This window comes from Kogia breviceps, chromosome 16, assembly GCF_026419965.1.
Source record: "Kogia breviceps isolate mKogBre1 chromosome 16, mKogBre1 haplotype 1, whole genome shotgun sequence".
NCBI classification, from domain to species: domain Eukaryota; kingdom Metazoa; phylum Chordata; class Mammalia; order Artiodactyla; family Physeteridae; genus Kogia; species Kogia breviceps.
Window position 1 is genome coordinate 67,288,191 of NC_081325.1, and position 576,716 is coordinate 67,864,906.

General features: G+C 46.6%; 3 protein-coding genes and 1 pseudogene across 18 annotated transcripts; 2 read left to right on the forward strand and 2 right to left on the reverse strand.

The window, feature by feature from the left end:
• Positions 1–43,071: 43,071 nt before the first annotated feature.
• FARP1 (FERM, ARH/RhoGEF and pleckstrin domain protein 1) lies at positions 43,072–332,897 on the forward strand. 7 transcript variants are annotated; one of them, XM_059042013.2, is made up of 28 exons: positions 43,192–43,397; positions 99,099–99,292; positions 226,404–226,508; positions 247,767–247,809; positions 250,959–251,037; positions 257,791–257,888; positions 262,776–262,890; positions 264,083–264,230; positions 267,047–267,142; positions 268,539–268,702; positions 269,406–269,474; positions 270,378–270,431; positions 272,000–272,075; positions 273,194–273,443; positions 287,261–287,448; positions 288,660–288,749; positions 289,794–289,927; positions 308,386–308,467; positions 314,823–315,060; positions 317,689–317,819; positions 322,689–322,757; positions 323,014–323,103; positions 323,729–323,811; positions 323,900–324,012; positions 324,423–324,586; positions 329,300–329,407; positions 329,760–329,911; positions 331,298–332,897. In XM_059042013.2, the coding sequence occupies exons 2-28, from the start codon at positions 99,122–99,124 to the stop codon at positions 331,377–331,379; spliced, it is 3,192 nt and encodes a 1,063-aa protein (XP_058897996.1). In that variant the 5' UTR covers positions 43,192–43,397; positions 99,099–99,121; the 3' UTR covers positions 331,380–332,897. The 7 variants fall into 7 exon arrangements, with proteins under 7 accessions (XP_058898001.1, XP_066872705.1, XP_058897996.1 ...); XM_059042014.2 differs by lacking the exon at positions 43,192–43,397 and adding an exon at positions 43,427–43,491; XM_059042015.2 differs by lacking the exon at positions 43,192–43,397 and adding an exon at positions 44,016–44,035.
• Positions 332,898–335,810: 2,913 nt separating this feature from the next.
• STK24 (serine/threonine kinase 24) lies at positions 335,811–452,362 on the reverse strand. 10 transcript variants are annotated; one of them, XM_067016611.1, is made up of 13 exons: positions 438,948–439,058; positions 401,138–401,316; positions 393,841–394,071; positions 380,093–380,231; positions 360,569–360,625; positions 354,482–354,590; positions 354,017–354,174; positions 346,709–346,894; positions 344,623–344,768; positions 342,769–342,898; positions 341,724–341,792; positions 339,694–339,830; positions 335,811–336,845 (listed from the first exon to the last, which is right to left on the reverse strand). In XM_067016611.1, exons 4-13 carry the CDS (start codon positions 380,147–380,149, stop codon positions 336,809–336,811), a joined length of 1,086 nt encoding a protein of 361 aa, XP_066872712.1. In that variant the 5' UTR covers positions 380,150–380,231; positions 393,841–394,071; positions 401,138–401,316; positions 438,948–439,058; the 3' UTR covers positions 335,811–336,808. The 10 variants fall into 10 exon arrangements, with proteins under 10 accessions (XP_066872712.1, XP_066872710.1, XP_066872711.1 ...); XM_067016609.1 differs by lacking the exon at positions 438,948–439,058 and adding an exon at positions 435,208–435,378; XM_067016610.1 differs by lacking the exon at positions 438,948–439,058 and adding an exon at positions 402,320–402,356.
• A 60,801-nt stretch (positions 452,363–513,163) lies between these two features.
• Positions 513,164–549,030, reverse strand: SLC15A1 (solute carrier family 15 member 1). The gene is made up of 21 exons (XM_059041782.2): positions 549,024–549,030; positions 548,762–548,903; positions 547,474–547,593; positions 544,887–544,986; positions 544,356–544,446; positions 542,384–542,467; positions 539,798–539,880; positions 537,438–537,524; positions 536,807–536,896; positions 532,740–532,784; positions 532,552–532,584; positions 532,382–532,470; positions 531,797–531,878; positions 529,654–529,773; positions 528,493–528,639; positions 527,627–527,676; positions 517,347–517,454; positions 517,116–517,224; positions 516,423–516,566; positions 514,858–514,965; positions 513,164–513,928 (listed from the first exon to the last, which is right to left on the reverse strand). The coding sequence occupies exons 1-21, from the start codon at positions 549,028–549,030 to the stop codon at positions 513,779–513,781; spliced, it is 1,989 nt and encodes a 662-aa protein (XP_058897765.1). The 3' UTR covers positions 513,164–513,778.
• Positions 549,031–549,645: 615 nt separating this feature from the next.
• On the forward strand, positions 549,646–550,173 carry LOC131743264 (large ribosomal subunit protein eL22 pseudogene; annotated as a pseudogene).
• The last annotated feature ends 26,543 nt before the right edge of the window (positions 550,174–576,716 follow it).

Consider the following 576,716-nt stretch of genomic DNA (forward strand, 5'->3'; position numbering starts at 1 on the left):
GGGAGTTACAAAGGCCTGGCCACTTCTGCCCAGTGCAGGACTCCTCTCCTGGGTGGTCGTGGAGCTCCTAGCTGGGTTGAGCAAGACGCCGAGGCCCGCGGCACAGTCCAGGCTCTCTCCACCCAACGACACTTCCTTCCTCTCCTCCTTCCCCCAGGTGTCAGATTCGCATCGTGCTCTGAAGGCTTTCCCCGCCTCATCTCATTTCTCCCCCTTTATCTCCTGCAGGGTTTCCTCCCACCCCATCCCCCCAAGAAATTGCTTGCACTCCTAACTCCATCTCAGCTTCTGCTTCCTGAAAAAGCCAAAATGAAGGACTAGATCCATAGTTCTGAATACTGTATCCCTCTAATCACTCTATCAAAGAACTAGGTTACAGCAGGGCAGAAACTGAAATTCTATTTCTTTCCAAGAAGGATGTTTAAATGTTGGCGGCCTCCTTTTTACACTTTGATAGAGGATATTAAAAACCCGGGGTCTCACCCTACCGCCTTTGTGTACCAGCAAAATGGGGTGTACATCTCTGGCAAGGGTCCTGATGTGATCTCTTCAGATACTTTGTAGCTTTAAAGTTCTTTGGTTCTGGGGATCACTGAGCATTGTCACATAAAAGTGGGAGCCGATTTCATCTGAGTTGCTCTAACAGGTAGAAATAAAAGTAGTTATGGGGAGAAGGATTTCACTCCACATAGAAAAGAAGCTTTTAACGACCAGAGGAGTCCAAAATGGAAGGGATTGCCCCTAGAAGTTGTAGGTTCCTGAATTAGTTTGCTTGGCAAACAACAGAAATTTTTTTTTTCTATTTTCTTTCTTTTTCTTCATTTTCTATATTTAATGTTTTTATTTCCATTTTTATTTTATTTTATTGGCGTATAGTTGATTTACAATGTTGTGTTAGTTTCAGGTGTACAGCAAAGTGATTCAGTTATACATATACAATACATATATCTATTATTTTTCAAATTCTTTTCCCACTTTGTTATTACAGAATGTTGAGAGAAGTTCCCTATGTTATATAAATGGTAGGTCCTTGTTGTTTTTCTATTTTATATGTAGTAGTGTGCATATCTTAATCCCAAACTCCTAATTTATCCCTCCTCACCCCTCTTTTCCCTTTGGAAAACATAAATTTCTTTTCAAAGTCTGTGAGTCTGTTTCTGTTTTGTAAATAAGTTCATTTGTATTATTTTTTTAGATTCTACATATAAGTGATATCATATGATATTTGTCTCTGTCAGACTTAACTTCACTTAGTATAATAATCCCTAGGTCCATCCATGTTGCTGCAAATGACATTATTTCATTCTTTTTTTATGGCCAAGTAATATTCCATTGTATATATGTACCACATCTTCTTTATCCATTCATCTGTCGATGGACATTTACATTGCTTCCATGTACTGGCTATAGTAAATAGTGCTGTTGTGAACATTGGAGTGCATGTATCTTTTCGAATTATGGTCAAACAACAGAAATTTATCTTTTCACAGTTCTGGAGGCTAGAAGTTCAAGATCAAAGCCAGCAGGTTTGGTCTATTCTGAAGCCTCTCTCCTTGGCTTGCAGATGGCCACCTTCTCACTGTGTCCTCACATGGTCTTTCCTCTGTGCCTGTGCATGTCTGTGTCCAAATTTCTTCTTCTTATAAAGATACCAGTCATGTCATATCAGATTAGAGCCCACCCACCCTAAGGACCTCATTTTAACTTAATTACCCCTTTAAAGATCTTATTTCCAAGTACAGTTACATTCTGAGGTACCAGGGGTGAGGGCTTCAACATATAAATTTGCAGGGGGACACAGTTTAGCCCATTACAGCAGCCTCAATGGGAATAACCAATAACAGTCCTAGTGTCACCGTCAGAAAATTGCAGGCTGGCTTCCTCCTTGAGTGTGTCTCAACATGTGGGGGTCGGGGGGGGCACTAGCCCTCCAGGTGTGGGGCCCGATTTTGATTACCATGCACATCTTACGTGGGGTTTCCCTGGAAACAGGCCCTCAGACAAGGATTCAAGTGCAAGTTGTTTATTGGAGGTGGTTCCAGGAAACATGGGTCAGGCAAGGAGTATGAAAATGAGGCGGGAAAGAGAAGGAAGCTAATAAAGGGTGATATTTTTTTAAACAAATTATCACCATAGGCAACCGGGACCCATGTCTGCTGGGGGTGCTATAGATGCACCTCAGTTATATCCCACCCAAGGCGAGAGAGAGCTGGAACCTTGTGTTCCGGCTCCACCCGTGAGGGCTGCTTCCTCGACCGTGCACCCGCGGGCCCTTCCACCCTGCCCCGTGCAGGCAGAGCAAGTTGCCCAAGCCAGAAAGAGCCACTCAATAAAGAACTGCAGGGGCTGACGATTAGAAGGCAGGCCAGCATTCTCAAACATGGTTCCAGCCAAGGAGATATGCGCGTGGCACTGACCCTTCTCCCACAGGGTAAAATGGATTTTAGCCACGACTGAAGTGATTTATAGCAGACAGAATGTGCAGTAGAGAAGATCACCATTTGGTCTAGGATGGACATTACCTGTCAGGTGCAGGAGGTGAGAAGGAGAGCCCACAGCATAAAAAGATCATTTGTTTCTTGGAACACGCAAGACCTTTCCTTCATGAGTGTGAAGGCGAGTTCTGTCAAGGCTGTTCTACTCAAACTATCCTATTAAAAATCCATTACTGTATAAAAGAGCAATCAAGTAAATAGTGAAATCACGGGGAGTGTCACCTAACCCCTTCAAGTAGGTGGCAAAAAAATGGTGGTGTTCAAAAGTGTACTTTCATGTTAAGTAGAATGATGTAGAACTGTATTCTTTTCTTTTTTTAAATAATTTTTTAATAGATTTATTTATTTTTGGCTGTGTTGGGTCTTCATTGCAGCTCGCAGGCTTTCTCTAGTTGTGGCGAACAGGGGCTATTCTTCGTTGCGGTGCGCGGGCTTCTCGTTGCGGTGGCTTCTCTTGTTGCGGAGCACGGGCTCTAGGTGTGCAGGCTCAGTAGTTGTGGCTCGTGGGCTTAGTTGCTCCGTGACATGTGGGATCCTCCGAGACCAGGGCTTGAACCTGTGTCCCCTGCATTGGCAGGCGGACTCTCCACCACTGCGCCACCAGGGAAGTCCCAGAACAGTATTCTTTTTAAAATATATATATATTTATTTTATTTATATTTATTTTTGGCTGTGTTAGGTCTTCATTGTTGCTTGCGGGCTTTGTCTAGTTGTGGCAAGCAGGGGCTACTCTTTGTTGCGGTGCGCGGGCTTCTCACTGCAGTGGCTTCTCTTGTGGCAGAGCATGGGCTCTAGGCACGCAGGCTTCAGTAGTTGTGGCTCGTGGGCTCTAGAGCGCAGGCTCAGTAGTTGTGGCTCATGGGCTTAGTTGCTCCGCAGCATGTGGGATCCTCCAGGACCAGGGCTCAAACCTGTGTCCCCTGCCTTGGGAGGTGGATTCTTAACCACTGCGCCACCAGGGAAGCCCCAGAACTGTGTTCTTGATATATGATGCACTGTTCACTGCAAAAGAGAAAGCGAGGTGCATAACAATGGGAATAGCATAGCATCATGTGTGAAGAAAGGGTATATCTATGGTCATGATTACTTATACATGGGTTATCTCTGGAAAGATCCCAAGTCATTGGCAGCGGTGGTTGGGGAGGTGTGCTGAATTGAATCGGGGCTCACTCCATCTCCATCCCACCCACATTTTAACGAGCTGTCCTGAATGGTAGAGGTTGGAAAGGCAGATACTACATTCCCAGGCTCCTTTGCAACTAGGATTCTGAAAGTATAGTGCCTTTGGTTGGATATGCTCATACATGATTTGGGAAACAGAAGTGAGGCATAGGGCATCTCCCTCCTACTGTTTTCAGCTGGTAAGCAAGGTCATGGGATGTGATCAGCTGAATCCACGTTCCAGTGTCAGGGCCTTTTTATGGATGCTGAGAGGCAGCTGTGGTGATGGTGGCCGCAGAGGACTCTGGGTCACGGCCATGCTGGCTGCTCTGAACTTTATAACTGCAGGGTAGTCCCTTGTCTCTCTTCCAGCCTTTCTGGTGATTTCATAAGCACTGAATTCCTTATATTAAGTCCCTTTCTGTTTGAAGTACCTGCAATGAACCCTCATTCATGCAGCTTTGGAACTGGGTGAAAATGAAATAAGAGGAAAACTTTTTTTCACTTCATACTTCTTTTAATAACCAAATATTTATTGTGATAAAATATACGTTAACAGGGCTTCCCTGGTGGCGCAGTGGTTGAGAATCCGCCTGCCGATGCAGGGGTCATGGGTTCGTGCCCTGGTCCGGGAAGATCCCACATGCCGCGGAGCAACTAAGCCCGTGAGCCATGGCCGCTGAGCCTGCGCGTCCGGAGCCTGTGCTCCGCAACGGGAGAGGCCACAGCAGTGAGAGGCCCGCATACCACAAAAAAAAAAAAAAAAATATATATATATATATATATATACGTAACAAAATTTACCATTTTAACCATTTTTCAGTGCACAGTTCAGTGGCATTAAGTATATTGACATTGTTGTGAAACCTTTATCACCATCCATCTCCAGAGCTTTTTTTCACCTTTCCAAACTCCCGGCACAATAAACACCAACTCTCCGTTCCTTCCTCCCCCAGCCCCTGGCAACCACCATTCTTTCTGTCTCTATGAATCTGACTAGTCTAGGTACTTCAGATGAGTAGAATCATGCAGTCTTTTTGTGTCTGACTTATTAGCCTAATGTCCTCAAGGTTCATCTATGTTGTAGCATGTGTCAGAATTTCCTTGCTTTTTAAGGCTGAAAATATTCCATTGTATGTCTATATCAAATTTTATTTATCCATTTATCCATCAGTGAATACTTGGGTTGCTTCCACATTTTGGAAGTGAATAATGCTGCCATGAACATGGGTGTATAAGTTCAAGACCCTGCTTTCAGTTCTTTGGATATGTCCTCAGAAGTGGAATTGCTGGATTATATGGTAATTCTATGTTCAACTTTTTAGGAACCGCCATACTGTTTTTCATCACTCCATACCTTTTCGTTAGATTTTTTTTTTTTTTTTTTGGTACGCAGGCCTCTGACTGCTGTGGCCTCTCCCGTTGCGGAGCACAGGCTCCGGATGCGCAGGCTCAGCGGCCATGGCTCACGGGCCCAGCCGCTCCGCGGCACGTGGGATCCTCCCGGACCGGGGCACGAACCCGCGTCCCCTGCATCGGCAGGTGGACTCTCAACCACTGCGCCACCAGGGAAGCCCACTCCATACCTTTTTGAACTGTCTGAATTACTGCATGTAAACCCTATTTTTAAAATCTATTAAAAGTTATTAAGCATACTTAAACACAAAAAGGAAAAGAACATGTAAAGAGAAGGCAAAACAGCATAAGTTTTCTTCTGTGATGTGTCCTAGAGGGGCGTGTGGTCTAAGACTGGGGAGGTACATGGTGAGTACCTCATCCCCAGACATCAAGACCCTCCTCTCTTAGTCACTCTGTTGCTGCTGTCTCCCATCTGTGACATGTTGTAATTATTGCTGCTTTTGTGCCCACCAGTGAAGTTTCCAGTATGTGTATCTGCACCTGTCTCCCCTTCTTTTCTCTAAACTTTTCTTTGATCTTTTCTTCTCAGACTTCTGATTCCTTCCCCTCCCCCAACAATTTTTGTCTTTTTGCAAAAGGGCTGACCTTTTACATTTATAATTGGTCAATCAGAGAACTCCGTTGCTCTCCCGGGATAAACTGGTCAGTTGCTGTCCACCAGGGAAAGTCCTGGGTCTTCAGCATTTCAGGGTTGTGTTTGTTTGCTGTCTTGTTGGTGTTGTCTGCATTCACCCAGGATGAATTCAGAAGAGTCCAATATTACCAACTATATATCTCTATCTTTATCTATGGCATTGCTTTATGTGATACAGCTCTAAAGCCTTGACTTCATGTAAGTATGTTGGACCCCAAGTAAATATGAATCCATTGAGATAGTGGGGTGGACCATGATACAAGATGAAAAGGAATTTCAAGCTACAGAATATTTACTCCGGAGGAAAGTAACAATCTAATCAGGAGACATCTGCTCTGAGTCTCACCGCAGTGTGAATGGAGTTGCCCTCAAAAAATATCCACTGCTGGGGCTTCCCTGGTGGCGCAGTGGTTGGGAGTCCGCCTGCCGATGCAGGGGACGCGGGTTCGTGCCCCGGTCCAGGAAGATCCCACGTGCCGCGGAGCGGCTGGGCCTGTGAGCCATGGCCGCTGAGCCTGCGCGTCCGGAGCCTGTGCTCCGCAACGGAAGAGGCCACAAAAGTGAGAGGCCCGCATACCGCAAAAAAAAAAAAAAAAAAAATATCCACTGCTCTTTGCTCTAACTCTGTGCTTCCCAGGCAACTTCCTGTTACTCATCTGGCTTCCCAAGAACCATGATGCCTGGGAATGAGAACCCAAGTTGGATGATTATGCCTTCCCAGAGGCGTGAGCAAAGCAATTTAAATAAGTCTATGTATCATCAGAAATTAGTGAATTGACATTCTGGTTTATATATTATTACTCTCTTCTGAATTTGGTTAGCATATGACAACATTGTGCTTTAAAATATATAAGAGAGGGCTTCCCTGGTGGCGCAGTGGTTAAGAATCCGCCTGCCAATGCAGGGGACACGGGTTTGATCCCTGGTCCGGGAAGATCCCACATGCCGCGGAGCAACTGAGCCCGTGCGCCACAACTACTGAGCCTGCGCTCTAGAGCCCACGAGCCACAACTGCTGAGCCCGCGGGCTGCAAGTACTGAAGCCCGCGTGCCTAGAGCCCATGCTCTGCAACAAGAGAAGCCACTGCCACAAGAAGCCCATGCACCACAACAAAGAGTAGCCCTCCGATCGCCACAACTAGAGAAAGCCCACGTGCAGCAACGAAGACCCAACGCAGCCAAAAATAAAATAATAAATTAAAAAATATATATATATATATATAAGACAGAGTATCGTATCTGAGATTCTGGATTCTGATAAATTACTGACATGCTATGCAATGTACAGTCAGGTTCCTCCTGGTGACGGCTCCCTGTCTCTCACTGAGCTTATTTCAAAAAACAGCAATTATGTCACCTTGTCTCTCCTTTAGAAACATTTTGATGTTGTCTCACAAAAGGACTGTTCCTGTAAGTTACATAAAAATGGGTTGGAAAACAGTCACTTGGGACTGTCTTTCATCCTTCAGTGTTGTAACATGACATCATGTGTCCCTGTCCAAACTTTAAAAGAAATTACTTCTCTAAAAATACAGGCAGTTGATAATCGTTGGATTGCATTTCTCTTTCTTCTTTCTAGTATATAAAGCTGTCACTTGCCAGGATACATTCTAAAAGGCAAAACAAAAGGAAAAAGTTGCACGGTGGGTAATTCAGTTATCCACTCTGAATGACATTAATTTTTTTGAAAGGACAGCTGTCCACCATGAAGTTATTATGTTTCGTGGGCAGAACTGAAGCAGTGGCAGTGTCCAGCTGGGTTATGACTTGTGCAAACCTGCAAGCCAAATAGCACGTTCATTTAGGTAACATTCATAATACTTATCAAGCTCATCATACTAAAAGTAGTATTCAACAATCATCTGTGGTATCTTCCAAATTTCTAGTATTTTTCCTTTGTGGGGGAAGTTTACTCTTTCATTATTTTGCATTTCAAAATCAGTAGATTTTGTATTACATCCAGAGGATGAAACTGATGTGTTCATTCAAAGTAAAGGAAATACTGACTTCCTTCCCTGCCCTCTACTTACTTGTATGTACCAGGCTGAACAGAAAATGATTCTAATATGAATATTTTCTAACTTCTTCCCCAAACACCAAATGTCTTTAAAAGGCTCCCTAATTCCTGACTAACCCACTTACATTTTCATTTAAATTGGGTAAATGAGCCCAGATTATAGAAATAGGTAGAAAAGAACATTTGAATTTTATTAAAACTGTTAAAAACTGAAAATGTTATTGAAGAAAGCTAGTTTCAATGTATCACCATAATCTAATTCTTTTGAAAGAGGGAATCTGACCCAGAGGTATAGTTAAACCATTAAAAAGTGCTTCATATCCTTTGTTAATTGAAAATGAGAGAGATTTTTTTCTGTGCCTCACTTCAGGGAAAACTGTGCAGAGTTATTTGTATGGAGGGAAAAGCAGCAAAGTAGTGCCATGCTTGGTCTCTCTGGGTCGCGTTGCTGCCTGTTATCCGCTGTCATTTTTAGGTTCTCAGAGAGAAATACAGTTGACCCTTGAACAACACGGGTTTGAACTGCACGGGTCCACTTACACATGGATGTTTTTCGATAGTAAGTACTTTAGTGCTACATGATCTGCGATTAGTTGAATAATGCCCCCAACCCCCAAGTTGTTCAGGGGTCAGGTGTGATTAACAAGCTGAGGTATTTTCAGTGAGGAGGTAATTCCTCCAAGCTTCTGGAATATTCTGGAGAGTCCAAGAGGTTTTTGTTGTTTGTTTTTAATATATTTATTTATTTATTTACTTGTTTATTTTTGGCTGCTTTGGGTCTTCACTGCTGCACACAGGCATTCTCTAGTCCTGGTGAGCAGGGGCTACTCTTCGTTGCGGTGCGCAGACTTCTCATTGTTGTGGAGCACTGGCTGTAGGTGCCGCAGGCTCAGTAGTTGTGGCTCACGGGCTCTAGAGTACAGGCTCAGTAGTTGTAGCACACAGGCTTAGTTGCTCCGCGGCATGTGGGATCTTCCCGGACCAGGGCTCGAATCCGTGTCCCCTGCATTGGCAGGCGGATTCTTAACCACTGCACCACCAGGAAAGTCCCCTAAGAGTTCTTGATTAGAAACTGGCCTTCAGATGTTTATGAAGGAATGTTTGTCAAGGTCGTCGGGTAGAACGTTTAACTTGGCACTTTGTTAGCTGGGCTCTGACTCTGGTGGACTTAGTCCTATGGACTGTGGACCTCCCTTCACACTCTGGCCCTGCACCCCACAATCATTAATGGCTGGTTTATGCCACAGGCATCAGCATTGGTGAGTGCTGGAGCTAGGATTTGTCCCCAGGTCTTTCTCACCCCTAAGGCCACCTTCTTTCTGTACCATTTCTCTTCTAAAACACAGTCCACACTCTATTAGTTTCCTAGGGCTGCCATAGCAAAGTACCACTAACCAGGTGGCTTAAAACGACAGAAGAAGATTCCCTCACAGTTCTGGAGGCCAGAAGTCCGAAGTGGGCTCCTTCTGGAGGTTCTAAGGGAGACTTCGTTCCAGGCTTCTCCACTGGCTTCTGGTGGTTTACTGGCAATCTTTGGTGTTCCTTGTCTTGCAGACGCATCACCCCAACCTCTGCCTGTGTGTATGTCTATATTAGCCTGCTTGGATAGAATAACAAAATACCACAGAGTGGGTGACTTAACCAACAGAAGTTTGTTTCTCACAGTCTGGAGGCTAGAAGTCCCAGATCCAGGTGCCATCAAGGTTGGTTTCTTCTGAGGTCTCTCTTGCTGACTTACAGGTGACCACCTTCTTGCTATGTCCTCACGTGGTCTTTTCTCTATATGCACCTGGAGAGAAAGGGAGCTCTCTGGTGTCTCTTTCTCCTCTTTTAAGGACACCAGCCCTATTGGATTAGGGCCCCACCCTTATGACCTCATTTAACCTTATTACCTCCTAAAAGACCCTATCTCCAAAAGCAATTACTTTTGGGGGTTAGGACTTCAACATATGAATTTGTGGGGGACACAGTTCAGTCCATAAGAATATTATGCCCCTCTCCTCTTCTTATAAGGACAGCAGTCACATTAAATTAGGGCCCAGGCTACTCCAGCATGACTTCATCTTAACACATCTTTTCAGAGAGACACAATCCAGCCCAACCAATTTTATCAAGAGTTAATGTGTGGGTGGGATAGGGAGGGTGGGAGGGAGACTCAAGAGGGAGGAGATATGGGGATATATGTATATGTATAGCTGATTCACTTTGTTATAAAGCAGAAATTAACACACCACTGTAAAGCAATTCTACTCCAATAAAGATGTTAAAAGAAAAAAAGAGTTAATGTGTGTTGAATGGCCCAGTCATCCTTTTTACCATCAGCGTGTGCGTTGTGTACCTCATGTAAGTGGAATCATGCAGTATTTGTCCTTTTGTGGCTGGCTTGTCCACTGAGCATGTCTTCAAGGTTCACCCATGTTGTAGCCTGTGTCAGAATGGCCTTTTCAAGGCTGATTCATACTCCATTGTATGTATATGTCACATTTTGTTCATCCATTTATCTGTCAGTGGACACTTGGGTTGCTTCCACCTGTTGGCTATTGTGAATAATGCTGTTAGGAACATGGGTGTGTGCACATTATTATTTTATTTATTTATTTATTTATTTATTATTATTTTTTTTGCTGTCCGCGGACCTCTCGCTGTTGTGGCCTCTCCCGTTGCGGAGCACAGGCTCCGGACGCGCAGGCTCAGTGGCCATGGCTCACGGGCCCAGCCGCTCCGCGGCACGTGGGATCTTCCCGGACCGGGGCGCGAACCCGCGTCCCCCGCGTCGGCAGGCGGACTCTCAACCACTGCGCCACCAGGGAAGCCCACATTATTTTAAATCAATTTATTCCATAATTACCAATAACCTCATCTACAGTTATTTAATTATTTGCCTAGCTCAGGCCTATACAACCAGGAACTAGAAGGGAATGTCTAAACCCTTGGGCATGCCCATCTGATAGCTGGGGCGTCTGAAATCTGGCCCCTGTGTACAATAAATATTTTGTCGAACAAACAGGGCTTAAAAAGCGACTACTTCATACCCTAAGGAGATGTTTTTAGGCTCAAATGAGATAATGCACTTTGAGAATGGTAAAGGTCGATATAAAAGTGTTGATGTTGCTATTATTTACTGGTGTGGCTTTTTCTGGCCCTTATTTCTGTCAGTTCATCCGCTTCCACTGTCCCTACCTACTTTAGGGAAGGGATTAACATGCCTGGAGTCCACAGCTGCTTTCTTTATCTCTCCGATTTTGTTCATTTCGGTGTTTTGTGTCTCTCTGGTTTCTTGCCTACTTTCCACATACTTCTCCCTTTGGCACTAATTCCTCATGGGATCCGCCAGTCCCAGTGGGCCGCATAGGATTTCTGCAGTTTTCCCACGGCCAGGCTCAGGGCTCCTGCCCTGTTCTCCCTAATAACTGGGCTTCCCCAAGAAGTTGAAGACACAGGAAGCCTGTCTCCCAGGAGGAGGTGGGGGAGGCAGGGCTGCCTATGAATTATTAATGTATTCCACTTATGCAACGTTTCAGAACTAATTATCCCTGTAATAAGGGTCTGCTCATTTGTCTGCAGCAGCCGTGGGGATGGTTTCTTAAGGTCTCTGAGTCCCTGGGTTTTGGTGGCAGCGCCAGTGCTTTCCCTGCTGGAGTCAGTCTCCCCCTTCCTGTATTGTCTGGGGAGGGGGGTGGTGGAGCTGAGTGTGTCTGCTACCCAGCTAATGAGAGGATGCTAATGAATTACTTCAGGTGACTTTTATCAGCTGAGTTACCAGGTGATAGAAGAATTAACAAAGAACATTCACGGCTTCCCTGGTGGCGCAGTGGTTGAGAGTCCGCCTGCCGATGCAGGAGACACGGGTTCGTGCCCTGGTCCGGGAAGATCCCACATGCCGCGGAGCAACTAAGCAGGTGAGCCATGGCCGCTGGGCCTGTGCGTCCGGAGCCTGTGCTCCGCAACGGGAGAGGCCACAACAGTGAGAGGCCCGCATACCGCAAAAAAAAAAAAAATAAAAATAAAAAAAATAAAGGAAAAAAAAAAAAAAAAAAAGAACATTCACCATAGCCTCATCCTTCCTGATTATTAGATGTCGGCATAAACAACTCATCAAATACTCTCCTGCCCCTTCCTCTAGAAGGGACAGCATCTGATGATGATTGTGCCACTTTCCTGCTGAGATTCATCGCAGCTCCGGTTGTTCGGTGCTTTGCTGAGTAACCTCTCCTGCATCCCGAAAGAGCCTGAAGCAGCCAAAGCCCTGACATTCATTTTTCAATTCTCTGAAGTCACTTAGAACAAAAACCTATACTGATTCAAATCACACCAACCTTTAAAAGCAATTAAATGTATACATTTCATGAAGCAGAATCAGTCCACACAGAAATGTCATCTGGTTCTTAAATATTTAATATTTTTCTCTCTGGCCCTTAAAAACATCCCCCGTTTTCATCATGGCACTTGAAAATAGATACTGTTTTCCCTGGGTGTTACAACAACATTTTTACTATCAACCTGCCTTGAAATGAGGTCAGCATTTATATTTTAGGCTTTGTTTTTTTTTCTTCTTTCTTGTATTCCTCATGCTTTTGGCCTACTTAGTCTTTGTCGGTTCTCTCTCGTTTAGTCTAGTTCAGGGCTGCTACTGAATTATTGTCACTGAAACCACACCTCTGAGTCCTCTGGCTTCTTTTGCAGGCCCCAAAGTCTGCTGCCCCCTTATTTTAGAATAACAAGGAGAAAAACATTTGTTTTGGATCAAGAGAAAAGGTGATTAATTGTTTTCCTGAGTAAAGGACTAAATCTTGGAAGGCTATTAATTTTTAAGAGCAACCAAAACTTGAAGATTTTTTAAAATGAAAAAATTGCAAAAGTTCTTACTTAGATATGCGTTCGGACATTTCTTTGTTGTGCTAAGAAAAAAAAAAAAAAAAGCCCCCAAATGCAATAAAAACACATAAAAGCACAGAATAGGCAGAGTATAATCGTTTCTTTTTAACTGATGTAAAGTAGCTAGTTTCTAGCCTATAAATTAAAAAGAAAAAAATGAACTTCCAAATCCTTTTTGAGACTAATTTTATTTTAAAAGCAGCATTCATTGCTTTAATAAAAACATGCATGAGTTTACCATGTTCCATATTCTAATTTAAGAAGCATTCATGGGAAATGCTAAAATAGTCTACTTTGTTTGAAGTGGGAGTAGAGGCTGAAAAAAAAATAGAGATTCTTTGAAAAAATAGTTTTGCTTCTAATTTTATAGTTCTCAGTTTTAATTTGTCTTTCTTTCAGATTCTCTAAACTATCGGCAATATTCGTGGTTTTGGTGCTAATGAGTCCCCAGGATCCACTAATTTTAACATGTTGGGAATATTATTTCATGACTCACCAGTAATTACATCTTTGCTCGGAATGAGTGTCATTGCTATACTGCATTCCCAAATCCCATACATTTTATCAGTAAAGTGAGATTTTTATGGAGCAAACGAGATGAATCTTAGTTACAGCAAAGAGTATCACAGTTTTTTAAAAAGGAGGTAAGGTGAAATCCCAGGACATTTAGACTACTAAGTTTGGCAACAATTTCTCATAAGCATTTAAAAAATAACGTGGTGATTACTAGAAGCCCTGGATCAACTAAGTATAAGTCATAGGAAATCCATCCCATTTTTTTTCTTTGAAGTTGACCCTAGGTTGATAGAGTCAGGTGATGCTATAGTCCAGTGTTCTTAATTTTCCCAGGCAATGAACATCAGCTTGTATGTTATAGATGGATAAATATGGAGATTCTAGAGGAGTTGAAATAAGTTGACCCTACACCTAGATTATATAATGGCAGTGCATTAACTTAGGGGGTCTCTAGGGGAATGTCACAAGGTGTGACCCCTGACTCTTCCTGGTGATGTAATGTGAGATGACCATGAACATGGATGTGCAGGAGACATTCAGCAACTCTGTAGATGGCACAAAGATGGGAGGGATACGTACCATGATAGAAGACAAGCCAAGAGTTCCCAGTGATGGTGACAGCTTGGACACTGGGCCAAGGCTGATGGGAAGAAATTTAATGAAGATAAATGTAAGCTGTTTTTTCTTTCTTCCTTAATTTTTTTTTGAATTTTATTTTATTTATTTTTTTATACAGCATGTTCTTATTAGTTATCCATTTTATCCATATTAGTGTATACATGTCAATCCCAATCTCCCAATTCATCCCACCCCCCCCACCCCCACCGCTTTCCCCCCTTGCTGTCCATAGGTTTCTTCTCTACGTCTGTGTCTCTATTTCTGCCCTGCAAACCGGTTCATCTGTACTATTTTTCTAGGTTCCACATATATGCGCTAATATACAATATTTTTCTCTTTTGGACTTACTTCATTCTGACTTCATTCTGTATGACAGTCTTCAGATCCATCCACGTCTCTACAAATGACCCAATTTCATTCCTTTTTATGGCTGAGTAATATTTGCTTCTATATATGTACCACATCTTCTTTATCCATTCGTCTCTCGATGGGCATTTAGGTTGCTTCCATGACCTGGCTATTGGAAATAGTGCTGCAATGAACATTGGGGTGCATGTGTCTCTTTGAATTATGGTTTTCTCTGGGTATATGCCCAGTAGTGGGATTGCTGGGTCATATGGTAATTCTATTTTTAGTTTTTTAAGGAGCCTCCATACTGTTCTCCACAGTGACTGTATCAATTGACATTCCCACCAACAGTGCAAGAGGGTTCCCTTTTCTCCAAACGCTTTCCAGCATTTGTTGTTTGTAGATTTTCTGATGATGCCCATTCTAACTGGTGTGAGGTGATACCTCATTGTAGTTTTGATTTGTACTTCTCTAATAATTAGTGATGTTGAGCAGCTTTTCATGTGCTTCTTGGCCATCTGTATGTCTTCTTTGGAGAAATGCCTATTTAGGTCTTCTGCCCATTTTTGGATTGGGTTGCTTGTTTTTTTAATATTGAGCTGCATGACTTGTTTGCGTAGTTTGGAGATTAATGCTTTGTCCACTGATTTGTTTGCAAATATTTTCTCCCATTTCGAGGGTTGTCTTTCGTCTTGTTTGTAGTTTCCTTTGCTGTGAAAAACTTTTCAGTTTCATTAGGTCCCATGTGTTTATTTTTGTTTTTATTTCCATTACTCTAGGAGGTGGATCAAAAAAGATTTTGCTGTGATTTATGTCAAAGAGTCTTCCTCCTATGTTTTCCTCTAGGAATTTTATAGTGTCCACTCTTACATTAAGGTCTCTAATCCATTTTGAGTTTATTTTTGTGTATGGTGTTAAGTAGTGTTCTAATTTCATTCTTTTCCATGTAGCTGTCCAGTTCTCCCAGCACCACTTATTGAAGAGACTGTCTTTTCTCCATTGTATATCCTTGCCTCCTCTGTCATAGATTAGTTGACCATAGGTGCGTGGGTTTATCTCTGGGCTTTCTATCCTGTTCCATTGATCTATATTTCTGTTTTGTGCCAGTACTATATTGTATTGATTACTGTAGCTTTGTAGTATAGTCTGAAGTCTGGGAGCCTGACTCCTCCAGCTCCGTTTTTTTTCCTCAAGACCGCTTTTGCTATTCGGGGTCTTTTGTGTCTCCATACAAATTTTAAGATTTTTTGTTCTAGTTCTGTAAAAAATGCCATTGGTAATTTGATAGGGATTGCACTGAATCTATAGATTGCTTTGGGTAGTATAGTCATTTTCACAATATTGATTCTCCCAATCCAAGAACATGGTATATCTCTGCATCTGTTTCTGTCATCTTTGATTTCTTTCATCAGTGTCTTATAGTTTTCTGAGTACAGGTCTTTAACCTCCTTAGGTAGGTTTATTCCTAGGTATTTTATTCTTTTTGTTGCAATGGTGAATGGTACTGTTTCCTTAATTTCCCTTTCTGATCTTTCACTGATAGTGTATAGGAATGCAAGAGATTTCTGTGCATTAATTTTGTATCCTGCAACTTTACCAAATTCATTGATTAGCTCTAGTAGTTTTCTGATGGCATCTTTAGGATTCTCTATGTATAGTATCATGTCATCTGCAAACAGTGACAGCTGTACTTCTTCTTTTCCATTTTTATTCCTTTTATTTCTTTTTCTTTTCTGATTGATGTAGCTAGGACTTCCAAAACTATGTTGAATAATAGCGGTGAGAGTGGACATCCTTGTCTTGCTCCTGATTTAGAGGAAATGCTTTCAGTTTTTCACCATGGAGAATGATGTTTGCTGTGGATTTGTCATATATGGCCTTTATTATGTTGAGGTAGGTTCCCTCTATGCCCACTTTCTGGAGAGTTTTTATCATAAATGGGTGTTGAATTTTGTCAGAAGCTTTTTCTGCATGTATTGAGATGATCTATGGTTTTTATTCTTCAATTTGTTAATATGGTGTATTACATTGATTGATTTGCATATACTGAAGAATCCTTGCATTACTGAGATAAATCCCACTTGCTCATGGTGTATGATCCTTTTAATGTGTTGTTGGAGTCTGTTTGCTAGTATTTTGTTGAGGATTTTTGCGTCTATGTTCATCAGTGATATTGGTCTGTAATTTTCTTTTTTTGTAGTATCTTTGTCTGGTTTTGGTATCAGGGTGATGGTGGCCTCATAGAATGAGTTTGGGAGTGTTCCTTCCTCTGCAACTGTTTTGGAAGAGTTTGAGAAGGATGGGTGTTAGCTCTTTGCTAAATGTTTGATAGAATTCACCTGTGAAGCCATCTGGTTCTGGACTTTGTTGGAAGATTTTTACTCACAGTTTCAGTTGTATTACTTGTGAATGGTCTGTGCATATATTTTATTTCTTCCTGGTTCAGTCTTGGAAGGTTATACCTTTCTAAGAATTTGTCCATTTCTTCCAGGTTGTCCATTTTACTGGCTAGATTTGCTTGTAGTAGTCTCTTAGGATGCTTTGTATTTCTGCGGTGTCTGTTGTAACTTCTCCTTTTTCATTTCTAATTTTATTGATTTGAGTCCTCTCCCTCTTTTTCTTGATGAGTCTGGCTAATGGTTTATCAATTTTAGTTATCTTCTCAAAGAACCAGCTTTTAGTTTTATTGATTTTTGCTATTGTTTTCTTTGTTTCTATTTCATTTATTTCTGCTCTGATCTTTATGATTTCTTTACTTTTACTAAACTTGGGTATTCTTTGTTCTTCTTTCTCTAGTTCTTTTAGGTGTAAGGTTAGATTGTTTATTTGAGGTGTTTGTTGTTTCTTGAGGTAGGATTGTATTGCTATAAACTTCCCTCTTAGAACTGCTTTTGCTGCATCCCATAGATTTTGGATAATCGTGTTTTCATTGTCATTTGTTTCTAGGTATTGTTTGATTTCCTCTTTGATTTCTTCAGTGATCTCTTGGTTATTTAGTACCGTATTGTTTAGCCTCCATGTGTTTGTGTTTTTACGTTTTTTTCCCCATAATTGTTTTCTAATCTCATAGCATTGTGGTCAGAAAAGATGTTTGATATGATTTCAGTTTTCTTAAATTTACTGAGGCTTAATTTGTGACCCAAGATGTGATGAATCCTGGAGAATGTTCCATGCGCACTTGAGGAGAAAGTGTAATCTGCTGTTTTGGGATGGAATGTCCTATAAATATCAATTAAATCTGTCTGGTCTATTGTGTCATTTAACGCTTCTGTTTCCTTATTAATTTTCTGTTTGGATGATCTGTCCACTGGTGTAAGTGAGGTGTTAATGTCCCCCACTATTATTGTGTTACTGCCCATTTCCTCTTTTAGAGCTGTTAGCAGTTGCATTATGTATTGAGGTGCTCCTATTTTGGGTGCATATATATTTATAATTGTTATATCTTCTTCTTGGATTGATCCCTTGATCATTATGTAGTGTCCTTCCTTGTGACTTGTAACATTCTTTATTTTAAAGTCTATTTTATCTAATATGAGTATTGATACTCCAGCTTTCTTTTGATTTCCATTTGCATGGAATATCTTTTTCCATCCCCTCACTTCCAGTCTGTGTGTGTCCCTAGGTCTGAAATGTGTCTCTTGTAAATAGCATATATATGTGTCTTGTTTTTGTATCCATTCAGCAAGCCTGTGTCTTTTGGTTGGAGCATTTAATCCATTCACATTTAAGGTAATTATCAATATATGTATGTTCCTATGACCATTTTCTTAATTGTTTTGGGTTTGTTTTTATAGGTCCTTTTCTTCTCTTGTGTTTCCCACTTAGAGAAGTTCCTTTAGCATTTGTTGTAGAGCTGGTTTGATGGTACTGAATTCTCTTAGCTTTGGCTTGTCTGTAAAGCTTTTGATTTCTCCATCGAATCTGAACGAGATCCTTTCCAGGTAAAGTAATCTTGGTTGTAGGTTCTTCTCTTTCTTCACTTTAAATATGTCTTGCCACTGCCTTCTGGCTTGTAGAGTTTCTGCTGAGAAATCAGCTGTTGACCTTATGGGAGTTCCCTTGTATGTTATTTGTCATTTTTCCCTTGCTGCTTTCAATAATTTTTCTTTGTCTTTAATTTTTACCACTTTGATTACTATGTGTCACAGCATGTGTCTCCTTTGGTTTATCCTGTATGGGACTCTCTGTGCTTCCTGGACTTGAGTGGCTATTTCCTTTCCCATGTTAGGGAAGTTTTTGACTATAATCTCTTCAAATATTTTCTCGGGTCCTTTCTCTCTCTCTTCTCCTTCTGGGACCCCTGTAATTCAAATGTTGCATTTAATGTTGTCCCAGAGGTCTCTTGGGCTGTCTTCATTTCTTTTCATTCTTTTTTCTTTATTCTGTTACGTGGCAGTGAATTCCACCATTCTGTCTTCCAGGTCACTTATCTGTTCTTCTGCCTCAGTTATTCTGCTATTGATCCCTTGTAGTGTATTTTTCTTTTCAGTTATTGCATTGTTCATCTCTGTTTGTTTGTTCTTTAATTTTTCTAGGTGTTTGTTAAACATTTCTTGCATCTTCTTGATCTTTGCCTCCATTCTTTTTCCGAGGTCCTGGATCATCTTCACTATCATTATTCTGAATTCTTTTTCTGGAAGATTGCCTATCTCCACTTCATTTAGTTGTTTTTCTGGGGTTTTATCTGTTCTTTCATCTGGTACATAGCCCTCTGCCTTTTCATCTTGTCTATCTTTCTGTGAATGTGGTTTTTATTCTACAGGCTGCAGGATTGTAGTTCAAATGTAAACTGTTTTTAAATGTACCCAAGATTTGTTTTAATTAGGTAAGACATGCAGACATGGGAATGACTGTTATGAGGGGGAAATTTTTATTATATTTGAAGTCCCCTAGAGGCAGGAGGCATGCCACACCAGGCTATGCAGGCCCGTGCTGGGAAGCACCAGGGTCTATCAGGAGGCAGAGGGTTGAGGGGAAAAATGTGGACGAGAGCCTTTATTGTGGTTTCCTTGAGAAAGGCAAGGCAAGGGAGGGTGAGCTGGTTTAGGATTGGGTAGTTTAAATAATCCCAGTGGGTTCTGAGGTAGTGGAGCCATCCCTACACGTCTGGTACCTGGCCCTGGGGTGATTAAGGCAGGGGAATAGTGGCCTGGAGTGTGAGAGCCCAGTAGAGGAGGTGGTTGGTGGATTGGTTGGTTTGCATTTGAAAGGTGTGCTGGCAGGAGAGTGCACTATCTCCAGGAATTGGCTGGCCCTGGCGGGCCTGTCCCTCCAGGGTTCACAAGGCCTCAAGTTGTCAAAGCATCAGATACAGAAGCTAGAAAATGTGGTTATTATGTAAGCACAATGCATAAATCTCTTGCTGATGATAGCCTGGGAAGGTCAGGTTTAATAATTCATGTAAACAAATCTAGGTTTGGCTTTGTTTTGTTTGATGATGGGTTAATGAATCAGTAGTGTGATACTTTGCTCTCCATGTAGCAACTTGTCATCACTCGGGTCCAGGCTCAGAAGTCACCTCCTCAGGGAGGTCCTCCCTGACTACCCTGTCCAATACTGCTCCCCATTCGCAGTCACTCCCTATGACATTAGAATGTTTTGTCCTCCTAGCACTTATTATCTGAAATGACCTGAGATACTTACCTGTGTGCTTGTTTAATGTCTGTCTCTGCTGTTAGAATGTAAGCTCTTGTTCATCTCCGTGTGTCTAGTATCTAGAACAGCCCCTGGCACATAGTAGGTGCTCAGAAAAGTTTGCTGAGTGAACAAATGCAGAGCTAAAAAAACCCCAACTGCATTTTTTAAAAAATAAATTTATTTATTTATTTACTTATTTATTTATGGCTGCATTGGGTCTTCATTGCTGCACACGTGGACTTTCTCTAGTTGTGGCGCGCAGGGGCTACTCTTTGTTGCGGTGCGCCGGCTTCTCACTGTGGTGGCTTCTCTTGTTGCGGAGCACAGGCTCTAGGCGCACGGGCTTCAGTAGGTGTGACATGCGGGCCCAGTAGTTGTGGCTCGCGGGCTCTAGAGCACAGGCTCAGTAGTTGTGCCACATGGGCTTAGTTGTTCTGAGGCATATGGGATCTTCCCAGACCAGGGCTTGAACCCGTGTCCCCTGCATTGGCAGGCGGAATCTTAGCCACTGTGCCACCAGGGAAGTCCCCAACTGCATCTTTAATTGAATTAATAGGCATCTAGTAGTTGATCTCAAAAAATAATAGTTCTTCTGATTTTGTTAATAACACAGGGTACATTATGTCAGATTTTGAATGCCACATATTTTAAGAAAACTACTGACAAACTAGAGAGACCAGAGCATTGAGAAGTGCACCCAGGGCAGTCTAAATGTCATCTCATCTGGAATTAAGGGGGAGAAGGGGCATTTGATTAGCAGCCGCTATGTGCCAAGAACCGTGTTAAGTTGTGAAGGGACAAACTTCTAGTTGCCTCACTTGGGTCACTTGCTCTGAATTAACCTGGCTGGGGTTGAGATGTAAGTGTGCGTGTAAGGGGAAAGCCCTGCTCTTCCACGTGGGGCTGGGGTTCAGCTCAAACCGAGGTGGTTCTCTGGGAGGGTATAGCCTGCAGCAGAAGCCAGATGGGGACGTGCAACCTCAGGTGTGATGTGGAGAGCGTGGCTCCCTGACTCTCTCAACCCTATCATCTAAAGAAGACCTCGGTCAAAGGAACTCATGGGCTTAGCCCGTGACCAGCCTGACTTCACTTAGTTGTACCACAGCCCACTTACGGCCCGCTGGGTTCACGTGGAGATCAGCCCCTCTGGCTTGCTTGCTCTGGCTGCTGGCCTCATCTGCGATGGTTAGTTTCATGAGTCAACTTGAAATGGTATCCAGCTCTTCAACTGGCCACTGACCTAGGGGTTGCTGTGAAAGCATTTTGTAGATGTGTCAAGATCTATAATCAGCTGATTTGAAGTGAAGGAGATCACCCCCCAGCCCACTGTAACCTGGGGGTGGGGGCCTCATCCCATCGGTTGAAGGCCTTACGAACAAAATCAAGATTTCCGCGAGGAAGAAGAAATTCCACCTCAAGACTGCGGCAGCAGCTCCAGCTGGAGAATTTCTAGCCTGCTGGCCTGTCTTCCGAATCTCGGACTTGTCAGCCCCACAATCACAAGAGCCAATGACTTGAAATGAATCTCTTTATACACACACACACACACACACACACACACACACACGCACACACACGCCCAACTGGTTTCGTTTCTCCGCAGAAGCCTGGCTGATACGCTGCCCCTGACTTTTAAGGGTCAGGTGCTCCAATGTGTTCTTTTTTCTGGCCCCACGCCTTAGAGAAAGCTTTCCTTTCTGTTCCGATTAGCTTCTCTACATCAGTGGAAGGTCGTGGCTCAGCAGCCACTTCCTGGGGCAGGGTCTCTGTCACCCCTAATGTTTCTATGAGCCCTGGATGGGGAGTGAAGGAGGACCCTGGCATCCGCCATCCTCCACTTCCATCCTCTCCTTCCCACGCTCTGAAGTCCTTCCCACGGCCTACAAGGCCCTCACGCAGAGAAGAGTCAGCACTGCCAGGCTGACCGCTCCCCTGAGACAGGCCTGCGCCTGCAAGCTCGGCCCTCGGCTGGCACCTGGGAACTTGGATTTCAGCAGAGCTCCCACCATGAACTGGGATGGATGGCTCACTGTCCCTAAACCGTTGGCACAAACAGTATCGTTTATGCTGAACACCTGCTTTCCCACTGGGAGGCTGGGATGTGGGCACCTGCCGGGCAGAGGGTACCACGTGGCTTGTCCTCCCCGCACTGAGTCTATAGTGAGTTTCCCTGGTGGACAAGAGCTCACACTCATTGTCACAACACGTAGCCAGGGGAGACCAGCCCGTCCCCTGTGGCTCCACCGGGAGAGTACTCTGGAAGCTGCACCTGGTTTCCCAGACTTCACCCCGCGCACCTTTTGTCTTTCCTGACCTTGCTATGAATCCCTGTGCTGTAATAAGTCACAGCCATGAATATGCGTATCTGCCGAGCCTATGAGTCCTCCCGTGAAGCACTGAACCTGGGGGTGGCCTTGGGGCCCCCTGGTGCAACGCTGCATCATCTGGTCCGGGCACCGTTCTGACCTCATCACCTGTTACCCTGCCCCCGCTGCTGTCTCCAAACTCACCACCACATGCTGTTTCCTCTTTCTGGAGCACCCTCCCCCCGCCCGGCCTTTTTCTTCACCTCCTTCACGGCTCCGCCCCAATATCACCCATCAAGAAAGCCACCCTTGACCACCCAACGTAAAACTGCACCTGTGCCATCATTCTCTCTTCCCTCATCCTGCTTTATTGTTCTTGTTCATGCTTACACCTGTTATGTTTATATTTATTAGTTTCCTGACTTGCCGTCCGTCCCCAGCTGCCCACACTAGAGGGAAACCTCCGTAAAGCAGTGATTTTTCCTTTCGTTTCTGATTTGAGCGAACCACCCCAAAGGATGCTTCAGTGAAACGACAAGATGTCTGGGATTTGCTTTAAAGGCTTTTATCGAACTCAAAGTATGCTGCTGTGTCCAAGAGAACCAGGAACTCACCTGATAAATTGTCTAATGCAAAATGGGTGTTTGAGTTTCTGTTATTACGCGGTAAAGACAGGTTATCATGTGCTAACTGCTATAGGTAATTTATTTAGATGTATTTTCTAAATTTACCATGAAAAATTCAAAAGAAAGAGTCGTAGAATAAATTCCTATAAAACAAAACCTAGATTAAGTTATCATCAAGTTTTGTCATAGTGGCTACCTGCTTTTCCCCTTTACTGTAATATTTTAAAGCACATTTCATGTCCTTTTCTTCCTACATACTTTGTAATGTATCTCTAAAAATGATGGATATTTTCTTACATAACCACAAGGCCGTTTATCACACCTAATGAAATTAACAGTAATTCTTGGAATCATAATACTCAGACCATAATAAAACTTCGCTGGTTGTCTCAAAATGTTTTTCTACATTTGCCTTGCTGGATTCAGAATCTAAACAAATTCCACACGTTCTTTTGTTCTGTCCCTTAAGTCTTTTGAAATCTAAAACAGTCCCCCTTTATTTCTTTTTCATGCCATTTGTTGCATAATATATTTTTTTAACTAAAATGTTTATTTCAGAAACACAGATTAGAACAACTGGGGGAGCAGAAATGAAATTGGCATGTGCATTGGAAATAGGATCTGGTTGAAAACACTTAGAAACCTGGAAACAGAGAGTAAGGATCTCGCTGGTTTCTTGCTGTAGAGCTTGCTGTGTGGGACCTTGATTGAATTACAGTCTGCTTTCTGCTTTTCTAAAGATAGTAATGATTTTAATTTATGTACTTTGTCAGGTGCTAGTGGTGGGTTCTGTCTCTGGAACATTTAGTTTAGTGCCTGGTACATAGGAGGCTCTCTGCAAACAGTTGAAAAATCAGACCGTTTGTTTCATCAGTAGATATTCTAAAATAATGCATCAGTGTTTCGTCTTAACATTGAATGTGATTGTCAGAATTAAACCATGAAAAGAGAAGGTGTTTCTAGTCTCAGGTTGGCTGGGTTTGGTTGCGGGCCCCTCAGGCAAGTTGATAATCTCTCCAGGTCTTCAGTTTCCTCATCTATAACCTTTTATAAAAGTAAATTTTAAAGTCTAACTACCTTCGGTATGAATTTTTTCATGAACATCACTTTTGTATGATATGGTTTGGGAAGTGCTACCTTTAGATATCCGTTGCAGAACAGGCATGTAAGCCGGGTACAAGCAGAGAGTAATTGGGTCAGAAATCTGCATTTCGTTAGTTGCATCACTTCCACATTCATTCCCTCTCTACCCCTTTGACATTTAGCAAAAAAATTTTTAAAGCTGCAGTGTGTCTCTAAAGTGAAAAGAGGAAACAATAGCAGGGGTTGGACCATGCCTCGTGTGTTAATTAGAACTCTCTTGACAATAAGTATAAACAAATTAGTTCTGACCAGCTCATGTAACAATAGACTTTCTTACTGGGGTACCACTAGGAATGAAAGGACAGGATATAGCCGGGCCTTAGAGACGGAACCAGGGCTTGGCGGGCAGTAGAGAATCCAAAAACTCTTTCTGTTTTGGGTTGAACTGTGTCCCCTGCAAAAGACATATTGAAGTCCTAACCCCTGGTACCTGTGAAGGTGACCTTATTTGGAAGTAGGGTCTTTCCAGATGTCATCAACTTAAGATGAGGTTATACCAGAATAGGGTGGGCCCTAATCTAATATGACTGGTGTCCTCATCAGAAGACGAGAAGAGACAAACGGACCCAGAGCGAAGAATGCCATGAAAAGATGGAGGTGGCGATTGGAGTGATACGAATCAAGGGACACCAAGAATTGCCAGCAAACGTCAGGAACAAAGAGAAGGACATGGAACGGATCCTCCCTAGAGCTTTCAGAGGGAGCGTGGCTCTGCCAACACCTTGATTTTGAGCTTCTAGCCTCCAGAACTGTGAGAGAACAAATATCCATTGTGTGAAGCTGTCCCAGTCTAAGACGCTGTGCTACGGCAGCCTCAAGAAACCAATACACCTTCCTCTCTCGTCTCTGCCCCCTCCGAATATCTGTGTCTCTCTTTTTTCACACGGCAAACCTAAATGCGTCTGTTTCCAGGTTCATATGATAGAAAACAGTTGTCAACAACAATTTCCAAGTTTATGTGATACGGCAGTAGAGATACAGACAGAGGCTAAGTCGTTTCTCCTCATCCCTGTTCCACATTCTCAGGGAAGGGACTCATGGGCCATCTTGGATCGGGCGGCCATCTCAGGCCCCATCAAACGCTGCGTGGGTGTGTGTTTAGGATTACACCTCTGCAGCAGGTGGGACTGATGGTCAAATCATCTAACAGATGTCCGCTGCACGGGTCCAGTGGAGGAGGGGTGAGGAGCTACATGCACTAGGGTGGCCCTAGGGACCAGAGCAAAACTGGTTAGGGTCAGTGAAATGAGGAAATTCCAGGGGAAAGGGAAAGTTAGGGAGACAGAGATTACTGACTAGGTCAATCGCCACTTCCCAGCACTTCCCTTGGAGGTTTGGGTTTTGTCTTTCCCGAATTTTTAAAGAAGGATGTTTCATTTACGTAAGTGCTTTAGTTGTATGATTCTATTTATCCCTCCCAAAAGCCATACGAAGAAGCAACTTTCATCTCCACAAATCCAGAAACAAGGGCTATGAAAAATGAAGTTAGGTGTCCAAGTTTACATTGCCAGTAGGTAACAGAGCCAAGATAGCACTAAATAGAAGAGAAATTCTGGCTAGTGACGGGAAAGTTGGACAGCATAAATTCTAAGGTCTACTGAAACTAAAACTTCTAAGAATGTTGATTCATTCATAGCAATACTAGCAAGGCTTTCATGTAATATCTTTCTTATAAATACCTTGAAGTACTGCTCGTATATTCCCATTTTATTTTATATGTTATTCTAAGATTTTTTAAATATAATATTAAAAAATATGTATATATATATATATATTTTTTTTTTTTTTTTTTTTTTTTGCGGTACGCGGGCCTCTCACTGCTGTGGCCTCTCCCGTTGCGGAGCACAGGCTCCGGATGCGCAGGCTCAGCGGCCACGGCTCATGGGCCCAGCCGCTCCGCGGCATGTGGGATCTTCCCGGACCGGGGCACGAACCCGCGTCCCCTGCATCGGCAAGCGGACTCTCAACCACTGCGCCACCAGGGAAGCCCAAATAATATTTTTAAAAAGACAAAATAATATTCATGTTCTGATCTGCTCTTCCAGAACTACTGGTTTTCATGGACGTGTGTTTCTTTCAAATACTTCTATTCTTCCTTTTAAATATCAAAAATTCAAATTGCAGTATATCAGCGAGTACCTATCTTAGAGATTCCCCAAATTTGACCATGTCTGTCTCTGCACAGAGTCCGTCCTTCCGGTAAGGATTATTAGGTTGAAGTCAGATTCCGGGTTTTGTTTTATTTTGTTTTTCTACCACTTACTCTGTAATTTGCATCTTCTTCGCCTGTCATTCCCCTTGACTGTTTTGTGTGCCCTACGTGTAGTATTCAGCACACAGCAGAGTCTCCGTTTCCTGGGCCCCTGTTCTATGTTTCAGGGCCTTGATCCATCTGTGCTCTGCAAATTGGGCCCCAACTATTCTGCTTTGGAAAAGAAAATCATTTGAGGTACATAAAGGACAGTGGTTATTGTCTTTCTTTACCAACAAAGAGGTGATGAGATCGAGGGGCCCAGAAACGTGCCCAAAACACTTCTAAAACTCCCCCCTCCCCACCCCATCTCAAGGGTCCTTGTGGCTAGACTAGTACTTCTACACTGACTTTGTCTTATCACCTTACGTGGCTCTCCCTTGCAGAGGCAGAGACATGAAAACAATGACAACCACAGAAGTCCTGCGGCAGGGTTTTGCTTTTGTGGCATTAAGGAAAGGCCAGGAGGTGACAGCTGCAGATCACACCCTCCTCTGATACTTGTCAAGCCATCTCAGCCCCCTGGGTGCCCCCTGATCTTTGAACGCTTGCTCAAGAACTTACAAGCCAAGTCAGCGGTCATTCAGTTAGAGTGTGACCCTGTAGTGTCCCCAGAAGACCAGGGTCTCTTCACTAGGCAATGGACACTGAGGGGTCTGAGATGCCTCAGTCTTAGTCATGGATGAGGTGGGAAGTTATACGAACACAAAGATTAAAGGAAAACTCATAGACTTCTTGAAACAGTGTTAAGGGCTGGGTTGTGTCCCCCTAAAATTCGTATGTTGAAGTTCTAAACCCAGCATCTCAGAATGCAACTATTTGGAGACAGAGGTTTCCGGACGCGCAGGCCCAGCGGCCATGGCTCACGGGCTTAGTTGCTCCGCGGCACGTGGGATCTTCCCGGACCAGGGCACGAACCCGTGTCTCCTGCATCGGCAGGCGGATTCTCAACCACTGCGCCACCAGGGAAGCCCGAGACAGAGGTTTTAAAGAGGTGATTAAGTTAAAATGAAGTCATTCGGATGGGCCCTAATCAAATAACACTGGTATCCTTCTAAGAAGAGATCTGAACACAGACACACAGCGAGGGAAGATGATGTGAAAAACGGGGAGAAAATGGCCATCTGCAAGCCAAGGAAAGAGGCCTCAGAAGAAACCAACCCTGCCGGCGCTGTGAGTCTGAGGACTCCTAGCCTCCAGAACCGTGAGAAACTTTCTGTTGCTCAAGACACCCAGTCTGTGGTGCTTTGTTATAGCAGCCCCAGGAAACCAGTACACAAAGGTTACCCTCATATTTGAGGACACTTCAGTTAGAATCAAATCAGAAACAAATAAACATTGCAATATGGGGTTTATAAAAGTGACTGTCACAATATTCTTTCTGTGTGGCAAAGATAGTACCAACTGTAGATGATTTAGTAGCACGACAGTTCGCGAGACCCACTCCCTGTTTTCCTGACCTCTAGCCATGGGAGCCCTGAGTCTTAGTCCTTGAATGTCTAACTTTACTCACCTTCTTGGTGACCTCATCTGTTCTTTGGCTTTAAGTGTGATCTAGATGCTTTTAACTTACGTCTGAGTCTGCTCAGGCTGCCATAACAAAGTAACATAGACTGGGGGCTTAAACAATAGACATTTATTTTCTCACTCTTCTGGAAGTCTAAGACCAAAGTGCTGCCCATTCAGTTCCTGCTCAGGGCTCTCTTCCTGGCTTATAGATGGCCACCTTCTTGCTGTGTCTTCACATGGCCTTTCCTTCCTGCCCGTGCATGGAGAGAAGGAGATCAGTCACTCTCACTTTCTCTCTCTCTCTCTCTTTCTTCTCCTCCTCCTCCTCCTTCTTCTTCTCCCTCTTCTCCTTCTCCTTCTTTATCTTCTGGCACTAATCCCATCATGGGGGCCCCACCCCCATTACATCATGTACCTCTAATCACCTCCCAAAGGCCCCATGTCCAAATACCATAACATTGGATTGGGGATTGGGTTTTCAAAATATGAGTCTTGGACAAACATTTAGCCCATAACAACTTCTAAGTTTTAATGAATTAATTTATTTTTGGCTGCATTGGGTCTTCATTGCTTTGCAGCGAGCAGGGGCTACTCTTCATTGCGGTGCGTGGGCTTCTCATTGCAGCGGCTTCTCTTGTTGCAGATCATGGGCTCTAGGCATGTGGGCTTCAGTAGTTGTGGCACGTGGGCTCAGTAATTGTGGCTTGCGGGCTGTAGAACACAGGCTCAGTAGTTGTGGCACACGGGCTTAGTAGCTCCATGGCATGTGGGATCTTCCCGGACCAGGGCTCGAACCCGTGTCCCCCGTGTTGACAGGCTGATTCTTAACCACTGTACCACCAGGGAAGTCCACAACTTCTAAATTTTTAACTCTTGTCTGGACCTCTCCCCTGAGACTCTCTGTCCAGCTGCCTCCTGACGTCTCCTCTTGGACACTGAATGGACAACATAAACTCAGCATGCTCAACACTGAACAGATCTGTCCCCCAAACCTGCTCCTTCCCCAGTCATCTCCAAGTCAATAAATGGCAGCTCCACTCTTCCAGTTGCCAGAAAACTGGAGTCATCCTTGACCCCTCCTTGTCCCACTCACACCCCACTTCTGGTCTGTCAGTGGCGTGTCTTGGCTCCGCCTTCACAAGATGTCCAGACTCTGACCATTTCTCATCACCTCCACCATTACCCCTTGGGCCACACCACCCATCATCACTCACCTGGACACCTGCTTTCACCCCTGTTGTCAATTCATGACACAGTAATCAGAGAGATCATGTACAAGTCCTATGGTGTACCTTCTCTACTTAAAATTCCCCAATTGCTTCCCACCTCACTCTGAGTGAAAGCCAAGTTTGCATCATTCTCTCTTGTTCTGCTTCCTTCACCTGTGTCTCCAACTCCTGTGAGTCCAGCCCTGCTCCCTTTTTCCCAGACACGCTAGCCTCCTGCTCTTCTGCAGACACACAAGGCACTTTCAGTGGCTCCTCTCTCTGCTTCCCTCCCACCCCCAAATCCATATGGATACATCTTATGTTTCACATAAATGGATATTTCTTGTTTTTCTCCTTCACTGTCTGTCTTCTGGTCTTTTCTGGAATTGCCCCTTCTCATAGGCCTTCCTGACCACCCTTATGCAAAATCTCAGCCTCCGAACACACTCACTTCCTACTCTCTGTATTATTGTTAATTTTCCAAGGATTTTTTTTTTATCATTTCAGATTTTGCTTATATATTATGTGTATTCTGCCTTCCCCGACACTGGAATACAAGCTCCTTGAGGTAAAGAAATTTTGTCTGTACTATTCTCTATTCCCAGTGCTTGAAACAATACCTGGCACATAGTAGTTGCTCAATAAATATCCCGCAATTGACTAAGTCATATTTTTCTGTCTCTAGCTCTCCTCTGGAGGGAAAGCTGAGGAGATGATCGGTGTGAGAGGCACAGTAATGGCCCCACAATGATGTCCACGTCCTCATCTCTAGAACCTGTGGTTATGTTATATGGCGTGGTAAAAGGGACTTTGCAGATGGGATTAATTTAAGGGTCTTGCAATGGGGAGATTATCCTGGATTGTCCAGCTGGGCCCAGTGTAATCACAGGTGTCCTTGTAAGAGGAAGGCAGGAAAGTCAGAGTGAGAGGAGGAGATGTGTTGGGGGAAGCGGAGGTAAGAAGGATGCTGGGCCATGCTCCAAGGAATGCAGGCATCCTCCAGGGGCTGAAAAAGCAGGACACGATTCTCCTCTAGAGCCTTCAGAGGAGGGCAGCCTTGCTGACAACTTTTTTTTCAGCCTTAGTGAGGTATAATTGACAAATAAAAATTGTATGTATTTAGGGTGTACAACGTGATGATTTAGTATACATATACATTTTGAAATGATTACCACAATTAACACATCCATCACCTCACATAGATACTTTGTGTATGTGTGTGTGTGTGTGTGTGTGATGAGCACACAAGATCTACTATCTTAGCAAATTTCAAGCATACAAGCCAGTATTATTAACTATAGTCACCATGCTGAACATTAGATCACCAGAACTTATTCATCTTATAACTGAAAGTCTGTACCCTTTGACTAACATCTAACCCCCACAGCCCCTGGCAACCACCATTCTACTTTCTCTTCTATGAATTTGACTTTTTTACATTCTACATATAAGTGAGATCATGTTTTTCTGTGTCTGGCCTATTTCACTTATAATATTGTCAAAAATGGCAGAATTTCCTTCTTTTTTAAAACTGAATGGTATTTCTTTTTTTTTTTTTTTTTTTTTTTTTGCGGTATGCGGGCCTCTCACTGTTGTGGCTGCTCCCGTTGCGGAGCACAGGCTCCGGACGCGCAGGCTCAGCGGCCATGGCTCACGGGCCCAGCCACTCGGCGGCATGTGGGATCTTCCCAGACCGGGGCACAAACCCGTGTCCCCTGCATCGGCAGGCGGACTCTCAGCCACTGTGCCACCAGGGAAGCCCTGAATGGTATTTCTGTGTGTGTGTGTGTGTGTGTGTGTGTGTGTGTGTGTGTGTGTGTGTATTTCACATTTTCATTATTACTTCATCCCTTGACAGACACTTAGGTTATTTCCATATTTATTTATTTCCATAGCATTATGAGTAATGCTGCAGCAAACATGGGGTTTCTCTTCAAGATACTGATTTCATTTCCTTCCGATAAATACCCAGAAGTGGAATTTCTGGATCATATGGTAGTTCTATTTTTAAATTCTTGAGGAACCTCCATACTGTTTTCCATAGTGGCTGTGCCAATTTATATTCCCACCAACAGTGTACAAGGGTTTCTTTTCTCCACATCCACACTAACACTTGTTAACTCTTGTCTTTTTGAGAATAGCTATCCTAACAGGTGTGAGATATCTCATTGTGGCTTTGTTTTGGCATTTTCCTGATGATTAGTGTTGTTGAGCATCTTTTATACACCTATTGACCATTAGTATATCTTCTTTGGAAAAATGTCTATTCAGACCTTTTGCCCATTTTTAATCAGTTATTTGTTTTTTGTTAGTTTTTTGTTATTGAGTTATACGAATTCCTATGTATCTTGAATATTAACCCCTTATCAAATACATGGTTTGCAAATATTTTCTCTCATTCTGTATGCTGCCTTTTCACTTTGATGATTATTTCTTTCGCTGTGCAGAAGATTTGTAGTTTGATGTAGTCTGATTATTAATTTTTGCTTTTGTTGCCATATACAAAAGAATTGTTGCCAAGACTGATGTCAAGGACATTTTCCTCTATATCTTCTTTTAGGAGTTTTATGGTTTCCGTTATTACATTTAAGTCTTTAATGCATTTCAAGTTAATTTTTGTGAGTGGTGTAAGATCAGGGTCCAATTTCATTCTTTTGATATGGTTATCAGTTTCCCCAGCACCATTTGTTGAAGAGACTATCCTTTCCCCATTGAGTATTCTTGGCTCTGTTGTCAAAGACCAGTTGTCTTTATATGCGTGGGATTATTTCTGGGCACTCAATTCTGTTCCATTGGTCTATGTGTCTGTTTTTATGCCAGTACCATACTGCTTTGATTACGATAGTTTACTAGTATAGTTTGAAATAAGTGTAATGCCTCCAGCTTTGACTTTAGGACTTCAACCTCCAGAGCTGTAAGATAACAAACTGTTGTTTTAATCTAGTAGGTTTACACTGATTTGTTGTAGCAGCAACAGCAGGAAACTAATAAAATAAAAGCTTTCTCTTCAGTCAAGCCCTCATCAGCTGGTGGACACTCTCCTCACTGTCCAGACATCACCTCACCTGCCTTATCTGAAGGGGATTCACTGGATTCTGAGGAAAATTTAAGTCCCTTTTTGTTCTAAAGTTCAAACAGTTGATGCAAAACTATACTGTGGACTGGGATTTAGACAGGGACATGCAGGTGGAATTGGGCACCGGGCATCTGGTCTGGCTACCTCCATCCTATGAGAGGCTGGGGCTCCCTGTCCAGGCTGCCTGGTATGTGGTCCAACATGTATGTCCCCTGCACCTCCTCTTGAAACACTTTTGTTTCCTAAAACTTCCCCTTTTCTCATCTCCTTCAGCCCTCTCCTTTGAGCCCCTCCTTCCCTCATACACCTGCCTCTCTACCCAGGTCCTGCCAACCTTCTCAAGGAAAACAGTGAAATTCTAGGCCCCCTTATGTCTTCCTCATGTCCTACATATTTTGAAGTCTCAGAAGACGTTAATCAATAGCGTTTACCTTTGGCCCAATTACAAAGACCACAGAGTTGAAGAAGTGGGTTTGGGTCTAGTATCTTTTAGCCCTCCCAGTCAGAGGGAAAGGTGGGATTGCTCCTGAGGATGGGGGGTGGTTGGGGAAGAAGCTGGGAAATGGAGGTACTTCTATGCCAGGCTTTACCTAGTTTCTCCTAGTCATCTAAAACCAACCCCCCTGCCCCCTGCAGGATCATTTTCCTCACAGACTCTCCTCTCCTCCCCTCCATCTGGTCCACTAGAGTAATATACATTCTTTGTATTAACATAACTTTGATTCTAGTTTTGCTGCAAATACTCTGGCTTTATTTTGCTATGAAAGTATCTGTCTCTCCTCTCTCCAACATACTCTCCTGGGTTACATTGTAGAGCTTTGTGGGTTGATTGACAATAAATTGTGTTATTCCCATATCAACCCTCTGTAATTCATTGTGGTTTAGGACAATACAGAAGACTCAGTTTACCCATAATGAAAATGCTATAAGATTGAATTCACACAAAATGACCAAACTAAGTAACCAGATGAACTCTTATCATTCTAAGGTCCATCAATCAATGTAGCTTGGACCCAATTTTCCCAGGGTTTAGGTAAAAGAAAAGGCAAATAATAAAAGGATTTTAATTATATCTCATAATAGCTCCCCCCCCCCCAAATCTCATTCAAGGTAGGTTATCTTTCAGTCTTAGAACAGATGGCTCTAAGGACAAACTTTACCTGAATATACCATCAAATGCAGTTAGGAGGCAATTAAAAAAAACATTAAGTAGGAAATAACTATTGTTTTGTATTAAAAATACCTGAAAAGCTCCACTGAGACAGAAAAAGAGGGGTGTCCTTAAACTCAAACATTCTCAGAGACACTTGACAACAAGGTTTGAGATCCTACAAGGTGTAATCAATTCTACAAATATTTGAGTAGAGGATTGAAGAGAGCAGTTTTGGAGTACACCCTGATTTTCCACTACCCGCCAAGCCTGCTACCTGTTTCCTATCCCTTTTGTTACCGAATGCAAACTTGTGTGCCCAACACACAGTGAGGGCAAACAAACCAAAACGGAGTTTGGAGCAGAGAATGGTTTATTGCAGGGCCGTGCAAGGAGATGGGTGGCTTGTGCCCAGAAATCCCCAAACTCTCTGAAGGGTTTTAGCAAAGCATTTTTAAAGGCAAGGTGAGGGAAGGGCATGGTTAGTTGTTGCAGACTTCTTGGTGTCGGAATCCTTTGTGCTTGCAGCTGTCCATGTATGTCAGGTCACAATGTTCCTGTAAACCTACAACAAAAGAAATGTTATTCACTGTTCTGCAAATTTTCATCTCTGTATGAATGGAAAAGTGTTATACTTTTAAAGATCAGAGCCTTGAGAATAGGCTATCCTGTATATTTCAGGCTGTAGGCAACATTCTTTTACAAAAGTGCAGAGCCAGCATGACTAAGCACAGACAACAAGGCACAAGGGTTAAAGAAAAAAGAAACAGATCTAACATGGAGTCAGATTTTTTTCTTCCCTGTTACACTTTGGGTCCTAGCTTAGTGTACCTTCTTCCGGAAGCCTTCTTATACCATACAATTCACTCATTTAAAGTGTGCAATTCAGTGGCTTTTAATATTTTCACCAAGTTTCACAGTCATCTCCACAATTTTAAAAGTGTTATTACCCCAAAAAGAAATCCCACACCCATTAACAATCATCCCTCATTTCCCTCCAATTCCAACAGCCCAAGGCTACCTCTACTTTTTGTCTCTATATAATTGTTTCCTCTGGACCTTTCATATAAATGGAATCCTATAATATTTAGTCTTTTGTGACTGGCTTCTTTCATTCAGCATGTTTTGAAGGTGCATCCATGTTGTAGCCTGTATCAGTATTTCATTTCTTTTTATTGTCAAATAATACTGTGATGATTGATCACATTTTGTTTATCCATTCATCATCTGATGAACATTCTGGCTGTTTCCACTTTTTGGCCATCATGAATAATGCTCATGTGAACATTTGTGCACAAGTTTTTGTGTGGATATACGTTTTAATTTCTCTTGGCAAATACCTAGAGTGGAATTCATCATTTTATTATAAAAATTTCAAACATACGATAAGGTTGAAAGAATTTTACAGTGGACATGCTTCCCACCACCAAATTTCTACTATTAAGATTTTCATTCTCCTTCATCAGATAGCTGTCCTTCTAACCCTCCAGCCATTCATCAATCAGCCTTATTTTTAAAAATTTATTTTACTGAAGTATATTTGGATTAGTGTTGTGTTAATTTCTGCTGTACAGCAAAGTCATTCAGTGATACATATATATGTACATATATACTTTTTATATTCTTTTCCATTATGGTTTATTACAGGATATTGAATATAGTTCCCTGTGCTATACAGTGGGACCTTATTGTTTTCCATTCTATATATAATAGTTTGCATCTGCTAATCCCGAACTCCCAATCCATCCCTCCCCTACTCCCCTTCCCCCTTGGCAACCACAAGTCTGTTCTCTATGTCTGTGAGTCTGTTTCTGTTTTATAGATAAGTTCATTTGTGTCATATTTTAGATTCCACATATAAGTGATATTATATGGTATTTGTCTTTCTCTTTCTGACTTACTTCACTTAGTATGATAATCTCTAGGTCCATCCATGTTGCTGCAAATGGCATTATTTCATTCTTTTAATGGCTGAGTAGTATTCCATTGTATATATGTACCACATCTTCTTTATCCATTCCTCTGTTTATGGACATTTAGGTTGTTTCCGTGTCTTGGCTATTGTGAATAGTGCTGCTATGGACATAGAGGTGCATGTATCTTTTTGAATTAAATTTTGTCTGGATATATGCCCAGGAGTGGGATTGTAGGATCATATGGCAGCCCTATTTTTAGTTTTTTGAGAACCTCCATACTGTTTTCCATAGTGGCGCTACCAATTTACATTCCCACCATCAATGTAGTAGGGTTCCCTTTTCTCCACACCCTCTCCAGCATTTGTTATTTGTAGATTTTTTAATAATGGCCATTCTGACCCACATGAGGTGGGAACTCATTGTTGTTTTGATTTGTATTTCTCTAATAATTAGCAATGTTGAGCATCTTTTCATGTGTCTGTTGGCCATTTGTATGTCTTCTTTGGAGAAATGTCTATTTAGGTCTTCTGCCCCTTTTAAATTGGCGTTATTTTTAAATGTATTTCAAGGTAAATGACATCAGTACTTTTCCCTAAATACCTCAGTGTGTATATCATTAACTAGAGTTCAATATTTGTTTTGTTTCATTTCTTTTCAGATAATGTTTACATATGATGAAATGCACAAATATGAAGTGTATATTCCCTAAGTTTTGACAAACTCATATGTCTGACCCAAACCTCTATCAAGGTACATTCCCATAACTCCAGAAAACTCTCTCATGTACCCTTCTAGTCCTTACCCTCTGCACTTCAAAGACAACCTCCATTCTGATTTTTTTCTCCATGTATTTGGTTTTGTCGTAAAACTTCATACAAATAGAAAAGTACAATATGTACCTTTTTGTGTGTAAAGTTCCTTTCACTCAGCAAAATGTTTTTGAGATTCATCCATGTTTTGCATTTATCAGAAGTCCATTTCTTTTTCTTGTTGAGTTGTAAGTCCATTGTGTATGATTATACCACTGCTTACTTTTTCACTCTCCTGTTGATGGGCGTGCTTGTCTCCCGACCCTGTTTTTTTAGTTTTATGAATAAAGCTGCTATGACCATTTTCGTACAAGTCTTTTTGTGCACATAGGTTTTTGTTTTTCTTGGGTAAATACATAGGAGTGGAATTTCTTGGTCTCACAGTGAGTATACCACTGATAATACACAAATCTACTCTAATTTTAAGCAGTTCTAGGAAAGGAAAATTCTCTCTCTCTGTCTCTCTTTGGTGTTGCAAAACCTCTAACTGTTAGAAAATTAATTTCAGATTACTGTCATTTAGGTCCATTTTTCTTGGTTACTCCTCATTCAGAGATAAAACAGAAATATTTAGAGGTGCTCTGTGATGAGGCATTGCACATTTATTTAGGTTATGTTTGAATGTATAATAGAGATTTTAATTTGTTAAAGGATAGAAATTATTTCATAAATGATATGCCTTTATTTCCTCCTTTTCACTAGTAGTCTCAATCTGTACGAAAAGGATAAAAAGGAATAATTCAATCAAGTACCAGTTTCTTGCTATGTTTGTTCATCTTCAACCCCTTTACTGATGAGCTAAAGAACGGGGCTCTTGGGGCTTCCCTGGTGGCGCAGTGGTTGAGAGTCCGCCTGCCGATGCAGGGGACACAGGTTCGTGCCCCTGTCCGGGAAGATCCCACGTGCCGCGGAGCGGCTGGGCCCGTGAGCCATGGCCGCTGCGCCTGCGCGTCCGGAGCCTGTGCTCCGCAACGGGAGAGGCCACGACAGGGAGAGGCCCGGGTAGAGCAAAAAACAAAACACAAACAAAAAAAACAAGAACAGGGCTCTTCTTGCTGGGAAAAGCACCGTCCCACTGCTTAGGGAAAAGGTGTGGCTTTAGATTGAATTCACTTTCTTTTCAAGAATTAGGAGTTGCATTTAAGCAGGCCTTGATCCCATGCAAGAGGATAAAGAAGCTGCTAATGTCCAGTTCATCAAAAAGATGTTCCCCTCAGAGGTGGTGGTAATTTGGGAGTTGAGAGAACTGATTGCCTTTAGCTTAGATACATTGAGAGAAAAGGGAAGTAAAGTTGGGAGATGCAGGCATCCTTGTGACCAGCTGTCTCTCATCCCATCCAGGTAGGAGCAACTAGGTGATTTCTTTTAAAATGTATCCTTTGATGATGCGTCAGTGTGCATTAGACTTACGGATTTTAGCAGCAATTGTTGGGGTGGAGTGTGGGGTGGGGAAGAACATTTTTCTTTATTTTTGCCTTAAAATGTGTGGAGGTCCAATTTAAAGAAGGGGTAATTATGCAAGTACCTATGGAATTCCTACTGCCTATTTCTAAGCATTAGAGTGATTTTGTATGGGCTATTGCACATACCTACAGCCCGAAGAGATTTGCTATCTTGACCATGGACACACACACACAAACACACACACATTTTCCTGCTCATTCCTACTTCAACTCTCAACGCATTTCTGAACGATGAAAAATGCTTCACGTAACCATCAACAATGATATACCTTCCCCTTAGGTATCATTTCCTTCTCTGAGAATCAAAAGGTGAGAACACAGGCCAGATTCAAAATGATTCCAATCCACGACCTTCCTCTGGTTTCCTCCTAAATGTCTCCTTTTGAAAGTGAAGTGGAAAAAATATGACCAAAACTCCTTACTTTTTATCTATTCATTTTTCTATCCTAAAAGAAGTATGTGTTTAATACTTTTCTCCAGCTGTCTTAGATTTATAAATATAGAGGCAAAACACAGCATAACCACTCAGAGCATCGCCTCTGGAATCTGCCTGCCTGAGTTTGAATCACCTTCTCTGCCATTTACTAGCTATGTGAACTTGGCTAAGTTACTTAGCCTCAGCTGTAAGATGGACATAATACTATACTTCCTACTTTACAGGGTTGATGTGTCATGAGTTAACATTCACTAAGTTCTAACAACTATATGTTTTAGCTAGTATTATTATTGTACATAGAAAAAACTTTAGAAGGAGTTATAGTTGAGGGTTAAAATTTCAAAGCAATTCTAATCAAAGTGCAGTATGATTATTTTTAGAATTTGACAAAATGATGCTAAAGTTCATCTGAAAAAACAAATACTAAGGCTAGCCAGGAAAACTTTGAAATTATAGAGCATACGTTCTATCAGAGGGTAAAATATATTATGAACATTTTGTTACTGGGACAAGAATAGGCAGATCAGTGGAAAAGAATACGGACTCAACTATATGACAAAATCGGCATTTCAAACAAGTGTAGAAGAGATGGATTATTTAAATGGTGTCTGTTTATCCATTTGGAAAAAAGAAAAGTTGGATCTGTGTCTCATTTCTTATGCCCAAATAAATACTGTATAGATTGATTTTATAATATAAAAATAAAACTGTTAGGGCTTCCCTGGTGGCGCAGTGGTTGAGAGTCCGCCTGCCGATGCAGGGGACGCGGGTTCGTGCCCCGGTCCGGGAGGATCCCACATGCTGCGGAGCGGCTGGGCCCGTGAGCCATGGCCGCTGGGCCTGTGCGTCCGGAGCCTGTGCTCCGCGGCGGGAGAGGCCACGGCAGTGAGAGGCCCGCGTACCACAAAAAATAAATAAATAAATAAATAAAATAAAATAAAATAAAACTGTTAAAGTGTGAAAATATAGTGATTTTTAAAAAGCCTTGAGTGGGGAAAACTTTTCAAGCATGATGCAAAAATGTGAAAACAGAAAAGCAAACAGGTAAATCTGACAGTACAAAAGTAAAGAACTTTTTGTTGCAAAAAAAGCACCATAAACAAAGTCAAAACAGAAAAAATATTCACTATGTGATAGCAAAGGGCCAATTTCCTTAACTATCAGTATAAAGATATTAAAAATCGACAAAAAAGACAAACACCCCAAGGGCAAAATGAGCAAAGGATCTAAAAGTTGATGGATAAAGAAATATCAATGGATAATTTTAAAGTAAGTTTCCATTTTACCTATAAAACTGACAAATTTTAAAAGTTTGCCAAATACCCAGCGTGGGCTTAAAGTGTAAGTAGGACTTCCCCGGTGGCACGGTAGTTAAGAATCCGCCTGCCAATGCAGGGGACGTGGGTTCAAGCCCTGGTCCGGGAAGATCCCACATGCCACGGAGCTACTAAGCCTGTGTGCCACAACTACTGAGCCTGCGCTCTAGAGCCAGCGAGCCACAACTACTGGGCCCGCAAGCCACAACTACTGAACCTACGTGCCACAACTACCGAAGCCTGCGCGCCTAGAGCCCATGCTCCGCAAGAGACGCCACTGCAATGAGAAGCCCGCGCACCACAACGAAGAGTAGCCCCTGCTCAGTGCAACGAGAGAAAGCCCGCGCACAGCAACGAAGACACAACGCAGCCCAAATAAATAAATTTATTTATTTAAAAAACAAAAGTGTAAGAAGTAAGCGTTCTCAAGCACAGTTGGTTAGTGGGTATCCTGGTTATCTATTGCTTCATAGAAAGCCATGCAGACTTTAACAGCATAAAATAATTTTATCATGGATTTTGTGGATCAGGAATTTGGAAAGGGCACAACAGAGATGGCTCTTCTTTGCTTCCTTAGCTGGTAGGACCGAAAAGGCAGGGGGTGGCCAGCATCGCTGAGGAACGGGATAGGGCTGGAGAACCCTCTCCAAAACACTTCTTTACTCACTTCCTGGTTCCTGGTCTGAGATGGTGAGAGATCTGGGACCAGTAGCTGGAGCAGTGCTATGCGGCCTCTTGCTTATGGTGGACCTCATCTAACTGACAGCTCATAGTCTCACGTCCAGAGATCAGCACTGCCCCAAACAGAGAGACTTCTCCGACCCAGAAACGTGGTGGTGGGGGTGTGTTTGCGGGGAGGAGGTGGTAACTGTGGAATAAGTTTCATTTCACTGTGACATGTCATCACTTTGGTATAAAAGATTTACACACACGCACTCGTTTAAGCTTAGAAAGTTTCTGAAAGACTAAAAACTGATGGGAAAATGATTTCTGAGAAGTGAAATTGGGGCTGTGGGGAAGGGTCCCTTATGTGCTTTATGCTTTGCTTAATACCCTTCCACACTGTTTAATTATTTCTTAATGTATCATGTACACACAGTTATTGTAATAAAAAATAGCTGAAATCAATAAAAGGAAAAGTTAAGAACAGGACAACTACTTAATTCAGGAAGATTTCTAAGTAAACTGATGGCATGGGTTATAAAGGGGACCTAGGTAATTATACATTTTTATAATCAGAAATCTGAAAATGAGGCAGAATGACACAAAATGACAAGGAAACACTTCCATTTTTCAGGGGTTGATTTTCTAGATGGCAGATTTTCCAGGCCAGGTAGCCCTGGCTTTTTAGGTAAAGGAATTTTAAAAGTGCTTTCAATGAGATTAAGTACAAAACCCAGAATGTTTGTTTGTGAGAGCTGGAAGGACCTGGGGGAAGTGGCTCTCCCAGCAGGAGCCCCCAAACCTGCCCTCCTCTTTCTTTTCCTTCTTCCCCACTGGCTACTACCCTCGGCCTGTAAAGCCTCAGACCGTGTCCTTTAAAAGTCACCTTCCAGGCTTCCCTGGTGGCGCAGTGGTTGAGAGTCCGCCTGCGGATGCGGGGGACACGGGTTCGTGCCCCGGTCCGGGAGGTTCCCGCGTGCCGCGGGGCGGCTGGGCCTGTGAGCCATGGCCGCTGCGCCTGCGCGTCCGGAGCCTGTGCTCCGCAACGGGAGAGGCCACAGCGGTGAGAGGCCCACGTACCACCAAAAAAAAAAAAAAAAAAAAAGTCACCTTCTCTCAAAAACAACATTAAAAAAAACCAACCAGCATCAGATGTTATGTATTCAATATTATGATCATACACATGCTAAAAGCGAAACGACACAAACTTTATTCCAGACATGGAAAAAAGATGATGAAAAAAAAAGAAGATGAAATAAACACTGTAGCATGTGGAAAATGTCTTCCAAAGAGAGTGACTGGGTAAATGTCACTTTTCTAATTTTTTGTGATTTCTACAAGTTTTTCGGTTTTAGCTGTAAGGTATGGCATAGCACCTTGCTTGCTACCGGGTGAAGTGCCCAGACTAGCAAAAAAAAAAAAAACAAACAAAAACAGCACCGGAGGGCTTGTTCGAAATATCGTGCCTCAAGCTTACTAAACCAGATCTGCATTTACCAGAATCCCAGGTCTGCCACAGACCTGGCCATGCACTGGAATCACCTCCAGAACTTTAACAATACTGATGCCTGGGTTCCCACCCCAGAAATCCTGATATATTTGGCTGGGGTGAAGCCTGGGCGTTGCGGGTTTTTTCAAGTCTGATGTGATTCTGATTCTGAGACCCAGTACTCTAATTTGGTGGTTCTCAAAGTGTGGGCCCAGAGCCCCCTGGGAACCTGTTAGCAAGGCACATTCTCAAGCCCACTCCAAACTCCCTTTCCTGGAGTTTCTGATTCAGTAGGTCTTTGAATCAGCCCGCCAGGCAATTCTGATGCCCACTGAGGTGGGAGAAGCCGATAAGGTAGGTCTGGGGAGGGGCCCAAGAATTTATATTTCTTAAAGTTTCCGGGTGCTGCTACCGCTACAGGTCCAAGACGCACACTCAGAGAATCACTGAAACCTCTGATCTGTGGTTTGTCCAGAGCCACGCCTCCAGACCACTATTGCTTCTCTTCGATGACAAACTTCCCATCTGCTGTTCTTTGCAGGTTTGAGGCCCAGATGACCCTTTTCACTTCCACCTTCTCCCAATATACAGGCGTTAAAAAAAAAAAAATACAGTTCAGCACCTCAAACTCAAAATATGTCTCTTTGCTCCAGAAACTACTCACACTAGCTACGCACAGGTGCCCCCGTCCTTCTCAGGCACCGTGTTCTCGTGTGGCCCCACTGTCCCACACGGGCCCCTGTCCTGCTCCTCTTTGAGTTCAGTCGTGGCCTCTCCCAAGAAACCTGCCTCCAGGCTGGAGGTCGAAAACTTCTCTAAGGCGCAAAACGACCAGGGTTCTGGGGTCAGCGGCCGTCACGGGCAGGTGCCCACTAGCCTCTGCATCTAGCAGAGGGTCGCTTTCGTTTCTAACCTCCTGCCGCGCGTCCTTTTCCCTCCACGTGCAGCGGGCCCATCCACAGCGAGGAGGAGAAAGGGCAAGAGCAGGGGCTGAGGAAAGGGGGAGGGAGGTGGTAAAGCGGCAGCTCCCAGCTGGGGGTGGGGGGCAGGTACTTTCCCCCCTTAGGTGCCTGCCTGCTGGGTCCTGAATCTTGCTTCCTCCTCCCACGAGTTCCGGGAGCTCTGAACAGGAATCTGCAAACCTGCTAACCTATTTCACTCCTTTCCCCCGCGGGGCACTGCTCCCTTCCTCGGAGGGGGAGAGTAAGGGTGGGGATTGTCGGGGGATTCGCGGGGGTGGGAGGACGCGGGGCCGCGGCGGGGGGAGGCGAGGTGACAACTGCCCCTTCGGGATTAAGTCCCTCGTAGCCCAGGGTGGTGCCGGAAGCCCGCTCCTGTGGCCCCAGGGAAGGGGTGGTGCTCGCGGGTCCCTGCGAAGCTCCACTGTCCGCGCGACAACGTAAAGTCGTAGGTGGGCACCCGGGCGGGGCTCCCCCTTGCACAACCTCAACAGCGACCTGCAGAGTCGGCGCCACCGATCCTCCTCCAGCTGCTCCAGGTGTTGCCCGTGCGCTCGCCTCCCGCTGCCTTAGCTCGCTTTCAACCACAGAGGCTGGACTGGCGCGTCCCTGGTGGCGCAGCGCATTCCTCGGAGCTTCCTGCGCTCGCGCCGAGCGGAGACCGGCTCCGGCCGTAGGACCAAGAAAGGCGCGGATTCGAGGTGGGCTCGCCCGGCGGGGGAGGGGCGCTCAGGCGGGCGGCCCCTCGGCGCACCTGCCCCAGGGGCGGGGCGGAGCGGGGCGGGGCGGGGCGGGGCGCGCCGGCGCGCAGGTCGCGGGCGCGGACGCTGGAGGGGGCTGTGGCTCTCCCGCTGTCCCCGCGGCTCGGGCTGCGCGGCGCCCGGGCTCCCCCCGCTGAGGGGCCGGCCCAGGCCCGGGGAGGGGCTCGCCTTCCTTCACTTCCCGCTCGCCGGTCTGGAGGCGGCGGGGCCGGCGCGGGCGCAGGGCTGCGGGCGCTCGGCTGGCGCGCGGGGCGGGGACGCGGCCGCCGCCCGCTTTGCGCCGCTCCTCCCCGCGCGAGTGGCGCTCGGCCCGGCGTCGAGGCGGCCATGGCGACCCTGAACCCGCTCCCCACCCACCCCGCCTGCTCCGCCCTCCCCTCCGCCCCGCGCCACCTTTGATGGCTCGGACCTCGGCCGGCCACCGCCAGCCCCGCTCGCGTGTCCGCGCCGCCGCCGCCCCCGCCGCCCGCGGGTATTAATAGCCGAGCGTCCCCGCCGCACGCGCAGCCGGAGCCGCCGCGCCCTCGGCCGCCGGGAGCTCGGAGCTGCGGAGCCCGGAGGCCGGGAGTGGGAGCCGGAGCCGCCTGCGCCGTGGAGGTAGGAGGCGCGCGGCGAACAATGATCCCGGCGGACTGGCGGCAACTTGTGCGAGTAGGGCGCCCGGAGCCGACCGACCGGGGCGCGGGTGGAGGTAGCTGCGTGGCCCGCGGGTCCTGCCCGGAGGAGGGGGCGGCGGGTGGGATCGGGCTTCCTCTAATGAGGCGGGAGAGTCGCTCTCCGGGCCCGGGGCAGCCCGGCAACAATAGCCGGAGCTCGGGGGCCTCCGGGCTCCGCGCCGCCCCTTGCACCCTCCTCTTACCTCCGGGGACTCGGGCTGCGGGCTCCTCGCGCGTCCCCTCTCGCCTCCCCCGCCCCGCGGCGCCCTTCCCCCTCTTCCTCCCATCCCACCCGGCGCGCTGACAGCGCCGGACGCGGCTTCCGGACCTCCGGCTGCAATCTCGGCCCCTGCGACCGACCGCGGGCCGGGGAGGAGGCCATTGGCGCGGCTGCCACCGCGCTGCCGGGTGCCCTCCGCTCGCCCACGCCGGCGCGAGGACCCCGGTGGGTGACAAAGAGGAACACGCCCTCTGCCTAAGTTAGATTTTTGTTCCCCTTTGCCGCCAACCTTTATGAAGAGCAAAGTTTTTTTAATTTCTTCCTTTTTTTTTTTTAAGCAAAGGACAGAGATTTTTGTGGTGAGCATTTCCAGACAACAACTTCTGATTGTGGTTTTACGATTTAAGTTCCGGAAACTTTAGCTCTGTGATCCTGCTAGATCTTTGAGAGTGTGTGCGTGCGTGTGTGTGTGTGTGTGTGTGTGTGTGTGTGTGTTGTTTGAGGGGAAAAAAATGAGTTCCCCGTAATCAGTCTGGATGTCGTTTACGGCAGTTGGAGCCCAGCTGGAGTCTGTGCAGGATCCCCCAGAAACGAGGGAGGTGAGGCGCACAAAGAAACGAGGACCCTGGTATCAGATCAGCCCCTTGAGATGTGGAGAGATTGCCTTTCATCTGGAATAGTTTAGCCGGCTCAGCCTGTCTCTGATTCTTCTGGAGTACCATGATGGCCTCTGGCTGTTTCATTTTATTATTGTTGTTGATGTCTTTCTTGTTAGTTTCCCAGGTTTGACTTGCTCAGCCCCGCCCTCCCCTGTTTCACGGTTCCCCCTTAGCCATGGCTTTTGGGGACCCGCATCTCCCCCACCCAGCCGGCAAGGTCTTCAGCAGAGCCAGACTCCAGCCTAGCAGTGGGTTAGGTTCACTGTGTTTTGCATGTGGTGACTTGGCCAAGCCCATTCTAGAACATCTTCCAGCATTGTCTTGCTTTTCTTATTCAGTCTAAACAGGACAGAAAGGAGGAAGAAAGGCCTTTTTGGTCCTGAGAGCTTTGGGACATTTGCCTTAAAAATCGTTCTCATGGTTGCCATCAGGCAGGCCCTTCTGAAGTCTTCTACCTTTGGTTGTCTTCCTACATTCCACAGCCTTCTGGCCGGGGGTGGGGGGGGGTGGGGGGTGGTTTACCTTCAGCCTTTCCTGGGGGTTGGTCTTCTGGGTTTGACAGTCTCTGGTGATGCTCTTCGTGTGGGTTCAGCACGCACATGTCTCACTTTATATTCCTGCAGCATCGTTCTGCAGCAAAAGGCACCAATATTGGAGTTCCTCCAAGCACAATGAAATGTTTGTGTTTTTAGAATGTCTGGCTAATAGAGCTGCTTCTGGGTAAAATGAAGAGGCACATTATTGGCCAGTGGCTGGCTTGCTGGGCGAGGTGTTGGTGGAAATAGTGAGCTGCTAGCCCAGTGCTTCCCAGAATCTCTTCTTTATTTTCTGTGGACGAGAAACTTGAAATACTTGGTGATGATGTAGCTGTGCTCCGTAGGGTCACAGATTCGGTAGCATGCCCCCTGTGAGTTGGGGTGTGGTTTTTCATTTAAGGTGTTCTTACCCTGTGGGAATCCTGAAGGTAGATTTATAATGTCCCTTTTCACATAGTCTTTTTCTGGAATTGTATACAGGGATTGGATTCCTTAGGTCTTAATAGAATACTAATGGTACTCTGCGGGCCAAATTTACCAAAAGGAGATTTAAAAATCTATCCTAGATAATTTTCTTCTGGCATGTTGCAGTTACGCCATAATTACCTTAAGACCATGAGGAACCTGGGTGAATATTTTTGTTTTGCTTTTTATTTAAGAAACTCTCCAAGGAAATGGTTTTAAGAAGATAAGAATTGAATACAGTATTGAGAGGGTTAGTTTTTTTTAAAAAAAGTGGAATTCATCCTCTAATATTCATTGAGCTCTAATATTCATAGAAGAGTTTAATTCATTTGGAAAATGATATGTATTTATAAGGAGGGTGCCTGTGATAGACATCAGAAAAGAAAACCTTTTTCCATCCTTGCGGAGGTTAAAGAATGCTGGAGAAGAGACAGGAGCCCAGTTTTTGCATACTGAACATTTTAGGAAAGACGGCATTGTGGCTTTCTCAGAGGATGAGGAAAGTTGTATGGATTTGTAGGTACTTGGCTAGTGCTTTGATGGCAAAAGCTTTTGTAACTGGCCTTGCTTATTTTAGAGACCTGCCTAGTGAAATGCACTTTCCCCTTGAACTGAAGATGCTACAGACAAGAGAAGGGCTCTTATAATCCCCAAATACAGTCACTCAAGTCCTTTCTACTTTGGGTGCACAGGTATTCCAAGTGTTGCTTACCATTGCCTGGGAGGGGAGAGGGTGGGCTTTTAAAGGTTCCTGGGGCTGCACCTCTCGTATTATTTGGTACTTTTGATTGAAAGGAGGGCTCTCCAAGCCTGCCTATTGAATGGGAAGTGGTGGATCCACTTAAAAATTTTTTTTTTCCTTGCTTTTTAATGGTTAGAGTTTCTGCTGTGGCCTCACTTCATCATAGGCCCCTCACCCTCTGTTTCCGCCAGGTTACTGCCTTAAGCACTTCCACATGTCTGGGAAGAGCAGAGCCCAACGGTTTCCATTCAAAATTACTTGAAATACTGATTTCACCAGTCCTTTTATGCCAAATGCTGCCTTTGTTTTTAATCAAGAAGCCCCCAGAAACTGTTTAAAGTGGAGAAACTGGCTTTTTATAGGCTGCCCTCCTCCTGGTTTAAATCAGCTAAAAATGTTTTGCCAAGTGGATACTTTGAGCAGAAGTGGACACTTGGTATGTATTAAATGTGGGTGCTCTCAGCCTCTGATACTTGTGAAATAAACCAGGGGCCATCAGGTCCAGTGTGCCTCAGCATACTCAGTGCTGCCTAGGAACTCAGGCAGTTTTCTTATTTAATGTGGGATAGAAATCAGACGGCAAAATGGGCAATTTAATATGGGAATTCATCATTTACACTGAATTAATTTCATGTGTAAAATGGTCATGTTTGTGCATACGTTTTCAAACGGAAGGGCCTCAGGCCAAACTGGATTACCTTTAACTCTCTATTATGTAATATTCCTCACCAAAGAGTAACTCCACTTTATGTGAAGACTTTGGCCTTTTCATAAAGGTATCTTAAGAAAAATTTTAAAAAAAGGTATCTTAAGAGGAGACTTATAAAGACAGTATTATATGACTTTCATTGTTTGTTCTCATCATATTAATTCAGGATCTAGTATAGTGCCTGGCACATAGCAAACCCTTTCTGAATACTTGTTGAGTGAATAAGTAAACCTAATTTTCATGTCCTTTCAAGTTATCCTTTAAGGTTTTTAAGGGAAATTTGATATTAGCCCTGACAAGTTGTTGTTCTGGGAATGTGAAAATTTGGTATTTGATTTCATTTCTGTTTTTTTCTAATTTAACAATTTAAGCTAACCTTTAAAGTTGGGTATTGTAAAAATATACAGGCTCATTAAAAAAAAAATCAGACAATAAAAGCATGAAGAAGAAAGTAAAACCTAAAACCTACCTGAAAAAATTAGCTTCTGGGATAACTTTCCCTTTCTTTCTTAGAGATATATTTTTTAGAAGTTCCATTAGTGAGCATCTCTTGGGGGTAACCTCAGTTTTTGTGTGCCTTTCAAATTTGTTCCGGAATGGTAAACTACCTGGGCGCGCAATTCTGGGTTGTTGATCTGTATTAATCAGCTCTCTTTTGGTTCTATTGTTGTCGCGGTGTCCACTGTCAGGCTAACTTATTTGTAAATAGTCTGTCTTTTCTCTCTGGCTGCTCCTAAGATCCTTTGGAGTGCTGCAGTTTCACGAGGTCTAGATGTAATTTCTCCTTTACTTTTATTGCTCTCTCTGCCTCCGTCTCCTGCTCTGCCCTCCTCCCTTCCCCCTTCCGCCATCATCTTATCTGTGTGTTCCTTTCTGTTGCCCTGTAGTATTTCAGTGTCTGGATGTGCTACAGTTTGTTGATCTGGTCACCCTTGGCCACTCTGGCTGTTTCCAGTTTGGGCTGTTATGAATAAGGCTGCTGTGAACATTTGTGAACAAGTCTTTGTGCGGAGATCTGCTTTCCTTTTTATTGCTCGGTCTTATGATAAGTGTATGTTTATAAGAAACTGCCATCTGTTTTTCCAAAGTGTTTGTACCATTTTACATTCTCGCCAGTGATATATGAGTGTTCCACGTCCTGTGATCCTCATGAACACTTGAAATTATCCATCGTTTTCATTGTAGCCATTCTGGTCGATGTGTAGTGGTATCTCCTTGTGGTTTAATTTTATATTTCCCTGAAAGGGAAGTGATAAGTTTTCCTGTGCTTTTTGGCCATTTGTCTATCTTCCTTTGTGCCGTGTCCATTAACGCTTGGTTCTTTTTCATTGATTTTTGTCTGATGGTTTTATATAGCTTTTGAGTATAATGGACATACAATAAACTGCATACACTTAATGTCATCTTATTTTACAATTATAGGAGTCCTGTGTATATTCTATATACAAATGCATTGTTAGATCTATGTATTATGAATATTTTTACCAGGCTATTGTTTAATCTTTTCCTCTTTTAGTGGTATCTTTTTTTTTTTTTTTCCCCGATACGCGGGCCTCTCACTGTTGTGGCCTCTCCCGTTGCGGAGCACAGGCTCCGGACGCGCAGGCGCAGCGGCCATGGCTCACGGGCCCAGTCGCTCTGCGGCACGTGGGATCTTCCCGGACCGGGGCACGAACCCGTGTCCCCTGCATCGGTAGGCGGACTCTCAACCACTGCGCCACCAGGGAAGCCCTAGTGGTATTTTTTGAAGAGCAAAAGTTATTAGGGAAACATTGTGCATGGTCTACTTATTGAACTTATTAAAGGTCAGGGAATTTTTTCAACTTTGGAAAAATAACACATTTTTGTGTGTAAGACATAGACTAATATTGCTCTGTTCAAGAGGTCAGACTCCATTTACTTCATGGGGATGGAGCAGTTCTATTCTTTCCTAACTAAAACTGAGTTGAAAAGACATGAAAACGAAGAAAACAAAAAAACAAACACTGCTTATTTTGAAAATCTGGGGAAACAAGGTGTTTAAGGTTATGATCAAATAGATTTCTGAAACTCACAGTTGAATTGTTTGTTCTTTTAGCACACAGAAACATTGCGGAAAATAAATATTTTTGAAATCAATACAAAAAATGGAGCCCTGGGTAAAATCAAGATGTAACATTCTAAGAGGAGGTTGGAATGGCATACGTAGGTGCTTGTAAAAGGAGTTTAGTTTCCCTATTTTGGCATGAATTATATAGTGTTATTTATGTGTTCTCATTTTCTGAACCAGATAACAAGCATTGTTGTCAGGTCAGAAAGTACGTTTTCTTGATTTTTGTTTCTCCTGCCCATAAAAGGTAAATAAATATTGCTTGACTTGAATTAAAATTTTTGTAATGACTGAAACATAAACAGACTCAAAGTAATAGAGAACAGACTTGTGGTTGCCAAGGGGGAGAGGAGGGTGGGGAAAGGATGGATTGGGAGTTTGAGGAGATGATTAGCAGATGCAAACTATTTTATATAGGACGGATAAACAACAAGGTCCTACTGTAGAGCATGGGGAACTATATTCAGTATCCCTTAATAAACCATAATAGAAAAGAAAAATAAATAAGTAAATAAAATTTAAAAATTTATACAAGGAAAACACCATGACATTTTAGAATACGGAAGTTAGAGACTGGGGTCAAAGGTCACAAGAGTTGGGAGTATAGGTGATAAAATGTGATGTTGGGCAAGTTATTCGTGCTCTTTTCCTAAAACATGAAGGAAACTTCAAGAGTGCATTTACCTTCCAGTGACAGAATCTTTGACTAATAGCAGTGAGACTCATCAAACAGTTAGTTGCCTCAAGTAATAAGAAGGAAGGGGCTCCCGGTTCAATGCCTCAGCTCACAGCATCACCCGGGACCCGAATTCTTTCTGTCCTTCCACCCTGCCATCCCAGCTTGTTGCTTTTTGCACTCTGGCTGGTTGCCTAAGTGGTTAATTAGACTGCTGCAGCCTGATTAGCTGGTACGGCGAAGGGCTGCTGCAGCTCCATGCCTTTTACTCTTACACATTTGGTGTCATCGGGCCAATGGTGGCACAGCCTTTTTCACGCTCCTTTTGTCCTTACGCAGAGTGCTTCTCGGAAGCCTCCAACATTTGTTGGTCTTTGAAGAAGGATCTGGGGAATATTTCTGTGCTCTGAAAGAGAGACCCAAGGGCTGGACCGAACGTGATGCCTGGAACCACAGCAGCCAAAATTGTGACTAGCCTTGGGGTGAAGGCAAGAGGGTGACGGGCTGAAAGATGGAAGCAGAGTTCCTGTGGGCCTCACTTAGTCACTGATCTTACTGCACCTGGAGCTTACTACACTAAATAATAGCTAATTTTGTATACCAAATAACGCAGACCTGGACTTAGTGTAATAAACAATAAGTTTACCCACTTTCTAATTCTGTTATTGCCATCCAAAGCATCTTGACTGATACATTAATTGAAAGACTTTATCTTTCTTTTTAAGAAATATTTTGTTTCTTTTTTTTTTTAATTAAGTATAGTTGACTTACAGTGTTAGTTTCCGGTGTTCAACATAGTGATTTAATATTTTTATAGATTATGCACTATACAAAGGTTATTTCAGTATTAATGACTATATTCCCAGTGCTATACATTACATCCTTATGACTTATTATATAACAGGTCATTTGTACCTTTTTTTTTTTTTTTTTTTTTTTTTTTTTTGCGGTATGCGGGCCTCTCACTGTTGTGGCCTCTCCCGTTGCGGAGCACAGGCTCCGGACGCACAGGCTCAGCGGCCATGGCTCACGGGCTCAGTCGCTCCGCGGCACGTAGGATCTTCCCGGACCAGGGCACGAACCCGTGTCCCCTGCATCGGCAGGCGGATTCTCAACCACTGCGCCACCAGGGAAGCCCTGTACCTCTTTTTTAAAAAACTTTTTATTTTTAAAATTTTTTTGCGGTACGTGGGCCTCTCACCGTTGTGGCCTCTCCCGTTGCGGAGCACAGGCTCCGGACGCGCAGGCGCAGCGGCCACGGCTCGCGGGCCCAGCCGCTCCGCGGCACGTGGGATCTTCCCGGACCGGGGCACGAACCCGCGTCCCCCGCATCGGCAGGCGGGCTCTCAACCGCTGCGCCACCAGGGAAGCCCCATTTGTACCTCTTAATCCCCTTCGCCCATTTTGCCTATCGCCCCACCCTCCTCCCCTTTGGCAGACACTAGTTTGCTCTCTGTATCTGTGAATCTGTCTCTGTTTTGTTATATTTATTCCTTTGTTTTTTAGATTCCACATATAAGTGAAAATACAGTATTTATCTTTCTCTGTCTGACCCACTTCACTCAGCATCGTCCCCTCCAGGTCCATCCGTGTTGTCACAAATGACGAGATTTCCTTCTTTTTTATGTCTGAGTATATCCCATTGTGTAGATATACTACGTTTTCTTTATATATTCATCTGTCAGTGGACATTTAGGTTGTTTCCATGTCTTGGCTATTGTGAATAATGCTGCAGTGAACACAGGGGTGTGTGTATCTTGTTGAATTAGTGTTGTCGTTTTCTTTAAATACCCAGGAGTAGAAATGCTGGATGGTATGATAGTTCTAGTTTTAATTTTTTGTGGAGCCTCCATGCTGTTTTCCATAGTGTCTGCACCAATTTACATTCCCACCAACAGTGCTGGAGGGTTCCTTTTCTCCACATCCTCACCAACGCTTGTTATTTCTTGTCTTTTTGATGATAGCCGTTCTGACAGGTTGGAAGATTTGATCTTTCATCTTCCATTTAACATGATCTATGAGAAAGAGTTTATTACTGTTAATTATGTGGAAAGTGGCTTAGTGATCACGTCAAGTCACCACGAGAGATGAACTATTTTTAAGGACTTTACGTATTTGATAACGTGTGCAAATCTTGTCACTAAGTCTGCATGATTTTCACCTTTTCCTCTTAACGATGGCCTTCCAGGACATCTGCTTAGCATCGACCATTTGGGGTTTGGATAACAAGACATACTTGATGGGAATATTTCATTTCTTTAAGAAAAAAATGATGGCAGTGCCTACCATTTCTGTCCACCTAGAATGGCGTTTATCTTCATGTTTAATATCGCTCAGGAGATTTGTGAAGCCATTATTTATTTATTTTAAAAATAAATTTATTTATTTATTTTTGGCTGCGTTGGATCTTCGTTGCTGTGCACGGGCTTTCTCTACTTGCGGCGAGCAGGGCCTACTCTTCGTTGTGGTGCACGGGCGTCTCATTGTGGTGGCTTCTCTTGTTGTGGAACATGGGCTCTAGGCACGCGGGCTTCAGTAGTTGTGGCGCACAGGCTTAGTTGCTCCGCGGCATGTGGGATCTTCCCAGATCAGGGCTTGAACCCGTGTCCCCTGCATTGGCAGGTGGATTCTTAACCACTGCACCACCAGCGAAGGCCCTGTGAGGCCATTATTAATCAGAGATTAATATCTTCCTTTATAATCTTGCCGGATCTTTTGGTTGTCTGGCATGAAATCTTACTGGGGGCCAATGTTATTAGTAGAGTGAACTGCTTGGAAATGTCAGGGTTTGCGTAAACTAAAGATTTACCACGTTGAAAAATTAGACACAGATATTTGTGAGCCTGTAAAGAAAAGTTGAATGATTTTATAATAACCGTAATCCAAGCAAATGAACGGAAAATATCCTGGTGAACAACTTGGAGAATATAGAACCACAATATTCCTATCTATTTTTATTTAATTGATATGACTTTAAAAAAGAAATCTGGTCCTTCCCCCACCTCTTACTATCAAGATGGTCAACTGACCAGGGTAACTTGCATATTCACTGCTGTTTTATTTTTACTTCACTTTATGTAAGGACTTATCAATTCAACAGATATGTTGAATTACTAGTTACCATTGGTGCCACAAAAACAGGGTGCAGTTCCCTGCTCTCAGAGTGTAACATCCAGACCAGATTGGAGAATTATCTAGATAATGACAATATAAGGTGGTATATGACCGGAGCTTTGCAAAAGGTACTGTAATCGTGGAAGTGTTCAGGGTAGTAAGACATTGGATTCTGCTTGGAAGTTGCATTTAAGTTGAGCTTTCAATAAAGAAGTGTGTTTTGTTTGTTAGCGTGTTTATTTTGGTGTTCCCTTTGTAGTCTGTTTATTATAAAAGGATTAGAAAAGTATTCACTTATAAAACAGAAAGTAAAAATCCGTTGCAATCCTGCTGGTCAAAATTTATGAAGATTAAGATTTAATTTATTTCCGTTTGACTTTTGGCATATTCAATATATTCCCAGTATTTTTCTCTATCCATACCAACATACATTTTTTTAAAATTGGGAGAATGATGCATGTATAATTAGAAGTCACTTTCCCCCTGTAACATTGTCTGAGTGTTTTCCATACTGAGTTTTCTTTGACATGAAAATGTTCAGTGACTATGTAATATCCCCCTGAATAGTTCTACATAATGAACCTAATGTTGCCCTTTATCGGTCATTTCTTCTTCTTGCAGTATTTGGCTGCAGTGACAATCTGTACATAAATCTATGGAAAAGAGGGTCTGTTGTTGCAAGGGACAGACACCCACCTTGAGTCATAGGAAGCAGAAGAGGGGAATTTCGTAGCTCTCCATTCCAACCCCAGAAAGGGCCGAGGTGGGTCATCTCAGGAAGGGAGACCTGGGTCCAAAGACTCCAGCCACCTGTGGGGTTGCCCCCACAATGCCCTGCTTTGTCGCTGGGGATTGGCTTCGTTTTCCTGGTCCTCCCCACTGGCACCTCGGGACAGTTTGCTGGTGATGGTGGCGCTGTCCTGCCTGTTGCAGGAAGGATAGCACCCACGGCCCCGCCTTGAAAGTCAAGCCGTCCTTCAGTCAGTTGGCACAGCGTCACGCGTGTTCCATTCCCCAGGATAAAGCACTCCTGCCTCTCCTGCTGTGATCGGGAATCACCTAGTTGGAGTTTGAACCCCCGTCTCCACCCCTCCAGGGAAGGACCCCTCTTTAGCCCAGATGAAGGGCCCCTCTTGTGATGGGTGTGTGCGTGTGTACAAGGATGGGGTGAGGGTGGGGAATAGCAGCCTTTATGGGTAGGATTGACAGGCAAAAATAAGGGGAAAAAACTTCCTGGGGGAGGGATCAAAAGGGAAGGAAGGGGCTTCCCTGGTGGCGTAGTGGTTGGGAGTCCGCCTGCCGATGCAGGGGACACGGGTTCGTGCCCCGGTCCGGGAAGATCCCACGTGCCGCGGAGCGGCTGGGCCCGTGAGCCGTGGCCTCTGAGCCTGGGCGTCCGGAGCCTGTGCTCCGCGACGGGAGAGGCCACAACAGTGAGAGGCCCGCGTACCGCCAAAAAAAAAAAAAAAAAAAAAAGGAAAGTAAGGGCAGAGATAGGAAGGAAAGGCCTCGGTCCACCACCATCCAGGGCTGTGCTGAAGCTTGCAGGTCCCCGTCACATAAAGGTTGATGTCTGAGCCCCGAGAGCAGCAGTTCTAACCTAATGTTCCCTTGTGAGGGGCGTCATAGTGATTTGTCCCTGATTAGACATGATCCGCAAACAACCTTCCTCTCGCGTGTACTCAGACACACCTTCCGGAATGGGGGGAAAGGGGTTAGAAATCGATCGAGCTTGCTCGGTGTGAGTTTATAGCGAAACTGTTCCCTGCAGAAGCCCACCAGGTAGGCTGGGATGGGAGGTGTGCCTGTGCGTTCCTTTCTCCTCACTTGTTACAACTCTTTACGCGCCCCCTTTCTCTGTTGTTGGTCAGAAGCACTTAGTGAGCAAAGGTGTTAGTTCGTGGCAGCCCTCATCAGTCCCCAGCGAACAAGGCTGTTTCAGGACAACTGTATGATGAGAGGGAAGATACCCATTTGTGACACAGCCAAGCCATGCCCATTTTTCAAATTCCCAGTCAAAGCGATGCCTGTGTCTCAGTTCCGTTGGCTAATAACCTTTTGAGATTATCCACAGAAGCGTTGGGGAGGCTGACTGATGCGTAACTGGTTTTATCCATAGAGTATCTCACATCATTAGTTATTTCCTCCCCAATGTATGAATTTTGCCTTTTTCCCCAGAGTTAGTTTCTGGAGGTCGGGGGCCATGTCTCAAACTTCTATTGTATCTTCTAGGTACTTAGAAAGGAGCCTTTCTTTGATGGATTAATGAAAATCTTATCATAGGATCTTAGGCAGCTAGAAAATCACAACTCATTAGATTCTCAATAACTCTTCACAAGCTAGAAAGAATAAAACTGATCTATCTCACTTTTTTGTGTGTGTGTGCTAGGCGGGCCTCTCACTGTTGTGGCCTCTCCCGCTGCGGAGCACAGGCTCCAGACGCGCAGGCTCAGCGGCCACGGCTCACGGGCCCAGCCGCTCCGCGGCACGTGGGATCTTCCCGGACCGGGGCACGAACCCGTGACCCCTGCATCGGCAGGCGGATTCTCAACCACTGTGCCACCCGGGAAGCCCTCTATCTCACTTTTAACAAAGATCTGTCAAGCACCTTTTATGCGGCGGGCACTGTTGTTGAGATTCACATCGGTGAACAAAACAGGCCGAAAAATCCTCATCTTCATGGGGACCATATATTTTTCGGGGTCCAAATTGAGACATTTTTGACCCTGAAAGGTGCGAACTCCATGGGCTGCCAGATCAAGAGGCGTCTAAGTGGATGGTCGCCCTCGTGCTCAGTGGCCCCAAGTTGGGGGGCTGATTTTCCCCAGAGATCGTCAGACTGCCTCTGGGACAGTCTGGGGACAGATACAGTTAATCTCCTGTGACTTCAGGGATGAGCCCCAACATTTACTCACCTGGCACATGTTTATTGAGAACCTGTGTGGCTGTATCCATGTTCTCCTAAAAGATTGTTTGCTCCCAGGCAAGACTCTTCATGGGGACATGCAAGTGGGAGATTTGTCCTCAGCTGTCGAGGAAAATAATGAATGGAATTGTTGGAGAGACGGGGGACTCCTGAGATACACATCACAGGTTCCAAGTCACTTGCTTGCAGAAGTCCTTTTGATCAGCGTTTGTTTTTTTTTTAGGTTTGGAAATCAGCAGGGCTCTAGGCCCTGAAGGTGATTTAACAGATATATTTCTTTTTAAGGGAAAAAGGAATTGAAAATGTTTTGGAAGGAAAGCATCTGTGCATTAATAATTTAAAAAAATGATATACAGTAAAAGTGACTCTTTCCCCCCGTGGACTGTTCTGTGAGTTTTACCACGTGTACTGATTTGTATGACCAACACCACAATCAACATACGGAAGGAACATTTTCAGCAGCTCAAAAAATTCCCATATGTTGTTCCTTTGTGTCTGTCACCCTCCTCTGTCCCCTGCCCCAACTCCTGTTAACCACTGATCTTTACTCTGTCACTATTGGTTCTTTTCCAGAATGTCTTATAAGTGGAATCACGGAGTATGTAACCTTTTGAGACTGGCTTCTTTCGCTCACACAGACGTCTCTGAGATTCTTCTAAGTTTTTGTGACCGTCTTTCTTTCCCTTCTGTTGCTGAGTTGTATACCGTTGTGTGGATGTACCACAGTTTGTGTGGCCATTCGGTTGTTGAAGGACACTGGGGTTGTTTCCAGTTTGGGGCAGTTGTGAATAGAATGGCCAGAGACATACAGCTGCTAGAAACTGTCACGTGCGGGTTTTGATGTGGGCGTGATTTCTCAGGGGCAGAGATCCAGAAGTGGGGTCTTCACCAGCACTTGATGTTGTCAACACTTTGTACTGGAGCCATTTTAATAGGGGTGTAGTGCTGTGTCGGCAAGGCTGTTTATTTATTTATTTATTTTAAAATACGCTAAGAAAACACCTGTACAAGGGGCTTATCCAAAGATAGGACTAAATCATCTCCTGGACTACCTAGCAGAGGCCTCATGAACTCTGTTAGCTGCCCGTTTTTTGAAGGGGTAGATCAAAAAGAGCAATTGTGTATATAAAGTCTGTAACGATGCCAGCAAGAAATAGATGTAAATAACATGTCCCGTAGATACTTATCTCAGAGACCCGATAGGGTGTATAGGTTTGACGTCAGTAAGTGTCTTGTTAATTCTCTATGTGAATATACGGTGAAAATGATAAAGAGATAAAATTACAGAAGCAGCTGAAAGGCAGTATAGACATGGAGGAAAGAACACAGGCTTTGGGACATGTATTAGTTGTCTATTGCTGTGTGACAAATTCCTCCCAAATTGAGTGACTTATGTCAATAGTAAATACTGTCTTTCACAGCTTCTCTGGGACGGGACTCCGGGAGTGGCTTTAGAAAGGCAGCTCTGGCTTGGGTATCTGTAGTAAAGATGTCAGCTGGGGTGGTGGTAGGATCTGTTTCCAAGGAAGCCCATAGGTTCCTCGGGCAGAGGCTGCTTGAGTGTCCTCACAGCATGGAGGCTAGATTCTCCCAGAGTGAGTCATTTATGAGGAGACCAAGATAGAAACTGCCATGATCTAGGCTGTGAAGTCCTACTTTGTCACTTCCAGATTCCGGGTCACACAGGCCAGTCATGATTCAGTGGGAGGTGACTCCCCAAAAGTGTGGATGCCAGGCGGCAAGGACCCCTGGGAGCCGTCTTGGAAGCTGGTACCACGGGCCTTGAGGGACCTGTGTTCAAATCCCCGCTGGCCACTCAAAAGCTGTGTGGTCTAGAGCAAGTCATGTCATTTCTGAGTCCTGCTTTCCTCTCATTTTAAAAATGGAGGTAATAATACCTGCTGAATAATAATTATTGAGATACAAATCATGGATTCTAAATAAATTGCTTGTCAAAGGCTTGATGGTCAGCATTTGTTAAGATTTGGAATTTTGGAAATTTGGGATTTCTTTTGGGAATTGAAGATAATACCTAAAAAGGGATTGTCTGGCAGTTTATAGAAGGCTCGTGACATGGCAGGTGTTATTTGTACTATTAAACCATGAAGCTTTGAATCTTAACTGCGCAGAACCTGTCAACAAAGATAAAAACATTAAGTAATGACATTCTTTTTAGCAAAGGTATTGGTCACAGCTCCATTCACTTTTAGATTCTGTGTATTTTTTTCTCTATATATGTATCTTTCCTTCCTTTCTTGAAAGGGGAAAGCCAGTTATTGTGAATTAGCAAAGACCAAATTCCTCATCTAATCTGGTTCTCAAGTCCTTACTTTTAATAATACCCCCCAAATAAGAAATATGTTATTTGCGGTCTGCTGTATTGTGCTAGAGGAACTCAGAGAGACATTATGGATGAGTTTGGAGATGTCTGGAGAGCAGGTAAGAAGCATCAGCTCACTGCATCCTCTTTACAGAGTGTTTAGAAAATGCTTACTCGTAAAAGTAATTTTAAAATACATAAAGCAGCTCCATTTGACTTTATCGGAACAGTCCAGAAAGCATTCCTTTTCGAAGTGATTGTGATGTGGGATAATGTAACTCTGCCTGTTTTGCTGTAACTGAGAAGAAGCATGGCTGAAAGAAATCAGGCGTCTTGGCCCTATTTTCTTTCCCCTCCTCCTCTGTTTCACTCCTCCCCCTGACCTGCCGCTATCCGCCCCCCCCCCCCGTGTGCCGTTCCTTTATTTATTTATTTAATTTTTGGCTGCGTTGGGTCTTCGTTGCTGTGCACCGGCTTTCTCTAGTTGCGGCGAGCGGGGGCTACTCTTCGTTGCGGTGCGCGGGCTTCTCATTGTGGTGGCTTCTCTTGTTGCGGAGCACGGGCTCTAGGTGTGCGGGCTTCAGTAGCTGTGGCACATGGGCTCAGTAGTTGTGGCTCGCAGGCTCAGTAGTTGTGGCACACGGGCTTAGTTGCTCCACGGCTCTTCCTGGCCCAGGGCTCGATCCCGTGTCCCCTGCACTGGCAGGCGGATTCCTAACCACTGCGCCACCAGGGAAGCCCTGTGCCATTCTTAATACAAACCTCAGGAGCCCTTGTCCCTCACATCCTCCCATATGTACACCTGCGGCTTCCTCTGTTTGGTATGTGAGAGCTTTCCACCCAGTCCCTGCCCACCCCCTTCCAGAAGCTTTTCCGAAGGCTAAGATCTACGCTGGGGGGGTGCTAACATCGACACTCTGTGTTTATACCTCTGTGTTTTTTCTCTTCCCCACTCCTTTTATTTATTGCATCAACTTGTATTGAGCACTTCTAAGTCCCAGGCTGAATTCTAAGGCTTTATGTGTACAAAGTCATTTGATCATACCAACCATCCTCATTTTTAGTCCACATTTTGTATAAGAGGAAACTGTGGCACAAAGAGGTTAAGTGACTTGCTGAAGGTCACATATAGTTTATTATTGGACAAAGCTTTGGAAGTCTTTTCCCGTTTGTTGAGAGTAACTTCTTCTGAAGTATTTTACACCCTCCACTCTCTTAGTGCCTGGTAAAGTGCCCAGAACATAGTAGGTACCCAGTAAATATTTGCTGAAGCTTAACTCTCTTAAGAGGCAAACTTTGTCTCAAATAATTTCTTTCCATTTCTTTGTAAAATGTAGTCACCCTTGACCTTCTACAGGATGATGAGGTTCTAAGGTTCTGAGCTGATTTCCAACGTTCTTCATTCACCCTCTTTTTTCTGGGGGTAACTTACCTCTTTCGGGATTATACTCTTAGTTTGTTACTTAAGAGACGACCACATATGTTTAAAATTCTGTATAAGATGCATGTGTTTATATGCATTGAGAAAAGGGTGTTTTACCTGTGGTGTTCTTTGGATAGGAATAATGTGAGTGGTTTTTATTTTTTCCTTTGAACTTTTCTGTGTTTTGTAAATTTCCTATAATGAATTTTTATTGTTTTTATAATTAGCCAGCCGTGTCATTTAACGTGAGAAAAGTAAACTGTTTCTCAGAGGTGGAAGAAAAGAAAAACCTCTTCAGATTTTTTCCCGCAAATTAAGCCAAGCCTGGTCACATATGTAAACAGTCATCTTAGACATACTTGGGCATTGCAGTTCTTTCCCTGCTGTGTTATTGAAAGCACCTACTTGAAGACCACTTTCTTCTTCCTAGTGTTTCCAAGGCACCTAACAGTAATATAGGTGCTCATGACACTTGGGTGAGAGACGGTGGTCTAGGGGAGATGGTTATCAAAAGGTATTTTTAAATTTCTGGGTTGGAAGTTCAAGGTTGCCTGGGGTCTGTGGTTCAGATCAGTGGAATGCCTTTGTTTTGGAGGTAGAATAATTCATAAACATGAACTCAGACTCTAGGTACGGTTTGAGAATAGTAATTCCAAGGTAACATAAATAAATCCCACCGTTGGCGTTATCAGGTCCAGAGTTGGTGGTGAGGCTCAAGACCTGTGGCAGGGGAACAGTGGCTTCTCCCAGGCTGGTAGGTAAATTAGCAAGGACTGCAGGGGATAAGAAATTGTCCTGGTGGTTTGATTCTTTTTATTTTAAAAAAATGGCTGTGCTTTGCTGTAGGAAGACGAATCTGAGAAACGCAGAAGTTGTCTGTCTGCTTGCCGTGCCATGCTGTTTGGGTACCACTTGCCTGTTTATCCTGAGAAGCTAACTAGGGTGGGTATCGTCCTAGTTCTTCACTCCCACTTGCTCTCTTCCCCTGGCATAATTCAGTGCTAGGAGTGGCCCTCAGTTCTACTAGCTGAAGGCACAATAAAAAAAAGTCTGTCTTCAGGGAGACGGTAGGGAAAACCCAATATCCCGTCAAAACCCATCCTCTGAAAACTGCTTGAAAGTCTCCTGCATGGGCTAGAAGGACAAACAGCACATAGGAATCCTGTCCGGCTTCTCCTTGGAATCAGGATTCTGGCTGCCAGTTTTGTAGCAGGTACTCTGCTAGACGGTGTGCTTGTACTTTGCCACGTATGTTTATTTGGTCATTTACTCAATGAGGAAGGTATTATCTCCATTTTACAGAAGAGGAAGCTGAGACTTAAGATTATTGGGTAGCGTGCCCACGGTCACACAGCTGATCAGTGAAATCAGGCTTTCCTCAAATCCATGCTCTTCTTTGTGGCTCAGTTAGGGATCTTCTCCAGCACAGCTGTACCCGAGCACGCCAGACTAAGGCGGCGTGAGCTGGATCCTGCAAGCTCAGGATCAGACCCTGCCTTTATTTAAAAGTGCGTTATTTTGTTCATTGTGAACTTTAAAAAAATTACTTTTGATTTTCAAAAAATTCGTTAAAAAAGATTATCTTAGTAGTTGTGTGTTTTGGCACCCCCTTAAAGTTTGCGTGCAAGGCCAGGGCCTCACTTACCTCACACAGGACCCAGGCAGCAAGCAGTTCTGGAGACAGAATGCAGACAGTCCGATGAGCCCACAGAGGAGTTCATCTTCCTTTGCGGCACTGTGATACTATTTTGTTTTCCCTTTCGAGGCATTTTAGTCACCAGTCTGAAAGGCCAGTCTCGGCCCCAACTTTGCAGATGCTCTTCTATCTCTGCTGGACACAGTGGCTGGTACCAAAGGTCACTTACAGAAGCTCAGCTTTGAGAAACGGAAGCCCAGGCCCGAAGAAAGCCTGTTAGGTTCGCAGAGGCTGGTGTTTTGTCGCTTGGTGCTGATGTTTGGGGAGCTGGCGCGGGAAGGAGATCTGTTTTCAGATTGAAGGTACATAATAAAGGGGCTGTGCCATGAGGCTTTCGCCAGCACCGATGCCAGCCTGGCAGGTGGATGCCGCAGCTCTGACGGCAGGGCCTGTGCGGTTCAGGGCCGTGAGCGGGCCAGCCCGATGCAGGGGGATGGCTGGCTGCCTGCCTGTCCCCGGCATGGCTTGCAGAATGGCTTCAGTGGCCTCAATGGATCACAAGCCTGGCCTAATATATTTCACATGGGAATCGGCTGTGTTTCATGGAGTCTTTTTTTCCCTCTTAATAAAACACTTAAAAATAACCTTGTTTCTTGTGTGTGTGTGCGTGTGTCTTTTTTTTTTAATATTCCATGACGAATCTATTTTACTGAAGTACAGTTGATTCACAATGTTGTGTTAATTTCTGCTGTACAGCAAAGTGATTCAGTTATACATACATATATATATATATATACACACATTCTTTTTCATATTCTTTTCCTGCGTGTCTTTTTTAGTTGCAGAAATAACAGGATCATGGTAGAAACTTTGAAAAGTGAAGAAAAGCAGTCTGGCAACGCACATACACATACACACCCCCCCACACAGATTGTTCACTTCTTCATATTGACCTTACCGTAGTTTTCTTTCCTTTCCTTTCCTTAATTAAAAAAAAAAAAAAACCAGCTTATTTTTAGAGCAGTTTTAGGTCCACGGCAAATGGGGCGGAAAGTACAGAGTTCCCGTATACCTGCTGCTGAGGCGCTCCCCCCTTCCCCCATTACCAGCCTCTGGCATTTTCCTTAACTTTTAGATTTTTTTTCCTATGTTTAATTTTTTTCAACTTTGTAATACACTGTACACGTGTTTTGTGAATTTCTCCCCCCTAATGTTGCTTCAGTAGTCCCTAAATTAACGTGATTAAGGGCAAAGTTCTCATGAGGTCACTTCCTGTTGACCTTTCCGCAAAGGAATGCAGCTGAGCTCACAGTGGAGGGGGGGGGACACCCAACTGACCTGCCCTTTGAATATTTGTCATGTGGAGATTTCCCAGAATGTCCTTAGAAGGATGTAGGGGCAATGAAGACTCGCTGCTCCTGCCTCTCTTATCGCTGGATTTTTTTTTTTTCCTCATGGCATTTGTGGGAAGGGGTTTGGGATCTACTTGCTGTTAGAAGTGTGTGTGTAGCCTTCCTCGTGAGTTAGGAAATAGAACTGTAGCAGCGGTGTTTCCAGAACAGTCTTGACTGTTAAAGGAAACACCTAACTCTGAGGGATGCTTCTGGCAGCGAACCCCGCTGTGAGGCTTGCCTGCTTGCCAGCTTGGGGGTCGCACAGCGGTGCAGGGTTTCCAGGGGAGGGGGTGGGTGAAAACTGGGAACACACGGCTGCCGTCTCAGTGGTGTGTGCTGGAAAAAGGCACCTTTCCCTTGTGTACCTGTAGACCCTGGTTTATTTTGTTCACTTCTCTGCAACGACTGCCTAGCACAGGCTGTGGCCATTGTCAGTGGCCATTAAATCTTTGTTGAATGGAGGAAAATGAGACCCCCTTTGGGGCCTTCTCGGTAAAATGAGCCGAACCTCTCAAACCTGAGCCGACCTTCTCACCAGCTGTTTGGCCCCCGTGTTCTGTAAAAGCCTTGGATTGATAGTCACACATTGATGGCAAATCTAAGCTTAGGCATCACCCTGCCCTCCAACACTGTCTACTTTCGAGAACCTGTCCTTTAGCTCCTGGACTTGATTTCAGGCTCTCGCAGGCACGGGCCTGATTAGCCTCTTGAGAAGTTAGAGATTCTTAATGTTCTGTGAATGGCTGAGACACCTTGCAAATCAGGAGCTTGACAACAAATGCCCATTTAGAGGAAAAAAGAACTTGTTTGGGGGCCATGATAGCCTACATTAGTGGCCTATAAATTAAACCTAGCATGGCCTTTTCTAATACTTCTGATTACCCCCCCCCCTTTTTTTTTTGCGGTATGCGGGCCTCTCACTGTTGTGGCCTCTCCCGCTGCGGAGCACAGGCTCCGGACGCGCAGGCTCAGCGGCCATGGCTCACGGGCCCAGCCGCTCCGCGGCACGTGGGATCTTCCCGGACCGGGGCACGAACCCGTGTCCCCTGCATCGGCAGGCGGACTCTCAACCACTGCGCCACCAGGGAAGCCCCTGATTACCTCTCTTTAGCTGAATTCTGAGTAAATTACTGGATGGCTATAGTCTATGAGTAATGCCGTTGGTACCAACTCCAGTTGATAGTCTTTTAGTGAACAATACTTATATCTAATCATATTTAAGACTGTGCGGAAGAGGACGGAAAGAAAGGATGAGGAAACTGGCATATGGGTATTTTGCCTCTCTTAATATTTGTTGATTGGCTGGCTACCTTGGTCAATTTCTTTTTTGTAAATAAGTTCATTTATATCATTTTTTGGAGGAGTGTCATTTGTCCTAACCATACAGAGGTTGGCTGAATATCTGGACTCTGTTTACCAGACACCCACTGGGCAGCATTACTGGGACTCTTGTTTTTGTGGAAAAGGACATTTTAATTTGAGACTGAAAGAGCCAGAAAGTCTGGGTTGCTCTTGGTGGGTTTATGCTGAAGTTTCTTGATTTTTCCTAACTGAATCTCTTGACCTTTTTGATTTGTGTCTGATTACACAACAGAGTGACACGTGTGTCACCTTTTACATGCACTTTTACCTACTGCTGTGAGTCCAGTGGAGGTGTCATTCATCTTTAGAGAGCTTAGGTTTTTGTTTAATATGAAACAAGCTCGTATTCTTGTTTTAAGAATTACAGAGCATCCTTCATTGCTGTTGTTTTAGCTTCCTCCTCTGTCATCTACTGTGCATTTCTGTATGAAAGGAAAGTCTCTGTCTTTCCGAAATAGAGCCAGTCTGGCAGGCCAAGATGTTCAGCACTTAGAATTGTCCAAAGTGAATGATATGATTCTTCCTTTAATCCTATCATTCATCCTCAAAATAATATGAAGTTTAGTTTAAAAGTCTTTGTTTTGGGCTTCCCTGGTGGCGCGGTGGTTGAGAGTCTGCCTGCCGATGCAGGGGACACGGGTTCGTGCCCCCGTCGGGGAGGATCCCACATGCTGCGGAGCGGCTGGGCCCGTGAGCCGTGGCCGCTGAACCTGCGCGTCCGGAGCCTGTGCTCTGCAACGGGAGAGGCCACAAGAGTGAGAGGCCCGCGTACTGAAAAAAAAAAAAAAAAAAAAAAAGTCTTTGTTTTGAATTTGAAAAAGAATAGATGTATGTATGTGTATAACTGAATCACTTTACACCTGAAGCTAACACAACATTGTAAATTAACTATATTTAATTTTAATAAAAGATAGTTAAAAAAATAGACCCCAGAAAAGAAGAATATAGTTGATTTACAAGGTTGTGTTAGTTTCAGGTGTACAGCAAAGTGATTCAGACAGATACGTATGTATACTTTTTCAGATTCTTTTCCATTACAGGTTATCACAAGACATTGAGTAGAGTTTCCAGTGCTATACAGTAGGTTGTTGTTGGTTATCTATCTTATATACATTAGTGTGTATATGCTAATCCCAAACTCTTAATTTACTCCCTTCTCCCCCAACACTATCCCCTCTGGTAATGATAAGTTTGTTTTCTACGTCTGTAAGTCTATTTCTTTTTTGTAAATAAGTTCATTTATATCATTTTTTAAAGATTCCACGTATAAGCGGTACCATATATTTGACTTTCGCTGTCTGACTGACTTCACTTAGTATGATGATCTCTGGGTCCATCCATGTTGCTGCAAATGGCATTATTTCATTCTTTTTCATGGCTGAGTAATATTCCACTGTATATATGTACCACAGCTTCTTTATCCATTCATCTGTCGATGGACACTTAGGTGCTTCCATGTATTGTCTATTGTGAATAGTGCTGCTGTGAACATTGGGGTGCATGTTTGAGTCTATTTTTGAACTAGTTATTTGTCTTTTTAAAAATTATACTGTAATTTGGCATGTTATGCAGATAGTAAAGGAAATGAAACATTTTTTGGGAAGCAATATCAGTGCTTTAAGACAAATTGTAACACTGGAAGTGGGTATTGTGGGCGTGCCGCTCTGCACGTGGAACAACAGGCTTTGGTTTTCAACCCCACTAATTCAGGGTTCACGGCAGCTTGAACTCTGTCAGACTGAAGTTTGTTTTAACACAATGCTGTGGGAACAAGGTTTGTTAAGCAAATAGTGAAAGTTACATGGGGAACATTTACTCTCTTTAAGAGAAGAGACTTTTCCAACACTTTGGAAAGAATCATTCATGATTCTTGCCTGTTAAACAAACCCAGTAGGACCTTTATATGATAACCTTACATCATTAAAAAAAACCATATTCCACAAATATTTTATGCATAGACATTTAACACAAATGGTAGCATGTACTAGATATTATATTGTATCTTGTTCACTTAAGACACCCTGAAGATTATTCTATATTAGTATATACTGATCTGCCTCATTCTTTTATTGGCATGTAATGTCGCATTTTATGGGGATACCTTTAATTATCTGTAAAGTTGTCTCTGTTGATAGACATTGAGGTTGTTTCAAAAATTTTGCTGTCATAAACAATGCTGCAGTGAAGATCCTTGAAGTCTCTGTGAGTATATCTGAAGTATAAATTCTAGAAGAAGTATATCTGAAGTATAAATTCTAGAAGTATAATTCTAGAAGTGAAGTATAAATTCTAGAAGGGTATATTTGTTTTTAAGATAGATAGATACTGCCATATTGCCTCTCAAGAGTTTGTTCATTTGTTCTGCTAACACGTATATATCGTGCTTGCTTTGGGCTAAGAACTTTCAAGTGCTTTACGGATATTAACTTGTTTAATCCTCAGAGAAACTCTTAAAAGTACTGTGGTTATCACATCTTTACAGATGAGGAAACTGAGGTCATAGAGATGATGTAACCTGGCCAAGGGCCACATCCAGTAAGTGGTGAGCTGGGATTTGAACCCAGCAGTCTGGATCCAGAGGCCCCTCTTGATTAATCATTGTGTTTAACTGCCTGTTCCAGAGAGGAACCACAGTCAGGTCCAGTGTTTTCACTTTTCCTAATCTGATCAGTGAGATGTCAGGTTTTCTTTCTTTTTTTTGCGGTACGCGGGCCTCTCACTGCTGCGGCCTCTCCCGTTGCGGAGCACAGGCTCCGGACGCGCAGGCGCAGCCGCCATGGCTCACGGGCCCAGCCGCTCCGCGGCATGTGGGATCCTCCCGGACCGGGGCACGAACCCGCGTCCCCTGCATCGGCAGGCCGACTCTCAACCACTGCGCCACCAGGGAAGCCCCTATGAAACATTTTAGAATCTTAACTGCTCGTATTTTGAAGTTTCACAGTTTTTGGCATATATCTCAGTGGGTCCTATTGAAATTATTTATGCTGGGGATTTGTTTTTTTTTTTTTAGTCTGGAGACCCTTGTCTATCAGTCTGGGACATTTATTTTATTTTATTTTTTGGCCGTGCTGTGTGGCATATGGGATCTTAGTTCCCCATCCAGGGGTCTGGACTGCCAGAGAAGTCCCAATCTGGGACATTTCTTGAATTAAAAATTTTTCCTTTTAATTCTCTCTTTCTGTAATTCCTATTATTTGAGGATGAGGCCTTCTTGAAGACTCCCTATGTATTTTAAAAAATTTCTATGTATTTTTGTTTACTCTACTTTCTGTAAAATTTCTATAAAATTTCATCAAATTAACAAGAAATTCAGTTATCCATATGGTTAATTTCCAAGAGCTGTTGGCCTTTTTTCATAGCATCTCTCCCCTTACTTTAAGACATGATATTCTTTCTGGGGATATTAATTATAGATTAAAAAAATTTTTTCCTCTACTCCCTGTAATGTCTGCATATTTTCAACAAGGCTTTTTTCCCTTCTGTGTGTTTTGGTCCTGACCTTCATTTCGCAGGCTTTCCTTACATGTTTGCTCACCCGCAGCTGCCACTAAGAGCAAGTATTAAGAGGAAGGTACAGAAAAAAATCAGATCTGAATCTCTGTGCCTATGGACGGGCTTGTCGATTGTTGATGTTTCTTTAAAGTGATGAAGCAGCTACTGGTCCTCTCGTCAGAGGAAACCCTCAGATGTTAGTGTGAATGTTCATTCAGATTCTCCAGAGAAAAATCCCACTAGCCTTTCCTGTGATAAGCCTGGGATAAGCTCTGAGAGTTCTAGAAGCAGGACAGAGGAAGGCGAATATGGGTCCTATGGGGTAGTCAGTAGGCTTTCCCATAATTCCCACCACCTCTTGCTGGGTTTTCAGCCCCGAATCACATCACTTTCTTACGGCTGCTGTCATTTCTGATCTCCTTGGTTCAGTCTGTTTGGATGATAACCCTCTTAGTCGGTGCTTGGGGCAGACAGAAGGGGGCTCGGGGCCCCAAGGTCCATCCTCTTTGTATCGAATTTGCACCCTCTCTTCCACCCTGCCTCTCACCCTTCCCTTTAGCGGGAGCCTCCCAGGGACTCAGAGGGGGAAGAAGAGGCCTATTGGCTGGAAATCCTCTGAGCATCACTTAGGATCTGAATCACCAGTTATGTCTCTGCTTTCCATCCTCCGAGTGTCAGCTGAATGTTTCGTCTGCCCTTGTCTCTGCTGCTGTATTTCTTTGTCCGTTTAAAAAGATACATTTACTGTTCTTTTGGTAGGGTTTTTGGTGGGAGAGGTGGTGCCAGCATGTAGTTTATCTGCCATGTTCAACTCAAAGTTTAGTTTATTTCGCCAAGCTGCAGTATAAGATGATAAAAAAATTTCCTATAGAAGCAGTAATATGTGAGACCTAAATTGTTCAAAAAATTGCAAATTTTTCATTTTCTAAGGGTGCAGATTCAGCCTGATATTTACAGATCAGCCTAAGAGAATTTCTTTTTTCTTTTTTAAAAAATAATAAATTTATTTATTTTATTTATTTATTCTTGGCTGCATTGGATCTTCGTTACTGCGCGCGGGCTTTCTCTAGTTGCGGCGCTCAGGCTCCTCATTGCGGTGGCTTCTCTTGTTGCGGAGCACGGGCTCTAGGCATGTGGGCTTCAGTAGTTGTGGCTCGCGGGCTCTAGAACGCAGGCTCAGTAGTTGTGGCGCACGGGCTTAGTTGCTCCGTGGCATGTGGGATCTTCCCGGACCAGGGCTCGAACCTGTGCCCCCTGTATTGGCAGGCGGATTCTTAACCACTGCGCCACTAGGGAAGCCCTAAGAGAATTTCTGTGATTTGTTAGAAGCTAGGTTTGCTGTTCAAACCTACATGTGCCCCTGTATGTACCGGCATACCCCTTCCCATTTTTCTATCTCATTTTTCTCACTATCACACAGAAAATCAAATAAGTCTGTGTGAGAGGTTTTTTGGTTTGTTTGTCTAAATCTCTTGACTACAGATGTTTTCACTCTCCCGGTGGGTGTTTGCCAGCATCACATCAGGTTAGCAGTTCTCTCCTGGATGAAAGAGAGAGTTGTCACTGATGACAGCTCCCAGACATGCAAGAGTATGAGAATCCTAGTTCTGATTAGCCAGGAATGGGACATTTCTGAGTTGGAATCCAGCTACTGATTTAATTTTGGCCGCCCAGGGAGTTCTCCGTGGCCCCAGGGAGGAAGTGATGGGAAGGAGGGAGAAACTGGCAGAATAAACACAGCTCTGAAAATAGGGTGTCATGGGGGTGGGCATGGGAGATGGGACTGGTCTCAGGCTTGTTTGCCGGTGTCACTGAGCAGTTGTGTGACCCCCTCGGAATTTCCCCATGACCTCACCTCCCGGGGGGGCGGGGGGGGGGAGTAGGCAAAAGAACCAGAATCACAGGACTGCCTCTAGCAAAGCGCCCTTAACTACTCACCAGCTCCTTAGACTTCAGTGTAAAGGAACAGAGAAAAATTACCTGGGAGCCCGACACCTGCGCACTTCGTAAGTGTTTCTTTAGAACTTGGGCAAGTGTGATCGTTCCCATGTGTATTTTTTTGGACGTGGAAAAGCTGGAGAGAGGAGGAAGTGAGCTCATAACCAGCTTTTGGACAGTGCTGATTTGTGCATTTCTTTGTACAGTATTTTGCCAGGCCCTTGACATTCGTTTAAAGCAAAAAAATTCTTTCTCTTTGAACATCTGTGCAAAATCAGATAGGGTGGAGGGTTTAGAGCCCAGTGAGAGTATGGGGTAATTTAGCGCATTTCTGAAAGCTGGGGTGAGAGACAGCAGACCCTGTCTATTGTGTTGCGTTGGCAAAAACCCAATAGCAAAGGCAGGCCGACAAATTGTTCCAAGAAGATGCATTCAGAGTGCTGCATAATCACATTTTGAAAAACGTGCCGTAGATAAGTGGGGAAACACGCATTCTGGTTGCTTCATAAATAAAAGTAGATAAGGATGGCTGTCATGCTCAGGGTCTTAGCTTGGGGGGCGTTGGGTACACACATCAGAAAAAAAGCAAACCCAGTTCACTCAATTGGTTTGGCTTACAGCCCCTTTCAAGTTCAGCATCATTTCATTACATTTTAGTCTTCTGCGTAGCTGTAAGCCAGGAAATCTCCTGCTTAATTAGGTCATTTGTTCCTGAGAGTTCTGTCCTTGCAAATCAGGAGAGGAATTTTTATGGGCAGTTGGCATAAATAAAAAGTCAATGGCAAATTGTTCCAGGGCTCGCCTTACATTTCAGGTGCTACTTAGGCAAATTCCTGAGAAGGAATTTTGTATATTTTAGGATATCTATCAACCTGGGTGAAATTTCCTCAGGTTTTGATTTTCATTTACTCTAGGATTTTGCCTCTCAACCTGGAGTCTTTGGACCCCTAAGGGGTTTGCAACCCTGGATGGAATGCAGGCCTGTGAGCTATTTTCAGGATTTCAGCAAGCCTGGAACCAGAATCCCACAGTCATGGGGGCTGGGATTGGGGTGCAGGGGTTGCCAACCACAGCAAGTCTCTGCCTATTAAGGAAAGCATCCAAGTGCTGTTTGGCTTGGCCAGATCTTTCTCACCTGGGTGTGATCACAGGCTCCATTGACCATTCATTACATGTGCCTTTAGTGAGTGAAAAGAAGTAGAGTTAGTTGTTGTTTAGCTGCATCCTGGCAGATCTGCTTTTTTGACCAAGGGATTGGGGTTTGATGTGGTGGGAGACTAGTGAAACGGACCCCCCCACCCCCGCCATCTACAGAGAATAATGGGTCTGTGACCCCAGTCCTTACGCTGCTCTGGTCACTCCCCCATTTGCTCTGACAAAGATGGCGCCAACCCTATTTGCAGTTACCGAACCGGAAGCCAGGAATCCACCACAGCCATGAACTTGGAGTGTGGTGATGGGAAAGACGCCACCTCAACCACCTGTAGATGCGTGCACGCCCCTGGAAACCTGGCTATCTTCCCTCCAACTCCAGAATGTTTATTTCACATACTGAAAATACACAGAGTAGAGATGGGAAGGAAATCGACCAAAACGTTATCAACTTTTGTTTACCAGCAGTACGCTGGCCAACCAGAGTACCAGATTTATCAGTGCTTTGCAGTGATTGCCTTTCTGCTGTAATTTTGCAAATTATCAATAATGAGACTTATCCTGTGAAAGTGGGATGAATATATATTTTAAAATATATGTATTTGTTTATATAAATACATATATATTTTACTGTTTATCTGGAATGTTCTCAAAGGTTGACGGCATGAAGCAGCCGAGAAAGTTCGAGGTATGTAGCTGAGTCTAGCACACATGAAGGAATTCTAAAACACACGTGAAGCGTTGTGATAGGAACTCTAGTGAGAGTTGCAAGGAAAACATTGGAGTAGCAGCTTAGAATTTCGTATTTCTTTCATGCAGATTCCAAATGTTTTTGGAAGGCTTGAAAGTGAATAAAATAACCCTTTGACAGAACTGACAGAAACTCAGGGATGTGGGGAGGGCTGGTGAGTCATTGTGCAGAAGCATTGTGTTGTTAACTTTGGCAAAGACAATTCTCAGAAGCGCTGCAAGATGACCCACTTTTATGGCGCACTTGAACTCTCTTGTCTGGTCTCCTATCCAATGGCCATTTTCTCTCCTTGAATAATAATAACCAGCACTTTCAGAGTGGGGGCTATATGTCAGCCTTGCTTCTAAGCACATTACAGTGTTAATTTATTTTCCCAAGACAGTATTGAGGAGTAGATACTATGATATATGAGGGAAAGGAGGCACAGAGAGGTCAAGCAACATGCCCAGAGTCACACAGCTGGTAATTGGTTGAGCCATGATTTGAATCCTGGGTGGCTACTGGTCTGTGTCCTCAGCCACGACCCTACCTCTGACTGGAACCTTGGCCAGTGGAGATGGGTGGGTGTGGTTCAAGGTTAAAGTCAGGTTGAGGGTGTTGTTGAAGATCTCTCTGTAGCAGGTGTTTGAGTAGCAGGCGGCTGGGCAGCTTGATGTGATTGATTTTTGCTAATCAACCAGTCTTTACTGAGGGACCTGTTCTGTGGGCCATTTGAAAACTGGAAGTGTGAGACATGGTTTCCTCAAGGAATTCACAGCCAAAGGTAAGATACGAGATAGCTTCCTATGAAAATCTGCATAATACACCACAGAGTTCCTCGTAAAGGACTCAGTGTAGGCACGTTTATGTTTGTCTTGGGAATGGAATAAGTTGCCATCTAAGTGAGAGATGGACATCTACCCAGAAGAGGCAGATTCTTTACCTGGCTTCTCCTAGTTTGTAAACAGACTCAATTCTTTACCATTTTAAAAAACAAAGGTGAACTGCAGAGTTTCTTTCCCAAACCTTTCCCTCTGTTGACCTGTTTCTCACTCTCAGATGAATTTCTGGAAAGGCTCTTCATGTGCGTTTCTTTTTTTAAAAAAAATAAATTTATTTTATTCATTTATTTATTTTTGGCTGCATTGGGTCTTTGTTGCTGCACGCGGGCTTTCTCTAGTTGCAGTGGGCAGGGGCTACTCTTCGTTGTGGTGCGCGGGCTTCTCATTGCGGTGGCTTCTCTTGTTGGGGAGCGTGGGCTCTAGGCGCGCAGGCTTCAGTAGTTGTGGCACACGGGCTCAGTAGTTGTGGCTCATGGGCTCTAGAACGCAGGCTCAGTAGTTGCGGCGCACAGGCTTCAGTAGTTGTGGCACACGGGCTCAGTAGTTGTGGCTCATGGGCTCTAGAACGCAGGCTCAGTAGTTGCGGCGCACAGACTTAGTTGCTCTGCAGCATGTGGGGTCTTCCCAGACCAGGGCTCAAACCCGTGTCCCCTGCATTGGCAGGCGGATTCTTAACCACTGCGCCACCAGGGAATCCCTTAGTATTCCTTTGTAATGTGCATTTTAATGCCTGCATAGTGATCATGTGTGTAGTTCTACTATGCTTTATTGTACCAATCCTCTGTTGTTAGACACTGTGTTGCTAACTTTTGATAGTAGAAATAATCCATTTTTTAGTGGGTTTTTTTTGGCCATGCTGTGTGGCATGTGGGATCTTAGTTCCCCGACCAGGGATAGAACCCATGGCCCCCGCAGTGGAAGCGTGGAGTCTTAACCACTGGACCGCCAGGGAAGTCCCTAATGTTTTTATTTATATACTTTTTTCTTTCCTTGTGATTGTTTTCTTAGGCTAGATTCCTGAAAATAGAATCACTGTGTTAAAATACATAAGCATTTTAAAGACTCTTGAATACATCTTTGTGTTCAAAAAGGTATCTTTGCTTTCTGAAAGGGTTGTGTGACTTCCCACAACTGCAGACTTAAATGAATATATCCATTTCATTGTAGATGAAACTTCTCCCTGCTGCTATAGGCACAGACATGCCTACTGAATGAAAAAGTTGGAGTGAACCAAATTAAGACCAGGAAGTCTGTCAGCCCGCCTGCTGTGAAGCCTGAGCACCTAAGGTTACATCCAGGCTGGGTGATCTTGAGCAGGTTACTTAACTACTCTGGGTTTCAGTTTTAATACCTGTGAAACCACAGAGATAATAGGAACAATAACACATGAATAGACTTAAAAAATTTAGATTTTTCCCCGGCTGTCAGGAATGGAGAAGATCAAAACCAATAAGATTTTCTTTGCTGTTAAAAAGTAACTTGGTGTGTGTGTGGGGGAGTTATACATTCTTATTATAAAAAAAGTCAAACAATACAAAAAATTACAAAGAAGAAATAGAAAAAAAAAAAAACCCACCCGTTTCACTATTTAGAAATGATGTTGTTGACATTTTGTGAATTCCATCTAGAATGTGTCACAGGCAAAATTAGAAGATTGGATGGAATCTTGTACATGTTGTTTTACATAAAGGTATAAAGTAAAATTGACTTTAATTAAAACAAAGAAGAAGAAATTTCAGCAAGACTGAGAGAGTTGCTGACTTCCTCACCAAGAAAGAGATTAGAGGTATCTGTAAGAAACTAAATTTATAAGAAAAGATGATTAAAAAAAAATGTTGAGATTAGAACAATTTCTTATAAACTACTTGTTGCAAGGGGAGACATATTGACTCCTTCTTTGAAAGGTAAAATATTAGCACTGACCTTATGCTACCTCTCCTCTCCCTAGTTCCAAATTTTTATCGATTATGAATTTTACAATGGAAAGGATTGTAACATTTGTATTGTGCCCTACTATCACAATTTCCATAGCTCTTTTACTTAGTCCTGCCTTTGGATGGATTCAGTACTTATCACCAGTCTTTTAACCGTAGTTTTGCCATTCCTGAGGTTTTAAAAAAATTTTGTAAATCATTCTAGCTTGGCTGCATTTCATCATCAAATTGAAGTCCTCAAGGCTACTCTGTTGCCTGAATTCTTAACTGCTTCAGAATGGCTGATTCTTGCCTTAATATGTAAAAGACAGTTTGGCTGAGTATCAAGCTCTTGGGTCACATTTTCTTGACCTTGGAATTTCAGACATTGCTGGCCACTTTTTTTTAGCATTGGATATTTGTGGAGCAGAAAGCTGAGGCCAGGTTAACGTTTTTCTCTCTTACCCACGACTAGCTCTTTCCATCGGACATGTGCATTGGGTTCTTTCATTCTTTTTGGAGTTAAAGTTTTACCTGCCTCTCTGAGCACTGGTTGTTTCATGTCACTTTCCTGGGACTTCCCTGTACTATAATATCTGTAGTGTCAAGTCTATCTTCATATCAGAAAGTTTTCCATTATTAGATCTTTTACTACTTTGCACATATTTCAGATAGTCTTCACTTTTCAAGAACTGTAGTTGTTATGTTCTGTATCCTTTGTCTTCCAAATCTAGCATCTGTTCTTGTAATCGTTTATGTATCTTCGTTTCTTTCTATTCAGTTTTGAGTGATTTCTTTAAGTTTGCTTCCTATGTGTCTTTGTGTTTTCAGCTGCTTACTCTCTGTTTAATTGTTGCAGTTACATGGCTTCCATTCTATTATTTTTTTAAAAAAAACTCCACTTCTTCAGCTCTATCAGTCCATTTAAATCTCTTAGATTAATGATAACCATTAATATTAGATTTAATCTCTTAGATTAATAACCAATTCTTACCTAGTCTCTGAGCCTCTTTTTTTTAGAGAGACAATTTTATCTTGAGTATTTTGGAAACAATGGAGAACTATTTTTTCTGAAACTTAGTCTGTTACCTTTGTTGATTTTCATGGCCAGCTTTATGGGCACATGATCTGTACATTCACATAGGGCCCTGCACTTAGATTAACACTCTGCTATCAGTGTCTTGAAATTCTTAATAATTCCTGAACAAGGGGCCCTGAATTTTCATAATATAGCCGCTTCTGGTAATTATTTTTACGATGCACATTATTATCTGTCTTTTGCCTGTGTTCCTACAACATGATTACTCGTGTTTGAATGAGGTTGAGCTATTCCCTGAAAGAACGGATGTGTGGGAGATGTTGAGGGTGGGAAGGCTGTGGAGGGGAGAACGGTGAAACATCAACTCATGTTCATTGCATCCACTGTCCTTTTGCCGATTCTCTTATTTCTTATACCTTGAGAATAATCTTCCTTCAGTTTTAAAAGTATTTTTTTTTTTTTTTTTTTTTGTGGTCCACGGGCCTCTCACCGTTGTGGCCTCTCCCGTTGCGGAGCACAGGCTCCGGACGCGCAGGCGCAGCGGCCACGGCTCACGGGCCCAGCCGCTCCGCGGCACGTGGGATCCTCCCGGACCGGGGCGCGAACCCGCGTCCCCTGCATCGGCAGGCGGACTCTCAACCACTGCGCCACCAGGGAAGCCCTTAAAAGTATTTTAATGTGTCATTCTAAAGTTTCAGGCTATAACAAGCATATGGGAGATTATTTGATAAATGGAAAATTGTTCACACTATATTTACATTTAAAAGCAATTTATAAAACAGGTTGTGTGGTGTGATCCTTTTTTTTTTTGCTTTTTAAAAAAGTATGGACTGTGCGTTAAAAAATAGTTCAAGGAACAAATACCAAAATGTTATTTCCCAGATCTGTCAAGTCCATTCTGCTCTTACCTGTGATGGCTACGGGTAGGAAGGCTCCGGGTCCTTTGAGTATCTCAGTAATAATAAGATCTAAGAATTCGTGAGAAACTTATCCTTCTAAAAGATTGTTTTTGGGGGCTTCCCTGGTGGCGCAGTGGTTGAGAATCCGCCTGCCGATGCAGGGGACACGGGTTCGTGCCCCGGTCTGGGAAGATCCCACGTGCCGCGGAGTGGCTGGGCCCGTGAGCCGTGGCCGCTGAGCCTGCGCGTCCGGAGCCTGTGCTCCGCAACGGGAGAGGCCACAACAGTGAGGCCCGCATACCGCAAAAAAAATAAAAAATAAAAAAAAATAAAAGATTGTTTCAGTTACTGAACCTACTGTGCTTTTGTGGACTGCAGCAAAATTCATTTTATGTTTTTGGCTAATAATTGATGATCTTTCAGCTTATGACTGATTTTTAAGGTACGTAATTTTATTGATGAGGTGCTTTGAATAGGGAAGAACCATTTAATGATCCGCTCTCTTGAAAAGTAAAAACAAGAACACCGCTCTGGTTCGGAGTGTTCACTGATTTCCGTGGTGTAAACATCCCTGCCGTGGCCGATTTCAGGCTCCCAGTGAGACGTGATTGAACACAGAATTAGAAAGGGCTGTGCAGTGGTAGGGGTGTTCCATAAAATTTCACTGTTCTGATACCATAGGCAAAATTAAGCTGAAGAGCATAGATCCTAGTAAAAATCTAGGAGAATAATTAGGAAGTTGAGTGGAAAACATTTTAATCTGGGCAGTTGGATGGATCCCATAGGGAGCCGGAGATTATATTGCAAAAGCCATTTGGCTGTTGAAATCATCTAGTGGAGAAATGGAAAGTTAGTTAGTCTTATTCCCATTTTCCTCTTGCTGGTATAATTTCCATGACCAGAGTTTTGTTCAGGTTTTGTCCATCACTTTTTTACCTTTATTTAAATCCTGTTATTAAATATGACAGATAATACATATGTTGAATATTCTTTAGGGCATATTTATCAAATCGTTAAGACAATTCGTTGTGACTTGAGAAAAATAAAATAAAAAAACCTGAGGGGAAAAGTGTTCAAATGTGGTCTCCTGGAACTGTGAGAGCAAATATTCTCCAAGCTCTAAAGTTGCTTCCAGTGTGTGTTCTGGTGAACTTGGGTTGGCAGTATTACCAGCTTGAACTTGGCTGTTGGTCATCCTTCATTGTGTGTGGGCTCTTCTGGGGAGGGTGACCGGTATTTCACATTTTGGCAGGACCCATGAGGGCAGGGACCCTATTTCGTTCCTGAACGTCTAGAACAGTTTCCGTAAGAAAGAAGCCCCAATAAGTATTTGCTGAATGAATGAAGTTTCCAGATACAAAGGTGAGGGTAAGATATCTGAAGGGTTTATAGTAATACTGTAGTACCTTGACAGTTTCCCGAACTGCCCAAGTTTCCTTGAGGGCCTGATGCAGCCCTGACTGGGGTCATGAGGGCAGTGAAGGCTGCGCTGGCCACAGTTAATGCCCTTTGAAGGGCCCCCGCCTTCCTAGAGATGAGTCCCTGAGTAGCCCTCCTTCAGAACTGTTTGTGATGTCAGACAGGAGTGCTTGTCTCGGCTATCAAGATACAGCAAGTGGGCCCGGACTAATTCTTTTTTTTTTTTTTTTTTTGCGGTATGCGGGCCTCTCACTGCCGTGGCCTCCCCCGTCGCGGAGCACAGGCTCCGGACGTGCAGGCCCAGCGGCCATGGCTCACGGGCCCAGCCGCTCCACGGCACGTGGGATCCTCCCGGACCAGGGCACGAACCCGCGCCCCCTACATCGGCAGGCGGACTCTCAACCACTGCGCCACCAGGGAAGCCCCGGACTAATTCTTTAATTGACATTGACCTCATGTGTGCTGGAGAAAAGCATTGGCCTCTTGCAACAGGGCGTTTCCAAGTTTGGAATTCTAGGTCGGCTGCAAGCTGATATGGCCCATGGAGGTTTGCCAGCACTGTGGGTATCAGACCCCCATCGGCTTCCCGGCATCCCTGTCTGCGGGGTGGTAGAGAGAGCACGTCCTCTTCTACCTGTTGTGTGATGCAGGCCCACTTCCCATCGTGCTCCGCGGGAGGGAGCAGGACTGGGTAGCCTGATGGGTGCTGGCTGAGGGAAATGTCCTCATCAACTGGGGATAAGATTTAGGTGACAGGATGGTCAGGTGCATGAACTCATGCCCTCTAAAGGTTTTTAAGTAGATTGGGCAGCCGAGGCAGGCTTCCTAAGTTTGTGATGGTCAAAAATGAGTATTTTTTTTGTAATCATGAAATAGTACCAGAAAAGCATTTTTTTTTTTTTTTTTTTTTTTTTTGCGGTATGCGGGCCTCTCACTGTTGTGGCCTCTCCCGTTGTGGAGCACAGGCTCCGGACGCGCAGGCCTAGCGGCCATGGCTCACGGGCTTAGTTGCTCCGCGGCATGTGGGATCTTCCCGGACCAGGGCACGAACCCGTGTCTCCTGCATCGGCAGGCGGATTCTCAACCACTGCGCCACCAGGGAAGCTCCCAGAAAAGCATTTAAATTATAGTAAAGGCCTTTAATTTTTAATACATTCTTAAGCCATTGTTCAGTGTCTACCTAGAATATCATTGGTTGCTTTAGACCCAGTTCACAGAGGATGCCTGTTCATTTTTTTTGGCCACACTTTGGTCATTGTCACAGGTAGACAGTAACTGCTTTTGATTATGTGAGAATAATGAAAGATTCTGTTAAGAAATCTGGTATTATAATGAGCAGTATAGACAAGGATTTGAATTAATGATACATTAGTTAGCCAGATTATGTAAATCATAGGAGTAGAAATTCCCTAACTAACCCAATGTACATTAAAAGTAAATACATATTCAATAGAGAGAATATTTACTTATTGCCCTGCGTGGCGCAAAGACATCTCAAGTTGGGCATCTCAAGTTTTTAACTTAAAAACTAGTTAAGGGGCTTCCCTGGTGGCGCAGTGGTTAAGAATCCGCCTGCCAATGCAGGGGACACGGGTTCGAGCCCTGGTCCGGGAAGATCCCACGTGCCGCGGAGCGGCTGGGCCCGCCGTGAGCCACAACTACTGAGCCTGCGCTCTAGAGCCTGCGAGCCACAACTACTGAGTTCATGTGCTTCAACTACTGAAGCCCATGCATCTAGAGCCCGTGCTCCCCAACAAGAGAAGCCACTGCAGTGAAAAGCCCGCGCACCGCAACGAAGAGCAGCCCCCGCTCGACGCAACTAGAGAAAAGTCTGCGTGCAGTGACGAAGACCCAATGCAGCCAAAAATAAATAAATAAAAATAAATAAATTTAAAAACTAGTTAAGGCCTAATGTAATGAGTATATTTTGAATTTTTTATATTCAGCTCTCCAGAAAAGATTTCACATGTACCTAGTGTATTATCACAGTTTCAGGAACAACAGCTGAGGCTTGTGATTCCCGTTAACAGAAACCTTCTGGGTGATTCTTGTTGAAAAGCTTAATTGTTTTTCTCTTTATCATTTAAGTTCTCCATCTTCATATTATACAGTAGTTTCTGTACTAGAATGTCTTTATTTAGTGACCGAGATATGCTGTCTTCTGTCTCTCTTTTGCCTGTTGCCACTGTGTCACCCCCTTCTGCCCCTGTCCGTTTGGTTTTCTCGACCCTGTCTGTAATAGCCTTTTTTAGCTTTTCGCTTTTTGAGCTGAGCTACTGAGGAATTGTTGCCTAGCAATGCCTAGGTGTCTGCAGTGGTCGTGGGATTAAAGCAATCTCCAGTCCTTTGTTATTTTCTTTTAAAAATATTTTACAATGGTCTCCTTTCTTCAAGGGTATTTTGCATTGATACATGAATAATTACTGTGCAAAACTTTTAAAACAGATCCTGTTCCTCTGTTGTACCTCTATATCATCTTGAGAAATGGTAACAATGAAAAATTTTCTTTCTTTTAGGCTACTCTTTCTAGAGATACTTTCTTTTTTCTTTTTTTTTTTTTTTTTTGTGGTACGTGGGCCTCTCCCATTGCGGAGCACAGGCTCTGGACGCGCAGGCTCAGCGGCCATGACTCATGGGCCCAGCCGTTCCAGGGCATGTGGGATCTTCCCAGACCGGGGCACGAACCCGTGTCTCCTGCATCGGCAGGCGGATTCTCAACCACTGCGCCACCAGGGAAGCCCTAGAGATACTTTCATTATAAATCAATGTTTGAAGAAGATCCTACCTCAAAGTTTCTAACTCTATGTTATGTACCTTTTTCTCTCTCCCAGCCTTATTAGAAGCAAAGTCAAGGTTGACTGATAGGTAATCTGTAGAGGTCATTTCCTTCCAAGCCAAATAATTGATAAATAACAATAGTCGTATGACATTTCAAGTAAATCTATAAACCATAGTATCTTAGTCAGCTCAGGCTGCCATAACAACAGGCCGTAGACTGCATGACATAAAAAGCAGAAATGTATTTCTCACAGTTCTGGAAGCTGAGAAGTCCAAGATCAAGGTGCTGGCTAATTTGGTTCCTGGTAAGTGCCGTCCTCTGGCTTACACCCGCCTTCTCACTGTGTCCTTACATGGTCTTCCTTGGTAGGTGTGCAAGGGGAGGGGAGATCTCTTCTTCTTCTTCTTCTAAGGCCACCAATCCTATTGGATTAGGACTCCGCCTTTATGACTTCATTCAACTTTAATTACCTCCTAAAAGCCATATATCCAAATACAGTTACACTGGGGGTTAGGGCTTCAGCATATGAATTTTGGGGAGACACAATTCAGTCCACAGCATATGGTTTCTTTTCTATTTTTTTTTTTTAAACTAACTGTTACATAGGTATCTTTGACTCCAGAGTACCAATTACAAATGCTCTAAATGTGTAAACACTGGCCTCCTACCACTTCCCCTAGACCGGCTCCTGTCTCTGTCACCCATCAGTGCCCCAACCCTCCCTAAGAGTGGGCACATGACACCGCCAACATGGCCAGGACATTTACACCTGCCACCACGCACCACTGGAGGCATTATGGGAACCCCAGTCCTGCCCCAGCTGTCATGGTTCCCTCTGATGCTGCTGCCCTGCTGGGAGCCCCACAATGGTCCCAGTTTCTTCCTGCTTCCAAGGAAGGGTTCTGCTCCGGCCTGCAGAACCCTGACCCCACCGACCCCTGGGAATCTGCCGGCGTTCAACATCTAAGACAACATCTAAGACAGCTCTTGGCTGTTCCCCCTATGACTCTCCCCTTAGTGGAGCCATCTCGGGGGTCTCTGAAACAGGGGGAATGAGCAGTGGCCTTGGGCTACCGGACAGACTTTTCAGTAGAAATGAAACTATAAATTGTAGTTCGATCTTGTCCGTACTGTCGGTGAACTTCGTTGTGGTGAAATGGGCTTTCCAGGCCTGTTTTGAGAACCTTTCCACCGTGTAACAGTGGAAAATGCTTTCTGGGTTCCAGATATTCATCAGTATGGGAGTCAATATTTGGAATATAACCTGCTCATAATATCTGGACTATCAAGATGAATTTCATCCCAGTTATGAAGGCATTGTAGAATACCCTTCAACTTTATTTTTAATATTTCTTTTTTCCCCGTCCTACAATATTGCAATAAAACCGACTTACCAGTTAAAAGGAGAAAAATGACCACAATCCTGAAACCTCAATGAGTCCAATTCTTTGCATCTGACACCCAGACCCAGTCTATGGCATCCATAATCACTGTGCAGAAGCACTGTTGCCTTCTCTTTCTTTAACTTTGACGTTGTAACAAGTTGATCTTTCTTTGTTTCACAGTTTTCATGTTTATAATTTTTTAAAAAATATCTTTATTTGAGTATAACTGTTTTACAATAGTATTAGTTTCTCCTTTACAACAAAGTGGATCAGTTATACATATACATATGTTCCCATATCTCTTCCCTCTTGCGTCTCCCTCCCTCCCACCCTCCCTATCCCACCTCTCAAGGTGGTCACAAAGCACAGAGGTGAACTCCCTGTGCTATGCGGCAGCTTCCCACTAGCTATCCAATTCACATATGGTAGTGTGTATATGTCCCTGCCACTCTCTCACATCGTCACAGCCCACCCTTCCCCCTCCCCATATCCTCAAGTCCATGCATGTTTATAATTTTTGATTGTACACTATTCCATGCAGCAAATGTACCATAGTTTGGTTAACCATTCTTTGGGTATTTTGAGTTGACTTTTATGTAAACAAGGCTATGAAGAACACCTTTGTACTTGTAGCCTCTTCGTTCCTTGGGATGATTTCCCAAAGATAAATCCCCATAAATGTCAAATTATAGGGACTCTGTAGGACTTACGGTGTTGATGCATATTGGTTTCTTGAAGTGTCACAGCACAGTTCCAGAAACACCAGCAGTGTAACTTTTGAGTTTCACTTGTTATTCTACTTTCAAAAAAGAAATCTCCCCCAATTTTTCTTTTGCCGTTTTAAGAAAAAACGTTGTTTATAGGCAGATGTTTTAAACTGACAAAAAAAGTGAGGAAGCCAGAAGATTTTGTCCATGTAGGTAATAAAAAAGGACTCTGTCCCTCAGTGGATCTTCAGTGGGTATTTTAATCAAGCAACGTAGATTTTATGAGATGTCTGTTTCTCCAGGCCCTTGGCTAAGCAACAAGTTGTATACAGATGAATAGATCAACCGATCAATCAGTAAGATCTATTGGGGCTCAGCAGTCTTTCCCAGTAAGATGCCATACTGCTAACCCTGATCTTCTGATAATTATGGCAGCCGAGCCACCAGGCTCTTCTTAACGTTTTTCCGTTTCCCTTCATAGAATCTGTGGGCTCTAGTAGAAGCAGTCAGCTGACATCTTTATTCAGAGCAGTCTGGCAGAGTGGTGGTATCATACACTACAAAGAGATGTAATGTGGGGCGTTTAGTACATTCTTATTAAATTTCCTCCTGGCATTTCTCTTTGTTAGTGCTTTGTCATCCATAAATACGATTTGCATGCCATTAAAACCTTCACTGAAGCAACTAATAAAGGATAGCTGGTAAGTTACAAGGGTGGGGCCTTTTTCTGGGACTCAGTGCCTAGGGAGATGTTCTTTAATTATTTCAGAACTTTCTGGGCATGATGTTCAGTAGCAACTGAACATAACTATAACTTTTTCTGTCACCCACGTCTTAATCCCATTTATTGCACCATCACTTCATAAACGTTTTTTTCGAAATGCCTAGCCAAAATCCAGCTATATTACAGCTCTAACAATTTCTTGATCTCCCAGAGTACAAATCTGTCACAGACAGAAAGGAGGTGATTGTGGCCTGATTTGTTCTTAATGGAGCCATTTTAGCTTCTAGCGATCATTGCTTCCTTTTCCAATTCCTCTCAATTTATAACGATCCATTTTGACAATTATCCTTAGCAGTGCGTTTTAAATTCTGGAACTACATAAAACGAATACGTCCTTTGCTTTCACGGCCTGCTTATTTTCTAGATGGATTTTCTGTTGCTTTGCCACGCTCTATAAATGTTCTGCCTGGATTTTTGTATTGAAGAAAAATCTATATATTCATTTAAAGGAAACTGTCCTAGCTACCATATTGGTTCCTTCTAAACGCTAACAGGGTTCTCTCTCCATTTACCTATGTCTTTTTTAAACTGCTAATTCACTGAAATTGATTATCAGCATTGAACAAGATAACTGTTAATCATAGTTTAAAACTTTAATAGAGGGCTTCCCTGGTGGTGCAGTGGTTGAGAATCCGCCTGCCAATGCAGGGAACACGGGTTCGAGCCCCGGTCCGGGAGGATCCCACGTGCCGCGGAGCGGCTGGGCCCGTGAGCTACGGCCCCTGAGCCTGTGCGTACGGAGCGTGTGCTCCGCAACGGGAGAGGCCACAACAGTGAGAGGCCCACGTACCACCAAAAAAAAAAAAAAAACAAAAAAAAACAAAAAAAACTTTACTAGAAATGAAATAGTTAATGTGGAATGGTAATTTTTTTATGAATGGTCATAATAAATACAGAACTATAAGGGCTTTCAACTTTGAAACTGTTCTTTTTTGTAAAGCACAGTCAATGTGCTGCTGTCCGGGGCACGTGTAAATAAATCCCCGTTGATGAGCAGAATAGAGCCGTACACAGTTGCCCTTTGTACGATGCCCACTCAGAGGCAGCTTGATTACACATGAAATGCGTGATATACATAACATCCATGGCCTTCCCTGTGATTTATTTAGGCAAAGCAGAAATGGGCTTTGGAAGCTGAGAATGTCCCAGAGTCCAGGGTTTGAAAGGAGGGATCATGTGCTCTCTGCTCCTTACTGAAATGCACCAACGCTAAGTTTTAAATGTCTGAATTCCAGATATGGGGCCATTGGAATGATATATATAGTTAGGCTCGCTTTACTGTTTCAAAATAGTGACGACTTGCAGACATTAAGTCACTGTTAGATTCCTTAGCACATGAAGTTGGAGCTTAAATTTATGGTTTCTTTTTACCCAACCATAGGGTCCAGCGTCCATGGCAGCCTCTGCAGAGGGGCAGCCGGGCGTCCCTTGACATGACCCAGGTTTCACCTCCCCCTGAAGGCCCAGCTCTCTCACCTGGTAATGACTGGAGGCCTTTCTAGAACTGTCACCTGCTCTGGAGGATATGACTGGGCAGCTCCTCTGGGTGTTCCTCACAGGCACACGTACCTCCTCTGCCTTTCCCTGTTGGCCACGAAAGGTTCCCTGCCGTTTGTCCTCGAGAGAGCCTGACTCTCCTTTCGGCTTCACGTGGGGATCCATTTCACGTGGGCTTTTGGACCTTCTCAAAAGAAGAAAAATAAAAATTATTTCTAATCTCACCTCCGCCCCCGAATCTGTTTTGGTATATCTACTAGCAGTTGCTATTCAGTGCTTATATAAATGTAAGAGTATTAATAAAGTTTCAATTTTCAAATGCCTTTTTTGATATCTAGTAGTTGCTATGAGTGATACTATTATTTCCGATTATAATGAATTATAATGAATGAAGTGGCTAGTTTTCCATGGGTTATTCCATCTTAGAATTCCCATTTTAAGTACTGCTCATTTATGGTAGCTATCCTTTTTTGTGTCTTTCGTTACTTAGACAGGATTTTATTATGAATTGTTGAGTGCAACTTTCTTTTAAAATGTTTTGCTTGGGCTCAAGTAAAATGAGTTTGGGAGTATAACATTTTTTTAAAAGAAAAGATTGTTTATCTGTTGAAAGTTTTGAAAAATTTCCCAGGCTTATTTATTTATGTAGAGCTGGGGGAGAGGAAAATTCCATGATTATTTTCTGATTTCTCCTTCTTTTTGGTTTCTTCATGTTTTCTGTAACAGATGATATACTTTATTGTTGTTTAATTTTTACTTATTCTTTGTTTACTTTTGTAGCCTCTCGTCAGCTTCAAAATTCTTTAGATAAAGACTGTTCATTCTTCTTGCTTATATTGGTGTAGAGAATAGTCCATTTTCCTTTCAGTGGGACTTTGGTAGAACATCATTTACTTATATTTTCAATGTTAAAAATATTCTTTGTAGGGCTTCCCTGGTGGCGCAGTGGTTGAGAGTCCGCCTGCCAGTGCGGGGGACGCGGGTTCGTGCCCCGGTCTGGGAGGATCCCACGTGCCGCGGAGCGGCTGGGCCCGTGAGCCATGGCCGCTGAGCCTGTGCTCTGGGGTGGGAGAGGCCACAACGGTGAGAGGCCGCATACCGCAAAAAAAAAAAAACAAAACTCTTTGTAACTTAAAATTTTTTTTCTTTCATTCATTGTCTTTCCATAAAACAGTATTTGAGCTTGCAAATAATTGGTTGAGTTTTGCTTTGTTCTCAAGAGTTTTTTGCTTTATGATCTGAGAATGTATACCATATACATAGAACTTCTGTTATAGGTGGATTTTTTGTGTTCTAGCAAAATTGTTTTTATTTGAAAAACTGGAGTATAATATTTTTTAAAAGTATTTTTTTATTTGCCATTTCTTGCTGTCCAGATATCGTTACTTCTGTCCTTATTTATTGGACCGGGTAGGCTTATATTTCTCTAATTACTGGCTTGTCCGAGTGAGTTATAGAACGTTGATGCCTTCTAGATTTTGGCTGCTACCTAAGTGAGCATCAGGCACCCCATTTGGGAAACAGAGCTGGTGGCCTCTACTTTTAGGCGATGAGGCAGATGAGGGAGAGCCCAGAAGTGAGGGGTGGGACCAGGGCCTGGCATTCAGCCAAGAGCTCGCTTGACCTCTTGTTTCCCCTTCTCAGTTCTCCAGCTTTTCACAGCTTCTCCCCGTACAACTTGCTTCTGCAGGTAACCTGCTCCAAGCAGCAGTCAGCCGTGTAGAATTGTGAGTAGTAAGCAAAGCAATGCAAATAAGTACTTAATGAATGGCATGTGTTATTAGGTGAAAGTGCTTTGTGAGCAGACGAAACAATTCGAACGAAAACTTCTGTTGCTCAGCAGTTAACAGAAATAGTAGTGCTGTGCTTTAATGTCTCATGTCACAAAGCGACTTGTCCTTTGAGCCGGAGAGTGATCTGGAGCTCATCCCTCAGCCCCACTTCCCTGTCATTGTGTCCCTTTCGTGGCACGTGGATCAAGTCTGGTTTCGTATCTGTTTCTGTTAAGCGGAGTGTTCCACGGGAACGGAGGGTTTGCCGTGGGTAGAGGAAGCGTTATCTTAATTTCCCTTTGGGCTTTCTTTAACTTTGCCCAGGAGCATCTGCTGTGTGAATCTCGGTTTCCATCGATGCTTGGCAGTTTTCACTTTTAAGGGTGGTGCCTTTGCCTGCCCTTTCCAAGTTTCTTTAGTTCTGAGAGCTTAATTAATTCACGGGTGTTCCATAAATGCTCTAATCCATTGCATGAATAGATGCTTGGAAAAATCCTTGCTCATAGAAGTGAGAAATTATTTAAGACAGTTAAAAAATGCATAATTTAGAACCATAAAAACTGGGCAGCTACATGTAAAAGAATGAAATTAGAACATTTTCTCACACTGTATACAAAAGTAGACTCAATGGATTAAGGGCCTAAATGTAAGACTGGAAACCATAAAACTCCTAGAAGAGAGCATAGGCCCAGCAATCTTTGACACTAATCATAACAGTATGTTTTGGATCTGTCTCTAAGGCAAAAGAAACAAAAGCAAAACAAACAAATGGGACCTAATTAACTTAAAAGCTTTTGCATAGCAAAGAAAACCATTGACAAAATGAAAAGACAACCTACAAAATGGGAGAAAATATTTGCAAATGATATGACTGATAAGGGGTTAATATTCCAGACATACAAACAGCTCATACAATTTAATATCAAAAAACCCAAACTACCCTGTTAAAAAATGGGCAGAAGACCTGAATAGAAATTTTTCCAAGGAAGACATTACAGATGACCGACAGGCACATAAGATGCTCATATCTCATTAATCGTTAGAGAAATGCAAATCAAACCCACTAGGAGATATCACCCCACACCTGTCAGAATGGCTGTCATTAAGAAGACCACAAGTAACAAATGTTGATGAGGCTGTGGCTAAAAGCGAAGCCTCATACACTGTTGGTGGGAATGTAAATTGGTGCAGCCACTGTGGAAAATAGTATGGAAGTTCCTCAAAAAACTAAACATGGAACTACCATCTGACCCAGCAATTCTGCTCCTGAGTACATATTCAAAGAAAATGAGAACACTAATTGAGAAAGATACATGCACTGCGATGTCCATAGCAGCATTATTTATAATAACCGAGATATGGAAGCAAACTAAGTGCCCATCAACAGATGAATGGATATATATATATATATATATATATGCACACACGTGCACACACACATATACACACACACACAATGGCATACTACTCAGCCATAAAAAAGAATGAAAATTTGCCATTTGAAACAACATGGATGGTCCTGGAGGATATGATGCTTAGTGAAATAAGTCAGACAGAGAAAGACAAATATGTTATCACTTATATGTGGAATCTAAAATATAGAACAAACTGCTGAATATAACAAAACAGAAAAAGACTCACTGATACAGAGGACAAACCTAGTGGTTACCAGTGGGGAGAGGGAAGAGGGGAGGGGCAAGATAGGGGTATGGGATTATGAGGTACAAACTACTATGTATAAAATAAATAAGGTACAAGGATATATTGTACAGCACAGGGAATTATTGGCATAATTTTGTAATAACTTTGAAGGGAGTATAATCTGTATAAATACTGAATCACTATGCTGTATACCTGAAACTAATATAATATTATAAATCAATTACACTTCAATTTTTAAAAAGATAGGAAAAAAGTACACTATACCCTTTATAGGTCTGGTAGTAATTCAGTAAGCATCAGTAGTAAGCATTTTGATTATTTGATGGATTTTCTCCTTTGGTGTCCTTAGCAGCTTACATGGGTGATTAGCCTAGTAGCTTGATTGGCTACCTCTGTGCTGGAAAAGGTGAAAAGCTTGGGGGAGACTGTGATTGCATCTAAAATGACTTAAGTTGTAAGGAGACTGAATATTGAAGAGGGTGACAGGTTAGAGATTGTCTTGTCCAGGACGGCCCATGGTGAGCAGTGAAGACCAGCCTGTCTGCAGTCTGGTCCCATGTCTGCCACTTTACCAGCTGGGTGACCATGGGAAAATTGACTTAATCTCTTTGCCTTGGTTTCCTCATCTGTAAAAGGGCTCAATAATAGTATCCACCTAATGGTGGTTGTGAGGATTAAATAAATTAGTATTTGCACAGCTCATAGAACAGTGCCTACACGCCTCTAGAAAGGGCTACATAAGTGTTGGTTAAATTAAAATATTAACATATATTTTTCCATATTCTGTGAATGAGAAGCTTAAAATCCGGGGAAGTTAATTTTTACTGTAATTTTACTCAAACATTTCAAAAATTAGGGTTAGAACCTGATGGACAATCTGATGGATGGTGTCTAAATCTTTTCCCTTCCAGCAACCCGTGGCAAAATGTGCTATTCATCGTCATTAATTTTATTAATGGACAACATTGTTTAATTAAATAGCTTATTTTTTAACCAGGCTGACATTTAAATTCTTCTTTTTTCACAAGGGCTTTCACTCTTGTATTATGTTTTTTTTTTCCTTGACATTTCATTATTTTAATTAATAATTAATTCTAGGGGAAGTGTTCCAGAAGGCGATACCCTTTATACCTCTGTTGTATTTAATTGTATCCTTTGGCCTGTGATAATATTGCCTAGTGCATTTCTTGAATAATATTCAAATGGTGAGAGAATTTCACAGTCTATTCTTTAACAGTTTAATAGAAATTGCTTTCCTTTTCCCACCCTGAAGGGAAGCCCTGTCATTTATGATTCATTGGTTTTGGGAAGCCTTAGGAAATGCTTTTTTTTTTTTTTTTTTTCCCCTAAACGTTGTATGAAATAATATCGTTACTCACTCCAGAATAGATGTCAGTAGAATGTTACACAGGATGTAGGACACATTTCAATGTTGCCATTTAGTCAGAAAAATATTTATTGGGCCACGTTGGGTCTCAGTTGCGGGGCGCGGGCTCAGTTGTTGCGGCGCTCGGGCTCTAGAGCGCACGGGCTTAGTTGTCCCACGGCACGCGGAATCTTCGTTCCCGGACCAGGGATTGAACCCGGGACCTTGGCAGTGCAAGCGCCGAGTCCTAACCACTGGGCCACCAGGGAATTCCCTGCCAAATTTTTTCTTAAAGCTGCATAGTTTCACCTTGTCTTAAAAACCGCAGCGCCTCATCCTGATCCATCAGATGCGCACCTTCTATGCTTGGCCCTACTATTTCAGGCCGACTGAAACCTGCATCTCGCCCTCCTTTCTCCTTTTCACTATTTTCTCACCTCTGTTGGTCTGTATCCACCATGTGCACAGCTCCTGGCACTGGGTGGACACTTCCTTACTGAATGCAGAAGGGAGCTCCCGCAAACATGTGTATATTCTCCATACCTTTGTTTCCATCTGCCCTCAGGGCTACTTAAAACTGTTAGCCTTTTCCCAAGAACCAGGCGACTTCCTCTGCATTCTCTGTAGCTTTTAAAATTCACATACTACCTGTTGTCAGAAATAAACACGTTGCCTTCGACCGTTACCCCTGAGTACCTGCGTTCTACTGCTGGAGAGATGATACGTCCCATAAAGACGAACCGTACGGTGCCATGTTCCTGCTCTGTGTGCCACGTGGTGCTAAGTGCAGTCGCTGAATTATAACAGGTCCTTAAAAATGCTTGTGAATGGCGATGATCCCAATTACTGTGACATCTCAACGATAGTACACTTTAAACAGTCTGTTATTGTCCAGGATGTTGAGTAAGCAGATCCAGTAATAGACTGCACCCTCCTTACGGGTGAGGCAGGGGTTAGGTGCTTGCCACAGGTATTTGGAAAGGCTGACCAGTGTCAATTGGTGACAAAGAGAGAGAGGACCTTCCTTCGTGAGTGGATGAGAGTGCTGTGTGGCAAGTAGAGCGAGCTTGACCACAGCCGAAGCAATGCAGCCTCTGGTTCCACTGCAGCGCTGTTGTTGTGTGGGAACCGAGAGACGCCGCCAGCTGGTCTCTTATCTTCCAGAAGACCACCTTCCTCCTTCCATTTTATTTACCCAGGCCTTTTAATTAGAGGAAATGAAGGGGGAGTTAAAATTTACTTTTGTACTCTCAGAATCACGGAGAAATGGACATGATGAAAATGTGAATCATTGGAGATTTTTTTTTCTGGTTTCCTGTTTTTTTTATTTCTATTGGAGTAAAAGAGCCTTCTCTTCCCAATACCTTTTACTCCTGACTCCATCCTGCATGTTTTTGTCTTTGCCTGTCTATTTCATGGAGGAAGTAGGTTCTGCCAAATCAGCGAAAAGGCAAACAAAAGCCTTGTCTTGGGCTTCCCTGGTGGCGCAGTGGTTGAGAGTCCGCCTGCCGATGCAGGGGACGCGGGTTCGTGCCCCGGTCCGGGAAGATCCCACGTGCCGCGGAGCGGCTGGGCCCGTGAGCCATGGCCGCTGAGCCCGCGCGGCCGGAGCCTGTGCTCCGCAACAGGAGAGGCCACAACAGTGAGAGGCCCGTGTACCGCAAAAAAACACCCCCCCCCCCAAAAAAAAACCTGTTGTCTTAAGTCGTTTTTAGAACAAGGCTGGAATACAAATGAAAATGTCCTGGTAAAAGGAATGCCACTTTTTCTTGCCAAGAGCTGTTGGAAGAATCAGTCTAGTGCGTGTGTGAAACGTGGTCTTTTTCTCGGTGCAGGCGTCGAGTTAAGTGCTTGATTTGTGTCAGGTGGATTTACTTACCTCAGCTGAGCCTCATGGGGACCCTTGGACGTACGGGTCTCGGGCTGGAGCTTGAGCTAGGAGCTCCTGGGAGGCTTGTTACAACCCAGATACGGGCCCACCCTCCCGGTGCCTTTCTGATTCAGCGGGCCTGCGCGGGGGCGGAGAATTTGCATTTCTAATGAGCTCCCAGGTGGTATTGATGCGGCTTGTTTCCAGCCTCATTTTAAGAAGCCCTGCCCGCGGTGGTCAGCTTTCTCTGCGTCTTCTAGGAGAATGGCTGTAGTGGAGACGTGAAGTTCTCAGAGCCCCAGAGTCGGGCGGGCCCTCGCACTATGACAGGAGGAACATGTCACGCTCCCAGGTAGTGCAGCCAGGCTCCCCCCTCTGGGCTTGGAATTGAGCTCGCGGTGCAGGAAAAGAGGAGGCAGAGCTGGAAAGCAAGTGGAATGTAAGCCCAGTACGAGCAAAATGCCAGGGAGAAGAAAGTAAGGCTTCCCTCCCCCACCCCCAAAGAGTAGATCCGGGAAGGCTTTCTAGAGTCGGTGACACTAGAGCCGGTAAAGAGGAATATTTTAGGAGGAAAAAGCAACAGCAGCCGCCACAACACTAGGAAAATGCAGCCACGCCGAACAGTTTGGTTCCTGGGAGAGAAATCGGGGCAGGTCATTGAAATGCGCCCGGCTGGGAATTTTCACGTTTATGTTGGTATTGATTAGACTCAGGTTTTTGAGTAGAAAAGGGGTGTGGTTGAAACTAGACTTTGGAAATAACCTCTGCGACGTGAGAGACTCGCTCTTCCGCTCTGAGTTGTCCTTGAAGTACTTCGCAGAGATTTGTTAGGGGGATTTAAGATAGCCTAATTTTTTTTTTCCCCGCTAGGGTTGGAGAGGAAAGACCGTGAAGAAATATTCTTTATCAGGTTTCCACAGTTAAGTTCTCTTTTCCGTGGCGGGTGAAATGGGGCACCCAGCTTCCCAAGAGTTGATATCCTGGTGCCCCTTCTCCCAAATGATCCAGCAGGCCCGACAGTCCCTCCCTCGCCTGTTCGAAGTGTCTTGCTGATGTAAAACAGCTGATCTGCAGTCGCTCCTTCGGCTCACAGACTTTTTTGAAAGAAGTCAATCTATCCGCCCGGATAGCTGTTTTTGAACTTTCTCAAAACCCCTTATCTAAGTCCTGTGAAAGGCCAGCCGTGGCCGCCTGTGTCCTGGAGCAGCTGCTGGGCCGCGCGCCTTTCTGGGGCGTCTCCCCCTCCCTGGCCTGTGGCTCCCCGGGGACAGGAGCACAAGGTGGCTTTGTCACCTGGCACCTAAGCTGCAGTGAACAGGCGCTGGTGGAGGTTACTCCTGCTTTGCCCTTTGCCCTCCTGCGAGTCTCACGTGGTCGATCATTGTCCCCGCCCCCGCCGCCCCAAACTGGCAAACGCCAGCCCCTCCACCGTCCGCGTGAGGCCCTGGGCGCTCCGGCGGCTCTAGGACCCAGCCCTGGAGCTTCCTACAGATCTACCTCTTGGGCAGCCGCTCCTGTAAATTATTCACTTCCTATGAATTTTCTTAACCTGGAATTTTTCAGTGGCTTACATTTAAAACTGGAAGGAAGACCTCTTGCCAACCTTCTGGCCCATCAGCCTGTTTCGAATGATAATTGTCACCCTTGTTTACTGTGATTGCACCTTAGTTGATTTCATGCTTTAAAGGAGACCGGGGTGGACAGCAGGAATCTGTCCTTTTAGAAAGTGAAAATTTTTAAATTGTCTTAATTATTTTCTGAATGGTACAATTTTTTTTTTTTTGCAGTACGCGGGCCTCTAGGTCTGGAGGCCATTCACCAAGTAGTTAATTCCTTCCATTTGTTGGTGGGTTTTAGCAACTGAAAAACTCAGCACAGGTGCCTGAGATACTATTATCTGGGTACTTCACTGAAGAGCTACAGCGGAGGATGTGGGGGAGTAGTCTGTCCCAGGCAGGCCCCATCGGGTCCTGCTCGGCTACACATGTTGCTGTGGAGTCTGAACTTTTGTCCCCCTCATTGTTTTTTTTTTTTTTTTTGAACTATTTGCCTAGATGCCCAAACAATTCCTTCTTAATTTTTGAAGGTGACACAGGAAACTTCCAGGTGTTCATCATTTTAGTTATTTCTGGGATATGATATGTTCATTTATTATGGAGAATCTTTTCTTTCTGAAATGTCTACCTGAATTATACCTTAAATTTCTTGTTCAATTGAGGGTTTTTTGTCTGTTTGTTTAGGGACCCCTATTATGGGTGTGTTGGATGTTTTTTCTTTGTTTTCTATATTTATCATTTTTCTGTTCTAAATCTTTTGCTTGCTTTTCTCCATCTTTCCCCTCCAGACTCTCATATTTTCACCAGTGTGTATTTCCTTTTAGCTACTTCCATTTGGTGATTGTTAAAGCAGCCCAGATGGACTAAGACAAAGTGCCATAAACAGGAAAACAACAAATTTATTTCTCACAGTCCTGGAGGCTGGAGAATCCAAGATCAAGGACCAGTGGATTTGGTGTCTAGACCCACTTCCTGGTTCATAGATGGCAGTCTTGTGTGTTACTTTTCCTCATCATGGAAGGGGCAAGAGAGTTATCTGGATGCTTTTCTTTTTTTTTTTTTTTGCAGTACGCGGGCCTCTCACCGCTGTGGCCTCTCCCGTTGCGGAGCACAGGCTCCGGACGCGCAGGCCCAGCGGCCATGGCTCACGGGCCCAGCCGCTCTGCGGCATGTGGGATCCCCCCGGACCGGGGCACGAACCCGCGTCCCCCGCATCGGCAGGTGGACTCTCAACCACTGCGCCACCAGGAAAACCCTGGATGCTTTTCTTAAGGACACTAATCCCATTCAGGAGGGCTCCACCCTCACCAACCAATCACCTCCTGAAGGCCCTGCCTCCAGATACCATCTCATTGGGGGACACAAACATTCATTCTATAGTAGTGACTTTTTTTTGGCTGTGCCATGTGGCATGTGGGATCTTAGTTCCCCAACCAGAGATTGAACCTGTGCCCCCCGCAGTGGAAGTGTAGAGTCTTAACCACTGGACCTCCAGGGAAGTCCCTGTAGTGACGTTTTTATTCATTCTTTTTTTTTCCACCCTGAGGTGTGCCCTCATGCGTTATTTCCTTCTCATGCTTCCCTGAATTCTTGTAAATCCTTTTCTGTTTTTGTAGATAGAATCGGCTATTTCTTTGTTTTGTTAACTTATGACTGTGTTTGGGCAAAATTTTCATCTGTTGCATATAACGTTGCTTTGGTGGGTGTCTTTCATCTGTCATTCATTTTCATTTTCCCCTATTTGCAGCATCTTTGTAAAGGTCCTTTTTTGTTATTAGATGAATTCTTTATGAACTAGCTATTTACAGGAGCTTCACGTGAGCAGGAGACAAGGCCATGTCCTATGCCAGTGGGGGTGCTTGTGAGCTGAGGTTGTGTGTGTGTGTGTGCGTGCGCGTGTGTATGTAATCCTTTCAACCCTTATTTTTCTCTAGCTTGCTGAGACTGGTTGTGTTCCTAGTGGGGTCTCTCTTTTTCACTTTGCCTCGGCAACAGACTGCTTCCTGCTAATATGTCTTACCTGTGTGGTTTCTCATTCAGTTTGACCTTTCCTGCTTCCTGAAATCTCCCACCATGCTGCCTCCAGGGGAGCTCTTAGTGCTACTTGCGCGTCTGTTGCCCTTCTTTTCAGAAAGTTATTGCTGGATATCCTACTTATTTGGGGAGCATGGCTCTGGCAGGCATGGGCTCTCCAAGAATTTTCCTTCTCTGTCTGACCTTCATTGCAGTTTGGCAACTCTTTCTCATGTTTCATGGTTCAAAGCTACAGATGTCTTCCAGGTTCCCCTGGGAGGGAGTTAGCATTTTTGTGTGTGTTTTCCTTATTGCTTTTGGGTGAATTCCAAGAGGAAGTCTCTAAGCCAAGAGACTGTAACAAGACAATTCTAGTTTTTTATCTTTTCTTTGCCAGTTAAATTTTTTACTGCTTTTTTTGTTGTGGTCATTAATTTCTTTTTAACTAAATTTTCAAATAGATCTAAAGAAGAAAGTAGTTTCACAAACAACTCTTTACTTCGAGGTCTGGAATGATCATGTTAGTAATAACGTGCTATAAGGAAAGAAATATTCATCTTTTTTACCTTGACTCTTTCTTAAGGAATTTAGAAGTTGGAGGAAGTTATGGAGGTAAAGTTGGAATAGAGCATGGATTGCTATTGATAAACAGGAGGCTTTTAGGTTTGTTAGATGTGTGATGTAGAAGGCTGTGTTTTATTACTGGATTCACCAGTTTTGCTATCCAGCATCGGTTATGGTTACCCATTCATGACTTGACAGTGTTCCTCAGATATTCCCTTGATACTCTTAGGCTGCTCCACTCAAAACTCTTGGCTGGATTTATGTTTGAGTTAAACAGCACTTTCCATGAACAGTAACAATCTGCCTGCAAGTATAAAAACAAAAAGTGTGACATGCTTTGTTGAAATGTTAATATCCAGAAGTAGAAAAAATATAGGCATGAGATCATTTTGAAGACTAAAAAGAGATGAAGTTAAGGTACCAAATATCTGTTAATCACTAGCTCAATTGAATTTTTAAATGTCAAGCTGTTAAAAAATCACAATATTCTTCTGGGGATCTTGGGCCAGACTGGAGAGAAAGGGTTCCATTTGGAGGATGGGAGACTTGCTCGTTGCTTAGGTAGGACAAAGAGAAAATGTGTTTAGAGCACCTTTAAGGTGGGGGTGACATGAGAGAATAAACCCTGTCCTCCCTGCTGTCGTCTCCCTGGATGGGCGTCAGAGCCACAGCCGGACCTACCCCTCAACCCAGAGCGAGAAGAGGCCAGGTGGTGAGGCCCAGCATCAGTGACTGAGGACAGGGCCCGTCCATTCTGATGGAGTGCAGGGAGCGGAAGGTGGGCTTGGAGGCGAGCAGTGGAGGATGCTTCCAGAGGCAGGGAGGGATCAACACCAAAGTAGGAATGAGTCCAAAGAGGGGGCTGGCAATGGGGAAGGCAAACTGGACTGATGTCAGAGCTTTTTTTGGCACTTGTTTATTTTTAACCATGAGACTATGAATGGAAAACATATAAGGGAATAATTCTGCCTGGTTTGTGAAGATTATTTTAAACACAGTGTTGCCATAGTTAATTAGATCTATACCAGCCACATTTGATTCATTGCACAAATGTAGGTGATCTGTTTTTCACTTTGGTGTAAAGCATTGTAGATGAGCAAAGTCTAGTTGTGCCTTAAGACCGAGAGATGATTAAGCAAAAGATAATCACATAATCGAACAGATTGGAATTAGGTTCTTTAAAAAAAGAAAAAGAAGAAAAAAGCTTGTTTGGGGGAGAAATCAGAAAGGTACTTACTTGTATAGCAGACCTGTGAAATCATAGATGGACATTCAAGAAAGAAGGAGTAGTTCTCAAAAGGCTGGTCCTTAACTAGCATGGTGACACAGAAGTCCAATCTCAAAGGATTGCATAGGAACGAATAATAATCTCTTACAGGCTTTGGTGGAAAGTTGGTGGGGAAAGTGAGTATGGGAGAAATCAGTAGTAAATGGTGTTTCCTGGGTGGTGGTCAGGCCCTCTCCCTTTTCAGTCAAAGGGTGTGTCTTTTTAGGCCAGCGTGGTTTGATCCAATGACCCATCTTATTGAGGTGACTCCATAGTTTCTGCTCTACTGACCTCAGGGCCAGCCCTCTGTGTCACAGGGAGAACGTTCGAGGTTTCACTGAGAGGAAGGGGAGGCACCCATATGGAATTTGGTGGGAAACGTCTGGGAAGGAGCCTGACTGACCCTTCAGGAGAAGGAAGAGCCTTGGTCAAGAAGAACCTACAAAATGAGGCTCACAAACTGGATGTCTTTTCCTGAAGGAAAGAGCTGAAGGGTGACTTGTAAGATGCAGCTCTGAGGTCTATACCTCACACCACAGGTGACCCTTGAGTGCCCCTTCCGTGACTTTCTTTGTCACTGAGACAAAGGGTCATTCTTTCTCTGCCTCTTCTCCATCAGCCCTCCTGTGAATCTACTGCCATAACAAAGTCCCACAGGCTGGGTGTCTTAACAGAGGTTTATTTTCTCACAGTTCTGGAGGCTGGAAGTTTATTTTTTTATTTTATTTTATTTATTATTACTATTATTATTATTATTATTTTTTGCAGTACACGGGCCTCTCACTGTTGTGGCCTCTCCCGTTGCGGAGCACAGGCTCCGGACGCGCAGGCTCAGCGGCCACGGCTCACTGGCCCAGCCGCTCCGCGGCACGTGGGATCTTCCCGGACCGGGGCACGAACCCTTGTCCCCTGCATCGGCAGGCAGACTCTCAACCACTGTGCCACCAGGGAAGCCCGAGGCCAGAAGTTTAGATCAAGGTGTTGGCAGGGTTGGTTTCTCCTGAGGCCTCTCTCCTCGGCTTGCAGACGGCCACCTTCTCCCCATGTCCTCACATGGCTTTTCCTCTGTGCGTCCCTGGTGTCTCTTTGTGTGTTCAAATTTCCTCCTCTTATAAGGACACCAGTCAGATTGGATTAGGGCCCATCTTAATCACTGTTTTAAATTGGTCACCTCTTTTAAGACCCTATCTCCAAATGCCGTCACATTCTGAGTTACATGGGGTTAGTGCTCCAAGGTAAGAATACTGGCGGACACAGTTCAGTCCATAGCAACCCCCATGGCTGGGCATGTTTGTTCTTTCTGCTTTTTTGTTGCCACCTTCTCCCCCCAACCCCTTTCACGTTCACTCTCACCCTGGCTTTCACTGCTACGGCGAGATGGACTCTGAACCCACAGCCCAAATCCAGCTCCACTGCCACCGCGGCCTGCTGGATATCCTTTTATAACCTTCTGTGTGTCCCCAACCACACACACACCTCTTCCCTTCTGCCCTGATTTAAAACTTTCTGGTCACTGTTATACTTCAATCTCCTTCTTCTCAGTAGCTAACCATTTACAACACCGGGTTAATTTTTCCATAAAAGTGGGTTTTATTGCATCATCTTTTTATTGCCATGGCCACTGTTCAAGCTGTCCCCTCGAGCTCAGATTGTTGCCTCAGCTTTGTAACTGGACTCCCCCAGCCCCTGCCAGCCCGTCTCTGTTTCCAGCGCATTAGTATATATCATCTTCACATTCATTTGTCTCAAGTTCTACTTTTGTTGTGTCATTATTCTTATTCAGTGACTCCCTACAGGGTGAAGACCATATTTCCTAGCTAGGCATTTGATGTCCTTGGTGGTCGGATTCCAACCTAGTTTCCAAATGCATCTTTAACTCTGCAGCATTGCTTCTCACTTGTCTTCCCAAATGCCTCCTGATTTCTGTCCCAGCGCTTTCTTGATGCTGTTCTACTTCCCGGGAATTCCTTCTCCTTCCAAGCAGTTCCCAACATTTGAGACTCAGTTGAGTTCAGTTCCTACCTTCTGCATGATGGAGAAAATAACTTTTTCAATACTGTAATGTGTAGAATGGTTCCCTGGGAGAAGGGGGACAACTGGGGGAGGGTGGCAGGAAAGAAATTAATTAGGAGGAAAAGAAGAAATCGAGAGAAAAGACCCTACCTAACCTCACCTGGGTTTGTGTGAGTGTGTGTTTCGTTTCCTCAACCAGATTATAAACTCGGGAGCTACAAGATACGTTTTATCTATTTATCTTGATAATGGCCACATTACTTGGTATGTTCCGTGATCCATAAAAGGTAACTAACGGCTGCTAATGGTATGGATGAGGCACTGCTCTTTATCTTCCCAGCAGACTGCAAGTGGGAGAAAAGTGGTGCCTAGCTCATGGTAGACCCTGACTAATAATATGTAGAACACAACTGAATCTATCCTATTAAGAGCTGACTGTAAAACTAGAAAAGGATAAACTATGTAAAAGTATGCAGAAGGATAAAATATGCACAAATATTTGCATGCCTTGAGTGGCTACAGGTGACGCCGTGTGTGAATGAGCTGAACGCTCATCAGCTCCTGTGATTCCTGCACGGTGGGCGGGGCGGGGGGGGGCTGGCCATCTTGGGCTTCGGGGACGTGGCCACAGTGACGGACGGAGGTGACCAGTGTTACTGAGGTGGCCTCACTGAGTCTCCTGATGTGTCTGTCTTCTCTCTGCTTCCCGCAGGCATCATATAATCTGCCCTCATCATGGGAGAAATAGAGCAGAGGCCAACTCCAGGATCGAGACTGGGGGCCCCGGAGAATTCGGGGATCAGTACCTTGGAACAGGGACAGAAGCCTCCCCCCACGCCTTCAGGAAAACTCATGTCCGTCAGAATCCAGATGCTGGATGACACCCAGGAGGCCTTTGAAGTTCCGGTAAGCTGGGGGCAGCCTTCGGCACGGGGAGGCTCATGTCATTGCTGCGTTGCGGTGACGCGAGGTGGCAGGTCTGTGTGCTGGGCAGCTCCCTGCCCAGCCTCGCCGTGGAGCGTTCTGGTCGGTCAGTTTTTGGATTTATGCGTGGACCACGCCCAGTGATATCAGTGGGTGTGTCATTTGAATTTTACTCTCATTTTCCATATTCAAGTAGATATCCGTGTGTATATGCCTATGTATGTGTTACTTATATATCTGAATTGGGGGGAACCGTGGTCTGTGTTTGCTCATTACAAGCAGTTCCTCTCAGCGTCGACGCATGTGTGTGAGCACCCCGTTTCCCTAGGTTAGTGGCATGAAAGTTCCGAGAAAACCATCAAAGACCCGAATGGGTATTCGGACATCAGAGAAGTTGCTGGGCATGTTTGTGGGTGGGGAGTCGGGCTGCGGAAGAACCCTGATCCCAGCCCCCCAGGGTGGCAGCCCCAGAAGTGAAGAGGCCCCATCCCAGGGGCGGACCAGAGGGGTGTCCGGGAGCCGGGTAGAGAAGAAGGACAGGCAGCCTTGGCCTTGTCCATCAGCTAGCGCTGCGTACCCCCCGTGGTTCTGGTGTTTTCCTCAGAGCCCCTGCCCCGTGGCCCCTGGACTTCCCTTATCCTCCTCCCCAGCCGCCTCCCGAAATTCATTCGACTGCTGCTAGCGGTTCGGGAAGCAGTTAGTTACGTGCGGATGGAGGATTTGTTCCCGTGGCAGGGAGAGTGCAGACCTGTGTGTCCAGCTCTGTGGAACTCTGACTGCACTCCTCAAGAATTAATTAGCACCCAGAGAATTCACAGCACACTCTGGCTGTTTTCTGTGTTCTCCCTTGGGTACTACACCCACATCTCACTTGGCTTGTGCGTGTGTGGGGGTGGGGAAAGGAAGTAACTCTTGAATTCCAAACAGCCAAAGGGTAAGCAGACTTTAGGAACATAACCTGTTTTTAAAGTGGAGACGATCCATCTCTTGTTCCCGACGGCTGGAGCAACTAAAATTTAACAGTTGGCATTCATGTCGGCAGCTCATCATTTCATGGTTTATGTAATATGATTCACTAAGTCATATTCATTTCAAAGACTGTTGTTCAGAGGGTGTGAATTACCATTAAGTGTCTCAGAGAAGATAAACCTCAGAAAAGCTATGTTTTAAACCTGCCAATTTAGTGCCCGTTGCAAACAACCTTTGTATCTTTCTAATTTACTTGTTGTGGAATTCCTGTCTCTTCAAGGACTTGAACTTCTTCATATTCTGAGGCACAAAGCCGTTGCTAATCTGCTGAAATTGTAAAAACAGATTGAGGGGCACACCTGCCAGCCTGGTAGAGTCGGCCCTTCTGGAGTCAGCCCTTCTGCAACATGTCCCAGCCTCCCCGCCCCCCCACCACTGCACCTCACATCCCTCCCGCACCCCGCCTCCTTTCTCTTCATTGCCAGACTGGTTTGGTGAGGTATTTCATTTCAGTGTTTCCTCTTTGGTACTGCTAAGGACTTGTGAGCCCAAGTCTCTAGCAAAGCATTCTTTTTTTTTTTTTTTTAAACATCTTTATTGGAGTATAATTGCTTTACAATGGTGTGTTAGTTTCTTCTTTACAACAAAGTGAGTCAGTTATACATATACCTACATCCCCATATCTCCTCCCTCTTACGTCTCCCTCCCACCCCTCTAGGTGGTCACAAAGTACCGAGGTGATCTCCCTGTGCTATGCGGCTGCTTCCCACTAGCTATCTGTTTTACGTTTGGTAGTGCATATGTGTCCATGCCACTCTCTCACTTTGTGCCAGCTTACCCTTCCCCCTCCCCGTATCCTCAAGTCCATTCTCTAGTAGGTCTGTGTCTTTATGCCGGTCCTGCCCCTACGTTCTTCGTGACCTTTTTTTTTTCTCAGATTCCATATATATGTGTTAGCATACGGTATTTGTTTTTCTCTGACTTACTTCACTCTGTATGACAGACTCTAGGTACTTCCAGCTCACTACAAATAACTCAATTTCGTTTCTTTTTATGGCTGAGTAATATTCCATTGTATATATGTGCCACATCTTCTGTACCCATTCATCTGTTGATGGACACTTAGGTTGCTTCCATGTCCTGGCTATTGTAAATAGAGCTGCAATGAACATTGTGGTACGTGACTCTTTTTGAATTATGGTTTTCTCAGGGTATATGCCCAGTAGTGGGATTGCTGGGTCCTATGGTAGTTCTACTTTTAGTTTTTTAAGGAACCTCCACACTGTTCTCCATAGTGGCTGTATCAGTTTACATTGGTGTTCCCGTATGTGGTTTGCACTGAGGGCCAGCAAATGCTGCTGTTGTGTGCACAAGCTACAGGTACTGTACTGTACTGTATTCACTTGCAGTTCTTGTTTCCCTGAACCAAAGGATGTCAAAACTCCGGTCCTAGCTACTACTTAGCTAGGAACTATGTAGGAACTCCCTGCCTAAGAAATAGGAATAGAAGTGTGTTTGCATCTTTTAAAAATGATTTTACTTGATAATTTCTGTTGTTTGTGCTTTGCACTTGTAACTCCTCTGCCTGGAAAGTTTCTCATACCACCCCCTTCTGGCATAAACTCCTATGCATCCTTAGAGGTCCTATCTGTTTTACCCAGATGCCAGCTTCTTGAGGCAGTGGCTGGGGGTGTTTTCTTCCCCCATTTCAGACCTCTTTGCTCATACATCTGTCAGGGTGGAACTGGACCACTGAGATTCAAATCCCAGCTTCATCTACTGATGCATTAATCACCTTGGGCAAGGTACTTAATCTCTGTATCTCAGTTTTCTTCTCTGTAAAATGAGGCTAATCATAAACGCTACCTCATTTTATGAAAATAAAATAGTTGATACAAATAAAGGAACAACTCTTGACACGTACTAAGAGCTTGGACCATAATATGATTAGTGGTACCAATGGGCATTTGCTGCTTCACTGCTGGCTTCTTGGGGCTGGGACCTCGCCTTACTGTCTCATCCCCAGCACCTTGCACAGCGCCTGGCATATAGTAGGTGCTCATTAAGTGTTTGCCGACTGACTATTAGGAGTAGACTGAATCTTACAAGTAGAATTAATGCTGTTGTTAGTTTTTCACATGCTTCATCCATTCATGTTTAATTTTTATTTTTGGAGTTGAGTCAAAATGTTCCTTCTCAACCCATGGGCAACAGATGTTTTCCATAACTGCCTGTAGAAAGGCAGCAATCAGCATTTTTATTGACTAAGCCGATTCTAAATTGCTACCTTGTGGTCTTTAAGAACGGAATCGGCCAGGTCTCTGCACAGCTGGGAAGCATCAGGCTGGCTGTGGTGACTCAGCCGCCGTGCTTGGGATTGGAGCAGAGGGACGCAGGATCACAAGAGACGCGGCTCCCCATAAGTGCTTTAAACCTTGCTCCAAAACTTTCTGCTGGGAATTCATCAAGGCCAAGTGTCTGAGCCTGGAAGTGTCCCCTCGGCCCACACGTGCTCCCTCCTCAGACTGGTCACCCCACAAGGATGAATTCTCCTCGCCGATTCACATGCATCACACACATGAGCCGGCGCTTGGCCAGAAGTCGTTACAGTTTCCCTTGGGGGACATTCTTCCGTGAACCACAGCTTTCCTTGGGGGGTTGAGTTTCCTGGGCCTTTCCTAAGACTTTTGCTTTAGAGGATGGATGAAGGCAAAGTCATCATGTAAAAATGCATGTTCCCTAAACACTTCCTGGCACAGATAACCACACCAGTCTTCCTCATTTCTTATAGCCTTGAATGAAGTCTTATGAAAGAGTTTAATCCTTTGAAAAGCGTGAGCAGTGAGCATCAGACTTTTCTACGCCATGGCTAGTTCTACCGCCACCTTTGCTCTTGAACTTGGACCGTCTTTTTAGGTATTTCTTCCTCTACAGAGTTGAAAGTTCAAAAGTAATATTTATAGTAAATTCTTACGGGGCGTTTTATCGTCTTTATGTGGAAAAGGCTGTGCAGATAAGCCCCAACCTGTGGTTTGTGATATATGCAGCTTTCCCTTCCAACCAGAGATTATACGTCGAGGTGACTTTTGTGGGTCTGAAAGGGTTAAATGAGTCCCTCCACTCCCACCCCCGCCAGGACCATCCCCCTTGACGGTTCCTGAGAAGGTTTCATGTGTCCTGTCCTCACGACCCCGCTGGTAAACACATGCTGTTCCTGCTGACGTTTGTAGGGTGAAGCAGATGGCGCCTTCCCCAAGTGTTTATTCAGTTTACGTGTTTTCATTAGCAAGGCCACTCTAGCAAGAGTGGAGAAGAGCAGAGGAAACGGAGCCACGTTTTGCTGCTTTTGAGCAGCCCTGGTGAAAACGCTTGGGAGAGATGCTCACAGGTGACGCGAAGACGCCTGGCCTTTGTTGCTGCGTAGCGAGCGGGCGTGGCCTGGTGCAGGTGCGGCCGTGCGCTCCGTGTCAGCCATAGCCGTCCCGGGGAGTAATCCTGGCGCCCTGTGTTTGTGTCTTGTCGTTGCTTTACTCGGAAGCTTTTACAGCTCCCAGCTGCCTGCAGATAAAGTACGGATTTCTTAGTCTGGGGAGGCTGGGAGAGAGCTCGGCCCTTCCCGGAGGGCCCGCCGCAGCTGGCTGAGCTGCTCCAGCTACTTCGTTGTTATTTCCCACCGTGGCCTCTCAAGCCAGAAAATTCTCTTACCTGTTTACGTGCTTAGTTTGGGCCTCCCACAGGTAGAATGGCACCTCTGTGGAGGCATGGCCTCTTTTGTTCCTGTTTATCATCAGATTCTACACCTCAGCAGTGCCTGGACCCAGCCGATGCCGTAACCTGTGACCGACCGCCCACACCTCTGTTCAGCCATTTGCCTCTCGCACGTGAGGAAAGGTGGCTGGCGCTGTCATCTCTGTAAGATGAGGGAACCCTTGGGGAGTGCTTCGAGTCACTTCATGGCATTTGCAGGGTGTTGGGGTGGGACTGAGATCAGAACCCGGCTCTCATGACCACAACGTTATCCGCCTTCCCCGACCCCGACCGGCCGCTTCTTATAAGATCCCTGGGCTTCCACTGTCTTGCCCTATTGGATCTTTTCAAACTTGCCTCCAAGGCTCCCAGACAGAAGGCACCGCAGCCTCGTCTTGGGGCTGCTCTGGTTCTCTTTCCATTTCTAAACACCAGCCAACATCCACTAACAAATTTGTCAAGATCACCTCAACCCTTCAAGCCTCCCCCGTGGCTCTTGCTGGGGGCCATCTCTCTCTCCTTATAGTACTTGTTATGCAGTACCTCTAATTAGACTCACAGGCTGCAATCTTGCTTCTCTCCCTAATTAGTTCCCTTATGACCCTGCTGTGACTTGGTTTTCCTTCTTTGCAAAATGAGGTGTTTGGTCCAGATGATACTACAGGCTTTTTTTCCTCCCTTTCTTTTTTTGGAAGTCAGCACCTTGTGTTGACATCTTTGTTGATGAATTGCCTTTTCATGACTGTATTTGTTAATTCCCCAGGCAGATGGTAAACTCTTTCGGAAAAGGGATTTTTAATCTTAAAAAAACCCACAAAATTCTGAGCCTCCTCAGAGATAGTAGTTGTTGTGTAACTAGTAAGTGCTCAAACCAATGTGGTCAGGTGAATAAGCAGACGGTATACAATATGTTGCTTATGGAGCATCAGGAAACGTTAGGAGTGTGTGTGTGTGTGTGTGTGTGTGTGTGTGTGTGTGTGTGTTGGTGGGAGGTGGGGTAACTTACATAAATCTCACTAAACTAAATTGGGCCGAACTTTACTCTACTTGAAAATTGTAGGTAGAAGATGGAAAGAAATCAGATATTTTCTAGACAACACGTTATTAGCAGGAAGCAAACAAGTTTGTTGAAAACAAACATCTAAAATTTTTAAGAAAAATAATTAGGTTGCACGTCATAAAAGACTGCAAAGAGTTTTTTTGTTTTAGGGAGGGCAAAACTGCCTATGTTATCTCAGACCTAATTAGGAGTCTCACACAGTCAACCCATAAATGATTAAACATTTATTGCATTTTCTTACATTTTGAAATGAAGCAGTCGTTTAATTTCTTTAATTTTCACTGAAGCCTTGGCTTGACGTCAGTCGAGGGCTTCTTCCTCCAAGTGCTCTGTGGTTCTGCAAAAGCTCGTAAACGGTTAGAGAATTTGAAAACTGTCTTCATAGGCTTGTGCTCAGAAAAAAGGATATAGCGGAAGTTTGTCTTTTTAAAAAGCTCTGTGTGTCCTTTTGGGGACCCCCCCCAGTTCACATCGGGGAAAGCTGAGGCTGATGGCTTGGAGCTGGCCTTGTGTCACTCATAGAAAAGCATGGTCCTTTTCTCTGTCGTTGTCTTATTTTGAATGATTTTGTTTCCGTTTTAAATTTCTATTTCAGTCATCTTAGAGACTATGCCTTTTTGGATAAGCCACTAAATGTCGTTTTTTTTTTTTCTCCCCGAAGAGGTGGAATGTACATTTAACCAAGATCTTGGGGGGAAATATATCTTCCTTCTTAATATGTACTCTGCTTCTCAATTCCCCTGGAATCACAAGTCCGCGGCAGTGGGGTTATTTCTTGCAGTTGATTGGATTATATGATCTTAGAAGGCAGGTGTGCGTTCAGGGGTCCTTTATTTTTTTCTTTTGCGTAAAGTGCACGTAGGAGGTGATGGTGGTGATACTGAGACCTAAATAAAATTTAATTGACCATTGAAACCAGAAGGGAGATGTGCGTGCCCAGAGCTCCATTAACTGCCCCTTAAGCAGTTGCAGTTTGAACCAGAATGAGGGGAAGGAATTTCACAAGTTCACTCAGCTTTTTAAAAATGAGTCCATAATTCTTTCCCCTTATCAGTGTTGCTTTTGGCTCCTATTATTAGCAGAGTTTCTGAAAGAGTATTTATGTCCACTCGGCTTTGCATGGTCCTTTCTGTGTTTTATTTAACTTGAATGATAAATGGTCCATCTGGGTCTGGTCTCATGATGTTAAATTTAAGGGCTATTTTAATAGATAAAAAAAACTTTTTTTCGTAATTCATTTCAGTGGAATACTGTTGGCCTTCCTTTCTAGTTCCTTAGAAGCAAAGAGTAGAACTTAAATGTTGGCCCGAAATGTTTGTGTGCCCCTTTCAACTTCACTGTAGACCCTTGATCAAAGTCATTTCTGAGGCTCTGACACGATGGCAGGAATTCTGTAACAGCTGTTTGCTATTTTCTCCCTGAAAAGTCTCTCAGTAGACACTAATAAATAAAAGGAATAAACTGTAATTGAGAATGTCTGTATCAGACATTAAAGTGGGCCAGTATTCTGGGGAAACTGTAGCGAGTTTGAGAAGCTGCTTTTTTCCCTCCCCTCTTTTAAGTGGAGATAATAAATTGTCTGAATTATAAAAACAGAGCGGTTAAAGGGAAAAGTCCAGGCCTGTGCATCCAGGCTCCAAGGCTTGCTAGCTGGGTGGCTCTGGGTGAGAAGATAGCCACTCTCAACCCATGTCCTTGTCTCCGAATCCAGGGGACACGTACTTCATGGGGCCGAGGTGAAGCTCACGTGAAATATCTTCTGAGAAAACACCTCGCAGAGTCCCGGATGCAGATTAGTTTCTCCTTAAAAGCTAGTCTCTTTTTCTTCCTTTCACACTAAGCTTTACTCCCCTTCTTGTTCATTAGCAGAATTGAGACTGTGCTTGCATTGTAGAGCTCTTGGGTAGGTGAAATGGAAAACAAGCATATGAAAACACTTTAAAATTAAAAACTTAGCATACTTGTCAAGTGGACTAATTCCCTTTTATAACACCCCCCCACCCCCACCCCACCCCCACCCCCGCCACCAGCTTTCTGTATAGTCTCGCGTGAGTCTTTCCTGAAATAGAGATGAGGATCCCAGGTGGCTTTTGGAGGTGTGTAAGAAGAAGGTGTCACCTGGACAGGTGTGATGAAGTCTCAGCTTCTCAGTTACTCCCTTTTTCCGACGTATCTGTAGCCCCTCAGAGCGTCAGTTCCCTTAGCTTTAACATCGAGGGCGTGTTCGTGTAGCTTAAACATTTTATGTGCATGTCAGCTTCGCTGAGTTCTTGGTCTCCTTCATTTACTTAGTCCAAAGCCTCTCAGTTTTCCTGGAGTCAGGATTTTCCTCGGAGAACCTCTCATCCCTCTGGCACAGGTTGGCTGTAGGATTTCAAGGTGGTGGACGGAGGGTTTCAGGACCTTCTGGGACGGGTCTTCTTCTCTGCTGGCTCCTTTGAAGGAAGCGTTTAGTTGGCTAGATACCCCTGTGCTGAATGTGAATGTGAAACATATTAACAGACAAATCAGACTGATATTTAAATTATCTGCTATTTTATTTTTTATGATTCACTTATTTGCTGTCTTTCATCAATTCGAACATTGGAGTTGGACATCATAGCTTTAACTCCTAAGAAAGATATTGGAATGATTTAATCAGTGTGGGATCTGCAGAGAAAATGATCGTGTGAAAGCAATTCTAAAAGTCATACTTGATAACTGTGAGCCAAGAGCCTTATAGATTTCTCTTTCCTCATTTATATAAACAGGAAGCTAGACTTGATACCCACAATAGAATTCCAGAGCACTGGTGTTATTTTATGGAATGTGATCTTGGAAACACGATATGAGTCCCACGAATATTTATGGACACGCACGGCAAGGTGTTGCTAATAAGAAAATGAACAAAAATAATGGCTGCCCTTTAAAAAAAAACAAAAACAAAAACAAAAAACCCCTTGCTGCGTGCCAGGCTTTGTGCTACATCTGTACTTACGTTCTTTCATTTATGGCTGATCGGTGAATCTATGAGGTAGGCATGAATGACCCCAGTGAGGCATAGAGGGCAGAAAGGGCTTGATCTAGGCCGAAGAGCCAGGGTCCCGGCCCAGCCCCTCTCTATACTTAAGGCCCGCTCTCCCCATGCCATTAGATGGCATGGCTTCAGGGCCTTAGGGAGCCCATAGAGAGTCCAACCTACCACAGCAGTCGTGCTGGGCCGTGAGACAGATGCCAGCGATAGATACTCTTAAGTGTGTAGGATGGGTTAAGAGGGCTGAGCCTGCAGGAGGAAAGCCCAGTGACACACGGTGGTGACTGACACGGGCCCCGGATAGAATGCTGGGGCGCTCACAGACACGGGAGAAGTGAAGGAGGTAGAATCGATAGGACTTGCAGCGCGTGGGAGTGGAGCACAGACAGTCCTTACGTTTACACCTGGGTGGCTCCGTGCCGCCACGGAGGACTGGGACATCGGCTGGCCTTTCTGTGACAACTGTTGTACCGGAAATGATGCCTTCCTTCAGTGGACGTGAGAGGCGTGTTGCTAATTTGCTGGTGAAAGGCGCTCCCTCATTTATAATCACAAAGAAGAATCTGTGACTCTATAAATGAACCTCTGAGATCCACAGTGATTATGTAGATTGTACACACTGGAAGTATCAAATGGTGGCTGATTGCTTGCTTTCCGTTTATATTAGGAACATCATATTTACTCTGCATTTCAATTTCCTCGTCATCCAGAAGCAACTCTGTTCAACTTGCCGCACGTAAGTGAAGGCCGGGCTGGGAAAGCGTTGACACCCAGTGCCTTCAAGTGACGTTCAAAATCCTAAGAAAGGAATGGGGGTGTTACCTGTCCTTTAGTTTTGATGCCATTTTACTGATGAGGCGAACTGTCGAGTGAGCTTGGCTGTCATGTCATCTTCATGGTCATTTGTCAGAACGCGTTTCCGCAAACAGAACTCAAATGCTCACATTACCTTTGATGTAGGTATAAGGCTGGGTGTCTAAAGCATTGAAAAGCAAGACCCAAGAGCACTTGTTGAGTTACTAGGGTGTCAAGACAGTGCCTTTTTCACGGTTACAATCTGTGTTAGTTTCTTAGGGCCTCTGCGACGTGGTACCACAAACTGGACGGGGTTCAACGACAGAAATCCATTCTCTCTCATTTCTGAAGGCCAGAAGTCCAAGATCCAGGTGTTGGCAGGATTGGAGCCTTCTGAGGGAGAATCTGTTCCATGGCGCTCTCCTAGCTTCGGGCGATTTGCCGGCGGTCTCTGGGGTGTCTTGCATCTCTGCATCCATCTTCACGTGGCCTTTTCCCTTTCTGGGTGTCCGTCTCCAAATTTACCCTTTCTAGTTCGTTCGGGTTTTTCCTGAGATGTTACGGAAAAACCTGAACGAAGCCTTTGGCCAGCCCAGTGTAAGGAGAGCGGCCGTAAACGATTAGGGCCCACCCTCCTGACCTCATGTAAACTTGATGACCTCTGTAAAGATCCCTTTTCCAAATAAGGTCACGCTCTGAAGTACAGGGCTTGAGCACTTAAGCCTGTGAGTTTGAGGGGGCCCCAATTCAGCTCATAGCAAAAGCGTATTTAAACAGTGGGGAGACGAAGGGGAAAGAACGGCGGTATTACCCTGAGCCTCGAGACGGCTTTCGCTTAACACGCCTTTTAAAAATAAAACACTGCACTCTTTGTTCTCACGGAACAGTTTGTGCAAAGATTTCCTTCTTGGTATGTTTTTTTAAAAACACAGTTGAAGCGCATTGTACGTAAGGCTGTCTGATGTGTAACGCGAAGCATTCCTCAGTTCCTGATTCCAAGTACGTATCCCTGAACGAGGGACGAGCAGAAAGAGGAAATAAAAAGGCATGCGTGACTGAGCTTCCCAGGCTCCGGGGGACACTTGAATGGGATAGATGTCCAGTAATAAATACTTGGTAACATTTTTATGGAGGTCCACACGCCCCTGCGCTGGTGCTGTTTTCTCAGTGCTGGCCTCGAGTTGGTTTTCCGAATCCTAGCTGAGCCGCCTCTCCATCTTGTCCCCTCCCGTCACATCTGCCCTGCAACCTCGCAGGGCCCTCCCCTCCCTCGACCCTCTTCTCCCGGGGCCCCCAGCTTCTCCCTTGCTTGGCTGTGATTCTGGCGGCGGCTGCCCTTCCTTTCTCCCCTGCTGCTGCCCAAGGCAGTGAAGAGCGGTTGGAGAAAACGTATCACGGCAGAGGTTATTGTCACTGTAAATTTACAAACTCAGATCTTCCCTGGTCCTCGGAGCATCCCGGTTACCGAGCCAGAGTGCACCACTGCTTTCCTGGCTCCCACGGTGGCTGTCATAGACCCTCCCAGTCCCTTCCAGTCGGCTCTCGCATTCCTGCGGCTACACGAGCTTAGTCTAAAGGGGCAAGAAGAGGGACTGGCTCTCAAGCGGGTCGTGCTGTGGCCACGCAGGAGGGCCCGGCCAGCGGCAGGGATGCCCGTCGCCAGGGCCGGAGTAGGGCCAGGAGGGACCCCGAGGAGGGTGCGGGTGGACCACCCGCACCCTGTTGGCGTCGCCTGTCCCTGAACCGGAGGCCCGCAAATGCGGAGCCCAAGGTGAGTGGTCTGTAGAGGCCGGCCAGTGGGGCCGTGAGACGGGGGCCGGGGCACCCCATCTCTTGGGAGATGCCCAGGACTTGCACCTCACAGAGAAAGTCAAGGCCGCCAGGCATGGGCTCCCAAAGTTCCTGTCTCCTAAAACTTAGGCTCGTCTCTCTTCCCCTGCCTTCGTTTCCATCCTTGCAGCCTCACCTCTGACCCTCCAACCTTCATTCCATCTCGCGCAGGACACTGCTTCCCATGGCGGGCGCCAGCAAAAATGCCTTCTATTCACATGTAAGTCCTGTGATTCCTGGGCATGACAGTTTAATACTAGAAACCAGATGATTTAAAAATTTAAGAAAGGACAGGGTGGTGCAGTCGTTATAGCATACACTGAATCTGTGAGTTGAAACAAAAGTTAGATACTGCTGTTGGCCATCTATCATGCCTTTACCCGATTTAGATATTTTTGTAAGTACCAAGATGACATATTTTATTAGAGCTGTTAAATGGAATGTCTAGTTTCGTAATAAGCACCAAGGAGTACTCCTTCCCTTTATTAACTGGGTTTCAGGTGTGTTGAACAGCTCACCTATCCAGGTAGGTTTCATGGGGGTGATCAGAGGTCCTCTTTGCTGACCACGGGATGAGGTACCTGGACTCGCCCCGCCCCGGGCTCTCCTGGTTGGAGCTCTCACCCGTTATTCACAGCACAGAGGAGAGCCTTCATTCCAAGCAAACTCTTGGTGTTGGCTGCCTGTGAACTTTCCGAATCCCCTAATGACAAAGTTAACCTGTCTTTCCCCGCCCCACCCCCCTTCCCTTCCTTTCCAAGGGCAGTTTCTCTAAGACGGGCTTCTCTTTTAGTGCCCACGGCTGCCTTCCCTTTTGAAGCTCCTGTAAGGTACATGGCAGCCTCAGCAAACAGAGTTTTAATTTTATCTAGAAAACTGGTTCAGCAGAACCCAAGCTGCTGCCAGCAGCCCGTAGGCACCCTGCCAGCCCGGGGCTGTTTAGAGAGAGATTTATGTGGGTACAAGTCGCAACGCTTAGCTTCCAAACTTATTTTTGCCCTCTGTTTGGCTCCAAAAATGCTTGACCAAGGGGCCTGGAGAGTTGGTTTTGGTTTTGGTCGCTGTTTCATGGTACACAAAGTACTAGATGAAAGAAGTTCTTTTTCTCTGTGCCCTGTACCCATGTGAACCCTGGAGCTGATCAGTGATGTTTCAAAGTCCTATTGGCAACACTTTGTGCAGTGGCATTGAAGCGATGCTTTAGTGGTCCATTTTCCTAGCCTACTCCATCACTCAGCAATGCAATTTGACATTTGGTGAAATATAATGTATCCGTTTGCAAGGGCTGCTGTAACATAGTACCAGGGAGGGGGCAGCTTGAACAACAGAAATCGATTGCCTCACAGTTCTGGAGTCTGGAAGTCTGAGATTAAGGTGTGGGCAGGGTTGGTTCCTTCTGAGGCTGTGAGGGAGAATCTTTTCCATGCGTCCCTGCTAGCTTCTGGTGGGTTGCTGGCCATCTTTGGTGTTCTTTGGCTTGTAGATATATCTCTACCGATCTGTGCCTTCATCTTCACCCGGCCGTCTCCTTCTGTGTGTTTGCCCTAGTTTCTCCCTTTTATAAGGCCACAGTCATACCGGTTTAGCACCCACCCTAATGACCCCATCGTAACTCGATCAGCTGCAAAGACCCATCTTCCAAAATAAGGTCACTGGCTGCTGGGTGGGAGGGTGGAGCAGTTAGGACTTCGGCATGTGAACTTTGGGGAGATACAGTCCAGCCTGTACACACAGCAGTTTTCACTGTCTGGCTTCTTTATGAAACATCATTTGCGAAATGGATGGGCCGTTTGCTGCCGTGACTTCTAGGTTTGCAACGTGCGCACCCAAGTTCTCTGCTCTGGTTCCTTTGGGTCGCGATGTAGAATGGGGCATTTCCCTAACAGGTGGGGGAGAACTTTATCACATAAAACTCCCTTAAATCACGTGTATGCATGATTAAAATGGGAACTGTAGTCTGGGCAGTCATAGTAGATGGGAAATCTTGGCTGTTTCGATCAAGCGAACTGTAGGAGTGGGTTGGTTTGGAGTAATTTTCCTTCCTTCTCCAGCATTTTTTTGTGGATCAGCAACGGGAGAGTGCCGACTGGAACGTCACTGTGTAGTATCTCCCAATATCACTCACTCTGATGCTGGCAGATAGCCATTCTTTTGACGTATTGGTCTAGGTTGAAAAAATAAGCCTTCACGGCTCTCCCAGCATCCTCTGTCTTGGAGCAGTTATGCCAAAGAGCATTACTTAATCATTAGAGAAATGCAAATCAAAACCACCATGAGCTGTTACCTCACACCCATTAGCATGGTTGCTATAAACACACACACACACGCACACGCACACGGAATACAGCAACTATTCAGGATGCGAGGAAATTGAAACCCTTGTGCCTTGTTGGCGGGAATGTAAAATGGCAGCCACTATGGAAAAGATGACAGCGGTTCCTCAAAAAATGAAACGTTAGAATTACCACGTGGTCCAGCAATTCCACTTCTGAGTATATACCCCAAATAAATGAGAGCAGGATCTTGAGATATTTGTACCCCTGTCTTTAAATAGTGTTATTCCCAGTAGCCAGGAGTTGGAAGCAACCCAAATGTGCGTTGATGGATGAATGGATAATATATGGTATATACATACTGTGGAATATTACTCAGTCTGAAAAGGGAGGAAATCCTGTCAAATGCTACAGGATAGATGAGCATTGAGGACATTATGTTAAGTGCAATAAGCCAGTCACAAAAAAGACAAATACTGTATGAATCTACTTATGTGAGGTACCGGGAGTGATCAAATTCATAGACAGAAAGTAGAATGGTGAATGCCAAGGGCTGGGGGGAGGGATGGAAAGGGAGAGCTGTTGTTTAATGGCAATATAGTTTTAGTTTTGCAAGACGAAAAATTTCTGGGGACCTACCTGAGTATACTTAACACTACTGAACACTTAAAAACGGTTAAGATAGAAAATTTTATGTGGGTATTTTTTAACCGTATGAAACTAGTAAAAATAACCACAATTGATTTTGGCCTTTGAGAAAACTAGTCTAGACCTTCATTTCCATGTGCTGTGCTTCAGCTGAATCCCGACAGTGTATCAGGCAGGTAGGTGGAAGTAGATTCATCTGTGGCTAAAAAGACTTGGAGGAAGGAAAAAACTCATTCCAATAAACTAAAATGCTAGCTTATAAGTATTGTGACCATTTCTGTGATGACTGATGAAGAAACTTAGAACCATCCGTGGTAACCTTTGTTTCACTAGCATTACAGCATCGTTTGGTGTTGGTGTTTATCTTCTGTTTGTATATCATTAGCTATCATTTTATGGCCCATGCCTGCCAGAGAGATGGTAAATAATTCCTTTAAAGCTGGGGCGGGGCTCTTTGTGACCTCCACAGCAGCTAGTGAGTTTCCCGCACATAGGAGGGGTAAACAGTTAATAGACCTTTTCTGTTCATTGACCCACTTGTGGTACCTTCAGCAAATCCCTGTATCCTAAGGGTCAGTTTACCTCCCGTTGCATGATTTGCTGGGTCTTAGGCTAACGAATAGTCATTCGAGAACACTTTGCAAAGACAAAATTTCAGAATGATACTCAAGTTACCAAAGGTGTTATGCGTCCTTTATTTTCTAGCTCTTTCTGTGTGAGTTGACCAGTGGAATAATAAGATTCTCATAACCTCAGAAACTGAATCTTTTAATATTGCACACAAAACATAGATTCAAGGCAGCAAGCCAAGTAGTATCTTCTTGCTGCACTTGGCATGCAGATCTGCAATTAAATACTGTTTTTGAGTAACGGATGACATTCTAAGCATAGAGCCGCCAAGACATACCATTTGGACCTTGTTCTAATTAATTCCCTGCAAATGATAAATTTTCTATTCTTTGCCCTTCTGCCCACATTTTCTCCTCCTTTGTGAAGCTTCATCTGACAGTGAAGATGAAACAAGTCACAGTGGTATTTATTCTGCTTGTGTTGCAGTGTTTAGAAATTTGTAGTCAGGAAATTGATACAAGAAGTTTTAAATTTTTGTCCCCAAAGTAGAGCATTTGGATAAATTTTCCTGTCATGAAATCCTTTCTACTTATATTTTATTCACCTCTTGAGGCCTCTGAATGACCACGTGAAATACCATTAACTGACGGCAGCAACAGGGCATGCAGCGTAATCTCAGAAGTGTTTTTCTGTGAGGGTAATCGCACAGCGCAGCATATGATAGAAGGGGTTGCCGGCAACACTGTGGAAAGCCCTGGGACTTGTATCTCACCTGGGTTACTAGGCCTCTTTTATCTCTACGGTATTGCCCATTTTAGGTTAGAGAAGTGGAAAAAGAAAAAGGAGATTGAGTATATTGTTTTAGTATATGAGTGTTTTAAGGAATTACTCAGAAAGCATTATTTAAAAGCCAGGTTGTCGGGCTTCCCTGGTGGCACAGTGGTTGAGAGTCCGCCTGCCGATGCAGGGGACACGGGTTCGTGCCCCCGTCCGGGAAGATCCCACATGCTGCGGAGTGGCTGGGCCCGTGAGCCATGGCCGCTGAGCCTGCGCGTCCGGAGCCTGTGCTCCGCAACGGGAGAGGCCACAGCAGTGAGAGGCCCGCGTACCGCAAAAAAAAAAAAAAAAAAAGCCAGGTTGTGACGGTCTAATGACATTTCCTAGCAGGTTGTGTGAAGGTTACTGGTCATGCCCAAGAGCGTGGGTGTGGGTCCTTTGTGACCTCCACAGGGTCATGAGATCAGTGAGTCATTGCCTCTTATGTGCCTTAGAGAACTGGGTAACCCCCCCCCAACCGCCGGCTCCCCCCAAAAAGAGATTTGGGCATCATTGAGAAAATTGTCATTATCCATGAAACTGTCATAATAGCTTATTTTAACAATTGCTTGTTAACATGATGACTTTGAACATTAGAGGTTTGGGCATCTTTGAACAGATTAAGGGATTCAGTGAAAACCAGAGAAACAATTTGATCTTTAAAAGAAATTAACCCTCAAACCCTTTAAGTCCCTTAATACTTAGCCCTAAAGCAATCTGTGTGCATTGTAGAAAATTGAGAAGATGCATGAAACCTTAAAAAAAAAAAAAAAAATCATCCAACCTTGGGTATTCCCTGGCGGTCCAGTGGTTAGGACGCAGCACTTTCACTGCCATGGCCCTGGGTTCAATCCCTGGTCAGGGAACTAATATCCTGCAAGTTGCATGGTGCAGCCAAAAACAAATCGTCCAACCAGACGACAGTGTTAATATTCTATGGTGTTTCACTACAGTTATTTTATATCTTTTCTCAATTAAAGGTCTTTGGGTTGTAAGCAACAGAATGATTGATTCTGGCTAATGAGAGTCAAGCAGGGGGCTTACTGAAAGGTCACTGGGGCAGCTCCCCATGGCTAGATAGCAGGGACGTGAGTTCTCGCGAGCCAGGCCACTGCCCCATTTGTCCTTTACAATATCTCTTTATAAAACCAGGACAGGGCTTCCCTGGTGGCGCAGTGGTTGAGAATCCGCCTGCCGATGCAGGGGACACGGGTTCGTGCCCTGGTCCGGGAAGATCCCACATGCCGCGGAGCGGCTGGGCCTGTGAGCCATGGCTGCTGGGCCTGCGCGTCCAGAGCCTGTGCTCCGCAATGGGAGAGGCCACAGCAGTGAGAGGCCCGCGTACCGCAAAAAAAAAAAAGAAAAAAAAAAAAACAAACAAAACAAAACTAGGACATATTGTACATGTTGGGTGTACCTCATTCTATCTGCCTTGGGAAACATAGTGTTACTGATGGATGGAGGGATTCTCAAAGAGGAAAAGTCTAAGGGCAGAGGGAGGTGCACACAGAGAAATTACCTCTAGCTTGTCAGCAGCCATGAGATTAACAGGTAAGGGAATTCCTAAGGAATATTTTCATTTCTTTTCAGACTTCAAAAATTGTGGTCGGGGAACGACATGGGATTCCAGTCGTTTGTACTATTTTTTTTTTTTTTTTTTTTTTTTTTTTCGGTACGCGGGGCTCTCACCACATTGTGGCCTCTCCCGTTGCGGAGCACAGGCTCCGGACGCGCAGGCTCAGCGGCCATGGCTCACGGGCCCAGCCGCTCCGCGGCACGTGGGATCTTCCCGGACCGGGGCACGAACCCGCGTCCCCTGCATCGGCAGGCGGACTCTCAACCACTGCGCCACCAGGGAAGCCCCAGTTGTTTGTACTATTAACTCATTTGGTTAATATGAGCATCTGCCAGTGCTCAAGCCTCAGATGTTACTATGATTTTCCTCTCAAAGTGCCCTGCTCATCTCAGGAGGGTTCTGTCCATTCCAAAGGACTCATCTCTTATATTCCCTTTTCAAGTCGGAAATTGCGAAGTTGGAAGAGAGGTATCATCCCACATCTTCACTTGCTGTGCGTAAATACGTCTACATGCAGCTCTGAGGATTTCTTCCCCACTGAGGGAAAAGTTGATGTTTGCAACCCAGGTGTTCATTGACTAAGCTCATCTGTTAAAAAAAAAGCACCAGGCCCAGTTTACAGCCAGTGTTCAAAGGACAGATACTTTCTATATTATTAAAAAGATAATATATAATGTTACAATATGACATATAACACAAAACCTAACATAGATAATATGGGAAAGTATAGTAAGAAAAGTATCCATTTTACTAATGAATACAGGAACATTATAAATACAATTATTTTAATTTAATGAATAAATTAAAGCCAGGTAGGGTATTTTTGAAAACGTCAGCCCAACTAAGGTTTATTCCATGAATGCAGGGATGGTTCAACGTTGGGGAGTCTTTCAAAATAATAAATAAAGGAAAAATAGCCTTAGGTTTTAAAAATGTCTCTAGTTGTTTGTAGCCATGATTTTTAATATCTGATTAAAATAGGAGTAGATAGAAATTACCTAAATATGATGAAGAATGATTATGAAAATCCAGCAACATTCAATTAAATGATAAAATAGTATAGCTCTTCCCATTAAAATACGTGACTGCCCTCTCTCACCACTATTATTTAATAATATTTTAAAGGTGTTAACTTTTACAGGGAAAAGTTGAAAAGATTTTTTGTTTTCAGAGAGTATCATCATATACTTAAAAACTGAAGATAATCCTTTGAGTACTTTTGAAATTAAGTGGATTTGGATGGCTTAAATATAGAAACCAATAGCTTTTTTTCCATCCTTGGAATAACAACTTAGAGATGGGAAAAAGTTCAAAATTGTAAGAGTAAAAAAATACCCAAATAAGTTTAAGTAGGAGGGAACATGCCTGATAGGAAGAAAAAAAATGTAAAACTTTACAGAAGGACTTAAAACAAGATCAAAATAGTGAAAGAACAGGCCATACTCCTGGATGGGAGGACGGCATCCTGAAATGCTCGTCCCCTCTGAAGCCATTTACACCTGTTAGACCCTTTCGGTCAGAGCACTTTGGGGAACGGGGAAGCAGGCAAAATGGTTTTCAGCTCACGTGGGAGAAGAAATGTTCAAGAATCCTAAGACATTTCTGAAATACGTAAAATGGGCCTTGCTGTTTCAGTTGTTAGAGTTTTGGAGCCACTGTAATTAAAACAGCAGGTACTGGCCCAGAAATAGAATCAAGAGCCTGAGTACATCTGGGAAATTATATATGATAAAACTGCATTTAAATTGGTGGGGAAAGACTGGTTTATTTATTAATAAATGGTGCTGGTTGACTTAGCTGTTCATTTGGAAGAAAAAAATCAAGTTTTTTATCTGATACTGGATACGAGGAAATCTTTGAGATGGATTAAAGGTCTAGCTCTAAACATAAAAATAAGACGTCAGGAAAACATTTGGTAAGCTATTTATATAGCTTTGGGGTTATACAGGAAGCTCTGAGACCATAAGGAAAAAGATGAGTAACATATACCTAGTCTTGCTCTTCCTGCGGAAGATATACCAGCTTCAACCTAGTTTGTCTGTCCACACACCCCGGGGTGATTTTCAGCTAGGACACATTGATATGGCCTAATCAATGTCAATATAAATTTTTCATAAACTCTGCTTTTTTTTTTTTTGTGATATGCGGGCCTCTCACTGTTGTGGCCTCTCCCGTTGCGAAGCACAGGCTCCGGACGCGCAGGCGCAGCGGCCATGGCTCACGGGCCCACCCGCTCCGCGGCACGTGGGATCCTCCCGGACCGGGGCACGAACCCGTGTCCCCCGCATCGGCAGGCGGACTCCCAACCACTGCGCCACCAGGGAAGCCCAAACTCTGCTTTTAATGTCAGTAAAACAGTAAAAACAATTCACTGAGGATACTGTAGATGCTTGGGAAAATTGAAGTTGCTGTATGAGTCCTATAATTACGGAAATTTCATTAATAACTGTGAAATTGCAAGGTTTACTTGGAGCCGACCAAGTAAATGGTGGATTTTTTGACTTAAGAACGAATGTTTTTGTCTTCCCACCTCCTCACAGGTACCCTGGGTACCTCGCTGCATTTCCTGTCCTTCCTGGTACGGTAGACCAGAGCGTTGTGTAGTCAGAGCGTCCTCTGCCTCTGGTGACCTTCATTTACACAATAGACTGAACAGTTTCCTAGAATGGTCTTTGTCCAGCCTGATTTTAAATTCTGTCTGTCCTTGCAACCTCCTTTGCCAATGTTCTGCATCAACAATCTAGTTCCAGACGGTGGTTCTGATTAAAGGAAAGAGGTAGAATTCGTATCTGTCCATTTATTTGCACTAAAATGTCTTATTGGATATTTACAGTGGTGCTGCTTTATGGAGAGCTTATTCCGAGGGTGGGGATGGGTGGGTAAAGATAGAGGAGGGGGAGGGGCTGGAGTCGGCTGAACAGAGGAATGTGTCTGGTAATGTTTATTTACCCCCAGTAATTCTCAGAATCGTGAAAACACTCTTAGAAAAGTATGCATGTACGTACACACATACACACACACATTCATTTTGTGCCATATTTGAAAATGCAAGCCCTAATCACTTGGCACCGTTCCTTAAAACCAGCGAGCAGTTGTATTTTCAGTTACCCGGATTCTGTGTAGACCTCTCAAGGAATGTTACTTCAGGGAGGGATGGGGAAGGAAGGAGCAGTCAGAACACGTACTTCTCGGTTTGAGAGAGAGACACACGAGGGACTCTCAATCTGGTTTTAATATCTCTGGTTTCCAGTGTTCTCAAAGGCGTTGGCTCATTTCTACATAGGAGGAAAACGTCACCTCCGTGTTGGTCTCGGTAACAGAGCTCAAGGGCCCTGCTTTAGGGCGCAGGCCCCCGGTGCCCCCTGAGGTAGCATCCCCCTGCAGAGGCCAGAGGACCACAAAATGTCCCCGCTGTGGCTGCTAACGTCGGTTCCTCGGAGGTGTTTCTTTGCTTAGCTTTTGCCCCGTAAGTCACGTTTGGCAGGGGGTCCCCAGTTCTCACTCCACCTCGTCACTGACACTCTTCTTTCTATGAGCTGAGCATATTCGTTGTCAGCTACCTGAGAAATGAATTTTCTCCAAATTAGTTATTTTTCTTTCACCTTTCCTCCCCCGCCGCTTTTCTGGGGTTTGAGCTCCTTTTTCTTTTTTTCTTTCTTTTCTTTTCTTTTTCTTTTCTTTCCTTTCTTTCCTTTCTTTCCCTTTTAAAAAATATTTAGTTAGTTATTTGGTTGCACCGGGCCTTAGTTGCGGGCGACGGCCTCCTTAGTTGTGGTTCGCCAGCTCCTTCGTTGCAGCACGTGGGCTCCTCAGCTGTGGCATGCAGACTCTTAGTTGCGGCACGCACGTGGGGTCTAGTTCCCTGACCAGGGATTGAACCCAGGCCCCCTGCATTGGGAGCACGGCGTCTTAGCCGTGGTGCCACCAGGGAAGTCCCTCCTTTTCTATTTTTCACAAAGGAAGTCATTGGACGAGAAGGCCATCTTCACAGAAGACACACAGCCTACTCATTTGTTTCCCTCACCTTCCTTCCTGCAGTCCCACCCCCCCAGGACCAAGGGTGAGATCCCCCAGGTCCAGGGCTGAGACCCAGGGTTCAGAGTGATGGCACACAACGTCTTGCAAGGCACAGACGGAGGAGAGCGGGGGCTGCGGGGACCGAGTCTTGAAGGCATCGTGTCCAGTTTGTCCGTGTTTCTGGATGATGATGGAGGACGGGCCCATTGCCGGGAGACGCTGTGGCATCTCTGTGCCTCCCGAGCTTCCGGGGTAGCCAGCACCCCTCTGTGTGGGGTGGAGGAGGAACCCTGTTGGACAAGGTCAGGGCGTGGAATTGGTAACAGCCTGAGCCCAACTCGTCTGTACTTAGCACTGGGGGGGGGGGATACAGGAAAGGTTAAGCCTGGGGTCTGAAGGGTTTTGCTGGCCATTAAGTCATTAAGCTCTTTGGACTTTAGGAACACGCCAGTGTGGTAAATAATAACAATCTAGAGGTCTTGTCCTCTGTGTAGAAATGGGGGTCCTGCAAGGAGACGGCAGACACCTCGGGACTCAGAGTCTCCCTGAACTGACTTTCTCCCACCTCTGAGGGGAATGGCTAGCTTGGGACTCTCATGATTGATTCTATATGCTCTTTTCCTCTTCTCCTCTGGCCTCCCTCAGGTCCTCTGCACTTGGGGACAGAAACACTCAGGCCAGCTGGTCTGAGGACTGCCGGCGATGGTGTCTCCATCTCTGGATGAGGGCCGTCCTGCTCCGGACCCAGTTCCGCTGGCGGCTCTCGGGGCTCTGACCAGCTCTCTGGGTTCCCCTGTTCCCTCTGTCTGGAGGCTCTGCTTTCTGGCCACACGAGCAATGCAGCTCAGAAGATTATTTTAAAGTTGTATCTAGTATCATTTGAAAACATGCAGCTCAGAAGATTATTTTAAAGTTGTATCTAGTATCGTTTGCAGTTTTCAGTGGCAGGGTTTGTTCGGGGTGGCTGGTCTGAAGTATGCTGGGAAGTGAAATTCATCGTTTCTTTGGAATAACTTGAGCAGCGGCAAGAAGGAAACAACAAAAAGTTGTTCTCCGAAGTGGACTAGGACACTGCTTGCCCGTGTTTTATCCTCACGGGTGTGTATATTAGCTGTTGGACCTTCAGAGAAGGAAGTATTCTTTTTTCTGATGTACCTAAATACCTGTTTTTTTTTTGTTGTTGTTTGTTTGTTTGTTTTTGCGGTACGCGGTCCTCTCACTGTCGCGGCCTCTCCCGTTGCGGAGCACAGCCTCCGGACGCGCAGGCGCAGCGGCCATGGCTCACGGGCCCAGCCGCTCCGCGGCACGTGGGATCTTCCCGGACCGGGGCACGAACCCGCGTCCCCTGTCGGCAGGCGGACTCTCAACCACTGCGCCACCAGGGAAGCCCGAAATACCTGTTTCTTAACGGCATTAGAATTTATTTTCCCAGAGCTTCCACATTTGGCTTTGGAGATCTTAAAATTTTTCTGTCAAAATGGTGTTTCAAGCTGCCGTTTGCAGTGATTTCTCACAACTTGGGTTTTCCACTCACACGATCACAGAGGCTGACAAGTCCCAAGATCTGCAGGGTGAGTTTAGTAAGCTGGAAACGCAGGAGGGGTGATGGTGTAGCCCCAGTCTGAGGGCCAGCAGGCTTGATACCCAGGAGGAGCTGATGTTTCCATTTGAGGCTGACGTCAGGAAAAACGCCGATGTCCCCATCCTAAGGCAGTCAGACGTGGGGGGGTTTCCTCTTCTTTGAGGGGAGGCAACCTTTTTGTTCTGTTCAGGCCCTCAACTGATTGGGCGAAGCCCACCCACGTTAGGGAGGGCAAACCTGCTTTACTCAGCCTACCATTTAAATGTTAATCTGATTTTAAAACATCCTCACGGGCACATCTAGAATAATGTGTTACCAAATATCTGGGCACTCCATTGCCCAGAAAGTTGACACATAAAATTAACCATCACGTTGTCCAAGTCCAAAGAACCCCTCTGTTCTTTCTGCTATAGTGTGCCACTTTTTTTCAAAACAGCCTGGATTTCGATCTCCTGGACAGTTGAACTACATAAAAAAAAAAATATAGAGCGTCTAAGGCAGTGGTACTCAAACTTTGGTCCATGCACCGACGGCACCTGGGTCACCGGGAGCTGGTTAGAAAGAAATGCAGATTCTTGGGCTCCATTCTAGACCCATAGAATCAGAATCCATGTAGGTGGGGCCCGGGAATCTGTTTTCAGAAGTTCTCCAGGAGATGTTTCTGCAGGCTTTACTTTGGGAAACTGATGCAAGGAACATATTTTGCGTTTTCATAAAAAATATGTATATATATATATATATATATATGAGTTTAAAATTAGCAACCATTACCTTTACTGAAAAGTTTTGTAATCTATTATTACTCAAAGGTTTTTTAAAGGCATGGGGGGAGTACTGATACTCACACAATGGATAGTTTTCTCCTACAATAAAAGCTCATTAATTTGGGTTTCACTGATTTGCAAGTTTTAATTCTGACAAGGCATCCACTAATGTTTATGTTTGGATTGTGTAGTAGCAAGATTTGCTAAATGCTAAGCAAGTTAACTGAGTAAATGATGTTGCTTTGAAAATAATGGCCTAAGCATTAAAAAGTAGATTTTTTTGTCAGTGCCTCTATTTATCAGAGTTTTGTCGTTAGATCTATTGGATATAGTTAGAAATGGTAAAAGCACATGTACTATTGTCCTTTGGTAAATTCAGTCATTCCTATTCTTGAATTTTCACCCAGTGGCTGATTCTTCTAATTTTGTCTTTCTCCTCAGAGAACAATGCAAGTATGCTTAAGTGTCACGTCTACGAAGACAGGCCAGAGTATGTTTAAAATCAAACGTTTAACTCTTCTTCCTTGTTTTGGGATCTATAGATTGAAAAGAGGCTGCTCAACTTACAAATTGGTAGAACAGGTACCATGGGATAGATTCCTGATTAGCATTCTGAGTTTTTCCTATCTGTGCCAATTTGCTGATTTAAAAAAAAAAAAAAAAAAAAAACCACTTGCTGAAATCTCAAATATTTTTAAATGCTCAAAGAACCAACATAGCACTTCAGTGTCATGGAATACTACTCTAAACATCTAGAAAAAAATCTTCACATTTAATTAATAATGCTTTGCCTAGTGAAACCGGGAGAAGTGAAATTGTATTAGTTATTACTGGAATAATGTGAAAAATTTCAGAGTATTTTTTTGCATAAAGTTAAACCTGAAGTACGTTGCTTTTAAGTTAGAAGTGTTGACAGGGAACAAAGAAAGAAATGAGTATAGACAGTTAGCCAAAGATGTAGCTCAAGGATTATGTAGTATGTCTTTGAAAGTATGCTGTAACAAAACAGCCTCGTTTGGAGACAGGAAATTGACTGGGAAGTTCCACTAAGCCCATCGGTCCATATCTGACCAAAATGCTCTGAAACATTTCCAACTTCTCTACTTGCCTTTAATATTTTTTAAAAAACATTGGATTTATAATAATGCCTTTCCTAAGCCAAGGATTAGTCACATCTTTCAACTCTAATGACATCAAACAAAAGAAGTTGTATTATTTTATTGAGAGGATAAGTAAACATACGTAACTATCAGTAGATTTCTTCCCAGCCGGTCACTGAGTAACAAAAAAAAAAAATAGATCATACATTTTGGGGTCTGTCTTAACTTTGATGGCAATAGCATTGCTCTCGGTAGATTTTTGTCTTGGTTTCAGAGCGGGGGGGGGGGGGCGGAGATGGGTTTGGGGGCTGGTATTTAGGGAGAAGTTATGTTTATTTGTGCTCCTGGAATGAGCCATTGTACACAAATATAAAAACTTCCTTGTTGCTACTAATTGATTGGTCTCTGACCTGATCATTGATATCCTTGTGACCTTAGTATTTTGTAATAGCGATCATACAATTCTGAATACAATCTAATCATACTGGATAGTTCTGAGGCAATGTTATGAAGCACGTGCTGAGTACATTGCTTTACAGAAACCCCCTAAATAAACTTATCACTATTGTGTATGTTTTTAGTAATTGGATTGCTTTGTTTGTTTGTTTGTTTTTTAATGGTTGGGCTCTGTGGAACCATTTCTGTTTCTGGTCGCTGAGTCTGCTGGCACCTTGATCTTGGACTTCTCAGCGTCCAGAACAGTGAGAAATCTCTGTTGTCTGGGTTGAAGCCACCCAGTCTATAGTATTTTGTTATGGCAGCCTGAGCAGACTAATACAATACGTGAACAGAATCATACTTTTAAAATTAGCTTACTGCCTAATAAAAACAACAACAACAATAATAGCAGTGCATACTTACAGAGCCAGCTACTGTCCTAATTTCTCAGGGAGGTACCATTATTATTCCCATTTTAAAGACATAAAGGATCTGGTACCCAGAGGTTAAGTAACTTGCTCAAGGCCACACAGCTGGCAATGGATGGAATCATTTAGCTCGGGTCCCAAATGGTGTTCTTCACCTGTGGGCTCGCTCGGCCCTGTAGCGTAGCTCTTCAGGACTTCACACCCCCCCAGTGTCGGCATCAATTCAATGAAGACTTTCCTGTGCAGAGCCCCCCAAGCCACATTCATAGGCATGAACCTCACTGCACTACCCAGCCTGTCGGCTCTGTGGAGTCCAGTGTAATATTCTAATAGAAATGAAAAGTCCTAAAACAGCCACCAGTGATTTGAGAGGCACTATCTGAGGAGAAATTCTGCTAAAGTAATTTGTATGTAACTTTTTAAAAAAATTAATTTATTTTTATTTTCGGCTGCGTTGGGTCTTCGTTGCTGCATGCAGGCTTTCTGTAGTTGCGGCAAGCGTGGGCTACTCTTCGTTGCGGTGCGCGGGCTTCTCGCTGCGGTGGCTTCTCTTGTTGCGGAGCACGGGCTTCAGTAATTGTGGCGCGTGGGCTCAGTAGTTGTGGCTCGCGGGCTCTAGAGCGCAGGCTCAGTAGTTCTGGTGCACGGGCTTAGTTGCTCCGTGGCATGTGGGATCTTCCCGGACCAGGGCTCAAACCCGTGTCCCCTTCATTGGCAGGTGGATTCTTAACCACTGTACCACCAGGGAAGCCCTGTATGTAACCTTTTGATTATGCCTGATATTTCTAATACAAAGGGACTCCGGGGAATGTATTAAAGGGAGCTAAACCAGTGCTGGAGAGAGAGGGGAGGCTCCTCTCTCCGTAGCCTGTTGGATGCTGGACCTGTGCCCACAGTAGGAAGACAGAACACAGACGGCAGCTTTGAACCAGGTGGAGTGTTTTTCCAGCCCTCCCCTCCCCCACTTTAAAAAATAATTTAGAAATTTTCCAATGGTGGCCATAAAACCCCACATGATATGGAATTTACCATCATAACCGTTTTTCAATGTAGAGGTCAGTAGTGTTAAGTATATTCCTGTTGTTGTGTAGCCAAGTTCCAGAACTTCTTCATCTTGCAAACTGAAAATGAGCAGTAACCCCCATTCCCTCTCCCTCAAGTCCCTGCCAACCGTCAAGGCCCAGTTCTTTAAACTGCTTTTTTACTGTAATTCACAATGCGTATAATTCACTCATTTATGCACCACAATCAATTTCTGAATATTGTCATCACCTCCAAAAGGATTCTCACACCTGTTAGCAGTCCCTGTTCCCCCCGAGGCCCTGACAGCCACTAACCCACTTTCTGTCTCTCTAGACTTGCCTGTGCTGACACGATTCATATAAATGGAATCATATGGTATGTGGCCTTTCACGACTGGCTTCACACAAAAAATCATTAACTCATCGTGTAACTGAAGAAAGAAAAGTTGGCTTAACCGTAACTCTCAATCCGATGGCATTTTTTTCCTTCAAAAAAATCTTAATTTGTAGCAAGGAACAACAGGCTTTGCTAGGATGTCAAGACCTCCATCTAAGTGTCACTTGCCTGAAGACTTAAGAAAAAGAAATCGGCTTCCAAACAGATTTAATTAGAACCATACACAGTCATAAATCTAGTCACATTGTACCTGGTCCAAGACTTACTAAACTGGAACAGAAAATACATAAACGTTGCCAACATCTCCTCCACGCATTCTAAAATAATACTTGGATTTGCAGAGCAGGTAACAGAGAAAGCACGCTGTGCCTTTGTTATTTTAGGGGGAAAACCCACTTCCTGTCTGGGAAAGATGGGTTGGATCTTCCATTTTCATCCTCATAGAGAATTGTACCTTCTTATGGGTTAGTATATCCTCAGACTGTCTCCGCGTATTTCTGAAGCCTTTCCGCAGCTATGGGACAGTAATTAACACGAGAATTCAGTACACTAGCACACTTCAGCTGTTTACCTTATATCAAGAAGGGACCCCAAAGGGAATACGTACCTGTTTCTTGCACATGTCTCTTCTTCAGCTCCCTGCTCTGGACAGGCCCTGGCTGTGTCTCTCTCTTCTCTACATCGTAAAAACCAGAGCCCTGGGTGCCCCAGGTTTAGCAAAGGCCGTCTGGGCAAGAGTTGCTGTTGTCCCGTTTATCGTTTGTGATCCATGCTCTCTGCATCCAAGTTTCTTCACTTTCTTGCAGCAGTGCATTGACAGAGGTGTTGTTTCTCTTTCATCCAGCAGTTTTTAGTTATTTGAGATGATTTCTGTAGCGTGGAAGAGTTTTAGGTGTCTCAGGGAGAGGCAGCAGCATCAGAGCTAAAGGGCTGGGCCTCCAGCGAGGAGAGGGCTGAAGTCAGGGTTCGGCAGAGCTCTTTGGGAATCCTCGCAGAGCCCATGCTGGAGAGGAGGAGCCGTGGAACTGGGTACAGAGGATGTGGCCTGCGACTGGGGGGCCTGGGGGTGCAGGGGAGAGGAGGATGCTCGGGCTTCTGTCTGGGCCACTGGGTGGTTGATGGGTGTTGATCATTCTGTCTGGGGGGGAGGGGGGTGACGGAGGAGGAGAGCAGGGTCCTTTTGGGTTAAGGTGAAATGTCACGAGGGAAGGAGGGCAGCAGACTCTGCAGCTCCAAGCCCGACACTGCATCCCGAGTCCCGGGCGTGTGGCAGGGGTGCCGGTCTGTGCTGGGCCCCAGCTTCTCCAGGAAGAAAGTGAGCAAGGCCGTTCCTGCCTCCTAGGAGGAAGGAAGGAGGGTGAGCCCAGAGTCGCCGTGGACAGGGCTTCTTATCAGGGAGGAGGGGACTCTTCCCCCTCAGACAGAAATGGTGAAGTGACAGGGAGATGCTGGGAGGGAAGTCAGCCAAGGTGGGGAAGGGAGCAGGAGGGAGGCCTGAGCGGGCTGGAGGCCTGGACCATCTCTGCATCCTGGGCTGGGCCTGCCCTTGGCTCCGGGCTCCGAGGCACTTGGGCTATCCTGGTGCCTTCTGAGCGTGAGTTTAACGACGGGGCAGGTGCATGTTTTGTGGGGCCTTCCTTTAAAAAATGAGCACAGAATTATGGATAAAAACTTAGGGCTGAGGCTTTGGGAGGGTCAGCGAGTGACCACCAGAAGCTCAAGCTGCTTCCCTGTGAATCTGGCTCCCGGCCGTGCCCTGGGGGGTGTTCTGAGCAGAGCCGGAGAAGACGGGGGTACATTTAGTCTGCCGAAGCGTGAACGTGTTACCTTTCAGCTGTTGTGAGAGGAGGAGGAAGATGCAGGGAATTTCTGGGGCAAACAAGAAAAGCAAACTGATGCGTTCTTGGTATTTGGATGACTGACAGGTGAACAAAATGATAAGTGATGGCACCGAATCTTTTGTTAGTGGATTCTCTGAGTCTTTGGTGGAAAATGAGAACATTTGAGCTGAGGTGAAAAGGAGAAGAGGAGGTCATTGGATAGGAAGGCTTGGGGTGGGTGCGGATTGGAGCGGTGGTCACATGGAGGTGAGCCCTGGTCACGAGGCTCTCGGGTGAGGCGATCTTATCTCACCAGAACGATCATTTTAATTACTGAAAAACAGAATCGCCCTCCTGACAGATATTCCCCCAGAGAGAGAGAGAGCGTTGCTTTTGTAAAGCTTTCCAGTCCGTACCTCGTCGTTCATAGTGAAGATTTTAGGATGGGAAGGGTAGGGCGGAATGAAAAGCATTTGGTATAATTGGGAAACTCAGTATTCCTTTAAGTCAGGCATTGAGTTTTATCCTTTGACTTATCGTGAGTTACAGGATATAAATCTCACGTCCTAGATACCGAGGCAGGACTCTAGAAGATAGATCAGTAGAAAGAAATGGGAAGACAAGATCCCTTCCCCAGTGAAGATTCTAATCCAACACACACCCACACGCCACAGTTGAAAAGTTGGAGTGTAAAACTGTGGACAACTGTAAATGACTAGAGAATGGTAAAAGCTACATTCATGAGTGCTGACGGAATGCAAAATCTGGTGATGTGAAGAGTTGAGCTTTAGGGTGGATTTCTGTTGTAGATAAGCCCGAAGTGAAGTTTTAAGAAAGGCTGTAGACAAGTGGGCAAAGTTCCTGGGCTCTCAGCCTGAGTGCTGGCAGGAAGGAGCCCAGCGTGCTTCCAGGGAGAGGCGTACCGTGCGCGCAGGAGGGGGCCGAAAGAAAGGACCCGTTGGAGATTGCCTAGCAAGGGAGTGTTGAGCAGTTGTGATGGGTGAGGCCCTTACACAGCAGCTTGTTGTGTTGGATGGACTTGACAGACTGCACGTAAATGGAAGGGAACCCCTTTGGCTGGGGGCGGGGAGTGGGGAGGTGGTGTATTCCATACAGCTGGGTGAACAAATGCAAGCCTCTGTTCTGCTCTTTGCCCTACAGTTTGTTTATTTTCCTGTTGTAGGTGAGAGATGTAGCAACGTCGCGCATTGACAGGCTCTGTTGAAAGTCATTTTGTGTTAAAACATGACCTATTTTTTGCCTGGACCACCCTGAAAGTTCTGTTTCAGATCTGTTCAAGAAACATTTCTGTAATACATAAATATTTCCAGTGTTCTCTCCTCCCCTAAGGCAACAGAGAAAACTAGTGTGGACTACCTGTACTGAAACTGGTTTTCCAGATGTTTTGGTCTGGAATAGTACTAAACATTGGCTAGCTGAATAGGAAACTTAATTCAGAGGGGGTCGCTTTTCATTTCTAAGAGGGTTGCTTTTCATTTTTAAGAGGGTTTTAAAAAATCTGGATTGGGCTTCCCTGCTGGCGCAGTGGTTGAGAATCCGCCTGCCGATGCAGGGGACACCGGTTCGTGCCCCGGTCCGGGAAGATCCCACGTGCCGCAGAGCGGCTGGGCCCGTGAGCCGTGGCCGCTGAGCCTGTGCGTCTGGAGCCTGCGCTCCGCAATGGGAGAGGCCACAACAGTGAGAGGCCCGCGTACCACAAAAAAAAAAAAAAAAAAAAAAAAAAAAAAAATCTGGATTTCTCTTAGCATAATTTCAGTGTGTATGTGCGTATATAATACTATATATAATATACACCCACAAAAATAGATGTTGCTTCAATTTAAGGTCAATACCTACAGAGTAATTAATCTCAAAATGTTGTTTTATTGACGAAGGAGACTTTATTTCTACTCAGATAGTGGAAACACCTAGGGAAATACCTATGTGCATATGTAGTAGTATTTCCTTTGTTTCTTTCAAAGATGGAAGGATATTGAAAAGCACGGTAACGAAAAAACACTAGTCAAGGATATTTAGTAATGTATGAAAGCTTGTAAAAGGCTAATTTTATCTTTAATCGTATAAATGTATTTTAGAAGAGATTCAGATTTTAATATTTGCATGTTGTCTATGAATTTCATTAAGAAGTCAGGGCTTCCCTGGTGGCGCAGTGGTTAAGAATCCGCCTGCCAATGCAGGGAACATGGGTTCAAGCCCTGGTCCGGGAAGATTCCCACATGCCGCGGAGCAACTAAGCCCGTGTGCCACAACTACTGAGCCCATGCACCACGACTCCTTAAGTCCGTGCGCATAGAGCCCGTGCTCTGCAACAAGAGAAGCCACTGCAATGAGAAGCCCGCGCACCGCAATGAAGAGTAGCCCCCGCTCGCCGCCATTAGCGAAAGCCTGCGCGGAGCAACGAGGACCCAACGCAGCCAAAAATAAATAAATTAATTAATTTAAAAAAAAGTCAGAGCTTCTATATCTTTTTTGTTTTTAATCTGTCTTTAAAGTGGATTTTCTTTGGGAAGAATTTAGGTTTTAGACCATTAGCTCTGTGAAAGTGAAATAGAAACCTTTACTGCTCAGTTTTGGCTTTTATGTTTTTGTCCCAAGCCTACTGTTTTTTCATCCAGTGGGGAAAAAGACTCATTATTTTTACGGATAAAGGTTTTCCTGAGGAACTGTGATGGTTCTCCCTGGACTTGTAGATAGTGAGCAGTAGTTTTCAGTGATGTTTAGTGCAATATTATAAAATCAAATGCGTGATAAGGTGTGTTAACTCCAAAAAATTAATATTGACATATGTTGATTCCCAGTCTAGGATTTGAGTTTAGGCTTTGAAATGTTGATATGTTATTGGTTTTAATATTTCCTTTGACCACTTCAAATGAATGAGGACTCAGTGCATTATGGAATGTGTTTAATCCTCAGTCCATTATTCAGTTCTGTACAGTGAAGTCAGTCACAAAGAGATACTTTTGTTATTGTGTTCCATTAAGGAAGATGAATCTGTATAACTTGCATTGCCCTTTTAGATAATTATTTCCTTTTTTTTTTTCCTAGCTTGATAAAGGATCTCACTATTAATCACCAGTTACTATTTTTGTAACAAAACCTGGACCTAAAATTGACTTCACTGTTGGCTTTTTTGAGAGGAGTAAAAATTACATTTTTATCCCGCAGCCCTTGCACACACATGTTAGATTTCAGTGTAAATTTTTTTTTTCTTTCTTTTTTTTTTTTTTTTTTTTTTTTTTTTGTGCAGTACGCGGGCCTCTCACTGCGGTGGCCTCTCCCGTTGCGGACCGGGGCACGAACCCGTGTCCCCTGCATCGGCAGGTGGACTCTCAACCACTGCACCACCAGGGAAGCCCAGATTTCAGTGTAATTTTAAACAGATTCTTTAAAGTATATGAGACTTATGGTCTTATTATTAAATAATTATAAAAGAAGTAAGTTTTCCCCCTCCAGCACTTTATTTCCAGAATCTTTTTTTTTTTTTTTTTTTTTTTTTTAATCAACAGTCTTGGGCTTCTCTGGTGGCACAGTGGTTGAGATTCTGCCTGATAATGCTGGGGACACGGGTTCGAGCCCTGGTCTGGGAGGATCCTCCCACATGCCACGGAGCAACTGGGCCCGTGAGCCACAACTACTGAGCCTGCGCATCTGGAGCCTGTGCTCCGCAACGAGAGGCTGTGACAGGGAGAGGCCCACGCACCGCGATGAAGAGTGGCCCCCGCTTGCCACAACTAGAGAAAGCCCTCACACGGAAACGGGGACCCAACACAGACAAACATAATCAAATAAATTAATTAATTAAAAAAAATCAACGGTTTCCTGCAAAGAATATCAATGATCAGATTCCTTTAGGGCAATTTGAACTTGATTAAAATTTCAGAGGCCTTTTATTAATTAAATATATTCATATTACTTACTAGAGAATTTTGCACACTTTTAAAGTGGAATAGAATCGGGTACAGAATTTATGATGGAAATACAGTAACCCCACATTTCCAGCTGATTGTTTGTTGTCAGGTTAGTTTTTCCCGGCAAGTGTTCTTTCTAGAGAAGTAGTAGCATGTGTTCTCCTGCCAGGGGCGCTGTGCTCCTCCTTCCATCCCCGCCTCCAAGTGCTTGATCGACTTGGGTGGTTTTGTGGTTCTCAGGCGCCCAGGCACTCAACCACCATTTGCACGTCCTTGCAAAATTTGGAGAGGGCTGCCTTCTCACTCATCTGAACGAAAGGCTCTACTTCTTGCTTAAATTAGTCTTGAAGTAGGAACTTAAGGGGCGCAGTCACTGCGTTGAGTTAGGGCTCAAAGTCCTCTTTCATTATTTCAGTGGAAGAAAATGATTGGCCAAGGCTGGAATTACATTAAAATGTGATATGAACACATTTGAGTACCAAATAAAAGTTACCTGTCTGCCGGGCATGTGTAGAGGGAGATGTGCTCTCAGGTAGTAAAGCCCCCTTACAATGGGGGCCAGCCCGCTCACAGCTAGGCGCTGGGGGAGGGGGCAGGGGCTGGGCGCTCTCTCCCAGGTTTGGATCCCCTCAAATGGAAGGGAGGAGGCCTTTCCGCTGTGGGTTGTTTGATTCCAGGGGAACAGTCACTACTTCTCTTTCAGCCATAAATTAGACCAAAGAGAGGAATTTCGTTTATTGCTAGTGCTGAAGTTAAAAAACTATCTCCCTTTCCCAAGTGGTCCCTTAATTAGATTCATTAGTTTTAAAATGTTAATTGGAACTGCTGCTTTCAATTCCTGAAAGGTTTTAAATGTAAAAGGAACACCTCATTTACCATGTTACTGTGTTCTGAGAAATCTACCGTGATTTTTGCCTAAGATTTTTTTGAAGTTTAAATAATGGATTATTCATTGTAAAGCCTTTCGAAAGACTCATAAAACCAAATACCTACTTTAGTTCATGTCGGCCTTATCAGTTTTTTGATAAGCATTTTGTAGGATGTTTATATGAGGACAGTTAATTTTGATGAGAGGACAAATTTTCAGCTCCTGGGTTTAATTTAATGTTTCCTATGAGAGTCATAGCACCTAAATAATAGGAAGAGATGGTTTAATTGAAACAGATGAGAAACATGTTTAATAGACGTTTTCTACTTGTATAAACTCAAAGCTTTATTTTTAAAAGCCCCCTCCAGTTTCCTTCCTGGAGTAAAATAAATGATTAAGCCTGAACTAGTTGGAATAGCAGATGTTTATTTTATTATTAATACTTGCGCAGTTGTTTGGGGTTGATAGAAACAGTTCTTTAAAAGAAAAACTTATAATTACATAGGTAGTGTATGTGATTACCTGGCAGTAACAATTTCAAATAACACAGAATATACAGAGATCTGTCCCATTCCTCTTCTGACTTTTGAAATGAATTCTTAATTGTCGTGGATAGATCAGAAGAATAAGCTTGGTCTACTCATTCTTATAACTTTTTTTAAAACGTCTTTATTGGAGTATAATTGCTTTACAATGGTGTGTTAGTTTCTGCTTTATAACAAACTGAATCAGCTATACATTTACATATGTCCCCATATCTCCTCCCTCTTGCGTCTCCCTCCCACTCTCCCTATCCCACCCCTCTAGGTGGCCATAAAGCACGGAGCTGAGTGAGCTGATCTCCCTGTGCTATGCGGCTGCTTCCCACTAGCTATTTTACATTTGGTAGTACATTCTCACAACTTTAAAAAAATGAGATTCTTTAGTTTTTGTCCAGGAAAGGCGACTAATTTTTGTTGTTTTTAGGTAACTCTCAAAAGTAAGGGGTGTGTGTGTTTACATACTCTATTCCCTCCCTCCCTCCCTCCCTCCCTCCCTCTCCCCCTCTCCTTCCCTGGGGATAATTTCAAAAGCTCAAAGTCCTTAGTCTCAAGATACGGAAACAATGCTCTAAGTGGGGCATTTAGAAAAGTTTAATTTTAACCAGGTACTTGAACTGCAAACAGCCAGAATGACATCACCTAAGAATCCAGCACTTTAGTGAATAGAGGCTTTGTCAGTGCTTTCTAGACCAGAGCACTGAAATGGAATATTAATTGGTAATTAGGTTAAAGAATCCAGCTGTTCGTGGAACCTGTGAGTCCTGCCTGGGCACTTTCTGCATAGAACTCAGGGCCAGGCTCCTGTGTCCTGCACACCTGCCTTCTCGAGAGGACGGCCTTTCCTTTGCACACCCGAGGCAGCAGGCGTACCGTCTGTTCCCCGTGTCGGTGGTGTGCCGTCTTCCGCACATCTGGCTGACATGGTCGGCCCCACTTTGGTTCCCACATGATTTATTTCACTGATCTTGAAGGAAGTTACATGGCCAGGCTAGGTCACTAACACGGACACCCTAATTCTGGGTGTGATTGGCATGGGCTGTCCCTACCCACCACCCCGCGGTATGGAGTATCCTGGCAGAATGGGTGGCCTTACGAGATGCCAAGAGCAGCTTGAAACAAAATAGAGTGACAGCAGGAAAAGGAAGAGAGAAGCTCAGGGTTCTGTTGGAATCAAAAGCAGCAGGAAAACCTTCCCTAAGGTAGAGCAAAGGTCAGGTTGCCATGGGCTGTTCCTACCCACCCACCCTCACACCCAAGTTGACAGAGGATTAAAGGTAGCTACCCAGAGAGTAGAGAATGTAAATTGGGAGTAGGTTTTTTTTTTAAAAAAAAAAGCAAAGGGAGACCAAGGCAAGAGGTGAAGTGGATCCAAGAAGGGGGCCTGTTCACAGAATGAAGAACACCAAGTCCTGTGTCCCCATGGCACTTGATCCACAGATTGTATGATAAGAACAAACCAGTTCTCAGAAGACACATGAATTTTGATACTAGGACCAAAAACGAAGCTCCCCAAGGGTCCTTATGAAGGCAGCATCATGTAGTATAATAACCAGCATCCTTAACATCTTCAGTATCACAGAGGCAGGTCCCTTGGAGTAATTTCTCCAAACAGGCCAATGGTCACACCCAACCTACTAAACAGGCGTCTATAGTGGTGGGAAATGTGCCAGTTACACCTCTATCTAACATCTAGCTTGGGTTAACTGTAGATTGTACTGTAGCTAGAAGGGTAACAAACCAGTTCTGTTTGGAACATTCTGTGAGTTTTGAGCTCTTTCCACTGTATTTGAGTGCAGTGAGGCTCGAGGAGGACAAGATGGAGAGGTAGGTGAGGAGGCACCTGCAGAGCAGGCAGCGTCTCCCTCGGGGTGCATGGCTCACTGAAGGTAATATTTTATGAAGGCCATAGAAGCAATAGGCTGCCCTTTTGTAGGATGGAATAGTGTTAGGAAAAGAAACGTCTGGTGTAGTTTTGAATCATAACAGATGTTTCAGAATCATTCTGGATGTTAATATGTTAAAAGCGTATGTGCTTGTTGCACTGCAGTCAATCCTCGTTATACGCAGATTCCAGTGTTGTGAATTCTCTCACCCCAAGTTCATCTGTAACCCCCGTATCACTGCTTGTGGTGCTTTGCAGGTCGTTCATGGGCACGCAGAGAGCAGGGAAGGATTTGAGTTGCCAGCTGAGTTTGAATAAGGCAACACTCTGCCTTCTTGTTTCAGCTCTCACCGTAAACGGGGGTCTGTTGAGTGCCACGTTTTTCACATTTCTGTGCTTCCTGTTGGCCATTTTGTTGTTTAAAATGGCCCCTGGGTGAAGATCACTCTCTTGTTCCTAGATACAAGTAGCTGTGATGTCCTGTGGAGAAAAATGCATGTGTTGGGGAAGCTTCATTCAGGCGTGAGTTATAGTGTTGATAGCCACGAGTTTAATTTTTTTTTTTGTGGTACGCGGGCCTCTCACTGTTGTGGCCTCTCCCGTTGCGGAGCACAGGCTCCGGACGTGCAGGCCCAGCGGCCATGGCTCATGGGACCAGCTGCTTCGCGGCACGTGGGATCCTCCCGGACCGGGGCACAAACCCGTGTCCCCTGCATCGGCAGGCGGATTCTCAACCACTGCGCCACCAGGGAAGCCCCACGAGTTTAATATTAATGAATCAGCAGTGTATATTAAATATGGTGTCTTTAGAAAGAAAACATAAAGTTATGCATTGATCAGTTGATAAAAGACGTTGTGACCAGAGGCTTGTAGGAACCTAACCCTATATTTTCTGTAGGAGCAATGGTTCAGTGTTCCCTAATTCAGCAGTAACTTTATAGAACATAAATACGGCAAAGAATGAGAATCAGCTGTGTTTCAATTAAATGAACACCCAAGTTAAGTGATAACTGCTTTTTGTGTCACAGCTTTCAAATACTAATAATCAGACACAGGAATTTCCAAGTCTCTTTTATGAATATGGGCACAAATCAGGTGATACTTTGAACGATTTCACTGTTACAACTTCACCTTTGGAAATATGCAAGCGTAACACTTCCTTGTTAATGTGTTAGGGACTCTGTGAGAAACTGACTTTTTTTTGAATTTTATTTTTTGATACAGCAGGTTCTTATTAGTTATCTTTTATACATATCAGCGTATACATGTCAACCCCAGTCTCCCAGTTCAGCCCACCACTACCCCCGCCACTTTCCCTCCTTGGTGTCCATACATTTGTTCTCTACGTCTGTGGAAATTGACATTTTTGATGGTGTGGTATTTCTTTTACCTGACGTGGTAAGAACGTAAACATTTGTAATACAAGACCCCTTTGACAAGGGTCATTCTTTGAGCCCTTTATTTAGGGAAGAGGACTTCTGCGTTTTTGTTCAAGGAATACGGCGTTAAAAAGAACTTGGGGTCTAGTCCCTCTTTTTCCTATGGTGAGAGTGGTATTTTAATAGGAGAAATCTTGTGTTTCCTCCCACGTTCTCCACCCAGGTTATGGTCCTTTGATGAGACCTGAGTTGTTTGACTGTTGAAATGATAGATGCCACACAGGGCTGCATCTCAGGGATGCATGAAGATAACCAGATCAGTGTCTACAAGAGAAAGCTCACAGGAGCCCTGTGTTTATGCCTTTCTTTGACCATTAGAGAAGGAAGAGACCAGAGAAACCCTGGAGCAGGACCATTTCTTAGTGACGGTTTCTAGTGTTTAGAAAATGAAATTCCAGCGGGAAATGAACACCCTGGTCACCCACCTCCGTCCTTTCAGTGACATTCGTGATGTTTGACAGCTCCTGCCCAGGTTTCTTCTGGAAATCTTCAAAATTAAGGGTTTTATAGGCTGTGTTGACCTTCTTGAAAACCTGATTTTTGATGATTATAAGTTTTCAAGCCCTTGAGCCTCAGATATGGCCGTGCGCTTGATAAAAGAGAGAAGAGTTTGTGTTTTGTGTGTATTAAATTATATATTCCTTGAAATTTATTTATGAGATTTACCAATGGTTTCCAAACATGAGGGCTGTCCACTTTGGCACTGTGGGGGAGGGGGGGGGAGAAAGGGATTAAACCAAAATCAGAACTGAGTTTGTCACTCTTCAAAATGTCATCTCAAGTCACATCAAAGCTTTTATGCTAAAATCTGACCCTATATATGTTTTGGATGCTTTAGATTCTAAAGAAATGTTCTGTAATGCCAATTTTGGGGATTTGTACATGATTTGCTTTTTTTTCTTATGTAATCTGTCAAAAGCTTTAAATTGTGAAACATGGCATATCTGCAAATGAGGCTGTAAAGTGCGTACGTAGAGCTTAACGAATAATAACATGAAAATCCAAGTTAACAATACAGCCCTCCCAGTACCGCCCCTCCCCCATTGCTTCACCCTCCCCCCCCTCCCGCCCCCGCCCCCGCCCCGCAGAAGTCAGCTCAGCCTGAATTTCATGATGGTCATTCCTTTGCTTCTCTTTATGGTTTGGCACACATGTGTGTAATTCTAAACAATAGCATATTTCTAAATTGACTTCTAAATTACTTGTTCAACCTCTGTCTTCCCACTTAACTCTGAGAAGAGGAATTGTGCGGATTCGGGTCTTTGATCTGTTCCCAGCCTCAAGCATGGCTCTTAGCACATAGCAGGCACTTAATAGGTGTTTGTGGATTCAATGAATGAATAAAGATGTTTATTCTTGTAAAAATAGCAGTTTCTGATTTCTGACGAAGACGCATAAATGTGCGTTGGAATAACCATAAAAGAAAGGTGGGTAATGTCGAAAGTTATTATTGGAATATGAATTTACATGGATGGCTGTCGGAACCGTCGGGAGGCTGGTCCCACGTGCCCGTTTACTAAGCTGCAAAAGTGAGGCTCAAACAGATGAGTGCTTCACTCAAGGTCATTTAGCTATAACGGTGGCCACAGTGGGGCCAGGGTTTGCATCTCCTCCTCCTGGTCCAAGATTCTGTCGGCTAGACCCTGGGGCGCTCTTAACAGTGGTTTTGTTCAAGAGAGGGATGGCTTTCTTCAACTTAACAGGACGTCCTCCTTGGGGAGGGAGGTGGACAAACAACTCCAGAAATCGCTCAAATTCACCCAGTAGCATTATTAATGTAATGAGATTCCTGATCAAGCCTCTCACTGTTGTGGCCTCTCCCGTTGCGGAGCACAGGCTCCGGACGCGCAGGCGCAGCGGCCATGGCTCACGGGCTTAGTTGCTCCACGGCATGTGGGATCTTCCCGGACCGGGGCACGAACCCGCGTCCCCTGCATCGGCAGGCGGACTCTCAACCACTGCGCCACCAGGGAAGCCCTGTATATGTATTTTAATAATGTTAATAGTCTGCACAATAGAAGAGATGGGAAAGTTAAGGGTGACTTTATTGTCAGGTGAATTTTTCAGAATACTTGCTGGAACATAATTGTGGTGTGTCCAAAGTTGTTGATGATTCAGTGTGAGAGTGACAAGGCTAAAAGAAAATCGGTGCATGCGGTATCACTCGGTAACTTCAGATGTCAAATGTGGCCCTTGTCCAGTTAACATCCAGACGGTGTTTAGTAGACTCGGTATAAGGTTCGTGACCTGAGTTTTTGTTTATTTTCGAAAGGATAGCATTTGCCAAGAGTAGGCTCCGGGTTTTGGTATTTGGAGACTCTCCCGATCCTCCCTCCATCACTGCAGCCCTCAGGCACGCACGCCTTATACACGCGTGGTGATGATATTGTCATGTTACTTTGACGTGACCCCAAAGACAAGCCATTGGTGCCCAGCAAGTGGGCAAGAGAGCTGTGATGGCAGACAGGCCGGCCGGACTCCTTGGGTGCCACAGAATGCTCAGTACTTCTGTGTTCACAGGCTGCTTTAGAATGTGCCCTCCAAAAATACCAGCCACCTCTGTGCTTTGTACTTTCAACACTCTGAAGACTTTTAACTTTCATACCAGCCCACTTAGTTGCCTCTGCCTTCTAAGGGTCTGAAATTGTGTGTAAGGAAGTACGCAGTACTGGTCTTCAGGAAAAGTTATCTATTAAGCCCACTCTTACATTCAAGTCCATGACTCCGGGAGCCCTGGTGATAGTTTATACTTCAGAGGAAACTCTAACTGCCTCAGAGTCTCAGTATTATTTTTAGAACCCTTCCAAATAGTTTGACACCAACATTTTCCAACTTGAGTTTGGCAAGCGTGGACCCCTGAGATTTTAAAGTAGCTTTTATCAAAATAAAACCAGCTACTTGGTTATGAGTAGGTAGCATTCCAAAGGTTGGCACTGACGCCGCAAGTGTGGAGTGTGATGAATTAAGAGCTGTATGTTGATTTAGGCTGCGACAAAAGCGATTTGTTCTGCAAAGCAAGTTTGTTCCGCAGAGAAATGTGTGACGTTTCTAAGCTTTGCAAAGGGTGCTTAGGGAGATGAAGATAGTTTGAAGCATTAAAGAATGTTGTTCAGTGTTTATTGGCAGTGGCCCTCCATTGAGCCTTTTAGCCTCCGTGACCGGATGATCATGGCGGTGGCGTTGCTGCTGGTGGTGGTGGTTATGGGGAGAGCTTCCGGAGGTACTGCTGATGGAGCGTGGCTGCAGGGGACTTCTGGGATGCTGTCTCAGGAAGTGGCCATAGCAACCCTCTTGAGCTGCATATTGCAACCTGATTTATCGATGAACAAACTGAGATTCATATCGAAGATATGACATTAGCCAAAAACTGAATTCAAATCCTGCCTCCCCCACTTTTTTAACTGTGACCTGGGTTTTGCCGTTTGTAAAATGAGGGTACTAGTACCCATCTTAAAGGATGGTTGTGAGGATTCAGTGAGATAGTGTATGTTGTGATGACGTGGAGCTTTCCAAGTGCTCAGTCTGTAGCCCGCTGCTGGCGCTGCTGTCTCTGCCCAAGGTCACTTGCCTGGGAAACGTTGGGCTCAGTGTCAAACACAGGTGTGCGTTGCTCGTACCCTTTTCATGGTCCTGCGTCAGTTTACAGCCAGTTTTCCAGGGAACGGGGCCACGTGGTCGGTTTTAGGTTTGCTGTAACGAACAGGCAGAATCCCTTTGTTCGAGGTCAGCGTTCATCGCCGCGCGTGTGAGAGCAGGCTTGCTCACTTAGAACTTGGAACGGATTGATCCGCAGTTTTGTCTCGCTCTTCACAACACAAAATGGGGCGTATCAGCTGGTTATGAACATCTTCGAAAATAGCACTCAGTACTTTGTGTCCAAGTGATCATTGCGTTAGGGGGACCCCTGAGTTTCCGGGCAAAGTGACGGTATGAGTGGGCGTCCCTGAAAAGCACTGTGTCCTCCCTCTCCCCAAACAGCCATCGCATAATGACACGCTAATACGTGCCATTATTGGTGTTTGTGTCATCTGAGCATTTTGGGTTTGAAGTGAGCGTTCGAGCCGTAGCTCCACTCTTAATAACTGTGTGATTCTGAACAAATGTCTCTACTCTGGGGAGTCTCGGTTACATCAGCTGTAAAATGTGGACGAGGATAATATCTGTCAATTTTTGAGTTAGCAGTGGTGCCTACACAGGGACTAGGGAGCATGTGGTGAAACGAGACAATTCTGGGCACCTAATAGGTGCTCAGTAAAAAGGAGGTGTTCTGTCTCGGTGCTTGAACTTGAAGCCATTGTCAGAATTTTGTCTGTTGTATTTGTCTTAAACCTATTAATGAGCCATGTATTCTTCTGCCTGCGTTGCTCTAAATGCAGAATGAGATTTAAGCCAAATAAGCCAAATGAGTAACAGTTTAGCTCTGGTCAGCTGTTTATACATTCAGATCCAGCCTCAGCATAAATAGCCTTACCATGAATTCACAAGAAATTGCTGAGTGCTCAGGATCTTAAGCTCACTGCTGGGATTAATTTTTTTTGTTTTTCCAACAGACAGTCTAGAGAATATCCATGATGCTGTAAGTGAAAACATATGTGAGGGTAACGGATGGCAATGGGGAAATGGGAAAAGTAACCACCGGATTTTCAGGAACCACTTCATGGAGAAGAGCTGCTGGCCCGGCCACAATTGGGGCAAAGAAAAAGATCCATTTAGTACAAAGCTCCTTTTATGGCATTCTCTTTTTCAAAAAGGTTGTTTTGCATTGAAAAGCAGAGGAAGGCATCTTTATCTCTAGAAGAAATTTTTTGAAACGATGAATTTCCCAAACCAGAGGGTTTAGCTTCATTTGCGTGTGTAGGAGGAAGCAGGCGTGAGGAGCCCCTTTTCCAACCTCCCTTGGCCACCCCAAGTAAGCTTAATTAATGGACAGGACATAAGAGCAAAATGAGAAAATATTGTTGGTTCTGCAGGTTTCTTATAAATGCAAAAGTGGTTGCTGTGTAATCATAAAATCCACTGATTTGCTGATACCTTAAAATACGAAACAGTGTTCTTTTTAATTGCATTTACTTTCATGGGTTGGTTTTGAAAAATCTTGGTAATGAGAATAAGATGGAAACGTGTGTTTTGTTTATTGCTCCTTTTACAGTTCTACATAGCGAATTTCTTTCAGAGTTCGTAAAGGGTGTTATCGTATCTTCAACTTAATTTTTTAAAAAGTCCCCTTCGAAAAACCTGATTCCTAGCTCATGACTCTTCATGGTCTTTGTAGATTTCATAAACCGCATGTCAGGCAGAGACCGTGGGGGGGAAGGTCTCCTATTGTAACTGCGGGGAAAGGGTGTGGAGTGGGAACATTTAGTGGGAAACGTAGGTTTGATGATGTTTGAGCATCAGCTGGCCTCCGTGTCACCACCCCCCAAATCCAGAACCATCTATGTGAATACTAGAAGCATCACCAAAACTTAAAGCAACAACCCTTTTGGAGGGCACTTTGGCAGCAGGTCAGCAATCTTAAAAATGTGCCTAGCTTTGCTCTACAGATGCTAGGAAGTGCTCTTACAGAGTCAGTAGAAGGAAATCGTCCAGCGAAAGATGTTTGTGAAAGGGGTGTTAATAATAAAGTAAAACTTTATGTCCACGTCAGTGATTTTTTTATTTGCACACAGAATTCTACATAACTGTTGAAATGTTGAGAAGGATCTTTATTGCCAGTAAAATCGAATACCTCTATTACGCTGTATTTTAAGTAATGAATCAGTATTTGAAATCTGAGGGAGGTTTTTTGGGTGTTATGTTATTCATTCTGAATCTGTGAAACTAAGGGAGCTCTGGGACATGTATGCGTGGTAGAGACAGAAGGGAGAAGGGTGTTTGCCAGGGACCGGGGGTGGTGGGGATGCAGAGTCGTTGCTTAATGGATGCACAGGTGTACAGTTTTGCAGGATGAAAAAAGTTCTGGAGCTGGATGGGGATGATGGTTGCACCACAGTTAGGATGCGCTTAACATGCCGCTGAGCTGTCCACGTAAAAATGGTGAATTTTATGTAATTGTACCACAGTTCTTTAAAAAGGAAACGAAATAATAAAAAGAATGATGAATAATAATTTTTTAAACGTATGTGTAGGGGGCTTCCCTGGTGGCGCAGTGGTCGGGAGTCCGCCTGCCGATGCGGGGGACGCGGGTTCGTGCCCCGGTCCGGGAGGATCCCACGTGCCGCGGAGCGGCTGGGCCCGTGAGCCGTGGCCGCTGCGCCTGCGCGTCCGGAGCCTGCGCTCCGCAACGGGAGAGGCCACGACGGTGAGAGGCCCGCGTACCGCAAAATAAATAAATAAAATAAAATAAACGTATGTGCAGGCATCGCTCAGCAGAGGAAAGTTCAGCTTTCGGAAGGAAACTTCAGGTTTCGGTTATAAACATTTTAGTGTGCATCTCTCAGAAGATCAAGTTTTTTCCCAACCTCGTTACCGTGCCATTATCATACCTAAAATACTTAACAAAAATTCCTGAACACCACTGAATGCAAAGTGAAAACTTTTTGATTAAAAAAATGCAATATTTTTTTAGTCTTATATTCCTCAAGCTTTTTCCGAGATGGGATCATCTGTGTGTTTAGAGAACCGCTGGCCTTGGCAGTGTCAGTGTTCTGGAAGCTTTTGGACATGGTAGGATTTTATGAAGGGGGAGGGAGAGAGTAATAGGATTTTCTCATCTTTCTTGCTGACCCTGGCTAATCATGTCAAAATAAAAATACACATGTTTTTTGGTCCTCTTCTGTTTCCATCACCTTCTCATCCTCTACTGCCATTTTCCTGCTCTTCGTACATCTGTTCAAATCCCCCTTTGAGAAGAAGAACCATAGTTGATGTGTGGCTACACTGAAGGTATCCAGGCTAGAACTTTTGACCTATCAGATACTGAGCCTTTTCCTCATTATTGACCTAATGAACAGAACCTGATAAGAGCGGGTTGTGAAGCCCTCCCAGCCTCACTACGCATTTTCCTTTAAAAACTCTTAATAATAGTTGGAGTTTATGCAGTCACTAGCCAGAAGGGTTTTGTGTCAGGATGCGTCGGTGTATCTTGCAGATGCCGTGACCACGTGACATCCTGCTTATTTGTCACCTTCAACAGGTTATCGTTTAATTTGAGAAGGTCAAGTTTGCAAGAGTTACAGGTTAAAGTGAAACACCTAAAGAGTTGCAAAGATGGTAAGAAAGGAAGGAAACCAAAGGCCATCACTAGCTGTCTACTGGGTCTCTCTCATTCTCTGCCAGGGATGTAGTTTCTTGCCCTCACGCAGAGGTGGCACATTCTAGATCAAGCAACCGAGGAATGCTGCCATCTGGCAGGACCCTTCACGTGTATTTGTGATTTCATTTATTAACGAACTCAAGAATTCAGGATGTTCTCGATTTCTGGTTTTCTTTCTTTTTAATCAGCGGGAAGCATTTGCTGGTGTGTAACAAGTCTCAGAAATATATTTGGGGGGCTAACGTGCAGCCCATCTTCCTGCCCACCTGCCCCCCCCCCAGTTTTGGGGCCTCCCCCAGACTCGGCACGAGGGACCAGAGCTTTGTACCCCCAAGGGTGCTAGCCACTGACCGCTCAGACCACCCTCTTTACCTCGTTTCACAGTGTTTGATTATATAAACGGCAGCGTTACATTAAAAAAATTAATATTCTGGAAAGGTTTCTTGAAAACTTGACCTTTTGCACACTTTACAAAGAGAAGAAAAGAGAAGGGAGAGTTCTTGGTATAAGTGAGATAGAGCTTGGCTTAAGCTTCAGACCAAAGATGACGATTGGATGGAGGGGAGGTTGCCTGGGGAAATGTTCCAGGGGCCATAGAAATGGGAAATTTAAAAGCACCTGGAAAGAGTGTCTGTGTACGCGCATGTGTGTGTACATGTGTGTCTCTGTGTATATGCGTGTGTATGTGTGTGCGTTGAGAAGAGCTGTGTGTCCTCCATCCAGTTACCTCTGAGCCTCAGTTCTGATGCTCATAAAACAAGGGAATTGGGGGCTTCCCTGGTGGCGCAGTGGTTGAGAATCCGCTTGCCGATGCAGGAGACGCGGGTTCGTGCCCTGGTCCGGGAAGATCCCACATGCCGCGGAGCACCTAAGCCCGTGAGCCATGGCCGCTAGGCCTGCGTGTCCGGAGCCTGTGCTCTGCAACGGGAGAGGCCACAACAGTGAGAGGCCCGCATACCGCAAAAAAAAAAAAAAAAAAAAACAAAAAACAAGGGAATTGGAACCACTGATCCTTCAAGGTTCTTTCCTGCTTTTAACCCTTTGGGTTCTGGACCATATTAGATGTATAAACTCCTGCATCTGCTAGACAGACAGCCCATTTCAAGCACAGGTCCAGAAGACCCACTCCTTACATTAAATGCAATTAAAAAAAACATTAACCAAGCTTCGTAATACTTTTTTTTTTTTTTTAAACTTCACTATTCACTTATATTCCGAGCACCTTATTGCCTGCTTCAGGGAGGGGACATTTCTTACTTTTAATAAAATTATGGGTCTCTTCTGCCACCAAAAGAATTTTGGGGCACCTGGTGTTAGCCGGTTGAATAAATTACAGGGCTTCTTTCCTTATTCCTTTTCTTATTTATGACTTTGGATACTAACTAGTTGCCACCAGTGGTTCAGGACACAGTGGGAAAGGCAAAATATGTTTTGTGTGTTATTTACTCATCACTCATCTGTCTAAAATATGTCAAACTTGTCTTACATTTCAAGACACTCTTAACCATGTGTTGTCCATTGATTGGTGAAACATTGCATCACTTAAAATGTTTCTTTGCTCTTTTTCATCTGTTCCATTTAAAAATAATAATACAAGGTTCAACCAGCTTTGCCACCTTCCTCCCTGTTGAGTTCAGCCATTGCAAATATTCCCTGCTTCCCACACGAACTACGCAAACATCTGAAAGAGCAAGGTTATGGTACCCAGAGGTCTGGAACCCACCCCAGCTCAACTCTGGGCCAGAGAAAGCAAAACGTGAGAGTTAACCTCAAGCTCGCCCACGGTGCGCGTTTTATTTAAAACTGCCTGATTCCCTCCCTCTCCACCTGCCTTTTGGGCCCTTGTTCTTGGAATCCGTGACGCTTTAGCCAGAACCGCTTTTTCATGTTTTCCCGGGGCAATGAGTTCTAACACGAAAACTATATTCTGGCTGTAATCACCTTGTTCTGCCAAAAAGCTGACCAGTGTTCGAAATTCACTTCTCATCTGCTGCTTGCCGGGTTTACCAGCCTGAGAGCAGCGTGAAACGGGGCCGCAGACAGTATGCAGAGGCCTGGGTGTGATCCCAGAGCCCCTTGGTGGCCGGAGAGAGTCAAGGCCACGGTGTGAATCAGTTCGACACGGAGGCGGGGGTGGGGTGGGGGAGACAACATTTAACTCCTGCGCTGTTGGAGGCCTTTCAAAGGATGTCTTGGACTCGGGGATAGACAGGTGTGGCAAGGGAGAGTGGGATTCTGAGATCCTCCCAGTACGGTGGCAAGTCAGTGTTGCTGGTCTCATGCCTTTAAAAAAAAAATTTATTTTATTGAAGTATAGTTGATTTACAATGTCGTGTTAATCTCTGCTGTACAGCAAAGTGACTCAGTTACACATACATATACATTCTTTTTCATATTCTTGTCTATTCTGGTTTATCACAGGCTATTGAATATAGTTCCCTGTGCTCTACAGTAGGACCTTGTTTATCCATTCCTCTGTATCATAGTTTGCATCTGCTGATTCCAAACTCCCAATCCATCTCTCCCCTCTAGCTTAGTTTATAGGGGAGGCCTGAGGCCGAGGGAGAGGGGATCCTTCGCTCAGAGTCCCAGGGAAGCGCTGGGGATTTGTTGAGAACTGGCTCATCCTCGAGGGCGGCGGGTGAGGGGGGTGGAATGCCTGCCTTCCAGAAAGAAATCCTGGGGTCCGGCTGCCTTTCCCTCCCGCTTGTGCGTAACCTTTTGTCCCATACCCTCATCATCACCTCTGCTCTGCTTTGACCAGACTGCATTCCTCCTCATAGATTTAAATCAGCTCCCATAAATCTTTGTGACTTTGTGCTTTTTTTTTTTTTTTTTTGCCGCGGAGCTTTGCTTTTGGCTTTGAACAGAATGGGGACGGGTGGAAAAATCGTGTGTGGGAAGGATTTTCTGGTGTTGTAGGAAGAGCATTTATTGATGTTTGGAAAAATATCAGTTTGTGATATAGATGCTGTCTTTCTGATCCGTGACATGCTTGTGTAGGAGTTGGGGGGAAGGTAGAAAAGGAAGCAACACATGGTTTGCATTTCTCTGTGTGGATGATTCCTTGAACAGCCCTCCTCGTGCTCATTTTGCTTCCTCTAGGTCGATACCATGTTACTCTTATTTGCCAACGGTTCCTCTCTCTTCCTCCAGCCTCCGAGTGTGTCACGCACAACACACTTGGCTTATTTTAGTGGCACTTAAGCAGCTGGATGGCAGCTTATAAATATGATTTGCCTCCGGGTTGGGTTAAGATCATGGAAAACTGAGTTCATTGAAGAGGTGAGCAAAGCTCTCCAGTTAAAACTCGAAATGAAAAGATTTCTACTCAATACTCTGTAATGACCTATATGGGAAAAGAATTTTAAAAAGAGTGGATATGTGTATATGTATAACTGATTCACTTTTGCTGTGCAGCAGAAACTAACACAACATTGTGAATCAACTCTACTCCAATAAAAAAAATGTTTAAATAAAACAAGAAGAAATGAAAGGATTGAATTATAGTTTTCATGGAAACTGGTCACTGCAGGCATATGTTCGAGGAATTCGTGCATTTTGTATTCAGGTAAGCTGGTTGCATTACTAGCATTGAGTTAGTGTGTTAAAATGGCATTAGTTGCGTATGAATTTTAGTTGAAAAGTTTTTCAAGAAGGAAAATTGGAACAGTGATAGAGGATAATGAATAGTCAGTACTCTGTCATGTCCAAGGTTAGTTTACCAAATCATTCGATCGCTGTTCATTAGCGTGTAGAGGTATTGGGTGTTTTCTGGAGAACCCAAGTATATCCGTGGTGTAGTATAAACATTGATAGATTTAGAAACATTCATAATGAGAGGCATTCACCAAGTCTTCTTACCAAGTGTCTGAGCCACTCTTACTGTTACTTTCCTAGTTATAGTTCATCTTAAACATATTTTTATTTACAATGTTTATATCCCAAGAGAATCTCTGGCCATCTCCCAAGAAGACAAATAACAAGGATCGTTATTACGGAATTGGTTTTCCAGAGAAAAATTGGAAATGGCTTAAACATCCGTTAATAGGCTAGATAAATAGAAGATGGTATATTTAAACCAATGCTGTGCCAGCCAGACTTCAGGGAGTAAGCCGCACTTACAGAAAGAAATCAACATAGATTGATTGGAAGAACATATTGTTGAGTGGCACGAGGGTATGGTTTAATGTATTTAAAAAAATCGTATAGGGCTTCCCTGGTGGCGCAGTGGTTGAGAATCTGCCTGCTGATGCAGGAGACACAGGTTCGTGCCCCGGTCCGGGAAGATCCCACATGCCGCGGAGCAACTAAGCCCGTGAGCCATGGCCGCTAGGCCTGCGCGTCCGGAGCCCGTGCTCCGCAACGGGAGAGGCCACAACAGTGAGAGGCCTGCACACCGCAAAAAATAAATAAATAAATAAATAATCGTATATAGCAACAGTTCCCTACATTTCTATAGATGGGGATGCGAATATATGTATGTGTAAAATGGATCGGAAAGGTACGTAAAATACAGGATAGTGATCGATTCCTCAGATAGGAAGATGGAATGGGAATAATTTTATCCATAGTGGTTTTTTCCTATTATTTATTAAAAATAAAAGACCTGAAACAAATGTGACGAAATTTTATTTGTCATTTCTGGGCGGTTGGATATATACTCTTTTATCACTATTTTCACTTGACCCTATTTTAAGAACTGTTTCCCCCCGAATAAAAAAAATCTACACCCGTTATTCAGAAGTCATAAACTACTGAACCGTATAAAGAAGGAAATAAAGATCTCTCGTGATCTCATATAAAAGTACATAACTTTAATACATAATTCTTTGGCGAGTGCTCCTTGAAGGCATTTCTTCGGAGGAATAGCTTAGTCTGTGTGCAAAAGTCTAGCCTCGTAGATGGCGACCAGTGTGATTGAGTAAATCATGGCTATAAAGCATTACGTGGCATGTATCATCTCAGAATTGATCCCGTTTGATTATGAGTCTGAACCTTTTAGACTGTGCCATTCTTCTGTTGGGTTTCCTTTTCCCATTTCTTTTCAGGTTTTTCCCCCAACTTTTTATTCGTTATTCCCACACGCTTTGGAAATGCAGGGACTTTTGTTATCAGCATTATCGCATCCTCCTCGATTCTAGCTTTTGAGTTAGACAGTGATTCACCAGTGGCCTTGGGGAAATCACCTCCCCTTTGTCCCTCCATAAGTCACCATTCATGGAGCTGGCCCTGGATGGGAGGATCCGCAGAGCCTGAAGAGCCTTTGGTCTGCCTCCCTCGGTCCTGGTTTCCTAATCTCCGAAATGAAACTAATAATTCCTGCCTGGTGTCCCGCAGGCAGTTGAAGGAGCGCTTGGGGAAACGCCCTAGGCACCTACACACCTGGGCAAAAGGCAGCTTCCGTCTTTCTCCCCTGTTTTCCCCTCCAGTGAAAAAGGTCCATCTCTGCTTCCCTAGATACCTTACCTGGTGCGCTCGGCCGGGACCTTCCCTTTCATGCTCTCCCCTACTTCCCTAGCCCCATCTTGAAAACGATTCCCCTTTGAAACCTTGCCTCACACATCATCTCATTTGGGAAGTCTGTGCCACCGCTGTGTCTAACATGTGCTTTGTTCTTGAACCTTATAAACAGTATTGTTACTGTTCGTTTCCGTAGCACCACACCTGCCAGACCTGAGTGCATTAAAGGCAAGATGCTGGTCTTAGTTAATGTTATAACCCTACTAGGTGCCAGACGGGGGCCCTGGCACATACCAGATGCTCAGAAAGTGTGGAAGTGAGCTGACTTCAGGGCACTTTGAAAAGCATACAGTGCTAAGCATGTGAAAGGTGGTATCACTGAATGTATCTGAAAGTGGGCGTGTCCAGGTGTTACGCTGGACAACAGAACGTGATCTTTTTGTGTTAGCGGTGCTGGTCACAGCATGGCACACATGCACACACACACATGCTCCTAGTGAATTTATGTAAGTCTGGTGAATTCACATCCAGCTGTTTAGGTGCGTAAGCGTAAAGAGGTGATTTCAACTTTGCTTCTCTAGGCTACACCCAGCTCTTAATGCTGCGTTCCAGAGGTGTTTATTTCTACCTTATTTTCAACAACACGTGAGTACTGGACTTCTGTTCGGCTCGAGGTTCTGGGTCCTGTGGGGCGCTGGCGGGGGGCAGCTCCGAGCTCACAGTCTGAAGGCAGAGGCAGATGTAAACGTTAGCTCCGTGTGAAAAGCCTAACCTCAGACGGTGGCTGTGCCGGGTTGGTTTTCTCTGTGGCGTGTTGTAAAGTTCTCTGCCCTGTCAGAATCATCCCTTGGTCCCCGGGAGTGATGCTGATCATTCTATGTGACAGGAGAAAATAAGCTAAAAACTGCCAAATGACTTTTAAGTGCTCTTTTTCATTTTTTTTCCCCCGATGTGACTAATGAGAGCAAAATTGGTGTCAGGGGGCATGGAATTAATAGATGCCATTTGCACCATCCCATTCCTTTATTGATAAGGAAAGCGAGACCTAATGAAGCTAAGTAAGCAGAGGGTTGGTGATCCATCTAAAAGGGTTTTCCAGCTCACTTTAGCAATGATTGTCACATTAATGGACCCCTTTTCTGTTGAATCTGAAACAGGAGGGAAGGGGGCAGGGCACAACCGTTCAAAGAATGACACAGCCCTAGGACACGACAAAAACTGGTCAGAACCAGCTAGGTCCAAGATGGCGGAAGATTCGACTTCCAGTAACCTCGAGCCTCATTACACGCTCATTGTAACACATTAGCTGCTAAATGGCACACCCATCAGCGCCCTGACAGTTCTGAGGCTAACCATATAAAAGGCCAAAAAGTGGGCGGTGGCCCAATTCCTGGAACTCTCCACCCCTTCCCCGAAGTAATTGGAATAATCCGCCCACTCATTAGCCTGTGAAATTGCCCAGCCCATAAAAACTGACCACGCCATGTTTCGGGTCTCTCTCAGCTTCTGCGATGGGCCACCCTCTGTCCGTGGAGTGTGCTTCTCTCTGAACAAATCCACTTCTTACCTATCACTGTGTCTCCCACTGAATTCTTTCTGCGAAGCAAGACATCAAGAACCTCAGATTCACCGGGAAGAAATCCATCTGAAAGGCAGCAAGACAGAGGGGGAAGCATTAATTTTGGTGTCAGAGATTCGGGCTCAGACCCAGTTCGGCCAGTGCTGGCTGTGTGGTCCCGGGCAGGTTTGCTGTCTGGACCTCGTTGTCCTTCTCTGTACAGTGGGATTAACAACAGCAACTTTGTCCTTTGAAGGAAATAAGGTACGGGAGGCACCAGGGCCCAGAGCGCTGCCCTCCACACCAAATTAAAACATCAACCCGTTTTGCTTCCCTGGTGGCGCGGCGGTTGGGAGTCCGCCTGCCGATGCAGGGGACGCGGGTTCGTGCCCCGGTCCGGGAGGATCCCACGTGCCGCGGAGCAGCCGGGCCCGTGAGCCATGGCCGCTGAGCCTGCGCGTCCGGAGCCTGCGCTCAGCAACGGGAGAGGCCGCGGCAGTGAGAGGCCCGCGTACCGCAAAACCAACAAAAACAAAACCAAAAAACATCAGCCCTTTTTAATGTAGCTTGAACGTTAACACAGTACCCATTCACTTGCCTGGAGGAGAAGCCAGAGCCCAGGTGAGTCACTCTCTGGAACCACCACGTTTGGAAAGTTTTCTGAAGTCACAGATTTCAAACCAGTTTGTAAAATGTCCAGATACTACATGCAGATCAAAAAGTGAAGGTGATTCCAAGATACTCTTTAACTGTTAATAAAACCCATCATTGAAAACTGGAAAATGTTGGAGGAGAGGCACAGGGAAAGGGGTTTTACATATATATATTATTTTACCATGGCGTTCAGCAAATTAATATCATAGTCAGAAAAAAACTCTGCATAAACAGCGAGTTTTAGCCACAGGCTCCTTTCCAAACAAGGGCCGCTGTGTTTTTTTCTTAAAGAATGCCTCACACTCTGACCTAATGCTTTGGTTTCCTGGCATCGTGGGGGCAGCCTGACTCGTCCTTGGAGCTTGGCTTCAGCGTCAGAGACGCCGCTTTGAGACAACTTGGCCTTCCTGCCTCCATCTGGCTATTGGTGTGGACGTGGGAAGTGTGGGCTTTGTAAATACAGATCATTTTCCCCTTGCTGATGACGTAAATGCTTTCCAAGCCTGGCCACCGTGCCCCAGGCTTTTAGCTCAGACCTGTATCAGCTTTGCTCCCTGCCCTCTGCTGGGCCAGCCCCTTCCCATGCTGAGAGGCTCCTAGAGTATCATAAAGGGCCTTGCGGATGGCTCCTGGGGGTGGGGCTGGGGAGCCTTGCTCAAATCGGGTGTTTTCTTCGCTGTGGGAAAGGATTCCAGTTCATTAGGCTCACACTAGCTGAAGGGATGTTCCTCTCTGTTCACAAGCCCTCACACAAGGTCAACAGAGCTATGACAGGAATCCAAGCAATGCCTGTGCCCTCACAACGGAGGACCTCGGGACTCTGGTTCACTTACTGCAGCTTGTGACCGGAGCTGGTACCTAGTGATTGCTGACTGCTGTTTTCTTGTTCCTTCTGGTTAACCTGCTGGACGCCTCACATCCCATTTCGAAATGAAATGGAGAAGCGAGATTACAGAAGGGTTTGTAGATTACAAACTACAGCTCATAGGCAGATCCCACCCACCAGCTAGGAACGGTTCTGATTCTTTTGAACTTAAAAAAAATTTAAATTGCAAACTCTACGTACGGTAAAACCAGTCATGTTAACTGTGTTTAAGTGCAGCGTTCAGTCGTGTTGAGTATATTTGCACCGTTGGGCAGCCGGTCTCCAGAACCTTCCATCTGGCCAAACTGCACCTCTGTGCCCCTTTGCGTTTTTAAGTGGCTGAAAAGCAAAGAGGAGTATTTCCCGGCCTGTGAAAGTGACATGAAATTCACACTTCAGTGTCCATATTGAAAGTTCTGTGGGAACACAGCCCCGCCCATCAATTTACCCCTTGTCTGTGGTGGCTTTCCTGCTGCAGCGGCAAGTTCAGTGCTTGTGAAGAGGCCATATGGGCTGGAAACGCTAAAATATGTACTGTCTGGCCCTTTACTGAAAAGGTTTGCCTCCCCCAAAGCAAGTCTAGTTGACTACACGTTCTGCTTCTCCCTTCCTACAGCTGACTTAAGGTGCCCTGTATATAGCGTTATTGTCCAGCTGCAGAGTTGAATGAACGTTGCTGATTTATTGGCTTTGTGTTTTAGTATTAACGCTATGGTGAAACGTACTGCCGTGACCTTTTGACAATCTTGTCACCCCCTTATTCTGAATCAGCCACCCTCATAGAAATGAATCTTCTTCACTTGGCAACCCTAATGATGACCTTTGCAGGCGAATATAATGAGCTTCCTTTTTTTTTCTCTTTCTCGCTTTAATTAGCCTTGAAAGGGGATGTAGGTAGTTACATGGGTTAACACAAATGTAAACAATAAAATCCTAATAGATTCTTTTAGCAGAAGAGGAAAATGAGCTTGAATTTGAAAGCCCTCTCCAGTCATTAAATTCAAACATTAGGATAGGCACCCCCAAAGATGATTCCAATTACATTAAGTTTCTTAAGCCAGCTACTCTCTGGCCTTCACAGAAGCCCTCTAAAGTAGACGGAGCAGAGGTCGGTCTCTACTTTTGGCAAGGGAGGTTCAGAAGAGATGGGTCAGGCTCTGAAATGTAGAAGAAACAGGACTGGGACTCAGATCAAGAGCCAAAGGCTCAGATATAGGCATTCCCCCCGGACAGAATTCTACTTTCATAAAGCGAAGATGAACATGGACGCGTGTGTGTTTCACTCCGGAATCGCCGAGGATTCCTCTCTACTTCCCTAGAGACTCTGTTGCCGTTGTCTGGATGTGGACCATGCACACACCTCTCCTCTTGGTTGTCACAGTTACTCAGGTTACTCTCTTCTTTCTCCCTCTTACCCGTTTTTCTCCCGTTTCCAACTTCTGTGTAACTGAAACAGAGCATCCCAGTTATGTCCTTGGGCTTGGAGGTGGAGGTTGATTTAAGCCCTTCTGAAGCTTAGAAAATTCCATGGTCACTTTGGGGCATTGGCATCTCTTTCCATCTCATCAGGCTTACCAACTTCCTCTTGCCAGAGACCCTGTTAGTTCCTGTAAATCGCTAAAACTATTGGTATGAACACCTAGGAAATCCAAGTACATTTCTTTATTGTAAGAATTTAAAACATACAGAAGAGTAGATACTTACATGCCCGTTCCTTGTATTCAGTAATTAATAGTTGCCGTATTTGTTTCATTCACCCTCCCATCCATCCATCCAACCAACCAACCTATTTATCTGTTGAACCGAGTAAATGATAGATATCAGGATCTCTCACTCTTATTTTTTTAGATAAAGTTTTAATAGAAGCGTGTAACATACGTACAAAAAAAACTGCACAGAGGACAAGCAGCCAGCTTGGTGAGTTTTCACAAAGCTTTCGCTCTTAAATACCTAGAGTGCGTCTCCAAATATTAAGGATGTTCTTGTAACCACACCGCCATGAAACCCAATTTTAATGTTCAATTCTTGGGACAGGGAGATGATCAGGACAGGAGCCTTGTCCTTCTCATGGGCCAGCCTGTACTTAACTTCCCAGTGACTGCGTGATTCTTCATGTTGTTGCTGTTTAAGGGAGGGGTGGGGGAAGGGAAAGTTGAGTTAAAAAATTTTTTTCCCCTTAGCTTGATATCTGGATCATATTGCTTGAGTGAGTGGGGATGTTGATAAAGAATCTGGTTTCGGGTAAGAAGAAAAGTAAATTAATATTTATTTAAGACTTGCCACGAATCCAGCTATACGGCTTCTAATCAGAAGGCTTTGAGAGGGGCTTCCCTGGTGGCGCAGTGGTTGAGAATCTGCCTGCCGATGCAGGGGACACGGGTTCAAGCCCTGGTCCGGGAAGATCCCACATGCCATGGAGCAACTAGGCCTGTGAGCCACAGTTACTGAGCCTGCGTGTCTGGAGCCTGTGCTCCGCAACAAGAGAGGCTGCGATAGTGAGAGGCCCGCGCACCGCGATGAAGAGTGACCCCCGCTCGCCGCAACTAGAGAAAGCCCCCGCTCAGAAACGAAGACCCAACACAGCCATAAATAAATAATAAATTAATTAATTTTTTAAAAAAAGGCTTTGAGAAACAGGTAATTTTATAGACGGGGAAATACATAATCCTTATTGCGAGGTAAACCTAGGTTGTTTTTCAGTGGCACATTTCACATTTGACCACCAGGGAAACACGTAGTAAAAGCCATGATAACCCTTTTCCCCTGGATCAGGGTCCATCAGCAGACTCTACGGAGATGGAGTTGTTGACGTCTCTTCAACAACATACAACTGGTAAATCTGACAAAATGCGTTTTGTGCTTATTTTTCAAGAACTCTCGTAGGCCGCCCTAAATTCTCTGTGTAGGCAACGCTCGGTTGCACATCTGGTTTTCAGTGTGTCTGTAAATGGGCTTTGCTGTGTCTTGGTTTTTACACTCTTCATGAATTAGAATAAAGCCTCAGTATATTCTTCTTGGAATCATCCACTCCGTTAAACGTTCACCATCCTGACTGCACTCCGCTCCTAGATGTTGGCGGAACGTGGGATCTCTAGAGTTCTTCTGTGTTTACAGCTGTGTACATGTGAAACTGATGAGTTCACAGAATAGCAGCAGCTTCATGATAGCCTAAGAAAATCTCCTGGGGAATGAGGAGGGGTTGTGACTGTTGTCATGGTCTGTATCAGTTATGTAGCCCACATATGAATATTGTCACGGTCTAGATCACGTATATAGCCAACTTTCTTATTTGATGAGAATGGTTTTCTTGGTCTGAGAATTGGGACAACTCAAAAACTGAAACTGAATGTGTGTTTTGGTCTCTCTCTCTTTTTTTTTTTTTTCTTTTTAAATTAGGGGGCCATTCATTCGAGGCAGTGTATGGAGATAGTGTGGTGATCCGCAGAAAGCAGTGGTCTGAGGTCAGAAGGGCCAGTGTATGAATCTAGAAGCTACTCTCTTTATTGAGTAATCGTGGGCCATAATTTCCTCATAGTTTCACGAAGTAAGAAAAGACAGGTCAAAGTTGTTCACGCTCTTTTCATGAGTGTTATTATAAAGTTTGCTGGTGTCACCGTGATTTCCCAAATCAGGATGACAGAGAGTTGAAAATGGCTTACTTAAAATTACTCCGGGAGATGGAGGAACTGTTTCTTTCATTCATAGATATGTGAGGGTCTGCTGTGGTTTAGACACTGTGCTAGTTGTTGGGGAAACGATGCCCAACAAAAGAGTCTTGGGATCTACCCCCGTGAAACCTAGACTTCGGAAGAAATAAGACATTCTACAAACAGTTACACAGGTGACTACAGTTTTTCAGATACAGGTGACAGCAGTGAAGGAACCATTTGGTGTCATTTCCTAAATGCTTCACTTCACTTAACAGTTTGCCAAATCAGCCTTGTCAGCGTAAGACGAGCTAATCCCGTGGACACAACTTACATCGATGAGTGCATCTCTTACACTAAGGATATAAATGATTTTTAAACCACCCCAAAGTAGCCCTCTGTGCACTTGAGAAAAAGCCCAACAGTCACTACGGAGAATGATTTTAATTAAAAGATAAGAGGAGGGCTCCCCGGGTGGCGCAGTGGTTGAGAGTCCACCTGCCGATGCAGGGGACGCGGGTTCGTGCCCCGGTCCGGGAAGATCCCACGTGCCGCGGAGCGGCTGGGCCCGTGAGCCGTGGCCGCTGAGCCTGCGCGTCCGGAACCTGTGCTCCGCAACGGGAGAGGCCACAGCAGTGAGACGCCCGCGTACCGCAAAAAAAAAAAAAAAAAAAAAAAAAAAAAAAAAAAGAAATTTTAACTTGGGGATCAACTCATGACATGCACGCCCTTCATTTTTTCCCCTTAATTCCATTCTTGACTGTCCTTTGTGTTTGGAAGCTTAAGTGGTCTTTATATTTCAGTCTTCAGGGGCCTGATAGTAAAGGTGGAAATATGTGGTAAGAACTTTAATTAATAGGCCGCAGTTTTGCCAACTGTATAACCTTTGGGTAGTGGCTGGTTGGAGTGCCTTATCCAGAGGGGTTTGGAGTTGGCGTTTTTTGGATCAAGGGCGCTGTGCTAGATTAGTGATGTCTGCTGCTGAGATGGCCCAAGGCCACGATAAGAGCTCTAATCAGCTCACATTTCAGAGATAATTAGTGAGGATTATAAGGACCGGGCTGAAGAGCCTTGGGGGCAGAAAGAAGACACTGGTTGGACAGAGAGAGGGCATCAGACACAAAAGTGTCCAATCGAAATCCAGAAACCACCCAGACGAAACTTTGTGAAGGCTGGTTCTGACCTCCAGGAAGGGAGCCCAAGGTCAGACAGTTAGAGGGGCCAGCAGAGCACAGGGAGCTGAACGTAGCTTCATCTCCTGACGTAGACCATCTTCTCTGTAGTACAAAAGGAAGGACAGGCGAGAATGGTGTGGGCTAGTGATAGATTTTAGCCACTTGTAATCGGTCTCTTTGCTTGAAAAGTGACAAAGCCTACACCAGAGCATCAAAAAAAATAGAGTTTGCGAGGTGTACCTGTTAACCTCAGTTGCTTCCAAGGAGGCGCGGACCCAAGGGTGTTTCCGTTCGGTGTGAACACCGTTTCCACTCATGTACGCGCCTTTGCTTCTGTGTCTGGGTTTCTTCCTTCTCCTCACACTTTATCTTTATTCAGACGACATAGTCATTTTGTCAGTGTGATCTCTATAGGGAAGAATTGGAAAGATTTGGAAAATGATAAATGAGGACACGAGGTATCCCCAAGATATTCAGGCACATTCTTTGGCGCTTTCTGGGGGGCACACAGACACACCGGGCTTAGAAAACACATGCTGACTGGTCAGGTTTCTCTTTGAAATGCAGAGCTTCACAGACTCCTAACTGACCTCAGGTTTCCCTTTCCCTGAGCAGGAGGAGAGACAAAGGGAGGAAAAGCATCGTTTCTTTTTTTTTTTCTTTCTTTCTTTCTTTCTTTTTTTTTTTGATTGGTTATGTTTTAAATTTTGGAGGGCAGTGATTATTTCTTATTAATTCATCCCTTCTAGGGAAGGAGCTTGTCTCAAAAGTTTTGATTAAAAAACTCTATTAGCATAGAAATAGTCTTAAAAAAATTCTTTTCTCCTCCCCCTCCCACCCACCCACCCATCCTTACTTTATAAGATCAGAGGAACCTTGGATGGTCCCACGGAGAGGATTCAGTCTAAACACCAAGCACTTGAAAGGTTATTACTCATCACCTCCCGTGCTGGGTGCTGGTCTGGACCATTCAGAATCTTACAGGTCAGAAGAAAGGTACCAGTATCATTCAGATAAGTGAAAACCTTCCTTAAAATAGTAGGGTTTAGGAATTCTCTGGCCGTTCAGTGGTTAGGGCTCTGTGCTTTATCACTGCCAAGGGCTCGGGTTCAATCCCTGGTCCGGGAATTAAGATCCTGCAAGCCGTGTGGCAGAGGCCAAGAAAGAAAAAGAAAGAAAGAAAAAGGAAAATCAGGGTTTTATTTGCACATCAGGTAACTTTACTATTCTGATTAATTCATTCCTCTTACAAGACTTTTAATTTAGGTCAGGTAGTAGATACTTGGCCATAAAGCGATTTGTTAGTTCCCAAGTAATATGATTTCATGGAAAAGTAAACTTTAGCCACATCAGACTATTTTCATCTTCCTAACCTTGAGTGAGTCAGTGAATGAGCTCACCACACACGCTGCGTTCATCTGGCATGTATCTTTCCAAAGGAACACACTATGGCTGTACGAGGTCGTGTGGTTCTGTAGTGAGTGCACGCCTTAACCTAGTCTCTAGTGTCAACAGTTTTATAAACAACACTAACAAGTGGATTCAGGTTCTTGTCATACAGAACTAGACTTAAGGGCTTCTCTGGTGGCACAGTGGTTAAGAGAATCCGCCTGCCAGTGCAGGGGACACGGGTTCGAGCCCTGGTCCAGGAAGTCCCACACGCCGTGGAGCAACTGAGCCCGTGCGCCACAACTACTGAGCCTGCGCTCTACAGCCTGCGAGCCACAACTGTTGAGCCCGTGCACCTAGAGCCCGTGCTCGGCAACGAGAGGCCACCTCAATGAGAAGCCTGCGTGCCGCAACTAGAGAAAGCCCGCGTGCAGCAACGAAGACCCAACTCAGCCAAAAATAAATAAATAAAATAAATTAATTTTTTTAAAAAAGACTAAACACACTCCACTATTTAAAAAATATTTTTATTAAAAAATTTGTTGTTTTAAATTTTTGGCCGCGCCATGCGACTTGCGGGATCTTAGTTCCCCAACCAGGGATTGAACCCGTGCCGCGACAGTGAGCGTGCCGAGTCCTAACCACTGGACCGCCAGGGAATTCCCATGCTCCACTGTTTATGCACGAAATAAATGATTTTGCTTCCACAGAAAATGGGTGTGTGAGTATTTTTAGAGATAAATGAGATGGCAACAGCCGTGAGTTGACCGTCCCAGAGGTTGGATGATAATTTGGTATATGTTTTAGAATACTCTGTAATCAAAAAATTTAATGGGTTTAGCTGTGTTTCCCTGACGGCAAAAATCTGACAGGTTTCTAGGGAGGAAAATGCTTGCCTGAGCAGAGTAATTCGTAACATCTTTAGGTTTTGAAAGGAAATTGCCTCCCGTCCCTTTCCTTTTTTTTGTAACTGAAACTGAGCTGAACTACGGTGACAGTTAATATAAAATGTCCCCCTTTGCCGGCGAGTGGTTGGCAATGGTGGCTGGTCAGTTTCAAGCCTGAGACGAGGAGAAGGCCTCAGCCTGACGAATGGCTGATGTCTAACCTCCCGGTCGCTTTCTGGGCAGGAGGCGGTGTGATTTGTGCAGCGTTCAGCTGAGAAACACATAAAACGCTCTTTCATGCATGGGTCTCTCAATGCATCGTAGAAGTGTTCTCATTGAGAAGCTGCAGAGGTTCCGATCTGCACGTTAAGTTAACAAAGAGGTAAAGGACGGGGCCGGGGCGGGGGGCTGGTGGTGGTGGTGGTGGCGTAAACGTCAGGCGTCCTCAGCGATGCTGGCAGTCACTTCTTCCTTTCTCTGAGTCCTGCAGGCCGGTGGAGTCCACTTTGTTTGATGTTGGCTGCTCTGGGTAACAGTCTGAGAGGCTCACGATGGCGGTCCGGCCGGCCTGATGACCCCGTGCTTGTCACCAGTGTTGTGAAACGTTACTGGAGGCTAGAGCGCTGTGTTCAGCCCTCCCACTATTACTGTGGTTGATGGAATGGGGACCCAAATGCCAAGGACGAGGTCGGTTTCTAGATTGAGTTTTTCAGAGTCTCTGAAAAAGACTTCTAGAGGAGCATCAGAGCCCACTGATTTTTGCCTGGGGTGTCCAGGATGTGTAAACCAGCGCTGTCGAACAAGAATTCCCACCTCATAGAGCTGTTGATTCACACGTGACAGCGTAAGTGTGGCGGAGGGAAAGGCAGAATATGAGATGATATGTTGTACATATACAACATCTGCAAAAGCTGTATGAGGATGTTAATGCCAGTAGACAAAATCGAAGAACAGATTCCTAAGTCCAGGTATCCCCTGATTTCTGAAGGGTCGTGTTAAGCCACTTCACTTTTACCGGAGACCTACATTAGAACCTCTTTTCGCTAATCAAGAGATCAAAACTCGAACCGAAATGTTGGGTTACTCTTCACTTTATGACATTTCCATTTATGAAAGGTTTCCCAGGAACACATTCTTCTGGGATGGTGGGGAAGCTTCCTGTAATGTAGTTGTGTGCGCGTAAAGGAAATGGGGCAACTTTTAATTTCTTGCTTAAAATTGTCTTTCATGTTCGTTTGTTTTTGCAGTTGGTGTTTGTTCTTTTTGTTTTGCTTACAAAAGAACTAAAAGAAGTTGGCTTTCTGGTATTCAGAAAGTTCCAGAGATGGAATTTTCCGATGCAATGGTTGAGATAGTGGTTAGGTTCCGTGATGTCATTGAAGAGGATTTAGGGTCTCCCCGTGACTTTCCCGAGACCTGAATGACACCTCCCAAACCCCGTGCAGGGGGAGGGGTGCCTGCTGCTGCTCTACCACACCCACTCGGGGTATATTTCCAGCAAGGCCGGCACAGCTGGGAGTGAGAGGAAGGGTGGAAGAGGGGAGATTCCAGTAGCTGTTCACATGTAGGATTCTTTGCTAGTCTGTCCTTAATTTTAAGATGTTCTGTCATTCTGTTTTGATGGCAAAAGCTGATGGGTATAAAAGCCTCAACATCGTAAATACTGCTTTTGTTGTTGTTGTTGTTGTTGTTCAAAGTGATTTGTGAAATCAAATCAGGATATGGTGCCAGACCATATCTGGGCTCTTGGATTTCCTTTAGAAAGAAAGATTTTAATTTATTCATATTGCATAAGAAGATTATCCATAACCACATAAATTGGTTCCATTTGTTCAGCAGGCAGTTTTTGAGTGCTGATTACGGCCCATGTTCTGTGAGGGGGTGGGAGGTGGTGGTACCGCGGAGTTGCGTGAGGGTTTGTCTTGAGCACCTCCCGGCTGCAGCCTTGGGGATAGATTCCTGTACTGGTGGCCAGACTTCAGCCGGATTCAGCGCAGTGAATCTTGATTTCCTTGGGCTTATTTTGGGCACAAGGCTGCTGTTTCAATTTTCCAAGCAACGAGGCATTTGGTTCACCCGATGCAGGGGCTCTCCATCTTGTCTGCTTCCTAGAACCCCCTAGGAATCTTGTAACACACACGTATGCACCAGAAATCCAGTTGGTGGGGAGGGGGCCTGGGCATTAGAATTTCTAAAGAGCCTCCTAGGTGATTCTAACATGCAGCCAGGGTTTAAATCCAGTGACTTGGCCTCTAATTGGATGCTGTTTAAATTGAGCTTAAGGAAAATATGGTGACTTTTAAGAAGGTCTGTGTTTTCTGCCACGGGTCCATAGATGAGGCTTTAATGTGGGACGAAGGGAAAGCTTCGTCTAATTCATATCGTCGTTTCCAACTCTGTCTACATGTTGGCAGCTCCTCAGGGGCTCTTAAAAAATACGAGGGCTTTCTCCCACCTCCCACCCACAGCCCACTGTGATGGGCACGGCCTGGCACTCTGTGTGTGTGTGTGTGTCTGTCTGTCTGTCTGTGTCTGTGTGTCTCCAGATGACCTGTGTGCAGACAGCTTGAGATCCAGTGCTTTATTCCAATTCTATTCCCACCCTCACAGTATAGCTACTTGAATATTAAGAGCACATATTTATTGACATAACTACCACTGTGTGTCAATAAACCTATGTTAAAAACCCACAGGACTTGTCAGATCTAACAATTCCTAAATGTACTTTCAGCAATTCCTCAATTCTGGTTTTTAAACCCTTTGGTTTTATGGAGCATATCATGAATTTAAAAACATGAACTGTGAACGTTTTGGAAGGCTTTTTGACACCCACCACGACTAAGGCTGCAGTGTTGCTCTGATCATTTTAACGTTGTTTATCCACATTGGCGGCCTGATAAATGAATGGCAAGTTTAGATACGCACAGCGGAAAAAATGCTAGCAAACGGTGCCACCGTTTGCAATTTATTGCTACAGTTAAGGTTCTTTGAATATTTTATATCTTCAAGAGAATGTCGAAGCGGTGTTTATTTTTTTTGTTTTCCACATTGATTCTCTTCACTGGGAACATTGAGATAATCCGGGATGGTGAAGTGGAATTTCTATCTTTTTATTAATAAAATTCAATGTGTCCACCGCCGGCACGTGCTGTTGAAACAGATGCCACACAGTGTGAATTTTATAGCACCGCTGACGGTAGGAAGTGTCCTGTGTCTGTGCCACTTTGGGAAACCTCTTAACATGTGACTCTTAATAAAGTATAATGGAAAAGAAGAAGAAAAAAGAACATAGGTGCATATACTACGTATGTATAACTGAGCCCCTTTGCTGTCTGCCTGAAACTCACACAACGTTGTAAATCAGCTACGTTATTTTTTTTAAAAAGTGGCTCTGCTGACTGAGGAGCTGAACTTCTCTTTTTACTTCGTTCTAATTCACTTACGTTTGTTGCAGTCACGTGTGGCTGGTGGCTTCCGAGTGGGCAGAGCAGGTTTTGAGGCTTAGTTCCTCACAGCTCTAGAAGGCGTGCGGCTGAGGTGGGGGCAGGGACAGCTGTCCCGCGAGGGAGGCCGTCCTTCCCGTGGATGGCAAGGCTCCTGCCACCACCCCCCACCCTCCTTTGGCGCTGTTGCCCATCGAGGCTTGGGGAAGGATGAGCGATCTCTAGAAAGCAGGCAGGCTGGAGGGGATGGCCCGTGGGCTTGAGACAGAGGCCACGGGGAGAATTGGAGACCTTGCCCTGCCTCGGGTCTCACTCCAGCCGCATGCCCCGGGGGCCCGTTCTGATGCACTTCGTGCCTTTCTTGGGGGTTCCGTTGTCACATCAGTGTCCCCGCCCCCTGACTCTCTGCCCCTTTAATGCCCGCCCTGACCCTTCTCCCCGCAGCATCTTGCCTCCCCTTCCTCCCCACCCCATCCGCACTTCCATCACCGCTGTCCTAAGGAAACGAGCTCCTTCACGTGCCCCAGGGGCTTTCAGGGTCCCGTCTCTCTCCAGCATCACCTCCACCCCCCCACCCCAGCCCCAGAATCACCACGGTGAAAACTTAAACTCTTTGGGGGCCCGCCAGCTCCCAGCCTTGGCGTGTGCACAGCCTGAACCCAGCTCGGCCACGGTTCATCTGGGCTCACTCCTTCTTGTGTTGGCTGAGATGCCCCTTCCTGCAGGAAGCCCTCCTGGCCCATCCAGGCACCCGTCCTGGCTACCCCAGTCCCTGGTACTCCTTTCTGTTTCTGTGTTGCATCCCCGAGCTGGGTGGCGCCGGGCGGAACACTGAACCACAGCCTGGCCTGTGACCGTGTTTGGTGAATGAGTGACACGGGCAAGTTAATCATTCCACCCAACCCTGGGGTGGTTTCTGTGCCCTTGTCTTTAAATCCTCAGTTTGATAAGGTAATGATTTTTTTTTTTTTGGTGCGGAAAATTGGACTGCCCGGACTTTAGTTACTGATTGCTCAATTTCATTGACTTGGTTCATAGTTTTCTTTTTACAAAGACACATCATTCTTACTCAGGACACTATTCACCCACTCACTTAGGGCCCGTCGTACATTATTCATTATACTATAGATGGCTGGATTCCCACTAAAAAAAGGAAAAATACAGATAGGCTTGGCTTTGTTTTGAGTGACTTTTGAAAGGACTTCATGTAATACTGTTTAAAAATTTTGTGGATAAGTGTTATAAACAATACAAGCAGAAACGAGAACAGTTACAGTGATGGGTAACGGGTGATGAAAACAAATCATTTGTTTTAGAAAGAGTTTTCAGAGGAATGACTCCCTATCGGCCTCGGTCTGTTCCCCGCCATCCTCTCGCGTGAGCTGAGCGCACGGTCTGCCCTCTGGCTTGCGTTTCCTTGCTGCCCTACATTCGGGTATAGTCCGCATTCACTCCGTGTTCCCACCTGCCCACAAAACCAGCCCAAGGAAGTCACCGAAAGCAGATCACCAACATGCATTAAGCGCGCTCTAGTTTTAACGGGAAAAAGTTAAATGGCGCCAACTGCAAACAGAAAATTTGCTCCCTGGTCCCCATTAAAGATAAGGCTTTGGCATTTGAAAATTTACGGCAGAGGCGTTCCTGAGCTGTTAATGAGCGGTGCGGCTCTCTGATTATTACAGGAATTAGCCGTAAATCTAATTCTGGCTAATAGTAAATTAACCAGTTCGTTTTATGTTAATTGGAATTTGGACCTGAGGTGTTTGGAGGCCACGCTTCTGGCCTCCTCAGCTTCTTTGAGCACAAGGAAAATTCTGATGGGGACAGGGGTGGGAGGAGGGGGGCAGGTGAACCTCTGAATGCTTCACCTGGCAGAAATCCTCCGCCCAGCAGTCCTGTACTTTACTCTTTAGTTCCCTACTCGAAACGTGATTCACTCAGTCAACCTGCAGAGGCTAAGTATTATTGTTCCTCCTACAGAGAAAACTGGAAGCTTATAAATCAGGAGATTGGGCAGAGAATAGATAGCTGATGCTCTGACTTTGAAGAAGTAAACAGTAACTCAAAAACAGGCACAGATTTTTAGAATACTACAATCAGAATAGTAGTAATAATGATAATAATAACGAATGTTCAATAAAAAGTTTAAAATTCAATTCTTTAAGAGCACAAGGAATTATAAACATTTTTGGAAGTGACTTCTACCCAAGAGGATTAAAAGAGGTTTGATCTTAAAAGGGAAGTTCTAGAAAATTCTCTCCTTTTGAATGCTTTATTTTCTGACATTGCTGTAAATATGTCATTGTACTGTCTCTCTTAGAAGATGCATTTCACTAAAATTATGTTAAGTATGCACATGTTATTATGCATTTCTCTGTATAATGAAGGGCTTTCTGTACCCTTGAGAGCATTCATCTTTCTATACTTTAAAAAGGCTCATTTTTCTTGATTAAACAGGATAACTCTACATAAATGCCGTAATCTGTGTATGTGCTTTGGTGAATGAAAATGGCTTTCCTGTAATTTGACTTAGTTTGAAATTTTCATAAGGAAAGCGAGGACGTCTTTATTCATTCCAAGGAGAAAAACCAAAGGGAACTTTGATGGGAAGCTATTCATGCAAAATGAATGTCAAGAAAGGCTAAAATTACTTGGGGTTTTGACCTGTCCTCAAGCTCCTCAGAACGTAGAACGCAGCAAGCATCCCTTTTGGAAAATGTTACGCATGGTGATTAAGACCTTGGTGTGTCCTCTAAATGCCCAAGGAACCAACAGAGCTGACTGAGGTGTTGGTGTAATCACCCAGAAGACCTTGTAGGAAAGGCAAGAGAATGTAGAAGTGGCCACAAAACTGGACAGAATCCAGGTCATGTGTCATGACAGTGGCCAAGCCTGAGGTTTGTTATGGGATTCTAAGACATTGTTTTTTTTTTTTAATCTTAATTATTATTATTATTTTATAATAAACCTGATTTTATCAGCCAGTTCAGTATAATTTTTCTAGATATCCGCTCCTACTTTGGAGAAAGAAAACTAAAGATTTGTGCTTTTTACATAATTGGTACACCTTTAACTGAAAATTTGCGCCATTATGGTTAGTCTGTGTATCTCTGAAGATGGAGACTAATTAATTAGCTTGCTCATAAAACACACTGCCCCAAATATGGGTTTTTGCTGACTGAACCTAAGGATTTACACCTTCCTTAATAAAATCCTAAAATTTTCAAGGTTAGAATTTCGTGTTTGGATGGGCCGCTGACAAAGAAGTTGGGTTGTGTCTTTGAAGGCTACACTGTCCAAGATGGCAGCTGTATATGGCTTTTAAAATTGAATTACAGTTTAAATATTAAGTCCTCATTCATGCCAGTCATATTTCACGTTCTCAGTCGTCCCGTATGGCTGGGGCTACGGTACTGGACAGTGCAGATTTGTGTAGAACATTCCCATTGTTGCAGAGAGCACTGTTGGTCAGCACTTGGGTACCCATTGTCACCACCTCCCCTCTGTGTATAAATGTCTTTAAAAGTCAGAGATGCTGCATACACCATAGTTTTCCCTACCTGTGCGCTGCCCTAGCTCTGCTATCACCTCCCAGTAGAACCCAGGCAATGAAACATTTCATAAGAAATGTGCATATGTAAGAAATGAGCTAGAAATGGATCTCCTAGAACTAGGTGGCTACGTTGGCTTCAGCAGACACAAGGGTACTTGGAAAAATGGTAATAACTCTTTACAATCTCAGTAATTGGTTGAATGGATTGCCCTTGTTATTCTCTTGATTATACTAGGGATTTCTAGACTTTCCAGAATTATGAATCCCAGTTATATTTTCCGGATTGCTGACTCCTTTCTTCCTCACTGTCTTTTTTCTGGTTATATTTGCAAGTGAAGCTTGGTCCCATAATGAACTGAGAAGGTTAATTTTTAATATTCCGAGGCTCTTCGTGTGCCTCAGGGTGATTTGTGCATGAGATTAAAACCAGGCACAGGAACTGCTTTCTCATCGCCAGCTCTTGGCCGTTGACTCTCCTCCAGCTAAAGCACACACCTTGCTAATGCTCAGAGTACACGTTCCCTATCGGATAGATGGGAAACCTACTCCTGTAACAGAAATGAGTCCCCTGGACCTGAAAGCCACATGGGATGTGACATGGTCTGACTCGTGATCAGATTGCAGAACAAAAGATTTTGAAAGGTACCTCCATGATGCTACTTTCCAAAATGTGCCAATATTATTATTGTAGTATCCAAAGAGTAGTTCTCTTGGACGTTATTCCATTCAAGAGTAGGCAGTCCAGTTGGTAACAGTGTACATTTCCCCTTGTCAGACTTAACCAAGCTGTTTTAATTTTGAAGGGGGAAAAAAAGGTACACATTAAAAAATTTTTTTTTTTCTAAATCTGTTCTATTGTGAGATTTTCCCTCTGCCAGCTTGGAGACTATCTCACTTGCAAGGAGTTAACAAGATTGGAAGAAAACAGATGAATGTAAATGTTCTGGTCATGAATCTCAGCTGCATTTCCTTTTCTCCTGGATCAGCTATTCATTTATTTCATTCAGAGTTTTCGGAGTGTTTTCTCCTCTCAAATAGGCTCTGGGAAGATGCATGGCTGCTTGGTGATGTCACTGGCAGCCTGAGAAAGCCAGGTGCGTGCCAGACGTTAAAACATGCTCATTGGGCTTCCCTGGTGGCGCAGTGGTTGAGGGTCCGCCTGCCGATGCAGGGGATGTGGGTTCGCGCCCCGGTCCGGGAAGATCCCACGTGCCGCGGAGCGGCTGGGCCCGTGAGCCATGGCCGCTGGGCCTGCGCGTCCGGAGCCTGTGCCCCGCAACGGGAGAGGCCACAACAGTGAGAGGCCCGCGTAGCACAAAAAAAAAAAAAAAAAAAAAATGCTCATTATCTTTTCCTATAATCTGCCGCCTTGTTCGCGCAGAAACGAAACCTCACTGGCTCCTGGTTGTAGTGGAAGGGAGTCGTCATCGTCCTTTTTACACCTGACATTGGGGTGCTTTTGTTATGCATATTTGTTCTCAATTGCTTTTTAACCCAATAGCCAACATTCAAACCGCAGTCTTCCTTGCGGACAGAATCTAGTTGATGCTTCGGCTATTGGCAGCCTTCAAAGTTGAAAATGAGATATTACCAAATAGCTCGGTGAGGTCAGTCGTTGCTTTTCCCAAGATGGTTTGTGGTAATAAGAGTGAGCTCGATGGGAGTCGTTGTTTGGCGCAAAAACCATCCCAGTGTTCTCGACATCTAGACCGAAGCCTCTCTCCCGCTACTGTGTCCTCACTGGTGGCCTCCTGGCCCTTCAGTGGCTGTGCCTGTATTGACTTCAGGCCACATCTCCCTGTGTATGTGAGCAGACCCGAGTCTGACTTGGTCGCTCCCCTTGGCTGCTCCTCAGGTACCAGATACTCCCAGCTCAGTGTGTCTGAAACGAAATACACTCTCCCTTACTTGTCCCTAATACTTTGTTCTTGAATCTTTTCAAATCACTGGCCCTTGCACCCAGCCTCACCGACCAAACCGAGAGGCATCTTCGAATTTTCCCACGACCGGGCTTAGAGCAGTCCTGTGACTGGCTGGTCTTTCTTCCTCCCTTAAATATCCCCCTTGCGACCCACCCTGCCCCAAGACCACTCATTGATTGACTGATTGACCCATCCAACGTCTACCCAACACCTGCCCAGTCTCAGGAACTTTACTGGAAAATAGAACACGTGGGTCAACAGAACAGGCTCAGTCTCTGCCCTCAGGGAGCTTAAGGTTTACCAGGGAGGACAGAGGTTCAACTAGTACGCAGCCCCGTCAAGGGGGATGAGAATGTCACAGCTGCATTCGTGCACATCTGGGCACGTCATTCTTCAGTGGTTTTTCTTCATCTTTGGGATAAAACCCAACCTCCTTAGCCTGTACACAGGGCCCTCCGTGAACCTACTGGGATCGACTGATACGCGTACAGATCCCCCCAGCTCACTGCGCTTCCTGGGGTTCATGCCTGTGCTTCTTTGGCATGTCTTGGCCCCTGGTTTCTTGAGCAAACTTCAGTGTGGACCTCAAGCCCTGTTCCTTCTTGTGAGCCTTTCCTGACTTCTTATGTGTTTCTCCTTTGTGCTCACATAGCCTCCCTGTACCCCCTCATTGATCTTTTCACCTGCAGAATTTTTTATTTTCTCCTCCAGTAGATTCTGAGACCCTTGAGGGTGGAAATGATGTCGCCTATCATTTTATCCTTAGCATCTAAGATGACATCTGGCACATAACAGGTGCTTGATAGGTCTAACGGTAAGAGCTGCCTCCGGATGGAATCGTTGTTCTGATGGGGTTAGTGACACCTGGTTTCCACAAGTGTTCGGGCAGACATGTAAACCCCTTTCAGAGATTTGACGACTGAGATTTCTGTATTTAGTGGGATATTAGCCTACCTGCCATTTAAATTCTCCGATTCGGAGTTGTTTTCCATTGCATAATTATTTTTACCAAGCTACCAAATGTCTTCATTGGGACCCTGATATGTTAGGGATTCTATTTCTGGGTATTGTAGGAATTGCTGTCTTAGTGCTTTTTTCTTTGTATGAGCCATTTGACTCAGGGGGGCGACTCATTAATGTTTGTGATCCCGTGTACTCAAATATTCAGGATCAGCTGTCAGCTACCACTGGAACTGATCCCACGGACCATAAGAATGTACTCTTATGCTGTAACTGTCCTATGCTAAGAATCAAGAGAGCACGATGCATCCAGTGGCAGATGGGAACCACATGCTTGGCCTAATATATGCACATGTGGGCAAGTAAATCCGATCGTGTCTTTCTCCAAAGAAAGAATTAACTTTAATGTTACTTTGGCTAATGCAGAATAATGAAATTAAATTAAGCACAACATGGGAAATTCTAAGAGGTTTTCCTCTCAGAAAATGGAAAGCAGTTTCATTCCTACCGAGTGCAAATCCAGCTGCATGTACGGTTCTAAGATCATTTATTAATACTTAGCTCCAGTTATACCAGAGTGTGATGCTGAAAAAAGTACGGCCGTTCCCAACAGTAGACGACAGGCATTTATTTGAACTATCCTCATGCAGTAACCAATCTGTAAAATGTTGGGTTAACTATTAATTTTCAGTTGGTCAGCACCTATCCCATCCAGTGACATTCTTTGAGCTTTTATTGAGCTTCTATTAGGTGTGGGTCTTCTGCAAAGCACCCGGGTCAACAGTGAATGGGACAGAAAACCCCTGCTCTCAAGGAGATCACTGTCCAGATAAAGAGATGCTCTGAGTACAGTGATTTCCATGTGGCTGTTGGCCTGACCTGTGTTGTATGCTTTCTCTTCTGCAAAACTCGAGAGGAAGACCCGCTGTCCTGGAGGTAAAGTCGTTTAGATTAATCCGGAGGGGATAAGCAGATGCTCTCACTGAGGGCCTGGCATCTGGCACTGTCAGCATCTATTACTGAAGGGACCCGATGAGATGGAATTAAAATTAGCCCAAGCAGAAAGAGCATGGGGGCCATCGATGAGATGCTGACTGCTGTCCTGAAAACAAATGGGGAAAATGTCGCTATGGGGTCAAGTTTCTCAAAAAACTGAAAGCGGCCGTGTCTCCCATGGCGTCTCACTTGCCTTCGAGTCCGCTCAACCTAAGGCTTTTTGGGGACAGGTTACCCGCGGTTGGCCCCCAGCTCTGGACTGGCATCTTCATTGCTCAGCAGACATTCAGTTGAGGCCCCTGCCATGTTCCTGGCCCTGGGTGAGGACAGGTGACCCAAAAGGACAAGTCCGCTATCTTCATGGGGTTGACAGCCTTCTGGGGGAGAATAGCATTGCGAGCAGGCCTAGGGGAGTACACAGCCCCTTGCTTGCGACAGAGGAGAAGAAGGGAATTCAGCACGTGTTGAATAGGCTTCCTGGCACAAAGGTGTTTGACACTCTCACACATGCATGTTCTCCTTCATGCCTTACTACTTACGACCCTTTGATGTAGACATGTGTAGTGGATCTATCCCTTTTTAAGGGGAGAGGACAGTCCAGGACCCCCAGACCTTCCGTTTAGGGGATTCCATCATTGTACACAGATGGGGGTGGGCGGTGCAGCCAGAGCAGCCCCGTGGGCAGTTGACCCCTCCCCTCTGAGAACTCAAGGGAGAGTCTCAGAGAAAGAACTAGTTGAGGATTTAGTGAACCTAAATTTGATTCATTCGCTTTGTATAAATAAAATAGTGATTAGAGATTTTATGATCCATTACTTATTTTGAGTTATCCTCCTGACGTGTGCCATAGTCACATGAATCTCCTGTTGGGAGAACTCTGCTTTGTGAAGGCGAAGGGGAAATAGTGGTGACCCAAGCAGACAACACCCCTGTCCCCGTGGAACCTATATTCCAATAGAGAAAGAACCAAATATTGGATTGGCCAAAAGGTTCGTTTGGTTTTAGGTAAAAATAAGACATTTTTCATTTTCACCAAGAACTTTACTGAACAACGTATTCATTGACCGAACAAACTTCTGAGCCAACCCGATACATCATGTGCCAGTGGTGCTAAGCGCTAAGAAGAAAGAGCAAGGGAGAAAAGAGAGAGTTTGTGGTAGAATGTGTATTCATGTATGTGTGACCATATTTTATTTAGAATGTGTCAGGGAAGCCCCTCAGATGAAGTGACATTTAGCAGAGACACATGGGAATTGAGAGAACAAGTCCTACATTTAGGGGGTGAAAGTCATTTCAGAGAGCCAGAAGAGGATGTGCAAAGGTCCTGGGGCAGGAACGTGTTCACTGCATTTGAGGAGCAGCAAGGCAACAGCAGCAGCTGGAATACAATGAGCAGGGGATGGAATGGCGGGGAGTGAGATGCCCAGAAAAATAACAGGGGGTCTGGCAAGCCAGGATAAGGAGTACAGATTTTATTGTGAGTGACACAGTCTGACCTGACCTTATACAGGGCCCACACCAGCTGCTGAGTGGAGCACACAGCAGTGGCTGGGTGAGGAGGCCGATTAGAGAGTGGCTGGTGTCACCCAGGAGACACCTATGGGGGTGGTTAGTGGTTGGGTTCTGGGTGTTTTTTTTTTTTTTTTTTTTTTTTTTGCGGTACGCGGGCCTCTCTCTGTTGCCGCCTCTCCCGTAGCGGAGCACAGGCTCCGGACGCGCAGGCGCAGCGGCCACGGCTCACGGGCCCAGCCGCTCCGCGGCACGTGGGATCTTCCCGGACCGGGGCACGAACCCGCGTCCCGTCCCCTGCATCGGCAGGCGGATTCTCAACCACTGCGCCACCAGGGAAGCCCTCTGAGTGTATTTTGAAGGTAGAGCTGGTGGGGTTTGCTGAGGAATTGGATGTTAGGTGTCAGAAAAAGGAGTTGAGGATGACTTCTCGGGTTTAGCCTGAGCAGTTGGCAAAAATGGAGTCACCAGTTTTGAAAAGAGGCAGACCAAGGAGTGAGCGCGTAGAGAAGGACATTGGTCTCGGAATCTTACCTATTTTCTTTGCTTGATACAAGAGTACCTTCATTTGAGAGGATGTACGTCTCTGAAAGTGTAGGTAAATATTAGCGTTGCCTAATTTTCGAGATTATTTGGGCTGTGAGGTTGGTCTTAGCGTCCCCTCACCGGCAGGGGTCTCTGAGCCTACAACGTGTTGAGTTCAGCACAGCTTGTATGGGTGGATTCCAGGCCTGCCCGGTAGCTCTCGTGGTGAGCAGGTTTCTGCCCGCGGAGTGTAATCCCCTTGGACCTCCCACCTGCCAGGTCACCCCTCCTCCCAGCTGGCTCCTCCCCACGCCACCCTCAATATCAAGGCGAGTCCCTTTTATCCGCCACTTGATTTCTCCCGCTTGTCGGTGGAGGGGGGGGGTGACTGGGCACTGCTTCCAGGTCTCAACCCTTTGGTGCTCAGTGACCCTGCCACCTCTCCCTTGGTCATTCCGGGCACAGTCTGTGCAAACGCTCCAAGTGGACACAGTTTGGCCCGGTTATTCGGTGGCATTTTCTCCGAGAGTGATCGCCCTCGCGAGCGTCGAGACAGAGCCCTGCTTGAGGAAAGCTGTGGCGAGAACAACAGTTCCTTATGTTCTTTAGTTGCTCTCCAGAGAGGTTCTTGTAAACGCGGGTGGGTGGACACTGGAAAGGCTTTTCCAAGAGTGGGAAGCAAAATGCAATTCTCCTCCTCTGCTGGGCCTGTTCTGTTGACATTTCCTGCTCCTGAGCGAAGTGCGGTGTGTGCCTGGAGTGGGTGCTTGTGGGAGCGTCCTCAGCCCCCAGCGTATCCTGCAGGCTGCGGATCATTTAAAAAGTGCCCCTTTATCACACAGGTGGGGGAAGGAAGCGTCACTGAATTCAACATAGAGCATCAATATTTTTAACTAGATGCCTCAAGTTTGAATTGGCTCCTGTTTTTCCATTAAACTGACTTTTAGCATTTTCTTAAATTAGAAAAGTGGAGCCTCTAAGTGATAGAAGATGCGAGTCAGTACTTGGTAGGAAAGCCAGGAGGGAAAATGAATTTGCCAAAACATGTTGCTAACTAAAGGAAGAACAAATGTATCTCATGGTCTGGAAGCACACCATCCAGTCCAGTAGCCACTAACCACACGTGACTGCTTCAATTTGAAGGAAATCTGTTTAAAGATACAGTCGCACCAGCCATCCTCAAGGGCTCAGTAGCCGTTTGTGGCTCGTGGCTACCGTACCAGCTCAGATATGGACCATCCTCCTCATTGGAGAACTTTGTATTGGACAGTGCTGGTTTACAATGTAAAATAAGGACCATCTACAATAAACTGTCATACATTTTACTCGTTGTCTGAATCCACCCGAGGCCTGAGTGTAGGAAGGTGTCGAGAGCCGTGAAGAAAATCTCCACTCTTGTAAAATGGTGTGATCTTGGTGTTGGTGCAAGTGCTTGGTGAGGACTCTTTTTTGTTTTTAACATCTTTATTGGAGTATAATTGCTTTACAATGGTGTGTTAGCTTCTGCTGTATAACAAAGTGAATCAGCTATACATATACATATACCCCCATATCCCCTCCCTCTTGCATCTCCCTCCCACCCTCCCTATCCCACCCCTCTAGGTGGTCACACAGCACCGAGCTGATCTCCTTATGCGATGCAGCTCCTTCCCACTAGCTATCCACCCTACGTTTGGTAGTGTGTATATGTCCATGCCACTCTCTCACTTCGTCCCAGCTTACCCTTCCCCCTCCCCGTGTCCTCAAGTCCATTCTCTACATCTGTGTCTTTATTTCTGTCCCGCCCCTAGGTTCTTCAGAACCTTTTTTTTTAGATTCCATATATATGTGTTAGCATACGGTATTTGTTTTTCTCTTTCTGACTTACTTCACTCTGTATGGCAGACTCTGGGTCCATCCACCTCACTACAAATAACTCAATTTCACTTCTTTTTATGGCTGAGTAATATTCCATTGTATATATGTGCCACATCTTCTTTATCCATTCATCTGTTGATGGACACATAGGTTGCTTCCATGTCCTGGCTATTGTAAATAGAGCTGCGGTGAACATTGTGGTACATGCCTCTTTTTGAATGATGGTTTTCTCAGGGTATGTGCCCAGTAGTGGGATTGCTGGGTCATATGGTAGTTCTATTTTTAGTGTTTTAAGGAACCTCCATACTGTTCTCCATAGTGGCTGTATCCATTTACATTCCCACCAACAGTGCAAGAGGGTTCCCGTTTCTCCACACCCTCTCCAGCATTTATTGTTTGTAGATTTTCTGATGATGGCCATTCTGACCGCATGAGGTGATACCTCATTGTAGTTTTGATTTGCATTTCTCTAATGATTAGTGCGGTTGAGCATTCTTTCATGGGTTTGTTGGCAATCTGTATATCTTCTTTGGAGAAATGTCTCTTTAGGTCTACTGCCCATTTTTGGATTGGGGTATTTGTTTTTTTTTTGATATTGAGCTGCACGAGCTGCTTGTAAATTTCGGAGATTAATCCTTGGTCAGTTGCTTCATTTGCAAGTATGTTCTCCCATTCTGAAGGACTCTCGTTTTCTCGTCCTTCCGCCTGGACCTCTGTCTCGCCGGTAACCCTGGTTGAGGACAGTGACGAGTTACCCACGTAGGTCTTGTGCTCAATTCTTTGCAAGACACTTCAATAGAAATGTAACCTGTTTTAGTTAGAAAGCAATGGAATAGTTTAAATCTGTGGGGTCATAGGATGTAGGAAGGAAAGTAGAAGCAGAGGTGAAGGGAATGTTTAAAATCCCACGTGTATCGTGTTATCTGACTCTTGATAAAAGCTAACCAGACGGAGAGATCTTTTCTTGACTGGGTTGTGTGTTACTGACATATTATTGCCCTATTTATCGCTGACGTTTAAATAGAATGAGTTGTTTTCTTTCCTAGTGTGAAGAGCAGGCGAAGGGGGTTATCGTGCTTTGGCTGAGGCCAGGCCTGCTGGATAAATATTGACTAAGCTGCCTGGGCCTGTGAGACCAGGACCAGGTTGGGGGTGCCGGGCAGTGGGGAGCATTCCCTTCATAGCAGAGCTGCCTGAAGCCTCTGCTGCCCGATGCCTCCAGAGCCTGGAGGGCACACTCCAGAGGGGGTGACTCCAGGCCACCTGACGGAGGGTAGTGTGAATTCCAAGTCGGGACCATTAAGGAAGTGGGACCCTTCCCTGCGGTGCCCAGTTCCGTGCCTCGGGTGACGCCAGCGCCCCAGGAGAACTTCCAGGTGTGATGCCGCCCCGCCCACAGAGAGGTCTGGAAGCACCTCCAAGTGACACAAGGAAACAGTCGGTACCACGTGAAATGCGGTCAGTGTAAGGAACTGAAACGTCTCTGTTCACAGCTTAGCAAGCATGTGTGTTGAATGAGGCCGGGGGATCTGTGATGGCAGAGACAGGGGAGGAGCCTGCCTTCAGGAGGGCAGAGCAAGGGTTGATCAGGGTAGCTTGGGACGGTTCTCTGTCTGGCCAGCCTGCCGGCCACATGGCAGAGGGGCCGCAGGGCATAGATTCGCTAAGGTGGCCCCTTTGTTACCCAGATCTTCTTTTCCCTGGTGATCACTCGCGAGTCAGCAAATCTTTTGATCATGGCTGGGTTTCCAGATGTCTTTTGGACTCTGAGATAAATGTGATGATCCCTCAAGATATGCTGGTCTTGTTGGCCTTTATTCTCTCCAAAGTAAGTATATTTATACACAGAGAAATCCATCTTGTGAAACTTGTGTAGGCTTGAGCCGTTTCCCCCAGACCTGATCGGTCTCAACATGCTGATCATTTTTCCTCTCTGAAAGGACAGAGTAAGCACATACGTTCACCTGCATCATTTTGGCTCCAGGGTTGCTTTGCTTAACTCTCGTCTGACCCTTGGCCTCTTCCTCAATGAGAGCTGTGGGAGCACAGCTCTGTGACGCTCACATTATGCTTGTGTCATGAGCAGCAGGAGAGCGACACACTTCAAAAGCAACGAACTCAAGGAAGGCAAATTACTGGATGGCTTGAAAGAGTCAACCATCACTTATCGTGCATTCAGCAAATACAGATAAATCTTATAATACTTTTAAAGGGCTTTAAAATTTTTATTTATTTTTGGCTACGTTGGGTCTTCGTTGCTGCACGCGGGCTTTCTCTAGTTGCGGCGAGCGGGGGCTACTCTTCGTTGAGGTGCGCGGGCTTCTCACTGCGGTGGCGTCTCTCGTCGCGCAGCACGGGCTCTAGGCGGGCCGGCTTCAGTAGTTGTGGCTCGCGGGCTCTAGAGCGCAGGCTCAGTAGTTGTGGCGCACGGGCTTAGTTGCTTCGCGGCATGTGGGATCTTCCCGGACTGGGGCTTGAACCTGTGTCCCCTGCACTGACAGGTGGATTCTTAACCGCTGACACCAGGGAAAGCCCTATAATATTTTTATAAACTTTATTTGTATCATGCCATGCGGTTGCATTGTTCTAGATGTTATATTAATTTTTTAAAAAAAGCTTTTAAGGGCTTCCCTGGTGGCGCAGTGGTTGAGAGTCCGCCTGTCGATGCAGGGGACACGGGTTCGTGCCCCGGTCCGGGAGGATCCCACATGCCGCGGAGCGGCTGGGCCCGTGAGCCACGGCCGCTGAGCCTGTGCGTCCGGAGCCTGTGCTCCGCAGCGGGAGAGGCCATGACAGTGAGAGGCCTGCGTACCGCAAAAAAAAAAAAAAAAATAAATAAATAAAAAATAAATAAATAAACAAATAAATAAATAAATAAAGCTTTTAAGATAAAGGCAGTACCCTCACTACTTCTCTGTGTGAGTCAGAGAGGGTCCTAATGAAATAGGTACAAACCCCGCCCTTGGCGTGAAGGTGAATCCGTGGAATTACTTTGGAAAGAGAGTGTGTTCAAAGGTTAGTACCAAGGGCTGTTTTGAGATAGAGGGTTTTTTTTTTTTTTCCCTTGTTTCTTCTTCCTCTTTAGGCAGGAGTGGAAAGCGTTTCATTCTTCCCCCAATTTTATATCCACCAACATGTTTTTTTGCAAGTCCTCTTCTCCCTATCTAAAAGGCTGTCTTGTTAGTTTAAATGAATGGAATCAATGTCTTGGGTCCTCACCTGACATAAATTGGTATCCTTTTGAAGTAGCCCTAGTGAGTGGTTCTTTTCTAAAGTGGTATTAAATCATACTTAGGGCACGGATCGTAAATTGATTTTGATTCTATTGCCAAGTCCAGCTGATTCACGGTGGCCGCCGGAGCAGCGTGTTGAAAGAGAGTGGGCAGCTCTGTCGAGTGGTGGCTTGTTGGACGCGGGAAGGCTGAAGGGGCAGTAGACGTAACCCAGGTTCGCCGACCTTGCTACCTGGAGAGAGGCAGCCATTTAGATTTATGGAGGTTTGTGGGGTTACTACCTCTGTTTCTCCTGGTCTGCTTAGAAACTCCAGATGTGTCCACAAGATGATCTTTGAAAGCACTGAGGCTCTTCAGATAAACCTCACCTCCCAGCTCACCCTGTCTGCCCCCATATCATGCTGGCTGGTGAATCAGTTCATGAAGCCTCTTTGACTTCTTGATCTTGTTCAGCAAAGCATCATGGTCTTAGGGAATAAAGAGACTTTCAGAATTGTTTTCTTGCCCAGTCCAAACACGTGATCCAGAAACAAAAGTCAGTTCCGATTTGTTAACATCCGTGTTAATGAGGACATATGCATATGAAATAACAAATGCTAATGTGCTGTAATGAAGATTGGGGTATGGGAGTATGTGTTGTTCTAGGAGGCTTTTCTCCCCACCCTTTACAAATTTTTTTCTTGCATTCTTAAAATTTATATACAAAATTATAGGGAAATCATGGCTGCATTCAAAGGCCAAGAAAGAGCCCTGAGCATAGAAGACCTTAGGCGGCTGCTTAACCTCTAGCCCAGGGCTTGTGTACACCAGCTGCACGGTAGACTTGCCTGGGGAGCTTTTTAAAAAGAATACTGATGCCCGGGTCCCACACCGGGCTAACTGAGTCAAAGTCTTTGGGGTTGGGACCCGAGCATCAGTACACTTAAAAAAGCTCCCCACAGGGGCTGAATACACATCTTGCTTTGAGAACAGCTGCTCTAGCAGATCTGGGTCTTTGGCCTCCATATCTTCAAAACCCCCATCATCACCTGCAGGGAAGACCTTCCTTGATTTGGCCCATCTACTTCTGCAGCCTCCTCCCCCATCACCCCCTCGGATCTGCAGGCTCCAGGCACACCTGGCACAGACCCGTTCTCGCCTCTCACGTTTCCTTTTGCCTTGATTGCTGTTTCCTCAGTCTCCTCCCATTCCAGCTCTCTGCACAAAATTCCTTTCCCGCTGAGAATCAGATTTAGCGCTCCTTCCCTTGCAAAAACGCCCCTCCCTCCCCAAGACAGCCTTGGCACTCTTATCCTACGTTTCCATGGCTATTGGAAGACAGGGACCACCCCCCCCCCCTTTCATGTGTGTCCTCCACACCCAGCACAGTCTGTGTTCAGAAAGCATTTGCTAATGGATGCGTGGGTTGGCGATGATACCCGCCTTTCCTTCTGAGGTCCGAGCCGTGCTAAAGTGCTTGTGAACCGTAAAGCATTTTACACACATAAAGTGGTTTCCGGTTATTATTGGTTTTGCTCTTTAAATGACAGCAAATGGACATTCATTTGCCACCGCTCTGTAGACTCTACTCTTCCAGTCAGGATGCGGGAAGTTGTGCTTTATTCATTGTTTAGAATACAGTCGCTGGCCCTCCAGGTAGATGCGGCAGGAAGGACAGGATGTGGGGTGACCGTACGCAGTCCCTGCAACGTGCAGCTCAGCTCAGGCGGAGCCAATTAGATGTGTTTGCCTCAGGCAGCATCTCTGTGATTCCCAAACCCTGTCCAAATAACTGAGCCACCCGTGAACTTTATTATGTGGATTTACCTCTCTCAGAGCCATCTGTGAGCGTGGTCCTGTGAAGCAATTATGTTGCAGGTGTGCAATAGAAACGAAGTAACGGCTTAATTATTTGGTGAAGCAGCAGGCATTTGGGACCGGAGACTGACTGCACTAGCTTCCCAGGGTTTTTTCTTCATGCTATCTTGTTCTTTGGAATTTTAACACAACCTAGAGAGAGAATTATTCGGACTACAGCCAGCTGTCTGTACAATAATCTTAAGAAGTCAGCTTGTTCCATATTTAAATCCTAAGACAGTCTGCACGGTTCTCTTTTATTGCCGTGGGGGAGGGGCTACGGGCGGGGATGTGTTTATGAATTGCCAGAAATGTAAGCAAAATCTGCGTATGTGTGTATATTGGGGGGAAGGAGGCCTCTTCTTCATCAGATTCTCAAAGGGGTCCTGTGGAGCCCCCAGCCCCACGCCGCCAAAAGAAATGAGAGGATCAAATGTTGATTTATGTTTCCTTGAAGTCGTCCGTTGTGTCTGAGCGTTAAAGGTAGATCTTGAATGAGTTCCTTGTCTTTTTCTACGACACAGAAGTAGATCTCTGTCAGAAGCCTGTTGATTTCCTCCTGTTATCTTGTTTGCCTTCGTCCTGTGCATTTAGCATTGCTGACGAGTAAAGACAAAGAGGTGGAAAAAGAAATGAACCTCCTTAGGATGTTAGGAAAAAGGATGACGCAGGATGTCCCCGTAAGGCCGCGCGGGAATGCGATGGGAAGGGCTCCCAGCCCCCGAGCTGTGTTACTCGGTGGCCCCAGGTGTACCCCACCTTTTTGAGCACCTGTCATATACCAGGCACTTTGTATTTACTTTAACTTCTGGCGCTCATATCAGCATTTAGAAGGAGGCTTGGTTATCCTCATCTTAGCAAAGAAAAGTGAAGCAACCGTGGCTCATGTTTGAACATCCTGCAACATGGCGACAGTTGCCGTCATGCGTTAAGGGGACTGCGCTGGCGTGATCCCGTACCTGCACAGAGAGAATTCCAGAGCAGCAGATACAGCCTCTCATCGACCTGCACTTTGTGTTTCTTTTTGCACCATTAGCTGGTATGAGGGATGTGGTTAGGGTGAGACCATCAGCTTCATTCTTTTTGGGTTTACCTGTGGTTTTCAATGATTTTGAGTTGGTTCTGCCAGCTTTTCCAGGAATACAGCAAATTCCTCGTTCTGTTTTTGTCTGTGTGTTTATGCTGCTGACCTTTCATTCGGAATCTTTCCTTCATGAGACATTTGTTCATTCTCTGGTTGTGTGTCTCCATAGGACTTTCAGAGGTTGTGCTCGGTGAGACCACCGCGTCGTAAGTGGGTTGGGTTGCCGCGTGCAGAGGCGCCGTCTGGCTGGAGGGGCGGGATGGGAAAACGGGGCTTCCGCTGGGAGTGCAATGCGCGGGCCCAGGCGCGACCCCACAGTTCACAACTTCAGAAAGTACAGGTTCTAGTTTGTTTTTTTTAATTAATTGATTTTAATTCTGAGTAAGAAAGGAATACCTGTTCCCGTCTTTAAAAAAAAAAAAAAAAAAAAAAAGAACCCAAAGAAAGTGAAAAGAAGGAGAAGAAATTCTACTGTGCGTAGTTGACCATTATAAAAGCTTGGGGTCCATTTTTCCCTGCATAGGACATCCTGTTAATATTGACCTTTGCTAGAAGCCTCTTCTCTTCACACCATGTCTGCCGTGCCTTGAGAATGAAACTGTTACCAGCCCAAAGACCTGAAAGCATGCTCTGACCGGCTCCATTCGGAAGCTGGATCCCAGCCGGTGAAATGGATGGACACGTCAGGGCTACCTGTGGAAGGCAGGATTTTGACATTCTGTGCTCACGTGAATTCTCTCCCTGCAGGTTCTCCAGAAACTTCAGGAGCCTAGAGGGTTGTGTGTACAGTTATGCCCCTGAGGGGACAGCATAATTGCTACAGAAGGAAAGATGTTAATAAAGATATGGTCCTGCCCCAAAGAATTACATTAAAGTCTTAACGCCAGTAATCGACTCGGAAACCAGAATTCACAAATCTTAAGAACTCTATACGGAAGTTCCTTGCTCCCTCCATCCCTCCCTCCCTCCCTTCCTTGCTTTCTGTGAGCTGCCTTAGCAAGAAATGTGATTCTTTCATCATTTTATTTGAGCGTTTAAGGAAAACAAATAGTAACAAAAAGTTGTTTCATGGAGCATTACGGCTGTAAAACGTGACCACACGTACCGAAAAAATGTGTGCCGAAATCATTGCTACTTTAATAACCAGTGCATTTGATTCTGGCTCTTTATTATTTTTAAATAGTTCTTTGTCTATATGTATGTCTTGGCTGGTTTTCTGCTTCCCAGATTATCGGCTGCTGCAGGTACGTAACGCTAATCAGTTGGGACTAAAATGCTTCAGGAGCACTGAAAATTCCCTCTTTTCTTCTCAGCTCACCTTTGAATAGTGTCTAATGTTTCCCCCAAATAATCTTTTAAGAACGTGTTGATAAAACTCCCTCCAGGTCCCCAGAGTACGGCAAGAACCCCACCACATTCAGATTTTGCCCACACCCATGCCCTGAGGGCACCGTGTCTAGATTAAGATATTTATTTAGGCAAAGAGGAAACAGGTCTTAGATTAGCAGGTGCTGGTGCAAGGGGAGAGCGGTCTGGGCTGCCATGCTGGTTCGGTGATGTCATCAGGCTTTCCTTTAAGTCACTTGGCAATCGCGGGGAACGTATTCTTAGGGTCCTAGGCCGCTGTGGCGTGTGTGGGCCCTGTGGCTCTCCAGATTTGGTAGTAATTAGCCAAACCACATCATTATTATTATTATTATTATTATTTTGGCCTCGCCTCATGGCTTTCCGGACCTTAGCTCCCCGACCAGGGATCGAACCCGTGCCCTTCGCAGTGAAAGAGTGGAGTCCAAACCGCTGGACTGCCTGGGAATTCCCTGTCTTGTTTTTAACAGTCTGTTCTTTGAACGGCAGTGAACGGACATGGGCAGATGCTTGGCCTCCCGTTTGTTAGAGCGTCCAGGATGTGTGTGCATTAAATTCTTCTTTGAGTGGGTTGAAATTTTATACCACATAAAAGTAATGTTTTTAAGCCTATACAAAAAGGATTCTGTAAATGTTCACTGATTTTGAGTTCCGACGGTGCCCTCTTTTGCCTCTTGGCCTCATCAGACCTGCCATCTCCGCAGCTGGGGAAGCTACTCCTCCCCCCCGCCCTGCTTCGTCCCCATGTGGCCAACTCTCTTTGTTCCCTCTGTACTTTTTCTTTTTTTTTTTTTAAATAAAGAAGACAGAGCAGTATTGTTAACACTATTCTATTTACCAAACAGTGGTTTTGAATATGTATGATGCTCTTATTATTCAGTCATTTCTTTGAAAAAAAGACTTCTCCTAAAATGGTGGCCCGCTCAGGTACCCTGGCTTCTGGTTTCTGTGCTGCCACTAAGTAGGGGCTCAGCTACCTTCACTCCTTAACTCTGACTCCATCAACTCCTCCTAAACGGTAGGGCCTTGGCTTTGGTGATCTCCAGGGTCTCTGCCACCCTGGAACTGATGATTCTGTAGCTGGTCTTAGACCAGTGGTCCTCGACTGGGGGCCATCTGGTAACGTCCGAGGACTGTTTCGGTTGTCTTCTAAGGGCATTCGGTGGCTACAGGCCAGGATGCTGCTATAGTCATCCTACAGTACGCAGGACAGCCCCCTGCAACAAAGAGTTACCTACCTAAAATGTCATTGGTGCCCAGATTGGAGAACCCCCACGTGGAGGGAGTCGGGGAGGTGCGGTGGCCCGGCTCCTACCTTCTCAGCGCCTGCCTTCTCTCCTTGGGGCTCGCAGAGTTTCTCTGGTCTGTGTGCCCCGTTCACTGTTCATTTACCATCTGCAAGTTCTCTAGGTGACGGACGGAGGAGCTTGCTTCTGGGATAAGTCTGATGGGCCCAATTCAAGGAGACAGAGCTTCCATTGTACGTGGCCGCTGGTGAGTGTGAGAAACCCAGAGTCACCACGGACGCGGAGGTGTCAGTTTTCTAAGCCATGGTAAAAATATGTGGTTCATTTTCTTCTCTCATTTAGAGTTTTCCTGGCAGTAGCTTCGAAACTTGGCGTTTGTTTACTTTTCCGTATTTCCAGTACATTCCTGGGACTTGGACTGTTCACAGCTTAGAGTTTTCAAGACTATAGTGTATCATTTAATCTTCCTAGGGGCTAATGCCTGAAGAAGAGGCATTTCAACAGAATCAATTAACGTGACTGTAGAAACCTTTTGGCAGGCTTTTTTTTTTTTTTTTTTTTTTTTTTTTTTTTTTTTTTGGTGTGGGTGGGGAACAAGCCGAGAAATGGTGGTGCTTTGGAAACACACGGAGGGATACTTAACCCGCTTAAGGAGCAAATGTTTTTATTGTTTCTTTAGTAAAGCGCACATGCACTCAGGGGCATATGGCTCAAGCCTCTTTAAAAAGCAGAAACTGAAAACTGCCTCTGAGCAAAAGCCGGGGCCGGGGCCTGGAGGTGACCCAGAGCAACCTAGTTCATCAGGGAGACCGGATTTCACAAACAAAACAGATCAGCCCGGCTATAGCCACGAACATTCACAGACAAACGTTCTTTGCCCTAAAGGAAGCCAGATTCCTTTTAAGGAAAACGTATTGGAGACACACCTCAATATTGACCCCCATATGAGAAGCAGGGAGCCAAAAGGAGCTTTGCATGCTTTGGGTTCAGCTGCCACATTTTTTTCTGGCACAAGAGCAGGGGCCGGCCAGTTAGCCCTGACTGTACTCTTTGATGGAAAGCCATAATCACACCTCCAGAAAAACAGGGAGAGTGCAGTTAAAGAAATTGATTCATGCCACTTCTGTAGACTCCTGTGGGTACCAAGCGCCAGTCGATGCTTGTTATTCTGTCTGTAGCCAGGAATTAACTTGTATCTCACAGTCAACCCTCCACTTCCTAGTTGCTGCACTTGACACTCCCGCCACCTTTTTTTTTAAACCGCTGCAGCCATGAATCGCCAAAGACGGGTCACTTTCTCTTTCCCGGAGTCACTTCTCCCCAACCATGGGCAGATCTAGTTTGCCAGACCTTATCCTTGAGGGGCATGGTGACGCAAGCACCATCTTCTCCCCCATTTTCCAGACAGACAGAGAACAGATAAGGTGAAGAGTAAGGAAGAACTTCTGCTGGATCTCATTAGGGCGAAAATCTAACAGCTAGTTCTCAGTAACGGGATAACACCCCTCCTGTCTTCCCTCCTCTTTGGAGAATGAAGGGAGCCTCGTAGCCAGGTTGCTATTGACCAGGGGTGGAGGCAGGTAGAGTCTGATCTGCAGCTGGGGGTGCTTTGAAGTCGAGGGTGATGGAGAGTTAGGCAAGTGATAAGCCCACCTGAGTAAATGAGAGAAGAGGTGCCAGGCCCTGGTGTGGGGAGCCCCTGGGACGAGAACTAGCTGGGGTGCCTGTGTGGTACCTGCTCCAAGTCTGGAGGTGACCAGTTGGCCCGATGAAGTTTTCAGTTTCCCCTGGACTTGCTCTCTGGGTAGCAGGCTCTTGACTGTAAAGGGAATCTCAATAAAATTTACTTTGATGGGGCATTTGCGACATGTGTGAACGTCAGAAAGCATTATGCTATGTGAAGGAAGCCAGGTCCAAATGACTGTGTTGAAGTGAGTTTATATATGTACCACATCTTCTTTATCCATTCATCTGGATAAACATGATGGACATTTAGGTGGCTTCCATGTCTTGGCTATTGTAAATAGTGCTGCAAGGAACACTGGCGTGCATATCTTTTCGAATTATAGTTTTGTCTGGATATATGCCCAGGAGTGGGATTGCAGGATCATACGGTAGCTCTATTTTTTGTTTTTTGAGGAACCTCCCTACTGTTCTCCATAGTGGCTGCACCAATTGACATTCCCACCAGCAGTGTAGGAGGCTTCCCTTTTCTCCACACCCTCTCCAGCATTTGTTATCCGTGGTGGTTAAATGTTATAGAATGTAGATTATACTTCAGCGAAACTGTTCGATTTTTACTTCAATTGGATTTTGTTTGGGGGCTGGTGGGAGAAGCTGAGTACCAACCAAAAGATTTCTGTGGAATGGGCTTGGTACCCATTACATTAATTCCGATTTGGGGAAACGTGTACAAATGATGCTCTTACAGTTGGAACTTTTAAGCAAGGTCCTAATCTGAACTTGCCCCCCCGCCCTCAGCTTTAGTAAGCAGGCCTTGTATAATCCTCATTTCATCTTCTGAAATGCTGAATATAAAAGAACTCATAGTTTATACGTACAGGCCGTACTCACTAATTTGGATATTTGAATTTAGTCCAAATGAGTAACAGCTATATGTATAGAAGGAGTGAAGTGTTACAGATTCTCAGCCTTGGGAAGAACTTTAAAGGTTAAGAGCTAGAGGACAGACATGGTGAAAAATAGCAGACGATTAAGAAATCCAAAGGCTCTGGAGTGTATTTGACTAGCAGATTGAAAGACCTCAAAGTTCATGTGTGCCCCTTCAATTAGAAAGTTCCACTCCATCAGAGTTCACTCACTATTTGGCCACAGTGGTGGTCTGAATTTAATTGCAAGTCACCTTTTCCTTTGGTGTTTAGAAAATTCTATACCTAATGCTACTCCCATGTTTATTTTGGGAGACACTGGGATTATTAGCAAGGCCGCTAAGAGTCGATTCGGGTCTGTTGGAAACAAATGCAGGCTCTGCTTCCCCTACCCACAGTGCTGGCTTTGTCTCCGTTTGCAGCAGCTAGTGGGGCCCGAGCCCCTTTCTGGAAGCTTCTCTCACTCTGCTGGACTTGACTGTGGAGGCCAACAACATTACAGGTAGTGGGAGATGACTTTCTCACTGCTTCATTGAAGGCTTATGTTTTTACCCATATTCACCAGGAGTTTTGTTTGTTTGTTTTTTTTAACTATGATTTTTATCTAAGGGCCAGGTGGGCAAAATAATTATCTTCAAATGAGTGTAGATTATAAAAGGCTTTTATAGTGACTTACACGACTTGGTTCATCCATTCATTCAGTCAGTCAACCAATGTATTTTGCTGGGTGATGGGGTCCAGAAAGGTGACTTGAGTTCCTGCCTTGAGAGAGCTCCAGGCTGGTGGGGATGAGAGTTGCGGGGTGCTAGAGGGTCAGAGCCCAGAGACATAGAAACAAGAGAGCGGCCGTGTGTGATGGTTTTCGGACAGGTGATGTGTAGACTTCTTCCAGGCTGGCAGGCGCCATGATTTTATTGGTAGCCCCTTCCCAGACTCAACCGATGACCCAAGAAATGGGTTGTGACACTGACGCTCATCTCACAAGTGGGAAGGCCTGCATTTACCTCTGTGTTCACACCCCTCCCTGGCCCTTTTCTAAGTACTAAAACGTCATGACCTCAGCAGGCCTGGCCATAAATTCATGTATTCCCAGGTCAGTGTATTTGCTTCTCAGTCGGCCAGTTGGGACATAGCATTCATATCTTTCAACTGAAATTTCCAAAATAAAAGACCACCTACCACAAAGAAGTGTACTCTGCTTTTCCCTCAGCTCCTTTAAGCCTTGCCTCTCTGGCCGGCCTATATTTTTTATGTTGAGTAGGGAACTCTATGGCATGACCATGATATTTTTTTGTAAGAGAGAGAAGTCAAAGTTTGCTGTTCTTTGTAAAGAAAAGAAGGTAGGTGCTCAGTAAGAATTTTTTAATGTGTCTTTTTTCCCTTAGGAGAAACCTTTCTCCATCCACTAATGTTGTGGATCATTTGTATTGACTGGGGGTATTTAATCCTAGTACTGGCCACCACGTGAGTACTTGTCACATGCCAGGCAGAGTGCTGGTTGCTTTAAACATGTTAAGCGTGTCCCCTCTATCCTTCCCCAGAGTCTGTATGGAAGTAGGTGTATCCTCATATCACAGAGGAGGAAACGTGGGCTTCGATGGGTTAAGTAACTTGGCTAAAGTCACGAGCTAGTAGCAGAGCCAGAATTTAAAATTACAGTTGTGGGCTTCCCCTGGTGGCGCAGTGGTTGAGAGTCCGCCTGCCGATGCAGGGGATGCGGGTTCGTGCCCCGGTCCGGGAGGATCCCACGTGCCGCGGAGCGTCTGGGCCCGTGAGCCATGGCCGCTGAGCCTGCGGGTCCGGAGCCTGTGCTCCGCAACGGGAGAGGCCACAGCAGTGAGAGGCCCACGTACTGCAAAAAATAAAATAAAATAAAATAAAATTACAGTTGCTCTATGACCTCTGAAACTTTGCATCAAGACATTAAAAACCCATCACTGTTTGTTATAAATGTATAGGGAAATGAAGAAAACAGTAAAACTCATACGTATTTAGTACGCCGTAATTTAAAACATTAGAAACATTGAGAATTTTGAAACGTATCAAGAGTAGTTTGAACAGTGCTGGCCTCCTCCTCGCCCTGTCAGGGCACGACACCAAGTGGGCATCTTTGCTCTGCCTTGGTCCGTTGTCATATTCCTTTCTTAATGTTGGCATCAGCTTCCAACATTTCATTTTATCCTTTGTGCTTTCAGTGTCATATCTCCGAGAATTTCTTTCCCGTGAAGCTTTTCTCCAGTCTCACTTCCTAGGACATCTTCACCCTTTTCATCACAGCACCTTCCTCAGTTAGGCCCAGAAGCTCGCCTTCCCTGGGTTTCTCTGGCGGCGTCCTTAGAGTCTTCTTACTTGGCGGTAGCGGCAGCGTTCTTGTGATCCAGCTGTTGCCTTAACGTCATGTATGTTCCCTTCACGTTTTGCTTCGTGTTTTATTTTCCCTTCTTTGCTGCACTTTCCTCTCTGTTTGTCAACCCCTCTTCAGTGATCCATTTTTTGTGAAATGTTATGCGGATTTATCGCTGGGAGACGAGGACCTCACCCAGCCACAGGCTTTGCTGTCTGTGGGCACTGAGTGGGCGTGACCCATCGCCTAGAAACCGAAAGAGGTGATGTGCTTGGTCATTGATCAAAACGTGCATGTGTTCTTGACGGGGTGATTTGTGGACGGAAGGGCTAGCGGCCAGGCTGTACTTGACGCCGTTATTCACCGTTAAATACACCGTGATGACTGACATTCGAATCATGTTATCGGGAGCCTGGTGATGTTTCACTGGACTGTGTACTAGCACGCAAAGGTGATATTCTCAAAAATGTGGGGAAAGGGGAAATTGCCTGACCGCCTCTTCTTCTTTTACTTAGAAGAAGCAGGGAGGGCTCGCAGGCTCTCAGCTTCCACTGTATCCCTGTGCTGGATGCCCACGTGTTCCATTTCATCGGAAACAAAAATGAGGCCGAGAGGTTAGTCACTTGCTTGAATACAATTACAAAGTGGAAGACTTAATTCAAACCCAGATCTTTCTAGTTCCAAAACCCATCCACGCTCTTTACACTAGACCACTCTTTGGGAAAGAAACCAAATGTAGTGATGGGAAAAGAGGGAAGCCAACATTTTCACTAAATAGTGGGCTTGGGCTGTGTCCTTCCAAGCTGCCACACCTGTTCCCGATGGCCCCTCAGCCCTTTAAAACTGTCCCTGTGTTACAGAGGAATAAACGGTGCACAACTCAGCGAAGACTTGAGACTAACCTAGTCACACGGCTGGTTTAATCGTGAAGAGTTAAACGTCACAAAAGAGTCACAGAGTCCGGTCATGACCCTCATACGACCAACATGCCGTTTCATTGGGTTTATTCTACAGTTTAATCCTTCATTTATGAACTGGGGTTCAACAGATTAGAAAGCTGGAAAAAGCCAAGGTTTAGGGTTTTACGTGTAAACATTGATTTTTTTTTTTTTTTTTTTCTTCATCCAGAGGCAGTTTGAGCTGACATGAAATTGCTGATTTTTGCCTTAGGCTGGGAAGTTTACAAACCTTATTAGAAATTGAACTTGAACACCTCACACAGATCATGTAACGGATGGAATTTGTGGAACTAATTCTAATGAAAGGAAGTGTCCTTTCCCACTGAGACCCGTCCCTTGCCCCGGGTCCGTCCGTGTCTCCCTGGACCTCTGACTTCTACTCCATCTCATGGACTGTCTCCTCTATCCCTGGTGTCCCGCAGTGTGGATGTGCCCGAGGCTCTGTCCTGACTCCTCTTCCCTCGCCCACAGGCCTCGGGAGGTCCCACACCAGACACACAACAAGATAAGGCCATTTTCTTCCCACCCGCCTCCCTTCGAGGTCCCATGAAGCCACCGGTCCTAGCGCTCCTCCTGCTACATAAACGTTTCTCACATCTGGGTCCTCTCGTTGATCTGGTGCTGGTGCTGTTTAGTTCTTTACAGCCGCCAACTGGAAGAGATGAGGCCCGACTGTTTTCCTTATGTGCTTTTGTCGTCTCCCCTCTGCTGTTACCATTCCCTGGGCCAGGGCTTCGGAATCCCAGACTTGATAATGCTCTGCTCTTGCAAAACACCCCTCAGTGAGTTTTCATTGCTCACAGGTCGAAGGTCCAATTACTTAGCGGGGCATCCAAGGTCCTTTTTGAGTGGGATACTCGTCTAACTTCCTGCCCCCTTCTTGCATCCTCCCTGTGTCTGGGGGAAGATTCTGCAAGTTCATGCTTCTCAGCCTTTGCCTGCCCTTCCCCTTGCCTTGGGCCGGCCTCCCTCCACTCCCTGGGACAGACTCCAAGGTTTCCTGGGCTCTGAGACCCACAGAATTCATCACAACCTCCCCCCGCTGTGGCGCCATAGCACAGACATCCCTTGAGTGTAGCATGTAACACGTTTTGCTTCGTTTACGTGGCTTTTCCCAAAGGATCGTGTACAGACCTTGGGGACAATAAGCGTCACGTCTGCATCTGTCATATAGCGGGAGTGGGGTAGACATTTATTCAGCGAGTGGATTCCAAGACCACCGCTCTTCTGGTGCTCACTGGGGCACGTTAGTCCTGGAGCGCCAGGTTAGGAAGACGGCGTTTGTTGGTCCAGCAGCTGAGAACTCTGACTTGGAGATTTGGACAGAGCTGGTGCCCTGTGAGATGGTGCACTGGGTAAGTGGGGAAGGAAAGGTGGTGGATAAAGACAGAAGATAGCGGAATTCCCTGGTGGTCCAGCGGTTAGGACTCCGTGCTTTCAGCGCCGAGGACCCGGGTTCAATCCCTCATCGGGGAACTAAGATTCCGCAAGCCACACGGCAGCCACACGTTGCCAGGGAGCTCTAGAAATGTGGCCCATCCAAACTGAGATGGGCTCTTAAGTGTAAAAATATACACTGATTTGAAAGACTTAGTACCAAAAAAAAAAAAAAGTAAAATAACTCAAAGTATTGATTATATGTTAAAATAATATTTTGGATACATTGGATTACATAAACTCTATTGAGATTAATTTCATCAAAATTTTTTTTTTTTTTAACTTAAAAAAAAATATTGCTACTAGAAAAATTTCAATTTCACTTGTGACTCACACTCTGTTTCTCTTGGACCCCTGGGCTGGAGAGAAGCTGTAGGAAGTGAAAGGGACAGGAACACGATGAGAGGCCAAGAGCAAATGGTTAAAAACGAATCAGAGGTGGAAAGAAAGGAGAGGGGCTGCCATATTGGACACAGCACGGAACAGCGGACACTGCGAAAAGTGCAAAGGAGACAGAAGACACAGTACAGGCACTGATGGTGGGATAAGTGATGAGGTACAGCCCGCGCAGGCAACCCTTACCCGAAACAGGCAGACTTAGGGTGAGACAATAGGTGAAAACTGGCATTGTTTCCCCCTTGATACGAAGTCATCCCTGTTGACTGCAGCATGATTAGAGAAGGAAGCAAGCAAAAAGGAGAAAACACGTTCACCACCCATAATTCTAGTCTTCAGAAAGAGTCCCTTTAGGGCTTCCCTGGTGGCGCAGTGGTTGAGAGTCCGCCTGCCGATACAGGGGACGCGGGTTCGCGCCCCGGTCCGGGAGGATCCCACGTGCCGCGGAGCGGCTGGGCCCGTGAGCCGTGGCCGCTGAGCCTGCGCGTCTGGAGCCTCTGCTCCGCAACGGGAGAAGCCACAGCAGTGAGAGGCCCGCGTACCGCAAAAAAAAAAAAAAAAAAATAGTCCCCTTAAACCTTGGTCTTTTACTGTCTTCCAGACCTTTCTGTGTTTGTGTGCCTTTAGGTATGGTTTCTATGCAAATTGGACCTTCTTTGGATACCCTCTTCATAATCTGCTTTCTTGTCACCTTTAATAGATCGAGTATTTTCCCACAGTAGCCTTAACTTTAAGACCATTATTGCTGAGTACAGAAAATAGAGAGAGTGAAGCCATTTCCACAGTGCAGCACTCATAGCACCCCTTCCCGGGTGTCCTCTGGTGGGGCGACAGCAGCTTTGAGTGACCTAGACCTGGGTCCATAGACTCCTGAGAGGCAGGTCCCCTCTGTGCCTCCCTGGAGTGGCCCGGTTAGTAGCATTTCCTAAATTCCACTGCTTAAACCCTTCTTCCTTCAGAGCGTCACAGCTGTAGCTCAGAGTCAATCTGCATATCAGCGATTCAGGATGAAGCAAACGCCGTCGGCCTTACACGCGGCCGTCCACATGTCTAGGTGCAGCTGCCGTAAAGCGGCCCAGAGCACATCATGTCGAGGAATCTGAAGCTGAAACAAATTTTTAAAATTTCTATTCTTAATGGAATTTTAAAGTTAACAGATTCATAGATTCTATATCATGGAGGTTATAACCCGACATTTGAAGGTGGGGTGGATTTCAGCTACCTACAAGTGGGAAAACCTTGTAGATTTGGGGCGATGGGAAGAAATGTTGCCTGCAAGGGCTGTGTGTGGACCAGCGGCTCAACTGGCGACGGTTAAGAGGGTCATCACGTAGATTTGGTTTAAACAGTAACTTTGGGGCTTCCCTGGTGGCGCAGTGGTTGGGAATCCGCCTGCCGATGCAGGAGACACGGGTTCGTGCCCTGGTCCGGGAAGATCCCACATGCCGCGGAGCAACTAAGCCCGTGAGCCATGGCCGCTGGGCCTGCGCGTCCGGAGCCTGTGCTCCGCAACGGGAGAGGCCACAACAGTGAGAGGCCCGCATACCGCAAAAAAATAAATAAATAAATAAATAAACAGTAACTTTGTCTCCCAAGAAATAGGGTATTTTAAAAAATTTTTAATTGAAGTATAGTTGATTTACAGTGTTGTGTTAGTTTCTGGTGTATGTCGAGTGATTCAGTTATACATATACATCTATAGTATTTTTTAAGTACACTGGAATTGCTTGTTGAGATTTTGTTTTAAATTTTGCATTTGAGAAGAATCTTAGTTTAGCCTTGTTCCTGCTCACGCCTTTTGCAAAGGAGTCAGAGGCGTCCCTGGGCACCGGTGTCAGCCCATCCTCCTTCCCAGTTACGGGGAAGGAGAGGTGAAAGGGTGAGGACCTGCATCCCCAGAAATTGTCAGGGTTCTGGGAGGGGGAAGAGGGTTCCATTTGGAGGGCCCTGGAAGGAAGGGGAGGTAGGTAGGATCTGGTGATAATAATCAGTGACAGTTGTAGTGAAAGCGGAAACAATACCGCTCACCAATCAGCAACGGCAACGACACCGGATGTTGAGCTTCCTCTGTGGGCCTGGTACACCTGTTACACGTCAGAGAGTCACCTTTCAACAAACCTGCAAAGGGAATTTCTATGATCCTCATTTAACAGACAAGGAAACTGGAGCCCAGAAAGATCAATGCCATATCAAGGTCATGGCCGAGGAGCAGCTGAGTGGGATTTGCTGAGTGGGATTTTATCCCAGGTTTTCTGACTTCGAAAGGAATGTTCTTGGCAAAGTGCCAGCAGATCTGAACCCCCCAAACCCCCGTTTGCTTTTTATTTTTGCGGTACGCGGGCCTCTCACTGTTGTGGCCTCTCCCGTTGTGGAGCACAGGCTCCAGACGCGCAGGCTCAGCGGCCATGGCTCACGGGCCCAGCCGCTCCGCGGCATGTGGGATCTTCCCGGACCGGGGCACGAACTCGTTTCCCCTGCATCGGCAGGCGGACTCTCAACCACTGCGCCACCAGGGAAGCCCCCCCGTTTGCTTTTTGAATTTTGGCCTTTAAAATGTTTAGCGTGTTTTAGTTCCATGACAAGCTCTCTTAACCTTTTTCTGCCAGCTGAGAGCAAGGAAAATTGACAGATGGCAAATCAGGTGTGTGCGTGCGTGTGTGTGCATGTGTGTCCGTGTGTGTGTGTGTGTGTGTGTGTGTGTGTGTGTGTACTGGTAAAGTGGTAGCTTTTAAAATGAAATTCTGGTGTTTTGGTACGTGACCCTTTTCTACTTTAAAAATCTTCTCTTTCTAAGAGAAATTTTATATGTAGCTCTCAACTCCCAGAAGGAACTTGTACTTTAAAAACTAAACTTTGATGAGCAGGACTGGCCTTCTGTAATGATAGGTTTGCCTTGCTTGCAAATTCAGGTCTTTTTTAAGATGGTCTTTGCTAAATTGCCAAGGTTCATGTTTGCTCTCCAAATTATAAAGATTAGAGATGGAGAAAAGATAGATTTCTTCCAGCTTTTTAGTTCTGATTTTGATGATGTGTGAAGATATTTTGGAATGCTTTTTTTTTTTTTTTTCACTCGAAAAGAGGTTCGCATAACTCAGTAGAATAATTCAGTTACTCCCAGCTATAGCAGGGTTGGGATTTTGTTTGTTTGTTTTGTTTTGTTTTTTGTAGGAGGATTTGGAGGATGGGGATGTTATTTATAAGAAGAAAATTTAGAAAACAAAACAAGCATCTCTTGTGTAAGAGAAGAGTAAATGTTGACACAGAACAGAGCTGATCGCTCTTCTTGGGTTACTCTAGGGTCTGACCAGCACTGGGCCTCTTTCTACCTTCTCTCTCTCAGCCAGTGTCACCAGCTTACTTGATATATTTACACTGTTGTTACTGACTTTATCTCAGACGTAATTTGGATAAATAGGGCAGAAAGAGGAATGGGCAGAATTTCTCATGGGCTGTTCAGGGAGGATGGTTGAATTTTGCCCCCCCCACCACCACCACCCCTCCAAGGCATGTTCTAACCCCTGGTACCTGTGAATGTGACCCTGCTTGGGAAAAGGGTCTTTGCAGATGTAATTAAGATGAGAGCTCAGATGAGGTCACACCGGAGTAGGATGGGTCCTTGATCCAGTATGACTGGTGTCCTTATAAGAAGAGAAGAGACACACGAGGGAAAGCCCCGTGAGGACAGAAGCAGAGATTGGAGTGAGGTGTCTACAAGCCAAGGAACGCCAGGGATTGCAGAGTAGCACCAGAAGCCAGGAAGAGAAACCTGGACCAGATTCTCCCCAGAGCCTTCTGTCCGAACCAGCTCTGCTCACACCTGGATTTCAGACTTCTGGCCTCCTGCATTGTGAGAGAATAAGCTTGTTGTTTTAAGCCACCCAGCTCCTGGTCCTTTGTCACAACAGCCCCAGGAAACCTAATACACAAACTTCCCACATCAGGCTGCTGTGTGCACTTATTTATGCCTGACACCCCTCACACCCCCAGTTGAAAGAGTTTCGCTTTGTCCTACTAACCCTGCAGCATGAATCTAGTGTTGTTCTGGTGACAAAGGGGAAAGTGGCCTTCAGAAGAGAACTGTAGAAGGATTAGCCTGGTATAGCATCGGGAACAGGCAAAAGACAAAGGACCAATCAGCCTCCCTCTCATGGCCGCTGATACTAGCCCATCTCCTCCTGCTACCAAAGGTCCTATGCTTTTTCACTTTTAGAAAAGGGTGTACTTTCAGGAACAACTTCCTTGAAAGTCATCGGGGTCTAAACAAACACTGGACTTGGGACTGGAGGCTCACATGCTGGTAATGCTTCCTCCCCTTTGCCCTGAGATTCCCCACCCCCCCAAGGTGCCAGCCTCCCCAAACTACGGTGCCCGCGTGTGTGGTGGACCAGTCTGGATCCCCGCCCCCCGCCCCCGTAGGGTGAGAAGGCCGTGTGCATGTGGAGCTGGGAGAGGCGAGTACACGTGGGATTGAGCCCAACTCGTGCCCTCCGTGTGCGATGTGGAAGCCGCTGCGAAACTCACATTTTCTTCCTTAACAAAGTAGAAGGAGCAAGCACTTTCCCAAGAGCCTGCTATACGCCTGGGGCTCTGCTGGGCACCAAAATGTACTACTTTATTTAATCTTTCAAAACATTTCCCCCCAAAAAATGAAAATAAAAACACTTCAGAGCAAGTGATTTATCACAGTGCTTCTGAGGTGACCTAATAATAATTAAAATTTCCCCCCAGTAATTCCTCCCTCTTGGGGGTACTATTAGGGTAGACAAGGTGTAAGGTATATAAGGTACAGACAGACCTCGGTGATACCGTGGGTTCGGTTGCAGACCACCATAATAAAGCAAATACCGCAATAAAGCAAGTCACATGAACGTTCCTGGTTCCCCAGTGCATGTGAAAGTTGTATTTACACTATACTGTAGTCTGTTGAGTGTGTAATAGCATCATGTCTAAAAAAAAAAAATACAGTTTTAAAAGACTTTATTGCTAAAAAATGCTAACCATCATCTGAGCCTTCAGCAAGTTTTAATCATTTTGCTGGTGGAGGGTTTGAAATATTTCGAGAGTTACCAAAATGTGACACAGAGACACGAAGTGAGCAAATTCTGTTAGAAAATGGTGCCGGTAGGTTTGTTCAATGCAGAGTTGCCACAGATGTTCAATTGGTTAAAAAAAAAAAAAAAAAAAAAAAAAAACCCCACAAAAAAACAACTCAGTATCTGCAAAGCACAAAAGGGAGAAATGCAACGAAACGAGGTCTGCCCACACCTGGTGCAATTTGCGTCATTCAGTAGGCGCTCAGTAAATGTTAGTTTTCTTTTCTTCACCTCAATCAATCAAAGAATCAAATGAGAAGGTAAGGGACAGTGCTGTATAAATGGTAGATATTATTTTCTTCAAAGTACTGTTGTTAATTTTACAGTTTCGAGACAGCTCCAAAAAGAGGGAAAAAAAAAGTCTGTGGTGGAATCCTGTGTCATTTGACGTGGCAGCAGGAATGAAATCCAAATAGAGGGTGGTGTTTCCTGGGGCCACCCGGCCACTTCTGGGGAAGGAGGTTGATCGGATTAGGGAAGAGAGTGCAGCAGACCATCCTCACATCCTGTGTTGATGTGTTGCTGAGAGAAAATTTTTGTTTTCCTGGGGGACTCAGACTGGAGGCAGCAGATGATTTACAGACTTGGAGCCAGGAGTCTGGAAGAGGACCGGGGTGATACGGGGGAGGGGGCCTGGGGCAGAACTGCAGATGGACCGAAGGGGGCGGAGGGCCGCTTGGGCTCTACCATATGCCTCTTTGGCACTTTTCAGATGGCTGCACGATACCAGTTGATCGCAAATTAAGGATGAAATGTTTCAAGCAAAGATGTTCTCTTAATACCGCTGGTACAGGGTCAAGTGCTTGTCTGATTTAAGTCCGTGAATTTCACAACTCCTGTGAGTTATCTGTGCCCATTGGTTCCCCACTCCAGAGGGAGTTTCAGGGCATAAATGTGAGAATACGCAGCCTTCTATAAAAGGACCTGTGCTTTAGAAGCATCAGGCCGTGTTTGGGAGACCAAGATGAACACAGGCAGTGGTACAAGTCAGTGACACACGTCCGCGCTCTTTTCCTCCCTTCCCCTCATGACGTTACCGGGAAGCAAAGACGTAAAGGTCGTTCTTAATGTCTGAGTCACTACCATTAGGAGAATTCATTGATGGTTTTCTGAGCTTCAGTTCAGCGAATGAGCAGTCAGGGAGTGAGAAATGTTGAGCTGATGATCTTGGTTTCAAGTCTGAGTCATAATTATTATCCTCAAAATGGTGCTTAGAGCTTTGTTTTTCGGCGCCTAATTATCATTAATAATCTTAGATAGTTTCAGATATTTAGCAAATTCAGGCCTATGCCGCCTACAGATAGTACAGCCAACCCTTTCCAACGATAAAGATAAATGCAATTTTATGTAATGGGTGTGGGGAGCGCGGGGGAGCCCACGAGGGGGGAGACGGTTTCGGGTGGAGGATACGGCTCCGCCGGCCGTGATTGAATTCCTGCCTGTGTCAGTGTTTGGCGGGGGTCTGTTCTCTCATTCAGGGTTTATGTCGGTCCCTGTCGGAGGGATGTGCCTGTGTTGCCCGCACAGTTGCGTGAATAGGGAACGGTCCCGTTGGGTGGATGAATTTTGGAAAGGTGCACTCTCCAGGCAGGGACAGTGGCCCCTCGTCACCTGCTTGGGGGCATGTGTCACCTCCAGTTAAGCAGCTCAGCGCCTTCCTGCAGGCTTGACTCTGCTCCGTGACCAAGGCAAGAGCATCAGTATCTTATCTGCTCCATCCTGAGGGTCCTGCACCTAGGATTGTGCTGTGCCCTGGGGCGAGCTGGGTATTCCTGTGTCCGGGGGCCACCCCTAGACCTTTTTATTTCCGTCTAGTTTGTATGAGGTTTCCTTCCTGTCCTTTGGGTCCCCTCTCAGCAGAGAGGGCTGCCCCCCCTCCCCGGGCTGGGACCAGCTGTCCCAAACTCCCACACCCCCTACCTGGCCTCTGACCGTCATCCTGCTTCTGAAGCAGATGGGCTTCCTGAAAGAGCAGCTGTAACACCGTTGACGGCCACCCACACCCACCCATGGCGCCTTGCTGGGAGCCCCTGCTAATTGTTAACTTTAAAAATAAGGGTTGTGAGCCCCTGTTTATTCTTCATGAGAACACCGCTGGGTGGGTGCTTTCCTCACCCCCAAGTTCACAGATGAGGACACGAAGGCACAGAGAGGTTGACGAACTTCCCCAAGGTCACACAGCGCGCGCATCTGGAGGACCCTGCGCTCTGACAGCCATGACAGACGGACCTCCCCCTCCAGCCTCCTGGTCCTGTGCCCCATCTCCACACAGGGCCCGGAGCGCCCTCCTCCACACGTGAGACCATCAGCCCCGAGGGTGCCGCAGGCCCCGAGCAGCCCGACGTTTGCACGCTCACATCCCTCTCGTTTGGGGCCCCCCCCCCCAAGCCGCGTGCACCTCATCCTTCTTTTCCCACTAGAGCACCTTTGAGTGGCGGTTGGCTTCGTTGCCAAGGCCATCTGTTAACAGAGCTAAAATTCCATTCATAACACGCTGATTCCAAAAGACCACATTTCAAGCACGTTTATAATTTAACCCAATGATTATATTACAGGGAAATTTAGGTGAAGTGGGTCTTGTCCCCTAAAGTGGCATTTGGGTGGCCACTGATGTGATGTAGGGAGAGATCAGGCAAGACCTGACGTTTGAGTGTGTCTGATTAGCAGTTTTGTCGTAAAGAGTCAGCTCCTGCCCGGAAGCAACCAGTGGAAAGCCAGTAGATGTGTTCTTTCCATCCTGCTTTTGTTCCCTGTTCTTGGTAGATTGGTAAACCTGGGAAGGAAAACCTCTAAGGCTGATTCTAAACATGCCCCCACCGTTAACAGTTTTTGCAGCAGACGCTCTGAGGGTAAGTGTAGGGCTTCCTCTCGATTCGCAGCTGTACCAGGTGCCGGAAGCTTCTGTCTGCCGCCAGTTCCCACTCCTTTGTCCTGACATCACCTCGGAAAGATGGCTGCTTATTTTGACCAAAGCTAAGCATAAAGGAAATCTTCTAGAGGGTGAGAGAGATTTATACGTGAAACCCCACCTCGAATGGTCTGTACTGTTGCTTAGAACTGGAGGCATCCGCTCCATAAACGTACCATTTGGAAACGGAAATTTTGTTCTTGAGGCGCAATTTCGCTACCTTAAATTCTAACGCCCCTTTCAGCTATAAAGGTGGTGGTTTCGTTTTCTATTCACCTGATTTCCAAAGATGGTTAAGATGGACTTGGAGTTGTCCACGGATCCCCTCTATCGTCGGGGATAAGTGGCTTTCTTGATCAGTTCCAGCTGCCATTACAAAATACCACAAACTAGGTGGCTTAAACAACGGAGATGTGTCTTCTCACTGTTCTGGAGGTCGGGAGGTCCAAGATCAAGGTGCTGGCTGATTCGGTTCCTGATGAGATCTCCCTTCCTGGCTTGTGGAGGGCCACCTTCTCCCCGTCGTCACCTGGGGGCTGGGGTGGTGTTGGGAGAGAGAGCGAGAGCTCTCTGGGGGCTCCTCTTATAAGGACACTAATCCTCTGAGATCAGGGCTCCACCATTCTGACCTCACTGAACCTTAATTATTTCCTTACCCCAGACTCAGCCACATGGGGGTTTAGGGCTTCAACCTGTAGGACTTTTGAAGGGACACACAATTCTGTCATCTCATATAATCATGGAGAAGTTGAGCCCCAGGGCAGGAAGCCAGGAGGTAGCCAGACCACCCTGTGTTTCCCCAGCATCCGCCAGTTGAAGGTGGCTCTCGCTTTCCTGGGCTTGTTGCCACCGTCCCTGACTGGTCTCGCGTTCTCCCGGCTGGCGAGGTGAGCTGGGGAGACCTGGACTGGTACCTGGCCTGCTGCCTCTGCCCCACTAAACAGCCCGCCTTTTCTTCCATTTCTTTTGCCCTCTGCCCTGTTCCCCCAGAGTTCTCTGCCCTGCTTCCAGTTCCAGGCAGTGGGTGATGGGGTTGCCATTGCTTGTCTGTGCATCCTGTGGCTTTTGCATATAGAAAGTGTGTGTGTGTGTGTGTGTGTGTGTGTGTGTGTGTGTGTGTGTGTGTGTGTGTGTGTGTGAGAAAGTCATACATCTGTGTAATATATAAAATACGTAGGTCTTCAGATGTACATATATTACACCCTTTGGAGTTTAGTTTTTAAACAATTAGTAAATACTAGGAAGAGAAGAATACAATCCATTATGGAAAATCAAGAAAAGGTTTAGAGTCCTCACTTCTTTCTCTACTTTATATGTAAATTTTTATATATAAGCACACAGTGGAGCGTGTTTAAAAAAATTTGCAACGCCAACTATAACTTCATAAGATCAAATTAGTTTTATTTCTCAAACAGCTTGCTATAATCCACTATTCTAGAATATTTTTATTTTTTTATTTTTTATTTTACATCTTTATTGGAGTGTAATTGCTTTACAGTGGTGTGTTCGTTTCTGCTTTATAACAAAGTGAATCAGTTATACATATACATATGCTCCCACATCTCCTCCCTCTTGCGTCTCCCTCCCTATCCCACCCCTCTGGGTGGTCACAAAGCACCGAGCTGATCTCCCTGTGCTATGCGGTTGCTTTAGAATATTTTTAAAATTTCAGCTTTATTGGGGTATAATTGACATATAAAATTATACAATTTTCAAAGTGTACATTGTGGTGATGTGATACATGTATATATGAAAGGATTCTTCTCCCCATCTACTAAATTGACACATCCATTGTCTCACATTTATCTTTGTGTGTGGGTGAGACCATTGAAGTTGCACTCTCTCAGCAAATTTCAATTTTATACAATACAGCGTTAACTGTAGTCACCATGTTACCTGTTAGATCCTCAGATCTTATAACCAGAATTTTATACCCTTTTACCAACTTCTCCCTATTTTACCCCCAGCACTTGGCAACCGCCATTTCACGCTCTCTTTCTATGAGTTTGACTTTTTTTTTTTTTTTTTTTAAGATTACACATATAAGTGATAGCACACAGTATTTGTCTTTCTCTGCCTGGCTTATTTCACTTAGCATAATATTCTAGAATATTTTTAATACAAATACAAGTCTCGTCTTTATTTTTTGAAATCTGGACACCTGTATTCACTGAAAAAGACATCCTTTTCTTGAAATCAGTTGGAAAAAAATTAAAGGTGTTTTTCAGAATTACTTAGGACAGCTGAGGCTGTAATCACAAGAAGACCTACGTAGAAAATGGAAATTGATTCACAGGCTACGAGGGCGTCTCAGACACCAGGTTGGGAATGCAGTTGAGGACTGTGCTGTTATCCATACTTGGTCTGGGGGGCAGACACACTCTCTCTTTCCCTCATGGGCCTGCCTTCTTCCTTCTGTCTTCAGACCTGCATTCCCAGCTTCCCGAGGCTTCGTGGAAGGTGGAAGATGCCCATCCTGGGATGTGAGCCCAGAATCACAGCCCCGCCCCTAGGAGAGAGGCAAGGTCATTTTCTCAGCCGCCTTCCCCGATTCCTGAAAAGGCGCTCTGATTGGCCCAGGTGTGCTCAGGACTCCGTCTCTCCATCCCCGCTCCTGCCCCCTGCCCTCCAAACGGTCTGGATGTGCACCTCTTGCTGCCTGATTTCTGTTTGTCTGATAATAGTTCTGCCCAACTTGCTGGTTACATGCACCCATCCTAAGCCTCGTGAGGCTGAATGTTTTGGACCATCTTTAGAAGATTAGGATGAAAGGCAAGGAGAACAGGGATGCACTTCTCTTATCCCGACAGCTGATGGGACAATGCCTAATGGGATGCTAAGGTGGGTTCTTAAGTCAGCTAACAATGAGCGGATCAGCCTGCTTCCTCTTGCTGTCCAGGGGATGCCTTAGACTGTTAGCTAAACCTCAGGATTTGTTGGAGTTTGAATTGTAAATGAAACTGTCTTAAAGCAGACATTTAGTCGGAACTTCTCCAACAGTGACCTTTGAAAAAATGTGGGTCTTGTTCTCACCCCCTTTTTTCTTTTTTTCTTTTTTTTTTTTTTGCAAATTCATAACATTAATTTTCTTTTTCTTTTTTTTGTATTCCATATATGTTATTCATTGCTCTAAATGCATTATTATATTCTTGTAAGCCAAGAAGTAGGCTGGTCAATATTTTATACTTTTGCCTAGCGCACAGTTCAATATATATGTGTATTTTTATTTTACTGTAGTTGATTTACAGTATTGTGTTAGTTTCAGGTGTACAGCTTCAGATTCTTTTTCATTGTAGGTTATTATAAGATACTGAATATAGTTCCCTGTGCTGTACAGTAAATCCTTGTTGTTTATTTTATATATAGTGGTGTGTATCTGTTAATCTCATACTCCTCATTTATCCCTCCCCCTTCCCATTCCCCTATAGTAACCATAAATTTGTTCTATGTCTGCGAGTGTTTCTGTTTTGTAAATAAGTTGATTTGTATTATTTTTTTAGATTCCACATATAAATGATATCATATGATATTTGTCTTTCTCTGACTTACTTCACCTAGTATAATAAATCTGGGTCCATCCATGTTGCTGCAAATGGCAGTATTTTATTCTTTTTTATGGCTGAGTAATATTCCATTACCGCATCTTCTTTATCCATTCCTCTGTCAGTGGACATTTAAGTTGCTTCTATGTCTTGGCTATTTTAAATAGTGCTTCTGTGAACATTGGGGTGCATGTATCTTTTTGAATTAGAGTTTTCGTCTTTTTTGGGTATATGCCCAGGAGTGGGACTGCTGGATCATATGGTAGTTCTATTTTTAGTTTTTTAAGGAACCTCCAGGCTGTTTTCCGTAGTGGCTACCTGCTCCAATTTACATTCCTACCAACAGTGTAAGAGGGTTCCCTTTTCTCCACACCCTCTCCAGCATTTATTATTTGTAGACTTTTTAATGATGGCCACTCTGACCTGTGTGAGGTGGTACCTCATCGTAGTTTTGAGCCGCATTTCTCTAACTACTAGAAATTTCATTTCTAGTAGTTAGCAATGTAGAGCATCTTTTCATGCCCCTGTTGGCCATCTTTATGTGTTTTTAGGAGAAATGTCTATTTAGGTTTTCTGCCCATTTTTTGATTGGGTTGTTTGGTTTTTTTTGATATTGAGTTGTGTGAACTGACTGTGTATTTTGGAAGTTAAGCCATTGTCAGTCACATTGTTTGCAAATATTTTCCCCAGTCTGTAGGCTGTCTTTTCGTTTTGTTTATGGTTTCCTTTGCTATGCAAAATCTTATAAGTTTGACTTGGTCCCATCTGTTTATTTTTGCTTTTATTTCTTCTTCCTTGGGAGACTGCTCTAAGAAGGTATTACTACAATTTATGTCCGATTATGTTTTGCCTGTGTTCTCTTCTAGGAGTTTTATGGTGTCACATCTCATATTTAAGTCTTTAAGCCATTTTGAGTTAATTTTTGTTTAAGGTATGAGGAAGTGTTCTAACATCACCGATTTACATCTGGCTGTTCAACTTTCACAACACCACTTGCTGGAGAAGCTGTCTTTTCTCCTTTTTATATTCTTGGCTCCTTTGTCGAAGCTTAATTGACTGTATGTATGTGGGTTTGTTTCCGGGCTGTCTATTCTGTGCCATTGATCCATATGTCTGTTTTTGTGACAATATCACACTGTTTTGATTACTGTAGCTTTGTAGTATTGTCTAAAGTCTGGGAGGGCTATGCCTCCAGGTTTGTTCTTTTTTTTAATTAATTGATTTTATTATTTATTTTTGGCTGCATTGGGTCTTTGTTGCTGCACGCAGCTTTCTCCAGCTGTGGTGAGCTGTGGCTACTCTTTGTTTTGGTGCGCGGCTTCTCATTGCAGTGGCTTCTCTTGTTGTGGAGCACAGGCTCTAGGCACGTGGGCTTCGGTAGTTGTGGCTCGCGGGCTCTAGAGTGCAGGCTCAGTAGTGGTGGCACACGGGCTTAATTGCTCCACGGCATGTGGGATCTTCCTGGACCAGGGCTTGAAGCACGTGGTTTTTGCTGTTTTTGCATTCCAGGAACATGTACTTCAGTAGAAGGTCAGCACTGGGGAGCGGTCCTTCCACCCTTTTATCCGTGTTTCAGAATCCGTCTTACCAGGGAATCGAGTTTGCATAACATGGCAGCGGGTGAACAGGTCCTCCTCCCCTGGCTGGCGCTCATTCGTCCCTGGTCTGGGGGGGGGATACTGGCAGAAACCCACCAAGGCAACAGGGAGAATCTACATACAGGATAGAATCAGCGTTCTGGCTATCCAGACGATATCCCTCGAGCAGGCGGTACGCGGGCCCAGTGTGGCAGAACGCTGTTCTGAACTATTGCAAGTTAATACTGCATGCGGAAACCTGACTGGAGGAGTAAGAATCCAGGACTCAGATGTTTGCCATATTTTAGGAGCATAGAGTCAGTCATAAAAATAAATGAACTCTATCAAGTTAAAACAGGAACTTTTAGGGACTCCCCTGGCGGTCCAGTGGTTAAGACTTTGCCTTCCAACGCAGGAGTGGGGTGCGGGTTCGATTCCCGGTCAGGGAGCTAAGATCCCACATGCCTCCTGGCCAAAAAACCCAAAACATAAAACAGAAGTAATATTGTAACAAGTTCAATAAAGACTTTAAAAAGAAGGTCCACATCAAAAAGAAAAGTCTTTAAAAAATAAATACCAAACAGTAAGTTTTATAAAACATTATTATAGTACAAAACTCATACAGAAACATGCCCAGATCACAAGGTGAACAACTCAGGTGTCCTTCACCCAGATCAAGTAATAGAAGAGGTTCAACCCCCCCAAAGTCTCTCTTGGTCATTGCTTCCCGCCCCGGGATAGCTACGATCCTGATTTTTAACACTGTAGATTAGTATGGCAAATGGATTCATGATCCATGGAATCAACTACAGTCATCCCTTGTTATCCTCAGGGGATTGGTTTCACCCCAGATACCAAAATCCACAGATGGTCAAGCCCCTTATATAAAGTGGTGGAATACAGCCAGCTCTCCATATCCGTGGTTAGTTGAACGTGCAGAAACCCATGGATACGGAGGCCCGACGGCGTGTGTCCTTCTGTGTGAATTCTTTCATTGGACGTTGTGTGTGAGAGATTCATCCATGGTGTTACTGCCGCCACGCTGTAAGCATTCTCATTGCTCGAATGAGCAGCACACTTTATTTATCCTTTCTCCTGATGATGGACTGTTTCTGATTTGGGGCTGTCACACAGTGTCTTTTGCTGAATACGTAAATATATATACTGACTTCCCTCTCATTTTGTGAAATTGCTGGGTCTCCGCATACATTCAGCTTAGAAACGGCCCAGCCGTTTTCCAGAGGGGAGGGGTCCTCGCCTCCTTTCCCAGGAGTTCCGGCTGCTCCGCGTCTTCACCAACATTTAGTATCGTCTGTCTTTCTCCCAATATACTTGCAAAAATGTTTTTAATTGTGGTAAAACACGTGTAACCTAAAGCTTACCACCTTAACCCTTTTGAAGTTCACTGTGAAGTACATTCATGTTACTGTGCGGCCAATCCCTAGGACTCTTTCATCCCGTGAAACTGAAATGCATTTGTGAGCACCCAAAGGACTTGACTTCAGGTGAAATGCCTTGAAGAGTTCATCACGCTAGAAACTTAGTGACTTCTCTGGGACGGTGACTAAAATGACTGTGATTAATCACAGTATTTTCTTCTTTCAGCTGGGAAGTGGCGAAGGCATTTATTCTCTCCATAAACGCAATTCGTTTGATAGTCTCCTTTCTTTTACCTCGGGGCCAAAATTGGATCCAATTTATGGAAAATCCTAAATTGTAGGCCTCCCCCTCCTTCACTCCTTTCAGTACTAATCCTACTAATCTTTAGATTTTTTTCAGATGTCTTTTTTTTGCCGGACGCAGGCCTCTCACTGTTGTGGCCTCTCCCGTTGCGGAGCACAGGCTCCGGACGCGCAGGCTCAGCGGCCACGGCTCACGGGCCCAGCCGCTCCGCGGCACGTGGGATCTTCCCGGACCAGGGCACGAACCCGTGTCCCCTGCATCGGCAGGCGGACTCTCAACCACTGCGCCACCAGGGAAGCCCCCAGATGTCTTTTTCATATCATGTGTTTTCAATTCTGTCCCTTCTTAAAGAGAGTTAACTAACCTTTTGTGGAACTCCCCCCCCCCCCAAAAAAAAAGTGGCAGAGTTCAATTTTCCTTTAAATTGTAATGGCAACATGGCTTTATTGAGTTGGGGAGGGGGTGATGTGTGGAAGAGAGTGTGGAAAGATCTTGAGTTCTGGATGCTGGGGGAAGAATTGGCACAGTGGTGGACCTGGACAGACAGCCTCTACCAGCTGCAATAGGAAACCAGCTGTCTTCTACAAGATAAATATTTATTTGAGATACAGATTGCCAGTTCATCTGTAAATTTTGTCGTGCAAATCATTTGTGGGCACGTACACGCACATGTGCGTGCAGGTTACCGTTAATTGCTAGATCTGTTTCATTCCTTCTGAGTTGCCTGCACCATGTTGTGTCAAGTGATTTTTCTGTTTCCCCACTGGATCCCAGTGTGTCTTTGTATCTGGTGGTACCCGAGCTTCTCTAGATGCAGAATATCCTGCCTCGTATTATATCTTATAACTCTAACCTTTCTTTAAAGAAGAAACAAAAAGCTAACCATGGGCCCACCCAGAAGTAAGAAAAGAATTAGAAGGCAAGAGGGAGAACTACTACTATCTGGGAGTTTGGGAGAAGAAGACATCACAAGGCAGGGAGAGCAACCTTCTTCCTGAAGCTGTGGCATCTTCTCTCCCATCCCATTTATAGTTAGACCCTGTTGGAGGTGGCAGCTCATTGCTTTCCAAGACGAACTGTTATGCAGTTGAAGACTTTCATTTTAGGATATTTATTCTCTCTAAGCTAAACACTCTCCTTTCCTGTAAGTTTTTACTTTCCCTTTCCCTTAGTCTTGGAGCCCCAGCCTGTCCTGTTTCTCTGGCTGGAGCGGCAGCCCGGCTCTCCGTTATGAGCCACGGGGTTGGCTGCTCTTGAGTTTGGAGTCAGCTGCAGCCACAGTATTTGTTGTTGGAACGGTCCCGGGTTTGCCGTGCTTAGGAAGCGGAGAACTAGGTGTTGTACATTTTGCTAACGTTAACTTGTCTTTGCTGGCTCCTGTTTCCGCTCCCTGCTAAATCTCCGTGTCCCGTTCCTCTCTCTTCCTGAATCCTTCCGTACCTCAGAGCTCACCTCTCTGCAGAAAGACAAGAGCAGATGTATTCTTCATGGATGGTCACATTCCCAATGATGTGGGTAAGGTTCTCCTCCCACTGTTCTTCTTTCAAATGTAAAATTTGTTTTGATATAGTGCCCAGAGGTCTTAGTTTGGTCTGCTGTGACAGATACAATAGTGGCTTTATAAACACTAGGAATTTATGCCTCACAGTTCTGGAGGCTGGGAAGTCCAAGATCAAGGTGCTGGCCGATTTGGTGCCTGCTGAGAACCCAGCCTTGGTTTCTCGATGGCTGTCTTCCCCCTGTGTCCTCACACAGAGGAAGGGACAAGAGAACTCTTGGGGGTCTCGCTTAAAAGGGCACTAATCCCATTCATGAGGGCTCCACCTCCCAATACCATCGCATTGGGGATGAGGTTTCAACATATGAACTTTGGGAGGACACATGCTTTCAGTCTTTTGCACCAGGGGGGCTGAGTTTATGCATCTGATGATTTAGTAGGAGAAATTATTTCTTTCCTGTATTTCAACAGCCATCTTCCCACAAGTACTGAAACAGTACTTCTAGAAATATATAATTAATTTTAAAAAAATATCATTAGATCCATCTTTACACTCAGCTTATTATTGATTTGATTAATAAAACCATTGACCTTTGTTCCTTGTTCTCTCTCTTATGTAGTGTTCTTGGTATTTGGGTAACCATACAATGTTCCTAAAAATGAAGGCTCCTGCTTTGCCTCATTGGCTTGCTGATTAAATTCAGGTTAGGCTGGCCATTTTTGGAGTAAACAGTCTCTTCAGCACTCTGCCAGCTTCTTCATTCGTGAACTGCTGCAGACTTCTGGGTGGAGGGTTACAAGCTGAGATCCAGGGGAAATGCTGGGCCTACCTATCTTGCTAATGCATCTTGTACCTGTGGAGGCAAAATCAGGTTCCCTAATTCCAAGTTACACGTGAGTCAAAAGTCATTGATAAATCAGAGAGGTACCCTCTTGAACACACACTCAGAACATCTTTCAAGAGCATTTATCTTACTGCTCATAGCGTTTCCAGTTCGGTCTTGCTAGAGCTGTCCTACAGAAAGAATTTGTAGCCGGGGAGCTGCTACAGCACTGCATGTTGGTTAGAGTTAATATCTTACGTGTTAAAAAAAGAAAGAAAGAAAGAAAAACCTGGAACCACCAAGTCTGAAAGCTGCACTTTGTTCCCAATACCCTGAAACAGCCACCGGGCATTTCAGCAGAGAAAACAAAGCTTGTTTTATCGCTGCTCTTCATAGGTTTGCCTGACAGGCTTGGAGGCACATTGAGCTGAAATGGAGCTGTTAATGATATAATAAATGCTTTTGAAATTTTTCCATCGGGCAATCCATCAATAGATTTGACTGTTTTGAAAAAATGAATGAAAATCAAACATAAAGGCACCCGTGGCTCACTCTACTTGGTAATGAATAAACATATGCCAAAGAACATTCAAGTGCATGTGTGCTGCCTGCCTGGAGTGTGTTATTTATGCTTTATACTTTTGTTCCATGCAATTAGTTAAACCAGCCTGGCCTGTAGTGTACTTAAAGAAAGAAAGGTTTGTTTTCACAGGCTCAGACTTGGAGATTTAGTCCTCCTTGCTTTCTTTTCTGTTTTCAAATTGTGGTTAAAAACACATAACATTTCCCACCTTACTCATTTTTAAATGTACACCTGGGTAGTATTAAGTATATTCCCATGCTTGTAAAACACCTCTCCAGAACTTTTTCCATCTGCAAATCTGAAACTCTACCCTCTTTCCCCCTGATAACCACCATTCTACTTTCGATGAATTTGTTCCCTACTTTCTTTTCCAGATATATTCATTTCTGAGTCTTCTCTCCCGCTTAGGTGCAGTTTGGGCTAGTCATGCCTTGAAGGAAGAGAGACCAATCCGTAATTTTCACAGAGGGTTCGTAAAATAGAGTGCCAGCATATACCCGTGAGTAGATGGGGCTCTAATTAGCATTTCTTTTGGCATCACTGTTTAAAATTTGTCAAAGTCATCTTGCATGATGAACTAAGAAATTAGGCAGTGAAAGGCCGATCCAGGCTTTAAAAACTAGACCTTTTTCCGGCCTCTCTCCTCCAGAGTTGAATCGTAAGTACCCAATTTCTAGGCAAGCTTGTGAACTCTTATTTCTTATCAGGGTGTATCTAATTTTCAACAGGTGACAGACTGTGTCTCAAAAACATGCTTATTGCCCTCCGGTATTTTAGTTTAATTTGGCTTTAGTGCTAATGTAATTGTTTGTAAGTTTGGACAGAAAGCATTTAGCAAGTCCACCCCATTGATAGAATGCTGTCCCCCTGAAGTAACCCAGAACTGAGGGGCACACGCTGAGTTTTCAGTTGCATGCATCCCTTGCTGTTTGCCACCACTGCAGGAGAATGTCTCGAATGCTATTGAACCACAGAGGACTGTTTTTAAAGATAGTTCTTATTGCTTGCTTTTGTTTTTTCCGAAACATCTGTATGTTTCAAACGTGGCTTTTCTCTCAGGGGTGATATCAGGAGACCGTAGGCTGCCCACGTTACTGAATTAGAATTGGGCAGGATTTTGTATAAAAGACATGATCTATACCTGTGCTTTTTATTATATATCTTACATTTATTTGCCTTTGATTTTCCCACCACTCACTCTGAACAGCGGTGATGGTACAGAAAATTGAAGTAGCACTAAAATGCTGATTGCTGGGATGTTCTACCTTTAAAAAATTTTTTTTAAACTTTTTATTTCATATCGGGGTATAGCTGATTAACAATGTTGTGATAGTTTCAGGTGCACAGCAAAGTGACACATATACATGTATCCATTCGCCCCCAAACTCCTCTCCCATCCAGGCTGCCACATAACATTGAGCAGAGTTCCCTGTGCTGTACAGTAGGTCCTTGTTGATTATCCATCCTAAATATAGCAGAGTGTACATGTCGATCCCAAACTCTCTAAGTATCCCTTCCCCCCACCCCGCCCCGTAGCCGTAAGTTCGTTCTCTAAGTCTATGAGTCTGTTTCTGTTTTGTAGGTGAGTTCATTTGTATCATTTCTTTTTAGATTCCACATATAAGGGATATCGTACAATTTCTCTTTCTCGGTCTGACTTACTTCATTCAGTATGACCATCTCTGGGTCCATCCATGTTGCTGCAAATGGCATTATTTCATTCTTTTTAATGGCTGAGTAATAGTCCATTGTATATATGTACCACAGCTTCTTTATCCATCCCTCTCTCAATGGCCATTTAGGTTGCTTCCATGTCTTGGCTGTTGTAAACAGTGCTGCAGTGAACATTGGGGTGCATGTATCCTTTCGGACCATGTTTTTCTCCATATATATACGCCCAGGAGTTAGCGCATCCTGTTATTAACTCACACCGGCTCTCAGGTTTTGGCTCAGTGCAAGCGCCCTGTGACAAAACCTTGTTTAAAAGTAGAATACCCCAGGGGCTTCCCTGGTGGCGCAGTGGTTGAGGGTCCATCTGCCGATGCAGGAGACGCGGGTTCGTGCCCCGGTCCGGGAGGATCCCACGTGCCACGGAGCGGCTGGGCCCGTGAGCCATGGCCCCTGAGCCTGCGCATCCGGAGCCTCTGCTCCACAACGAGAGAGGCCGCGACAGTGAGAGGCCCGCGTACCGCCAAAAAAAAAAAAAAAAAAAAAAGTAGAATATCCCACAAACAAGGTTTTATCACAGGGGGCTTGCACTGAGCCAAAACCTGAGAGCTGGTGTGAGTTAATAACAGGATGCGCTAAATCCAAGGCATCTTTCTCTTTACCAAGTTTTGAAATAATCACACACAAGAGCAAACTAGTGAACCAGTTCAAAAGAAATACTGAAAATCCAGACGCTCCAGAAGCACTGCGTCAGGAGTTGTCAGCACTTTGGTGTAGTTGCTGAACAGCACTAAAAGAACACAAACTCTCCTTTCCTTTCGCATATATAGTATATTCACAGAAGCCATCTGGAGGATAAGGCAGAGAGGCCCCATGGCCCATTACTGTTTGTGATGCGACAGTTTCACTGTGCAGTACAGTCCTCCCGTAGGTGTTTCTGTCCCTGGGTGACTGTTACATGACTTGATTTGTTGCACATCGTGCCCAGTTTGACATACGTTTCCTGATCAATAGAATGTCGTCTTTCATTTTCTCGTTTCCCTTTTAACATTTCCCCTAAGGTTGGCCTTTCATGAGTGGCTTCCATGTATGGCTTTTGGAAGATGTCAACTCTTTGGGCAACAATTTCTTGAAATAAAAGTATATTCTCACATTGGCATAAGAATCTAGACCCCAGTTTAGAGGTGTTTTTGTGAAGGACTGTGCTATTATAGTCTCTTCATGAGAATTGTGGTTTTAAAATGGTTTCATTCATTCATCCTTCCATTCAGCAAATCTTTACAAGCACCCTCTGTGTATCATGCTGTTCTAGTGAACAAAACAGACAAAGATTCCTATTCTGGCAGAGCGTGCATTCTACCAGGGAGAGACTACCACGTATGAGGAACATTATGGGGAAGTCCCTGGCGGTCCAGTGGTTAGGGCTCCACGCTTCCACTGCAGGGGGGGGCATAGGCTCGATCCTTGGTCGGGGAACTAAGATCCCACGTGTCACAGCGTGGCCAAAAAAAAAAGAAGAAACATTATGAAGAGATGCACTGTTTTGGGTGCTAGAGAATGATAACTGAAAGGGAAAAAATGAAAGAAATAGACCAGAATAAGAGGATGGAGGTGTGGGGATAAATGTAGTTTTAAGCAGGGTGCTTAGGGTCAGCCCCATTGAGAAGCTGACATTTGTGCAGAGACTCCAAAGAGGTGAGGGAATTATCAGCGAGGATTTCTGGGGAGAGAGCCTTCCAGGCAGAGGGAGCAGTCAGTGCAAAGGCCTTGAGGCTGGTGTCTACCTGATATGCTGAGAACGGCTGGATCAGAGTGAGCAGGGGGTGGGGGGAAGCAGTTGGATGTGACATCAGACGCGGGTGACAGGGTGACAGGGTGATGCGGGGTGGAGCAGGCCCTCTGGGACCTTGTTTTCCATTGTAAGAACTCTGGCTTTTACTCTGAGTTTTGAGCAGGGCAGTGAGAACATCTAGTTTAGTAGATGAACTGTTTCTGATAGAACTGACTTGAGAAGCTATGTGGGAATTATTTATGTAATAAGTCAGATGGTAATCATAAGTGACAGAAGTCAAAAGCAGAGGAGAAATACAAGGGAATTGTCCTGAAAAAAAGTGTCAACAAGGTATTCAAACTCGTGAATTCGAGAAGAATGCCATAAAAGAGAAAGCTGCATGGTTTCCAAGTTCTCACGTGCCACGAGTGCGTGTGAGGTGTGTGTGGATCAGAAATGTTTCAGGGGCGCGGGCTCCTTTTCCAAACTCTTCATGCTTTTGAGACTCTGTAGGGATGCGTGGAGTTAGAGGAGATGGAGGATTTGACGTCTCCAGGTGAACTTGATCTTTAGAGTCCCCTCCGAATCATTGCTATACTGCAATTAGTTCCTTAATTAAATCCTGGCTGGTGGTCAGCGTTCCTTTCTATTGAGTTTTATAAGAACTTAAAGAATCGGTAGGGCTTCCCTGGTGGCGCAGCGGTTGAGAGCCCGCCTGCCGATGCAGGGGACGCGGGTTCGTGCCCCGGTCCGGGAAGATCCCACATGCCGCGGAGCGGCTGGGCCCGTGAGCCATGGCCGCTGCGCCTGCGCGTCCGGAGCCTGCGCTCCCCAACGGGAGAGGCCACGGCAGTGAGAGGCCCGCGTACCGCAAAAAAATAAAAAATAAAAAAAAAGAATCTGTATGTAAACCGTGCAGAACGATCTTGTGTGTCAGTGCTGTGGTTTATTAACACTCAAGGAGCTTGTTGTCTGATACTTAAAAATACATTTTTTCAGGCTTTCAGTCCTTCTAACAGACGCTCATATTTGGGGATGTGCTTTCTATACTTTTGTTGTACACTTACCTGTAAGTTTCTTTTGCCAAATTCTAGGATCTATGTGCTTGTATTTTGTCTTATTCTAGCAACTTGCTGGCCAGAAAGGACTGTTATCAACAGTGAACACAGCCAGTTTTTTATCGCTTTTTAGTGCTTTCCTAGTTTGTTCATCATACAGTCTGTTTCCCACCCCACCCCCCTTCCTCTAATATCAATGGATGTTGATCCCCCAGTCCCTCGTCAGAAGATACTGGACTATAAGGGCAAATATAAATTTTATTTCATAGTGGTTAAAGTGTAGTGAGGCTTAAAAATGCTTAAGAGGGAGTTTGCTTGGCTACCAAAAGTTGGAAATAACTTGGAAAAAGTTTCCACGAACAATGAAGCATAACGGTTGACTAAGATGTCTCGAGTCTCTGCTAAACGCGGGCCCTGGCACTTGGCACTTGGTGGGTATTTCCCTCATTTACGTCTCCCAGACACCTCAGTAGGGGATACCACCGTTCCATTGCTCAGAAGAGAAAACCGATGCCCAGTCAGGGCAGCGTAGCCTGGCATGGAAGTTATAACCCGGGGACACTGGAACCCGTGTCTTCCCACTGTGCTGCTCTCAAGTGTAATCGCGCCCGTTTTTATACATATAGTAAGTAATGGTTTCGTGCACTGGAAATGCCTCAAATGTTAGGTTCCCCTCTATCTTTATGATGAAAATACCCTGTATGGTACTTGACGTTTTCTTACCCCTCACCTCTAAATTTACCAGTTCCTTCCAGACTGTTGGTATTTGGGAATTTTTTTTCTGGTTTTTTTTTTTTTTTTTTTGCGGTAAAACACACCTAAAATGTATAAAATTTACCATCTTTAGCATTTTTAAGCACGCGGTTCAGCGGCAGTAAATACATTAACCCTGCTGTGCGTCCGTCACCACCGTCCGGCTCCAGGCCTCTCTTCATTTTCCCACATTGAGCTCTGTCCCCACCTGACTCCCTGCCCCTGGGAGCCACCATTCTACCTTCTGTCTCTTTTAGATATGCATCTTGTATTTTTGTTCTGTACTTACTTGTTTCTTTGCCCGAAGTCTCAGAGCTTCTGGGCTTCCATTCATCTGAGATTTCCAGTTTTTCAAAGAAAGAGAAGTCCTAACTCTGCCGAAAGCTCTGATGACCTCCTTGCAAATACATGAACGTGTATTTATGGGCCGGAGCCCACCCCACCCCCGTCACTTCCACAGCTAGCAGTCTCAAACCTGAGAAGTGCATGAAAAAGATGGAAAAATAATAGTATTTGTTTGGGAAGGTTTCTGGGGACTCCAGAGCCGAGGAATCTTAAAGGATCTGACCAGCTATGTTTTCACCCTTTGATTTACATATTTTTAATTTAAAAGCCTTCTGCATGAGAAATAATTATTTATTTATTTGTTATTATTATTTTGCGGTACGTGGGCCTCTCACTGTTGTGGCCTCTCCCGCTGCGGAGCACAGGCTCCGGACGCGCAGGCGCAGCGGCCATGGCTCACGGGCCCAGCCGCTCTGCGGCACGTGGGATCTTCCCGGACCGGGGCACGAACCCGCGTCCCCTGCATCGGCAGGCGGACTCTCAACCACTGTGCCACCAGGGAAGCCCGAGAAATAATTTAAAAATCCCTTTTCAGGATGGGGAAAATGTGCTCATTCTCCCTACTAATTGAAAAATGTTTTCTGTTGAAAGTGTCTGTAAACATGTAAAAAATGTTCTTGGAGGTTCTCCAAGAGCCTTGGAGATTGGTTCTGAGGAAGGTCATTTTTCCGAGACGTGACCGAAGAGCTCGTGTGCACGTGAAGACGAATGAGAACCGGGAACCACGGGTGTCGCTGCATTGTACAAAGGCTTCACCTTTCTGTTCAAATGTTAAGCTAAATTCAACAAAATATCTGCTTTTCTTCTTCCTTTGGGATAATAATTTTGGAGGGCAAGGTATGATATTAGGTTTATTTTCAGAAAGTTCAGGCTCAGGGACCTGAATGCACTTTTAAGGTGTAATTAGACCACAGAGTCCAGAGAAAAAAGTGCCAAAGTAAATAGACATAAGAAAGAGGCGAGCATGTTTCTGTTGCTGGAAAGGGTGCTATGCTTCCCCTGAGCCGTCAGAATCTGGTTTATACTTGCCTTATTCATTATCTGTGGGATACTTCATCCCCTGTCTAATGGATATTTAAAGGAACAGAGTGTCAAGCAAGATTTTTTAATTTCAGTAAATCTTGGACTTTTTTTTTTTCCATCTACTTCTAAAAGTGATCAAAAGCCAATGTATTGCTCAAGGTCAAGAGCAGACAAACCCTGCACTATGAATATAGCCAAATTCTCTATAAACATTTTTCTTTTTTTGTTCACTATTACAGGTTTGCAGGAAATCAGTAGAAATCTACCACGTGCGCGCACGCACACACACACACACACGCACACACACGCACACACACACGCACACACGCACACACACACAGAGTCTTGGAATGAAGAAAGATGGGCATTTCTGTACTAATGACACTGTGGTTCTAATGTAACTAAATTACAGCAAAGGAGCTGAAAGGACCCATTCTCTTTGCGGCTGGGAGTCGGGACTCTGAAATCCAATCTGAAGTGTGTTTAATGAGTGTTCTGAATGCTGGGGCTCCGTGTGGAGGGAACAAGGAGCACAGTGTGTCCCCCACCCCAGACACCGTGGCCACCCTTGGAGCCGCAGTGCTGAGGAAGAATTGCTGTGTTTGTGCACCCAGGAGATGGGCAGGCCTCAGCATTTAGCTACTTTCCCCCAGAGTGAAAGACTCGTCCCGGCCCCCCAGACTTTGGTTTTATAGTTGTAGTTCCTGTTCTTGCTCTACTTGGCATCTCACAGCAATGGTGATCGCAGTGTTTGCAGCCAAGGCTGCTCCTGGGTCCACTGTTGGGCTTTGAGTCATTTCCCTCCCCCCCTCCCCCTCCTCCCCCCTCCCCTCCTCCCCCCTCCCCCCTCCTCCCCCCTCCTCCCTCCTCCCCCTCCTCCCTCCTCCCCCCTCCTCCCCCCTCCTCCCCCCTCCTCCCCCCTCCTCCCCCCTCCTCCCCCCTCCCTCCTCCCCCCTCCCTCCTCCCCCCTCCTCCCCCGTCCACCCTCCCCCTCCCCCCTCCCCCCTCCCCTCCTTCCCCCTCCTCCCCACCTCTTTCCGCGTCTTCCCCCTCCCCCTCCTCCTCCCTGTCCTCCCCCTCCTCCCCATGGTCATCATCATCATCATCATAGCTAATTCCCAGTAGAGTTTGCTGAGTTCTGGGTACCGTCCTTAGGCTTGCTGTATACTGAGTTGTTTAATCTTCACTACATCCTATGAGGTGTTTCAGTCCTGCTCCCATTCTACAGAAGTGGAAGCTGAGGCCCAAAGAGTAGCTCATCCCCGGTCACACTGCCATGGAGTGGAGATGGGGAATTTGCAAGAAGACAGATGCCTCCAGAGTTTCTGTTCTTAATGATTATATTATACTGCCTCTCTAAGACCCCCAGGGGCTGGAGACACAGCTTGAGAAACATCTCCCACATTTCCGCTGTTCCATTTCTTGGTTAACTAAGGAGTCCTGCCTTTGCAGCAGGTCACGACTGGTTTATGTGACACTCACCCTGGCCTGCAGGGGCTGTGCCATACTACGGTCACACCTACTGTATATATCAGACTGTATGTCCTACCGACTGGCTTTGGTGCCCCAAGTTACAGCAGTTGCAAATGTCAGCCTCTTCCCTTGGTTTTACCAGCAAGTTTTCTCCAGGACAGTTTGCATCATCAAAATTAGGGGTGGAAGTCTTGAAGGAGATAAGAGGGAAAATAGACTCTGAGGCTAATGGTTAGGAGCAGGTTCTCTGAAGCTGAGTCTGAATCCCAGCTGCACAGCGAGTGTCACCTTGGCACCAACTCTGTGTCCTCTGGCCTGGCGTGTCCCCGGGTTGCAGCTTAGGTGCGTGTGGGCGTGCAGATGTACCGTTCCCTCCACCCCCAGGGCAGCTGCATCTTGGACATTATTACTGATGTCCCATAACAGGACTTGGTTGGGACTCTGTACCGGCTTCCAGTGTGCTGTCGGGAAGTCCTGAGCCATTCTGATTCACTAGCCTTTGCTTTTCTCTCTCATAACTTTTAGAATCTTCTTTTTTTCCCTTGTGTTCCCAAACTTCCCAGTAATTTGCATTGAAGTGGATTGCGCTCATTCCATGAGATACTCTCTGGCCCTTTTTCAATCTTGAAAGTCATACTCAGTTCTGGAAATTTCCTTCTATTACGCTTACAAAATCTCCCCTTCCCCTTGGGTCTCCCTGTGTAGGGGTCACATGATTCAGATGCTGAGCCTTTCTAAATGTCTCGCGTCCCCTCCCCGCTGCCACCCCTTGGTGGCCTGGTGCAGGTTCTAGGAGAGTTTTCCACTGTATCTTTATAAACCCTCACAGTGACATGTTAATTTCAGCGGAGCTGTGTTTCATTTCGAAGAGCTCTTTCTTGTTAACCAAATATTCCTTTTTATAACCTCCTGGGGTTATGTTAGTTATAAACTCGGAGCTATATGAGGATACAAATTACAACGTTTTTAAAAGTTTTTCACTCTACCCTCCCATATCGGAAGTACTTGGCGTCTCCCGTTCCTGACCTTTTGGGTAGTACTGTGGAATTTGGCTGCTTCCTTACTGCTGCCTCTCTTCTCCTCTGTAATTAGACTGCAGTTTTCTCCTCTGTCATCTTCTAGAATTTGGGGGAACTCTCTTACCCGCTGTCTCTTTTCTCATTTTCTTGGTTTCCTATGAATTTATTCCTTTTTTCATTCTTTCACTGTTTCTTTTAAGCAGGGTTTCTGGGTACCGTGGTGATGAGCTGTGTGTATTCAGTCTGTCGTCTTTAGCCACAAGTGTCACCTGCTTAATCATTTATATTAAGCCCAGTCTGCAGTGGCCTTGTGCTAAAATTTCTGAGAAAAAAATGTATCTACGGACAGATCGGTGAGTTCCTCTGAGATTTCTCCAGTTGTATCCTTGGGTCTCTGCTTCACTGGCAGCTCCTGACTGCATGCTGAGAGGTCAGCAAGGGGGAGCTCTGGTTGGAGGACTGGCTGGTGGGAGCGTGCGTGAGCTGGGGGGCGTCCCAGCCCGGACCCTGCCCCTCCCCCATCAGGGGTGGAAGCGTCCAAAAGAGACTTAGGGTGTAAAAAGAACTTCGAGTGTAGAATACTGCTCACATCTAGAGCAGCAACAGTAAAAAGAGGAACCCCTTTTAACAATGAGCAGGAAAAGTCAATTCTTTCCTGTCGTGAGTCTACTACTTACTGAGTTTATTTGATTTTTCCAGTTAGAGAAATTTTCAAGGCCAGAATGTTTCTGTTATCCCCAGTCCACTTATCACGTTATTATTTCGTTATAATCTCTCCGTTCGAAACGAACAGAGCAGGATGTGACGGCGTCGTCTCTGCCCCCATGTGGCTGAGAGGCGGGCAACAGCACCGCGGAAGGTGGCCGTATGAGTTTGCTAGGGCTGCTGTAACAAAGTACCGCGCACTGGTGGCTTGAAACATCAGAAATTTATTCTCTCATGGTGCTGGAGGCTAGAAGTTCAAAGTCAAAGTACCAGCAGGGCCATGCTTCCTCCGAGACCCTGGGTGAAACCCTTCCTTGCCTCTTGCAGCTGCTGGTGGGGACCATCCGTCCTTGGCGTTGCTGGTGCTGGGGACCATCCGTCCTTGGCGTTCCTTGGCTCACAGGCATGTCACTTGTCTCTGCCTCTCGTCACCACATGGCCTTCTCCCTGTGTGTCTCTGTCTTCACACCATCTTATGAGGTCGCCACTCCTGTTGGATGAGGACCCACCCTAATGACCTCATCTTAACTTGATCACGTCTGCAAAGACCCTGTTTCCAAATAAGATCGCGTTCACAGGGACCAGGAGTTAGGACCGCATATCTTTTTGAGACACAATTCAGCCCGTACCAGTGGGTTCGGCATTTTTTTTTGCTACGGTTGCGTCTCAAGCTTGAAGTTATCCTGAAATGGAGATTGGAGCCAGAGACCGCCAAGCGCGCCGGCCCTGCCTGGTGGGGGTCCACGTATCGACGTGACTGGCACCTGGCTGTCCAAGCAGAGTCTTTGCAGCATCCACTGGGAGCTTGTTAGAAATGCAGGTTCTTGGGCCTCACCCCAGCCCTTCCGAATCGGCATCTGCGGCTTATCAAGGTCTGCAGGTGATCGGTGGGCACACAGATTGGAGAAGCACTGCTCCGAATCGCCTCCGGCAGAATTCTAGGGCAGAATAAGCATACCTGGCTATGGATTCTGCCCTTGGGGACATGGTCACACACACACACAGATGTGGTAGCCAGGCTTTCCGTCCCATGACGTTGCAGAGACATGCCTTTGGGGTCGGGAAATGGGACATCCTCCTCAATGTCAGCCTATTCCTCTGCCCTTAATTTTATAAACGAATGTTTCCCCATCACGGTAGAAGCAACAGTGTAGCGAACTTGTGTTACGTGCCAGGGTCTTTGCTAAATACTCTGCGGTCAGAGTTTTATTTAATCCTCTCATTGATGCTAAGGGGTCGACAGTATCTCCAGTCCTTTCTTGGCTCCTCCTACCATAGACTGAATTGTGTCCCAACTCTCCCAAATTTCTGTGTTGACACCCAAACTCCCAGTGTGGCTGTATTTGGAATAAAGAAGTAAGTAAGGTCAAATGAGGTCATAAGGGTGTAGCCCTGATCCAGTAGTGTCCTTAGAAGAAAAGACACGAGTGCATGTGCGGGCCCGCCCTCCCTCCCTCCCTCCCTCCCTCCCTCCCTCCCTCTCTCTCTCTCTCTCTCTCTCTCTCTCTCTCTCTCTCTCTCTCTCTCTCTCTCTCTCTCTCTTTCTCTGTGTCTCACACACACACACACACACACACACACACACACACACACACACACACAGCACTTACCATACCTTCTAATTTAGCTGCTTTATTCTCTAACCTCCGACTCAGCGAGAGATACTTGCTGTATTGATTCCCATTCCCTTAGCCGCCCCTAGCACAGTGCCTGCGTGTGGCTACTCACTTGACAAATGTACCCCAGGCTCCATAAGCCATCACGGTTATTAATACTTCTACCCACCTGGTCAAAAACCGCCAAAGGGCCAGGAGGAAATCTGCCATGTTAACGACACCTGTGGTGAGGGTTAGTGGGTTATGGAAATTTGAACAATATTCTAATAGGTATTAATGGTAAGAAAAAGGGGCTGAGGCCTTTGAGAGAAGCCATTCCCTTCTGCCGTAGAAGAGCATGCCCTGGTTGTCTTGGTTACCTTAATCCCAAAGGAGAGAAAAACAAAATACTTCCAGAAACAGCTCTCTGAAACCTCAGCGGATGTTATCTTTATCGATTTCTGTCTATGAGATTATTTCAGCAAGGCAGATTTTAGCTTGTATCACGCAGGGTGACTCCTTTGTTCAGACCCTTTGAGAGGAGGTGGGGAGAGGGTGTAGAAGACACCCCCAACCCAAAAAGAATTGTCTTTATTCTTTCAGAGGAAAAAGAAAATACTTTCTCATAAAGCTTGATGTAATAGAAATAACCTGAAGGCATAGACATATTTTAAAGGCACAATAAACCAAAGGGACTTTGATTCACAGTTTTCCATAGCTTGAAGCTCTGTGTGAATGTTCACACTATTTATTATTCAGTACTTAGTTGCCAGACACTCACCAAGAATGTAAACCTCCTCGTAAAATTTAATTTTGTAGGATTCCATGGAAAGCCTGTTCACAATGGAGAAAGCAATGGGGTCTCACAATGAGCATCAGCCCCCTTACTTGTGCCCCAGATTAAACTTCAGGTGCCTCTTGGAGCATAATTTAAAGTAGCCAGTAAGAAAAAAGTGATAAAAATTTGCTCATGTGGTTTCGCTAATCACCGGTTTGTTCTCCAAAATATGACATAGAATTACTGTTTGGTTTCTTTTCTGTAAGGAGTGCATGTCTGGGCTACGGCCACGTGCGGGGTCAGCCAGACTCTTCGTTTCTTAGAGGCTGTGGGAGTCTCAGAGCTTGGCCCCCTCAGGCCCAGTACAAGCACTTGGGGACAATTTGAAAAACATTTATCATGAGGTCCCTTTCATGTTAAACCATTTCTAACAGATACAGGTTTTCAGATGAAGCCTAAGTGATTTGATTTTCCTTCCTCATGTATGATAATTCGTGCAGCCATAAATGTGTGTGTGTGTGTGTGTGTGTGTGTGTGTATCTTAAAGTAAGTTACTCCTTGAGAAAGTACGTTTACAGATGAATTTTCCTGAGCATCTCCTCTTTGTGTTCTGCCAGCCTAGTCTACGGTGTTGCCACCTTTCCCCACATCCAGACTTTACTGACTCATTTATAGGTTTGTTTTAGCAACAAAGGGCTAGTGGATTTGTAGCTGTTGAACTCTATCATCTGTCTCGTGCAAAGCTTGCCCCAGGTGCATAATCGGTGGTTACTTCCAACGATGTTCATATCATGCCTTTTTTTCCCACCAGACACGTGAAAGAACCTTTTGTGCTGAGAAATATTAACAGCCCTTCAGCGCACACACGGATATTCACTCATTCTCCGAGCCATGTGATACAGCTCTTCACAGCTGCTCCACTTGTCTGGGTCCTTACCCCTCAGTGTTTCCCGAAGATCTAATGTAAAGGAAGTGGATTCTTGATCTTCTTGTTCTGAAAAATAGTTTAAACAGACTCTGTTGTGAAAACCCTCTTCAGTCATTTGTATGTAGATGTGAACACCATCCTCAGTTACTTTGTTTTTTTGGGGTCTTTTTTTTCTGCATTTTTAAATTTTGGTAAAATGAACACAACAAAAGATTTACCATTTTAGCCATTTTTAAGTGTACAATTCAGTGGTATTAAGTACATTCAGGGGGCTGTGCAACCATTGCCACCTTTCTGTTTTATATTCTGTGGTGTGATTTTTTTTTTTTTTTAACATTCCCACCAACAGAGCACATTTTCCACCTTCTCACCAGCATTTATCTCTTATGTTTTTAATAATCACCATTTTAACAGATGTGATGTGCTATCTCATGGTGGTTTTCATTAACAGTGACTTTTGTGTGTGTGTGTGTGTGTGGTGCGATTTTTGAGCAGAGTTACTTTTAATGTGAAGTTCAGAAAATTCACTGGAGGCAAGTGTAGAGAAACGATGCTGTGGACTGAGTAAATCTGCTGTTGGAAAGAAAGAGGGGATGATTTTTCTTAAAGAATGTGGATAAAACTCCTCCTGCTTCCCTTCTCTGAGATGCTTTCTCTGAAATGGAATTCGGCCCTGGGTGCATTGATTAAACCCTGACATTTCTACACCAACCCCTAAAAGAAAGGGAAACAGTGTCCCTGAACTTTGGTATCATGAAGTCTATCTAGGAACATTTTAGGCCATAGCTGCCTGGTGTACGTTGGGAAGTTAATGCCGTGTCCATTTACCCATGAAATTGTCATCTAGTGACTGCATTTCAACCCTTATACTTTCTAGTAATTCTACATGCTGGCTTTCCTTATACCCCTGAAGATAGCCAGTGTTCACAGGACAATTCATATAATGCATTAAAGGCATCTATTTTACAGATGAATTTTAGGAACTATATAATCGTTCAAACTCTAAATTAAGTTCTCCCTATATAAGAATTTGGGTCCCACTGAAAAGTCATTTTTGCATCAAAGATTTGTACAAAATAATAAATTTGAAGGAAAATTTTAAGACTTGGGACCAGGCTTATATAGTAACTAGATTCCAAGCATCTATTTCCAGCCTCTTATTGTTACCAAGATATGCTCAGTATGGCCACAGAAATCTCTGCTGACTCAGTAAAGGACCTGATTCAGAGGGTAACTCTACCTCTCTCGGGGCGTTCCATGAAGAGCTTAGTTGAACATCATTCCATAAAGGCATCCATTGTATGTTGATTTTTTTTACTTGTTTAGACTTCCAGCGTTGAATTGTAAAGTCTCATTTCCCAGACTCTGTAAATCTAGATGAAGTTATCAAATTCACTTAGTTCCAGGAATTCTCTGGGCGACGTGAGTGCTTGCCAGCCGGTCAGATAATTGGTGGTTCAGTTTGTAACAAATAGGAAATGTCAAGAATGGTGAGAAAGAAGAATTGTGAAACTGGAATGTGGTCTTCTCTTAAAAAGATCTTGTGATACAGGGATTCTTCCAGAGCTTCTCAGCGCTTGGCCCATTCCTGTCATGTTCTTCCTAGCTAGCCTCTGCTGATTTTACTGGCCAGAGAAGAGGACCTGGAACAAGTAGTCACGTCTAAGTTATTCATACAGTTCTGTGGAGGCAGGTGTGAGGAGTTGAACTCAAGACCCCCCCCCCACCCACCCACCGTGAGCCTGGCTGGTGAATTCGCAAGTGCTCTCAGCATGACCGAGGGTGCATGGCTTAGACAAAGAAGTGGGAAATAAGACTGGTGACCAGTCATCCGTCCAGCTGTTAACACTGGATACACGTAGGGGGTGGGTGTGGTGGGGTAGTGGGGGGGATACATTTGACAGACAAGGACGGGGTTTACACACCATTCCATGTTAGTCCTGCCATCAGGGCGAGTGAAACGACTCTCCTGGTGACCCTTGGACCAGGCGTTCAAAGTCTAGAGCCTGGTGAGTTTGGGATCATCCGTGCAGACGACCGCATGCCCTTAGATAACCGTGAATATCTTCTGTATTTCAGCCCTGAGGGATATGGGAGCATAAAGTGGTGTCTGTTTAAAAAAAAGAAAAGAAAGATGCTTTATCGCTGGGCACGGAGGCATCTTTGGTGGCCCCTCAGGTCTCTCTGTTGGGCGGCCTAATGGATGTACCATCATTGTACTTGTCAGGCTCTGGCTGCTGCTGCTAGTTAGTCTCCTGGGTTACTAACTGGCTCCTAAATTGCTCTGCTCTTAGCAGAGGGGAAGTGAAAGTATACAACCGGTAACTGGAGACAACACTGCCTTGAAACATTTTTCTTGCCGTGTTTGATCTGTGTGGTGAAACTGGATCCATTTTGCAAGTGGGTCGTTAGGAATCTACCAGATAGTGAAGAGAAACCAAGGCATATGATTCTAAGCTCTTAAGTTAGGGGAGAAAGTGGGTTCATATATATCATCTTCCATATATATCATCTTCCCTTTCTCCCCTAAAGAGCTAAGAATCATATGCCTTGGTTTCTCTTCACTATCTGGTAGATTCCTAACGACCCACTCGCACAATGGATCCAGTTTCACCACACAGATCAAACACGGCAAGAAAAATGTTTCGAGGCAGTGTTGTCTCCAGTTACCGGTTTTATAGATTCAGGGTATAGAAAACACATGTATAGTGTTGATTTCAGCAGACACTGAGGGAGTGCCAGGGGCTGTGCTAGCCAATAGGAATAGAAAGGTGAACAGGTAGCCCAGAGTTTCATTGGGGAGACAGACTCGTAGATGTTTAACTACAGAGAACACAGTGGAATGAGTAATTGTATTCATTTGTTCATTCATTCATTTCAGCAAGACTGGTTGGCATTTAGGCATCGTAGGTAAGGCGATTAATAACCTATGGCCTAAAAAACAAAAATAACCTACGGCCTTTACCCTCAGCTCCTGTGAAGTCTAGATGAGCGTCTATGCAAAGTCTAGAGAAGAAAGCCGAACATTCTACCACATTTGGGCGGGGGGAGCGAGAGGAACAGGGACAGGCTTTCAACTGCCACAAAAAGGGCGTGGGATCATGAGTTGAAAAGCTACAAAAATGCACACAAATATTTACAACAGCAGCTTCATTCACAATTGCCCAAACTTGGGCAACTGAGATGTCCTTCAGCAAGTGAATGGATAAACAAACTGTGGTCCATCCACACAGCGACATATTATTCATCAATAAGAAGAATAGAGGGTGGGCTTCCCTGGTGGCGCACTGGTTGAGAGTCCGCCTGCCGATGCAGGGGACGCGGGTTCGCGCCCCGGTCCGGGAGGATCCCACGTGCCGCGGAGCGGCTGGGCCCGTGAGCCATGGCCGCTGAGCGTGCGCGTCCGGAGCCTGTGCTCCGCAACAGGAGAGGCCACGGCAGTGAGAGGCCCCCGTACGGCAAAAAAAAAAAAAAAAAAAAAAAAGAATAGAGGAAACTTAAATGCATACTGCTAAGTGAAATAAGCCAATCTGAAAAGGCTACATTCTATATGATTCCAACTATGTGACATTCTAGAAGAGGCAAAACTAGAGAGACAGTAAAAAGATCAGTGGTTGCCAGGAGTTTGGGGGGGTGGTGAGGATGGAAGCAGAGAGCACAGGGCATGTTTAGGCTGGTGAAACTCTCCTGTGTGATCGGGTTATGGGGGCTCTATGATACATAGTCTGCATTTGTTGAAATCCGTAGAACGATACAGCACAAAGAGTGAGTCCCAATGTAAACTATGGACTTTGGGTGGTGATACTGTATCAGTATTGGCTCACCAATTGTAACAAATGTACCATACTAATCCAAGATGTTAGCGGGTGGGGCACTGGGTGTGGTGGGGAGAGGTGCCTGGAACTCTCCCCATGTAGTTCCCGCTCACTTTTCTGTAAACCGAAAACTGCTCTAAAAAATAAAGTCTATTATTTTTGTAATTTATTAAGTATATACAGTGGTGTGTTAATTTCTGCTGTACAGCAGAGAGATTCAGTTGTGCATATATATATATTCTTTTGCATATTCTTTTCCACTGTGATTTATCACAGGGTACTGACTCTGGTTCCCTGTGCGATGCCGTAGGACCTTGTCGTCGATCCGTTGTGTATATGAGTCTCTGCATCCGCTAATCCCCAACCCCCAATCCATCACTCCCCCCCGCCCCCCCGCACCCCGGCAACCACAGGTTTGCTCTCTCTGTCCGTGAGTCTGTTTTCCAGATAAGTTCGTTTGTCTCACGTTTTAGATTCCGCATATAAGTGATATCAGATGGTGTTTGCCTGTTGTTTTTAAGGGGGGGAGTGGCTGGCGTCGGGGTCGGGAGAGGGTGGCAGAGGCCAGCAGCGCAGCGTGAGGGCAGCATGAGAAGGGGGTCGGTGGCGGGCGCGGGGCCGGTGACCAGGGCGTCGTGGCGGTGCTCGGTGGCGAGCTGTTACAGACTCGGGCCTGACGAGGCTTCCTGTAGTGGGAGCCGCGGTTTGCGTCCATAGCTGCCTGTCTCAGAGGGCGTAACTCCCGCTGTTTCTGTTCCCAGCAAAGAGCCCCCGGGAAAGTGCTGCTGGATGCCGTGTGCACCCACCTGAACCTCGTGGAAGGAGACTATTTCGGCCTCGAGTTTCCCGACCACAAGAAGATCACGGTAGGTGACGCTCGTGGGATGTTGCTGTTTTACCGTCAGTTCGACTTGTGGGAGGGAAGTAATTGGGACCCTCCTTGGCCATACGGAAATGTACAACAGAAAAGGTACCCAGAGAGCCCTTGATAATCTGTTTTTGAAAGTAACGTGTGCCTATGATGAGCAAGTTCAAAGAGAATACACGGTGCAGGCTGTCCCCCCGCACCATCTCCCTCCATCTCTCCCTCCAAGAACCACCATCACCAGTGTCTTGTGTATCCTTCTGATAAGAGTCTGTGTATATGTGTACACAAACACGTAATTTTTTTTTTATACTGGGGTATATAGTTGATTAACAGTGTTGTGTTAGTTGCATTTATTTTATTTTTATTTTTTTATTTTATATTAGGGTATAGTTAACGATGTTGTGTTTCAACAAACATATGTTTGAAATACGATAATGTGAGGAAACAATACACAATGCCGTATACTCCACCCACACACCGTTCATATATCCTGGACATCTCTCCTCTTCAGCGCGTAGAATCCACTTCCTTCCTTTTCACAGTTTCATGCTGTTCTGCTGAATGGATGTGTCATAACTTACAACCCTGGCTGTAAAGGGTGGGATGCTTAGGTTGTACTGAATCATTTGCTTTTACAAATGATGCTCCAGTGAACATACTGATACGTTCATGTTTGCATTCATGGTCCAGGGTTTCTCTCAGTGGTTCAGATCCACAGGCACGGAAGTTGTATCATCCGTGGGTTTGAGCATCTTAAAGTTCGCTAAATATGTCATGTTGTTCTTTAAAAAGGTTACACTGATTTGAACCCCAGATTGAGAACACAGAGTACTGCTCTTTTTTCTCTTTTGACAATGGCACTTTCTTAAGGCTGTATCCTAGTCTACCTCCTATGAAACACCCTGTTAGGGTGTAAGTTCATGGACTGCATTTCTGTTCCGTGCACAGAACGGAGTGCCTGGAACTTCTGCTGGCCCCTGCACTGGGGATCCAACAGGAGTGAGATGGAGAGAATGTATAATCCAAGTGGGGCATCAGACTGAGTCAGTGGCCAGTTCAGGACACGTGGCAGGTGGTCCACTGGAGCCCGGGGGCGTTGGGTAGTGAGAGCAACAAACAGCATTTGTGTTCAGGAAATCCTTCACAGATGCTGCGAAACAGAGTCCTCTGAGGCCAGTAGGAGTTGACCTGATAGACTGTTCCAGGGAGAGGGGGCACCAGATGCCCAAAGACCAGACAGCAAGTGGGCTATTCAGAAACCTGCAGATAAGGCTGAAGTTTAGAGGTGAAGGAGCAGGGCTCTGCTGATGGAGGTGAGAGAGAGGACAGGAGCCAGGTCTATCTGGAAGGGCTTTCTGCCCCATCGCTATCTAGTAGAAACAGAAGATGAACCACTCACTTAACTTCAAGTTTTCCAGCAGTTATGTTCAAAAAGTTTTTAAAAAGTGAAATTAATTTAATAGCCTGTTTAATGGAACACATCTAAAATCATTATCATTTCAACATGTAATCAGTCTCAAGACCTACGAATAACAGATTTTACACTTTCTTCTTGCTACGTCTTTGAATCTGATATGCATGTGACACTCACAGCCAGGCCAGCTGAATTTCAAGTGCTCAGTGGTCACGTGTAGCTAGCGGCCCTTGTACGGGACAGCACAGTTCTGTACCGAGCTAATGTGTTTAGGAAGGTGGTAATGCATTTTAAAGGGAGCGTGGGGGGATTACTTGGCGGCCCAGTGGCTAGGACACGGGCTTTCACTGCCGCAGACCTGGGTTCAAGCCCTGGTTGGGGAGCTAAGCTCCCATAAGCCGCGTGCGAGGCACGACCAAAAATAAATGAAAAAATAATAAAATGAATAAAAAATAAAGGGAGTGTGATATGGTCTGATTAATGGCTTAGAAAGACAACTGTAGCCAGATTGGAATCAGACAAGAGTCAGGAGAGCTGTTCGGGGTTCATGGTAGCAGGCTGGAGACGGTGCTGGCTGGGACTGATGCAGAGTCTGGCAACGGCTGGCGGGAACTGGTCGTGCACCTAAAGACGTGCACAAATTGTGTTTTCTAGACATACGTCTAACCTCTAGGCACTCCTTGCCGTTTTCCAGTGCTTATATTAACTCGAAGCTGCCCTGACTCCCAGTCCTCCTCCTGCTGTGGCAAACGACCACAGACGGGCACATTCATTTATGCATCTAACAATTATTTTGTGCCAGTGCTGCGTCCTGCGTCACACTTCATACCGTAGAAGACGCCTGATATGAAGGGACAGCTAGCAAGTAACAGTTACTGTTTCCAGTCACTGAGCCTGCTTAGGAAGGTTGACAAGGAAACAAATAATTATCATACAGTGTAGCAAGTTCAGTGGAACATTGTTTCATAAACTTGGTTTATGTTAAAATAATGATTCTCAAGACACCTGAAGATTTGTTCTCTCATTATTTCTAGCAACCCTGCCTGCATAACTCAGGGTCCCAAAGGCTTTCCTGACTCCAGTCTTGTCCCGTTCCGATCCTGCTGGAGTTTCTTTTCTCAACCGTAAATTAGCAGTGGTGAGGGTACCAAGACTTGAGAATTGTTCCATATCTGGGGCAACCAATTAGCTAATGGCAGAGCTAGGATTCTAACCACATTCTTCTGACCTCAAGTTCAGTGCCTTTTGTGTTGACCTTGGGTGCCTCTCTTTTGCTAGGGTTTACAGACCTATTAATCTTTCAGGGTACCTCCAGGGCTGGCTTATTTCAAGTTTTATCAGGCTTGATTTTTGTGATTTCACCGTTCCCTTATCATATTGTTTAGGACTGTGTTCAACTGCAAAATTCCCTAAACCCGTTAATGATAACTAAAAGAAATAGATATTGTTGCAGAAAAAGGCCACTACCTGAATGCTTATTGCCATGCACCAGGCTGCTCCAGTTCCTGTGGACACAACAGCAAACACGGCCCATATTCTAAAGCAGGGATCAGCAAACTTTTGTCAAGGGCCAGATAGTGAATACTAGAATAGACTTTTCATGCCAGAGAGTCTCTACTCCAGCTCTTCAGTTCTACCCTTGTAGTGTAAATGAATCGGCATGGATTTGTTCCAGTAAAACTTTATTTATAAAATAGGAAGCTGTAGTTTGCCAACACGTGCTCTAGGAAGTAATAGCTCTGTTCAAGGCATCATAATAGGTTTATGTACACTATTTTGTTTATTCCGGTTCATTTATTCTAGCCCATTATACCTCCTTTTTCTGATAAGGAAGCTAAGGCTTAAAGAGTAAGTCATTTTCAACAAGGCAGACAGCTGAGCAGTGATAGATCAAGGATTCAAGTTCAGATCTTTCTAAATGCTCTCAGTCACCATCCTGCTCTGACCGTGTCTCTCTATTTTGCTCTATGTCAATTTCAAATCGCAACCTGAAAGCTAATTTCATATAATTTTAAAAATAGGTTGTTTAAACAAAATTGATCTGTGGTATTAGATGGGGTGGTGCAAATGGGTACAAGGAGGGCTTCTGGGGTCCTGGCCATGTTCTTTTTCTTGATCTCAGTGCTTGTTCTATGGGTGCAATCAGTTTGTAGAAATTCAGTGAGCCGTACACTTGTAACACGTACACTTGTAATGTGTGTACACACACACACACATAAACACACACACACACACATCTTCAATAAAAGTTTACCCCCAAAATGCAGTGAAATAAAAGCACACAGGAACAGAAATAATGACCAAAAAGCACCCGGAGGCTGGCTGATGGAATCTGTTTTGGAAGAGCCAAGGACCAGTCTTGTTTGGATTAACTGAGGGAGAGCCACTCACACGTGAGACTAGTAGACACTAGCTTCATTTCACCTCTGCTCTAAGATAAACTGGCTTGAAGATTTAAGATTTACATCATAGGATTTTTGTCTCCTTCGCAGATTCTGTCAGTGCTGACTTCCTAGCTGGGTGTTGTATCATAGTGGTGGGTCGGGCTGCCAGCCCCCAAACCCCTGCTTTGCCTCTTAGCAGCAGGGTGATGGGGCAGCTTGCTGGCCTTCCAGTGCCTCACTTTGCCTGAAGGTAAAATGGGGACTATAGGACCCATCTCGTGGGGTTTTTGAGACGATCAAACACAGTATCTGTCAGCATGTAGCCCGGGGTCTGGGAACTATGTATGCAGTGCTCAGAAAGTATTAGTTATGGAACCTGTCATCATCATTTTCATCATTACAGTTTTTTATGGTCAAAAACAGATGACATGAAATTTATCATCTTAACCATTTTCAAGTAAGTCTACAGTAGTACAGTGGTGTTAACTATATTCATTGTTGTGCAGTAGGTCTCTAGAACATTTTCATCATGTAAAACTGAAACTCCATACCCATTAAACAACAGCTCCCTTTCCTCCTCCCAGCCCCTGGTAACCACCATTCTACTTTCTGTTTCTGAGTTCGACCACTTTGGATACCTCGTATAAGTGGCATCATACATTATTTGTTGTTTTGGGTCTGGCTTATTTCACTTAGTGTAATGTCCTCAAGGTCCATCCATGTTGGAGCATGTGTCAGAATGTCCTTTTGGGTTTTTTTTTGTTTTTTGTTTTGTTGCGGTACACAGGCCTCTCACTGCTGTGGCCTCTCCCGTTGCGGAGCACAGGCTCCGGACGCGCAGGCTCAGCGGCCTCGGCTCACGGGCCCAGCCGCTCCGCGGCACGTGGGATCCTCCTGGACCGGGGTGCGAACCCGTGTCCCCTGCATCGGCAGGTGGACTCTCAACCACCGCGCCACCAGGGAAGTCCAAGAATGTCCTTTCTTTTTAAGGCTGAATAATACTGCACTGTGTGCATAGACCCCATTTTGCTTACCCACTCATCTGTTGATGGACATTTAGGCTGCTACCCCCTTGCTTGTTGTGAATAATGCTGCAATGAACATGGACGTGTTGTCGTTATTATTTTTAATATTACTGTTGTGATTATTACCTCTGCCAGGCTTCTTTTGGGAGGCTGCTCACATATCTGACAAACCAGCAGGAAGCATGGTTACTCTCAAAATGCCCAGACATGGGCTCTCACAATTGGTTTTGCCCATTTATCTCTACGTAATACACGGGAAGCGAGTTGTTCCCCCCAGGTCCCCGGCATTCGAGGTTGTGGACCTTTGTCCCTGGGTGGTAAGTTCGGGCAACTCTCACTGCAGCTCAGCCTTTCACCCCTTTCTCATCACTTCTATCACGTAAATAGCCCATGTCAGAGCATTCTTCATAGTAAGGGTTGGAAAAAGCTTAAGGGGAGAATGAGTGCTTTCCCTGGTCTAAGACGCGTTTCTCAAGATTGGAAATAAACTAGTGATAATTAGTAAGTAATCAATTGTGCTCTGCCCTCAATTAGACTTGTGCCGTGGCTTGTCAGTTCATAGGGTTGATTGCTGTGTTTACGTGTTGTGCTTGAGGCCAGCCAGCTGCACCGTGGGATCGCCCCACAGAATAGAGAAGTCTTTTAATCGGCTTTTTTTTTTTTCCATTGATTTGCCTTCCCGTGGCAGAGACGCTATTATTGATCTTAGGGATCAAGACCCTTTACTTAATAGGCCAACGAATGGGTACCTAGAGTCTGACGGCTGGTAAAAGGCCAGAGAGATGTCGGGTTGCCATTGGGGTGGATGCAGAGAGCTCAGCGTTCTTGGGCTTCTGTTGTGTTCCATGGACTCTGCTATAAACTTCACTTCACGTCATTCGTTCTTCACATCAGGGGTCGGCGGAAAGAGCCAGGGAGTAAACGTGTTAGGCTTTGCAACCCCTTCCGTCTCCGTCGCAGCTGCCCAGCTCTGCCACTTCAGTGCAAGGCAGCCACAGATAATGTAAATGAATGAGTGTGGTTGGTTTCCGGTAAAACTATAGTTGTGGGCATGGACATTTGAATTTCGTAGAGTTTGCACACGTCATGAAATATATGGCTACTTTGGATTTTATTCCCCGCCCCCCCCACCCAACCACTTAAAATCCCTTTGCTCTTTGCGCTGTAGCAAAACAGGTTGTAGGCTGGATTTGGCCCGTAGGCCTTTGTTTACCAGTCTCTGCTTTATAACATTTCTCCGAGGCAGATACTTCATCATCCATAGTTTACAGTGAGCAAATTCAGTATGAACTGCGTAACCAGGTTTATGACCGCGAGTCACACGCAGACCCGTCCCAGGTGATGCAAGTTCTCTCTGTTTCACTCGCTGCCTTTCCTCACATCTCCCCATCTCAAAGAGCTGCTCACACCTGGCCAGCAGAGACGGGTGTATATGTAAGATTCATCTCGTGGACCTGTTGCGGAGAGTGGGAACAGCTCTGTGTTATGGCCTGTAAACCTCTGTTTAAGCATTTGCTTTGTCATTTAGCAACTGGGTAGATTCTGAACTTCTTTGATTTTGTACTCTATCTGAAAAAATTGGCATTAATAAATGACTATTTTACATGGTTATCATGAGGATTAATTCAGGTACTTTACAGTGTTGAGCCCAGCAGGCTCCCCGGCTTAGCAGTCAGTCAGCTATCTGCTGTATTTTATTCTTGCATTCTGGCTCCGAAACCAGTGAGGCTGGCCCACCAATATTTCATGAAAGCTACAATGCTCAGTGATCTGTTAAACAAATCTGGTTTTGTATAAATAAATACTGGTAAAGGGACTCCCCTGGTGGCGCAGTGGTTAAGAATCCGCCTGCCAATGCAGGGCACATGGGTTCGAGCCGTGGTCCGGGAAGATCCCACATGCCATGGAGCAGCCGAGCTGGTGCGCCACAACTACTGAGCCTGCGCCCTAGAGCCTGGTAGCCACAACTGCTGAGCCCATGTGCCACAACTACTGAAGCCCACGCACCTAGAGCCCGTGCTCTGCAACAAGAGAGGCCACGGCAATGAGAAGCGCACATGCAGCAACGAAGAGTAGCCCCCGCTCACCGCAGCTAGAGAAAGCCCACGTACAGCAACGAAGACCCGAAGCAGCCAAAAATAAATAAATAAATAGATTAAATTTTAAAAATACTGGTAAAGCTCAGGGAGAAAGCTGGCATCTTTTCATTCATTTTATAATCTTCTTTACACAAGGAAAAAAAATGTTTTACCCTTGGCAGATGTCTTAGCTTAGGCTACAATAACAAAATACCATAGAGTAGGCGGCTTGAACAACAGATGTTTCATTTCTTTCAGTATTGGAGTCCAAGATCAGGGTATCAGCATGATCAAATTCTGGTGAGGATTCTTTTTCTGGCTTGTAGACGGCCACCTTCTCACTGTGTCTCAAAGAGCAGAGAGAGAGAGAGAAAGAGATCTCTTTCTTATAAGGCTGCAGTCCTGTTAGATCAGGGCCCCACCCATATGACGTCATTAAACCTTAATTACCTTCTAAAGACCCTGTCTCTAGATGCAGTCACATTGGGGGTCAAGGCTTCAACACAGGAATTTGAGGGACACAATTCAGTCCATAGCAGCAAGCATGCTTTCTAGGGGCCTTGAGGTCATAGAACCTACCCCTACCTGAGATGACAGGCATCACTAACTGGTGGTTTCCCAGCCCCTCTGGCGTCAGACAGGCCTCCTTCATCTATGCTTAGTTGCAGGCTTCTGACTTTGCTTCTTCCTGGGGGCCTGTGGACATCTGAGACCAGGAGAGGCTCTTTGTGGAACATGCCAGGTGTGAAGGGTGAAGAGCACTGCAGACCCAAGGACAGAGGAAAGTTTGGGAAGCCAGCAGAGGTTGGGTGGTGGAGCAGCCCCATGGTTCGGTCACCAGACAGTGGCTGCGGTGACAGGGCAGGTCCCAGAGAGTCCGGGAAAGGCAACTCGCTGGAAAAATACAGCTATGGGTAATATTCTGTTTCTTAAGCTGGAAGGAAGCTATGTGGGGTTTCGTTTGTTGTCAATATGTTTTTTAATTAATAGACTTTGGTTTTTAGAACAGCTTTAGTTTTACAGAAAACATGAGCAGAAAGTAAAGAGAGAAGAGAGGTCCCTCCCCACGCACAGTGCCCCCATTATTAACATCATACATTACTGTGATGTTGTGTTACAGTCGATGAGCTAGTGGTAATACATGATCATTACAGTTCCAAGTTCAAATTAGGGTTCCTTCTTTGTGTTGTACGTGCTGTAAGTTTTGACAAATGTATAATGACATATATCCACCATTACGATACCAACAGGAATAGTTTCACTGCCCTGAAAACCCCCACTACACCTCTTTCCCCTCTGAGCCCCTGAGAACCACCGATCTTTTCCTTCAACATTTTCTTATTTTCTGTGTTCTTGAGGCTTCAGCATTCGAGGCCTTGTTGACTGAGGAGAGACTGCCCTTCCCAGGACTAGCCAGTTCTTAGACGTAGCAAATGGTTCCCCTGGCAGCACAGCTCCCATATGGAAATGAACCGATCCAGAGGTCATACTCTGAGCCACCTCTTCTGTCTCGCTCTTACACTGCAGGAGACAAAATTCCTCTACCTTAATCATCCCAGGGCCAGTGCCCTACACCCCAGAGCCCACTAAGACGACTCGAGCTGGCCAATCCTAAGCTGCTTACCCTGACTTACCTTGTCTTTTCCCATGGAAACCACAGTAAAGCCTCCTGCCCATGCTTTGTCCTCACCCTTTCCGCCTGCTGGAGGACCCTGGTGCTTCCCTGCGTGGCCCTGCAAGCTGGGGCACGCCCCCCTCCTCCTGGGAACCGTACGTAACAAACCATCTTTTCAGTGGTTGTAACAAACCGCCTTTTCAACGGCAGCTGTGTCTCCTAACCTGTTGGCTCCACCGTATGTGACTCACGAAGGCTACATCTGAAAACAATTTGGTTTTAAAAATACCTGGAAGTAGGTTTCTAAAATGGATAGTCTTGAGAAGGTAGAAGTGGAATCATAGTTGTTGGATCTTCCCAAACCCAAGACCCACATAAAAACAGCTACTTAACAACATCAGAAACCCACAGGCAACATTTATGGTGAGACTGGGTGTCAGAGCGTAAGCCCTAGATCCCAAAGTACAAGCAGTCGGAGATAAAACATCAGTCAGACACGAGGTCTGCATGCTATCAGAGTCTGTACAGGAGGAAACAGAGGGAAGCAGCAGGGCATCTGATGGAATGGAGAAGAGAACCCCCAAAGAGCCACTAGAAATCCCAGGGGGACAGTTTGAGAAGAACAGTGGAAGCTGAGAGGCCTGACGGTGCTGGAACCGTCCAGCTCCAGTGAGCAGTAACTGACCTTCCCGGACAGGCCACCACTCAGGAGACACTACGGAGAATGGGACTGAAACTGAGCCAGGTAAGGACAACAGAGAGGAATAACAGAGAAGGGGAGGGAAACAGGCAGGAAATCTCGGAAAGCAAGCCGCTGTGTTCTTTAACACTGCCCAAAATTAATAGAAGAGGAAGCTCTGGGAAGGTAGGAAAGCTGCCGTGAACCATACCTTCTTCTCAGAAGGTTAGGAAACAGTTTTCACATAAAAATGAGTAACAGAAAGGTATCACAGTCATGGTATTAAAAAACAAATACCAGAAAACAAAAAACCTAAGGGTGTTCCTCCCGACATACCACGTGTGGCCTTGCCAGGGGGACCAGTTGTATCCAGCTGCCAAATCGTTACTCAGTGAGGAGGCTAGAAGACCATGTCGAACGACACCATGACTGTGCAGTCTGCAAAACCCAGACTCAGAAATTATTCAGATAAACTATAAGGGAAAGAGAGGGACGGAGGAAGAAACGATAGGTGAAAAGATTCTTGAAGGCCGTAACATTTTTGAAAATAAGGAAGACTGAAAGGTGCACCACTTTGTGAAGTAAAACATCAAGAAATGTACGTGGTTACTGTAAAAATCTAGGTAGTGGTTACTTTTAGAGGGAGGGGGCTGGGTTTAGGGTAAGATGGCTGACAGAGTCTGTTTCTTGACTTGGTTAATGGATACAAGGGTGTTTGCGGTTTAATAATTCACTAAGCTGTATGCTTTCAGTAGTTTTAAGCATCTGTGTGTTCTTTTAAATTAGACAGTTTTAGAAGGGAGAAAAAAAGAAAATTAAAACAGAAGGATGGGGCTTCCCTGGTGGCGCAGTGGTTGAGAGTCCGCCTGCCGATGCAGGGGACACGGGTTCGTGCCCCGGTCCGGGAAGATCCCACGTGCCGCGGAGCGGCTGGGCCCGTGAGCCGTGGCCGCTGGGCCTGCGCGTTCGGAGCCTGTGCTCCGCAACGGGAGAGGCCACAGCAGCGAGAGGCCCGCGTACCACAAAAAAAAAAAAAAAAAAAAGAAAGAAGGAGCGGGACTTCCCTGGTGGCGCAGTGGTTAAGAATCCGCCTGCCAATGCGGGGGACACGGGTTCGAGCCCTGGTCTAGGAGGATCCCACATGCCGCGGAGCAACTAAGCCCGTGCGCCACAACTACTGAGTCTGCGCTCTAGAGCCCGCGAGCCACAACTACTGAAGCCCGTGCACCTAGAGCCCGTGCTCCACAACAAGAGAAGCCACTGCAATGAGAAGCCCGCGCACCGCACCGAAGAGTAGCCCCCGCTCCCCGCAACTAGAGAAAGTCCGCGTGCAGCAACAAAGACCCAGCGCAGCCAAAAATAAATAAAAATTTTTTAAAAAGATTCAAAAAGAAAAACAAAAACAGGATTAAAGCGGGGAAAATCCAATTAAGTTACCAGAATACCCACGTGAAATCCTTTGAACTGAATTTTCAAAGCTAATGCAAATTAAACAAATGATTTTAAATTAGTTAAAAACGAGTAGTTGATACGTTACAAGTGCCATGCCTGAGGTCTATTGCTGAGCCCTTCTTAAAAAATAAAGGTTCCCAAAGGTTAAAATTTCCCTGGAGGCAAAGGCCCCCTGAAGCCCCAGGCATTGCATTATAATATTATGTTCTAGTTTTATTCGAAAACTTGCCTTTGCATGCATCTGGGATATCAGATATTGCCTAATGAATTTAATGCACTAATGCATAAAGATGGCCCTCTTTGTACATTTCATTTCATACTTTGGTTTACAGATCTATCTTTAATTCCTTTTTATTTAGAGCTTTCCTTGTAAATTAATAAAAACATACCCTCAATTTTTCAGTTCAAATTTTATTCATGCATTCCTTCAGCAGTCAATTTTTTGTTGTTGTTTTGTTTTTTTTTTTAACGGGGTATGGTGGTGGTGGTGGTGTAGGGGATGAGGCTAGATTAAGAGAGACTTAATGGACATAATCAGATATGAAGCATGGTCCTGGATTGGAGGTTAGTTTTGACAGATCACAGTAAGGACATTCTTTATTCACATGAAGGAATTTGAATAGAGTGTGATTATTTGGTGAGAAGAGGAGTTTACAAAATAGAAAGATAGAAATCATTGACTTAAAAGCAAAAAGTAGGTTATAAACAATATGATCTCATTTGGATTTTTAAAAAGTGTATGTATGTTTATATCCACGCACATCGCTCTTCAGAAAAAAATGTGGAAGGGGATATACATGAAGGCAGTGGGTCTTAAAGCACACTCACCAGGTCAGCAAGCGGCATCAGCATCACCTGAGCAGTGCAGATTCTCAGGTCCTCACCCAGATGAGGAAGTCTGGGAGCAGGGCCCGCCCCCCCCCCCCCCCCATAGTATATGTTTTAACAAGCTCTTTGGGTGAATGTGATACAAGCTCATTTCTGAGAACAACTTCATTAAAGTGTTAACCATGATCTCTTGGTGGTGGACAATTTTTTAAATTTTGCTTATGTGAATTTTCTAATTTTCTAGCTTGCATATAGATGAATTCTATACCGATAGATTATTTTTAAATTAAAAGGTTTTTAGTAGCATCCCACAAATTCTAGTTTATTGTGTTTTCACTTTCAGTTTAAAATACTTTCTGATTTCCCCTTGGTTTCTCCTTTGACTCATGTGTTATTTAGAAGTATGTTATTTTGTTTCCAAATATAAGGATTTTCCAGTTCTTTCTGTTATTGAGTTTTAATTTAATTCTGTGGTTGCTGGAGAATATAGTTTGTATGACATGAGGACTTTTAAATAATTTACTGTTATCTCTTTAATGGCCCAGAATATGGTTTATTTGGGTATATGTTTTATGTGTACTTGAAAAGAATGCTCATTCTGTGGGTGGGACGGAGCATTCCATCTATGGCAGTGAGATCATGTTGGTTGATAGTGCTGTTCAAATCATCTGTATCCTTAGTGAATTTCTGTCTATATGTTCTGTTAGTTATTGAGTGAGAGGTATTAAAATCTCCAACCATAATTGTGGATTTATCTATTTCTCCTTGCAGTTTTATCAGTTTTTGCTTCATGTACTTTGAAGTTCTGTTATTAAGTATATAAATACTTCAGATTTTTACATCCTCTTAATTGACTCCTTTGTCATAAGAAATTATGAAAATAGGGAAGACTAAACACGGGTGTATAAAGTGTATTTGTGAAATAAATACACGTGATATTCTTCTGATGTCTACTTTGATACTAATTTAACTATTTCCGTTTTTTAAAACATTATTAATGTTAGCATGATATGCCTTTTTCCATCCCTTTCCTTTTAACCAATTTATGTCTTTATATTTGCAGTCTGATTCTTGTAGTCAGCATAGAGTTGGGTCTTGCCTTTTTATCAAATCTGACAATCCTTTTTAATTGGGAATGTTTAGATCATTTACATTTAATATGATTATTGATATCATTAAAACTGGTCATCTTGCTACTCTATATAAAATAGATAACTAATAAGAACCTATTGTATAGCACAGGGAACTCGAGTCAATACTCCGTAATGACCTATATGGGAAAATAATCTGAAAAAAGAGTATATATATGTACATGTATTACCGATTCACTTTGCTGTACAGCAGAAACTAACACAACATTGTTAACCAACTCTACTCCAATAAAAATTAATTTAAAAATTAAAAAGTAAAATAAAAAATCTTTTTATAGGAAACCAAACAAAAAAGTTAAATTGGTCTTCTTGCTGTTTGTTTTCTATTTGTCTTATCCGTCTTTGTTCCTTTTTCCTGTCTGCCTTTTGATTAATTGAATATTTTGATGATTTCATGTTACTTTCCTTGTTGGTTTATTAGCTATAGCTCTTTGATTTGTAACTTAAGTGGTTGCTTCAGGGTTTATAATGTCCATCTTCAACTTATCACAGCCTGCCTTCAAGTGATATTATTCCTCTTCACATACAGTATAAAGCCTTACTTCCATTTTCCACTTTTTGACCTTTTTGCTATTGTTGTTATTGTTTTTTTTAACATAAGTTATGAACCGCACATTACATTGTTGTTATTTTTGTTTGCCAGTCAGTTATTTTTTTTTCATTGAAGTACATTTGATCACCAGTCAGTTATCTTCTACAGAGATTTAAATAATAAAAAATTCTTAAAACATACATTAACCATACAGTTGCCATTTTGGTGTTCCTCATTCCTTTGTGTAGACACAGATTTCCATCTGAAATCACTTTCTTCCTGATCAGAGAGGCCTTCCTTTAACGTAGCTTATTATGTGGCTCTGCTGGTGATGAATTCTCTGAGCTTTCGTGTTTGGAAATGTTTTTATTTTGCCTTCCTTTTTGAAAGATGTTTTTTGCCTGGTGTAAAATTCTAAGATGTTTTGAGTATGTTAAAAATCTTGCACCATTGCATTCTCACATTGTTTCTGGCAAGAAATCTACTGTCATCTTTATCTTTGTTACTTTATATATATAATGTCTCTTTTTACTCTGGCTGAGTTTTAAGATTTTTTTCTATATCATTGTTTTTGATAATTTGATTGTGATGCACTTCCATGCAGTTTTCTTCATGTTTCTTATGCTTGGAGTTTGCTGAGATTCTTGGATCTGTGGGTTTATAGTTTTTGTTAAATTTTGAAAAATTACAGCCATTATTTCTTCTAATATTTTTCCATTCCTTTCCCCCTCCCCTGCCACCTCCTCTCCTTCAGGACTCCAATTACATGCATATTAGACTGCCTGAATTTACTCTATAGTTCTCTAATGCTCTGTTAATTTTTTGGTATTTTTCTTTCTGTGTTTGATTTTGGGTGGTTTCTATTGCTAGTTCTTCAAGTTCAGTAGTGTTTCTTGTGCAGTGTTTCATTTGCTGTTAACCTCATCCAGTGTGTGTGTGTGTGTGTGTGTGTGTGTGTGTGTGTGTATGTTTGTATCACACTCTGTAGTTTTCATCTCTAGAAATTGAGTTTGGGTCTCCTTAAAATCTTCCATATCTCAACCTTTTGAACATAGAGAATACAGTTATAACAACTGTCTTCATATCTTTTTTACTAATTCTAACATCTGTGTCAATTCTAGGTCCCATTTGATTGTTTTTTCCTGGGAGGTGTTGCTTTTTTTGTTTTGTTTTGGTTTGGGGGTTTTTTTGGTCTAATTATGGGTCATATTTTCCTGCTTTGTATGCCTGGTGATTTTTTTTTTTAATTGGATGTCAGATATTATGAATTTTACCTTGTTGAGTGCTGGGTAGTTTTGTATTCCTATAAATATTATTGAGTTTTGGGGGGGATGGATGTAAGTTATTTGGAAACAATTTAGTCCTTTCAGATCTGGCTTTTAAGACTTGTTAGGTAGGGCTGGTGTAGTGTGCGGTCTGGGGTGAATCATTCCCTACTCCTAAGGGATGTGACCCTTCAGTACTCTACCCAGTGTCCATGAGTCATGAGGTCTTCCCATCTGGCTGGTGAGAATAGGTAGTATTCCTGGCCCTGTGTGAGCACCAGGCCTGTAACCTCTAATCCTTCTGTGTTTTTTTGTTTGTTTGTTTGCCTTTTGTTTAATTTTTTTGCCCCATCTTGGCTACTTTCCTCACAAGCACACGTTGATCAGTACTCTGTTGCCTACTCAAGGGTAACCCTCTGTACTCTCCTAAATGCTTTCTACTTTCCTGTGAACTCTCTCTACCTTGATCCCCTGCGCTCTCAGCCCCATCTCTTCAGCTCAAGGATTTTGCCAGGTTCTGCCTATGTTCCTTCCCTCTGCACCATAGCCTGAAAACTTGCTCAAGGCGCAGAGGCCGGTGTAGTCATAGAGGTCATGATTTTTAGTTTCCTGTCTCTCAGGGATCACTGTTTCTCATTGGTGTCCCAAATCTTTAGATCTGTCATGTTTCTTTCTTTCCTTTTTTTTTCTCTCTTTCTTCCTTTCTTCCTTCTTTTGTTGTTTCATGTAGGGAGATAAATCTAGTTCCTGTTACTCTATTTTGAACAGAACCAGAAATCTCTAAAAATTAATAGGTTTTTAAAAAGAAAGCCACACTTAACATATCTTACAAATATACCCATATGTAAAATTAATAAAATAATTAAGATCAGTATGAAAAATTACATTCAAACAAACTATTACAAACAAAAATTCAAAGTAAAGTCATTTCTTGTAGGAGCCAGCCGGCAGAAAAATTCGTTTGTTGCAATGAGTTCTAGACACTGGATAATTTTTTTGTATCGTATTTTACCTGGTTCCTATATATCTTATACTTGATGATGAAATAGTTCTGCTGTGTGCACTTTTGACTTCTAAATAAGAAGAAGAAAGATGAACTTTTGTTGAGTCTTTTTAGAGGAGCAGCATATTATGTTGCAGAAAAAGCACAGGTGTGGAGTCAGATGGGCTTGAAGTGGAATCCCAGCCGGTTGACCTTGGGCAACTTAAATAAGCTCTCTGAGCTTGGCTTCCTTCATGTGTAAAACGACCACATTGTTGTGAATATTAAATGAGAGTGTATAAAGCACCTATCCAATGTCTGGCTCACAGTAGGTGCTCAGGAAATCGACTCTTCGCTGTCCCCCTGCCCGATGTCATGTAAGTGACTCTCTTTTAATAAGACCCTTTCCAAAATACCTCAGATATTTTAGTTGCCTGCAAAATCCAACTGAAATGTCACTCGCCAAATAATAGGGGAAAAAGATGTTTAGGAAAAGAACGTAAAGGCTTCGGGGACAGCGATTCATCTTGCTTTGCCTTTGATGCCTAGGCATTAAAGCCTCTCTTCTCTAAGAGTATTTCAGTGCAGAAAACACATTCCAAAAGGGGAAAGTAACATTTAACAGGGTATCAAAGGAAAATAGGGAGGCTGACCGAAATGTAGGCAAGCAGGGCAAGATGGGGCTGAGAAGCTGTGTTGAAACTAAATTGTGGAAGATAGGTGGTATGAGCTGAATTGTGTCCCCCGAAAATGTGTATGTGGAAGCTGTGACGCCCAGCGCCTCAGAATGTGACAGTCCTTGAAGACAGGGCCTGGAGAGAGGTGATTAAGTTAAAGTGGGGCTGTGGGAGTGGACCCTAGTCCAGTCTGAACAGTATCATTTTAAGAAGAGGAAACTGGGAGATACCCAGGGGACATGAGAGCCTGTGTGCACATAGGGGAGACCTTGTGAGGACACAGCCAGAAGGCGGTTGTCTCCAAGTCAGTGAGAGAGGCCTCAGGAGAAACCAAACCTGGGACACCTTCAGCCTCCAGAACTGGGAGGAAATCGAGTTCTGTTGTTTAAGCCACCAAGTCTGTGGTACTGTGTTATGACAGCTTGAGCAAACTCTGACTTATAGGCCTTCAAATCCCAGCAGGGGACGTTCCTTGATTCCGTGAGTCCTCCCGAGTAGGTATGGCATTTCTAGAAGCCCATTTGTTTTAACCAAATCCCTCTACAGTCAGGTAATGTGGATCTGTAGCTGTGCTCTGGAGACCAGCAGCATGATTTTAGTGAGAACAGGGATGTGTGGCTTGGTTGAAGGAGTTGCGGGCATGAGGTTAGAGACGGATGATTACAGTTGTGACCCTCCAGAGATCCGTTGGCAGGAAAAGAAAGTTTATAGTGCTTTTGTTGCCTTCTTAATTCATCTGGAACTTGTTTCTCTTCTGCTTAGGTTGAATGAAGAAGTGATTGGTCTAGGATGACCTAGACAAACTTTAGTACTTTAGTCGAGCAGCAGCCCTATTTTTCTTCCTGCTCCCTCCAGCTCATCCTTCTAGAGTGATTTAAGTCCTTAGCGTGCAAGGCCTTTTCTCTCAGCTCTGCAAATATCAATCTGACTGGTAAATGGAGAGGGTCTTGTGGGCCCCGCTTTCTCACCCAGGCCAGTTTAGCTGTGACGTAACCTATGCCTCGGAGCGTTGTTGCCATAGAACTCTACTAGACAGGCTAATTGAGGCCAGTGTGATGTTCCCAGGCCTTCATGGTTTAAAACCACACGCTCGGTTGGCTCAAATTGGTGCTTGTATTCGATGAATTCCACAGAAATGCCAAAAACAGAAGAGAGATGTTGTAAAACAATTCATAAAATTGGCTGCTACGTTGCCAGAGCATATCTGTTTGGTCCCGAGTGGTTTGCAGAAGTTAAGGCAGATTCTGTGGCAGAATTGGCAAGGGTGAAAGCCCTCAGAGGTGGTTCCCCTGAGGCAGGCTTGGAGGCCGGGTGAGCACAGGCTGGCAGGCTCCCGAGTGGGCGCTCAGCAGCTACAGGAAATCCCTCTAGGGATCTTCAGTTAATTCTCTCACACGCAAACACAGCTGTGTCGAACCTTCTCCACTCGCCCACATCCTCCAACCCTCAGGTTTTACAGGGGTAAACATATGGTGTCAAAGAGGCACTTTCTCATCTTCCCCACGCAGAAGTGTAAACTGACGTACATCTACCATTAGCCTTTCTGCTCCCTGCCTGCCTGCCGCTGGAAAAGCTCTTCTTTCTATCTCCAGTGCCCTACGTTTTAGAGCTATCTTTCCGCACCATTCCAGGCGTCTTAGGATGTTGTCGTACTGTGAAACCCTCCCTCCGCCTTTTTTTTTTGGCCACAGCACGTGGCACGCGGGATCCTAGTTCCCTGACCAGGGATTGAACCCCTGCTCCCCGCAGTGGAAGTACAAATTCTTAACCACTGGGCCTCCAGGGAAGTCCCAGCCCCTCCCCTTTTTAAGCACCCCCCCCCCCCCAGGTGCCTCCTGTGGAAGACGAGCAAATAAACAGCGCCTTTATCTGACTCCCCCCCCCCCCCCCCCCCCCCCCCCCGGTTCTCTGGTCTCTTCCTTCCCAGCCAAGCTCCTTGGACAAGCTGTTCGTCCTTCCTGTCTCCCCACCGTCCACCAGACTTTCAGCTCCCTCTCCAAGTCCACTGACCAGCAGATACTCTAGCTCTCATCTTGTTCGGTCTTTCAACAACTCTTGGTGTTCTTCCTTCTGGAAACGCTGCCTTCCTGTGGCTTCCGTGACGTGACTCTCTCCTTGCGTTCCTTCTGTCCTCGTCTGCTCCCGTCGGCCGTTCTAAGGTAGACGCGTCATCAGTGCTGATGCATTTCATCCTCTGGGCCTCCGCGAGGCCGTCCTGTCCTCATGGAGTCACAGTGCTGGCAGCCTCCCAACGTGAGATCTCCCGCCCAGGCTTCTCTGAGCCTTGGATGCGTGTGTCCCGCCATGTTCATACGTTCCTTCCTCATGAAATCCAAGGGCACCTCCTAAAATGAAAGTGTCTAGAACCTCTCCGTCCTGGCCCTCTTCCAGTGCTCTGAATGCCAGCAGCATCCACCCAGATGCCTATGGCAGAGATCTCGGTGTCATTCTGGTTAATGTCTCCTTCTCGGCCAACCACATCTAGCCCATCGGTAAGTCCCACTGGATTTTAGCTGTTACATGTTTCTTTCCTTTCTTGCTTTTTTTTAAAAAAAATTATTTATTTATTTTTGGCTGCGTTTGGTCTTCGTTGTTGCACGCGGGCTCTCTCTAGTCGTGTCCAGCGGGGGGCTACTCTCCTTTGCGGTGCGCGGGCTTCTCACCGCGGTGGCTTCTCTTGTTGCAGAGCACGGCCTCTAGGCGCGCGGGCTCAGTAGTTGTGGCGCACGGGCTTAGTTGCTCCGCGGCACGTGGGATCTTCCCGGACCGGGGCTCGAACCCGCGTCCCCTGCGTCGGCGGACAGGTGCTTAACCACTGCGCCACCAGGGACGCGTCCATGTTACATTTTTCTTGATTCCACCTAATTTTCCCCAACTCTACTTCTGCCCTCCTGGTCCAAAACACCATCCTCTTTTGCCTGGACGACTGCAGCAGATAACCTGCGTCTATTCTGACCCCTTCTTTCTGTTCTCACACCGCCAGAGTAATCCTTTCAAAGTGCAAATCTGATCGTATCAGCCCCATATTTAAAATTCTTCCCAGTGTTCTCAGGATAACGATGAAGTGTCTTAACGTGGCCTCTGTGGGGTCTGGCCCCTTCCTGACCCACCAACCTCGTTCTGCTGTCATGTTGGTCTCCCCTAATGTTAAGTCACCTGGACAGGTGTTCTTACTGCGTGTCTTCATGGCTTCGTCTCACCTCTCTTCAGATTTCAGCACAATGTCACCTTCAGGGAAGGCCTCCTCCTGCCTCTAGCCCACCTGTTAACTGGGTCAAACCTCTCTATCCTGACCCTCAGAGTCTTCTGGGACTCCCCCTTGTTTCCTTTGTCTCAGGTACTTCTTTACTTTTCTTGGGAAGGTTTTGTTTCCTGGCTTTCTCACTAGACCATGTGCTCCATGAAGCAGGCACCACGATTGGTCTCCCGTCATTGTATTCCCAGAACCCAGCAGAGCGACACAGTGATGTGTTGAATGGATAAATGGGTTTGAAGAACAGGGTTCGAGTCCCAGCCCTGGGCAGCTATGGTTTGAATCCCACTTTTCCCATCTGTCAGATGGAGATATTTTTGCCATCTTTTAGGATTCTTGGGAGAAAAATAATCCATCGCACAAACGACGATTGTTGTTTTGAATGATTATTCTCTCTCATTTTAAGGTTGAGTCTTATGAATGTGACAGTGGAGATGATCCTAAGTCAACCAATGCCTTTATTGTTTTTCTCATATAACAGAGTGGTAGGGGACGGGGAAAATAGAAATGAGAATTTCATTAGAAAATCATATTTACTTGAAAAGGTGGGGGGGAAGATTAACCTGAATAAATAGACACTTAAATTTTTTTACTTTCACTTTTTTCATTATGAGAATTCTGAGTGATCATTGAAGGTAATTTGGATGATACAGAAAGGCAGAAGAAGAGAAGAAATCACCCATCTTCCCACCCCCCCCAAACACATTTTCCCACCCTCTCAGATAATTCATCAGAAGTCAAGTTACGGGATGAAAGAGTATGTCTATGAATACTTTTTAGGCTTTAGAAAATTATTGCCTGATTCGTCTCCAGAAACATTGTGCCAGTTCACACATCCACCAGTAGAGTAAGGCAGTGTCCATTTCCTGGCACCCTTGCCAACTCTGGGTTTATGAAATACAGACGTGCACTGCATACAGGCATATCTAGATGCGTATTGAATGGGTGGAAATGGTATTTGATTAAATTTGCATTTGTAGTGCAAGTTACTCCTAAACTTGGACATTCTCTTGTTTAGCCATTGGCATTTTTTCTTCACCAATTACCTGTTCTTCTTTGCCTAATTTTCTTTAGGAGTGTTTCTCTTTTTCATATTTACTTATAAAACCCTCTTTACATTAAGCCCATTAACTTTTAAAAAATCATATATGCAAATAAGAGCTTCAGTAGAACCCTTTCACATGATTACAAGTTCAAGGGTTAACTTTTACTTTATTAATGACAACTGGTTTCTCTCTTCTTTTAAAATTTTGCCGCTTGAATTGCATGCTAAGGAGAATGTGTGTGAAAAGAGTCTGGACTCTGAAGTTGGACAAACCTGATTTCAGTCCTAGCTCTGCCACATTCTAGCTGAGGGCCTGGGACAAATTATTGAGCCTCTGCAAGTCTCAGATTTCTCTCCCGACCAACAGAAATCCTCTGGCCTTGCTTTGAGAGGTAAATAGCTTATGGATGGTGCCTTGTGCAGAAGTATGTTCTATAAATATTCACTCCCTTTCCGTACCCCTCAAAGATGTGCTGTTGTGTACGTACATCTATAGACGTGTATTTTGTTTCACTAAGGAGCACGCATATTTTGCTCTGTTTATAGCTAGATGTGCAATTACGCGTTACTATTTACTGAATAGTTAACTGTGATCAAAGTACCAGTGAGGATAGAAAAGTTCTTAGTGAACCGTGCACTATTTGCATCTAGGAGAGATTTTTAATTTTCAAGCTCAGGGATAATATTAGCAAGCTCGGATCCGTTCTATAAACATGGGAGACAATGTAAGTTATGGCATTCTGGAGGGAAAAAAAGGCACAGACTGCTTCAAATCCTCAAAAATATTTTGATTTTAAATAGCTCCTAGTGGAGTCTCAAAACACTTGCACTCTCATTGAGAATTGATGTCTCAGTCTGTTCTCTTTTCCTTTGTAGGTGTGGCTGGATCTCTTAAAACCTATTGTCAAGCAGATTAGAAGTAAGTATACCGCCCCCACCCCCACCCCCGCCTGTTTAACATGACGTCCAATATAAAGCCAGACGTCTTCCTTGTCTAGGCGTAGTCTGCCCTGTGGTGTCAAGCACTGGGGCCATACTTTCTTTTTTTACCCTGTGATTGCATTTCAGCAGCCACTAATCCACGTACTATTAAATGTATCTTTTGCAATTTTAATATATAACAATTTGGTAATCAAAACTTGGAAAACAAATGTCATTTTAATTAACGACTAAAGCAGGCTCTTAAAACCCAGGGCAGTTGAGCTTGTCTGGTCTGTGCTCATGTTTCTTATGTCACTTTTGAAGGGGGGAGGTGGAACCATTTATTCATAAAATTGCCATTAGGTTTCCTGTGCTGCCTTTTCAAAGCCTGTGAGATCAGAATGCAAGTGGTGTTTGGGAAAATCAGGTGCCCAAAACTGTGTGAGCGTGAGAGTGTGTGTGTGTGTGTGTGAGATTGGCAAGCAGGACAGAAGGGAGTCTGCCTTGCATTTAGACCGTGTTGTTGAAGGAAAGATTAAGGAGGGTCTAGGAGAGAAGTAAGGAAAGGGAACACTTGCTTTTTCCCTCCCTTCTCACTGTGCGTCAGCGCCAGACCATCCTCCCCTCTCTCCGCTGTGAGGTCAAGTTCAGAGACAAGCTCTCTTCTCCAGTTCATCCGAAATTGTCCCTCACTGCAGCCAGAGACCAGGCAAGAGACTGAGGATGGTAACAAAACTGCATTCCTTTAGTTGAACATGAATCACACAATACGTCTTGGGGTCGGTTTTATGTCTGATTAAGAAAGCCCACCAGTGCAGTGGTTAAGAATCCGCCTGCCAATGTAAGGAACACGGGTTTGAGCCCTGGTCCGGGAAGATCCCACATGCCGCGGAGCAGCTAGCGCCGCAACTACTGAGCCTGCGCTCTAGAGCCCACGAGCCACAGCTACTGAGCCTGAGCGCCACAGCTAACTGAAGCCCGCGCAACTAGAGCCCGTGCTCCGCAACACAAGAAGCCACCACGGTGAGAAGCCCGTGCACCACCACGAAGACCCAACACAGCCAAAAATAAATAAACAAACTAAGTTTATTTTTTTTTAAAAAAGAAATCCCACCAGGCTACTTACAGCAACTTATGTGGCTGTAATAAACAGGCACACTGTGTTGACTGGCCCTTATGCAATTGAAATTGATATTGATCTTCTGTCATTTAAATTAAGCAATCGTTATTGCAGAAAACGAAACAGCTGTTGTTCAGCGTTTATTGGGTGGCTGGCCTAGGACTAAGTGTGGGGGACACATTGCTGTGAGAAGCCGCCAGGCCTGAAGGCTGGAGGAAGCACAGCATCTAAAATGATGACATTTGTTCCCGCAGTAACCCGCGATGGGAACTGCTGATGGTGGAAAAGTGTCAGACCCAGGACAGCGGCTGTGGTTTGGTTTAGCACCGGAGCAGAGGCTCTCCTTTTCATCTCAGTGGGCTGTGACTCGCCCCGTGTGACAAAGCTGTCATTTTGCATTTAGTGCTAGCATCTTCCTAGCTTCCGGTTTCCTAAGGATCCAAGTAGCTTCATTTAATTCCCCATCTGTGAAAATTGCTGGGGAGAGTGAGCTGGACCTTCCCATCTTCCCCATTTTGTTCTTGGTGTTTTGGGATCCAGAATTGACACGCGAGGATTTCTGTTAATTTTTAGAATGGTTAGTGGAAAGAATCCCGGCTTCTCTTGGTTTCAGTTTTCCTGTGCCTTGTTTTTTTTCCTCCTAGTTTTGTACGTATTGCCAACACCTTCATCTTATGATACGTCGTTTGGGGTTTTTTTCCCCTAAATTTGAGTGTGTTATAAAAATTAAAGTACAACATCTATCTTTTGTGATGGTGAAAGGTAGAGCAAAAAAAGACATTTTTTACTTGTATACAACTGCTGTTAAAATTTGGATTTCATCATAATACCTTGTATTTCATAGAACACAAACTTTTGCTGTTATTCCAAATGGCAGAAAACCTATAAGATTGCTTTTGTATTGTGGCTTATACAGCAAAATAAACTCTGACTCGGGTTACAAATTATTATTTTATAATCTAGTTGATGTTCTGTTTGAATTCTGGAAAGTTCCCTGTCTCATTCCCAGTCTACCCTGCCCACCCCCTCCCAGATCTGCTTCCTAATTTTGTTGGAACTTATCGGTAAGATGGTGTATGAGACACTTAGTAAAGGCTTTTGACCAACTGTGATGAACACAGTAGCCGCTGTACCTTGATGAGAGTTAGAAATAATAAATAACGTAACTGGCTTACTTTTTCGTTATCTCTTCCTTAAGCTGTTTAAAGCCTATATTTGGACTAAAGCAGACAGATAAATTTTTTTTTAAACTTTAATCATTCTTTGGCAAAGACTAATCCTTTGTTTTATTAATTAATTTATTTATATTTTCTGTGTTGGGTCTTCGTTTCCATGCGAGGGCTTTCTCTTGTTGTGGCAAGCAGGGGCCACTCTTCATCGCGGTGCGCGGGCCTCTCTAGTTGCGGAGCACAGGCTCCAGACACGCAGGCTCAGTAGCTGTGGCTCACGGGCCCAGCCGCTCCGCGGCATGTGGGATCTTCCCAGACCAGGGCTCGAACCCGTGTCCCCTGCATCGGCAGGCGGACTCTCAACCACTGTGCTACCAGGGAAGCCCAGACAGATAAATTTTTGAAGACAAATGCCTGCTTTTAAAATCCGGGTACAATTTACGTCTCCAGGGGAAAAGTTTGATGCCTCAATGTAATACGCCTGTCACAGTATTTTTTAAAACCGGGTATCTGGAACTTCCCTGGGGGTCCAGTAGTTGAGACTCCGTGCTTTCAATGCAGGGATGGGCGTGGGTTCCATCCCTGGTCGGGGAACTAAGATCCTACATGCCATGCGGTGTGGCCAAAAAGTATAATTTAAAAAACCCCAAACAGGTGTCTGTCTCCCCACAATATGAAAATGCGAATTAGTAACCAACTTAAGCAGCTATTAAGTGCCTTGGATATTGGCAGAGTGCTCTGGGCAGCTTAGAATAAGACCTATTATTTGGAATCTAATATACCCTCTTACATCTTTTCCTCTGAGGCATTTGAAAGACAAATCAATAAATGCTCTACTGCTTTTTCCCCCCTTTCTAGGGCCAAAGCATGTCGTTGTCAAGTTTGTGGTGAAATTCTTTCCACCTGACCACACACAACTCCAAGAAGAACTCACAAGGTTAGTGGTTTGGAAACTGGGTATTTATTGCTGTGGGTGCTGAGGGGCAGGGAGTGAATGTTCTAAGTCAACCGATGAAACATTTTCACAGTGTTTCCTTGACCGGCATCTGCTCTGAGCTCGACAGGTTAACCTTCCTCTCTCCCAGCTGTGTTTACACCCATGGGAAGAAAGAAAGTACCACGGTTTCCCTGAAAGCTGGTCTCTCGAAGGCTGTGCTATGAAGTGTCTGGGCTTACAATCTGTTAACTGTCGTTATTTCCCCCTCTGAAACCTGTCGCATCACAAGACAGTTTTGGGAAATGAATCTCTTCTGTGAAACCACGATGTGAACTCAGTTTCTCTCTGTTGCTGCCGCGGGCGAATCGACATGAACTGTACGTCAGTTTCTCTGAAAGTGTGGCCAAGCCCTGCCCCCGGTGGCCGTGCGACCAGCCGGTTGGTTACTAAACGCCCCCGCACCTCTGTTAATTCCCGTGTCAGCGCGACTGCAGTGCTTGCTTGGCTGGCGTTGTTTTCGGGATGAGCACTGGTTTGCGGAGAGTGCCCGGAGCCCCGCAGGGACGCTCTGAGTGACAACCCCCATCATCCTCATCTCCGTGCCCACTGCTACCCATTTTATAATTTACAGCAAGACACGTGCTGTTCCAGAAGAGAGCAGAGCCTGGTGGGAACACGCGAAGATAAAACGCCTCCCTTTCAAGACCACGCTACACGAGCCTGACCCGCCAGATTCTTGCAGCACGTGCCTTTCAAGCTGTAGCTGTTCAGGATGAGGGCTGTCACATCTTTCTTGTCCCTCTGGGTTGAGAGCACAGTCCTTTGGGTGGTTGAGTTTGTTAAGTGGTTCATCATTTATCAAAGAGATGAAAACATTCGGTCCACGGTATCGGCGGAGTATACACGGTGTGCGAGCCTTGTTCCAGGGACGGGGGGCCCGACTTTCACGGGAACAGACACGATGATTAAATAAACAGGGAAAATACCAGATAATGGTAAGAGCCTTTAGGTAATGGAAGTGGATGATGTGACAGAAGGTGATTGGTGACGGCTTTACAGTGCCTGGTCTCGGATGCTTGGGCTGAGAAAGCGACAAGGATCTGTCGGTCATTTTCGGAGGAAGAGCTTTCCAGGTAGAAGGGCTGGTGAGGCAGTGCCCAAGGCAGAAACAAGCTCCAGACGTTCAGATACCTAAAAGAGGGCTCGCCTGGCAGGGACATCGAGGGCGAAGTGCCTTGAGGTGGGGCAGAGGCCCGATAACACGTCGTGTTGAGAGACTGGTTGCCATAGATACCGAGGAGAGGATGGCAGGAAGAGATGGCAGTCACCCAGGCCAGGGTGATGGCGGCAACGGAGGTGGTAGGAGTGGAAATGGAGAAAACACATGCGTTTGGGGCACGTGCTGGAGGCGGGGCCGATTTGAATTTGTGACGGGTTGTGGGTGGAGGCTGAGGGCGAAGGGGTGCTTAAGGTTTTGACCTAAGCCGCAGCTAGATGGATGGGTAGCAACTAGAACGGGAAGGGGTGGAGGGAAGTAGGGGACTGGGGAGGGTGGAGAGTCAGGAGTTTGGTTCTGCCAGATCACGTTTGAGGTCCCCGCCGGACATCCCGGGGCCGCGTCAGGAGGGGCACCAGATACACGACGGTGCGATTCCAGAAAGAGAGGAAGGCGAAGGCGCTTCCCGTGGCTTCACGTGTTCTGAATGAGTCACCGCTGATGGTTCACCTCCACTTTCACCCCTCAGATGAACGAAGCGGCTGAGTGGCTGGGAACCGCAGAGGCTGTCAATCTTCCGGGGACCGCGTGCCTCGGCCGGGGCGCTTCCCGCCGAGAAGGGGCGGCTGGGGCCGCCGCCCGAGCTCCAAGCTGCCGGCACCAGTCGCATCTTCATGCGGTGTCCTTATTGGGGCTACCGTGTCTCAGCTTCTGGGGCTGGTGTTCCTGTTGTTGGAACGTATGTTGCTCGAAGCTCGGAATGTTGAAAGGAATCTGAAGGCCAGTCCGGCCGTTGGACAGTAGCTGCCTTTTCCACCCGCATCTCACTGGGCCTTCATCCTGCTTAGGAAGTTGGCGGCATAAATTACCACGGCCCCCCAGTCCTTTCTCCCCGTTCTACTTTGCGATGAGTTTTGCACCTTTTCAGTTTTTGTGACTCATCCTCCCTAGGGATTTGTGATTTTCTGCCATTCTGGTCCTTGTTAGAAAATTCCAGACAACTTGTGACCGTCAAGCCGTGTGTGTGCCTGGTATTTTGCCAGCTGTTCTGACCGATCTGATAAAGTCCTCAAGGGACACAAGCTCAGCTGGACGTAGCAGGTTTGGGGGGTCTGTTGTCGCTGTTTTCTGGCTCCCAGTGTTAACTGACATTTTAGAAATCTTTTCCGAGGAGAGAATTCCTTTGGCTCCGGGGTGATAAAATTGATGGGAAGTGTAGAAGCTCCCCGTGGCTTTCCGCTTTGTCACAAGGTATGCCGGGAAGGCTACTTCCCAGATCCAAAATGTTGTTCTCCCGCACTCTCAAATTTCCTAGTCGAGCAGAAATTTCAGGATGGGACCGTTGAGATGCCAGGCAGTTTTCTATGGCAGATGGTGAGAGAGGGAGGGTTTGGGAGAAGCCCTATATGGACACTGCTTCATAGGCGAGGGAGGCGCAGAAAAGAGGGAGACAGACGGAAATGGGCCCGCAGTTCAGCAGACTTTAAGTGACTCGAGCTGCAGCTAATTCTTCGGGCCTCCAGGAATAGCTTTCGGCTTCCTATTTATATAGATCGAAGATTAAATTGCACTTTGCTGTTAAACAAGAAGCTGAATTCCTTTCTATTTATTGAACTACACTCTCACTGGAGCTCTTGTCCTGCTGACAGCAGGGCTCAGGCATCTAGAAGGAGAAAAGTACGGATTCCGAGGTGCAAGTTGAAAACCGCTTGGGGGAGGGGTCTTTGGAAAAGGAGTCAGCAGCCTTTCTTCTGGCAGAGCCCGGAATCACTTGGCTGTGCTGGTGAGGTCAGACGTACTCCAAGAGCGTCGCATCTGACGTGGGATCCAGTTTCTACTTGGCTGTGTTCTTAAAGGTGCGGGGGACCTATCAGAATTTGCTGCTCTGTGGGGCCTGCTGCAGTATTGTCTTTTGGCTGGCAGAGACGTCGCACTGTACACTGAAGAAGGAAAGAAAGATGAAGAGCTCCGGATGAAATAAATTGAAACAGGCATGTTTAAACCATGGCATCAAGATGGGTGTGATTTCCTCCCCTGAGGTCCCTGGAAGTGACAGCCCTCTGATTGGCCCGGCCGCTGTCATTGCCTCCCTCCTCACATCCATCCTTCCGCCAAGGAGAGTTGATTCCGCTTTGAGCCCTTCATGTGAATTTGATTGGAGGTGCTTCGGTTTCGAATGCAAAAGGTGCTGTGGAAGTTCTAAAGTTAGCCCTGCAGCCAGCGTGTGGGACTTACAGCTGTCTTTACGAGAAGATGAGACGGTACCCAGGAAGGTCTTTCTCAGATTACAAGGGCCTTAGCACAAGTCAGTAATCAGGGAGTGACAAAGTCCTCCTGCAGTTGGCAGCGGGGCACTCGTCTTCTGTCTAAATAGGTGAGCTCTCGGAACCCAGCGCCGTCTCGCCACCCACAGGGGACCCTCCCCAGAGGCCCCGAAGCCTGTCGGACCCTGACCCTGAGTCTGTCCCTAGACACATCATCCTGTGTCTGAATTGGTAGCTGTTACCACATTCGGAACATCATGCTTTTAAAACATACATTCTGGGCTCCCCTGGTGGCGCAGTGGTTGAGAGTCCGCCTGCCGATGCAGGGGACGCGGGTTCGTGCCCCGGTCCGGGAAGATCCCACGTGCCGCGGAGCGGCTGGGCCCGTGAGCCATGGCCGCTGAGCCTGCGTGTCCGGAGCCTGCGCTCCGCAACGGGAGAGGCCACAGCGGTGAGAGGCCCACGTACAGCAAAAAAAAAATTTAAAAATAAGTAAAACATACATTCTTCCTACATAGGTAAAAATTAACCACACAGATAAGAATTAAAGCCTGTCGTTCTAAGTGTTGGCTTCAAGAAACAATAACCACTGCCAAATCCAGAGGTACAATTAGTACCACATCTTCCCATATAAACCTATGTGCTGACGTTGTGATTACTTTATATGCTCTGCCATTCTCTACTTTGACTTTTCAGGGAGAGAGACAGAGACAGGGAGAGATAAAAGACAGTGAATGAATGGATGAATGAATAAACATTGCATTGGAGGGGGGTGGATAAAGGTCAACTGTTGTCAACTAGTGGATCTGTGGGTGTTTTTTGGTTTTTTTTTTTTTTTTTTTTCTGGTTACAGAATGCCTCTGTAGTTCTTTAGTTCTTAATCATGGAATTTTCTAAACAACTTAAAGGGGATTCATTTTTCTTTAAAAAAAAATTGTTAACGTATACTGAATGTTTTCATTCTGGTCACTATGCTTTCCATGTATTATCTCATTTAATTCTGAAGGCCACTTCTATGGTTAGTCGTGTTCAAAGCCCTTTTTAAAAAAAATTAAAAAGAACCCTTTGTTATTACAAAAGTAATCAATGGGGCTTCCCTGGTGGCGCAGTGGTTGAGAGTCCGCCTGCCGATGCAGGGGACACGGGTTCGTGCCCCGGTCCGGGAGGATCCCACATGCCGCGGAGCGGCTGGGCCCGTGAGCTATGGCCGCTGGGCCTGCGCGTCCGGAGCCTGTGCTCCGCGACGGGAGAGGCCACAACGGTGAGAGGCCCGCATACCGCAAAAAAAAAAAAAAAAAAAAAAAAAAGTAATCAATGTACAGTGTAGAAGGAATATACAGGTAAACAAGACCAAGCAGATAAAACTACTGTGTTCTTGCTGCCCAGAGCTGAGCGTTGTTAACATAGCAGTGAGAGAGCCTTTCTGATTTTTTCTGTGCATAGACATGTACTGTTCATCTCATCTGATACCCTGGCCGTACTCACATGTCCTGCTTTGTTCCCCAGATGTCATTTATATCTGCTCATCTAACGTGAAATTCACTGTAGGACCACGTTGTATCTGGTTGTTATGCCCTTTGGACCTCTTAATCTAGCAGAGCCTCTTTTTTTCTCTTCCTGATATACCATCTTGTCGAAGAAACTGAACCGGTCATACTGGAAAATAGCTCACCTGCTAAATTTGTCTGGTTGCTTCCTGTTTAGCTTATTCCTCTATCTTCTGTATTTCCTGCAAACTAGACCTTAGTTCTAAAGGATACAAGTTAAACATTCTTGGCTAGAATCCCATCCTAAGTGATGCCGTGTGTTTCCTGTTTCATTAGTGATGCTGAGATTGATGACTGAGGTAAGGGTGGTGACATTCTGACCTTTCCGTTGTGAAGGAAAGTCATATGACTTTGTATGCAAATGTCCAAACTCCTAAGTGGTTTTTATACTGATTAACAATCCTTGCCAAGTCAATAATTTCTTTAGAGGTATGGGATGAGGGTTTTATAATTGTGTTATTTGTCGGTGTTCTTCTGTAAAGTAGAACTTTGCCTCATCTACTTAGATTGTCTGTATATCCTGAAACACCCTTCCTACTGGAGAGGTAGATTACATGCCCACGTTTTTGCCTTGGGTTACCAGTTTCTAAAAAAGAATTTCTTGAATAGACTCCTCAAATGGTGATACATTCTATTTTTTCTGCTTTCTATTTTTATGACTATTATAATGGACTCATAAAGTTTTATTGGTTCCATGTGTTTCAGTTCACTTTAATCATTCTTTATTGCTACTCAAGTTGTCACAACTTTGGCCAGTGGAAGCCCCTTCAAGGTTTTTTTCCCCCCTTTTAATATAACCCAATTATATTTGCAAGCTGCCTTTCTCTCTGGCATAACTAGATCTTCCAGCTTGCTTTGTACTTTCCTCCGCCCCACACCGGGAACCTCGCATTTCTGCAAGGTCCTACGTCTGTATCCTTCTCATGGGTAATTGTGTGAGAGCCAGAATCTGGTTGCTAAAGGTTGCTGCCGAAGTGACGCTCCTCCTAGACAGTGGGCAAAACTAGCAAATATCTTTCTGAAAAATCTATGCGTTCATATTGATATTGTCAAATCGATTTTAACGTCGCCCTGTTTTTACTTCATTTCTTTGATTTATACTTTTTTTCTTCCACCAGAAATGTTACTTGCTTTGTTCTACTTCATAAAGGAAAGAATTTTTAAATACCTTAAATTGATTTTTAAAGATCTGGCAACTGAGGCTTATGGAAGAAGCTGAGTGACTTATTACACCACAAACAAAGACACTCTTGTGTTTCCAATTCCATTGGCAAGGCTTTTCCTAACCATGATAGCCTACTGTTATTGTCTGAGCCATAAAGCCATTTTTTTTAGTATATTTGACTGATCTGTGAAAAAATGTTAAATGTGTGCTATACCCTGCAAAAATAGATAGGGTGGTAAGTTACAGTCTTAATTACTTATGGCTGTATCTCTCCATATAAAATGAAATGCATTACTCATTGTGTGGAAAGATTGCCGCATATGTCTGCCGGTGCTTTAAGGGAGGTGTGAATATTTACACTGCAGCCAGTAGCAGCGGGAATTCATCCCTCCTGTGCAGACTTTCTTGTTCTTTGGTGTATGTACCTTCCTTTAGGTCCTCACGGTGTGGGCAAGTTGCCAGTGAGCAAAGTGACCCTGACTTTGTTGCCAGACCTTCCCACCCTCTTTGCTTGACACCCATCTCTACGTATATGACACCCATCTCTCTTTGTATTCGCAGGTACCTATTTGCTCTGCAGGTGAAGCAGGACCTGGCTCAAGGCAGGCTGACGTGTAGTGACACCAGCGCTGCCCTCTTGATCTCACACATTGTGCAATGTAAGTTCTGTTGGTTTCCTTCAGAAAGCACGTGGGAAGTAACACAGTGATCTGCTTGGTGGGGAGAAAAATGACATCCACTGAAAGCAATAGTGTCGTTGTCTTACACTGCAATTAGCTTGAAACCCAAGGGGTGGGAAACAGTACTCCTAACTTCGTGTATATATACTCTATCCCCCGCCAAACGCTGACCCGGGAATTTTGTGATCTGGAGTTTGTCTACTCTTTCTAAGGACTACGCATTTGTTGAAAACTCAGTTGACTCAAAGGAGAAGCTTGGATACGCGGTGGCAAAGTAGACTCAACTTGTTCTGTCCTGTTCGTGGATTTAATATTCATCACTGAATGTGGCACATTAGCCTTCAGACATAAAACTGTCAAAGATTTCCCTTCTTGTATTCTGCCGGAGAGTTCAGTAAGCCGAAACACATGGAGCTGGACGGAGCCCAAGTTATGCTTGAAGCTAGATATTTTAACTTTCTTCCTCTAGACACAGGATAAGTTACATTGTGCTCCTTCTAAGGCTTCCTGACTGCTCACCTGGGCATTTCTTTTGTCCTCGTCGAGGCAGAAGTTACTTGAGATGGAATGTACGCATTATGTTTCAGGAAGGAAATGATGTATATAGACCAAGGTCAACATATAAAAGCACTAGTATAAAAAAAATCGTGCTAGCATATCATTCTAAAATTTCCATTGTATACAAAGTAGTCCCATATAATCAGCCCCATCCTGTCCGGATAACTGCCCAGTTAACAGGCTTTCCACAGGTTTGTAGGAAGGGTCACTCCCCGTAGTCAACAAATTACCTTAGTCCAAAAATGATGAGGTGTTTCTTGAGACCATGCCTATCTTATTTTTTGAGCATGGCCATTGTTGAATATCTGCCAGACTTCGTAGATGGATGTTTTCTTATTAATTTGAAAAAATGACGTGAGGAAGAAAACACAGGCCAAAAAAAAAAAGTAGGTAAACTTTTAAAACTTTACTGTGTTCCAGTTCTGTGTATATTATCTCATTTAATTCTTATAACAACGCTGTGAGCTCGGTACTGTTATCCCCATTTTAAAATGAGGAAGCTTTGGCACAGAAAGTTACATAACTTGCCTTTCCCGTGTTTGGTCTTCTCTCTCCTTACGGTGACAGTGGACAGAGGAGGGCTTTGAATCAGGCAGACCTCGTTTCTGTTAGTTGATTGTTCACCCTGGCAAGCTCCTAAGCCTCCAGCCTCTCTTTCCTTTGGAACAGGGGGATAATAGAATCTGTTTCATAACAGAAGAAAATGAAATGATAGTATCAATATTCAGCATATGTTAGGTGTTCAATAAATATACCCTCCTTTCTTTATCCTCACTCACCTAGGGCCCTCCCTTTCCAAACAATGGGAAATTTTGACATAGAGCTTCCTTACTGGAATAGCACCTTCAGCCAAGGTCTCTGACCCTGGGCCTTTGGTGAGAGAAGAGAAATTTAGTCAGCTCTTCCTGATGCCATTCAGTCTTGTAGCCCCTTCCTCCTAAGGCCCTTCCTTTTTAAAGAAAGAGTGAATCTTCCTTTTTAAATACGGAGTGAATCTTGCTTGCATACATGGGCAGTGGAGGGTCACGGGAGTCCAGAAAACCACGTGCTTGGTCTGACGGACCCCTCACCCCCAGACACCAACAAGGGGCTCAAGATCCTCTGGGCATCTTGAGTTCTCCAAAGGAAATGAAATAGGTGGGTTCAGAAGTATTCCTGCTATTTCTATACTCTGTGATATGCAGTTGCGTGACACACTGTTTCTATACTCTTATGCTTGCAAAGCCCCATTTCTGTATTTTGAAGCATCCTGTACATTCTGTCATGGAAGGCGATGTTTCAGAGTCCTCTGTGAGTGGTGTGTTCATTTAAATTATCGGTAGTTATTGACGTCATCAGTAAGGTAGGAGGGGTCAACTCATCTCCCTTCTGCAGAAGCGATATTAATGCTGATGGAAAATTATCTCTAGTGAGCTATATTTTCCTCTCCTCTGTTATCTATACACGCAATCTGATTTTTTAAAAAAATGGCCTCCCGGGCTTCCCTGGTGGCGCAGTGGTTGAGAATCCGCCTGCCGATGCAGGAGACACGGGTTCGTGCCCTGGTCCGGGAAGATCCCACATGCCGCGGAGCAACTAAGCCCGTGAGCCATGGCCGCTGGGCCTGCGCGTCCGGAGCCTGTGCTCCGCAACGGGAGAGGCCACAACAGTGAGAGGCCCACATACAGCAAAAAAAAAAAAAAAAAAAAATGGCCTCCCTTTCACTTGAATTCATGGAGTCATCTTTCACATTGTTTCACATTGTTCACAATCTTTCACATTGTTTTCATTGGTTCCGCTGGCCTTAGATATCCCCTGTATATATTTCAGACTTTTCATACTCTCTAGCTGATTATGCATAGACCACGTGGGGCAAGCTGATGAAGAGAAGAATCAAACACTGTCTGGGCCTGACGTAACAGAGGAGGCACGGTGGGGCGACATTTCTGCAGGTCGCGTGCGCGTCCATCCTGAGGGCTGTGCCTGACAGAACAAGTTTGTGCGAGCGCACCCTCGTGAGACCTCTCACAGGATTTGCGTGGCGGGGGGGGGGGGTGGGTGTTCTTATTTTTTTGCCAAGAGTAGACTGCTAAGGAATTTAGTATACACATCAGCTACTATGCCACCTTTAATGAAAAAATAGTCATATCTTGCACACTTAAAATTCTCAGACGCTCCAGACGTAAGGAGGTGCCTATTTCCATGTTTCCAAGAAGATAGCATGTGGGAGAAGGTGGATTTCACAGTTGTGTGTTCCCCTTGCATTTTAGGAGTTGAAAAGCAAGTGACTCCGAGGAAAAGACAGCTTAGGCATGTATTGACCCTGATGCCAGAGGAAAAACTGGAATTCTTAGCTGGTTTCTATTGAATTATGGAAAAGGCTCTGTTATAAAATCCATATGTTAAGGAACCCAAACTTAAAACTCGTAAGAAATTTAGGAGTTAGGTGAGTCCCCTCTCCCTCCCACCATACGCAGTCCGTCTTCATTATTTGCAGATTTCAAGTTTGCAAATTCACCTGCTCTCTCAAACTTATTTGTAAGCCCAGAATCAGCACTGTGGGCGCTTTCACGGTTACTCGCAGGCATGCGCAAGAGGGTATAAAAACTTCGAGTCGCCCCTCCCTCACCTCCCCAGTGGAGGTCGGAGGAGGTGATGCTCTGCCTTGTGGTTTCAGCTGTCATGCTGGAAACAAGTGTCCTTTTTGTGATCTCTTTGGAGCCACGCTTTTTGCATTTCTGTGCCTTTTGTTGATTTCCCTGTTTTAAATGGGCCCCAGGCATCGTTGCTGAAGTGCTGTGTAGTGTTCCTGAGTGCAGGGAGGTTTCCATGTGCCTCACGGAGAAAGTAAACACGGGTGTTTACGGGTGTAGATAAGCTTCGTTCAGACGGGAGTTACCGTGCTGCTGGCCATGGGTCCAGTGTTAACGAGTCAACAAGGTACATAAAACGGGACGTCTTTCAACAGAAACACACAGAATACAAGGTTAGTTGGTGAAAATATTTCAAGGGTCTCGCAGGAACCTAGCCCTGTATTTCCCCCGGGGATGATGGTTTAATCTTCACTAATTCGACGTGCGCGGGGACTTGATGCAACAGCACTACCGTGAATGAGGAGATACGAGCTGTGCTTTCTCGAGGCCGGACAGGAGGAAGTGCAGAAAAAACGGTTTCACCATCGCCATGGCAAACCAGTGAGGCTGACAGTATGGCCACTCCTGCACAGTTTTCTGTGGTGGAGGGTGGCAGCTTTACTTAGGGAAGGTGAAATTTGTTCACAAAAATGCAACTAGGAAATCATGTTATTGATTTGCCATGGCAGTGAGGAGCTAGTGGGTGACTGATTCTTCCAGTGGCCCAGCTGGGGCCAAGCAACTATTCTCAGTAGCTGTGATTTATAGCAACATGTAGGTCACATCCTGCATGATTACTGGGGTGCGTTGCCCAAAGTGTGACAAGCTGCTTCACATGACAAAGTGAAAATTAGGCTTCACGGCAACGGTTTACTTACTTTTATTGTAAACAGTTGGACTCTGGTCATTTTCTTAAGCTTGTTACGCAGACTGTATGATAAAGGCATGCTGTTCCATCTGTATTAAACTGCTATAAACTGAGCTGGAGCTAGTGTTAAGGTACAATTATTAATTTAAAGCTCTATCCTTTAGTTTTCCAGATTAGAGCAATTTCGGGGACTTGAGAAAATCATGCATCCCCTTCCTTGTAGACTAAAAATTTGTAAGAATTTGCGATCTGATCTGTCATTTCTGACAGCACAACTACAGAAAATTTAAGACACTTGGATTTATGTTTACCAAAGTAGATTATGTGCGTTTACCCCTAGTTATAATCGTCTTTTCTCTCCATGATAAAGCATTTGGGATTTGCACTAATAATTGCTATACGTGTGTCTCCAAAGTTGATTTTGTCAAGCCCTGAAATTCTGGGGCTTATTGAGAAGTCAGAAGGCCTTAATCCACATATCTAGAATGTACTGCCTGAAGTAGAAGTGAACCCCTAGTTGGGGTGGGGAGGAAAGAAACAAACCGGGAACATGGATGGCTAAAGATGGATGATTCTGAAGTTTTCCTTCCAACTGGTAGAGATGAGAAAAAGCGGAAACTGTCATCTTACGTTGGCACAGTTGTTAAATGTGCCCTCACAGGCGCAGCTCCTCACATCTAGCCCTTAGGATACCTACCAGCTGGGATTGTCTTGTGTTGTCTGCTAGTTTTTCCGGTTTGCTAGTTGGGGAACAGTCCACTGGGAGTATAACAAATTGTGAAGTATTAATCATATGTGGCTGGTTTTTCTTTCTCTCTTTCTTTGTAGCTGAGATTGGGGACTTTGATGAAGCATCGGACAGAGAGCATTTGGCAAAAAATAAGTACATACCTCAGCAAGATGCTCTAGAAGACAAAATTGTGGAATTTCACCATAACCACATGTAAGTCTCCTTTGTTGCTTCCTACTTGCTTTGAGCTCCTCCTCTCTGTCCTTTGACATACGTGGATAGACACACACACACACGACTTACTGGGAAGAAATATACAAAGGGTGAGGGAGGAGAGCACAGAGGCTCACTGAGTGTGGTTAGTTATCCTGGACTATTGGTAACACAGGTTACGCACTCAAGACCAGACCTCTGGGCTCCTTGCTTGCTTTCCTGTGAGACCAGAGTAGCACTGGAACTTAGGACACCCCATGCTTTGGAGTAAAAGGAAGAGTATAAGACCAAGTACCAGGAAATCGGGAAGGGGGACATGGTAACTAGGGACAGTATAAGAATATCGTGAAAATGGAGAACCTTTGTGCCATGTCCATTTTGGTTTTCTGTTTTGATCAATAAAATATTTTCAGGGCTTCCCTGGTGGCACAGTGGATAAGAATCTGCCTGCCAATGCAGGGGACACGGGTTCGACCCCTGGTCTGGGAAGGTCCCACATGCCGCGGAGCAATTAAGCCCATGTACCACAACTACTGAGCCTGCGCTCTAGAGCCCATGAGCCGCAACTACTGAGCCCACGAGCCACAACTGCTGAAGCTCACGTGCCTAGAGTCCGTGCTCTGCAACAAGAGAAGCCACCGCAATGAGAAGCCCGCTCACCGCAACTAGAGAAAGCCCGCGTGCAGCAATGAAGACCCAACACAGCCCTCCCAAAATAAATTAATTAAAAATAAATTTTTTTAAAAAATATATATATTTTCAAAGCATTCTCTGTGCCTTTTGTTTTTGTTGTTGTATTTCAAGGAAGGCACTTGAGTCTTAGTGATAGTTGCCTTGACAGAGTGTTGAACTTTGCAAGTTTAGGGCTATTGTAAGTGACTAGAAACTTGTTTCAACATGATCGTGTTTTGCTTTTATATGACCTTAAAGAAAACTCTTTGAGATTCAAAAAAACTGGCCGAGTTTGCGATAGACTTTTGGGGTTTTGTGTTACACAAGCAATAGAGCTTTTGTTCCAGTTGCTCAACTTTGGGTTATAATGAATGGGAGGCTGGATGTCATCCGATCGGGTAGCCCCATTGTTGGTGATGAAATGCCTTTTTATTTCCCCAGAGAAGATGCTTAATCTTGAATTCATAGACATGGAGAATTCAAATCTCCTGGCCTTTCTCTTGAATTTTTGTTTTGTCAGTGGACAAACACCAGCAGAATCGGATTTCCAGCTCCTGGAGATTGCCCGCAGGCTGGAGATGTACGGCATCCGATTGCACCCAGCTAAGGACCGGGAAGGCACTAAGATCAACCTGGCTGTGGCCAACACAGGGATTCTAGTGTTTCAGGTAAGAGCGTTTAGAACCAGCTCAGTTCCCTTGGTGTTGCAGAGATAAGCGTTGGCCCTTCAACTCTGATTCCATGTTGGGTGGTCCAGGCTAAGACCTCTGATAGTTATTTTTAGGTGAACAGGGAAAAACAAACCTCATCTCAGGGTTTCCTGTTTCTGTCCAGACCCTCAAACGTGCAGATTTGATTTCCTTTGCCTTGCTCTGGTTGGGGAATCCATGAGTGCAGATTTGTTTGCATTTATTGACTTTGTAGGAGCATAGAAATCCCTATCTCTCTGTTGACCTAACTTTGAACACAGTATAATGGAATCAAGATTTCAGATCCCCAATATAAACACCTTTTTCACACCTGCCCGTGATATTCATCTGATTTTTTTTTAACCTAATTTGGGTTCTTTTTTTTTTTTTTTAACCTGATTTGGGTTTTACCTAAGTTAGCTTGTTTGTGGTTTCACATTTACCTAACTTAGAAGATATAGCGGTTTTATAAATTCACAGAAGCTATGTCCATGTCCTGCTGTAATTTTGCAGCTACACACATACTGCCCTTGGACCCTTACCTGTGTTTTACGTAAGGACATAGCACTCTGCTCCCTGAAATGTGTGCACCCTTGACCACACTGCTACTGTACTGCTGTTGGTCAATGCATCCCTTTTTCTTGACAATTTCATTGAAGTACTATTGACATGCAGTTAAATGCACACACTTAAAGCATGCGGTTCTTAAATATGTATAAGTTCTTAAATATGTAGATCCCGTGAAACCATCAGTGAAATCAGGACAGTGAACTACTCATCACTCCAAAGGTTTCCTCAAGACTTTTCTCTTTTTTTATGTTGAAATCGTTGGTTCACAATATTATACTAGTTTCAGGTACATGACATAGTGATGGAATAGTTTATAGGTTGTACTGCATTTAAAGTTGTTATAAAATATTGCCTAGTAATAAACTATAATGGAAAATAATTTTTAAAAAACTATAGATGTTTACATATATATATAAATATATATATAACAATCATTTTTCTGTACACCTGAAACTTACCCAGTATTGTAAATCAACTATACTTCAATTAAAAAAAAAAAGATTCCTAATTTAAAAGAGATATATATATATATCTATATATAGCCTAGATTCCCTGTGCTGTACAATATATCCCTCAAGCCTTTCTCTTTTAAACAAAAGTGGGTAATCTGTGCTTTGGTTGCTTTGGTTTCAAAGGGCTATGAAGAAAGCATCTGCTTTTCTCATGAAATAGGGTCAGATTTCACCCAGTTTTGAAGGTGTAAATACGTGCATGGCCTAGAACTCTTTTTTTTTTTTTGAGCTTCGCCAGATTGGGTTACACTTCCCCCTTCGTATTTTACCAAAGTAACCCCAGTGATTCTTTGCTCCTGTATCAGATGTTTATGACGGACACTAATTACCAAAGGTTCGTGTCCCAAGAGAAGTTGAAGTTGGGTTTCCTGTGGGACGCTAGGAAGTGGCATTTTGTGAGCAGCGTGGTATTTGAGGAGGTGACTGTCCCTAATACTCACTGGCCTGCAGAAATAATCTAGGCGCCCCTGACGAGAGAGACAACAGTAAAACAATGTGGTTGCCAGTCCTAGCGTGCCACTTCAAACTTAAAACCCTTAAACATTTCTAAAGATCATAGTCGGGGAAAGAAGTGCCTCACAACTGAATCAATTTGCTCGGATTGTGTTTGAGACCCTTGACGTGTTGAGAATCGCTCTGTAACGCCATCGTACACGAGGACTGTATCTTTTTTTTTTTTTTTTTTGTGGTACGCGGGCCTCTCACTGTTGTGGCCTCTCCCATTGCGGAGCGTAGGCTCCGGACGCGCAGGCTCAGCGGCCACGGCTCACGGGCCCAGCCGCTCCGCGGCACGTGGGATCTTCCCGGACCGGGGCACGAACCCGCGTCCCCTGCATCGGCAGGCGGACTCCCAACCACTGCGCCACCAGGGAAGCCCGAGGACTGTATCTTGAAATTAATCTTCTTGCCTGTGCCTGATTGCTCCAAGTTAAACAAATGGTTCTGGTGTTCACATGGGCTCGAGGATTTCTAATTCCAGTTGAGAGGACGGGACAGATAGGAGCTGGTATCTGGTGTCTCCCCCAGTCCCACCTGGCGATCAAAGATGAAGATGTGTGTGTCCCTCTCGGGGACTGTTCTCTGGCCTCAGAGACACCCGGAGCGGGGGTGGGGGTGGGTGTCTCCCCTACCCGGCCCTGCTTGTGCTGTTGGAAGCAGAGCAGGGTGGACAGAGCGGGTGATCGCTAACCGCTGTGTTGCTTCTGTGGCTGTACCAACGGCTGCTGGTTGTTACGGCACAAGCCCGGGAATCGCATTCTGCTGCAGTAACCGTGTGATTTCGGACAAATTAAAATCTAGCCATGCTGCGGTTTCCACAGTGTAGAATGAAGATAATAAATCCAGCTCCCTGGGTTTCGTGTCAGGCTTCACAAGATAAGGGCTGCAGAGGACTTGGGACAGCGCCTGGCGCTCGGCCCGTGATGGTCGCCAGTAGTGGTGGTGGTTGTCATGGTGTTTATTTTTATTTATCTTTCTCCGTATCAGCCCCTCCGCCGGCCTCTTCTCTCCCTGGAGGCAGACTTAATTTGAAGGCCAGATCATATAATTAGTGAGAAACAATGATCCAGGAAGGGAATGAGGGTCATCCCACAGTCGCGGAGCCCAGGAATTCTCCAGCAACAGGCATGCTTAGGAACGGTAGAACGTCAGCCCTCCTTTCAGCTCCCCTTGTCGTTCATTTCCCGGCTCACTGGCCGATACCTTTCTTCCCAGGGTTTTACGAAGATCAATGCCTTCAACTGGGCAAAGGTGCGGAAGCTGAGCTTCAAGAGGAAGCGCTTTCTCATCAAGCTCCGCCCAGATGTGAACGTAAGTGCCTCTCGGGGAGGAGACCAGCGAGCCCCCTTGGGGTGGGGCGGGTCCCGCTAGGGCGCAGGTGGAACCCATGGCCGGCAGCTCTCCGGGTGTCTGCCAGTCTGTACGGTGTATCCAGTCCTCCGCAGCTGTCATCAGCAGTAGACAGAGGGCGCAGGTGTGTGCCCAGGGAGGGGTCACTTCGCTGTGCACCTACGGGCCGCCCCCTCCCGTGCAGTCGCCGTGTCTCCAGCCTCGGCTACCTCGACACCCCGGTCAGCATCCTGCCGTGTGCTCCAGGTCTGCCCCTCCCCACCCGGGGGCGGTCCTGCCGTTGTCCCCACCCCCTGACCGCGCACCCTCACGAGCTGACCCGGCCCCTCCCTCTAAAGATGTCGCTCGCATGGCGCTGGGTCAGAGAAGGAAGAAAGGGTTCTCTCCACCCACCCTAAAAATAGGGATGGAGGGGCGACAGAGTGCTGACGTCCCCAGCCAGAACTGGAGTGCTTTTTCCCATGGAGGGAGAAAAAGATTATAAATGGCAGTCTAGGTGTATAGTAATTTGGTTACATTATGGATGAAACAGGTTTTTATGGCCTGATTTGGGAAGCAGGCACCCACTGGAAGTTGTTTTCTGTGAGAAGACGTGTTTTGAGTCCAAAAGACTGTGTGCTGCAGCACGACTTGTCTGTAAGTTGAGACTGCGCTACCGAGAACCGTGAGGTTCTCCCAAAATGGCTGGAACCGCTGAGAACCTTAAGGGCTGTGGTAACATTTGTTTACATACCATGGTCACTTAAATTGAGAGCATTCAGTCTGGAAGTAGAAAATTACCATATCCCCTTTCCCAAATCAAAGGACATGAATTTTTCAGCCTTGGGTGATACTTCAGTGCTCCAGAAAAAATGCTCATTTTCTGTATGGTCCCTGGGGCCACCCGGAGGCTGGAGCCATATGCTTTTTGATGGAGAAGAGGCTTCAGCACACTCTTCAACGTTGGCATGAACCATGGGGGAGAAAACAGAGAGAAGAAATGTGTTTCAGTTATTTTAAGGAGGCAGAAGAGGCATCTCAGTACTCGGGTATTTTTTCAAGAAGGAAATGCAAGCCAAGTAAACAGAACTTGTTTATGATTTCTGTCAAAGGAAATGTTTTAACTTCTGAGTATCCCCATTTTCTGTTTATTCCTCTAAGGAATTAAGTGGGGAGGAAAATGGTTGAACGATGAGGACTGTATTTCATCATGAGGAACAAATGTATTTTACTAAATAATGTGGATTTCTGGTCATGCTGTAATAAAATACACAATTGAAATTTTATTGGACAAATTAGTTTTCTGCCCCCTTTCCCATATTGTAACTGAATGTCTATGGGTAATGGAAACAACCAAAGTGTTATTTTCTCTTTCTAGAGCTCATACCAGGATACCTTGGAATTCCTAATGGCCAGTCGGGATTTTTGCAAATCCTTCTGGAAAATCTGTGTTGAACATCATGCCTTTTTTAGACTTTTTGAAGAGCCCAAACCAAAGCCAAAGCCTGTTCTCTTTAGCCGAGGGTCATCGTTTCGGTTCAGGTAAGGATTCTGCTTCACATCTCTACGTTTGCCCTGTGCACTTTCCCCGGGACTTTCCTCGGGAAAGTGGGCTTCCAAGAGCTTTGGCTGATGGCATGTTTGCTCGGTCACCGTAGAAGGCTCCTGGTAGCCCCTTGCTGTGTTCGGTTTGCACGTTAGGTAGCCACAAGGCAGTCTACCCAGCCACCGACAACTCCTAGTGGAACTCTTCTAATTCAGGAAGGATTTCCTTTCTCTGTAGAAGCAGAAGCACCTTGTGAACACTTGCTGTAGCTTCACCGAATGCTATTTAGACCTGCCCATCACTGGTTCCATTTCTCACTCATTCTTTCAGCCAGTCTTTGAGTGTCTACTGCATGTCAGATTCTGCTCTTCAGTGTTGGGGGTGTTCAGTGAACAGAACTATCCCTGCCTTCATGAAGTATACAGGCTCTTGGGATGGCTGCTTAATAATCAAACACAGAATGGTTAAGTTGTTGAGTTCATTGAACTTTTTCGGTCGTGTATAAGGGAAATAGCAAGAGACAGGATGGGCGCAAAAGCACAGTCTCTCTTGGGACCGCTTTCATCCCGGGCTAGCGGAGCCAACGCCCGCGTGTCCCGGCTGTGGGCAGAGGGAGGCGGCGATGGCGGCGTGCTGTGCCGAGTGTGCAATGAGAACGCCTCGCTGTCCTCTCCGCCCCTCTCGTGGTCTTCATTGCAGTGGCCGGACTCAGAAGCAGGTTCTCGACTATGTCAAAGAAGGAGGACATAAGAAGGTGCAGTTTGAAAGGTAAGAGAAATGTCAGTGCCACTTGCGGTTTGAGAGGAGTCGTTCTCTGCAGGCAGCGGTGCCCTGCGGCTAAGCATCGCTCCCCCCAGGCCCGGTGAGCTAGAGAATAGCTGCCGCCCAGTCAGTCTCGGCCGCTTCAGTGTTAGGAACAGCTGAGGCCCGGGGGACACTTAACTCCAGGGTGAGAGGACGCCAGCAGAGGGCAGGGACGCAAGAGGAACAGGAGCTGACAGAGGGGGTCAAGCGCTGTAAAAACCTGCTCACCGGTGAGTCCTTAAATATTTGGGGATTTAAATTGGAAGTATTTCTGTAAACTTTTTTTTTTTTTTTAATTGGAAAAATTGCAGATGCTTTTCTTTAGTTTTGGTTTTTTTGTTTTGTTTTTGCGGTGCGCGGGCCTCGCACCGTTGTGGCCTCTCCCGTCGCGGAGCACAGGCTCCGGACGCGCAGGCTCGGCGGCCACGGCTCACGGGCCCAGCCGCGCCGCGGCACGTGGGATCTTCCCGGACCGGGGCACGAACCCGCGTCCCCTGCATCGGCAGGCGGACTCTCAACCACTGCGCCACCGGGGAAGCCCTAGTTTGTTTTTTTTTAATTAATTTTTATTGGAGTGTAGTTGATTTACAATGTTGTGTTAGTTTCTGTTGTACAGCAAAGTGAATCAGTTATACATATATCCACTCTTTTTTAGATTCTGTTCCCATGAGTACTGAGGCGAGTTCTGTAAGCTTTTTAATTCAGTAACGTTTGATTGAAGAGAAACAGGATTTATTAGTGTTGTTAGCGAATGCCGATAGCTCTTATTGTATGCCAGGCACTGTGCCAAGCCCTTTAGACATAGGAACTCATGGAGTCTTCATACCTGCTCTGTGAGGTCCATGCTCTTTTATTTCCTTTTTAAAGATGGAGACATGGCAGCTCAAAGATGTTGAGTAACTCGCCCAGGTCTCAGAGCTGGTAAGTGGGCCCTGGTCATCCAACTCCAGAGCTCACTGCCCTTCAGCACTGCTCAGCCCAGAGGGACTAAAAGAAAAGGGTAAAGGGGTGAAGGGATGGTGCGCCAATGACTGTTTAGTTGCAAGTGTTTGTTTCAGTGGTTTTCTTTTTTCACTTTAACACATTTAAAAATTACAGTAAAGCACAGAGAATACAGCAAACACCCGTGTTCCTAGTACTTAGAATTAACTAGTAACATTTTCACATTGGTTTCTGGGATTTTATTTCTTCCTCTCTTATCTGCAGCTATTGTGGTTACAGATGTAGTGAAAACCCCCTTTAACCAACAGCCTTCATTATTTCCCTCCTTCCCTATCCAGAGGCAACAACTACCTAATTCATGTTACTTCTATTAGAAATATTCATGCACCCAAAAAGAGTAGGCAGGATTGCTCTGGGGGTGTCCTTTTTCTTGTATATAATCAGTATTACGTTGTACATAATCGTGCATCTTGCTTTTAAAACCTACCCTGATTTTGAGATCTATCTTAAGCATTTTATGGTATTGTGAAAGTACTACCTTTTAGCTATCTGATTCCCTGTTGATAAACATTCAGGTTGTTTGGTGTTTTGTTCTGCTTTTTCTGAAACAAATGTGCTGCCTTGACCATCCTCGTATGGTTCTCCTGATGGAGACCTGGGGTCATTTTTTCCTCCCCGTATATAGACATGTAACGTCCAGAAGGTTACTTGGATGCTTATCTAGATGTAGCAAACCCCAACGTTCTCTGGGACGATGCACGTGTAATCTTTTGAGGGTCGTGTAAGAAGTGGTCTGCCTCTCCCTGACTCAGAATGTGGGTGCTCCAGAGCCTTGGTGGGTGAATTTGGAGTATTCTGAGGAAAAGCTGGAGGGACATTGGAGTTTCATCTCTGTACTTATGCCGTTTCTTGTGTTTGAGTGCCTGAAAAGTTTCTCGTGCTTGTCCCCTGGGAAGTTGGGGACAGACACACTCAGGGAAGGAACAGATTAAAGGGAAGGTGATGGTGGCATTAAAAACCAGTTTCTTCTACTGTGGAGCCTATAAATTCATCCCTGGGGCAGGGCCTTTTCTCTGAACTGAGCGCTGTGAAGGAGTCGCTCGTTAGTGGCAGAGGCCTCTGGTAGAGAACTGATCTAGAAAATCATTACCCAAAGCACACAGATTGATTGCATATTGTTAGGCCAGGGCTTGCCATCCAGAGTGTACTCGGGCCCAGCCAACTTCTCCCTCCCAGTGACAGTTCCCGTAACTAGAGAGTTAGCGTTCGGTGGTCGTGAGCTCCCAACCAGCTGGACCACTGCAGCAGGAGGTGGGAATGCTGAGAACTTGCAAGGCTGAAGCAACCCCCGCATCCTACAAGTGATACAGAAAGGGTGACTGGGTCTGTCTCTCCAGGGAGCATTTATCCAAACTACTTTGGCTGCCTTCACTACTGAGGCAATGCCTAATGCCGTTATTTTTCATGTAAAACCAATTAAAAAAAAAAAAAGAAAGAAAGAAACCAATTCACCTAACTTTAGTTCTCTCTTGTGTGATTTCTCCCAGGAAACACAGCAAGATTCATTCCATCAGGAGCCTTGCTACGCAGCCTACGGAGCCGAACTCAGAAGTGCCAAAACAAGTCAGTGATGGTGATAGTCACTATTAGAGCTGTTTTCCGCCACACGTCCTCTGCTGAGGACTGGGTTTCCTAGTCTGCTGTGTTCTCCTTCCTCCTTCCACTTCGGGGTGTTTTCTGGAGGAGAGTCTAGCCGTGTGCCTTGGCTCTGACGCAGGCTCTGTGCTTCTCGCCCTGGCCTGTAGCCTTTCCCCTCCTCCCCCTCCATGCCCTCGCCCCCGGGGAAGTTTGCTCTGTTGGCCTCAACTCAGCTTAGGGCTGGGACCATCCAGAGCCAGAGCGGAGCCCACCCTCCAGCTGAACGGCTGCGCTTGTGTGAAGAGATCGGGATGTAGCTCGCGGGTGACGGGTGTAGCTCCCCTTGGCTGCCAAGGTCAGAACCTCGCGCCTGCGCAGGACCGGCCGATGCGTTCCCAGGGCTCATGTTGCAGAGCGGCGACCTCAGTTGGCAACGAGACACGCCGTCACTCTTGGCTCTGAGGGTGGCCAGAGCTCGTTTTCCCTGGAGTCGGTCTCTGGAGGAGCTTTCAGGGTTTTCTCTACAAGAGAATAAGAACTTTGTGGGGAAGGAACGTGAAGGCAATTTCAGTGTGTGAACCCAGAGAGCCTGTAAGCTGCTCATCCTGCCCTCAGGCATCGGAACAAAGACGCGTTTTGTCATGTGTCTGAAATCCGTGTCAACTCGCCTTTGGAGGTCCGCGGTGCCTCTCCTCCCCCCCCCCGCCCCCACCCCCCCAGGAAGTCAGTCCCCTGTGGGCCGCAAGGACCATCTTGTTCCATAGAAACTTTGGACGCCCAAGAGGAGACCTGCCGGTCCTGGAAAGCAGAGGCACCGCCTCAGCTGTGCTGCCAGGGACCCTGCGCTGCCGGCTTCCACACCCTGAAAGAACGTTCTGGATCCTGACCAGACAGCCTCGGGAATGCCCGATTCCTGACAGGGTGCTTTGTTCTGAGACCGGGGAGGGCAGGCTTTCTCTGGCAATCCTCGGCCACTCGATGCTTCAGGAGGTGCCGTTAGGTTGGACTGCGCGTCTCTGTCTCTTTCAGCTGCGGTGTAACCTCTCCCTTTTCTCTTCGTCTCCCCCCCTCCCCCTTGTCTTGCCCACCCCCGCCCCACCCAGGCTCAGCAGAGTGCCAGCCTTACCTTTGGAGAAGGTGCTGCGTCCCCGGGCGGCCAGAGCTGCCAGCCGGGAAGGGACCCGACCGCCTTGGCCGAGGAGCGCGGGCCACAGCGCAACCCCACTCCGCAGAGGAGCCCGGCGGGGAGCACGAAGGCAGACGGGGCCGGCAGGGCGGAGACGGAGGAAGAGGAGGAGGTCGTTAAGGACAGGACCCAGCAGAGTAGACCTCGGCCCCCGCAGCCAAGCACAGGTCCAGCATCCAGGGCTGCCCAAGGCAGCAGCACTTCCATTCCTTTCATTGACTGCAGTGACGTAGACAGTGAATACGACCTCCTCAGGGAACAAGCGTCTCGGTCACGGTCCCAAACAAATGACAACTATGAGGGTGATTTGACCAGTGGTGTTTATCTGCTGTCCAGGGATGAGAGGCAAATAGAGGCTAGGCACAGGGCTTCCCCTCCCTCTGGGAAGTCCTCCTGGCCTCCTTCCAAAGAATTCCGTGATGATGAGTCAGCAGACATCACCTTTGACATGAGTGGGAGCCCCAGACTCCCAAGACATAGCTCTCTGATAGACGAGATGTTCAGGGCCTCAGGCAGTCACAGTCCCCTGGCCACCCCCTTGTCTCCCAGCAGCAGAAGTTCAAGTCCAAGTATGAGCTGGGACAGGACCGGGTCTCAAGGCTATGTTTCCGAAAACGCACCTGACTATAGAGAGGGAAGTGTGGGAGGAGATCCTCTCCCAAGCCAGGGTCCTCATTATGAAGACGGTTCCCCCATCTTACAAAGGCCACACTTGAGGAATCTGAGATATAATAAGTCAGAGACAGATCCACTCATTCTTAGCCAGGTAGCATCAACCCCGAAGGCAGTGGATAGGCTTGATGGCCATGGAAAGGGAGGCCTGGCCGGCCCGGCCGCTTCGGAAGGTAGAACGCTGGCTAATGGTACACCTCTCGTGGGTCCATCCTCAAGGATCCCCGTGGCGCAGTCAGCGTGTGCCACTGGCAAGGCAGCCCAGCTGGCACCCCTGCAAATGACCGAGGGCTCCACCAGCAGTGGGACTGAATCCAGCGATTCAGACTCTGAACCGGTCAGCCCTCAGAGCCGGCCCCTCGTGTTTGGTAACCCAGCTGTGCTGAGTCCCCCCTCCGGCGTGAGGAGAAAGAAGTCCTTGGGTGGCCTGCCTTTGAACGAGGAGGGAGAGGAGTATGAGTGAGGAGACCAGAGGGCAGGTCTTCAAGGGTTGGAAACCTGGCGTCGTGCGTCCAGGGCTTCCCTGGAGATGATCTGTCCTAGTGACTTGTTAATTTTTAATCGACCTTTGTTAGAGGAGGTTTGGGGGCAGGCACATGTTTGGGTAGGGCACGCCTGGCCTCTGCAGTCTTTCAGAAGGACAGAATTTCACACATCATGACAAGTTACCAAGAGCTTGTTTCTCTTTCTGGCTGAAGGCTAGGAAGAAATCCTTTATCGTGAATCTGATCATGTGTATAGTGTGTTGTATTTACGTGGAAATTTTCTGTGTATCTTCAGCTGTGTACACAGATCACCCTCCCATCTGGTTGATTATTGGGACGAAAGTATCACTGAGATCCCAGGAAAGGTGTGGGTTTTCCTTTGAACCCCGTCCTTAAAAGGAGGGCTGCTTTGCTGTGCCTCATAAAGTGAGGAATTGACAAAATTCAAGGCCAAATGTAAGTTGGTTGCTAGTTGAAATGAAGTGTTGTTGAAATATTAGTTAATAAGACTAGTGAATATTTTAATTGGAAGCACTTGGGATTACTTCTTCTTTGCAGACTCCCTATGAAAGGATATAAACCTTCGTGAACTGTAATCGACATGAGATGGCTGGTTTGGTTTGGGTTTGCTTTCATGGGTCAGACGTTGGTTACGGTTGAAGAAGGTGTTGAAGAGCTCTGGCCGTCAGAGCCTCTTGGTGAAACAAAGAGATGCTGCTTAGTAACAATGCAGGGAGAAGTAAGACCTCGCAGGGTAGGTACTGTTGGCACCAGGAGGCTAGCGGACTCAATGCCTGCCTTTGAATCGCGCACAGCGCCGAGAAGGGCTGTTTCCCAGTCTCGTTTCCCTTGGTGGATTTTAACGCACATTCTTAATATTCACACGCTCAGGAACAGTGACTTCTGGCTGCTTCTCTGTGCAGGAAAAAAGAAAGTAGAAGTAGTGAGAGGTGTGGTTTCTTTTGAAATCTTACCATCTATACCAGTGCCTTTCACCCCGCGTTTCTGCATTTCAGATGGAAAAGCCTGGTTTGAACTTGCATTGCTTCTCAGCCTTAGCTGCACTTTGGAATCACCTGGCACATTTTTTAAAAAATTGGTATTGCCTGAGCCCTGACCCTAGAAATTTGGATCAAATTGGTCTGGAGTGCCCCTTGGGGTCCCCAGATGGCTCTGCTAGGCTTCCAGGGTCATTTCTCAGCCAGGCACTCTTGCCTTCTAGAATCTAGTGGAATGTGATGGAAGTGTCGGCTGCAATGTTGGCTTGCTTGCAGAATAAGAAAAGCATCAGCAATGAAATGCTTTTCTTCATGCCTGCTCTTTGGTACTTTTTAGTCTTTGGTACTTTTTTTTTTTTTTTTTTAAAGATAAATTGTAGAATAATAATTTTAGATCCTAAGTAACTACAAAATTATTGAAAAGAGTTGTAATGACGATCCAGTGCTAACGTGCCGCCGTGCGAGTGGCCTTATTAAAACTCATCGTGTGGCTTTGTCATGGGGAGGAGCTCAGCAAGTTTAGGAAACTGAGTAGAATTTGGCCACAGCCTTGAACAAGCAGAAATACTGACAGACCCTGTGGTTCACACGTGACTGTCTGTCCACACGAATGTCGAGAAGCTGATTTTAAAGTTTCTGAAAACTTAACCCATTTTTACACACACTTTTGCTTTATCTTCCCAGTCATTTGATTCAGTGCAGGGTTGATGCATCAAGCTGATTATTGGATAGCTGGAAAGACGTTCACTGAAGTAGTCTAGTCATCTTTTGCTTTAATTAGGTTTACATGTCTAAGGGTCACAGAATTTTGAAGCCAGAAGGGACCTTGGAGGTCACCTAGGTTAAACCTTTATTTATGGATGAGAAACCTTGTTCTGACAAAGGGAAGAGACTTCCCGTAGTCCTACAGCCGTTGCATGACCAAGCTAAAGCCAGAACCTTGGTCTCTGGACTTCAGGGTTTTACTCTACGTGACAGCTTGATGCACTAGGACCTTTTGGATTCAGTATTTGATATTTTGAGACTCTTGTATGGATTAAGAATTAAAATCATATGGAGATCAGGAATCATGTAGACTTAGGTTATTACAGTCCATGTTAGGTAGGAAGATCTACTGCTTTTTACATTGTGGGGTTTTTGCAGTTATAACCCGTTTTTGCATATTCTGTTTTGAGCTTAGAGAAAGATGTCAATTTGCTATATAAAAAAGTAGCCAAACGTGAGTTAAGCAGAGTCACGTGTGGAATCTGTGGTTTATTTGTGAAGGTGGTGTGTGTTCGCATGAGTTTTCTTTTTACCTCTAATCACACAGCGGTCTGATCACGAAATGTGAATGAGCAAAAGGTATTAACTTGGCTGGCTTAGAATGTGAATCAGCAGATGTAAACCCCCAAAGCAAAACATATTCCAGTAATTATTTTGTTTTGCTTTTCCCCCGAAGAGATGATTTTTTTATCCGAAGTGTTTCAGAAGCAACTGGTCAACGGTGGTGAACCCGGTTCTATATGGACGGGATTTTCCGCTTTTAGGGTCAGTGGTAGAGTTGTTCCCCGCTTTGGTTTTGTAGCAGCCAAGCAGCTCAGTTTCTGCTTCTCAGTCAGTCTTTGTGAGAGTGGCAATTTTGGTGTGATTAACGGTGCTTAAAAGAAAGGTGGGGGTGGGGTGGGGGGGGTGGGGCAGGTGTGTAGTTTTTTCAAAAGCCACGTATTCTGACGTGCTAGGAATATTCACTCATTGCCTCTGGGAGAGCTTTCCCTGCACTAGTAAAGAGAGCTGCTTGGGCTTCCCTGGTGGCGCAGTGGTTGAGAGTCCGCCTGCCGATGCAGGGGACGCGGGTTCGTGCCCCGGTCCGGGAAGATCCCACGTGCCGTGGAGCGGCTGGGCCCGTGAGCCATGGCCGCTGAGCCTGTGCGTCCGGAGCCTGTGCTCCGCAACGGGAGAGGCCACAGCAGTGAGAGGCCCGCATGCCGCCAAAAAAAAAAGAGAGCTGCTGAGTGAGTAAACCTAAGCATTCTTTGAGTCTGATGGTAGAGCCGGTTCACTGGGGCGAGGAGGTCAGAGGAAGCCGGCAGGCTGCATGCCACCCCCAGCGCCCCGCACCTTCCATGCCTTCTGCCTGCTGTGAGATCTGGCCCCCAAGTCCTTCCCTGGCCTCCGGAACCTCACTGTGGGGTGTAAGAAGGGCAGACACAGCCCTGAAGTTGAGCTAAGTGCCGGAAGCTCAGAGATGGGGTTGGGTGTGACCAATAGGCAGCAGAGATTAGAGAGCTGAGTTCTTTCAGACTTCCAATCAAAGGGTTTCCCAAGACCTTTTTTCTAAGGCAACAGCTAGTGTCGGGGTCGCCTTGCATCCATAAGGAAGCCTAGTCTTCAGATCGCGGCTGCTCCTGTGCAGTGATATCTTAAAGCCTTGGGTGGAACACAAAGCGAATATAGCAACAGAAATCTTCAAGCCACTCGGGGCTACTCTGGGGCCTCCGCGCATGAATATCTTTTGTTAGATAGCATTTCAAAACATGTAAATTATAGATGCTTTTGTGACTGATTTTTGTTGCTACTTGTTCGGGCAGCGTAAACGTGCAAGAAATTCTCGTAAAGAACTGCATTTAATGAGTTCCAGAACTTAGAGTGGATTGCCCCAGCTCCTTGAGCAGTCATCTGTATGCCATGATGCTATTTTATTAGACAGGCATTTAGCTAAAGGAAGTCTGTGAGCCAGATTCTTCTCCACATATGTGGTTCGTATTTGGAAATTTCTCACAGATTTATCTCACCAAATGGTGCTGCTGTGGCCTGCACTTAAAAATGTGAATCATTTCCATTTGATGCTCCAGAACTTCTTTGAAGATTCAAACCAAGTAATGCTTTAAAAAAATATATATATGTATGTATGTATATACACTAGGCCTGCAAAACCAAAATACAGCATGAGCCTCTAGAAATTTCCACCCAGTGTACGAAATCCAGCCTGTCCTCAGTTGAATCAGAAACCCCACTTGCATCTTCGTTCTGGAGTCACTTTGACTGTGTTGGCAAGCAGTTCCTAAAAGAAGAAGCAATTAAAATATTAAGCTGCCATTTTAAATTTTGTTAAAACTGTTGTGAATGTACATCACCTCCCTTTTTCATAGCTTTAACCAGTGTTCATATGGTTTTAATCAACTTTTTCCACTTAAAATACTATTCCCTATTTCAACACAGTATGGGTTTGGTGCAATTGAAGTCGTCAGTGAGTGAGTGGGCTACAGGTAGAGGCCCAGCCTTAAATTAAGAAACGTGGGGTCCCCTTCATTATCAGGTTTATTTTGAGTTTATTTGCTTCTGTCTCGATCACTCTTCTTTGCCTAGGCCCTCATTTTCATCAACCAGAATTTAAAGCTGTCCGAGCCGCATCCGCAAGAAAGGCTCTTTTTTGCTGGACCTTCTCCTTTGTAGTCTATAACCATTCCTCCTCTGATGAGCTTAATTACTCTAAGGCTGGCCTTCCTCTAGTTTCATGGGGACGAGTCTACAGTTGACTCTTGGGCAACATGGGTGTGAATGGCACAGGTCCACTTACGCTCAGATTTTTTTCAGTAGTAAATACCACAGTACCACACAATCCAAGGTTGGTGGAACCCACAGATGCGGGAAGTGTAGATACATACAGAGGGCCGACTAGAAGTTATACATGGATTTTCCACTGCTCGGAGGGTCTGCACCCCCGACCCCCGCGTTGTCCAAGGGTCAGCTGTATTGCTGCCAGTTTTACAAAGCAAACTGCAGAAGAGTCTTTCAGTGCAGTCTTTGCAATAGAGAAAGTTTCTTTGAACCCGAAAGAGGTGGACATTTCAGAATAACCTGTTGCCGGCAGCCCTCCGAGTTTCCTCTCAGCCATGTCAGCCAAGTTCATAAGAACATACGGAAGGAAAGGTACTAGCGGATGAACTTCTGCAAGAAGGAAGTGATTAAAGAACTTGAGTCTGGCGACATTTAAAGAATTTACTGGCGCTGCTTTTTCCTCGTTAGTCTAATTCCATCTGTTTCTGTTTAGTTGAATGAAATGTAATACAGGGAAATGGGGTCTCTAGTGTACACTGTGCGTACCTCTAACACCAGTTGCTAGTTGTTAAGATGAAGCCATGACGTTTAGATCAAAATAAGCATGCCACTTAAAGGAGCAGCTCTCTTTTTATTAAAAAAAAATCATAATAATGAAAAGCAAAAAATACCCATGATGGTTTGACCTAGGCATCAAAGATCAAAAGTGGCCTGGTTGCCACCTGTTTGGAATACATACTTGGAAAAGAGCTATTTCTTGTTTCCTGGGTAGCCTAGGGATTTTTAAGTATTTCCTCTATAACAGAAGTTGCAAATGCTGATTTGTGTGTCAGATATATATTTGGGAGGAGGTGAGTAGAGTCTTGTGGTGAAAAACAGGTCTTGCTTCATAAAGTTCAGAACACATCACTCTGGAAAACATAGATGAAACTTCCAGCATGAGTTTTTTTTTTTTTTTTTTCCCCCCAATCAAAGCAGTTAAACACCCTCATGGAAGCTAAGGTAGAATTAGTAAATCTCCTTTTTTAAAGCTTTAGAAATTGAAGAGACTCTGATTTGTTCAGGATCGTTTCAGTGTGGGTGCACTGACTGATGCCCACATCACAACTTAGCCTTGGAAGCAGCCTTTGGCAATCTCCTTGACCTCTGGTGTCCGGTTATAACTTCTGGTGGAAGGCAGCTCCTTGGCGTCTTCGTGTGGGTTCTAGATCAGGTTGCTCTGATATGTCTTAGGGTGGTTTGGTATCTGAAAGTAGGGAGGATTGAAAATCAACTGTTGACAGAGGGTATCTGATCTAAGTTTGTCGTTGAGAGCTGGTATGAAAGGTTAGCTTCAAGGCAGGTGCTGTTAACGCGGTCATGGAAATGGTACTGAGAATTACGTGAGCTTGCTGCTAGGGGTCAGGTGCAAGAACTTCAGAATATTGAAGAATAGAAGTTAGAAATCACTGCAAAATGCAACGTAAACCAAGAGTACTAAGGCAGGAGCAAGGACCTGTGTGTGTGGGGGGGTGTACAACAAAGCATCGGACAGTAATCAACTCTACTTTTGAGTAAGAGGTAGAGGTGTTAGTGGTACCAGGAGTTTGGAGGCAGTCCTTCTGCTTTATTATAAATTGGGGTCGTTAACTGACTCTCAAATAGGAAACAGTAGAAGGGTCATTTTGGAGCCTCTGATGGACCTGTCAGTATTCACAGATGACCTTTCCGGCTCATGAACCCGGGCCAACAATTGCTTTTTCCTGGTCCTTGCGGTTCCTTTGTAAGAAGGAAAGCATTTTTCACTCTGCCCGCAGTGATTTATAGAAAGACCAAAGATAGGCCTTCCTTAGTCAAGAACACACGCACCTGAATGGCCAGTGGATTCAGTCCCTTACCCTCACCTCCTTTCTGCCTGGAAGGTTGCTGTGAAAACCTAACTAACCCAATCTCACAAGCTTGGCCTATGTTATTAATCCAGTTCCCTTCTGTTCTCTCTGTGTGTACATTTAATATTTTATTAAAAATTTCTAATACGCGGACTTAATTTTAAAATAGACAAGGCTGGGGACTTCATTCTCATTTTTGTCATTTGTTTAATAAATTTGAGAAAACATTTTTCTGTTGTGCCGTGGTATGCACCGTGTGGTCAGCATGTACCTATCTAAGAGCAAACTTTTTGTTTTTCAGCGTTCTGTCTTTTATCCTCAAAGCATGGTGTACTTCTGTTCCCTGCATTGTTGGAGCACTGTCTGATGTCTTTTTTTTTTTTTTTTAACATGACTGAATACCAGTTTGTACTTGGAACACCTGTTGCTCCTAGAATACAGTGATCCTGCTCGCTAAACAGCACGCTTTGGCACGGAGGCGCCCTGAGCGCGGCCATGCTCGGTGGTACCGTATTTCACTAAAGGCGGGGAAATGGAAGATGAACGGAAGACTTCACTTTTCTGATTCCATCTTCTCCGGGCCCGCACTCCGTGCTGTGTGGAGGTGGGGACGGTCCTTGGAAGGGAGCAGGATCTCTGTAGGGCGGGGCAGGGCTCGTGGAAACAGAGAGCATCTGTGGCAGGAGCTTACGTGGGCGGAGCTCAGACAGCTAACCAGAGGACTGGCTTCCTCTTTTGAACGGTGACGTCTATTCCAACGGGGATAGCAAACTTTACGTAGCTTATACGCGAATTTCGCTGTGTGCACGTGTTTCTTCGTTGGGGAGTTGGGGGTAGATAGAAATGTGGAGAAGACCTCTCTAGCTCGGCCCGGGTGGTTCCTCATGGCCAGTGAGCTGTCTGTGGTTTGCTGTCTACCCAGAATGTAGGCTCGCACAGATACTGTCTGGTTCTACCTCCTCTCCACGGCCGAGAGTGCAGTATTTCACGAAAGCATGATGGATTCCACCGGGAAGGTGGCCGGTTGCTCCAGTAACGATGAGCTTGGTGATTCTTTAAGCATGGAAGGCCAAACTCATGTAACTGTGTGTGCACAGGATTAATTAGCTCTTGTTAATCTCAACTGAAGAGGCTTTTACTTGTCCTAACAGGTATCTTGCTGTAAAAACTGTCAATTGTAACTGTTCTTTCCGACTGATGGCGAAGCTCTGTCCTGAGCACAAGATGGTGTGTTTCATTGGTTTGAAGCACCGTGTCCTCCCCCACAGCCCAGACACTGCCGGCACCACCACCGTGTTCACACAAAGGAGAGCCCTCCTTTACCTCTTCCCCGTAAACAAGAACAAGCTAGTGCATTCGCTATCATTTTCCCATGAGCAGCATTTCTCTTTATTTTTCTGCAAGTTGCATTTCTGTTGCTTTTCTGAATTGCTTGATGATGAACAGTAACGTTGATGTTTAGCTGCTTGTAAAACTCTTCTTCGAGGAACTTGGTCTAAGAAGCACGTACGTTACGCACAACAACCTAAGTTATCAAGAAGAAGGCCACGCTGCTATGATTGGTAATCCTATAACCTGGTTTTTCTTGTGGAATCTTGTAACTTCAATGAAACATTGTCAGCCCCCCCCCCTTTTTTTTTCCTCACATAATTCCACTGGGGTGGGACCCAGCTTAATTGTCAGACTAGAGTGAATCCTGCGTGGTCTGAAGACTTCCCATGAACCAATACAGTACTGACCTTTTTTTTTTTTTTTTTGGTAACCGGCTTTCAAATGCAGACCATCTCCAGAGACAGTTCGTCTTCTCTTTTAGAGGGAGATTGTGGATTTAAAAAGAGCCTTTTTAAAAATAAATGCAAACCTGCATCTGTAATGTACTTCCTACATGTGCCTTTGAAGCATATTCTGGGTACATAGAGTTGCAGTCTCCTATATTTTAGAAGCAAATGGCAGGAGACAAATCACAATAGATGAGTGACATCTAGACGTTTGCCAAATACAGACCTTTGGGAGAATATTGAGGAAATCCTCATAGATACTTTTTAAATAATTGTACTTTATAGAATTTTGAAAACAGGACTTGAGAAAGCAATCAGCAGTCTCATTTGCATCTGTGTTCTCATTCTCAGATATTTTCATATTTACCAGATCTATGGATTTCTATTTTTAAAGTTGTCAGGTTTTCTGGTTCCCTCCTTAACAGGAAAAATGACACTTATCTAAGTAAAACTGAGGATTCTCAATTTATTGACTAGTTTAAAACACAGCACAGGTACAACTAAGTATTTGAAATGCCATTTTTATTACTGGAAAGACAGATTAGAAAGTTCTCTTTCCTCAGGCTCGTGTGAGTTTGTTCTGAAGCCTTTTAGGATAGTTAGAGGAGGTAGACGGGCCCTAGGCGGCTCGTATGCAGTCCCAAGCGTGGAAGGCAGGTGTGAGTTGGGCTTCTGGATCGTAAACCACGTTCCTGCTGTTTATGTGCCTCTGGTGGAGGGCTGGTCAAGAGATGCTCCAGTCTGGGTGGGGGCCGCAAGTCCAGCTTCCCCTGTGCAGCCGGAGAGAAGAATTACGAATGTATATTACGTTAAAAAGGTAGAGCCAGCTAACCCAGTTTCTGGGCTGGGTGATAAATTGAAATCCCTACATATTGCAGTGCTAATTTGAAGTTCCATAATTGTTTGTGCCATGAGAATGTGTACATTTAAAAGGATTTTTTTTAAAGCAGTTACCAGAAACGCCCCCCTCGAGAGTAGCATTAGTGAAGGCATGTTTAATCCGTGGGAATGACATAAACTCAGCCCTCTTGATACAGATTAAGGGTAGGGATGGGGACAAGGAGATCTGGGGGTGGGGAAGGGAGGAGTGTCATGAAATTATCTGGTAGAGGGGAGGGACTTGAAAGTGACTAACCAGAAATATAACTAAATGCCTAAAAACCTGCAGGGCAGTTTCTAAAAATAGGAAGAAATTCTTTTAAGAATCAAAAGCTTCCAGATTTTTAGGGCAGTAACTGATCTTTTTCTAATCTCTTCAGACTTTTTTCCACCTATTGCCTTAATATCCAGGTGGTTTCTTAGAAGATTCTCCCCGCTCCCCCCTCCCCACCAGCCCAAGTTGTTTACCCAGAGCCCCTTGCTAAAAGAAATGCCTTTGTGTCAGTGTGTCACGGAGGACGAAAATGATAAAAATTCCCAGGCATTAATAAATTCATGGAGTAGCCATGAACACCAGTCACCATTTCCCCTCGTCGTCCAGGGCTGTGCCTTCAAGGCAGGTGACAGACTGTGTGATGGGAATAAGCTATAAAAGGCTGCAGAAACCTGGCAGAGTCATTTTATCTAACATCGCCATGTTTGTTTGCTTTTTTTGTCAGAGGGACGACTTGAGTGAAAATTGGTTACATGTAGCTGTAGTAACTGTGACCTTAGACATTGACCTTTCAGACACAACTCTTCACACTTGCCCGAGGGCAGGCCCTGCGTGGTGGACACCACTTTGTACAGACCCTTGTCACACACTGGCTCCAAGTCGAGAGAGAATTTTAATTACTCACCAAGCTGCCAAATTCTACTAATTACTCTCGTCAGCAGATTCCATTGATTGTTGAATGGTAAATGAGCTACCTGTTTTTGTTTGGAACATGTCATCTATGAATTTTCAAAGCCTTGAGGAGTTTCTCTTGCAAGGGTCCGAGGAAGGAGGCCCTTCTCCATGGGTACGGCTCAGATTAGTAAATGGAACCTCAGAGTTTGGGACCTTTCCCTTCCTTAGCGTTGCTGATAGATTTCCAGAACAGGCTGCTTGGTCTTTATTGACTTATTGGTCTTACTGTTTAAATACGCTCGTTGCCTTGGCCTTCTTGGGCCCCGTCAGTAGACACAAAGCCCGTTGAAGTAGCCTCTCAGGAAATGGAAATGGGCCACCCTAACTGGGTCATCCTCCAAGGTTGTGTACTGCACGTGTAACGCTGGCGTCACACACACCTTTAGGCCACGCGAGTGAGAATGTAGCTGAACCCAGAACTGTCCCGGACTCCACATAGGGGCACGGTTGCCACCAGGTTCACTCTCGGTGTCCCGCTTTCTGGATCCTGTCTCCAGTGCGCTCCAGTGGGGTGTCTTGTAGATCGCTGTCTTCTCTGCAATGTGTCCTGCCTTCTTGGCAGGGTGGCACCTCTCCCGGAGCCCTGGTCTGTTAGCTCACCCTTCTGGCCTGCTAGGTCTACCACACTGAAGTGTCCCCGGGGAAATTCACAAGGGCAACTGTCGACCTCTGGAGGGTGGACATGGGTGTACTCGAGTGTGTTTACCCTTATTTTCTCCCTCACCATGTGGCAGTTGGTTTTTTATCTGCTGCTGGATGCCGTCCAGGTTCTAATCAGCACTGTTTCCCCGCCTGCACGCTTCCTTCAAGCTAGCCTTTTACCTGCCTTTTGTTCTTGGCTCCAACTCTTTCAATGAGGAGGCGAACGCTTTTTCTGTCCCACGTCACTGCAGATTCGAGGCCCAGCATGTTGTCACTTACACTGCCTCACCTGGTCTCGTACACAGTGTGAGAGCTGAAGGTAAGCCCCCGTGCTTTGCCAGATGATGGTGGACAAATAAAAGGTGACCCTCCAATAGCGCCTCACAAATGCATGAAATGTTTTGATCTCCAGACAGACTGCCAGAATTTCTCTTCTCTAATTCCTCTTTGCAGTGATAACATTTTTCTTTTTGTGATTCTTTTTTTTTTTTAAGAGAATAGTGTAGTACCTTGAATCAATTGCAGTTATGATTGTTGTCACTATTTCTATTTGACAAGTTCCAATTCTCTCGAAATGATTGTATTCGGTTGTGCACTAGTGTCAATAAAATTGACATTTGTGAAGCAATTTCTGGCCTTTTTCTCCGGGTTTTACTGGGTCTGGTGGTGTGTGGGGTGATTGCGTCTTTGTCTCACATCAGGACTTTGTTTTAATGATGTCTACAAAAATGCAAGGAACTTAAATGGCGGGATCATTTTTGAATGCGAACGTCTGCAATCTGACTTTACCTGACGTTTTCTAATCTTGTTCTTCAGGGATGATTGTACTGACCAACAGTCAGTGGGCAGGATGTCTGCTTTCCGTTGCTTTTTTGGGCGTGGTGGCTTTTCACCCGCATGTAGGTGACACAGCTAGCTGGTCAACCTGGGACCGGGTGGGGGCCGGTGGCGGCTTCTGCAAGGTTCATTCATACTGGGATCCAGTTCATTACCCAACTCCATCAGCTTCATTCGAGGCTGACCTGTCTTGTAATTTCCGTGTGAATATGAATGAATCCAGAGAGAAAGGACAGAGGTCCAGAAAATGGGGGGATTCCTGGAAAACCGCACTTCCCCTTTCCTTCCGAGATCCTTGATACTGTGCTGAGTAGCCGTGAGCAGGAACCTGTATATTGGAAAATGGAGAAAGCGTTCATGTCGTCTTTCCCTATGACGGTAACTGACAGGGCTGCAGGCTCCTGGAACTTTGTTTACCCTAATCCTAGTTTTTTGCAGATCTGCTTTAGAATTATAAAACTGTTAGGCAAAACACTTAGTTTAGAAGTAGATTTTGAAACATCTCATTTTATTAATAGTGTCAAAAGGTTGCGGTGTCGGTATTGGCAAAATTCTGTCGGCACAGAGTTTCATGTGCCCGTCATGTCATTTGGCTGACTCGGGTAATTATACATTTTCCTGTTATTTACTTGTGGTATCCTTCGCAGAGGAATGATTAATTACCTATCATTTTTTGACTCATAAAGGGGAATTGTGATAATGTAATGACCTCCAGCTTTGCATTTTTGAATGATCACCTTTGCTGTCATTGTGATACTAGTGTTTCTGTCCCAAACAGTGAGAGAGACATGGAGTGACATCACCAGGTATAACAAGCTCGCTTCTGTTCTTCGTAGAATGGGGAGGTGGCTGCTTTCCCTTTCTCTAGCTGTGGCCCGTTGTTCCAAGACGTAGTCTGTCCTGGGTGTCCCAAGTCCTTTAGTCTTCTATTAGAATAGCTCTATTTTCTAGTCACTTCCCACGTCTCCTTGTGATATAGACACTGTCTTTCTCGAGTAATTCTTAGACGCTAAGGCAGTAGTTAGGAGATGAAGATTCTGTTTGCAGATACACGATGCTTTTAAACTATCGTGATTATGCTCTGAGCAGAGTTCTCTACCTACCTTACCATTAATGACACAACTGTGTAACACTGAATAATAGTATCTTTAGGATTAAGGCAGCTGCAACTTAGGGAAAAAGTAGAAACTCACGAAGGGCATTCTGTGTGTGACGTATGGTAGTCAAGCTTCTAAAGGTTTGATTAGGTGAAAGTTGTAAGTGGACCCCAGGTCCCAGAAGGAATTACTTTTTTTTTTTTTTTTCCTTTTCTTTAATACTTCTCATCCCCAAACAGGCTCCCTGACCGGCAGCCCTCACCTTTCAGAGCTGTCCATCAACTCGCAGGGAGGAGCTGCGCCCACCAACACCGTCCTGTCACCCAACCTGAGCCCCGACACCAAGCAGGCCTCCCCCTTGGTCAGCCCGCTGCTGAACGACCAGGCAGGCCCTCGGACTGACGACGAGGACGACGGCCGGAGAAAGGTGTGCGGATGGCAGGCGTCCGCCTGTTGATCTTTCTCTAAAATGTCCAGTAATACACGTAACGTAAAGTTTACCCTTTGAACCATTCTTAAGCCCACCGTTCAGTGACATTAAGCGCATCACAGTGTTGTGTAACCATCATCACTATTTCCAGAACTCGGTCATCCTTTCGAACGAAGTCCACGCACGTTGAGTACTGTGTCCCCACGCCCGGCCTCTGGCAGTCACCCTCTGCCCTCTGTCTCTTTGAACTGACTCCTCCGGGCATTAACCTCATATAAGTGGAATCACACAGTGTCTGTCCCTTTGTAATTGGTTTATGTCCTTTAGCATAATTGTCCTCAAGGTTCATCCATGTTGGGAGCACATGTCAGGATTGCCTTCCTTTTTTAGGTTGACTAGTTAGGATTCCATTGTATGGAGAGACACACCACATGTTGTGTATTCATCCATCCGTCCGTCGATGGACACAGCTGGGTTGTTTCCTCCTCTTGGCTGTTTCGTCTTAACGTGCCGGGAACGTGGGTGTACAAGTATCTGTTCTCATCTCTGCTTCGTGTGTATCCCCAGAGGTGGAATCGGTTGGACTCTTGTGGGAAGCAAGATGGTTACCAACAAGGGATTTCCTTTTAACTGTTGGTTAAAGAGAAGCGAAACCAATGGCAGACCTGCTCTGGGGCCGTGCTGCCTGCCCGCCTCACCAGTGGACTCTAGCTGCTGTAACCCTCGTCCCTTTGGATCAGCACCCTTCCTGTTTCCATGAACAACGTCACTTCCATTTCCTAAAAATCAATGCCACCAGCCCACGATGCCCAGGACAAAGGCTGCTGTGCTTTCCGTTTCATTCATTTCCTTGAAGCCTGCACCACTCTATTATCCTAATTAATTAGATTTTCAGGCGCCCAGCATTGAATGAATAGCCCTCGGTGGCAGCTAACACACTCATTCGAGGCCCTTCACTGCGGGTGGTATTTACATGGAAGGAAACATTCCCAGGCAGTTTTCTCATCATAGAGATGCATTTTCTATCCTAGTTCCTCTCACATCAAAAAAGGAGAACAGATAAGAGTTTATTTAGCCTTGATACCAGTCAACCAGAGATCGTAAGTTAGCAATGTATCACTTTAGTTAGGACTTGCTTATAGCCAGGACGTGCTTAGAGACTTTCGGCTCGAATTATTATGTCTTCTTTCTTTTCATGGATTTTGCAGAGATTCCCAACTGACAAAGCATACTTCATCGCTAAGGAAGTCTCCACCACTGAGAGAACTTATCTGAAGGATCTTGAAGTCATCACTTCGGTATGTGTAGCATTTCCCCTAAAGCCTTAGATTACGTAATATATCTTGACTGATACTCAGCTTTAGGAGGCAAGCTGGATGTAATTAAATGTTGGGTTCTCTGACTCCAATTAAAAGAATTTTAGTTCTGGGTTGTAGAAATTAGGCAGTAGTAGTATGTTTAATTTGGAATATGCTCTAAAAAGCTTTTTTAACTGTGAGTTTTAAGTGCAAAGGAAGGAAGTTTCTAAAGTGGAGAAATTTAAAATTAAACGTTTTACTGTCTGCCTGCACCGATGTAGAACATTTCATGTTTTGCTTGAGGGAGGCCTCAGCGGCGAATTAGAAGCCTTGTTTTATCTTTGCCAATAAATTGAGCCATGTCGGCAAAATCTGCCCAAAAGACCGCCTTTTCTTAATCAGTCCTGTTCGGTCTCGGAAACAAATTCAAAGCATGGCAGATGACTTCATGATCCTGGATTCTGGGAAGGAACCTAGCCCAGTGGTGGTCAGTTGGAATCGCTGGGTTTCTGTGCCCCTAGGGCAGCCGTGGTGACCTGGGTAGGAGCTCAGCAATCATTGTGGGACCCACCTGGACTTCAGGTCAGCGAGATGAGTGTTGTGTGTGAAGGCAGAGGCTTCACCTCTCTGGTTCAGCCACCTTCCTGCTCAGCATTTCAACGAAGGAGCAGAGATGGAAGTTTCTCAAGGACTAAACCAGAGGGCGTGAAGTGGTATAACTCAGCGATGACCCAGTGAGCAGGCCATAATGGAAGCTTTGATTTCGGTATCTGCCCGCTTCAGAGATCTGTCCCGACTTCCACAGTCAATTGGTAACAAACTTCAGGAAGCGGTAACGAAGAGGTGGGTACTTCTTACCCCATCTAATGAAAGGAGGGAAAGCAGTAAAGCTTGAAAGCCCTTGATGCTCTTGAAATGCTACAGACGCGGCAGGAAAGCCCTTTGGCCTCCCACGCGTGGTGGGCTGCAGCGTTACCTCTGAAGAGTTGCAGACCTTCACCCTTCACCTTAAGGCCTCTAAGAGTGTCCTCTTTTTATTCCCAGTGGTTTCAGAGCACAGTAAGCAAAGAGGACTCCATGCCCGAAACCTTGAAGAGTCTCATTTTCCCGAATTTTGAACCTTTGCACAAATTTCATACAAATTTTCTCAAGGAAATTGAGCAACGACTCGCCCTGTGGTGAGTACAACCCCGTGTGACAGTTCTATCTCCCACCACCAACTCTTTCTGTTTCTCATGCTATTTTTATGTTGTTCCTTATAAGCAACACCCATGAGCAAAGATAAAGAGAGAAGCTGGCTTCAGACAAGCCAAGCTTACCGTGATTTCCTATTAAATCTACACGTGTGAGAGCTCATCCTGGATTTTTTTTTCCTTTGACTTACAGTTCTTCAAAATGCATGTTTTCTGATGATAATTAAATGAATACCACAAAATATAGTAATTTCTTCTGGAAGGATGCTGAAGGTTATAAAGGGTAGAGGCAAAAGAGGGACTCGTAGGGGTGTTGGTAACATTTTACTGGTGCTTGCTTTATCGTTGTTTAAGTATTATACGTCTCATGTAGCTTTCAGTATTATAGTTCACGGTGTTTATAAAGAAAAATTAAGAGCCCCGTACACCCCCCCCCCCCCCCCACACACACACACTTTTACCTTGAATCCCACTGCTAGGAATTTATCTTAAGGATACATTCTAATATGTGAAATGACAAGTGGCAAAGATAGCCATGGCAGAATTAAAAGATTGGAACTGACCTAAGTATCCAGGAGGAGCAGGCTGGCTAAAAATAATGTTAAGTCTGTTTATTAAATACCATATAAAAGATTGATATGTGAGTGCAAAAATTCAGGAAAAATTGTCTGTACTATAGAATGCAAAGTCTGATGTACCCTTGGCCTAAAGTGGAATCTTGTATAGAAAATTCTTTTTCTAAAAATTATTTATTTATTTGGTTGCGCCAGGCCTTAGTTGCAGCTCATGGGCTCCTTAGTTGCGGCTCGCCGGCTCCTTAGTTGGCAGCAGGCGGGCTCCTTAGTTGTGGCATGTGAACTCTTAGTTGTGGCACTAAGAGTGTGGGATGTAGTTGCCTGACCAGGGATTGAACCCAGGCCCCCACACAAGAGATGCCCCCCGCCGGCAGCACCCTGGCAGCCCAGCATCGGGGGCTTGCGCTCGCTGCTGCCGTCACTGGCAGAACAGCCGTTTCCTTGGCTCTTGTCCTCTCAAGGGAAAGAATTCAGGCGAGAGACATAGAGCAGTGTTAAGCAGCAAGAGTTTTGCTAAACAAAGCAAAAGTATGCTCCTGAGAAAGGACGAGAGCGGGCTGTCTGGAAACCAGAAGCAGTCCCACAATGGGGGCTGGGGTTGGGTTTTTTAGAGCAGTGGTCCCTCCCTGTGTCCTGCGTCGTTTGCCTGGCAAGTCGATTGACAGCTTTAGGTTATATTACTTCTCCCTTAGTGCGCAGGTGCTTACCCATAAGCACCCACGGCGGTGGGGGGGGTGGGGGGGGCGGACAAAAACTGCAATGCTAATTTATTATAATTACAGCCTAACGACCCCCACCCTGTTACTCTGAGTCACCTTTTGAGTCTTGGCGCACCTGCACCAACCTGTTCTGGCAGTTTTATCTTGCTTGGTCCTGATAAGGCTGGAAACTTAGCGGTGGTCCTTGACCACGAGAGGGAGGACCTCTGGGCACGTCCTGATCACCAGTGTCCAGATGGGGGAGGGAAAGATGATCCCCACCCGGGACGGGGCGGGGACCTGCTCGCGTCTGAGTAATTACCTAACGCCGCCACCAGAGAACTTTGGCGAGCTGTATGAAACATTGCATTCCAGGAATGACGCCATGCTCTTGGACTTATCTGTGACCATAAATCTTTAGCCCTTATCTGTGAAAGAATACCCAACGGCTTAAAAAGCACCCGCTGTCATTTATTTCCCATAGAATTTGCAGTAGAGTATCGTTCAGAGGTCTACAGTGTTATTCCTGTTTTCCATGAAGATATAACCAGGAGCATGTTAAAGACTCCAAGCTAAAGAGAGAGCAGATAGTCGGTGTGCAGCTCAGTTGACTTGACCTTCAGCAGCCTTACAACAGTGGACCCACACCAAACGGATGGCGTTTATTGGGAGTCATTGTAAAAGCCTGCCATTGAGTTCAGCTAATCAGTTCCTCAAGAGCACGGTGAGGAAGACCTTGGCTCGGCAGCGAGCGATTCAAGGCAAAAGGTTGAGCGTGAATGAGTTTAGTGTGGACCAATAGAATAACACAGAGAGAGGTCAACGTCTGTTGTATCTGTAGCTCTCAACATTGGCCGCTTACTAAAATCACCTAGAACCTTTAAAAAAAAAAAAACACCTTGATAACCAGGCAGAGCCCCAGAATCTCTTGAGAGGCAGGCCCTAAGCATCAGTAGTTCCTAAAGCTTCCCAGGTGACTATTCCAACCTGCAGCCAAGGTCAAGAACCTCTTCCATAGACTCTGCCTCATTAGAAGGAGACCAGAGCATGGGAAAGGGTTGCCCCCTGAAACTTGAAGGCTCTGAGCTCCATCAGAATACCGTACCCAATTCTGAGTTTCACGTCTGAAATGGGATAATGGTAGAATGCATTTCATTTTTTAAAAAATTGTTGGAAGTATGGGCATTTGGCCTAAAAGGGAGAAGGTTTTGGAAAATAGGATGGCCCTTTCCAGGCTGGTTGTATGAGAGAGGGCGTCGGTGTCATCTTAAGTGTACCAGAGGACAAAACTTGAACAAAGGAGTGAATTTCCAAAGAGGCGCCTTGTGTCCGAGTATAGAAAAAGGTTTCCTCACAGTAAGTGCAGCTTGGCCATGAGACGCTGCCCTATGAGGTAAGGGGCTCCTCTGCCTCGGGGTTTCTTGAGCTGAGGTTGCCCATTTCCAGAAGGTACTTATCTATTGGGCGAAACCCCAAACCTGGCAGGGCACCGGGGTCACCTGGGGTTGATGGGCCAGGGAAGTTTTGAAAGCATACAGACTGCCAGTCCCCACCTGGCCCTCCTTAATTAGAACACTGGGGCCAGACCCAGAAATTTGCATTTTAAATGGCTTCTTGAGATGACCGCGGGGAATGGCTTTTCTGAAACAACTGGTATAGACTGACTGTGACAGACCAAAGAGTCTCTGCTTCCTTGGTTTGCATGTGGCATATTTCTCTGGTTTCTTCTATGAGCACTGACTCAGTGAGTGAATGAACGAGCGCATGGGCGACCCAGGTGCGTGGGTGGGAGAGCAAGCTGCGGAGTGTCCGGCTTTGCCCGCTGGGGACTTGCGGCCTCAGAGGAGGGGGCAGGCCCATGGGGCAAGGAAGGCCAGGCCCTCCCGTGGATGAGCGGGCCATGTCCAGTGCGGGCAGAGGGTGTCACTGGCCAGTTCTGTCTTGGAGGACACGTGGGCCATTAATGCCCACACAGAAGAGGCAACCCATGAGCAATTAATTATGTTCAATGAGAAGAATGGATCACATGGAGTTGATTAAGAAAGGAGTGTTCGCTCCGGGTTATTGACTGACAGGTGTGTGTGTGTGTGTGTCTGTGTGTGTGTTTATTGATACTCTGAGACAGGAGACGTGGCCTGGCTCACGTGGCGTGGGATGGCTGTACCTGCATCCTCCATCACGCCACCTGACGTCCACATCCAGCTGCCCGTGGCCTTGCACGGCCTCGTTTCCTCACCTTGTAAGGTGTGGCCTGCGGTCTCCACTTCGCAGGGCCATCACACCAACTAAATGGGACAGTGTCTGTAAAGGGCTCGGTGTCCTGTCCCACACAGACAAAGGTGGGGAAGACGGACCATTTTTTATTTTTTTAATCCATTTTTTTAAATTTTTTAATACTATTCATTCATTCATTTTCGCCAGATCTTAGTTGCAGCGTGCGGACTCTTAGTTGCGCTATGCAGCATCTAGTTCCCCGACCAGGGATCGAACCCGGGCCCCCTGCACCGGGAGCGTGGAGTCTTAGCCACTGGACCACCAGGGAAGTCCCCAGACCGTTTTTTAATGTAAACTTCTATAAATCGAAATCTTAGATGTAGAGAAAAGTTGCCATGAGAATAGAATTTCTGCACACTCCTCTCCCCTACCCTCCTGCTGACGTCAACTTCTTATATCACTGGGCACATTCGTCAAAACTAAGAAACCAGTGTTGGTTCTATTAAAACGCAAAATTTGAGTGAGTACATTTTAAAGGTCTGATTGGCTTTATTAGATGATTCATGAACGGGCAGCATTGCATGTAGCTAGTAGAGAGGAGCTCCAGGGAGCTCCAGGAAGGGAACGGTCTTTAAAGGCACAACAAGGAATAAACAAACATTATTTCGGATGTAGGTAACCTACCTGGGGGACAGAAGGGGTCTGTGTGGCAGGTGACCTCATCTTCCTTTGGGGATTGAGAGGGCCCACGCGGCAGATGACCTCATTGGTGCTGACCGGAAAATTCCTGGCCGACTGGCTAGGTTACATTCCTGGGGGAGGTTGTAACTGCATTTAGGTTAGGTATTAGGTCTTGGTTTTAGCCCAGGTAACTCCACTTTGGACCTGTCCTTTCTCTTTTACCACTACGTTATTATCCACTAAACTCCAGACTTTATTCAGTAATAATATTTTCAATTCTTGTTAACAGAAGTCTAAAGTTTACGCTGCACCTCAAGGTCCCCCAGATTTGGGGCTTAAATATCACAGCCACCATGTCTTGTCTTTGCAGGCCTAAGTTAGGTTGTCATGTACTTCCATCAGCAGTGGGAAATTATAGGGCAGAAAAATTACCAGGAAGTTTTCCCAGATGATTAGACTGGACCCCAGCTGAGTAAACACACCTGCCCCTGTCCAAATGGTGCCTTCTCCTAAGTCAACACACCTGAGAAGAAGGCTGGACCGTTTCATTCCGGCCCAAGCCCAAGTTGCCCTGTTTCTTCAAAAACAAGGAAACAGAACAGGTTCCGTGACTTCTGAAAACATGCAGAACGCTTTTCCTTTTGAAAGCAAGGACGCTTTACTCAGCTCTTCAAATGCAGTCAGAGAAAGCCACTAAAGATCTTCGGTCTTTGGGCAGGAACCCCAGATTCCAGCCCTGAAATGACTGACAGGTGCTGAGGACAAACTGGCCAAGTCATTCCCCGGAGATGGATGCAGACCTGCCCTGGAACAGTGCATCTTGGAGGCACTCGGCATTGGCTGCGGGCACACAGCTTCGAAGAACGATCAGCTGGGTGTTTGGTTTTTTTTTTTTTTAGAAGAACCTTGAGGTAGCGTCATCGCTTGGTAGGAGAGCAGAAGTTCAGCCAAGAGGGCCAGAAAGACACCCCCTGTGGAAATTCACCGAGTCTCAGGGCTCGTCCCTGGAGCTTTGAGCCTGGCTGACTGGGAGGGTGGTTGTGAAATTAACATTAACAAGCAACATTGCAGAAGAAAGGGAAAAAGCAAGTAAAGTGGAGGGAAGAGGAGAGGAGCTTGCTTTGGGGCGCATCAATTTCGAGGGATCAATAATGAAGCCATACAGGCAGTTGGAAACGCCGGTCTCCGACCTGAGAAAGAAATCAGATGCAGTGGTGTAGATGTGGCAATTATCCACAAGAAGAATCAAAATTTTAAAGAAGAGAATGTTGAGACAAAAGAGAGCCAGGGACAGAATCGTGTTGAATACACTTTGGGGGACACCTTTCTATAAGCACGGCTTATGGCAGAGCAAGAGCCAGCAAAGGAAGCTGGAGAAGCCACTAGAGATTTGAAAGACGAATGAGAGGGTGGGGGTGGAGGGTGCCAGGGGGAGCGTGGTTTGGAGAGGGACGCCCAGGGGCCAGGTGAAGCCTCAGGATGCTGGGAGCTTCTGTGGGGAGGAGAGACAGGACAGTGTCCAGAGGGATCGGGTGTCCATCCAGAGCGGAAAGGAGGCTCCCCTTCCAGGGCTGTGGCAGTCTTGCAGGCTGTGATGAGCAGTTTCCCCGGCGGAGTGGTTCCGTCTCACCGTGGCAGGGCTTGAAGTGGAGTGGAGATGACCGAATGGGTGAGAAGATCGTTTGTGTCCGCCCCCAAAAGTGGAACATCTTGACAGAAAGAGGCACCAGTGAACCATCATAGAACAAAAGTGCATAGGATCTTTTTCGTATCACCCTACCAGCTCTGGGTATCATTGACAGAAAAGCGTAGGGATTCCTCGAAAAAGTAAATACAGGATTACCGTATGATCGGGGAGTTCCCCTCCTAGGTATATACTCAAAAGATTTGAAAGAAGGAACTCAAAACAGATAACTCGTACACCCGTGTTCATAGCAGCGTTATTCACGGTAGCCAAAAGGTAGAAACAACCTAGTGGCCATTGACATGTGAATGGGTAAACCCAACGTGATGGATCTATGCAATGGAATATTATTCCGCCTTTAGAAGGAAGGACAGTCTGGCACCTGCTACAACGTGGATGAGAACCTTCCAGGCATTATGCTAAGTGAAGTAAAAGCCAGGACAAATACTCTGTGATTCCAATTCTGTGAGGCACCTAGAGTCGTCAGTTCGTGGAGATGGAAAAGAGGATGGTGGCTGCCGGGGGCTGGGTAGAGGGAAATGGGGAGTTAGTGTTCGGGGGGTGTGGAATCTCAGTTTGGAAAGATGAAGTTCTAGAGAAGCCTGGTGCCGGTGGTCGCACAGCACCGTGACTGTACTTGATGCCGCTGAACTGTACACCGAAAAGAGAGTTTTGAAGGGAGATGCTCGCTTGTGTATATATAGCCACATCTGCTGTAAAATAGAGAAAAGAAAGTCACAGGGAATCCAGTGCAGGATCAGACCAGAGGCTTCAAAACAGTGCCTTGCACACGAGGCCGCCAGGCCTGTGGGTTCTCTGTGGGCACTGCCAACTGCGTCCCTGAGTTAACTAACTGGGACCTCACGGAGGGTGGCAGGTGCGTCTGCTGAGTGCATTGTCTCCATTCTGACCCAGTCAGCCTTCGCGGCCAGGCCTTGATGGGTTAAATTGAACATAAGACCTCAGTTTAAAGCTAAAATGGTACCTAAGCTGAGAGCTCAGCTCTTGTCATCTTACTGACTCAGAACACTGTTGAGGGCGGTGGGGGGGGGGGGGGCTTGCCTTTCCATCTGAAGGCGGACCTCGCAATGCCAAGTCTCGCTTCTCGGCCTCTTCCTCATTCTTGGAGGCTCTTTTCATCTCCCGTTATCGTTTCCCTTCGTGGCCCTACAGCTCTGTGGGGTCCTCGGGCTTCATTGTCAACAGGTAGGGAAGTGAAAACGGGCTTTTGTACCTTTTTCTTCAGTGACCCTGCGAGAGGTTTGGTGAGCCATCACCCCAGCCGGTCAGATGCTGTGCTTTTATCCTGAGGTGGAGACCTTTGACACACTGTCTTCTCTGACCTCTGTTTGACCTTGGGATCGTTATGGGAAATGTAGAAAGGAGCCCTGTGACTGGACCACCTCTTGTCATGAGCTTGTACACCTGAGGGTCCTGTAAGCAGGGTGGGCAGAGACCCTGTCCCTTTTACCAGCCCCTGGGGGGCTGCAGTGGCCACCACTCCCAAAGGCAGCTTAGCTCGCCCTTCAGTCAGAGCAGTTTCTCACGGCATCCTCTCTCAAGAGGGGTGGCACCCTCTTGTTGTAGAGGCAGGAGCACATGCCCGTACCACACACGCGCACATGCCTCGCCCCGCTTTCAACCCAGAGAAACACACGTGCATACGCCCCCCCCCCCCTTCAACCCAGAGAGTCTGCCCCCCCCCACGCGTCATCTCTGGATCACCGAGGATGGACTGGACCCTGGCCACCATCCTTTTGAGAGGTCGCCAGTGGCTGATGGTTTCCGCCACACCAGCAGCACTGGCTGGCTTTGCCCCTGCAGGTAGTTCATGTGATACGAACGCTTTGGTTCCCCCCAGAGTTGATGTCTGTGGACCGTTGCCCACATCCACGTAAGGAAAGGCTCTGATTTCTATGTTGTTCTGTTGCTGCCCAAGATCAGAATACTCGTAAAGGGTGACTGAGAACCCCTGGAGTTATTTCACGGAGCGGTCCTTCCCGCCCCGCATGCTTTCTTCGTGGCTGGATGACTCTCACGGCGGCGGCTCCTGGCTTAACCATGGTGCGTGTACCGCGGCCGCGCCAACTTTACTGATTCAGAGTAAAGTGGGCTGCGGTGCCTGGTCTCTTGGAACGTTCTGGTCTGATGGTGAATCCCACTCGCAGGCTTGATGTGCTCCCAGCGTTCCAACCGTCATGAGTTTTGTCATGAGCAGGAAGTTAGGGTGACGACCCCTCATGTCAGAAATCCTGAGTCACTCTTGAATCCAGCAGAGTCGATTAACCGCATTGATTTTTCCACCTGTAAGATGGACTTAAGCCCGGTTCGGAAGCCATGATGCCTCCCTCCCTCCTTCCCCACTAACCTCCGTCCTTCCTCCTCTGACTCTTCTCGAGACAGTTCCTGGTCGCCCGCCCCTCACGGTTCACCTGGAAGCTCAGCTCTTAGCATCTGCCGAGATGGCTGTGCCCTCGGGGGAGGCGGGGGAGCTCTTCCGGTGTCACTTAGACTAGGGTGGAACTCCGGGTGATAGCTGCCTGTCTGAACGAATGTATGACTTCTCGTTGGTAAACTGCATCACAGCTCTTGCTAAGGCTCATTTTTTGTTGCGGTTTTAAATCCTTTTTTGCCTCATCTCCCACACAGATTCTGAGACAGTTCACAAATGGCAAACAATGTAAGGCAAGGATAAACGAGGACATCTAAAGCTGCACTGTCCCATGCGGTAGCCACTAGCCACTTGGAGCGGTTTGTTTAAAATGATTGAAATTAAAAGTTCAGTTTCTCAGTAACATGAGCCACATTTCAAGGGCTGTGAGTCCCACGTGGCTAGTGGCTACACATTGGACAGCAGACAGAAAAGACATTGCCATCATCACGGAAGGCACTTTTTCACAGCATCGGGGAGGTACAAACTGCTGGGTGTAAGATAGGCTACAGGGATGTATCGTATTACACGGGGAATATAGCCAAATATTTTGTAATAACTGTAAATGGAGTGTTAGCTTTAAAAATTGGATTTAAAAAAAAAAAAGAATGAATAGTACTCATTACATCAAACACAAGGACCACCACACAATAGGTGCTCAAAATACTTACAAATCAAATTCATGAAAATGTCTTGGTTTCCTCTGGGGTAGATCTTGAAGATGATTAGATTTGTCTGTCGTTATGTTTCAAGGACCCAAAAGCAGAAGGAGGCATGGCAGACGAGGATGGGCAGCGCTTTTACACTTAGAAAACCAGTGTCCACAGTGCAGTGTTTGGGGCACTAATATTAATAATAAACTTCCATTAGTGGGCACTTATTACGTGCAAACTCTTCACGTACCTTATATCATTGCCACGTTGGCGTTATTAGTCAAAGTAAAATGACCACTCTGCTTTTCCCACTTGATCTTCAATATCAGGGGTTGGCAAACTACAGCCCGTGGCCAGATCTGCTCTGCCGCCCGCGTGTGTTAATAAAGTTTTATTTAGCACACAGCTGTGCCCAGCCATTTCCCTGATGTCTGCGGCTGCTTTGGCGCTCCATCAGCAGAGTTGAGTAGCTGGGACAGAGCTCGGACGGCCTGCAAAGCCTACAATACTTGCTGTCTGGCTCTTTACAGAAAAAGAAGAAGCTCGCCGATCCTTTGGTGAAAAAGAATTTCCCCGGGTGTAGGGGTTGTTGTCCCCATTTTACGATTGGGAAAATGAGGCTCAGAGAGGTCAGACTCCTTGCTCATGGCCACACAGCTCTTGAGTGACAGAGGCACGACTTGGACTTAGGTCTGAGCTGATCCGTAGTTGGTGTCTTTGCAGCTGTGTTGTCGAAGCACAGGGTTTTAAACACCTGGAAGGGGGCTGGGGCAGCATCTGCCATGACTGCTCGCTCTTCAGAGGAGAGCATGAGAGCGCGGCTTGCCCTTGGCCACACGGCAGAAGCCGGCAGAGCCCCGTGCAGCACCCTGGTCTCCAGAGCTGCGTCCCTCCTTCCCGCTCTGGCTCCGGGAGATCAGCACCGCTGGCCCTTCCGCCCCGGGCACTCTCCAGTGGTGTTTGTCCTCCTCTCGAAAGTGGCAGCAAGCTCATGGCATCTGGTCAGCGCTCGCCCTAGGGTGGCTTTGTCTGCAGAAGTATCGCCTTTGGGTCTAGAGTCTGAGAAGATGCGTTTGAATTTTTTCTAATCCAAGAGTTTATACGGTCACTTTTTTATGGTCACTTTCGTTCGTTCAGCAAATATTTACTGTGCCCTTACTGTGTATTAGGCACCGTTCTCAGCGTTCAGTGAACCAAACAGGCCACAGTTCCTGCGCTTTGAGAGCTTGTGTTCCAGTTACATCTCTCCCTGTGCCCTGCACCGAGGAGGCAGCCAGAAGCAGCCTGAAGAGACTTGGAAGCAGAGCCTGGGCAGAGCTCCAGAGCTCCTGTTCTGTTTTCTCCTCATGCCAAGAGACCATTGGGCATCTGACCCTTTTCCAGAACAGAAACCGTCAGTATTCTAGAGGTGTTAAAAAAAAAAAAAAAAAAAAAAAAAAAAAAAAAAAAGACCATAGATATGTATACGGTAAAACACCTCGCACATCTACAGTATCTTTTAAAGCATTTTCCCTTAAATTGTCTCCTTTGACAATCCAGTCTGGTGGGCCTATCCCCATCTTTATGCCTATGGAAAATAAGGCTCTGAAAAGGAAGTGCCTTGCCAGAAGTTGTTCACTGTAAAGCTAGGGAGGACCACACCCCACTTCTTTTTTCTTTTTATAGATTTATTTACTTTATAACTTGTTTTTATTTTTTGGCTGCGTTGGGTCTTCGTTGCTGCGCGCAGGCTTTCTCTAGCTGCGGCGAGCGGGGGCTACTCTTCTTTGTGGTGCGCGGGCTTCTCCTTGCGGTGGCTTCTCTTGTTGCAGAGCACGGGCTCTAGGCACGCCGGATTCAGTAGTTGTGGCACGTGGGCTCAGTAGTTGTGGCACATGGGCTCAGTACTTGTGGCTCACGGGCTCTAGAGCGCAGGCTCAGCAGTTGTGGCGCACGGGCTGAGTTGCTCCGCGGCACGTGGGATCTTCCCGGGCCAGGGCTCGAACCCGTGTCCCCTTCGTTGGCAGGCGGATTCTTAACCACTGCGCCACCAGGGAAGCCCCTCACCCCACTTCTAACTTGCCATGGAGCCCATGAAGTGGGAGGCAGAAGCAGTTAGCTGTTAGCTTATTCTCTGGTTCTGTCCAGAGCAGTGCTCCGCAGTGGAACTGTGGCGATGGAGATACTCCGTGTCTACATATTGTTCAATGCAACAGCCATCAGCCACATGCGGCTCTTGAGCCCTTGAAATAGGGCTGGTGTGCCTGAGGAATTGAATTTTTTAATTTTATTTTAAGTAAAGTTAAAATTTAAATAACCATACGTGGATACTGTATTGGACAGCACAGTTTTGGAGACATAAAGGGGAGGAACTCTGAGTGGACACAGTCTGCCTTTCCCATTAGGACCGGATGCCCCACCATCCCCCTTCTTAGAAATGAGAGTCATTGATTGAAAACGCAAGACTCAGAGGCGGTTCTCTGACCCCTCCGCTCCCGGCTTCAGGCAGATCAGGGCTGCTTCTCTTGTGTAAAAGCTTTGGTTTGAAGAAGATTTTCATCGGTTTTAAAAAGAAGACTGTGCAAAAAGGGTTTAAAATCATTACTCTCAAAATAAACAGTGAAACTCACTGGAGACAAGGCAGCGTGATCTACCTGGAAAACAGCCTGGAAAAAATACACAGTGGAAGGCGTTAGAACAAGGTATATATATGGATCATGGGTGTACCGTGGGCGGGGGGCGGGGGGGGGAACGTGTGTACACTTACTTTTTTAATATAAATTTATTTAAAATTTAAAATTTCGTCTCTGTTTCAAAGGCAAGAAAGACACTGTGATCTTCCCACACTGTTCTGCCCTGACTCCGCTTCCCACCGTCTACCTAGGGTTCCAGGGAGAGTGGTGGCTGGGGATTGTTTCCTTTTAACACATGAGTAAAGTTGCCCGCTCTCGGACATATGCAGGAACCATTTTTCTTGCATTATCTGCTGTATTCCCGACTGTATTAGCCCACTGTGCTTTAAGAGCAAGCTACTTTTTTTCAGAAAAACAGAAATGATTTTTCCAATTGCCTGAATCGCGGGTGGGTTTCTGCTGGGAAACACTTGAGAGAGAGCGCCCGCCAGGCCGCTTATGAGTTTGAAACGAACGGCCTTTCTGTTCTGCTGCGTTTTAATACGTGGCCGTTAACAGTGCTGAACCCAGGTCTCATCTGGGTGCTCTCAAGCCTGCCTGTGAGTGGGCCGTGACTTTTGTGCCTCTTATTAAGAAGGACCTGGTGTTAAACCTCAGAAGAAGAAAAGCCAGAGCTTTAAGCAGCCCAGTAGTGTAACTGAAGGTGGAGAGCGTGAGGCTGTCGTGTCCCACCTGCACTGAAGGACAGGATGGATCCTCACCTGTCACTGCCGGAGAGAAACCGCGTACCCTGGCCCAGTGGGGACACCTCTCGCACAAGTGCCTTCCCCACAAGTGGGGATGCGAATTAATGTTCAAGTTAATGGGATTTTCCTCTCCAGGGATTTCAAAGGATATTGAAATTCATCAAAGAATATTGACATCTTACAACTATTAATTACGTGCGGCTAATATATATATAATATATTTATAATATTTATATATATATATATACACACACACATATAAAAATCTATTACTTTGGCTAGTTTGTTTGCTTTTTTTTTTTTTAAGATGTTGGGGGTAGGAGTTTATTAATTAATTAATTTATTTTTGCTGCGTTGGGTCTTCGTTTCTGTGAGAGGGCTTTCTCTAGTTGTGGCAAGCGGGGGCCGCTCTTCATCGCGATGCGCGGGCCTCTCACTGTCGTGGCCTCTTGTTGCAGAGCACAGGCTCCAGACGCGAAGGCTCAGTAGTTGTGGCTCACGGGCTTAGTTGCTCCGTGGCATGTGGGATCCTCCCAGACCAGGGCTCGAACCTGTGTCCCCTGCATCAGCAGGCAGATTCCCAACCACTGCGCCACCAGGGAAGCCCCTACTTTGTTTGCTTTTTGAACCAGTCACCCTCCCTACCCTGCATATTAATGGAAAATTTGTCTTTACTCATTTGCTCATTTACATATTATTCTTTTATTTACATAGATACACAAGCACACACAATCACAGCCTTTTTTTTTTTTTTTTTTTTTTGCCATTGAGAATCATAGGAACCACAAAGAACAGTAAGAATTAGGGCATGATGTTTGTTTTGCAAATGAGGCCTAAAAATTCACAAAGTTAAACCTGTTTTCCTGGGGTCCGAGAGCACCCCAGACACAGAGCTGGGTTGAAAAAGTCAGCCTTCCCGCTCCCGGCTGCATGGTTTGCTTTTATGTTTTAATCTGATGAGATGGTTCTTTGTTCTGAGGGAGAGGGCAGGGCCGGACTTTGGTCTGCCTGTTGCTGAGCTGCTGACCAGCTCATGTAGTGGTCAATGAAATGTTTACAGTGGGTTAGGAAGACTCAGATTGTGTGTGTGTGTGTGTGTGTGTGTGTGTGTGTGTGTGTGTGTGTGTTTCAACCTTGTGCTGAGATAACGTGTAGTTGCTCCTGGGAGCGCATTAATCGTGGTGCCCAGGTCAGAATTTAGCATCTGAAAGGCTTCTTGGTACATGGGTTTCCGAAGCGAAATTGTCAAAAGGATTTTCAGCTGCGTGGTTGTGCGGTAATTACCCAGACAAGTATGTGTCCCCTTCTTCCAAACAAGGACTCTTTTCTTGTGAGGTTAACATCCAGAGGCTGTTCCGGAAGAGTTATAATTACTTTTTTATGTTCTCCATAGTAAAGTGACCTTTTTTTTTTTGGATGTGCTGCATGGCATGTGGGATCTTAATTCCCCAACCAGGGATCGAATCTGCGCCCCCTGCCTTGGAAGTGCGGAGTCCTAACCACTGCACCGCCGGGGAGTCCCTAAAGTGACCTTTTAGCTCTTTACAGTAAAGCCAGTGCTTTGGACTTGTGGATTTGCTGGCATTAACACGGAGAGGAAGCATAAAACACGATGGTAATTCTGTACAGGGCAGCAAGGGCATCAGGTCTCGTCCCCTTTCCCGTGGGCTGATTCCATGTTCTGGAACCAAGTGGGGCTGGCCCTTGCCGTGTGCTGCAATGGGGAGGGGACAGGAAGGGGGCCGAGCTGCCTATGCTGGTTGCATGAACTTCCCAGGCCCCAGCCTGTTGTCACCACATGGCCTAGAGCTGCGCCCCCCCTCGGTGGATTGACATCAGGGTGTTCCCTGCACACAGGGGGCCAGTGATACTATCCCAGAGAAGTCTCTAAAATGAAAGTAAGGACGCTGAAGACTTAGAGAAACAGATAAGGTTCTGCTGGCCAGCCGATGCAGGAAGGAAGGTCTCCTTGCGTCTGGGGTTTTAACATCAGTACATTTTCTTTTAATAAATAGTTGGCGAAGAAGAAAGGAAGTGAAGTCAATAAAGTTTGGCCTCCATCACCGCTCCCCGCCCCGCCCCCCTCAGTCTGCTTTGCTGCTCTTCATTTCCCTTGGGTCGGGGCGCCCTCCGTGAGAGGGAAAGGATTGTTCAGTGCTAATGGGAGCTGAGACCCCTGTTTCTCCCCTTGCCCCCACCCCCAATCCAGAGCATTCTCGCTAAAACATTTAAACTACGTCCTGTGGATTAACTAAAGACCTTTCTCATGTGCGTTGTCCAATGGCACGTCCGTTTGGAAGTTTTGGGGCCAGTGATTTAAGTTCCAAGATAATAGCTACAGACCTGGAAATCCAGTTTACATTGTGTCTTCCCTCCTTTTACTGAAAGCAGGCTGTTCTGGTTCAGCAGTTAGGTCCTCCTTTGTTGCTCAGATGTGGCGGGGAGGGAAGGAGAACTTGCCACCTCCTAAGGGAGCTCCTGTGATGTTGAAGGTGCGGGGGGCGGGGGGGGGGCTTTCTGAACAGCAGGAACGCCCCCACTTCGGGCCGGACCTCCTTTCTGCCCCAGGTGTGTAAGGAGAAGGGCAACCAGTAAATTCCCAGCCGCACCCAGACACACGCAGGATCCCCAGGATGGCCGAACAATAAACGTCTCCATCGTGACTCGATTAATAGCCACGTGCCAAAAATCCAGAGAAGCTACCACCCTGTAGCTGACGAGGCGGAATAATACTTGATCGCGAGCTGGGGGCTGTGTCGGAGGGAAGGCTGGTCTCCGTCAGGCGCCTGAACATTCTCCGCTGAGCCCATTTTGGGGGAGAACGTGTCCCGATGGCTGAGGGTCAGGGAGGCGGACCGGTGTGGATAACCGGAGCTCCTAGCTTGAGGCTGAGGCAGGGCAGCCACTTCATTAAGGAAGGAAGTGGAGAAAAAGATTGGATTTGGGCAGCAATTAACTGTGCGGGGTCCCTCGAGTTTGAGATGCCTGTGGGTAACTCATGCAGTTCCCTCTCGAAGGGGCGAAATAATTACACAGGTTATCGAGGCACAGATTTGACATCCTGAATTGAAACCATGGGGAATAAACAGAAGGGCTCGCTTAGGGAGAAGTAGCAAGTGAAGAGAGAAGATAACCAGGGCTGGACTCCCAACACAGAGACATCTCAGGAGCGGCCTGAAGCGCCCAGCTTGGCGAAGAGGACTGAAGATCTGACCAAGATAGAAACCAGGGGGCTGGAGAGAGAGGCTTCCCGAAGCCAGAGAACAGAGGGCCAGGACTTTGGGCCCCGCTACGCAAGAGAGAGTGACCAGGGGCGGGAGTGACGATACGTGCTTGCTTCGGTGGATGAGGTGAGGGGTGATCTTGCACAGAACCAGTTCAGGGAGTGGTGAGGAGAGAATCCATATTTTAATTAGAGGAGAAGTGAATGGTAATTAAAGCCACCAGCTGACGTGTTTGTTGTGGCAGCTGAGAGGAAGCAGCAGCACTGCGGTGGAAGAGAATGGAGGAGGTAGAGAAAGCCAGCCCTAGGGGGGCCGCAGAAGACCCCGGCAGGGGCTGGGAGCATCATGGGTACCCTTGCTCCTTTTATTTTATTTTATTATTATTTTTAAATACTTATTTATGGCTGCATTGGGTCTTCGTCGCTGCCCGTGGGCTTTCTCTAGTTGTGGCGAGCGGGGGCTACTCTTCGTTGCGGTGCGCGGGCTTCTCACTGCGGTGGCTTCTCTCGTTGCGGAGCACGGGCTCTAGGCGCGTGGACTTCGGTAGTCGCGGCTCGCGGGCTTCGGTAGCTGTGGCTCGCGGGCTCTAGAGCGCAGGCTCAGAAGTTGTGGCGCACGGGCTTCGTTGGTCTGAGGCACGTGGGATCTTCCCGGACCAGGGCTCGAACCCATGTCCCCTGCATCGGCAGGCGGATTCTTAACCACCGCGCCACCAGGGAAGTCTGCTCCTTTTATTTTAGAGAAACTTTAATTCCCTAATGGGTCTGGGTGCCCGTCTCCCCTGTGATGTAATTCACAGTGTATGCTCAGTTAGAACCAGTGGAATATATGGTGTTGTCACTGCCTGGTTGGGGGTGGAGCTGGGAGCTGGGGGAGGAGCCAGCCCCCCTGTTTCTATCGGCCCTGACTCTTCTACCCACTGGGCTGCTTCATTAAGTGCCTTCCTCCCTGCCTTCCTCTCCCCATCCTGAGATCCTTGCTGCATCAGAGGTTGAGCTGGCAGTTATGGAAAGCTCCAAAGGCCAAGAGGCGGTCACTTCTCCCGGTGCTGGAAGCGTAAGGCGGTGGCATCTCTGGGTGTAAATCATCACCCTCCGCACTTGGGCTGCAGGCGTTTTATTCCGCTCTGAGTACCTTTCACTTCCGTGCCCAGACTTTTACCTTTTTTCATGTCTGATTCTTCCTTTTCCTTTACGTTGGCTTCTGGCTATCCTGAATAGTTGGTTTGAAGGTATTAGCCTGGCTTGTTGTTGAAAATCATGTGTTAGTTTTCTCTGGGAAATTCAGCGGGTAAACCGGCAGATGTGCACGGGTATTGCGGTTAGCGGTTGTATAGGCTGGGCTCCTGGGCTCAGGTACAAGCTCCCGCCTCGTGACCACTGACATTAGACACGTTGCTTCATTTCTTTGTGTCTCAGTATTTGGCTGTTTAATGGGGGTGTTGGTGGTACCTGGTCACAGAGCTGCCGCGAGGATTCAGTGATGTAATGCACTCAGCACTGTAACCACCAGCTACCATTATTATTATTATTATTTTTCTCAGCCCCTGGATTTTCAACATCAGATACAGCCTGGAGCCAAAGAGATATAAATATATACCCAAATGCTCTGTTAAAAGTGCCCGCATCCACATACCCTGAGAAAACCATAATTCAAAAAGATACATGTACTACAGTGTTCACTGCAGCTCTATTTACAATAGCCAGGACACGGAAGCAACCTAAGTGTCCATCAACAGATGAATGGGTACAGAAGATGTGGCACATACATACAATGGAATATTACTCAGCCATAAAAAGAAACGAAATTGAGTTACTTGTAATGAGGTGGATGGACCTAGAGTCTGTCATACAGAGTGAAGGAAGTCAGAAAGAGAATAACAAATAACGTATGCTAACACACATGTATGGAATCTAAAAAAACGGTACTGATGAACCTAGTGGCAGGAATAAAGACACAGACGTAGAGAACGGACTCGAGGACACAAGGGGGTGAAGGGGAAGCTGGGATGAAATAAGAGAGTAGCATGGACATGTATCCACTACCTAATGTAAAATAGACAGCTAGTGGGAAGCAGCCGCATAGCACAGGGAGATCAGCTCGGTGCTTTGTGACCACCTAGAGGGGTGGGATAGGGAGGGTGGGAGGGAGGGGGACGCAAGAGGGAGGGGATGTGGGGATACATGTATACGTATAACTGATTCACCTTGTTGTACAGTAACAAATAGAAACTAACACAACACTGTAAAGCAATTACACTCCAGTAAAGATTTAAAAAAAAAAAAAGTGCCCACATCTTTGTCATCTACCACGCAGGATATCTGGGGGACCCCTGACCTGTCTCTGAACCTGGGGCTACCCCCTTGCCCTCCTCTGGGTCATTCTCCCCATACCTACCCCCGTGCATGGGTCTCCTGCACTTCCTCGATTATATTTTTCTCTTCCCAAGGGCTTTTCACACAGCCCTTTGTCTGTTTCAGACTAAGGGCTCTTGGGAGCTGAAACCTTGATTTTGAGGCTAAATCTTGCTTCTTACAAGTGTCTGTTAGTCCCAGTCTGTAAGGAAGAATCAGTTTCATGAGCTTTGTTACTGCAAGTCATCTCCACGCTCTTCTCATGCTGAGAAAATCACCCAAGTGTGGATGGGAAAAGGCATGTAAAATGAGACCAAATTAAAATGAACAGAAAATGGCTCTTCCCTGTCTGTTTCCAAGCACGGGTGGAATTCTTTGTCTGCAGAATGACTGGGGTAATTTCAGAGTCTCCTTCTGGCGCTAACATGCTGTGACACGCAGAGAAGGGAGAGGTACAAATAGGTGATAGGAAAGGAAGACATAAATGTTGATATTTTGTCATCTGGGGCCGGCACACTTTCCGGTCATGTTTTCGCTGCTAACACTTTGGTTTCCAACGCTTTGCTCGCAGGGAAGGCCGCTCGAATGCTCCCATCAGAGGAGATTACCAAAGAATTGGAGATGTGATGCTGAAGAACATTCAGGGCATGAAGGTGAGCTGCTGGGGGACTGGGGAGAGGGAGCCCCCCAGGGAAAATAATGCTGAGGCTGCCGGAGGCCTTGTTGGTGGATCCTTGCCCGAAAACACGTGGCCTGCTTCGGAGTCTGCATGTAGCACAGCCCCGGGGGAAACTCTTCCGTCTCCTCTAGATATTTTATTTGGAAGCATAAAGGAAGATCCAGTCACTTTGGGGGAAGCACTTTGAGTTCTTTTGCTCTTCCAGAGCTCTGTGTTGTAACCAAAACACCAGGTATTTTCTGTGACTAAGTCATTCGAAACTTGTTTTTAAAAATTATGTAGACAAAACATTGCTCGACTGAGCATTTCACTTTTTTAGTCGGTTGTTTTGGCTTCTTGTGGGCGTGACAAAAATATTGGATTCGGAGCTGTGTAGGAATTCCAGTCAATTCTGTGGCTTTCACTTGGTTTATAAGGTGAATATATTTTTAACCATCCAGCAATATCTACAATGATCCAAAAGAGCGAAAGTCTCCCCAGAGAAGTCAGCACATAGTGAACCGATATTCTGCCTCGTGTTTGAGATCTGCCCCACCTCTTACATCTGAAATTTTCATTTTTGCCTTCTCATTTTAATCCATTAATCATGCCTTTAATGTGGAATGTTTTAATTCACATAATTTATCTTTTGAATATAAATACATCTATATTTGCATTTTAAAGCAATCTTTCTATATCTCAACCACCCACCGAGCCTTCCCAATAACCTTAACTAATAACTAAGAGCAAAGCTTTCGCAACCCCCCAAAGCGGGCAGGTTGCTTTGTACTGCCACCATGCAGCCCATCCAACCATCCGTCTGTGGGTCCACCCACAGTCCATGCGTACTAGCTGAGCACCTATGACGTCTAAGGCACTCACAGAATAGAAGTTATTGTTGAGGTTTGAATTAACTCCTAAGAATCTAAGTTGTTTGGTGTTCGATTTGTTCCCCTTAGAATCATGTACCTCCTGAGATAGGACAGTGGGGACGGAGGGACCGAGGGACGGGGCAGGGGATGCAGGAAAGATAGGGTCGGAAACTACTCAAGGGGTGTCCCGTCGCTCTTAACAAGTTCAAGATATTATTTAACAGACCTTGAGCCTATTGCTCGCTTTTTCCTGGTGTTCAAAAAGCAACACGCCCCGCTTTGGGCTGTACCAGAGAGAGGCCGCGGAAGCCAGTAGGACTGCAGAACCCTATACGAAAAAAGCGAAGAGTCAGCTGAGGTGTTCCATGACGATAGTATCTTTAATGCCCTAAGTAAGGTGGATATACAGCGCTCAGATGGAACAGGAACAGACATCTTTTCACTTTGCATAGTGTTTTTTATTATTTTATTTTTTTAGAGCAATTTTAAGTTTACAGAAAAATTGAGCAGAAAACTCACACGGAGGCTCCATATTCTCCCCTTGCTCACACACACACACACACACACACCACACACACCACACACACCACACACACAACCACACACCATACATACACCACACACCACACATACACCACACAACACACACACACACCACACACACACACACCACACCACACCACACACACACCACACACACACACACACCACACACACCACACACATACCACACAACCACACACACACCACACACACAACCACACACACACCACACACACACACACACACACCACACCACACACACCACACAACCACACACACACACCACACACACAACCACACACACACACACACACACACACACCACACACAGTGTCTCCGTCCCCTAGTGTTAACACCTTGCCCTGGTGTAGCGTATTTGTTACAATCGATGAGCCAGTATGGATATATTATTATTAACTAAATCTGTAGTTTACATTAGGGTTCGCTCTTTGTGTCTTACATCCCGTGGGTTTCGCCGAGGGGGTGACGTCGCTAACGCACCGTGGCAGCATCGCACAGGGTAGTGTCCGTGGCCTAAAAACCCTCCGTGCTCCACCTGCATCCCCCCCTCCCCCAACCCGGCCAGCCACTCCTCTTTTACCGTCTCCGTAGTCTTTTCCAGAATGTTACATAGTTGGACTCACCCAGTGTAGCCTTTTCAGACTGGCTTTTCTCACTTGATAAAAGTAGCCTTTTTTCTCTCTTCTATAACACGTTTCTGTTACTGTTGTACTTCCTAATTTTCCCCATAGGAAGCCTCTCTCCCCATGTTCTGCACTTTTTTTCTTGGCCCAGTTTGGCTTTTACCTTTTCTCACGGTGCTCCCTTCCTTCTGCCTGCCTGGGATCCTGATCTGAGGCTTGGGCTCCTCCATGGACCTCGGGACAGTGGCAGACGCCTGCCAGCTCGGTCCCCGCCCCCTCGGGACGGCCCCAGAGTTCTGTTTGCCACCTCCCCTCGTGTCCCTCCGGCGGAAGGGTGCCCTACGGTAGACATCCGTCCTCCTCTCTGGTCACCTAGCACCTAAGGCCTCCTAAAAATAGACCTGGGGCTTCCCTGGTGGCGCAGTGGTTGAGAATCCGCCTGCCGATGCAGGGGACACGGGTTCGTGCCCCGGTCCGGGAGGATCCAACATGCCGCGGAGCGGCTGGGCCCGTGAGCCATGGCCGCTGAGCCTGCGAGTCCAGAGCCTGTGCTCCACAACAGGAGAGGCCACAGCAGTGAGAGGCCCGCGTACCGCAAAAAAAAAAAAAAAAAAAAAATAGACCTGATTTCCGCCCAGAGCAGTTCTTTCCCCCTCAGTCTAGTGAGTTGGCATTTTTGCATGTAGTCGGCTAACCCTCGGCTGTGCTGGCGTTTTAATTATTGGGCCGATGCCACCAGCATTTATAGCATGGAACTCTGTGCAGGCAGAATAAAAATAGATGGAGAGGCTCAGAGAGCCTCTGGCAGCCTTTTGGAGAAATTGAGTGGGTTTTTTTTTTTTTTGCGGTACGCGGGCCTCTCACTGCTGTGGCCTCTCCCGTTGCGGAGCACAGGCTCCGGACGCGCAGGCGCAGCGGCCATGGCTCACGGGCCCAGCCGCTCCGCGGCACGTGGGATCTTCCCGGACCGGGGCACGAACCCGCGTCCCCCGCATCGACAGGCGGACTCTCAACCACTGCGCCACCAGGGAAGCCAGGGGTGGTTTTTTTATTGTGGTTGTTATCGTCGGTCTTAAAGAATTTTTATAAAGTGTGGCGGGAACAACAGAAGGTCCCGGGCATGCAGAAGCCCACGTTGGCACTTTTGTCCAAAATGCTTCCGGCGAGCTCCAACTTGCAGTGTCTTTCCCGCTCACCCCCCACCCGTGCGTTTACCTGCACACGTTCAGGGGCTCAGCGGGGATGCTGACATCACCCTGCCGCTGTCCCCAGACCCTCCGCACGGGACCGAGGGAGCCGGCCAGGGGCTCCAATCCCTGCCTGGAAGTCAGAGGCTATCCAGATGGTGATCTCTAGCCCGGGCTGTGAACTTTCAACTGGAAACATCTCCCCAGATGCCCAAAGGCATTTCACAATCCACGCAGGCAGAGGAGGCCCCCCACCTTTTACCTGGACCCTTCCCCTGCCGGTCAGGCTGTGCCCTTCCCTCCCGGGCCCTGTCTTCCGGAGCCTCTGCCGCCTGCCCCTCTCCTCCTTCAGCTCCTCCTGCTTCCTTCCCTCCGCCTCAGTTCTCTCTTTCCCAGCTGACTCACCAGCTGCCTCTCGCCCACCCGTCCTCCCCAACCGCCATTTATATCGTAGACCGACTAGTCTCCAAACACGCCTGGTCTCTCTGTGGTTTAGAGAATACAGTCCAAGCTCTAGACCTGACCGAGGAAGCCTTCCCTCGATGATCTTTCACCTTCCACCTCCCGCCCTTCACATTCTACTCTGTGCTCCAATGACCTTGAATCCACCTCTCCAGGCACTCAGGGACTTGCAAGACCCCTTTCTGAGCGGGGTGCACGCGCTGGTTCGTTCGCTCACTGATGCATGCAGGCAGCAGACATCTCTGGAGCACCTGTGGTGTATATCAGGCCCCAAGGATGTAGTGACAGGACAGGCGCACTCTCTCAAATAAGGGACTGCACGTGTGAAAACACTGCATAGAGCTACACGCACGCCCACCCCTGCCGCATACATGTGCGCACACACACACAAGTGAGGGCATGTAAAACGGGCAGAATCCAAATAAACTCTGGGTTGTCCCAGTGTCAGCGTCCTGGTTGGGATATTGTGCTGTAGTTAGGCAAGACGTCAGCGTTAGGGGAAGCCGGCCGAAGGGTACCTAGGACCCCCCTGTATTTGTCTTTGCAACGTCCTATGAATCTATGTATATTTGTTTAAAGTCACAAAGTCAGCAGGGAGACCACGTGATAAAGGCTAAGATGGACAATAAGCCCAGGAGGAAAGAGGAGTCGCTAACTTGGCCTGCAGAGCAGGGAAGGCCCCAGAGCTGACCCTGAAGGATGGGGGGGAGCTGAGGGGGCCCGTCTTAGGAGCAGAGCGTCCTGTGCTAAGGTTCTGGGCGCCAGGGCCCGGCACATCCAAGGGCAGGTCGTTCAGTGGGTGTCCAGGGCGAGTAGCAAGAGGCCATGATGGAGAGGCGGAGCGGTTACATGCCAAGGGCCCCGGGTGCCCTAACGACGGCTCTGGAGTCTGTCCTGAGAGGGTGGACGTTCTGGTCGCATTGCAAGCAAGAGACGATGTACCCGTTTGCACTGGTGTAAGCTCCTTTCGGTGGCGCTCGACAGTCAGGCGTCAGGAGTGGAGACAGAGACCCCGATGGAGACACCATGGCAGCGGCCAAAACGGGCAGCGACCATGGGGTGAAGCCAGGAACAGGCCTGCTGTTTTTAGGAGGTGGAATCGGCGGAACTTGGTGAAGGAGGCAAAAAACGAGGGCATCTGGAATCTTATCCAGGTTTTCTGTCCTGAGTAGGCGGTTGCTGGCGGCACCCGTCCCGGGGTTAGAGCGTCACGCGGCAGCCTGAGTTGCGGCAGCGGGTATTGGGTTGGTGTCTGGACTCAACTGCGGCTCCCGCTCTTTGCGGAGCGTGGGAATGGGGGGGCGGGGGGCGGGGGGGGGAATCCAGATGTGGGAGGTAGCAGCGCACGGATGGTGAGCCCGCCTCTGGGAAATACTGATGGGGTAAGACGCGAGGACGGCAGCTGCGTGAGCAATTAACTCCCCCTGAACGCTCCGTCAAGCTTCTTGCCCCGCGTCTGTCTCCACCACCGCTGTTCAAGGAAAGCGATATTCGACAGCACTTGTTAAAGACGGTAGAGCAGACTTTATTCAGGACCGTTGCCATAGGTATGGGGACACGGCAGTGGGATTTTACAGTGGGAGAGAGGGATAGGGCTGAGCTCCAAGGGCACCGGGGGCAGGTGGGGCTCTACAGCCAAGGAGCAGGGCGGGGCTCAGAGGATGGGAAATTTCTGTGACGAGACGTCACGGTCGTGAGGGGGGACTCCGGCTGAACCGACCTAACAGGATTCTTTGCCGAAGACAAGTCGGGTGCTCAGACATCACCTGGGGACGGCGGGGGATGCAGACCCCAATGTCAGGGGTGACCAGGTATCCGGGGTGGAGGGTCCTGGCTGAACCGACTCAGCATGGTTCTCAGCGAAACGGGATTGTACGAGGAAGGGCACGGACAGGCCTGGGAGAAGCTTCAGGAACCTGACAAGAGTTTGCTCAAGCAAAGGATCTCGGTCAGACCCCAGTAGAGAAGGACGGAGTCTCATTCCCATCCGCTCCCCGGAATCCAGCAGAGCAGGACATGCTCAATTATTACAAGATCAAATTGGAGGGGGGGGGCAGTTAAACAGAAATACGTAGTTTTAACTATATGACGTTTATTCAGTGGCCCTGGCCTATTTGTCGTTTTTTGATGTTTAGGAGAAGCCCCCAAGCCCCCCGAACGAGCTCCATTGTGTTATTTACCCCCAGTTTTGCCAGTCTTGTTTTGAAAGGACATGTATACCTCTAATGTTATATATACATCTCAAATATTTTATAATCTCTGCGTATTTTAAACTGCACAATGCTTTAATAGAGCTCTTTATTCCATCCTGAGAAGTTAAATAGTGAAATATTAAAAACGTGTAATTAAGTAAATGGAATGAAGTAATGAAAGCGAAGGTGATCGCTTTTGAGTGTCAAAATGGGTGGACCATGTGGCTGAGCAGGACTCCGCCCCCTCCCCTCCCCCTCCTCTCCCCCTCTCCTCCCCCTCCCCCTCCCCCTCTCCTCCCCCTCCCCCTCCCCCTCTCCTCCCCCTCCCCCTCCCCCTCTCCCCCTCCCTCCCCTCTCCTCCCCCCTCCCCCCTCTCCCCCTCCTCCTCCCCCGTCCCCCTTTTGTCTCCCCGGCTCCCTGCCCCACCTGCTCCCGGGTCTCGCCCCCCAGCAACTGGCGGCGCATCTGTGGAAGCACAGCGAGGCTCTGGAGGCGCTGGAGACCGGCATCCGGGGCTCCCGGCGGCTGGAGAGCTTGTGCCGAGACTTCGAGCTGCAGAAGGTGTGCTACCTGTCGCTCAACACCTTCCTCCTGCGCCCGCTGCACCGGCTCATGCACTACAAGCAGGTCCTGGAGCGGCTGTGCAAGCACCATCCGCCCAGCCACGCGGACTTCAGGGACTGCCGAGGTGAGTGCGGGGGGCGGGGTGTCTCGGGGATCCTGTGTCCCAAGAGGGGCAGATGCGCTTTTCAGGACCTGCTGAAATATTTTCTGTCCCCTTTTGGTCTTTCACGTGAAGAAGGCGGTAGTGATCACCATGGCTTCTCTTTTCCGTCCCCTCTTGCGTGCATCTTCTCCTTCCGTCCTGCCTGGTTTAGTGCAGAGAACCCCGGAGAAGCGCCACTTAGAGTCAGCCCCTTACGGGAAGCTTTCCTCTACCTCCCTGGTGGAAACTCATCACCTCCCCTTGGACGGGCCACAGAAAACGGCTGGTAATAAATACTCTTCCTCATTGCTGCGGGGCGTTTCTAAGGTCACCCCAATAAGCATTTCACCTGTGTTAAACTCTCAGTCTTCACGAGATATGGGGGCTACTGAGACCAGAGAAGTTAAGGAACCTTCCCAGAGTCACACAGCTGGAAAGTAAAGGACATGCAGCCTAAGCCCAGAACCCATATTCTCAACCATCCTACCCTCCCGACTGGCTCATGATGACATGACTCACTGTCCCCCGCTCAGCACCTGGGCCAGGTACTCTGCCAGGGATCTTACGCTAACACCTTTAATCCTTTAACAACCCCATGAGAGCACTATTGTTATCCCATTTTATAGATAAGAATACTGAGGCTCAGAGGGGGTAAAGGACTTGTGTCCCTCAGCTGGCGAAAGAGCAGAGCTGGCATTCCGGACCATGCTTTTCCCACTGGGCCACGCATCGTCTTTTTGAACCTGCATCCTCTGCCTCGCGTTGTATGTGGTCTGTTACTGTCCACGCCCCCTGGCTTGGACCTGCAGCCCCTTGGGGGCCAGGCCCTGAGGCCTGTCGCTGGGTCCCCTGCACTCTGCAGCCAGTCCTTGCACAGAACGCACCCTCCGCAGGTGGCTCTTGACAGATAACATGGATTCGCACACCCGTTAGTATGTCAAGACCAGTGTCTCTTGCCTAAAGTATTATAAACTTAATCTCAGTTTTTAGAAAGGCAACCGAAGAAAAGATTTGTCGGAGTAGTGAAGACATTGGGAGTCCATGGAAGGGCAACAGGAACGGCTCAAGGCGCGGTTTGGGCTTGAAACAGACCGTGCTGCCCCCTGCCTTGCGCCTTGGTATATGCTGTCCCTTCTGCTGGGACTCCTCGCCACCACCTCCTGGTCCTCTCCCTGGCACAGTCCTCTTTTAAGGCTTAATCTGTGCCTCACCCTCAAGGCTGGGTGCCTTGTCCTGCCTTTTTGGCAGTCCCGGTTGGCTGTGCCTGGATGAGGTGACCCAGGGCCCTTCCCAGCTCCCAGGACTCAGACCTGCGTAGATCTCTTACCCGGGAGGGAGAGGGACGTCTCTAGTTTTGCACGTGCTATTCTCAGTCCAACTTGCCTCGTTTTGCATTTTACTATTTTGCTAAACAGTCTCCATTGAGAAAAGTCTGTTCTTCACAATTAAATGGCAAAAATGTCTGTTCCCTAGCTGAAAACGTAAGGTGGAATCACCTGTAGAAAGACTGGGCAGATCGAGGAATATCTGAACATAGATTTCCTGAACGTGAGGGATGCGGAGAAGCCAAGAGCTGTTCTAGAATGCTTCTGGGGCCAGGCTGCCATCCGTTTTCCTCTTAGAGCTTTTGCACGCCCACCGCACTAAACGTTCAGTGCCCGGGAATTGTTTGTTGGACTAAATCGGCTGGTCATGTCTAAAGACAGAGCAAGCTCTGGGTTTGTCACTGTGGCTGAGACAAGAAGCATTCTGTGATGAGAAGCCAGGAAGCATTTCCTTTGCATCCCCAGGGAGACAGCAAAAAAAAAAAAAAGGAATGCTTCCTGCCACAGTTGAGGTGCTGGGGGGAGGTGGGGGGCGCGGTGTTTACTGTCCTGAAGATCGAAGTTCAGTGGACAAATGTTTCTTGCTTTCCCTTGACAAACAGACCAAAATGCTCAGCTACTATGGATGTACCTGCCACCCAAACCCGTGCTAACAGGGCACCAGCTCCTTTTCCATATTGGATGCCCGTCAGCATAGGGGAGATGTGCCCACATTGGAAAACTTAGTTTGCAGCTGTTCTTTACAACCACTTTATAAACACTATAAATGTCTGCAGAAGGAAGAACCGGGGTGTGTTGGAATGTTCGTTACCCAAAAGTGTTGCACTACCAGTTAGGCCCTTTGCCAGAAAGATCCCTCCTTTGCCCTAGATTTTTCTATGGCTTTTCTGTGCTCTCTCTGCTCTGTTCTTTCCAGGTAACAGGGAAGGGAGGGAAATCTCTGCCCCTGGGACAGAATTCCAGGCACTCGTATTCCCTTGCTGCTGTCCCTTTATGCCAATGAGTAATTCTAACTGAAGGACAGCTGTACACCAGCAAGCTATGAAGGGGGCATTGATATTTTCAAGATGGCTTTGGGGAAACGAAAGCAAAGCCAATCGATACATAAAGTAAATCACTCCATTTTTATTATTGAGAATTAGCAGTGTTTTCCCTACAAGGATGGCTTCGTTATAGTTCAGCTACAGGATATTACTCTGGAGAACTGATCTTAAAGATATTGGGGGAAAAAATGACCCTCGTCTGCCATTAATGCTGCAGCTTTTGTGTCCATTTCCTTCCTTAGCTGCTTTGGCAGAGATCACGGAAATGGTGGCCCAGCTTCACGGTACGATGATCAAGATGGAGAATTTCCAGAAGCTGCATGAACTCAAGAAAGATTTGATTGGCGTTGACAATCTTGTGATTCCAGGAAGGGTAAGCAGCTGTGCTCTCTGTGTGCTTTGGAGGTAAAGCCAGAAAGACAACATTTAAATGACTTACGTTTGAACCTTTTGAATATGGACACTCCCAAGTTAAAATATCGTCCTTCTGAAGTGGCTTCCTTCCCCCACTGGGGGACAATTTAGGAAAAATGCCTTGAACATAACTGTGTCAATTCAAAAATTTTGTGTTAGAAGGAGATAAATCAATCAATCCTTCCACCTCATATGCTGCTTTTTCTCCTTACTGGTTGATCCACTCGTTTACTTTTTCCCCGCCATATTCTGAGCAGATTTGAGATTACTTATTTTATTTTTTAAAATTTAGGTAAATAAAAATGGAAGATAAAGAAAAAAAGAATTTTAAGAATTGGGTAAAATGGAGATAGAAAGCAGAGAAAAAGCTAGTGCGTGAAAGCAGGCAATAAATTCTCATGTAAGAAAAGTCTTTTTTTAAAGATGCAATTTACAGGGACTTCCCTGGCGGTCCAGTGGTTAAGAATGTGCTTCCACTGCAGGGGGCACAGGTTCGATCCCTGGTTGGGGAACTAAGATCCCACATGCCATGTGGTGTGGCCAAAAAAAACCAAAACAAAACAAAAACCAATTTGCATAATGTAATTTTAATTTGGAATTAAAATAACATTTTAGCCAGAACATGATTCTGGGAGAGATGCAAATTCACTTACGCTATTAACCTTTACTTCCCCATGTGCATGACACGTAGGTCATTCACAATAAAATAGGGCTTTATTATCCAAACACACTCTCTCCACGCCAGTGGGCATTTTAAAGATACAGGGTAGCCTGCCTTTTTCCAATTCTCTTCCTAGGAAGCAGTCATTGACCAGGAATTAAAAATACTAGTCAGTTGCTGTGCCTCATCAAATCTCTCTGTGGGGAGTTTTTCCACTAGTCCCCTATCTTGAACCTCATCCAGGTTCAGAAGGGAATTTTAGCCCCTTTGATCTGCCTTAATCTTCAGACAAGTATCCCATGTGTCAGGGGCTTCTAGTTTTATCTGACAGGTAGCCTCGCTGGAAACTTTCAATCCGTGTAACTCAGAGAAGATAAGGGAACATCCCTCATCTTTTGGGTATTTGGGTCTTTTTGTTGGGAATCCTAATTACAAAGCCGACCAGAATACCAGCTATAAAATGTTGTCAGAAGAGTTATGCGGTAAATGCTGGGTGGAAATTAAAGCCGGGATTCACTTCAGCTCTGCTGGTGAGAAAATCCTGCCGGGACTCAGTACACGACAATCACGTTTACCTATGCATGCAGAAGCCTTGAAAGCCTGGTGGAATCAATGTAATTTTCTCTTAACTTTGGATGTTATAAAATATTTAGCGTATCATGCTACATGGCAAACAGAGCATCTGTAAGGAACTTATTTTGAGGAATCGTTTCCACGGTGCTATGAAAAGAGCAGTGGATTGGAGTAGGTGGTCCGGGTTCAGTTTCTGGCTCCACCAGAATTGGGATGGCTCACTTACTGGAATGTTCCTTCCCTTCTGTAACATGGGGATCATACCTTCTCCGTTCGTAGGTGATACGGATCAAATGAGATTTAAGGTGCAAAACTAACACAATGAATACGAATTACCTTCCTCTTCCCCCACCTACACTTATTTGAAGAGTCTAAGTTTATGCTTATTATAATGTCATTGAGTACACGGCACAGCATTGTAGAAGGCACCAGAAGCTTTTCATCAGATACGGGCTCTCTCACCCACCAACTGACCAGGTGATCTGGGCAAGTTCCTTACTCATTTTGCTCCTCAGTTTCCTTATCTGAAAAATGGGGATGAATTTACAGGCTCACACATGCAGCTAATATAAGCACCCAGCACGTGTCAGGCTCACACCACGTGCTAAATAAAAGAAGGTCATTATTATTGATGAAGCTGAAGTCAGAATTGGGGTGCTGGTTACACACTGCAGACCCGCCTTAACTGCATATTCTTATGTTCATCTGCCCGCTTCACGGCCGCTCACTGTTTCAAAGTCAGCCCTGACTGAAATGGGAAGGAGGAGGGATCTAAGACCCTCAGAGGGGCGAGTTCTAAGATGGGCTGTTCCACACACGGAGGCTAATTGATTATCTTTCTATTTTTTTTTTTTTAAGTCTTTATTGAATCTGTTACAATATTACTTCTGTTTTACGTTTTTGGTTTTTTTGGCCGCGAGGCAATGTGGGATCTTAGCTCCCCGACCAGGGATCGAACCCGCACCCCCTGCATTGGGAGGAAAAGTGTTAACCACTGGACCGCCAGGGAAGTATCCTGGTTTTTTGTTTTTGTTTTTGTTTTTGTTTTAATTTTAAATTATCGAATAACCTGATGAGTGGAAAGAAGGCTCTGACAGATTTATCTACCGGTGGAATTAGAAAAATTGAGATTTCAAGGTGAGTGGCTAATGTTCCAGGTCCCTGCAGTCTAATTCCTCACCCAGCTTTTGGACATAATCCTGCTACCCTCCCGCTAGGGTCAGGCTGAGATGAGGTCATGTCCTGGAAGGCAGGATTCATACCCCCCCCCCACCCCAGCCCCGGAGGCAAAGGCCCCAGCGCACTCCGGCCTGAGCCAGGGCCGCAGGGTGTGTTTTCTGTCCCTAAGAGTTCTGTGCCTGAGAATTCTTCCAGGAGGATAGTGGAGGTTCATTTGGATAAAACTCAGAGGCCTGGATATTGTGAATTTCATTCCAGTAGGAAGCAGCTTGAGCTTAAGGATATTAGGAGCCTTTTCTTTTTCTCCTATTTCATGGTTTTTTAAAAAAATTAAAAAACAATTCTGGGCAGGAGGCATTTTCCATCTCCAGCCCTGAGACAGTGATCTGAGTCCATAGCCCTTCTGCAGAAGCTCCATCTTCCCCTTCCCACATCCGCAAGATTCGTTAAGAAGACGCACATAGAACAACATGGGATATGCGAGCCGGGAACAGGAGTGAGGGCACAGCAGGGTCACCACTCCTCATTCTCTGATCCCCTTCAGTGATGAAAGCCGTCCCCAAACACCGTCTCTTCGTACGGTACCGTTGCTGTCTGATAGCATCCATCCCATGGACCAGCAAGTATTTCTTATGTGTCACTTTGTTGATCTCCAAAATATGTCAGTTAAATCGCCAGCAGATGTTGTCTTTGAGTGACATTTCATAAAGGACCAAAGCCAGGGTCAGGCTGTGCAGAGTCTATAGAATGCAAGTGAACTGGTTGAGTCCCTGTTCTTGGCTCGTTAGCTACTGAGGTCACAGGAAAACTAGGTAACAAACAGCCCCAATACTTAGTGACTGAAGGCAACCTTTTAGTGTATGTCACGGTGTTGTGAGTTGGGAATGGGGCAGGACTCAGCCAGGTGGTGCTTCTTCCTGTAGGGCATCGACAGAGGTCCCAGATGGGCTGACCTGGAGGGGCCGAGGCTTACACTTGGCAGACGGCTGGAGGCTGGGCTCAGCTGGGACCGTGCACCTGAGAGCCCATGAGGGGCCTCTCCAGCTTGGGTTCAGGGTGGCCTCACTGCTTAATGTGCAGTTTAGGGTCCCCAGAGCAAGTGTTCCCAGGCACAAAGCGGAGGCTATGTGTAGTTTTATGACCTGGTCTCAGAGGTCACACGTCATCACTTCCATACTATATTTGTCAAATTGGTCACCAGTCTACCCACATCCAAGGGAAGGGGACAGAGACCAGCCTCTGTGGGAAGAATGTCAAAGAACTTGCAGCTGTGTTTTAAAAGCAGCTCTGTGGAAACATAGTTTGGCGGTTCCTTCATAAGTTAACCACAGAATTTCCTCATGGCCCAGCAATTCCACTCCTGGCTCTATACCCAGAAGAACTGAAAATAGGTGTTCAAACAAAAACTTGAACATGCATGTCTACAGCAGCACTGTGCAGAGTAGCCAGAAGGGGAAACAACTCAAACACCCATCAGCAGCCTAAGTGGGCAAACAAAGCGTGCCCTATCCATGCAGTGGAATATTCAGCCACAGAGAGGACACGTGCCACAGCAGGGATGAACCTTGAAAACATTATGCTAAGTGAAATAGGCCAGACACAAAGAGCTACATAGTACATGTTTGACTTATATGAAATAGGCAAATCCATAGAGACAGAAAACAGATTGGTGGTTGCCAGGTGCTAGGGGAGGCGGAAACGGGAAGTGAGACATGGGGACTGACTGCTTAATGGTGATGAGGTTTCCTCTTGGGTGATGGAAAGTTCTGGACCTAGATGGTACTGATGAATGCACTAAAGGTCATGCAGGGTAAGTTTTATGTGTATTTTACCACAATTTTTTAAATGATAGTTTTGTGGAGGGTTTCTGAAGTGCCCCCGAATGGCCTGTGCCCTCAGAAGTTTATAGTCGGGAGGGGAGAGTTCCTTTCTGGCTCTTTCATCCTAGAACACAGTTACTAGTTTTTGAGAACCAGATTTTAAGTCGTGGAGAAGATTCCTCTATTCACAGTTCTCTCCTATGGCGTACCTGTCTTCCTGGTCCCCGGCTGCCACTTTGTATCCATCCAGGGGCCTTGTCCCCTGCTCGCAGCCAGAAGCCCTGAGGGCCTGGGGGTTAAGTGTAGAGTGATAGGTCCGGGTGTGAACCCGCGCACCGCACAGGCCAGCGGACCTCCGACCGCCAGCTGCTTCTTTGGTAGTGGAGCCAAAGCTAGCCCCTGCCTTGCAGGTTGCTCAGAAGGAGAGGAGCTTAGAGGCGGCACAGCGCGGCATTCGGTAAATAGGAGCTGTGACGGATACGATTTTTAGCGTGAAAGGGACCACGGTGGGCGGAAGCATCTCACATCGCGTTGAGTCTGCGCTGACGCGGCTTTGCAGGCTCCGAGGCAGCTCGCGGGTGTGTTTTCTCTGCAGGAATTCATCCGCCTGGGCAGCCTCAGCAAGCTCTCCGGGAAGGGGCTCCAGCAGCGCATGTTCTTCCTGGTAAGTGGTGAGAGCTGTTTGTTCAAGGTGATCGGTGACTTGTGAGCCCATGGAACCAGCAAGGGTCACGGCGCTGGGCCTCGGACACCCCAGAGGGGGGGGTACCTGGGAGGTAGGAGGAGCAACCAGAGCTGCTCAGACTGGAGCTGTTGAGAGCCACGAATTGTCTTGTCGGATTCTGAAAACGTAGTTTCTGTACTTGTTGGTTTCAAACGGAGCCCATTCATCTCAGCCGCGCTTGTCCTTGTTCTTCTAGTTCAACGACGTCTTGCTGTACACGAGCAGGGGGCTGACGGCCTCGAATCAGTTTAAAGTTCACGGGCAGCTCCCGCTCTACGGCATGACCGTGAGTATGCGCCGTGGGCACGGGATGGGGACCTCTGCCTCTGGGCTGCCTGCCGGGTGCAGGAGCCAGTGACGGGGCGGGGCTTGACAAGGAAGTGAGAGCATCACAGGCGCTGTGAAAAACCTGGGCCTTGTTAGGGCTCCCCCTAGAGGGGCCCCGGGACCTCACTCCCTGTCCCGCACCTGGCGTGCACGGCTATGTTCCTTCCGGAAGCAAGTGCAGAGGCAAGCTGCCGTGCCTGCGTGGTGTGAACTTGCCTTTCACTGGCCGGTGCCTGGCCCCGGGGCCCTGAGAGGCCATCCTCCACCATCCATGTGGAGTGAAGACCAGCAAGCAGCCTTTCTCCCGAGACGTCCAGTGGACGGCCGTCCATATTCTGTGATCCTTGGTGGGCAGAGTCAGGGTGCCAGTGTGCGCCAGTGTGGCTCTCCTCAGTGGTCGCGTAGAGGGAGGTTTATGGCTCTCACGGAAAAATATAATGCATTTTGACCTTGCTTTCACCCTCCCGATGGGGACTTGTTTGGACTTGGTTCCGCGGAGCTGTAGTCAGTTCGGTGAACGTTTGAAAACGCACTGAGTATCCCACCCCCTGCTCGGCAGTGACTTATGAACACTCGCCCCACAGATGGAGGAAAGTGAGGACGAGTGGGGCGTGCCCCACTGCCTCACCCTGAGGGGCCAGCGCCAGTCCATCGTCGTGGCTGCCAGGTAATGCGGGAAGCCTGACCTTTGACCTCGGTGCCCCTTCTCCCCACTGTGGCCTGGAAATACCTGACGTCCATCTCTCCTCCGTCAGTTCTCGGTCCGAGATGGAAAAGTGGGTGGAGGACATACAGATGGCCATTGACTTGGCGGAGAAAAGCAGCAGCCCCGCCCCCGAGTTCCTGGCCAGCAGCCCTCCTGACAGCAGTAAGCGTTGCACAGAAAATTGCCTTACCGATGCGCCCCGTATCCACAGTCTACGTTTGTGTCTTAAGCTAAAAATCAAGGAGCTTAGTTTTTGTAAAAGTTAAAACAAGCAAACAAACCAAACCCCTTAAAAGAGAAGGAGCGAGCGGAGAAATCGCATCTTTTCTGGGCCAGCACTACCGCTTGTCAGCCTCTGGGGGGCGAGGGGCGGGGAGAAAACTGTTAGGGGCTCCCTGGCAGAGGGACTGGCGGGACGCCCCTGGCCAAGCCCTCGCTGCCAGTGTGACTTCCTGCTCGGTGGGCGCCCGGGACCCCCAGCCTTCCCATCCCATTCGGCCCCTGCGAGGGAGCGGGACAGGGGCCCTCCTGGCGAGCAGAGAGGAAAGCGCCGCCTCTTGCTGCCCCCGCAGAGTCCCCGGAGGAGGCGGCGGGCGACCAGGAGTCGGAGGACGACCTCAGCGCCTCGCGCACCTCGCTGGAGCGCCAGGCCCCGCACCGCGGCAACACCATGGTGCACGTGTGCTGGCACCGCAACACCAGCGTCTCCATGGTGGACTTCAGCGTGGCCGTGGAGGTAGGGCCGGGGAGGGGGGTCCGGCCTCGGGCGCCGGCCTTCTGAGCATGCGCGCTCTGCGGGCCCACAGGTGCCCCGGCCTTGGCGTCTGTCCGTTCCCAGGCCGCCTGTACAGTGATGGTTTTCTTTTGTTCTCTGGACCGTGCCCTCTCCTCTCGCGGAGTTAGCCACAGGGCGGGGACTGTGCGTGCCTTTATTCGTGTGTCCGCGCCGAGAGGTCCGGATGGGCCGCCCAGGCGCCCTTCTTGCTGCGTCCTGGAGCAGCCCCCGGAATCGGGTGCGGGGAGGCGGTATGGTCGGAAAGCTGGTGCCAGCCAGGGCCGCAGCAGGTGGGTGTAGTTCATGGAAGAACCTGCAAGAAGCCGGCTCTCGGAGCGTCCCGAAGATCTGGCTTTGGGGATGGGGGCTCTCCCTGTATTGCGACCGTGAACCTTCCAGAACTCTCCAAACCTCATTCCCTAATAGTCCTCCAGTCCAGGTCCATAATCCCTCGCGTTTCAGAAAACGCAAAGCCCAGAAAGCTCTAAAACCGCGAAGTTCTCTTCATACCCCACCGACAGCAGAACCTGACCTGAGCGGTCAGGAGGCGCTTTATCGGTTTTGTGAGCGCGTCCTGTTTTACTACAGAATCGCTGTTTGATTCTGGGCTACAACCCCGGACCCCACTGCCTGGGGTGCCATAGAGGACAGGCACTGGATTATCTTTCTAAAATCTGACAAATTCTGAATTCCTAAGTGTGCGTGGCCCAAAAATGTCACATAGGAGATTGTGAGCCAACAACAGCTGTTTATTTCCTGAACCAACGGTATGTTGGCTCAAATGAGCCCAACAATTCTTGATGGATAGTCCATAGGGGTTCTCTGAGACGGTTTTCTGGCACTGACCTTCACACTTCCACGGAACTGCGTTTGTTGAGTTTCCCTGCTACAGCTAATGTTCTAACACCCATGCTTCCCTGTCATAACACCCTCCTCCTCAGGGGGCTGTGTCTCAGCGGCGTGGAGCCACCCCGATGGTACCTGGCCTTCCCTCTCCTGCACCCGCCCCACAGGGGGCGGGGCTTTCTCCTCCCGAGGGGCTCACCGCACTCATCACCCTCCCTCCCATCACATTTCCACTGCATCTGTTGGCAAAGCTTGCCAACCGGCGACTTCTTCCAGGGAACAGGGATCTTTCCAGCAAGGAGGGGAGCAGTGACCATCTGGAGGTAGGAAGTACCTGATCACATCTGTTCCATGCAGGCTAGTGCAGTGAGGCCAGGGGAAGGGCGGGGCCGTGCGGGGGGAATCCTCTTTGCTTCGCTTTCTACTCGCCTTTGCGATGTGTAGTCGCCTTTGCGATGTGTAGTCGCGGCTGTGGAGGTGTGCGAATTTGGTAGGTATGAACCTTCCTCCTTAATCCTGGAGGCATGCAGGCGGTTCAAGAATGCAGCTCAGACACAGCTCCTCGAGCCCAGCTTTTCAGGGTGACAGCCTGCACTGGTGCCGTGTGTGTGCGCGTGCGCGCGTGTCCGTCCGTCCTCAGACCAAATTCTGCCTGCCACCTGCTTGGTTACAGCCCGTCAACGAAGAACAGGGTTTTCCGTTTTTGAGTGGTTACTACAACTATCTTTGATTTTACCCCTTGGCTCAAGAAGCCTAAATCAGTATTCGGCCCTTTGAGGAAAGGTTTGCTGAACGCTGTAGCCCATGGGAGCGAGCCCTGAGCCAGTGTGGTTTTAAGGTGACAGTGCCGCTTGGATGCTCGTGGAACTGGCGCATCTGTCGCTCTGTCAGTGTCCCTTCCTTGCCCGATCTCCCTTCCTCAGGGCGTGTGGCTTCAGTCTGGTGTCTGTGCTGGGCTGCTGGGGGTGCCACATGCCCCTGGATGACCCGAGTTGGGGGAGGGGGCACGAGGGAGTGGTTGCTTCCTTCCTGACGTGCTTTCTCACCGTCCCCGGCACCAGATTCTCTCCCTTCTAGGGCTCGTGCAGGTAGAAGTGAGCGAGGGGGATGGTTAGGGGCTGCGTGAAATTGAGCTGGCCTCCGCGGCAAGTCTGGGGGCCCGTCGGGGTGCCGACTCTAGGACGGCCAGTGTGAAGCCTTGCGTAGGCTGTAGGGCCAGCGGAGGGCTCAGAGGTGAAACAATCAAAGTCGTGTTGCAAGACGAGCTGGGAGGCGGTGGAGACTGGGGAGAGAGGAGGGTGTTACTCAGCCGTCTGAACACAGGTGAGGACCAGGAGGATGAGGGAACTGCAGTGAGAGGGAGAAGTAGGGGTGAGGACCCGCATTTCCCGTGGCTGCCGTGACACATCCGAAACCGCTTAACAGCAGCAGTGTGTCCTCTCACAGTGCTCGAGGCCGTAAGTCCACGATCAGGGTGTCAGCAGGGCTGGCTCCTTCTGGAGGCCCTGGTCCACGTCTCTCTCCTGGTGGCTGCCAGCCACCCTCGGTGTTCTCTTGGCTTGTGGACACATCACTCCAGTCTCCACCTCTGTCTCACTTGGCGGGGGGGGGGGGGGGGGGGGGGGTCTCCCTGTGTATCTGTTAAAAAGTCCTCTTCCTATGAGGACACCAGGCATTGGGGTCAGGACCCACCGTACTCCAGCAGGACCTTCTCTTAACTTGATTGTATATCTGCAACGACCCTGTTTGTAAATACGGTCACCTTCACAGGTACTGGGACTTTGGGCATGAATATCTTCTGGGGGGGGGGGGGACACGAATCAATCCACAACAGGCATGGAGCAGTTGGGAGCCAAGAAGAGGGAAGAGCAGAGAGGCCTTCCTCCAGTCTGGGAAAGGCAGGGAGTGGGCATCAGCCGTTGCCAGACTGGGAATGTTGACGTCTCCCGTAAAGGCAGCACACGGAGACTGGTCCGGGTTGGAGAGAGACCCAAAGGCCATTTGCATAGACAGAAGGCTCAGGCTCGTGAGAGCAGCCTAGGGTCCACGTGAGCTGAGCAGGAGACTGGAAGTGCCTACGGGAGTGAAGCCGAGGGAGTGAGAGTTCGGTGGGGCTGGCCAGTTTGGAGGGCACTGGGGGGCAAGGAGAGACCAGTGGGTACAATTACTAAGGAGCATCTAATCTGTTAAGCGGGCAAAGCTAGAAGGACTTACTCAGAACGAGTACGCTGGCATGTTCCAGGAGGATTCAAGGCTGCTGGCAGAAGTTGAGTGTTCTCATGAACCTGGCTCATGAATGAAGTGTGTAAAGCACACTGGGTCGGACTGGCTATTGTTCCAAAGGTAAATGCATCTAAGAGAAAGGGTTGTGGGGGGCTCTGGAGGAATGTACTTGATTCAGTGTAAGGAAAGGAAAACGTGCTGCTCTCCTTCCTCAGAGTGAGACCTGCATCAAATCTCCACTCTCGTTGCCACCATCACCTGCTGGAACCCTGGAACACACAGCTTCCCCTTTTCTTGTGCCTTTTGCCAGGGGGGGCAAGCGGCCGCCAGCAGGCGTGAGGGCACACTGCCTGCGGTGCCACAGGGGCAGCTCTGCTTCCTGTGTTCTCTCGGCCTCACACGCCGTCTCCCCCGTCAGAATGCAAGCGACTCGCAGCCTGAGCCGTTTAAACTCTTCTCACAGGGGCCTCACTTAAGAATGCCTATTGGATTAAACACAGGTCACGGGAAAAGCCCCAAAGGGGTGGAATGAAGTAGACGCAGAGGTGGGTGTACGTATATTTTATTGTGGTGCGCTTGCCCGTTTCACCCTTTTGAACAAGTGAACGATTTAGTGGCAGCGATTACATTCACCATCCGTTTCTCTCTCCGGCGAGGCTTCCTGGTGACGAGCTGCTGTCTTGTCAGGGACATGGATGAGGCTTCTTAGGGTCCTCTGAGAGGTAACACAGGGGCTTTGGAGAGAAGGCGAGGACGCACAGGCTCTGCTCTTGGTGCCGCCACCCACCCACCCCCGGCTGCCTATGATTTCACGGTGCTGCTCTGTGCCGGCCGCTCCCGCGGGCCTCAGGAGACCATGGAGCTCCGGAGTTAAAACCAGGACACCCGGAATGCCTGTTCCCACCTGCGTACGACGGGGCCTGGAGGCTCTGCGCTGAAATCCAGCGTTGCAGCCGGGGCCACCAGGTGGCGGTCGGGAGCTGCTGGCTGGCGCTGGGCTCCTGGCCGCTTGGAGTCGAGGGTGATGGATCCTTTCCCACGGATGCCGTAACAAGCACCACCACCCGGGCAGACCTGTCTCACCATCCTGGAGGTCACAGGGCCAGAAATCACGGTGGCGGGAGGGCCAAGCTCCCTCTAAACCTGTGTGGGAGGCGGCGGCCTTGCCTCTCCTGGCTGCTGTGGGCTGCTGGCCAGCCTTGGCGTTCTTTGGCTTGTAGACGCAATCACTCGAGCCCGCCTGTTGTCGTGGGCGCTGCCCTGTGTCTGTCTCCTTTTTAGACAGCCGTAGTGGATACGGGTCTATACTCCAGGACGATCTCCTCCTTAATTCTACATCCGATGACCCTATTTCCAAATAAGGTCACATTCTGAGGTACTGGGGGGGGTGTAGGAATTTAAGATACATTTAGGGGACAGAATTCAGCCCATCCCCGGTGACAGGAAAATTAAACCAGGCTCACAGTTCCCCTCCCCGAGCGAAAGGCCATTTTCTTAAGTCACCCCCAGGACGCACGGCCGCGCTGGACTGTGACAGACCTGTCCTTTCCACCGGACCAGGGGCGCCCCAAGCCGGGCTCCTTACAGGGCTGACTTGTCTTGCAGAATCAGCTGTCTGGGAACCTGCTGAGGAAATTCAAAAACAGCAATGGCTGGCAGAAGCTGTGGGTGGTCTTCACAAACTTCTGCCTGTTCTTCTACAAGTCGCACCAGGTATGGGCCCAGGGTGGCGGCTGGGGAAGAGCCTGGAGGGCCCTCCCTCCTCGGGGAGCAGGCAGCTTTCCTCTGGAAGGATGAACAGCTTGACCCCTGAGCCGCCCGGGGGGCGGAGGGGGGCCCACAGCAGGCTGGGCAAGGCCACGGCCCTCAGGGACCCCGCAGCTCCCGGCGAAGGCTGACGTCATCCACTTGCCCAAGGGCTGCGTGTCTGCTGGTGGGGAGGGGGGCGCGGGTGCTGTCACCGGTGGCCGCCGCGATGCATCCGGGCCCGGACCTCAGCCCAGACCAGCTGCTGCAGGCAGGTGCCACAGCTGCGGCTGCTCCCTCCTTCTGTGCCCCCTTCCAGGACAGTCACCCCCTCGCCAGCCTGCCTCTGCTTGGGTACTCGCTCACCATTCCCTCGGAGTCGGAGGACATCCACAAGGACTTCGTGTTCAAGCTGCATTTCAAGTCCCACGTGTACTACTTCAGGGCTGAAAGTGAATACACGTTTGAAAGGTAAAAGTCCCCCTACACAGGGCACCCGCAGAGGAAGGACACTCCTCTTCTTCTGAGCAGCCGGGTTTCTCCCAAGTGAACGAGTGGATAAGGCCTCCTCGCAGCAGCTACTTGCTGCCTGGGCACTGACTCCCTTCCAGGATGGGCTTCTTGTTCTCACCCTGCTACCTGCTTAAAATGAAAGTGCTTCGTAAGATCTTGACGAGTACTGGGTTCACAGGAGCAAGTGGAACCGTGACTTTCCCTGGGACACATCAGCCCCAAACCTGTACGCTAGTTCACACCACGCAGGGTACACTTTTCCATCTCTACCTTGTGTTTTTAGTCGACGGCTACAGTAGATGCTTCATCCCGTGGCCAAAAGGTTAAGTAAGCTTCAAGTCAAAAGACCACATAAGGAAGGAAAAAAAAAAAATCCTAGTGCCTCTTAGAGTTAGTTACCTTTCCAATGAGACTGGCTCCATGGTGTGGAGATCCAGGGCAGTGGTCTTCCTTTAGCCAAGAAGTGAAGGAGCCAGGCTCTCCCGGTGACCGTGTTCAAGTACAAATCCCGGGCCTCGCATCCTGGGGGCAGGCTCTGAGAGCAGTGTCGCTGCTGAACCACCACGGGGTGGTCCTTGGGCCCCAGACCAGACAGGGCAGCTGCTGCCACCCCCGAGGGAGAAACTCTTCTCCTGAGAACCCACAAGGGCTTCCGATCATGGGCCAGTCATCCGTGCACAAACTCATGTCGCTAGTTCACGGGAAACAGCACAGTGGTTTAAGACCAGGGTCGAAGCCGCCGTTGACCCCCCACGCCAGAGCGGCGGGGCCCTAAGCTACATTGATTGAAAAGGGAGCTCAGAGGGTAGCACTCCTCAAATTCGATCCTGGACTGGAAAACCGAGATGCTGCTGTCACCGCTGGGGTAGGGAGCACGTAGCACATAGCCTTGCAGCAGTGAAAGGTCCCGGGATTAGGGATTTCTAAAGCCTAGGCTCCACAAAGGCGGGCCGCCCCGGGTCTCCTCCCGCTGGCACTCCCGACCTGACGTGGTAGACCAGATGCCGCTTTGTTGTTGCGGGTGGGGGACACTCAGCAGCAGCCCGGGCCCCTCTGCCCACTGTCCTGAGACCGGCAGAGTGTGCGCCGCAGAAGGAGCGTGGTCCTCAGGAGTACCTGGAGGCGGCCTTAACCCCGCTTTCCTTTACCTGGAAGCTAGGAGCTCTTGTGAGACCTCTCCCGTTACAGAAGCAGATTACACGCCACGCGGTATTAGGTCACGCTGGGGCTTTGTAAGTAACGACCCCCAGGGGTCATGAAGCTGTAACAAACAAAAAAGCAGATTTCAGAGACGCGGGCTGATAAACAGTGGCCCCTGACGGTTATTTCACTTTCTTGTCCTAGATGGATGGAGGTGATCCGAAGTGCCACCAGCTCGGCCTCCCGTGCCCACGTTCTGAGTCACAAAGAACCTCACGTGTATTGATGGCAGGACGGGACACGTGTTGATTGTTTCAGCAGTGGCGACTTTCCCAGAAGACATTTTCTTTCTTCTGTATTAATGAAGCCTAGTGAAATTAACACCTGTCTGTCTGGAAAACAAAATAATACATGGTTTCACAGCGACTCTCATCTTGTCTCCACAGAAGCATTTTAAACCTTGTCTTTGCAGCTGTTAATTTCTCATCGGAACGGGACCGCACCCCTGCCTTCAACGCGGGTGGCGTCTCGGCCGTCGTGCCGTCGGTGGGCTGTCTTCAGCTTGTGCCAGTATTAAAACATTGTCACGGATAGAGTGCCGAATGACGTTTTTTCCCTCCGCAACTGCACCTTAACGTCAGTACAAACGCATCCTTGCAACCAAAAGACAGGGCAAGGGCTCTTTTTTTAAAAAGATTGATAAACTTTTATGATTTTGATTTCCAGGCTGCTGCATTTTACAAAATGGATTTTCCATTGTTTGCGATACACTTGGCAGTCTTAAGCAAATGAGATCATTTTCAGATTTTTTTTTTTCCTCACTCTTTCTACTTTTATATTGATAGAAAATTAGTAGGATTTTACTTTTTTGATAAATGAGCAGTTTGCAGCAGCATCCTGTGTTCCACTGGGGGCTGCAGGCTCCAGTGAAACGCTGGTTCCCAGACCTACTTCTTGGCACAAGTTGACCAAATGGTTTAAGCGATGACTATTTACAAAGTGTAGCGGGTGGTTTTCTGTTTAAGAGAAGCGGAAATCCAGCGCGCTCTCCGGATCTGGACTGTCGCTGTACTGAGTGGCGTATCCGATGGGAGGGTAGTAAGCTGTGGTGTTTTGCTGTATGTTTCACAAGCATGAGAACCTGTATGGCAGTGACCTGGGCCATTTGTGCTGTGTTACGTTGTGGAGCGTGTCTGAGCTTCCCGTGGATGCAGGAGCTCTGAGTCACGGTGCGTGGTTCCCTGGCTCGCGTGGTCATACCTGTATCCTACTGCAACTGTGGTTTGGAACTGCACACTCAATAGTGGTATATATATCGTGCCTGTCTTCACAAACCATTCTTTTCTCCTTTTTGTACTCACCGCCCCCACCTACCCAACCGCCCCCGCCCCCCCCCCACCGGCCTGGGGTATGGACATATGACATTGCACATCCTTGATAGTCGGACAACACAGGGAACAGGGTTCCAGTAACTACTGGGGCCCACTAGTCAAAATCCGTTTGCCTATTCTCCATGGGGAGCGGGTGGCTGCTATTCCCTTGGTGGTGTTAAACCCTTTCCTGATGCCGCCCCCAGAGGGGGCGACCCATCCAACACGGTTCCCTTCCGGTGCCCCACACCACAGCTGGGGGCCCTCACCTAAGACACCCAGGACCGCCCCGACTGGGGGGCTGTGACCGGCGTACGTGGAAACATATAAATGGACGATGAGTAGCTCGAGATGTGTGTGAATCGTTTGCCTTACAGTCTGTACAGACGGTTTTAAGTACTAACAAAAGGGAATAAAAATACCTCATGCCACAATCCAGCATCCTTAAGTTTTAAGGCAAAACAACCAACCTCGTCTCTTGTCTTTGACTGAACCTCAGGCAGGTGGGTCGGGGAGTCAGCTGGTCACCGGGGCACGGTGGGGTGAATGAGCTGCTGAGTCTGTTCTCAAGACAAACAACGTACTTTGATACGTATGTGATACTTCTCTCTGCTTCTTCCAACCTGGGACCGGGAAAGCAGAACATTTCCAGGAGACTGACAGTCAGAGGCTCTAGAAGACAAGGGGTGAGGGCAAGGTAGGCAGGGAGGGGACTGGGAAGCCTTTGACCCCAGTCCCTGGGCCGCTGAGATAGCGGAATCGTGAGCTGCTCCCTCCAAGAGTCACACCTGTCACCACTCACCTCTATGAGGCTTGGAGACAAGGTGGCCTCCTAAGTCAGTCTTCTGCTCCCAGCTATGATTCACACCTGTGTCCCCCTGTGACTTCAAAGAAAACCTAAGTGCAAATCATGTAGGCGATTCAGACCACTCCCAAGCTGCTGGAAATGGATGGAGTTTCAAGAGACACCCGCTATCTCAGTCCCTTCTGGCTGCTGTAACAAACATACCATCAACTGGGTGGCTTATAAACAAATTATCTTTCTTACAGTTTGGAGGCTGGAAGTCCAAGATCAAGGTCCCGGCAGATTCAGTATCTGGTGAGGGCCCACTTCCTGGCTCACAGATGGCCATCTTCTCACTGTGTCCTCACGTGGTGGAAGGGGTGAGGGATCGCTGTGGAGTCAGGGCACTAATCCCAGTCCTGAGGGCTCCACCCTCATGACCTAATCATCCCCAAAGGCTCCCCACCTCCTAATGCCATCACACTGGGGCTCAGGATCTCAACATATAAATTCAGAGGTGCGGGGGACACAAACGTTGTCTACTCCCCCTCTACACACAAGACACAATTACAAAAGGAATTATTTCTGTGAACGTTACTGACCCTTGCATGATACCCTGTGCTTAAGAACACACCTTGCAGCACTCCTCAGTTATTGCCATATTTTATAGCAGAAATACACAAGCCACGTTTAAGGAAGAAAATATAAAAATGCTCATAAATGACCTACGTTTTGCCAAAAGAAAGGTACAAAATGCTGCGTTCAAACTAAACGCTTCAAAAGACCACCTGGAGAACAAAACCGTCAGATTGGGAAGGTGTGTGGCCCTTGGTTACAGCGAGACGATCACACGACTGTGACAGTGCCCAGGCCCCCAGGCCACATGGTGCACGTGCAGCCAGTGCAGAAAAAGACCACTTCAAAAAGGTGTCGACCACCAGCCAGACACAGCCCCCAACCTCCCAAGCGGCCGTCGGTGCTTCTGGGTGAAGCCACCCAGCCATCAGCCGTGTGGGCAGAGAAGCCCCTAACTGCTGGGGTTCGGCGTCCAGAGGCCTCCGAGGGGCAGTCAATCGACCGTGAGCGCTGAGTGCACGGGGTCTGGCTGAAATACCACCAGTGGTTTATAGGCCCGAGGCAGGTCCTGTTGTAGCTCTGGCACCTGCTCCGTCTTTTAATAAAGGACTTGAGGTGGACAAACGCTAGCCTCAGGCAGATGCCCTTAAAAACCTATCAGCTGGTTTTCCTTTGTCCACAGAAAGTAACAAACCGGAAGAGGCTGTAGGGAAAGGTGACCCCCTTTCAAAAGCCTGTGTCAATGCACGTCTTCCCCGAGAAGCTTCATCAACAGAAGACGTTTCCAATAAACTCAATAGAGTGATCTGCTGCTCCGCCTGGGACACGGCGCTGTGTTGTTACCGTCCAGGGACTGCAGGGCAGCTACGAACCATTCTCAGCACCTCCCTTAGCTGGGATCCCGTCTGCCAATCAGTGAAACCATCACTCATATTTGACGGTCAGTCAGCGTCAAGCCTTGAAACCACTGTCCATCTGCAGATCTGAAGAACTCTAGATCAGGAAGCTGCTGTCTACGCCGGCGCTCTCGCGGTCAGACAAGCAGCGCGCCTCGGGGAACGCTGCTCCACTTCTTTTGATTCTTTCTCCAGCAAAGGACAAAACTGATCTTGGGCTCATGCCTCACACAGGGAAGCAAACAGCTCCGTCACACGGAATGCTCTCCGAAACACAAAATGAAATCTTCTCAATTTTTATTGTCCAAGTTAACAAACTTGCACGGTAACAATTTGGTTCTCTTTCCCCTAACCAAAATATATCCCTGATAGAAATTAATCCAAATCTACCTTTAATTTAAAAATCACGACAATTTTAAAGAGTTTAAAAACTAGCTCCATTCCATTAACAAACCAAAAAACAATAACCACCCTTCAGACGTCTCTAGCTCAGGCCTCTGTCCTCTCCCTGTGACATCCAGGCCACCGGGCCAGCAGATAACTGACCTTCTGTCCTCAGTTTACCCAGTCACTTCCCTGCTTCCAAAAGCCTTTGTCTTCCACCTCAAGAACTGCTACTCCAACAAGAGATGACAACGATTCGTCTCAACAAACAAAATGTCACACGTACTCAAATCAGTCAAGAATGGCCGCAAGAACTATTTCCCACCCCCGAGACCCAGAGGTTATTAACCCCCTTGGCAAGCAAGACGCTGCCACAAGCCAAGAAAAATGCAGACACCTGGCAGACAGACTGGTGGACACCAGCTCCTTTAAGAAAACCAACAACCTTCCCTCCAGGTCCCTGGGAAGACAGCAGTTTTACAGATCAGCAATATTCACCCATATCTTCTCAGGACCATTTTTTAAAGTCGCACAGGGAGCTGACCGACCTGGACATTCCACAGCTTGAATGTGGGCACTCCTTCCCGGAGCCTCATACATACATACATACACACATACACATACACACACACACACACACACACACACACACACACGGCAGGTGCACTGCCCTCTCAAGAGTCACGTTCCAAGGAGAGTATGCAAAATCTGTGTTATAAAATTTATTTGTGTAAGCATTCAGACATGTTTAGGTGGGAAAGATGATACGCAGATTTCACTACAAGGTGCAACAGAAAACCCTACTGGAAGGACGGTACAGCTGGCGCAGGACTGGCAGGGCACGCATGAAAGTGAGACGAGAACACTTCATCGGGGAGAAATTTAAAATAATAATTTAAAGCTTCATGAGGCAAGGTATGTTCCAATTTAAAACACTAAGAAATAGTACCATCGATGAAAAAGGAAATCAACTTCTAAGTGTACCAAAAGGGTTGTAGGGCAAACAAGAGGAAAATTTGCATTTGTTGAGGTACAAATATAGGAGTGTTCCATAAGAGGGGCATTAATTATTATTAATGGCAAACCCTGCAAATACAAAGTAAAACCCAAATCACTGGTCACATAATTCAAAATTTACATGTAATAAAGGCAAGGCAATAGACTCAAGTTCCGGCCTGTCAAATATTTACCCCACTGACAGTATCTACAGAAGCACTTGGCCAGTGTGTACGCAGTGATCCCTACGCACGCCAAAGGGTTTCCTTAAAAATGACACTATATACAAATCTGTACACTGATCCACCAGAGCGATTCTCCGTCTCCCAGGGAGGGGGAGTTATCAACGTAAAGCAGGATACCTGAGGTTTCATTTCTTCAGTCACCTTATCATAATCCCAAATATACATTTCAGGGTTTATTTTTGTTTCTAAAGACACTTTCCTTGATATGTGCACTATGGTTAGAATTAAAAACAAGAATAATAAAATAAAATAAAATAAAATACTCGCTCGCAGGAGCTGACCCTCCCCACCCCATCTGGAGACTTCATCAGGCCCTGGACAGGCGACCTCGCCGTGGGGGGCATGGCCCCCCGCGATGGTGCACCTCTTCAGCGAAGTCAGCAAAGGCTCTCGTTGACTTTTAAAAAGGAGGAGGATGAAGAAGAAAAAAAGGAATAAAACAAAACCCAAATGCCAAAGGGCTTTCAGTGGGATGACGTTCCCCCGCCACTTAGAGAGTATCTAGGAAAAAACAAAGAGAGAAACAGACGTAAATCAATGTCACGTCTCTAAATTAAGAACAAATTAATTTGCAAAACTTCAAGCAATAATCAAAATCCTAGTTTTTATAGATAATCCCAAGCTATAACAAATTAAGTGGCGCAAGTATTCCATGGGCTAATTATTCCATAAAGAATTCATAAAAATTAAGAAAATCATGATTCCAACACTAAAAAGTTCACAGATGAACCACAAGTGAGCATGTGTTCAGCCTCCCCAGAGAGAAAAAAAGACACGAATAGAGCAGTAAATGATACACCTTCACTTATAATCATTTCTTAAAAATTGAAAAATCGGTAATACCCAATGATACAGTAAGATCCCAAGGATGCATATGCATGTCAATTTGAGTATCAGTGCAAGAAACCCTTTTTGGCCACACAAATATTGGTGCTTGTTCAAGTAATCCACTTCCTAGAACTGTCAATTTTTTTTTTTTTTTGAGGTACACGGGCCTCTCCCTGCTGTGGCCCCTCGGCCCGTCCTGTTGCACAGCACAGGCTCCAGACACACAGGCTCAGCGGCCATGGCTGGCGGGCCCAGCCGCTCCGCGGCACGTGGAATCCTCCCGGACCGGGGCACGAACCCGTGTCCCCCGCATCGGCAGGCGGACTCCCAACCACTGTGCCACCAGGGAAGCCCATGTTAAATTTTTTGTGATTACAATAATTAGGAAACAATTCTGATGTCCAACGGTAGAAAAATGGTTAAGTAAATGAAGCAAGCTAAATGAACTAAGAGATTAAAAATCATAATATTTAAGCAATATGAAAAATACACCCAGGTTAAGAAGTGTACACAGAATTATACAAGTCTAGTTTTACACAATTTATTCTACATGAACACCCGATAATATCTAAAAACTTCGGTAAGTTCATGACTCGTATACAACAATGAAAGGCAGCGCACCCAAAACGATGATGGCGGGATGGGCACTTTCTCCTGTTTGCAGTAATTCTGCAGCGCTGTCTCACTTTGGAACACCAACAAGGGGGCCGGGTGCGTGGCCAAGACTCCCTCAGCAGCCTCAAAACCGGGGTGGCCACCCAGCCACAGGAGACGGCTGAGGACGAGTTTAATGGGACTCGTAGCCAACATTCCACATAAGAGCTCCTCTTTTAAGGCATTTAAAATACATGGCACTCGCCCAGGGAACAAATGACTAGGAAAGCAGGCTTTAGCCACGGATCCCGAGACTCACTTTTCGAGAGACGTAAATGCCCAGGTCACGGGAGGAGCTGATGCCACACAAAAGAATCCACACATTAACTCACACTAAGATATACAAAAGCCTTTGAAAATGCTTTGGACAAAAGCTGGTCCTCGTCGTTTCTGAGGCGACCCACTGGAGTGATGCATTCAGGAGCAAACGGGTCTGAAGTGTCAGCAACGGCCACTGTGCTTTGGTGGCCTCTGGACAGGGGACACACGTGAAGAGCTCGGACAGCCCAAAAGGGACCAGGCAGGGAGCCCTGGAGCAGGGTCACCTGATGGCTGAGGAGAGAGAGTCCCACGTCACAAAGGACAGAAGGACAAGAGAGAACTAGAGAGAATGGGGAGTAAAATGTGAACCATAATGCAGATGGCAGGCAGCTACACCTGCGTTCTGTACGGCCACACTCGCCACGGTGGCTCCCAGCACCGTGTGAAACACACACTGACTGCAAAGACTCAGCCCTACGACGAAGGTGAAAGACCTTTATACCGAAACAAGACTTTGGATGCAGTGGGTTAAGAAATGACGCTATTAAAACCAACTTCACCCATAAAGCACACCGGAGTCCTTCAACTGCCTCAAAATTGAAGGCAGCCAAGTCAACAGTCTATTCTCCAGCCTACACGTGAGAGCGGGTTAGAAAGCTGGGGTGCATGAGGGAGCCTGAGTTCTACAGAACAAACGTGAGGTTTTCTCTGGTGTCCCCCTTTAGAGGGACACTTCACAGGACGGCAGGCAGCCCCTTCATCACCACTTCCAAGTGGCAAAAGGGACCCTACACGCCCCAAACGTCTCCATGCGCCGTCCAGCCGACATCTCAGAACTCCTAATACCCACCAAGGACCAGCCGTCCTTTAGAAAAAGCTCGCTTTTTCTGGACAACACACCTGGGAAGGTGAATTTCAAAGCACTGATCTGCCTCGCGTTTTGGGGAGAGATAAAGGTTCGGGGTGTGGAGAGCTCGGGTCACAGAGCTGCTGGACGGTTCACCTCCACTCTCTCCAACACCCCCCCGGTGACTGCACGTCTGCAACCTCCTCCACAGGGAGGCTCCCCAAACAAGCTTGAGGGACCGGGCGGGGGGGGGACAGATCGGCAGCCTCGCTTCCTCTTCACCCCGGGGGCCCGGGCCCCCGGGGCGGCTGGCGGGGACAGGGCGCCCCCTGCAGGCTTCCGCGGACGGAGCTCCCTGCCAAGACGAGGCTTCCGGGACGGAGGCGGAGCCGAGGACCAGCACAGGCCTCACAAAGGCCGCCTCTGTGTCCGCTCTCACGGAACTCACCGAGCCCCCATCTCTGGTGTTTCTGGACACCTGGCTTTGAAGCATAAAACCAAACGGAGAGTCCGGCTCCGGACTGCACTCCTCTGGCAGGTCACGAGGCTGCACCGGGAGAGCAGACTGGCACCCCAAAGCCATCGCGTGCTTACGCAGCAAGAGCCGCCACCACAAAGTTCTGTGGCCGCTGCCCGTGGTGTCCAGGCTCACCTGGTTCACCCACACGGACTTCTCTAACTCAGGAGAACAGCCTCCTCTCCCTCGAGTCTGCTTCAAGCCCCCCGGCCCGGAAGGCACCAGGCACGGGCGGCACTCACCTCTGCAGCCGCTGCACGAGCTGGGCCACCATGGTGTCCGAGATGCCGGGGCAGGCCTCCTCCGCCAGGTAGATGGCCCCGCGCAGCTCCTCGATGGACCCCAGGTTGCCTCCACACGCCTGGCTCTTCTCCTTCAACTGAAAGCACCAAAGCGAGGAACGGCGTGACTCACTGGAGCACGGGAAGCCACGGGCGTCTGTTTAAGGAGTGACACGAGCCGACTGCCTCGGCCACAGGGTCAGCTCGCATCCCTCCCCTTCCGGAGGCTAAGGGCGCCAGGCACAGGCTGGGCCTGAGTCCTCCACCCCCCACCCCCCGTCTCTGCCCTTCCCCGGGAAGGAAACACACCGGCTCCCACGCGCCTTTTCAGACTGTGATCGTGGCATCTGCTCCCCCTGCTTTCTTTTTCCATTTCAACCCTAATCTTCCACCAGCAAAGCCATTTCATGCCCACTTGGCTCTGGTGTGCCCCCCGAAGTTGCGGTGCGGGCCACGCACGCAGAGCTCCCGCGGTTAGCGGGCCGGTGCCGAGGCCTCCGGACAGACTGCCGTTGCGGGCAGGGCGCTGCCGAAATACTCCGTTTCATGTAAACGGGCAACAGCCCTAAACCCTGGGAGGCCGGTGTCCTCTAGGCACCTCTGCGCCCACGGGAAACCACGCTGGTGCCTGCAGACGCCTCCCACAGTTTAAGGTCAACTCCCGTCTTTCTGGGATGTGCCAGGAGGAGGGGGAGCTGCTCGGCGTACGACCCAGAGCCTCCAGAAGCTTCTCAGGCTGCTGGGACCACACACCGCCACCCCGGCTTCAGGCTCACTCTACGCCCGTGGCTTCTCCCCTCCCAGCTACAGGGATAGACAGAGGGATGGCACAGGCCTGGCGCTGAGGCCGGAGTGTCTGTGCCCGTTCCACGGTGTCAGCGACCGCAACAGTCAGCCTGGAGGCGGCGCTTCTGTCCAGCTGGGACCCCTGGCCCCTTAACGGCTAAACACAACCGGAAGTACAAGCCCCGAATGGGCAGCCCGCCCCCCGACCTCCCTCCCATTCCCCCACCCCCCCCACTCCCCTACGCTGCTGCCCGACACACCCCGTCACCACCACTTGAGGGAGCCACTGGCCCATACTGAGGGACGCCCGGGACCGTCCTCATCTGTAACATGGGGAGCCGCTCCTTAAGTAGCGAGTTTGCGGAGTATTATGCAAATAACGCACATTGGACACTCTCAACGTGAGGTTACCAAACATTAATAACAAAAACGTACAGGAAAAGATGCCTGGGAGGTTACCTTTAGGGCAGCTGAACAAAATCAAAACAGTACATTCAGGATTAGTTCATTAATTCTGGATAATGCCTTCAGAATGTTTTTTTTTCATGTGCCCAGTAGGAAACAGACACCTTCAGACAAATGAGAAAATCTATGTCCTTTTCCCCAATTGCCCAACTAGCCTAGTAAAATGCAGTCAGGGTCGCGGGAAAGCAGGGGAGTATCCGGAAAACCTGATGGGCCAATTGCCCCAAGAACCTAACAAAGAGCCAACAGGGTCCAACGGGCATCCCAGGCCAAGGCCGCAGGCAGAACGCGACGCAGAGGGGCCTCTGCCCGCCCCGTTGCTGTTCACTTTTCCACCTGAACCCAGAGCGTTCGGTGGTTTCAACCTGTCCCTCGGGCACCCTCGTGAGACAGATGTGGGTCGGGGAAGGCCTGGGAGGACGAAGGCCAGCCAGGAGCACCGCCAAGGGGGAGGCACCGCCAAGGGGGAGGCACACCGTGCGACCGGGGTTCAGGCCAAGCGGAGGACAGGGATGCGTCCACGGGCGGCACTTCCTTCCCACCCTGGACCACCCACCTCAAGTCCAAGGATCCCCTGCTGCAGCCTCCCTGGAGAGCTCCGGGTCACCCCCCAAGGCTCTGGCCTCCCAGAGCCAGCCAGCCTAACCCCCGAAATTCCACGGGCAACCCTGCCGCGGACGGGGGGCAACTGCTCCCCCTGCTTCCCTCGCACCTCCCCAAAACTCAACCGGGCATCTTACCTCTGCAAACAGTGGAGAAATAATTGTTGATAAACACTGAGAGAAAGGCCTCTTTGGGATGTCTTTCATCTTCGGGGCGGGGGGGGAAAGAGTAATGAGAAATATTTAATACTCACATCTGCAATAATTCAGTGAACTTCAGACACACATCTGCTCTAGCATCTGCATAGGACGGTCCTACCATGTTTTCACTGGGCTACGGAGGACTATAGATACCAGGCCCGGTGGAGAGGCACCCGAGCGCCGGGAGGCGGCACCCCGCGCGGACACCGGCGATGCTGAATCGCACCGCTGAGCCACGCACGGAGAGGACCCGACTGATGAAGGCCTGGAAACGGCACGCACGTCAGAGCTTGGCTGTTGGAAGCGGCTGTCCGATGACAGTGCTGCCTTTTGTTGTTTTTCTGCAGCCTCTACCTGAACACATAGTGACTCCTATCTGCTTCTCAAAGCAGGATCTGTAGGGTCACCAGGGGACAGCCACTGGTCTGCACTTGCTGAAGAGGAACTGCACCACTGCGCTTCAGAACAATCCTAAAACTACAGCTTTTCATTAACTTAAACAGGCACAAGACCCATTCATCAAAATTAAGTACATAGGTACCAAAAGCAATTTATTTTTATTTTTAAGATTCCTTAAACAAAACTCAATCCCCACATTACAGTACCTTGATGAGTAACGCCAATACGCAACACAGGCCTAGTCTCATCAAGAGAGCTGGAAAGTCGTTTCAAACCCTAAACCCACCCCCCCACTCCCCCGGTATGTACAAGTGTCAGGAAATGCTGACGTGGCGGCAGGGCTACAGAGAGCAGCGATCGGCGCCGCAGAGCGGACCAGAGTCTGGACTCGCAGGTCGGCCTTGCCGGGGAGTCAGACGGAACATCGTCTCCCGATCTGTCAACCCCCTGACAGCAAAATTCCACAACAGGCTGCGCTGAGGGGGCCACAAGGACCACGGAAACAGCAGGCTTCACACAAAAGCAACTCAAAACTGCTGCGGACCGATGCCAAGTGTTAGTCACTCTGCACAAGCAAACGTACCTTATTTCTTTCTAAATCCGACGGCTGAAGGGCTCCATTCTCAAGACTCTTTGGATCTTTCTCCCGGATCGTGAAGATCCAGTCCCCTGAGTCGCTGCCTCCGGATGCCTGGCCATCTGTGTCCGTTTCCCTTAACACAGAAATGCAGGTGACACCGTGAGTGAGTGACAGCTCTGCAGGGCGGCTGAGTGGGGAGACCCCCCCCCCCCCCCGTGCTCCATGCCTGCCTCCGGTCCTGTCCACTCCCCTCCAGGCCCTCCTGGGCCGCAGAAGCCGACCCTGCCTCCGGCCTCACAAAGAGAGATCCCGTGGGAACGCGGTTCCCGTAGAGCTGCCGCACCCCCTGCCCCGTGTCTCCCGTGTCTCTTCTCCTGGAGGACAGTCTCCACTGGCTCCATCCCAGCACACCTGAGCGTGCAGCCTTTCTGCTCGCTCAGCGTCGCTCCCTGCCCTCAGCCACAGGGCTTGGAGGCGTCACCCACACTCCACACTCCCACCTCCGTCTCTTACCTTCCACCCACTCCAGAATCTACGCCGTCCCTGCAACTGCTATGGCCAAGGCCCCCTGTGCCCTGGCTGCCTCTGGACAAGGAGCCACTGTTCCCTCCTTATCATCCTGCCTGCGGGCTCAGCAGCAAATCACCGTCCTCGGGAGGCCAGGGACTCCCGGGGCCACACTGCGCCCAGATCTCCTCCGACGCGGCTTGTCCGCAGGTTCTGCCTTCACGCTGGTGTTTCCCAGCGTTTGGTCCTCGGCCTCTGGCCCTTCTCCACAGGTAGGTTTCTCAGGGCTTCAGTGACCGTTCACCGAGTGGTGGCTCTAGACCCATACTGTCTGCCTAGACATTCCCCCTCAACACCAAATCTCGATGCTGCTCTCAACTGGACACATCCTCCTGGACATCTGATCGCGTCCCACATCAAACCCAGCTTCCTGTGCCCTGGCCTCCCCAGACCAGCCTCTTCTCCAGTGCTGTCTTCTCAGCGGACCTGCGACACTGCTGGAGCCGGACCGTCCCCACCTGCGGTACCCAGACCCACGGTAAACGTCTGGATTCTCCCCGCCCGTCTCTTCGGCCCCATGCCACCACCCTCATGGCTCAACGCCAAGACCTCAGCGACTTCCTAGTCCGTGGTTCTCACCCCTGACTCTGCAATGGAATCACGTGGGAACCTTGACAACTATTCTGGGTCTCATCCCACTGGCCCGGCACGTGGACCTGGGTCAGCTGGATCATGCCAGAGCAGTCGGTCCCGCTCTCCCCACCTCGACATACCCACATGGCTCCCAGACTCAATTCATCTCTTTAGCTAATGGATTTCCTAGATGCTTAACTTGACATCAGTTTATAGCAACTTCCTGGCACAGAGCTTTTACAACGCCAGGCATATACCAGAACACAACACAGAATCACTAATACCCTCATTTATCTCTTTCTAGAAATATTTTTAAAGCCATTTCACCTGATCAGTAGCATTTTAAAAGCAGGAGGTATAAGGAAGGAAGAAGCAACCAGCTCCAGTTCTTTACGCACAGCTGTGTCACAGACTTTACCCAGAGAAACTCCACTGGCAACAAAAGAGACTCAAAGACTCCCAAATATAGTCGCATACTAACACAAGAAGCACCATCAGCATGGATTTTTGTTTTTTTTTTTAAAAAGAACAATAAAAAAGAAAAAAAGAAACCCAGAATCCACCCCAACCAAGAGATGAGAATGAACGGGCCCACATCAAGTACGGCCTGGGGCTCAGACACGGCCTGGGGCTGGAGACACGCCCACGGCCCGCCCACCCCCACCGCCCGCCCCCCCGCACCCGACGTGCCCCAGGACTCAGGCCGAGTGGACTTACGTGTCTGAGTCTTCGGAGCTGGAGTCTTCGTGGCTCTGTTCGGCCTTCCACCTCTTGTACCTGTCGATGAGCTCAGTCAAGTAGGATGTTTTCTTTGCATTGCGGATTATGAACTTGTGCTTCAGTAACTCCTTGGCGGTGGGTCTCTGGAAAACAAACCAAAGAGAAAAAGCATGAGGTCAAGTTCTCTGCATTCTACTCGACTCTACCCCAAAGGACAGACCTCTGCCTCAAAATGTCCAGCAGCCAGGCTAACACATAAAGACAGAGCCCTACTTCACAGTTCTTCCTTTAAGACTGAGTCAAAGAATGTCATTTGGCTCCTGTGGGTGGGACCCCGTTCATTGACAGTGTGGACGAGGCATCTAGTACCTAACGGGGTCCTTAACATTCTGGAGGTAACCATCCGATGAAAGCTGGAACCCTCTCCCCAGAAAAATGCATTTACCAAGAAAATGTTGCAGAGGATTTCACAGATAACCATTCAATCATCATTGCTAAGCTGGCAAGAGAGAAAGCACGTCCTGTATCACCTTGTTAACGTTCTATCTTGGTGTTTGGCTCCATCCCCCAAAACAATAAGGTAAATGTTAATTGAAATCCAGCTGGAAGGAAGCCGGGAGACACCCGTCCCTTGGACGCTGAAAGGGTGCCCACGTTCTCTCAGTCATCAGCCTTCCCGGTTCAGAAACGCTGGTTTCCCAGGTCTGCCTTTTTCCTTGTGATCGGGGCGAGGACCTCATCCAGGCTCCGGGCTCAGCATGGCCAGCGCACTCGGCCACTCGCTTTGCCCTGTGGTTGGGGCAAACCCAACCACGGGGAGTACGCGTCCCAAGAAGGCCGCGCAGCCCAAACAGGAGCGGCCAGCAGGAAGACGCCAACCACGCGAGTGAGACCGTGTCCCCGCTTGCTCTGAATTACTAAAGCTTCCCTAAACAAGAGCCAGGCACGCTTCTCGAACTCAAGCCTGCGAAAAACCTGGGTCACTTCAGGCGTTGCTCAGTCCCCGTCCACGTGCGTGTCTAATTCCCAGCATCTCATCCTCTCCTCAGTGCGTCTGGGCTAGAGGTCAGGCTGGAGACGTGGGCACTGGGCCAGCAAGCCGACACCACAAACACGCTTGCAATGGGAAGATGTGCAGGCACGTGGGTGTGTCTTCTTGGGGCTCGGAACAAACTCCTGATAACAACATTCCGAGCGCCGACACGAAGCACAGCAGCCCGCCCGGCACCCAACGAGGTGTGTACTCTGCGTGCCCCGGAGGCTCTTAGAAAACAGCGCATTCCTCGCTGAATTCCACCACCAAAACTGGTATCGTATTAGAAAACCACGGTGCTCTCGGGAAACTAGCCACATGTTTTTAGATAAGGGTTCGTAAGAAGGGGGCGGGGGGGGGGGGGGTTGGTTCAGAAGTTTCAGCCTGACCTTCGGCTATGACCCTGCTGGAAAACTCAGAGACAAAACAAGGACGTGTGGTGTTCCGCGCAACCCCAGAATACACAGACGACTGTTTTTAAAAACCCCTAATTCAGAGAGAAAACGAGGCTAAGGCCACGTGGTCACCCCTGCCACGCGGCTCTCCCAGAGTCAACTCAACAGCAAAGACAGTAAGAAGGGAGAGGGGAAAGCAAGGTGGGGGTACGTTTCTATCTCATTCCTCTTTTCCTTCCTGACACACGCCCAGAAGAAACTGAAAACATTTACTTTAAATACCTACTTAGCCACTGTTTTTCAGGCCAGACTTTGCGGTTACTGAAACGGCTAAATAGCCCGACCCTCCACTATAAATATTAAAAATGTATGATTCCACATATAATATTAAGAACAGTCTTCAAGCTCAATGAGGTATGAGATAATAGAAAAATCTGAAAGAAAATAAGTAGATTTTTCATCCTTAAAAGATAAAATAGCAATAAAAAGACAAATGTGCAATTCAAAGAAATTAATCATACCCATTTGGAAAAAGAAAAATGAATGAAACCATGAAGACAGCTGATAATAGTGATTAAAGAAATGCCAGTAAGACGTATCCAGACCAATCGGGCCCCAGAGGAGGAGACGCCCGTTCTGATCTCAAAATACTCACAAAGCTCGGTTCCTTATTCAAACAGGCCTCCACAAACTCCTTGAGGGGTTTGCTGTAGTTTCCTTCCAGCGTCGGGGGGTTGTTCTTTGGAATGAGGAATAAAACCTTCATGGGATGCAGCTCGGAATGCGGAGGCTCCCCTTTGGCAAGCTCGATCGCCGTTATGCCCAGGGACCAGACGTCTGCCTGCAACAGCAAAGCGTGCAGAGGGACGTACTTCAGAGGAAAAGAATCTCAACGCGCTCCTAAGGGTTCGAAAAGGATACTCGTTCTTGACTCAAAATAAGAAAAGATAAGCCTTTGGTATAACTTCAAAATAGGCAACACCCAGCAGAAGAGCTACCACAACACAGAACATCTCCTGCCTCGACACGGAAGACGGCTCTGAACGATCTCTCCTCTTCCCTTTGCCGCTGCAGGCAGGAGACATCCCACGCTCACTTAGGTCCCCGAGTCAAGGGAACAGGGGACCCGAGGTGAGCGGGGAGGGCGTGTCCGGGGGCCAAAGCACGTTTGTGAACCACCCCGTCCAGCGATGCTCAGGAGCCGGGCCTCGGACGGGGTTCAACACCAGCTCTCCAGCTGCTCCTGCAACCTGAGACGGAACATGCAACTGCGGAGCCCCGCTCCCTCCTCTGTAAACCGGGACGAATGCTGGGGTGGACGTGCAAGGTGCTTCACGTGGCACCCAGGACTTAGAGGGGATGCCCACACCCCCACAGAAGCAGAAAACGTCAAGCTGAGGCCTCCCACGTGCCCAGCACAGGGTTTAAGCGTGAACAATCCACCACACAGGCTATGTTTTATGGCCATTACAGCTTAAAGTAAATCACAGGTGTCATGACTTCCCCCCCCCACCCCGCCGAGGACCTCAGTTTGCCAACGTAGGGGCTTTTAGCAACACCCAAAATTAACAATAACTACCCAATATCATGTACTAATTAAATTTTCTCAACTGTTCAAAACAAGTCTTCTCATGGTTTGTTTATCTGAATCAGGATCCAAGCGAGGCCCATATGTTGCTCTGACTGGTAGGTCAGCTAAGGCTCTTCTAATCTAGAACTGTCCACTCCCAGTCTCCCCAGGGCCACTGACCTAAGGGAGAAAGAGGCCCCCAATTCTAGATTGCTCTGGGTCCTTCCGGCTGCCGTGCATGCGTTCTTCCAGTTCCTCACTTCCGGCCGAGTGACAGGTCAGTTACCTCTAGAGCCTTGGTCACGTTCACCGTGGGCAAGGCTCAGGCGCCGAGAGGGGCAGCCGCTGTCCAGCTGCCCAGCCCTTCCTGCCCGGCCCAGGCTGTGGCCACACCTGCTCAGTGCAGAGATGAATGGGTTCCCTGACCACGTGCTGGGGAATGAGAAGCGCTCTGGCTGGCAGGCTTTCTCACAAGCCGAAACCAAGCCACAGCAAAGAAGACAGAAGCTGAAAATGAAGCGGGACCCCACAGGCAGGCAGAACGGGGCGAGGGGCACAGCCTCCCGCACTCGACTACGTGACCTCCCTGCTCCCGTCACAGCACCGCAGACCCATCCTACTTCCAGGCAATTACGTCAGAACCTAACACAGCCCGCACTCCCACTCCACGGCCAGGAAACGGAAAGGCTGGATACTGAGCAGGTCGCCCCAGGACCCCGACGTTCCCAACCTCTAACGACCTAGGGAGGACTCAGCTGCCACGATCCCACGATCCTAGGACGTACAAGAAGTCCTAGCAACAATCTCCCCTGGGGTGGGGACGATGGCCACCACACCTTCTACTTCCTTCTGTCCCAGTGACGAGGGGGTCGTAAACTCTCTGCGCTCCGTTTGCCCTAAAGGGATGAATCTGGAAGATCCAGGATGGGGAGTAATGCTCCTACCTTCCTTTCCTCTGCTCTATTTTACATGCGCACTACTTTAAAACTCAGCAGGACAGTGATGTGTTCCAGGGTCCGACCCGCAGGAGGAGGAAGCTGGGTGCAGTGAGCGTCCGTAAGCGTGGCGGCCACGGGAGGACGGGAGGAAGGGCACAGGTCCAAGGAGAAAGGGCGAGTTGCAAGAACAGAGGCAAAAATGACGAGTACACGACTCCTATACGGTAGCGGTTCCTTTCTCAAGTCTGTGCAACTCCACAGCTGCCTGCCTCTCTTGGACGTCGTTCAGTGCTATTGTTTGCAAAGCCTGCCGCTCAGCAACTATCGCCACGTAGAGATGATCCCTGATGGGTGCACCTCCAGGCCCCCCAGCGTCCCGCAATCCCTTAAACACACTCTGTTTCTGCAAAGCCCAGCCGATGGTGGTGTCTGCTAGCAGCCGGTCACAGGAAATGAGCCCGCGCTCATTTCCTTCAGAGACCTGAGGGCTTGCTGTCAGGCTCTGGGCCGGACAACTGACAGGCAGCAAGAGTTCAAGGACCTGCACCTGCTTCCTGTCTGACAGTACAGACCAACTAAAGTCGACTGATGTAACAGCCTCCCCAGCCCCACCCATAACACGCCTCCAAGGTCTTCGGAGAAGAGGCACAGGCACTGCTCTCACCTTCTTCCCCTGGGAGGGTCACCAGAAGAGCCTCGTCCAGACAAAACGTGTATCACTCCCCCAGGCCGCCAGGCCAGGAGCCCGAGCCTCGGCCCGGCCCGCCCCTTGAACTTCTCTTTGGATCCTCCTAAATCAACCGGGGGCCCGGTGCGCCGCTCTTGACCTCTCGGTGCCCTGGGTCCCCTTCCTGCCCCTGGCTTAGTGCAGAGCCGTCCTCTGTCCCTGGGACTTCTGTGGGGGGCTCCCGAGAGGTCTTCCTGCCTGCAGCCTCCCCTCCGCAGACATCTAACATCCTGCTGACTAATTTGGAAACCTTGCCTGGCACCTGAATAAATGGAAAGCGATGCGGCATTATGTAGCAAAGACCATAAAAACAGCCACACTCGTTGAAACCAATTAATTCCACTTCTAGGAATCTACCCTAAATAAATTTTATATTTAGAAAATGGTGAAGGCTGCCCAAAATATTCAATAGCAGCATTACTTATGCTAAACCTTAGAAGAATGATTGCGTTGCTATGGCACATTAACTTACTGAAGTATCCAGTACTCGACGACGATGCTGACAGACAAACTCAACTGTACTTATGATTCTCTATCACTGTATCTACGAAACATGGCATCAGATTGAGGACATGCGTCTGGATTTTAAAATAAAAGTCACGTGGGGAAAGGGCGGTCATTTTCCAAAGCAATTACAATTGAGGTGTAAGAAGAGAACTGTTTTACCACCACGTGGGGAAGACAGGAAATGTAGCTATTAAGAGAAAACAAACAGTGGTGTTCAATAATGAGCCTAAGTCCAAGGTTATAAAGGGAGGTGCTCTGAACTGCAGATATTTCTTTGTGAACAGATTTTTTTTCTCCGTATGTGGTTAGTTCTGCATAGAATTCCCCTGAAAGTGACCACACAGAATTATCTGCTACTCGTGAGCCACAGGGGTGAGGGGATGCGAGTGGGGCGCTACCAGTTTACAACAACTCTCCACATCCCTGCCATACACCAAGGTACGCAAAAGTAAGCTGGCTACATCTCTGCAGACAAAATACAATTTAAGTGGCATTGAAAAATGTATGTCTACCAAATATTGTATACAGAACCACAAGAGGGGACTTCCCTGGCGGTCCAGTGGTTAAGAATCTGCGCTTCCACTGCAGGGAGCACGGGTATTCAATCCCTGGTCGGGGAACTGAGATCCTGCCTGCTGCACGGCGCGGCCAAAAAAAAAAAAAAAAAAAGAAGAAGAAGAAGACAAGAAAAGAAAGAACCACAAGAGGAAGAGGGAAAAAACCATGGAGAACCCCAAGTAACAGTTATAACTAGTCAAAAACATAGCTCAGGGATTTAAGAGAAACTATTTGCTTAACTAGATGCAATATTTAGGAACACCTCAGTAAGCGGCATCTAGAGGCATAAAACCATTTATGAGCAACTCCACAGCAATACACGGCCCAAGCGTCACTTCATGCTAGGATAACACCTGTCATGAGTCCCCAGGCTGGATGCTTCTCCCACTCACATCCTTCCCCCACCTCCAGGGCACATCAGCCAGGAGGTGGGGAACTCCTGGTCCTGAAGACGGAGCAGGGGAGCCCACGGGCTGGCGCCGGGAAAGGAGGGCCGGGCACGTGCCAGCGGACAGGCTAGCCTTTCAGATTCCAGCTGACGGCCAGTCCCACTGTGTTTCCCCTCATCTTTTTTTTCTTTTTTCCATCAACACATCACTGTTTCCATCTTTCACCGTGGTTAGACTGCAAACAGTTATTTCAGACATGACTGGACACCAAAATAACTTAGCTTGTGCTTGGGTACTAGGCCTACAGATGCTTGGTCTTTTCGTCTCATTTTTTCCGGTACTTTCCAGATTAAAGACTATGTGCCGCTTTTGAGACCAAAAAAAAGGAAAGTTATTTACAGGAGAATACCAACACTGGCCCCTGAGCCTCTACGGGAGTCGTTTCGTTAACAGGAAGTCTACCGCGTTCCTCTCCTCAGCCTACAATCCCAGCGCAAACGGCTCTCCTCTCCCCCAGTGGGCTTGGTCTGAACGTCCTTCCCTGGTCTCTGAAGGGCTGAAAAGCCTGCATCCGTGAAGCCCTCCCCAGATCACTCCGACCTCCTCTCGGCGCCCCTGCACCCCATTCCCTGTCAGAGCGCCTGGCGTGCAGTGTCGCGCTCGCTCACTGAAGACGCCAACCTGCAGCGCAGTGCCGGGCTCAGCGACGGCAAAGGGCAGAGGGAAGAGGGAGCCCACGCGGAAGGGGACAAGGTCCTCGCCCAAGTCTCCGATCCATCCACTAACACACCATCCTGACATCCTTACAAAGGAAGGGGAAAAAGATGGAGGTTCTTCGCCGAAGACCCCGGCCCCACCGCTGACCCCACAGGCTTCCCGGGGGCAGCGCAGCGCTCTCTCCTGTGGCCCCGTCTCCACAGTCTGGGGACCCCCTCACACTAAGCCACCCCAAGTCACCTTAAAAAGAATATGCCTCTTAAGGCACATGGGCCAACACGACTTAGACGTGCTGCGCTCAGATCAAGAGCTGAGGTCGGCGCCATCAGCCCAGGCGCGTGACAAGGGGCCAAAGGTACTGGTTCCAGAGGTGACCGTGTCAAGCGGGGCTCTAGACGTACACACGAGACTTCAGGCCAACACCCGCTTTAGCTCAGGGACCCGAGGATGCTGCTGAGGCGGGTACAGTCCATCCTCGCCCCAACCCCACCTGCCTCTGAGAATTGGCACGTGTGCCCCAACGCGAGACTGCCGAGAGCACCCCGCCCCCCCCAGGGACCCCGGGGCCGCAAGCTCCTGACCTGTCGTGCAGAGACGAGTGGGGCCGACCGGCTAGGCACGCATGCAAGGACAGAAGGGGGAACGGAAAGAAGCCGAGTGTGCGCATCAGGAGAGCAGAGGGGCCCGGCAAAGAGCGTAAGCGCCGGGCCCGACGAGCCTCAGACAGGGGCAGCCACTGGAACCAGGTCTTGTGTCAGGCACTGCTCCAGACAAGAGCTGCCAGCCCAGGGGCACAACCCCCACCCCCCACCCTCAGGCCCCAGCCTCTGGCGGCCTTTCCTGACAAACCTCAGGACCCGGCCCTGAACCTTATCTGCACTTCCCAAACCTCCTGCGTCAACAAACCTGGGGACAGAATTTCACAAACATCTTCACAATGGGTTCCAGCTAAGAGCTGCTGGGCCTGATCCAAGCAAACGAAAGAACTGGCTTTTGCCATAAGCCACAGTAAAAGGTAAGGGAGGTAAGGGTTTGCACGAAACGTGACACGCTTTCTTAAGCTCCCCAGCCAAGCGTGCATTCCCTGTAAGTCTGCGACAGTGTCTTTTAATCTGCCCCAAAAAAAACCCACCGCTGCATCTACTGATCACACAAGAGCATTTTGATCTCGACAGCTCCAGGGAAAAGGTGACAAAGCTTCACGATGCCATGGGATCGCTACAGTGCAGAGGCCGCCTTCAGCAAACACCCAGAGAGGCCCTGCCCAGGAAGAAAGGCGGGGAAGGAAGGTCTCAGGCAGCCCGGACAATTCTTGAAGAAGTGTGAGGTGAGCAGTGATGAGTAACACTGAAAAGGTAAGATGTGAATCCTGAGTCACAGGGGCCATGGTTGACCAGCTAACTGACCAGAAAGGAAAAGAAGAGAAGAGTCAGTGGGGTGTACTCAGATGAGTTACGAAAGTTGGATTCTAGCCCCAGCCCTGCCAGAATCTAGACCTGAGAACTTTGATAGATGGGCCTCAGCTTAAAATAGAGAGAATGAACTGAACACGTAAGTTCCTGTTGAGTCTCGAAACGATACGACGCCAGGAAAAGGGACGACAGCCAAAGCTGCTGCTGAGATCAGAAGTATCTACGGAGGTACAGCCATCCCAGGGGCAAGGCGCTCACAGGCAACAGACACACCAGAGACCAGACAGCCCTGCTATCTTGAGGGCTGAAAACCTAATCGTCACTTATTGGCCATTGGCTACCAAGGCCACGAGGACGCCTATGGGAGTCACGGCCACCATTACAACTCAACAGCGAGAGGGCCAGGTCCACCTCTGCCGCGATGGACACGCACCCCAGCAACTTCCAGCACCAACGCAACGGCTCACCACGCCGAGCTTAGGTCCCCAGGAAAAGCTACCCTACGCTCCGTGTGCTACTACGCTTCACAAGGTGGGGATCTGCCAGGTACCGAGAAGAGTTCCACTTGAAGAGAAGAAATGGTGTTCGGCAGGTCAGTGTATCTGAGTTAAATATTTGTTTGCCTAGAAATACCGGTTTAGAGACGCCTACTCTCTGTGGCCCACGTGGAGATCTCACTGCATTCCGGCGACCGAGACAGAGTCGGTGTGGGGTGTGAGAGTGACATGAGGTCTAGGAGGCGGGGGTCCTGGGCTTTCTGAGTCCATATTAAACAGTTTGAGAAAGCTGAAGGGCAACGGGGAAGAAAGAAGACAGGAAACACTGGGAGAGGGTGCATCACATGACAGGTAAAAGAGGTTGGAAAAGGCAATCACGATTTTGCGTCGCGTTGCTAAGGAGCCTCTGAGGATAACGGTCCCAGCGGCGGGGGGGGTCTAAGTGCAAGGACAGGAGGGCGTGCAGCAGCCCGGAGAGCACGCTTCTGCCCAGGTGCTGGCCTTCCGGTTCTGTGCACTCTCCGCTTCTCCTGTGGGAACCTCTCTGCCCTTGCCCCTTAAATAGGGTTCGGAGTTCTGTCCAAGGCCCTCTGCCCTCCCCCCACTCCTCAGGCTCCTCTGGCCGGCCAGCCAAGGCGCCGCCCTCACCTTGGAGTCGTAGGCCGACTGCTTGATGACTTCAGGCGCCATCCAGAAAGGGGTGCCCACGAAGGTGTTTCTCTTTATCTGGGTGTCCGTCAGCTGGCCCGCCACTCCGAAGTCCGCCAGCTTCACCTCCCCGTGTTCAGAGAGCAGGACGTTGGCAGCTGTAAAATAGAACCAAAGACGTCTCCTGCCTTCATCTGCCAGAGAGTTCCGCCCGCTACCATCTGGGAACAGGCGCCCGCGTGCCCCAGCACCATCACGCGCTCGACAAGAACGGGGACCAGGGCTGTGCTTCTGGTGAGACGCCCTCATGGCCCGGCCCACCTACCCAGGCATGTCGAAGGCACTCTCCGCATACCCACAGGACAACTTCCCTTGAGAAGAGAAGCACAGTTAAAACTCTACAAACTAGCACTCCCTTCCTCGCCTTGGGTATTTCAAAGGAATATAAACAAGATGTTTTCTCACCTTTAATATCTCTATGAATTTTCTTCTCCGAATGCAAATAATCAAGTCCTTTCAGTATTTCTCTTAATATAGTAGCAATCTGGGTTTCATCTAAAGGGCCAGGTTCTAACTAACAAGAAAAAAAAAATGATTAAAGTTACTTAAATGATTAGAAGAAAAAGTGTGAGATGATAGAACAGAGTCAATGTTAAATGGATGAGAATAATCAAACCTGAAATCTTCTTCACTCCAAAACAGAATTAAAACCTAATTACAAGGCCCTTTTAAAAACCCCACAAGGAACCGGGGAAAATGACTTTGCTGAACGAATGAAGCAAAGCTGGCTAAGGATCGAAGTCGGGCCAATGAGAGAGGCCGTGGTCAGCCCGCCATGCCTGCCGGCCGAGCTGGGAGGGATGTCAGTCCAGAAAGCAAAAGCCCAGCACCTCGCAGTGCGTGCCAGGGAGGCGACAGAGCAGCCTGGCTCTGTCCTAACACCGGTAACGGTTATCACAACACAAGCAGTCAAAAAGAGAAGGCCTGGGGGCTGACTGCTTTCTGGCTACCCCTGCACCAGAAGTTTTTAAATCTGAATTTTAAAACTTGGGGGAAGAGAGCGGAAAAGAGCTCAATCCCTCATGACTGAACTTTTTTATGTGATATAATATATATACACACGTATGTTATGTAATAAAAACATTAGTTAGTGTATTACCCCAAATGACGTAATAATTGCCCGAGAATGAATTTTTCAGGGAAACTTGAAGGAATTGACATTGACTCCCCCCTGTTGTTAATTAGACAAAGACGTAAAAGGCAGACGAGTCAGGTACACACACCCCCATTAGAAGAGAGAAACTCAGACAAGTTCTAGGGCTCAGTTCACACTGGACAGGAAGCCTACCATCACTTGTACAGCAGGGAACCCAACCACAGCCAATCGCCTAACTACGTCAGCAGAACCACCTAACACTCCACCCAAAGGACTAAGAGCGGAAGCATCCGAGAACAAGGGGCAGAACTCGAACAACTTTAACGTCTCATCGGAACGATGACGTTCGGTAGTACGTTTTCAGACTTGACAGCGAATTCCACCATAACCCAGATTCACACATGTAAGTCAACGGGACAACACAATTCCATGAGGCTCACCGAGTAGGTCTGAAAGAGACAGAGGTGCTTTAAACCAAAGGGAATGGAAACCAGGACACGCCTTCTGAGGCAGCGTTCCGAGGGACACGTGCATTTCCTCGGACAGCCAGGTCCTGCTGTCTGTCTCGGGGCCTCAGTGGGAGGGTGGCGGTGGAACAGCTGGTCGTGTCTGGGCCCAGCTCCGGGCACGGAGAAGCCCCTTCTCACTTCGCAACAGCGCGACTGCAGCTGCCCCGCCTGCTGGCCCATCCAGCGGGCTGGTCACAGGCCCAACCTGACCCATGAAAACCCGCGAAGCCCGGGAGGAAGGGCGTGTTTCCCGAAGCCGGGGCCACCTCTCGGGGACTCTGGCCCGCCTGGCAGTGGGGCCCCCACGCTCAGGCCCCTTCCTCACGCTCAGAACCCGGGCGGAAGGGAGGCTCCTTGCTTTCCGTTTCACCGCGTGCTACGGACCCAGAGGAGTCACACCGACAGGCAACCCGTCGCCCAGGAAGTCCTCCAAGTCCTGGCTGGGACCCCGCCCGCGACTGCCGTAGGCCCGGGCGGCCCGCCACGCACTCTGTTCCGCGGAACCCAATTCCTCCCCAGGCTGTCGGACCCACAGTCCGGCTCTCAAGAAACACATCGGAACGACTGTTCCTAAGCACACAATCTGGAAACCCTGCCTTGTCCGCCTGCTCCACGTCTACTTCTGAGTTCATAGATGGGGGGAACTGTAATACTCAAAATGAGGGAAACGCACTTTTCTCATAGCCTGGGGAAAAAGAGGAAGGAGGCAGAGATGCTGGCGAATTTGCTCTTATGCCCCCCCGGGGTACAGACCGCAGAAGGGTAACCCCACCGTTCAAAATGCTCTCCCAGAGCGGGGTCCTCCAGCAGGTTTTCACCCAGGCGGACAGCCAGGAACATCTGGCTGGACTTGGACTTAGCCACCTCCGCCCTCCTGTGATCAAGTGTCTGGGAAGAAACGGCGGAGCAGCCTGGAGTCGTCACCAAGGAGAGAGAAGACTGAGGAACACGAACTGAAACATCTTCTGCTGGACCGTTTAAGAGCTGGCTCTCTGACTGATATATATATATTTATTTATATTTATATATATTTATATATATATTTATTTATATATCTATGGTTATGCCCTTTTAAATCTGGCCTAAACACCACCCACCAATGATTCATAGGCGGGGGCAGGAAGAGAGAGACTATTTACAGAGCAGGGAGATCCTTCAAGGAGTCAAAATTCACTGTAAAGGGTATTCAGTTGTCCCCTAGAGCACAGAGCTCCTCGCTGGTGGCTACTCACATTCTCCACCACTAACATTCCTAAGCAGTCTCTTCATTAAGAAGACCGTGGAATCTTCACGTAATCTCTCTAAAAGAAAGACTCCGAGGAAAAAACAAATGTAGACTGCTCCCCGTGTCTCTGGGTGACTTCCAATTCCCCCTCCCAAATCTGTCTTCCCCTCGTCCTCTGTAACAGATTCTCGGCCTGCACATGGCCACGCAACTAGAGGCCGTATCTGCCGGCCTCTGCAGCAGCAAGTTTGGCCACATAACTGAGTTCTTGCCAAGGGGCACACTTGCAGAAGTGCCCCTTCCCGGTCTTGGCTTTGAAACGCCGGCAGCCAGAGAGGACAAGGACTCAAGACCGCGGGAAGCCACCCGCCCCTGCAGGGCCTGGAGACCACTGACCCACGTGTGGCAGAGAAATTTCCATCTCATGTGAGACACTGTTTGGAGACCACTACAACAGCAGCTTGGCCTAAACATAAATGAATATGTCATCTCATTTTTTAAAATTCATGTGGCAGATTCACTTTTAAGTCTGTCAAACATCTCTGCCTGACTGAGTGACCAATTTATGTAGCCTAGTTCCTTCTTAATTAAGAGTCCAAGGCGGCCCCTTAGATTCTCCTATAATCCTGACCCATCTCTTAGTCAGTGAAAAATCTTTCAGTCTCAGGCCCTCTGTTGCTTGCTACTTCCCCATTCCCCCTTCTCCCAATTCACCTCATGCTGCTTTATTTTCCTTGTAGCACTTTCCCACATGCGAGATAACCAACTGTCTGCCTCTACTTGGAAGCTCAATTCCAGAATGAAAAGAAAGCCAAAAAAAAAAATTAACTATCACACAGGCTCACAAGGCAATCCTAGGTGAAGGAAGGCGCCATCGTCCTGCCCAGGCTAAGGTGTTATTAAGACTCAACGCGAGGAATTAAACTAATGTCTCACAGCCTAAGTAAAAAGGCACGGTAACTAAAATGTAGAGTGAAAAAAGCCACCCGGTCTGTAGTATTTCGTTATAGCAGCCCCGGTGCAGGAAGAGAAAGGATGAATCTAGAGTGAGGAAAGAGCGGGTGAGATCATGCTCTGGGAAATGGCAGAGCCCTGCCCTGGAACAAGACACCGTCATCTTTCCCTCCAGGGGCTGCTCCAAAGACATACAAACATATCAGCACCGTGCCTCTTAACAGAGAGAGACATGAAACAAAAGCAAAGTGGGATTTTTCTATGAAATGCCCCAAATCCGTATATTCAGCTACCTGGTAACAAAAATCTTCATATGCAATGATACTCTGGGTTTTTAGAATCTTGTGTAAACATTTAACAGCCACTCTCAAAATAACCCTAATCGTCTTCCACATTCAAAAGAACTCCTGAATCCCATTAGCAAAGTGCCTCTTCTCTGAGCACGGGGGTCAGGCCAACAGAAAAGGGGTAAGAGATGAAGAAAGATAGGACAAAGTCAGAGGCAGGGGAAGGACAGCGCGGGGTCAGGGCTCTGCGGCCGCTTACAGCAAGGTCCAACGTCCAGCCCTATCTGCTAGCGGGCACACCTAACTTCTGCGTGTTTCCGTTTTCTCGAGTAAAATGAGACGATTTGGGGACATTCAAAAAGGGACGCGTGGTCCTTGTCACCAGAGCCCCTGATGTGGAAGAGGGGTGGCAGTTTGCTGGGACTCGCAACACGTGGGATTTTAGTTAATAAGTGGAGAATTCGACACTTCCTTCCAACTGCAATGTCTAAAACTTCACAGACTTCAAAGCTCCAAAGAAAGTTACCACTAAATAAATCATTGTGGCATTAAGAATGAATAAACTAAAGCATTTAGAGACTAGAACTGCTGTTCTGAAGGACTCAATGTTGGAAAAGAGTCCCCACAAATCATTTTGTGCCACAAATGAAATTCACTTAAGATAACAGTACATCTAATTATACGAAATGAGGCAATTTTCTACATTTCTGTAGTATTTCCCAAAGGAGGAAAAAAAAAAAAAAAAAAAAAAGACAAGCTCTTTGTGTCATAGGTATATTTATGGAAAAGCAGCAAAGGAAGTCATAAAATTTATCCAGCTGTTTTGCCGCTTTCTCCATTTTAATATCACTGTTTATACCATATTAAATTTTCCTGAACTTTCCTTTTGACCAATTGCTTTTATGGTTTATAACATTATGTGATTTTGTTTTTAACTTGAGTACATAAGCCTTTCAGAGATACAGTTCTAGAGGTTTTACCTTCCCCCCAAAATACTAATTGTTACTGTTACTGTGAGAAAGTAAACTCCTTTTAATCAAAGGGTATTTCTTAGTGAATAAAATCTGTGTAAGCTGTAACCACCAAAAAACGCTAGCTTCTTTCAGCTGTGAGACCAGTGAAAACTGCAGACCTACCACCCTGACAACCGTCTAGCAAGCAGAACCCACGCTCTAACACTAAAATGATAGATCAGGCCTGACTTGGAAATCACCACTCAGCCAAAAGCCCAGCTTTTACAGGATGGGCAGGGAAAGAGTGCTGATTACGTTGACTTCACCGCATAACCACATGGGGATGAAATGTCAGGGGCTAAACAACTGTGTGAGATTTTTAAAAATTTGTTTTTGCATATATTGTGTTTCAAGGATGACTTAAGTAATGCTCCTGATTTACTGGTTATTTCTGAGCATCTCTCATCAGAGGCCAACGTGTAACCATGTTTTACCGCAAGAGGGGAGTTACAGGCTGTGACTTTGAGGTCATCCTACGTCGGAGCTGCCTCTACCATGTGTGTGGGCTGGACACCTAGGTCCAGACCAGGTAGGAGACACCGCCACTGGCAGGGGTCCAGCTCTACCACAGACAAACGGGAGCGCAGCAAGGCGTCTCTGCGCGTGCACCCAGGAAACAGAAACACGCGTTCCTGCTTGGCCTGACGGCTGCCCCCATTTGCGATACTGTGCCCGTCTCTTACCTCTGAAATCAAATCTTAATTTTAAAAAATTCTAGTTCTGATTAATCATAAATGAAATTGTTCCACGCTTATTTTAGAAGCGAAGTTACCATCTGAAACATGAAACAATGATGGGGTACCAGCTCCACAAAAGTTAAAACCAGTTTTAGAAAATAAGAAACTGTCCTCAAGTCAGACACAGCAGGCGACATCCTTCATGGCTGCTTGGAATGAATCCACTGGTCTCCCATGAAATAGCAAAACTGTCTTCAAAAGCAGATCTATACGCAGCTGTAAGCTGGGACGAAGTGAGAGAGTGGCGTGGACATATACACACTACCCAATGTAAAACAGATGGCTAGTGGGAAGCGGCCCCACAGCACAGGGAGATCAGCTCCATGCTTTGTGACCACCTAGAGGGGTGGGATAGGGAGGGTGGGAGGGAGGGAGACACAAGAGGGAGGACATATGGGGATATATGTATATGTATAGCTGATTCACTCTGTTATACAGCAGAAACTAACACACCACTGTAAAGCAATTATACTCCAACAAAGATGTTAGAAAAAAAAGATCTATAATTTACAGTAATGTATCAGAAGCAGAAACCCCTATTATAAGGAATCGTTTGGTCCTTTTTTCATGCAACATAAAAGGGAAACAGAAATGTGAACAGAATTATCTTTACAAGCAAGACTGACTGAGAAGACCTCTGATGCGTATTACACATCCAACGTGATACTTACTAGGTCCAGTGCGGAGCCTCCACCAAGATATTCCATTATTATCCATAATTTAGTGTCCTAGAGAAAAAACAGAAAGAGAGGAAAATTATTTTTTTTAAAGCAGAAAAGATTACTTTAAATAATCTAAGGGTATTTTGCGCTGTCATTTTGGAACTAGAAAATTTTATAAATACACAACAGCGAGAAAAGTGCGTCCGAGTGAGAACTGGGTGGGAAGCCTGCACTGCGCCGGAGGGGCCCAGCACCAGACCCCCTGGCAGTGCGCTCCACAGCTACTGCAACCAGGGCTCCAAGGGGCGCGCCTGTTTTCACACAACCTCAGTGGGTGATCCTCTGGCACAGAAGGGTTTGGGAGCCAGTCGCCAAGGCCAGTACCATGCACACCCATCCCGCCCTGAGCATCAGACAGGAGGCGACCGGAGCACAGCCCTGGGGACGGGCCACCTCCCCGCCGCCTGCAGCTCTGAGATGTGCAGAGGGCAGGTGGCATGGCTGGTGCCACCTGTCAGCCACTGCCTTGCTCCGGAGCTGGGCGGCCACCCTGAAGGCCGCCGTCGCCCCGGCTCCAGGATATCCAGGAGAGCGGAGGGGCCCGAGCCTTGCCCCAGTCCTCCAGCCCCCTCACCAGCCTCCGTGTCTCTTCCGTCCGTCTCTCCTGAAGCCCCGCAGCGCCCATGGCTTCCAGGGTTCTTTTCAAGCACAAATCCCAAAGTGCTACTCCCTTGAAAGCCAACAAGCAAGCAAACACCCACCCGGCCCTCCAGGGGGATGAGGGCACACTGGTGCGGGGTCAGGAGCACAGGGCCTGGGGGTGAGCCAGACCCCGGCTCACAGTCTGCAGACCTGGCAGTTACTTCCTCTGAAGCCTCTGACTGGGCGCCTGGCCGAGTGAGCGCCCGCGCCACAGCAGGCAAGCTTAAAGGCTGGGGGGCGCGGCGACCTGCCACGGCCTGCGGTGCCCGGTCCACAGCCTGGGAGCAGGTGTGCTAGCATCAGGCTGCTTCCCTGCTAACTCGGCACTCTCCGGTTGCTTTCAAGTGCATCAAAAAGAAGGAAAGCAAACAAAACCCTTCCTAGGCTCTTTGGTACCTTCAGGATGGAGCTGAGCCCGAGCTCTTCAGAGCAAGCAGGGCCCTCGCCAGGCCCCATCCTCGCTGCTCCCTGGCTGTAGCAATGCTGAAAGATTTGCTCTTCTGGACTGGGTCGCAGTTTCCTCAATCAGAAAAACCCTCACCAGCTCCCCTCCCCCCCACCCCCACCCCCCGACTTTAGCACCTTTGGTCTGATCTTCACTTAGATTTGCTTGTCTGTGTTTCCCACCAACAGCAAGCTAAGCGGCTGGGGGCAGCCCAGCTGGGGGTCAAGCCCAGGAAAGGCGGCCAGTGGCACCTGGAGCGGAGGAAGGGCAATGGTGCTGCCTGCGTGTTCACTTCAGGGAGGCACTCATGCCCGCACTACACTCGTAACGTAAGTTTCTTTTAAAATTTAAAATAAATCCTGACATCTGGAATCAAGTCTGTGATATTATAAAGAAACAGCCCAAGTTTTACCGTATGTGGACCACCTTCTCAAGTCTTTACACGCCCTTGACTCCTGATATGACGAAGACAATTCCAGTCTAGACTGGAAAAGGCACGGAAACCTTACCCGATGGGTCTGGGGTCCACGCGACAGACACAAACATTTACTCACTCAATGTTCATCCAGTCATGGGCACCAGCCTTGAGCAGCCTCCATCATCCCCTGCTTCTGATTTCAAGAGAACTTCCCAGCTGAGAGAGTATTCTCCGGGCCTCCTTTATTTCACAGATACGCCCAATTCTTTCCCACGCCAATACCTCCCGAACACCTGCTCCTAGAAAACGTCTGTGCTGCTCCCTCTAGACACCCCAAAAGCACCTTGTTTGAGAGCAAGAAATCAACTACCGCGGGGAACGGCCGACACCATTTTTGACGGCACAGGAAAGCTAAGTGGTTTTTCTATGAGGAACTTGGGAGTTCACATTTCTACTCTCATTCTCTTTTCTACGGCACTGTCTGGCCCGGCTCCCATCCCTTTTACTTTGTGGGTGTTGAGGGTGAGTTCCCTACGGCGAGATCGGCTCTGGCAGGCAGGTTCCCCCACCCCGCATCTGCATCTGTGGGGAGCTGGGGCAGAGGAACAGGACACCCTGGGAAACAGTCTGTGCTGACCCGGAGGTTCAGGGTCACTTCGCAGCTTCCGGAAGCAGCAAGACAGGTGACCACGCCTCATCCTCCATTCCAAAGCTCCAGCTCCTCACTACCTACCAAGGGAGCAAAATCACCCTTTACACGGCTCTCTCTCCTTTCAGGGAGTCATGACAAGGGACAAAGTGACCTGGTCTCCCGTAACCCTCAGGGGCACTTCAGCAACAGCAGAACACCTGGCAAACCAGATGCCCCCAGCTGAAAGGCTTTCTAAAGCCCGAGCCTTCACTGTATCTTCCTGGAGAGGAAGATGCAGTAAAAAAGACCAGCCCTGCTTCTCTGTGCAGCCAGCTCGCTCCCGGTACCAGACAGGCCAGGGCCTGAACGCTACCCAACACGAGGTCCGCCAGACTCGGAGGGCATTCAGGAAAACAGCACTAGCTCCTTCATTCCGGCCACTGCTTTTTAAATACTTGACCAGGTCCTAGGACCCAGGTGCTTTTCTCTCCAGCTCCACCAGTTCCACCAGTCTGGGAATGGAAACTGCGTCAAGAAAGGTTCCACTGGTCCCACCTCTCAGCCAAACCTGCCTTGCCACCCCACGGGGTGTGCTGCTCACCTCGGCCGCTGAGCCAGCGAGAGAGGGGGGGAAAGCCCTGGGGACGAGGGGTCGGCGGCCTCACCGGCTCTGTGCTCTCCGCAGCCGGTCCCCGTGGGGAGCCCGTCCCTAAGGCGGAGGCCAGACCTCCAACGACTGGCGAGTCACAGCTCCCAGAAGTGGGCCCCAAGCGAGGGGACCGCAGGACCTGCCGGGTCACAGAGGCGGAACCAGCTGCCTTTGAAGATGAACCCAAGGATGAGTTGGCATGGGGCGGGGGTGGAGGGAGGGAACGAGGGGGTCAAGTGCGGCCAGGCAGCAGGTAGGGCAGGAGTGAAGCAGCAAGAACCTAACGTGGAGGGTGAGGGGAGGGCCAGAGGACGGTCCATCCTGTAACCTTCTGATAAACACTTCACACTCCCTCCCCAAAGTCACCGGAGGGCACCGGGGGTCGCCTCTCGCTCGTACTCAGCCCTCGAGGTGTGCAGGGAAGAGGCCAGGAGCAGCGAACAAATGGCGCCTGCGCCTGCGGAGAGAGGAGCGGGCTGGGGGCGGGGCACAGGCGGGGGGGCGGGGCACAGGCGGGGGCAGGCGGCCTCGCTCAATTGGACACAGGCAATGCCCTCCACCGACAGCGAGTCCTGGGAGGCGGCAGAGGACAGGCTGACAAAGGTATCCACAGGTCCTTCACGCAGCGAGGGTCACTCTCCTTTCTCTTTAAAACAAAACCATCGCTGGTCTTAAAATAGCTGACAGCTTCTACCAAATTCCAGTACGAATTCCGAACTCTGTGGCTCGGCGGACCCACCTGCCTCCTCCTCTCACCTCCAGCTTCTCCCCGCGCCCAGCTCCAAGGCCAGCAGGCTTCTTCGGCACGGCTGCTTCCGCTGCCAGGTGTGCCGCCCGCCGGCCTCTGAGGACGGCACTCGGGGTGCCCCTCTCCCTCCTCCACGCTCCAGGCCCAGGCTCTGTCCTCACTGTCCCCGCCTCAGGGAAGGCATCCCGGCTCACCCTCCGCCCAACACTAGCCCCACCAGCAGTGCCCTCCGTTCACCCGCCACCTCGCGTTCCCACGGGTGAGCCCCAGCCCCACCGGCGACCCCACTCTCCCCTTCGTCACCTCCCCCAGCACTCTCCTCCTCCACGGCTGCATTCCTCTGGACTCAAGCCTTCTCTTTCTCCAGGCTGACTCTCTCCCACGGTCCCAAGGGAGTCCAAGGCTACGGGGTCTGCTTGGCTCCAGCCTGTCCAGGCTAGAATTCCCAAACTCTAAACCTCAGCTGCCGGTTCCTCTTTCTGACTGAAAGGGAAGGGTGCTAAGAACAACCTCTGCCTGCCTCACACGCTGACGGGGACAGAGATGCTGCGGACGTCATGCAAACCAGGGGCAGGGCGAAGGCCGGGTCTCAGGATGAGTGGAGTCCTGCGGTGCAGACAGGACCTGTGCCGCGTCAGCTGGCCCCCGCGCAGCACCTCCGACACTCGCTCAACACAGGCAGAAAAGGCCTCTTAAATCTGCCACCAGTCACCATCCCAAGTAATAATTTCTACCACCCACCCCCAAAGAAGAAACATTCAGAAGGGAGTAAATGGACCAGCTCAGGAAAGTAAAGATGGGCTCTGAGGGCTGCAGGCCAAGCGCTCCCCGCGGCTCCGTCAGGATCTCTCCTCTTGGGCACCACCTGCACTTGAGGCCGGATGACCTCTGTCGCGGGGCCGCCCTGTGCATTGTGGGGCGCTGAGCAGAATCCCTGGCCTCCGCCCACTAGAGGCCAGTAGCGCATCCCCGGTGCTCAGAGCCAGACATTACGTAACCGTGGCCTCTGGGGGCCAAAGTCGCCCCCGCTGAAGACCACTGAACTGCCCAGTCCATGTCCCTAAGCCTGAAGCGCTTCTGCACAGAAACGCTGACCGGTTAATTCTCTCCTCCCCTGGGCAAAGGCAGTTGTTATACCCTGCAGCCTCCAGCTAGGAGACCATCACGAACTCACTGTGAGACACCTAAGCTTGGAGTGAGTGCCTTGGCCAGAAAAAAATGGCAACACTCTGCATTTCTAACGTCACGGTTCACCTGACAAGAAAATGAGATAATGAACGTGAAAGCACTTTGCGAAGCTCGGGGTACTAAACACAGGCAGAGTGCTGCTAGCGCCCTCAACGGCATCACCCGTCAGTGCCTCGAAATAACCTGGTAAAACCGTAAAAGCCCAATTAACAAGACTAAACGAGACTTCTCTGCATGGGAGTTTCTGAGCGGAATAAAATCTTGAACGATGACTCATCCACGTTCTACGCTAGAATGAAAAAATAATTACTGCCCTACAAGCCTTGAGGCATGAGTGTTAGAGAAGGATGGTCTGGTCAAGGGACACACGTGACCTGCTCGACCAAGTGACCAAGCACCGTCAACGGCCCAGATGCAGAATCACTGCCCTCATAAAACCTGCCAAGTGAATGACGTGTGAGGCACTCTAAGGAAAATAAGAGTTCTTAAAATAAGAATGATTTTAATCAGAATAATTTCATGTTTAAAAAATGACTCCAGACAATGGAAGTTACAAATGACCTTGTACGAGAAGTTTCTCATAAGGGAAAGAAAACAGTTGTTTATTTAATAACTTCAGGACTCACCACTCACACTTTACACCGGAGTGTGTAAAGCAAGGCGTCTCCCTCTCGCCCCTGGTTCCTGGCCGTCCAGCCTCCGCGCCCACCAGCTTAGCGACGCATCTTCCGTGACTTCACAGAAATATCTCTGCAAATACCTATCAACCCCTTCTCCACTTCTATCCAAATGTAACGCTCTATACCTTGCTTCTTGGAGCATTCTATACTTGTCCATAAAGGAATCCCCCCCGCTTTTTTTTTAAGCCCTAACTAACCCACACCCTATTGACAACATCAGGTTGTTCCCATTCTTTTGCTATCGGAACCTCGAGGATGTATCGTTTGGGGAGTTGCTGGAGGCTGAGTCAAAGGAATCCACTTGAATTTAAATAGATAATGACAAATTATTCTTCAAAGAGGCCAGCTCCATTTGTACCGCCTCCAGCAACGTGTGAGAGCTCATTTCCCTCTTCTTTGCCAACACACCATGTCCCTTGACAACGTAATCCAACCATTTTTCAGTCATTCTTAGGAGGTGAATAAACTGTGTCCCCCTCCTAAATTCATATGCTGAACTCCCGACCCCGAGTACCGCAAAACGGGGCTGAATGTGGACACGGGGTGTTCAAAGAGGTGTTAACTTAAAATGAAGTCATTAGGGTGGCCCCGAATCCAGTGTGACTGGTGTCCTCATAAGAGATGAGGACACAGGCACACAGAGGGAGGACCACCTGAAGACACAGGGAGAAAGATGGCACCTCCAATCCAAGGAGAGAGGACTCAGAGGAAGCCAGCCTGGCCGACAGCGCGACCTCAGACTTCCAGCCTCCAGATGTGTGAGGGAATAAACTTCTGTTGTTTAAGCCGCTGTGTTGCGGCAGCCTGAGCAAATGACGGCCATCAATCCATTGCGGGGGCGGGGGGTGGGGGGTGGCGTATCCCACAAAGTTTGTCTTTCTCTCATTGTAAGGCTGAACACCCTTATGTATTGAAGAGTCATGCGTGTTTTCTTTTTTTGTGAGCCCTTATTATCCTTTGTCTGTTTTTCTGTTGTTTTTCTATTGACCTAATATTAAGGAAAGCAGCCTCCTGTAACATGAGCCACAAACACAGCGTTTTCCTCGTTTGTCTTTTGATTTTGCCTTTGGTAGTTTTTTGCTCGTGGAAATTAATTTAATGTACACACACAACACCAACACCACCACCTCTTACAGGCACACCCGCCCTGCGCTGTCTGGCGGTGGCGGCTGAAAGCCGGCCCTCCCCACGTCCACAACCCTCACCGGCGCTTGATCAGACGACGGAAAGGTTAACACAAGGTGAGTAAGAAAAGGGGTGGATTCTGCACCGTTAACAAAGATTTTTACACCATGAATTCTGAAATGAAGTTGAGCCCTGCTTTTGCATCTGCACTGTAAGGAAAGGCTGAGCCCAGGAGGTCTTACTGAAACAACGGGGAGTCACAGGCTTCCTTACGAGTGTGGTTTTCAAAGCAAAGGTACCTTTTTGCTAAGATGCTGTGCATGAACCCAGACTCTCGTGCCCGGGTTTGGAGCCTGCCCCTGACCCGCACCAGCTCTGGGACCCTGAGACCAGGCCTGGAGCCGCGTTCCGTTTCCCATCTGCTCCCGGGACTAAAGAACACCCACCTCAGGGGCGTGCCTGGCACACAGCAGTGCCCATGAACTTGAGCTATTAATACCACACTAACTTTAGAGTGCTCCCTGTCTGAACCCAGGTCCGCTGGGAGGCTTGTGAAACTAGGAGGCAGGAAACTGGTATCGAAGCCCAAACCCCACCTCGTTTTACAGTCAAAGCAACTCCCTGACACTCACGGCACCTTCCAACCGCACTCAAGGCACAGAACACAACCCCTGACCTCGGAAACAGCTGATTTAATTGTTCCTCTGTCTCACAGGTGCCAGCATTCCTTCAACGATCCGTGCCTACTATGAACACAGTGTCAGTGGGGGGGGGCGGGGGGGGGGTCCTGTAAAATGAGTAGGGCCCAGGCTCTTTTCCTAAATAAATCACTTTTCATAATAGAAAAGTGGGCAAATAACTACCACCAGCCAGCCTGTGGTGGGTACCACAAAGACACAAAATGCTGTGGGTGTTCAGAGGAGAGGCCCGTCTCATCAGTTACCTACACAACAGAACTAACAGGGAGAGAAGAAAATGAGATCAATCAGAAAATCAATGGCCAACAGGCACATGAAAAGACATTTAATGTCACTAATTATTAGAGAAATGCAAATCAAAACTACAATGAGGTATCACCTCACACCAGTCAGGACGGCCATCGTTAAAAAGTCTACAAATAACAAACGCTGGAGAGAAGGTGGAGAAAGTGAACCTTCCTACACTGTTGGTGGGAATGTAAATTGGTGCAACCACTACGGAAAACAGTATGGAGGTTCCTCAAAACCTAAAAATAGTTTCCGTATGATCCAGCAATCCCCCTCCTGGCATATATCCAGACAGAACTATAATTTGAAAAGATACATGTTCACAGCAGCAGTATTCACAATAGCCAACATATGGAAACACCTTAATGTCCATCAACAGATGAATGGATAAAGAAGGTATGGTACATATGTACAATGGAATACTACTCAGCCATAAAAAAGGAAATAATGCCATTTGCAGCAACACGGATGCAACTAGAGATTATCACACTAAGTGAAATAAGTCAGAAAGAGAAAGACAAATACCATACAATTTCACTTACATGTGGAATCCAAAATATGACACAAAGGAGCGTACCTATGAAACGGAAACAGACTCACAGACCTAGAGAACAGACTTGTGGTTGCCAAGGGGGAGGGGGCCGGGGTGAGCAGATGTGAGCTCTTCTGTACAGCATAGATAAACAAGGTCCTACTGTACAGCACAGAGAACTGTATTCAGTATCCTGTGATAAACCAGAATGGAAAAGAATATATTAAAAAAAGAATGTATATATGTATAACTAAATCATTTTGCTGTACAGCAATAATGAAAAGAACACTGTAAATCAACTACACTTCAATTTAAAAAATAAATTTAAAAAACAAAGAAAACAGAAAATTGAAGCAGGATAAGCATTGGAGGGGGGGTGGGTGGTACAGCCCAGCCTTCTGCTCTTTCACCAGGCCCTAAAAGGACAAGAGTGGTCCAAGACAAAGTCTCTTAGTGCTGGAAACAAGCATGGACCAAGAGAAAGGCCCCTACCTGCAAATATCAACTGACACTGTACTATTAATAAAACCTGAAATGGCACAAAGAGAAACAAATCAACTGAAGATTTCTGGATCAAATCCTTAGGAAAAAATCAAAAGCATCACTACAAATTATCCAAAAGTACTGGAAACACGACATACACCAAAAGCTATACAATACAACCAAAGATTTATTCAGAGGAACACAGTATTATACATTTTCATTACCAAGCCAAAAAAAAAAAGAAAAAGAAAAAAAACGGGGGAGGGGGGTGAGGGAGAAATTTTAAGTGTTCAATATGGAAGTTAGGAAAGAAGGAAACCTAAGGAAAACAAAGATGCATGCAAATTGGAAAAATATTAGAATGAGAAATCCACTTTTTAAAATAAACTCCAGCTACTACAATCAAGAAAAAAATAGATACCACTAATTTGCAAATATAGCAATAAAAAATTACGGATGGAAACACTTTTAAATGCAAACAGAACAGGTCACAATGTTTTATTATAATAAGTTTAAAAATCTACAATGAAATAGATGATTTCTTTGTAATGTATGAATTAAAATTTACTCAAGAAAGAAGAAACGGGTGGGGGAAGAAATGGATCAATTAACGTCCTCTACAAATATCTATATAAAGAGGAAGGAAGGAGGGAAGAAAGGATGGGAAGGAGGCAAATGATTTTGCCCTTGAATGTTTTAAAAGAACAGAATATTCTAGCAACTCTCCCGAAGCACGGGACTGTTCCTGACATCACAACGTAACACCCACACCTGGAAAAGGTTATCATCAGTACAAGAGGAGGAGGAGGAGGAGGAGGAGGAGGAGGAGGAGGAGGAGGAGGAGGAGGAGGGAGGTGCCAGGGATGCGGTGCCTCCTGGGACAGAGGGCTGTCATCTAAAGAGAGGAGTTTCTAGAGAAGAAGAAAGGTGCTTTTGGAAATGAACATTAGGTGTGAGAGTCTCCGCACAGGTGAAACGTTTGCATCGTATTTTCTACCACCACCTGCCCAGCCCCACCAGGCCTCGGGCCTGCCTGCCGGCCAGGTCTACAGTGCTTCCCAGAGGCCTGAGCCCTCCTCTGTGTCCGCTCGCTCCGTCACCATCAGAAACCTGACGGGACGAGGAGAACACAGCCAGAGCTGCTGTCCTTCCAGGCCGTCTCTCACCGCCCCCTGCCCCCGACCACCAGCGGCCCAGCCGGCTGGGGCGGGAGGAGGGGAGAGTGGAGTCCTGCACGGCCTGGGGAGAGCCGCACCCTCCTCCACCACGGGCTCCCCGAGGGCACGGCCCCGGGGCTCCTCGGGTCTTTTCCCCGCGGTCCAGCAGGTGGGGTCCCGGCCTCATCCCACAAGAGTGCGACACCGCAGCACCGCATGCTTCACCGAAGATCCTCGTAAGGAGTGTTTCACTTGATTCTCCCTGCAATCCTGTCCATTTAGGTAATCGGCTTCTTCCGCTTTACAGACGCGGATACCTCGCTAGCACGGGGACGGGGAGCAGCTGGGGCTCAAATCCAGACTTAACGTCGAGTCAGAAACCTAAACAGCAAGAACCGCAGTAACAAACATCACAGACCCTAAGCAACTTCTCAAGGATTCCAGTGAGGAAAACATGTTCTAGTGTTAACTGTTCTTAACCGGTTTCCTTTCAGAGAGCAACGGACTCTAATCTCACCGCCTGAAAAAAGACATCGGTTTACAAAACGTCTGCCTGTGACTTGCGGGATTCACACGCCCTGCTCGCTCGTGCCAAGAACAAGAACTTTTGTCCTCATGTCCTGCAACAAACTGGAAAGAGCACTGAGCCGTCCCTAAGACGCTCTCCTCCGGGTTTACGTCACAGGCTTCTCTCTCCTGGAAGAGGCCGCCTCATAACTGTGTGTGTGCGCGTGCGCACGCGCGCACGCACGTGTGTGTGTGTGTGTGTGTGTGTGTGCGCGCGTGCGCGCGCTGAGTTTCGGTAATTAAGCCCCACCCCCTCCCCGCTGGGCCCTGAGGTGCTCCTCTCTTGTGCATCAGCACATATTCGCCACAACACAGCAACAGATCTGTTAGTGGGAAGTTTCTGTGCTGAATGCTGGTTAAAAGCGAAGATGGATAAAAACATCTGCTTAAACGTAAAGATCCTTACAAGGCAATCAGGGAACTACACTTACAAATGACCTAAATCTGAGGGAACAGAAAAGAAATAACAGAGAGAAGGATGGAAAGGGTGCCCTGGGAGATGAAAGAGGAGGACTCGACTTTCCCCCCTTGCTCTGTCCTCATAAAAGAGCAAACACAACAGTCAGTGATCATAAACTGCTACGTCAAACAAGTCTGCCAGGGCTTCCCTGGTGGCGCAGTGGTTGAGAGTCCGCCTGCCGATGCGAGGGACACGGGTTCGTGCCCCGGTACGGGAGGATCCCACATGCCGCGGAGCCGCTGGGCCCGTGAGCCGTGGCCGCTGAGCCTGCGCGTCCGGAGCCTGTGCTCCGCGACGGGAGAGGCCACAGCAGTGAGTGGTCGGCGTACCGCAAAAAACAACAACAAAAAACAACAACGAAAAAAACACCACAAGTCTGCCATAATCATAAGCTAAAATGTACTCTTCCTAAAAGTGAAATACTTCTAATAATTACAAGATTATCTTTCTGCCAGGTGAAGATTTTAATGGTTATTACACAGCATATGTCAGAAATATCCACCACAAAACCATAAAACCAAAAGAAGTGATACTGAGGGCTCTGTATTAATTCTCTGATAAAGACCCAGCCCAAAGAGATCAGACAGGACTAAGTCAGAGGGCAAATATGGCTGAAAAAGAAGACTTTTATTGTGTTTTGCAAATTTAAGAGGTGCCTTCAGTGTTAAGGTAATGTTTGGAATTAGTAGATTCACGCGTAACAGATGCTGTACTTCAATGCACGGGTGGCAAATTCACATTTCTACTTTTGTCTCCATCCTTCAGGGTATTTACCATACCCTAACGGTAAACAGCTCCCAAAGTAAGGGACCTCTCCTGCAACACGCCTGCCTGCCTGCCGGCCCGGTGCCGGACTGCACCGGGGAGACGTCTCTGCTATCTGAGCTCTCGTTCCTATTTCCTTCCAATCTCCTGGCCACCTCTCTCATCTTTATTTTCTGCACAGTTCTACCCCAGAATGAACAGTTAGATAACAGGCACATGTTCTCGATGTATACAGTAAGTTCGTTAACGATGAGCTACTGGACACAGTCAAGCTGCACTGGATCAGACGTGCAAATCCGGGGCACCCTCCCTGAGGCAGCCCTGCGGGGGCGCAGACCTGAGGCTGCTGAGGAGATACAGATACGTGTCTCCTGTCCCTACACCCGACCACGACATGAACCACCACCGCCCCCAGCTCCCTTTCTGCCCCGGTGAGGCAGACTCCATCACAGCGCATAAGAGTCCACACAGCCCCATGCAGACGCCTAGAGAAGAGCCAGCCTAAGTGCTCCATCTGGCTCCTGGCAGACCGTGGTAGGTCAGTAATGGCCGTGACAACGTGTGGCTCCCAGACAGGGTCCAATAAAAGGGCCTGGTTCGAGCAGTCCATGTTTCCATGTTGAAGCAGATGTCTTTACTCACCCAAATGCCTGAAAGTCCTGCTGCGCTGTGTGGACCACTGAAAGAGAAGGAGTTCTTTCCCCTCCCCGGGAGTAAGTCCTCTCTCTTTGATTACATACCAAGCACTCCTCATTACATAATCTAAGTAAGATTTGTGATCTCATATATGATACTATTTTTTTTTTAGGAATTTACTTAGAAACATAGAAGTTTTAGAAAAGAAAGCATATGGCATAATTAATTGTTTTACCTGAATACATCAGCTGTGTTTAGATACGTCAGACGAAGGTTTGAATAGGCAGAAGATGTACGCTGAGACAAAAAGAACTAGAAATACAATTAAGACTTATTTTAAATTATAGGCAACAGCCAGAAAACAGAGTTGAGTTTCTTTTTGGTGAAGTAAAATATTTAGCCTGACTGGAATTTTAATTCATTCAACTTTCTGGATAGAAAAACATAAAACAGAGCTGCCGCCAAATGTCTTCAGGGACTCCCTTCAATTACACTAGGACAGTGTGTTCAGGGGAGAGAAAGGAATCCACGGTCCCCACCCCCTGAAACGTCTCCACGTTCTCTATTATCTTTGGTGCTGAGCCGACCTTTTTTTCCCCCGTGATGGAAATGAAACGTATTCCCCCTGCGATTTCAAAGCAAGATTTACTCTGCGATTAGTTTAGTCCACCCAGAAGTAACTTGTTTTGCTTCTACCCGCGGTCACCCTGGAGTCTGATACAAAGGGCTCCCTGTATCTTTTCTGTTTTTCCCAGAAACCCAAGGACAGATGCTTGCAAGCTAAAAATCACTCTCGGAGAAAACAGATGTTCTTTTCCCTCTCCCAGAAGTTGCAGCTGTTCCAGGCCCACGGGGAATGCGGCAGATGACTTCCAAATGGCAGTGGAAGCTGGGAGGGTGGCTGTCACAGTGTGGGCACGGGGCTTCCCCGACGTGGCTGAATGACTGCGCAGATCACTGCGGGGAAACGAGGGCCCCGCTAGCCTGGGGGTGGCAGGAAGCTCACGAGAACCAAAGACACCCTTGTCTCTACACTTGGGATCAGCGAGTCTGATGCCCAAGACTAACTACACCAGGCAGCAAAAGTGGAGGCAGACTGTTAAAGTCCTAGCCGGAGGCACCAGGATAAAGCTTTTGTTTGTTGCTCAGAGAACGGCAATCCTCAAGGAAGAAAGGCAGCCTGACTGCACCACCAGGGCAGACGGAGGCCGGGGCTCCTGCAGAGGGAGAAGCTGTCCTCACAGAGCTGCAGGATGCCGGACGGGCCGTCGCTGCCAGTTCTTCGTGCAACCAAAGCCGGCGACTAAACAACTGAGCGCCCATGGACTCTGCGTCCCCGGGACGGGCTCTGCCCTGGGCCAGCACTGGTGCTTCCCTCTGGGTGTGGACCGACAATCTGGCCGCTCTCCACAACATAAGAAAAACAATCCAGCATCTGGGAAACTGCCGCTCAAAGGAAGCTTTGAAGAGCTGCGCGTCTGATCACGTTTATGAAAACGTGCGTGAAATTTCCTCCATTTTCAGAGACTCTACCTTCTCATATTCACGTCCCTTACGAAGAAGCATAAGCCCCAAACCCATTTTCTTTAGACATTATAGCATATTAATTGGGGCCGACAAAGAGCGAACATAGACAGCAGCAGCACGGATGCAGGGCAGATATTTGGAAGGAACTCTGAAATCAACCGTGTTTAAAAAGAACAAGCCAAAAACCTAAGAGGAATCACAAACAGACGAGGAGATGGACAAATCGTACCGTTTCCTGGCACACATCCCACTCTCCCCGCCAAGTTTTAATATACTGAGAGTCTAACAACGTGAGGTCGAGCATTTCTAGAAGCAGCAGGCATTTTCCAGATTCCTCTCGACTCGGGAGGCAGGTGGCCCCTTTACCTCAAATGATGAGTCACGGTCCCTGAAGACGGGATCAGGAGAAAGAGCCGGAGGCAGAGCTCCCCGACCCGCCAGCTCCTCGGCCTCTGCCCGCACTTCTGTGGCCCCCAACGCCGCTCCGTCCTCGGTGCCCCCGGGAGAAGGCCACAGGGCAGGCGCGGGAAGGCTTCTCCCACAGTGACCTCGGTCCCCCAGTGGCACCAGCCGCCTGCGGGAGCGGGCTGTGCAGAGATGGGCCATCCCGCCTGCTGGACGGCAGGGACGGCACGCGGGAGCCTCCAGGCCCGGGCAGCGGGAGCCCCGTGGCACGAGGCTCTGTGGGCCCCTCCCGGGCTGCCGCCCAACACCCCCTCGGGGGCGGGAGGGCCGGCCCAGCCCAGCTGCCCCTGCTCCCCTGCCGGCAGGGCCGCGGGAGGGGCTGCAGGAGCGACTGGACAAGAAGGGGAGGCAAAGCGCCCCAGCGAGCCGCTGGCGAAGAGCGTGCCAGTAACTCCGTCTCCAGATTTTCCGTCTCTCAGAGGCCACCGGTGATTTCACCAGGCCTTTGACACGGATCCCTCGAAGACAGCTTCAAACAAGGGCTGACGTTCCTGACGTGTTCACCCCTTTGAAGCCCGAGCACGTTTCCAAGGCATCTTTGACGCGTGGCCTGCAGGGAGGGGACCCTGCACCTCGGCAATTCAAATCGGGTTGTTCACAAACACAGTCTGGCCACAGCCCTGAGATCCCCGTTCAGGGGTGGGGTGGGGCACTGGCAGGCTTTAAAGGCCCCTGCGTGTTCCGGCTCTAAGTTACTACTGCCTCTGGATTAAATAAGCACCTTCCAGTCAATCCCTTCCTAATGGGAACGCTTGTGACGCACGCAGACCTGGCTCATGGGAGGGAAGAAGTGCCTGCTCCGCAGGCTGAATGTGGAGTTGCCAGGGGACGTCCTAGGGGGACCGTCCCGGCAGGTGTTTCTCTAAGTGGATCTGAGGCCTAGGGAGAGTCCAGGCAAGGCCCTGAGATTTGGAAGCTTGGGCAGCAGTGAAAAAAGACCCTGGACTGGATAAGTGTGCAAGAGACTAGATGTGTGTGTGTAAAAGGACAAGCAGGAAAAGGAAGCCAAGCACTAACGGAAACCAAGGAAAAGCAAGGCAAATGAGACACTAGGAATTCCCGTCAGAGGAGGGCTGCCTCGTTCCCCAGACCTGAGGGGCCCATGGCTGCACTGCACCCCAAACAAAGCGGCTTATTAACCTTCGAGGGTTCCTTTAAATGAACAAAAAGGTGAACCACACCCCACCTGGGGCAGAGAAAATCTTAGAAACGTCTTTAGCAAGCTTTTGTGAAAAGTCGAGACAAAAAGATTTTAGGGAAATGTGGTATTCCTCACCCCCCGCCACCACCAAGCCCCCAACAATTTCTGTTAGGATTGTACGCCTACCATAGGCTTCAGCGCTTGTGATCTTTGTGTTTCCCAGGGAACGAGACACGCACAAATACTTTTACAGCTTATTTTCCCTCAAATCCCACAGTTTCACTCAGAAAACTATCTACTGAAAAATAAAACTGTTTAAAACGTTAACATGCTATTTCAGTAATTGCCTTTTGTATCACGCTTCGTGGTCCTTTGTCAATTTATCCAGTTTTTAAACCACCAACATTTAAAGGAATGCTTTTCTAAAGACGGCATACTAGCAGGAGACCCACAGAAAGCTGTTACTTGGTGCTAACTTGGCATCTCCGGACTTATGTTCTTAACTACAGTGGATGCCTTCTAAGGCTCATCTTCCCAACTGCTGACAAGAGAAGCTACTTCCAGAGGGATCCGTCTGGGGATTTTATAGAATTGAAACTTACCATGAGAGACAGAGAGAGACAGAGAGAAAGAAGGGTCCCACCAAGAAACAGATTTAGGAAATGCCACATATTAAACTTCCCTTCAAGGCTCAGAAGCTCTGAGAATACTGTAACAGAAACCCACTAGACCCAACACGTCCAAACATCTCATCGGGTAGCACCTACTAACATCTTCAAGGAGGGGGCTCATCCAGAAACACTCCCTTAGCTCGAACCCACCTTCAGAGCCTTCCAGCAGGTAGAGAGCAGCTCTCCAGTCAGTGTGAGAGCCTCCCCCATCCACCCCGCCCCCCGCCAATCTGTGGAGCCCAATTATGTGCCAATTGTGTGATACAAGTGAGATTCAGCCTACAGACAAAGACTGAATAGGCCCGCATACAGTGTGAGGGATACTGGTGGCCAATTTCACTATTCAGACTCATGAGATCCATGGGATGCCCACGCTTCTTGATGACCCGCCTAGACTTTTACAGTCACACACCTCAACGTCCTCTAGCGCCCACACCTTTCCTTACCACACACAAGGAGTAAAACATGTATATCCATGTCAGACTAGCCAAGAGACTGTCTTTCTAGAAAGAGTCTGGTGACTCAAATTATTGCTTAAACTTTGAAATGAGAATACAAGAAAAAAAAAAGAGAGAGAGAGCGAGCAAGGGAAACCACAACAGAGGGCTCCAACAATGCTTATATCACATCATTCACACCTCTTCCATGTGGTTTGAAACTCTCGAGTCTCTGATTAACCAAAGGGACGAAACACAGTTCGATTTTCAGGAACCAGGGTGGGGTTCACGTGCACAGCCTCGCAGGAGTCCCCGAGGTGGCCGGCCAGGAGGAGGAGCCCGGGGGAGCTGCAAAGAACCTGCATGCGCCCTCCTCCCGCCCCCCGGAGGCCCCTCCTCCTACTCCGCAGCAAGGGGGGTGGCAAGGGGGGGCACTGGGCACGGCCGACAGAGGCAGGGAGAGAACCAGGGCAGCAAAGAGGCGAAACCCACGTCTGTCAAATGTTTCCAGCGTAATTCTTTTTTTTTTTTTTGGAGCAGACGACCACGCTAGCTTTGTAACAAACTAGGGGAACTCAGTGCATGTATGCAGTTGTCTGTTGTGGTCGAATACAGTTCAAACTAAGTTAGCTGACCTTGAACAACACTCCTCTCCGGCCCTGCGGTGAGACCAGCACACACGAGTCACACGTGTTGGCGCCCACCTTGTGTGGCTTTCCCTTCCCCCTCCTTCAGTCGGGCGTCTTTATTACCACAACCCCCCCTGCTGTCTCCCTCCTCCTGGACTGGGGCCCCGGCCACCGGGGCACTTATTCGGGTTGATAACTGCCTGGTTATGCATCTCCCTCCTTCACCAACCAAAGAAGGTGCAGGTGCAGAGCCCACCCCTGCACCCCTGGCCCAAGTGAGGCGGGGCAGCAGGGCTCCGAGTGCCCAGAAGCAGGGAGGCCCGCGACACGGCGGCAGGGGGGACAGCTGACGCGAGGGCCCGGGACCCTAGAACCTGGGCCTTATTAGCATCAAGGGAGAGGACGACCTTCGGACACAAAGGAACACAGAACGCGCTGCGGCAGGGAGAGGGAGCGCTCGGAATCCCCGGGACTTTCTGCACACGCACAAAATCCCACCAGCAGTTCTTAAAAAGCAAACACCCGTGGGCTTCCCTGTGGGGAAAGACACTTCAAACCCCAAGTCATGAAGGGCTCACACGCCTCACTGAATACGTTGGAAACATTGTCCGCTCATTTTTTTTCAGTATGGCACAAGCGAACACTAGTTACATGTGCTCTAGGGGGGGCCAGTCCTAAACCCACCTGCCAAAGATCCCCGTTTACCACGAGTGCTTTTTAGAAACAAGGTAAAGATGGACCCCACACACACACACACACACTTGTGGCGCACGCAGGAGGGCCAAGAGACCCGGTCAGCCTTTGCGCAAAGAGGACAGCAGAAAGTCAGGCTACGAACGTGCCGCTCCTGTTGACAGGGACTCCGACGGACCAGTTCTAATTTCCCGAATGTCACACAGAGGCAGAAACTTGACCAGAACCAGAAAAAGGAATATCAAACTTGGTTCGCTATTAAACCAAGAAGCGAAGCCAGAACTGAATTCACTTAAGAACCGCGAGTTCCTAACCTCCTGCTCTCACATGGAGATTGGGTTGGTACCGGCTCCCTTTCATTAAAGCTGCTGCCGACAGTGCACGAAAGAAAGAGCAAGGGGCTGCAGATGGCTTAATGCACCTCTGAGAAAGCAAACACAATAATACGCGGGACCTGGAAAGTGAAAGAACGTGTAAGAACCAGGAGATGACCTTCCCAACGCTTCCCGCGCTCGCCAGAGCAAGCGCAGCTCCGAAGTGGGCCCGGGGGCTTAAGCAGGGCATCCTCACAACAGTCAGAAAGATGATCTTCACGGGCTGGAATAAGTTACCTGCGCCCCCCCTCCCCCGACTAAAGTTAACAACGAAGATGTTTCCTTTCTTAAAAACATGCACAAGTTGTCACAGAGGAAATGTCGGCGGGGAGGCGCCTCCCTGTTCCTCATGACACGAGTCACCCCCTGCAGTGACTCCCACTGACCAGAGCTGCCAGCAGCCCCTCCACGCGGCCCCTCGTGCTCTAGAACACAGCCCTGCAAAAACCAGGCCCCCGAGACCTCGCAACCCCGCACAGCCAGCAACCCCGCACCGCCCACCGGCTCGCCCTGCTCGGCACTGTCAGAAAAGGGGAAGTGAGGTCCATTGGCAAAGCCAGAAAGATCGCACTCGGGCTAAGACCCATTTCTCTCAGCAGCCATACCTCCCCTTGCAAAGTTTTACATTCAACCAGTATCAGTGAAACTTGACTCCCAGCACCTTTTCCCAGGGAGACAAGTGAAAATTTCTCCTCTTTTCAACCGGAAACCTAAGCTCTTAAAGACAAAAACCAAAACAACAACAAAACTTTGCTAGGAAATACACTAATATTTTCTGCTGCATCTACTCCTTGAAGAGTAAAGCAATACGGCAGGAGGACACGGGCTCTGCCAGCAGCAACCAAGCCGATCCAGGGCTGCAGTCCACTCCTAGGGAGCCGAGGCGTTCCGGCCCACCGTGCCTTCCCTGGCTCAAGGTCTGGAGCAACACCTCCTAGAATCTGAGAGCTTGGCCTCCGATCCGCACACGCTGGCCCGAGACTCAGGCGGGGGACCCACCACAACAGGTGACGGCAGCCCCGTCAACAGTGTCCCCCCAAATCAGGCAAGAAGGGAAACAGACTCTGCGCAGACTTGTCCCCAAAGCCACAGCGGCTCACAGTGACCAGAGTGAAGCCCGATGTGCAGTGAACTACAGACACAGAACCACAAAGGCCGGACCGCGAGTTCACGGGCACCGTCTCAGGGGAATCCCTGTCCTCCACCGGAGAAAGCGGCCACGGCTGCCTCGCGATCCACTCATTCCTAAGCCCCGCAGAAACAGGGCTGCCCGCCACCTGATGAGGCAGAACCCTAGCCCCGGCTGGAAACAAGAGAGAAAGCCTCGGGGCCTCTGACCCACGTGCACGAGGTATGGGTGGGGGCAGAGCTCGGGCTGACCAGGAGGGCGCACGTCTGCCTGGGCGGCACCGACAGCAGCTTACCTCCGTGGAAGTCTGTCCACGCTGGGGGCACGTGCCCACTGTCCATCGGGCTGCCATCCCTTTGAGGAGAGGGAGACATGGATGGGAGCCGAGGGATCTTCTAAAGGCAAGTTCTTACCGCAAGCTGGCCCAAAGGTCCCTGCAATCAAAGAAATCATTGTGGTTTTGCATTTGGCATATTTATGCCCCTTTTCTTCTAGGGACAAGTCTGTCAGCCTCTGAATGGATCTCCGCTTTCAGAACGCAAAGTGTCCGGAAATACAGCTCCACCTAGGTAAGGGATACAGGAGATGGGAGAAGGGCAAGGGGTCTTCAAGGCACACCCTGGTGCAGAAAGCGAGCGTAAGGGCATTTTCCTCTCAAAAAAGAGCCAGAAATCAATTGTTACTTCTAAAGAACCAACGTTTTCTACCAAATATTTCAACACAAGCAAACTCCACCTCTTCATACCGGTCTAAAAAATGTGACCAATAATGACTCCAAAGTCTACACGGCACTCTACACCAGCCCTAGCTAAAAGCAAGGGAAAAGGCTTCTATATGTGATAGGTGATTAGCTTCTTCTATAAGCGCTGGTCTATCATCAACGTCGCCACTGGCCTAGCCCCACTGACTCCCATCTGTGACAGGGAAGATCCATTAGACCGCATTGGAGCAGGTAATCAGAAAGTCAGTCTCACACTGAGTCAACAAAAAAATCATCAAAGTCCAGGAAACTACGTTAAATAGCTAATCCAGTGTAACAAAAGCTTGGTCTACTTAACAGGTTACATAAATTGCTTTTAGCAATTCAACCTGCAGTAAGCCAACCACCACCCAATGCCAAAACATCAATACTTCCCAACTAACTGCACAGCTAGCAAAGCTGTCTGTATATATTCTACTGCATATAGTATCAATTTCCTTCTTTTCAAAAAATGCCCCTTTCCTTCAAAGAAATGCCTGAAGATACTGGATAGCTGCCACTGCAGTAACGCGAATAACAGAAATCAGAACACTGTTTGGTCACCTGCGCGTCAAGCGTACAAAGAGAGGAGGCGTTTCACAGGCGACCACAGAACCGTCCTCAGCTGAGGAACAAGACAGGCGGCGCCAACAGGACAGCTGCGGGACCACCAAACCAAAGGGGGGTTCTTGGCAGAGACTGGGCGCAAGCAGGGGGGTGGGCGGGACGGGGCCGGCCCGCAGGGCTGGCGGGATGGCGGCTCTGGCCGCTGAGGCAGCTCCAGGGCCGCGAGGGAAGCCAGGTGGCCGGCACCGCCGGGGACTCTGCAGCATCGGCTAGGCTTCTGATCTCCGTCAGAGGGGCCACGGCTCCTGGAACAAATGCAAATTCGTGCGTCCGACACACACGAGCTACAGAGTGAACATCAGCTCTGCGCTGGAGATCGAGTAAAACAATTTCAAGAATTTCTCCGTTGGACTACCTGGGAAATAAGGTGGCAGTAAATCAAAATTCCACACTGGGACAGTACGGCCCTTTGAAGACGACATCTTCCAGCCTCAGAACCACGGCAAGCGTGACGCGGTGACCCCGGGCCAGGAGCCCGCAGGTCCCCCGTCGGGCTGAGCTGCTCAAACCTCTGGTGGGCGCCGCACGGCTGCGTGGAAGGGAACGCAGACGCGCGAGCCGACGCCCGATTCCACAGAACGGTGGTAGCGGACGGTGGACGCTGCAACACCGGCCACGGCAGCCGTCGAGGGCGGGACCCACGGAAGCCTCCCTGTCCAGCCCTCTCCCTTCTCGGGCCCCTGGCGCTGGGACTCTGGGAAGCCCGCGCTCCTTCCAGCCCCAGAGGAAAACCCTGCTTGGTGGGAGCTGACAAGGTGGCCTCTCCGTGCCACAGTTTTCTGCTCTAGAGGACAAGAGGCGGGGTGGGGCCAGGGGCCTCCAACGCCCTTTCCCGCTCTAACAGCCTGGGATTCCAACTTCTCTGTGCGCGAGGAGTGTTTCCCGAAACGGCAAGCTAAGCTGAATCAGATGGATAAGAACTTAAAAGATCAAGGTGTCCGATCTCTCTCTTTTGCAGGTAAGGACACAGCTCCGACAGCAGGCGACAAGCCACACTGCTGGCTTAACTCAGAGCCGAGACCGCATCTTCAGAGGTAGGCAGACGGTCTCCAGATCTCAAACTCGGGGTCAGAATGGCTAGAAAAGTATGGACAAGTGACAGATACGGTACAAAGCAAACCATCGCACCCCACCCCCACCCCGCCCTTTCTAACTAGGCTTCATCTCCAGCTTGCTTATGATTTTTCCCAAAACCCAACCTGCAGACGTCTCCCCCCAGTCCCCAAACTTCTGTTTCCAGTCAAACTGGAGCTGCAATATCCCACCAACCTACCTGGCCCAAAACGCGGAGGGAAGGTACTGAAGTGCAACTTAAAACCAATGTATGAGGAAGATTTAACATTACAGTAAATTCAGAAACATAAAGAACTGTGTGCTCACCAAGGCTGTCCAAGCCACCCCGGAGCCCCCCTTCTTCCCACGGCCTCCTGCCACTGAACGGTGCTCCTGTGTGTCTCGGGCCGACCCCAGCAAAGGGAGAAACAATTCCGTGTTGCACACACAGAAATGAGGACCACACAGGGCCTCTCCCAGCTGCCACCCGAGAGACTCTGAGGCATCAACCCACAAGCCGTCCCTCCCTGCCGGTTCCAAAACACAAACATCTCAACTCAACACACAAGCCAGCACACGGTGTTCTCAGCTGTCACTCTGAGCCGCGTCAGTCCTCCACCCCAGAACCCAGAGAAAGTTGAGGAGCCGAGATGCAGAACTGCCAGCCCAGGAGTGAGTCAATACTCGATGATCCACTGAGCAACCTGCTAAAATGCTGCCTCGGCGTCCTTCCTGACCCATGACCAGGAAAGAGATACTGCGGAGGGAATCGGCCATGGGGACTCTGTCCAAGGCCAGGTCAGGTTCTATTTTCCTGCTCTATCTGTGAGCACGATGCAGAACGCAAGAGAACAAAACCGACACGTAACGGAAGGGGACTGGGCAGCTCTCAGCTAATAAAGCAACTCTCTGAGCCTCTTGGCAACAGCAACTAGAGAAGACTTTCCCTGCTCTATGAAACCAATTTTTTTTTTTCTCAGAAATTAGAAAGGGCACACTTTAGATCTGGCTAATTGACATCTACTTACATCAAGACTGAAAGAGAAAAATCACACAACTATCTTTAAAATTACAGGAAAAAAAGTATGTGCTCTTGTTTGTTTGTATAAAAACAAGACCAAAAAAGTCTAACCAGGAATAGAAGCAGACTTCCTTAATGGAAAAACAAACAAACAAAAAGGAGGCCACACATCAAAATTCTATAGCAAATACCATACTTATTAAAGAAAAATTTAAGATGCATTTCTTTAAGGTCAAAAACAAGACAGGTGTATCGCTCCCGTCACAGCCAGTCAATAGTCTAGAGGTCACGGCCAAAACACAGGATGCAAGTCGGTGGTATGAATGGACGGGAGCACAAGAAACCATCATTGTTTGCAGATGTGAACATATGCATAGAAAACTAATGAGTTCAGCAAGATTGCCAGAAACGATGTGAGAAAAAAAAAAATCATACTCATTCCCTTAAACTAAGCAATAACCAATCCGAAAATATAGCTCTCAAAATAGCAATAAAAACTACGTGCCTAGGAACCAGCACGATCTTCATTTTTAAACTTTATTAAAGCTCACACAGACAACCTAACCAGAAAACAGGCATTCATAGTCAAGGATGGGATGACTTCAGATGTCAATTCTCCTCAAAAATCAATGCTTAGGGACTTCCCTGGTGGCGCAGTGGTTAAGAATCTGCCTGCCAATGCAGGGGTCACGGCTTCGTGCCCCGGTCCGGGAAGATCCCACATGCCGCGGAGCAACTAAGCCCATGTGCCACAACTACTGAGCCTGTGGCGCTCTAGAGTCTGCAAGCCACAACTATTGAGCCCACGTGCCACACCTACTGAAGCCCACGCGCCTAGAGCCCACGCTCTGCAACAAGAGAAGCCACAACAATGAGAAGCCCGCGCACCGCAACCAAGAGTAGCCCCCGCTCGCCGCAACTAGAGAAAGCCTGCACACATCAACGAAGACCCAACGCAGCCAAAAATAAATAAATTAAAAATAAAAATCTTCCTGGGTTGGGACATATGGTTAAAAAAGAAAAAAAAAATCAATGTTTAAACTTCAGTAAGATTTTAAACAGAAAATGTACAAACTCATTCTAAAACATGTAGAAGAACAAAAGTCTTGAAAGACCTCATGTACTCTTTAAAAGCAGCAAAATTTTTTGGATGTATGTGGGCAGAGGTGGAGACCGTTATCACTCCAGATATTACGACCTAAAACAAGACCAAGGTAATAACAATTCACATACACACAGACCATGAATGATACTGGCCCAGGAAAATAAAACAGAAAATCCAGAAATAGACCTAGACACATATGAGACTTTGGTATATGATATAACATCATAAGCAAGTGGGGAAAATACTGTTTTATACAATAGTGTTAGGAAACTTATCTCTACATGGAGAAAAATAAAATCCCTACTTCAAATTGTATACCAGACAGATAAAAGATCTAAATGTAAAAGGCAAAATTATAAAGCCAATAAAAGAAAAAAAGTTTAATATATTTTTAACCTTAGGAAACAAGTAGGTTCCTTAAACAGGATCCCAAAAGCAGAAATCAGAAGGTAAAAACTGATGGATTTAACTACATTAATATTAAGGATTTTTTTTCAACGAGACACCTTGAAGTTAAAAGAAGTATAACAGTCAGAGAAAATACTTGTGGTATCTAAAACTTATACAGAATAACTTCAATATACTTACCAACCACTAAAACACAGGAAAGCCAATGGAAAACTAAAAAAATATGAACAAAATTCAACAGAGTAAGAAATCCCAAGGGCTAAGAATATATGAATAGGGCTTCCCTGGTGGCGCAGTGGTTGAGAGTCCGCCTGCAGATGCAGGGGAGACGGGTTCGTGCCCCGGTCCGGGAAGATCCCACATGTCGCGGAGCGGCTGGAACCGTGAGCCGTGGCCGCTGGGCCTGTGCGTCCGGAGCCTGTGCTCCGCAACGGGAGAGGCCACAGCAGTGAGAGGCCCGCGTACCACCAAAAAAAAAAAAAAAAAAAAAAAAAAAAAAAAAAAGAATATATGAATAGACACTCAAACCTACTATTAATAGAAATGCAAATAAGCATAAGAAAATACTATATTGTACTTACGGGATTGGGAAAAATTCAGAAGTTGTATATCAATGTCGACAAGGGAGGAGACAATCGAGGCCCAACATCACTAGCCATGAGGGGAATGCAAACCAAAACCACAATGAGATACCACTTCGCACCCCCTACGGTGGCCATAATCAAAAATGCAATGAGGATGTGGAGGAATTAGAACCCTCACTCACTGCTGGTGGGAATGCAAAGTGATGCAGGTGCTTTGGAAAACAGCCTGGCAGTTCCTCAAAGGGTTAAACACAGGGTTACCATGTGACCCAACAATTCCACTCCTAGGCATATACCCAAGAGAAATGACAACATGTCTATACAAAAACTTGTACACTAATGCTCATGGCAACATTATTCCATTATAATAGCCAAAAAGTGGAAACGGCCCAAATGTTCATCAACTGACGAATGGGTAAATAAAATGTAATATATCTATACAATAGAAATTATTCAGCAATAAAAAGGAATGAACAGGCAAACCTATACGGAGACAGAAAGCAGATAAGTGTTTGCCTGGGGCTGGGGAAGCTGGGAGGAAGTGGGGAGTGACCAGTAACAGGCACGGGGTTTCCACATCAGATGATGAAGATGTTCTAAAGTTCACTGCAATGGCGGCTACAACTCCATGAATATACTAGAAACCACTCAACAGTGCATTTTAAGTGGATGAATTGAATGGCATGTGAGTTATATCTCAATAAAGCTTTTCTTTTTTAAAAAAAGGGAGAAAGAAGAACCAGCAGAAAAAACTCCCACTGCTAGTGTGAATGTAAACGGGTGAAGCTATCCTGAACGACATGGTAGTGTAGGGGTGGGAACCGGCATATCTGGGGGGGGGGGGCGCCCCAAGACCCATCAGCTGTATTAATAAGTGTCCTACTCCAGAGTGCTGCACAAGTAAGTCATAAGAAAAGATACTCAAAGTCCTAAGTCATTACGGAAAATGCAAATTCAAACCCTAATGGGATACCATTACACACCTGCTAAAATGGCTAACCTGAAAAAACTGACATATCCAAGTGCTGACGGGAATGTAAACTGACACAGACACTGGAGAATTAGCCAGCAGTCCTAAGTCTAGGTGTTTACCCTGGGGAAATGAAAACTTACGTTCATACAAAAACTGCACATGAATGTTAGTAACAACATTCTTCTTCACCGCCCAAATATGGAGACAAACCAAGTGCCCTTCAATAGTCAACATAGTATATAATATGCTATAGTACTATCTATCTATATATATATATACACACACACTATACTATAGTACTATATATATATACACACACTATACTATAGTACTATATATATATACACAATACACATTACATATTGTACGTGTATACAATAGTATATATAGTAGGTATATATTCCTACAACGATACACCATTTGACAGTAAGACGGAACAAACGTTTGAAACACGCACAGATCCCAAACACGTTACGCTAACTGAAGAAGACAGTAACAAAAGGTGTTTGATTCCATTTATATGACATTCTAGAAAAGGTAAAACCACAGGGACAGAAAACAGATCAGAGGTTGCCAGGGATTGAGGGTGTGGGGGGAGAGATGGCCAGGAGTTCTTTGGGATGTTGGGATTGTTCTGTATCCTGCGTGTGCTGGTGGTTTTAAGAATCTACAAATGCGTTAAAAGTGTGTAGAACTGTAAGAATTATACACCCGAGAAAGTTAATTTTATTGTGTGCAAATGGTAAATAATTATGTGGTAGGAGAAAATAAACTCATACGTAATACATAAACAACGTTTTATCTACTCAAGACATACATATTCAAAGACATATCAAAACGTGTCCTACAAAAGAGAAGGCTGGTAGAGATAAAGGATGAAATAATAAAAAATAATAAAACAGAAGAAGCTTTACATAGATCGATGATGATGGTGCCACAAACTGAAAAATATGAAAACACAGCTCAACTCTCCCTTATCTGATGTCCATAAATGGCAAAGGGGAAAAGAAATACAATACGTAAATGACACCTGACTCAACGGAACAGGCCACTTGATTGGCTGGGCAGTCGGTTCAAAGCCCAGAGGGGCTGTAGGAAGCAGAGCTGTGCTTTAGCACCAAGAATAACACACCAGGCTTAAAACAACAACAAAAAACTGAAGATACACACAGGAAAAAAAAAAAGCCAGGTATCAACATCTCACTTGTTTTTTTGTTTTTTTTTTTTCCATTAATGCTACTCTAATGACCAAGGCCAAAAATGAAAAACAGATTGTTACTTCTGACCTTGGTCATCCATCCGTTTTCGAGAAAACAATGCCAACTGCTGGCCATAAGGACCTCCAGGTATACAGCTCCACTCCCAATGTCAAGGAGCGTCCCGGGGGAATATTAAATAACTCTGTAGTAAATGCAGCGTTCAGGGAGCATCACAATTCCTGTCAAGACAGCCTGCAGTGAGGGAATGTCCCCTCTCACTGTGGTGAACTGCATCCCTAGGAAAGCAGACCAGTGTTGCTTTCTACTGCTTTACTCAAGGAAGCCGAGTTTAGGACGAGCGCTGGACAGAAAGCGCCACGGTCAACACCTAGGTGGACAATCCTCACTGTTACGTTCGGAGGACTCCTCACAGCCTTTGTTCGATCTCACCTCCAAACAAAGGTACCCCGGAGAAGCATCTTTTGGATCCACTCTCCCCAAAATGCTGTCTGGGGTTTCTTGTGAGCCTGGCACACAGGCTGCACAGCTCTGAGCAACACAAAATCACTGTCCAAGTTTGGACACGTGCTACTCACAGCGCTCGCAAAGCTCACACTTGCTCCGGCCACAAAAACTGCGTGGGAGTAACCAAGGTCTCTGAGGCTACTGTCTTAAGTACTCTGTGGGCCATTCCAAGAAACCCCAAGGCCAGCCCTGGAAACATTGTTCCTTCTATATTCTGGGACCAAAGACCACCACCCGTTCCACAGGGCAGCGCTTTCTCAAGCAGCACTGAGCACCTGGGCTGGTGATTCTTTGTAGCAGGCCTGTCCCGTGCACCGCAGGACGTGTAGTAGCATCCCTGGTCCCCACCTACTGGGTGCCAGCAGCACCCCAGCCCCGCCCCGTCGTGACAACTGAAAACGTCTCCAGACACAGCCACCTGTACCTTCAGTGCAGGAGGGTACACGTGGGGCAGTCAGCAAGAGGCACAGAGAGGTACCCGTACTATGTTTAGGTGGCCTGGCCCCAAAGTCACGAGCTCCTGTCACAACCCCAGATCTGCCTTCTCCGTATGGCACAGCCCGCCTTTCTCCTCTGCCCTCCACGCTGGGCATCTTGACCCCAGTTCAGTCAAGCTGCAGTCGCCGTTCCACGTGCACGACACCATCAGTACCTGACTGCTTTCATCTCCAGGAGAATGTGCCGGGCTCTATCTTCGGGAATAGGAAAGAAGTGAATGAGACAGGACCTGGGTGCTTTTGGAAGAAGCCCTGAGGCAAAGGAGAGTCCACACACACCAGGCACACATCTCAGCTCAACTGCCTCCCAAGACCGATAACCCACCTATGTTCCTCACCGTGTCTAAAACCAGAGGTCAATACAAGAGGAGGATCTGCCATGGGGCAGTCAGGAGGGAGGTGAGTGAAGATAAGTTCAGACAGTGTGCCCTAACAGACACGTTCATTATCACGTGGCTACACGAGTAATTCTTCTCTGAGCGATAACGAGATCATAAAATTATAATACAGTATGCGCAAGGGAAAGAGTATAGTTTCGTCTGGGGTTTTTTTTGGATATAAAGCATAAGAGGCTGATTATCTTCTATTGCCCAAGCTAGGATGCTTCTGAAAGTAAAGAGTCAGCTATTAATAGTCATGCTGGGGGCAAGAAGTGAACACAGGGGGTGGATGGCAACCTCCTGAGAAGGCCCATTCACAAAGACACCAGCCATTTATATAAACATTTTCTCACTTCTTTCCCTAAGCATAAAATGGTTGGGATTTCTGTTTCGTCAGGAACTACTTACTACTTTCCCTTTGGGGAAGGAAGGAAAAGGGGAAAAACAGCAAATCAGAAGTCCAAAGAACATCACTTTAAAAAGTTACCCCCAAGTGTGTCTCACGTCCGTAACACACACCGCAGCAGAATCACCTGTACTTACATACGACACTAAAACACATAAAGGGACATTCCTGTATTCATTTTCTGGCGAATCCAATTGGTAAAACTACCCTAAAGGCTTTCAGGAACTGAAGAAATACAAACTCTTAAGTCAAGGATCTGAACCCACTATGAGACAGCTACTCACTCAATGGACACGTTCCCTTAATAGCGAAACTACAACAAAAATGACTCTAGGACAAGTAAAGGTTTGATAAACACAGTTTTGTTTTGTTTTTTTGCCTTGTTCCTGATTTGCTTTGGTGAAACTGGCCTGATGTTTGAGAGTATTAAATAATTTATTATAAAAGAAAATGATAACCCTGATTTTTAGTATGCTAATAATGTTCTTACAACGCATAAATTTTGAGTTATTTGGCCAAATAACTTTTCCCTTAATTAAAAACAATTCTTAAATTAGCACTTACTAAAAATCCCCTAACATGCCAGGCACTTTACCCATCTGATCTCAATCTCTGTAGTACTCCTGTAAGATAGGTATATTTATCTGCATTTTGTCCTTGAGGAAGTCAGCAGCTTGAGAAACATCCAGACAGTTAAGTTAACTGTACTAGGGTCCAAAACTAAAATCCTGGCTTATAACTCTAAGTGAATCTCAAAGTAGAGATTCTAAAAGGCAGGCAATCTCCCCAAGACCAAAAAAAACCCTTAAGAGCTGTGTTGCTGAATGGAATGAGTAGCTCTCGTGAGTGCTGCTTAAAAAGAAATCAGGCTCAGACGCCTCTATAGCACCTCACTGTCCACTGTTACGATCTTATCATGTCTTCACTGCCTAACTTAAAAATAAAACCAAAAAAGTCTCTCTCTCTCTCCTGCACACCATCCCACCCTCTACGCTTTCACTGTGACCTTGTAGACGGTATTTTTGCGGTAAAAAGCTCCAGTGGTATAATGGTTGGGATACGAAGGCTTCTGGTTGATATTCTAGCTGGTTTAATTTCCCCAAAATTAAGCAAACTACAGCAAATGAAGTTCTTCTATGGCATGTGAATCTTCAAGACCTTTCCAGCCCTCCGATTCATCAATACAAACGTACGTTTACACTGTTGCACTATTCCCTCTCCTCCCTAAATTGTCGGCGTTGTTTTTGTTTTTACTATTTCGGGAAGAAACGTGCTACACAGCAACTCTGTAATTCGATTATAGCTACACAGTCAAAACTCAGGCCACTCTCCTGATCTTCAGTAACGTTCACTATATTTAGACCACTTAGCTATTGTTTCCAATTTCTCCTTCTGGAGTACAGGATTGAAACGAAAACGTAATTCTGAGATCTTCTAATGCAAATTCAGCAAAGGAGAAACCACTTCCTGCTCATTTCCTCTTTACCCAGTCTTGCTGTGTAAAAGTCCCCTCACACAAGGTGAAATCCTGAGGCCCTCTCCCCCATCACCACTTAAAGAACTAAAACGACCAGCTCTGAAAGCTATGGGGAGTTTTAGAAGGGCAGTAAAAACCACACAGAGCACAGTAATCTTCAACTTTGGGTCAAAGACCCATTCATCTTACGCATCAATTTAATTTGTATCTTACCTGACAGTTTGGACCATACTGATTAAACGTCCTAAGCTACCAAGATGATAGGGAAACAGCCTCTGGCTCATGACTGAGGCTCCTCCTCTGGACCAAGGCACGTCACGCAACTCTCTCACACCAAGGACGGCAGGAGTACGGGTCCGGATCCTTGCCCTGCACGGCGGTGCTGTTAGTACCGTTTAACAAGAGCAGTCCACGTGTTTTCACCACATTGGACAGAAAGGCTTAAGGAATTAAGGGCAGCTTTTCAGGATGGTGCTATTACTCCTGGCATTCCTGAGGCAGTTACATCTTCTGAAGGACAGTCTGCCTGGTAAAATACATAAAGCACTGCAGACGAAATTATCACAGCTCTCCATCCCACCCGAGCACAGTCAGTGGAGAAAGTCACCCCAGGGGGCACTCCACCTCCCTCGCGCGGAGAAAGTGGCCTTGGGAAGGACCGTCTAGCTCAGCTCCAAGCCCATCGGCTCTGCCGTGCAGCGCACGATTAGACGGCGGTTCCCAGCCCCTCCTGGTTCGGTGCAGCCACGGGGCCGAGCCTGGCTGGGGGCTGTGAGCGGGAACAAGGGGCCCTGTGTCCTGGCCTGGGTACACGAGAACTCCCCTCGGGGGCCTCCCTTTTCGCCCCCGTGCTGACTGAAGGCAGCCGAGCACACCACGTGTGGAGGGAGGAAGAGCTGCAAGACAGAAGGAACCTAGGTTCCTGAGTAACTGCTTGGAGGAAAGCCACCCACAGACCAGGGCTATGAGTGAGCCACAAATAAACTTCTATCATACTGAGCCATTAAAAACCTAGGGTGTGTATTCCAGCAACTGACACTAGGTTAACTAAATAAATTCACTGGCCCACTATAGACCAAGGGTAGACTGACTTGGAGTCAGCAACTCAGGAAGGACAGGACGTACCAGATGGAACCTCTAGATACGTACAGTCAAGGTGACACCACATTTGGCCACAGTAGAGCAATCACCTCGCCATGCAGTAAAAAAAATTCTGCTGCGGAGCCCGGGCTGAAGGAGACACCTGCAAACCACGCTGATGCTGAACTCCCACGGCAGTCAGGTATTAGCTGGTATACGTCGGCAAGCCTCTGCGAGGATCTTCCACACTTCCTCTGCCGAAACTACCATAGTTCACATTAAAATCCAACGTACCACATGAAACCTAACTCCGAATTCACTATGCAACTATTCTGACGTCATTTCACAAAGGAGAACTGATACAGTAGACAGAGTTCAAGTCGAGTCTCTTCAGCTGTTGAGTTTTTCCTCAAAAGGAGTTTCACATAAAGAAGACCTCTGCTTTCCCTATGGAAGCCACAGGTGCTCTCCTCTTGGACCATGCATATGACGAAGCTTACCGTGCTGCCCCTTTGCCCGGCCAAGGCCCAAGCTGGATGCTCCCCCCGCCAACGGCAACGCTCATGGCTGCCGCGGGCCACCCTCCCTGCTCCTTGTGGTGGACACATCCTCCACCACAAGGTAATGTCAGAGACAAACGTGAAGGAATAAACCCGATCAATTACGGAAGGAAACTGACGCTCCCTAAGTGCCCGCTACATGCCAGGTACTTTCACATACTCAGTTCCATGTACTCTTTGCAACAACGAGGCGTATACCATAATTTTCCATTTTACAAATGAGGAAGTAAAGAAGTTTAAAAAAACTCAGTCCTGGACAACTGACTCCGAAACTTATTCTTCCCCTTTCAAAATGCTGCATTTGACCTCTGACATACTGCCATTCTTTAGGCAACTGAAGAAAACATAGAATTACCATCCAATTTTTATTTCCTTTAAATATTCACTTTAGCGAATCAACAGTTCTCAAAAGATCCATCCTCCCACTTACACCTTATTATTAACATTTCCACAAAATCAAAGCCTGCACCAGCCCTCTTGACCCCAGAACACAGGGAGGGCTACGACATGGAGAACTGAGAGGACGAACCCAGGGCAGGAGGAGGCCTAGTCTTACATTACCCAGGCGTACTGCTGCCTCCATTAGGAAAGAGTTCTCTCTACCTGTGACGCTTTCGTTTCCACAGAGAATTGTTTCAGAAACTTCTTCACCAATTCTTCAGATTTCCAAAACCCCATTTGAAAGATAGGACATTTCTAAGTGCAGTAAAACAGGCATACGTCAAGGAACTTGAAACACACAAGGGACCATCTTAAACTTCTCTAGCGGTAGAGCACAACGACTGCAACAGGCGTCCAGGCAGGACTGGGAAACCATCTTTAACACAATGCTTTCCCGCTTGAAGAACTGCGTGAAGATCGAGCACGAGCTGCGGTTGTTGTGTTACAACTACTGCTTTATTTAAGTAATTACTTACTAACCGAGAATTCTTCAAAGTCAAATGTAGATAAACCAGCTCACTAACCAACGTTCTCAATTCTCAGCAGTTTAAAAAAAAAAAAAAAAAAAGCACTGAATCAAAACACATTGGATAACTGAAAATATCAAGACTAATATTCTCAGGTTGGCCTGAGTTCTTACCACAAACCACGCTAAAATTAGGTGATGAGCAGTTGTTGTTATAATAGCTTAAGACACGCACTCCTGACGACAAAGTCTCACTCAGAAATACTTTCTTGTTTGAAAGGGCGTTTCAACATCAAACACTTTTTACCAAAAATACATTCTATCAGTGACATTTAAGATGATAGAACCATCAGAGACGGGTTGTTTTGACTGCAAAGGTCAGAACACTCCTCCTTCCTCTGAAAACCTGCTGTGCTATTTATCGAAGTCCTTCCCGTCCGAGGCTCGCGTCTCAGTCAGGTGCTGCATGATGGAAAACCGCGTCTGCATCTTTAAGCCTTACCTTCAGATAGGATCCATAATATTTGGTTACGTAGGGACTGTCGCACTGACTCAGCACTGTGATTTCCTGCTGAATGTCCTCTATCTCATCTTCAGCCTCTTCCAGATCAATGATTTTTATGGCGACCACTTTCTGAGTCCGATTGTCAATGCCCTTGAACACCTCACCAAAAGAGCCCTTCCCGATTTTCTCCAGTTTGGTAAAAAGCTCTTCTGGATCTGCTTTCAGGTTCTGTAGGACAGAAGGAAAAGAAAGGAAATTTTAGTAACTCACAGGGCTATACAGCTCCGTCCGTGTACTGATAACATACATACGCTGGTCTTTCAAGGAACCGGTAACGTTTTCCTCACTTAAGGATCAGGCTGTGGTGACCACGGGCCTTCACATTCAGGACACAAAGATTTCTAAATCTCACCTGCGTGTGCACATTAGACTATGAAACACGGCACGTGTGCAAACAAAAACTATGACCCAGCTAGATTATAAAAACTGGGGAAGGCGCCAGCTTTTGTATAATTAAAGTAAATAAATACCAGAACACTTAGACATGCAGACTTATTGAAAAAAATCACTCTTGTCTAAGCAAAAATTCTACTTTTCTCCCCATGTTCCCCCCTCAACTCTCTTAATTTAGGTAGGTATATACTAAAACATAGGTTAACTAGCATCCTCATATAACAGGGAGGAAAAAAAATGTATGCCCTCACTTAATTGTTTCAGAAGAGGCCGTGTCCAACAAATACAGTCTCACGCATCTTCGCTTACAGCTACTGCCTTGGCCTAAGTATTTTAAGCAGACCCAGGAAACAATAAGGAACCTGTTTTCTTTCATCAGGTGAACACCATACCCTTGAAAATGGCTTCTAAAAGCTCTTAAACACCAACGTGATTAGCTGAAAAACACACACAGCCTACACTCCCTAGGCTTTAGCTGTAAGGACTCCAACACCCATCCCAACAGCTGCCTGACCAGAGAGAAGTGTGAGCAGCTGAGTTCTCGATGGGCAGCACCTGTCAGCCCCAGGCGGGCGTGAGGGGTGACGCTGACGCTTAGCGAGGAGAGCCCCGCAGCCCCACGGGGCAACAGAAGGCCGGGAGCCGCCCACCCTACAGACACACCTTCCCTGTGAAATAGCGGGGAGGAGGAGGAGGAGGAGGAGGGTTGAAGGAGGAAGGACACCAGACACAGAAGAGGGTCCCACAGAACGTAAGGGGTCACAGACACAGAACTACGGCAACCTGGGCGGCACTGGGTTAACCGAGCCTCGTGGGCGAACCGGGCGCCCCACTAACCTGCCGTCCCAGGTGAACCCGCAGAGTGGCCAGCGGTGCTTCCGAGGAGAACTGACACCCACCAGCCCCCTTCCCACGCGAACAACGGACCCCGGCGACACAGGCGCGAACGGACACCACAGAGGCCCCACGTGAGACGGCACAGTGGACAACGTGAAAGCCCACGGGTCTCGCCCACAAACGTGAGGAAAGTGAGATATGGGGTGACCAGGAAAGGGGGACACGAGAGGCCGCGTCCGTTTCCAGCAGCTACGGACTCTCCCGTTCTCACGCCCTTTCCCTTCTGTCCTCCCCTCCGGGGTGAGGAAGGCTGGCCCTCCTTCTCAAGGCCAATCCCAGAAGCTTCAAATCCGCCCTGCCCTCCCCCGGGGACGCGGCTTCATCCCCGACCCCCTTCTTCTCCACGTGCCCCTCCCGCCCGTCTCTGCCCTGGGCAACACGCGGGGGTGTCTACCACTGAAAAACCGACGCCACCTCGCTGCAGGCCGCCCTCCCCGCTCACTCCTCCCCGACGTCCCCGCCCCCCTCCCCCACCCCCCCCCCCCGCAAGCTCCCCCCGTCACGGTCCGGCTCCTGCTCTGGCGTCGGGTCCTCCACGTGGTCGGCCCCACGCGGCCTGCCCGCCCCTCGGCATCTACGACGCTACTCCCCGCTCGTCCTCCTCCGGTCTCCCTGGAGCCAGAAGGGTCTTCAGGCACAGACCCGCCCGGTCTGGCCGTCATCGAGGGCAGCCACCCCGAGGCTCCAGGCTTGGCCTCCTGTCTTTCTCTCCTCCTTCTCCCCGGGGTTTGGGACCCTGTTCCCCAAACCTGGCTAGTGAAGAATCACCCGGGACACTCAGAGGTCCCAAAACACTCGCCCGGTCATAAAGGGTGGGGGGGGGGGGGGGGTCATGTAATCCATATTTTCAAAAGACCCCCACTGAACAGGCACCTCTGAAAACAAACTTCTAAATTACAGGGTAAGAGAGTGGCAGGGACATATACACACTACCAAATGTAAATTAGATAGCTAGTGGGAAGCTGCCGCATAGCACAGGGAGATCACCTCTGTGCTTTGTGACCACCTAGAGGGGTGGGATAGGGAGGGTGGGAGGGAGGGTGACACAGGAGGGAAGAGTTATGGGAACATATGTATATGTATAACTGATTCACTTTGGTGTAAAGGAGAAACTAACACACTATTGTAAAACAGTTATACTCCAATAAAGATGTTAAAAAATAAATAAATATATGATGTCACTGCCCCCCAAAAAATAAATAAATTACAGGGTATGTAGTAACTTCCAAACTGCCGGTGCAGTCCTTTGAGCTTTAACTCCCAGGATCCACCGCTTGCTGATACCTCCTCGGCCTGGACGCACCGAATCTGTCACCTCTGCCTCGGAACCGGCCGTCCTCCACGCCCACAGCCTCCCTCGCCACGCTGCACGCCACGCTGCACGCCACGCTGCGGGCATTCGGGAGCCACGTCCTACTCTCCTCGCCACCTGTGGGCCTGGGCACACCCCTGACGGTCCCAGGTGTCCCCCGAGCAGTAAGAAGACCACAGCCTCACACTGACCCAAAGGACACGCTGACTCCGCGAGACAGAGCGCCTGGGTGGGGGGAACTGGTTGGAAGGGTTAAGGGAGAGGCAGTGAGAGCCGCCTGAACTCCATTAGCAGTGATTCTCAACTCTCGGGCGCATCAGAATCACCTGGCGGGCTTATCAGACCCGTGTCCCCCCAAGGCCTGCGGCAGTGCATCTGGGGGGAGCCAAGCATCAGCGCCCAGGTGATGCAGGTGCTGCTGGTGTGGGGACCACGCTTTGAGAACCGCTGCTTAGCAGACGGGGGGCGGGAAGCAAGGCAGCCCTGACTAGATGAGGTGCCACCACAACGAGGCTTGTTTTAGGTCAGCTGACCTGACCTCCCTGCACTGACTGCCCCACCCCCATACTGAGAAAAACAGTGGCGTTCCTTTTGGGGAGTTAATTAAAACAAAGCCAACAAGAATGTATCCAAACCCCTCCACCATGCCGAGATGGGAGTGTGGGAGATTGCTCCAAAAATAATGGCCAATGACTGCCGGCTGTTTCCACAGCCCTTCAGCACTCCTCCAGCAAGAAAGGAATAGACTTAGGTCCCCATCCCTTGAATGTGGGCTGGTCTTGTCACATGTTTTAACCCACAGAAGGTGGTGACTTCTGAGCCGAGGCCTCAAAGGGCCGGGGAGGCGGGGAGAGAGCGTGCGGTGGGAGGTCCATCACAGCTACTGCACGGCCCCCCGCTGAGGCCCAGGACGTGCACTCGGCCGGCCGCGGTCACCCAGCCTGAACCCCGGCACAGCAGAGCAGCCTCGAGGGCGCGCCCGGCCAAAACCCCGTCAATCCACAGAATCCGTCTCGTTTACATCACGTTCTGGTTGGTGTGTTACTGCACCCCAGGAGAGAACTGGTACAAAAGCGGACGCCAGAAGCAGGGCGTTGCCCCAGCACAGGCCCTGACGGCAGAACCGCTGTGGACCGCTTGCTAACTGCCTCTCTCTGCCCCGCTCTGAACACAACCACCTACCTCAGCTACCTCATTCCCGTCCCTCCACAGGGTGTGGGGTGTGTCTTTTCAATTCACGGCTCTCTGAATCAACTGAAGCCCACCCCCAAGCAGCTGCAATGCGGCAGCCCCGTCCACATCTAGCCCGGACCTGGGGCGTGCGTGCGCAGACTTGAAGGCCACTGCTGCACCCGGAGGGAAGGGCGGGATGGGAGGAGAGGATTGTATCCCACAGCTCGGAGGGACAGAAATCCTTGGGACCAGAAGACCGGCCCGGAGACTGTTACCATAGTGGCTTTAATGAATAACCCACCCCCAAGCCCAGGCCCCTATTCAACTTTGCCTGCTGCTCCCCTTGAATCTGGGCTAGCCCTGGGATCCACGCTATGCTATTTAGGAGGTTAAGCCTGAGGCCCTGCAGCCTTCACCTCCATCACACCTAAGGAGGCCTGAGCTGGCTGCTGGAGAGGAACGGTGGAGAAGAACCCAGGCCTTAGCCACCCAGCGGGACGCCCAGCGTCCTAGCTGACCTTAGGCCAGCAGCTCTCCTGCCGACCACAGGCAGTGAGTGAGTCCCAGCGAGACCTGAGGGAAAACTCCAGGTCAACCCAAGGGTTTGTGAGAAATGCTATATCATTACTGTTTTAGGCACAAAGTTCTGGGGGGATCTGTCACCCAAAAGATAACAGAATTCAACAGAGATCACCGATCACTGCCAGACAAAAGTGTCCATTCCTGAGGGCAGGGTACAGACAGATGTTCTATATATACTTGGGAGAAGAGTGTTTCGATTCAATAAATTGCCCGACTTTCCTTTTGCCGGGTCTAAAACAGCTTAGAAAACAGCTGTTTTCACTATACTGCCTTGACCATCCTCCCCAAAGCCCTCTCCCCGGCATCCACACCTGTGAAGTTTGCGCACTTTTTCTGCCTCGCATCTCTGCTCGAGTGCAGTGTGGCATTCCATGCTCCTGGCCACTGTATTACCAGCTATAAACCGGAATAAAACCCGGCCCTGGCAAGAAGGGAGCCGTCTGCCAAGACAGTGACGGCAGGCCCTAAGCAAGCAGGGTCCTCGCCCTTTGGCAATTCTCGCCTAAGTTCATCACCATGCACTGCAACCCCGTGCAGTGCGGGAAGGAAATCAATGCCAGAGGTGACCTAGTCCGCAAAGGCACGTCAAGATTCTGCTGCCAGAATCTGTTCTCCGAGGGAAGTAGATCTCCTTGGTAGGAAAGGTGCCGTTCTGCCAACCATCTTGAGAATTCTCTTTTCAGAAAAAGGTCTAAGCTGAACCAAGCACTGGGTCATTATCCAAGACTGGAAAGGCCTGCCGGCCCCTCACCCCACCCGTCCCACGTGCCTCAAAGGCGACCGGCCCCTGGGCAGGAGTGAGGACGCGCAGAGGCTCAGCCTCCTCTGGGCAGGGGAAGGCCAGGGCCCTCCCCCACCGTTCCCTTCTCCTAGGGCAAGGAGCTGGGGGACCAGAAGGGCGGGGGTTGGATGCTACCTGCACGTCCCACTACTCAGGTCTGGGACCAGTGGCTGAAGAACATCACTCAGATGCCCAGCGCAACCTTGGCAACCTTCTCATTCCCGCACTGAGCCAGGAGCGCACGCTCTAGGGCAGAGGGGGGTGTGAGTCGTGAACACGCTCACTAACCCGTGTGACCCCACGAGCTACTCACCATCTAGGTCTGTGTTTCCCCCCCCCGAGGGAAGGGCTGGAGAGAGAAAGAAGGAACAGCAACAGCAGCGTCCCTCCAGATTAAAGGCCACTAAGAGTGGGGACCTGGCACCCACCGACTGCAGCGCGTGTCCCGGCCACTGTCTATAGAAGGAGGCACTCAGATGCTGATGCCTCGTCTCTACTCACGTCTCTCCCATAGCCCTCAAAACTTTCCCCACCTATGTCAAGAAACAGCCCAACTTCCCATTTGGGGGAGCCTTGAGGTTAAGTGAAAATTTTCAGGAAATGACACGTATGACACTTAGTTTTCCTACTTCTTGTGGCTTTATTTTGTCTTTTTCATCACCCTTTTCATCGTGACAACTCCAGGCCATCTGTCTCTTTAAACTTTAGTCAGCTGAATTCTGAGCCTTTCTATACACTCTCACACCTTGTCTTGTTTATTTTTAATTTCAAGATTTAGAAAAACCAGGGCATCCTAAAGTCAGGATCCTTGAAACTGACCAAAATATGGAGAAGATGCATTTCCCTCAGTTCAGAGGGCCCAGGTATACAGGTCTGGGCTCTGAAAATGCTCCCAAGCCCCTTCGCCATCAAGCCCAGGAAAGCCTTCCCTGGCTCAGGATCGTGGGAAGAGCTGCAGAGCCAAGGGAACGTGCCCAGGGGACCTGGAATCACCAGTGCCACAGACCTTTCTCACTAACTGTGATTTGGAAGTTTGGGGGCAACAGGCTACCCCAAAGCCTGGGATCTCCCAGAAACAGGAAATGAACAGGCATGAGCACAGCAGAAGCAACTGTCACAGCGCCACGCGGCACAGGGAGGGGCCCAAACCTCCGGGATTCTGTCCTCTGAGAAGCGGACATCCAAGGGTGTGACGGCTGCTCCCCCCAACTCGCCCCCCTCCCGAGAGATGGTCCAGAGCTGCCCAGCTGGAGCTCAGGCTTCTACAGTAATTCAGCCCATTTCATAATCCTTTGAGAGAATTCATTAAAATACTTCCATGATGACTTAAGTGTTTTATATTTTTAAACCTGAACAGCTATTACTGTGTTCTTTTGATCACCTCTGGCAAGGAGAAATGCGCCTGGCATCACTAATCGACTTTCAAAGGCCCTCAGCTTCAGAGGTACCGCTCGTACAGCTGCGCACACGACACCGCCCTGGGCTGAAGCCAAGCTCCAGGAAAAGAAAAAGGAACTGTCTAGGTTTGCCGTGTTCTAATACTTAGCCTTTATCACATCAGCATCCCCGAAGCAACAGACAAGAGGGCACCGGGATTCAGCTGGGTGTGGACCAGGTGGGGCCCCTCCTCTTCCCAACTTGGCAAGCATCCCCGGTGAAGCACAGAACTCTCCTCCTGGAGCTGAACTCGGCCCCAGAGCCCTGCCCTCCCCACCTGCCGCCGCGACAGCGTTACTGTCTTCCATTCCCAAAGCTGGAAACGCCCGCACCGCAGTGGCTTTCTTGCCCCTACCTCCCAACTGTCTCTGCACGCGGCCCCCGCGGCCGGGGCCTGACCCCGCCCCGCCGGCCCTCCTTCACCCACCCGCCGCGGCCACGGCTACGCCTCCAGCTGCCCGGACCCTCGAAGCGCGTGGTTTCCCTGCACTGCCTAACGCAGCCGGGACAACACGCCGCCTCGAGACTGCAGTTACACACGCTGGCCGCGAGGCCGACCCGCAAAGCCCCTTCCCGCCTCCGCTTCCTGCTGCTCTCCCCGCTCACCCTCCCATCGCCCGACTTCCTAACACCGTCTCCCAGCGCCCAGGGTTACGTACCGTAATGACTCCACGCGCAGCGAATTCTCCAAGCGGCGTGGAGAATTAGAGGCGTGGAGAACAGACGCGTGGTTGTAGGGCGGGGCGGGGGCGACGAGTGAGGGGCAACTCAGGGAGATTCCACGTGCTGGCCGCGAACAGCTCTGCATCCGACTGCCGTAATTCTACTCGAACTTCTTCTGCCCCAAAGAGACCACTATTATTTCACTGTTACAGGTGAAAAGTTCCCATTTGCCGTTTCATACCCTCTCGACCCTAATGGCTCCCTGGAGTAAAGAGAGCAGGGCTCCAGGGCTCCTCTTTGCCAGAGCGTGATTTTTATGCCACTGGTTGAAACTGTTATTAACATTTCACAGATGATCTTCCCCCCTGAGATTATGATTACCACTTAAGAATGTATTTTATAATCTTGCCAACCTAACCCAGCAAAGAGGTGAGAGCATGGGTGCCTGCAGGCACCCACCCAGGCCCCCTTAAAAAGCAAACACTGTAATCCAAACCAAACACCCAGGGGGCTTCCCTGGGGGCGCAGTGGTTAGGAATCCGCCTGCCAATTCAGGGGACACAGGCTCGAGCCCTGGTCCGGGAAGATCCCACATGCTGCGGAGCAACTAAGCCCACGTGCCACAACTACTGACCCTGCTCTCTAGAGCCCGCGCACCTAGAGCCCGTGCTCCGGAACAAGAGAAGCCACCGCGGTGAGAAGCCCGCGCACCTCAACGAAGAGAAGCCCCCGCTCGCCCCAACTAGAGAAAAGTCTGCGCGCAGCAACAAAGACCCAACGCAGCCAAAAATAAATATAAATTTTTTAAAAAATTTAAAATAACAAAAACCCAGCCAAAGTTCAGAGCATTACGTGGAGGAAATGAAGAAAATGCAACCACAGCCTAAACAAACTGGGAGACCCAGTGTGCACCAGATGCTCTGCTCTGATTCTGCAGAGTATCATTTGGGGCAGCAGCTATACAAGCCCCGGAGAGAAAAGACACTAGAACCCCTCCCCCCAACAATAAGCTACCAAACAGAGAGATTCAATGCTGTCCTTCTGAATACTTAATTTATCTGACAAAAATTCGGGTCTCTAAGCAACCATAAGCACCCGGAGTCCAAACAACACAAGTTCAGATCTCAGTTCTACCAAATTACCAGCGAGTCACTGAACCACCCAGCCTGTTTCCATACCTGTGAAACGGGGTAACACTACTTAACTTCTTAGAATGTTGAAAGGATAAAATCAGAACATAAAGAAAGCTCCTCATGTGGTATCTGCTAAACAGTAAGTCATTAGTAAATAGAAACCACTTTTGTCGCTGCAGTTGTTTTTCTGTGTGTGTACTTAATACTGAGCTATTTTTTCTGATAACACTTGGTCAAGGTTGACTAGAAGCCTCTCATCTGAACTAGAAGGCGAAGTAAAACCCAGATCATGGACTCACAAACCAGCACACCCTCCACGGCACTATCTTAAAATCAGCTAAAATAACGAGGCCTTTTCTCCCTCAGGAAGGGAACAAGGAGAATTCTAGGAGTGAGCACCCTCAGAAAGAGAGAAGGAAACATCTGCAAAACTCCTAAGGTACAGAAGGCCACCCGTGGTGCAGGTTACAGAAACCACTGGCCAGGGAGGCCCAAGGGCCCTGCAGCCTGGGTGGTGTTCTAACGCAAGGCTCCGGAGAGGGCACCGAGCCACAGGGATGCAATGACCCCCACCCCGCCCAAGTATGAGGCTCTCGGGGCTAAGAAATGATGCTAGGAGCCATAAATAAAGAGAAGATCGCACCTGTGAACCTTCCAAGCGTTCCATAAACCTCCCTTTTTAACTTTCCTATAACGGGGACTACTAGATCCCTTAAAACAGAGAAGGAAAGAAGGCTCTCCGTGGGCAGCCTCAGGAGAAGGGACTCAAGCTAGATGAGCACAAGGGATGTTAAATGGAAAAGGAAAAGCAGGCCCAAGCGCAGGGAGAATTACAGCAAAGGCGGCAGAATGTGACAAGCACAGGCCTGGGGCACACAGCACACCCCACCAGCTAGTCAAGAGGACCACGTGCCCCCTGTACAGAAACACATACTTTTAGTGTGTGAAAGAGGAATCCTGTTAGCTGTTTCTGAGCAGAAACTTGAGCCTAAGAGATCACCTTGCAAAACCACCTGCAGGAGATTCGAATGCACAAGGCGGCTTCATGCCGACACCCATAAACGAGCTAGATTCGCAAAATCCTGGCCTCCCGCAGGCCACAACTTAGGTGCGGTTGGAAGCCGCGAAACTCTTTGGTCTTGGACATGGCCTGGGTGGAAGGAAGCCGTGAGAAAGAGGACCACCATTTCTGAATGCCCTCCTGAAGGAGGTATCATCTCCACCTTACGGTGGTTATGGGATTTGTCCAAGGGCACAGCACACGTGACAGACCCTGAAATGGAACTCGGGGCCATCTTCCAAAGGGTGAGCGTGTTGACAACTGCCTCCCAAGTTCTGACAGCAAAACACCGTAGAAAGAGCACAAAATTAAGACGCACAAGACCTGGGCTTTTCCCCTGCTGTAACGTTTTGCTGCATGACCTTGAGCAAGGTCTTAACTTCTCAGTAGAACGGAACAAGGACGCCTGAAGCATTTATCTACCTCACAGGTTCCTCAGAGGATCAAATCAGCCCAAGTAAGAGGGGAAAGCGAGGAGCACTGCAAACCCTTTCCCAGCGCGCAGATGGCGGCTGTGTTACCTTGCAGGGCGTGCGCTCTTGGAAAGCACGTCCAAGGCCAAGCGAGGTCACCTTTAAAACAGCATTCGGCTTTGAAGACGTTTTTAGAAATCACCAAAACACTGGCCAAAACACTTAACTGAGAACGAACCATACGCAACACAACGCAACGCGGTCCTGACGAGATTAAAAACTACTGTCATTTTAGAGTATGGCTTAACTTTACATTCCTATTTTTTAATACAAATTATGCTTCCCATAAATATCTTTAAGCGAATTAGACGCAAATAAAATGCCCTGAAAACCTGTCTCATCGGTTTAATCTAACCATTACATTTCAAGAGGCATTCTGTACTCAAACTAAAATCGGGCAATCTGTCTAATCAAGCCTATTAACCTGTAAAGGCTTTTCTCTCATTCTAACAAGTTTAAAGCTCACTCTTTATCAAGGTCTTTCCCACACCTCCCCCACCTAAAAATCAAGCTGCACTTTTTATAAAATACATACAGGAATACACACACACACACACACACACACACACACACGGCCAATGTGAAGTTTATAAACAAACAAAAAGAAGACCCCCAACAAGCCAAATACCCTTTTATGGGGATTTGCCCAGAAATCCTACAACCAGCAATCTCTGCACCGTCTAAAACCCATTCAACTCTGGAAGCAGCCCACAAAGAAACTTGGGGGGCCCCCGGGCGCCTCCCTGGCCTGCGAAGCCCCTCGCACACTACTGCCATCGGAGAACCGTCACGGTCACCCGTTAGCGGGCCCTACACACGGCCGGTGACCACCCCCCCCACCAGCAGCCAGGCACAGCCGGACACAAACAGAACAGGGGAACTCCTCACTCTGACTTGATAAGCAGGTCTCGGGTCAGGACCTTCTCTCTCACCCCCAGCGCCGCCTCGGGACCCGGGGCTCCCCCTGAGGGGCAGGAGCCAAGCTGCTACGGGCCCCACCCCTCAAAGGCACCAAGGACGTGGCAGCGTCTCGGCCGGAAGGAAGAAGGAACCACCCGAGGTGTCTGCCGTCTCCTCAGCCTCCCGGGAAGGGAGCAAAAGCCACTGGGACCCAAGCTCCGGGGGAGAGGCTGCAGCCCGCTGGGGGCCCCGCCCGGCGCAGGGGAGCCCCAGGGCGGGAGGTCGGCAGTTCCCAGAGGGGCTGCACACCAGCCAGGACCGCCTGTGCCCCAGCCCCACTCTGCACCAGCAAACCCCGAACTCGGGGGATAGGACCCCAGCCCGAGCATTATTTAAGCCCACCCCCGAAGATTCCAACGGGCGGCCAAGGTTGACAGCAGGGGTCTGGTCTGGGAGGCCACCTGGCGTGTTCACCTGGGAAAATCACGTCGGAGCGGGGGACGGGATGTCCCCCCCGAAGCTCACATTTCTAGTCTTCTCCTCTCCAACCCCTTCCTCTCCTACCTCGCTGACCGAGGACACCCATTCTCTGCCTCTAGCCCCAAGTGTTTTACATTAACTAGTCGGCTGATTTAAGGTCTCCAAAAGAAAAACCTTTATTTACCAAATAAAGCTCTTTAAATAGCAGATGGCTCCAATTAGCTCAGAATTAACAGATTTTTCCTATCCTCAAACTGCCTTTCAGAAGAAGTCTCATTCCTAGCTAGTTGACCAGAGGTCATTTTTAAGTGTGAGGCCTAAACCCCAGGTTTTCACAGAAACGGGCTTTCCTGCATATCACACCGAAACGCCTGCCTCTCCGCAGTGGGAGCCCCTCCTGGCCTGTCGCCACCTCGATCACGGCCTCTTCTAAGCAGCACTTCCAGTCTCTCCCCCGCGTGCTCGCAGGCACGTGACAAATGCCCCACAATCCGGCTCAGTAAACTCATTTCCCCCATGGTATACACCTGTGTGTTTCAATCCACCTGATAAATATTCTACAATGTGTGACAAAAACAGACACCGTTAAATTTATGAATTTATGTCTAGACCTACATACCCAAATAACTAGAAATTCTCCTAAAACTCTTGTCCTTAATATTCAGGGAATCCTAGTAGCAGCATCCTATTCATTTTTATACGGATATTTAAGGTAGAAGCTGCTCTACCTAACAAGAAAATACCATTTTTAGAAAAGCATTTAAAATGAGAGAAAAGTGACCGCAACGAGTCCGGTGAATCTCCCGTTTCTGGCCTCAGCATCTAATGAACACCCCCGGCCCCCACCTGCTCGTGGCCTTAGCAGACAGGTGTCGGGAGCTCTGTGGGGTCAGAGGTCAGAGAGGAGCCACCCCGGGGTGGGCACGTGCTCCGTCCGGGTGTGCGAGCTGAGGGTCCCGGCTGGAAGGCCGCCCGGGGAGGCTCCGCTCGGGGTCAAGCTCCTTCTCCGCACAGACCGAAGAACAAAAGGCTCTGAGGCTGTGGCTACCATCCTGCCGACCGCCCGCCCGCCCGGCACCAGATGCTCGCAGGCCCTGCGCCGGACATCCGGCAGGGTCGCCTTGTTCACACCCGCGGGGACGCGAGGCCTGACTGAGGAGCGAGCCGGGGGACCAAGGGCCCGGGGCTGCACCTCACCCAGGGTCACGGAGCTCGGGGCAAGCCCGGCACCCTGGAGTCCCCACGTAGGGAACTGCGGCCGCCGCCAGGCTCCCGCAGCGGATGGTGGGCCCACTTCTCTTCAGTGAAAGTCTCCCTGGCGGGAAGATAAGGCCTGGGGTTCCTGTGAGGTGACGAGCAGGCCCAGATGTCAGGGCAAAGAGCAAAATCAAGCTAGTTTTGTCGAGCAAGCACTTGATGAAAAATACGCAATGCATTCCAAATAAATTACATATAGCTCACTGAGAAATGAACCCTGGCACCTCCTTTATTAGAACCAAAATGCAAATAACAAGCCAGCCGTGGAGAATATTCCGACCATAGCCCATGCGAAGACGCACTGACAAACGGCAGCAGCTCCCGTTTCCAAGAGCTCCTCCAAGCGAAGGCTCATGCTAAGCAGTTTCCAAAAGTTCTCCTTTGTGGACCTCACAGCTGGCCCAGGAGAAAGAGACCACGAGCCGCATGACACAGCTGAGAAAGCTGAGGTGCAGAGGGCAGGTCACTTACACAAGGTCCCCCATGGCCAGTGGCGGGGGGTTAAGGCCCACTCCGCCTGTGCATCGTGGGTCAGCCTCTAGACGGAAAGTGTGTGTAAGCTGCTGGCTTGGCAGGAGGCCTGACAGGAGAGGAACCGAGGTGGCATGGTCTGCCTTGGGTTACAGCACTGGGATGCTACAACCAGCTCGAGGAGAACAAGCCGATGCCACCTCCAATTCCCTGCAGGTCAACTCGCCTTCCTGTACGTATTTTACAAAAGCCTGCAGTGAGTGTCAGGGAACAAACACATTTGGGCGTCTGTATATTGCAATCAATAATCACATCTCCTTTACCTGAAAATCCTCCAGCTTTTAGAGGCATCGGGGAAAATGGCTGGAATAGAAGAGCTAAGGACAAGGTTGATTTGTCACAAAAAGGAAGGCAGGCCTCCTGCTGCTCCTTGTGGGGTGCGGGGTCCACTAAGCATCCGTTTACCCCTAGGAGGGGCGGCAAGAGGGCATGAGCTGTGTTCAGCGTTGGCCGGCCCACGCTCCACGGCAGTGTTGTGGCTCCGTGTCCACCAGGGAGACGACCACGCCAAGGCAGCTTGTGCAGTGCCGTCCCAGGAGGGCTGGGGCTGGCTGGCCAGCCCTCCCCTCTGAAGGCCCAGACAGCACACAACCTGGGCTCTGTGGGCCCAAGAGTCTCCGCTGCACATTCTTCTTCTCTCTCTCTTTTTTAAAATTTATTTTATTTTTGGCTGCCTTGGGTCTTCGTTGCTGCACGCGGGCTTCTCATCGCGGTGGCTTCTCTTGTTGTGGAGCACGGGCTGTAGGCCCACGGGCTTCAATAGTTGTGGCTCGCGGGCTCTAGAGCGCAGGCTCAGTAGTTGTGGCGCACGGGCTTAGTTGCTCCGCGGCATGTGGGGTCCTCCTGGACCAGGGCTCGACCCCGTGTCCCCTGCATTGACGGGCGGATTCTTAACCACTGCGCCACCAAGGAAGCCCTCTCTCTTCTTTTTAAACGACCACTTGAAAACCTAAAAACCCATTCTTAGCTCATAAGCCAACCAAAACAGGCGGCTGTAGTTTGCCCATCCCCACGCTAGACCATCGAGCCGGCCAACACACAAAACCCTGTCCACCACCGACCACACCAGTAACCCGGATCCCACCGAGGGAACCCAGCGCCAGCACAGGAGCCGCCATGACGTGACGGCTCGCCTCCGAAATAACCTGCCCAACTCGCTCCAGGGAACCGGAACTGCCTCCCCATCCTCCGCCCACCCCACCCTCCCATTGCCCGAAGGGAGGGGGAGAGAGCAGCGCAGCACCTCCCCCGACAGATGAGAAAGCGGAGGCCTGGCGTATATGTCACGGGCCCGGGAACACGGAGCCGGAGGCTGGGGCTCAGCTCCGAAGCCCCTGTTCTATATCGCCCGACGCGACCCCCAACTCCCGCTCTCGGAACGCGCTAGCTGTTAAGGATATTTACAGGGAGAGCTGTGACTGCGGTCTCGGGCAGGGCTCCAGCCAGCCCCGCCAGGGACCAAGACTGTCGAGAAGGGTGAAGGGCACTGGTCTCGCACACGCTCTCATAACAAGGCGCCTGCGTCAGGCTGGAGTGACAGTCTTCCACCCACGGCGGCCTGACATCTGCTCCCGGCACCAGTGGCCCTGCCCAGTGCCCTGTACGCAGTGGCCTCCCCTCCTGCGAGAAGCAGCTCATTTCCAACAGGCCTGGGCCTGGCACGGAGGGGACCCTCAGTGAATGTCAGCTGCCACCTTAGCGGAACAGAGGCAGACAGACCCCCCCCCAGATTAAAGAACCCGCTGGGCACTGGCTGCTCGGCCTCCCCAGCAGGTAGCGCCTGGACAGCGCAGCCGGTGGCCTTCCCGCAGGGGAGCGCTGCCTCTCGGGTAGGAAACGTTAGGGAGTGGAGGGGCGACACAGAACGGCCCGAATCGGATGCCCACATCTGATGAGCGACCCTGGACAAGCTACCTGGTTGCCCTGGACCTCAGTTTTCCTCTTCTGTAAATGGGGTGAGAAGAGCACCTCCGTCAAAGGCTGTGGGAGGGTGAAGTGAGTCAATCCATGCAAAAGGACTAGGTGCCTATTGCTCCACTCAAGTTTACAGCCAGCCGACCCTACGCCTGCACCCAGCCTCCATCCTGCCTTCCGCCATCCCAACAGATACTTGCTTTCCGTCACCCAGCGTCAATGTCGCGAATCCACAGGGAATCAGCAAATTCTCATCACGTCCAGAACCTCCGTCCAGAGCATCACAGTGGACTTCAGGTTTTAGCAAAGAGAAAAGCGTTACCACCTGGGCCATCCCTCTGCTTCAGGGACACTGCTTATCCCTTCCTCAGCAGTGGCTTATCTGCACTTTAAATTGACCTTCAGCTCCAGGGGAGAGGGGTCAGCCCAGCTTACCTGCCCAGTCTCATTGTCTCCCGCCTCTGGGAACCTTTTTTCTCTGCTTCCCAGCGCCTCTCTGTCTGTCTGTCTGTCTGTCTGTCTGTCTCTCTCTCTCTGTGTGTGTGTCTCTCTCTCTCTCTGTGTCTCTCTCTCTCTCTCTCTCTCTCTCACACACACACACACACACACACACGAACACTCCTTTGCTGGAATCATCGCTCTAGAGTGAGCTTCCCACAGTGGTCCACCTGCCACCTAACCTCCCAGGCTCATTCTCTCTTTCCTACACAGCCCCTGGCATCCCTTCTTTCTTGCTTGCTCCTTAATTAGACCCAAACTGAGGTGAAAGAATTTCATCATGACTGAGAAAACCACAGTAAAGATATCACTTTGTTCTGCCCTCTCAAGATCTGCCAGGATTTCTGGAAGATACCATAAGGAAAACTAAAGGAGGAGACACAGGAGCCCAGGGCTGCGGTTCAGGGCGACAATTGAAAGAAATGGGTTAATAACCAAAACTTCCATAGAGAGTTATTCCACCAAAACAGAACAGAGAGGACAAACGGTTTCTATTATCTCAGCCTGCTGTCCACTTTGCACACAATTTTCCATTTCCACCCTGTTCACTCCAGTCGTGTCACCCTGAAGCACACACCTTTTCCACGGGTGAGCTAAGCTGGCTCTAACACTCAAATGCCTCCAAAAGAGTAAATACTGTATTGCAACCTTTTTGTTATTAGATTGCTTTTCTCCATTTTGCCCTATCGGTGTAACATATCCATGTTATATTGGAAGAAGCAGTAAAATCTATGAAAACCACAGTATGTTGTCCCTTCCTATATTAAATTGCTGGAGGGATGGAAAATGGCGCAGCCACTTCAGAAAGCAGTTTGGCAACTTCTCAGAAAGTTAAGCATAAAACCACCATAGGACCCGGCAATTCCACTCTCAAGAGAACTGAAAACACACGCCACTCAAAGACATACGCACAAGCGTGTGCGGCAGCATCACTCATAACAGCCAAACGCTGGAAACAACCTCAACGTCCATCAGCTGGTGAAAGGACGGAGAAATGCGGTGCATCCTTACAACGGACACTATTCAGCAATAAATGGGCTCGAGCTACCAACACAAGCAACGTCATGAACCTGAAGCCAGTGACGAGTGACCACATGCCGTATGACTCCACGGATATGAAATGCCCAGAAATGGCAAATCGATGGAGACAAAAAGCATGAGGGACGAAAATGTTCTACACTAATTTATAGAGATGATTTTACCACTCAGTAAAGTTACTAAAAATCACTGAGTTGTACACCTGGAAGGAAGGCATTTTATGACACGTAAAATATACAACAAAGCTGCTGAACAGAAAGACCACGCGTGGCGTATCTTCGTTCACCTGTCTCGCCAGCGACTGCGGGATGTGTAGGAAAGGCAAAGATGCCATCCGACTCACCCTGCCTCAACACCTTGCAAGATTCCTGGCATGTACTGAGTGCTCAGTGTCCAGGGAACGAATGACTTTTGGAAAAACAAAACAACGTTTCGTCCTCTTCCATAACTTCATGATTCACCAAAGCTCCACGTCCCGTCTGCTCTTCCACCCAATCTAGCGCCCAAATGGAACGGCCTGTAGAGGCCACTAGCCAACGTGTCCATGAAGCTTCGAGATCAGACGTGACCCTGACACTTCAAGATGGATCCTGACCAACTATCTGTGAGGTGCAATATTTGTTCAAAGTTTAAAAATAAAAAGTGTTCCCCTTACGTCTCCGTAATAGCAAAAGAATAAAAAACCTCTGGGGCTGTGAGTAGAGAAGAGCACAATCTAAGTATCAGATTTCAAACAAGTGAGGTTCGGGAAAACTATAATCTAATTTAAAATAAATTCTTAAGCAAAAGATTTGTTATTTCTGACTTAGAAGCAGCCAACGTAATAAGCGTACCCAGGGGAATGAAACGCTGTGAGCAAAGCTCTGACTCACCTGTGTTCTATACCATTTGTCTGTCAACCAAGTGGCACCTGACAGGAGGGCAGTTTCAATAGAAATGCAGGATTTTATTCTCTAGTACTAGTACTGCAGTAGTAATGAGTAAGAACGTACTGCCTGCTACATTGCACACTACCTGGAATTCACGTGGCGTGTCCCACTTAATCCCAGGTCTCAGCAATACCAGCATCTGCTGTTTAGACCTAGGAACACAACACACCTCCCCTCGTGTGTGTGTGGAGTGTCGTACGTAGTTAAGGGTGTAGCCTTTTGAGGAGAAGGGGTTCAAAGCCTGGCCCTACCACAGACTTGCTTTCCGATGGTGGGCAATAACCTTTGTGCTGTGGTTCCCAATCTTTGAAGTGGGGGAGGATTACAGGCCATTTATAACTTCTTATTTCTGATCCCAGCTTGAAGACAAGGCCTTCACAGGACTGTATCATTTTCTGGACATGGTAACCGGCTCTTGTGAGTTACTCCCTTCGGGCATCACAGTCTACCAGCCCCAGCGCTGAGCACTCTGTAAATAGGGACTGAAATAAGCAACCTTTTGGAAGGTGTGCAAACCTAAGTAAATACAGCTGCATAAGGGCTGGTCCAGCCAAGTCTCTCCTGTCTATTAAAGGGCAAAGAATTGACAAAAACAATGCACTCATCCTTCCCACAGTCAAAAAAAAAAAAAAAAAAAGAAAAAAACCTCTCTACCTGAAAGTTGCTTCCAACTTTCTCCCAGTCGTGCATTTTACTGATGGTAACTAAAACTGAGCCAGCCTTGCAGATTTGGGTTCAGCTCAGCTGGTAACACGGTAATCTCTCACACCCATCTATCACTTCCTACTTCTCAGAAAACCATCATTTAGCTGGCCTCTTAGATCCAGGAAACAACGTACAAGGCAGTGCACTGACTTCACATTAAGAGTCAGATGTTAAACGTCACATGCCTGAGATTAATAAATTATCAGGCTTCCTGGCTCCTAATTTCCACCGCACCTCTCTGTATCAGATCCCCTTCTCATGGAGGGGAGACAGTGAAGCTGAGGGGAAGCAACGCAGACCCCTGGGAAAGTTGGCAAGAGAGTTTACCTTCTAAGTCTTTGTCTTTTCCTGTTATTTCCCCATCCACGTGTCCAAGCATTAACACTCACCCTATGGCAGCAACAACTCAGATGAAGTTCAGAACCCATAATTTCCAAACTCAAAATTGTTAAAATACAGCCTGACAAGAACGGGTTTGTTGTGGAGATAATAGGACAGAGAACAAAATCTGAGACCCTCCAGCCAGAGTGCAGGGGAAAGCCACCCAACCGAAGCCACCCTGGGCCTGAAAATGCCAACGCAGGGAAAGGAGTGGGAGACGCCTCGGCGCTGCTCTGCAGCAGTGCCGGGTGATGCCGTCCTCCAAAGCTTCCCCCTTCACCGAGATCCCTCCACACAGGGACCCCACAGAGCTGAGCACCCGCAAAAAGAGAACACTTGAAGGGCAAATCAGATGAACAATGCAACAGATTCGCTCCCGGGCTGAAGTGTGCCAGGCAAGCATGCATATATTTAACTGACGCTCACACAGCTATTCAAGTGTAGTAGCTCAGCTTTGATTCCGAGGTCAGAGTGGAGAAACCTCAACCCTCCAGAAGCATGAAGCAAAAAGAGGCCTCTAAGCACAAAAACAGCTGTCACGAATCCGGAGGCATGAATTAGCACGCGCTGCCCTTCACACAAGGGGGTCCTTGGCTCTCCCACGGAACACTGTGGTCCACGATCAACACACTCTCAGAAAGGCCAAGAACCTGGCTTCCGAACCCACAGCAGGCCGGGCAAGTGCGTGGCAGGGGATGTGCAGGGCAAGACGGTCGGCGATCTGAGCAGCAGACCCTGCCACGCCAGGCGGCCCCCCGGGACATCACTGAGTCACGCACGACCCAGGACCCCGCCCCTGCTGAGGGGGAGAGGCCAGCCAGCCCCCATCGGGCTAAGTCTGGAAATACCGAGCTGGAATAATCAAGATGTGTGCCCAAAAAGGATCTGGTCCAGACCCTGCCCCACAGTTTGTCCTTAGAGCTAGCTGCTTGTCAACAGTCCTTCAATTCTCCACACAGGACCAGAGAGGCAACCTCTGCAGGTCCCTGCCATAAGGAAGCTGCGGCAGGCGGAACCAGGCCAGGTCAGAACAGAACCGGGGGGTGCGTCAGAGGCCCCACGAGCGCAGGGTTCCTGCTTCCTCAGCCCACCAACGGGAACGACTCATGAGTCACGCAACCTCCCGCCAACGGGAAACTGTGATCACCAAACACTGTGGAAGGAAAGCTTTAAACAGGCAGGGACTTCCCTGGTGGCGCAGTGGTTAAGAATCCGCCTGCCAGTGCAGGGGACACAGGTTCGAGCCCTGGTCCGGGAGGATCCCACATGCCGCAGAGCAACTAAGCCCGTGCGCCACAACTACTGAGCCTGCGTGCCACCAACTACTGAAGCCTGTGCGCCTAGAGCCTGTGCTCAACAAGAGAAGCCACCGCAACGAGGAGGCCACGCACCGCAACGAGGAGTAGCCCCCGCTCGCCGCAACTAGAGAAAGCCCGCATGCAGCCGAAAATAAAATTTAAAAAGAACAAACTAATAGGCAGAACTTTAAAGGATCTCCATCAAGATGGTTTACCTCTGGACATCTAGTAAGGTCATCCACGCAGCTCTCTATCCCAGATGAACCTCCTGTTACACAAACGAAGCTGCATTTTAGCCCTGGGTCCTCCTCGGTCCTACACTGAATGAGAGCAGCATGCAGTAGACTGGCAAGCCTGGACGTCCCGGCTCCCATTCGAAGGAGTCAGCCCTGTCGAGGGATCCCAGGCTTCAAGATAACTACAAGGACACTTCCAGTAAAAGGCAGCAGACGAAAGGCACATTTACGCTGCTCTCCTGTGATCCACACAGTTAATAAAATGTTAACACAATGACAATCAAACTAGTAGATCGCCGAGTCACCCAAAGTAAGAGCGAGCGGGGCAGATTCTGGTGGCGGGCAGGGAGGGGTGCAGGACAGAGGCCCAGGGGTCCCCTGCCCTGGTGCTGGGCAGCCTGCAGGACAGACGGAACTGCCCCTCCAGGACACCTGCTAAGCCAGAGGATGCCCCACACAGGCATGCAGAGATGCCTCTCGAAAGGGACGGTGAAAAAATACAATACGCAAAAGGCAGAAGGAAAATTCAGAGGAATTTCCAAGGGAGAGGGGAAACATTTCAGACAAATATTTTTCTTGACTTGATAAAATTAAAACTGGGACTCTCTTTCTTAAAAATCTCAAAAAACGATCAACGTGGTGGGAGATAAAGATAATAAAAATCATTACCAAAATAAGTATCACATTAAAAACAGCAAAAAGTAGACAAGACACTGCTGAAAACAATGACGGAACAAAAAATCATGTAAAAATGGAAAAACTAAAAAGATAAAACGGGAACACAGAAGATGCCAGATATGGAAGCAAAGACGATTCCATATATACATATGTATTATACCTAAAAATGGACATAAGGAAATAGCAAAAAAAAAAAATCTCACTTCTTCTGGTTTATTCTAAGGAAATAATTAGACAGTGGAAAGATTCAAATATTCATTGGAGATTACCATAATTTCTTTTTAAGCTGCAAATTACCTAAGCAGACATCAACTAATTACAGGAATTACCCTGCAGCCATACAATGAAATACCAAGCAGCCACTCAAAACAATGTTGATTTACTGACATGGAAAAGAATCTCAATGTTTAAGAAAGAAAAGCACATTACAGAGCAGTACCTACAGAAAAATTCCATTTTTTGTTGTGTTTGTGTGGGGCGGGGGAGGAGAAGCAAGTAATATACATTCACAGAAAAAAGCTCTGGAAGGATGTACACTAAAATATTAACAGTGGTTATCTATTTTTTTAATCTGTTTTTCTGCATTGTCCCAATTGTTTAAAATGAGCTTACTTTGCAAATTTACTAAGAAAGGCAGAACTATAGCATTTCCATTTTTAATGAACAGACACACATATACATATTAAAAGATCAAAAAACGCCAGGCCTAGGTTCACGAAAGAGATTTTCAGTTTACAGTGCAGAATTATTGGATCAAACCATTCTGGCTACAAAAGAGCCGTTATCAGACCTCTCTAATCCATTACCCTAAACCAATCTATTATAATAAAAAAGCTAAAAGCAGCAAATGTCCTTCTATATTAGATTAAACATCCTGAATTATATTATACCAAACACTGTAATTACTGCATTACTTTTAAACAATTCTCTCCACAGGGAGAACCAATAAACAAAAGACTAAAAAAGATAAATCATCTGACAGATCTCAAGAAGACGTAACTCCTGCCATATCTGCATTTATTTTTAAACCCATGTGATTTTTTTTTCTGAAGCTAAACAGGAAACATGAAAGTTTAAAGAAATTGGGAGTTCATGGGAAAGTCTCAAGAGATGGAGATGTAATTCAGCACTCCTCTTAAAATCTTTGCCATTCTAGGTTTCACTGAAGAAGAATTAAGAACAGAAATAAATTACGTTACATGAAATCGTTCCATTTAAAAGACAGCACATTTAATTACATGGGGCTTCTCACTTGCAGGCAAAGAACAAGACAAAGATGTGACAAGACACATGATCACGAAGCCGAGGCTGCCCAGCTGATCAGTCGGTTCACTTCCCACAACAGACCCCGATTCAGGCCCTTTTAGAGCCTCCGCACGTGGCACTGATCACCGTCTCCCTGAAGACAATGTTCTCCCGTCAGCCGTCTCCCTGTCAGTCCAGGCAGATCTCAAGTGGCCAGACTCATGAATGAAAAGACCCCCTCCTTTCACTGTCAAAGACCACCTTCCTTTCTTTCCATGATGTCACAAAAATCAAATAGCATTTGAGTAATTCATCTTAGAAGCCTTTTTATTTGAGGTGTTTTTTTAATGATGAAATTATCAGACCTGTCAAAAAGCTTAGGTGGGGCTTCTTCCCTGGTGGCGCAGTGGTTGGGAGTCCGCCTGCCAATGCAGGGGACACGGGATCGTGCCCCGGTCCGGGAAGATCCCACATGCCGCGGAGCGGCTGGGCCCGTGAGCCATGGCCGCTGGGCCTGTGCGTCCCGAGCCTGTGCTCCGCAACGGGAGAGGCCACAACAGTGAGAGGCCCACGTATCGCAAAAAAAAAAAAAAAAAAAAAAAAAGCTTAGATGATACGGACACTATAGCCATAAGGTGACCAATTCTGCCAAGAATACGGTGAACAGAGGCTTGCTCCCGTTCACCGGCCAATTCAAGTGCTTATCAGAGGCAGCAGAGGCCTCAGCCACCTCGGGACTGCCCGCTGCCCTTCCACCAGGCCTCCTTCCAACCAACCCAAAGATAAGCAGGCTGGCTGCTCACCTTCCCAATTATCACCCAAACGGGCCTTCTTATCTCCACTCCTACAAATGCAGGTGGCAAAACCTCCACGTGGAAAGTTAAGTCCCATTTCTCACTTCAAAAAAGGAATCGAGAACCAAGCAACAAGCTCAGAAGAGCCAAGAAGATGGATTTTTCTCCACTAAAAACTGACACAGCTGGGCTTCCCTGGTGGCGCAGTGGCTGGGAGTCCGCCTGCCGATGCAGGGGACACGGGTTCGTGCCCCGGTCCGGGAAGATCCCACATGCCGCGGAGCGGCTGGGCCCGTGAGCCGTGGCCGCTGAGCCTGCGCGTCCGGAGCCTGTGCTCCGCAACGGGAGAGGCCACGACAGTGAGAGGCCCGCGTACCGCAAAAAAGAAAAAAAAAAAAAAAAAAAAAAAAAGGACACAGCACATTAACTCTGTGTTTGTCCCGTGAACCCTCTCAGGGTTATTCACCCCTTCATCTCTGGGGCCCGCTAACGCCTCAGCGTTCTTTCTTCCCATACCTGTTTTAAGGCACCGTTTTTTTACATTAAAAAAATTTAAAAGATGCAGATAAAAAATTTCACCAGGGCGCTGACTGTGAGTTGTTTTCCCAGTATTTGTGCCGAGACACCTCTTGTCTGCTGACTCTCGAAAGGGTATGCACGCCGCGAGGGCGGTGCAGGGGAAGGTCCGGAGGTGTCACCTCTCACTGCCAATCACTGTTTCCACTGCAAGGCCCCCAGTTTTGTTCAGCGATCAACCCAATAACCTTGGCCTTATTACCAACTCTCTCTGACCAACTGAACAAACTGAAAGAAAGCACAACACATACAAGTAGTAACCTTTTCTAGAGGTCAGCATCACAGCCTCAGTCAGCCATGTGATCAAACACTCCAGTGAATCAACCCCCAGCCGCAGTTCCTATCCATGCTGAACTATCTGCTGCTAAAGCCTCAGGGAAGTGATGTCACTTAATGGGGTTGGGTCACCAGTCCCTCCCTTCCCCCTTGAGAACTCAACTGAAACCCTAATTCTTGACTCCAGTATGTAAAGCCACTGGAGAACCTGGCATAGTGTGAAGAAAAAACGTGGCACCTGCAGCCAGATGCGCGTGGGTTCAAATCCACCTCCTCCCACTAGTTACTTGTTTCCCTAGGACTTGGTTTGCTCATCTGTAAAAGGACCAAAAAACGCATACATACTACAGTTTTCCTGAGAATAAAATATGAAAATTAACTTTTTAAAACTGGTACCTAACAAATGATCCCACGTTCCCACTACAGTCTGATCAGAAGGCTTAGCTGCATTCTTCTTCTCAGTCACAACTGCCAAACGACAGGCAGTAGTAGCTGAAATGCAGACAACTGTGGCACACGGTAAATTTCAACTAAGGGCCAGATGCGGAGAGAGAAATCATGCAAGTGTCAAGGGGCGGACCCATCTCAAGGCTTCATCCTCACATCACCCACCTGACCACACACACACACACATCACTGTTCTCCCTCATACCACATGTTTCTCTGGGAAAAACGGATGAACCACTTAATCTACTATACGACCTTCACGGTGCATCCTGACCCCAGGCTAGGCCCACAGTGGTCCTGACGCAGAGGCCTCGGCAGCCGGGCTGTTGCTAATACAACCTCACTGGTAACTCCATCCTGAGACGATAGATAACACACGCTGCAAAACACAAAGGTGTCAGTGAAAAGAATTTTTGGGGCAACCTTCCGAAACACAGTCAGCGAACTGTCAACTGAGCTCAGCAACTTCCTCCCTTAGCCTAAGGCCACCGCCTCTTCCCTGCCTGCCCCTGCTCGGTGTGACCTCAGAGCAGGTCGTCACATCTTACAATTCGTCCACTTAATGACCTGACTTTTTCTACAGGAATCTCACTTAACACATCCACACATTTATTTACAGTGGCTAGAGCTGTAATGCTGCAGGGTCCCCCATGACAGCCAGATTCCATCTTCCACAAAGGGGCTTTCATCCTAACTCATGAAACATCACTGTCAGTTGTTACCAGCTAAGATAACACTTCAGAGCAGGTAAAAGCTCGTTTCTTCTGCCTCTTTTGTTTTTCTCCCTGAAAACAGGAGCAGCCCCCCTCCTATAGTTTTGTCTTCCGAAAAGACAAACCACCAGTAACCATCACCCAAGTCCAACTGTACTTCCTAATACCCTGGCCTCCCATGAAGGTTCACGGCCACAGCCACCCTTTTCCTGGATGAGAGAAGCCCCAGAGCTCTTGGCTCAAAGGTAAAATCACTAATTTGCAAGTCGTTTTTGTAAAAACTGTCCTGTTTCGTTCTAGAGGCCCAATTCTAAGTATGCAAAAGAAAATGAAACCATATATACTGTCTACTGTGCTTCAAGTGTATTCAACCCAATTTTAAAAAAAAGAAAACAAACAAACAAATCTCTCTTCCGAATCAGGAGTGAAGATTAAGGTCAACATTTTAAAAAGAGACATTCAGAATACTGTGAGCAGCCTGTAAATACCAAGCCTACCCTGATTTCCAATCTCTCCTTATTATCTGTTCCCCAAGCAAATCAGAAAGAAGCTAAGAAGCCACCAAGGCCACTTCAGGGTTGATCTGGATTATCCAACCCATTAAGGAGACACCACCTAACTGAAACCCCCATCATACTTCCTCCTCCTTTTTCAGCACTTTTATCAATACTCCAAACAAAAAGCTTTCCCATACTTTCTCTTCCCCATTATCTCAGGAAGGAGGAGGAGAAGGAAAAACCGTAACCTTAGTCATGTACACCAGTCACCCCGAACTTCAGCCAATTCTAGGAACAGACCTCTCCTGCCTGGAGTGCCCTTTACCCCCTAGAGCCCCTTAAAGAACTGCTCAAATACACATCCACATGCCACCTCCTCCAGGAGGGATTCCTTTCTTTCACCCACTTTCTGGTTAATATCACTCTGTACCACCAGCACTCACTGGAGTCTGCCAATGCCAGGCTATAAGCACGTTAAGGACAGCAGGCGCAGCTCGCCCCCTTGCCCAGCCCTGAGCACGGTGCATTGGGCACAGCAGACATCCACTAAGTCTCTGTTGGTTGAAGAATGAGCATCATGGCTCCTCGGGAGGATTAAAAGCACTTAAGTGCTGGTAGAAATTGGACTGCTTAAAGGGTCTTGGTTAGAGGTTAGTGACATTTCTGATGGAACTGCTGTGAAAGGGAAGAAAAAAACATCAAATGGAATTCCCAGCCTTCCCTTCAGTTCTAAATGCAAGGCAGTGAACAATCCTTTGCAATTAAGGCGACCACAGACTCCTTGCCTCCAACATTAGTAACCCCTGGGGAATAAAATCAGACAGCTCTGGACTGTTTTTTTGTTTTTTAACCATTAGTTATATATTACTTCTATAATATTTTAAATAAATTAAAATTTGTAACAGCTCAATTTTTAGAAGGAATCTTTGTGGGGGGGGGGTGCCTGTGGTATTTTCCCTTCTTAAAATTCCCAACAGCCTCCCACAGGAACTGGAATTATGGCAAGGGACTGAGACCCTGAGGACCAAACCCAGCTCAGGGCTGCAGAAGCTAATGAGGAAAAAATGGCACATATTCACAGAACAATATTTCAGTAGAATCCAAAAGACATGCTTTAAAAACACCCTCCTTGATTTTTAGGGCAGTGAAACTATTCTGTGTGATACTAGAAGGGTGGACACATGTCCTTATACATTTATGAAAACCCACAGAATGCACAACCGCAGTGAACCCTAACATAAACTGTGGACTTTGGGTGATAATGATGTGTCAGTGGAGGGTTCTCCCTAATAAAAAATATAATCTGGTGCAGCACAGTGACGGGCAGCAGAGAGTACCTGGGAAAATCTCTGCATCCTCCACTCAATTTTTTTGTGACCCTAAACTGCTCTAAAAAATAAAGTCTTTTTTTTTTTTTTTGCGGTACGCGGGCCTCTCACCGCTGTGGCCTCTCCCTTTGCGGAGCACAGGCTCCGGACGCGCAGGCTCAGCGGCCATGGCTCACGGGCCCGGCCGCTCCGCGGCACGTGGGATCTTCCCGCACCGGGGCACGAACCCGTGTCCCCTGCATCGGCAGGCGGGCTCTCAACCACTGCGCCACCAGGGAAGCCCTAAAGTCTATTTTTAAAAATGAGTAGCTTCATTGTTCCAGTTACCCACTCCCCCAAACAGCCCATACTTCCCCAAAACACTTAATGCCCACTACTCTTGACAGAATTTTTAAATGGGCCATTTCACTTTAATTATTAAAATTACCTCTGGCTAAAACTGTAATACATCAGGAGTTCTGATTTAACCTGCCAAGTTTTATAAATTGACATCTCCAGACCCCCAAGTATTCTAAAACATCGTGCCTCTTAAGAGATTAAATAAACTGAACCAACTAGATAGATCAAACTCCAAAACCCCCTTCTCGTTTAAAACTGGCATTTCAGGATGCTTCAACTGTACAAACATTAAAGAAAATTATTTTAATAACATAAGCCCCAAACAACCCATCCCCAACACGGCTCTCATTTTTCCCGATGACTCTCCAGGGGGCACCGGGCCGGTAAGAAGCCCCACAGGAACCCTGGCACCACCCATGTGGGGTAAAACGAAAGCCTGCCTGGTTTAGAGCTAATAACCTAGAGGCTCCGACAGCAATTTTTTTTTTTTTTTTTAGATGTTGGGGGTAGGAGATTATTAATTAATTTATTTATTTTTTGCTGCGTTGGGTCTTTGTTTCTGCGCGCGGGCTTTCTCTAGTTGTGGCAAGCGGGGGCCACTCTTCATCGCGGTGCGCGGGCCCCTCACTATCGCGGCCTCTCCCGTTGCGGAGCACAGGCTCTGGACGCGCAGGCGCAGCGGCCACGGCTCACGGGCCCAGCCGCTCCGCGGCACGTGGGATCCTCCGGGACCGGGGCTCGAACCCGTGTCCCCTGCATTGGCAGGCGGACCCCCAGCCACTGCGCCACCAGGGAAGCCCTCCTACAGCAATTTTTGCCCGTGTGACCAAACACTAAGACGTTTGAACAACATCCTTGTTAAATTCTGCTACCCGGTTCATTCAAAAGTTACTTACTTCAGGCATGACATTCATTAAACTACACACTAAAGAGCGTCAGGGTCAAAATTAAGTATATACTAGGTATTTGGAACTCTGGCATATGACTTATCTAATAAAACTCCCATCAGCCAAGAAACTTCAAGCTGCTCTCGACTTCCGGGCAATCAGCTCATGAACTGCTCCCATTGATAACAGAGGAGCCACACAGCGCCCCTCCCTGCCCATCCACCCACCCTGGGGCCAGGGGACAGCCGGGGCCTGTGAGGTCTGGGACTCGGGCTCCTCCCTTTCCAGTCTCCCTCCCACAGCGCTCACGCCCATTCTCATATTGCTAACCACCCCTGATGACCTAATTCATAAATCACCAGCCTGGGCCCCTAGCCTGGACTCTTCCCCCCAGCTCCGGACCCAGGCACGTAACCACCTATTCCCTTCCTCCGCCTACATTCCAGTCATCTGAGCACAACTCCTCATCTGTGTAGGTTCCTCACCAGCTATGCCAATCAGTGGCCCCATGAGTCACCCACACACCCAGGCCGGACCCCTAGAGGCCATCTTAGGGTTCCTCATTCTCTGCGTCACCCTCACGGCCGAGCCGGCCCACTCTGCTCAGGGCTCCCTCCTGACTCCCATCCGGCCACCGATGCCTCCGTCCGGTCCCGCATCCGTGGTCTCCCACCTGAGGGACCAGCCTCTGCCCTCCCCAGTCCAAGTGCCAAACTTTCAAAACAAAATTGCTCTCATTCCGCCACTTCAAACGTTCCTGGGAATTCTGCACCACCTAACACGCCGAAGCCCAAACCAGTCAGCACTGTCCCTTCCGAGCTGGTCCCCAACTACCTCTTCAACTCCACCTCGCTCGTTCTCTTTTTTCCTTAAAGTCCAGCAAAACTGAATTCCTTGCACTTTTCCAAACACTCTGTGCTATTAAAAAAAAAGAAAGAAAGAAAGAAAAAAAAAAACAACTCTCACGCTTTTGAACATTTTATTGTCTGGATTCCTTCTGCCTTTTTAAATAAAAAAAGGGCTCGGGCATCATTTCCTTTACTGAGGTTCAAACTGCCATCTCTCGATATCATTACTCCTTCCTCTGTGTTTCTTCTGCGCCTTATACTTCCTTCTACAACTGCATTTATCCCAGAGAAAAGTATGTTTACACATGTGCCTCTGCTCTTAGGCCGTAAGCCTCCTGAACACAGGGCTTCCATTTATCTTCCTAATCCCAATGCCAGCACAGCGCCCCACACGGCAAAGCCCTCTGCAGCCCTAAACATCATTCCTGTATCATGCCATCAATTTTTCACTGCCTAATATTCTACCTATTAGATATCTATCTATTTAGATCAACATACATTCTTCCTCTAAAACTTTTTTTTTTTTTTTTTTTTTTTTGCGGTATGCGGGCCTCTCACTGTTGTGGCCTCTCCCGTTGTGGAGCACAGGCTCCGGACGCTTAGGCTCAGCGGCCACGGCTCACGGGCCCAGCCGCTCTGCGGCATGTGGGATCTTGCCGGACTGGGGCACGAATCCGTGGTCCCCACATTGGCAGGCGGATTCTTAACCACTGCGCCACCAGGGAAGCCCTAAAACTGCTTTTATGAACTAGTATAAATGCTTTTCCAACATCTACCTAAAATCAATTTTAAAATGAAGACTAGGAATTTTCATTGAGAACTTCTCAATGAAGTGTAGCAACGAGGGACTCACCCCAGAGCTGCAGTGTCGGGAAGACATTAAAGGAGGAAGAACAAAGGTCCTGGTGTTAACAGGGAGGCGCAGTGCAGTACAAGAGACCAATGTGAACTCAGAAATGTTGCACGGGGCCAGGTCTGCACCAAGAAAAGTCAAGTCCTCCTTCTTCTCCAACTCTATTATACTAACTAGCCTCCTGCCTTCAGAACCAGGAAGTCATAGTTCAGTTAGGCTTTTCCAGATTAGCCTCAGAACTTAATCACCATTTATAAATTCATTTCTGTAAGAAAATGTGTGGGACTTCTAACCAACACACAAGTGAAATCTGAAATGTACTTGGGAACTGCCTATAGTTTAAACTTTATTTCTGACACATGAAAAAATCTGCTTCTTTTTGCATCCAACTGTAACAGTGGTGATCATGGAAATAGATTACAAATACAAACATTAATACATCCCTTATTAATTTTTTGTTTTATAAAATAAATGGCCACACTGACTATATCACTACCTAGTATTTCAGCTTAGAATAGCAAAGATCTTTACGAAGTCTGACAACACGTCCGTCCTCTTTTTCTTTCTTTGTACTTTTATGCAACAAGTTTCCCTTTCCATGATCACTCTTCTAAGAGTTAAATAACTAAAAGCAATCAGTCACACAATAAAGAAAAAATTGCTTTAATTTGAATAAAGAAAAAAAGCAAAACGGTCCTAGGAAAATTCAGTAGTGCTCTACTTTCATACTGCCTTGTATTTCTCCTTAAGTTCTTCCACTCATCAAATATATACGGTAGAAGGGCAGCAGCACAGGCCCACGCCCCTACCCCCAAGTCCCCAAAGTCTCTGAAAACCAAGAGTTTTCCACGACTCCCTCGGAGGGGACGTCTAAACTGATCTGAATCCATGTGGCAGGAAAATCTGAAGTGACGCGGGGCTATTCGGAGCCCCAGTCCCCGAAGCCAGGCGCCCGTGGTCAACACTGGCCCCAGCACCGCCCGCAGACCCTCGCTCACATGTGCGCCTTGGGCGGGAAGAAAACACGTGCAGGCGGTATGTGTGATTTCAGTGAGCACAGCCCCATCGCTCAGAACTCATCCACTATCAAACGGGTAAAAAGCACACCCATCCTCTTGGTGCGGGGAGCCAGAATGTCCTTTCACAGCAGTAACTTTAAGTCACCGGTATTTGCACCTGTTATTGTCCCGTGAATTTCTACATCTTCTACAACTTTTCATTAAATCAAAGATTAAAAAGAGACATGCAGGGCTTCCCTGGTGGCGCAGTGGTTGAGAGTCCGCCTGCCGATGCGGGAGACGTGGGTTCGTGCCCCGGTCCGGGAGGATCCCACATGCCACGGAGCGGCTGGGCCCGTGAGCTGTGGCCGCTGAGCCTGCGCGTCCGGAGCCTGTGCTCCGCAATGGGAGAGGCCACAACAGTGAGAGGCCCGCGTACCGCAAAAAAAATAAAATAAAAATAAAAATAATTTTAAAAAAAGAGACATGCAGGATATAAACTATCTTAAAGCTGGAATGTTGATCACATATACGAAATATTCATCTGAAGAACACAGTCCAGCCGGGCAGGATTCCCACCGTTTCACTTGTTCCATCCACCGCAGAGAGGAGCCCGGAAAGGAGTGGTCCTGTGGTTCTGAGTTAATGCTCACATGAACACGCGTGTACACAGGCAGAGTCTCTGTGGGCCCCCATCCACACGTCGGGTCCTCTGTTTAGGACACAACTGTTGCAGGGGCAAGGGGCCCAGCATGAATACGTTAATAGCCCTTGGTGGGTGTCTGGCTTACTGACGTAAGTGAAGCGATCACCTACAAACGCTCATGAAGTAAGCACCACAGTGCTTTCCAGCGACACTGTTGTGGGAGGAGGAGGGTGGCTAATTTTTCCTTCTCCGAAGGCAAAATGAAAGCAGCAAGGTAATTCTATCTAACCAACAGAACCAAACAGGAATGCACGCTGGCTAGAACTCCGTGTCCTAAGGATGGGGCATGCCTTACCTCAAAGAGGTGAGTCAGAAATGCCATTAAAATCATCACAAGGAAATTTCGTGAAAATGGGGGATGATATTTACCATCCAATTCTGAGTGGGAAACAATATACAAAACAACGCCTGGAAAACAGCTCTACTCAAGTAGTGGGATTACAGACGCTTGTGCTTTAAAAACAGTTTAGTGGGGGATGGACTGAGGCGTGTTTTTTCCATTTCTGCACCCATCCTCAGTCGCCCACTTCACACTGTCTTTTACAAGACTACGTGCAGACAACATGGCCAGTCTGGGGAGGGAGCTCCAACCCTGCAGCAGACAAGCACCCGGAAGCCCTCCCTCAAAGCTCCTTGGCGGCATGCAGCCCCCGACGGAAGCGAGAGGGATCACCGCTGCTCTGATGCACAAGGACGAATCGAGAGAGGGATCACTTTTGTGGAATTTCAAAAACCGCCTTATTTAGTGGCTGTGGCTATAACATATTAAGAAATAATTTATGCAACAGGATAAGTACAAAAGCATTGAGAATTTTACCATTTTAAAAAGGCTTAAGGACTTCCCTGGTGGCACAATGGTTAAGAATCCGCCTGCCAATGCAGGGGACACGGGTTCGAGCCCTGGTCCGGGAAGATCCCACGTGCCGCAGGGCAACTAATTCCGTGCACCACAACTACTGAGCCTGCGCTCTAGAGCCCGCAAGCCACAACTACTGACGCCCGCGCACCTAGAGCCCGTGCTCTGCAACAAGAAGCCACCGCAATGAGAAGCCCGCGCACCGCAACGAAGAGTAGCCCCCGCTCGCCGCAACTAGAGAAAGCCCGCGCGCAGCAACGAAGACCCAGCGCAGCCAAAGTTAAATAAATCTTTTTAAAAAAAAGAAGAATTTGCAACTTTGAATAAATAAAAAAATAAAAAGGCTTAAAAGTATTTACCACCTTCATAACAATTAATTTTCAGGACCTTGAGCGTTTTGTTCCTTTTGGAAATATAAGAGAAATTTTAAAAAAATAAAAACATTTTAGATGCACACGCATATATGAATATTTATTTACTTACTTTGGGAGAAAGGCTGAGAAGGCCTCCTCTCAAGAAGCACTTTGCTTCACATAAACAGTAATTCATCCAAGAGAAAGAGAATATGTAGATCCCTGGGAAAACTGCTTTTCCATTAAAAACTATTTTAAACCATGTGATCACTTTCAACTGTGACCGCTTCACGGTATATGGAGTTCCATCCCTCAGTAGCCCGGGCCACAGCTTCGCGCTGCTGGCGGTAACAGCCCCAGGCCCGCTGCGGAGGGTGGCCTGAGACCTCCACCACTGTCAGGTGTACAGAGCCCATCACATCCTGCCCGCTGCACAGAAAAACACAGGCAGCCTGTGTCACCAGGCCAGGAAACACAAGCAGTTTCACTTCATGTAAGCACTTCATTTTTTCTTGAACAAGACAACTGGGAGGAAGGCATTCTGAATGACACAAACACTTCAAATTCTTTATTAACAAAGGAAAGAGAAGAGCCCAAACCTCGTCACTACCTTTCCAGACACAGTCCATCCCCTAAGTCTGCTTAATATGCCATTTACCCTTATACTGGAAAAAGCCATACAACGAACTGCAAAAAAAAAAAAAAAAGTCTCCTACTCCCCCCCAAAACCCTCCTCAAATAAGCAAGTCCAGTAAGATCAAAGTCTAGCTAATCACAGTACACTCTAATAAAAGACTGCTAATACAGAAATACAAATCATTTTTTTGAATTAAAAATCAAATCAACTATTTATACATAAAAGCACAAACTCTCTGACAACCCAAACATTAAAAAGACTATTGGTCCACAATAGTATTCTCAGTTCAGAGACATACGTACATCTTCAGTTAAGTGCTAAGCGGAACAACCGCGAGAAAAGAAAAGCGATTTTGCCCCGAGGAAGCCACTCATTTCCTAGCTGTCCCCTCCCTCCACTAGCAGGTGTTCCTCACGGGCCTAGCATCATGGGGGAGCTGGACGGACTGATGGTGGGGACCTTCCCTGGAGGTCTGCCTTTACAATCCGATTAAGAAAAAAAAGGCAACAGAACACAAATACTAATGGCTCACCAGGGTTCACCGGGCAGAGGACTCTGGGGCAACCCGGCGAGGCAGGCAGGCTCTCCCGCGGGGCGAGGGGGTGGGAATGCAGCGCACGAGGAAGCCGCGTAGGAACACGAGGCCCTGAGCTCTGAGCTGGAGTTTATGTTTGGTCAGGAAGCCATCAAAGGTTTTTGAGCAGGGAGTGACATGATGAAAGCAGTTGAGAGATGATCCTGGCAACGCTGTGGAGGAGCTTCAGGCTCAGGGCTTCTGCTCTGGTTCAGGGTTTTCCAGAAGAACCATGAAGGCTAGTCCTGAGAGATACATTTCTTAAAAAATAAGGTTCCAAAGTCAAAAAGACATGGAGCACACATCTTCCTCTGCCCCCTAACAGGTGTGCAATGCATGCTACCATAGTAGAAATTCTAACAATTCTTTTCAATTAAAAAGCCTATTCAATTGTCAAAGTTAGACAGACCTGTGGTTCCAAAGTCAGTCTCTGAAATACACGCTCTAAGTCACAAGCACTGACTTTCCATGACTTTCCACTGAGCTGCTCTTCAAATGGGCACCGCTGTACGGTGCTCCCAGGGAGGGCAACAGGGATTTAAGGATTTTTTTTAAATATTTTATTTATTTATTTATGGCTGTGTTGGGTCTTTGTTTCTGTGCGAGGGCTTTCTCTAGTTGCGGCAAACAGGGGCCACTGTTCAACGCGGTGCGCGGGCCTCTCACTACCGCGGCCTCTCTTGTGGCGGAGCACAGGCTCCAGACGTGCAGGCTCAGTAGTTGTGGCTCACGGGCCTAGTTGCTCTGTGGCATGTGGGATCCTCCCGGACCAGGGCTCGAACCCATGTCCCCTGCATTGGCAGGCAGATTCTCAACCACTGTGCCACCAGGGGGCCCCAGGATTTTTAATTTTGCAGTGGAGCAGTTCTCAAAGTGTGGTCCCTGAGGCAGCCACACACCTGGCAACTTGTTAGAAATGCAAACTCCACCAAGCCCTCCAGGTGACTGATGAGCATACACGCCGAAATCTCCAAAGCACTGTTAGATTATTGTGTCCTTTTTTCAGTTAATATTTCTGCACAGTTCAAAACAACCTGGGCAACACCTGAGAGGCAACAAACAGAAGTCAAAGGCTGCCATCCCTCCCCACGGGCAGCATGAGGGCTCAGCAGAGACAATGACGAGAAACAGAACAGAGGGGCTTCCCTGGTGGCGCAGTGGTTGAGAATCCGCCTGCCGATGCAGGGGACACGGGTTCGTGCCCCGGTCCGGGAAGATCCCACATGCCGCGGAGCGGCTGGGCCCGTGAGCCATGGCCGCTGAGCCTGCGCGTCCCGAGCCTGTGCTCCGTGACGGGAGAGGCCACAGCGGTGAGAGGCCCGCGTACCACAAAAAAAAAAAAAAAAAAAAAACTAGAACAGGGACCAGTCACCTCCCCCCCCTCCCACAACCCTAAATCCAGGAAGTCAACTAAGAATAACACTGGGACATGAACAAAGTCTTCTTCAAAGGTTTAAAAACAAAATCATGGAAATAAAAGTGACCAAAATACCCTGAGTGACCAGCCCTGAACTGGGCTGGTCTCAGGGAAGCTGGATGCACGATTTGGTCGTGAAGGAAACAGCGTCCACGTCGAGGGCGGGGGCGCGCTGGTGGACGGAAGAAGAAAACACAAATGCCAGCACCAAAAGTCAGGGAGTCGGGGCTCTGCTCTCAGGGCGGGAGCCTTGGTCGAGTTCCATTAAGCCTCAGTTTTCTCATCTGTAAAGCTGGTCTAACAGCCCTTCCCTCAGCAGAGGCCCCGATGATTACGAGGTCATAAGCTGCGCCTCCCTCCCTCCTTGTATTGGGAGGAGCGCAATAAAATTTAGTTCCCTTCCTACAAGGCTCCCACTAAGGGCATCAACGTGGGAGCGCCAAAGGACCACTTACTTTTCCCACTTATCTATTCCGGTAACACAGTGCAGCAGAAGGAAAAAGCCACCCGCCTCCCGGTAGGAACTGCTGAGGAACTGAGCAATGCTTTGTACTTACATATCTTTTCCTTTTTAAATTACCTCTCAAGAAATGTTTGGTACAATGAAAGGGCATCAAACACAGGAAAGAAATGCTCCAACAAGACCTTTCTACAGCAGGTTCTCAGTTCACCAGGAGTCCAGGTAGCAATTTAACAACTTTGAGTCAACCGCACCGAACTTGATTTTTAAGTGATGCTGGGAAACTGTGCCTAAAATAGCTGCTGACCAACGCCCAGCCCCCAAGTTCTGGACTGCGTCTCATTTCCACTCGTTTATCACTGTACACTTCTACCTCCAAAGGTTCTAAGTCGGAAGCACACTCCTGGAGCCGCGTAGTCACTAACTCGAGCATCTGAGGGGCAGCCCTGAGCCACACGCGGGCTTCCCGAGTCCAAGGCACCCAGTCCCCAGATAACGTGCAGACTGGGTCCCCCGGGGGCACCTGGCCCACCCTGGCGGGGGCGCTGCCAACTTCCCAGGAAGCCTACACTCAATCCCAGACCAAGGCTGCAACCCCAAAACATCAGCCGACTTAAGCAAATGTTCCTCCAACAAGATACCGTGGGGCGCCCTGAAAACGGTTCTGTGCCCACAGAATCCCGAGACTAGAAAATGAGAGACAGAGGGGAAGAAAGCATTCAACTCAGGGAGGTGGAAGTCACAGACAGACACGTGGAAAAAGGAGGGTGTGTGTACACTGCCTTTTTCTTACAGAGAGAAACCAGAAGGCATCACATGATGAAGAGGACAGCGGCTGAGGAGTCCCTCCCCGCCCCACGGACCGGGCGGTCCTGACCTTGGAATTCAAATTCTATTCACTCATCTATAAATTGAAGAGAATGATTTCCAGGTAGAGAGCACGCTGAGCATAAGATCTACTTTGGTCAATCCTGAAACCCCACTGAAATCACAGTATAAAGGGGGTTTTCTTAAAAAACGCTTTAGGGCTTCCCTGGTGGCTCAGTGGTTGAGAGTCCGCCTGCCGACGCAGGGGACGCGGGTTCTTGCCCCGGTCCGGGAGGATCCCACGTGCCGCGGAGCGGCTGGGCCCGTGAGCCATGGCCGCTGAGCCTGCGCGTCCGGAGCCTGCGCTCCGCGACGGGAGAGGCCACAGCAGTGAGAGGCCCGCATACTGCTTTAAAAAAAAAAAAAAAAAAAGCATCATATCATTTGCCACGTACCAGGAGGGGAGAGAACACCCACAGCAAGAAAATTCCAGAAGCTGGAAAGTGGGTGGTGGAAAGAAAGATGGGGAAGACAGCAAATGCTAAGCTCGAGGCAGGGAAAGCAGAGAATCAACTGCACCCACCCTGCCGAATCCCCAGGGGAGCAGTGACTGCAAGTCCTGCAGAAGCGGTGGGACACCCGGACGGCCTGCCCGCTGCCCACAGCCAGGAAACTGCCCTGTGCCTCCCCAGGAAAGGAAACTGAAAGCATATTCTCTGCAAAGGAAAATGGAGGGTTTCAGGAGCGGGAGTGAAACTACACGGGGCACTGTGCCCGCTCTCCGCGCCTTTCCGCATCCAGAGCGAGCCTCAGGCGGGAGGAGGGCCCACGAGCGGACAACCACCAGCCCACGGGGAGCAGCCGGCAGGCTCACGGGAAGGCTTCTGCAGGGAGGCACAGGGTATAAAAAGCGGTAAGAAACCGACAGAAGCCGTTCCTCACCTCTCGTGCCCACTAAGAGCACCTACGTCACTGGGGTTAAAAAAGCCCCAGTCAGGTCTTCCCTGGTGGCGCGGTGGTTGAGCGTCCGCCTGCTGATGCGGGGGACACGGGTTCGTGCCCCGGTCCGGGAGGATCCCACGTGCCGCGGAGCGGCTGGGCCCGTGAGCCGTGGCCGCTGAGCCTGCGCGTCCGGAGCCTGTGCTGCGCAACGGGAGAGGCCACAGCAGTGAGAGGCCCGCGTACCGAAAAAAAAAAAAAAAAGCCCCAGTCAGGGTTCAGACTTCCAACCAGCTTGTCCCCTACTCTGAAATATGAGTGGACATTCGAGGGTGGCCTCTACCACAAAAAATAGAAACCAAAACCAACAGGGGGGCAAAGGGGCCGTGGGGGAAGAGAATCTTATTCCGAGGGGAAAAACAACATAACTACAATTAACACACTGAGGGAGATGTGAGCAGATATTTCAACTGAAACAAGAAAGCAACAACATTCGGAGAATCAAAAAGAGCCCTCAAGAGCCCTCACAATTTAAAAAACAAGAGCAGAAATGAAATACTCTTTGGAAGAGCTGGAAGATAAAGTTGAGACAACCTCCCAGAAAGCCAAGGAAAAAAGACACAGAGATGGAAACTAGGTTTCAAAGAGTAAGAATACTTGAGGACCAGTCCAGAAGGTCCCGCATCCAAATAATAAAGCGTTTAAGAAAGAGTGAGCACAGGAAATGGGAGAGGGAAGAGAATCAAAGAAACAATTCAACAAAAAAGCCTGAGTTGTCTGATTAAGGGCCTATGAAGCACCTGTCACAAAAAATAAAAGAAGACCCACATCAAGAGACACCATGATGAAACTTCAGATTACAAAAAAAAATTCAGATCTTATGAAATTCAGGAAAGTGCAACAGCCTGCACGCACAGATTGCGGTATCGGCGTGGCGCTGCGTCCCTCAACAGCAACACGGCAAGCTAGAACACAGGGGAGCTGCTGCCACAATTCTGAAGGAAATAATTTCCACCCCATGACTAAACACCATGCCAAAATATCAGTCGAGGGGAAAGGCAAAAATAAGAAACTTGCAGATATCCAAGACCTCAAAAAAACCTATCTCCCATGCACCCTATTCACAGGAAGGCCACTCCAAGATATGCTCCACCAACAGTCATGGAAACCAAGAAAGACAGCAGGAGACACAGAAAACAAGCCATCCCGAGAGAGCAGCCCAGGGAATCCCGAGGATGAAGGCAAAGAGGACAGGGATGGCAGGGGGGATGCCAGTGATACAGGTGAGGAGGCTCATAGCAAGGACTCTCCCTCCAGAGGAGTGAAATGGACAGAGAGCCTGTGGGCCTCACCTGAAATTCCCAAGAGGCAGTTTCAACAACTGGCCAGTGGGTTTGGGGTTGAATAAGTTACAGGTGCTGCTACAGAGTAAATGTTTATGCCCCCTCCCCAAAATCACATGGTGAGACCCAACCCTCAATGCGATGGAGGTGGTCAGGTCATGATGGTGGAACCCTCAGGATTGGAACTGCTGCCCTTATAAGGAGGCCTCCCAGGGCACCCCCTCCCCCTTTTCCCTGTGAAAACACAGCCAGAAGCAGGCCCTCAAAAGACTCAAAGTCTGCCAGAGCCTCGATCTTGGGCTTCCCAGCCTCCGAAATTGTGAGAAATGTTTGTTGTTTAAGCCATTCAGTCTACAGTATTTCGTAGGTAACAGCAGCCCAAACAGACTAAGACAATTACATTTCCAAAAAAACAAAAAACAAACTTCCAAACAAGATTTGAAAAGTATCCTGGTTTACTCATGGCTGGCTGGGCTTAGTGTTTCCACAGTCATGTTAATGTACACACGACTCTAATGTAAGTGCACTGGGCACAGGGAGGGGAGGGACACGGAAGCCAAGGAGGCAAGGACACGAGAACTCAATCCTCATCTTCAGGGTCCAAAGTCTACTGACGATGCCTGAAACTAGGGGAAAAAAGAAACAGCGATCTTTAAATGCTCTTTGTGAACAAAGAAGTAACAACCACCACTGCCAGCAAAGAGGATGGAAGGGGCTGCCTTGGGAGGGGGTGAGGGGAGGAAATGGAAGCCAAGGGTGAGGAACTGCTCTCTCCCAACAACCCCTACCGCGTGCATAACTTTTCAAATAAAAACTAAACAAAAATCCTAAGTAATTAATATAAGACAAAGGATTTGGACCTACACGATCCTTTCAAATCTTACACGGCCAGAAAGTCTTTTTAAAAACAGGAAGAGACTTAGTGGGAAGATAAACACGGGCTACGCATTTGGTAAGCATTAATGTAAAACTCGAAAAGTTCCCACAATGTATTCAGATACCAACAGGGCTCCTTCCACTGACCAAGACCCTCCTGAAAATAGAATGGAAGGTCCGTAAGTGGACAGTGCCGTCCCCAGGGGGGTGCACACCGAGTGCCTTCGTAACCCACAACCGGGATGCTTTATGCTTTGTCGCAAGCAAAGGTACATCTCATCTTGTTTTCCCTCCTCTAAATCTTGGAAACCAGGAAGCAAGCCATTTAGGATTAGGAAACACGGCATCCACCCCAGGAGCCAGGTGCTGTGACAGCTCTGTTTTTCTCCTCCTCAAAGCCTTGAGCGCTGAGAGTCTGAAAGGTATTGCACTGCAGAAACAGGAGTTACGGCAGGGAAACGACCAGCCCGACGACAGTGGCAACAGAGAGGTAAGCATGGACTTCTACTTCCTGCCCTCCCACCCGCCACAAGACTCCATTAATAATAACAATGCAGGGCCCAAGCACCAAAAAAAGCCACCGCACCGCGGGGGGCTGGGTGTGGTCCGTTTCCTGTAGGTATGGAGTTTCCCAGCAGGCAATTCTGAATCACAGGGAGAAATCACCCGAAAAGAGGGCGAAGTGGCCCGAAGATCCTCAGGCCCCCGGACCCTGGCCTCAGTGTGACCAGGAAGAAGCAACAACTACCAGTTTCTTGAGAAACTCCTCACACTGCGTCTCGTACCGAAGTCCCAGAAAAACTGTTCAACTCAAAAGCTGTGTCAAGTCGCATCAAATGAGTAAACTCTGCTCCACACACCAGAACGGTTAATTCAAAGATGACCACAAAAATTCCAAAAAGGAACAAGAAAGCAACGATGCCACTTACCCGTAGCTACCCTCCGCCAGGACACTGTGCTGCGCCAGCGGCCTAGAAACATCTAATCTGACCAATTTCTACTTGAAGGTCACTGGTTGTATGCGAAATACTATCAAGAACATTCCCTGATACGGGATTAGAGCCAAAATGTCCTGGACTCCTCCAAGGTGTTTTCTATTTTAATCTTCTGACAACCCTCCCCCCCTCCAAAACCGACTTTAAGCAAAACAAATTCTTAACCCTGTTAAAGTTTGGTGATAGAGAAGAGGGAATATGAAGTATTGAAATGGGTATTTAAAAAAAAAAAAAAACACCTTAAGTATAGGCGACTAACACTAACAGAGACTGTGTCTTTATTTTCCTCATAGCACAGAGCCTGCACGGGAAAAGGTCAAAAGCAAGGGGCGTGAAGGAGAGTAATAAAGACGATAAAATGTTGGCTAAGAGTTCACATTACAAGGTTTGAGGCAACCTTGCTGAAAGGTCCACCTGCGCTGCGGGCGGACACCAGACCCTCCCACCACTCAGCCTCCTCCTCTCGCCATCCTGGGGGCCTCTCGCCCAGAGAGCCACCGCCGCCTTCCGAGCAGCAGCCAGCGCTCCCAGCATCCTTCCACCTTGGCCCACCACGTGCCCGGAGCAAGCAGTGTCCCGACAGTGCGCCGCCCTAGGCGGCGGGGAACGCAGGCCCCCTCCCCGGCTGCCGCCCCTCCAGCTCCAGGGCACCCCCCCCACGCCGGCTGGGCGCCGCGAGTCCGCTCTGCGCACCCCTCCCCGACTCATCTGAACCTTCTCGGGGAGAGCACCCCAGTGGGCCCTCGCTAGGCTGCTGACCTCCTGAGCACCGGCCAGAAGGAGGGTCTCACCTACACCTGCCGCGGCTGCTGGAGAAATGCGCCGCAAGGACGCGGCTCATCGTCCAGTCCAACGGGGGGGGGGGGGGGGAGGGGGGCACATTCTACCGGTCAGCCTGGCTCTCGAGGTGCCTTCAGGGCCTCCACCTCACAAATACCCTGAACGCCCACGCACGCGCAGGACAAAAGTACGAGGGCACTTAGGGCAAGATTAAATGCAGCTGTCCTTCCGTTTGTCTTCACTCCCCAGAGATCCGCAGCACACAGGTTTCCCCAGGGTAATAAGCAAGAGCACTGGAGAAAAGTTCCCAACTCACCCAAACTGGCCATTAAACGGTTCTCTCTCCCCCCACACAGAGGCGCATTCTCAGCAAAGGTTTCTCCAAGCAGCCAGAGAAACGCAAAGATGATGTTAATAAGTAGAGACTTTACGTTTTCCAGCTATTCCTGTAAACGGTCTGTACTTTCAAATACAAGAATATCTTACATGTACGACATCCTCAAAACATGCTAAACTAACTCAGGCCCTGTCATACATGTTACATATCAAGTTAGTGTAATTCAGTCAGCTGTGAAATCAATTTAGTTTTGCAACAGCTCTTTTTTTTTTCTTCTTAATAAAATGCATCACACAACAGTACATCACAAGTACGATTAGGACTGTCTTCTGAAACTTTTACTTTCAGGTCTTGATGTAAAATATATTTCTTACATGGGTCAGGGTCCAGAAAAGGTTTAAAGTGACTGATAAAATTCCATTATAGAAACTTATAAACCAAAATCTAATTCTTTTTAAATTACAGCTTATGTAACTAAAAACTGATGTTTGCTGCTGCCTCCAGCTGAAGCTGAATTAAATCGAGAGAAGCAACAATGTTCAGTGAAGGACAGGGAGTAGTTAAATCCACAACTCAACCTAATTTCCTTATGTCTATTCGTAGTTACTACATTCAGTTCATGATTTCTATTTTTTTCCCCCATGCTAATGTGAAACTGGGGTGTGGGAGGTTTAAAAAAAAAAAAAGGAAAGGCCCCTGGCAGCCTTCATGAAAAGGTTATTAAAAAGGATCACTCATAACTCACTCAGATTTCCAGTCACCAACCCTCACCAAGCGCCCGGCACAGCAGTGTTCAATAACGGTTGCTGATTGAACAAATAAAACACCGCATTTAAAAAAATTTCTTCAGCAAACTCAAGTTGGAATGAAATAAGCATTACTGTTTGCTAGAGTAATAATAAAGCAATAATACAGCCTGGTTGAGTCAGAGAATGGGTCTTGAGGGCAGGAAAGACCTGGTTTCCAATCACAACTTTGCCACATAAGGCACTATCTCACCTTGGTCAGTTCAGTCTCTGCTGGTTTCCACGTCTAGAAAATGGCATACATTACACCTATGCCTCAAGCAGTACCAATAAGAATCAAGAGGCATCAAAATGATTTGCAAGACGATGAAAATGTTTTCACCGAAGTTATTCTGTCGTTCAGGTTTATTTTTTAAGCATCTTTGCCTAGGCTGCCTGAATTCACTCTGCTGTCTTTCTGAAATTTTTAAGCCAACTCCTTATGAACATCTCTCATCAGGAGATGAGAGAGGAAAAAAGGGAGGTTGTGGGATGTTATCAGGACACAGCACAGGAGGGTTAGTACTTCTTTCCTCCTGTTTTAGCCTGGAGAGCAGTCTGAGGCAGGTGTGCCTTTAATTTAACCCTCAACAGCAACTCTGAGGAAGGCCTCCCTGGGCGGCAGCAGCTGCCGATTCAAAGTAGGAAATTAATGTGCTGGTTGTTTTTCTTTTGGAGTGGAAGGGAGAGGGAAGGAATGCTCTTCCCCAAATGGCACACTAAAAACAATCGTCATACAGTGTGTAGATGCACTTAAATACAGGGGTGACTCTGTCAGAAGCCACCTTCATGCCCCTAAAACTGTAACAGCTGAAAATTTGGTTTTTTCAACCCAACAAAAATGTATCAGCCTTTACACTGAGAAAGCAAAATAAAAACAGTACCCTCGTAACACTACCTAGGAAATACATTTGGGAGGCCAAATTATTGAAAGAAACGTACCTTCTTTCCCCAAGATTTAAGAATTCTGGCCCACACTCTTGAAGAAAAAAATTTTAAAGGGAGGACAAAAAGAGTGTTGAGACTAGACACCACCTGGTGACCATCTGATACCGACTTCAGGGCACCAGCCAGGGAGGCTTTAAGTACCTTTTTAAACTGATTCGCTTTCCACAAAAGCTGAATACCTCCATGGTAAGCTCTAAGTGAGGCAAGTGTGCTAGATTACAACCTGATTAACAGCATAAGAGTCTGTCTAAAGAAAGTACACGGCAAATGTATTTTTTAATCATTACAAGAGGCCCTTCTTGCTCTACTGGTCAAACATAATTTTTTACCCAGTTCACCCTGCCTTCCTGTCTCTAAATTCAAACCAAACCAAACCAAAGCAGGAATTTTTAGGAAATACCAAGAAACCACATCTGATTTTTACCTAGCGGTCAGCAGAAGCTTAGGTTTTAAATGCGTGTTGAGTTTAACAGCTCTTTACATGAGATTCAAGGACAGTTTTCTTCAAGTGCCGTCAAGTTATTAATGTTAACTGTTACAACATTTTTTTAAAAAGAGGCTAAAATTCTGGTAACTTTGTATTCTTATTTTTCTAGATGTCAAACCTGAACAATGAAACCGAGTTTTCTTTTTCAGATTTAGAGGGAGAGAAAGAGAGAAATGCTCTCTCTTTAAGGAGAGGACAGATTCCGGGCTCCTATGGAGTCCAGGTCTGAATACTGCTGCACTTCTCAGCCCTCAAGAGTGGGGGGAGGGGGGAAGAAAATGAGCCCGTAGAAGGCTGTAAAATAAATAGTCCACTGGGATACTTGTGTTTGGTTTCTTAAAGTTCCTCTGCTCCCTTGCTCGGCTAACCCAGGAGAGCCAAACTTTAAAGACATTCCCTAACTGCACCGTCAGATTTTAATCCCAAACATTTTGCCCCCATTTACGCGCTTACAAACATTACAAATTAGCCAAGGACGGTGGTTTTATCTTTCAAAGGGCTAAAAGCAGTCCCCGATGGCGAAAAACCTTAAAGCATCCGTGTAAATTTGGAATTCAACTTCTCCCCCTTTACCCCACTCCAAAAAAAGTCACTGGGAGGCCAAGAGGCCACAAAGTGGCAACGGAGAGGGTTACTGGGAAGGAACTCAGCTGGATCCAATCAAGACTCGAAGCCAAAGCCCTGAGTCCCGGGATCCACACTCGAGGGCACGCTGTGCCATCAATTCCTTCTTCCAGAAGGGTTGAGGGCTCGCACTTTCCCCTCCGTGTGCACCGGGAGGAAACGCGCGGAACAAACGCGCTGGAAGTGGAGCTGGCGGTGGCACCTTCCTCCACCCCGCCCTGCCTCCTCCGCCCTCCGGGCCCGGGACGAGCCGTGGCGCGCCCGAGGCCCTCCCCCGCCCCTCAACTTTACCGCCCCCTCGCCGAGGGGAACCGGGGCCTCCACCGCCCCCCGCCCGCGCCGGGGCCCTGAGAGCGAGCCGGGCCTCCGAGGGCATCTCTCCACATCACTTCTCCCCGGGAATGGGCAGGCGCGGGGCCTGCGGCTCGGGAGGCCCCGGGGGGAGAGGGAAGAGAGGAGAGCGCAGCGGCCGGCAGCCCCACATACCCACCCCCCACCTCGACCGCCGCGACTCCCGGCCGGCGAGGGCCGCCTCCGGGCCGCGGCCCCCAGGCCCCTGCACACACGCACCCGCGTCCGCCGGGCAGGGCACCCCGGGCGCTGCGAGCACGACGCGGGAGGCCGGCACGACCCCGGAAGGTGCAGCGTGGTGGGGGGGGCCGTGTTTACATCGCCAAGTTCCCCGCTTCCGCCCCGGCCCGCGCATCCCTCCCTCCCCTCGGCGGCCCGGTCCCTGCCTACCTGCATGCCGGGCAGGCCCGACTGCACCGGGGAGTGAGCCATGGCGGTCAGGACGGCCACTTCCTGGGACGGGACGGCCGGGCCGCGGCGATCCGCGCGCAGCCCTCGGGCGGCGAGGCCGGCCGGAGCCCGAGGCCACCCCAGCCACCGCGGGTCCCGGGCCGGGCGGCGGGCTCAGGGGCGAGCGGCGGGCCTCGTCTCCATGCACCGCACTGGGGAGGGGTTGCGAGGAGCGCGGGGTCTCCCCGCGAGCTGCCGCCGCTACCGCTGCTGCTCGGCTGGAACCTAGCGGCCTGGGCCCGAGCGCTGGCCGCCTGGAGCCGGAGTGGACGGGCACAGCCGGCCGAGCCCGCGAGCGCCGAGCCCGGAGCGCGCCCCGCCCCGGCCCGGCCCCCGCGCCCGCCCCCGCGGCCCGGCCGGGGACCCCGCCCCGCGCTTCCGGGAGGGGGAGGAGGCTCGCGGCCGCCCGGCGCCCTAGGCCGCAGCCGCCTGCGCCGCCGCCTGCCGGAGCGGGTGGCGGTCCGCGCGTCTCCCGCGGGCTGCACCGCCTCGCAACCGCCGGGGCGGGGCGGAGCGGAGCGGGAAGGTGGACGCGCGGGCGGGTGCCGAGAGGGGGCCTCAGTTGAGGCGACCCCCCGGCGAGTGGAGCGCGGGGAACGGTCCGAGCTGGGGGTGGGCCACGTGCCCATCCCGCCCCCCAAGTACGGGCCGGTCGGGCGCCTAGCGGGTCTGGGCGGTGAGGGCGCGGTGAGTACCAGCTCTTACTCTACCATCTCTCTCCTGCACTCCACGCCAGCCCGCCCCTCTCCGCCTGGCCCCGGGTCAACGGGCTCTAGGCGACCTTCCAGAGGGCAGAGCCTCGGGCAGGGGGACCTCGGGAGGGAGAGTGCCCAGCGGAGCCTCAGCCAGTGGCCGGTTCAAAACTACCAGGGCGGAGCTTCTTCGGTGTCTCGGTGAAGTTTCCAGCCAACCTTGCAAGGAGGAAAGCCGGAGGGGAGAGGCCGAGAGCTGTTAATTCCCGGTGCTTTGGCTACTGGAAGACACCCCGCTTGGAACGCTAGGAGCTGTAAACTTAGCTAAAAAGTGAGGGGGCTGAACCCCACCATCTCTGGGCTCCGGACCAAGGCGGGGGCGTCCACCCACGAGAAGGGAAAATGGGTGAGGGAGGGGCAAGGAGGAAGGGAAGACAATGGAAGGAAACCGTGTCTAGACTTACCCCTGGCCCTCTCCCGCTCTTTCGGCTGCCTCCGCGTTTTAGCCACCTCTCCTCCAACTGCAGAGGAAAGAAATAAGAAGGAATGAGTCAGTGCTGCCTCCAGAAAGTAGTATTTTATTTACAACGACAAACAGTGGCAGCCACTGAAGTGATCTGCTGCTTCCCAGGTTGCTAGGACCCTGGCATCTCATTCATGCCCATGAATGCCCTCGTTGCACCATGGCTGGGCGAGGTTGGACACACAAAAATGAGCCCCTAAGAGTTCACAGACTATTGGAAGTACCTAAAAAGTCCTCCACCGAAACAAGGAGTGTTTATTCTATGAAGTGTCTCTGTATTCCGAGTGCCCTCGTGTGCTCTGGATCAGACAAGGAGCGAGGTGCTCAAACGCAATCCCTGCTTTCCCTTCGGAAATATGCGTGTTTTTCCGCGGCATCCTCCAGGATACTTGCAGGTACCTTCATGGTTGTCACTGGTGCACTGTCTTCACTGAGTCCTGAAGCCCTGCCACCCCCAAGTACTATGAAGAGAATATGGCAGATACAAAGTGAAAAGAAGCATGAACCCTGATCCTTAAGCGCTCACCAGCTTGTGTAAATTTTGTGTACCAAAAAAATGGGTACACAAAGAGATAGACGGCAAAACAGGCAAGAGCATGAAGATTAAAAGTTCATCATCTAGGGCTTCCCTGGTGGCGCAGTGGATGGGAGTCTGCCTGCCAATGCAGGGGACATGGGTTCGTGCCCCGGTCCGGGAAGATCCCACGTGCCACGGAGCGGCTGGGCCCGTGAGCCATGGCCGCTGAGCCTGCGCGTCCGGAGCCTGTGCTCCGCAACAGGAGAGGCCACAACAGTGAGAGAGGCCCGCGCACTGCAAAAAAAAAAAAAAAAAAAAAAAAAAAAAAAAAGTTCATCATCTTCAACCCAGGAATTTTACTTACAATAACATATCCTAAGGAAACAACCGAGAAGTGCAGAAGAATGGATATAGAAAGATGTGATGCGGTGATATTTATGGTCATGGGAAAACTGGGAACAGATTAAAAGTCTAACAGAGATTGTTACTTAAATTATATATTCATACAGTCATTTAAAATGATGTACTTCAATATTTAGTAACATGGAAAAATATTTTCATTGTATATTGTTAAGGAAATGCAGGGTACAAAGCAGTATGTATAGTCTGATCTCAAGCTACTTCATATGTATGAAGTTATATTTAAATATATGTCACTTACATACATATATATAATTTTATGTGTAAATAAATAGAGAAAAACCTGGAATTATCTGTATATACACCAAGACTTAACAGTGGCTATCTCTGGAATTAAAGATGATTTTTTTTAATCAGTAGTCATCCAATAGAGACCATCATGCTAAGAGGTCCCTCCTTAGGGTCAGCTGTCAGGCCAATAACATGGCAGCGAGATGAGGAAGAAACAGGACAAGTGGACAGAAATGTCTGGGCACTGATCTAAGGCAGTACCATAGGAAATTCAAAGAACCCTTGGGCCCACTTTGCAGTAGGCGGATTTCCAATGAAGAAGCCCCGGGGGGGCATTGAACCATAATAACCTGGGCATAAAAAGTATTCAGAATCCCATTTTGTATCCAGAGGCTAGTAAGGCTAAGAACACGTAGGTTACAATAGGAAGGGATTTATCTGGACACAGTGACTCGGATTCATTAGCTGGTCTGTTTCCCTATACCCTGTTTATCTCCTCACCACAGCTAAACTTCCATTTCCTCCTTTGACCGTATTTATACAATTGAGCAGCATTCTCCTTGAAAGAGAAGAGAGAGACAAAACAGGAGTTATTGGCTCCGCCCAGTCACATGCAGTCAGTACCCAGTATGGCCCTGACAGTAGCCCTCTCCCTTTGTTTTAGCAGAGCAGAGATGATTGACAGGGCCTGAGCTAATGATGAGATCCTGCCCAGTTGTTCATTACATTCATTCAGATATTAACACATTTCTTTGAATGCCAATTTATGTCAGACATCTACTTCAGCGCTGGGCATATAGACAACTGGATCCTCATGTGCCTCACCCCACCCTTGGTGACATGGTCTCCCGGAATCCTCATTTCAGAATCTTACAATACCAGTCACTTAAAATGAGAGCCACACTAGCCATAATTTCCACTAAGGAAAGAAGAGGATTATCCTCTCGTCCTCTCCCTCTTGTCACTTTCCCTCCACTCTCAATTACAGTTACAACAGATCATACACTACTGTAATTTCAGAAGGAGAGATTTTGAGGGTCTCCATAGAGATTATGCATTTCCTGGTCTCCATGGAGATGCTTACTAACCCATGGAATTATTTTCATCCCCTGACCCTCTTTGTCTTTTGTGTTGATTTAAAGACACGAATTGGACAAGGCATTGTGCTCTCACATATACTTGGGACCACAAAGGGTGTCTGCACACCCCTCCAGATATAGAACCCTTGTGTTTGACTCCCCCTAAGCCAGCTCACAGTCTTAGCAGAGCTCGAAAAGCTCAGCCCAAAACAAGAATTCAACAATCAGTCCCTTCACTTCTCCTTCTGAGTTGAAAAGATAAACACTCCCAAATGCCACTTTATAAAGAACAGCTAGACAAGTAGCACATTAGCAATTTAAATTTACAGATTAAAGAAAGGGACTTACATGGTGAACTTTAAAGAGAAATATGAGTAGCTTGGATAAGTAACAGAAGGCTTAACAAATTTCTACACACGTTAAGCAGGTGAAGACACAAACGAGGAAGACAGATAATTAAGACCAGCGTAAAAAAGCATGTCTAGTCACAGTTGGCTGACGTGACAGTGAGGAAATATATGCTAAAGCCCCAGGAGAAGATCCAGCTACCACTGAAGAATGGTGCAAATGACGTATCATTCTGTGGGTGGAGGCTCGGAGGGCAAGCCCTCACAGCAATATCACTCTAAGTCCATCTGCCTTTGTTTCCTAGGGATGCCATTACAAAGTACCACGGACTAGGGGACTTAAACAACAAAAATGTATTTCCTCACGGTCTTTTGGAAGCTAGAAGTCCAAGGTCAAGGTGTCAGCAGGATTGGTTTCTTCTGAGGCCTCTCTACTTGGCTTGTGGCTGGCCATTTTCTCCCTGTGTCCATACATGACCTTCCCTATGTGTCTGTGTATGTCTGTGTGTATATGTCCCGTTCTCCTCTCCTTATAAGAACGCTCATCATAATCGATTAGGGTTCACCCAAATGACTTCATGTTAATTACCTCTTTAAAGACTATCTCCAAATACAGTCACATTCTAAGATACTTCAGATCAAGATTTTCACATATGAATGGGGTCAGGGGACGCGATTCAGCCCGTAACACACCCTCCTCACTGTAAGTGCACTTCTGGTCACCCACTTTAACTAGCTCTTCCAGGCTTAGCTCCATGAACAAGAACTTCCTTTTTCTTCTCCCAAGGCCTTTCTACACTTCACATTTCACGTTTCTGCTCAGGAGCATTGCTTCATATTTCCTTGGGCGTAGTCCCTAAACTTCATCCTGCATAGAAACCAGAGCACTCATCTCCAACCACTGGACAGCTGAGAGCAGAGGTAGGTGTTTGCTTGGTAAAATATTTCTCATTTGATGAAATCATCTGGAATACATGGCAATACCTACCAGAAAAAAAAGTTCAGTATATTTTGCAGGGAGTTCATTAAAAGTAGTAAGCACTCATTTCAGCCAAAAGGTTGTGCTTTAATAAGGTCTGTTTTTCTTTTTAGTGCCTCCTTCACCCATGAGTATCACTGCACTTGGAGGTGCAGTTCACCAGGAGGGTTGGAGTCTGAGCCCACAGCGGACCAGGGGACTTTCTGTTGTGCGTTCCTGGCGTGACAGTTCTAGGGGCTCACAGCAGGGAGGCTTAGTCTCTTCAGAAGGACTCACTGGAACAGCCTCACTAGGAAAATCCTCGTGTGCAATTTTGCCTGGCAGAGAGCCAGATAACAGAGCTTGTCACCCTCTGAATAGTGGCCGCTTGACCCTGCCAATCAGCTTATAGCGGCTTCCGTGTACAAAGACTCCTCAAGCGCTGTGTGTGTGTATTTCCCTCTCTCCCAAGGCTGGGTTTGCTTTCAGAGTATTCAGAAAGGGCATAAATGAAATCATCTCCAGAAGGGTGATGTCATTCATCCTACAGTCACGGAACTGCAGCACCAGTTCTTAAAAGCCCTTGGCCCTGTTTTCTGACACAGAAGATAAATAGTAGAAAATGATTTTAATTTTCACTTCAAGCAGATCTAGGGAACTCTGTGCTCAAGGAACATTGTATAACCACACAAAGATAAAATGTGCCTATGAGTTGCAGGCATTGGTTGCAGGCCTTAGTCCCAAAATGCACAGAACCAAGTATACTTGGAACCCTCATGAAAATACTGGCCTTACACTACCCTGTCCTCGAGACTTTGCCTGCAAAAAGGTAAGCATGTAGTCCCACACCTTGATTTTCCAGCCCAGATTTATTTGCTTTCCTAAGAAGCTATATGTTAGTGATACTATTAGTCAGAGATCCTTGAATAACAAGTGACAAAAATCTAGCTCAAACCTCCATGGCAAAAAGGGGAAATTTTAGCTCAGTGACGGAAATCCAAGCTTGACTAAATCAGGCATGGATAAATACAGGAGGGTGGGTTCAACGATAAAATCAGAACTCTGTCTTTCTATGTCTGTCATTCCTGCTAACCTCTGCATGGCTTCATCCGCATATGAGTCCTCTCTGTGTGATGACAAGAGTCACTCTATATAGTCTTTGCAACCTCAGAGAGAGTGACTTTCTCTTACCCAGTGTCCCTAGGCCACATCTAGTGGAGGAACACAAATTAGTGCATGTGCATTCTTGTGACCAGAGGACAAGGAGACACAGAGGTGGAAGAGTCCAATCCACAAAGCATGCAACATGGAAGGGTCAGTTTCCCAACAGAAAAAAGACTCCTGGCCTGATACATTCCAGCCCTTGACTGACCAGCACAGGCATGCACACACACATACACACATGCACATACACTTGGGCACACACACACATTCTCTTTTCCATACACATAATTTCTTCTGTACTGCCCCCCAACATGATACAGCCAACCTGTGCATATCCACCCATGTACTTACCTCCTCCCCAGAGCAGGTCAGCCCAAGTACCTTCTAGTTAGCCCATCCATTTCCTCGTCCAGACAATCTGGATAATATGTATTCCTCTTTGTCAAGTCTAGATGTGGCTTTTCACAGCCCAGCTACATCTAAATGTTAAATCTATATCTAAATGTTAAGTTTTAAAAATAGAACTAGCATATGACCCAGCAATTCCACTCCTGGGTATATATCCAAAAAAAACAAAAACACTCATTTGAAAAGATACTTGCACCCCAATGTTCATAGCAGCATATTTACAGTAGCCAAGACATAGCAACAACCTACATGTCCATCAACAGAAGAATGGATAAAGATGATGTGTGTGTGTATATATACATATATATATGTATATACATGTATACACACACACACACAATGGAGTACTAGTCAGTCATAAAAAAAATGAAATTTTACCATTCACAGCAACACGATGGACTTGGAGGGCATCATGTTCAGTGAAATAAGTCAGCCAGAAAAAGATAAATACTGTATGATATCACATATGTGGAATCTAAAAAATACAAGAAACTAGTGAATTTAACATGAAAGAAGCACACTCGCAGATACAGAGAACATATTAGTGGTTACCTTTCCATTCCGTTTTCTGGCCTTTTTGTACCAACAGCCTCCTAAGTGTTGGGCGGTGGCATATCAGTATGGCAGCTGTCCACGCCCGAAGGTACTAGCCTCTGGGCAGTGCCAAGGCACCCAGAGCCCCGGAACAGGGGCCTCTGGTGAGAAGCACCCTCTTCTGTCCAGACCAGCGTGCCATACAAATGCTACGCTTCTCTCTGTAGATGTGGATTTCATAAATTTTCATCCTCTATGCCTATTTGGGTCCAAAGTCTACGCATGATCCAGGTCCTAAATCATAAGAGGTAACAACTCAGCCAGATTCCGATCAGAATCCAGGGACCGAGGACAGTTTCAAGGCACAGGTTAGGGGGAACTGTACCCTAAATGAAACGACACTGAGCAGACAAGAGTCCTATACCCACTGGAGCGGGGGGATTGGAGGTTTGCTCTGTACAGCCGCTTAATCTAGTAGCAGGGAAACCTCTTACTAAGTTCAGACCCTTCTTACAAAGGTATATGGATCAGTGGTTGGCAGACTTTTCCTGTAAAGGGCCGAATGGTCGATATTGTAGGTTTGTGGACCATACGACCTCGGTCACAGTTACTTAGTTCCACTGTTGTGTCAGCTGAGCAGCACGGATACTATGCATACAACCTAGGGTGATGTGTTCAAGGAAATGTTTACAAACGCAGCTGGCAGGCCAGATTTGTCCCCAGGGCCGTGGTCTTTTGACCCCTGATCTGGATTGGTGACCTCGGTGAGTTGGGTGCGTGGTCAGCACTGAATGGAGTTCAAGCAGGACAAGTTCAGGGGAGTACGGGAAGAAGGAAAAGGAAACTATAGCCACACCACATGGATAGGTAGCATTGAGACCAAGGAGATATCCTGGACTATGTATTTTAAATAAGTCCATAATACTCGATTGTAGTTAAAGGCAGGGTCCAAAATACATATACAACTAGTGAGAACACGAGGAGGCCAATTTCCATATGGAGGATTCAGGCCTTCTGGGAACATTACCAATAAACCTTCATAATAAAAAGAGAGTCATAGAGTATCTATGAAGAATCCTGAGGTCAGCAGTAAGGTCAGGATCCAAGTTTAGTTTCTTTCCCTTGTAATCCCAAGAGTGTTCCTGGTATGGGAAAATAGATGAATCATATAATAAATATTTATGTCAGACACAGGTGAGTTTAAAAATTAAAATTCCATTATTTAGGAAGTGCTTAAAAATATAAGGAAACTGGCATTTACACACTGCTGGTGGAACTGTAAATTGGTTTGATTTTCCTAGAGGGGTCTTTAGTAATATAACAAAAACCTTAAAATAGTCATACTTTAAAATTTTTATTTCAAATAAAATAAATATTTAATTTCAAGATGTTATAATTAGGGAATAATTACAACTACTTAGGAAAGAGTATATGAAGATGAGTACCATATTGCTGTTTATAATGCGGAAAAAACAGAAACAGTTGACATCTCCAATTATAAGAGCTTGTCTAAAAAGTTATGATTTACACTTAGAATGGCATAAATTCTATGTAGTGATTTTAAGTTATTGTGTAAATTAATACATGTTTATTAAAGCTATACATGGTTCACATAAGGATAAGTGAGAAAAGTAAGTTATAGGAATGTAGGTGTGACATAACATTTTTCATTAAAATATATGTAGAATTCTGCTTCTGGCAATGGCTCACTAGGTTATTTCAGAACAATCTGCCATTAAGAATGACTAGAAAAGCTAGACAAATTAATTACTAGATGAATTAATAAAGAAGAAAAAAAATCCCATGTGTTGGAAATTATCAGAGAACTACCAAGGCAATTTGTAGAGCCAAGATCCAGAAGAAAGAGAAGCCAAGAGAGGTGAACCTGGCATTTGGAGCTGCTTTTCTTCTTGAGGCAATTGCTAATTTGGAAGAGACAATTTAGTGGCAAAAGAGCAAAACAGAGGTTTGGCACTTCCACAGGGCCAGGAGGGCAAAGTTTAGATTTCAGTGCCCTCTAAGGAAGAGAAATTCTGGCAACAATCCAGACTTTTGATTGGGACCACAAAAGCACTACCTCCTAAGAATAAGGGTAATCAGAAATAGCCTAAATCTCACAAGGATTAAGTCTAGCTTCAAATCAGCTCAATAAATTAGCTTAAGATGTTCTGTCTTAGCCTTGCTCTGTGCCAGAAGTAAACATAAACCCTTTCTGAGGTAGATACCATCATTTAGAGTCTCAAACCATCTCTACATTTTTTTCATAAACAATATATGGCCCTCAATTAAAAACATAACCAGGTATAGTGAAATAGAACTTATAGAATATAACTAGGCACACAAGAAGGCAAGATTTGACAGAAAACCAAGAGAAGAAATATATTTAAAAAAATACTCATAGACGCTATCTAAGTGATCAGAATGAACATTAAAATAAATATAATTAATATTGTCAAGAAATTAAATGAAAAGATGGAGAATTTTCTAGAAAACTGGAAGCTATAAAGAACAAATCAAGGGGCTTCCCTGGTGGCGCAGTGGTTGAGGGTCTGCCTGCCAATGCAGGGGCCACGGGTTTGTGTCCCAGTCTGGGAAGATCCCGCATGCCGTGGAGTGGCTGGGCCCGTGAGCCATGGCCGCTGAGCCTGCGCATCTGGAGCCTGTGCTCCGCAACACGAGAGGCCACAACGGTGAGAGGCCCACGTACCACAAAAAAAAAAAAAAAAAAAAAAAAAAAAAAAAAAAAAAAAAAAAAAAATCAAGTCAAAATTGTAGAAATAAAGAATATAATTGAAATTTTTAAAAAATTGGTGGGTTTCAAAACTGATTAGAGGGGACTTCCCTGTTGGCGCAGTGGATAAGACTCCACACTCCCAATGCAAGGGGCCCGGGTTCAATCCATGGTCAGGGAACTAGATCCCACATGCATGCTGCAACTAAGAGTTTGCATGCCACAACTAAGGAGCCCACCTGCCACAACTAAGACCCAGCACAATCAAAATAAATAAATTAATTAATTAAATATTTTAAAAACTGATTAGATACAACTAAAGAGAGATTTAATAGAGAAATTGTGCATGTGTGTGTATATGTATACACTGCAGCTCAAAACATAATATTGAGTAAAAGAAGGCAGATATAAAAGAATACTGTACATAGAGTACTGGATAGTCCCACTTATATGAAGTTTAAAAACAGACAAAGATAGGGACTTCCCTGGCAGTCCAGTGGTTAAGACTCCATACTTCCAATGCAGGGAGCACAGGTTTGACCCCTGATCGGGGAACTAAGATCCCACATGCTGCAGAGCATGGCCAAAAAATTAGAAAACTTAAAAATAAAAAAATAAATACAGACAGAAATAATCTACAGTGTCAGACATCCGTGGTTAAATTTAGGGAGGATAAAGGGAATAATGATTAGGTGTGGGAATGAGGGAGGCTATTTTTTGACTGAGTTGTGGTTACACTGGTCTATTGACTGAATTGTTCATCAAGCTGTTTATGATTTGTGTACTTCTTTCTGTATATGTTATACATCAGTAAAATATTTACTAATATATGTGTATAAGCACATGTAAATAAGAAAGGATATTAATAGAAGTTATCTTTGAGCCTTAATGGATTATTTTTTTCTTTTTTCTTTTCTTTGCTTTTTCTGCAATGATCCTGGATTCTTTGTGGAAACAGAAACAAAAGAAAGAAAAAGAAAAAAAAATACTGACCAGTTTTTTGGGGTTTTTTTTTTGTTTTTGTTTTTAATTGAGGTATAATTGATGTATAACCAACCAGTTTTATTTATTAAAATTCTTCTGATCCCAAGATAAAAGAAAATGAGATTTAGATTTGGCTTAAGAATATCCTAGAACTAAAAGTAGTTAAATAAGAGAAAATGATGGATTCTTCTCTCCGGGTGGCCTTTCAAAATAGAGTAAGTGTTAAGTGTGGTCTTCCCAAGGGCATGGCTGTAGACCAGAACACCTCTTAAGATTCATTTTGCATCTATGATCCTATAGTTTTCCATATAAGGAGGGAGATACATTCAAGGAACTTCTTTTATAGTGAGTTTACTTTCCACATAGTGGGCTGGTGGCCGGGAATAAGATATGTAATCATGTCTTCAGGGCCTCACAGTCTATGCAGGTCGTATAATTATAGATGAAATGTGATAGAGTACATGCCACTCACTCCTTCATTAACAATTGTGAACTGTACATGCATAGGTCAGACTCTGAGTGAGAGACTGGGCTATTGCAGTAAACAAAACGAAATCTATGCTCTCATGGAGTTCACATTCTAGTAAACAAATACATAACACATCATGTGGTGACAAGTGCAGTGAAGGAAAAACAAAGCAGAGCAAGGATAAGGAATGATGGTGGAGCTCATGGTACAGAGCATAGGCTAGATGCACAAGGAAGGCCTCTGTGTTTGAGGACACTTGGACAGACACCTGGATGAAGCGAGGGAGTGAGTGATCCATGTGGCTTTTTTTTTTTTTTTTTTTTTTTTTTTGCGGTATGCGGGCCTCTCACTGTTGTGGCCTCTCCCGTTGCGGAGCACAGGCTCCGGACGCGCAGGCCTAGCGGCCATGGCTCACGGGCTTAGTTGCTCCGCGGCATGTGGGATCTTCCCGGACCAGGGCACGAACCCGTGTCTCCTGCATCGGCAGGCGGATTCTCAACCACTGCGCCACCAGGGAAGCCCCAGAATGGATGAGTTTTAATAGTGCCTCTGCAAATTATGCGTACCACAGAGAGTTTGTAACACTAATGATATCAAAAACTACTTGCTACTGATTTTCCTCAAATTTCTCTTTTCTTCAGTGTTGCACTTTAATTGGGTCATAATTAATGTTCAAACCATAATATTCACACCTGTAAACCATTTTAAACTCATAAACATCCTTTACTACTTTCCTTAAGTATCATCCTTTCGGTAAGGTTTTCCCTTGCCTCTTCTGTTAGGGTTACGTATTCCTCCTGTAGAGTTCCACAGAACCTCAAGGATCCTTCTATCATATTCCTTACCAAATACACTGTATTATCATCATCTGTTTTTCTGTCAGATCAAACGGACAGGTCCAATCCTGTTTATGCCAGTAGCTGACTCAGGACTTGTAGCTGACTCAGGACTTAGCACTCAGTAAGAAATGTGGGAAAGGAAGACAGGCAGGGTGGGAAGGAAAGTGGGAGGGGTCTAGAACATATTGTCTCTCCATTACCTGGAGATCATTTCATTGCAATAGGTCCACCTTGCTTTAATTCACTTCTGGTCCTTTGGGGCAGGTGAGATGTGGGCGTATTCTAGAAATGTCCTACTGTGGTTAAGTGGGAAATTATAACATGATGACTTCTGGAAGCATCCTACCATCTTCCCTTTGTTGCAATTGTATTAAAACTAGAATTAGAGATCAGAGCAGCCCAACAGAACTTTCTCTAATGAGGGAAATGTTCTAAATCTGCTGCTTAATGGGGTGGTCAGTAGCTGCCTGTGGCTATTGATTACTTGAGACATGGCTAGTGTGACTGATGAACTGAATTTTAGATTTTATTTAATTTAATAAATTTAAATTTAAGTAGCCACATGTGACTAGTGGCTACCATTTGGATAGAGCAGTTAATATTGCACTTAATACTGGAAGTCGTATTTTCTAATTTTCTCACTTTACAGGTGAAGGAACTCAGCCTTAAAGAAGCTATATTATTTGCCCAACTTCCTAATTTCTTGTACCAAAACGTGTTCCTGGTATTGTCACTAGCCATTCCTAATGTGACCTTTGTGTTGAAATCTACTTCTTCCCCAGAAACTTTTAATTTTCAGATTAGCAGACCAAACAGCATTCCTTACAGACTAGTAATTAATAAAACACTTTAAAGGAAAAAAAAAAGACCTTAAGTGCAACTATATTTAGAAAAATGTGATTTTCTCCATAAGGGATCTTAAGAAATTATTATGATTATAATAAATTACATACCGTGGCTCATCTGATGATTACTTTTCTTAAGTAGAATCATTTGTTGAAACTCAGAATTAGTTGCACATAACATTACTCCAGTGGTAAACTGAACGCCTGAACAAAGAACCCAACTTCTGAGGCTTTATAATCATCCCTGAATAATAATGAAGTGGGGACACATAACATAAGTGAAAAATGACCAACTGTAAAAAAAAAATCATACCTACCTCCAAAAGCCCCTCTACATTCTGTACAAGTATCTTGGGAACAAAGGAGTTGGAGTTGTATGTGTAAGTGATGGTGGTCGAGCAAGAACCGTGGAGGGCTGGGGGGGGGGGCGAGGAATTGTCTCTCTTCTCCTGTAATAATAAACACAATTCTTGGGGACTTTACTGTGTCCCAGGCCCCATAGCCCACAGGATGTACTTTTCAGTAGCTTAAACGAAACTCTATATCTCTTTGGACTTTTCTTGCATATCCACCTGGCAAGTCTCTAATCCTAGATGAACCAAATGTCCATCTTCTCCCTCTGGCACCTGGGAAGCAGAGCACCCGGTGTAAATCTCACTGCGGGGTGGGCTGGCTATAGACCCAGGATCCCCGGTCTCAGATGGGGCCCTAGCGCTCCCTGTAGACCACCTCTGCGACTCTAGGCGGCCTATCTTCCCACTCTGGCCCATCGCTCTTAGCAGATGACCTCCTCGCCTGCTTCACCGAGAACAGATGCCGTCAGATGAGAAATCCCTCGGTATCTCACCTCCGTTGTCTACAAACCTATTGACATTGGCCCCAGTCCTCTCTTCCTGTTGCAAGAGGGGACACGCCCTTCCCCACATCTATTTCCTCCAGCCCTCTGCTCTTCTCAGTGACCTTATGCTATTTCTTGTTCTCTATTGATTCTACACCTTCAGTTTCTCTTTGTTCAATATTTCCCATCAGCTTTTAAACACACTCATGTCTCTTCTATTTAATTTTATTTATTTATTTATTTATTTATTTTTAATTTTTCTTTGCGGTACGCGGGCCTCTCACCGCTGTGGCCTCTCCCGTTGCGGAGCACAGGCTCCGGACGCGCAGGCTCAGCGGCCATGGCTCACGGGCCCAGCCGCTCCGCGGCACGTGGGATCCTCCCGGACCGGGGCACGAACCCGCGTCCCCCGCATCGGCAGGCGGACTCTCAACCACTGCGCCGCCAGGGAAGCCCCATCTTTCATCCTTTCATTTTAGCAGCTGACATTATTGACTCTGTTGCCTTCTTGAAGCTTCTCTCCTGTTGGCGTCTGTATCATATATTCTCTTGGTTTCCTCTTACCTTTTAGGTTTCTCTTTCTTATTCTCCCCAGTGGACTCAATCTATTTCACCAAACCTTTAAATCCTGGAAGTTCTTAAGGCTCAGTTCCAGGCCTCCTCTTCCTCTTCCTCCTCTTTGCTCCCTTGGGTCCATTATACCATTTCGTTATCCTGGTGGCTCCCAAATTTATATCTCTGGCCCTCTCCTTTGGGCTCAAGACTTGTAAATCCAACTATTCACCTGTGATTTCCATTTGGATGTTTGCCAAAGTCAAGATCTTTCCCCCACAAACTTGCTTCTCCTCCTGCGTTCTCAGCACTGACTAATCCGATCACACAGAGCCACGCACTCAAAAATCCCTGGCCCTTTGCATCTCCTTCTCCTGGTTAATCAGTTGGTCCCATTATCCTACCCTCTACATTGCTTTAAAGTCCATCCATTTCCTCTGTCTTTGCTGTTACTGCCCTACTCTAAACCCTGGCCACCCAAGTGTGGTCCACGGCCAAGAGCATCCTATCCACCTGGGAGCCTGTCAGAAACGCAGTGTCTCAGGCCCCATCCCAGACCTACTGAATCCAAATTTACATTTAAGAAGACCCCATGTGATTTGCATGTGTATGAAATTTGAGAAGCACCTCCTCTCTAAACCACTGTAATTTCTCCACCTGCCCGCTCTGCTTTGACCCTGGTCCCTTCCAACAGATTCTTCACATAGCAAAACAAGTCACGTCCCTCATATACTAAAAGCCTTTCAATAGCCTCCCATTTTTCTTAGAATAAAGTGTATTCTGTATAATGTTCCTTTTATAGGCTATGGTTTAAGATATTGTTTTCCTTTGTCCAACTTTCATCTTTATTGTATCTCTTTTAAGACAAGAAGTATTTGACAGGCTTATTTTTTTTAAAGTACTTTAAATCAAGAAAGGTTTCATTTGATTTTGTCCTTTTTTGTATGAATACTATATTTGCATTGCAAATGGGGGCTATTTCTCAGTTTATGTAGTTAGTTAATTCATATAATAAATGCACGTAAAAAGCCCTCAAGTATTAAAGAAGTGGTTTTCTTTGCAAAATGCCATAAATTATGCACTGAAAGCTTAAGAGAAACCCCTTTGGATAAAGGATCAAAATCCAAATGTTGTAAGTATGGTAAATAAAATTCTTTCCAGTTTCATTTTTTTTATGAGGAAGACTGTATCCTGGACACGATGGCCATTTCTTTGAAAGAACATCATCTGATATACCCAAATATGTTGAAAGTAGGTTCAGCACTCTGTTTCAGTCCTGTGTCAAATGCCAGTGTGGACAAGTTTTTGTTGTCATAGGTAACCCACAGGCCTTTGGAAACAAGCACTACTATCGAGTCTATAAAACTCAATTTTAAAAAAAGCCTTTCACTTGTTCAAACGTAAAAATGGAGTTTGGGAATAGCAATATTTCATAAAGCTGTAGAATCCAATCCAAAGTATAAAATGCATTGCAGATTTTCCTCAAAAGCTCTCTTGCATACCTTATCATTTGCAGTCAGATAAGAGATACTGCTGATAAACTTTAATTAAGTTGTCTGGAACGCAGGCTGAAATCACCAGGCAGCCCACCTTCCAGGAAGCAGAGTCCAAGGTACTTCTAGGAAGACCGAAGGGGCCCCCCAGAACGTTTCTGCTTCACTCAAAGCGCTGGATAGCAATCATTGGTGGTGTTACAGGGAGGTACTGTCCTGCCTTGGAGGGCCACAAGCGAAGGCAGGATTTTCTAAAGACAACATCAGAAGGAATGACAGTGGCTTCTGCAAAGTAGGGATCAAAGAACCTGAAACTTGGGGATGGGCTTGAAAGGACAGAACTTATGGAAGAAGGGGAGAAGAATAAAAAAAAAACAACCCAAAACAGCAAAGTAAGAGAAGCCAGTTACAGAGGATAACATATTGTATGAGTCCATTTATATGAAACATTTAGAGTAGGCAAGTCCATAGAGACAGAAGATTATTCGTTGCCTAGGGCTGGGAGAGAGGGATCGAGGGATTAGGGGTCGATGGCTAAGCGGCATAGGGTTTCTTTTTGGCTTAGTGAAAATTCTAAAATTGGTTGTAATGATAGAATATACAAAAAGATACTGAATTGTACCCTTTATTTTTATTTTTAAAATTTTCTTAACATCTTTCTTGGAGTATAATTGCTTTACAATGCTGTGTTAGTTTCTGCTGTATAACAATCAGCTTTATGTATACATATATCCCCATATCCCCTCCCTCTTGCGTCTCCCTCCCACCCTCCCTATCCCACCCCTCTAGGTGGTCACAAAGCACCGAGCTGATCTCCCTGTGCTATGCGGCAGCTTCCCACTAGCTATCTATTTTACATTTGGTAGTGTATCTATGTCCATGCCACTCTCTCACTTCGTCCCAGCTTACCCTTCCCCCTCCCCATGTCCTCAAGTCCATTCTCTACCTCTGCATCTTTATTCCTGTCTTGCCCTTATGTTTGTACACTTTAAATGGATGAATTTTATAGTATGTGAGTCATATCTCAACAAAGCTGTTAAAAAATAAATTAAAATAAATTCTAAAAAAATACCCCCCCAATAAAAGATGAGGAAGAAAAAATTTAAGATATTGAGAAGAAGTAATCGGGATGATTGTTTCTTACGATGCATTTACAGCTATTTTTTGATTTTTTTTCCAAGTTAGCTATCTACCATTGATTTCCTGCTATAAAAGATGAAGATTCCATTTCTTACATACCACCCCTCCGTGCACATGTACACTTTTTCCTCCCCAGCCTCCCATTAGAGCTCTACTGTAATTTTTGGTAAGATCAATATTCAGCACTGATGACTCTCAAATTTATATCTCCAACAGAGTTCTTTTTGGAGTCCGGACCATATCCAAGTGCTTACTAAACATCTATATGTTAATATCTAGTAGGCACCTCAAACTTAATTTGTTCAAAACTGAGCTCTTGATTCCCCTTCAAAACCTGCTCCTCTCATTGCATTTTCCGTCTCAATAAACGGCAATACCATTTCCCCAGTTGCTCAAGTCAAGAACCCCGGAGGCATCGCTGACTTCACTTTTACTCTCTCATCCCTTATCTGATCTGTCAGCAAACCCCTGTGGCTGTACCTTCAAAATACACCCAGAATCCGACACCTTCTCACCACTTCCGCGGTACACCCATGTCCACCCCCATCCCCACCCAACCCCCCAGATCCAAGACACAATAGCTCTCCCTTGAATCACTGCAATGGCCTCCCAGTTAGTTTTCCCACTTCTGTCCTTGGTGCCTTGGTCTGTTTTCAACACAGTGTCCCAATAAAAATAAAGGTCATATCATGCCTCTCCTCAGCCCCGAAGCCTCCCGTGGTTCCCCACCGCACTGAAGGAACGTAAGTGGTGCTAAGATTCCTGGACCAGTAAATCCAGCTGGCCCCCGGCTCATCTGTTACCCAAGCACACAAGCCTAACTCCTATTATCTCTGGTTTTCTGGAAAGTCTGCAAGGTTAAACCTCCACTTGAAATATCAACCACAAAATCAACTCAGCCTCTGCCTGTTCAGTTTATCATGATCTCTATAAAGACTTTTTTCACCATCATAAACAGGAGTCCTTGTCATTGCCCTATGCTTAGGATGAAGACTCTATAGACTATTTTTCTACCCAGTCTAAATAGCAGATCCAGCTTTGATTTCCTTAATGCGGAGAAAGGAAAAATACCCGCTCATTTTCCTAAACTATCCTCCATATATACAATCCTCTGGTTCCTCACACAAAACATTTGCTGCCTTTTCAGGGTCCTAAACTTGAGAAGCAAACAAGACTTTACAGAAAAAGACTTTACAGGTACTGGGGCCACCCTTTGGATACCTTCATACCTGTTTCTTTTTGTTTGCAAATGGCTCTGCCCTTAATTAGCATGATATTGCTGATCCAGTAATTGTTCTATAAACCCACAGTAACCGTCTTAATCTGTGAAATGCAAGTATGTTATCTAGGAAGTAGTGTCACTGGAGGAACTGAGATATAGAATTTCCTTCGTGGGTTACAAAAGCAGCACTGGAAGGATTTATAGAAAAATTGTCATAAGCTAGCTAGGAAGCATGCTTATGAAAATAATCTTTTCTGAACCTATTTTTCTCTGATATACTGGAAGAGGATTGTGGCAAAGGCATTACCTTCTTCTGAGGCTGTTAGACCCTCCTCCCTTGCCTTCCAGTGAAGGAGGGTCTGTGGGGGAAACATGCCTCCCTGTCTTTTTTAAAAAATAAATAAATAAATAAATAAATAAATTTATTTATTTTTGACTGCATTGGGTCTTCATTGCAGTGCACGGGCTTCTCATTGTGGTGGCTCCTCTTGTTGCAGAACATGGGCTCTAGGTGCACAGGCTCAGTAGTTGTGGCGCACGGGCTTAGTTGCCCTGCAGCATGTAGGATCTTCCCGGACCAGGGCTCGAACCCATGTCCACTGCATTGGCAGGCAGAGTCTTAACCGCTACACCACCAGGGAAGCCCCTCCCTAGGTCTTTTGCTGGTTAAACTACTTCTTGGTCCTGGCCCTAATCCCTATGCGTCTTTACTTATTCATTCAAGCTCGGGGTGCGGGGGGGGGCATTCAATCCGCTTTCCCTTCCTCTTCGAGTCTTTTACTAAGTATCTATCTCTTAGAGTTCTTCCAACACTGACTTCAGCCTCCTCCGCTTCCCTTTTCCTTGCTGTCCATCATTCTCTTATTCACAAATATTTGCTGAACACCTACTATGTTTTTATGTGTTTACATCAGACTCCATCTCTGCCCTGGTGGAAATCACAGGGGGAGGCAGGCAGATAGTAAACAATCAGACAACCTACATACTCACAAGAAGAGGTATGATCTTGTACTTTTCGGTATTTCGGAAGTTCAGATACATCTTAGAGGTGATGAGAGAGAGAGAGAGAAAGAAGGAGGAAGAGAAGGTAGGGGTGGGAAGAAGAGAGAAACTCTCCAGTCGCCAAGTTAGAGAACACTGCAATATAGTCATATTTTAATACTTTTAGGTTTTGCCTCGGCTATTTGCCTGTATGCTTCTAAATAGTGTGCTGAAGCTGCTCTCTTATGCTGTGTTCCTCCCAAGAGCAGAGCCTGGGGCGAGAGCTTGCGTGTGGACAGTTTCCTTGCGGCCTGATGCCCAGGAGCGAGGGGCTGTGCAGAGTACAACCGGGAAGGCGGGCGAGCCCTTTCGAGGTGCCTTGTGACTGTCACCACCACGGACCACTGGGGTTCAGTCCTGCTGGGGCCTTCTGAGGGGCCATGTGGAACATGCCTCAGAATTGCCTACCCATGGATAGAAGGGGGAACATTTTTCCACCAGCCTCATATTTCCCCATGCATGGGCCGCTGGGGAAGTGCCAGGTGTGCGGTGCAGCCGAGGCGAGGTGCTGTCATGTTACACTGCTCGAAGCAGGTTGCTGAAGCAGTGGTTGGAGAAAGAGGTGGGCTGAGAGGAAAAGGGGGACAGAGAAAATGTCCCGTACAACTGCTATTTTTTTCTTTTTTAAATAAGAGTGTTCATAGCAGCTTTATTCACAATAGGCAAAAACTGGAAATAACCCAGAAGTCCATCTACAGGAGAATGGATACACAAAATGTAATGTATTTGTCCGATGAAATCCTACTCAGCAACGAAAAAGAATGGAGTGCTGATATACAACAACGTGGGTGACACAGACATGGCACTAAGCAAAAGAGGTTGAAAACCAAAGAATACACACTATAAGATTCTTCTTATGAAATTACAGAATAGGCAAAACTAATCTATGGGTGGGGGACCAGAACAGTGACTGTCTCTGGTGGGGTATGGGGATTAACTGCAAAAAAGCATGAAAGAACTTTCCAGAATGATAGAAATGGTCCATATCTTGATAAAGGTATGGATTGCATGGGTTTATGCATTCATCATAATTCATTAACTTGTACATTTAAGATGTATACATTTAATTCTGTATACATTTTACCTAAAAAAATACTATAAAGAAATATTTAGCTAGTAGATTTACCTCTAACAGTGGTACATGTTAGTAACTCTACCTTCTGTGTACTCAAGTCTTGAGCAAATGAATAGGATATATTTAGGATAATGAGAGTTCTGTTCTCACTGTTGGAAAAGGGGAATTATAAATATGGACAGAGGGGAGACCAGAATGTGGCCTGTGGTTTTGGTTTGGAACTAGATGCATCAATATGATCTCATGGTTTTATATGGATAGAGACAGACCTACATATATATGTACACATACACAAGTACACACACATACACACACTTCCTAACTCTATCTGCTCAGAGGACCTAGAAGCAATGATGCACCAGGAATATTGAGCACATATAGAGCCCAGATCTTGGTTTCTAAATACCACTTTCTACTGAAAGGAACCAGGGCTCTTTGGATAAATGGCTGACTCCAAGGAAAGCACAAAATGACCCCGACACATCTTCTGCCATTAAATAAGAAAGTGGCTCAAATGCTGATGGGGAGATATCAAAAGAACAGTGGGACCAAGTTGGAGTTCCCAGTGGTTAAATCTGGGGCAATTTGAGCATGAAGATAAATAAGGATTGTGATGGAAGTTAACTGTCACGGAACCCATGACAAACTAAATTGGAAATGCTGCTGCTGAAGTAACAGTAATTAATAAATGAAGCAGGTATGGCAGCAACTGGAGACCATGCCCCGTTCAAGATAGTACTTACTGTTAATGCCCTGATAAATAGCATCCTCTCCCCAAACTGCAGGAATTTCAACTATCCAAGTATGCACAAGTGCTACCGATTTGCTAAGAGCTTCAAGAAGGCCAGCCAGACTTCTGCCTAGTGCCCCAACTTAGAATCCCGTGTCAGTTCTCACCACTTCTAAACCTAGTACCAGTAACCATAGCACACCTAAGTAGCAGGTATAAGTTCACAAACTCAAGGTGTGCAAAAAAAAAAAAATCTATTTCTTCATTTTCTTTATATCAAAGTAAATCTTTCAACCCTCTGGCCTGCTAGGCTGGAAGAAAATGACATTGACATTGTTATGAGGTCTCTCTCTTCTCTTCCCTGACCCTCAGTGGAAGACACAAGTCCTATGTGGTGCGGGGAACAGGCAAGGTCACCCTTCTGGGTTTTTCGTCCTCTTTGTTATCTCCATTCTCTAAACCCACCACAGGCTCTTGAAGGTTCTGCTTCCTTGGAGCCGGGAGCCCTATAGTGAGGGACCAGCCTCCCATGGCCCTCCTAAATCTCAGCACTTCCCCTAGGGACAGCAGAGAACAAAGCCAAGGACTGGGAGAAATCCCTCCTGCTGCCCTGCCTTTGACTCTAAGATGCTCCTCTGCCCACTGGTGTCTGCAAAGGAAGAGAGCATTATTTCTCTAATCACTCTGGTTTTAGGAAGATAAAGACCTGAAGAAAAAGTGTCTTTTGAGTAATTTCATTTTGGACACAGTAGCCCCCAACTTCCTCTGAGGCACAGTGTTAATGAGGGAGCACAAAAGCCCTGCCCACCTTGGTGGAACAGGGGAGGAGAAACTGTTAGAAGAGATGCCCCAGTAAATTACCCTGTCACATAGATTATGTGTAAGTGACCCTGGGTTGTTTACAAAATTTTAAAACCTATGACTTGTGTGTTAGTCACTCATAAGAATCAAGAAAGGACTTGCATTTTTAGATCACTTTAGGTTCATTGGAGGAACTTTGCGGTCCACTGACCTTTCTTCAGGATCCTGACCTGGTTCAACCTCCCATCCCTGGAGGACGCCCACTACAGCATCGTCACAGGGAAGTTGCCAGACATGTCCGAGCGCAGGACATAGCTGCCTCCCAGGGCAAATCATGCCCTTTCTGATTTAAAGCAACTTCTGCCTCTTTAACTTCTTTTCACCGATCCGTGTTTCACCCTTTGAAGCTGCCCTGAGTTTGTCTAGCTTACTAGCAGTGGTTCCAGGGACATAATTGTAAAGTTTTTGCAGAACTTTGAGGAATAATCTCCTCGGGCCTGGAGTGTTAAACTCGTTTAAAACATCTAGATCTTCTCTTAAGTCTGTTCTCCTCTTTAAGGATTTGAAAATTTTCTCATAAAAAAAAAACTATATTGAAATCAAGTAGTTCTTTTTTCTTTCAGTGCTTAACTTTATTCTCTTTATCTAAACAACAGAAGTTCATAGTTTTTAAAAATAAGGAAAAAAGACAGATCAAGAGAAGTAAAATTACCCATAAACTCAACACTCAGATCTCTGTCTTTTTAATGGATACATATAGGCATAATTATATATTTACCAAGTATCCCACTGGCTGTACTGTTTTGAACTTGCTTTCTCCACTTAGCAATATGTCTTAAAAGGGCCTGTGCTCCCCACGCTAGTCATTTGTCATTATACCCCAGTCTCAAGCTGTGAGTTACCTCTCTGTTATCCTTATTTCAAATACATCTATTTTTTTAAAGCTCCTGAATATTTTGTTCTTTGGTTCCTGTACCATTTTTTTGTTCCATAATTTTCATTGACTTGATTCTGTATACATCCTTCTATATAAACAAACAATACCTTACAATCTGTCCCTGTGTGTCACCATGAACAACCTGACTTTCTTTAGATATCTTCCCATTTCTTCTTCAAAAACGCACGTCACTTGTAATTGCTTGTTCAGAATTTTGCCGTTGCTAAGGCCTCACCCCTCCTAAGCCAACTAAGCTTTTAGAGTCTCTGGCCTTGGAGTCAGATCTATTCCTTCCCTCTGAACATTTCTAACATCTGCCTTCCTAAAATCTAGGGTACGTAGTCGACGGAGCCCAGAGCTGGGGATCCAGCACAAAGCTGGCCAGGTCCGTCCTGACATTCTGAGAACTTGTTGCTCTGCGCATCCCTCCTCCTCAGCGCACACACACACACACACACACACACACACACACACACACACACAGGCTAAGACCCTGCACTCAACGGTTGATCTGTGGACTATCCTTGGCTCCAGGACCATAGTCAGTGGGACTGGGGTGGAGATGTCTGGTTCAAACCAAGCCAGTAGATTCTCTCTCCTGGGCATATGGAATGGGGATACGGGGACTATCAGTCTCTTCCAGGCCCTTGCATGGGAAGTGGTAGGAAGCAGAGCCCAGAGCAGCCACATCTGGTCCAGATGGAGGCAGATGACACAGAACTGGTTGTCCGAGAGAGAAGAACAAAGCAGGCACAGAGAAGGAAGTGGAGATACTACAGCAGACACACTTGTTGCCCCTCCCAGATCCCCTTGGGTTCCTTTTGCCAGCTGTGTGTGCCCACCGCCAGCCTCTGCAAGCCTTGTCGCTCACGGCCCTGACTGGTGACCTTCTGAGCAGCAACCCTGTGTCCTGGAGCCACCCCATCCGTGCGGCTAGAAGCCCCTGGGCGCTTTCTGTTTCCCTCTATGCCTCCCCTCCCTCCACTACAATCATCCACTGATCAGTGCGCAAGTACCCACGTCCATCTCCATCGCTTGAGGCCTAATTTACACCCCTACGCTCCCCTCACTAAGTTCCCCCTGGAGCATCTCACTGATACCTGAATTCTTGGCATTTGGGAAAGCCTGATGCAGAACACATGGGAAACCAGGTAGCCAGAGAAATGGGGAGAGTGATCTTGGGCCTGAGAGATGACTAGTCCTGGTTGAGGTCCCCTGTGAGGCCCGAAGCTCTTCCCCTGTGGGTTCAGTGGTCTGCTCCTGAATCTTCAACTCACTCTCCTGGTGGGTTAGGCTTGAACCAGCCAATTTCTCTGACCTGTTACCCTGAAGACCTGACTCAGGCGCCCAGCACGCCCTCCCCGCTGGCGGTCACTGGGCTCCAGAGTTCCCAAGCTTTACCTTTGATGAATTATTTATTTCCACTGGTCAGCATCTGGAGGTGATATTATCAGTAAGACAAGTTTAGAATTCATCAGAGACTCTGCTTTTACTGGCAAGTGGCTTCCGGAAGAATTTCTAGACCTTTAAGTCACTCAACCACTGCTATTTTTGGTCATGCTTATGTTTGTATATTTATTTCTAGACCTTTATAGGCTACATATACATTATACTTATTTAGTTATATAAAAGAACTAATACTTAATATACATAAATATTTATTATATATGTGTGCCACTCTTGTCCTAGAGCAAAATTTTTTACTGTAATGAACAGCTTTAAAAATATTATTTTAATGGAAAGGTCATGTCCTTTGCCCTTTTATCCAAAAGTCTATTTATATAAATGCAAAAGAAAAAAAGAAAAGAAGCTCATGTTCCTTATTTGGTGGTTGTGTTTCTTCTACGAGAGCCTGCCTCACAAAGATATTTTTGTTGCTGACACAGAGATTTTGTTTTTTGTTTTGTTTTTTAAGATTCTTTACTAAAAGCCAGGGACTTCTTTGTACATCAGTTATCAAGTTTCTCCCAGGCCGTGATGAAAAGGAATATTGCTTAACAGACTTTTCTGTCAGTAGATTAGGTGTTTCCACTGTGTTGAGAACACATTATACAATAATTGATAAATACAGAAAATCAGCCTTCACATTGTTCCTTAATGAAATAATGAAGTGGACATAAAAACCTCAATGATCCCTTATGATGTTCAAAATTGAGATATGGGAAGGAAATGTTAGCCCCACATTGACTTGGAGAAACACAGGACTGGACATTAGTTCCCATTCCTCGTTCAATGCTTTGCTTTTTTCCATCATCTTTAAGGCCTTATTCTTTTCCAATTTCTCCTCACACTGTTCCTTTGTTTTCAGCTGTCTTTGGACTCCCTGATCGTTTTCCACCTTTAAACACAGATGAGCAATGTTTAGGGCCTCTAAACATCGCCATCCAGCACTGCCACAGACCCCTGCACTTGATTTGTTGAGTGCTGACCCCAAGTCTGGAGGGCCCTTTGCACAGCTCCACACATAGAAGGATTTCAGTAAATGCTGGCTTAGTCGCTGGATCAAAGGAGAGATTGTGTATAGCGATCCCTCAGGAAAGGAAGGACCGACTAGAGTTCCACTACTTAGTCATCGCACATATTACTTTTTTTTTTTCATATTACTTCTTTTGGAGCCCATTTTTAAATCTAAACCTCAGGATCCATGCCTTTCTGGAGGGCTGGGATTGTGCCGTAGCCACACGTACAATAAAAGAATAACTGCTAACATTGAATGAGTACTTAATATATGACAGGCATTGTTTAATTGCCACAAAACTGAAAGAAGGAGGTAACACTGAATTACCTCATCAATTAGAATTATTAGAATTCTTCGGAATTATTTCATTAATTCTAATATATATACTAATGATATATATAATGATACTAATAATATTGATACTACCAATAAATATAAATAAATAAAAACTATATATGCTAATATACTATATATTAAGAATATACGTATATATCTTTTCACTAACATCTCAGAATCCTGATGCATCTTATAACTGATGGCATTCCACAGTTAGTCCGGACCTGGCAGCAGCAATATGTACTTGTCCTTGCCTGTGTATACACAGACTTGGTCTTTGCAATTAACATTAGTATTTCAACTGAGTTGCATGCCTTGCTGGGACTACGTGAGCACGGAAAACATGGGAATAGAGTTGGAAATGTGCTGCGGGAGAGACGATTGCACGCCTACATTTTCTTGCAAAGGCACAACAAGGGCTTCATGGCCCTGAGAAAGGAAGACTCCCCACAGGCAGATGAAGCTGTGTCACCAGTAGCTCCTGAAATGTGTACAGAAGGACGGCCCATCACATACTGAGCAATGCAGTAGGAAATGGGAAAGCCATGGCAGGCTGGTGCGACCCATTCACACTCTACACAGGACTATTTTTTTAAGGCAACATGCCTAAGTTTCAATGGCAGTGTTTGCCTTTCTTAGAAGTAAACAAATAATGTATGCCTTTAAATCAAAGATCTCTGAGATTTGATTACAGCTATTATCTCCATTTTACAGATATAAAAACTGAGGATTGGGCTTCCCTGGTGGCGCAGTGGTTGAGAATCCGCCTGCCGATGCAGGAGACACGGGTTCGTGCCCTGGTCCGGGAAGATCCCACGTGCCGCGGAGCAACTAAGCCCGTGAGCCATGGCTGCTGGGCCTGTGCGTCCGAAGCCTGTGCTCCGCAACGGGAGAGGCCACAACAGTGAGAGGCCCGCATACCGCAAAAAAAAAAAAACAAACTGAGGATTGAAGAAACTGGGTAATGTGCCCATTTCCCAGTGCTAGGAAATGATAGAGCCAGGATGCAAAGCCCAGCCAGTCCGATCCTAGATCTCATGGTCCTTAATCACAAAACTGCACCACCCCTCACAGCACTTAGCATGGTGCCTGGTAAAACAAATGTTTGTCGGTACAAAAAACCAAACTGTTTAATGAGGGTTTATTCTTGGTGAGAAATACAGTCAAATATGTAGAGAATGTCTCTAAACATGGGAACATCGTCATTCTGGTGGAAGAAAACCTCAGAGCATAGTTGCATCCAAAGCTGTGAGCTCAGGGATAAATGGGGCTCCGCAGAGGATCACGACCTCCACAGGGCCTCCCGTCCAGATCACTGAGTGGCGAGCACAGGGTCGTGAGCCAGGGTCCATGCTTGTGAACCTCTGGCCTGGAGTTCGTAGAGTCGGCCCCCAAGAGGCTGACTTCAACCTATCAACTGAATTATTTCTGATTTTGAAACTTAAAAGTTTTATTTTAACATTAATTATTTTCTGATTACTGAAGTAACTCATGCCCAGAGAAGGACAAATATCATATGATATCGCATATATGTGGAATCTAAAAAAAATGGTACAAATGAATCTATTTACAAAACAGAAATAGAGTCACAGATGTAGAAAACAAACTTACGGTTACCAAGGGGGAAAGGGGGAAGGGATAAATTGGGAGATTGGGAGTGACATATATACACACTACTTTGTATAAAATAGATAACTAGGGCTTCCCTGGTGGCGCGGTGGTTAAGAATCCGCCTGCCAATGCAGGGGCCAGGGGTTCGAGCCCTGGTCCGGGAAGATCCCACATGCCGCGGAGCAACTAAGCCCGTGCGCCACGACTACTGAGCCTGAGCTCTAGAGTCCGCGAGCCACAACTGCTGAGCCCACATGCCACAACTACTGAAGCCTGCGCGCCTAGAGCCCGTGCTCCGCAACAAGAGAAGCCATGACAACAAGAAGCCCACTCGCCGCAACTAGAGAAAGCCGGCACACAGCAATGAAGACCCAACACAGGCAAAAATAAATAAATAAATAAATAAATAAATAAATTTATATTTAAAAAAAGATAACTAACAAGAACCTACTGTATAGCACAGGGAAATCTACTCAATACTCTGTAATGACCTATATGGGAATAGAATCTAAAAAAGAGTGGATATATGTGTATGTATAGCTGATTCACTTTGCTGTACAGCAGAAACTAACACAACATTGTAAATCAACTATACACCAATAAAAATTAATTTAAAAAATGGAGATATTAATTCCTACCACGTGGAACTGTTGCAAGTATTAAATGACATCTAATACCTGTAAGAAAAAAAATAAAGTAACTCATGCCCCCCAAATTAAAAAATTCATAAGAAAATCGTGGCCACTGTAAACACGCTGGTGTACATACGTTTCCAAGTTTTGAATCAGGTGGCTCTGCAACGTTTTCTGTGGACTTAGTATATTTCATAAATACCTTCCCAGACAAATATCTAGGATATGGTTTTCCATCATGCAAATATGGTCTTCTTGAAACACTTAAAACCTGTATAAAGCGGAAAAGTCCTTGAGATAAGGTTTACTGTATACAGAGCAAGCCCTAAATAGACAATGAGATTTCCTCAGGCAGAATTTAAATGTAGCTGGTTTTTAAAAATGAAATGATGGGAAACTGTTTTCTCAGTGTCCCCTCGAGACTCTCCCTTCTTGGCCCTTCCCAAACTTCCCAAATGAAATGCTTCTTTTTTATATTTAACTGTCTGAAATATGATGTACTGCTTTCCTAGGGCTGAGGTAACAAAGTGCCACGAAACTGGGTGGCTTCACACCGCAGGAATTTATTCTCTCACAGTCCCGGAGGCTGAAAGCCCAAACTTCAAGGTGTTGGCAGGGCTACGTTCTCTCGGAAGGCTCCGGAGGAGGACTCTCCCTTGCCCCTTCCAGCTTCTGACAGCTGCCAGAAATCCCTGGCGACCCTTGCCGTGTAAAGGCGTCACTCCAATGCCTGCCTCCATCTTCCACGGCCATCGGCCCTGTGTCCTTCTCCTCCTCCTTTTAAGGTCACCAGTCATGCTGAATTAGGGGCCCACCCGACTTCAGTATGACTTCATCCTTTTTTTTTTCCTTTTGTTACTTTTTATTGTGGTTAAAATATACATAACAAAAATTTACCATTTTAACCAGTTTTAAGTGTACAATTAAATAGCATTAAGTACATTTACATTGTTGCACAATCACCTGCATTATCTATTTCCAGAACTATTTCATCATCCCAGACTGAAACTCTGTACCCATTAAACAATAACTTCCCAGTGTCCCTCCTTTCAACCCCTGGTAACATCTATTCTACTTTCTGTCTCTACGAACTTGCGCGTTTGGGGTACTTCATATAAGTGGAGCCATACAGTATTTATCTGGCTTATTTCACTTGACATGTTTTCGAGGTTCATTCATGTTGTAGCATGTATCAGAATCTCATTCCTTTCTAAGGTTGTATAATAATCTATTGTACGGGGCTTCCCTGGTGGCGCAGTGGTTGAGAATCCGCCTGCCGATGCAGGGGACGCGGGTTCGTGCCCCGGTCCGGGAGGATCCCACGTGCCGCGGAGCGGCTGGGCCCGTGAGCCATGGCTGCTGAGCCTGCGCGTCCGGAGCCTGTGCTCCGCGACGGGAGAGGCCACAACAGTGAGAGGCCCGCGTACCACAAAAAAAAAAAAAAAAAAAAAATCTATCGTACGTACATACGATATTTTGTTCATCCATTCATCCGATGATAGACGTTTGGGTTGTTTCCATCTTTTGGCTATTGTGAATAATGCTCTTAGGAATACTGGTGCTCAAGTATCTGTCTGAGTCTCTGCTTTCAATTCTTTTGGGTACATTCCTAGAAGTGAAATTGCTGAATCACACGCTAATTCCACATTTAATTTTGGAGGAACCACCAAACTGTTCTCCACAGCGGCTACACCATTTTACATTCCCACCTGGAATGCACAAGGGCTCCAATTTCTCAACAGTTTCATCAAAGCTTGTTATTTTCCATTTTCTCTGTAATACGATACTCACATCCTAATAGACGTGAGTATGACAAGTTTGACCTTAACTTTACATTTGCACAGATCCTATCTCCCAGGAAGGTCACATTCCAAGGTTCCAGGAAAGACATGAATTTGGGGTATGTGTGTACTCTAGTCAACCCTGTACATGTGGTAAAGAGTATTTCCCATAGGCAGAGTGGGATTAAAGAGTACGATTCCCAGAAATCAACCTTACTAAAGATAGGCTGTGATATATAACTTTGAGTTTGAATGAGGAATGATGGAGGTTAAATGAAGGAAATAAAAGCTAATGTTTCCCTCATCTTAGCGGCTGAATTCCTGCCCACTGCAGGAGAAAACAGTGTTAAATTAACTGGACTGATAAATGGATTTTTGTTTTGTATGCAGTATATCATGGGTTTAAAATAGTAAATGACAAAACCGTTCTGAAAAAAATAATTTAGCAGATGGAAGCCAAGAGAGAGGCATTGATAGGCTAATGATCTCTTTTAATCTATAAAGTGTGTTTCTGGACGTGAGGTAACTTTAAACACATAGCAAGAAGATGCTAATTGCCCCACCAGAGACTTTGTGTACACAACTCCTTCAGTGACACTTGATGCGGGTACAGAACTGGGATGCTGTCTTTAGTGGACCTTTGAGAAATTTCATCCCTTGGACATGTGCTCTCACAATTTACCTTGCAGAGATTACAGATGACCGGCTGGATCAACGTCACTGAAGAGAGAGAGAACGCACGTTTGAGATGTTGGACGTAACAAGCGGAAGCACTGCTTTTTAGTTCGGGGGACCACGTGGCCTCTTCTACCTCTTTTCCTGTCTTTTGTTAACTCCTGATGGGTAATATTTTTTTAATGCTAAAATAGTTCATCAAAATCCATAAAAAGCAAAAACAATTGTCTACTTCTAAGAGTGGAGAAATATATTCGAGTGGATTAATCAATAGTGAGTGAATTAATAGGTGAATAATTAGGTAGTTAATTAGGGGCTGGGATTCTGGAACGACAGGCTGATGTTAGTCACACCGTCAGGCTCAAATCCAGTGCCCTGATCTGCCACTGACCAATGGAGATAATCAGTACTACTTTCCTAACCCCATATGGCATTTGGGGGGAATTAAATAAGGTGACATTCTTGAGGGTTGAATCTCAGGTCCTGCTCATTCTACATCCACTGCCAGGCGCCAGCCACCTGCTCACAGGCCTTCGATGGGTGTTTGCGGGTAGCTGTCTCTAGCCCGGACTTCTATGCTGAGTTCAGACCCTAATCTCCAGCTGCTCACCAAACACCTCCACTTGGCACCTAACCCCAGCACTCACTATGTTCAGAACTGAGCTCACCATCTTTCCCTATCAACCTTGCCTTCTGTCTCTTTTCTGTCTCAGGGAATAGTAACGACCACCCACCCACACGGCTGCTCCCTGGGGAACCTGGGAGGCACCCTTGCCTCTGCTCTGTCGCCCACCGTACACCATCAGACACTCGCCAAACTCTTGACCGAGATTCTCTTCTTGACCAAACTCTACCCAGGCTCCTCTGAGCCCTCTTCTCGGCCAGGCCTCAACCTTGGCCCGTGAAGACTTGGTCAAACCCTAGCATGGTTTCTAACATCTCAAGTTCGTGTCCCTGGGATGACCCCAAGCCCCCCCCCCCCTTAAAGTGCCTGCCTGAGAAAACTCAAGGCTGCCCAAAGAAGTGACTGTCCCAGCCAGCGCCTGAAGACAGGGGTCCCTTCTCCCAGCCTCTGTGGCAGGGAAGGAGCCTAACTTAGCAAGCCCAGAAGGGTTCACGTGGACCCACCCCTTTTCCTGTTTTTTGTAATGTTTCACTTCCCTGACTCTTCTCAAGTTCCTGCCATCCCCCCCCACCCCCCGCCATTCTCCTTTTAAAACACCCAGTCACCTCTGCACAGATCAGAATGAAGCCCAGAACTTTCCCCTACCGCCAGTAGTTTCTGAATGAGATCTATTTTCACCACTTTAACTAATGTCCAGCTGTGTTTCTCTTGAACACTTTCTCAGTTCCTCTCAGCATCTCTAGTTCCATCCATGTTTTTCCATCCCTTCGCTTCAGTTCCGGCCACCATTGCCTCTCCCCGATTGCCCTGGAGGCCTCCTGGAGACCTCCTGGCCCCCAGCCTCGCCTCATCCAACCCCCTTTCTGCACAGAGCACCTTTGATCAGCGCCCCCTCCAACACCCCTCCTCAAAGCCCTCAAAGACGGCTTTCCTCAGGACACCATTCAGACTCTCTGAAATCGGCCACACAGTAGGGTAGCCCACTGACAACGAAACGAGCAAACTCATGGAGTTCAGTTGGGGTGCAGAATCCTTTGGGACAGGATATCCTGCCCGTTTCCTTCCTGTCTGTGAGGGGGATTCCGACTTTGCCCCCGTCCCTTCTGCGAGAAAACAGGCTCGGAGAACTTAGAAGACCAGCCCTAAGTCCCCCAGTCGGCGTAAAGAAGACACAAATCCAAGACTTCTACACCCAAAACAAGTCCTTTTCCTCCCCTCTGTCGCACTCACCAGCTCCCCTTTCTAGGGTGCGCGCTATGCTTCTCTTGTACAAATTTCACCAGCTCTACTTCCTTCTGCATTTTTCCCTCTTGTGAGCAAGGGAAGTGCTTCTCCTTCTGTTTTCCTGGCACAGCTTTCCCATCCTCTTCTGCCTGTTCTGTACCCAACAGAGTGAACTGACGATTTATCACTGAAAATTTATCTTCTTATTTGAAAATACAATTGTTAACTTATTTTTTCAAACAAGTAATTTACACAAATGGCTCCAAAACGAAGCAGACAGTAAGACATAGAGTGAAAATTTTGTTTCTGCTGTTACTCTCCATCTTTCTGTTCCCTCTGCTCTCTTTCCCACCGATAAGCACTTCCAGTATTTTCCTGTTTATTTTTCCAGAGTTTCTCTATGCAGCACAAGTACCAATTTCCATGCTTATACCCCTCACCTTTTATACAGAATGCACACACACGACACGCCATTCTGCACCTTGCTTTTTTCACTTAACAATAATATATATTGGAAATCATCCATTATCAGGGCATAGAAAGTTCCTTCATTCTTTTTTATAACTGCAGAGCAGTTCAATAAATGGATACATTCCATGATTTATTCAGTGTGTCCCCTAGTGATGGAATTTGGCTAGTTTCCATTTTATGGCTATTATAAAAAATGCTGCAAGGAATAATCTTGAATATGCTGCATTTCTCCCAGAATAAACTGTCAAAGGAAATGTTTGATAGATACTGTGAAATTTTCTAATGTACGTTACCTCCAGCAATGAATGAGTGCCCGGCCAGCAATTTGTGTTGTTGAACTTTGACATTTTTGTCAATCCTATAGATAAAGAGTGGTATATTGCTGTAGTTTTAATATGCATTTAAAAAAAATAAATTTATTTATTCATTTAGTTTTTGGCTGCATTGGGTCTTCACTGCTGCGCACGGGCTTTCTCTAGCTGCAGTGAGTGAGGGCTACTCTTTGTTGTGGTGTGTGGGCTTCTCATTGCAGTGGCTTCTCTTTGTTGTGGAAACAAACACAACACAGGCTGCAGTAGTTGTGGCACGCGGGCTCAGTAGTTGTGGCTCGTGGGCTTAGTTGCTCTGCGGCATGTGGGATCTTCCCAGACCAGGGCTTGAACCCGTGTCCCCTGCATTGGCAGGCAGATTCTTAACAACTGCGCCACCAGGGAAGTCCCTTAATTTTGCTTATGTGTAAGGGGGGGACCACCTATTCATATTTTTTAAGTTATTTGTATTTATTTTAATGTTAACTGTCTGTTCATATTTTCGCCCTTTCAGGAATAGTGTGTTTTGGTCTTGTTATTGATACCTAAGAGCTTTTTATATATTAGGGTGACTAGTGCTTTGTTTGTGATATGAGTCATGTAAATATTTTTTCTAACTTTGTCATCTGTCTTTTGAATTTGCTTATGATGCCTCTGGCCATGCAAAAGGTGATTTTCTTTTTAAAAATTAACATAAAGTACAATTGACCTTTCTTATTTGGTGTACAGTTCTACATGTGTCTAGATTCATGGAACCACCACCACAATCAAGATATGTACAGTTCCATTACCCCACAAATGCCCTGGTGTCATCTATGTGTAGCCATGTTCTCCTCACCCCAAGAAACCACTGACGTGTTCTCCTTTCACTATAGTTTTTTCTTTCCAACAATATTTTATAAATGGAATCATTCAGTTTGTAGTCTGTCTCAGCATGAGGCCTTTGAGATTCATCCAAGTTGTGGGTATATCCTTAGCTCTTTCCTTTTTACTGCTAAGTAGTAGTCCATTGTATGGATGTACCAGTTGGTTTATCCATTCACCAAGGACATTTAGATAGTTTCCAGTTTTTGACAGTCATGAATAAAGCTATATAAACATTCATGTGAGGTTTTTGTGTGAACATATCATAAATACCGAGGAATGGGGTTTCTGGGTTGTATGTTTGACTTTACAGGAAGCTGCAAATTGTTTTCCAGAGTGGCTGCATTGTTTTTCATTCCCACCAGCAAAGTTGCTTCCCCTCTTCCTCAGCAATTGGTGTTGATAGTATTTTTTTGTTTGTTTTTTGTTTGGCCACGCCACGTGGCTTGCAGGATCTTAGTTCCCCGACCAGGGATCTAACTCATGCCCCCTGCAGTGGGGACCACCCAGGGAATTCCAGATAGTATTTTTTATTTCAGCCATTATAATAGGTATGTAGTGGTATCTCATTGCAGTTTTAATTTGCATTTCCCTAACAGTTTGATATTAAACATATTTTCATGTGCTTATTTCCTGATGTCCTCTTGGGTGAAGTGTCTGTTCAAATCTGTTGCCCATTTTTTAATTCGGTTGTTGTTTTCTGGCTGTTCAGTTTAGAGAGCTCTTCATATATTCTACATATAATCTATTGGTGGATATGTGATTTGAAAATATTTTGCCTTAGTGTGTAGCTTGTCTTCTCATTCTCTTAACAGTAACTTTGCAGATCAAAATTCTACACACTTTATACAAAATTGTATAATTTTGATGAGGTCTAATTAATCATTTTTTCTTTTATTTACCATGCTTTTGGCATCCTGCCTAAGAATACTGCTTGAGTTCATGTAGTTCATGAAGATTTTCTCCTATGATTTCTCATTTTACATTTAGATCTATGATCCATGCTGAGTTAATTTCTATAAAAGGTGTGAGATTTAGGTCCAGGCTCATTTTGTGTGTGTTGACGTTCAATTGCTCCAACACTATTCATTGAAATGGCTATTCTTTCTCCACTGACTTGCCTTGCATCTTTCTCAAAAAATCAATTGGCCATATTTGTTTGGCTCTATTTCTAGCCTCTCTGTTCTGGTCCATTGATCAATATGCCTAACCCTCGCCATACCACACTGTCTTTTTTTTGGCCATGCCATGCATCTTGTGGGATCTTCGTTTCCCAACAAGGGATTGAACCTGGGCACTCAGGAGTGAAAACACGGAGTCCTAACCACTGGACCACCATACCACACTGTCTTGATTACTGTAGCTTTATAGTAAGTTTTAAAAATGAGAGGTGGGCTTCCCTGGTGGCGCAGTGGTTGAGAGTCTGCCTGCCGATGCAGGGGACACGGGTTCGTGCCCCAGTCCGGGAGGATCCCACGTGCCACGGAGCGGCTGGGCCCATGGGCCATGGCCGCTGAGCCTGTGCAACCGGAGCCTGTGCTCCGCAATGGGAGAGGCCACAACAGTGAGAGGCCTGTGTACTGCAAAAAAAAAAAAAAAAGAGAGGTATGATTCCTCTCAATTTTTCTTTTTCAAAACCATTTTGACCATTCTCATTCCTTCGCCTCTCTATATGTATTTTAGAATCAGCTTGCCTATATCTATAAAAAAATCCTGCTGGGATTTTGATTAAAGTTATGTTAAATCTGTAGGTCAATTTGGGGAGAAATGACATTTTAATTATGTTGACTCTTCCAGTCTATGAACGCTCCATTAATTTAGATCTCCTTTCATTGTTTTCAGCATTCAAGTTTTGTAGTTTTCTGCAAACAGGTGCTGTACATATTTTTCATTTCATTTTGGGTAAGCTATTGTAAATAGCGTTTGTATGTGTGTATTTTTAAAATTTCAGTACGTGTTTTATTGCTAATATGTAGAGATGATTGATTTTTATGTTGACCTTTTTATTCCACAACCTATTCAACTCACTTACTATATCCAGGAGGTTTTTTTTTGTTTCCTGGGGATTTTCAATGTAGACAATCATCTCATCTGTGCAGAGAAACTATTTGAATCCCTTCCCAATCTGTGTGCCCTTTCTTTCTACATTTTGCCTTATTGCACTGGCCAAGGCTTCGAGCAAGATGTTAAATAAGATGCAGAAGCTTTTGTGGGTTTTGTTTGTTTTATTGTCTGAGGCTGCATTTATCAGTCTTCTATGAAATTTGGATTTTGATTAATGATAAAAAGACTTTCCACTGAAAATTATTTTATAACTCTCTTTTTTCATGCTTTTTGGAGGAAAGATGCCAGGGCAGCTGTGAAGACTAGATAATAGAGAAAAAGAGATTTAAAGAGGCATTTTTGTGGTCTATGTATTTCTTTTCGTGACGTCTGAGAACTGTAATAAAAGAACTTGAGTTATTTTGAAATTACTTTTTTATTGATGAACTCTTATCTTTGGTCATACACTACTCTTGAGACTGGACCATGTGGGTGAGAGTTCTTTAAGTGTCATATTACCTAGGATATCAAAAGCATCCACACTCAATCTTAGCACGAGTCTGTTTACACCGATGCAAAGTGAGATAAAATTCCAGTGGCCTGATAAATTAAGTAAGATTTCAAGAATGAGCAATAGGGGCTTCCCTGGTGGCGCAGTGGTTGAGAATCCGCCTGCCGATGCAGGGGTCACGGGTTCGTGCCCCGGTCCGGGAAGATCCCACATGCCGCGGAGCAACTAAGCCCGTGAGCCATGGCCGCTAGGCCTGCGCGTCCGGAGCCTGTGCTCCGCAACGGGAGAGGCCACAGCAGTGAGAGGCCCGCATACCACAAAAAAAAAAAAAAAAAAAAAAAAAAAAAAAAAAAAAGAATGAGCAATAAACATATGAAAAAGATTCTCATTCTTATTAGACATCATGAATGCAAATTAAAGCTCTAATGTGACACTATTATAAACTCAGTGCAATGGCTAAAATGGGAAAAGACAAAAAAATATGAGGATTAGTCAGAATATGGAACAATCATAATGTTCATTCATACACTGCTGTTGGAAGTGTAAATTGGCACAGTCACTTTGGAAAATCGGTAATATTTACTAACTACTGCTGTGCATCTCCCCTGACCCACCAATTATAGTCTTAGGTAGATGTCCAAGATAAAGGCACACATGTTTGATAAAAGATATGTACAAGAATATTCATAGTAGCACTACTAGAATAGTTCCAAATTGGAAGCTATCCAACTCTCCATCAACAGTAGAAGCAACAAAGAAATTATGGCATATTCACCCTGTTGTACACAAAACTATATTCATTGTGAATGAATCAACTTTAACTTCATACAGTAATGGACTTGAATCTCACAAACTTAACGTCAAGTGAAAGAAGCCAGATCCCAAAGAATACATACTGTGTGAGTCTATTTATATAAAGTTCAAAAATAAGCAAAAGTGTCTAATGGTGGTAGGAATCTAGATAGTAGATACATTTGAGGGGGATAAAAAGGGGGTTGAGAGGGCTTCTGGAATTCTGATAATGTTTTGTTTCTTGACTTGAGTGCTATTACATGGTTATGTTCAGTTTGTGAAAATTTACCAATTGTACAGTTATGATCCGTACATGTTCCTGTCTGTATTTACCACAGTTTTTAAAAATTCAGTGTTTTTGTTGAGTGTGGAAGCTAACAGGTGGAGTAGGATACAACTGGCATCAAAGTCTAACCACATGATGCATTATTTTTAATGTGTTACTGAATTGTTTGCTAATGTTTTATTTAAGAATTTTACACTGTTATGCATAAGTGAAATTGGTCTATGGTTTTCTTTCTTGGTGCCATCTTTATCAAGTACTAGGATTAATGCAACACTTGTTTCATAAAATGGACTTGGAAGTTTTCCTTCTTTTTCTATGTTCTGGAATACGTTAAGTAGCGCTGGGATTATCTGATCGTGAGAAGGTAGGTAGAAGATAGAACTACCCTATGAAATCTGGACGTGGTATATTTTTGAGGAGAGCTTACTTTCTCTATTTCTTCACTGGTAGTCTGTCAGACAGGTGGTTTTGTTGAAAATTATACACTGGATCACTAACTGTGTTATGCTAGTTACTTAATCACCAGAAGCTTTAGTTTCTCTGTCTGAAAAAAGGGATAATGTCAGGACCTCCTTCATATGTGAAAAACTCCAATCTGGTAAATACTAAGTGCTTGGTAAATATTAGCACTAAGCTAGCAAACTTTACACAGAAAAAGTATCTTTCAGAACACAATTGATCTGCCTTGGTATTTGAAGAATCAGTAACTCCTAAATCTACTGCCTTGCTAGTAATATCTTTTCCTTGGATAATAACCAGTTATGATACATACTAAAATTTTTGCTTTTTCAGTTTTCTTTATAGTTTTCAAAGCAATTTCACATAAACTATATTCATCGCATTTACATAGAATGGACAGAAAAGCAGTGATTTATACTTAAGCGTTAAATTTTTTTCTGAATATAAAATTCATAGATGCTCACTGAAAAAATTTTAGAGAGTGTGGAAAATAATTTTTTTTAAGTGCAAAAACTTATAATCCTAACACCAAAACCAGGTACTTCCATAATGGTGTTTTTCCTCCCAAACTTTTTTCCTGTGCATTTAAGACTCAAAGTTGTTGTAAAGCAATTATACTCCAATAAAGATGTTTAAAAAATTAAAATTAAAAAATAAAAACTATAATAAAATATTATAGAAAAAAAAAGACTCAAAGTTGTGGTTCAACTTTGTATGCAATGCTGTAACCTGGTTCTTTTTTTTTTTTTTTTTTTTTTTTTTGCGGTATGTGGGCCTCTCACTGTTGTGGCCTCTCCCGTTGCGGAGCACAGGCTCCGGACGCGCAGGCCTAGCGGCCATGGCTCACAGGCTTAGTTGCTCCGCGGTATGTGGGATTTTCCCGGACCAGGGCTCGAACCCGTGTCTCCTGCATCGGCAGGCGGATTCTCAACCACTGCGCCGCCAGGGAAGCCCGTAACCTGGTTCTTAGACTTAATATAATGACAACAACGGCTTGTCATCTCCAGACCAGTCTCAGCACAGTGTTCCATCCCACTAAAAGACGTATGTGCTGGGCATGGAGACCCTTTCCTTCTACCCTACGGCCACCCCAGCAAATACAGGCAGGAGAATCTATTAAGCACCTTATTAAAAGTGGTTAAAAACCTTCAAGAAATGAAATTTTAATAGATGAAAATATTCCATTCTATCATTTTAAAATCATCCTCAATCATTGGATATTTAGTTTGTTTCCAAATATTTGCCATTATATACAAATAACAAGGCATAGTGGAAAGAAAGAAGCTTTGAGAGAGGCTGGTGTGAGTTTGACTTCTGTTCCTGCCACTTACCACCTGTGTGATTTGGGGCAAGGCATTTCTCCTCTCTGGCCTTCAGTTTTCTCCTTTGTAAAATAAACACTACAATACCCTTTTCTCTGATTTGTTATGAAGATTAGGGACAATTCCATAGATAAAGCAGGTAGTGTGGCCAGCAGCCCTCACACATAGCAGGCTCAACAAATAGTAGTTATAAACCAAAGGGTGATAGTATTATGTACAAATATGTACTATTTCTGTATGCCAGAATTTTTTTAAATTAATTTATTTTATTTATTTTTGGCTGCATTGGGTCTTCATTGCTGCGTGCGGGCTTTTCTCTCGTTGCGGCGAGTGGGGGCTACTCTTCCTTGTGGTGTGCGAGCTTCTCATCGTGGTGGCTTCTCTTGTTGCGGAGCTCGGGCTCTAGACGCACGGGCTTCAGTAATTGTGGCTCGTGGGCTCTAGAGCACAGGCTCAGTAGTTGTGGTGCACGGGCTTAGTTGCTCCGCAGCAGGTGGGATCCTCCCGGACCAGGGATCGGACCCTTGTCCCCTGAATTGGCAGGTGGATTCTTAACCACTGCGCCACCAGGGAAGCCCCAGAATTTTTGTTTAAAGATAAAATTTCCCGAGTGGGAGATTATTTGTCCAAAGGATAGAATGTTTTGTAGATCCTTTAATATATACTTGGTAGGTGTTATTACTGACATTTTTCAAATTAAGAAACCAAGGCTCAGAGAAGTTAGGCAATTCAGCTAGGTTTAGGTGCTCATAAATGGTAGGGGCCAGATTAAACTTGTATTGGGAATTCCCTGGTGGTCCAGTAGTTAAGACTCAGCACTTTTACTGCCATGGACCTGGGTTCGATCCCTGGTCAGGGAACTAAGATCCCAAACTAAGATCCCACAAGCTGCGCAACATGGCCAAAACAACAACAACAACAAGTTGAATAAAGGACTCTCACAATTCAAAATAAGAAAGCAGATTAAACTCGTATTTTTACGAAACGTCACAAACCCAGAACCCTAATCTTTGCAGTGTGGGAAACTCAATCAAGCCCTCTGTGAAAATCGGCTGTACAAGCTTCCTTATAAATACCATGGTTTTGCTCTGACTGGTCCTTCCCCTCAGTAACTTTTATGCGGATGCAGTAGGGAAGGGGTTGCTGAAAAGTCATCAGCTTCGCTCATGGAATCAGGACGCCTGGGATTTTTTCCCAGTCCTGCCGTTTACTCTTCATGTTATCTTGGTGGCGTGGTCAACATACCTGGGTCGCAGTTAGCTTATCTGTAAAGTGAGCCCTCTGGATGACTCCTGAGGTCATTTCTGGTTTAAAGTCCCGTCGTTAGAGTGATTACACAGCTGGGGAATCAAGGCTGAAACTGTCTTCCTAGATGCCCTCTACTAAATATCACGCCACAGCTGAAATAACTGTTGCAAATGTATATACATTGGTTTATGTTTTCTTTAAAAATATCTCCGGAGACCAAAAGAACAACACATATATGCCTATCCCATAAATGTTCATTAGAAGGTGGTGTTGAGAACTTGAGGGTGGGTCTACTCAAGGGTTTAGTGTGTGAGGAGAACATATCTTTGTATAGTTGAGAGCTAGAAGGAAAGTGAAAAATGAAAGCCTCGGACTTGGGGGATGGCCGAAGAGTAAGAGTTTTTCTTTTCTTTTCAATTACTCTCAGTATTGTTCATGCAATGCCGACATCAACAACAAAAATACTACTTCTTAAGATGCTGGTGATGAATTCTGGCTTTGAGAACTTTGCTTGGAGGATTTTTTTAAAAAATAAAGTCTTGGGCTTCCCTGGTGGCGCAGTGGTTGAGAATCCGCCTGCCGATGCAGGGGACGCGGGTTCGTGCCCCGGTCCGGGAAGATCCCACATGCCGCGGAGCAACTAAGCCCGTGAGCCATGGCCGCTAGGCCTGCGCGTCCGGAGCCTGCGCTCCGCAATGGGAGAGGCCACAACAGTGAGAGGCCCGCGTACCACAAAAAGAAAATAATAATAAAATTTAAAAAAATTTTAAAAATAAAAATAAAGTCTTATTCTTTAAAAAAAAAAAATTGTTTTTCAAGATTCTGTTTAGTTGAGTAAACATAATATGTGGGTAGCCTTCGGGGGTGGGGACGGCTCTGAAATTGGCCAGTATCCCAAAAGGGCAGATTTCTGCACTTAGCATATATGACGATTGGCTGCATAAACACGTTTCTGAGACGTAGAGGCAGAGGACCGTCAGAGCCCTCTGCTTCAGGAAGTGCGGCTTTCTCCAGCCCTGGTCTGCCTTCAGTCTTTCTCTCCGCACCCACCTGAAATTAGAGGCAGTTAATGGCAGCTGCTTCCCCTTCCTCTTCCCCGGGACTCTGAAAGCACAGGGCCGCTCTTACACCTGTGGCTCCCAACCAGGGGTGGTTGGCCCTCACCCCCCGCTGCAGGGAATATACACCAACGTCCGAAGATGCTGACATTGGACAACGTCTGAAGACACTTCTTCCTTCGGTTGCCATCAACGAGGAGGATGTTTGCTACCTAGAGGGCAGAGGCCAGCCTACCTCCAATGCACAGACCAGCCTACCTGCCGTGAAGAATGACCCAGCCCCAAATGTCTATGATGCCGAGGTGAGAAGACGTGCTTTAGGGATAAGAGAAGTGAAGATAGGGCGGGGGCTTCTGGCCTAGTCCCCTGTGGCAGGCTGTCATTTCCAAAGGGCACAGAAAGTAGGTAAAGGGTCATGGCCAGTCCTGCGGTTCTGCCCCAGTGACATCACCAGCCCCTGGAGATCTGGTGCCTGGAAGCTTTGCCTGGATGAAGACTGACCTCACCAGTCTGCCTATGTGGACACAGGAGTTGGCCCTGGTCCCAACATCGTGGCCAAGACATACGTTCCTACACGCTCAAGACGTCTTTGTGCCAACTGCCCTTTCTGTAAAGCCTGCTTCTCACCACAGCAAGTTTCCTGTAAAACCAGTTTCTCAAGCCTGGCAGCCAAGCCCTGACACTTCCAAATCTCCTCTTCCTTGATTATGTGAACTCAAAGGCACAAGAGGGCATGGAAGGCCCAGGACTAGGTGAAGGGGAACTTGGCCAAGAAGAGAAGCTGTCAGAAATGATCGGGGGCTTCCCTGGTGGCGCAGTGGTTAAGAATCCTCCTGCCAATGCAGGGGACACGAGTTGGAGCCCTGGTCCGGGAAGATCCCACATGCCGCGGAGCAACTAAGCCCATGCACCACAACTACTGAGACTGCGCTGTAGATCCCGTGAGCCACAACTACTGAGCCCATGTGCCACAACTACTGAAGCCCATGCGCCTAGAGCCCGTGCTCCACAACAAGAGAAGCCACCGCAATGAGAAGCCCGCGTCCCTCAACGAAGAGTAGCCCCTGCTCTCCTCAACTAGAGAAAGCCGCGTGCAGCAACAGACCCAACGCAGCCAAAAATAAATAAGTAAATTTATTTTTTTTAAAAAAAGAAATGATCATAAAACCACCAAGTTATATGAGGAAGTGCAACTTAAATTGGCACAAACTCCGCCCAAAGGCTGATGATGAAACAATAGTTCCGGGAGTTTAGTTCAGAGAGTTTGGCTCGAGACACTGAAAAGGGAAAGATGAAGGGAAAGGAATTGGTCAGAGCACCAAGAATCAGAGGAAAAGGGTTCACGGACAGGATAGAACAGTCTCGATAGCGAAGAACGGAAACTTATTACGTGACCGTGGTGTGGTGGAGATATTTCTTACAGCATCTGGCTTCTTTCACTTTAATTTTGTATTCACTGTGCAACTCTGACCTCGATGAGCTTTTCTGAGGTCATGTTTTTCTGTCGACCAGCTAAAATGAAGACCTGCCTGTTTTTATTGTAAATTAATAAGGGAGCATGTGGGTTTTGTTGAGTCCCGCCTGTTCACCCTTGGGTGAGTCTGAATCACAGGACCCGCGATGCTAAGGATCCTGGAAGCAGAGCTGGAGGCCTTGGGCGACCTTCATGGTGACAAGATGAGGGAGCATCTTGCCTCCGGGGAAGTCTTTCAGTAACAAGGTTTGAAAAATGGTTCTCAGCCCCCGGCTGACAACACTGACGGAGCGAAGACAGACCATGCCGGCCGCTGAGCCACCGGAGTATTTGGCTCTCCCTCTGTCATCGGGATCTTGCCCTCGCATCAGTCCGGCTGAGAACATAACCTTACGAATTAACCAAGACGATAAGGGGTAGGGGAAAGGGAGGGCCTTTTAGATGCAGAGCCGCGGGACAGATGAAAGAGCAAGCAGGTCAGTGGGCATAAAAGGTTTTCACTGCAGTAAACTCAACAGAAAGTCTCGAGAAGAAGTACAGCCAGCGCGGTTAACAGAGCAAGGAGGGGGGGGGCCAGCCAGGCGCTGTCTCCTGGGGCCGCGCAGGGAGATCCAAGCCCTGGACACTCCCTCATCCTAGTCCCCTCCCTGGCGGTTTGGAGCCTTCTTCCAGCTGCTCCAGCCACTGGCTTCTGGAATTTCCGCAGTCTGAAACCTCCTGCTCCAGACTCGGCCTTGGTCCAGTGGACTGATTCTGGGTCTGTTTCTCCACCCTGGACCCTCACTTGGGTTAATCGCACACAGACCTGCCTGGATAGTTTACACAGATTCAGCTGAAAGGTTCCACGAGAGGTGACTGACCGTGCCCCCCTGTGATGGAATGTTGTACCCCGCACCCTTTATCTGAGATCGGTGCAACCACACCAAGACCCTGAGCTGGGTCGCTAGGAAAATACACCCAGACTATGACAAGTGACTATCAGGACCCACGGAAGCCCTGTGGAGGCCAGGTTACAGTCGTGAAGGCTTGTGTAGCAACCAGGAAAGGCGCTTGTGGCGAAACACTTCCATGAATAGGTGAAAGAGGATAGGAAAATGCACGATGCCGCGAGGATATTTCTCAAAGACAACGCCATCAGGAGAACCTAGGTCTCCAGCCCTACGTCTGCCTGAATCAGGACATCTGAGGCTAGAGCTCAGTAGTCTGAATTTTACCCAAGGCGTCCCGGTGGTTCTTATGGACTCTAAAGAGTGAGAACCACGATGGAAAGAACTCTGCGCTTAGGACGTAGCACTGCAGCCAGGAGTTACATCAGATTTAGTGGGATTATTGATGGATTTTTCTCACCCCACACTTTTGGCAACTGCTACTTTACCTTTACAATGAAAGGTAAAGTATTTTACTTTTCCTATGAAAAATAAAATAAAAATAAAAACTAAATTAAAAAATTTTAAATATATACATGAAAAGGAAGAGAGAGGAACTGGATGGAGCCCTAGAGTCAGGGACACAGGTAGGCAGCCACCGAATAGCCCAGGTGAAGGATGCCAAAGACAGGGCCGATGCAGTGCAGGTACAGAAGGAGGAGACTTTTAGACCTAGACTTAGAAAACTCGGGTTCAATTTTGTGAAATCTGAATTTAAAAATTGCCCATTTTCTACATGCCTGTCACTATTCCTAGGGCTTTCCATATATTATCTCATCCAATCATCACAGAAACACTTTGAGACACATACTATTGATATTATCATCCCAACTTTTCAAATGAGGAAAGTGAGAAACAGAGAGGTTAAGTAACTTGCCCAAAGACACTCAGCTAGGAAGTGACAGAGCTGGTAAATAAGTATGAGTGTGCTTCATTCATTATTCAGCTCTGTATAATGTCAGGAAGCAGCCTGCCTCTCTTTTTTTCCTTTTCCTTCTTTTTGAAGTGGCCGAGTAATCCCTTTAATTAGAAGGAAACCTTCAGATCCTTCTCCGTGACTTCAAACATTGTCTATGCTCCCGGAGGGTCACTCTTGCTGAGATCAGCACCACCTGAGACAGACTCTGAACTGGGCCCGCTGGGAAAACACCATCCCCATGGTGACAAGTCAGTCTTGTCTTGGGGAAGCCACGCAGAGGCTGGCATCCTCACACCACCTCTGCCACGTGACTTGGAGGCGTTACCTGTGCTTCCCTGAACTGGCCCGTTACTGTTCAGTGTCAGGACACCTGGGCTCGAGTCCCAGCCCTGCCACCTGCCGGCTGTGAGATCTCAGGCAACTCACTCACCCACTAGCTTCAGCCCCAGCTGCCGCGCTGGCCGATTACTGGGCTTTGCAAAGCCCTGCAGGTGATTCCAACGCGCCACCGGCACTGAGTACCTTTGGTTTGCCTCTCCAAGCTTTTTGTTGCTTAAAGAGGGAGTAACCCCTCATAACTGAAACTTACTTCTTGAGCACCGATCAGGCATTTTCTCACTGAGCCACCCAAAAAGCCCATGAACCCAGTACTGTTTATCCCCTAGTTTGTACTTAGTCGGTGGTTAGTGGCAGAGCTGAGACCCCAACCCAAGTGGTCAGAACTCCAGGCACAGTTCTTCCCACCGCCTGACATCTCTCCAACAGCAAACGGTTTCCCACACGGTTTTCTGCAGATCAACCAAGAAACTCCTAGCACAGTGCCTGGCACGTTAGTCAATAAGTGGAAAAACTGAATAATTAACTTGAGACAGAATTTATTCTAACCTACAACTTTCCAGGTGTCTTGGAATCCACCCCCACCCCAAAGCAAGGCAACATGTTCCTTTTCGGTGATTACCGGATGCATAAAATTCAAAATCAGGGCCCTTACTTACCCCCAGTCCTGGATTTCCAGATCAGCTTTGCTCGGCCACGGTCTACAATGGGTGGTCCTTTGGGGCCACTACAACGAGCTCTGTTTTCCCGAGTCGAAGACAACAACGGCCTTCCAGCCAGGGTAGCGGGCTCCGAAGGGGTGGTGATACAATGCAGCTTGTGCTGTATCTCCTCCATCTTCGTGAGGATCTTGTTTCAGGAAATCTTTGACTGTTGTCTTTGGGTATCCAGATGACTTACTGATGCCTTCCAGAAATCCCAGGGTTATGGCCAGGTCCTGTCAGCCCAGTGGGCCAGCTGAGGGCTGTGCATTCTCCAGGTGACAGTCTGGATGACAAGGAGGGTATATGAAGGGCCCAGCATTTCAGCAAAGCCTTCCTTAAAATCCGCTTCCCACTTTCCCTGTCTATGTCAGGATCACCTGCGGGGCTTGTTAAAGCAGCCAATGGCTGGGCCCCAGGCTCGGAGATTCTGATTAAGTACAGCTGTGCTTAATCAGAACTAGTTCGAACTAGTTCTCAGATGGTGCTGATGCTGTTTGTCCGGGGCCCACAGTGGATTAGAGAGGCAGCCACCATGATCGCCGGTGTCTTGTGAGGCAGATTCCTGGAGATTCCAGCAATGACCCTGAGGCCGCCTCATGCCTGCTCTGGCCCAGGAACTCCTCCTCTTTGGTCGCACTGAGGCTAGAGGCCCATGGGGAGGTACATGAGGCAGTGATGTTGGCAGAGCCAGGACCAGGCGTCTAGGGACTCCAGCTTGTTGGATCAGGTGATACCCGGCGCTGAACAGGGATGGTCTGGAGTCAAGGAAGTCTTCCACGCCAGTGGTGAAGATCAAAGTCCAGAAGAAACGCAAGGCTCCAACATCAAGAAACTCTTAAAGATGACAGCAGACCCAGGGGTGGCATAACGTGGGGTTGTGACGTTATGGTATCCAGGGGATACCACCCTCAGGCCTGATCCTCTGGCAGCAGGACTTGATATGCAGTGGAAGGGGAGATGTTGGCCTATGCTCCAACAAGAAAAGCTGAGAATAAGAGTCAGAAAACTACGATGCACTCTGGTCCCCACTGGGGCTGAGGCAGAGGGGCTCAGGGGCCCGGGAAACAACCGCGGCAAAGCCCGTGAAAATATCTATCCACGGGATGGATGCATGCTTGTTGCCATGGGAAACCTAAAAGTAATTTTTTGTTTGATGCTCAGTAAGGCAAGAAATCGATCTTGAGAAACCATTTTGGTAGAAAACATCTGGCGTCCGTGGCTTTTACACGTTGTAGACAACGAGCACTCAGTCTCTCTGGCTGATCTGGAGTTGGCCACTGTCTTGTATCTGCTGGTTCTGTCCCAACCCCAGGAGCCTCACCTTCGTTCACTTTGGAATTGCACCGTATTCTGCAATATGATTAAGAGCAAGCAGGATGGCAAAGCTGAGGTCAGGAACGGTTAACTGTTCTCCCCGAGAACACAGCAAAGCGCTGGCGGGGGGCCCTGAGCCTCTCCTAAGCTCCTTCATTCATCATTCAGGCTCTCTGACATTTCCAGACCAGAAGAGGACACACTGCTTAAAATGAGAAAAGAATATGGCCTAGCCTAGGAGTTATAATTTTTTTTATTAAGAAAAGAACTGTACCCTGCCTCATCATAATTAAAAAAAAAAATTCAACTAACTGCTCTTCAGTTTGTAAATTGCTTTATTGGAGAATCTTCATATCATTAGGCCAACGCACGTGCTCCAAAATGCACTGGTATCGAGGTCAGAGGAGGCTCGTTTCCTTTACTGCGCGCCCCTAATGAAAACAACAGCAGCATCGGGATGCTTAGTGGTCTCTGTTGGTTAGCACGTTTTAGTTTTGTCTTTCATGTGCTTTCTTCTAAGTGGAGTTTTAATTCCATTGAACACTGTACTGGCTAAAATAAGGTTCAGTAACAGATAGGAAGTATTAAGAAGAGTAAGCACAAAAATGGAACAGGAAGTGAAAAAAATTCCAGTGTGATGACTGACAGTTAAGAATGAGAAAGGCGGAGATGACTCCCAGCGCTGATAATGGCCTTCAATGTAGTAATTGGGCCAAAAAGGGCTTGGAACATAATGGTAGAGACAGGGGAGTTTGATAATGCTCGACATTTCTCCTCTGAGGGATTTCTGAAAGCATTTTTCTGAACGCAAAAAAAGGTCCATAAAGTGAAATTCAGTGCATTCGCCAGGTTGAGTAGGCACACGGGCGTCCTTTTTAACATACTTTATTTTTGGCTGCATTGGGTCTTCGTTGCTGTGAGCAGGGGCTGCTCTTCATTGCAGTGTGTGGGCTTCTCAGTGCGGTGTCTTCTCTTGTTGTGGAGCACGGGCTCTAGGTGCGTGGGCTTCAGTAGTTGTGGCATGCAGGCTCAGGAGTTGTGGCGCACGGGCTGGGCTTAGTTGCTCCGCGGCATGTGGGATCTTCCTGGACCAGGGCTTGAACCCATGTCCCCTGCACTGGCAGGCAGATGCTTAACTACTGAGCCACCAGGGAAGTCCCATGAGCATCGTTTTGAGAACATTCTCAGACCAAGCGAACATGACTGCCGTCACCATCCAAGGGACAGCTCTGCATCCATTTTTGGCTACATTTTGATGACAAGATCAAATCTAAACACCCCCCTAACCCAGTGGCATCAGCACACAGATGCTTGTTGGCATTTGCTTTGTTGATTCCTTTCTTTTCATCCCAGGGCCTTAAATCTGTAAGGTCTACAGGATTTCTGTGGACAGTAACAAAAACAAAACCAAACAAACACAAGAACAATACGAGACTTAGCAAGGACATTTAGTGTCCAGTCCAGTCTCTGATGGGTACAGACATTTGGGGGCCTGCTCATGGATGTTTCTTTATAACCCCCAGAACATCCCACATGGCTGAATTAACACTCTCAAAAAATACAGGAGAATCCGTTTCCCTGAGGCTCTAGTGTAAAGGATGAAGGCTAGGGACACCTCTGACTATTTTCATGGGAAGTTACGCCACTTCATGAAGGAAGAGATGGAGAAAGTACGTGAAACTCTATTCCATGAGGCAATTCACCATGTCTGTTGGGAACCAGATTCATTCTTTGTCTGAAGGCGGAGGCCGGGCTGCCTGTGCTTTGTGTCTGAGCGTTGCTGTCACCGGCCATCAGGTCACCCCAAGCGGCTGCCAGGCAGCACAGGGCCACTCATTCTGGTAGGGTCTGTCACAGCACTCTGCTTCCTGACTGCAGCCGTGCCGCCACTTGCCACAGTGCCTACTGCTCTGCCAGGGTGACTCCCAGCGGGGCTTCTGTTTGCTTTCCAAAGGAGATGGGCCAGAGAGGCACTCCCAAGGCGCTCCAAAATGATGCCCACAGACCTGATGCCTTGGTAACCGGAACACCCACATGGGGAAGGCGCCTCCAGAACACATGAGAACCAGCTCGGACCCCTGTCTGATCATCTCCGCCCTGGGGAGGGCAGGCTGGGACGCAATGGCAGGACCATTGGGGAGGACAGTGTGAGCATTCTGGAAGGAAGAGCTTCATGTGAAAGCTGGCACGTGGCAAGACCTCTTTCATAAGCCTCTGCCTGTGGTGACCATGAACGTTGCTCCCGGTCCTAAAAAGCATCTCTGGCCCCCTGGATGCATCACACAGACTTACCCTGGCAGGAGGAGAGGACACTGGCACATCACTCACTCCACTCAGCCCCCACCCTGGAAGGAGCCTTCTCTCTTCCGAGACAGGAGAAGGCGGTCTTACCTTTGTGGAAATAAACAAAGAGCAACCAACTGAGAGAAGCAGAGGCTATTGATTCAGCGCCTGCTGTAGCAGGGAGTCAGCCACCATCACTTGTGTTTGGCAGAGACTCAAGGGCAGGCAGGGCAGGGGGAGAGCTTCATAGAGGAGAGAAGGGAAGGCTCCCCCTGGGCCCTGATTGGAGGCTATCGGCCTGTGGAAGCTGGGGGCGGGACAACTAGGAGAGGGGCTCTTATTTGATTGGTTGGGGGGCATGTTTGGCTTTCTCTGATTGGCCCCAAGTTGGAAGTGAGGATGAAAATTAGGGAAGCTGGCAGTTATTAAGCAAGTCCTGGCCATTTTGGGACAGTTGCTAGAAGGGTTATTGTTTAGCTTCCTGGACTGGTTACTAGAGATAATTGTCTGACCTCCTACAAGTGTGACTTACATAGCCGGCTGGCTTCCTGGGCTGTACATAAATGTCCTAACAGACCTCTCCCCCATGGTGCCCTCCATTTACATGCCCAGCTCTAAAATAACTTTTTTTCTTAATCCATATTTCTTCAGTCCTCATCTTCTCCTTCCAAAGCTCCATCTCCAAGTGTGAGGTCTTGGTGGACATTTGCAAAAAGCAAACAGATTAAGGTGTGAGTGTGCCCGCAGAGCCTTCCCAGGTGATTCTGTATATCTAAAGAGAAGATGCTGATTAAAGCTAATTCAGCTCCAACCCCTGAGAGTCCTGGGGTGTGACTCAAGGAAAGATTCCGGGCAATAAGGGAGGGGAGCATCTTGGGGCAGGTAATCATGTCCCGTATAGTGGGAGGGCCTTTGATTTCGCTGGTTTGCCGAGTGAGAAGAGAGCCACAGCCAAGGGCTGGCTGCACAAGGATAAGTGAGCAAGGGATTTGGTGCCACCTGGGGTGATGCAATTCATAGGAATCTCACCATCCACCTGGACTCTCAGGTTGGAGATGGAATCAAAGCACGTGGGCCAACAGCAGCCCTCTCAGGACACTTCTGAAATCCCGTTCCTATAGATTTAGGCTCAATAGTTTAATGCTCACAGAGCATGTTCTGCCCACAATTCAAAGCCCACAAGTACAAACATCAGCAGCTAAAAATCTGGGAGAGAAGCCACAGAGCGCTGGGCCTGGACCGCCTTCGTCAGGTCAGTAAGAGGATTTGTGTCTGTCTGCTTGTCCCTGACATGACATTCATTCCTGGTGCTGTACAAAGTGTGGGGAACAGAATTAAAAACAAAATCCGCTCCTAACCCTGAAAACCTCTCCACAATGGTAGCAGAGAAAGAAAGCCGTTTTACTATCAATCAAGCATTAAACAAGAGTGTGCTGAGTATTGCAGGCAACCTGCTAATGACATTGCAGACAGAAAGCGGCTCGCTCTTAGGTGGCTAAGTGGGTACATCGATTACATTTGTGGGTTTCACAGTGCAGAGTCAGGTGACAATTCTGGCCCATCTCCTCCCGGGAAACTGGGAGCCAGGGCCTTATCTTCCCTATTATATTGCAAAGGGACGGCTCCAGGTCCTCGAGGAAATGACCCTGAGTCTTAAGGGTGGCAAGTGGCTTCTCTGGTCATTAAAAAGATTTACATACACTTGAAAGGACAGAGAAAAATTCTGAAAGAAAAGGGAGAGGTTGGGGAAGGCTTTTCCCCACCTCCTTTCAACTGGAGGAATTAAGCCTCTTATTCTTAATTTATATTCGCCCTTACCAAAGCCACAAATGTCAGACAGAGAAAGACAGATACTCTATGCTATCACATATATGGAATCTAAAAAATAAAACAGACGAACGTCTACAACAAAACAGAAACAGACACATCTAGAGGACAAACCAGTGGTGACCCGTGGGGGTGAGGTAGACAAGACCGGCAAGGCGGATTAAGAGACACAAACCATCGTGTATAAAATAGATCATCAACAGGGATATACTGTACAGCACAGGGACATACAGCCATTATTTCGTAGTAACTTGAAATGGAGTATAATGTATAAAAATATTGAGTCACTTACGTTGTACACCTGACACTAATATCATACAAATCAAACAGACCTCGATTTAAAAAGCCCCACGCCTGGTTCAGGAGTCGGGGACCAGCCTGGGGGAGGGTGGCAGACAGAAAACCCAGCGGGCGTGGGAGCAGTTTCCCCTTTCGGGTGAGCTCGTCTCTCCCGCCCGCCCCCTGCAGCCCAAAGCGAGGGCAGCGGGCTCCACGTTCCCGGCCAAAGAAACCCTCTGGGCGAAGGGGGGATTTCTGAGGGCTTCTGTCCTCCTTCCTTCTCCCCAGACAGCCTTTACCCACTCCCCGCCCCCGCCCTCCGCCATTCTCACGTTTTTATCTCCGATCCCGACTCACAAGATAAGGTTTCCATAATGGAAAATGAGAGCAAAAAACGAGCGTCAGGTGACGAGTCAGAGCCATTGAACAGCAACCGAAGAAGCCGTGCTCTGAAGGCTGCGGCTTGGGCTACAGCGGGCAGCAAGGGAACGGGGGCGGCCAGAGTATCACAGGCGTTGGGCGCCCACGTTTTCTTTCCTTCTCTTTGCAACCTACCCGCTCTGGAAATGCGGCCCCGCCTCCCTCCTGCTTCCAGGGCTCTGGTGGAGCGAGCCTCCTGCTTTTCGAAAACTTCCCCCAGGAGCCCCAGGTGGGTTTCTAGCAAAGCTATCAGAGGTCAAAAAAGATCTCCAGTAAACCATAAGGTCAGACCCTCTGCCTTATAGCTCGGTCATGGCCAGATGTCCTCAGGCAGGTAATTTGCTGGTCTCATCTTAAATAAAATGTTGCCATTGCTGCCAGGGACTGGACACCCATTCATTGCTTCACTCATTCATTCCCTGCACAGAAATGAGCTGATGGCCAGCTTTGTGCAGGGCACAGCTCTGGTGGTGCGGGCACAGGACAGATTCTGCCTGTGCCTGTTATGTTCATACAAAGAGAACAGGTATGTCGAGCTGTGGGGTCAGAGCCACCCATGCCCCAAAGAGGCTTAAGTGAGCCCCTGGCAGTCACCAGGCATGTGGGCTAATCCTGTTGTACCTCACCTTCCCGAAAAATGTTTGGTAGAGAGACCAGGAAACCTTTCTCGAAAAATACCCAATAGCAGATAAGGGTGCTTAGCTCTGGCTTTTGGCCCAAATCTGATTCAGCTGTGCTATCAGGCACACCTTTGGAAGGTCAAAGAGCCAACTTTGTCTTTTCAGGCATCCTGACCTCGGGCACCTAGGTTACCATTAACTCTAATCAGCACGATGATGCCAGTAATACAAGGAATAAGGTTCACATTTATTGTTATCCCTGAATACTTGTTCTCCAATATGAGTAGATATCTGTAACTGAGCAGGACGCCATGGGCCCTTCCTGGGACGGACCCCTGCCCAATATCCCCTGCTTCAGCCCCTCTCTGAAGTACCCAGATAATAATAGTATCTGAGGCCTATTTTCTGAGTTGTTTTACAGGTGCTAAAACCACCACAAATGGAAGAAGTTAACTACTTGATGACTATGAGCACGTAGCCTCCAGACCTAGAGCTCCTAAGGATTGATAATGTCAACCCCTGTGGCTCCGCCCTGTTACCTCACCATCAACCAATCACCGAATAGTGCACAAACGGAAATCCCCCTCCCTCACCTTCCCTTTAAAAAGACTTCCTTGGGGCTTCCCTGGTGGCGCAGTGGTTGAGAGTCCGCCTGCCGATGCAGGAGACACGGGTTCGTGCCCCGGTCCGGGAAGATCCCACATGCCGCGGAGCAGCTGGGCCCGTGAGCCATGGCCGCTGGGCCTGCGCATCCGGAGCCTGTGCTCCGCAACGGGAGAGGCCACAACAGTGAGAGGCCCGCATACCGCAAAAAAAAAAAAAAAAAAAGACTTCCTTGAAACTCACTGGGGAGTGTGGGTGCTTGAGCATATGCTGCCCTGGGCTCCTTGCTTGGCGCTCTACAATAAACGCTGCACTTTCTTTCACCGCAACCTGCCGTCAGTAGATCGGTCTGTCCCCTCGGTCCCCCCCGGTACGCGGGCCTCTCACTGTTGTGGCCTCTCCCGTCGCGGAGCACAGGCTCCGGACGCGCAGGCTCAGCGGCCATGGCTCACGGGCCCAGCCGCTCCGCAGCACGTGGGATCCTCCCGGACCGGGGCACGAACCCGCGTCCCCCACAACGGCAGGCGGACTCTCAACCACTGCGCCACCAGGGAAGCCCAGTAGATCGTTTTTACTGCGTGAGGGCAAGCGGATCCAAGTTTGGTTTGGCAACATATCAATGTGTAATAAAGCATCGTTCTTAAAGCACAGCCCAGGTCTTAGTTTGCAGGATTGTTTCAGTGAACTTGCATCATTCCCATTGATCAATCTTTAAGTTCGGGCATTAAAGAATAGATAAATCTTTACCTTTGTCGCCTGCCACTGGAGAGGAAGGGAAGCTTAATAACTTGGTGACATCATCAGCATCAGTACCTTGCCCTGCAAGGCTAAGCCAAAGAAATCTTGCTCCCCGAACGAGTTCCGTTGAAAGCGAGTGACTAATATCGGAAAAATGCAGTTTCATGGCCACAAGAGAAATCGTTGCAACACTGAAATGTCAAATTTAAAAATTAACTTCTAAAATTTTTAATATAACATTGTAAGAATACTTAAATAGTTTTTGATGATATTTCAGATTTTTTTATTTTGTAACCCATGAGTTTAGTCTTTGATATCTGGCTTCAACATCAACCGGGTATTGATTTTAACACAGTCACTCCCATTCAGCCAAAATAAACATTCAGTTCACCCATAGTCACTGAGGACACCGTCAAACCGAGTCTGCACAGTTCTAAATGGCTGGTCCTTGGGGAAGTCGGCGTGGGGCAGGGGGAGGGGTGAGTAAAGGACAGTAAAGGCAAAGGTCAAAGGGTAACCAAAATAGCTGAAGGAGTTGTGACCTCAAGAGCTTGTGACAACCTGTTCTAGCAGCTCACCCTACACCGATGCCCCTTACACTTCTGCTTGGAGGCCAGTGCCCTGTTTGGTATGAGCATTTTAGCACCTGTATGCTCATCTTGTCCCCACTTCCGCTCTGAGTTCTTTTGCCCAGAGGTCCTCCAGGACTAGGATCTTGCCCTGTCTCCTAAGTCTTGAAGGTCCTCAAAGCCGGCCCTTGAAAACCTGAGCTCGGAGCTGTGCCCCTACTGCCCGTTGTCAGGTTTTCTGACAAGAGTGTCCCTCAACTGCACACCCCTTCCTGGGCTGAGTCCCAACTTTCTAGGATGGGCTGGCTCTGCTCCTGACTTCACATGAGCTGAAATCCTGTCATGATGGCAGAGCTGCCATATTGTAAAGTATGAAAATGGGGCTTGATGAGAGCTTTAAGACAAAATAAACTGCAATTCAAGAAATCTTAAAAATAAACAGGTAAAGGAAGAAAAATGTATCAGAGTTACAGGCATTTAAAAAAATAGTTTTGTACCAAGCCACATAATACCTGGCTTTGAATTTATACCCATTGTATCAGTTACGGGGAGGGAGGACCCCATGAGGACTCGTACCAGATAATTGGGGGAGGGCAAGTGGAAAGCTTACCGCTGCAGCCCCTTACTTCATCTTGATTATATGGCTAGAATAGTGGCATGAAGGTTCTACAATTTTTGCCATGTAATGAAATGAACTGGAAATCCTTCCGTGTCTGTCTTTTCAAAGCAGGCTTATTAATATTTGATTAAAACATTTACAATGCTTATGTTTTCTTTCTTAAATTTGAACTATTTATCCTGAAAAAAATCTCAGACATCAGAAAAGTTATAAGAATAGTATAATGAACTCCGTATACCCTTTACCTGAATTCACCAATTTTAGCCATCTTTACACATTTTCTTTTTTGCTTTCCTGCTCTCTCTCCCTCTCCCCCCTCCTTCTCTCTTAAGAAGAGAGACATTCTCTTAACTAATTACAGTACAATTAGTCAGGAGATTTTACAACGATGCCATCCTATTAGCTAACCAACTTTCCATTAATATCCTTTATATAAATTTATTTTGATCCAGGATCTAGTCCAGGATTACACTTTTTTTTTTTTTTTTAGTTTTACCAGGTCTTAGTTGTGGCTCATAGGCTTTTTAGTTGTGGCATGTGAACTCTTAGTTGTGGCATACATGTGGGATCTAGTTCCCTGACCAGGGATCAAACCCAGGCCCCCTGCATTGGGAACGCTGAGTCTTAACCACTGCGCCACCAGGGAAGCTCCCTCCGTTTTAGCTGTGATTGTTTCCTCTTGATTGCAATCAGCTTTCCTCCCGATTAGAATCGGGTTGTTCGTTTTTGGCAGGATTGCCACATGGATGCTATTGGATACTTCTCAGGGCCTTGCATCAGGGGCGTGTGATGCTGGTTCTTCTCATTATTGGTGGCCCCTCAGTTAAAGAACTGCCTTCCAGCTCCCTCCACTGCAAAGTTCCCTTTTTTTCCTTTGCAATTAATAATTTAATTGTGGGAATATACCATTGTATTAGGGTTCTCCAGAGAAACAAAACCAATAGGATGCGTGCGCGGAGGCAGAATTCCTCTGGGAGCCCCAGGCTTTCTCTTTACCGGTTGCATGAGGCCCGCCCACATTGTGGAGGATAATCTGTTTTACTCAGAGACTACAGATTTCAGTGTTGACTTAGACTGGTGTTTCACCAAATGTCTGGCACAGCCAAGCTGACACACAGAATTAACCATTACATTCCCCAAACCTTCATCTAGTGCCTTTAGCACCGTTGATATTTCTAGCTTTAATCAATCGCTGTTATGATGGTTCAAAATGGTAATGTTCTAACTCTATCATTCCTTCTATATTTATTGGCCTTAAAAAAATTAGAAAATTGCAAATAAAGCTAAGTTTCCCAGTAGTATGGTATATATATATAAGAATTACTTTGATGTGCACAATTCCACATAGTTTTAGGTATTTAATTTCTTAGGTATTTAAATATCTTCTTCCTTTGGAACTGATTCTGAGTACATTGTGACATATGGAGCCAACTTAATTTTCCCCCAGATAACTAATCTATTTTCCTAACACCATTTGTTGAAAAGTCCATGTTTTTTCCCAGTGATTTGATATGACACCTTTATCAAATTCTAAATTCCCGTATATTTGGGTCTATTTTGATCTTTATGTCCCATTCTATTTGTCTTTTCATGACCCATGTTCCCTGTTTTAATTATAGAGATTGTATAATACAATATCTGTTGGGAGACAGTTGTCTTTGGTCTCTTGCATTTTTGCACATCTTTTGAGCTGAAGATGCCTTTGTTCTGGGCTATCTTTCAACGATATGTGTGTAGCAAACAGCCTTGGAAGATAGAGGCAGTGTCTCCTGGAAGCAAAGGGCAGGCACGGTCCTGCCCATGATGATGTGGGCTTCCTGAACTCAGGGTTTCTTCCCCTTAATGCAACCCACCTGGCCCTCTTCATGTCACCTCCGGGAAAGGCTTGGGGAAGCCCCACAGGAAAACGTTGATGATGCCGACACTTTGGATTTACTGGGGAATCTCATGTCTTCTACAAGCATCACGCAACTGTGATGGGGTAGCTTGTTGGCTTGGAAGAAGGGTGAAATCTTCCACTCTTCCCAGTTCTTGACATTATCCTGCAGGGCAGTCCTTTCTCAATGGTCTTCTTGTTTAGAGTTTTCCTGGTATTCTAACATGTTTATCTGTTCATGTCAACTTTAGAATAAGTTAATCTAGTTCCCAAAGTTAATCAATCAAACAAAAACTTGTGTTTTTATATGGAATGTTAATTTCACAAAGCCATATAGGGAGAATCTATGACTTCATTGTTAAGGCTTCTTTTTTCTATTCTCATGATTAATCTTGTAATTCACGCCTTATCAATTTATTCTTGGACTACAGCTCTTCTTAAAATCAAATCTTGGATTCTGTCTTACACAAGAGGGGAGAAAACCCCCGTTAAATCACAGGATGAAAAGCATTGTAGTCAAAACATGGCCTGTGGGGCTTCCCTGGTGGCGCAGTGGTTAAGAATCCGCCTGCCAATGCAGGGGACCCGGGTTTGAGCCCTGGTCTGAGAAGATCCCACATGCTGCAGAGCAGCTAAGCCCATGCGCCACAACTACTGAGCCTGTGCTCTAGAGCCCGCGAGCCACAAGTACTGAAGTCCGCGCACCACAACGACTGAAGCCCGTGTGCCTGGAGTCCGTGCTCCACAACAAGAGAAACCATTGCAATGAGAAGCCCGCGCAGGGCAACGAAGAGAAGCCCCCGCTCACCGCAACTAGGGAAAGCCCATGTGCAGCAACAAAGACCCAACGCAGTCAAAAATAAATAAATAAATAAATAAATTTTTTACAAAAACAAACAAAAAACATGGCCTGTCGTTGAATAGGGCCTGGGCCCCATCTGTAAAATGGGTAAGAGCAGAGCCCACTCCACAGGGCTGTCGTGAAAAGTAAATGAATTCATGCATGTGGATCAGGCACGGTAAGGGCTCAATAAGTGGCAGCTAGTGCTATTATAATTATTTCTTTTTTTGTAACAGTGATCTTTCATCTCATTTGGCCAAAAAAATCCCAGCTCTAGCCATTTGAATATGTGCAAATCTGTTGGTGAGGAAGCTCAGGATAACTTTTACGAAATGGAAATGATTTATTGGACACCTCTCCAACATGGCTACATTAATTTGACTACATGGGTTATGATCATCTATAGATAAAATCCTCTCCCTCAAATGTATTTTTTCATTGAAAAACATTTTACATATCTCATGGAGACCACTACTTCATCATTTTTACAATTTAATGAGAATGAAAGACTTGTGCTTATGCAGAAAGGGATAGTAACAGATGGTTTTGTTCTGTATCAGAACTACTATAATTCTGAGTCCTCTGTCCTTGGGAATGTTTGGTTCATAGATTAATGTTGAGTTCAGCTGTTGTATAAAATACCTCTGTAAAAACCGGCCATTGAGGCAGTTCAGAATTAAATAGAAAAAAAATTTCATTTGTTTTTCATTTTCTGGAGATGTATAGTCCAAATAACTTTATTCTCCCTTAACGACAAATTGATGCAAAACATGACAAACTTAATGCAAAACTTTGTAAAAAGTTCAATTTTGAAATAAAACAAAAACACAAACAAAAAAATCCCACAACTGAGAGAGAGCACAGCAGGCTTCAGAGTTTTTAACTGGAATTTGGTTATTTGCTTTATTCCAAGGTATAGTTTTCAATTCTCATTATTTCATTTGGCTATTAAAAATCCTAATTTTTATGCCATCATAAAGGGTCTGAGTGATTTCCACGATAATGTGCTAGGCTTTTTTTTTTTTTTTTTTTTGCGGTATGCGGGCCTCTCACTGTTGTGGCCTCTCCCGTTGCGGAGCACAGGCTCCGGACGCGCAGGCCTAGCGGCCATGGCTCACGGGCTTAGTTGCTCCGCGGCATGTGGGATCTTCCCGGACCAGGGCACGAACCCGTGTCTCCTGCATCGGCAGGTGGATTCTCAACCACTGCGCCACCAGGGAAGCCCTTTTTTTTTTTTTTTTTTTTTTTTTAAGCCTAAATCTGAAATGTGAGTGGAGTCCTGAGTTGTTAGGAACAGGTCCCTGGGCATAGTAACCTTTTTCAGAGGCAGGAACAAAACTGAGGCAAGGCCCACGTGGGCCATCTGGAGCAGCCAGCTGGGATTTGAGGTGCGGCCTCCCAGCCCCAAACCATGCCCCTTGCCCCAGGACCCATTCCAGCTGGGGAACCAAGAAGCTAGTTCACATCCGCTGGTTGGGCATCCAGCCTATTGACAGTTTCTCTCAGAAGGTTCTAGCTAAAACCACATTCCCCCATTTATTCCCAGCAATATTTTCCAGGGCCCCCTGCAGGTCCACTGTGCTCTCTGCCCTGGGAGGCTATCTACGCGAACTGCCCACCGGGCTCCCTTGCACGGGCTCCTGGTTGGGTTCAGCCAGTGGGAGGCGGGAGGAGAGGGAAGTCAGGGGATCTCTCCTCCCAGGCTGCCTTGGGGTGGCTGCATCCCTCCTTCAAGGACCATCACCCTCTCCCACGGCGGAGCTGCCTTCTCTGGGTTCCAGTACCTGCTCCCCCCCTTTGCCTCTGTCTCGTACTAGGAAGGTTTTTTTTACCAGATCCAGGGGCTTAATCATTGTGCTGGTCCTACCAGCCTCACCCACAATCTTTCTTGCTTATGGTTCCTACAGACTCTTCTCACTTCCCCACTTCGAGGGTGCCATCTGTGTTCTGTTGGGGGCCCGTATGAGTTTCCTAGGGCTGCCATAACAAGCTACCACAAACTGGGTGGCTTAAAAGGGCAGAACGTCATTCCCTTACAGTTCTAGAGTCCAGGAGTGCAAAATCAACGTGCCACCTGTCCGCAGGGCCATGTTCCCTCCGAAGGCTCCCGGGGAGACTCTGTTCTAGGTATTGCTCCTAGCTTCCGGCGTTGCCAGCCAGCTCGGGCATCCTTGCCTTGTGGCTGCATCCTCCAGCCTCTGCCTTCCTCATGACACAGCACTCTCCCCTCTGTGTCTCTGCGTCTCTACAGCTCTTCTCTTCCTGTAAAGACACTGGTCATATTGGATTAAGGGCCCACCCTACTCTAACTTGTTGATATCTACAAAGACCCGATTTCCAAATAAGGTCACATTCACAGGAAACAGGGGTTAGGACTTCAACGTATCTTTTTTGGGTGACACAGTTCAGCCCACAACAGGGCCTGACCGATGTAGTGCCCCAAGGGGGCTTTTCTCTCCCTCCAAATTCTCATGCCCCCAAATCTCCTCCACTGGTCCTTCTTCCTCCCCAGCCTTCTTCAAGTTGCTCGCCTACTTGACTTCCCAATCACCTCAAACGATGTCCCCCTGAAAACTCTTCTTTCTTTCCCGGTCCTATTGCCACCACCCTAGTTTTAAGGCATTCGCCTCTTCTGCCCTGTCCCGGTCTCCTGACAGCCTCCCCACTGCCTGGACCTGAGCTGGCTGTGCACGTGCTCTGCTATAACAGAGATGAGCCAGACGTGGGTCGCACGCTACGCACACACACCCAGTTGTGAGTTGAACGTCTCTTCTCTCTCACGTGTGGGCTGAAATTGACCAGGACTAAGGAAGCACTGCTACCGGCATAGCCCTCCTATAACCACGAGCGGAAAATGAAATGAGAATGATGTGGATGGAGAAAAACGGAAAGAAAATAGAGGCTGAAAGAATGGAGTCACTGATGACCTCGTAGAGCAACTGGATCAACCAGCCCTGCAGCCCGTCCTGTCTTTGGACTTTCAATCGTGTAGCCAAAAAAGGTCCACGTTACCTACATCTGTGTGGCTTGCGATTTCTGTTACTTGCAGCCAAAGGCAGGTACACCGCTAGGGTTTTTCCCTGTGTCTAAGTCTAAGCAGATGGAAAAAAAAGATTAAAAACAAATCAGAAACTAACTTCCCTGGATGCCAGGTGGCCAGATCAGAATTTGAGGCTGCCTGGTTCTTAATGTCAGGATGTCAGTGGGGATACATAACTTCTACTCTTCCTGGGTCCTTGGATTTTCAGCCCCACCAAGTCTGTCCTGAGTGGATGCTGCAAGCCGGCTTATAGCTTGAAGTCCAACGGAAGGAGAGAGGGGGCGAGCTAGCCTCTGCAGGAGCCGGCAGACTGCCTTGGGTTTGGGAAGAACAGGTCAGCAAACTAGACCTGGGGAGGAATAAGGTATTCCTTATTGAATAAGTTGTTGGAAAGAGTCGAGACAGAAAGTCTGTTCAATCAGAAGAAGGCTGTAATTACACACCCGGGTCACGGCGGTGGAGGACTTCTGGAGAGAGATGTGGACTGAATAGAAATATTTACACCTACTCCCTCCTTAAACTCAGTCAATGACAGTAAGGATAGTGAAATATATATCTTTAAATGCATCAACTCACAAGAACTGGAGAGAAGACAACAATATTGACAATTTTGGAAGCTGAAAAGCAGATAGAAGAGTGGTGAGTCATTAGCCAATTCAGAGAGCTGGATTCAAAGTTTTGCAGTGAGGAAGCTATAAAATAACTCAAATTGCACACACACACACACACACACACACACACACACGCACACACTCACACCCATCTCAGGAATCAGCAGCATCAGCACTGTAGGAAGCAGGTGTGAAGGTGGGGCAACACATGGAATCTGATTGTTAAGCTCGCCCATCCCGGTCCTGCACAGCGGGGTACATCTCCCGCCCCACGACCTCCCTGGTGGTTTAGTCGCTGGAGAGGGTAAAACCAAGCATCAAGGGCTTCGGGACAGCTGGCACACACAGGACGTAAATGAAGTTTTACACACTGAACGCTAAGTCCCTCCTCCCCCTCCACCCCATTCAGAGCTCAGGACGGTCACGCTTTCACCCTCTGGTCTGGATCAGCTACAAAGAAATCTAAAAATGCCACCTTCTGGGTTTCTGCAATAAAATGGCTTATCCATATTTCCTTAGAGTGAAGACCACGGGTCTGTGCACAGAACTTCCCAGCAGCTTTTCAGACCCCTCCTCTTAAACATGAGCAGACAGCCAAGAATCATAAGACATTTGGGGAAAAACAACTTGGAGGGAACAGAGACTAAATAGGGGAAGAATGCTTAAAATACCCATGGGCATAGTCTAAAAGGAGAGAAGACACCATCATCATGAAATACAAGCTGGATACCATCAAAAATAACAATTCAGATAATTAAAAAGACTCTTTGGATTAAAGCTGGTAGGAATTAAGAAAAATAAATTAGGGAATTTGGAAAATAAGTTGAGGATTTCTCAAAAGTAAAAGAAAAAAGGTAGGAGAGAAAGGATAAGAAAATTAGAGGCTCAAGAAGGAATAGCATCTAAATAATAGGAGTTCAGAAGGGAGCAGGGGAAACGGAGGGGAGACGATTAAAATAAAATTCATGACAATGGCCCAACATCCAAGGACAGGAGTTTCCAGATAAAAAGGACCCACTGAGCAGCCAGCATAATGGATTAAAAGGGATCTACACCAACATATTTCACCATGAAATTTCAAATTACTAGAAGCCAAGAGATGATTCTACAAGCTTCTAGGGAGAAAAACGTTTTCATACAAAAGATCAATAACCAGAATGCCTTGGGCTTTTCAATAGCAACATTGAAAGCTCGAAGTCAGCGGAGGGATGCTTTCAAAGTTCCCAAGGAAAATGGCTTCCAGCTGGAATTCTACACCCAGCTAAGTGTCGATCAAATGGGAAAGTAGAATAAAAACGTTTTCAGACATTCAAGACCCTAGAAAAAATTTACCTCCCATGTTTCATTTCTCAGCAAGCTACTACAGAAAAGTGCCCCACCGGGGGGGGGGGGGGGAAAGAAGAAGAAAAAAGGAAAGAATCAAGAAAAAAGATGACATGGGATACAGAAGGTGACAGGAGGTGACAAAGCAGAGAGGTGAAGGGGACCCCAAGATCCTTTTAAAAGGCTCTTTCTGGCTTCCAGATTGGAGTCCTTCAGAAGGCTCCAGAAGAAACCTCTTTAAGATGATGAGATCAATAGAACATTTAGTGTAGTTGATCATATGAGAGGAGATTTACTAAACCAAGGAAGATTTGGAGGCTGAATTAGTAAAAATATATAGAAGAGTAAGGAAATTTTCAAGAGTAAGTAACTCCAGGGAAACCAAAGTACAGTATCTGCAGAGAAGGAAAAGCTAATCTTGGTACACTACGTAGCTTATGTGAAAACAGCACTTACATGAGCATAACGACGTGACAGTGAATATTAATCTACCTAAAGTCACTATAAAGCTGCACCGGGTGGATGGGGAACACCGCCCCCCAATGCGAGTGTGCATTTGCAGCTGATGTGAATGGCGGGGGTGCGTGAGGAAGAGCTACATTCTCATTGTCTACAGTAGGAAGTTACTATGTAAAGTTGAGCACTGAGAAACCAACAAGTGGCTTTATAAGCATGCCATTTGGAGATAAACCATCCGATTGTTTGCAGCAGTTCAAAGTGGCGCCTCTAAGGAGTGGGAATTGGCCAGGGGAGGGAAAACGGCGGACTGCTATTTCTCAAAACAAGTCTTGTAGAGATCTTTGCCTTTTTAGGCTTTGCATGTACTGATTTGACTTTTAAAAGACTAATTAAAAAATATACTACATTAATACAGAGTATTCAAGATGGATTGGGTTCGAACAATTATTCTGACTCAGGTGGGTGTGGGTAGATTTCATGCAATCAAATCTCTAGTGAGAAGCTTGCTGGGTGCCTTACCTCTACCCTGTAAAAATAAACGAGGCAGCAGGTGACCAGCCACTCTGCACACAATCTTGCCAAGCTATTGATTACGGGCAGCATCATCCGAAAGGAGAAGAACAAAGGAAGGGTTAGTGCGGTGCTGCTTCCTTTCTCTGCTGCCGAAACCACATTGTTTAGGGTCTACCATTCTTCGATTTATTTTTAAATTGCAGTCAGAAATTTCAAAGACCCGTCAAAAGGCTTCACATGCACTTAATCACTGCTAAATGCCACACCTAACTGATATTTGGTTTTTATCCTTCAAGCTGAAGGTGGGAAACGTCTGTTTCAACATCTCTGTCTACGGCTTCTTGGCCCCAGGGTGGGTTTTGCTGCCCAGTGATTGGAGGAGTAGGTCAGGAAGGAGGGTGGTCCAGCAGAGAGGCTGGCAGGCTTCCGTAGAACTCCTGGAAGGAGTTCCAGCAAATGGAGGCAATGTTCCAAACTGCAGGTAATCTTCTCAGGGCAGAGATGGGGACCCCAACTCAGGCCAGGGAGGAATCCCGTCATACTTAACTTTGCAACAAAATGGGGTCCAGGCAGGGCACTTGTCTGTAATATTCAGAGTGCCTCTGCGTGGAGGTGCTGACATGTCGAGGGCGAGGCACAGAGGCTTTGGCCGGCACACCTCGCTTGAGAAAATGATCTAAAAATTATACACGCTCCCGCCAGCCCCTCCAGGCACCACTGGGGATGTTCTGAAGAAACTGCCAACGTATTTTGTTCTCAAATCAAAGTCAACACAGGTTTGCTCAATAAAGTGAGTATTCCCACTTCCACAGAGGCCTCCAGCAGGGCACATGCAGATGTGAACAGAACCAGAGAACAAAGGACCCAGAGGAAGGGAGAGGACGCGAGAGGAGTTTTGCTGTTTCCGGAGACGCGACCACCAGCATCTCATTATGCTTGTTCTGAAAAACGGCACCGAGGAAATCCAAACCTTGCCTTGACTAGTTTACACCTAAACATACCTGACAAATTTATAGAAACAGAGACACGCCTGTATTTTACCTCCTGTATCATCCTATTTCTTATCCTGGTCATCATAGCTTCTAATGACTCATGATGTTTTAGGAATTTTATTTTCCCCAGGAAAGATTCACTGGTGTCGATGGGAGACAGGGGTTCCAACTTAAAGTTCATAGTTTTAAACAGCTGTGCTCAGTGACCCATGTCATGCTTCCGTGCACTTACTAGATTCAAAGTTGTTCCCGAAAGGCACACATTATAGCTAATCACAGTGTTTGCACCGTGCTTTTACAGTTGCTCTTGTGCTCTCACACGATACCGAATGCTGTGGCTTCAACCTTGGTTGCTAATAATCCCTGGCGCGTTTAGAAATAAACAGATGCCCAGGCTGCAACCCCAGAGTTCTAATTCTGGGTCTAGGGAGGCCCAGGCCCTGGGAATGGAGCCCCTCAGATAATTCTGAGGGGCAGCCCGCATTGAGAACCGCTGTCTGACAGCTTCTCAACATGCATAGGAAAGAACCCAAAGTCTTATCATGGCCCCCAAGGCCCTACACGATCAATCCGGGTCACCTCTCCCTCGCCCCTTGCTCACCATACTCCAGACACGGGAGCCTCTTTGCTGTTCTTAGACACACGAACCATATTCCCATCTCAGGCATCCGCCCTTGTTAGGACCCCCTTCCAGAATGTTCTTCCCCATTTCGCTCCCTTACTCCATGCATGTCTCTGCTCAAATGTCACCTCTTCAGAGATGCCCTCCTGGGCCACTCCTTCAAAAATACCAGCCTTCACCCCTTACTCTGTTTATTTTTTGTTTCATAGCACTTATCAACACCTATTATATATTTATTAGTTTACGTGGCCTGTATCAGTGCCTGGAAACCAGGAGAAGCTTAATAAATATTTATTGCACAATTAAATGAGTGGATGAGGATGTGTATTAGATACTGCAAACGCTGGCTTGTCGGAAGTGCTTGATAAACGTGTTTCTTTCCCAATGCACACAAAGCCGGCTGCTTCCACCTGCGCCTGGGGTCACCCCAAGGAACAGCGACCCCTGCTGGAATTTATACCTGAGTCCCAGATAGAATAGAGTCCACTAATGCCAGTCCCAAGAATGGAACTTCCAGAAGAAAATACGCAGTGTATGATGAGGCCTTCTGACGTGCATTCATGAAAAATTCCGAATAAGGTAATTATGACATTTACAAAAGCCTTTTGTTGGCATGTTGTCGCAAGTTTTCCCAAGGATGTTCTCTTCTGCCATCTTGTGGCCAAACTGGGGAACTTCCAGGGGAGCAGTTTGCGACGCCCTTGCTTAGTGAAAAGGAAAGTTGGGGGCAGGGCTTGCCCAGGGCCATTGGGCAAAACACCTGTGGTCATTTAACCAGGCCCTGGCGCTACCCAGCTTCTCGGGCTTCTGTTTTTTAGAAACAGGAAGCAACCGTGGTGACTGTCTCGATTGGTGGCTTCTGCTGGGGAACAGCAGAGAGAAGCAATCGAGGGCCATTCCCTGCCCAAACTTTGTCCTCCTGTTCTGACACACCTCTACATAAACTCTTCACAGCTAGATCCTCGCGATCTGGTCTGGGTATTCAATAAATGCTTGCCAACTCCACAAGGGCAGGCTTTATCTATTCTGTACCCCTAGTGTATTATTAAACTGCATTGAGGGCTTCCCTGGTGGTGCAGTGGTTAAGAATCCGCCCGCCAGGGCTTCCCTGGTGGCGCAGTGGTTGAGAATCTGCCTGCCGATGCAGGAGACACGGGTTCGTGCCCTGATCCGGGAAGATCCCACATGCCGCGGAGCAACTAAGCCCGTGAGCCATGGCCGCTGAGCCTGTGCGTCCGGAGCCTGTGCTCCGCAACGGGAGAGGCCACAACAGTGAGAGGCCCGCATACAGAAAAAAAAAAAAAAAAAAAAAAAAGAATCCGCCCGCCAATGCAGGGGACACGGGTTTGAGCCCTGGTCCGGGAAGATCGCACATGCCGTGGAGCAACTAGGCCAGTGCGCCACAACTCCTGAGCCTGTGCTCTAGAGCCCGTGAGCCACAACTACTGAGCCCACGTGCCACAACTACTGAAGCCCAAGCACCTAGAGTCCATGCTCCACAACAAGAGAAGCCACCACAATGAGAAGCCCATGCACTGCAACAACGAGTAGCCCCTGCTCGCCGCAACTAGAGAAAGCCCGCACACAGCAATGAAGACCCAATGCAGCCAAAAATAAAATAAAATAAATTGCATTGAGCACAGAGCAGGTGCTTACTAAATAATTGTTGCTGAAGGAATGAAATAATAATTGTGAGTATTTATGGAGCACTTACTACTTGCCATGCCCTGTAGGAAGCCCAAGCACTGCACATACATTATCTCCTAAATTAGGCTGACCAACTCGTCCCAGTTAGCCTAGGACTGTCCTGGGAACTCCCTCAGTCCCTGACAAACAGGGATGGTTGGACCCTGTATTAGCCAGTTTGGGCTGCCTTAACAAAATGCCACAGACTCGGGGGCTAAAACAACAGGAATTAATTTTCTAGATCAAGATGCTATCAGGGTTGGTTTCTGGTGAGGCCTCTCTTCCTGGCTTGCAGATGGCTGCCTGGGGGTGGAGGGGTGGGGGAGGGAAAGAGGGGGCAGCAGTGGGGAGAGGGAGAGAGCTCTCACTTCTTCTAAGGGCACTAATTCCATCAGGAGGGCTCCCTCCCTCCTGCCTGGGCTGCCTGCTGTAGGGCCTTAATACTTATCGGACACACGTGGGTTGTGACTGTTAGTAGCTGAGTGGGATATATTAAGAATTCTTTGCAGGTTTGTAAGACAAACCAAGGATCCAAGTAAGACTGATGACTCATTGAAGGTTAGTCTTACCAAGACTGAAATCCGTTGAACAGCATGGGGCAGCTGAGAATGTCATCTCTGCCCAAAGGTACAGTTTCGGGAGGGGTTCTCGGCACCTTTTGCTGGTAATTGCAGAGCTGGGAAGCCTTACGCAGCGAGTTCTGTGAGAGATGGCCCGCACCCCCCTCCTCTTCCCTGTGGTGATGGGGGCAGAGACTACTTTAGGAGCCACGTATGAAATGGAAACTGTTAAGGGAAGCACTTTCTTCATTCAGCACTTAGGGCAGGACTCCAACACAGCAAAAGCTCTTAGGGCCCCTCACTGGCCTCTGGGACCTGCCGCCTTAAGAAGTGCAAGGCTCTCAGGAATTCCCTGGCGGTCCAGTGGTTAGGGCTCAGCGCTGTCACTGCCGAGGGCCAGGGTTCGATTCCTAGTCAGGGAACTAAAATCCCACAGGCCACGCGGTGTGGCCAAAAATTTTTTTTTTAATTAAAAGGGAAAAAAAACAACTGGAAAATGTTTTTTAAAAAAACCAAAAAACGTGCAAGGGTCTCTGTTTCAAGGGCACCAGAATAGCAAGCTTACAGATGTGGCTCCTGTTCCTTATGAGCCTTTAAACACATCTATGGAGCCTCCAAGTCTCATTAGAACAAGCCAGACATTCCAGTAAATAAAAACCCTGGAGGCTCTGAGTGGTCAGAAGTCAGCAGGATTTGGGAAGGGGGGACAGACGCTCCGTGGTCAGGCCGCAGGGGCTGGAGGTGGGCTGTGTCCCCACGGACACACCTCGGAGCCCCGGGTGGCCCAGGCTCTCTCCTGTTTATCGCTTTTGATCAGGTGTGAGCTGGAGGCCCCAGACACTCAGGGCTTCTCCAGGAAGCCTGAAAGACCTCCGACATCACAGGATGGAGGTGAGCGGAAGGGGAACTGCTGGAGGCCTCTGGGAGGAGCGGGGAGCGGGGAGTTCGCGTTTAATGAGGATGAAGTTTCAGTTTTGCAAGATGATAAAAGTTCTGGAACTTTTATCATCTGGTGACGGCTGCATAGCAGAATGGATGCTCTTAATGCCTCTGGACTCTGTAGACTTCAAAATGGTTCGTGGTGAACTTTGTCACATACGTTTTACCACAGTGAGAAAGGAAACAAAACAGCCTGCCCGCTCTCTGTGGCCCTTGCTGTGTGACTTGCGGGCCACTCCTCCTTTGTGGCCCACACCGACCCCTGCCTCCCAATCTGGCTGCCCCCCATGTGAGACCCTCGCCCCTGCACGGCAAGCTTCAGAGCTGATCACCATGACCTCGGAGGCGCCAACGCCAGGCCTCCCACTGGCCATGGGGGCGTGCAAAATCCAGACCCATGGGGGAGGGGGGTCCAGTGTTTCCAGAACGTCACAAGGTCTTTATAGGAGGTCCTGGATCCCTCTAAGGTGGTAACTGTGTTTAATCTGTTCTGTTTCATCCTTTGAGAGCAGGGTTTACAAGCCTCTCCTCCCTACACATGGACCCTCTTGCCTATCTGGGCCAGCCCTGGGGTGTCCACCTGGATTTCGGGTGGATCATGTTTCTCTGAGGCCCCCCAGTGCCCCCTTTGCCCTCGTCCCTGGTACATCGCTCCTGCCATCACATGTCTGCATTGGGCTGCGTGAAAGAAGACAGTACAGCCTGCTGATCAGGAGAGAAGGTACTGTTCCCCGCTCAGACGTGCTTGGGTTCACATCCTGGCTTGGCCAACTGTTGGGTATATGGCCGTGGGCTGGTCATTCCTCAGTTTCCTCATCTCTAAAATGGGGGTAATAAGACCTTCTTTGGTATCGTTATAAGGATTAAATTCAGTTAATCCATACTGTCCAGTAACCACTGGCAGTGAGAGGCAGGCTGGTAGCCTGGGCTCCCGAGCCAGACGGTAGATGTGGCCTTGGGCAGATTACCTGGTCTCTCCGTGCCCGTTTTCTGCTCTGTGGAATGGGAATAATAACAGGAATCTAAATTATAGGGCTGTTGCAAGGACCACATGCTTGTAAACGTGACACAGTAAAGTGCTTCACATGCTGTCTGCCCATATTCAGTGTCCAATAAGTGTTAACTACTACTATTTGTCATAAAAAAAATGAAGCTGCAGGACTTCCCTGGTGGCGCAGTGGTTAAGGATCCGCCTGCTAATGCAGGAGCATGGGTTCGAGCCCTGGTCTGGGAAGATCCCACATGCCGTGGAGCAACGAAGCCCGTGCGCCACAACTACTGAGCCTGTGCTCTAGAGCCCGTGAGCCACAACTACTGAAGCCCGTGCGCCTAGAGCCCATGCTCCTCAACGAAGAGAAGAGTACCCCCGCTCGCAGCAACTAGAGAAAGCCCGTGTGCAGCAACGAAGACCCAACACAGCCAAAAAAAAAAAAGAAATGAAGCTGCATAAGAAGTCCAGAATGCATGACAAAAATCTATGGCTAAAATGGTCAACAAAAATTAAACAAGAAGGTGCATTTAATAAAGTAACTTTATAAAGTCTAAAATAGACTGCAAAATAAATATATTAGTACCCTGAAAGAAATACAGAACATCCACAAAATGAAAAAAAAATTATGGAGACATGTGGAAGCAAAACAAGAATAGGCCAATTAAGGTTAATGTGGACATTATAACCACTGTTCAAAATATTCTCCATCAAAAAGTCTACAAACAATAAATGCTGGAGATGGTGTGGAGAAAAGGGAACCCTCTTGCACTGCTGGTGGGAATGTAAATTGATACAGCCACTATGGAGAACAGTATGGAGGTTCCTTAAAAAACTACAAATAGAACTACCATATGACCCCGCAATCTCACTCTTGCACATATATCCGGAGAAAACCATAATTCAAAAAGATACAAGCACCCCTATGTTCACTGCAGCACTATTTACAATAGCCAAGACAAGAAAGCAACCTAAATGCCCGTTGACAGAAGAATGGATAAAGAAGATGGTACAATGGAATATTACCCAGCCATAAAAAGAATGAAATAATGCCATGTGCAGTAGCATGGATAGATCTGGAGATGATCATACTAAGTGAAGTAAGTCAGACAAAGAAAGACAAATATCATATGATATCACTTACATGCGGAATCTAAAAAAATGATACAAATGAACTTATTTACAAAACAGAAACAGACTCGTAGACATAGAAAGCAAACTTACGGTTACCAAAGGGGAAAGGGGGGGAGGGATAAATTAGGTGTTTGGGATTAACATACACACTAGTATATATAAAATAGATAATCAACAGGGACTTATCGTACAGCACAGGGAACTCTATTCAGTATTCCATAATGACCTAAATGGGAAAAGAATCTGAAAAAGAATAGATACATGTCTATGTATAACTGAATTAATTTGCTGTACACTTGAAACTAACACAATATTGTAAATCACCTATACTCCAACATAAAATAAAAATTAAAAAAACAACAGAACAAAAACCCCACAAAATATTCTGGCTTTTAGGTATAAGCAATGAAGTCCTGCTACGTACAACGAAAGCATTTCTATTCCAGATACTCTCCCCAACCCATGTAGGATCGTACTTCGACACTCAGCCAATATTCAAGTCAGTGAATTATTTTGATTAAACACTGATCAGCAACTTAGAGAAAGGTGTAAAGCACAAAAAAACGGGGGCCGAGGGAAGGGCAGAAGACCAGAGGTTGCGGATCTGGCCCCTTGCGTCCCCCTTGGCCACTCCTGTCCCATGACACTTGCCATCGTCCAAAGTCTTTTGTCTAGAACCTCCATGGTCGCACCCGTCAGTCTTGATTACGTTTGGAAGAAATGGGAAGATTAGAAGGACGATCACTCTGAAAACTCACCCCTGATGATCAAGGTGCCCCGATGCCCCCCCCCCCGTCCCCCCTCTTTTCCTTTAAAGGCCGGTGGAGGTCACATTAACCCTGAGTTAACGTTTTCGTCCAACTGCAAAACATAGTCAATGTTAACGTCGTAGTCGATTGAGGGGCAGGTCTTCATTCAACATTTGGAAGCCTGGTGTGTGCCAGGTACCCTCAAACAAAGGATTTTAGAGACTTCACATTGTCTCATGTTCTCTTTGTTCTGTAGGAGAGGAAAATGAGATTGGAAAGGTGAAGAGTTGCCCCGTGTTACCCAGCGGCTGTAAGAAGTGTTAGGACCAGAATACCTTCTGAGGATTTAGGATGAGTTCTCTTTGGATTATTGGGGTAATGGATCGGAGAGCTCATCACCGTGACTGTTGTTTCCCTCCATCAAAGGCACACTGTGTAAGTTAGAGGGTAGAAATGACCAGAGAGGCAAAATTCGTAGTCCCTTAGAGCTAGTCTTTCACACTAGACCTTGTCAACGAGGTGCATTCAAAATCACCGCTCAAGGTTCAGTTCTCAGCCTCTTCCATCTCACTCCTCATGGGCCAGGAGATTTTAAATTGTTATTTAACACAAAGAGGTCAACCACCTTCCGGAAATTAAATGGATCACAGGATACATGCGGAGAGCTTCTGGCCCACGGAAAGCTGGATAGTCACAACACACCGAGGGGTGTGTGACAGGACTGCAGAGGAGAGACAGCCAAACTGTTGCCAGAGCTGCTCCAGGTCTTTGCTCAAAACCTGCCAACCCCTGCCTTTAGCAGGAGTGAACATAAATCTTTAAGTTAAAGGGTCCAGAGATAAGAAAGGAAGCTACAAACAAAAAAACCCAGATGGGGACTTCCCTGGTGGCGCAGTGGTTGAGAATCCGCCTGCCGATGCAGGGGACACGGGTTCATGCCCTGGTCCGGGAAGATCCCACATGCCGCGGAGCAACTAAGCCCGTGCACCACAACTACTGAGCCCGCACTCTAGAGCTCGCGAGCCACAACTACCGAGCCGGCGTGCCACAACTACTGAAGCCCGCACACCTAGAGCCCGTGCTCCGCAACAAGAGAAGCCACCGCAATGAGAAGTCTGCGCACCGCGATGAAGACCCAATGCAGCCATAAATTAATTAATTAATTTAAAAAACAAACCCAGATGGAACCAGCTGGGACCAAGATGATGGCCCGAATCGAATCTGACCTCCAACAGACCCTGAGTCTCATTATACACTGATTTTTACTACATTAGCATATTAAACGACACACACCTACCAACGGCCATGACCGGACATCAAGGACCAAAAAAGGATAAAAGCGGTGGCACTCCACTCCCTCGGAAAAAGCGCTGCCCCTTCCCCAGTAGACGAATGCATATGTCTCCCCAGCATCAGCCTCGCTCCTCCTCCCTTTGTCTTTACTCTAAAATTAAATCCCTCTTATCAGGTGGGTGAGAGGTTGATCTGTGAACTTACCTCCTGTTTCTCCATGCTTTGGCCCATGAATAAAGCTTGTGCTGTGTCCATCTCAGCTTCAGTTTCGTTATTTGCCTACTTGAACCCAGCTGGGCTAGGGCTCAAACAGGGACCATGCAACTTACTTTGGTAACGAAACTGGGGAACAGGAAAACCGTTGGAGGAAGTGGCCTGGATCCTGAAGATGAAGAGGATTTTGCCAGGAGGAGGGCGTGGCCGAGGGGTGGGTAGAAAATAAGTGTCTCAAGACCTGATTTTTCTTTTGCCTTTGACTGGAATTGAGAACCCATTGCATTCCAGGAACTAGAAGAAGTTGGTGGATCTGAGTGAGCAGAGAGAAAGGTGACATATCCACAGAAGAAAGAGCCTTCTCAGTTAAGGAAGGAGGACTTGATCCAAAGGGTAGAAAAGGTCCTCAGCAAGCTTTGATCATTACATTTGCGTTTCTCACTCTAGACTGTGTCTCTCTGTTTCATTCCGTCTCCACACTGTAATGACAGGCTTGTGCATGAAGCATCTTAGAGATCCAAGCAGCTCCTAACCCAGGAACCAGTTCCCACATTCAGAACCGTGCATATGTCTGTCTAAGAACTGTTGCTCGTTTTTTTTTTTTTTCCGGTACGCGGGCCTCTCTCTGTTGTGGCCTCTCCCATTGCGGAGCACAGGCTCCGGACGCGCAGGCTCAGCGGCCACAGCTCACGGGCCCAGCCGCTCTGCGGCACGTGGGATCCTCCCGGACCGGGGCACGAACCCACGTCCCCCGCATCGGCAGGCGGACGCTCAACCACTGCGCCACCAGGGAAGCCCTGTTGCTCGTTTTTACAAGAGTGCCAAAGCAGACTCGTTCTGAGTCTGATACCTGGGCATGGTTGTATGATAAATATCTATAGGATGAATTAGGCAGGAAGTGTTTATAATATTTTGGAACCATTTTTATTCAAGTAGAAAAATGCTCACGAGTATTGAGAAAAAACACTTTGAGATGGTACAAAAATATGCACACAGGAAGCTCCTAGTAATAAAAGAGAAGTGAAGCCACAGATATCCCTGAGAAAAGTAGGAAACAAACTTTGATATTTCTTTCATGTTCCTGGAATTTACTGTATGTGGGCCTTGCTTTGTTCATGCTTTTATCACCTTCTGATGAAATTTTAATGAGCGGGCACAGCTTTTATAATCAGGAAAGGCAATGTTAAGGATTTCTTACTCTGCCCCCAAATACACAGACACTTACTCTTAAGAATGAGAATTTATTTCATACCATTGAAACTCTAAAAATCATGACTTGCCTTTACCTGAGTAGTTTTTTGAGTTACACGTAATTTAAAGAGAGGTAGGGACTGGAAAATCCAAACTAAAAACAGAAGGTAAAGTTACCAGTTCCTACTAGCCGGTCCTTATTGTGTACCATTCTAAAGCCTAAACACTCACTTTTTGCCTCATTTAACATTGTTTCCACAGAGTGTTCGAATGCAAACAGTATGGAACTTTGCCACCATTTCAAAAATTTAAGTTAGTCCAAAATAACTCTGTGTGTTAGGAAAGGAGTTGAATGCTAGGTATGGACTCAGTGTTGTAAAAGTATGTGTATATGTGTGTGTATGCTTTAAATAAGACTTCTCTGAAAAACAAACAAACGAAAGGACTTCTTTTAGAGTGTTAGGTTCATTGCTGGCTGCTTAGAAAACAGCTTTCTTGGGTTGGTTCACAGTTCTGAAGTTTTCCCCATCAGGGCCCATACAACAGTGTCCTGCCCCCAGGGGACAGGCACCTGGGCACATCCTGGGCCCAATCCGTCCTCCACTTGCTTCTTGATATTCACATCTGTGTCTGTAAGACGGAGTCCAACTTGGGTGGGGTACGGGTTACTCTTCTTCCAGGTGCTTTTTCTTTTCATCCATATCAAACTGAGCTTCAACCTCTGCTGGATTGACGTATGTATAGAATCGGGCCATGATGGCAAATATTACGCAGACAACCAGAAGCAACGCCGCAAACAGAACATACTCGGCCCACTTTGGAGGAATTGAAGTTGGAGCAAGGAAAAAACAAAAACAATACAGGTTATGGGAATGTATATATCGCGAAGATTTTTTCTTGCGACATGCAGATCGAAGGTGTTGGAAACGAAGCTGTTAGGGGAAACTGGCAGCTACCGCCACAGAGACAGAATGGCCAGCTTTTCTTCAATGCCCCACGTAACAGTAACATTCTTCGAACAGCTCTGGAGTGCAGACACCCAGGACTTTAAGAAGATGAGACAAAATTTCTGAAAAACCCAAGTCTTAAGACAAATAGCCGGCCTCCAGAAGGCTGGGCACCAAGTGCACACCAGGCAGTGCTCTTGAGGGAAAAAGAATGTGCTGAAATATTCTAAGTTAAGACCCCCATGTTATCTTTTGGCAAAACGTTGAGGTCATGAGCATGCAGGATTAGCACAGCCTCTGATGGGACCTGGTGGGGGCAGTAATGAGTCTGACGGGGTAAAGGGACAGCTCCCTTATGAGGCAGAGATTCTGAGTGCTGAAGGAGAGTTCCAGAACCGGAAAGGACCTCATTTTATTTTAATGGGAATAATTACGACAACCTTTAGAATGGCTTTAACTTTAGGTATTATGAAACTTTCTGGACAACACGCCTGCTTTGAGCTGCATTCACTGAAGCCAGGAAAGATGTTTCCTTTGATAGTAAAGCACATGAGGGTGTAGGTATGTTAACCCCATCTGGTTATGTCTGGTTATTTTCCAAGTAGAAATAAGAAGAATCAGCACACACTTGGCCATAAGACCTTTTCGTATCTGCCCTGTCTGGCTGGTCTGGCAGTTTTGCTCAGCCATTAGCCAAGATGACCACGTGTATACACAGACAGCTAGGGAGGGTCGTCACGATGATGACTGACAGGCAAGAAGACAGAGGTGCGCGCAATCTCTGTCTGCATCGGTACCTTTTCGCTGAACGGGCCCGCTCCTGCCACAATAAGAACAATGAAGTTGCCGACTGCCACTGTCAACAGCCACCCCGCTTGAAGCACCGACTTCATGTTGGAAGGAGCCTGAGGGAGCGAAACAGAGTGAGTCCTGATCTAGACGTCGACCGCAGAGCAGGAGAAACAGCTAACTCACTGATTCCCTTGATTAGGCCGTCTACCCCCAAAGTGCCCATTAAGAGTCAGGCTGGTTTCAATGTGAAAAGGATGATCTCTTGGATAGCGAGACACGCCAAACGCCCCTGTGGCGCGAATGCACAAGAACCCTTTGATTTCACTTCCCACTTGCTTGCAAAGTCGCCATCCTAATGAAACGGACGAGTCTACAGATGAACCGACTCTCCTCCGACAGAAGAATTGTCAGACAAAGCCATCCAGTCCGACCTCTCCTTCCCCGGAAATGTGCTGTCATCTTGCTCTTTGGGGAGCTTCCCCGCTATGTCACCAAAACTTCTCTTAGAACTCTTGTCACCTGTGTCATACTCATCTCCTTAACTAGACTGTGAGGTCACTGCAGAAAGGGATTACGCAGCTCATATTTACAATCTTTACTGCAAAACTTGAAGGTATTAGGCTGGGGTTAGCACGACTGTAACTGTATTTTGATAAAATAGTTCAGAACCTAAGCTCTAATTTAGGTATCAGCAAAGTGTGCCTCATTAGTCTAATATATATAAAAGCAATACTATTTTTTAACTTTTAAAAGCTGGGCCTTAATCAGTGTGTTTACTGGGAGCTACAAAGAGACCTCAAGGGAACCTTAAAAATAATGAGGACAGAGGGCTTCCCTGGTGGCGCAGTGGTTGAGAGTCCGCCTGCCGATGCAGGAGACACGGGTTCGTGCCCTGGTCCGGGAAGATCCCACATGCCGCGGAGCAACTAAGCCCGTGAGCCATGGCCGCTAGGCCTGCGCGTCCGGAGCCTGTGCTCCGCAACGGGAGAGGCCACAACAGTGAGAGGCCCGCATACCGCAAAAAAAAAAAAAAAATAATGAGGACACAGACCTAGGCGTGAGCCTGTTATGAACAGAGTTGTTTCGGAACGTGGGATCCATTGACCATCACGACCCTGGTAATAGTCGTTAATATAGTTAGTTTTTCCTACTTAGGACCCCAAATCTCTAGCATGACTGTGAATTCAGATGCCTATATATGGACACTCATGATGCTAAATAGTAATATTCTGGGTTTTTTCTTTCTTTTTTTTTTTTTTTAATGGCCACGCCGTGTGGCTTGTGGGATCTTAGTTCCCCGACCAGGGATTGAACCTGTGCTCTCGGCAGTGAAAGCATGGAGTCCTAACCACTGGACCGCCAGGGAGTTCCCTAAACAGTAATATTCTTACTCGGTAAATAAGACTTGGTAATTTCTAAAACCTTGTTTGGTAGAACCCACCATAATGCTTTCTAGAATTTTCTTTTACACTGTAAATACATGGCTACTCCAGCTTTTAATTAAGTCCCAGCAGCATTATTTGAAGGCAGGGTTGTAGGAGAGGGGTGTACAGAACGATAGACAGGAGACCTGAGAATATGAGAACTCCAGTCCCGTGACGGAGAAAACCACCTCGCCGCAGGTGAGGAGGAAGTACTGCGGGATTTGCAGGGCCATGCTGACTGTGTTCGGGGGAATATCTCCAAATATCACCAGTTCGGGGCAGCCGTCACTCTAAACCAGTAAGGCAAAAGCAAGAAGGGATGAAAATCGAGACTGCTTCCAGAATAAAAATTGCTCAGACGGGCAGAGTGAATTTGGACCTTTGGGGTTACACCATAGGGTCTATATCCAGAAAGCGCATATTTTAAATGTAAATATGTAACACTGCATTTTATCCTTGGGATGGGATGGCCTCGGTAGGATTTGAAAATATGTCCACTAGCTTTTTCTTCTTAAATAAGAGAGCAGATTGGAAGTCAGGTTTGTTGAAAACATTGCCAGCTCTTTGAACTAAAAGCTTCCAAGGCCCGTGCTGACAGTCTATGAGGATGCGGGTCAATGTGAACGTTTAGAGCAGGTCAGTCTGTTAAATTTTATTCTAACGGTGAACTTCAGGCAATGCTAAACCACAGAATTCGTGGTGAACTGAATTAATTCTTAATTCGTTTAAAATACGGATCCTAATATCACTCTGTTAAATCATTACTATGTCCTGTTTTCAAGGACTCATATCAATAAACTTGCAGTGGAACTTGTGATTCAGTGCAATGGGTTACTAACCTTCCCTGTGATTACATAGGTATACGCACTACCGAATTCAAGGTAGGGTGTTTTGAACTCATTTCTACACGGTTGTGAAATCTCTGGTGAGTCTATTGTGAAGCTCTTTCTATGAAAAGAAAGATTAATACAAATTAATGTTCTTGGTATTGAAAGTTTCCATGTATTACTTAAAGAAAAAGACTTGAAACCCTTGAACTCAGGAGCAAAGTGTCCATTGTAGGTACTTACTTGCCAGAAGAGAAAAAATGATATTCGCTGGCATTGTGACTGGTGACGTTTTTATAAAGTTCCCCATCCATTGTGACGTTGAAGCTCTCAGCCAGAGTATTTACAAATCTGAAACAGAAAGCCATCTGTCTTGTGAGTGGACCATGGCATGATCTGCTCCAGGTCACAGTATGTGCACCTGAAGTTGGGCTCTGTTCCCTTTTGGAAGGAATTTAAGATGTCTGCAGAAGATTTCTAGAGTATAAAGGCAGAAAATAACTGACTCTAGGTTTGCCTTTGCTCACCCCATGAGAACACACCTAAAAGAATTTATTTAACACAGGTAAATGCCGGGAACTGTTCTAAGTACTCTGTGACTAGGAACTATTTCAGTGGTCTTCTGGGATATTAAAGTACAGATTGAAACAGCTGCTGATCTCCTCCCCCTCCAGAAGGCAGCCATGTCTTTGTGCTTCTTATTTCAGAAGCTTGACAGCAAAAGCGGTGAAGGACCAAAAGCAGTAGCTGCCGAGTACCTAAAAGACAGCCTCCAACTGGGGCTTCTTTTACAGCGTCAGGGAAACCCATTTATTTCCTTTACTTTAAAGAGCAGCTTCAGGCAGGGAGGGGCTCCAAGGAGTGGACAGGAAGACGTGGGCCAGCCCAGCAATCAGAGACAGTTTTGAGGAATTCCCTTCAGATGGCAGAGACCTGTGTCTGCAGCTCGTGGAGTAACAGTGAGCTGCACCCCACGGGAATAAGGCTGGGAATGGAACACCCAGGAGGACTGGGTGCTGGGTGCCCAGGTTTCCAGCCTCTGAAACAGTCCCTGTACCCAAGCTTCAGTGGGACCGTTTGAGTTGTTTGCCTCCAAAGGACCATATAGGTGGTGACCGGGTGGGCAAATGGTTAGAGATCCCTTCCTCAAGTGTTCCAGGCTAGAGAAGAGACTCTGATACTCTTGTACTGCCCCAGGCAGAAGGGGGCTACCCCAAATAAGGCCAACGGATCTTTCCTCCCAGATGGGTGATTGAAGGCATACAGAAGATCATCCAATTCAGAGAACGAGAAGTAATAACAGGATACACCTACGTACCATAAAGAACAATTTAACTTCCACATCCCTAAAATACATGGTGATGGAATAAAATTTACGTTTTAAGGCAGGACAAGAATATGTAAGCATAACATTCCCTGCCCTGTATTGAGCACTCCCTAATATGCAGTGTGCATTATACATTAACTTGACCTCCCCAAAGGTGGGAATGCTGGCTCCACCGTAAAGATCAATTTTTTTTTTCCTTTTTCTGACGTCAGCAGTGTAACTCCTCGGAAGATAACATTCTTTCCTAATTCTGTAAGGGGTCGTGGTGACCTACTGCTTGCTTTGTATGTGCAGACTTAGTGCAGACTTAGACTATGTGTTTATTGGTGAACCTTATGTAAAAATGTGTGTCATTTTGATGTACAATCTTTTGTCTCAAAAATGTATATTTTGAAGTACCTTTGTGGCGTTTTTATTGGCCACGCCAGGCAGCTTGTGGGATCTTAGTTCCCTAACAAGGGATTGAACCCAGGCCCTTGGCAGTGAAAGCATGGAGTCCTAACCACTGGACCACCAGAGAACTCCCTTGAGGTACCTTTGTATAAATGAAGTACCTTTGACTTCTAACAAGTGGAACAGTCCTCAGAGATTTTTGAAAGACTGTCTCCTGGGTTATAATCTCCTAGATCAGCTCGAATAAAATTCTCTACTTCTCCTTTAGATGGACTATTGATTAATTTTTTTGTCAACAGTGGCCAAGTTTCATCTACTTTGTGGCAATAAGTAATATTGGTCAAATTCCAGGGACTGAGAGAACATTTTTATGAATGAAACATTTGACTTGGTGTCATTTAACAGGTGATTAAAATAGAAAACTGAACCTCATGTAGGTCAACAGGAGCCTAATAGAGTGAATACTGCTCCAAACTGTAAATGCCACTTTTATAAAAGATTAAGATGAACCATTCAAAAGAGAGACCGTGGAAACAGTATGAAATTAGGAAGTAGACCCTTGGGCCTGGGGCCCGGCTTTATGTATGATAAGCCAGAAGACTGAATAAATCCTATCCTAAGGCTTGAGTACTACTGCGTGCCTGATATATGTCTCAGGGCTGGTACAAGATACCAATAAGAATGGAAATAATCTGGAAAAAAAAAAAGCAACATCACACATATCAGATGTGTTTTCATATACACACAGAAAATAGAAGAGGATAAACAGCAAACACATTCTGAGTGCTTCGAAAGGCATGGAAAGCGGAGGTTCCAGATCAATTGTGCTCTAAGAGCTCTGATCAGGCAAATCCTAGGGTCCACTAGGCTTCAAGCTGGCTTGACGTCTTAGGAGTGCCAGGATCTAAGCTACAAAGTGATCATGGGAGGACGGATGGAGAGTGGGAACCAGCTGAGAAAACAACAAGATGGGACCAGTTCCTTAAAGAATAACGAGGGGACAGAGATATTTGTTCCTCTTCAATAAAAATTTAAGGGCTTCCCTGGTGGCGCAGTGGTTGAGGGTCCGCCTGCCGACGCAGGGGACACGGGTTTGTGCCCCGGTCTGGGAAGATCCCACGTGCCGCGGAGCGGCTGGGCCCGTGAGCCATGGCCGCTGCGCCTGTGCGTCCGGAGCCTGTGCTCCGCAACGGGAGAGGCCACAACAGTGAGAGGCCCGCGTACCGCAAAAATAAATAAATAAATAAATAAATAAAATAAAAATTAAAAAATAGAAAAGGCTTTATGAGCTGTAGTTCACATACCGCAAAATTCACCCCTTTGAAGTGTGCAATTCAGTGATTTCACTATAGCCACATGGTTGTGCAACCATCACAAGAGTCCCGTTCTCATCACTCCAGAAAGAAACTCAATACTCCTGAGCAGTCACTCTCCGTGCCCCCTCCCCACAGTCCTTGGCAACCACTAATCTCCTTTCTGTCTCTGTGGGTTTGCCTGCCCTTTCATGTGAATGGAATCATGCAATGGGAGGCCTCTGTGCCTGGCTTCTCTCACTCAGCATAATGTTTTTAAGGCGTATTCATGTGACAGCATATAGCAGGACTCCAGCTCTTTTCATGGCTGAGTAATATTCCATTGTACGGATAGACCACATTTTGTTTATCAGTTGATGGGCATTTCAATTGTTTCTACGTTCTGTCTATTGTGAATAACGCTGCTATGAACATTCATCTACAAGTTTTCGAGTGGACATGTATTTCCATTTCTTGTGGGTGTATACCTAGGTGAAAAATTGCTGGGTCATATGGTAACTCTATGTTTAACATTTTGAGAAACAGTTTTTCGAGGTGGTTGCATCAGTTTACATTTGCACCAGCTGTGTATAAGTATTCCAATTTATCTGCCTCCTCACCAACACTTGTTATTACCTGTTTTTAAAAAAAATTTATTTATTAGAGCCTGGTGAATGTGAAGTGGTATCTTGTTTTTTTTTTTTTTTTTTTTTGTGGTACGCGGGCCTCTCACTGTGTGGCCTCTCCCGTTGCAGAGCACAGGCTCCAGACGCACAGGCTCAGTGGCCATGGCTCACGGGCCCAGCTGCTCTGCGGCATGTGGGATCTTCCCGGACCGGGGCACGAACCCATGTCCCCTGCATCGGCAGGTGGATTCTCAACCACTGCGCCACCAGGGAAGCCCCGTATCTTGTTGTTTTGATTCACATTTCCCTAATGAATAATGATGCTGAGCATCTTTTCATGTACTTTTTGGCCAATAGTATTTTTTTTGGATAAATGTCTATTCAAATACTTTGCCCATTTAAAAAATTGGGTTATCTGTCCCTTTATTATTGAGTAGTAACTTTTTATATATTTGGAATATAAGTCTCTTATATATGATTTGCAAACATTTTCTCTCATCCTGTGGGTTGTCTTTCACTTTCTTGATGGCATCATTTGTAGCACAAATGTTTTCAATTTTGATGAAGCTTATTACTATTTTTGTTGTTGTTGTTGTTTGTGCTTTGAGTTTCATATATAAGAAACCACTGCCTAAACTGAGATCACAAAGATCCACTCCTATTTTTCTTCTAGAAATTGTATTGCTTTAGTTATATTTAGGTCTATGATCCATCGAGTTAATTTTTATATATGGGATCAGTGAGGGGGGTGTTCAATGTCAGTCTTTTGTATGTGGATTTCCAGTACCATTTGCGGAAAACTCCACAATTTTTAAAATGAAGATATCTTCCTGAATCTACTTATGGCCAATCATGTCCCAGCTACACTCCCTCCTTAAAGCATCTTTTTTCAGTGTGGCAGTCGTGAAGACCAGGACTGAAATAAACTGAACTGACAGTAAATCTTAAATTGAGATTTTTAGCAACCAATGAAGCATATAATCACATTATCTACATGAATGATTTCTGTACCATAACTGAATAAAAATATTTGTAAAATATTGTTTTTTAAAACTTTCTTCATCCTTTTTATATTTCTTTTTTGTATTACTTATGATGAACATATTAATTTGGTACAGTAGTTTATATATATTTATAATTTATAAAGGATACCATATTCATACATTGTGGGTACATGCTCAAAATATTTTTATTGAATGTGATAAAAGGTTTAAAGATCACTGCCCTCAAGAAACTTCCCACATGTGGACAAAGAAACATGTGAATGTGGACTGTGACATTGTTTGGAAAAGTGAAAACAACCTAAATTTCCTGTACAGAGGAATGGACAAAAAAAATTGTGGTATATCCAGGCAATGGAATATTATACAATGGTTTAAGTGAATGGATAAGGGACACATATATGAATATGACTAAATATTTAAAATATATTTTTAATATAATATATTTTATAATATGATTGCAGAATGACATCTACACAGGACAATAACATTTTAAGTTTAAAAACATGCCAAAAACATATTGTTAATAGATGTATATATATATATGTAGCAATATGTAATGTTAAAAAAAATCATGAGAAATATCAGTATCAAATTCTTGACCACTTTTTGACTTAAGTATTGCCATTTATTTAAGAGACTGTAGTCTATTAAGTCCTGCAGCTTTCTGATACCACATAATTAAGAGGATTCCATTTTGCTTAAGATTCTATATACTATTCCTTTACTTCATATATTACTCAGAAGTCTGACTTCCTGAAATTTTTGAAGTTGTTCTAATTATCAGTTTGTTTCTGATGCTAGTTTTTCAGAACTTCCCTTTTTGTTTTTAATGTGTCTCCTGGGCATTACTGAAATAATAAAACCTTTGATCCATTAAGAATTTGTTGTTGCCAATAAAAAGAAAAAAGTTTTTGGTTTATCTTTTCCCACATGGATGGATTGGTGGAGTTAAGTGTTGGTGACCTCATGTATCCTTCTTGTCTAAGGTCTCATCAAAGACAATGAAGGAGGAGAGGGAGAAGAGTGAGGAAGGGGGGAAAGGGGAGGGGAAGGAAGAGGAGAAGAACAAAAAGAGGAGAAGAAGAACGAAGCTTTAACAGCACCAGAACAAGAAAGGATACCACAATCTAAACTGTCCAAAGTTTCTAAAGTTAGGAGACATTTCTGACAAAATCAAAGCAATGGATTCTGAGGCACAAAACAATACTCCGAGGCACAAAGGAACTCCCAGAGGCGGTGCCAGCTCAGAATCAAATACAAAGGTCAGGAAAGGGGCAGGTGACCATTATTAGTGTACCTCCTTCCAGGTCTGCTAAGGCTGGTGTGTGTGTGTGTGTGTGTGTGTGTGTGTGTGTGTGTGTGCGTGTGTGTGTGTGTGTGAGGGACAGAACAACAACAATCTGGAAGATAGAAAAGGTACCAAGGGCTGAATCGTGTCCCCCACTTCCCAATTCATATGTGGAAGTCCTAACCCCCAATATCTTGGGATGGGACTGTATTTGGAGACAAGGTCTTTAAAGAGGTAAAAGGAGGTCATTAGGGTGGGCCTTAATCCAAGATGACCGGTGTCCTTATAAGAAGGGGGGATTAAGATACAAGCCCACACAGAGGGAGGACCATGTGAAGACAAAGGGAGAAGACGGCATCTACAAGCCAAGGAGAGAGACCTCAGGGGAAACCAGCTCTGCCAACACCTTGATCTCAGACGTCCAGCCTCCAGGATGGTGTGGAAGTCATTTTCTTTTTGTTTAAGCCTCCCAGTCTGTGGTACTTTGTAATGGCAGCCCTAGCAAATGAATACAAAAGGGAACAAAGAAAACGAGGGAAGGAACCAAAAATTCAAAGGGCCTAGTGCAGGCAAGATGAATAAAATCACATCCAGACTTACTTTCACCGCAGAGAAATGAGAGAACACCAAGGAGAAAGGAGATAACAAAAGCGTGGAGAGAAGAAAATGAAATCAACTGCAAAGACTGGCAGATGCTTTTTGTTTTTGTTTTTGTTTTTTTGTCTGCACAACTAGGTACTAGATGCCAGTAGAAAAAAAACCCTCCAAGGTTCTGGGAGAAAATAGCATCCAACCTATGATGAAGTGTATGAATAGAAAAAGGCATTTTCAGGCACGCGAGGGCTTGCAATTTACCTCACAGCTTCTCTTGACAAGATAACTGAGCATATCTCACAGCAAAAACAAGAAAGGTGTCCCAGAAAGATGACATGAGATCCAAGAAAAAAGTCAGAAACCTGGGCATACGATGAAAATTCTATGAGGATAGCGGCATCACAAGATTACAGAGCAAAGGTTCCAGTGAGATCAAAGAGCATGTTGAAGGTTTCCAGAGACATGGAACCCTGGATCCGCCCACCTTGGGGATAAAGGCTTACGCTTTTGTCAATGAGAGGTCAAGTAAGTTACGGGAAAAAAAAAAAGCTATGCGAGAAAGCCTTGGTTAAATTAAGGCAATCAAGATGCAGTACCACGGAACAATTCATGGAATGTCAATGAATCTTGACATTCAGAACATTTCCCTTTGAGGATACATTTTCAAGTTTAGAAAGCTACATTCTCTTCTCTTTCAGACTGATCACTCTTATTACACTACGACTAATATTTATACAGTCAAATTGTAAATCCTGTGTATTGATCTATTTTTTTAGACTCCACCTAGCACATGAAATACACGGAAAAATAAATGTTAAGTATTAACAATGTGAAACATGGGCAGTAAAGAGAGATGATTTCTTTATACCATTAAATTAGTAGATACCACTGTAATAATATACTTGTTTCTCTATTAATGTGTTCTAGTGGTAGCTAGTAAAAGCGAAAATCAGAAATTCGGTTGTAGCCACAAAGAAATGGGAATTGCGGTAAGGGTTAAGGCAAATAGGAGACCTACTCTCAATTTTCCCCAATTTATTCTTATTAAAAAAGTGTATTTATAGTAAACAGGCTTTTTTGCTATATAGTTCTATGAGTTTTAACACACGTCTAGATTTATATAAACATCATCACAATCACGATACAGACCATTTCCACTGCCCCCAAATCTCCCTCACGCTACCGCGCAGTTAAACCTTTCCTCCACTCCTACCCATGTCAACCACTAATCTGTTCTTCATTCTTAGGGGTTTTTTTTTTTTTTTTCTTTTTTTTTCTTTTTTTTCTTAGGGGGTTTTCTGGCCACTTCCAGAATGTCATATAAACGGAATTATAGAGTACGTATAACTTTTTGAGATTGGCTTCTGTGATGGCATAAAGCACTTGAATTTCTTTTATATTGTTGCATGTATCAATAGTTTGTTCCTTTTTTTTCTAGAGTAATATTCCAATGTATGGATGCAATAAAGTCTGATGTCTCTTTATCCATCACCCACTGAAGGATATTTGGGTGACTTCCAATCTTTGGTGATTATAAACAGAGCTTCTATAAACATTTGAGTATAGGTTTTTATGTGAGCATAAATTTGCATTTCTCTAGGATAAATATCTAGGAGTGAGATGGCTGGCTCATATGGTAAGTGTACATTTAGTGGTTTTTTTTTTTTTTTTTTTTTTTTTTTCAGTATGCGGGCTGTTGTGGCCTCTCCCGTTGCGGAGCACAGGCTCCGGACGCGCAGGCTCAGCGGCCATGGCTCACGGGCCCAGCCGCTCCGCGGCATGTGGGATCTTCCCGGACCGGGGCACGAACCCGCGTCCCCTGCATCGGCAGGCAGACTCTCAACCACTGCGCCACCAGGGAAGCCCATACATTTAATTTTATGGCAAATTGCTAAACTGTTTTTCAGAATGGCTGTACCATTTTGCATTTCCATTACCAATGCGTGGGAGGTCCAGTTGCTGTGTATCCTCACCAGCACTTGACATTGGCAGTTTTAAAAATTATTATAGCCATCCAACAGGTGTGTCATGAAAACTCACTGTGCTTTTAATTTATGTTTCCTCAATAACCAATGATGCTGAACATTTTTTCATGTGCTTATTTGTGTATCTTCTTTGGTGAAATGTCTGTTAAAACCTTCTGCTCTATTTTTTAACTGGATTATTTTATTATTGAGTTTTGAGAGTACTTTATATATTCTGGGTACAAATTCTTTGTCAGATATGTATGTGATTTGTAAATATTTTCTCCCTGTTTGTAGCTTACCTTTTCATTCTCTTAACAGTGAGATTTATAGAACAGATGTTTTTTCGAGAAAATTTATTTTTTTTCTTTTATAGATTATGCTTTTGGTGTCATATCTAACAACTCAAGTCACAAAGATTTTGTTTCCCTATAAAAATTCAATAGTACATTTTACATGTAGGTCTGTAATCAATTTTGAGTTAATTTTCCTACATGATGTATAAGATTTTTTATATAATTTTGTATAAAATGTGAAGTTTAGGACAAATTCATTTTTTACATATGAGTGTCCAAGTGTTTCAACACCATTTTTTTAAAAGACTAAACTTATTAGCCCATTGAATTGTCTTTGTACTTTTGTCAAAAGTCAGTTGACTGTACTTGGGTGGGGCTATTTCTGGACCATTACACTGACCAATTATGCTAAGTGAAATCTGCTAGACAGAGAAAGACAAATACTGTCCAATGTCACTTATATGGGGAACTTAAAAAGAAAAAGTTGAATCCACAGAAATAGAGAATAGAGTGGTAGTTGTCAAGGAAGGAGGGAATGGTGAGGGGAGATGTAGGTCAAAGGCTATAAACTTTCAGTTTTAAGATGAGTAAGTTCTAAGGATCTCTAGTACAGCATGGTGACCAAAGAATACTATATTGTGTACTTGAAATTTGCTAAGAGATTGGATTTTAAAAATCTCATAATATAAAAAGGGTAACTTTGAGGTGATGAATATGTTAATTAATTTGATTGTGGTAAATATTTTACAGTGTCTACATATATCAAATCACCACATTGTATACTTTAAATATATACGATTTTGTCAATTATACCTCAATAAAACTGGAAAAATCATAAACCAAAAAAACCAATGCTACAATTGAGATAGGAAATGCACTAAACCTATGGATCAATTTGGGGAGGACTGACATCTTTTCTATATTAAGTTCTCTAATCAGTGAAACCAACATCTCTCCATTTATTTAGCTCTTCATTGATTTTTCATCAGCCTTTTGTAGTTTCAGCTCTCAAATCCTGTATATGTCTTATAAGATTTATAATTAGTATTTCATCACTTTTTTTGAGCTATGGTAAAAGGTATAGTTTAAAAATTTCAGTTTCCAATCATTTATTGCTAGTATATAGAAATATGTTTGTTTTGTTGTTGGCCTTGTATCCTGTAACCTTTCTAAACTCACTTACTGATTCTACGGGCTTTTTCTGTAGAGTCCTTGGGACTTGTTTATGCAATCCTGCCTTCTGTGAATTGGGATAGTTTTATTTCTTCCTTTCCAATCTAGATGCTTTTACTTATTTTTCTTGCCTCATGGCACTAGCATCCAGAAGGATTGTGAATAGGAGTGGAGTGGACAATCTAATCTGGTTCCTGATCTTAGGGGGAGAGCATTTAGACTTTTGCCTTTAAGTACAACGTTAGCTTGGATTTTTTTTAGATGTACATTTTCAGAGTAAGGAAGTTCCCTTCAGTTCCTAGTTTGCTGAGAGTTGTTAAATGAATGGATGCTGAATTTCATCAAATGCTTTTTCTGCATCAATTGATATGATGTGGATTTTCCTCTTTAGTTTATTAAGATGATGGATTTTATTTACGATTTAAAAAACATTGAACCAGCCTTACATTCTTGGGGTAAACCACATACTCTCATTTTATATCCTTGTTATAGTTGAATTTTACTATGGGTGTACATTAGTTATGTCAGAAGCTGATATAACTTACGTTTTAAAGAAATACACATACCTGATTCCATTTTTTCCTTTTGCTGGCTTCTGGTTAAGGCCATCCTTTACCTGAGAAAGAAAACATTTTCAAATCGAACTCATAAGAATAAGTTCAGAAGGAGAGTGATATTGGCATTTATCCTAGGAACTAAGGGCACCATGATTACATTTGCTGGGCTCCATTCTTCAGCCCTCGGTCACCTGAAGTTAAGATGAGCCTCTACAACTTTTCATGCTTGCTTTCTAGTGGTTCCACAGAACACTGCTCTCCAAGAACTTAGGGCAAGCCACTCAACAGTTCCCTAATTAAACACATTACCAAGAAGTCTTAATTCCATATCACAGTTCTATAGGAGTTCACTTAAATTCACCTTACAGAATACCCACAACTCCTTCATTAGGTCAGCTACACCTTCATAGCTTCTTTATATGCTGAATGGAATATCCAGATGCCTACATTTTGTCATGAAATCATTTTGATGCATTTCTATTGCTTTTACCTGATGTAGTCACTCTATTCTTTTAGAGACGGCTCTAATTTCCCAATTACCCAGTGCAAATTTTTAAAATAAATGCCATTAAAGATATACTTAAAACTTCATCTCAAAAAGTCTCTGAGAATGCACACAGGTACTCTGTGTGACCTGTGTACACATACACCATACCGTGCCCAGAAGGTCTTTTTAAAATTTGTAAAATTACTATTAACCCTTCCCATCCACCAGTCAAACCTTTACTGGAAGTCAAATGCCTGTGTCCTTGAAGAAGGAAGAATTGAGGATTATCGAATATAATACTACATGGGGAGGAAAAAAGTCACACCACTAAAAGGCCGTGTCTCCAACAGCGCAGTCAAGAGTCAGCTGCAGGTGTCCAGCTACTTACCACTTGGTAATTGTCTGGGGCCCAGACTAGAAGGGTATGGCGATGGCCCTCCTCAAAGTTATGCGTTACTGGAGTGAGTGGTGATCCAGTAGAAGAAATGTTAATACTTGTCAGTTTGTCTGCGTTGAAAGTCATATAGTCACTTGTCTACAATGGGGGGAGAGGAATCACAGTTAATACCAGAGCCTTATTCTGCACTAACACTGTCATGCATATTATCTGGCATTCCCAGGTCATGTTCATACACATCCAAAGTGCCTTGGTGGGGGCTGGCATGGGTTTGTCTCAGCCCCCACCCTAGCCCACCCCTGTGGACTCTATCCTGAAGTTGTTCAGCATTACCACAAGAATTATGATTTTCATCCAGCATTTTACTTTCATTTTATGAAGGTAACTGCTATGGAAATTATTTCTACCATTGGGCCAAGAACAGCACTGAGGAAAAGCAACAGCCTGGGTGAAAATCGATACTGGGCTTTCCCAAGCATCGGGAGTCAAACGTTCTTTCTTCCTTCGCGATTATAGTTTGGCAAGATCTAAGGGAGCGGTTCTCATTGGCGGCTGACCAGCAATGTGACCAGTTCAATCAACATTTCTGGAGTTGGGTTGCAGGCGTCACAATCGAGACCAATGACCATCCATCCACTGTAGGGTTTTCCAGTGTCAGCACTGTTGGCATCCGGGGCAGATAATTCTTTGCTGAGGGGGCTGCATGTCAGCATCTCCGGTTTCTACGTAGGAGACGCCAAAAGCACACTCCCAGTTGTGACCATCAGAAATGTCTCCAGAGGTTGCCACGTGTCCCCTGTGGGGGCTATTTTGATAGCCCCGGTGGGGAACCGCTGACCCAGAATCTTGCTACTTAAAGGGTGGTTCCACGTACCGGCAGCAGCAGTGTCACCCGAGGGCCTGTAAAAATGCAGCACTTCAGACCCACTGGTCACAAAGCTGCATCTTAACAAGCTCCCCACGTGATTCACAGACACATTAAAGAGCGCACTGGCCCACAGTGAAGCCAGAATGAGATCAGAGATGAAGACATCTCACTTCTGGGCTCATCTCTGGATTTACACAAGAACCAAGAAGATCGGCTTCTCCAAATCCTATTGTGATGACTCAGGTCAGAAGAGGAAAAAGAAAGTTGCATTTCCTTCTACTTACTTGAGACGTCTGGTTAAGTGTCACTGTTATTCCAGGAAAAGATATATTCATGCTATCATTTCCTATATTCAATACTTTAATTTGGACTTCATTTCCTTTGGGGAAGATGGGAAGAGTTTTCTGAGCAAAATAAAAGAGAATTGGCAGTGAGGTCTTCAGTGCATACTGAAGATGACCTTAACCGTGGCACTGGAGTCACTTTCCCCCTGGCCGAGGAAGGTGGACTGGCTGGGGCACACAAGGCACCCACCACGAAGCCCAGGAGGTCCCCAATCCTGCACTTCATGGCGCCCGTAGAAAGTGATGCTCGTACAGAACGCAGAAGCAGTCAGCAAGAGGCTGCTCTTGGTCCTACCTAGCCACCTCCAGGTCAGACCTGGTCAGAGGATGCCAGGTTATGAAGCCTAATACCCGAGCAGCCAGAGTAACCATCGCCTAAATGAAGGTTGACCTTGTTGTAGCCCCTGAGGTCTGCTCTCCCTCGTAACTCTAGAAGCTCAGACCTCAGCCCTGGACATAGTGCTCTAAATATCCCCTCACAATGCTTGGGAGCCCCCGTGTCTCTCACCCTGCTCAGGGTTTCTGCCTTTTCTCTCAAACCCCAGTGTCACTGAAGTAATCCACGTCTATCTTAGCTCCACAATTCATTTCCCATAAGGCTAGTGATGTCCAAGAGAAAGTGAGCATGCCTAAGCTCAAGGCAGCATTACTGACCACAGCCAAGAGGGGGGATGACCCAAATGTCCATCCACAGAGAAATGGATAAACAAAATGTGGTATCTCCATATGGCAGACTATTCTTCTGCCTGAAGAAGGAAGGAAATTCTGACATGTGCTACAACATGGATGAGACTTGATGACACCGTGCTCAGTGAAATAAGTCAGACACAAAAGGACAAATACGGGCTTCCCCGGTGGCGCAGCGGTTGAGAGTCCGCCTGCCGATGCGGGGGACGCGGGTTCGTGCCCAGGTCCGGGAAGATCCCACGTGCCGCGGAGCGGCTGGGCCCGTGAGCCGTGGCCGCTGCGCCTGCGCGTCCGGAGCCTGTGCTCCGCAACGGGAGAGGCCACAGCAGTGAGAGGTCCGCGTACCGCAAAAAAAAAAAAAAAAAAAAAAAGAAAGAAAAAGGCCAAATACTGTATGACTCCCTTTATATGAGGTACAGAGAACAGTCAAATTCAACGAGACGAAATAGAATGGTCATGGCTGGGGGACTGGGGGGACGTAGAACGAGGAGTTGTTGTTTAATGGGTACAAGGTTTCAGTTTTGCAAGATGAGAAGTGTTCTAGAGATGGAGGTCACCACCATACGGATGTGGCTAGTGCTACCAAACCGTACAGGGAGAAATGGTTAAGACGGCAAATTTTATGTTATACCTATTTTACCACACTTAAAAATGTAAAAAGAGAGAGAGAAGGGAAGGAGGGAGGGAGAGGGACAGAGACAGAACTAGAGAAAGAGACAGAGAAAAAGAGAGACATGGGGGTGGACGGGTGGGAAAAGGAGGGGCGGGGTGGGGGGGAGAGAGAGAGACAGAGAGAATGAGAGACAGAGAGAGAGATTCTACCTCTCATCTTACAAACTACCTAACACCCTGTTTCTGAGACCTGCTCTCAGACTAGCAGCGTTAAGAATCTAGTTCAGTCCCATTCTGAGTCCAACAGGCGTGTGCATTAGCTTGGGAGCTAAACCATCATCAGGAATGTTAGAATACAAAAGGCACCTTCCCATGAACAATTCCTCATGACAATTTACACATTTTTGAAGGACTTTGTGAGTGACGAACCTCTTTTAACCAGATCTCCTAGGAGTTTAAATAGCAAAAGAACAAGTTCCACAAACTTCCCTCCCCTTACAAAAACTGTATTATAAATGGAAGCCCCTGTGTAACTGCCATCTAAGTTTTCTCCTGCTTGAGCGCACCCTTTCGGCCCTACTCCCGGCTGTGCCCTTTGCAGTGCCAAGAAGCCCCAGGGCGCGCTGACTGAAAGGGACTGTTGTGCCCTGCAGCGCGGTGTCCACAGCCCCAGGACTTTAGTTTATCAGCAAATCCCTGGCCTCCCTCACCCTCTCAGTCCTGCAGAAGGACGCTCCACCAGACCCATCAAGAAAGGCCCCTGGAGAATCAGAAAGCAACTCGCCTCGATTTCCACCTGCACGATTGCAGCTGCCACAAAAGCCATGGAAGCCAGGAGCATTCCGACGATCATCTTCTTCAAGGAGCTGGCGGGACAAGCCGTAGGTGAGGAAGCTGATGGTAAGCCGACAGAGGAAGCACTCCTCTCCCGCCCGCCTCGCCCAGACAAAACCAACCCCCCCCCCCAAACACGTGGATCCCAAGCGTTATCTCTGTCTCTTATTCATGACCAGGACTAAGGAGGGTAAATGTTACAGCTTCTCATTTGCATTTGGACATTTAATTTCTAGAAACTACTTTGGACCACAGTTACTATTTCTATCATCTACACATACAAGGGAGCCTCAAATGAGAGGCTTTTTCAGGGTGCCATTAATAGCACTTTTACGTTAAGGGCAAGTTTTCAGGAACGTCAGCACATAGACATCTGATTCAAAAGTATGTCTTTGAAAACTCCCTCACATAGGTGGTGTCAGGGGAGAGAAGCCAGACCTTCTCTCTACTGAGGCTCTGGGAGCTGAGGGAGCGCAGCCCATTTGCAAAGCCCTGGGACAGATGGAGTCCGAACCCCAACCCGAGGGTCACGTACGTGAAATTGAAGCCGCATTTTGCGATCAGAGGGTACACCACGGCATCCATGATGGGGACCAGGAAAACTATCAGCATGGCGTTCACCGTCTGCAGAGGAAGTGGGGAGGAGCTGTGACTGTCTCAGTGGTGGCTTCGAGCTCTGAAAGCGACTTCAATATTTTCTCTTACCTGCATCTGATCTGGCTGAATTTCCATCATTCCCTAAAAAGAGGGGGAAAATCTCATTGATAATTTCGCACAGAGGGTCAGTTGGGGGGTTGGAATGTTAATGAGAGGGAAGCAAAAAGCGGGCAAAGGGGCTGAAGCAAAGGAACAGGCACCGGGGGCTGTAAAATAGCTCCAGGTCCCAGACTTACAATTTTCCCGCTCATAGTTGTTGCTTGCAGTGTCCACCTGGAGCCCTTAAAAACAAGTTAAGTTTACTGCGTCATTCGCGAATGTGGGTTTTAAACATTTTATAAGTCAGCGCGGAGTCTTTTCCAAATCAGGAATGAGGTATGAATTGCTATGGGGTTTAAAGATGTTTTTCAGGATCAGGCTCCTCTCCCAGCTCCATTGTGATTGTAGGTAAGAAGAAACAACTTGCATTTCTGCTGTTCAGTTAACAACAAATAGTTACTCCAACCACTCACGAAGAGCCTACAAAGTACCACTTTGAGAGAAGCTCTCCTTCATAAAGACAAAAATGCATTTCTTTTTTTTTTTTTTTTTTTTTTGTGGTACGCGGGCCTCTCACTGCTGTGGCCTCTCCCATTGCGGGGCACAGGCTCCGGACGCGCAGGCCCAGCGGCCATGGCTCACGGGCCCAGCCGCTCCGCGGCACGTGGGATCCTCCCGGACCGGGGCACGAACCCGCGTCCCCCGCATCGGCAGGCGGACTCCCAACCACTGCGCCACCAGGGAAGCCCAAAAATGCATTTCTGAGGTTTGCTGGGAAGCTGACATCACCTGCAAGGTGAAAGCATCTTCACACCCTGAGGATATTTTATGTTCACTGGGATCATAGTTTCAGGGACATTATTACTGTTAGGAGCCTACTGTTATGTTAGAAAACAAAAAACAAAAAAAAACCAAGACGGGAGTATCATTGTCATTAAAGTAAATTTTAAGAAGTAAAATGGTGATATAATGCAAATGTAAAAAAAAAAAAAAAAAAAAAAGAGCCTATTGTTGACAGCCTAGGTTGTCCTAAAATGTAATTCCATCAAGAGAGCGATGGATTTAAACCTGGGCAGCCTAGTTATCTTCAACCTATTTTGTAGTAAAAGATGATGCAGGGCTGTACAAGGATATGTTATATATTCCATGGAGAACTGGATATGTGAATTTTTCAACATAATCTATCATCTCTACTAGGAGAACATCATAGAAAGTCAGGAAATATGCCACCGGCTGAGTTCTTAATATAAGCCAATCACTGATTACTTACTACACATTCTCTCTTTTGATCCTCACAGCCTTGTCCTTGGTTATTACCCTTTCAGAAGGGTTAAAGGATTACACCAAGTGACACAGATAAAAGGTATTCAGTGCATTTCTAGTGCAAGCCTGATTCTAAGAACCAGTTCCCGCCCAACATGCAAAACTTGTTCTTAAGATGTTGGTCTATTGTAAATAGAGCTGCAATGAACATTTTGGTTCATGACTCTTTTTGAATTATGGTTTTCTCAGGGTATATGCCAAGTACTGGGATTGCTGGGTCGTATGGTAGTTCTATTTGTAGTTTTCTAAGGAACCTCCATACTGTTCTCCATAGTGGCTGTACCAATTCACATTCCCACCAGCAGTGCAAGAGTGTTCCCTTTTCTCCACACCATCTCCAGCATTTATTGTTTCTAGATTTTTTGATGATGGTCATTCTGACTGGTGTGAGATGATATCTCATTGTAGTTTTGATTTGCATTTCTCTAATGATTAATGATGTTGAGCATTCTTTCATGTGTTTGTTGGCAATCTGTATATCTTCTTTGGAGAAATGTCTATTTACGTCTTCTGCCCATTTTTGGATTGGGTTGTTTGTTTTTTTGTTATTGAGCTGCATGAGTTGCTTGTAAATTTTGGAGATTAATCCTTTGTCAGTTGCTTCATTTGCAAATATTTTCTCCCATTCGGAGGGTTGTCTTTTGGTCTTGTTTATGGTATCTTTTGCTGTGCAAAAGCTTTTAAGTTTCATTAGGTCCCATTTGGTTTTTTTTGTTTTTTTTTCCCATTTCTCTAGGAGGTGGGTCAAAAAGGATCTTGCTGTGATTTATGTCATGGAGTGTTCCACCTATGTTTTCCTCTAAGAGTTTGATAGTGTCTGGCCTTACATGTAGGTCTTTAACCCATTTTGAGTTTATTTTTGTGTGTGGTGTTAGGGAGTGTTCTAATTTCATACTTTTACATGTAGTTGCCCAGTTTTCCCAGCACCACTTACTGAAGAGGCTGTCTTTTCTCCACTGTATATTCTTGCCTCCTTTATCAAAGATAAGGTGACCATATGTGCATGGGTTCACCTCTGGGCTTTCTATCCTGTTCCATTAATCTATATTTCTGTTTTTGTGCCAGTATCATACTGTCTTGATTACTGTAGCTTTGTAGTAGAGTCTGAAGTCAGGGAGCCTGATTCCCCCAGCTCCATTTTTCGTTCTCAAGATTGCTTTGGCTATTTGGGGTCTTTTGTGTTTCCATAGAAATTGTGAAATTTTTTGTTCTAGTTCTGTAAAAAATGCCAGTGGTAGTTTGATAGGGATTGCATTGCATCTGTAGATTGCTTTAGGTAGTAGAGTCATTTTCACAATGTTGATTCTTCCAATCCAAGAACATGGTATATCTCTCCATCTATTTGTATCATCTTTAATTTCTTTTATCAGTGTCTTATAATTTTCTGCATACAGGTCTTTTGTCTCCTTAGGTAGGTTTATTCCTAAATATTTTATTCTTTTTGTTGCAATGGTAAATGGGAGTATTTTCTTAATTTCAATCTCAGATTTTTTCACCATTAGTGTATAAGAATGCCAGAGATTTCTGTGCATTAATTTTGTATCCTGCTACTTGCAGCTCTATTTACAATAGCCAGGACATGGAAGCAACCTAAGTGTCCAACAACAGATGAATGGATAAAGAAGATGTGGCACATATATATACAATGGAATATTACTCAGCCATAAAAAGAAATGAAACTGAGTTATTTGTAGTGAGGTGGATGGACCTGGAGTCTGTCATACAGAGTGAAGTAAGTCAGGAGGAGAAAAACAAATACTGTATGCTAACACATATATATGGAATCTAAGAAAAAAAAATGTCATGAAGAGCCTAGGGGTAGGATGGGAATAAAACACAGACCTACTAGAGCATGGACTTGAGGATATGGGGTGGGGGAAGGGTAAGCTGTGACGAAGTGAGAGAGTGGCATGGACATATATACACTACCAAACGTAGGGTGGATAGCTAGTGGGAAGCAGCCGCATGGCACAGGGAGATCAGCTAGGTGGCTTGTGACCACCTAGAGGGGCGGGATAGGGAGGGTGGGAGGGAGGGAGACGCAACAGGGAAGAGATATGGGAACATATGTATATGTATAACTGATTCACTTTGTTGTAAAGCCGAAACTAACACATCATTGTAAAGCAATTATACTCCAATAAAGATGTTAAAAAAAAAAAGATGTTGGTCTAAATTCCATATTTACAAATAAGGAGATTAATGTCTATAATCAGTTTTTTCCAAGAGATGGTTTACACTTTTAATAATCCTTCCTGCACAATAAAACCATACATGTGTGTAAATTTCTTCTTAAATCCCAGTTTCTAAAAGAAAGGATAGCTTATTACTTTGGCTACTGAGCATTGTGCATTGGGTTTTCTAACCCTATTTAGAAAAATTCCTAGGCACGCCTCTTCCAGCTGTGGGAGAAAGAGCAGGGTGACAAGTCAATGATGTGTTCTAGTTCCTGCTCTGATAAGAATGACTTTGGCAGGCATTTCACATTTCTGGATGGTGCTTCTGGCCCAAGAATCCCATTTCAGCGTGGAAGATATCAAGTCCCTCTCAGTCTAAATATTCTGTGGATCCCATAAAAGACAATACAGCTTTTACATGCTGTATCAGGAGAAAGGCTCTGCATTCTCACTTTGACTGGCAGGAGTCCAGGATACTTGTCTTTCCCAAGGCTCCTTTACCCGACCCCGCTTACTTTTCTTCATTGTTTTGTCACAGAAATGTGGATAGAACCATCTAGATAATTAAAAAGAAAAAAAAAAAAAAGAAAAGAAAGAAAGAAACCCAAGGTGCTCTAACAGTTACCAAATAAATGAAATGTAAAAAAGGAACTGGAAGAGAACATTTTCAGGAGCTAAATACTAAGTAAGTACAGCTTGCTATGCGGTAATGCCCAAAGAATGTTTTGTTAATGAAGATGTACAGAAACAGAGTTTCATATTACCTGCTGATCAAACAAGGCCCAGAACATGGGGAGAGGAATATACAGGAACATCACTCTTGTAACCATCTTAATCTGAGAGATGAGCCGCTCCTGCAGTTGGAGTGAGTGAGGGGACAAATCAGACATGACCTGTGCCAGAGCTCTCAGCCAATGCTATTTTCAGCGTAGACATATTTGCATCTAGAGACAAGCTGGGAGGTGAGTAATTGCTCCAAGAACCCTATCACAGGTTTCTTTAGAAAACCCCAAATTCCTAAGGTGTTGAAAATAAGAGTGAAAACATCTTTAGGAGGTAAATTATTCAAATTTAAATGTAAATTCACTAAATGTAAATCCCACCACCATCACTTAACTCTTCCATATTCAAACTAAAGTTATGTGGTCATAATGACATATAACTAATAGCAGATTATTCCACATGAACATCTATGAAGAGGTGATATTGTTTCCAGATAAATTACATCCATTGTTTCTCAAGTTCTTTTCAATATAAATAAGCACGCTCACACAGAGTCTTATTTAAAATGCTAATAAAGTTTATGAAGATACGGCTGATAATTCTGTCCATGTAGCCTATTTAATAATACGCATGACGATCACTGGGGCCGTTGTAGCAATAATCATCACTTACGTCGTATTTCTCGTTAGCCCAGTCCAGCCAGTGCTCCCTCTTGGGAAATCTCTTACTCCAATGCCTAACCCTATTTTTGATGGCAAACTGAAGGAAGGAAGAACAATCAAATTTCAAAACAGAACTGATTGCTTTATCAGTGCAACACATTTCAATGAAACTCCCTTTAATGGAAGACTTACGAGAGAAGCAAAATATAAAATTGTAGACGTTAGTATAATGACGATGCTAAAGGCATAACATGCATTTGTTTCAAACCTCTCACTAACCGAGAGCGTTTGAGCCGGGGTAAACAAAATCACGCTGTTACTTACTACTTTACTCTCCGGATTCTCTAGAGAGGAGCGTTCAGTAGAAATACAACATATGACACATTTGCCATTTGAGTTTTCTGGTAGCCATGTTAACAAGTAAAAGGGAAACAGGTGAAATTCATTTTAAATATGTTTTATTTAACCCAACAAACCCCAAATATGGCCTTAACATGTACTCAATGTTAAAAAATTAACGAAAAAATTTACATTCTCTTTTCATACCAAGTCTTCAAAATCTAGGGTATACTTCATGCTTACGCCACATTTCAATTTGGATGCTAAATTTTCATCAGAAATGTTTGATCTGTATTTACATTGCCTAAAATTTATGCTTGAAAAACTAGACTTACACACCTAAGTTGTTTCAAACATATTTAAAAGCTGTCCAATAACTGAATTGAGTACTGGTTTTGAAACTTAAGAGAACCCACTACGTAGAAATACGTGTATAAGAAATTACATAATTTAAATTAATTTAAGTGAAATCCAATTTAAAATTCTGTTCCCCAGTTGCACTTGCCACATTTCAAATGTTCGATAGCCACTACCATACTGGATGGTGAAGGCCTATTATAATGTATTACAGTCACACGAAGGAGAGGGAGAACTCACTACATAGAAACAGAATTAGAAGAAAATAAAGATTATAGTTGAACATATTTTCAAACATGGTAACACTGATCCAAAAAACATACCTACCTACCATTACCCATTACAAAATTGGAGGCTTCCAAGATTCCTTGTTTGTAAGATGCCTTTAGGAAAGCAAAGTGCATTCACAGTGATGTAACAGCAGGAGAAGGCGATGGTGATGCCAGCTGGGGACATGCATGTGACTTTGTGACTTAAAAGCAATAACTCAAAGCTACGAGATGACTTAGGATGATGGGAAATAACAATATCACGCTCATGACTAAATAGCTTGAAGTTGTTCTTTTGGCGTTGGGACTAAGTCATCAGTTACTTGGGAAGAAAGAACTTAGAGGTCACTGGAATTGGATCATTCCTATTAGACTGGAAAAAGCTTTTTGGTGGGAACAGTTCCAATGTTAGAGGAAAGTGTAGGAGGAAAAGGGAATAGCAGCGAGGCGGGAGAATTTTTGACTTTGATAAAGTATACATGTATAGTTTAACACAATAACACCAGGAAAAGGGGACAGTAAGTGATTAAAATTATCTTGAGGCTGCCTTTACATCCAAAAGATTACCCACACTTAAAAAAAATAAATGAGTGACACATTACTCCCTGATTATACAATGTAGATATTCCTAAAAAAAAAAAATGGGTAGCACATTTGAGAATAAAGTTATGTGACTCCATTATTTAAAAATTCCTACACTCAATATTTACTTCCTGCCTTAAAATGTGCCTGTGTGGACACATACCGTGTAGATGCACATGGAAGAAACCATATTCCGCATGTTCCTATTTGGTGAAATAGTCTTGGAAACAAGACTTCTGATGGCTGCATAGTATGACAGAGATGCACTATAAGTTAAACACTGTTCTGTTTTCAGCAACTTGCTGGACATCAATTTTTGTCATAAATTTTTGTCTAAGTATTACATACATTGATAATCTTTTAATGTGAAGCTGTGTTCATTTTTAAAAGTTATTTTCTTGGCCTTAGTTCCTGCAAGTAGGATTACTGACACTTTCCACACTTCAGACTCTGGATATACACTATGAAACCAGACCTCTCCATTTTGTTTCACTGCTCCCTGACAAACATCAGATGTTGTCTGTCATTTTGAGAGGTAAAGAGCCCCTTTGATTTGCAGCCACACGAAGGAGAGGGAGAAGCATCACCACTGATCTTATTTTATAAGTTCAATAGCCATTTCCATCCCTCCCTTTTTGAGTTCTGTTTGTGTCCTTTTCCATGTGGTTTGTTTTATAAGAAACTTCAATTTATCAAAAAAGGAAAGAACAAGAATAAAATGTCTAAAGGAAAGTCAAAGGTTCACTGAATTTTAATTTAAAGGAGGTAGAAGGCTCTGGGGTGACTAAATGGGATGGAGAGAGAGGACTACTGAAATACTTACCCCAACACACCTGGCGACTTTAGCCATGACATTACCCTGGGGCTGGACCTTCTTGTACATTCCACTGCCAACGACAAATACAGCTGGGGAGGGCAAAAGAAGATAAGTCAACAGGGAGTTTGACAGAACTATCTGTGAACTAGAATATGTGTTTTTATTTGAGTTACAATCTTGTTTTGGAAATAGCGGGGTTACTCATTGAGTTGGTTTACTTCCCTCTCTCCTGGTTTCCAAAGTGCTTTTGATTCTAATAATCACAGCAGCTTCTGAGTAATATTATATTGTGTTCTCATATACGAACATTGAAGCCTAATACTATCTCCTTCCCAGAACTTGGGGCAGCTTGCAGACACTCAGTAGAGCTATTTGAGCACAAGTACTATCCCTCTTTACAGGGATAAATGCTTTCACAAAGCAGATTAATGCATTATTCTACAAATACACAGAACACAGCTTTAATTTTCTGGCTGCGATAGCAAGAGAAAGTTTCTTCTTTTTTTTTTAAATCTTTAGACAAAAATAGGAACTAATCTGTTGAAACTTCTACTTAATCGCATATGGCAGAATTTATTCTGTGGTCATGGTACAGAAACAGTTACCATTAATTGCATGTGCAGTTATAGTTTTACGAAAAGTTAAAAAGTTCTTTTTCAATGAGGCCATTCTTCCATGGACCTTCTTAGAAAATGCATAATACTGTGAAAATAACTTAGGGGGAAAAAAAGCCTTTCTGCAAGAGACTCTGAAAACCATAATCCCTATGCTGGGATTTCTGATTATTCAATACCACAATTCAATAATTTTAAAACATCGATGAACTGTTTGACTTCTACTTGTTTTCCTCAATTTAAGAAGGCTTGAAGTTTTGACAGGTGCCAACTCTCAAGCATATCTCCAAGTATGTGCCTGGATTGTAGATGTTCTTTATAGTTAAAGGAAGAGAAGTTTACTTGTATTCTCACCCAACGCTAATTTCCCTCAATCCAGACATGGAATACCCAGTTGAGTATTCCATTTGAGTTTACCTCTTTTTGCCAACCAATATTTTAATCTTTAAGCTTCTGATTAACTAATGAACTTGTTCAAGCATAGGACTGTTGCCAGTAGGAACTTCTAGAGATGATGGTAAGGCATAGGATTTGGCCTCTTTTCAAATTCATTATAAGAAAAAGCATAATCTTTGATGTAAGGATGACTCATAGAGATGAAAAGAGAATTTACCTGATGCCAATTTAACACAGCATCTGGCATAAAACAATAGTTTTTGAAAACCTATCTCTTTACCCAGAATTAGAGGAGAGAAGGCATATATGAGCCTTCTAGGGGAGAGGGGCAATACTTAAACAATTACAGAAGAACATGGATGTTAAAAGGGGGGCGAATCCTGAGCTTTCGCCTAAGTGTAAGGATAAAGCTAAATTACTACAACATGAGCAAAAGAGATGAAAAAGGGCATACTCAATACTATTAAAAACTGGTAAAAAAAAATCAGAGAACGTGATAGTGCTGACTGCTACCTCATCTGAGAGGGAGGAGATGCTATGAAGGCTTGAGATGGTTATTGGGTTCTGTTTCCTTCTTTTGCTTCTGTTGTAGATTGAACTGTGTTCTCCCCAAAAGATGTTGAAGTTCCTGTCCCCAGGACCTCAGAATGTTACCTCATTTGGAAATACAATCTTTGCAGATGATGAAGTTAAGGAGAAGTCATTAGGGTGGGTCCTACTCCAAAATGACTGGTATCTTTATCAAAAGGGGACATTTGGACACAGATGCACACACAGGGGGAAGGCCACGGGCCGATTGAAGTTATACTGCCACAAGCCAGGGAACTATTAGAGGTAGCAGGGAAGCCTGGAAGAGATTCTTTCCTAGGGCCTTCAGAGGGAGCATAGCCCTGCTGACATACTGATCTTGGACTTCCAGCCTCCAGAACTGTAAGATAATTAATAAATTTCTGTTGTTTAAGCTACTCAGTCAGTGATATTTTGTTCTGGCAGCCCAAGGAAATGAAGACACCTACCATCTTTTAAACTGGACTATCCCTTGTAGAAACTCTTCAGACCTCCTAAAAAGCCAATGCCAAGAACTTATGTGCAAATGACTATACACATATGTTCCTCCCAGAGGGAAGACAGTCTTGTAGAAACATTTAGAGATGATACATTATGGAAAACTAGATGTTCACTGGAAATATTTAAGTGACAATTGGACCAGGTTGCCATGTGTTCAGGCAAGTTGTAGATGAGCACATGTTGATAAGAACAAAAGCTTTCAGCCATAGTTTCACCTAGTCTAGCAGATTCTATCACCTTCATCTGAATCTGCCTAAATAGTTTCAAACCTTTAAATGTTCAACTCAATTGATCCCCTTTCCTCTGGACTCTTTTTTGATCCTACTTTCTCTGAAACAATATGCCAACTCTATTTCCTTTGAATTCTCAGCGTATGTTTAACATGGTATGGCAATCCTTTGTATTACTTACTGTTACAATTTGTTACATGAACTTTAAAAAACTGGTCACAACAATTAATATGAAGGCCTGACCCGATCATAGGACTGTATTAATTCAACTGATTTCTACTTACTCAGAGATACAGCCATAAGGGCAGCAGGAACCCCAAATGCCAATGGGTAACAAGCTTGTTTACTGTGAATTCCACATACTTGAACTGGGGAGAAATGACAAGATTAAAATTCATTACGGCAATGGTAATACTCATCTGTTTCCCGGTTTTGTAAATCCCTGACTGGTTCTTACATATTGTTTTCACTTAATGTTCTAGACTTATCCATTTGCCTTACTGATGTCATTGCAAGTAGACGGTCATTGCAGTAGACTGATGCCTACGACAAAGGCTGAGCAAACGGCTTTGTAGTAGAAAGAGCAGGAGATGGAGACGGGTTCTAACCTTAGCCACTAAATAGATGTCTGATACCAGCTAAGCCAAAATCAGTGGGAACCCTTATGTTGTGCGGACTTACTTAGTGGGAATGACCTAGACACAATAGTGTGAAGAAAGTGGGACTCAGAAAGTAAAATCAAAGGGTCCCGGAAAATCAGGATTATATGTCCCTGAACTCATGCCAATTAGAAAACAATTAGATGACCCAGGGTAGGGGTCAATAAACTTTTTTGTGAACAGCCAGATAGTAAATCTTTTAGGCTGTGGACCTGTCCTAACTACTCAGCCCTGCCTTTGTAGGTGAAAGCAGCCATAGACAATACACACATGGATGGTCTTGTCCAGATTTCTGGATTTGGCCTGTGGCCCACAGTCTCCTAACTCCTGTCTGAAGATCTATTTTAGCTCTGAAATCCTAGGGTTGGTAGGGAAAAAATTAAGACTCTGGAAGGGGCAACAGAAATTACTGGAAATCCTTTCAGTGGAGTTCTGGAGCCTCCAGGAATCACCTGATCCTAAAGGGGTTTGTTTTTCACCAACTGTTTCACAGTTCTGCAGAGAAAGAAGTTAACTAGGCAGAAAACTATAGTCATACAAATGTTTCCTGTTCGTTACTGTACAAATGATTCCTATTCACAGCTATGCAAAATAATCCCCCCACCCAGTAAAGAACATAAATCTCTGTTAGTCAAATCCTTATTTGAACTGATTGTAGCAGCTTTCCAGTTCCCTCATTAACTAATAAGTTACATAAAATCTCTGTCATGCTGATGTTATATCTGTATGAGAGCCATGATTTTCCCTTAAAAATTATCCTATTACACATTTTCTAATTCAAACATGCACAGCACATATTCTAGTAGAACCTGGAGGTGGGGGAGGTTAGGGGGTGAGAAAACATAATATAAGAATAAAAGCTAGTACATTTTCATACAAAGCAAGTTGGAATGGGGTTTAAGTGTCACCTTCAATGTGCTACTACAGGCAGAAATACACAAACTCCATCAATTATCTTCTTTCATAGTTTATTCTGACTCGAGGTGTGGACACCATAGTCCTGTTTTGGTCTAATTTGTCCCCCAATACTCCCTTCCACATGGGAAATTCAGAAACCCTCCATGGAGTGCTGACAAGCACAAAAACATGAGCTGATGAGAGATGCTGTCCTATTCTCTTCCTTGGGGGCAGTCCTTTTAGAAATATCTGAGGTGATGGGAAAGCAAAGAATAAAACCTTTCCTGCTAAATTCTTCCTGACTCATTGACCGTCACAGAGGAGCAAAGCTTGAAGGCGAAAATGTCAACTAGGGCCCACCCGGTGTAGTTTCCAAACAGCCTCTCTTGTCTTATCTCTTACCCTGAGTAAGGACTTTGCATTAGTAATAATTTAGAAAAATCGATTGCTATGCTAAGGACGGTTTAAATTTTTCAGGGGTCACTGGGATAAGGGATTCAGATAAGCTTAGGAGTTAAATCTTGAAAGAAAAGTAGCTGGCATTCCAGATTTCACTATATCCTCTGGGATGTATGTGACAGCTGAGGCATTGTGGGAGAACTGAGGGACAGGACAAACCAACAAGGACTCAACCTTTTCACCTGACTTCTCTTCACAATTAAAAAAAGGAAAACCAATGTCCACTTCAGATATTTTTTACCTCTGAGCATTGGAGTGATGATAGTAGACAGCAAACTTCCAGCATTAATGGCCAAATAAAAGATGGAAAAAAATCTGTTTCTTTGCTTTTCCTGTAATAAAAAAAAGGATAACGTAGGATGATTTTGGCTATACAGTAACGGATCAACTGTAGCCGATGATCTGACTTGACTTTGAACTTAGCTTTGGTCAGTGTCTTACTTTCATGTGTACTTGAACAGCCTCCAATGGAGAATACACTTTGACCGTGGAATTTGATTCCTGGGTGGTTTTTTTTTGTTTTTTTTGTGGTATGTGGGCCTCTCACTGCTGTGGCCTCTCCCGTTGCGGAGCACAGGCTCCGGAGGTGCAGGCTCAGCGGCCATGGCTCACGGGCCCAGCCGCTCCGCGGCACGTGGGATCTTCCTGGACCGGGGCACGAACCCATGTCCCCTGCATCGGCAGGCGGATTCTCAACCACTGCGCCACCAGGGAAGCCCTGCTGGGTGTTTATAATCACTTACATGGTTTCTGTGGAGATGCATGCTCTCACCTGGCCCTTTTCAAACTGATCTCCACCAAATGCAGACACACAAGGCTTTATCCCTCCGGTACCCAGAGCTATCAGGGCCAGGCCGACCATTGACAGTGCCCTAGGGAAAGAGGTGGGTATTGCTTAAATGTGAGATCTGTAAAAGCACTGGCCTCTCTTTCCCCTAATTTCCCTAAGAGGACCAGGCACACAGAGAAGGGATTCAACCTGTATTAGAAGATAATTCAAGAAATGCAGTCTTGACAGGTGAATGAATCTTGAACTCAAGGGCCTTCAAATTCATACTTTTATCTAATCATTTACCATCTAGAAACTTTAAAGAAATGGCTTGAATTCGGAACAAAGATTTATGTATGGAGTTCTTTTGTAGCCTTAAGATTTTTAGCAAAAGAATGGGTAAGTGAAACTTTAACATCGTCTCTGGTACAGTCATAACAGACTAATAATAGTCATTAAAAGACATTAGAAAACATGATTTAATTGCAAAGCAGAATAACAGGTTATGTAGTAGGATCTTAACTTGTTTACAAAGTACAGAAGACTGAAAAAAGTAGAGCCAAATGTTTATTACTATAACTTTTTATAATAAAAAAGAGATTATTTAAAATAATAAAAGGGATTAAAGAGTATTTTTAAAATTTACTTTTGTGTTTTCCAAGTTATCTGTGTTTTCTCTCCTGAATTGAAAAAAAGCACTCACAGAATTTACCAACCCTCATTTTGTAGTTTTGTTAGATTTACAATAGGTTACTACAAATTTCAGGGTTTTTGTTTGTTTCTTTGTTTTTTTGTGGTACGAGGGCCTCTCACTGTTGTGGCCTTTCCCGTTGCAGAGCACAGGCTGTGGACATGCAGGTCCAGCGGCCATGGCTCACGGGCCCAGCCGCTCCGCGGCACGTGGGATCCCCCCGGACCGGGGCACGAACCCGTGTCCCCTGCATCGGCAGGCGGACTCTCAACCACTGCGCCACCAGGGAAGCCCAAATTTCAGGTTTTATAAGTGTTTATTCCATATCTTCTTGATTGCTAATATTGTTTTAAAATGCTAAAAAATATTTTATGAAACAGATAAAGTCAAGGAAGATACTGCACATAGAAAGAATTCTTTAAAAATCATGCCCACCTTCCTATTGCTTGCCTCTTAAAACAACTTGTGGTCGGTGGTGCCACTCTGAGCATTTTAAAGGACAACACAAACATGGCCCGTTGACTGTTATATACCGTGCACTCTCGTGAGCCTTGTCGGCAGGTTTCAATACTAACCCCGTGAAAGAAAATAAGTCACTAAGCTTTCTTGAGTACCTACTGCTTGCCAGGCAGAGTTCTAGGTGTTCTACCTGGATGAACGCACAGGCAGGTACTGTTACAAAGGAGGACGACTGGGCACAGAGGTTAAGAAACTTGTTGGAGATCAATACTAGTAAGAGGCACGTGCAGAACTTGAACCCATACAGCCTGGCTCCAAAGTCCATGTCCTTCACTGATACTGTAGATTAGAAAACTGAGGTGTGGAGGAGATAAGTTGGCCTGGGTCCTACAGCTCCTCTGTGGGACTCAGATCCTGGAAATCTGAGCTGTGGATTATACCCTGCTTATACCCACTCCCCTCCACCTACACAGTTCCCTGGGGGCACCACGGGTTCACGTCCAGGGACCTAGCCTGGATGGCCATGTGATTGACTAACAAACCAGAAACACAGATACTGCAGATACTGATCCGAATTTCAATAACATTTTCCCAACCCATTAGATGGTTTACTCATAGATCGAGGAATCGAAGCAAAAGAACAGGAAACGAAATAAATCTTTACAACTCGTCTGCTAGGCCAGACTGCCATGAAGGGAAATTCATGTCACAGAGGAGCAGTTGTCAATAGCACTGTTCATCAAGAAAGCAGAACATAGGGCTAGAAAAAACATTTATGAAACTGAACTACCGAAAAATGAGCAGAAATGTGGTACAAGACGGAAAATCAAAGGTACAGAGTCTTGAGGAAACCTGGGGCAATTGAGGATCAAGGTCTGTGGGAGTTAATGTTCCTCTAGGGAAGATGGAGATTAGTACAAACATCCCGTGCACTGACCATGCCTCATGGGAAATGCACCCAAGGCACCAAGCCTTCAAGTGAGCAATGACTCCAGACAACTGTTAGGATGGTGACATACTGAGGACCCAACTCTGAGTCAATTCAACACCTTTCTCTACACTGATGAGGGAGGAAAGGTTTCCTTACACTTATGGTGGACGTTCAAGGAAAATGATTAAAAATTAGAGCACCAAAGGGGGGAGGGATAAATTAGGAGTTTGGGATCAGCAGATACCAACTACTATACATAAAAGAGATAAACAACAAGGTCCTACTGTACAGCACAGAGAACTATATTCAATGTCTTGTAATAAACCATAATGGAAAAGAATATGAAAAAGAATATATATATACATAATTGAATCATTTGGCTGTACACCAGAAACTAACACATTGTAAATCAACTACACTTCAATGAAAACAATTTGTTTTTTAAATTAGAGCACCAAACAAGCAACTAGCGAGAGGATGGGGTAGGGCTGCAGTTAACATCAACTCACACGTGCACAGAAATATTGTCAGGGGTTCCATCGTGGTTGAAGTCCGTGAGGTCATTAATTGAGCTCACTGAAATGATTACTTGTCCAATGGTGTAGACAATGGACAGCGACACAATTGTCCTGTGTTAAAAGAGGTCAAGAGAGTCCAAGTTAATTGTACAAGAGCCATACACTTCCTACGCCAGTGCAAGAAGGCCTCTGCTTCCAACTTGCAAAAGCCCAGTCATGATTCTCCCTGTTTCTCAAACTGAGACAATAACCTGCTAAACCTTTGCAAGGCAGCCTGCTGAAGAATTTCGTCCTCGGCATGTAAGCACTGAGCAAAGTTTTGGCTACGGGAAACTGGGGAGGCAGAAGATCTGTTCTTTCTTTCAACTATTTGCAAGACTCAGTGTCTATTGTTACCGAACTACTGAGAGGAGGACCTGTATCTTTAAACAGTCAGAGATATTTATCTTGCACCTGGTAACAATATTGGGGCAGGAGCGGTCCATCGGTTATTTATTTTTTTTTTTTGCGTTACGCGGGCCTCTCACTGTTGTGGCCTCTCCCGTTGTGGAGCACAGGCTCCGGACGCGCAGGCTCAGCGGCCATGGCTCACGGGCCCAGCCGCTCCGCGGCACGTGGGATCTTCCCGGACCGGGGCACGAACCCGCGTCCCCTGCATCGGCAGGCGGACTCCCAACCACTGCGCCACCAGGGAAGCCCCACTGGTTATTTTTGAATTATATTGAGTAATTTTGAGATAGTGAATAGCCCTGCCTCTGCCCATGTCATGCATTTGACCTGGAAGAGCCTTTACTTCCTTCTGCGTTAAGTCCAAGGAAATGTCCCAATGACCCGCCCCCTGGCCCCGCATCGAGCGCGCTCTTGGAGCTCTTCCCGCGGGACCGGTTGAGCACCCCCGTGCTTGTGGTCCAGCAGTTTGAGCCTTTCAGCAGCTGGGTTGTTTTGAGGGAGCTTTTTTGTTCTCCCAGCCCTTAATTTCTCACGCTTCATTAACAACAGACGCTATCCCCCCTACTACTATTTCAAGATGTGACAAAGAGGTTGTAAGTGTTTAGAGGAGGAGAAAACACCCTACCGATGCTACTTGCATTCACCCTGCCGAATGCCAGGCACCGTGCGGAACTCTGGCAATACAAGGATGAGCAGAACAGGGCCTGGGACTCTCTCCTGGGAGCTTGACGTTCCCTGATTCTTTGTTCCCCTAGCCCACCTTCCCAAACGCCAAAGCCTATCATTACTTGCTGGCTTGCTCGTTAGCAAGAAAGCTGCCGTGACTCACTTGAACTTCCCCAGCCAGGAGTCAGCAATGAGAGCTCCGAGGACAGGCGTCATGTAGCACAGAGCCACAAACGTGTGATAGATAGCGGTGCCCAGACTGTCGTTCCAGCCGAGGAAACGTTGAAAGTACAGAATCAGGATCGCTTTTTGCCGAGGGTGGAGGAGGAGGAGAGGGCAATAACGTTAGCCGTGGCTACGGTAACTCAGGCTCTTTACTGACGGGGGTGGGGGGGTGGGGGGTGGGGGGAGTGCCGAAGAGTTACCTCTCATTCCATAGTAGGAAAATCGTTCACAGAACTCGTTGATCACGATGAAGAAGATGCTCAAGGGATAACCAAAGCAACCCTGACAAAGAGAAACAGTCTGCGCGTGAAACAAGCTCCTCATTGGTCCGTATTCACCAATCAGGGCAAACGGCATGGAAGGTAGAGGACGCATGTTTAGTAACTTCTCAGAGGCACTCCGGAGGTGGAATCAAGAATTAAAAAGTTTTATTCCCTTACACTCTACCTAGAGACAACAAAGAAATGAAGATCTTCTTGTCTTATAGTTTTACTGTTAGTCTGAGAAAAGCTAGACAGGCAGACCTCAGAGATATTGTGGGTTTGGTTCCAGACCATCGCGATAAAGCAATAATTGCAGTAAAACAAGTCATACAAAGTTTTGGGTTTCCCAGTGCACGTGAAAGTTACGTTTACACTATACTGTGGTCTATTAAGTGTGCAATAGCATTATGTCTAAACAAATCATGTACACACCTTAACTTAAGAATGCTTTGTTGCCGAAAAATGCTAACCATCATCTGACAACACACGGTTGCCACAAACCTTCAATCTGTACAGAAACAGTCTCTGGGAAGCACAATAAAAAGAGGTATGCCTGCTTTTCTGCCTCTGCTGCGGCGATGGCGCCCGTGAAAAAGCTTGTGGTGAAGGGGGGCAAAAAAAAGAAGCAGGTCCTGAAGTTTACTCTTGACTGTACCCATCCTGTAGAAGATGGAATCATGGATGCGGCCAATTTTGAGCAGTTTCTTCAGGAAAGAATCAAAGTGAATGGAAAAGCTGGGAATCTCGGAGGAGGTGTTGTAACAATCGAAAGAAGCAAAAGCAAGATCACTGTAACTTCCGAGGTGCCTTTTTCCAAAAGGGAAAAGTGGGTAGAATTGAACTGAGATCTTCACATCTTTGTGAAGATTGCTTTGTTGGCGTATTTGAAATATCTCACCAAAAAATATTTGAAGAAGAATAATCTCCGTGATTGGTTACGCGTAGTTGCTAACAGCAAAGAAAGTTACGAATTACGTTACTTCCAGATTAATCAAGATGAAGAAGAGGAGGAAGATGAGGATTGAAACTCAGTTATCTGGAGTATTTTGTATGAATTCTTAAATAAAATTTAGGAAACAAAAAAAAAAAAAAAAAAAAAAAAGAGGTATGCCTGTACACAGCATTTCCTAAAGAGAAGAAATGTCACACAGCAACTCAGGATGTCCCCCTCGTTGGCGTGAGATGCGTGAGGTGCGTTTGTTAAGCGAATAAAGCACAGCTGTGAACATTTACGGGCAGAACACGTTGTAAAGTTTACATCCTGAAGCTACGTGGAGAAGTAGAAAGGATACTCACCTGCGATACCGACGTTCCTGAAAGAGAACAAAAGGCCACCGTTAAAGTTGAGTACTTAAAATGCTTTGGGCCGAGTTAAGCTCAGACCCTTCGTGTTGGTCAGGCCGTCGGGTGTGGTGTCCAGACCCTCCGGCCCTGTCCACCATCCCAGTCCCAGGCCTGGGCCGCTTCTCCGAGTCGGGCTGGGCTGGTGGCTGCATTTTCTTTCCATCACCTGCTCGGGCAGTAACTCTCGTGTGTGGTCAGGATGGAGAGCCAGAGGCTCGGAGAATCTGCCGAAACCACTTCCTCCTTCAGAGACTTAAAAAGGCTGCCCAATGCCCACGGCATAGAATCCAAACTTTACCATCTCACAGGGTCAGAGGGTTTGGATGGGGGTCCAACAGACAACGCTTAAGAGTGCCTGCTCTACAGTGAGGCCGCACGCCCGGCCTGCTCCCCGGGCCGCCCTCCCTCCCGCCCGGCCCCGGCACACAAGGCGCCCGGCACACGCCACGCGCACCCGCCTGAAGTCCTCAACAAGGCGGCGACCCCTCTGCTGGGAAGCCTCCTTTTAACGTGCCCCTTCCCTTCGCGAAGCCGCCTCGGACCTCCCCGCGTCCCCATCTTTGCATCAGAAAAGCGCATTAGGAGAACAGGAAGAAAACGGGTGAGCATCCAAGCGAGCTGGTACAAGCCGGGTGCCCCTGACCGCCCTCTAAGTCCTGGCTGTCCCCGTCATCCCCTCCGTTCCAGCCCCTGCTTTTCTGTCTCCGCTGGATTTTGGCCGGAGCTGGCTGGCGTCACACCCGCGCTGCTCCCGGAGCTGACACCCGGGCCCGCACTGATCAGGGTCTGGCACGGCCTGTTCCACCCCCCCAACCCCCACCCCGCTCCTCCTCCAGCCCCTCTGACCACAGCTCAGAGTCCCCCGCGCAGCTATGGAGCCGCGATGCCACAGCGATGGCTCTCAGACGGGAGGCTGCCTCAGAAGCACCCCCAGGGCTGGGGGGAGCAGGCTTCTGGCCCCCACACCCAGAGCTGCTGTCCCCGTAGGCCTGGCGTGGTCCGTCGAGCTTGCATTTCTAACAAGTTCCAAGGGGATGTCGGTGCTTCCGGTCCAGGGGCCACACTCGGAGAATCACACGCAGGCTGTGAGGTCGAGTTGCCTGACCGATCTACGGAAGTGTTATCCCTGCCCTGTCCCCGAGCACCAGAGAGACCCGCCTGTGCCCTGGGTCCCGGGGGCGGGGGCTGGGGTGGGGGGAGGGAACCGGATACGGAAGCCGCAGGGCACGTCTCCGCCACGGCCCCCAGCGCCAGCTCTTACACCTTCCCCGTTCTGGGCCTTTCCTCTGGGACCTGCCACCTTGTGTTTCCATCCTGTGCAAATCCAGGGCCCCACCCCACAAGAAACAAACCGCAGCTCCGCCTGGGGAACTCCCTTCTGGGCCCGCACCGCGGGGTCCTCCAGGCCCCCCTTCATCTCGTGGGCCGGGGTCTTCCTTCCCGAAGCCGCTCACGCTGGGCTGTGGGGGTCCGCACGTCCCCAGCCCAGCACGGCCTCACGCCCCACACCAGACAGTCTCCCACTCTTGCCTCATCACTGAAGAGCAGCGATGCTATTTTTAGTCCTAGTCCTAAGGTGGGAACTATTAAAATTCTGGAAGGAGATTCTTCACCACCAACAGACTGGTTTTCTCCCCAGTTAGACTTGCCTGTGGGAGGGGGCTGCTCTCAGGGGCAGCATGTGAAGGATGCGGGCGTGGGGAATAGGATCTCAGTCCTGACCCCCGTGACCCTGGGCAGGCCCACCTCCCCGTGGACAGCCTGCCTCTCAGATGAGGAGAACGCCACCCACCTTCCAGGCTGACTGTGAGAGTTCCACGTGGGAAGCCCCAGACCGGGGCTCACTGGGTGCTTCGGCGGGAGACGCTACCGCATCAGAATCCCCAGCCCCTCTCACGGTGCTTTTCAGAGTGGAAATTAAACGTTTGTTGAATGAATACGCATTCCAAAGAACCAGCCACATCGGTCAACAAGTACGGCGTTCAGATCCTGGCTCTGCCACGTAGCAGTTCCATTTGCCCCACTAGCCTCCTTCAGTCGGTGAGGCTGACCTGGTGGGCTCTGTCAGTGTCCTCATGTCTTCCCAATCCCCATAGGGTTTGGCCAAGGGGGAGCCGTGGCAGGAGGTCAGAGGGTCCGGGCGTTCCTCTCCCTGAGGCTTCGCCCAGGCCACCTCACATGGCTGAACCCTCAAGTGTCAGCCACTGTGCCTCCGAGGGCGGCCCTCTCTCTCTCCACACGACTCTCCTCCCAGGCTTCCATCCCGGTTTTGTACCACTTCCTACAGGTGGTAACAGTAAGGCCGGTACTCCGGGTACCTGCACCACCACTTATGGTGCCCTGCCCCCCACCCCTGTCTAAATGTCTTCCTGTGAATAAACACCCCTATTCATCGGTTTCCTGATGGCAGCATCGTGGACAAACAAGCCACGTTTCATCACCAGACTCTACATGTTGCCGTGTTTCATCACCAGAGTGGGGAGACGGCCACCCTGCTGTGAAATAAAAGGACCTGCCAGGAAGGCGCTTTTGCAAAGTTCTACAGGACGAGCCTCTTGGCAGTATTCGAGGCCTGTTTCTTTGCTCCATCTCCTTGAGGATCTAGCAGGACCATAGGACGCTCCGCCTACTTCGACTTCAGATAATGTAGCCTTACCACTGTCTCCCAAAGACCAGACAAAGCAATGAGTATCGTCCACACAACAGCTCAGGTTGGTTCTTGCAGTGGGCCTTCTAGAGAAAAGCAGGAGGAGGGTATGCAGATCCAGACTCAACAGAGACAGCCTGGAGCTTTGCTGCAAACCATCTCTTTCACATGTTTCTCAGAATTTTGGTTTGCAGGGAAAGACTTCACCTGGCCAGGGTAGCACCTGTAATTTTTTGGCTAAATATTACTTAGCACCAATTATTTGCTAAATAATAATGGCAAAGGTTTTGTTTAGTTCAAACATGAATAGGGTTACAGCAAAGAGATCTTAAACCTTATGACCACAACCGTCGCACCCAGAACTACATGATGGAAAATGAAATTCCTGAACTCACTCACGTGAAACTCGGAGATTTTCAGGAAGTTTTTTCTTTCTGAAAAAAAGATTTTTTCTTTTCTGAAAGCTGTGTGTTCCGAAGAACCACTTTCATTGCCGTGAGGCAGAGGTTGCTAAGCTCTTCTTTTATAGAATCCAGAGCTACTTACTGGATGTAATACTGCAGTCGGCATTTCTTAATACACCCGTGTCCTCTCAGGATTGCTGTCTGAGGAAGCTAAGTGCGGAAGCTGGGCGGGGGGGGGGGGGGGGGGGGTTACGTTGAGCCTTAAGTCTGAACTCAAATTTCAACTGTCACAAGATTCTGTTTACTTTGGTAGAGTTGGGTCTATGGTTGATATCCTCATAGTAAATCTGATCGGCATGTTTGAGTGGTCCGATGTTTCTGGCATCCTTCATGGATCACTTGGTTTTAACTACTGATCAGAGTAAAACAGCTTAGCCAGTCCCGGCATATAGTAACCGTGGAATCAATGCTGGCTTTTACTGTTATTCTAAGCCTAGCAGTGCTTTTGTCTCTCTTTTGGCTGAAGAATTTAGTAAAATAAGTGTACATTATAAACCTCTATGATTACTGACTTGTGAGGACAGCAGGAAAAACCAAGAAAGACACACTATTGCTCTCCACTAGTTGATGGAATCTCTCCATTAAGGTGACTATTGCCTACTACTTAACGAAGCACATTCCATAGTTTGAACCATTTAGGGACGGAAACCCTAACTTTAATGTTTTATCACCTAGAAACGGATAACTCCCTCAGCAACATGATGGGTGTAAAGAGTGCTTTGCTAGGATTTAGACTCGGGAAGAGAGGGAGGAGGCATCTCTGCTGGATCTAACAGAGAAGCTCGCACCTGCGTGCAGAGAGAAACGTGTTCCCTATCGTTGCTGGGAGGGAAGTTGAGGGAAAGATGTAAGCACCACGTCATGGATCGGAGATGACATTTCTGCAGCCGCGTGGCGTGGGTGGCAGAACAGTCGTCCCCCGAAGATGTCCACGTCCCAATCCCCAGGGCTTGAGGACATGTTACCCTCCGCGGCAAAAGGGACTTGGTAGGTGTGATTCATTCAAAGACCTTGAGATGGGGCGTTTATCCTGGATTATCTGGGTGGTCAATCAAAAGTGTCTTCGAAAGAGTCAAAGGAGGAGATATGAAGACAGAAGCAGAAGTTGGGGTGACAGCAATTGCTGGAAGGCCACAACGAGCCAAGGAATGTGGTGACCTCTAGAAGCTGAAAGGACAAGGAAATGGATTCTGTCCCTTGAGCCTCCAGAAGGAACCAGCCCTGCCAACACCTGGATTTTTGCCCCAGTGAAACCCATGTCAGACTTCTGACCTCCAGACCTTTAAGATAATCATTTTGTGTTGTTTTAAGCCACTAAGCTTGTGGTGATTTGTTACAGCGGCCACGGGAGACTAATACACATGGGTTTGCCTCAAGCTCTGTAGATGCAGGTTTCATCACTATTTACACAGATATAAGACTCAAACCTCCTAGCACGTTTTACGTGTCAGCAACACGTCTTTTTATCATTTGTTTTCCTGAGCTACATTTTCTATCTGAGGGCTTAGCAGTCCATACTCGGCACCTGCCTTTTTGATGGGATTTGGCAGAATCTGTACTTGCTCAGCTGCCTTCTGCAGGTTTCTGACTCTTCTTAACCCACCTCTAAAGTGGGGATGCTGCCTTACAGGGTGGCTACCCCAGGAACAAAGGGGTCTGAAAATGGTTTCATAAACCAGGAGTAAAATGAGTTTCCTTGATTATGGCTCTTTTAGGCTGTGCATATGCCTCACAAAGTCAGTCACATGAGACCCCAGGGGACACGACGCCCCTGCTAGAATATACTTAGCCTCACTCTTAGCAGAAGTAGTTTCTGAGTTAAGGTGAGAACTCCTCTCGCAATATTACCCCTGCAGTTAGTAGATGGAAGGACATGGGACTTTGGAATCAGCTTGGAGACATTCTTTCCAGCCATGAGGCTCTGGTCAAAACACTCAACCACTGGCCCTCCATTTCTTCATCTAGAAATGCTAACACCTTCCCTGCAGATTGGTTAATAAGATCGAAGCTACATTAATAAGATGAAGTTTGTTGTTTACTGCATCCCATGAAGACATCTGGGTAGTCTGGATGGATGTTTGGAATGGACCGACGTTAAAATAGGGACGAGGATTTGCCATGGGAGCCCTGGCAGGGGTGAGAGGTGGCCCTTGAAGAAAGAGGCTGTCCCCTCCAGGCCAGGGCTGCTCTCATTGACCAAAATCAGAAGGTCCTTATGATGTCACCTGGGGAAATTACGTCATGGGATGAGGAAGTTGTGGACGGAGAAAAGTCAGACTTCCCAAATACAAGCCACAGTGGCGAGCACTGACTTTCAGTCAAGCTGTTTTCAAATCGGCAGCAGGACAGTGCGTGACTGTGTGAGTGGCTGCAGGGGTTAAGGGAACGTTCACAGATTCTCCAGCAGCGCAGCAGTGGGTTCTCCACGTGTGGTCCCTGCCCCGGCAGAAGCAGCTCCCGGGAGCTCCATGGAAACGCAAATGCTCAGGCCCAGCCCAGACCCAGGGAATCAAAACCTCCGAGGGTGGGGCCGGCTGTCTGTGCCCGGGATACAGTTTGGGAGCCACTCGCTGCCCCGGAGCAGCGCTAGGGAGCCACACAGGAGGGGCTGGGGCGCAGGCAGGCCCTGAGCGTGGCTCACGTCTGGGTGATCAGCTCCTATGATGTGATTCTGGCCTCGGCTCTCCATTCCCTCTTCCTGAGTTCTGTCCTCCGTTCACCAGGACGACGGTGACAAACAAGACGCCTTGCCTCACCTTCCCGTCCCCCGTCCCGCCCACTGACCTGAGCGTCCCGGGTGAAGGCTCTCAGGACTGCCCTCAAACCTTGCAGGCTCTGCTACCTGCAAGGCCAGGCCTCCCTGGGGAGCTGACTGCCGTCATCCTCCACCTCAGCAGTCCCGCCAGGCCTCCTACTTCTCCCTCCCTCCAGGCTCCTTCATGGCATCCAGCAGCATTAGGGCAGTTAGCGCCTCCCCCCCCACGGCCCCCTCGGTCTCCCCACTCCTCTCTCCCCGCTTAGATCCTTTTAGCCTCTTTACAATCACCCCAGACACAGCGAGCTGTTCTGACTTCTGGAAAGTGTTTCAGAGCCTCACATATCATATGATACGCCCCCACCTTTTTTTTTTTTTAGAAAATAAAGCATGTGCCATTTCAAAAAGAGCCCAGCAGGACATGCACCAGGCGTAACTGCAGCTGAGCTGAGACTTGGTGGCGGGAGAGGCAGGGGGCCTGCTGTTGCCCCCCTGCTTTGATTTTTTTTCCAAAATTGATCAGCTTTGATCGAGAAGTGAAAGGGCTTGTCTTTCCTTCAATGGGCTTTTCCCACAGGAGTCGGGCTAGTTACAGAACAGGCTCTGTGCCTGTCACCCAAGGCCCTAGCTTCCAGAGTGGCCCTTCCTGAGGCTGTTTCTTGCCTGACTTGATGATTTATTTCCTTCCTGGAACGTCTGGTCACATTTCCCACCTCAGGGTCCCTGCTCCTCCGCAGGGCAGTTTTGTGTGCTTCAGAAAATTGTGATCTTTCCTGCCGGATCCTGCCCGGCAGGCAAGGCTTGCAAGTGGAGATCGGCTTGGCGGCCTGGGCGGTGCCTTCCAGCCCCGGGCCCTCCTGCTGGGGCCCCCAGGCAGGGCGCAGCTGCCCACCCTTCACTTGTTTTTATAGAAATAGCCTCTTTTCCACAACTACCTCCTTCCCCACTAAGAGAGAACCTATTTTTCCTTTGATACGTTGACAGGTAGCTACATAAACACATACTGATGTATGGTTTTCCTAAAGCCATTTAGTCAAGCTCCGGGCTGTCCTGACGGCACCGCTGCTAAAAGCAAATGAGTTCTCAGGCCTTTGAGAACCACGAATTTCAACTAAACCCGAAGAACATGGAGCTGCTTTAGAAATATGGGGAAGCCTGTGCTAATGGGACAGTGTAGGTTTTGTGACGCGACCCTGGCGCGATGCCATGGCAGGGGCTCAGCCTGGGTCGCTGGCGACCTTGTATCCACACAGACCGAGGCGTGAGCCCAGATGCCGGGGCGTGGGGCCCTGTGTCCAGCCCCAGAGGAGACAGACGTGGGGTATGGAACCGTCTGGCTGCAGCCTGGCACTGGCTCCTCAGCCACGGGGGGCCCTCACCACCGGGCTGCCGTCATGGGCCCCTGTTGTTTCGGCGTCGCTCTTCTTGGCTAGTCTTCCCTCGCTGCCTGTGGGTGCAGCGAGCTGCCTCGCGGCATCCCGAGCCGCCCAGCAGCTGGTCCTGGTCCTGTGTGTCTGACGGCCAGGCCTTCATCTTTCTTGAAACCTCCTTCTCTCGGCCAGGGGCCCCCTGGTTAGCGCCAAGGAAGGCAGCCCTGGGTCAGTGCCTTCATTTCCTGGGGCTGCCACAACACTGTACCATGAACAGAGAGGCTTAAAACGATGGAAGTGCATCGTCTCCCAGTTCTAGAGGCTGGAAGGCTGAGATCAGGTGTGCGCAGAGCTGTTCCTCCTAGGGCTGTGAGGGAGAATCTGTTTGCTGCCTATCCCCCAGCTTCCGGCGGGTTGCTGGCCATCTCTGAGGTTCTTTGGCTTGTATTATCATCACCCGATCTCTGCCTTCATCTTCACCTGGTCTTCTCCCCTTGGGTGCGTCTGGGTCCAAATCTCCCCTCTTACAAGGACACCAGTCACACTGGATTAGGGCCGCCTCCTCCAGCATGACCTCATCTGAACTGATTCCATCTGTGATGACCCTATTTCTACATAAAGTCACATTCTCAGGTGCCGGGGGTTAGGACTTCAGTATGTGAGTTCAGGGGTGACATAATTAAACCCATAACAGTCAAGAGCATTTGTAGAACTCGACCTATCGTTGTAGGTTACAGATCTCCTCCTACCTTTTGAAAAGGTTTCTACACATGACTGTCTAAAATCACGGGCTTAAGAATCCCGTCCGCTTCTGATAGTTTTATAAATCACCTACAACTTTCAGCATCTTGTTTCCATAACCACAGATCGCCATTCCAGTTCTCCTTCAGAAAGAAATCACCTCCAGGGGCTCCAGGACCCAACCCCCGCGGTACATGCTCAGAAGTTGTTTATGCCTCTATTGCGGGGAAAGGGCAGCCAGGCCAGAGGGTGCGACAGAGTTAGTACGTAGTAAGCTGCTACGCCAAACAGAAAGATCCAGGGACAGGCCTAAGTTCTGCCTCAGGTGTAGGCAGATCAGTTACTCAGGGTTAAAGAAGGCAATCCTTGCTCTCCAGGGATCTCCTGTATCTACACCTGGACATTCTCGTTTTCTAGAAGAACACCCTGTATTCTAAACTCAGAATGAGGCTGACTAAATGCTATGACTGCTGAGAGTGAATGAACAAACATATTCTCAGGGTAAAGACAGACCTTTCCTCAGAGCTGCTCTAAAGGAAATAGGAGAGAACGTGAGATGAAGCATCTCTCAGCCTCCTGGACAGCACCTTCCCACCACCGCAAGTGACACGCTCCAGGTAGGCAAGAGAAACAAGCGTTTTAGCATCGGCCCTGATAATGTCGTGTGTTTCATAGGAGAAAACAATGCCAAAGGCACACAAGTCTCACTAAATTGAAAAAAACAAAAAAAACAACAAAAAAAAACAACTGAAAACCAATCTTCTGGTCTTTGGGGGAGCTTGTTTGGAGGCAATTAAGCTAGAGATCCAAAATTTTAGACACACATTAATCTCCAAAATTTATAATCAACTCATGCAGCTCAATAACAAAAAAACAAACAACCCAATCCAAAAATGGGCAGAAGAACTAAATAGACATTTCTCCAAAGAAGATATACAGATTGCCAACAAACACATGAAAGAATGCTCAACATCATTAATCATTAGAGAAATGCAAATCAAAACTACAGTGAGGTATCATCTCACACCGGTCAGATTGGCCATCATCAAAAACTCCAGAAACAATAAATGCTGGAGAGGGTGTGGAGAAAAGGGAACCCTCTTGCACTGTTGGTGGGAATGTAAATTGATACAGCCACTATGGAGAACAGTATGGAGGTTCCTTAAAAAACTACAAATAGAACTACCATACGACCTAGCAATCCCACTACTGGGCATATACCCTGAGAAAACCATAATTCAAAAAGAGTCATGTACCAAAATGTTCATTGCAGCTCTATTTACGATAGCCAGGACATGGAAGCAACCTAAGTGTCCATCAACAGATGAATGGATAAAGAAGATGTGGTACATGTATACAATGGAATATTACTCAGCCATAAAAAGGAATGAAATTGAGTTATTTGTAGTGAGGTGGATGGACCTGGAGTCTGTCATACAGAGTGAAGTAAGTCAGAAGAAGAAAAACAAATACCGTATGCTAACACATATATATGGACTCTAAGAAAAAAAAATGTCATGAAGAGATTAGTGGTAGGACGGGAATAAAACACAGACTTACTAGAGCATGGACTTGAGGATATGGGGAGGGGGAAGGGTAAGCTGTGACGAAGTGAGAGAGTGGCAGGGACATATACACACTACCAAATGTAAATTAGATAGCTAGTGGGAAGCAGCCGCATAGCACAGGGAGTTCACCTCTGTGCTTTGTGACCACCTAGAGGGGTGGGATAGGGAGGGTGGGAGGGAGGGTGACGCAAGAGGGAAGAGATATGGGAACATATGTATATGTATAACTGATTCACTTTGTTGTAAAGGAAAAACTAACACACTATTGTAAAACAGTTATACTCCAATAAACATGTTAAGGAAAAAAAAAAACCACAAAATTTTAGACACAAAGTTTTTTTACTCTCAGATGTTAAATCACGACTAGAAAAACAGCTTTCTAATCATGGTAACTGTGAAGTTAGGCTGCAAAACTAGGTACAGAATGCAAATTTTTCCCTCTGTTGATATTTAGGCTGTACATGCCTCATTCTTATCCTGAGAATATATGAGAATATCCATAAGAAATCTCTAGAAGTGGAACGCTGGTAAAATATTATGCATATATTAAATTCCATCAGATATTACCTAACAACTCTCCACGTAAGTGTCAGGTGACTTATTTTTTCCGGTCTTATAATTTTAGAATGAACACGCACAGAAGAGACAGCTATTTAAAAAAATCAACACTATGCACAGTTAAAGACTGCCTAGAAACTTTCTCCACAGATCAGTAATACAGTATCAAGAGTCTGACCATTATTTTTAGAATTAATTTGAGGTAAATTACCCATGTCTGTGACATCACTGTGAACATTTCTGATTCTCCTACTATTATAAATGGGGGGGGGTTGTTTACAGACCAATTCTGTTATTAATAGATTACTGTTCAGAACTGATTAGAGCTATGACTTGAAAGTCCATCTGTCTTGCTGCGGGCAAGACACTAGTTACTAAATGTAGCACCTAAGCTGAGGATGCAGGCCCCAATGGAACCATCTTTGCACGGTAAGAATATTTCCTAACTAAAGTTATGGACAAATAACACACATATTTCAGAGAGAAAATTTTCTCTTACCATGTGTACTGGGTTAGTGTTCTCCCCAAACTACTGTCCTTTCCATAATCCTAGAAGGTGACCTTATGCAGATGAGAAGGTGCATTTGAGAAGAGGCAAGATGAGGTCACCCTGGAGTAGGGTGGGTTCTGAATCCCATGTGACCAGTGTCCTGATAAGACGACAGCCATACACAGAGTGAAGATGATGGCCATGCGATGGTGAACGCAGAGACTGGAGTGATATGTCCACAAGCCGAGGCACGTTGGCAACACCAGAAGCTAAGAGAAAGGCATGGGACAGATTCTCCCCTAGAGCCTTCGGAGAGAGAGTGGCGCTGCTGACACCTGGATTTTGGACTTCCAGCCCCCAGCAATGGGAGAGAATACATTTCTGTGGTTTTAAACAAACTGGTTTGTGATACTTTTGTTATAGCAGCCACAGGGAACGAATATATTACGGGAGCTTCTGCGTTTTGACTAAATAAGAAAGACTTTGGCTCCTCCGAGAACATTTCAGGCGTACCTCCTGATGTGTCCTAATAGAGCTTACGATAAAACTCCGCAGATAGCAGAAGTTTTAAATGCTGACTTTGAGAACTTTGAATGGGTCTTCGTATGTGGTATACTTGGTGAGCTTTCTGGTCTTATGTCTGATCCTTGAACCAAATTTCCCTGATGGGCACATGTTCAGTTTCACACATTTCTACGTCATACCTGGGGACTCTGACCCCTCTGTGCGATGAGGAGCTCCTGGCGGCAGCCCAGTGGGAGGCCCTGGCAGGTTTCCAGTCTCGGAAGGACTAGCCCTTCCTCCTTCTTCAGGAGAGTCTGCCGAAGATCCCATCCCTTCCCCTTGGCTGTGGCACCTTCCAGCTGCTGAGATGGTCCCGTAACCCTGTACTGCCTGCTCACGGGAGCTGCACCTGGACCGAAGCAGGGTGGCAAGCAGAGGCCTGACAGCCCATTCACATCGACCCCATGAGTTGACCCCACTGTACTGCTTCCTCAGTGATACATTTCTGACCTTTGAAACCAGGGGACAAAGTTACAAGACGATTCCCTGGTTCTTTATGTTGCAACCCCGTGGACTTGATGAGTTCACGGTTCTCATTCATCTCCTGACAATACTGCCCTTATTCTTTCACCATCATCATGGAGGAACATGGAGTGTCCTCAGAGTCCACTCTCGTTTTTATTTCCTTATCAGCGCACCTGGGACACCCACACGCTTTCTCTCCTGCTAAGGACGGAATTACACGATGCAACTGTGTCCGAGAGCTGCCGCTGCCCAGAGAAGTGGGAAAACAGGGCTGGCTGGTGTTCCTGCCCCAGGGTTTCCATTCATCTGGCTCGACCCTGGAGGACGGAGGGCTTCCTGCGAACCAGCCTGGTAGCTCACGACCCCTCCGTCTGGCTCTGTCCTTCAGTAACTCAAAGGGCGGCAGCAAGATTATTAATCAAAATCCAAGTGAACCAAAAATGGAATAATTCCACTCGGGACATTCTGTAGGGGTGTGAAGGACTATGCAAATATTTACCATTAAGATGGCAAATCCTCCAGCTCTGATGTGGTGAGCTGCTGCTTTCAGAATGCTTTATACCGGCCTCACAAGACTTCGCTCCCCTCACCTATACCTCAGTGTGGGGAAATGTTGCCTACGGGCCTGTGTTCCCGCTCCCGAGGATGTGAGTCTCCTCAAGGCAGGAGAGTTTTATTCCCTTGTGTGGTAAAACAAACAAGCAAACAAAAACTGCATAGGGCTTCCCTGGTGGCGCAGGGGTTGAGAGTCCGCCTGCCGATGCAGGGGACACGGGTTCGTGCCCCGGTCTGGGAGGATCCCACGTGTCGCGGAGCGGCTGGGCCCGTGAGCCGTGGCCGCTGCGCCTGCGCGTCTGGAGCCTGTGCTCCGCAATGGGAGAGGCCACAACAGTGAGAGGCCCGCGTACCGCAAAAAAAAAAAAAAAACAAAAAAAAAAACCTGCATAAATAGGAGATTCAGGTCAACCCCCTGCCAGCCTTCTCTGGACCTCATTGTGTCACGGCTCCCTCTCCTAAGACTGCCTTTGTGAGCTGATTTTTAAATTCTAGCTACTAATTTGACCCAAATTTGGTCACGTGGACAAGCCAGGGGCCAGACTACACTAGATCATCTTGCCATGACCTCATTTTGGGGGCCACAGTAGCAACGTCTGGACATGGGCAAGGGTCGAGAAAGAGAAAGTTGGCATGTCGAGTCACTTAGGGCAGTGGTTCTCAAAGTGTGGTCCTGGGGCTGGCGGCAGCAGCGTTACCTGGTAACTTGCAGATGCAAATCCTTGATCCCTGCCCTGACCCACCAAAGCAGAGACGCCAGGGCTGCGGCCCAGGCACGTGTTACAATGAGCCTTTACTCCTGACACATGCTAAAGCCTAAAAACCACTGACTCCGAGTAATGTCAGCCTAGAAGGACCCAATGTCAGAAGTTCTCTCTTTTTGCTGCACGGGAGGAAGAGGTTCTCCCAAGGTTGGGATGCCCGAGGCTCCCTTTGGTGTGGGATACCCTGAGCTTCCAGCAGCACACTTACAGCCTCCAGCAGGAATGCCAGCCTCCCTGGTCCTTTGGCTCTGTTCACAGGTCTACCCAAGAGCTTCTAGAAAGCAGGAGACAATGTGGAAGGACTTTTAAAGGACCAGATTTGAGGGACCTTCAAGGCTAGTCCCTCCTTTTATACTCAGGAAACTGACTTGAAAAACTCTTCAGAATTGCATACAAGGCCAGAAGGAAGCAGAGGGCTGGAGGGGAGGAATGTGATAAGGCGTCATCACTAAGTGAATGAACTTCTCAGGTCGGCCTGGAGGCCCTGGCATGGGGGGCAGGAAAACCGGAAGCTTCTTCCTAGAACCCAAAGCCTCGTCAACCTCCATTTTCAGAGTCATATATGTGGCATGGGACAGGGCAGGAGCTATGGTTTTCCAGGACCAAAGTGAGGGAAGGAATTGGTGAGAACAACTCAGGCATATACCTTTGCTAAGCTCTGGGCTAGGGAGTCAGGTGGGGGTAACAGGACGGAGACAGAATATTCCAAATCTTCCGCAAAAGCATCCCCAGCCCTCCAAAGGTCTCAGAGGCGGTGCTCCAGTCACTGAGGTTCGCTGCCCTTTGGAGACCTAACTCCACAAGGCAGGCTGGTCCCTGCCTCCTCTGGCCCCGACTCTGATAATCACACACACCCTTTAAAGCAAAGGTCAGCAGCTATGGCGCGGCATCAAATCTGGCCCCCTGCCCATTTTTGCATGGCTCGTAAGCTAAGAATGGTGTCTACATTTTAAAATAATCGAAAAACGCTTTTAAAGACTATCTTGTGACACCTGCAAAGCATATAAACTTCACACGTCCGTGCCCATGGATTAAGTTTTACTGAAACACAGATTCGCCCATTTGTTTCATATTTCAAATTACAAGGGTGGACTTGAGTTGTTGCCACAGACACTGTGTGCCCCCGGAGCCAAAAATATCTACTATCTGGCCCTTTTCAAGGCAAACGCTTCTCTAAGAACTTTCCTTGCTTCTTTCCCTCCTGCTGGATTCACCAAGCTTTCCAAGTGTTCCCCGTTCAGTCACGAGGGGATCTGAAACAATCTTGGCATCATCTAAGTCACAAAGATCTGCTCTTAAGAGGGGAAAGTTACTGCTACTTTTTTAAATTAAAAGACATTTCCTAATTATTTGTTTCATTTACTAACTAGACCCAGATATTGAAAATTTAGGACCTGAGCAAACATAAAACTGGTGTCTGAATATAAACTTTTTGTTGCTACGCACATGCTATGCCAATCTCAGTTGCAAAACAAACAACCCCCACCCCAAAACCCTTAAGCGCCCATCTGTAAACCAGAAAGTCAGCCCACTGGGGACTATACTTCAAAAGGTAACCTTGTGTTCATCCAGTGACAATCAGGCTGCCGGCAGCCACCCCGATTGGAACTGTGTTAGGAAAAGTTCTAATTCGGCATGGATACTATTCAGGTATTTGGGACCTGAAAACCAAAATGAATACTTCAGAGCACCTCCCAGAAAAGTTACACAGAGTGACAAGCAAATGGTGTTTGAGGCAGGACCCAGAGCTCCAGCCCAGGAGTCGGGCTGCCTGCAAAGCTGAGCTCTGATGGGTACCAGCCCCTGACAGCCTGCACCGGAGAGGAGGCTGCAGCATCTTTCTGCAACGAGCGTACTTAGCACTGCTAGAAGTCCCAACGGTGACCCACTCAACACTGCTACTCCAGGACCACGGCTCGGCCTGGCACAGGGAGTCTGAGAGCCAGGTGCCCACGCACCCCCGGCACTGAGCTCCTACATAGCTCAGTGCTGCCACTGAGGGTGGTATGGACACTTCTGCCTAACGGCTGAGGGATCAGGGGCCACAGAGCTTAGCTTACTGATGCAAGATCACAGAGGGAACAGGTGGCAGAGCAGGAATACGAGTGCAGGCTGGCCAAAGTCAGACCCGGTTCTCTCAACCACGTGGCCACATTGTGACAGCCTGGACCCATCCGTGCACAGGCTTGCGGGGAGAAGAGGTTTGGGCTGACCTCTGGTCTCTTGCAGCTCCGTTCTGCTTCTGCGTTCATTCCAGAGCTGTTCATTCGGAAGCAGGCAGGATTCAGTTGTTTTCTAGATGTTCTGCCGGCACCCCACGCCCGTGGAGGACCGGCTACTCTCCTCCTTGCCTTCTCTTGAAGCTCGAAGACAGCGGCAGAACGTTAAATAGGGCCCCAAGGGGCCAGCCCCAGTTTCTCTTGGACCAGGGCTCCCTCAGCAGTTCTGGGGTCACCTGGCCAGCCAGAGGCAAGATAAGCACCAGAACAGCCCCTGAGCGCCACGCTCCCCCTCCTGGACGGAGGCTCTGCTGGCCCTGCCATCGCCAGCACGATGCAGTCTAGCTTCCAACCCACTCTCAGCCCACAGGGTGGGAACACAGAGACCGAGGATTCGCAACAGGTAGGCAGGTCAAGGTTACTGCGTTCGTTCTTCCAACCTGTGACCGGGCGCCTGGGGCCCTCTGCCTCCGCGCCCGGGGACGAGACGGGGCGGGGAGGCTGCCCGCCCCGCAAACACGCCCCGGCCTGCGAACCCCACCGCCGCCCCGGGCTCCGCTGACTCCCGGTCGCTTCCCGCCGCGGCGAGGTGTCCCTGCTGCGCGCTCGCCCTCCCGCGGTGCCAGCGTTGCCGGCTCCGCCCGCAGGTCCGCCAGCCGTCGGCGACCGCGGGGACCGGCGTGGCAGCCCGGCCCCGCCCCGCGGCGACCCCTCCTCAGCGCCCCGACTGCGCAGCCCCTTTGCAGACCCCTCCCCGCGACCCCGGCCCCGCACGCCTACCCATGGTGCTGGCTCCGAGGGCTCCCTGCGACTGGCGAGCGAGGAGCCCAGAACGGAGGAACTTTTGCTAAGGCGTCGCTTCCCGTGACTTGGTGTGCAGGCCCTGCCCAGCACCTGTGTAGCTGGAGGTGCGCGGGCGGGGCAGCAGGGCTCCACCCTTGGAGGCGGTGGAACGGCAGAGGCAGAGGTCTGAGACCCTGGAGACCCAGCAGGGGGACACCTGTCCGTGGCCGACACCTGGACTCCGCTGTTCCGACCTCCCGGCCCGCGGGGGCCGGCCAGAGGCATAGCGCGGGTGACAGGGAGGACCTGGGCTGGGGACGCCCCAGCTTGAGCGCGCATCTGAGCCACGGGGAAGGAGCATGAAATGCAGGGTCCCCGGCCTCAGCTGGATTTGCTGACTCAGTAGGTCGGGGTGGGGCCCGAGACTTTGCGTTTCTAACAGGTGCAAAGGTGAGGTTGACACTGTGGCTCAGGGGACCGCACTCTGGAAAGCACTGCCTGGGAAAGCACTACTCTGCGCAGGGAAGCAAAAGTGGGTGGAAGGCTGCTCAATTTAACGTGTGCGCGGTGCCCGGACGTGTGTCTTTAGGTGGAGTGTGAGTGTGTAAAGCATTTATGGAGGATTCTGCGCTTCCTTTCTTTAAGAATAACAGGGGACTTCCCCAGTGGTTAAGAATCCACCTGCCAATGCAGGGGACACGGGTTCCATCCCTGGTCCGGGAAGATCCCACATGCCGCGGAGCAACTAAGCCCGTGTGCCACAACTATTGAGCTTGTGCCCTAGAGCCCGGGAGCCACAACTACTGAGCCCACGCGCCTATAGCCCGTGCTCTGCAACAGGAGAAACCACCGCAATGAGAAACCCGCGCACCGCAACGAAGAGTAGCCCCCGCTCGACGCAACTAGACAAAGCCCACGCGCTGCAACAAAGACCCAACGCAGCCCAAAATAAATAAATTTTAAAAATTGATTTAAAAAAATAAATCTAAATCTAATAAATACCATTAAGCTATTGAAATTGTAAATGTTCACTGCAGAGCCAGGCAATAGAATCTGATTACATTTTCATGGTACCTTTTCTGATTACATTTACTCTGTGGTTCCAGTGTTTCACTCCTGTGCCACGCAGAATGTTTCACATGTCGGTGTCAAATGGATTTCTTTTCTAAGCCCACCACTGGTTCCCTTTGAGGCACGTTTTAGTTTGCTTTACACAACTGTTGTATAGCTTTTCTTCTTTTTCATAATTGCACTTAGCTTTTTTCTTACTGCTAGAATAAGCATACGCTTTCACTTCATTCTGAAGATTATTCAACTCTCTAATCATGCTATTACATGGAAACCACTTTCTTCTAGAGGGTTCACTCTTACATCTGGCTCCCATCAGGGCTGAGTGCCCAGTGGGCTTGGGGCACAATCCTGCTTGGACTTCCCTTCAGTTCTCCTCCCGTTAGGATTTCTGCTGTTGGATCCCATGACTCACTGACTTCCTCCCTCCCTCCTTCTCCCCTTCCTTCCCTTCCTTGGAGAACAGCAGCAGAAAGGGTGCTTGGCAAACAAATTTTCTACCTGCTTGAAAACATCATCATTTTGCTCTTAAATCTGAAAGAAATTCTTCGTTGGAATTCAATTTCCCTCAGAATTACGAAGACATGGCCTCTTGTCTTCCAGCATCAGTGTAGCTGGAGAGTCTATTTATTTTTTTCACTGTAGGTTTCCTTCTAAGTTTTTCACTCTTCTCATGAGAACGTGACTAGAGGTGAATTTATGGGGGTTTTTATACATCTTGGAGTATAATTGCTTTACACTGTTGTGTTAGTTTCTACTGTATAACAAAGTGAATCAGCTATATGTATACACATATTCCCATATCCCCACCTTCTTGCGTCTCCCTCCCACCGTCCCTATCCCACCCCTCTAAGTGGTCACAAAGCACTGAGCTGATCTCCCTGTGCTATGCAGCTGCTTCCCACTAGCTATCTATTTAGCATTTGGTAGTGTATAAATGTCAGTGCTACTCTCTCACTTCATCCAGGCTTCCCCTTCCCCCCAACCCATGTCCTCAAGTCCATTCTCTACGTCTGCGTCTTTATTCCTGTCCTGCCCCTAGGTTCTTCAGAACTTTTTTTTTTTTTAGATTCCATATATATGTGTTAGCATACAGTATTTGTTTTTCTCTTTCTGACTTACTTCACTCTGTATGACAGACTCTAGGTCCATCCAACTCACTACAAATAACTCAATTTCATTCCTTTTTATGGCTGAGTAATATTCCATTGTATATATGTGCCACATCTTCTTTATCCATTCATCTGTCAATGGACATTTAGGTTGCTTTCATGTTCTGGTTATTGTAAATAGAGCTGTAGTGAACATTGTGGTACATGACTCTTTTTGAATTATGGTTTTCTCAGGGTATATGCCCAGTAGTGGGATTGCTGGGTTGTATGGTAGTTCCATTTTTAGGTTTTTAAGGAACCCCCATACTGTTCTCCATAGTGGCTGCATCAATTTACATTCCCACCAACAGCGCAAGAGGGTTCCCTTTTCTCCACACCCTCTCCAGCATTTATTGTTTGTAGATTTTTTTGTTGATGGCCATTCTGACCGGTGTGAGGTGATACCTCATTGTGATTCTGATTTGCATTTCTCTAATGATTAGTGATGTTGAGCATCCTTTCATGTGTTTGTTGGCAATCTGTATATTCTTCTTTGGAGAAATGTCTATTTAGGTCTTCTGCCCATTTTTGGATTGGGTTGTTTTTTTTTGATATTGAGCTGCAAGAGCTGCTTGTATATTTTGGAGATTAATCTTTTGTCAGTTGCTTCATTTGCAAATATGTCCTCCCATTCTGAGGGTTGTCTTTTGTCTTGTTTATGGTTTCCCTTGCTATGCAAAAGCTTTTAAGTTTCATTAGGTCCCATTTGTTTATTTTTGTTTTTATTTCCATTACTCTAGGAGGTGGGTCAAAAAGGATCTTGCTGTGATTTATGTCATAGAGTGTTCTGCCTATGTTTTCCTCTAAGAGTTTTATAATGTCTGGCCTTACATTTAGATCTTTAATCCATTCTGAGTTTATTTTTGTGTATGGTTGTTAGGAAGTGTTCTGATTTCATTCTTTTACATGTAGCTGTCCAGTTTTCCCAGCACCACTTATTGAAGAGGCTGTCTTTTCTCCACTGTACATTCTTGCCTCCTTTATCAAAAATAAGGTGACCATATGTGCATGGGTTTATCGCTGGGCTTTCTATCCTCTTCCATTGATCTATATTTCTGATTTTGTGCCAGTACCATACTGTCTTGATTACTGTAGCTTTGTAGTATAGTCTGCAGTCAGGGAGCCTGATTCCTCCAGCTCTGTTTTTCTTTCTCAAGATTGCTTTGACTATTCGGGGTCTTTTGTGTTTCCATACAAATTGTAAAATTTTTTGTTCTAGTTCTGCAAAAAATGCCATTGGTAATTTGATAGGCATTGCACTGAATTTGTAGATTGCTTTGGGTAGTATAGTCATTTTCAACAATGTTGATTCTTCCAGTCCAAAAACACGGTATACCTCTCCATCTGTTTGTATCATCTTTAATTTCTTTTATCAGTGTCTTATAGTTTTCTGCATACAGGTCTTTTGTCTCCTTAGGTAGGTTTATTCCTAGGTATTTTATTCGTTTTGTTGCAATGGTAAATGGGAGTGTTTGCTTAATTTCTCTTTCAGATTTTTCATCATTAGTGTATAGGAATGCAAGAGACTTCTGTGCATTAATTTTGTATCCTGCTACTTTACCAAACTCATTGATTAGCTCTAGTAGTTTTCTGGTAGCCTCTTTAGGATTCTCTATGTATAGTGCCATGTCATCTGCAAACAGTGACAGCTGTACTTCTTTTCCGATTTGGATTCCTTTTATTTCTTTTTCTTCTCTGATTGCTGTGGCTAAAACTTCTCAAACTATGTTGAATGATAGTGGTGAGAGTGCGCAACCTTGTCTTTTTCCTGATCTTAGAGGAAATGGTTTTAGTTTTTCACCACTGAGAATGATGTTGGCTGTGGGTTTGTCATATATGGCCTTTATTATGTTGAGGTAAGTTCCCTCTATGCCTACTTTCTGGTGTGTTTTTATAATAAATGGGTGTTGAATTTTGTCGAAAGCTTTTTCTGCAGCTATTGAGATGATCATATGGTTTTTCTCCTTCAATTTGTTAATATGGTGTATCACGTTGATTGATTTGCATATATTGAAGAATCCTTGCATTCCTGGGATAAACCCCACTTGATCATGGTGTATGACCCTTTTAATGTGCTGCCGGATTCTGTTTGCTAGTATTTTGTTGAGGATTTTTGCATCTATGTTTGTCAGTGATATTGACCTGTAGTTTTCTTTTTTTGTGACATCTTTGTTTGGTTTTGGTATCAGGGTGATGGTGGCCTTGTAGAATGAGTTTTGGGAGTATTCCTCCCTCTGCTATATTTTGGAAGTGTTTGAGAAGGATAGCTGTTAGCTCTTCTCTAAATGTTTGATAGAATTCACCTGTGAAGCTATCTAGTCCTGGGCTTTTGTTTGTTGGAAGATCTTTAATCAAAGTTTCAACTTCAGTGTTTGTGATTGGTCTGTTTATATTTTCTATTTCTTCCTGGTTCAGTCTCGGAAGGTTGTGCTTTTCTAAGAATTTGTCCATTTTTCCAGGTTGTCCATTTTATTGGCATATAGTTGCTTGTAGTAATCTCTCATGATCCTTTGTATTTCTGCAGTGTCAGTTGTTACTTCTCGTTTTTCATTTCTAATTCTGTTGATTTGAGTCTTTTCCCTTTTTTTCTTGATGAGTCTGGCTAATGATTCATCAATTTTGTTTATCTTCTCAAAGAACAAGCTTTCAGTTTTATTGATCTTTGCTATCATTTCCTTCATTTCTTTTTCATTTATTTCTGATCTGATGTTTATGATTTCTTTCCTTCTGCTAACTTTGGGGTTTTTTTTGTTCTTCTTTCTCTAATTGCTTTAAGTGTAGGGTTAGGTTGTTTATTTGAGATGCTTCTTGTTTCTTGAGGTCGGATTGTATCGCTATAAACTTCCCTCTTAGAACTGCTTTTGCTGCATCCCATAGGTTTTGGGCCATCATGTTTTCACTGTCATTTGTTTCTAGGTATTTTTTGATTTCCTCTTTGATTTCTTCATTTATCTCTTGATTATTTAGTATTGTTTAGCCTCCATGTGTTCGTATTTTTTACAGTTTTTTTCCTGTAATTGATATGTAGTCTCATAGTGTTGTGGTCAGAAAAGATATTTGATACGATTTCAATTTTCTTAAATTTAACAAGGCTTGATTTGTGACCCAAGATATGATCTATCCTGGAGAATGCTCCATGAGCACTTGAGAAGAAAGTGTATTCTGTTGTTTTTGGATGGAATGTCCTATAAATATCAATTAAGTCCATCTGATATAATGTGTCATTTAAAGCTTGTGTTTCCTTATTTATTTTCTGTTTGGATGATCTGTTCATTGGTGAAAATGGGGTGTTAAAATCCCCTACTATTATTGTGTTACTGTCAGTTTCCCCTTTTATGGCTGTTATCATTTGCCTTATGTATTGAGGTGCTCCTATGTTGGGGTGCATAAATATTTACAATTGTTATAGCTTCTTGGATTGATCCCTTGATCATTATGTAGTGTCCTTCTTTGTCTCTTGTAATAGTCTTTATTTTAAAGTCTATTTTGTCTGATATGAGAATTGCTACTCCAGCTTTCTTTTGATTTCCATTTGCTTGGAATATCTTTTTCTATCCCCTCACTTTCAGTCTGTATGCATCCCTAGGTCTGAAGTGGGTCTCTTGAAGACAGCATATATATGGGTCTTGTTTTTGTATCCATTCAGCCAGTCTACGTCTTTTGGTTGGAACATTTAATCCATTTACATTTAAGGTAGTTATCAATATGTATGTTCCTATTACCATTTTCTTAATTGTTTTGGGTTTCTTATTGTAGGTCTTTTCCTTCTCTTGTGTTTCCTGCCTAGAGAAGTTCCTTTAGCATTTGTTGTAAAGCTGGTTTGGTGGTGGTGAATTCCCTTAGCTTTTGCTTGTCTGTAACGGTTTCAATTTCTCTGTTGAATCTGAATGAGATCCTTGCTGGGTGGAGTAATCTTGGTTGTAGATTTTTCCCTTTCATCACTTTAAATATGTCCTGCCACTCCCTTCTGGCTTGCAGAGTTTTTGCTGAAAATCAGCTGTTAACCTTATGGGGATTCCCTTGTATGTTATTTGTTGTTTTTCCCTTGCTGCTTTTAATATTTTTTCTTTGTATTAATTTTTGAAAGTTTGATGAATATGTGTCTTGGTGTTTTTCTCCTTGGATTCATCCTGTATGGGAATCTCTGTGCTTCCTGGACTTGACTGACTATTTCCTTTCCCATATTAGGGAAGTTTTCAACTATAATATCTTCAAATATTTTCTCAGTCACCTTCTTTTTCCCTTCTTCTTCTGGGACCCCTGTAATTCGAATGTTGGCGTGTTTAATGTTGTCCCAGAAGTCTCTGAGACTGACCTCAATTCTTTTCATTCTTTTTTCTTTATTCTGCTCTATGGTAGTTATTTCCACTATTTAATTTTCCAGGTCACTTATGCATTCTTCTTCCTCAGTTATTCTATTGATTCCTTCTAGAGAATTTTTGATTTCATTTATTGTGTTATTCATCATTGTTTGTTTGCTCTTTAGTTCTTCTAGATTCTTGTTAAACGTTTCTTGTATTTTCTCCATTCTATTTCCAAGATTTTGGATCATCTTTACTATCATTACTCTGAATTCTTTTTCAGGTAGACTTCCTATTACCTCTTCATTTGTTTGGTCTGGTGGATTTTTGTTGTTGTTGTTTTGTTTTGTTTTGTTTTTTGCCGTACGCGAGCCTCTCACTGTTGTGGCCTCTCCTGTTGCGGAGCACAGGCTCCGGACGCATAGGCTCAGTGGCCATGGCTCACAGGCCTAGTCACTCTGTGGCATGTGGGATCTTCCCGGACCAAGGCACAAAACCGTGTCCCCTGCATCAGCAGGCAGACTCTCAACAACTGCGCCACCAGGGAAGCCCCTGGTCTGGTGGGTTTTTACCTTGCTCCTTCATCTGCTGCGTATTTCTCTGTCTTCTCATTTTGCTTAACTTACTGTCTTTGGGGTCTCCTTTTTGCAGCCTGCAGGTTCGTAGTTCCCATTGTTTTTAGTGTCTGCCCCCAGTGGCTAAGCTTGGTTCAGTGGGTTGTGTAGGCTTCCTGGTAGAGGGGACTGGTGCCTGTATTCTAGTGGATGTGGCTGGATCCTGTCTTTCTGGTGGGCAGGGTCATGTTCAGTGGTGTGTTGTGGGGTGTCTGTGAACTTAGTATGATTTTAGGCAGCCTCTCTGCTAATGGATGGGGTTGTGTTCCTCTCTTGCTAGTTGTTTGGCATGGGGTGTCCATCACTGGAGGTTGCTGGTCATTGAGTGGAGCTGTGTCTTAGCATTGAGAAGGAGATCTCTGGGAGAGCTCTCACTAATTGATATTATGTGGGGCTGGGAGGTCTCTGGTGGTCCAGTGTCCCAAACTGAGCTCTCATACCTCAGAGGCTCAGGCCTGACACCCAGCCGGAGCACCAAGACCCTGTCAGACACACGGCTCAGAAGAAAAAGGAGAAAGAAAAAAGGAAAAATAAATAAATAAAGTTATTAAGACAAAATTTTTTTTAATTATTAAAATAAAAAAAATAATTTAAAAAAAGAAGAGAGAAACCAAACCAATTAACAAATCCACCAATGATAACAAGCACTAAAAACTAAACTAAGGGCTTCCCTGGTGGCACAGTTGTTGAGAGTCCGCCTGCCAATGCAGGGGACACAGGTTCGTGCCCCAGTCCAGGAGGATCCCACATGCCACAGAGCGGCTGGGCCCATGAACCATGGCCACTGAGCCTGTGCGTCCGGAGCCTGTGCTCCGCAACGGGAGAGGCCACAACAGTGAGAGGCCCGCGTACCGCAAAAAAAAATAAAATAAAAAATAAACAAAAACTAAACTAAGATAAACATATAAATCAGAAACAAGTCAGTCGCAGACAGCAAACCCCAAGTCTACAGTTGCTCCCAAAGTCCACTGCCTCAATTTTGGGGTGATTCATTGTCTCTTCAGGTATTCCACAGATGCAGGGTACATCAAGTTGATTGTGGAGAAACAATCTGTTGCTCCTGAGGTTGCTGGGAGAGATTTCCCTTTCTCTTCTTTGTTCTCACAGCTCTGGGGTTCAGCTTTGGATGTGACCCCGCCTCTGCGCGTAGGTCGCCTGAGGACGTTTGTTCTTTGCCCAGACAGGACAGGGTTAATAGAGTGGCTGATTCGGGGGCTCTGGCTCACTCAGGCTGGGGGGAGGGAGGGGTATGGAATGCGGGGTGAGCGTGTAGTGGCAGAGGCCAGTGTGACGCGAAAACCTGAGGCGTGCCCTCTGTTCTCCCGGGGAAGTTGTCCCTGGATCACAGGACCCTGGCAACGGCGGGCTGCACAGGCTCCTGGGAGGGGAGGTGTGGATAGTGACCTGTGCTCGCACACAGGCTCCTTGGTGGCTGTAACAGCAGCCTTCGCATCTCACGCCCGTCTCTGGGGTCCGCGCTGATAGCCGCGGCTCGTGCCTGTCTCTGGAGCTCGTTTAGGCGGTGCTCTGAATCCCCTCTCCTCGTGCACCCCAAAACAATGGTCTCTTGCCTCTTAGCAGGTCCAGACTTTTTCCCGGACTCCCTCCCAGCTAGCTGTGGCGCACTAGCCCCTTCAGGCTGTGTCCCCCGCAGCCAACCCCAGTCCTCTCCCTGGGATCTGACCTCTGAAGCTCGAGCCTCAGCTCCCAGCCCCCGCCCGCCCCAGCGGGTGAGCCGACGAGCCTCTCGGGATGGTGAGTGCCAGTCGGCACTGATCCTCTGTGTGGGAATCTCTCCGCTCTGCCCTCCACACCCTGTTGCTGTGCTCTCCTCCGCGGCTCCGGAGCTCCCCCCCGCCGCCACCCCTCTTCTCCTCCTGCGAAGGGGTTTCTAGTGTGTGGGAACCTTTCCTCCTTCACGGCTCCCTCCCACTGGTGCAGGTCCTGGCCCTATTTTTTTGTCTCTGTTTTCTCTTTTTTCTTTTGCCCTACCCAGGTACGTGGGGAGTTTCTTGCCTTTTGGGAAGTCTGAGCTCTTCTGCCAGCGTTCAGTAGATATTCTGTAGGAGCTGTTCCACAGGTAGAAGTATTTTTGATGTATTTGTGGGGAGGAAGGTGATCCCCACGTCTTACTCCTCCGCCATCTTGAAGGTCCTTCAGGAAGATGTTTTTAAATAACAGGGAGAAGGGCTGACAGACCACACATTTGGCTGGATGGGGAGCACAGAAGCAAGGCCTGGGTACTCGATCTCTCTAACTTTCAGTTCCTCTCTCTGTAAACGGAGCTACTGATCTGTTTGGGCTGTGGCAAAGGGGAGAGGTAGTCTACGTTCAGTGTGTGGCATATAACAAGGGCTATATAGGTACTGTTTTTACATTATTATTCATCACGTGACTCTGGAATATCCCAAACCCAAGCATAGAGTCAAAACTGAGTTGAGCATCAGTTCTTAGAGGAACTGGACTTCTGCCTGTCATTTTGCCCACCCCCCCACCCCAATTTCACCAAAGCTAAGCTCCCAACTACCGCAAGCAGCTGTATGGATCACTAAGAAAATAACAACGATTAAACGATGACACAAGGCTTTCTTATCACTAGGTACAGGAGGCAACTGATTTCAGAGATGTTTCAATGGGAAAACATGTGTCAGGGCCAGTGAGTGATAGTTCACTGTGTTCTACTAGATAATCTCTGTGACTTTGGACTTCACTGGGGCAGGGAGCAGGGCAAGGAGACAGGAAAGGAGACGGGCAGAGGCAGTTGGGAAGTCTCTGAGCTACAGCCAGGACCAGAGGAAGGACTGGGTGGTTTGTAATACTGCACACATGTCCCACACGCACGAACGGCCTGAGCTGCCTGTACACAAGCAATGTTTGGTGTTGAATTTTTCTCTGTTATACAGATATACTGAAAATTGCCTTATAATCTCTTTTAAAAAGGCGCCTTTTTATTTTTTTCAATTTTATTTATTTATTTTTGGTCGCGTTGGGTCTTTGTGTTGCACACGGGCTTTCTGTAGTTGCGGCGAGCGGGGGCTACTCTTCATGTGGTGTGAGGGCTTCTCATTGCGGTGGCTTCTCTTGTTGCGGAGCAGGGGCTCTAGGCACGCAGGCTTCAGTAGTTGTGGCTCACAGGCTCAGTAGCTGTGGCGTAGGGGCTTAGTTACTCCACAGCATGTGGGATCTGCCCAGACCAGGGGTCGAACCTG

What these genes read in the sequence shown, in the direction of transcription:
- FARP1 (XM_059042013.2), top strand. Translation starts at nt 99,122, where the DNA reads ATGGGAGAAATAGAGCAGAGGCCAACTCCAGGATCGAGACTGGGGGCC. An exon ending in CAGGGATTCTAGTGTTTCAG is followed by an intron (nt 264,231 to 267,046) that starts GTAAGAGCGTTT and finishes CTTTCTTCCCAG; the next exon opens with GGTTTTACGAAGATCAATGC. An exon ending in ACTTCAGCGTGGCCGTGGAG is followed by an intron (nt 324,587 to 329,299) that starts GTAGGGCCGGGG and finishes CTTGTCTTGCAG; the next exon opens with AATCAGCTGTCTGGGAACCT.
- STK24 (XM_059042021.2), bottom strand. Translation starts at nt 439,160, where the DNA reads ATGGCTCACTCCCCGGTGCAGTCGGGCCTGCCCGGCATGCAG. An exon ending in CGGGCCTGCCCGGCATGCAG is followed by an intron (nt 394,072 to 439,118) that starts GTAGGCAGGGAC and finishes TCTGTCCTACAG; the next exon opens with AACCTGAAAGCAGATCCAGA. An exon ending in CGGATTTAGAAAGAAATAAG is followed by an intron (nt 341,793 to 342,768) that starts GTACGTTTGCTT and finishes CCCGCCCCGAAG; the next exon opens with ATGAAAGACATCCCAAAGAG.
- SLC15A1 (XM_059041782.2), bottom strand. An exon ending in TCCTGGCTGGGGAAGTTCAA is followed by an intron (nt 547,594 to 548,761) that starts GTGAGTCACGGC and finishes CTTTTAACACAG; the next exon opens with GACAATTGTGTCGCTGTCCA. An exon ending in GGGCTAACGAGAAATACGAC is followed by an intron (nt 536,897 to 537,437) that starts GTAAGTGATGAT and finishes CTCCAACTGCAG; the next exon opens with GAGCGGCTCATCTCTCAGAT.